Below are 551715 nucleotides of genomic sequence, written 5' to 3'. Positions count from 1 at the left end.
AGTGTCTTTGGCGCCAAAATATGTAACACAATCAGTGCTCATATTTTGCAAGTGCTGATACTGGCAAAATAACTGGAACTGTAAAATCGGGACAAAGAACTGGTACAACACCACTGACGCACCCAAACTAAAACCTGACCCACCTATGGCAAAGTTTTTGGGTGAGTTCATGCACCGTTAGCAGCAGGAAAGGCAACGCAATTCGGGACTGTGAGCAGGTGCGCGGTATATAGTGAGCTGTCTATAATTTTTATCAGTATGTCCGCCAGGGTTCTTGTGTGCAGGGGCAGGCTGGCGCTGGGCTGGGGGGCATCTGCCCCCCCAGTCCGTTCCCATAATGGACTACTTTGGGTGGGTCCCTGGGCCACCTGCATTTTTTTTGTTTAAAATGTTTCTAATAAGCTGTTGAGTTGAGTCTTGCCCCCTGGGCTAAAATTTGCCAGTCCTCCCCTGCTTGTGTGTATATATCATATTTGCCAACTAATTTTGGGGAGTTCTCCCGGGCCCCCAGGAGAGTAGACCACCCACCCACATCCCGCTTTTATGAAGTGGGCGGGACATAGGTGACGTGATTTGAGTCATCAGACCCGGCCTCTGCAGTGCAAGGATGAGATTTACATTATTATGCAGTAGTGGGCGGGGCCTGAAGATATAAATCACGCCCCCCATTCTTGCCCTTCGGACTGCTCCTCGTGGGTCCACCGGAGAGAAGTTTTAAAAGTAATCGAGTATGGTGTATCTATGAAAAAATATTATAAACACAAAGCCCAGATTTTCCCTATACAAGCCAGTTTTTCATCGTCTGAAAGGGGCGTGTCCTGTTGAGAGGGGTGTGGTCCCACATAAATTGGTGTGATTTGGGTGACTAGACGTGAGTCGGTAATGTGCCCTGTGTCTCAGCGGTGATCCGGAGCCACTACTATTCGCAAGGGGAGGGAGGTTGTTAAAGACTTGCGTGGTATCTATACAGCTGGGAGAGCTTGCTGCATATGCGGCTCCGCAGCTGCCAGAGTGCTCACGCTATCCCCTGTCCACCACCAGAATGCACCTACAATGGGCATGTGAGCTCCATGGAGCAATAGAAGAAGGTGTCCCTCTTGAAGCGATGGGCTGAACCGATCCCCCCTCTGAACCCCTTAGTTGCCCAGTGCCCGCGGCACCCGTCCACCGCTGCAACGGTGATCAGAACACCTACCCAGTTCTCCACGCTGCAGGATCCCCTGCTATAGTGCCACCAGCCCCGACTGACAAAGCCTAGAGCTGGTACTACTAAAATCAGGGAGGACCCCAAGCTTTTGTTCCCCCAATTTTGCTACTACTAGCCTGGGCAGCACTACGGTTGGTTAAACTGTTTGGGGGATAGGGGGGGGCTCACCATTTTTTCTTTTTGTTACAAATATTGCCATGTTTTCATCTGTATATTTACAATACAACCCTGTACACATTTTAGCTGTCGACATTCCATATCCAACCCCTCCAAATATACATAGTTTCATTTCCTTTATGTTCATTGCAATATCTACATCTGCTAAGCACAATCTTGTCTTTGCGTTAGTGCGCAGAATCCGGGGCGTTACCCCGTTCTCTACGGAACACCTAAATACAGCCCCACGCATCACACGGAGCCAATGTGGTCTGTTCTCATAATTGATTCCGTAAACTCCCCCAACTGTCTTTCTGGTTTAAATACCATATTCCCCGTTTGAAGGGCATTGATGAAGCCTATAACAGGCATTTGTGTGGCACGAGTAGTGTTAACAGGATCTCCACTTAGGGAAGGTTCACAGGGAATCTCTTAGTAAATTGGTAGGAGGTAGATTTTTCTTTTGTGCCGTCTGTCAAAGGTTGAGGGAGCGTTTGAGCCTATGTCTGTGATGGAATGCATGAGTACATAGTCTAAAATAAACACATATTCACAGACTTGTACCAACATCTGTCAGAGTTCTGCATGAACTGCCTGTGATAAAAATGTATATATGTTACATGGAATGATGTGATCTGGGTTATGTTCTATGTACTGTGGAGCGGAATGTGTTACAACCTAAAAACAAGAAAGACTTTATCTCTCAAACCCCCTCAGGCATCCTGGTATTTTCTAATGAATGGTCCTTCATATATTTTTATAAGATAGCAGAAAGGAGGAGTGGCTTTACAGGAAAAGGGGTGGGGTTTTACCCAAATATGTCCAGTTGGGAGGTGTGTGACACCGCACTGAGTGGTCGCTGTGCACACCTGTCACTGGGGTGTGCAGCTGCGCAAAAGTGTTTTTAGCCGAGGAGCAGAGGTTTAGGGGAGACCTAGCATTTCAGAAGCGCTAGTCACGCCGCTGGTTGATCTGGTACATCCCACCTGACCTATTGACATGACCAAGTCCCCTGTTTGACATGCGCACTCCCTGTTCCCAGTTCCAAATTCATAATGTTGGTAGGTAGAGTAAGTGTGTCAGTATTAACACTTTTGTTCAACAAATAACGGCAGCAATACAAAAATAGGTCATGAAACAATATGGCTGAATGGACATGTGACCGCCAGAGTCTCCGCCCTCCTCAGAAATATTACTACTTGTGACGTACAGGACTAAATGATTTAACTTCCAGTGATCCGGTACACGGCGGTACGCCATAGCGCCACCTCTCCTGCTGCTTTGATGGTAAAATTCAAAAATCTAATTCCATTCACTTACATTTTTCATACCGCCACTTCTCAATTTTCACTTTGACCACTGGTTATTAGTATGAAAGATAGTTAATCAAATAAACTCCTATTTAACAGGCTGCCGTGTCCCGGACCTCTTTAATTCCCGATAAGCTCGCCCCCATTGGCACTAGTTACAGACACTTTCTTTGAGGACTGAATGAATACGGCACTTAATGCAAAGTGCCCATAAAGCTGAGCGGCGGCTGGAGCTGACTATGTCTGGCAGAGTTGATTCAGCTGTTTATACACATTTGCATTGAGCGCTGCATTCGGTCACAGCTCTCCAGGCTGTCAGCCCAGGATAAATGAGAGTCACTGGCAGCAGAGGGGAGATTATTGAGAACCACTGGGGTCCACGACACAGGAATCAAATGGTCCTGCCAGAAGGGGAGAGAAGGAGCTGACCTATTACAAAAATGGCCGGATTTCCATTAGTCCATTTTTTCTTTTTAAATACCCTCCTAATAAGCTTGAAATAACTATATGCCCTATACATTGGCTGCATTTGTGCTATAAAGCAGCGGCCCAGGATTTATAGATGTCATACCTGCACATAAAAGGAATGATTTGCATGTCTCCACCCACAATTATTTAAATAAGGATTAAATACCTCATTATTGTGTAGCAGAGATGTGCAAGGACCTTCTGGAGTAGATGTTGCCCATAGCAACTAATCGCATTCTATCTATCGTGTTCTAGAATGCAGTAGAAAAATGATAGCTCGAATCTGATTGGTTGCTAAGGGCAACACCTCCACTTTGAATTTACTTTCATTAGAAGGTTTGTTAAATCTACCCCTCTGTCTTTAAAAAGCTGGGACTTTATTTGTGCCTTAATAAATACATTTGTACGCATCCTGTGGAGCTGTACATATCACATGTTCTTTTATAATTTCTGTCTTTAAGTTTGTCAGATCTTGCAGACAATATCCTGATAACTGAGGAGAACACGTGGGTTTTTTTTTTCCAATTTGTCACCTGGGAAACTTTTGTTCTAATGATTCACGTTTTTTGAAGTGTTGCTGACTCTGTCTGGGCACGTCCTGGGTACGCTTTATATCCAAGGAACAGGAGAGGGGATGAAGAGCATGGAAGTATGATAAATGGGTGCTCTGATTACACAAGACCGCAGTCGCCCAATCACAACAGAGAGAATAAAATATTTTTCTACACTGTACGTTCTTTGATCATAGACTTAACTATGTTGCCACCTGCAGGACATTCTTAGGTATTACACAATATGTCTATTTATCATTAGACCCCTGATCGTGGCGGCAGGGCTGATTTTTAATCGCAGCAAAAATCACTAATCCCCGCGATTTAACAAAAAGATATCGCCATATAGTGATACTCAGCTGTCCTGCAATACTGCCATGTAGTGGTAAGGGTTAACTTACCGCCCTGACAGGTCCGTCTTGCAGATATCTTGCATGTCTGAGCATTCCGTTCCACTTACTTTAAAAAGCAATAGATGCAATTTCTTTAAAAATGTTTCAAAACAAATAATTAAAAGAATGAAACATAAATACATTTTAATCATTAATCGCATCCTGAGATGACAATAACAGAACAGGTGTTTTGCGGGGGTACTAGTACCACCATGATGCTTGTTGGATAGGCTTCCCCATGCCCAGGTATAAGGAAGCCTTCACTGGCGAAACACAGTGATTTTTCCCACCAACAGGTATTTTGCTGGCGATAGAAACTTTAACAGGCAATAATAAGGCTCATCCTATTTGTTATCACACTCTATCACTTGGCTGTCCCCCTTTTTTTTTTCTTCTTTTAAATAGACTGGAATAGAACATAGAGCAACCTGTCACCAATCAGATCATCCAAATACAGCAGCACAAAGTATTTCAGTAGCTGATTAAGCTGATCCAGTGTGAGGTAGTAGCCTGTCCACTTGTGTTATTGTGTAAGTGTAGGGCTGTCTGTGACAGTGGTAGTGTCATTATATGAGGAGGGAAAGGGGGAAGTCACAGACTGAGAGTTATATAGTGGAAGGAGCAGGATCCCCAGCAGCACAGAGTATATCAGGAGATGAGTGATGTGTTAGTGAGGACAGGGCTGCATGTGACAGGGGTAGTGACATGATGTGAGGAGGGGAATGGAGGCAGCAGGAAGCCACAGACTGAGAGTTATATAGTGGAAGAAGCAGGGTCCCCAGCAGCACAGAGTATATCAGGAGATGAGTGATGTGTCAGTGAGGACAGGGCTGCATGTGACAGGGGCAGTGACATGATGTGAGGAGGGGAATGGAGGCAGCAGGAAGCCACAGACTGAGAGTTATATAGTGGAAGGAGCAGTATACTCTATCAGCGCACAGTAGTTATATGAGACGACTCTCACACTCAGTCTGGAATATTCTGATGTCAGATACATCTCTGTATGAAACAACGGTGATACACCCAACTTATCCCTTATACTTTTATACTCGCTATAACTTATAAGAAAACACCATCTTTCTACCATCTACAATCTTGGCTTTCCTTTGTTTGTAGGTCTTTGTATATACATCAGTCAGGACATAACCTCTGAGACACCTCTAGAATCTTATAAATAAACGGAAGTCTTTGAATCGTATTGATGTATTTGAGAATTCGTCATTGGTTCAGATTTTGCTCTCTCTCCTGAGGCAGGTACCTGGTGGGTCCCTCCAGCCCCTGGCAGTTACTGACGTCCGGCAGGGGGTTGTCAGACAGCAGCATGTGGGTTAGACTTTGCTGGGACTCCAGAACTTGTCTGATGTGGATGAGATTCTTACGTTTCCTGGACACCTTCTGCATCGCCGGACGCTGAGCAAAGTCTCTGATTAGATTTATCTAAAAAATCAAACAAAAGCAACGAATATGTGACTCTGTGTATTCATATATTCTGGTTGCATTTTGCACTTCTTATTCATCAATGTTTGTATTATTATGTTACTTTCTAGAGTGATGCAAATAAAACATTTTAAAATAAATACTATTATGTTGAATTAAACTAATTGTAAGTACATTTGACATTTTAATTTATTAGTAGTTTTTTTTTTAACATAAATCACTGGCGGGCTTTAAGAAGAATGTTGTTGCTAGCCATTTTCACTGGCTATTAATAATTTACAATTGTGGACTACCATGACAACCACAGTCACATGGCACATGATGCTTTGGAACTCCCCTCTGAGCTCTGTCTGCACTGAGACATCCCTCCTTCTCCCCGCCTTCTGCCATCACATGACTTACTGACTGAGAGCTGTGAGCCTGTGTCTGTGTAGCGGACTGACTGTTTCTGGCAGACTGCTTGTCATCTTTTGAAAAGGAAATATTGATTTGTATGAGGGTAGCTAAGAAAAATTACTATCAGATGCATGTCTTAAAGATGCTTAACTTGCTATTTAAAAAAAAAATGTCTATGTTGGATTGATGCTATAAACAAGCTGCAACCGAACACATATTGTTGGTTTTTCGTTTTCTGTTGAATAGATTTATAGACTATTTAATCTATGAGATCTCTGCCGTTCTCGATAATGTAGCATTTCACATTTTTTGGAAGCCGACTACAAGACATTTACATTATGTAGAATATAATCAGCCTATAATTCCCCACTTTCTACAGAGCAGTAATAGCGCTATAAGAACCTTCTCCATCTAACTTTCTGATGGTATAAAAATCAGGACAGTGTGGAAAGAACGGGGGACATGGAGTATTAGTCTAGTACTATATTCACCGTGTCCGGTCTGGTTAGTTCACCATAAACTTCCTTCAGCTTCTGTTTAGATCTCTCTTGCAGGACCCTCCACAATTCCTCTGCCCCCAGTGCGTCTGCAGGAACCATAAAAGAAGGGAACAGTGGGGAAGGAGAACAATGATGCACAATAGTGTCAGTGACAATATCATTGTAAGAAGCATTTCCACAGCATAACAGATTAAACCGTTGGAGTTGTTCTATTCGGCTCATCAATAACCTGGACCGATGATTCCTTTTGGATCTGTACTATGTTACCAGGTGTTCAATGCAGTGGCCAATCATTGAACCACATGTTTTATACCAATCCAGTTGTTCAGGTACCGGTACTACCATGGCAACCACAGGCACATGACACATGATGTAGTGAGCAGAGAAGCTTTGGAACTCCCCTCTAAGCTCTGTCTGTACTGTGACATCCCTCCTTCTCCCTGCCTTTCTGCCATCACATGGCACACTAAGAACCGTAACCGTGACACACTAGGTACCGGGCCGCAGCGCTTTGCTAGATCAGACATTGGTCCCACACACACAGAGATGGGGGTCAGTCGTCAACCTGGTTTTCCACCAAATTTGATCCAATATGTACCAAAAAGATCAGCTTTCGATTGTGCATAATACACGGTACGGCGGTTGATGAATTTGGTCAAAGTGCCCAAAGACAATGGAGCTTAGCGATAAAAGATGGGTGCAATTGAATCAGAATCTTGTACAATAGCCCTGCTGTGTATGTGTGTGATGTTTGGCGAAAGCACCAGGCCCAAAGAATGGACAACTAGTGTAACCCTCTTATACACTAACCATATGCTGGTATATATGTACTATACTGACATATAGATATGGTCTACATCTCTCATAAGTCCCAGGGGCAAGTTCTATGTTGAGGATAAGAAGGGAACATAAATGCAGCCACATATTGCTTCATACAAAAACAGGTATCTTTTGCGTGTTCCTCTAAATCACCCCCATAGTTACCAGCTGTACCCAACTTCGTTAGACAGTGTGTGATAGGGAATTTAGACTGTAAGCTCCAATGGGTCAGGGAGTGATGTGAAGGACAAATAGTCTGTGTACTGCTCTGCGGAATATGATTACCGCTCTATAAATAAACAATAATATTAATATTTTACAATGTTGGACGACTACACAATACAATCTCAGTTTTTGTTGCATGTTTGATGCAATTTGTATCATCTAATCTTATTTTCTAGACTTTGCAAATTAATGTTAATGGGAGTATTTTAAAAAAAAAATCTAAATGATAATCTAATCCGGTAAACGTGGCATGAAAGAAATGGTCCCGCGTGTGACATACTACGATGAAGCTGTTTCGCAACAAAGTTTCCCAAGTAAATTATTTTACATCATAAATTGCCAATTACGCTCTATAGGAAGACACGGGACTAATATCTGCAGGTTTGTGTTACTCAGAAGGAGGAGGGAAAATCTCCACTACCGCCAGCCAGTTCCCATCCACCTGCAGGGCTAAGACTTAATGATTAACCCAGAAAAAAACAGGAATGACCCTTTATTCTTATAATAGAGTATTGATTTACCTTCCGTCTCGTCCAGGATTTTCTGTAACGAAGGGCTGACTTGAAAATCCATAGGTGGCGGATTTAGAAAATATTCGGCCGTTTCTCGCCCCAGAACACTTCGGAGCAAAATGGAAGTTATTTGTCATTTTGAAACGTCAAGAAGATATATCGGTATAACTGGCTGTATGGCAATTAGATGACTTGCATGTGACAAGACACGGTTATTTGGCAGTCAAGGTGAAGTTTGCAAAATGTGTCACCCCACATATTGAACCTAGCAGTGACCCCATATTGTAAGAGAAATTATCTAAACTATTAACACAGTGCCCTGCTCTATATCATATACCAAATCAGTGATGATATACAGAGCCTCTGCTGTAGTTAGTAAACGATACAGAGCCTACTGCCTGGAGGCTAGTACACAATACAGAGCCTACTGTCTGGAGGCTAGTACACAACACAGAGCCTACTGCCTGGAGGCTAGTGCACAATACAGAGCCTACTGCCTGGAGGCTAGTACACAATACAGAGCCTACTGCCTGAAGGCTAGTACACAATACAGAGCCCCTGCTGTGGTTAGTAAACAACACAGAGCCTACTGCCTGGAGGCTAGTACACAATACAGAGCCTACTGCCTGGAGGCTAGTACACAATACAGAGCCTACTGTCTGGAGGCTAGTACACAATACAGAGCCTACTGCCTGGAGGCTAGTGCACAATACAGAGCCTACTGCCTGGAGGCTAGTACACAATACAGAGCCTACTGCCTGAAGGCTAGTACACAATACAGAGCCCCTGCTGTGGTTAGTAAACAACACAGAGCCTACTGCCTGGAGGCTAGTACACAATACAGAGCCTACTGCCTGGAGGCTAGTACACAACACAGAGCCTACTGCCCGGAGGCTAGTACACAATACAGAGCCTACTGCCTGGAGGCTAGTACACAATACAGAGCCTACTGCCTGGAGGCTAGTACACAACACAGAGCCTACTGCCTGGAGGCTAGTACACAATACAGAGCTTACTGCCTGGAGGCTAGTACACAATACAGAGTCTACTGCCTGGAGGCTAGTACACAATACAGAGCTTACTGCCTGGAGGCTAGTACACAATACAGAGTCTACTGCCTGGAGGCTAGTACACAATACAGAGGCTACTGTCTGGAGGCTAGTACACAACACAGAGCCTACTGCCTGGAGGCTAGTACACAATACAGAGCCTACTGCCTGGAGGCTAGTACACAATACAGAGCCTACTGCCTGGAGGCTAGTACACAATACAGAGCCTACTGCCTGGAGGCTAGTACACAATACAGAGCCTACTGCCTGGAGGCTAGTACACAATACAGAGTCTACTGCCTGGAGGCTAGTACACAATACAGAGCCTGGATGATGGTACACAATACAGAGCCTACTGCCTGGAGGCTAGTACACAATACAGAGTCTACTGCCTGGAGGCTAGTACACAATACAGAGCCTACTGTCTGGAGGCTAGTACACAACACAGAGCCTACTGCCTGGAGGCTAGTACACAATACAGAGCCTACTGCCTGGAGGCTAGTACACAATACAGAGCCTACTGCCTGGAGGCTAGTACACAATACAGAGCCTACTGCCTGGAGGCTAGTACACAATACAGAGCCTACTGCCTGGAGGCTAGTACACAATACAGAGTCTACTGCCTGGAGGCTAGTACACAATACAGAGCCTGGATGATGGTACACAATACAGAGCCTACTGCCTGGAGGCTAGTACACAATACAGAGCCTACTGCCTGATGGCTAGTACACAATACAGAGCCTACTGTCTGGAGGATTATACAAAATACATAGTCTACTGCCTGGAGGCTAGTACATAATACAAAGCATACTGCCTGGAGGCTAGTACACAATACAGAGCCTACTGCCTGGAGGCTAGTACACAATACAGAGATTATTGCCTGTTGGCTAGTATACAATACAAAGCTCACTATCTGGTGAGCAGCAGGCGGCCCTAGCACCACATGTGGCCCTCCGAGCTTTCACCTGTGGCCCCAACTCCTTCCTGCTTTATTGTCAGATGTGTTATAGCTTTTATCACTTGTGTAAAATGCTAATGTGTTATTACAGATAGGTGGCTCTTTATTTGATTACATTTATGTATTATACATTCCCCGTATGTACACTTAGGATACCTATTGGCATTGTGCCCTGCTGCCACTTACCTCTGCAGCTGCTGGACATACCCCCGGGGTGAGCTGGACACTTCCTTCTCCTCCTCCTCTTCAGGGGTCTCACGCAGAGTTTCACAAACACCGCGACGATACGGCATAGCGTCGGAGTTTCCTCTACGGAGCACTACCCGAGGGCCGGGAGCTGTTTTACAGTCCTCATAACTGGCCATGGAAACCTTCCATTAAAGGATAGAGGTAAATGTCATTTTCATTTTAAGTGTTGCTTGTGTCACCGGGGATTTCCACTTACAGGTAACTTTCATTTACGTCCCCTGTTTTCCCTTACCAGGTAAATCAAACATTGGATACATCAGGGTCAGTACATTGTGGGGAAGGTAATGTTACAATTCATAATGTGTGAGGTGCGAGTGTCACATCACGTTAAGCTGTCACATGACTTCTTCATTATTTCCATCCATCAACTTTTAGCCACAAAGCATCTAACGTTACTTGACTGCTCTCCCGTACTGTCTGGGAGACTCCAGAATTCTGGGTAGGTCGCCCCAGAATAAAGGGACTGCAGGCCATTCTCCTGCATCCACAGAATCATTTCTTTTTGGCTCTGCCCTGTGACATTGCGTTGGGCAGGGCCAAAATGAAGCGATTCGTGGTGCCACGCCCCCTCGACGCCTGCACTTCTGTTGGCAAGTATGGCGTCTAAGCAGGTGGACCACAAACCATTCTTGCTGTAAGCCCATCTGTACCCAATGGAGAACATTTATAGAACTGACTTAACATCTAACTAGTTTTATTGCTCATACCAACCAGTCAGATTCTGTTACAGTTATCTGCGATTTCCTAAATATTCCCCAGTAATTGTAAATAGATACAAGTGCACATAACGATATTCCAGACTATTGTTTGCGGCAATATATACCCAATAATATTATTTCTGCCCTGATTCATTGAGGAAAGTAAAGCAAAAAAAAAATGAGTAACTTTGCACCTTGGCAAAACCATGTTGCATTGGAGGGGGAGGTAAATTTAAAACGTGGGGACAGATTTAAAGTTGGGGTAGGGAGTGTCCTAGATCAACTTTAAATTTCAGTGTACAAATAAAGCTATAAGTATTTGTGTGCTAGATGAAAAAAGCAGCCAGTATATAACTTATGTGCAAAATAATTAGAGATGGGCGGGTCCGGTTCTCCGAGAACCGAACCCACCCGAACTTTGGGTATCCGAGTACCGAGCTGAGCAGCTCGGTACTCTCCCGCCCATTCCGAATCCAAATCGAGGCCGAACGTCATTGTGACGTCGTCGGATCTCGGGACTCGGTTCTCGCGATACTTCAACTTTATAAATACACGCCTCCACAGCAATCCATCGCCATTTGACAGAGGGAGAGAGCAGGGTGTAGTCATAGGCTAATTAGAGCAGGGACAGAGAATACCATATTGTTCTTGCAATTGCTCTAACCAAAATCGCTAGTGCAGAGAGGAGGATAGAGGTTTATTATTTTTTCTTCATATTTGGCACTCCCCAGCGCTTTTGGGGTGTCCCCCATAATTGTGCATTAATATTTCTGGCTGTCAAAAGTCATATCTGTCAGCAGTATCTACTAAATAATTTGTAGCACACCTCAGTGTTTTTGGGGTGTCCTCCCTAATTGTGCATTAATATTTCTGGCTGTCAAAAGTCATATCTGTCAGCAGTATCTACTCAATAATTTTTAGCACTCCTCAGTGTTTTTGGGGTGTCCTCCCTAATTGTGCATTAATATTTCTGGCTGTCAAAAGTCATATCTGTCAGCAGTATCTACTAAATAATTTGTAGCACACCTCAGTGTTTTTGGGGTGTCCTCCCTAATTGTGCATTAATATTTCTGGCTGTCAAAAGTCATATCTGTCAGCAGTATCTACTCAATAATTTTTAGCACTCCTCAGTGTTTTTGGGGTGTCCTCCCTAATTGTGCATTAATATTTCTGGCTGTCAAAAGTCATATCTGTCAGCAGTATCTACTCAATAATTTTTAGCACTCCTCAGTGTTTTTGGGGTGTCCTCCCTAATTGTGCATTAATATTTCTGGCTGTCAAAAGTCATATCTGTCAGCAGTATCTACTCAATAATTTTTAGCACTCCTCAGTGTTTTTGGGGTGTCCTCCCTAATTGTGCATTAATATTTCTGGCTGTCAAAAGTCATATCTGTCAGCAGTATCTACTCAATAATTTTTAGCACTCCTCAGTGTTTTTGGGGTGTCCTCCCTAATTGTGCATTAATATTTCTGGCTGTCAAAAGTCATATCTGTCAGCAGTATCTACTCAATAATTTTTAGCACTCCTCAGTGTTTTTGGGGTGTCCTCCCTAATTGTGCATTAATATTTCTGGCTGTCAAAAGTCATATCTGTCAGCAGTATCTACTCAATAATTTTTAGCACTCCTCAGTGTTTTTGGGGTGTCCTCCCTAATTGTGCATTAATATTTCTGGCTGTCAAAAGTCATATCTGTCAGCAGTATCTACTCAATAATTTTTAGCACTCCTCAGTGTTTTTGGGGTGTCCTCCCTAATTGTGCATTAATATTTCTGGCTGTCAAAAGTCATATCTGTCAGCAGTATCTACTCAATAATTTTTAGCACTCCTCAGTGTTTTTGGGGTGTCCTCCCTAATTGTGCATTAATATTTCTGGCTGTCAAAAGTCATATCTGTCAGCAGTATCTACTCAATAATTTTTAGCACTCCTCAGTGTTTTTGGGGTGTCCTCCCTAATTGTGCATTAATATTTCTGGCTGTCAAAAGTCATATCTGTCAGCAGTATCTACTCAATAATTTTTAGCACTCCTCAGTGTTTTTGGGGTGTCCTCCCTAATTGTGCATTAATATTTCTGGCTGTCAAAAGTCATATCTGTCAGCAGTATCTACTCAATAATTTTTAGCACTCCTCAGTGTTTTTGGGGTGTCCTCCCTAATTGTGCATTAATATTTCTGGCTGTCAAAAGTCATATCTGTCAGCAGTATCTACTCAATAATTTTTAGCACTCCTCAGTGTTTTTGGGGTGTCCTCCCTAATTGTGCATTAATATTTCTGGCTGTCAAAAGTCATATCTGTCAGCAGTATCTACTCAATAATTTTTAGCACTCCTCAGTGTTTTTGGGGTGTCCTCCCTAATTGTGCATTAATATTTCTGGCTGTCAAAAGTCATATCTGTCAGCAGTATCTACTCAATAATTTTTAGCACTCCCCAGTGGTTTGCGCTCAGAATGGATTCAAAGCAGTCCACATATGATCTAAATGAGCAACCAGGTTCTGTCACCAGTCCTGATGTTAGTGTTCCCAGTACGTCATCTGGCCAAGGCGATGTCAAACAACAGAGTGTTTTCAAATTAGTGCAAAAAACAAAAACCAAAAAAAAATTTACTGTATTGAAGCGAAAAAGAAGTGTAACTGAGCAAAAGTTAAGTGACGATAAAAAAAAAATTGCAAGCATGCCATTCTACACACGCAGTGGCAAAGAGAGAATGAGGCCTTCACCTTTGGCTATTAGTGGCAGATCCCAAAAAGTTACCCAGGCTACAATTGGTGCACAACTACTGTTACGCGTCAAAGCTGAGCTGCAAGATACCAGTGAGGCATTACAGGAGAATATTTGCTCTGATTCACAAATGACAACAATCCCTGTGGAGAGTCCATCCAACAGTGGGATGTCTAATCGTGAGCATTCTGCTGATGTGTGCCTTAATAGCCCGAGTGTAGCCGGTGATACCCAAATTGAGGATGCCACTTTGGAATTAGAAGAGGATGAGGGGGAGATTTGTGTAGGCGACGAGGGCGCTAATGAGGATGTTGATGAGGATGAGGTTGTTTGTGTAAGTCCTGCACCAGTGGCAGCAGTTCTGGCACGTGACAAGAAAAAGGCCATTGTCATGCCTGGGCATAAAACAAAAAAATCCACTTCTTATGTGTGGAATTATTTCTACCCAAATCCAGACAACAATTGTATAGCCATTTGTAGTGTATGTGAAGCCACAGTCAGTCGAGGGAGGGACCTTAACCATCTTGGAACCTCGTCTATGTTACGCCATTTAACGAGAGTTCATGGCAAAGTGTTGGGAAAAGCTGAAAGTTCTTCCCAAAAGAATACAAGCACTCCCTCATCAGCTAAGACCCTCCGCTCACCGACATACCGACGGCTACAAAATACACCCACCACACCATCCTCATCAATATCCTCAGTAGCGCTCGGAGTTAGCCCGGCATCCCACTTAAGGCTGGATGACTCCGGCACTATTATTGATTCCTCTGAAGAAAGCGTTAGTCCTGCTGCTGCTGTTGCTGCTGCTGGGGGTGAATCGTCATCCCAGAGGCAGGTGAATAAAATGAGCAGTCCTACATTTCAGCAATTAACTGTGAAACAATCATTTGCGAGGGGAAGCAAATATGACAGCAGTCACCCAGTCGCCAAGCGAATCACAGACGCCATGGCTGCAATGTTAGTGTTAGATCTGCGTCCAATCTCCACAATAAACGCAGCTGGTTTTTCACAGTTAATTGAGGTTTTGTGTCCGCGTTACAGAATTCCATCGCGACACCATTTCTCCCGTAAAGCTATTCCACAACTATACCAAAAAGTGTGTAAAAATGTAGAGATTGCGCTGAAAAATGCCATTCTGCCCACTGTTCACTTAACCACAGATATGTGGACAAGTGGAAGTGGCCAAACCAAAGACTATATGACTGTGACAGCCCACTGGGTTGGTCATTCACCTTCACCAGCAGGAACAGCAGCAGCATGTACACCACTACGTAACATTTGTCACAGGCAGGCCACTCTTTGTATCACCGGCTTCACTAACAGGCATACGGCTGACAATTTGTTACGCAAACTGAGAGATGTGATTGATGCATGGCTTATACCACTCGGACTCTCCCCAGGGTATGTCATTTCAGATAACGCCAACAATATAGTGCGAGCATTACAGCTGGGTGATTTCCAACATATTCCCTGTTTTGCTCACACCATCAACTTGGTGGTGCAGAGCTTCCTACGAAATAACCGTGAGGTGCAGGAGATGCTTTCGGTGGCCCGTAAAATTTCAGGCCATTTCAGGCATTCAGCCACAGCATGTAGGAGATTACAGCAGCTCCAAGAGCAGTTTAACTTGCCCTGCCACCAACTTAAGCAAGAGGTGGTAACTCGGTGGAATTCCACCCTGTACATGCTTCAGAGGATGGAGGAACAGCGCAAAGCCATCCAAGCATATTGCACAAGTCATGACATTGGGAAAGGAGGGGGGATGTATTTCACTCTTGCACAGTGGGGAATCCTTTCAGTGCTGTGCAAGGTGCTGAAACCATTTGAAGTTGTGACATGTGAGGTCAGTGCAGACTCTGCTAGTTTGAGCCAAGTCATTCCTTTAATTAGACTATTGGAAAAGCAGCTTGAGAAAATGAAGGAGGAGCTGAAAGCAAGCAATTCAGCAAAGTATGTTGGCCTTGTCGATCAAGTACTTAATTCGCTTCACAATGATCCTCGAGTTATTAAGATCTTGAACTCGGATCAGTACGTTTTGGCCACTGTGCTTGATCCAAGGTTTAAAACCTACATTGAGTCTTTACTTGTAAATGAGCGAGATGTGAACTTTTGCAAGGAGCTATTGCTCAGCAAGTTGGCCGCTGAACTGGGCCTCGGCTTGACGACGTGTCCTCCTTCACTTTCTCAAGCTGTTGCTCGTAAAAAATTAAATTTCCAAAAAAGAAGCAGGGAAGACACAGGGGGCAGACGAGAACAATTTAACATCTGGGCTGGTTTGAAGGATTTTTCAAAAAAAAGTGTCACTTTGCCCATAAGTCCATCCAATATGAGTATAAACATGCAAAGGATGGTGGAGGATTACTTTCAAGAGGTAGTTGATATGGAAATGTCAGACAGTCCCTTTCCTTACTGGGAAGAAAAGCAGGCCATTTGGAAACCCATGTACAAACTTGCTTTGCAATACCTAAGCTGCCCACCCTCCAGTGTGTACTCTGAACGAGTGTTCAGCACAGCAGGGAACTTAGTCAGTGATCGCCGTAGAAGGTTACTTCCCAAAAATGTGGAGAAAATGATGTTTATAAAAATGAACTACATCTTCCACGAGGAAGGCCTTCACCATCCAAGACATCCAAGCACTGACTGTTCTCTAATGGCGGATTCAAGCGGCGATGAATTGATAGTCTGTGATGATGACGTACACACTGATGAGGGTGAGGATGAAGCTGAAGATGATGCCGATAACATCTTTTTAAAACTTTCTATGTAAGTGTAGGGTGCAATCTACCCCCAAAGAGGAAAGGGACTTGTGGCATTTCCATATCACATACCATCTTGAAAGGCTGCTGTTAGGGCAATTTATCCTTAAGGGTAGGGTGTCATAGACAGAGTGACCCTAAACTGGCTTTGTCCATTTTTCATAATATTGTACAGTCTATAATGGCTGAATTTTTTAGTATTTTATACAAGTGGAGGGGGGCCTAGAGAGACAGAAACCAAACTGTCTTTCTCCATGTCAATTAATATTGTACAGTCTATAATGGCTGAATTTTTTAGTATTTTATACAAGTGGAGGGGGGCCTAGAGAGACAGAAACCAAACTGGCTTTCTCCATGTCAATTAATATTGTACAGTCTATAATGGCTGAATTTTTTGGTATTTTATACAAGTGGAGGGGGGCCTAGAGAGACAGAGTGACCCCAAACTGTCTTTCTCCATGTCAATTAATATTGTACAGTCTATAATGGCTGAATTTTTTAGTATTTTATACAAGTGGAGGGGGGCCTAGAGAGACAGAAACCAAACTGGCTTTCTCCATGTCAATTAATATTGTACAGTCTATAATGGCTGAATTTTTTGGTATTTTATACAAGTGGAGGGGGGCCTAGAGAGACAGAGTGACCCCAAACTGTCTTTCTCCATGTCAATTAATATTGTACAGTCTATAATGGCTGAATTTTTTAGTATTTTATACAAGTGGAGGGGGGCCTTGAGAGACAGAAACCAAACTGGCTTTCTCCATGTCAATTAATATTGTACAGTCTATAATGGCTGAATTGTTTGGTATTTTATACAAGTGGAGGGGGGCCTAGAGAGACAGAAACCAAACTGGCTTTCTCCATGTCAATTAATATTGTACAGTCTATAATGGCTGAATTTTTTGGTATTTTATACAAGTGGAGGGGGGCCTTGAGAGACAGAAACCAAACTGGCTTTTTCCATTTCTTTACATATTTAACTATAAGTGTAGGGTGTAATATACATTCAAGACGATGGCTGCATTGCCAATATGCATAGATGGAGAGGAAGACAATCTGTTTTGTGTGTAGAATAGGCCTACCAACGAAGAATTAAACTGTTTTTTTGGATGATTTATTACCTCAACAATTAGATTACTTGTCTCTAAAACAGTTGGAGCACTAAATTGGGTTAATTTAGGCCCAAAAACATGGATTTTCCCAAAAAATAGCAAAACAAAACCAAACAAAACCAAAACCAAAACCAAAACACGCAATGGCGGTTTTGCAAAACCAAAACCAAAACCAAAACACGACGGTAATCCAGATCCAAAACCGAATCCAAAACCAAAACACGGGGGTCAGTGACCATCTCTAAAAATAATAAACTAATTTGCACCCCTTGCATTATAACATGGTTTGCCCAGGAGAAATCTTACTCATTTTCTTGCCTTGCTCTCCTTAATGACTCAGGTCCAGAGTCACTAATATTTAAGAAAACATGCAAACTTTCATCTGTCGATGATAAACCCCCCCCTACCACCACCAATTTCTTAATTGCTTCTATGCCAATATGTTGATTGTACAACCAGAAACCGCAAAAACTACAAGACATCCAGCTACATAACATTTGTACATTTAATACATGAATATATCATGGTTGTAAACCAAACCAGCTAAGGCTACTTCCAGAAGAGCTTTATTTTGAATATATGTCTTAGGCTGGATACACACTGCATAAAATTTCTCCCGATGCGATATCATTATCCATTTTACCAACAACTGGAAACCTACAAATCTGTGCTCTTCATCTGTCAAAGCCATTGGCTGAAAAGATGGTGACTCTGCACACTCCATAGAGATCTATGGACACTGCCGGTCCTGAGTGCATACACACTGCATAGAGATCTATGGACACTGCCGGTCCTGAGTGTATACACACTGCATAGAGATCTATGGACACTGCCGGTCCTGAGTACACACACACTGCATAGAGATCTATGGACACTGCCGGTCCTGAGTGCATACACACTGCAGGATTGGAGCGACATCGTTCCATCGTTGAACAACATTTTTAGTTGGGTTTAAAAATCATATGAAAAGATACGATGAGCTGAAGACACTGTAGTGTGTACCCGGCCTTAGACAGTCCGAAAAATGCCTCTCAGTTCACTTAAATGGGACTTTAAAAATGAATAAAGAAATAATAGTTCAGGCGTTTTATAAAAACGCCTGGTACAGGTAATTGAAGAGTGGTTAATATTCCAAGTTTCCGGATGCTTGACACACAAATTAAATAAACACAGATACATACTACACTATAGACTTATAGCTGGATCAGTTACTGGCACCATATAGAAATAATCCCATTTATACCTAGCCTTTATTTCCGTGTTCCCACAGCAGAACCGTCTTACCATAGGACGTGTCGTCTTTGTGCTGGTGGAATTATAAAGTGTTACAGAACACTGAGCTTCTCTTATACTGTCAGGGGAGGGTGTTGTCATAGTGACCTCTGTCATGAAATGTGGTTCTCCCTGGTAATTATTAATAAACATAAAACCACTGTCTGCCTTGCAGCCATGCAACCTCCCTGGGTCCCGCTGGGACGGCTGGGTGAAGACACTGATGGGACGAGAGCCGCGGAGCGCTAAATATTACACTATAAAATCAGGTTCACAGCAGCAGCATCCATCAGCGGTGTAAGTCACGAGACATAGGCTCTCAGCGTGACTGCGCTACACAACCAACTCTACAGTTAATGTTTGCATGCACGGTGGCTCAGTGGTTAGCACTTCTGTCTCACAGCACTGGGGTCATGAGTTCAATTCCCGACCATGGCCTTATCTGTGTGGAGTTTGTATATCCTCCGTTGGTTTCCTCCAAGTGCTCTGGTTTTCTCCCACACTCCAAAAACATACTAGAAGGTTAACTGGCTGCTATCAAATTTACCTTAGTCTCTCTCAGTCTGTGTATATTAGACAGTTTATGAATATTTTAAGTTAATTTGGTTACAATTGAAGACTTGGGGGGTGGATGATCTCTTTGCCCCGGGCGTTAAAATTTTAAGTTACGACTAGGTTCTAAAAGAATTTAATTGTTGCAAGTTGGTTTGACATTTAACAAGTGATATTTATTGAATAAAGCCAGTTGCTTTACCCAATAGGAGCCCCTCAAAGCAAAGTTCCCTATATTAAAAGTAAATATTCTAGAATTAGATTTGACAAGCTCTTACCTCTCACTGAGTCGTCCTCCTACAATCTACTAACGCTTTAGAAACAATGGCGCTGTGTATACCGAACCATCGATCCTCCGCCTTTAATGTCTGAATGTGATATGAGGAACTGTGTCCTCCGCTAAGGATAGACGTGGAGTCCACATGACCTATGGAGCGCTGGGACGCAGGAGACGGATAGACTGGCAGGGCTCACACACAATGTTGTTTCATCAGAGTTAATTGAGTTACACAATACATGGTAAGTATGTTCAGTTAGGAGCTAATTACAGTTATTAGTATCTCGGTGCGTGAACATATTAAGTATCACAAGTGTTGTAAGACATATTAACCCACGATGACCAGGAGATAAACTTATATAACTTATGAATTAATATAATATTTTAGTTGCCAGTACACATAGTGATTGGGTCCAAATATACTAAAATGTGGGGGCAAAATGAATGATAACCCCAAGAAAACTAACAGACCTCCATATGATATGGTCATCATCATCATCATCATTTATTTATATAGCGCCACTAATTCAGCAGCGCTGTACAGAAAACTCACTCACATCAGTCCCTGCCCCATTGGGGCTTACAGTCTAAATTCCCTAATATACACACACACACACAGACTAGGATCAATTTTGTTAGCAGTCAATTGACCTTCCAGTATGTTTTTGGAGTGTGAGAGGAAACCGGAGCACCCGGAAGAAACCCATGCAAACACGGGGAGAACATACAAACTCCACACAGATAAGGCCATGGTTGGGAATTGAACTCATGACCCCAGTGTTGTGAGGCAGAAGTGCTAACCACTGAGCCACCGTGCTACCCATATCATCTATCATCTTCAGCAATGCCACACAGTTACTGGGCACTGCTATCATACCCAGTAGACAGCTGCTAGCAAGCTGATTGGTGGATGACACTGACCATTCACCAATCAGAGTGTCGGAAGGTGCATCACATTGATTGCTGGATGGATAGAAATATGCACCAATCAGAATGCAGTTAGCTGTCTACTGTGTATAACGATGTTGCTGAACATCTAAAATGATTAATAGATGGGTTAGACACCCAGGGCCTGATTCAATAAGGAAAGTAAACCAATAAAAATGAATAACTTTGCACCATGGCAAAACCTTGTTGCATTGGAGGAGGAGGTACAATAAAATGTGATGGCGGATTTATAGCTGGGATAGGGCATGTCTTAGATCATCTTTAAATTTCAGTGTACAAATAAAGCTATCAAATATTTGTGTGCTACATAAAAAAACAGCCAGTATTTTCCTTATGTGCAAACTGCAAAAGAATAAACTAATTTGCACCCCTTGCATTGTAACATGTCCAGGAGAAAACTTACTCATTTTTTTGCCTTACTTTCCTTAATGAATCAGGCACCTATTTTGCCCCCTGCTCCTTTTATTAACTGCGGCTTGCTGACCAGTGATGAAGAATGAGTCTAATGGAGGTCTAGGCACTTTGTACCTTGTGTAGATGGGTTAGCGAGCAGCACAGTTGCAAATTCCTGTCTGGTCACTGAGCAGTCCTGTAACTACATAAAGTGTTTTTATACAAAGCACAGAGCTTCAAGGTGGAATCTAACATCATAATTATACCCAATAGTGCTGCAATGTCATCTTACAGGAAGAGATGCAAATAGATTTAATATTGATTTTGGACTGAACCCAGATTTGAAGTGGAAGAAGCCCATTGTTAGGCTACATTGCCATCTAGTGGCCACTGTTTGTAACTACCTATAAAATGTTTTCAGGATCCGTGTTGTCTGCAGAACGGTTGAACAGATATAAATTAGCAGGCTAGTAATTCTGGTTACGAAGCCCCTATGAAATCATCAATACTAGCTAGGAACCAACTGTGAAATTATTTTAAGTTCCTGTTGTGGTGGAGATCGATTTTAAAAATAATAACAAGACAAGTACTTGTATCAAAATGATGTATTACAGGTGCAGTAAGGTTTATTGCACTGAACCGTGGCCAAGGATTAGGCAGAACCATCCTGCGACATATCTTACATACAGTGTCGGACTGGGGCATGAAGGGCCCACCGGGGAATGCAACACTAGGGGCCCAACAAAGGGGGTGTGGTCAGCCATCATAGAGGCGGGACCAGACACTAGAGGGGGAGTGGTAAGTCCACGAAGGACAGCTAGCACCATAGTGTAGTATGTAAAGAATGCAGTGTGTGTATAAAGAGTACACAGTGTTGACCTGCCCCTTAGATTGGGCAGAACAGTCACCAAAAATCAGGATTGTCCCACTAGACCAGGATTGGCTAACCTGTGGCACTCCAGGTGTTGTGAAACTACAAACCCCAGCATGTTTGCCAATATATAGCAGCTTATTGCTGGAAGGGTATGCTGAGACTTATAGTTTCACAACACCTGGAGTGCCACAGGTTAGCCAAGCCTGCACTAGACTCAGATCATTTGACAGACTGTCCTACCTGTTGTTGTCACTTTTAACACCTGTGGCTGCTGGTTTCTTTAGTTGCGGCTTGTCTGGATCCTGGAATGTTGAGGCCCGGCCCTATTTGGAAAAAATAATGGGTACATTTAGAAACGTCAACCATCCCTGCCATTAAATAAACAGCACCCACATTCAATTATAGACCCAAACCAACTCAGCATTAAAGGTCCCATCACCCCCTCCCTATAGTGTTCTCTGTGCAGCCCTCCCTCACTATACTTTAGCATAGGCAGCCCCCCTATAGTTTAGTATAGATAGGCAGCCCCCTATGCCACATAGTAGTGCCCCCAAAACAATGTTAAGCTACACAGTAGTGCCCCCAAAACAATGTTATGCCACATAGAGCCCCAAATGTTATGCCACATAGTGCCCCAAATGTTATGCCACAGTGCCCCAAATGTTATGCCACATAGTGCCCCAAATGTTATGCCACAAATGGTTAAAAAATATACTTACCGATATCTTGCTTGCTGCAGGCTCTCTGTCCTTCTCTCTTCTTCAGCGGCGGCGGCAGGCGGGAAGACCAGCTGACAGGGGGAGGGGGCGGGTCACATGATCGCAGCTGCGATCACAATTGAGCAGCGGGGATGCGTGGTTTAACCGGTTGTCCGCTGGGCCAGTCCGACACTGCTTACATATTACTTTAGCTGTGAGTAGCTCGGGATATTACAGTTTATTGCAAAAAATAATAATTTTGTGCATACGTCCTTGTTTGCAGCAGTAAACTCCACTCCATCTGCGCATCAGCCTGAAGTATCGTTCGACTGAATTAAAGTTGCTTTGTACTGAAGCATTGCTCAATTTAAAAACAAAAAATGTTTATTCAGCTCATCTTGCTGAGGGAGACAATGACCCTCCCGTTCTTTAGAGAAGTTTTGGTCAAGAGTCTTCGCTTGGTAAAGTTTTCTTCCATTTTCTATATAATTTGGCCAGTAGGGCCACCCGAAATATATTACAGTGCAGACAATTGTCCGAATCAGGAAATAAAATCTTCTCCCAACCGGTGTTAAGGGTTTGGGAGATTTATGAACACCGTTCTACAGCTGTGTATTCCCAATAGCAACCAATCTGATTTGTGCTTTCAACTGTCCTAGAAAGATGACAGCAAGAATCTATGGGACAGTTTTCATAAATGTACTAAGCGCCTTGTTACATCTACTCAGTCTCAGACATTTATCTCTAGCCTGGCAGTGATAAACAAGACATCGCCTTATCCCGTCCTGAGACATCTATGACATATATAAGTGTAGGACACTGACCAGCGATGTATACCTTGAGCGTGGACAGTGCTGCCATCCCAACTGTTGGCACGTTTGTCGCAACTCCTGGAAAAGTTGGGAGGTAAGTCCCCGCTCACCATGGTGGGTAGGTACAACGCACACCTGCCACTGGTGCATGCAGCAATTCAGGATGTATTCAGGGGAGGAGAGATGGGGGCGGCCGATTGTTTTGGAAAAACTTAGACAAGCCCTGGGGGACCCCTCAACACACCCCATCATATCTTCTCCAATAGGAAGGTACCAGTAGAGGCAAGAAAAGGCAAGGCAAGAGTCAGACGTGGTCAGTGTGAGGATTCGCCGCAATACCAGGTACAGCTGATAGGTGGCAATACACATTCAACACTGGCAACTGCACATTCTTTTTCACTTACTGCAATCAGCATTTTGCAAAAGGTCAAGTCAATTAGGACTAAAAGACCTCACCTGTATGCAGACTTTATAAGGCCTCACTCCTAACCAGGGGAAAGCTGTAAAATGTTAGCCCGGGGGGTAAGACTGGACTCAGCAGCCTATTCGGAAAATTTTAAAGGAAAAAAATTGCAGGTGGCCCAGTGATCAAGTCCAAGGTAGCCCACTATGGGACCAGCACGCCCAAGCCCAGCCTGCCCCTGCTTGTAGCTATGTTTGCACAAGCAAAGTTGAATTTTGTTTCCCTGTTGTGCTTCAAGAGTCTTGATTTGTTCGTCTGTTTATCAACTTTGGCTTTATCCCAAATTATTCTACATTCCACAACCCATCCACTTCAGCTTCGACCCTCATGATTCTACCTTCTCCAACCCATCCACTTCAGCTTCGACCCTCATGATTCTACCTTCTCCAACCCATCCACTTCAGCTTCGACCCTCACAATTCTACATTCTCCCACCCATCCACTTCAGCTTCAACCCTCATGATTCTATCTTCCCCAACCCATCGACGTCAGCTTTGCCCTTCACAACCTGTCCTCCCAGGACTAAGCGTCTTGGTCGGTTATGGTGTATCTGATTCCAAAACATAAGTTAATCCTACGGTAATTACAATACTAATACTATTCATGTGTTTCCTAGTTATTACACACAGTACATATTAGTAGGTCATAGCAGTGAGAACTTACTGAGTTAAAGGGATTTCTGTATGATGAGAACATGAGTACTGTTGCTTGTAAGAAATGATGTATTTGTTTAAGCGAATAAGCTTAATCAGATATGTTATCTCATATATAGAGAAGAGTCTTGTTATTTCAAGTTGGTCAAGTTAAGTTCAACTCCTGACATATACAGATTATATATATATATGAGACTTGATTAATTAGCACAAGACAGGAATGTATGCTGATAAGAGAACTATTTTCTCAGCTAAACATTATTGTGTACTCAGGGACATCTTTTCCATTGGGCATGATGGGCAGCTGCCCAGGGGCCCCACGGGCAAGGGGGCCCCATAGGCACGGCTCTTAATGAGAATAAATAATCCTGCAAAAGAAAAAAACCTGCAAAACAAACCTTCAAGGGTCACTGAGCAAGTACATCTATCTATCTCTATATATCTATATCTATATCTGTATACATCTATATATCTATATCTAGGGGCCCCGGTGCACTGCTTTGCCCGGGGGCCCATAATGTTGTTAAGATGGCCCTGTGTGTACTGTGCAGTTTTTTTCAGGCTATAAAAGGATTCTATAAGGAGATGTGTTATGAAACTCCTGATGAATCTATGTTTAGTTTGAATGTTCTCCTGATACATATTTCATTTCTAAAGAACCTGACTCTGGAAATTCTCACTTTATAGAACCTCCAGGGGGTAAATGTATCAATCTTCGCATTCTGCAAGTCCCCGATGTTCTGCGACCTTGCAGGGCAGATTTAAAACGGGCATGTTATTAGAGGCAAAACTTGCCTGTATAGACATTGCCGTTTTAAATTTGTCGCAAAGTCGCCAAATATCAGCGACTTGGAGAATGCGCAGATTGATACATTTACCCCCAGATCTTCATTTGTTCCACCATATGATATTAAAAAGGACAAAGGAAAGAGATAGAGCAAAACCCCAGTGGCCAATTTGTCCTAATGGCGCAGAAAAAAATCCTTCCTGGCCCTATATACAACAATCAGATTAATTCTCTGTATTCCGGATCATCACAGACGTATGTGAAATCCGAGTCTGAAATAATTCGTAGGTCCCCGCGGTAATTTACAGAAGTACCGAAAACCTTTTATCGGTCGTTTTGTGCCAATTCAATTCCCCGTTTTTGTGCGCAATAATGTGCTTGAATCTCACTGTAATCCACGTTAATGTATATTTTGTTCAAAGAAAAGTAATTTTCAGTGCAGCTCTCGCAGGCCTTACGATGAGTCAAATAACCCCAAAATAAAAATAAATAAATCTTATTATATGAATACAAAACTGGCGTTGATAGAGGCGGCATCATGGGAAGGAGATACCTGCTACTGAACCAAAACACAACTTTTTCATATTTTATTTCACATTAGGCTGCAAAATTTTAAGTTTACCGGTAAACTTTAAAATGCTGTCAATATGAAAAAAAAAATGCAACGATAATAAAGTTCTGAATCACATACTTACCACTTCCTGTTGAACTTCCGTTCATACTGATGTACAGGAAATCATATGGTAGACGGGAAATGAGATTCCTTTAGCACTTTGAATGTTTATGAATAAAAAATGATTTGACCTAGGTGATAGTGCGGTGTTCGTTATGATTGTATGATTTTATTTGCTTGTTATGTTCACTAAATTCTTTTTCACGCTGCTTAGCTGTCAATGTTTATTAAAGTGAATTTATTTAACCACTAAAACAGAAGTTTTCTCTGTAAACTGGCCAACGCACAATTTATGAAGGGTTTATGGCATTTAATGTTTCTTAACGCAGTCCTCGTATATTAATATGGGAACTTTGAAGTTCTGTGATTTTCGGAGGCTTTGAAAAGCTCCGCTTTTCAGGACAAGGTATCGCCATGTCATTTAACATCAGAACTATAAATTTTGCTCAGCGATGGAACGAGTCCATCCAATCCTGCAGTCTGTACGCACGAACGATCAGGATCTCCATAGACTTTAGAGTCACGATCTTTTCAGCAGACGACTATGACAGATAAAAAGCACAGATCTGAAGACAAATCTTTTAAAACATGCATAGTGTGTGCACGTGAATCGACATGTTGATCGGGACTTTTTTTTTTTTTCTCCAGTCGTTGTAGATAACATATTGGTTGGAAAACTCTGTAGTGTGTACCCAGCCTTATATACAAACTTTGTCAGCCATAAAGCTTAACTTCAGTCAGATATTCTTGGAGAGTAACAAGCAGGTGCTCAAATGATCACCGTGTTAATGGAAGCTGTTGGCTTTTCTCATCATAAAAATGACACAGGGACATTGTAGACATCCTTCTGTAGTCTTGCATAAATTTGTGCTGACAATTCTGTAATATTGTTAAGGAGACAGACTATAAATTATAAAATGTTTTACAGCCTACAAGCAAACTCTGCGTTTTACCCAATGTGTTGTATTATTTCTCTAACACTGCCTGCGGGCAAGTCCTTAGGCATCCGTTCCCCTCTCGTCTGTAGGTACAAGCTGGTGCCCTGAGGGCGGAAATCCAGGTTTCAATACACGGAAAAAAAAGAGATTTTTTTTTTAAAGTATAAAAGAAAAAATCCCCTTAGAATTTACCCTTTTATGCATGTTTACGCACTTGAACATTTCTAACGCTAAGCAAAACATTATGCAATTTTATAGCAGACAGTTTCATAGTTCAGAAACGTCTTATTGCTTCCTGTTGATGGGTTTCAAAGAAGGATCTGGTCTAAATATAGGTAGAAAAAAAAACCCAAAAACAAAACTATTTTGTAGATAACGCCAAAATCAGTGACATCACTGAGGTAAAAGGTCCTCCTATCAAAGTGATCAGATATATGAGCGTGAATATTGGTTTCAGCCCACAGGATGGCCGACACCACTTTGTGTGGGCAGCTGGTGCGCTTTCCACTGTGGAAATTGAGTCCTCTCCACGACCTGTTGTCCTTTGCAAGCTTTCTCCAAGCAATACGGTTTGACACATTAGTCAATATTTGGCTGTTTAGTTTAATTATTACCTATAGAATTTTCCTTAGGAAAGTATTTTAAACCAGGTTTTGGGGCTTTTAAAGGTCAGAGATTTGCATTGAGAGCAGTTGATTTAATCACCCCAAAATCATTTAAGCTGGGTACACACTACAGAATTTTCCACCAATTTCTTACGCCGATCGATTTTACATGCGATGGATGGTCCGATCGCTCGGTCCATGGACTGCATACACACTAGCCTTGTTTTAGACGATAAAGGGAAGAGCGGACGTCCCTTTAGTGACTTTTTACAGCCATGTTGTCGTGAGCAATGATTGCAATTTCGTACACATCTGTTGCCAGTTTATACACACTACACAACGGAAACGAGATTGGAACGAAAATATTTAACGGTACGACCAACCAAATGAGGCGACAATCATCCATTTGGGCAGACTTTCGACCATCGTGTCACTGCACACACTTACCCGACTTTTGAACGAGCGGTCGTATGTCAGCGGATTGAGCTGATTATTGGACAAAAACCCTGTAGTGTGTACCTAGCTTCATGTATTAGGCGTTAGACCTGCTTGTGGTATTGAAACAATTAATTGAATGGGCTGTAAGACTGCTGCCAGTAACCAATGGACAAGTTAATAACCCCAATTGGTGACAGTTCAGCCACAGTACAGCTCACTCACTGTGTGTAGTTGACAACCGTTCCTTAACCGTTGAGATTGTCACCAATTGTTGGGTTTATCGGATCGAGGTGAATGGCTCTCGCCACAAACAGGAGACACCTGCACAGTGCTCCCAGCTACGCGAAGTGGGGAAACAAATCTGCAGAGATGTAAACATTACATCAAAATCTTCTTACACCACTTTGGAACTACCCCAATTCCTTAAATTTAACTTTTTCTCGTTTTTCGCCAAAACTATGGTCTACTGAGTGCACATTGGGCAGCCTATTATATATTTTTATTTTACAGTCGGCAAAGTTTTTTCCATTATAATTAGCATGACATCGGGTAAAAAGTATAAATCTGTTTAGGGAAAAAAAAAAAAGTTAACTTCTATTAATTTAAAAAAAAAAAAAAAAAATTTAATTAATAGAAGTTAACTCCATCTACAGATTGGAGCAGCTTTTCCTGTCCTTTGAGTACATTTAAAACAATTTTAAACGTTCGCTTAACTATTACTTAATTATACAACTTATGCAGAATATCCCTAAAACAAACATGATGCAATAGGAGGAGGTAGAGAAGTTTCTCAGCGTTAAACATTAATAAGATGTATGGATTTTGAAGGTGCTTTGGAGATTTGGAACTGTAGGTACCATGGTTACAGTAGCGTTTTGTAATATCAGTGTGACACTAAATGGAGTGCAATTTAAAGGAACACACAAGTACTTTTATTTTATTTTTTTTAATTTGGGCTACACATCTAAATGGGAGCTGTCGTCGTTACTACAATGTCAAGATGACATTTTTATTTTTAAGGATCTCGAAATAACCGAATTGACAGGTCCGTGATTGTTGCAAAGCAGTCAAGTCTCACTTTATATCGCTTGCTCTATATGGTAATGTAGGGTTGGGCACATAAATAAACAATGAAAATGTTGACACCATAATGTTGATATTGTGAATGTTGACAGCTTGTAATGTTAACATAAAGCACTAGATTTAAAGCGGGCGATGCCACTGGCAATATACAGTAAAAAACAAAACGAAAAAACCCCCAAGTCATGGGAAATTCCCATGTTATAAATAGCCCTAGTGCTGTAATGAGTTCATTGCGTGCCGTGGGCTCTTCAGAGAAGGGCTAGTTTAGCGTAGTCCACCAGGGGTTTATTTATTTTACAAAGCAAGGATCCTGTTGTAGTTTTTTGTTTTTGTATTACTACAAATGTCAGAATGCCGACGCTTAATGGCAGCCTGGGCATGCACCAGACACAAAATGGTTTGTAACTATTAAATTTTTAGGATTTCCCCACAACCACTGCCCAGGGGTGTGGGAAGAGTCCTAGTGCCTTCAACATGGGGCTGAGTAGACCTAAGGGTGGGGGGGGGGGGGGGGAGGTCCGTTTTTTTTTTATTTATTTATTTGCAGAAACGATCTCCCTAGGGAGACCAACCCCATGCTACAAACATGAATCCCATTGTATTACCCTTGTAGATGTGTAGGTACAAATCCCCCAAAACAGAGCAGATCCGTGAAAGTAAAAAGTAAAATAAAAGACCAAACCTTTGGAGAATTTAAAAGCACCGTTTTATTGAAGAATGGCAAAACTTAATGATTTAAAACATAATAAAAAATAAAGTGACAATACCATGTTTTGCTTACTATTTCCAAACTCTACAACACTGAAAGTTTAGCGGTTGTGTAGAACATTAAATAGTAATATATAGATTCTGCAACAGTATTTACAAAAACAGAAAAACCGAAAACACCCACAGAAATGTACAGTGTGGTGTTCAATTTAGTTATTTTCCTTCACTTTGTTATATTAGAAAAAAAAAATGACAGTAACATTTCGAGACAAAGCATTGGATACAAAACAACATGACAAGAACAGTTAATAAAACGTAAAGCATACAGTTCATTCTTTAGACTGAATGTCGCGCTTCCCTCAAAGGACAGGAAAAACAATGTGAATGGTAGTCTATAACATAATAGAATATAACAGAATAGAGCCCAACATAGTCTAATTTAACGTAGTAACACTTAATACATCCACTTTCAGTAGGTGTAACACAAAAAGGATGTTTCCTGTGACCTATAGCAGTAGGTGGGAGAATATATTGAAACATAAAGTCATTATTTCCCCTTGTTACAATGTAGTTATTAAGAGCTTGAAATTGTACAATTTTTCTGGCGAAAACTGATTTTCAGGGTATTTAACATGTATTTTTTATGTAACTTTATTTTTATTTTTTTTAAAAGGATCACAAATACGAAGGTATAAGCTGGCTTATATAAAAGATCTACTAATAACATTCATGAATCTCTACGTAAAAGCGGTGATGGTTGGGGGGGGGGGGGGGGGTGGTAAGATATTTTTCCTTTGCTCATTAGACTTCCTGTCAGTAATGTCACACACTACAGTGTTTTGTCAGAGACTGAAAATGTGTTGATGTAGTTACATATATACTTTTTAGTAGTCCTTTTATATAAGGAAACTGATATCTAAGGTTTGGTGGTCCTTTAGTAAAGGCAAGCGTGGTCTATTAGATGGTTTCTTTCCATACAGAACAAGCTCCCTTCTGACTTATCAACACTTTAAAGCCGATCGCTGTATTGATTAGCAATCAGCTGGAAATGTATACAGCAGTAGGGCATTCCAGGATGAAAAAGGGCAGACACACAACTGGACGACTCTCCGCTAACCAATCAAATTACTCCTTGTAGGGCTCAGAACACGCCAGGGTTTTCAAATGTTTCTTTCTAAAGTCTATCAAACTACAGCAACTAGCTTAAAAGTGGCATTAACGTAGGAGCTGGATCTTATAGAGCAGGGGGATTCAAATCCTAAGAGCGCCTCTATGATGCACTACTGAAACGGACTAGAAAATCTTCCTGCATTTAATGCTCAGCCCGGGTAATTGCTAAATGAGGGGATTGGGGTGGGCAAAAATGGGAAACCCCTGTAAATCTGAAAACATTTACATAAATATTTGCACAGGTTACAAGTTTATTTTTCCTAAAGTGGAAGCTTGCACTTGCAGAACAATTTTTCAGAATGGACCCTCCAAAAATCAAAAATAGTAGTAAAAAAACAAACAAAAAAACCCCCAAAAAACGGGAAGCACGAATGAAAGAAATTCTGCAATTAAATGAGCACAAGTTGTCTTTCTTTAGTTCTTATACGTAGGTGTGTTTTATGTTTAGCGATATACATTCAACTATAGAACTGAGTGAGACAAGTGGGCTGTTTATTTGACGCGCAATATACTATTTAAGCAAATCTAAAAAAAAGTGGCACTTTGTAAATACCAGCTCAACATTAATAACGGCCACACTCTTCTCCCCGTACTCCCACCTGTGCCGTTGGAGGACCCTGCTCCTTCCACTACAACAAATTTGTGACTTACTGCTCCTCTCCATTCTCTCTCTGCCCCACATCATGCAAACCTACCTTCACTAAACAACCCCAAGTAAACAGGTCCCTGCCTCCTTCAAGAACAGCACAATCTCTTGCCGCTGTGAGCATTCCAACGATTTGATTGGCTACATTTTGTTCTATCCCCGCCCACTTCAAAACCAAGAGCACACCCCTGAGGTGCAGGAAATAAAGATTTAATACAGTAGGAAACATAGTAACACACAATAAGACACAAATCCTAGTCAAATGCCCCTTAAAAAGCGTTTCGCATGTAAGAGCGGTCTTTCTTCAGCACCGACTCCCTGCTGCAGGTCACAACTCCGTGCCGGATTTGAGCACCAGGAGCCGGAAACAACAAGGAGGGGAGGTGGCGGGAGAAAAATACATTTATGAACGTTGATCAATCCCGTTACTTGGTGACGGTAAATAATAGTTGGAAAAAGTGGTCTTTTAAACCATTTTATGGCAATTTCAGAAAAACTGAACTAAATCTGGATGAGTTTTCTACAACTCCGAGAAAAATTTGAACATTCAAAATATAGGCACTTTAGAAAGGATCCCTCCTATGTTGTCTTCTTTCCAGAAAAAGCCACAGACAAAAATGAAATAAAAGAATTGGTGCTTTACTCTTGTCTGCAACATACAAGTACAAAATAAAATATGTAAGAATAAGTTACAGAAGTGCGCGGTACTTGCACAACATCTGACAATAGTGATAATCATTGAGTACATCCGTCTACTGTAAGCAGATTTGGCCGATCTGAACATTAGGATTGGACAGCTCTTTAATATAATACAAACATGTAATTAAAGTAATCTTAACTTCTGCACACAGGCTAAAGTTTTCACACATTTTTTAAACGTTTTCATTTTTAATTAATAGAAAGTAAAAATACATAAAGCAAATGTAAATTGTAATACAGTTCTAAGGTCATTTTACATTAAAAAAAAATTCACTACACAATATTTGGGCTGTAGCTTAATAACTTAATATAAAAAAAAACAGGACTGGTTTAAATTGTTGTACGGTATAAAGATGCAAAACTCCAGAACGGAATGATGTAACGAGTTTGGTTATTTAGAAAATTGGAGCATTTAGCACAAAAAATAAATCTATGAAACAGATTGATGCACATCCGGGATACATTAGAACACAATGGATTCACCTTGATATTCGTTTACAAATCCACACAGCGGAAGCATACATGTTGTGACTGAACCAATATTCATGGAGGAATCAAGACCATCAATTCCTTGTAATTTAATTGGCTACATTGTCAGTGATGTCACTGGTTCATGATTAACCAATAAGCTGAATGCTCATGAATAGTAGTTATCCATTGTGTGTAAGCAGCTGGTACACTTTAGTACAATCTCCTTGTGCAGAGATGTAAGATTAAAATAAAACTCATACTGAATATGAAAGTGACATTTAAGACAGTACACAGAGGCCAACTTATGAACGTGTTTTAATCAAATACGCGTCCGATATGTAAAACCTAGCCTTAGGAATATGGGGGAAGGGAGGGGGGGGGTGCGATTACTACCGAAACCAATATTGTATAGTTTGCCTTCTAGACTGTAAGCTCTTACAAGCAAGGACCTCTACTTTGACTCCTGAATTTCCACTGTCAACTTCAGCTGTACTTGGTCTGTTTTTGTGTATGAATTGTGTTTTGTATAGTTTGTCATTCTGATGCACAGCTTTACAACAGCGTACAAATAAACGATGATAGTTACTCTTTGGGTTTCCTGTTAGTCTAACACAGGGGACATTTGATATGACCACAACAGATGAGTGGACCAGAGCGAAGGCCAATTTTAGTTGGAATTTTGAATTCAGAATGATCAGATCTATTGATTTTGATCAGACTGGGTGATCGTTTTGGGTTAATATACAGTAACGTAAGAGCAATTTAGTCTAATAAGGCTCAAACTGGCTGAAGGAATCGCCACAGGATTTTCCAGCCTTAACTGTATTAATTTTATTCCCATGTCAGGGATGTCCGATGAGAACATTAGACACGATTACATTAAAGCGCTCCTAGTAAGGTCATTACTACAATATTTATTGACAAAACGTGTAAGTAAATTCATACTTCTAAAGTTATTATTATATAAGTAATCTAAGGGTTCCGAGTCTGTATAAAAAAAAGTACCCCAAGATTCTAGACAATGAATAGTAACAGGACTTAATGACATAATGTAATGGTCATCCCCTATATAAAGACATCACACTTTGTAGTCAGGAAGCTTTAAGTAATCCTCTCATTCAGTAATTGTTCATACATCACGGGGACAAGGAAACCGCAGTGCATACAAAGAAGTAGTTAGTACTCGCACCCGTCACCAAACCTCACTCATTAAGTGAAATTAATTAGCTGGTGAGATTAGTCATCACAATTGGTTTCAATACTGGAACAGACTCATCTAGACAGTCGTAGATTGTGCATTTATTTTATTATTTTCTAACTGCGTCGTGATGCTGAGAATGTCAGTAGTACAGAAGAAAAGGCTCCTTCTTAATTTAAGAACAGCGAGTGATTTCTATTAGTGTTCCGCCAAAGAAAGCACATTTAAAATAACCAGTTACATTTGGAAAAATGCAACAATTTTTGTAGATGGCGTTAACACGCTTTAAAGTAAAATAGGTCATTTTCAAAACTGTGGGGGGTGGGGGGGGAGTCAGAGGGGGTGAAGGGGGTTTATATTGGTTCTAAAAGCAAAGCTCTATTTATCCGCTGATTAGATGTTACTTTGAACCTCCTATAAATGAAGGAGTCACATGTTATGTGGTGCAGCGAGAAAGGACTGCAGCGTTCGGGTGTGGGTGAAACGATGCCAATCTGTAAAAATGCCAATTTTAAAGAGAAAAGTATTTGAATTGTCTAAATTTTCAAAATGCTTTTTGGAAGTGGAATTACATGTGAAAAATATTGTTTTGGAAGTGGGTGAACAGGCAAATTTACTTGGATGTTTCTCACTGCAAGCTGTCAGATTTCTGTTAAAGTCCATCCCAGATCTCAAGCCACTGACTGATCACGTGACAGCGATGTATACACACTGCAGTAGACTTTCCCTCTCCCGTGTACATACACCCAGTGCAAAATGCAAGAACCATACAATAACTAAGCCAGGAAGATCGGTGCTAAAAGCAAGGAAGGTGATTGAATGAAATTACAGAGCAAGCTGTGGAGAGGGGCTAGCCCTCGTTTTGTTTTATTAAAGATGTAGGAAGATGATAAATACAAAAGATGATACATTAACCAGTTACCTTAAAATGTACCATGTTAACATTGGCAAGACAAAAACTACAGCAAGTATAAAAATAGCCTGCACTGACAGTGATCACAGAATTTACAGGGCAGTCCCCTGCGCATAGCGGAGGCAGCCATTTTGTGGGCGGAGCCAGTACTCACGAGAAGACAAGGCGACACTGTGACCCGTTGATGTTACAGGTTCAGAAGTTGCCTTCTCATGGGTACATTCCGCAAAATGGCGGCCACCTATCTGCACGAAAGACGCGCATTAAGAAAAAAAACACTGCAAGGAAACTATAGAAAAATATTTCTCTCTTCAGCAACGGAAGGTACACTTTTGAAGACTTAAGTAATGAATAAAGCTTTAGATACGTGGGTGTTTTAGCCCTGTGACAACGTCGCTCCGTTCACTCGCGTCCGAACCTAAAAGCGTCAGTCCGCGCGCAAGAACGTTGTAGGGAAATGGATAAACGGCCATGGACAGAACAGATTATTACGTGCACAATCCATAGCCTCTCAACATACATGTCCCGTGTGCATGGACTGATCTATAACAGGGGTGCGCATTAACATTCAGCATGAGAAAGGGCAAACGTCTCATCTCTTACACAAACTGACAAAATATACCAATTTAAGCGAAGAATAGTGTCATTTTTAAACATTGCTGGATCAACCAACAAGCTAAACGCCACTAGAAATTTTGCATTAAGAAAAACCGAATCTCTATTTACTAAATCTCTTCCTTTGACGGCCACCCAAAATAACGGACACACCCCTGGGAGCGAACAAAGTTGGTCACAGACTGGCATAAAACTACCCCACGTTTCTGAGGCAGGAGGCCCAACTATGTTGGCGACTTTGCTGAAATTTTAAGTAAAAAAAAAACCCCAAAAAAAACAGATGCAAGTAACTACATGTCCTGCCACCCTGGTTTTTACTATGATTGTAAATTGGTCTTAGGACAAACAGGTATTTAGGTCACATTCTTTCACTGGAGCTTCAGATTCAACATAGACCACTGATCTCTAGACCCAAGAGATGGAGAATCACAGATATTTAAAGAAGGAAAACACTGTAGCGAATCAGGACTTGCAGAGCCCAAAATTCCATTATCTGTGCGTACGGACAGAGTTTACAAATGTAATCGACACATCACAAACTCCATTTATGCTCTAGGCTGCAAAGAGAGCAACTCCGACGCTACAAAATATCTGTGCGCCCGAGACACTTTTTATTTACATTATAACTATATCCCCCCCCCCCCCAATGAAACTGTTCCATTGCCTGTATTCTGTACCTGCGCTTCACGTAGGTTCAGCAAAGTCGCCCAATCATCTTAGGCCTAAGTCAACACAGTAAAAATAAAAACAATTTTACCTTTTTTTTTTTTCTTTGCTTTTACAACAGTCTCTAGTCAATTAAATAAACAAAATACATAGAAGCAAAATCACAGTGCATATACCTTAGGAAAAAGTTCTTAACTATTGCACAAAATATACATATTGCCATGTATCAAAACTTGCTATGACTGCAAAAAAAAAAAAAAAAAGACGTTTGTGACCAGGATTTAATTTTTTTCCCTTCGATCATTTGTTACAAGACATGGCTGTGTGTTCGTTAGCATTGCGCGGGGGTATAGTGTAAAAATAAAGTGACGAAAAAACGGCCACAGAACTAACAGGAAGAGGATTCAATAAACAGCAGCTTTCGTTGGTGGAAATCAGGACAGATTTGCTAAGCTTCAACGTTCGGAAGCGTGGGGGGGAGAAAGTACAGTACTTCTGAGAGAAGGACAAACAATTTATTGGAGGTCGAGGAACAAAGGCTGAATTTGGAGTACTGGAGAGAGGTTGACTTGTAGTATATGTTGTGCTTTTCTTCTTACCTCCTCGTCCGAAAATGATTTGTCTACTTTGATGACTTTAGACTTGAGCAAGTCGTATTTGTCTTTGTCGAAAGGAGACTTTTTAGTTAACGGAATGACGATTTTTATTTTCTTGTTAGCTGGGGCCTCCTGAAGAACCTCGCTGGGTTTTCGCTTCTTGCCCTCCTGCTGACGTTTGCCATCTTTGCCACGAACGTCTGTCTTTACCTTAGAATTTTGTTTGGTCTGTGCCACGCCATTGCAGCACGGGGTAGAATGGAGTAGGATTCTCCCATTCAGAATCCCAAAGGCTTTGCAGACATTGTTCTCTTTTAGAATTCTGCCGTTAGTCTCGTGCAAAACTGCCCCGTTTGGCGTCTGTTTCACTAAACACTGGTATGCTTTTTTGTTTTTTCCCTTGGCGCTCCGTTGTGACGCAATGACTATAGGATGTTGCTTAAGGCTCGCTTCCAAAGAGGAGGCGGTTGCTTTAAACGGAACCAACGCTTCCAACACAACAGACAATCTCATGGCGGGGAATACGCCAGGATGCAGGTCGGAAGGAAAACCAACGCTGGAAACTTTTGACTTCTCTGAGCCAGATTGTTTTAATGAGCTCAAGAATAAGTTCGTGGAATTTTTAGGTGAAGGCTTGGTTGAAATTTTCGTAGCGTTTACAGAAATATCCACAGTCCGGGCGGGTAACTTGCAGTTTGAGTTTTTCGACTGAGTTTTAGAAGAAACCTTAGACGCGGGTTTTTTAGGACATTTTGACCCAGGTGGCGTGTTTGCTGTGGTTGAATTGTACCCATAAACATCCTTGCTGCTCAGAATAGTGGGCTGGTAGCCTTCTTCACGGAGGCCTTGCAGAAAGGTCACAAGTTGGGTCTCCGTGTCGGTCAGGTCTTCGGACATTGGGTTGAAAACTCTCAAGGCTTCCTCAAGAGCGCTCTTCCCAGCGGAGGAGAGCCGTGACCAGGAACAGACAGCCTTCTCCTCCATTTGAGCCATCTTAACATTCATGGCATTAGGTTGCAGACTTTGTTGGTTTGGTCTTGCACTGAAAGATACATAAAAAAATATATATATTATTAAACACAAGCACATTAATCCCCATCCTGAAGAATCCTACACTAAGGAGCAGTAGTGATCTATTCCAATACTATATGAATGGAATAAGTTCAGTTAAGATATCAGGAGAAAACAATAAAACCCCAGGATCACTCATGATCATTTATGAACTGTGAAAGTGGAATACTGCAGCCATATTTTTTGGGGTGATGATAAACACTTACGGTATAATTACGCATGTGTGCCTTGCCTTATAGAAAAGTGTGTGGAATTCTGGTCTAAGGTGGCAGCCTATTTGGGTAGCAGATACTTGCAAAGACCAAGGCCAACCATGTTTTGTTCATTTATTGATAATGAAAGGTACAATATCACAACAGTAACTTTAGTCCACTTTGTAACATAAATCAAAATGAATACAAATAAGAGCTGGGTACAGCAAGACAGGGCTTGAGGTGGAGGATCGCCACATGGGTGAGGGCCTAGAGGGCGAGAATTGGTTTACAAGGGAAAAGTAGACCTGAGCTTCGAAAAAGACAGAAAACAATTTTTTACCATAGAGATTAGGAAGAGACTGGTTGTGGTAGAAGGTCCACGAGACCTACAGTTTGTGGAAAGATGAAGGAGCAGAACATGTTTAGGATCAAGCGGGAACTCAAGATTAACATCATTGACAAAACAAAAGCTGTATTAGGGATCTCTATTCAGCGCTGGTCCCATAGAGATCCTATTCCTATTGTCCTATCTATGTGGCTGCTGGACCCGCAGAGCTCAACTGTCATAACTGTTACCATAACTGTGCAGCTGAAAGACAAAATATACTGAGAGGTCTGCGCTCTCCAGAACCGGGGGAGGAAAGGGAATGCTGCCACTACCTCAAGTGAAGAAAAGCCTGTACTTCAAGTTAGATCCAAAGTATATACAACAGAGGTCGGCGCAAAGGGAAGGATAATAGGAATACACCAGGGTACAATTTCGGATGGAAGAGCTAATAGTTATGTCCTACCCCACTTCCTTGCGGAATGTCACTTGTATTTAAAATGAAATATTCACAAAGTATAATGATTGAGATTTTGCCAATGTCCGTGGTCACATTCCAATGTCTTCCTAGATCCTCCTCTCAAAGATGTGTGTTACATAGGGAGAGAAAGACAGAGAAACCGCTCATAGTGTAAAACGATATCATGATTTATTAAAATAATTCCAATTTAAAACCACTCACATTTGAGTAGAAGGCAAAGATCCTGTAAAGGTTTCTTTATAGTCCACCCTCATGCGTATTCAGAAGCGCTATGTTTGTAAATCTCCGTAGTCCCGGTTAGCACAGCCGTCCTTAGACTCAGAGCGTTGATTCGAACCCTGTGACGTCAGGGGGCGTGCTTGCTACGTGGATGGTTCTGACTGGCACAACGCGTTTCGTCACAGATTGTGACTTCATCAGGGGGTGTCTGTACCCTGGTGTATTCCTATTATCCTTCCCTTTGCACCGACCTCTATTGTATATAACTGTGCAGCTGCCAACTTAACGGCGATTGCTGTTGCCATTCATGTTTGGCTGCTGGACCCACCAAGTCAAACGGTCAGCATCCTGGCTGTCATATCAGAGCTGCAGAGACTGTCTATTCTACTAACCTCAGCCATGGGGTGGTAAAGTAGTCTGCACCTCTTCCATTGCCCTGCACAACTTGGATCAATCGTTTCTCCCCACTGAATACCTATCCCAGCTAACCCACCTGCTAAATGTAACTTCTCTCACCACACTTCCCTCAAATTTCTTTGCCGTTCTCCAGCATCCCTTTTCTCCTTCACCTATTTCACTTGACTACATCTCTCCGCGTGCTATCTGACATCTTCAACTTACTTCCACCCCTCCTGCAAGTCCTCACCCGTCCTCCCGCACAACACATGATTTTACCATCTACTTCAAAGACAAAATCGACACCATTTGACAAGATATTTCCTCATGCCAAATCCTGTACAGCCCACCTACCATTTCCTACACTACCCAATCCACCTTCAGTTCATGCTCTCCAGCAACCAAATACAAAGTCTCTGTAATAATAATGTCGCTTTACAACCTGCTCCCTCAATCAGAATCCCTCAACTTCTCTGCTCCCTCTACCCCTCTGCATGCCCACCTCTAGCTTACCCTTACCCACATTGCCATCCTTCTTTAAACACATGCTCATTTCACCAATCCTAAACCATCTCTTGACCCAGCCTCCATCCAACTACCAAACTATTTCTCTCCTCCCATTTGCAGACTTCTGCCTCCAGCATTCCCCTGAGAAAAGTGATCAATGATCTACTTGCGACAAAGTCTAAGGGTCACCTCTCTAGAATCATCCTCCTAGAATTCTGTTGCTTTCAACATTGTTGATTACCCTCCTCTAATACACACACTTGTGTTCGTTTATTATTAATTAATTAATTATTAATATTTAAACTGCAGTAAGAATTTATCCTAATTTCGCTATTGATGTTTGATGACAGATACACATCAATGGTCAGGAACAGGTCGTCTTAAAGTGGCCATTTGCTACTAATCTACGTGGTCTTCACAGACCTCACACTGTGGATTGTATGCTGTTTTTGCACATATTTACTTCTCAGTTTTAGAACAAAACACCTCTCAAGTACCAAAATCTTGCCAAATACTAAATACTTGCCAAATCTTAAGGCTCCACCTACATGCAGGCATTATGACGACCGATTCGGCCAAATGAATCTGACCTAGTTGGGTGGTAAGTCCCCCCACCTGTGTGCACACATAAGGTATGATGTACTCTTGTTGCCTATAGTGATAAATTCAGACTATCCACCAAATCACATTATCTGTAAACTGCATCATACAAGCACATAACCAAATTGGAAACAGACCCAGAAGTACCCATTGACCACTATATACAGTCTAACGGAAAGAAGGGCTTGGTTCAAAATTAAGGGGGGAAAAAAACCACCACCTCGACATAAAGACTCTGTATTAAATGCTTCTCCTCCCTAAAAATAGTAATTTGGTTAAGACTCTTGGGACGCCCCCACTGTTTTCTGAGCAAGGTCCTGGCACCATATAACAGACTTCTTCTGCTGACTACTTTCAGGGCTGCGTAGCAGAGGATATATTATGGCAAGATCTGAAGCTTTCAATGTAAAAGCAGATACAAAGATGTAATCAGCATTCAATGTCTCTGGTAGAGGTTCCAGCTGCTAAAAAACTGCCAGAGAGAGCCAAGAATGGGGATACCATAGGGCTGGCCAACCTGTGGCTCTCCAGGTGTTGTGAAACTACAACCCCCAGAATGCTTTGCCATTAGCTAGCCAGCTAATAGCTTGCAGGGCATGCTGGGAGTTGTAGTTTCACAACACCTGGAGAGCCACAGATTGGCCAGGTCTACCATAGGGGGGGTGGGGTTACAATAATTGAGGAGAGTTACTGCAGCGGTTAATTCAAGCAGGTAAAGCTTTAAAGCGTATTGTAAAACACTACTAGGAACACGCATGGTGTTAGGCCTATTACTCATACAATGTCATGTAAAAGCTACAAACATACCAACAGATACAGTCTAGAACTACATATATATTTATAGACTATATGTATATATTTTAAATTTTCAGTCGGGCTGTTACAACTCTGGTTTCCTTGACATGCTAGCTGGAGGACTAGCTCAAGTGCTATTTAAAAGGGATCTTTCCTGTCGCAACAGTGCCCTAAAAATATCCTAATGCTAAAAATATCTATGCCCAAGAATGGACTTATTAAAAGTGCTCTCCGAACATAGCATGAAGATGAACACCGCTAAGCCACAATATGAAAACCACTGACAAGTGAAGTAAATAACACTGTTTATTTCGTTACAATGGCAACTGGGATATATTAGGCAGCAAGAGAACAGTCAGTTCATGAAGTTGATGTGTTGGAAGCAAGAAAAATGGGGAAGTGTAAGGATCTGAGCGACTTTGACAAGGACCAAATTGTGATGGCTAGAGGACTGGGTCAGAGCATCTCCAAACCGGCAGGTCTTGTGGGGTGTTCCTGGTATGCAAGTGGTTAGTATCTAACAGAAGTGGTCCAAGGAAGGTCAACCCGAGAACCAGTGACAGGACCATGGGCACCCAGGGCTCATTGATACGTGTGGGGAGGGAAGGCTAGACCATCTGGTCCAATGCCACAGAAGAGCTACTGTAGCACAAATAGCTGAACAAGTTAATGCTGGTTATGATGGAAAGGTGTAAGAGCACACGGGGTATTGCCGCTTGTTGCGTATGGGGCTGCGTAACGGCAGACCGGTCAGAGTGCCCATGGTGACCCCTGTCCAACGCCAAAAAGCGCCTACAATGGGCATGTGAGCACCAGAACTGGACCATGGATCAATGGGAGAAGTAGGCCTGGTATGATAAGTCACTATTGTTTCCCCTCTTTTATCATGTGGATGGCAGGTGTGTGCGTCATTTACCTGGGGAAGAAATGGCACCAGGATGCACTATAGGAAGAAGGCAAGCCGGTGGAGACAGTGGGATGCTCTGGGCAATGTTCTGCTGGGAAACCTTGGGTCCTGGCATTCATGTGGATGTTACTTTGACATGTACCACCTACTTAAACATTGTTGCAGACCATCATCATCATCATTTATTTATATACCAAGTACACCCCTTCATGGCAGCGGTATTCCCTGATGGCAGTGGCCTCTTTCAGCAGGATAATCCGCACTGCCACACTGCAAAAACTGTTGAGTAATCATTTGGGGAACATGACAGAGATCAAGGTGTTGACTTGACCTCCCCAGATCTCAATCTGATGGAGCATCTGTGGGATGTGCTGGAAAAACAGGTCCGAGCCATGGAGGCCTCCACCTCACAACTTACAGGACTTAAAGGATCTGCTGCTAACGTCTTGGTGCCAGATACCACAGGACACCTTCAGAGGTCTTGTGGAGTCCATGCCTAAATGGGTCAAAGCCATTTTGGTGACACAAGGGGGACCTACACAATATTAGGTAGGTGGTTTTAATGTTGTGACTGATCAGTGTATAAGGTAGTGTAACGTAGTATGGGACAGTGGATACAATAGTGTCGAATGTCAATATTTTGACGCCTAGGGCTACCCCATCACCAAAACACCTATATGCTACATCTCATGCTGCTATCCATGAGTAAATACAAAACTCTCTTTTCAGATGACTTCAGTCTCTCCAGTTAATCACAAAATAAATGGGGAAGTTATGAAGATTCCAGTAACTAAAGAAAAGGTGGATGTAACCGCAAAAAAACAGATTCTGACATTGGCCAAGTACAGCTTAGGAAACAAAAATGATCAGTCTCTGAGTTAAATGACCTAAACTTCAGTAAACAGCTTAAAAAAATGCCCGCCTAATATACGCAGTGAAAATATAAAACTTGTTTTATGAAGACAAGATGAATTCATAGGGAAAATAGCCAACGCAACTCTAGAACATACCAGACATTCCTTCAGTGATCAGTCTCTCCAGCACCATAAGAAGAAATATGTTCTACACGGCTAATGCAACACTGGATAGTGATCAGGTTAAACTAGCTGTTACTGCACAAATAGAGTAAGGACAGTTGGGTGACGTTGTCAGGCCAAGGACACTAACCACACATTTTATTTATAAGTAGAACTCTGCCCTTACAGTGTTCTACCAAGAAAATGTTGCCAGCTGGGTGGCATCAAGTAGCAGCCAAGTGGGGGCAGTGGTCATACTTTGCAATAATATTGAAAAATGTTGAAGGTTCTTTCCCACAGCTGCCAGGACCGGTCATATCAGTGGTCAGTGATCTAAATTACACTGCTGGTTGTAGTGCTCACATAGCGCCTTTTCTAATAGGAGAAACAATGGCTTATTCTATTATAAGAAGACTCTGTTGGGCTCCAAGAGCCGGGGGTGACAAGTAAAACCAGCCGCGTGGAGCATCCAGGAAATAGGACTGAGGAGAACACTGTCTTAAACAAATCTGCCTAGTTGACAATTTTTTCATTCTGCCCATAAGCGGACTGTAGAAGCAACAATTCTCACTGTGTCAAACAAATAGTTGGATTTATATAAAATTAATTTGCATCTTTTTTTAAAACAAAAAACACTCAGATTAAGAATGAATCATCTATTTATATAGCGCCACTAATTCTGCAGCGCTGTACAGAGAACTCGCTGACATCAGTCCCTGTACCATTGGAGCTTACAGTCTAAATTCCCTAACATACACACACAGACCGAGAGACTAAGGTCAATGAATGACCATTTCTCACATTATAACATCATTAAACTTTTGTTGTAGGATTGTGATGAACACACTTCAAAGATCTTCTATTTGCAATTCAATCTATTGCCACCCACGTAAATTAATTTTCTTAAGATCTATAGTTTTTAACCTTATAAAATAATGTATGGACAGCTTAAGACACAACAGATTTGCTGTGGAACCTTTTTACATTTACAAAAGGCAACAGGCATAAAAATCTGCCTGGAAAATAAACCTTACTGAAGGCGGAGATCCCCCTATAGTTTTATATGCCAGATACAGCTTTATGTGCATCTATACCCATTTGCACTATAGTTTTGCATTGTAAGCTTTGTTTTGTCGACAACACTTGTGCATACTATGCACGTTTCAGCACATATAGCTCAGAGATTTACAAATACCAAGAGCCACATACCAAACATTCCTAAAAAATTATTGCAGACATACAAGTTTTGAGAGTACCTTCCACGGAGATTAATGGATGTGCATCTATATTGACTCCTTAAAAATCATCATCTGGCTCTACTTTATTTTCTAAATGTCTAAACATTATTTGTTACTGGGAAACAGATGGTCCCTCCACTTCCTTTTAAACAATTAATAATGAGATGTGTTGGGTCCATGGGTGGGGAGACAAGGTGCCAATTCCGGCAGCTGCACGCAGCTAAGGCACTTAAGAGCTTGGAGGGGCGATTTATACCACCTGTGAGGTCGTTCTCACCCACATGCCAGTGGGGGTGGGTGACATGTATATTGTTTATATCAAGGCTGGCCAAATGACAGGCTCCGGGTAATCATGGCGCCTAAAAATGTACTGCTAGTTTTTGGTATACTTTCTCCAGATCTCTATGGCTGTCGACTGCCCTGTCACCCTCAAGTATAACTCTGTATCCTAGAATTATTTGACTGGTTTTTAAATTCTACATAATTTTATCCACCCCGGGAGTGCGGTGGGGCAGTGTTATGTGATCGCTTAGAAGTAAACACTAAATTAGACAAATACTGCATGTAAAAGGATACGAGTTGTGAAACACAAGTTCAGCTATCTGACCAGGCAAGTTAGAGATCTCTGGTCATCCACCAAACAAGCCTGCGCTCCAGAGTGGTGAAAATATGTCTAAAAATAAATAAATCATTGTTTTAACAATCTAGATTATAAAATTGTGGTTTGGAAAGAAACAGATTGCACTGATAACTGCTTGATGAAGTCATTTACAATTTGGTGGTCACTTATTGGTAAACTGGTTGCCAAGACATTGACCAAAAGAGAAGAATCAAAGCAATAACTGCAGTACGTCCCTCTGAGTAACGGTGGCTGTAAAGGGATACCCGATAAGGATATGATTGAGAGCAATCAAATCCTTATGGAGTTGTCCACCTCAGCTGTATTTATGTTAAATAAATGGGTTTTTTTTAGATTAGAAACAAGAACAGCAGAGATAGTCTTCATGTCTTTCAAAACCTTGCTCCTTCAACATTAAAGATTCTAGACACACATCAGAAAGACTTAAAGAAATCAAAATTCAATATTGACGGGGATTCCCCTTTGACCTTTTGGCAACGCATGACGACAAAACACTTAAGGTTAAAGACCCTGGAGCAAGAACTGTTTCTTCTCAAAACCTTGGCCGTCCCAGTAAGACACCCCCCCCCCCTTCTACTTCATCATCCCCTGAAGCACCGACCCCGGATTGGTCTCCAGCTTACAAGAACTCTTCTTCACTCAGAAGCATCGGATCATATAGATTGTATCATATCTTGCTGGCTAACTTTGTTTCATCAGCTCTTTCTCAGGTTTCGTTGGACTACCAAGATACCCTTTTTACTGCAAGCACCAAGGTCCCTTATTTGAGAATCGTGAGCCATAACAATTTTCTATGTATTGGGCATGTTGGTAAATGTGGTCACTGGCTTTCATCCAGTGTACGGTTATCTTCAGAACACAGTGGTCGGGTGGGGTACGGCATATCGATTGCGAGAACTCCGACAAGACTCCGAAAAGCTGCTTCCTGACCTTCACCGATGAGGACTCCTCTTCACACCGATTTCAGACAATGACGATGAAGAAGGCGGCTGCAGTTGACGTCATTGACAGTGCCGACGCGATTATCGGTGTTGTTAAGGGGATAATGTAAGTATGCACCCATGTACAATGTAGTTTACAAAGCCTTCTACATTGTACATGGGTGCATACTTACATTACCCCCTTAACAGCGACAATACCATCGGCACGGTCCATGACGTCATCAAGTGCAGCCGCCGTCTTACTTCATCGTCATTGGCTGAAATAGGTGTCAAGAGGCGTCGTCATCAGTGATGGTCGGGAAGCAGGCCTTTGGGAATCCCGATGTCGGGGTAGCCAGCATCAATATGCTGACTACCATCGCAGGGGTCCAGTAGTAATACTTCCACTTGGACTGAGCGTTGTCAGAGCTCATCCAATATGGCCATTCACGTCTAGCCACACTGTAACATGGCCCAATCACTTGGGCCATGTGGTTGGATCAGCCTATGTCCATGTGAGCCACGTGAACAATTTTGGCTGCACGGTCAATTTTCATTGATGGCCATATAAAAGGACATCTAGCTCATAATAAGAAATAATGGTCAATAGCCCCCAGTATCAAAGGTCACCCAGCTGTCCATACAGGCTCTATTTTAAAGAGAGACAGGAGAGAAATCAGTGGTGGGTAATACTCAAAATTACTACGAATAAGAAAAAAAGTTATGTTAGACACCTATAACCTTAACCATGTTTTGCCTTTGTATATAATCTGGTTTATTAAATCATGTTTTACATGGATATTTGTGCAGGAAACAGATAAAAGCAGGTTCCAATGGATCATTAATGAAGACAAATTTATTAGTCTGCCCGATTTCGGCAATAAGGAATATTTTTTAACTATCAATGTTATCTCACCAGGACAGCCCAGGTCAGATATTTCTCCTTCAAAAAGATATCGCTAGTTTGCTTTTTACTGTACACGTGCAATACATGCGCAGTGAAGAGTCAGCACATACCCCCCATTGTACCTTCTCTTCTGCCTCCAGGACAATGGAATTCTGACTCTTGAGGTGTTAGTAATGAGACCTATTTATGTATATGCTGACAGTGATTTATATATTGTTTGTTTTAGAGTGCCAGACTATCTTTAATTTAGGTTATTATGGAGACCTCCTGGGCATCCTAAGAAGGCTGTTCAAATAATTCTGCACTTTGTTCTTAACACTTCAGAAATAGGAGATTAAAAAATGATTCAGTCCATCAGCAAATTAATCAGTGTTGTCACATACAGCTTTACGACAGCAGCTGAGAAGAGAAGAGAGGGCCCCAACAGAACTAGGGAGAACTAGCACAGCGGGCCGGCCCGACCGGGAGAGCGGGCGGGGCGGCCCGACCGGGAGAGCGGGCCGACCCGCACAGGCTGGGAGAGCCAGCACAGCACAGCGGGCCGACCCGCACCGGCTGGGAGAGCCAGCACAGCACAGCGGGCCGACCCGCACCGGCTGGGAGAGCCAGCACAGCAGAGCGGGCCGACAGGAGCACAGCAGGCCACAGATTGGTGTGGCAGTAGTTGATAGATGGAAATAACCAACAATAGGTGATCAGAGCTGCAGGAGGAACCAGGAAGAGATAAGCTGCCTCTTCACTGATTGTCCAGACCATGATAGTCCTCCCACAGATACCACCATCCAGAGATGGCCTTAACTAAGAAAGAGAAAATCTTACTTGTGGCAAAAAGTTTTATTTTTCACTGATTAATACATTGTGCATTTTCACCATCCCAAAGGACTCATGGCAGCAGTGACACACACAGATAAGTGGCTAACCTCTGGCATTGCTATTGCCTGGATTAACCCATTAATACATTGGAAGAAAATGAAAAGAAAGCCCCATCACCAGCAAACACTGGTGTTTTCACCCCAGATATAATCTTTTCTTTTGATAAATAGGTCTGCTCGTAATTGTAAATATTTTGTTTCAGACTGTAATTTATTACCATAGATTGTAAGCAGGGCCCTCTTACCTCTTTATCTGTATGTATTACCCAGTATTGTTTTATTAATGTTTGTTCTCAATTGTAAAGCGCTATGGAATTTGTTGGCGCTATATAAATAAATGTTGATAATAGGGGGACTAGAGGGGACAACAGACCAGAGGAGACGTTGGCTTATACAGCACATACTTGAACCACCTACAAATTAACTGGGCGACCACCCTGAACTATGGACAAATACAGTCATAGCCTATATATTCATCATCATGAATTTCAAGTCCTAAATTATTGCACAGCCATGGACAGTGGGTGGTAATATTAAACCAATCTTCCACAGTGAGGGAATTTGGGACTCAAAAAGTAATAAACAGCTGAAGAGTTAGCTGGCTAATGCCTAATCATGCAGAATATATATATATATATATATATATATATATATATATATATATATATATATATATATATATATTTTTATGTACTGATAAAGTAATATAGATAAATATGATGTTCCATATATACCTGTAGTGTACAAGTATATAACTATATAATATACCTATATATTGTATATAATATAACTATATAATGTGATTCACTAACTATATAATATACCTATATATTGTGCATAACTATATAATGTGAATCACTATATAATATAACTATATATTGTATATAACAATATAATATACCTATATATTGCGTATAACTATATAATGTAACTATATAATGTACGTACCTATATAAGGTAGGTATATAACTATATAATGTACATACCTATAAGGTAGGTATATAACTATATAACTATATAATGTACATACCTATATAAGGTAGGTATATAACTATATAATATAACTATATAATGTACATACCTATATAAGGTAGGTATATAACTATATAATATAACTATATAATGTACGTACCTATATAAGGTAGGTATATAACTATATAATGTACATACCTATATAAGGCAGGTATATAACTATATAAATGTACATACCTATATAAGGTAGGTATATAACTATATAATGTACATACCTATATAAGGTAGGTATATAACTATATAATGTACATACCTATATAAGGTAGGTATATAACTATATAATATAACTATATAATGTACATACCTATATAAGGTAGGTATATAACTATATAATATAACTATATAATGTACATACCTATATAAGGTAAGTATATAATATATAAGGTATGTATATAACAATATAACTGTATAATATAACTATATAATGTACATACTTATATAAGGTAGGTATATAACTATAATGTACATACCTATATAAGGTAGGTATATAACTATAATGTACATACCTATATAAGGTAGGTATATAACTATATAATGTACATACCTATATAAGGTAGAGTATATAATATATAAGGTATGTATATTACCATATAATATAACTGTATAATATATAAGGTATATATATAACCATATAATATAATAATGTATATAACCATATATTGGGGCTCACAGACAGCCCCCGCCGCCCGCACCGTCTAGTCGGGGGGGAGGGGCCGGCTGAGCCCGGTATGAGGACAGGACACCCCCGGATTAGCCCCGCCCCCCCAGCTCTCCCCTACCTGCTCTCACCGGGCGCCGCTCTCGTCTCCGCCTCCTCTGCTCCGGACCGGCCGCTGCTTCCCACCAGGTGACTCCCTCGCACGGCCTCCGCCGCTGTAGACAAAAAAAATGGCCGCCCCGCTGAGCACCGGAAACGCCGTTTTGCTTCCGCCCGAACCTATACTGCCCCCCATCGTCCATGGCGGGTAACAGCGCGGCCATAAGGGCTCCAGTGCAGCGGGTCAGCGAGCGCCACCTGCTGGACGACCCGGGGATCGCGCGTCTCGCACGTCCCCTCCGTCACCGCCCCTCCCCCCAATCTCCGCCCCTCCCCCAACACTGGGGATTATCCTGGGGGAGGGGGGGGCTGTACCTGAAAATGGTTCCCAATTATGTGCTCGTTATATGTCTGCTGCTGGCAGTGTGCACAGCACTGTGCCCTTACATCACTGCCCATCCATGTGGCTTCTTTTTTTAATATATGTTTCTGCCTGCAAAGTAATATATCTATAGTTTCCTAATTTCCAGGGACGTTCCCATGTGTTACATACTGGTCCCAGGCAATTACCCTATTTTTTTTTCTAAATGAAAATGGTCACACAATAAATCCCCATTAATCAGTTTGAATTACTATTATTCGATATATTCTGCCTTTCTTACTGCCTGTTCCTATGTTCTTACCTTCCTGAGATAATATTTATTACATGGGACCATTTGACTTGCAAACTATTACTTTATTGTGCAAGACCATAAACACAGCACTATGGGACTTGTAGTTCACCAAGGTGCCACCAGCCATCACCACGCAACAGTGTGTTAAATAGACCTGTGTCCCTGAGAATAAACATTTGGGAGCTATAAATAGCGCTCATTATCTGGCATGTCTATAAATATATATATTTATCTGTATATATAGTCATATATCAATCAACAGAGCTAAAACTAGATTGATGTACGTGAAGTCTTTGAAGTGTCATTAACTTGTGACAGAAACCTACTGACTATAACACTTTACGTCTGTGAATGTGGATTTGTCATTTGACTATATATATAATTTTATAACTGAATACTTCTTGGAGTATGTCATAGCCATATTTATTGGTCATGCCATAATGGAAGTGTAGCCAAGTATCCAAAGTGCAGGACAATTATATATATATATATATATATATATATATATATATATATATATATATATATCTATCCATGCATATACATCTATCTCTCTCTATACACACACACACACACACATCTATCTATATACACATCCATGTGTGTGTGTGTGTGTGTGTGTATATATATATATATACACACACACATCTACATGTCTCTCTCTTTTTATATATATATATATATTGGTGAAAATAGTTTCAAAAGTTCCATTCTGTATATTGATCTGTCATTGGGAGATTTTTTTAAGAAATGGATGACTGAAAACCATTGCCCATTAAGAGGGACATGCAGACAAGCTAACTAAGGCCAGCGGTTTGCCTTTTCGAAGGGATTTTACCTCAGACTGTCTAATAACCCCTTGTCTTTGTGGTAGGTGTTTAAAGCAAGAATGCAATTTCTGAAACAGCCATCAAATTTCAATGACAAGTCGTGCGGATTGCACCATAAACCAGATGAAAGAGGTTAGTTTTCAAGGAATTATCCATTTAGAAAAAAAAAAAAAAAAGAAAGAAAATCACAGAAGGATTATTGTTGGGGGAATGGACTGTGAGATTCTCCTTTTATCGACCAGCGATATAAATATGTCTTGCTCGTGGCCCGCCAGAATTTGCACCGCACATAAGCCAAGCCATAAAGCTATCAGTTTAGCAAATAAGAACTTGACATTCAAATACTAAAGATTCCATTATGTATGCTTAGAAATCAGGTTACCTCCTGCTGATATTGTTGCTAGAGAAATGATCGTCACAGTTGTGGGGAATAGGTTTGTTTAATGCCTCTATATAATCCCATACCTTTGTGAAATTGTTTATGAGTCTGTAAATGCTGTCTATGGGGAAATAATTTGATTTAATAGTTGCAAAAAAGCCATTTTCTCTACAACTAATCACCTGGGGGGTTAAGAGTTAACCATAGCACCATATAAAACACGGATTTAAGATAGTCTGTTGATAGTACCTGTTGTGAGATTAATCTGGAGAATGTTTCAGGCCAGTGTTTTCTTTAGTGTGTACCCATCAGCTATTCTAGTCATTGGTCATTTGCATATTTAAACTTCATCTTTGCTTACACAAATGAGGGTAGTCTTGACTGCCTGCCAATATCGCATCCTCTGCTAAGTATGTCTATTCATAGTTAGCCTATTATGCAAACTGCATTTGCAGATAAACATACCACATCCTCATCGTCCCATGTTTAGATTGCAAGCTCTGTTAGGCAGAGGAAAATGAGACCCTCTTTCTTAAAGGCCGGTTCTCCACCATATTGAAAAGATAGCATCCGTTTTATATATTCCCTCTTGATAAATTGAGAACAATTACTTTTTCCCTGTGTTTTATCACAAAGGGAATCTTTGCTTCCATGCTACATAAATTCCATCCGCTTAGCAAACATAAAAGTAGTCCCCTCTATGGAATCTCTGCATTATTGATGTATAGACCCCCAGGCTAGACAATGAATTGCCTACAACTCCCCCCTCCTGATTTTCAGATATGTGACCTTGTGCCTTTCTATGGCTGCAGGACACCTCAGTGTAAATATATAATTGAAGCTACAGAAGGAAGACCCACACACATAGACATAGTGACAGTCTGGATGCACAAATAGATTAAGTAATCCAAACAATACGATCAGCATTTACAAAGGTCTTCTTAATAATGTTAAAAGGGTTTATTAATGGGATCAACATTTCGTGCCTTTGATCGGGACCTTTATCGTCCTCCATCCTGCTAAAGGTCCCAATTGGAGGACAGACACTTTGACCCCATTAATACAGGTTTTCAGCAGGTTTAAAAAATCCTGTGTAGTGCCAATCATTATCATCTGACTATAGTACACACACAGTTTGACATGCTCCGTGAACATATGTGATACATCTGTCATATGGATCATTGATCCTTACTGTGATACATGTGATATCGTCACACTCCCCTGATAATGTAAATATAAACAGGCATCAAAATGAAAGTGGCATCGATACTAGTAGCATGTGCTCAACCCATGGATAACACACCCCTGACTGTACCAAGAGGACAAAAGCCTGAATAATAGAAACATAGAATTTGACGGCAGATAAGAACCGCTTGGCCCATCTAGTCTGCCCATTTTGTAACCTATGGTAACCTCCAACCCTATTTGATCCTTTATTCTTTGTAAGGATATCCCATACTTGCCAACTCTCCCGGAATGCCCGGGAGACTCCGGAAATCCGGGTCGGTCTCCCAGGATAGTAGGCTAGTCCCCCTCATCCGGCAAATACCTGGCGAAAAATAATGCGATTCACGGTGAATCGCGTCATTTTGGCCCTGCCCTCCGCATCAAAACATTTTCGACGCGCGGGAGGTGGGGCCAAAATGGCACGATTGACCTGCCCCGCCCTCTAGTCCCGCCCCCCTGCCCGGGATCTCCCGGACTTCAGTGCCTAAAAGTAGGGAAGTATGGGATATCCTTATGTCTATCCCAAGCATGTTTAAATTGCTCTACTGTATTAGCCTCTACCACCTCTGATGGGAGGCTATTCAACGTATCCACTACCCTTTCTGTGAAGTAGTTTTTCCCTCAAAATTCTTTTGAACCTACTTCCCCCAGTGTCAGTACATGTCCTCGTGTCCTAATACTTCTCTTCCTTTGTAGAATGTTTCCCTCCTGTACCTTATTATAACCCTTGATATATATGAAAGTTTGTATCATGTCCCCTCTTTACCTTCTCTGCTCCAAACTATACATATTAAGATCTTTTAGTCTTTCCAGGTAAGTTTTGTGCTGTAGGCCATGCACCATTTTAGTTGTCCATCTTTGTACAGTCTCTAATGTATTTATATCCTTCTGGAGATACGGCCTCCAGAACTGAGCACAGTATTTTAGATGAGGCCGTACCAATGACCTATACAGTGGTATTATTACCTCTTTCTTTCTGCTACTGATTCCTCTCCCTATACAACCAAGCATCTGACTTGCCTTCCTCATTGCTGTGTTACATTGCTTACCTGCTTTTAAATCCCTGGAAATAGTGACTCCTCAATCCCTTTCCTCCTCAGTAGTTTCCATTATAGTGTCATTAATACTATATTTAGCCTTTGTGTTATTGAGACCTGCATGATTTGCACTCTCTATATCGCTTACACAATTGTGGTACATAGTATATTATATACGATGACCTGTTTGTATGAAGTGGAGTTTTGATGTTATAATGCTGAGTACACTATAAATAAATTAAAAATATAAGTCAGTAAAATTCCCTATTTACCCAGCATATATTACAGCTATCCAGCAGTCACACTCATTTGTATAAAGTTTACACATTTGAGAAATGACTTGAAACACCAGCTGGTGATTTTACAAGCTTGGGTCTGGATTCTTACATGTCAGGATTAATCAATTTTACCTTAGAGACGAGAGGGAAATATATATCTTCTTGTGTTGCTCAGTGGAGTTTGTTAAAGGCCTACGGTCAATCCTGACAGTATTGTCTTGAGCAGATTTCTTGGCATTCTAAGCAGATTTCTTTCCATTGTATTACAAACTATCCAATTCAAATTTTCCATTAGCCTGTTTAACCTTACATACAGAATTATAGTAAGATACCTTATATTTACTTTACTTCTCTTAATACTAGGAAGCCCAGAGTTCTGGTTTAGTTACAAAATTCCAGTCACTCCACTCCCCCCCCCCCCCCTACTGTAACCACCAGAACATAATGCATTCTTAATCGTTTCAAGGGAAGGTTGAACATTATGGTGAGAACATGCAAACTCCAAGCATATAGGACCCTGGTCGGACTAGAACCCATGGCTTTGGCTCTGCGAGGCATCCAAGCTAACCTCTTTAACAATGTGCCTCATGGCTCACTGATGTCACTAGTTCCCAGTGAATTGATAGGCTGGATATCGACTCAGCCCATAAAGTGACTGCCGTATCGTGTGTAGTTGACCGATACGCAACAAATAATCCATGGCCGGTAGAAGATTATATAATATAATCCTTCAATGGCAATTTACTGTTTACCAATCAGATAGCTGCATTGTTGGCACTAGAACTAAATTGGTTTATTAAGTAGCATTGTTTAGTAGTTTCAGCCCCAAATTTGTCCTTGAAATCCTCTTGGAAACGTGCACGGCTGACACTTTCCACTCTTGCCCAAGCTTACCTGCCGCTGTATGCTCCGCTGTACTTACCTTTTCAGTCTGATGACGTCACTGGTTCAGCCACACCTTGGGTGTACAGGAAACGTCTGCGCTGGTGACCTCACACCCTTCAGTCTTGTGGGTAGATTCGGCCCAAGCAACGCCACCAATATTAAACCCCGGAAAGGCACCCAGAATGCTACTTTGATTATCTTGGAATGGACTTTGCCGACATAACCGTCTCCGCCACCGCGTTATAACTAACCCCCCGCGTGATCGGTATCATTTCGGCAGTCAACACGTAATCAGATGCCGCATTGCTTTTAGTATGATATACTGTCATGCACTAGTGACGCACAAGGATATCTGATTCGGTTGCACAAGGAGAAAATCTCCAACACCTACACACCCACCGACAGCTTGCGGCCCACTGAGTCTACCTGCTTGCATGCCACCTGTACGACACCACCTTGTAGACACTTGCCCAACCCAGATTCCTGTTACACTAAGGCTAGTATAGTATAGTACCTTTCACTAAAGAGGTGCAGTCTATAAATGCCATTTAATCCCCCCCATAGCCAAGAGGATGTACTCTTGTCTTGATCTATGGATTCATTGTGCATGACAGATGCTGAAAATGCAACACCCCATTTTATACCCCTGGGATATGTGAAAGACTCAATCATACCTCTCCTTCTTTCCGGCAGGGCGAAGGGCACAATTGCTGAATGTTAATGTGCTGTCAGTTAGGGAATGTATCAAAGGCAGAACCACGGGGTTTCCGGTGAGCACGGATAATACTCCTTTCCCCTCCCCCACTGCATACTGCAGTTTTTTTTCCCTCCTCCCTCCCCCACACACAGTGAGCTGAATCCACGCTGCCTGGAGCAGGCTGGCAGTAGACGCTGGTGATTGGTGGATGGGACCTTCCCTTATCACACTCTTTCCTCTCTCAGGGACACTTCATGAGGCAGAAAAGCCACAGTGACCTTTGGGAAGCTGACAGCAATCAGTGGTTTTTCGATGCAGCTGGTGGAGCTATAGACATGTAAAAAAAAATAAAACACAACATCTGCTTATGCAAAAAAATATATTAGCTACACATAGTAACCCTTTCTGTTCGATTGCAAGGATGGCACACCGCCACGTCCGATCGTACCCACAACGATGGTCAGAATCGTCCAAACAGTGTACACAATACAGGTCAACACCGTAAGCCATCGGATACAGCATCCAGTAGTGTTAATGGATAATGCACGACAAGCGTTTTGGTCTTGTGGCAAAGCTGTTTCCAAAGATGATTTGATTTGGTTAATGGATGGGGGGGGGGCAGCACAGCTTGGAAGAAATGGACCAGTGAAGACTGTTCTCCGCCAACATCTAACATACAACTCTTATATACTGCTGAAATGATTAAGTGCTCTTGTTTGCAGCTTTTCTCCAGTGTTCTCCTGAGAGGTACAGCCATAGTATTGTGACCAAGTTAACTCCCTGTGTCCCAAAGAGAAGGCGGCCTGCTCCAGGGGCTACTTTTGCAAATGTGGTCCCACTGTATAAGACATATTGTTGCTTCCAGAACGATTGGGGGATTCTGTCTGTTGCTAGGAACTGTAGGTAGAATCGGATTTCCATTTCAGGGGCCTGTAGGCACAGAAGCATAGTCCTAACAATTTCTCCAAGCAATGATCTGCTCTACCACTCACAGCTAATTCATGACATCTTGACAACGTTCATCCCTGTGGATATTGTTGTGATCTGTCTGTTATATGAATCCTCTTTAGACCGTAACCTCTAGCATGCAGGACCCTCTTACGTTTTGTTCCATTATATGTCCCAGTATTGTCATCATTATATGTTGGAGCCATACACACAATTATATTATGTCGATTGTCTAGATACGGGACAGTTACTGAGAACAGTAAATCCCTTCATTGGCTCCCTATCCATTTCAGAATTCAGTTCAAGCTCCTTACCCTCACTTACAAAGCTCTTGCAGACACTTCTCCCCGTACATCTCTGACCTTTCCTCGAAGTACATACCTACCCGGCCACTCTGCCTCTGACCTCCACCTCAATTCACCTCTCGTTACCTCCTCCCATGCTCACCTCCAAGATTTCTGCCGTGCTGCCCCTAATCTTTGGAACTCCTTACTCCGTTTTACTCGATTCTCCCCCAACCTTTAGTCCTTCAAATGCTCACTCAAAACTCACCTTTTCAATCTCGCCTATCCTACCACCTCCTAACTATTATATCCATCACCACTTCTTCCTCGTCTGCCATCTAAAAAAAAATTCTCCCAGTTGGTCCTACTGTCTCTCCCCTCTTTAGAATGTAAGCTCTCGCGGGCAGGGTCCTCTCTACCTATTGTCCCACGTCTGTCTCCTGTCCCTCATACGTCCTGTCACGTCTTTTGCTGCGCTCTGTGTGAGTCCCCATAGCATTACTCATATTCATCTGTGCTACTGACATGTATTACCTCATCTATTTGTTACTTGCTTCTGTATCCGACGCTACGGAATCTGTGGCACCTTATAAATAAATAATAATAACATACACTCTACCTTGGCCCTCTGGTCAGGAGGCTAACAGATAGAAATCCAGAGGTGTTATGTACCCTTGTGTGGTGACTCACTGGGTTTGTGACATGACATAGTACTAGTAACCAAACTACACTGGTCTGGTACTTTGCATTTTATTATTTATTTTTTTTGTTACATGTTCTTTTCTTTGTCTGGGCAGTTTTTAGAATTTATCCATAGAGTAGGTCGGCCATGCACGGTACTAATATTTTTTATTTTTTATTTTTTTTCACTATGTGTTCACTGTCACTTTTTATGTTTTGTTTGTTATTTTTCTTTTATGCATGGACAGCACAATTGGCCCTCTTGTGCTGCTTCCCCAAAGATCTGGGAAGAAGGGCAATCTGGAGGCTCAGGGCTAGATTTACTAAGCTGCAGGTTTGAAAAAGTGGAGATGTTGCCTATAGCAACCAATCAGATCCTAGCTGTCATTTTGTAGAAGGTACTAAATAAATGAAAGCTAGAATCTGATTGGATGCTATGGGCAACATCCCCACTTTTTCAAACCCGCAGCTTAGTAAATCTAGCCCTAAGTCTTAAGCTAGGTACACACCACAGAGATTTCAACCAACTTTTTATGCCGAGCGATTTTACATGCGATCGATGTTCCGATCGCTCGGTCCATGGACTGCGTACACACTAGCCTTGTTTAGGACGATAAAGGGAAGAGCGGACGTCCCTTTAGCGACTTTTTACAGCCATGTTGTCGTGACTGTAATTTCGTACTCACTGTTGTGGATCGGTCGGAAGTTTATACACACTACACAACCGAAACGAGATTGGAACAAAATATTAAACTGTACGACCAACCAAATGAGGCGACAATCGTCCATTTGGGCAGACTTTCGACCATCGTGTCACTGCACACACTGACCCGACTTCTGAACGAGCGGTCGTATGTCGGCTGATTTATCCGATTATTGGACGAAAACCGTGTAGTGTGTACCCAGCTTTAGGATAAGGTTGAAGATTCAGGCCCAGATAAAGCCTGGATCCCAGAATAGGGAAGTCTGAAAACCCTTACTCTTACCAGGGGCTGGCTGGCAAACTTTAACCCAGGAGGCCAGACTCGGCCCAGCAGCCTATTAGGAACATTTTAAAAGATAACATATACTGCTAGCCTAGGATGCCCAGCCCAAGGAACCAGCCTGGAGGGCAGATGTCCCCTTGCCCCCCAGCCCAGCCCAGCCCCTACCGAGCCTTTTGAAGAGGATTTAAAGTGGTCAATTCAATTCCCCACGAGGGACCCGAACATCATTCATTTTCCTGCGCACCTCAGTGTGGCGAGAAGAAAACTCCATGAAGATACATCGCTACGAAATTATTTATAAACATTTTTCAAAAATTTTGGATGAATATGTTATATTAGTCTGAATTATTGAAAGTTTGAGCTGTTAAGAGCAAAATATGAAGTTTTGAGGTAGTTTCTTTTTCCATGTTATTTCCAGCTCTATAGGGGACGCCCAGATCACATACAGAAGAGAGAGCTCTGGGTGTAACTGGTGTTAGTAGTGGGATACCGGAACATGTCAGTGGTTTTCTTTGTGCTGCTATTGCCGATGCTGAGCTTATTGCTGTGTGTGTCAATTTATCTTTATGCGATTTATTTTCTTTTTTGCTATGAGAGAATTTAATAGACAGGTCCACCTACAGGCTCCTGGGCAGAACTTCACGTTCAGTTTCCCAAAAAGAAAGAAAGAGAAAAAGGAAAAACTCCTTTTTATTTATGCATTATCTGAATTTTTAAATGAGACATAGAATGGCATTTGGTCCGTCTACTCTGCCCAATTTTTTTTAACCCTGATAACCCTATTTAATCCTTTTTGTTTTTTATTTATGATATGTCTATCCCAAGCATCTTTAAATTTCCCTATGTTTCAGCTTCTAGCACCACCTCTGTTGGGTGGCTGTTCCACCTATCTACTACCCTTTTACTGAGGTTAATTTTCCATAAATTTCCCATAAACCTATATACCTGATTAAGGGTTCCGGCCGCCCTAGGCTAATACCCTCATCGCACCCTCTTGCCTTCCATGCCAGGCTAATACCACATGGGTAAAAATAATGAACCTGTCCTGAATTTAAAATCCGACGTCCTTCACCCACCCACCTTCACCAATATTTATGCTCCCATGTTTTGGAACCTCAGCTCCACTTTTTAAATTTTATTTTGTTATCATTAAAATCAGAACTGTACAGCAGACTGGAAGCATGAACGAGGACTACTGAGGGTTTGGGGGGAGGGGGCTGTCAGACTTGCGCCCGTCAATATCTTTGTCTTTCCTACTTGCTTATGTTCAAACAGCCGCCAATGGATTATCATCATCATCAGCGCTACTAATTCTGCAGCGCTGTACAGAGAACTCACATCAGTCCCTGCCCCATTGGAGCTTACAGTCTAAGTTCCGTAACATAGACACAGAGAGAGAGAGACTAGGGTCAATTTTGATAGCAGCCAATTAACCTACCAGTATGTTTCTTGGAGTAAGGATGACGCATTTTCTTCAGCTTCTACCATGAAATTGGTCAAGATTAAAACCTTACTACATTGTTATTTCATGTTTTCTTTTTTACTTTGGAGAACAACTATTCTCTTATATTTATAAAATGAATTTCAGTTCATACCTCCCCCTATCAAGATTTTGCCCCCTCCGAAAAGCCTTACGCCCTAGGCTGCAACCTTGTTAGCCTATTGGTCCCTGCCTCTAAGGAATTATTAATATCATTTTTACTATTAATGACATTTTGTTGTAGTTTTAGCTAGGGGATGCCAGACACCTGCACTTCACATCTAATACTCCATGAGGTCATTGAGTATTGGTGGAAAAAACAAGATAAGCATACTCCCATATTTACCAGCAACGCCCTAAATTTGTTCACAGCCCAGGAAGCCGATTTCATTGGAGCAGCTACAACAGTGAGGTCACCTGTGACAGAGCGTCCAGTCATCCATGTCTAGGTTGTGGGGAAGAGGTTGTGAATGCAGAATGACTTTAAAAGGGCTGGAATTACTAATCATTACAATGGGTAGCGGCTATGGTTTCACAATTGTGTTTGTTAACTTAAAATAACTATGTTTTAAAATAGTGTGTACACATGTAATGGAAATGCAATAGCTGAGGTTCACGTTACAGAACATTACATATTTAACTGCCTGGTTCTAATAATAAGATGTGATTAAAATATCCGTGCACTGTTATGTGATTTTTTTTTTAGGTATTTCAATATAACAACCAACTATATTTTTTATCCTATTAAGCCCTCTCCGTATCTACAATTGTTGGCTAGATACACTCTGTAAAAAATTCCTATTGGCCTGCTGGTTTTGTGGAGTAGATCGGTGCCATCGGATTTTAATTGTTAAGAGCAAATCATTCACTGAAACATCTTCCTTTTGTGAATTACCCTGAGAGTGTGTCCTTGTGATCATCTCCCTCTATCATCTGGTCTTTGCCTTTGAGATTTAGGCTTATCCCAGCAACACACAGAACAAACCAATTTGGCCACAGATGTGGATAGATAAGATTAGGCCACTATTCCATTCTGGAACAAGTGGGGGGTCTGTTAGTTTTGTCGGATGACTGCACACACATATGTTGTTTCCAATCACACTTGCCGAAATTACCAATAACTATCTGATTGGATTATTATCGTGAATCGGGCGATACACATCATCATCATTATTTATTTATATAGCGCCACTGATTCCGCAGCGCTGTACAGAGAACTCACTCACATCAGTCCCTGCCCCATTGGAGCTTACAGTCTAAATTCCCTAACTTACACACACAGACAGACAGACAGAGAGAGAGAGAGACTAGGGTCAATTTTTGATAGCAGCCAATTAACCTACCAGTATGTTTTTGGAGTGTGGAAGGAAACCGGAGCACCCGGAGGAAACCCACGCAAACACGGGGAGAACATACAAACTCCACACAGATAAGGCCATGGTCGGGAATTGAACTCATGACCCCAGAGATATCATGTCAATTATCCGATATCGCCGTGTGCTTGGCTTATTTTTGTCTGTCTACCATTTGCTAAGTCCTAATGATTTGTGGCACTTATTAAAAAAAACTCTGAGTAACAGTTGTAAATATAACTCTGCCACAACAAAAATGAAGTAGCCACTTGGTTGTCAGAAAAGGTCCTGAAGGGGAGGTCCAAAGACAATTCGAGTGATTGAAATGGGTGGCAGCCCTTGCCCCATCCTCTTTACAAGCGGAGAGGTGAGATCTGTGAACATAGTCTACTCTACCGGGAGTTCGGGAGGATGCCCCGAGATTCGCCAGCCTCCCTTACGCTAGCAGGCAAGTATGAATATACCGTGTGAAATGATCTGCTGTTAGTTGTTGCTGCATGGCTGCAGAAGATAGACGATATTTAATACTTCCCATCTGCTGATCGGCAAACTCATTATTTTTCTCTCTCTCGCTTCTCTTCTTGCTCCTCAGTCAGGTATCAAAAATAGGTGTCAGCAGTTTCTCACAAGCACGTTAATCAGCAAAGGCTTGGAAGCCAAGGCAAACATTTAGCAAAAGTGTTTAGATACAGTTTACCAGGAAACTGTCATCTCTGGCTTATTTTTAATGTATGTCTTGATTTAGTAGGAATGCAAACTTATATACGATAGCAATCTTGCATTCAAGTAGTATAAATATAGAGTAAATCTGTTACAGTGAAGTTAAAATTGTCAGTCTGACCACAGGCTGCTTCCCTGTCCCGGAGCTTTCATATTACAGATGTAGGGGGAGGGGAAGGGAGATTTGCAGAACGTGTATAGACATCGACTGGTAGTTTTGCCGGAGACTAATTTTGTTGTTAAACTTTATCTTGTTGTTTCACATGGATAGTGTGTATTTACTAGAGATGGTCACTGACCCCCGTGTTTTGGTTTTGGATTCGGTTTTGGATCTGGATTACCGTCGTGTTTTGGTTTTGGTTTTGGTTTTGCAAAACCGCCATTGCGTGTTTTGGTTTTGGTTTTGGTTTTGTTTGGTTTTGTTTTGCTATTTTTTGGGAAAATCCATGTTTTTGGGCCTAAATTAACCCAATTTAGTGCTCCAACTGTTTTAGAGACAAGTAATCTAATTGTTGAGGTAATAAATCATCCAAAAAAACAGTTTAATTCTTCGTTGGTAGGCCTATTCTACACACAAAACAGATTGTCTTCCTCTCCATCTATGCATATTGGCAATGCAGCCATCGTCTTTGAATGTATATTACACCCTACACTTATAGTTAAATATGTAAAGAAATGGAAAAAGCCAGTTTGGTTTCTGTCTCTCAAGGCCCCCCTCCACTTGTATAAAATACCAAAAAATTCAGCCATTATAGACTGTACAATATTAATTGACATGGAGAAAGCCAGTTTGGTTTCTGTCTCTCTAGGCCCCCCTCCACTTGTATAAAATACTAAAAAATTCAGCCATTATAGACTGTACAATATTAATTGACATGGAGAAAGACAGTTTGGGGTCACTCTGTCTCTCTAGGCCCCCCTCCACTTGTATAAAATACCAAAAAATTCAGCCATTATAGACTGTACAATATTAATTGACATGGAGAAAGCCAGTTTGGTTTCTGTCTCTCTAGGCCCCCCTCCACTTGTATAAAATACTAAAAAATTCAGCCATTATAGACTGTACAATATTAATTGACATGGAGAAAGACAGTTTGGGGTCACTCTGTCTCTCTAGGCCCCCCTCCACTTGTATAAAATACCAAAAAATTCAGCCATTATAGACTGTACAATATTAATTGACATGGAGAAAGACAGTTTGGTTTCTGTCTCTCTAGGCCCCCCTCCACTTGTATAAAATACAAAAAAATCCAGCCGTTATAGACTGTACAATATTAATTGACATGGAGAAAGCCAGTTTGGTTTCTGTCTCTCTAGGCCCCCCTCCACTTGTATAAAATACTAATAAATTCAGCCGTTATATACTGTACAATATAAATTGAAATGGACAAAGGCAGTTTGGTATCTGTCTGCATCAGATCCTCTCTCCACTTGGAGTAAAATAGAAAACTATTCAGCCGTTATATAATCTAGAATATAAATAGAAATTGAGAAAGGCAATTTGGTATCTGTCTGCATCATAATCATCAACATCATCATTAGCGCCCTCGTCGCCTACACAAATCTCCCCCTCATCCTCTTCTAATTCCAAAGTGGCATCCTCAATTTGGGTATCACCGGCTACACTCGGGCTATTAAGGCACACATCAGCAGAATGCTCACGATTAGACATCCCACTGTTGGATGGACTCTCCACAGGGATTGTTGTCATTTGTGAATCAGAGCAAATATTCTCCTGTAATGCCTCACTGGTATCTTGCAGCTCAGCTTTGACGCGTAACAGTAGTTGTGCACCAATTGTAGGCTGGGTAACTTTTTGGGATCTGCCACTAATAGCCAAAGGTGAAGGCCTCATTCTCTCTTTGCCACTGCGTGTGTAGAATGGCATGCTTGCAATTTTTTTTTTATCGTCACTTAACTTTTGCTCAGTTACACTTCGTTTTCGCTTCAATACAGTAAATTTTTTTTTGGTTTTTGTTTTTTGCACTAATTTGAAAACACTCTGTTGTTTGACATCGCCTTGGCCAGATGACGTACTGGGAACACTAACATCAGGACTGGTGACAGAACCTGGTTGCTCATTTAGATCATATGTGGACTGCTTTGAATCCATTGCGTAGATACTGCTGACAGATATGACTTTTGACAGCCAGAAATATTAATGCACAATTAGAGAGGACACCCCAAAAACACTGAGGAGTGTTAACATTTATTGAGTAGATACTGCTGACAGATATGACTTTTGACAGCCAGAAATATTAATGCACAATTAGGGAGGACACCCCAAAAACACAGAGGAGTGCTAAAATTTATTGAGTAGATACTGCTGACAGATATGACTTTTGACAGCCAGAAATATTAATGCACAATTAGAGAGGACACCCCAAAAACACTGAGGAGTGCTTAAAATTATTGAGTAGATACTGCTGACAGATATGACTTTTGACAGCCAGAAATATTAATGCACAATTAGGGAGGACACCCCAAAAACACAGAGGAGTGCTAAAATTTATTGAGTAGATACTGCTGACAGATATGACTTTTGACAGCCAGAAATATTAATGCACAATTAGAGAGGACACCCCAAAAACACTGAGGAGTGCTTAAAATTATTGAGTAGATACTGCTGACAGATATGACTTTTGACAGCCAGAAATATTAATGCACAATTAGAGAGGACACCCCAAAAACACTGAGGAGTGCTTAAAATTATTGAGTAGATACTGCTGACAGATATGACTTTTGACAGCCAGAAATATTAATGCACAATTAGAGAGGACACCCCAAAAACACTGAGGAGTGCTAACATTTATTGAGTAGATACTGCTGACAGATATGACTTTTGACAGCCAGAAATATTAATGCACAATTATGGGGGACAACCCAAAAGCGCTGGGGAGTGCCAAATATGAAGAAAAAATAATAAACCTCTATCCTCCTCTCTGCACTAGCGATTTTGGTTAGAGCAATTGCAAGAACAATATTGTATTCTTTCTCTGTCCCTGCTCTAATTAGCCTATGACTACACCCTGCTCTCTCCCTCTGTCAAATGGCGATGGATTGCTGTGGAGGCGTGTATTTATAAAGTTGAAGTATCGCGAGAACCGAGTCCCGAGATCCGACGACGTCACAATGACGTTCGGCCTCGATTTGGATTCGGAATTGGCGGGAGAGTACCGAGCTGCTCAGCTCGGTACTCGGATACCCAAAGTTCGGGTGGGTTCGGTTCTCGGAGAACCGGACCCGCCCATCTCTAGTATTTACTATATTGGCATCTATTTAAAATATATCTCCCAACATTTATACATGCCATATCGGGACAAAACTAGTCTTGCTCCTATCTCTCCACCCAAAATGCCCACTTTTTTTGTGACGCTCGGCCCATTTTGAAGCCAACCAATCGGGGCAGTTGGGAGGTATGGAAGTATTGCATGCTGGGAGTTTAGAGATATAAAAGTTACTGTCCAGTCCTAGGTTTGTATGGAGAAAGACTTTGGATATAGGACTGCACATAACATGGGGAGGGGGACTGTGCTCATTTATCTTGAAATTATATTTTTGTGATGGAGAAATCTCATACTTGTCTATTTTCCATCCCTCGCTTTCAGGAGATGCAGAGGAGAGATATAAAAAGAAAAGGTGGGTAGGACCTTACGTCGTCAAAGTCTATGATGGCGCTAATTGCCCTTGCCCACTCAGTGTTCACTGAGGCAGGTGGGGCAAGAAGATGTGATTTGCGTCATTACTGCGCATCCCTGCCCGCCTTGCATACAGAACAGCACCTTTCCGGGAAAATTGCTCCCTAGTCCGGTGGTCTTTCATCTTCCAGTGGCGTTAAAACTGTCCAGTTTAGACCGTGGAACTGGCGCCAGAAATGCAAGATCGGATTTTGAAGCCTCTAAACCAGCAGTAGACAACAGGCAGCACCCACAGAGTCTTCAACTGTGGCCCTCCAGCTGGCTGCTCCCAATCTTATCCAAACAGGAGCAGCTGACTTCCTCATCACCTGACCTCCTCTGCGCACTGCAGGGCGGTAACGCGGCATATGAGGAGGAGGGAGTGCGCTGTGCTCTTCCTCCTTCCTCTGTGCAGCCCCGTTGAAGGCTGGAGGCGCTGGGCATGCGGCTCTCCAGCTATTTCACATTTCCCCATCATTGCTGTAATCTGTTCCAGTCCCTATGCATTTGCCTAGGTTTCCTTCTGCGTAGTAAGGGGGTCCCATTCCCTCTTGTAAAGTGTGCAGGAAGTGAGCCTTTGTATTTTAGGTTCCTTGTCAATACAACTTCTGTAATTATCATCGAGACAAGCCAAGTGAAAAAGGAACCAATCATTCAGAGCAAAGGTGGAGGATGTTTAGTGCTTCCATCAGCTCCCCTGATAACCTGTACATCTGGGATGTCTCCCTTATCTAAGGCACATGCACGTATTTGTCTAAAGCTTATTATCTACAGACCTTTATCTTCCATACCATGCACAGCCAGATACAAAGTGTATCAGGAGGATTCTCTGCACTCTAGAGCTTGCTAGACCTGGGGCCGTATTTATTAAAATATAGAGACAAGGCCCGTTCCTGTCATGTACTGGAAGCAGGTTCTGATTCCCTACACTCTCATCGCTCACTTCTGTCCACAGGTGAAGGACTAATAGCAGTTCCTAGAATCTCCCGTAATTCATTTGAAGCTCAAGCGTTGACTCCTACTCTCTGGAACAGGCCGAGAGAGAGAGAGAGAGTTGTATGCTCAACTCTAAACATCTTCAAAAACAGACTAAAGTCTTACCTGTTTACTGAAGCTTTTCATTAATACCCCTTTAGTTTCTATTATGTGTTTTTTAATCCCCAACTGTACAGCAATTTGAGTCCTATTGGGAGAAAAACACTATATAAATAAAAGTATTATAATTTTAATTCATTATTATGCTTGATTAATTGGCTTCCCAACTTTGCATGGGGAAGTTTTGTGGCGCGTTTTATGTCCAACACCCGGCGATAACACTGCTATCGCCAGCAGCATACCTTCCAACTGTCCTGATTTCATCAGGAAAGGAGGTATGTAATAGACAGCATAGCACTTTATAGCACTAGGCAGTCGTCTGGGGGGCGTGGCTACACCCCTGTCTCGCCTTGGCCACGCGCCCCTGACCCACATGTCGGGAGATATGCAGTCCTAAACTCAGAACTATATAGCGGAATGGAGGCGCACTCAAGCGCTACAGAGGTTCAAGGGGGAGGGGATTGTCACATCTGTGCCTGTCGCCATCCTTGTCTCTCCGACTCGTTATTCCTCAAGCTCCCGCCCAAGGATGACTCATTGTCTTCAAACTTTACGATTGGGCTACGGCAACATTAAAATCTTACTATATATTTCTTTCATGTTTCTTTTTTTTACGTTGGAGATCAAGTCTTCTCTTGTATTTTAAAATTAATTTCAGTTTATATCTCTCCCTTGAACAAAAATTTAACAGCCATACCCCACGTCACTCAAACCCTAGCGACAGGCGCGGGCTGGGAGGTACCAGCCCGGGGGGCGCACAGGCGGCCGCATCACGTGTCACGCGATGCGGCCGCCTGTGCGCTGACATGGTAACATAACAAAAATTACTACATCCACGGCGGGGGACGGGGGAGGCGGCCGGCCCGAACAGCCGCTAGACTGAGCGGCCTGGGTGCCCGCTGCCCCCCGGTCCAGCCCGCCCCTGCCTAGCGCCCTAGGCTGCAGGATAATCAGGTGAAAGCATTTAAAACACTGTGTGCCGAACTTCTGAAGTGAATCCGTCACGTGTGACTTCTTTTGCTCAGACGATGCTGCATGCAAAGTTTTCTGAGTGATCCCCCATTCATTTTAGCGTGTCAGCACAAGCCGAATTTAGCGCTAGCACATTTTTAGCCGGAAAAGCGCCAGCATTCAAAGCACCCGCCAGGCAGCGTCTTACACTCTGACTCTGGACAGTTACAATATATCTTCAGATTTATTCTACAGTGGCGCACCAATGGGACTTTCCACTGTTAAGATATCAGACTGCACAGGCAACGTCTGAAAGCGAACTGTGTGTTGCTTCCTTTGAATATCTGCCAAATAACAGCTATTCTGTTTAATCGGGTTTACTTGTCCTCTTGTGAACTCCAAACAAAACTTGCACGCTGAGCGTTACAAGCGCACGTTTAATCCCTGGAAGATCTCATTCTGTGTTTAAGAAGGCTGGACGTGTGTTAGAAGCAGCTACGTGATCTATAAGCGCGTTGGTTCTTTCACCTAGAATAAAAACAGGGTTAATCATCCTGGAGAGTTCCTTGTGGTGCTTGCACAGGAAATGACTAATCTACAATGCCAGTGACATATAATTTAATGTCTTTGGGCCTGTCACAAGATGCTGTTCTCCCAGTTGTTTCTCAGGCATAATTATCACCTTCCATCCCTTTGAGATGCCAATTATTGTAGGACTTTGCCTGTCTCTGGGAGGTTTAGATTGCTGCAGTGAAAAAAGGAAGTTTATTAATGCAATAATGTATCTTGCAGGCTGGGTACACACTACAGGGTTTTCAGATGATTATTGGGCCAATTACATGATAAACGACCGTTGGGTCCGATATCACATTAGTGTACGAGGTATGTCTATTAAATAACTCACCTTTATTTATTGGTATTACAAATTTAATGTTTATCCCCTTCAATTTACTCCCCAATACATTGCTGTAGTCTCTGTGTGGAGTTTGTGTGTTCTCCCCGTGTTTGCATGGGTTTTCTCCTGGTACTCTGGTTTCCTCCCACACTCCAAAAACATACTGGTAGGTTAATTGGCTGCTATCAAATTGACCCTAGTCTGTGCGTCTGTCTGTCTGTGTGTGTGTATATTAGGGAATTTAGGCTGTAAGCTCCAACAGGGCAGGGACTGATGTGAGCGAGTTCTCTGTACAGAGCTGCGGAATTAGTGGCGCTATATAAATAAATGGTAATAATAATAATAGTCTTGTTTTCCACTGGTGAAGGTATAGAGCAAATCAATTTCTGTCACTTGTTTCAACATATTTGCAGTTTTCTTCTTTACAGCATCAACTGACTCAAAGTGTGTCCCTTAAAGCACTGATTTAACTTTTGGGAAAAGATAAAAATCGCAAGGTGCTCAATCGGGCGAATATGGAGGATGTTGAAGTGTAGTAACGTGTTTGTCGGTCAAAAACTGCTTCACAGAAAGTGCCGTGTGAGCAGCGCATTATCCTGGTGAAGAAAGAAACCATTTTTCCACAGTTGCGGCCGTTTCTTTCAGACTCTTTCTCTCAGCTTTTGCAAAACTTCCTTATAATAATGCTGATTAACTATTGTGCATTCTGGAACCCATTCTTCCAAAATTACACCCTTGTTATCGAAAAAAAACAACGAGCATTGCTTTGAATTTTGACTTGCTTTGACAAGCTTTTTTCATTCTTGGTGATGACGGTGTTTTCCAGTGCATTGACTGTCTTTTGGTTTCAGGATCGTACTGGAAGATCCGGGTCTGATCACAAGTGATTACTTTATGAAACAGGTTTGGATCTGTGTCAAGTTGCTGCAGAATGTCAAAACAACATTCCTTGCGACGTTCTTTTTGCTCTGGTGTCAGAACCCTTGGGACCATCTTTGCACAAACTTTCGTCATGTTAAGATCCTCACGCAAAATTTTCCATACTGTCTTTGTCAATGTTCACGGATTCAGCTATCATTCGAACACTGAGTCGGTGGTCTTTTCGAACAATCTGACTGATTTTTTTCTACATTTTCTTCAGTTCTTGAAGTGCAAGGTCGTCCAGGGCGTTCATCATCTTCACATTCTCACGTCCCTCGCTAAATCTTTTGTGCTACTCAAACACACAACACGAGAAAGGCATTCATTCCCGTAGGCCGTCGTAAGCTTTTGAAAACATTCCGGTGTTTTGTGCAATTTTACTAAAAATTTCAAATTTAGACGTTGTTCAACTTTTAAACTTAGCATTTTTTTCGGCACTCTACAGAAAACACAACCAAACTAAATAGCGACTCACAATCTACTGAACGTCATAGAGTGTTGCAGCTTGTCATGCAGGTTCAGACCGCTTCAAGATTGCTATGTATGCAGATATAACCGGTTCTGACTGCTTTGTTTACTAGGTGGAATCATAATCTCGTTATTTAATAGACATACCTCGTATACGCTGCAAGAATGATCGATTATCATTCGAAAGCACATCGTATCGATTCATTTGATTTTTAGAACGTTCTAAAAATCCCGTTCAACGATGGAACGATGGCGTTCCGCTTCTGCAGTGTGTGTGCACCCAGGACCGGCAGAGTCCATAGATCTCCACGGAGTGTACAGAATCATGATCTTTTCAGCCGATGGTTATGACAGATGAAGAGCACAGATCTGATGGTAAATTTTGTAAAGCATCCATAGTGTGTACACATGAATCGGCTGCTGATCGGGATTTTTTTTTCTCTGTTTCTTTGTAATCATTGGTACAATCGTTAGCGACATCACATCGGGAGAAATTTTGTATATCGTGTACTCAGCCTTATTTATAAATCGCTGACATATTACGTAGCGTAGTACATCGAAGGGATCAATGAACGAATTACACACAATGACATGACACAGAAGATAAAGATGATCTTGGCCAAATGGAGCTTACAATGCATAAGCTTGTGATAAGAGCACACGATGCGTAAGAGGAGAATGTATTATGTTTAAATAGTGAGAATGATTTATGTTTAAATGTCTGGAAAACACATTAATTCAGCGATGTGCTGTGACTTTGTAATGTGACTCCTAAAATAAATGGTCCTTTAGGCCCCCTACCCAGTGTTGTCAGCGATCATGCTGTAACTAGTCTCCCCTTTATCGTTATAATGTTAGTAACAGCATATAAATGGGTATGGGTATTGTACCTATTAGTTCTAATGACCCCCATGCTATTTTTACTTAAACATTGAGTTTTCTGGTGCATCTTACACTTTTAGTATAATGGACCGGGCACATTTGGTCATTAGACTACTTAGTGGCAGATTTGCCACTCTTGGGGTCCTAATCTTGTTAGTTACCTAGTCCCCCACCCCACCCCACAGAGAGTTATAGCAGGGGGTCTTCAAGGTCATGGTCCCTTTTATAGTGGCAACTAGCCAGGGCTGGTTGAGGATTTACGAAGAGGTGACGACGTTTATTATTATTACTTTATATTGCTTAGTTTAGTATTGTCTATTTTTATTATTATTATTAATAAGAATATTATTTATTATTATTAATCATTGCACTGTGCATGGGAACTATATAGCCTTATTAAAAGTACTGTATAGTGCGAGAGCCCATCTCTGCCAGCGATGATCTGGTGCAGAATTCAAGTTGTATTGCAGAGCGAGACTGGTCGTATACAGCAAAAATCACCCCCTGAAAATGCCCCCTATCCACTACTTCATCTCATTACAATAATCCTGCTGAGCACAATGAAATCTTGTTTCTGCGCCGCTCTTCAAAGCATCCCGCACCAGTGTGCCTACACCGTACTTCGCAATGAACTACACCAAGTCCCGCTCCTGTGAGTGTGCACACCATGGGGTCTATTTATGACCCTTCGGTTTTTTCAGTTTTTTTCAATCCTTATCTCCTTGATTGAAAAGTAACGGCAATGTATTAAAAAAAACATCTCAGGGACAGCAGTGCCGATAACCTGCTGTCCCTGAGAAGTGACTCACCAGTGTATCGCAGTCTTTTCTCATTGTCGAAAGCTGCAGTGATCTTGTTTTTCTTTTTTAGTGCGCATGCGCCGACCGAAAACTTGGTGCATGCACACTAACATCCTGGACGCCAAAAGGTACGTCATGTGACAGGGAGGGATCACATGATCCCTCCACACATGCGCTGTCCAGCTCTGCTCTTCAGAGCAGAGCTGACAGCTGCAAAATATTTCAATTATGTTAATGTACTCCATATTTCACTGGCCACCCTTTGATACATAGCGTTACTGAGCACTCCCCCTAGACTGTTATGGGGAGTGCTCAGAAAAACGCTAATAGATGCAAAGCAGCAGATATCTGAGATATCTGCTGCGATGCTACAATCATACATAATGATTTACTGGTAAAGCCCCGAAAACAACCGTCTTTGGGGATTTACAAGGGGGATCACTTTGATAAATAGGCCCCTATCTCTCTTGCACACGCAGCCATCGGGTCCCAGCTGTAATCTAGGCGACTCCTCCAAGCCAAGTGCAAAGCTCCATTCGCTGCGTAGCTTCCAGTTTGGATCCGGACTTACTGATTAAATGAGGGACAGTTACACATACTGATAGTGGCTGAACAGTCTGCACATTGCCAGAATATTATTTATACAGGGATTAGAGTCTTTGCAGAGTTACCAACAAGAGTGTGGTCAGATTCCTAGACAGACTAAATAACGACAGTGTCGGCTGATTGGCTGCCACCCATAAGACCTTTGGATAAATAATACATTAATGTGCGCTCCGTTATATTACTGCCAGGTAATCCTCAATCACAATCGTTCACTGATAGTTTAGACAGGAGATGCATCTGCTTTCCCTGCTTCCACCAACTATTGTAATTACCCGTATACAGTGAAACTACTTATAGGGGGTCTTGATCCGCTTCTGTCCTTCTTTTATCCCTCCAGAGCAGTGTTGTACTCTCTTAGCCATTGATAAAAGTGAGACAGAGTGGAGTTGAAGGGGCCTATTTATCATCCTAATGTTTTCTTAAAATCCCAGCATTTTTAAACAGCATTTTTAAGGATCTCATTCATTTATCAATAGGGTCCCACAGCTTTTATTTTCAATAGCAGTCCTCATCGGTTTCTATGGGGACTGCTATTTAACATAATTTAACAAGTTCCGAAAAGCAAAGATTTTTCGCAACTTGTGCCCGATGACTGACGCTATCTGAAGGTGGCGTTAGCCGTTGAAGGCTATGGAGAGAGCATTGCCATGGAGAGATCTTCAGATCCCTCACCGTATCTTACCTGCTCTCCCCTCCGGTCACTATCGCAATGGTGGCCAATGTGCGATATTAACCATAGACATATAAGATTGGTCTTCGCAGGAATAGCAGTTATTCGTGACTGCTGTTCCAAAGGAGGAATTTTCATAAATAGTCACAATCTTTCATTCCTTATCATTGCGATAAGGAATGAAAATGATCATGTTTAAAAGACGGTGTTCAATATGCCCCCAGGTGATGCCGTTTATTGGCAAACTGAATAGATTTAATTTTAAGGTTTCAAGGTTACTTATGGCTGAGTACACACTACAGAGTTTTCCGACCAATGTTTTATCTATAACGATTGTACCAACGACTGGAAAAAAAAAAAAGAAGTCACGATCAACTTGCCGATCCATGTGTACACACGATACATGTTCTAAACGTTTTACCCTCAGATCTGGGCTCTTCAGCTGTCATAACCGTCGGCTGAAAAGATCTTGACTCTGAAAACGGTATAGAGATCCTGATCGTGAGTTTGTACACATTGCAGGGTTTCAAGGACATCGTTGCACAGCTAAACGAGATTTATAGTTTTGCTGCACAATCACATCAAACTATGATGTGCGCTTTGGAACGACCCTCCTTCATCGCTGGAGCGTACACGATACTGGGATATCGGGTCAATCAGTCATTTATCGTCTGGTTGGCCCGATAATCGTCTGTAAAGCCTGTAGTTTCTCGTCAGGTATCATGTTTGATGGAAGAGACCTAAGCAACAAATATTGGGTATCAGTTGTATTTTCTTTATTTTTCTAAAGCAATTCAGTACAAGAGAATTCTGTGGCAGCCTATCTATTTGTGGCCTTGGTCCCCGACTGAGCCCTATTGCATACGTGATACAAAGAAACATTGTTCGGTGGATTTACACACGGCCTATCCCTTAATAGACCAATCGGAGGCTCGTTCATCACAGCCCGGAACTTAGGCAACCAGAAGGGTTAAACAGGAGATGTTGTCCGACCGTATAAAATAAACCATTCCCTTTTTTACGACGTATTGTACGTCATACAGCAAACACATAGTTTGAAGTGACAACTTAATGACTTTAATAAGTCACTTTCGGTTTTGTAATTCTCAGTTCCATAACAAAACAAACGGGAGCCTAGGAATCATTGAAAATAAATCATCCTCTTTTTTATTAATGATCCTAGAATTATCAGTGAATTTAAACATCAGCCCTTGACTTTAGACATATCTATTATTTTTTTTTAATTGGCTTAATTAGATTTTATTTTCATTACAAGTAATCTTACGGTGAAAGTTTCTTGAAATACTCATCCATCGTAACAATAATTCAGCACGTTGAATGCTTGTGTTGTGCATGCTTTCATGTAACGGATTATACAGCGCCTGCTACTGGTCATGCTGTTGAATTGCAATCAAGTATGGTGCAGAGAAGCCGAGACTCTTTAAAGGTTGTGATTCTTCTTAGCAGACCGCAGATAAATTCAGAATTTTTACGTTGACTATTATTGCGTAGAAAAAAAAACCAGGTAGAGCAGTGAGTGATATTATTAATGTGCATGGCATTAAAGTGGAACTAAACCTTGCCAAAATATTTTTATATCCTGTATGTTTCTTGGATGGCAAAACAGCTCTGCTTGCCCAGAAAATAATTCTGAAGTTGCTCAACGCAAGTCTTCATATTTTTGTGAAAGTCTTACCCGTGTCCCTAGTTAATCACTTAAATAAACCTAAATAAACTCACCTGATAGGAGTTGCATATATATATATTTTTACTGTCTTTATTTTTTTACATAGGAGAGTAAAAGTGCAATAAAACTGTATATACTGAAATGTTTCCTGCACAGAGTTTTAGAAAACGTTTGTAAACTTTTTTTAAGTTTGCTTCCTCTTTAATCAGAATTCAGTACCTTCTACATCTGAAGCTTAAACTAAAAGTAATATATTATATTATATAATATATTTTGATAACCTGTAACGGCGCCTGGATTAAAAGTTATGCCCAACTAATTTTGAACATTTTCTTGTTTCACCTTTGTTTGTTGTCAACCTGGGTCTTGGATACACTGTCATAACTTACTTCCAGTAAGTCGTTACAAAGGGGATAAGTCATTAGTGCTAAAAATTCGTTTTTACTGTCAAATTCAGTTGTATGCTCCGTCCTGGGGAACATGTATGGCAAATTGGTGGTTTAAATGTTCTACACAGTAGATCCTGCGAAGCTTACGGTGGCCACATTTTGTCTAAAGCTCCTGATCTTCTTTCAACAGGGACAGGTAAATCGTCCCCTGGGTTTGAATGGTTTTGGTTTATCTCACAGTTCTTTGCTGGTGCGTTTTGGTCCATACCAGGCTGGTCTTCGGGGGAGTATTGACCTGCATTTGAATTGCTCTGATCGTTTTTGATGAAGCCCAACTTTTGCAAAGCCTCCTGCCTGGCGGACTTCTGATTATGGGAAGCCTGGGGTAGCTGTTTAGTAGCCGCAGATAATTCCGCTCCCTTGGAAGGGTCTTCAAAAGTTGAATCGGCTTGCTGGCGTATAAACCGAGCTCGTAGCTCCTGGACGTTTACTCCCGATCTCATGATGGTATCAAACTTCCTAAGGTGGTTTGGATGAGAGCTGGTGGACCTCTGCCCAGTCTCTGGAGTGACGGTGATGGATAATCCTGGAAAGTCTTCAGAGAAAGACTTGATGATCTTCATCTTTGATGAAGTTGGATCGTGTTCCGACTTGTCCGACACGTTGACACTTTCACTCAACTCTCTCAGCTTTTTATCGATTTCTTGAAGGCCGTCCGTTTTTGGGCTTCGGATATGTTCACTGGAATCTGAAAGAGCCAAGAAGAACATGGTAAGTACAAGTCTTATATATACATTGCTGTAAGTACGTGAAACCAACCAGATATTAGCTGGGTCCACCTAATACACACTAAAGAACATTTTTGATTAGTTGCAGTGCGGCTTAAAGTTTATACCATACTTGCCAACTTTTCCTCGTTGGCTTCAGGGAGATTCCGGGGGAGGTGGGCAAGCGGGGGCGGGGCTTGATGAATTGCATAATTTTGGCCCCGCCCCCTAAACGACTGTCCCAATTTTGGCCAATTACAGCAGTGGGCGGGTCTAAGATGACAAAATATTTATGTCATTAAACCTCCCCTTCCCCTGCTACCTATCTATTGCAGGGCAAGAACCAGGAGGTTGCCCTGCTCTCCCAGAAATGCGGGAGTCTCCCGGACATTCCGGGAGAGTAGGCAACTATGTGTTAAAGAAAAGCAGCTAATGAATCTCTAGAGACTGAAGTGTCTTTTACATTTCTATCTCCATTACTGAAGTCATGTTGTCTTACCTGTCAGTCTTTGCTTAAATCTTGGTCTCCATGAAAATGGCCACCTCCATAGGCATCAATACATGGACATAGGACACAATTTCTGAACTGTGTTATCATGCCACAGATGGCGAAGCCAACCACGTCTTGTACTGGCTCAGCGTCAGGGAGAATGCCAGACTCTTCAGGGAGTGAGGGAGACCAACCATATTTCAGGGAGTCTCCCTGGCATTCAGGGAGAGTTGGAAAGTATGGTTTACACACTAGGTAAATCATAATAATTCTCCGTGGAGATCTCTATTATAATAGTCTTCCTAGCCGACACACTGGGCATTGCATGTAAAATAATTTCTGCACATCATTTCTGTAAGCATTGCTTCAATGTTTAGGTTAGGTTGCAAGCAATTTGCAGATTTCTGTTTAAACGTTTTTCTATTATTATTATTTAAAGGGTTAGAGTTTTGCACAAAGCTGCCCTACCACCGACTAGTAGAATGATGGAGGATGATTTCTTGCCCAGGCTTCCCGCGTTTAGCATGGTAACAGCTGCTTCATATGCCTTATTCCCCACACTGCAGGAAGTCTAGCCAAGGATTAGGATAATGACACATGGGTTAGTTGTAGAGGGCCCAGGGTAAGGGGGTAAAATTAACCCACACAAGTTCCAATTACTCATAATTTTTAAATGTCAAATATTTATCATTATTTCATTTTATCTTTTATTTGTAAATGTGCCACAAGGGTTCCAGATATAGGGGGTTAGAATGTACAACAAAATGACAAAGTATAAAAGTGGCAAAATTCTATAAATACAAAACTAATTTACATAATTGCAGCCCGCAAATGACATAGCTATATAAGACAAAGACAAGGATAGAGGGCCCTGCTCGTGTGGGGATGGGCGGACACGGAAGGGGTGAAGCATAGGGGGGGGGGGTGCGGGGGTGGAAGAGTAAGGAGGAGGGGCTGGTAGGCCAAAAAGATGAGTTTTAAGAGATTTTTTGAAGGCTGGGAGACTGGCAGATAAATACAATCTTAGGCCTCTTTATGAAACTGTATTGGAGGTGCCAAGATTCCTCACTGGACGAGTGATAATGCACGTTCAGGGCAGAGGGTGACTCCTATAACATAAGTCTCTGTCTGCCCTGTGCAGACACCTTCTCACATCGTAACAAATTCCCCAGCTCATTATTCTATTCTCTCTAATTATGATAATCATTTGTTCTCCATCTTCTGTAACACCATTTTACAGCCTCTTCTTATTTTAATAAGTAAAAAAGCAGTGGATCAGTCACAATAAATATATTTTCTTTCTGACCGAATCATCGATCCATATTAAAAAAAGTAGGAAACGATTCTGTTTGAAGAGAACAGAGACCGACCATAAACAATGTCTGTTCTGTTCATAGAGCGTAGCAAAAATAAACCAGCTAAAGGAATAAAAGGACATTTTGCATCCTAAATAAAGATTTACAAAATCAAGTGTAAAAATGAATAACCGTTCCATGAAAGACGATTTTAAGAATTGTCCACTTTCTGATAAAATTCCACCTCTGAGTATTTAAAAGGGGTTGTCTACATTGCACTGTTCCCCTACACTAGGGTTCAGTTAGGGTTCTACACACCTCCTCGTTCTGGGATCATTGGGACAAGCTGGGAGTACCTGCATTCTAGTGATTCCAGTCTAGCCGATTCATTAAGGAAATTATGTATTTGACTTTGCAACATGGTTTTGCCCAGAAAACTTAAGTAAGAAAACTTACTCAAATTCTTGCCTAAATTCCATAATGAATCAGGCCCAGTGTGTAGGGATTGTGATCATGTGACAAGTCATGTTTAATTAATGATGACATATTGAAATCAAAGTCTCCGTCTCTTTTTGGTTCCAGCCCAGGGCCATCTTTTCCATTGGGCACGATGGACAGCTGCCCGGGGGCCCCATGGGCAAGGGGGCCCCATAGGCACGGCTCTTAATGAGAATAAATAATCCTGCAAAAGAAAAAAACCTGCAAAAAAAACCTACAAGGGTCACTGAGCAAGTACATCTATCTCTATCTCTATATATCTATATCCATCTATATATCTATATCTAGGGGCCCCGGTGCACTGCTTTGCCCGGGGGCCCATAATGTTGTTAAGATGGCCCTGTTCCAGCCTCTGTGTTATCAGGAACAAGGAGGGAACACTACATGGGGGGTTTAAAGCGATGTAAAGAAACCGGGCTGTCCAAAAGTGAGGAGCACAATATATCCCTATTTTTTACTGTTTAAAAGTTGGCAACACTTGTAAGAAAACTGGCGCAAGGGACAGTTTTCAGGGCCCAAAGCACAATTTTTCATGGCATTTCCCCTTGTTAAGACTAACAATAACTCCTGAACGCTATTGGGCCTTATATAATAAAAATGTGGATATAGCAAATTTCAATATATTTTTTTATTTTCTGTTTAGTTTTTATTATTGTGTTTTGATAATGTCAGTGTAATAGGAAAAATTATCTAATATTTTATTACTTTTGAAATTGCGTCACTCCTCTGTCCCGGATTAACAAAAAAGTATTGTGTTGCTGTACAGAACGTTACGCAGCTGCTGCTTAGATAGAGGAAAAAAAACAAAACCCCTTGTCTAACGAGAGTGTTGGGCTAATTAGCCTCTGCCCTAAAGATATTCCACATGAGTATTCAAATTGTCAAGTAATACCTGTGACATCTGCTGCCTGGAGATGGTTGTCTCATATTACAAGAGAACAAACCTAAGCAACTGCACGTAAAAAATAATTTATATATCCATGTACATATTAGCAGAATTGGATTATAGCAGGCGTGAACGGGAAAAAAAATAATTCAAAGTGGTTCACGAACCGGTTCTATCGTTAGAAAATCTGCAATTACACTAAAAAAAATTAAATAAAAATAGAGCTAAATTTCAGTTGGTTCGAACATTTTGGCTACAGTGTATAGGATTGAAAGTACAGTAATGTCCGCTGTTCACATAAAAGAAAATTATTACAAATACTATAAAAAAATAGACATTTGGGGAGTAAATGTATCAAGCTGCGGGTTTGAAAAAGGGGAGATGTTGCCTGTAGCAACCAATCAGATTCTAGATGTCTTTTTGTAGAATGTACTAAATAATGACAGTTAGAATCTGATTGGTTGCTACAGGCAACATCTCTTTTTCAAACCCGCAGCTTGATAAATTTGCCCCTTAATCTCAGACAAGATTGAACCTGGTTGACCCCATATGTTTTATATATCTTTATTTTAACTGCAAACTGCAAGATTCAGGTTGGCAACTTAGAATTTGTACAATATACACATGAGATTGAACCGGGCAGGTTTGATGAGATGGGGGTGTGGAGACATTAAAACTTGGGGTTTAGCAAACGCGTCATTATACCGCGGGGGGGTATGCCAAAATAACCCGATTCCCAGAGAATCGCATCATGGTGGCTCTATTCCTACCCACTTCACTAGGAAGTGGGCAGCTGCCCTATTCTCCTGAGAGTCTGGGAGAACTACCTGGATTTTGGGAGTCTCCCGGACATTCCGGGAGAGCAGGGAAGTATGGTGTGTATTTGTACATGCCTTTAGCTTGTGTACTGTTAGTTGTGTACCTGGCAGTCACACTTATACACATCCTGGTTTAACAGATGCATTGGAGCCACACACACCGCAGGATACCTGCAAGTACACTGAGGACTAGGGAAGGGGGGTTGGAGGACTGCCAACCATCCGGAAGGGGCGTGTCCTATCAGAACAGGGGCGTGTCCTGGATGAGCCAGGGGCATAGTGTAAATGATACAGATCTCACAGTTTTTCCCAGCACTTTCTATATTATAAAGTAATACCTTGGTCATTAATATTAACATTTTCATCCTGATCTTGTTCCAGCGATTCAATGGTCTCCAGTAGATATTGGAGGCACTCCCTCTCTTCATCAGTGAGCTGGGAGAAGAAGTTTTCATCCTGACACACAGAAAGGTCATAGTATTAATTGACTTTGTACTTATACTTAATTCTTTCTGTAGTAGTGAGTGTGATATTTACTTCAAATTAATATTTATCATGAACCTACCCAACCAGAACCCCAGAGGCTCGTTTTTTGGCCTGTGGTTCCTCTGTTTCTGTCACAGCCCCTGCCAAAAATGGGGGGGAGCAGGAAGACCGAGCACGAGATGGGGCTTGTGGTTGGTCCCCTCGCTCACACCTCCCTATCTCCCTCTATATATATATATATATATATATATATATATATACACAGAGGTGGAAGTACCGCCACTTCTCCTATTGCCTTCATTGTAACACTATCACATCCCAGTCACTTACGTTTTATATATATATATATCACTACATCATTGCATTCAAGTCATTTGTGGCACATAAACAAATAGATACCTCTAGATTGCTCTCATCATCCAAAGGTTCCGTCTTCTCTTCTGTTCCATCCATCCCGTGTTCCCGAGTGAAGGTTTCACAGACACCTTATGGGTCAGGAAGCTCCGCAGTCTCCTCCGTAGCTCTGTGCTGCCCGCAGCACCTGGAGAAGGTATAAAACACGCACATTAAGAAGGAAAAAAAAAAAGTCTGTCTACTGCCATTATTCCAGGTACTGCCCGGACTGTATTATTAGCCCAGGACAATGGCAGATTCAGGTTACCTTTTTTATTGCTGTTTTCTCCCATAATAGCATCTGTGTTTACAGAAGTTGTGTCATGTGCTGAGCTATAGATGCACAACACAGACAATGGGAGCTTAGAACTTTGTGAGGTCTCCTGTGTGTGTGTGTCACGCATTGTCTAATTACACACTGATCCTTTCTCTCCGCTTTCCTACGGCATCAGCAGTGTACACAAAAGTCTACCTATGGGACAGCAGAAAACTGTGTATACACAAATAATGCAGCATTGTGATGGGACAGATGGGCTGCTCTCAATAGGCACATTATTCCCAACCTCTTTGTAAGTTGCTGAGTTAATTCCCCTTTTCCCAACAGTAAATACATTGAGTTAGTGTACTTGTTTTTTTGCAAAATGCTCCTTCTGGGTGGACTGAAAATATCTTGATTTTCTAAGCATATAAGTCACTCTTCTTCTGGAGAACAAACTCCTGGGAAATGCCATTTACATGGTCTCCATCAATCCAGGCTTTACCCACTGAGACAGCCTGTTTCACCCTCTTTAGGGCTCCTCACTGCGGGATAGCACTTCTGCCTCACAGCACTGGGGTCAGGAGTTCAATTTCCGACCATGACCTTATCTGTGTGGAGTTTGTATGTTCTCCCCGTGTTTGCGTGGGTTTCCTCAGAGTGTTCCGGTTTCCTCCCACACTCCAAAATATACTGGTAGGTTAATTGGCTGCTATCAAAATTGACCCTAGTCTGTCTCTGTCTGTCTGTCTGTCTATGTCTGTGTGTGTGTGTGTGTGTGTATATTAGGGAATTTAGTTTGTAAGCTCTAATGGGGCAGGGACTGATGTGAATGAGTTCTCTGTACAGCGCTGCGGAATCAGTGGCGCTATATAAATAAATGGTGATGATGATAGGCACATGAAGGACTAGATAGGCAGTGGTTTGCCTCAGTGCTGCTTATGTAGATGTTATTTCCAGCAGTCTATTTACATGGCTTATTTACATATATTCCCTGGAGATTAGAAAGCGAGAGAGAAGGATTGCGTGTTAGAGGTGACCCATGTAATATTTACAAATATATTCAAGGTCAGTACAAAACGAACGTCATGGAGTTTTAATACCCATGGACTAGGGCAGTGTTGGCTAACCTGTGACACTCCAGGTGTTGTGAAACTACAAGTCCCAGCATACCCTTCCACCAATAAGCTGCTATATATATATATATATATATATATATATATTGGCAAAGCATGCTGGGACTTGTAGTTTCACAACACCTGGAGTGTCACAGGTTAGCCAACACTGGACTAGGAGATATCTGTGATGACTAGAGCAGGTCTGGCCAAACTGTGGCTCTCCAGGTGTTTGTGAAACTACAAGTCCCAGATGCCCTGCCAGCTATCAGATGGGTAACTACTGGGAAAGCATACTGGGGCTTGTAGTTCCACAATACCTGGAGAGCCGCAGGTTGTCCAATCCTGGACTAGAGGAACATGGTTTTATTATAGTATATAAAGGGATATTTCACTGTAAGTATAATCCGGCTGTAGTATTTCCTACCAATGGACCTGGTGACCGATACACTAATCGGATTGGATGCCTTACAAACATATGGTATCTATTATTAATTAGTAAATATAATTCAGGTGAATGATCCTGGGAATTGTTCCAATACCATTTATGGGGCCCGGAAGGAACTTTGCCCCTGTTACAAGGTTAAACTACCATCAGCCTCACTGACACTGTTTTGTTTTACCATCATCTGGTTCAATACAGAATTAGGAAAAACTGTAAATCATTGGGGCACATTTACGATGCACACCGCAAAATGTTTTTGGTTTTCCCTAGTCTACACAGCGCACATCAGGGAGGGGGGGCGCCTGCTCTCTGCTTTTAGGAGGCGACTCTGCAAAATCGTTGCTTGGTTTTTTGCACTGTGTCCACAAAAGGAAGGGCGTCATACTTTACAAGGAACGGCCTGGTTCATCTTCTCCCCCTCTTTTGCAAATGTCACTATTCAGCTCCGTAAACCCAGCTTTGGTGAATATCATCATCATCACCATTTATTTATATAGCGCCACTGATTCCGCAGCGCTGTACAGAACTCACTCACATCAGTCCCTGCCCCGTTGGAGCTTACAGTCTAAATTCCCTAACATACACACACACAGACAGACAGACACACACAGACAGACACACACACACATAGACCAAGAGAGACTAAGGTCAGTTTTGATAGCAGCCAATTAACCTACTAGTATGTTTTTGGAGTGTGGGAGGAAACCGGAGCACCCGGAGGTAACCCACGCAAACACGGGGAGAACATACAAACTCCTCACAGATAAGGCCATGGTCAGGAATTGAACTCATGACCCCAGCGCTGTGAGGCAGAAGTGCTAACCACTTAGCTACCGTGCTAAATGAAGACAAAGTTGTGTTTTGGTGCCTTAGCCATTTTTTTTTAGCTTCGTAAGTAATTTCCAGTGTGTTGTTTTTTTTAAACTCACTGTCACTTTATAAAATCATTTCAATCTTGCAAATGCTTTCTTCTATGAAACTGATCTTAGAGACAGATTTATCAAACATTCTAAAAATGAAAAGTGGAGGTGTTGCCCATAGCAACCAATCAGATTCTAGCTGTCATTTATCTTGTACATTCTAGAACATGATAACTAGAATCTGGTTGCTATGGGCAACACCTCCACTTTTCCTTTTTGGAAGGTTTGCCATCTCTAACCCTTGCAGTTTAATTTCAGTGTCATGTCCTTTTAAATTGTTGTATACAAATAAATTATTTGCTAAATAACAAGTTTAAGATTTATTCAGAATAATGTTTACCATTATTACTTATCTCATGTCTATCTTTCTTCAGTCTCCCTATAGTTATTATTGCAGTACATCAGCTGCGCTTAGGCTTAAACATACATTTCAAAATAAAAAGTATTATAAAGAAACCCTGGAATTTATATTAACTTTAGCATTATTGTATTTGTCAAATGGATACATTGAAGCTTGTTGTAATCTTTGTCTACACTTAGTTGAGCGATGGAGTTGAAGAAAGATACAATGTGTCAGTGCTGGAACAATGGGATACAGTTCCATATGCCAGCAGCAGACACTGGAGATGTTAGCGGCGGTTCACTCACAGGTGACTCCCATACAGTAGCTGAGAGAAAACAGCAAACACATAATAAAAGAGAAGAGTAGAAGTAGTTTCCCAGGACCTGGGAGCCGATACTACAAACAGTGGGTTATTTAGGAGCCAATCTCCGCAAATGTACTTTTGGCTGACCTTTACAAGGCAGTAAATGGTCCTCTTTTCTCAGGGAACCTGATGCATCCTATCTGTATACGGCTGGTTCTCACACAGCAGATAGCGGAGGAGGATGAGTGAGAGTAACTATTCTTCCCTACTAGGGAACTAGTAACATACCGGTAGTTAATGGATACACAATGTTGCATTGTAAGGGGTGCAAATGCGTTTATTTCTTGCATGCAGGGAAAATACTGTCTATTTGTGCATGTAGCGCACAAACATTAGACTATACTGGCCCACTCTCCCGTTAATGTCCCGGAGACTCCCGAATTCTGGAAGAGCCGGCAATTCTCCTGCATGGATGGGAGTTTCCATGACGCGATTCTCGGGGAATTAAATCTTTTAAGCCCCGCCCCCAGCGGTAAAATGGGGCTAATATGATACAATTTGCATCGCCTTGCCCCCCCCCCCTCCCCCCTCCATCCTCACACTTCACCTCCCCTCTGGGATCTCTTGAAAAAGTTGATAAGTGTGCACTAGACGACTTTATTTTGACACTGCATTTAGAGTTGATCTAGGACACGCCACCTAACAACTCTAAATCTGTCTGGACATTGTAAATTTTGCCTCCCCTGTAGTGCTAAACGCAAGGTGCAAATTTGCCTCAGGGCCCAGGACCTCCTGCAGCGGCGATGCACACCGCCATAATGACGCGATACGGTGCAAATCCCATCATGAAGGTGGGATGTGCGAGGTTGCCCAACTCTCCTGGGAGTCTGCCAGGTCTTTCCAATGTTCGTGAATCTCCCGAATGTTACGGGAGAGAAGGCAAGTATGCCATAATGTCTTGGAACATATACATCTTAAGGTTTTTGTCCCTGCATCCACTTCTATATAAAACGAAATTAAGATTTACATCTCTATAAACATGTTTAAAATCGACTTTAAATGCACAATAAAATCTGTGACATAATAAACAAGTTGAAAGGACTTTATAATCTTTATGCACTTTTTACATTTTTAAATTGTTTCTGTTATTATGGGCATGCAGCGCAGTTTATTGGGAGTACGATATATGGTTTTTCGGCATATTCACACGTACGTTTTTATAGGGCTGACATATAGGGCACAGCGCCAGCTTATAAGATACAATGAGAGAAACTTTTCACAAGAATTAGATAAATATATAATAACAGATAATAGCTCAATTGGAGGATCAGTTTAAATCTAAATGTTAAGCAAAACCCACAATCTCAATGCTGAGTAAATTTAGGTATTTTGATCAATTGACTTGAAAAGTGCAATGAGTTGAGTAGTTGAAAATGATACGTAATTTACATCATAGTTGCCTACTCTCCCGGAATGTCCGGGAGACTCCCGAATTTTTGGGAGTTCTCCCGGACTCCCGATAGAGCAGGCAAAAATCCCGGATCTAACTGTCCCCGTTGTTCAATATGGTGGGGGCGGGGCTAAACACCCTATTGTAGCCCCGCCCCCTGCTGCGATTGGCTAGAAATGTCTAAGATTGACAGGGGCGGAGCCTAACAGTGCACCACGCGTGTTCACGCCCCCCTCTACGGACCCCCTCCCGGACAGCCGCATAGAAGTTCCTATTTTTCAATATTAATCAACTGCACAATAGAATCCCTCTTTCTGCATGTTGAATGCAATTCGTACCTTGTTTTTCTTATTCTCTGTGCACTATAAGGTAACATATATTGGGTATGAGTATTTACAATGCACAACATGATGTGATGGGGATTGTAGTGCTCCAAGGTGCTCTGAGACAATTATGCTCGATGTAAGGTGTCAGCAGCTCAATGTTCCTGGAAACTGTATGCACATAAATTCAGATGAAAAGAGGAAGAGGTAGGATGTACTGTGTGAGATGCCAACCAGGGCAGGGCTGGCAAATTTTACTCGAGGAGGCAAGACTCGACCCAGCAGCCTATTGGGAACATTTTAAAGGAAAAAAAAATGCATGTGGTCCAATGACCCAGCTCAAGGTAGCCCAGTATGGAATCAACCTGGGGGGGGGGGGCAGATTACCACCCCAGCCCAGCCTGCCCCTGATGACAATTTAATGGTTCCTAGGCTGATACCCAGATTATATGACCTATTTAAGGAGCACTTACAGCCCTTTAATAAATAATCTGCAATGTGAAATAGCTGCCAGACTTTAAAGGGGCCATACACAGGTAGGAGGGAGAGCATAATGCACTCCTTCCCCCCAGGGGTATGCCGTGACCCCGTTCTGATAAGATAATGAGCATTCGGCTAGGGGGCCCACAGGCCAAGGGCCGCCTATTGCCTATTGCTGTCTTAAATTCTGTGAAAACTGACATTATTTCCGGATTAGTTTAGCCTTTTGCAGTTTGTCTCCGATGCCATGTAAAGGACAAAACCAGGAAATATAGTTATGGAGATAGCTTTAATATTATTGTAGACCCTTCACCGGGACAACCCTTACCGGAGTCGCTGCCCTGGCATAAATTTTATGATACACAGCTACGAAAAAGCATCTCTTAATGCTGCCCCATGGACAGCAGGAGTAAGCGGCAGACACCAGAGTTATCGTCCAGCCCCCATAATTACGAACAGTTGGCTCTGTTTGTCTGCTTTTATATAAAAGCACAGCTAGGTTGATTTACAGACACAAATGACATAAAACATAATAATATACGCCGACACGAACGTGACAACGTACTACAAGAACAATGATACAATATGGATACGCTTGGAGTTTCACGGCCGTGCCCTGTGGCTATTCATGTGAGCCAACAAGTCTGCAAGCCAGGAAGAAATGAAGAGGCAAATTCTGAAAGTAAACAATAGGAAGTGAAAAGTATACTTTACATGCCAGGTTATAAACCACTAATACATGTACCTCACATAGATTCAAAAGGCTCTTCGGTCTCTTAAAATGAAGGCAATATAACATTAAAATGTTTTACAATCATAAAGAATAAAGATGTATTTTTTTTAAAACATGTAAACGCCCAAGGATTGGGTGGTATAAATGTACTCACATTAACAAGCACTTGGAATACATTTACACACCTTAGTGTTTGCTCAGTAAAAATAAACACACTGCAGGTCATTTATAAAGGACAGTCGTTGTAGAAACGGTGAGTCAGGATGATCTACCAATCAGATTCTAGCTGTCATATTGTAGAATGCACTAAATAAATGAAAGCTAGAATATGATTGGTTGCTGTAGGCAACATCTCCACTTTTTCAAACCCGCAGTTTAGTAAATCTAGCCCAATGTCTCTTTATCTCATTACAATAATCTCACTCTGCAAAATGAATCTGGTTTATGTGATGTTCCGGAGCACATACTCTGTGGTTCATCCAACCCTCCCTGCTAAATATGCCAAACATCTGCTCCTTTGCAAACGCAGCCATTTTTCGCCATAAACCTACGCACCTGTACGGAAATCTATGGGCACGGACGCATATTAGGAACGGCTGCGGTTACAAAGCTGCTTTTGCACTTAGCAGATTTACGCTTTGAAAGTGACCTCAACTTTAACATTACTTTGTAAACATTCACCATTGCGGGGGGTACATTTTTTTAAGCAGGCACAAGAAACCCTGCTCTACATTTACTGCCAAAGTACCAACTTAATGCCAAAAATTAGACAAAGAACCAAGAATTACCTACACCTTCATCAACAAGACACAGGAGAAGAGTAATATTAGTGGGGAATATCATTTTTTTGAAATTTACCTTTCCATGTAAACCTTCAAAAAATGGTCAGGACACATGCAATTCCCATATTCTCTACAAGTATGTTTACTAAACGTAGTGACCCATTTATCATTAGAACCCCGATAGCAGCAATAGGGCTGATTTATTGCAGAATTTTAACTCCGCCCCCCCCCCCCCCCCTCTGGGAACACTGGCGCGGAGCAGTAAGGGTTAACTTAACCACTTTGCTGGGCAACTCTTTGCGGATTTAAGCATGATCAGTGGAAAGGAGAGCCCAGATTTGAGCTTTAAGAGCCACTAAAATGGTGCAAAACATTAAGAACAGGTAACATTTCTTAGAATTTTTCTTAAAATCTTTATTCATTAAAAAAAAAAGCTTTAACCAAAGAATAAAGCATCTGTTTAATGGTTTTAAGAGGTTGTCGCCATCCTGAGACGTCAATAACAGAACAGGAATGGCTGCGTTACTTGTTAAGTAGGTGAAAGCATTGTTAACTCTTTGATGTACAGAATGAAACACCCTTTAATAAACCTGCTCCATAATGTTATTAAGAGAGTCTAGCCTGATTCTTCGTAGAAACATCTAGGGGTATATTTACTAAACTGCGGGTTTGAAAAAGTGGAGATGTTGCCTATAGCAACCAATCAGATTCTAGTTATCATTTATTTAGTACATTCTACAAAGTGACAGCTAGAATCTGATTGGTTGCTGTAGGAAACGTCTCCACTTTTTCAAACCTGCAGTTTAGTAAATATACCTCCTGCAGCTCTGTAGGGACCAGCTCTGTAGGGACCAGCTCTGTAGGGACCAGCTCTGTAGGGACCAGCTCTGTAGGGACCAGCTCTGTAGGGACCAGCTCTGTAGGGACCAGCTCTGTAGGGACCAGCTCTGCAACTTGTTCAACCTCACTGACAACCACATGAGACACAGGACCAATATTTAATGCCTCAATCCCACCGGAGACACCACGTCTCATTTGCTGACTGCTACTATCCTTCTTCCTTTACAGACACCTCTCCGCTCTTCCATGCACATCCCTTCCCATGTGAGTAGCTGTGTCGAGACCAGATATGCGCTAGGGAAAAGGAGTTTCGTGGAGCTTATACCTTGGGTAGGTCCTAGAAATTAATCTGGGCTTTCTCGGCTGAACAGAGGCGTTTTACAAACACTATATAGAGACAAATACTATTTGAAAGTGTATTGAACACTGTTATTTATAAATATTAGACGTTTTCTAACTGAATATTATAATAAGATTTTTTTAACCACTTTTTTCACTCTGTAGCATTATATAATTCAGCATATAGCAGCAGAACAGGCCAGGTGCCAGATCCCACTCAGATTATTTAGTACAAATTTGCAGATACGTTAGGTCCTCTGTGCTGAATGACTGGTTTCTACTGAGAACTTATCTTATACATCTAACGTAATTAGGTTACAGGTAACTTAAGGGGGGTGGAAACCCTCAGTGACACGTAAGTATTTAAAAAGTAAAAACTGCCATCATACAGTGAGACCATCACATGACTCTCAGATCCGACCATGATGTGTCCTTTAATCCGGGTACATCCCACCGCTGCTGAATCCCCCGGCTGATAGAGATACACATCACACATCTCCTTTACGTTCTATGTTATGTATTAGGCCCCCCCAATATAGATGAATAATACAGGCTGAGCTCAATTCACTAGATGACAATCTGAGTAAGAAAATAATATTATACAAAACAATAAAGTGAGTTTTATATGTGATGTTAATAATCGATTCACTGTGTTGTTTCAGCATCTGGACATCATGCCAATGATGGACCTATAAAAAGGGATTTTTTGGGGGGTCTAAAAAGTGTACGAGGGCCGATTTACGTACCTGTCTAATTCACTAGCAGCCTCTCCAGCATGTTAATCACTCTATTTAAAAAAAATAAAAAAGATTCAAAACACTCTTAGGGGCATATTCAATTAGGTTTCCGGTCCGCGGTAACGCACGTTACTGTGAAAGTGCGCAGGATTGACGCAATAACGCAGATTTTCCTACGCAATCCTATGGGGTGCACATAAAATCCACTTTATTGCGGTACCGCGGATTGACTTTGCGGCCCGTTCCAGCGCGTTACCGCGGACCGGAAACCTAATTAAATATACCCCTTATAGTTTAAAGAGAAGGCTGACTTCTGGGAGTGTAGTTTTGGGGAAAGACTTGGAAAATAATTACAAAATCTCCTTTTCGATATTAACACCTCATCAAACTAGACAGATTTGGATTTGTCGTCAATTTACGCCGGGATGGCAGATCTGCTTTACCTTATTTTATGCTGTGAAAACGCCGTGTGGGGTTTCTAGAAGACTTATTTATTAGTTGAGGATTAACCTATTACAGGATTTAAAACTCATCCCTATGTAAATTCAGTTAATGTTTCAAGATGATTACTAAGCCTCTATTGTATGGGCGGAATTCACCATACAGGCAAACTAGGCACAAGCCTAAACTAGCACAGTACCGGGGGCGCACCGAAACATTTTTACCTTGCTTCTCTTTACTTTTAATTTTCTACATGGGGAGTCGGTCTTTACAAATCACTTATATTTCCAAGTAAACATAACAGCAGGGACCCGAGCAGGCATTACAATGAATACTCTGAGGCGGATTAATTTACAATAGCTAGGGCAACATCCAATGGGTACAGTATTAGATTAATCCCAGGGTCTACAAACTGCTAGGTGCAAAAATAAAATTGCAGAGAAAATTGGTTTGGGGAACGCCAGTTTTTTTCCCAGCAGAGGGATCTTACATTAAATCAAATGTATCCATCTCCCTTAATCTAGGTTAAGACTGTAGTTGACTATACAAAAGCATGGGTTGCAAATATACTACAGTCAAACCACTGCTTGGTTCAGGTTCAAGGGTCACATATAAAAGTTTAGCTGTTGTAACAGGAGCCCCCGGATAAATCCTAACACGTTAACCCCATCTCAGATCTGTGACGAGTGGCAGCTACAGAGTTATTAAAGCTATAATCAGTCATGCTGCTGTAATTCACAGAAATCTGAATACAGCTGATTTTGCTATCTTTATTTAAATACATTCTCAGTATCTCTCATGGGGTTATCTTTCCTGAAAATGATGTTTACAAGAAACAATTAATAAGAGATTATTAGGCAAATTGTTGATGGGAAGAGAAGAAAAACATACGGTATACCCCAATCTGACGGTATACCCCAATTCATTTATTGCAGAAGAGAGTCTTGTCAATGTTGTTTGATGCTTTAATGTTATAGTATCTCCCCCAAATATTAATCCCCTTTAGAAGCTTGCAGGTACAGTACAGAACAAGAATCGTTACTGAAAGGAGACATTTTCCTTGAAATTGGTTTATAAACACTACACAAAAGCCTCAGAAAGACAATTCTACCAGTTACATACCTTTAATAACCTTGTCCTTTGTACATATTCCACCTTATGTCTTCTTGAAGCATTCCTCCTGCCTTCCCCTTACGTCTCCATCTCCACTCATCTGTTACCGGTCTCCAGGTATGGTCGCTCAGTTGATTGGCTTCTATTGTGTAGGCTATCGATTAAAACACAGCACATGGAATTTCTCCGGGAGGGCGAGCCGAGGCTGTGACAATAGCAAAGTGATTGTCCCTTCAGTTCCTGAAACCTGCTGGTGTCAAATTTGTAGAGTAAGTTATATGCAAATACAACTGGAGACAAGGAAACATTGTGCTAACAGAGGCGTTCCCAGCCCAGGATGGAGCAGGAATACACAGGTGGAAACACGAGACTGTGAAGCTCATTTGTCCCTCTGATAAAGGGAGGCCGGGCATGCTTTGCATGTCACGGTCATTAAAGTAAGTCAGTAAGTAAATTGTAGGTTATTTTGGTGAACTTGCAATACAATAAAACAGGATTACAATGTAACCGTAATGTGTCTTAGAATTCAGTAACAACATAACCGGAACACTATCCTATCTATCCCAATAGGACTAAAGCAGATCAGGATGTATACCAGTTTGTGTAGCATATCTTGCGTGAAATATCACTCTGCTCATGCCCAGAAAAGCGGCTGCACCTCTATGCAGATTTGCGTAATTCCGGCAGTGGGATTCTGGGATTGAAGAGACGTTCCAAAGTAGGCCAGTACAGTACTGGAGGTTGCCCTGCTCTCCAGGGAGGTCTCCCAGAAATGCTGGAGTCTCCCGGACATTCCGGGAGAGTAGGCAACTTTGCATTAAAAAAAAAAGCAGCTAATGAATCTCTAGAGACTGAAGTGTCTTTTACATTTCTGTCTCCATTACTGAAATCATGTGTCTTACCTGTCAGTCTTTCATTAAAGTGTATAGAGCATTCGCAAACAGCCAATCACAAGCGGCTCAATATCGCTGCCGATCATCATCAGCCTGCTCTTGACCTCCTCGCAAATAATGCGGCTTGGACATACATAAATCATACTTACCAACTCTCCCTGAACGTCAGGGAGACTCCCTGAAATATGGGTGATCTCCCTCACTCCCTGAAGAGTCTGGCATTCTCCCTGATGCTAAACCAGTACAAGACGTGGATGGCTTCGCCATCTGTGGCATGATGACACAGTTGAGAAATTGTGTCCTATGTCCATCTATAGATGCCTATGGAGGTGGCCATTTTCATGGAGACCAAGATTTAAACAAAGACTGACAGGTAAGACAACATGACTTCAGTAATGGAGACAGAAACGTAAAAGACACTTCAGTCTCTAGAGATTCATTAGCTGTTTTTCTTTAGCACATAGTTGCCTACTCTCCCAGAATTTCCGGGAGACTCCCGCATTTCTGGGAGACCTCCCGGGAGAGCAGGGCAACATCCCACTTCTCATCCCCGCAATAGATAAGTGGCGGGGGGGGGCTTAATGATGCAAATATCATGTAAGGGCGGGGCCAAAATGACGTAATTTGTCAAGCCCCGCCCCCGCACACCCACCTCCCCCGGGATCTCCCTGAAGCCAGCGAGGAAAAGTTGGCAAGTATGGGAATTAGACTGTAAGCTCCTATAGGGCAGGGGCTGATGTGAGTGAGTTCTATGTACAGCGTTGCAGAATTAGTGGCGCTATATAAATAAATAGATGATGATGATGTCCGGCTTTTGCTCCTGACACTAGAGAAGTAGCTTTCCATCTAAACAAATCCTGAATTCTCCAGCCATTTTGGAGTGGATGGACCTCCCTGCTCTGTTAGTCGTGGGAGGGGATGTAGATTAGATATGAGAACCTTTGTTTGTAGTACGATAAATCATGCATCTATTTCTGTATACCAGACAATACTTTCTATGTATAACATATATCTCCATTTCTTCTGCTTTTCAGTTATACATTACCATGCTCTTATTACTGGTTTCTAATCACACAGAAGAGGGGAGAGTGTAACTGAACTGTGATTGGAAGTTATGGAGAAGATTGTTGGCAGTGAAGGGGTTAATTCGGTTACAGTACTGTACCCTTGTGTATTCAGCATGCAGGGCAACAGTTCTGTTTGCTTATCAGGAATTATGAGATAATAAAATCTATGGCCTGGAAGCAATCTGGGTTTACACACCTTCTTTAACAGCCAGTAACTCTTATCGCCTGTTTATCAGGTCACCTCAATTGCTTTGTTCTACGTCATTGCTAAATTTTTGCACTTTACACCCAATTACAAGTCCAGTTATGTAATTCAGTTGTAATCCTTGTTTCTAATGCACCAACACATTAAAAAATAATAATAATTTAAAGCAACTACCCTGGGGTGAGAGGATCTTACAATACGCAGAGGTCAGAGAGCTCAGAGGGGCGTTCCAAAACCTCTCTACTCACTACATAATGTGACATGTGACTGTGGTTCCCATGGTAGTCACGTTACACTGTTTAGAATGATAAATCAATAACAGAGGCATGAAGAAACAAAGCAAGGAAAAATGGTAAATACCAAGATTCTGGTTTATGACTCTCAATTGGATACAATGGTATCCGGAGAGCAGCTTTTGTGTCAAATCCCAGGGCAACACAATAAATCACTCTGCTTGATGATATAAAACATGGCTAAACAGCACAGAACTGAGCTAGGGGAAATGGAGTATATTTGGCAGAATGCCGGATGTCATGAACAAGCCAATAAGTTAATGTCACCTGGTAGTGGAGACGATTTTGAAAGCTGCACTAACACCTAGGAAAATATTTTCATTGGGTACCCCCTCCCCCTAGCTGGAACTCCAGCTGATTTTCCTGGGGCTCTGCTGTTCTGTAATATAGAAATGGTATGTCTGAGCATAAGGACCAATCAAAAGCCACAATGTCTTGGTGAATACCTCACCTGATTGGATGGCTAGATCACCTATCCAATCAGGTGCTTTCAATGTTTCCCTGCGGATGGTCTCTCCAGGATTCTTTTATAATTCTACAGCCAGCATAGACAGATATCAAAACTTAACAGAAGTCCCAGTAGAGGGACCCCCTTCCCAAACTGCTACATAGAGGTGGACGGTAGGTACCTAGCAAGGGGGTTTATCCTAAAGTGGACAACCTCTTTTAAAATCATCTATAGCTTCTGACAGAACAGTATGTCTGCTCACAAACTATACCATTAATCGATACATTTAACAATGTTTTTCCCAATTATGGGGGTCCATGGACATTAATCTACTATTGAGTGCTGCATGAGATGTTGGTGCATTATAAATAAAATAATAACATAATTAATTTTCAAATGGCAACAAATATTGGCGGTGTACAAATGTAAGCAAAAGTGCGCCAACAGTTCCCTAAGGATCATTACCCGCTGACATTTGGAAAATACCGGTGACACTGCAGTGTCAAACTGTAGTGGAAATACAGCTCTCATGCTTCTAACCCGGATCAGGGAGGAGGAAGGACCAGCGACCGAGGAGTTAAGAGGTATTTAACTGCGTGCTGCTGGTCATTATGTATACAGATAAGAGAGGAACCTGCCCCAAACCTGCTACATGTTATGTTTGCTCACTATAGAGCCCTTATCTTTGTAAGTGTCATTGTTTTGACATCAAAAATGTATTTTTACAATCGTAATAGTATTAGGTTATGTGTTAGTATTAAATATTATCAGTTTCCAGCTTTGGGAGAAAAAAAACTTTGAGCAGCAATTCTCTAATGTGAAGCCAAAGCAAATATGTAATGTGCTTGTGATAATGCCGAACAAGACTAATGTCACAGGGCTGACGCCCAGCCCTAAAAGTAATGCCCAGTAAGATGCCTATCAGGAACAGCAATGCCCAGCGTGCTGTCCATCAGGAACAGTAATTCCCAATAAATTTGTTAGTAGAGGAAATAATCAGTAATGTCCAAGTAGATGCCCATGACCATAATGTAGCATCAAGTTACATCAGCATCAGAAGGGGTAATGCCCAGTAAGATACCCGTTAGTAGTAATGCCCTGTAACATGCCCATCAGTAGAAGCGTAACTCCCAACACTTGAGATCTCATAAATTGGGACAGGGGGAGTGGTCACATTATGATAGAGGCGTGGTCATATCACAATGGAGGCGTGGTCATACTCCCTGGGGGGCGTGCCTAGTGATTTAAAGCGACAGGCTGCCCTTTAGAAACCTCCCCTTCCCTCCAGACACCCATACAATGCCGGCCACATGTACCCGCTAGCAGCAGTGAACGGAAGATAGATCCCATATTTCCCATGCCTGGAACAAACATGTCCACTAGCGGGACAAAATAAAATCTAGGACATGTGGGGAGATTGAGAGAATCAGAGACCAACAGTCAAAAGAACGGACAGTCCTGGAAAAATCAGGTCAATTGTAGTTTTCAAACATATTTATATCATACTTGCCAATTCTCCTGGTTTGTCCGGGAGACTCCCGAAATTTGGGTAGGTCTCCCGGACTCCCGGGAGAGCAGGCAAGTATTCCGCATACTGCCACTTACCCGTCAAAATGACGTTTCGCGTCATGTTGGCCCCGCCCCCGCGAGAAACCATCATTTCCGCGGGGGCGGGGCCAAAATGCCCCTCCTGCCCTCCAAACACGCCCCCTGTCCGGGATCTACCGGAATTTACTTTTCAAAGGTTGGCAAGTATGATTTATATTAATAAACTTCTCTCTTTTTGGTAATGTTGTGGATATCACCATTGGTGCAGCAGGTACAGTGCAGGGGGCCATGTGGATAATGGTCCGAGGGCCCCGACTTCCCCCTCCCCGCAACGGGACCCTCAGTTCGCTAGTTCCGCTTCTGGGATATCCAATATTAAACCCCAGCATGCACTAATCTCAACTGCCCCCTTTTGGAGCAATGAGAGGTATGCATACCGAATATCAAATAATTTTTATTTTTATTTTATTTTTAGAAAGCATCACATTATATTTTACATAAGGCAGCCAGCATTGTTAGGACCTAACAAGATTAAATAAAAAGACAAAAACAACAATACTACTCCCCACAAATAAACAATGGAAACAGGCAAGTATTATACTACAATAACTTACACTTAGGTTATAAAGTATTAATGCCCAATAGCAGAAGAAACCCAACTCTACATTCTGGTATTGCATAGACTTGCTCATATTTTAGACAACAGATTCTCATTGCATGGTTCAATAAAGTTTGTTGAGGTGGACAACAAAAAAACCCAGTGTCACCACTTCCTTTGATCACTAGGCTACAAGGACGCGGAAACCCGGAAGTGGAGAAGCCGGAACACAGACTGGCAGCGCCATTACCTGTCCTCATTGTGTGGGAGATCTGTGTGATATCTGTACAAGGCTGAAGGCTGAAGGCAAGTCCTGCACTGCAGAGTGACAGTGTCTGTTATGTTGTGTGGCTGAGAGTCCTTATTTACCTGTGCAATCTGATTTTTTTCTTTTAACTGACCCTATTTGCTTGTGTTGTACTAGAATATAACTAATACTTTGCAGAATTCTTAATAGCAATGCATAATGCAATATGTTACTCAGTTCTTGCACAGTTTTAAAGTGGGTTGATTGTAGCACTGCATTTTGTTGTTTATAAATCAGTTTCTTTGAGGGTAAAGAAGGAGTGTTTTATAGTAATGGGAATTCCCACATTTATTATCAAACTAGCAACATTGCTGTGAGAATGCATAAAAAAAAATATATAGTAAAATGTATTTATCATGTTACTTTAAGTAGTTAGATTATTATTATTGTTTATATAGCACCAGTCATATTACACAGTGCTGTACAGATTATATGTAATTATTCACATCAGTCTGTGCCCCTTTGGAGCTTGCAATTGAAATTTCCTGTGACATCCACGGCTGACAAGTGCAAAGCAGGGCTGGAAAAATCCCTGGTGCAACTATAACAAGAACAGACAACTAATTTTTAGGAATACTTTCCATTGAGGTCAAGGGATGCTCATATTCCCTGGCTGCTAAAAAGATTTGGCTCCTAGATTTCACAGACTGGCTTCTGAATTCTGCATTAGTTTGTCCGTCCTTTGTGTAAACTGCGCAGTGTTTGTAAACTTACATTTAGTAACTGGTTCCTGTTTTTTTGTTTGGTTTTTTTTCTCTCTTTCGTTTACAGATTTAAAGAAATAATTGGAAGCCCATTTAAGTCCAATAGTGAAGTGCTCTGTAGATTTAAAAATTAAAAGTTTGTTCTTTAAAACGGCTTAATTTGTAGCCTGGTGTTTGCGAGTAAATTGCACTCTCTGTAATTCACATATTTGAGGATTTAGGTTACCGTCCTCTAAATTACCTGCACAGTGCATAGAATTCACAGCGTATCAAACAGATGGTAGTCATAGTACTGATGGCTCCCAGCCAGTTCCCCAACGACATTAATGAACGCTGTGTCAGATTATCTGTTCAACACAAGATTTGTATTTAGAAAGGATTTTAAGCTCCAAAACCTAGCAGGTTAAATACGCTGCTTGATGCCCAGAAGATTTTCTAATGGTACAACTTTTTTTTTTATAAAAAAAACATTATTTTACTAAATTTAAAAGCATCGTGCATTTATTTTATATCTTTGAACGTCAGATAAAGGGTCGCCAATATTTTTTACATGCACTTCCTGTAGTACATATTGACGCACACAATACTTGAACTATATTAGGCTAATATTTATCACGATCATTATTTTATTTCAGATTTTATTGTACACCTTTTATGGTCAGTTAGTGCCTCAATCAAAACACTGCAAAATCTTACAGCTAAAAGTATTAAGTTAAATAAATAGTTTGCTCAACAGAAAAGGTCATTTGTTTTTCAAAGACAATTAAAAGGAAAAAAGATAAAAACTTCAATTGCAAAAATAGTTAGTTTTGATCATGAATAGTGTCAGTTGTCATGTGACCGGTAGAGAAGAAGAGGTGCAAGTGGTAGATGGCGTTATCCAGCCAGACCTCCCGGTTCTCCTGCCGAAGAGGCGCAAGTTAATTCTACATCTAGATTTGAACGACACCATCCTGGTGTCAGATTCTGCTACAGGCCAAGGCTTAAGAGCTGCACTCAACTCCTACCTGAGCTCCGTCGTTTGGGGGAAGCTAAGTGACACAGGTAGGTACCACATAACCACGACTATTTGTGCATCCCAATCTCTCACCCATTTTAATTTTATTATATAAACTGTTAAATGTTCATTGAAAGTCTTACTGGTTCCCCATGTCTCTGTCTAATTTGTAAAATGAATATTATTGTGTTCTTTCCAATTATTATTGAATGATTTGTGGTTTTGTATAATGTTTCACATCTGATTTGCACTACACTGTTTGTGTCTCTGCGTGTGCAATAAAGTTGTGTAAAACTAAGTAATGTGTTAACTATTAATGGTCAGATGATGGATAATTCTGTTAGTGCTGTTTCAGCCAGTTAAAATCGTGCTACAGATTATTAGGACATGCACGAACTATAAAGGGTATATATTTTTTTAATTTATATTAAATACTGCCATATTTAAGGGAGGTATACACTTGTTTTTTTAATTACCCAATATCCCCTCTTTGGGGACCCTTACCGCTGCCAAATGACCTTGAATATTTCGGCATAGTTCCTGAGGAGATTTCGTATAATAATAAGAGATGATTGGATGGATATCTTACATACAGTATTGACAACTTTGAAAACTCCAAGGAGACGTTGCTCGGAGGATACCGTGCATTTGTCCAAAACCGGTGGGGGGTCTCTGGGAGGGAGACCCACCATTCTGCAAGTGTTGACATTTTTATATACAATTAGCTACATAGTTTGACTTTTAGGCTAATAATATGGTTTAATCCCAGGTGAATGGCAATGGCTGAGTGACCAACCTTCGTTGAAGCCTCCATGTGAAGAGGCCATCAACTATTATACCCAGTTTGGTCGCGATTGCAACTTCAGCGACACTGAGATAGGACAACGGTTCAGAGGGGTCTTTGACCGTCACATTAAGCTACTGGAGTGGCACGGAGAAGCGGACAAGATGTTCACACAGAAGGGGGAGGATGGAAAGTGCTATCACTTTATCCTTCCGTCTTTCTTCCACTTTATGGAAAGTCTCCACAAACAAGGGAGGCAGTTTTCTGTGATACTACGGACGTTCGGCACGGACCTCCCTCGTGTGTTACAGACCGTTCACGCTGCATTCGATGGGAAACATCCAAATTTTCCTCAACTGCAGCACGTGCCGGTACATTTATCAACCTTTCTTATGGTATCTGACACGGGCGCTTTATCCGAGCACCTCTAGAATAAATACCCTCCGGAGGGGCAGGACAGTAAGCGTTACATGTTTCTACGACTCTTTCCCCTCACCTCGTGTCAGATGTAATTCTATTGGCTGTGACATCATTGTAGCCAATCAGAAGATAGCACAATGTGACCTGTTGCATTGGGAGCTAGCCTCACGCCAGAGTGATGTCACTAGTTCCTTATGAGTTGATAGGTTCATGACTGTAGGGTCAGCTGAAAAAATGGCTACCGCCACCGACTGTAGGGGGTGGGTACAAATAACTTTTGAAAGCGGTGTTTAGCAGCAATGCGATTGATTGTGTTTTAAAGATAAGTTACATGTCCCCATTGAAACACTGTTATGACAAACTACAGGCAAAACATTATTTTTTTATTATTTTTTTTTAAATTTAATTTTAACAATCTTGTCAGGCTGAAGTTATACTAAAGGAATAGACAATTCGAACTGGAATCTGGCATAACAGATCCATCTCTTGACCAATTATGAGACCGAAGTAACAAAGTTTATAGGTAATGGGGGGATACCTTGAAGGAGGGTGTGAAATTGGGGATGAGGTGGTGGCATGACCATGGGAAGAGATGTCATCGTCACCATTTATTTATATAGCGCCACTAATTCCGCAGCGCTGTACAGAGAACTCCCTCACATCAGTACCTGCCCCATTGGAGCTTACAGTCTAAATTCCCTGACGGACATAGAGAGAGACTAGGGTCAATTTAATAGCAGACAATTAATCTACCAGTATTTTTTTGGAGTGTGGGAGGAAACCGGAGCACCCGGAGGAAACACACGCAAACACGGGGAGAACATACAAACTCCACACAGATAAGGCCATGGTCGGGAATCAAACTCATGACCCCAGTGCTGTAAGGCAGAAGTGCTAACCACTGAGCCACCGTGCTGTCTAACAGAGTTTACATTTTTCATGAAGAGCTAGTGGATATGATATTATAAAACCGCAGAGACTGCATTTGGTACCCAATATGAGATTTTTACCATGTGAGGTTTAGTCCCTCTTGTTTTCCCCCAACCCATTGTCCAAATTGCTAAACAGCCTGCTGTCTTGCCCCTTCATCCCATAGATTGGCCAGACCCAGGTGTCAGGGAGCCTGAGAGTCAGACCTTATAATCTACAGCAACTCTGTTCTTTATTAGAGGGGGCGAACTGTTCATTATGTAATCTCTTATTCCCAGCTTGATGTCGATCTGACTGCGGGAAGGATACGATGCAGTAAGAGGGAGACTGTGCTGACACATGGGTCTGATCGCATATCTAACAAAGCAAAGGAGAGGAATATTTATAATTATTTCAGCGGCATGGCCGGGATCGGAGGGTTTCAGGATCACTTTGACTGGTAAGATACGCCAAGAAGCACTACAGACTAAAGCGAGTGACGCATTAATCATAAACCGTGGATGTGACATGAAACAGCAGTAAACTGTTCCTCTAATGGAGGAGATAGCAGTACAGCTATGAGGAACGCTGACTGTAGCTGAGATAAACATTGACGTAACACAATGTTAATGTAATGTACGGTACATGGTGAACTTGGTAATCTGTGAGGACCCTGATTCAATTTACTTTCTTTTGCTTTTAGGTGGGCTAGAAATAATTTCAGCAGCTCCGGAGGGAAGCCTTTCTGGATCGACCCTAATGATTGTGAAAATCAACATATTTTCATTGATGACAACATCCGTTTAGGTGAAGAGGACACGATTGTTAATAGTAGGGTACGTTTCATGGATTGCTGTGTTATAATATTTGCATGGCTTCAATTTAATGACAAGAATGTATTTCCACTTCCTAGTCTCTACAGTTTTTCTCTGTCATTTTCTGTAAAAAAATGGATGGCTGCAATGTTATTCAATGGAATTACTGACCAGGGAGAGTAGATTTATCAAACCTTCTAAAATAGGAAAAGTGTAGTTGTTGCCCATAGCAACCGATCAGATTCTCGCTATCTTATCTGTGCATTCTAGAACACTTTGGTTGTAATCTCATTGGTTGCTATGGGCAACACCTCCACTTATCTTTTTGCAAGGTTTAGTAAATCTACCCCAAGCATCCTACTTAGCAGAAGTTAGTTTCCTTCAAAGAGGCTTCTATTGTATTTTATACTTTACAGTAGTATATTATGTATCCTCTTTATATAAGATCAAGAAAAACTATTTGAAAAAAACCCCCAAACACCTGCACTTGTTTCGTGCTCTTTTGATAGTAGCTTTCAGGAACAGAGCTGGGGGGGGGGGGGCGGGGGGAGGTGAGACGTGGATCTCGTCCAGAGAGCAGAATTCTAGGACACAGAGACAAGTTTCTACTTGTTTGATACACGTAAACGAATGTCGTCATGTTCATTTGGTCGACGGGTTTAAAAATGTCGAGATTGTGAATGTCGACAGTCACAATGTTGACATAAAGCATTCGATTTAAACCAGCGATACAGTAAAACAAAATAGACCATTCCTGATGCCTCTTATACAGTGACTGTATGAGGAAAGATTTGTGAGACCATAAACTATTTCAGGAACATTATCGTAAATCGGTTCAGTCATCGAACCTGTTTCTCTTTAGGGGGTACAGGATGGGCACATCCATCCTGTGTATTGCTCTTAGATATGATAATAACAATAGGAGACTGGATGCTTTGCAGTGATTCTTAGAGGCTGACCTGTCTTCCTTTATCCGTTTCAGGTGCTTCTGGGTAAGGATGCCAAGAAGGTCCCCACCTCCGAGCTATACGACATCTGTTTGGTGCAGACGGACGTCCTCCGGGCCATCGCAGAAAAGGATTACTTTCTAGACTGTGTTAGAATGTGCGAGGATAATTATGAGCGTTACCTCCAGAACTTTAAGCTGGAATAGTATGAGGCGTTGCTAATAGAATAATTATTTTCTTATTTATATTAATAAGAACCGATACATTATTTATTCAGATTGTTACGCACTATCCTGTTACCTAAAACTTATTTTTCGCTCTCTCAGGGAGTTTTTGCATTTATAAAATGAAGTTTACTTTTCTTACTAGATTAGCTTGTGACCATAGAACATAATATGCACATAGATCTATAACATGCCGCTGAAACTTCTGTTACCCTGCTGTTGTACCAAGAGCTTACATACGCGGCTTATATATTATTTGTAAAACATGGAATATGTTATACTATAATGTTACATACAAGAAGAATGAAACTGCCCCAGGAAATTCTCTCTGGTGGTTGTTCGTCCGCAATATATTTGTTACAATTTTCGCACCAGTTGCGGCTCACAACATTTAACTTGATTATTTTAAATAAGGGCTGGATCCAGAACTTAAAGTGTAGTGTAGCCATTTTTTCAGCATCCCTCCGCCCGGCGCCCGATCAATGGTCCCTTCTCCCGACAAGGACACATGTTAAGTTTAAGCACCCTGACGCTCTGTAGAGAGGTCAGATCAGACGGCTGCGTAGGAGTCTGTCCTCTGGATACAAGAAAGTGCTCAGGGCTCAAAGTGTTTGGATTTCACAATTCACCTCCTCCTTCTCCAGCGGGAGAATTGGCGTTTAATCGGGCCGGGTGCGAAGTTTATTATATATGACTATATCAGGAGTAGTACTGTTACATCACATCAGATTGAGCTAAATAAGATGTTTAAGTCTGGTTTCTGCAATGTGTGTAAAGTGTGTACCAATAAATTATATTGCATCTTGCGTTCTGTGTTCCCATTCTTTCAGTAGTTTGTGTGTATTATATGTGTTACACTCAGTGTCTGTGTAATCCATTGGCTGATTGCTAGATGCTGGTTTGTTTCTGGCTACAAAGCAAGGGAAAGCTGCTGGAACGGACTTCACAGTGATCTGACCTGTCAGCATTTCATACGCTGTGACAGGACTAGGCGTTCACAGGTGACAAGGTTAAATGTATACCTAGATACATATTTGAAAAAAGATGGATGTAGTAACTTTGTTTCATATAGTGGTGCATTTCGCATCTAAAACTTCCTGCATTAGTGTGACAAGCGTCTCATATCACTACTTTGTGCTGCTGGGGACCCTGCTCCTTCCACTATATAACTCTTAGTCTGTGGCTTCCTGCTGCCTCCATTCCCCTCCTTACATCATGTCCCTGCCCCTGTCACATGCAGCTCTGTCCTCACTGACCTAATCCCATGAGTGGACAGGACACTGCCCCCCACAAGTTTGGCACACCGCTCTTTGATCCTATTGGCTACAGGCTGCAATATTTCCGCCCACTTTACAATTGTTTACATCCTGATGAGCAGGATCTGATAAATGGTCACACACCCTATATGTCCTGATATAACATACATTCTGTGTATCTCAAAATCATCATAGCTGAGACAGACTAAATACTGGATTACGTCTGCATTACTGTGGCCCTGTCGCACACTATTCTTCCTCATCCTGGTGTATTAGAATGTCTTAGTGTTTGTCATATCTGCAGTACATGGGATTATTACATAATACAGCTGCCGGGAGATAGATTGCACAGCCCTGGAAAGCTGAAACCAGCAGCCGGAATAATCAATCTGCAGACACAGCTCTGAACGCTGCCATAGATCTTACACTCCATTCTCTCTATATATTCTTTCTGTTTATGTAGATGCCTCATTCCCAACTACAAGAACAAACATTGTACCTCTCCAGGGGTATATTTACTAAACGGGTTTGAAAAAGTGGAGATGTTGCCTATAGCAACCAATCAGATTCTAGCTGTCATTTTGTAGAATGTACTAAATAAATGATAACTAAAATCTGATTGGTTGCTATAGGCAACATCTCCACTTTTCAAACCCGCAGTTTAGTAAATCTAGCCCTAGGACTTTCTACTTTACTAAATCTACCTCCAGTCACTGCGTTTATTGTACAATATGAACCATTGAAGGCTGCTAACACACACAAGATCTGTAACAAATGCTGTAGTTATAGTGTAGACTTTTATCTGTCCCCTCAAAGGCAATTTACCATCTATGACCTTTTAAAGGAGCGAGTAATACAGTACTGTTGCTTTAGCAGGATAATGTAAGTAATACGTCCTCTTTAAACCATCCCTGGCAGCCATCTACGCATCGCATATGGCGGTTGGAAAATAGCCGTCAGCGAACTACTATACAATCAATACACAAACATAAATAATATAGCTCAGAGCAACATAAAAACGACAATTGATTTAACCTATAAATAGGCTTTTTCTTGTTCCGTGTGGCTGGCAGTGTGTATCCTTATTCCCTTCCTCTGTGTCAATCATTTGATGAAGAGAAGCAACATTGAACTGGGAATAATTCTATACTTGTATAATTATGTATTTAATGTTTGTTGTAGATGATGGACAGAGCGTCAGAATCCTGTACATAGTCATTCACAGAACAGAAATGGTTTACAGATCACTCCGTCCTGTAAAAGAGACTTCTTAAAGGACAACATTGTTTTTGTAATTGTTCTGTTTAGTAAAATACGTTCCCACATTGCATTAAGTTCAGTTATACAAATGTGCATAGATATCACAAATATTTAGCGTTTTGCCTTGATGCTGCTAAACAGGTGGAACAATATAACAAAATTCTAAATCTAATTTTAAAACACTGTTATAAATGACAAATACATGATAGAGATCAATTGTGTTTTTGTTTACACAACATAGTACATTCGTCTCCTAGTTTTCCTTTATAATCTCCCAGTCTACTCCACACAGTATATTTGCAGTCTCAGGGTGACTATCTAATTTCGTGTAGGTCCAAGTGTAGTGGGCAGGTCGGAGGCCTACATGACGCGATTTGTCATGAATTACGTCATTTTGGTCACCCCACAAAAATGATTGCCGCGTTTCGGCTGGTGGGGTTAAAATATCACAATTTGTAGCACCCCTCTGTACCTGCACGTCAACTCCCTCAAAAAAAGAATTAAAAAAAGTTGACAAGTATCGCACACAGCGGTGGCAGCCATTATGTGTGCTGAACAATATTCCTGAGAATGCAGCACCAGTAACAAATGACATTACAAAATAATGAAGAATCAGCTTATAAACAACCAAGCAATCTCCCCTTCCCCAGTAACCCTGATTTTTGGGGGGTTGTCCCGAAATGGCTCCCAAAGGAAGTGGGACTAAGTGATTTAGGGACGTGGCCTCGCGTAGATATCAGCATGTGTGGGTGTATCATTGGCACAGCCCACAAAATGGCTGCCTCACTGTGTGTAGGTGACCGGTGCATACCTCCCAACATTTGGGTTTCCGGTATCGGGACAGGGGCGTGGTCACCTCACGGTGGGGGTGTGGTCAAACCCTGGGGGCATGACTAGCGCCTTTGAAGTGCTAGACTGCACCATACAGTGCTTCGTTCCAAACACCTCATGCCCACCTTAATACATACTTGCCAACTCTCCCTGAATGTCAGGGAGACTCCCTGAAATAGGGGTGATCTCCCTCACTCCCTGAAGAGTCTGGCATTCTCCCTGATGCTGAGCCAGTACAAGACGTGGTTGGCTTCGCCATCTGTGGCATGAAGACACAATTCAGAAATTGTGTCCTATGTCCATGTATTGATGCCTATGGAGGTGGCCATTTTCATGGAGACCAAGATTTTATCAAAGACTGACAGGTAAGACAACATGACTTCAGTAATGGAGACAGAAATGTAAAAAACACTTCAGCCTCTAGAGATTCATTAGCTGCTTTTCTTTAACGTATAGTTGCCTACTCTTCCGGGAGACTCCTGCATTTCTGGAGAGCAGGGTAATGATGCAAATATTGCGTCATCTTAGCTCCGCCCCTGGCCTGTAATTGCCCAAAATTGTGACATTCGTTTAGGGGGCGGGACCAAAATGATGTGAGTTGTCAAGCCCCGCCTCTGCACGCCCACTTCCCCGGGATCTCCCTGAAGCCAACGAGGGAAAGTTGGCAAGTATGTCTTTAATGTACCCAGTTACTGCCATTTTATTGGGGCTCTTTGTGTTTTTCCTTGTTGCCAACCTCCTGTCACCTGGGGAATTCTCCTGTCAGAACTGTGCAGAAGTCTTTTAGTTGTTTCAGTTCACAATTATATTGTCATTACTGTTTATCCACATAGCGTGCGGCAGATGGTTTGCAGCCATAGATCCCAAGCTTATAAAAACTATTCTGACAGAAAGGTTAGGAGGAAAAAAAAACAAAACAATAAAACCAAAAATAAACAGATGCTGTACAAGAAGCTTTGTGCACTGAGGCGGTGGTGATATAAATACACATGACTGTGGCTGGACCTGCGCTGTCAGGAGTGTCTTAAATAAATAAAACTAAAGCATTGGGCAGGAAGTGACAGGAGATTTATTGATGGATTCTTTATAAGGATAAATAAACGTCACCCTAGTCGGGGCCTGGTTATCCAATGGGCTGACTGGGGCGCAAGACTTTTTTTTGGTGGGCGAGGGGGCGTAATTGTGACAGAGAAAGATATATTTTAATTTTAAAATATAAGGGAATAGTCTCCAAAGTAAAAAGACAACGTGAAAGAAAAATGCAGTAAGGTTTTCATCCTGACGTATTCCCAGGGTAAAGGCTGAAGACAGTGAGTCATCATCATCATCATCACCATTTATTTATATAGCGCCACTAATTCCGCAGCGCTGTACAGAGAACTCATTCACATCAGTCCCTGCCCCATTGGAGCTTACAGTCTAAATTCCCTAATATACACACACTCACACACACACACACACAGACTAGGGTCAATTTGATAGCAGCCAATAAACCTACTAGTATGTTTTTGGAGTTAGTCATCCTTGGGAGGGTGCTTTAGGATAAGCGAGTAGGAGAGACCAGGATGGCGACAGGCGCAGGGGTGACAGCCCCTCCCCCCTCATGTCGTCACGCGTTCTGCTACACAATTCTGATTTTAACGAAAGCTAAATAAGTGGCAAAGATTGCAGTGACCCTTTTAAAAAGCCAAGTGGAGCTGAGTTTCGAATACACGGTAACATAAACTTTGGGGGGAATAGGGGAATTGTGGCTCAGTGGTTAGCACTTCTGCTTTACAGCACTGGGGTCATGAGTTCAATTCCCGACCATGGCCTTATCTGTGTGGAGTTTGTATGTTCTCCCCGTGTTTGCATGGGTTTCCTCCGGGTGCTCTGGTTTCCTCCCACACTCTAAAAACATACTGGTAGGTTAATTGGCTGCTATCAAATTGCCCTTAGTCTCTGTGTGTATGTTAGGGAATTTAGATTGTAAGCCACAGTGGGGCAGGGACTGATGTGAGTGAGTTCTCTGTACAGCGCTACAGAATTAGTGGCGCTATATAAATAAATGGTGATGATGATTTTAAATTAAGGACAAGTTCATTTTCACCTACCCTGTATTAACTGATATCCGTTTGGCATTACTGCAAACTAGCATTGCATTGAAGTACTGGCAATGTGAGCAATTTTTATTGGGAACGGGGGTGAGGGGCATTTTGGCACTTAGATTGACTGCACATTGGCACTCTGGGCATAAAGGCACTGATGGTAATTATTGCATAGCAGCACTGGGGGGGGGGGGGGGGGGCAAATATTGCAGTGGTAGTTCAGGGGCATATTACATGTTACCACTGGGGGGCATACTGACACTAATGGAATAATTTATCCTGTATATGTAACCGAGGCATAACTTATTGGGGTCAGTGACATTAAAGTGTGTGGTGTCCTTCTTTTGTTTTCATTTCCATAATATGATAACCCTATGTCACAGAGTAATAGTCGAGGTGTTATTAAGAGCAAAGGAATAAGCAATGATGATTTATATGTGGTTGGCTTAGAAAGCAATAGATGTTCCCTGTTGGAAATTTGTCCCTCACGGGCAGCCATACATAAATGTCCAGTACATCCCCAGACACATCTGCCAACCACACATCTGCCAACCACACATCTGCCAATCCCATAGCAGTGTCTCCCTTCTCTAGTGATCTGTCCAGTCCGGTCGTAGAGAACATGCATCTTGATCTCACATATATTTTTTTTAATCAACACATACCTCAACTTTTATTAACCTGGCTTTTATGTAATACGTTTTCTCGCATCACCAGCTTATATATGTTACAATTTCAAATTGAGTCAGATTGTCGCTCTCAGCAACCTCCATCCCCCCCGGCAATCATTACCAGGTCCAGGGATTTGTCTCTGACACTGCTTGTAATATATTAGATTTCTCCTTATTGAATTACTGTTCAAGGCAGCGAGAGAGAGAGAGGTCAAACCTCTTTCTGATATCTTCACTACTGCAGCATTTTACCTGTCTATCATAGCACCCAAAAGGTTAAAAGGAACGGCCGTTTAGATATTTAACCCGTCTACGCTTACACTATTCAATCAGCCAATTAAATAAGGGCATCATTCTGGTCCTTGCTCACACTGTGTGGCGAGTGTGCTGGATGCATATTAATGTTTATTATAAAGTCCACCTCTTATTTTATACATCTCTTGCAAACAGTGACAAGGGGCATGTGCCAACCTCCCTTTAATCTGGCCTTGGGTTATGCAGGGTACACACTACAGGTTTCTGACCCGATTATCATGTCAATCACACAATAAGTGACCGTTTGCACCGATATTGCATTAGTGTACACGCTCGAATGATGTTTTATTGTTCCAAAGCTCATCGTATCGTTTGATTTAATTTTATAAACGGACTAAAAATCTCTAAAAACGATGGAACGATGTCGGGCAAATCCTGCAGTGTGTACACACAACCAGCAGTGTCCATAGATCTCTATAGAGTTTACAGAGTCACAATCTTTTCAGCCAATGGCTATTACAGATGAAGAGCACAGATCTGGAGGTAAATCATGTAAAATGTCTTTAGTGTGTACACAGGAATCGGCATGCTGATCGGGACTTTCCGTTATTGGTAATATCGTTAAAGATATCGCATTGGGGAAAATTTTCTGTAGTGAGTACTCAGCTTACCACTTGTCTCAAAATATCTCCCGACTCGCCAACTCCGTTCTGCACTAGATCTGCGTCTCTCAACCACCCTCATTACATCCTCCCATTCCCGGTTACAGAACTTTTTTCGAGCGGCACCCACTCTATGGAATTCTCTCCCTCGCACAATAAGACTCTGCTCTGGTCTTCAAACTTTCAAGCGTTCTCTGAAAACTCACCTCTTCAGACAAGCTTATAATATTCCTCAGCCACCCTCTTAACCTCACTACATTACCCTATTACCACCCATTACACAACTACACCTTGACCAACATTGTTGTGTGACAGGATCATTTAGCTTATGAGTCACTTTTACCTTTGCAGCTTGGCTGGGCCGAAATGCAAAATGTAGACTTAACCTCATGTATCAAACTCCCATTGTCCCATAGATTGTAAGCATGCGAGCAGGGCCTTCTCACCTCTTTGTCTGTTTTACCCAGTTTGTTTATTAGTTTACTGTGTTTGTCCCCAATTGTAAAGCGCTACTGAATAAATTGGTGCTATATAAATAATTGATGATGATGATGTAGACGATGCCCGAGCGATGTACTGGAGCAGAGACAAGACAGGTCAGTACAAATTAGTGGACCCATCACTTATCCATTGTAGAAGATACAATGAACATACTGATCTGTATTTTTTTCTTACTGATAAGCAAAACCTTTACAATTTATACTTGTACACCTCCTGAAACACTATGTTCTGCTGTGAACATTCTGATGATCCGAATAAGCTACAGTTTGTTCCATCCTCTTGTAAACATTCACAGTACAAAACATCATAGCCAGAAATGTGACAGGCTCCTGTCAGTCACGTCTCTGATCTATGCAGTGTCCCCGGGGACTGGAGCCTCGATAGTCACTGTGTGCGGGCGCTGGATCAGAGAGAGATTACTGGGATTACCAGGGTGCGCTAATGGAACAGACACTGAGCTCCTGATCTCTGTTATCTCTGAACTGTTCTAAACCACATATCCCAGCAGGCACTGCCAGCGATTGGAAAGACAATGCCATTTATAGCTGTGTTAAAGGGCACACTTCTGTGTAATGGACAATGAGACTTGTGAGCAATGCCCTGGAACGTTTTATTTAAAAATCTCCACTTAAAATCCCAATTTCAAGAATGATGAATGATTTTCAGTAAATGTAAACTCATGTAACTGGTATTATATGAGAATGTGGTTTATATTGGTACAATATTTTATTACATTTATTGGATAAATACATGTCTGTCTAGCAAAATAATCAATAAAGCAATACTTCTTAGTTTTCCACGGAACTATAAAGCTGTTCACCATCAACATTCAATTTGAGAAGAGTTTTTAACATTTTAAAATGTATGTGTAAATTGTATTCTTTAGGGGAAATTCAATTGTCAGCGATGTGGCGTGTGGACATGGCGCCTGCGCACTTAGCCTACAATCATGGTAGGAATCTCCGCACATTTTCCTTTGCGAGGTGTCTCGAGGACATTCCGAGGAGACACCTGGGGGTATAGTTATTAAACTGGGGGGTTTGAAAAGTGGAGACGTTGCCTATAGCAACCAATCAGATTCTAGCTGTCATTTATTTAGTGCATTCTACAGAATGACAGCTGGAATCTGATTGGTTGCTATAGGCAACATCTTCACTTTTCCAAACCCGCAGTTAAGTAAATATACCCTCTTGTGTCTCATTAAATCTCCCCCTTTGCCTATATAATTCAGTTGTGTTAATGTTTAGTATTTTGTGCTTAAGTTCCTTCGTATTTTGCTATTTGTAAAAAGATTTTAAAGGAGAATTATGAGTAAACTTTGCCTGTTTTTTTTACATTTTTTTATTTGCTGTCCATTATATATATATATATATATTATATCCTACTTCCTGGTACATTTATAATTTCCAGCACTTGAACTTAAACAACTCCTCTTTACAGGCAGACAGGAGTAGTTGTCTCTGTTTGTTCCTTTAACTTGGCGGATGCATACATAGGGTCGGGCTAGGCTGACGAACCTCAGGTACTGCTGCTGCAATGCATTGTGGGAAAGGTAGTTCTTTAAGTTTAAGCAGTCTACGGAGTCCAGTGATAATATCAACTAGTACACGCCCCCAAGTTTTAGGGGTACATTTATCATACCTACTAAAAAGGAAAAATAGAGGTGTTGCCCAGAGCAACCAGTCACATTCTAGCTATCATTTTCTAGACTAGATAACTGATAGCTAGCATCTGATTGGTTGCTATGGGCCACACCTCCACTTTTCTTTATTAGAAGGTTTATATAACTCTACCCCTTAAATTTCATTCATTTTATTTATTACGTTTTTAGTGCTGTATCATTATATATTTAATAAGCTCTGTTCACTGAAACTAAGTTTTCCTTTTTGGGGAACAGGACATAACGGGATATCCTGCTGTGTAGTGTCTACATTCTCTGTGTGCTGTCTGCGGTTACAGGCTGTCCGATCACTTAGGCGCAGCATGTAATATACAACGCCTGGACTGTGACATCATCACTGCGGTTGTCATAGAGAAAACCCTGTGGTCTATTGAAACTTTGAGAGGTGCTCTACACTTTATAGCATTTGTTTTGTCTTGTCTATGGCTAAACATAAGATAAAAAATGTCTCCCATAGGTTGATATAAACAAATAAAATGTGCAAAAAACATAATCGAAAATAAAGTTATAAAAAGAACCTCACACTTATATAGTATATAGTATATATTTAATTTCAATAGTGTAACCCTTAATACATATGTATATGTATTAAGGGTCACAAGTACTAAGTATATAATATATATAAGCCTAGCGGTGTGTGTTAGTGTGTGTGTGGAAAAAACTATTTTCTCAGAAAGGGCTCATCCAATTGACCTGAAATTTGGTATACTGACATTATTTGACAAAAAAATTATAATAGTGAAGTCAGTTAACTTCCATCATCCCCCCTTCCCCCCGTGGGAGGGGTAGTAAAGGTTAAATTTACCAGTTGAGGGCTCAAACTTTTGACCGTGTGGGTATTTATTTACCAGAGCCTGTGTTTGGTCATGGACAATTGTATGTCACATTTTCACGAGTACGGAGAAGCAGTGATGTGAAAGTCCAGGTTATGAATATTGCCCTTCAAGGAAGACTGATTGAGCACAGCGATAAGGTGTTTAGCAGAAACGTTGTGTATCGAGAGGTTTTAGAACAGTAAGACGATGGAGATTAAGGATGTGGCGATGAAGATGAAGGATGAGGTGATGGAGAAGAATGATGAGGTGGTGACATGTGGACAAAACCACATTAAAAAAGGGCGCTTACGTCGGGAAGTAACGATCTTCCCCTGAGGAGGCCTGGCCTAGCCCCAAATGCATGACAAGAACCTTTTTAACACCTTAAGTAGCTTGATTTGACTAGAATGCATGAGTATCACGCACGGGTTAACTTGTATATATATATATATATATATATATATATATATATATATATATATATATATATGTGTGGTATATAGAGGGAGTCTACACATAAATTCATGTTAAGCCTATTTTTTGCTAAAATCTCCCTGCAGTATCCTTATCAAAAAATAGTCATTTAAACTAATATATTTCCTATAAGAATTCTTAACCCGTAATGAAACAAATTTCACTTGGATAAGTAAATAATTTCATTCTGTCTCACTGACAGAAAGACACGAGGAGGTTACAAATACAACGTTTATCATAATGTTTCTCTTATTTAGTGTGTTCAGCAGTAATATCTTACTGTTATTATTGCTATATTTAAGTATCAATATAGACAATGTCTGTCAGTGCAATGCTTAGACTTATAGTTCCACAACAATTGGAGAGCTACAGGTCGCCTAGCTCTGATTACAGTATCGGAGCAGCATGGGAAAAAGCCAATGTTCTGATTTACCAGAACAACAGTGAAGAGCTCAAATGTGGAAAACCAACCGAGAGAGCACGGTGGCTCAGTGGTTACCTCTTCTGCCTTACAGCACTGGGGTCATGAGCTCAATTCCCAACCATGGCCTCATCTGTGAGGAGTTTGTATGTTCTCCCCATGTTTGCGTGGGTTTCCTCCGGGTGCTCCGGTTTCCTCCCACACTCCAAAAACATACTGGTAGGTTAATTGGCTGCTGACAATTAGACCCTAGTCTGTGTGTGTGTGTGTTAGGGAATTTAGACTGTAAGCTCCAACGGGGCAGGGACTGATGTGAGTGAGTTCTCTGTACATCGCTACGGAATCAGTGGTGCTATATAAATAAATGATGATGATGATGATGAATATCTGTTTATGAGCCCTTAAAATAACGAAATGACGAAATCAGTGGAAGATCTCATACATAAATCCTGCAAATAATAGGGGGTTAAATGTTTTGCTAGATACACACAGATATGCAGTGTTAAGGACAAGCAACAACTGTCTTTTTGTTTTGTATACATATAGGGCATTTTTATTGTGGATTAACCGAGCGCAGACTTATTTCCTCTCAGATTGTGTTATCTTGGCAGCTGTCAGGCCTATATAAGGCCTTTCTGGATGTGGCATACAAGCCAGCCCTTGCTAGATGTAAACCCCTATACCTGGGAGGTGAGTGAATCTGCTGTTAACTGCATTTTCATGGTGTTTGAAGCATATAGGTCAGTGTAGGACCTGCATGTAATGAGGTGCCCTTGAAGCTGGGATTCAGGATTAAATGTTTTGATAAAAACATGAACCAATACCTCATGTTTTCATTTGCTAAATACACACACATATATCATCATCATCGCCATTTACTTATATAGCGCCACTGATTCCGCAGCGCTGTACAGAGAACTCACTCACATCAGTCCCTGCCCCATTGGAGCTCACAGTCTAAATTCCCTAACACACATACACACACACACACACATACACACAAAGACACACACACACACAGACTAGGGTCAATTTGTTAGCAGCCAATTCACCTACCAGTATGTTTTTGGAGTGTGGGAGGAAACCGGAGCACCCGGAGGAAACCCACGCAAACACGGGGAGAACATACAAACTCCTCACAGATGGTCGGGAATTATATACAGTGTTAGGGTTAAACAACTGTCTTATTGATCTGCAAATAACAGACTGGCCCCGAAGCAATTTCACCTGATGACTCCAATAAAGAATCCAAGTCAAAGTATATATGTCTTAACAAACATGAGGGATGCTCTAAGTTGTATGAAAGTTATTTCCCAACTGGTTCTAAAGTTTGAAAGTCTCTGATAATTTGCCAAACTTTGAGCTACATTCAAGGAAGGTTTGACCATGTTTGAGCCGCTTGAAACATGTTGAGGATTGTTCAGAGCTTGTTTGAGCTTAAACGGTTACATTGTACAGTATTTTTTTAAAAAATGTATTAAAGAAATGTATAAAACAATTGAACAATAAACATTTTACAACATCAAACAAGTGCAATTCTACTTAGTTTGTTTCAATAATACAGGGGAGGAAGGGGGGAGTGGAGTGTTTGGGGAAAATGAGAAAGAGTTGAATTACAAGTTACACTCTAACAATAAGTTAAATCAAACAACAGTAAAATCTAAAAGTAACTATGATATAGTTGAGGTAGATTATGTATCCTGATCAATCACGTAGGGGACCCAGAGGCAGCTCGTTATAGTACTATGTTTAACATGCTTCCATGCCAAAGGCTGTAATGTTCACTGTTCAAATAAAATAAAAAGTAAATCTATTAAAATGACTATAAAAGTAACCATTTAAGCTCAAACAGGAAATGCAACATTTTATAGATCCGTTTGATGTCTTTTGACTGCAAGCTTTGAAGTTCAAGTCAACAGCTAGGCAGTATATAAATTACACACTAAAAGGAATTTCGATAAGTTGGAGATTGGTTCAGCTTAAAGTGGATCTACTATCTGTATCACCTTGGTAGACTTGTCACAAACAGAACTCACATCATCATCATCATTTATTTATATAGCGCCACTGATTCCGCAGCGCTGTACAGAGAACTCACTCACATCAGTCCCTGCCCCATTGGAAGTTACAGTCTAAATCTCTAAAATACACACACACACAGACTAGGGTCAATTTTGATAGCAGCCAATTAACCTACCAGTATGTTTTTGGAATGTGGGAGGAAACCCGCGCAAACACAGGGAGAGCATACAAACTCCACACAGATAAGGCCATGGAATTGAACTCATGACCCCAGTGCTGTAAGGCAGAAGTGCTAACCACTTAGCCACCATGCTGCCCATATATTGAGATTTGTTACTTGGATTAAAGAGGCAGGAACTATGAGATTAATAAGAGATGGCCTAGAATGAATTGTCTTATTGAGTAATTTATATTTAAGTGAGACAGCAAAACAATGACAAGTAAACTTAGACAAGTAAATAGAGGATTGCTATCCATACAGCTTAAAAATCCTTCAGCATCAGCCTTTTAAGTTTTTGAAAGAAAAATGTAATCCAAAACATACCTGATTGCATTTTATGCAGTTGTTATAAATTATGTTTTAATAGTTTTGGACCTTTGAGGGTAAATACTGCACAAAAAACCCCAAATAGCTTATGTCTGCAATGGGCATAGTTACAATGGAGACCACTAGAGGGAGCTATAGTGCTAAATGTACTGAAGGGAATAATTCAGTTTCTAAGCATTGACAGTTTTATTGCCGGTCTTGGAATTTGATTGGCAGCCTGTAGCCTACACAGCAACCTGAGAATCTTGACTTAGCCTCTTCCCACTTGGCTGGCGATGACTTCCCATCACAATTTAATAACTTACATACTGATACCTGTGATGCATCAAATTTTTTTTTGAAGCACCACTAACCCCCTTTTCAAAGCCATTGCTTCCTTTTGTATCCAGGCTGCACAAATCTGTCAATCATTTTTATACAAGACTAACGCAATCTGGCTAGCGGTACAAGAATGGGGAAACAAACAGGTTCACAGTTCTTAGAAAATATCTGAAGTCCCTTAAGATGTGCATAAGTACAATAGCTGCTTGCAAAGTATTTAGTACTAAGTATCTGTCAAGAGGTATAGCCTACAAAGAGCATGGGACAAGAGATTGAGGCCAGGACGTCTTTCATATGGCGCTACCTAAAGAGACACCTGGCGTTCTTTCCCACAGTGAATGTCCTGGGATTCAGTAATGTTTCTCTATGATAATAATAAGGTCAGAGATTAGATGCCTCTCAGGGGACTAGTTGAGTGCAGGGGAGATAAACCTTTCAAAAGAAACAAATCTACTATCAATACTATATTAAACTAATCATTAACATCAGTAATTATTATACAATGCAGGAAAGTCCACGAATAGGGGGTTTAATATTTGACCTTTAGTGCTCATCAAACATTTCATATGTACTGAATATTCATTTCAACAGACTCTGGAGATAGGTGGTGCACATTAATGAGCCTTAAATATACATAAATCTCTGTAATCCTCTGTATAGTTTATATATTACTGCTGCAGGACAGCCTCATGCAGCAAACCTGCTCATTGTCATTAAACAGAATATAGTGGGCCCCGCTTTCATTGACAGCAAGTACGTTCCTCATTTTAAATTTAGATTGTAAAAATGACAAGAAAACCAGAGAGGGAAAATACTTGTACATTAAAAAAAAAATTCCAGGGCAACTTTTAATAGAAATAGATTTTGTTTCTTGAGTTTTTGGCCAACAGTAAACTGGCATTTTGAATCCTGTCCAGCTGGAAGTAAATGGCCAGCACTGCAGAAGTCAAGTCTAAAAATACTTTATTTAGTGGCACCTTCATAACTTGACTGCATTGCAGAGACGGCTGGTTGTACAGGGATCTCGTGACAGTCTGTTGAGGACGGAGAGGAGATGATTTCATGTGACTCTGTTCCTATTTTCCCACCATGTGTTAACAGACAACTGAACCCCAAAAACTGAATATCTCAGATATAAATCATTGGGGGAGGGGACTCCCCTCCCTACACTCGGATCATGTGATCCGCCGATACGCTTTGGGGGCCTGACAGTAGCAGCTAATGTGTGATTAATCTTCATAGGATTAATGGGCCGTAATGTTAGTTGAAGTTTGCTCTGGATTTTGGAAATATGGAATCCAACTTCCCCACATGCTCTAGAAAACGTGTTCGCAGCTGCTTTGAGATACATTATTGATCAAATATTGGCTTCACTGGCACTTTAAGGAATAACCAATACTGAAATACAATGATCCATTGTAAAAACATTCACAAATGTTAATCTATAAATCCCCAATATTTTTCACTTGGTATATAACTACGCTATTTCCTTCTGTTATCAGCCTCTTCAGATTCAGAAATGTTCATCTTCAGTGATCTTACTGATTGGATGTAGGATCTGCATGGAAAAAAGTGCCCCCCCGTCATCAGACCGTAATCTGAAACATTTTTCGTTCTATCTCATGCTCTTGAAAGTTTTAGGACATTTTAAACAGATATTTTAAGTTTTTTGCCTTATGTTTGCTGCCTATGAACCACCATGTGGCTGTGCAAATCACTCCGGCTCGTTCAAACCGGAACATGGCTAACGCTCCAATCCCATTAGTAATAGCAATTATACAGCTGAAAGTAGCAATACACATATTCATACCATAAATACACCATGATCTACAGTAATAATTTGATTAATAATTTTGTGAGGTCAATAAAGTCTAATTTCCGGTGGTTATTTTTTTATTTTTAACCTTTTATTTGCTTATTGCCAAACGCTATGAAACACTTTAACAGAAAATGTTTAACCCGTGGAGCGTACAGGAGATTCAGTGGCTGGCGTTGCGGCGTTCGGACGTGACCGCTGTGGCCGGCTGCGCACATTGACGGCCATTACGGTAGGAATTTCAACTAATTTTTCACCTCTATGGGGTGTGAGAAAATACTAGCGGAGATTCCCGCCATAACATCGGCGTGTTGTGTCTCCGTGGACGTTCCGGAGACACCTTGTGTCTAATTAAATCTCCCCCAAAATTCTCTACCACACAAACACGTGCCCTACCATTAACCTACCAGAGGGCTTTTGAACTGTAGGGGGGAAACTGGGACATCCAGAACCTGATTAATGCTTCATGGGGCCCTAAACAAGATACTTGTTTGTGCCCCCTTCGCCCTCTTGTCAGAACAACCCCACATAACAAAACCGGTGGTACTCTGTATTGCGATGCTTGGGATACTGACACCGAGTATACCTACAAAAAAACCGAAGAGTTAAATGGCATGTACATTTCAAGAGGTATGTTAACGTCAGGGTTAGGGTTAGGGGTTAGGGTTAGAGGTTAGGGTTAGGGGTTAGAGGTTAGTGTTAGTGTTTAGGGTTAGAGGTTACGGGATAGGGTTTGGGGGTTAGGGTTAGGGGTTAGGGTTAGAGGTTAGGGTTAGAGGTTAGTGGTTAGGGTTACGCTGTGTCAAACATTGCTGTTGTCAGTGACGTCACAATGAAGCACCGGCATCCACCGTCTCCGGATTTTACAGCAGTTGCATAGCAGGTCTTTCGGTAATGTCCTCCTTCGGTGTCAAGGTATGTGTACATTTAATTATGCCGTGATGTAACTCTTTGTGTTTTTTTTAGGCATACTCAGTGTCGGTATCCCAAACATCGGGATACCGTACCCCACCCATAAAAACAGGGTAGAGTAATCCGGGCCTTTCAGTGCCCAGCGGCCCTAGGCAGGAGCATAGGTTGCCTAAGGGATAATCCGTCTCTGGGAACATACAGAGGAATCCAAAAGCAAACACGGGGAGAACATATAAATGCCGCACAGCACCCATAGAGATGCCGCCATGCCAGCCAGTGTAGCAACAGTTGAAGCAGCAGTAGCAATCGTCATTGGCACAAATACCGCTACCTGTGAAACCTACAGGCGGCTCGGGACAATCAGGAGGGGCACACACAAGACAAAGGGGACAGGTGTACAGAGAGCAAACAAAAAAAAGATTTTGGGGAACCACTGGAATGACGGGCGGCTCATATGAAACCTCACTAGACAACTTAGCTGTGACGTTTGTCCTTGGAAACATTTTGTCCTTGAGTTTTTCCTTCCAGACTGGCCACCTGCGCAATACGCTGAGCTTACGCTCTTTTTTTAATATGCCTCCATCACCGGGGGAGTATTTATAACAACATTTTGCTATGCTGTATGCCTACATAGATTATGCACCAACGTTCATTTTGCAAACCCACAAAATGCCCTTGAACATCTAATTAAAATGATGGCAACGGTTAGTAGCTATATTATTGTTAGAATGCAGTAAATTAAATTTTATTAAGGAAAACAAGCTCTTACAATATAAAAGGGGATTTCACACTTTCCACACAGGGGGGGTCACTTGGGCAAAAAAAGAGTTAAACTCTTAGGAGTTTTAAATATATATATATATATATATATATATATATATATATATATTTTTTTTTCTCTCCAATTCTGCTGGCAGGGACTGTAGAGTGAGAGAGAGAGCGAGAGAGAGAGAGAGAGAGAGAGAGAGAAGGGGGGAGGAGAAGGAGGAACTGAGAGAGTCAGATAAAAACGTGAAAAGCAGAGAAGGCTTAACATGCAGGAGTCCGTTATCTCCTCCAACCTTTATAGAATCGGCTTGCTGGACCAACCTTGTCCCTCCAACCACAGCAGCATCTTCTCTGGGCTATGACATTCAACCTCTAGGATACTGTCAGGAAGAAGTTCTTTTTTTTCCCAACTGAACGCCAAAGTCCTGGAAATCAGGAGCCGTTCGTCACTCAAGGTAATCGTTTCACGGTTTTTATTTCTATAGGGAGAATGAACTGGTGTCAATGTTTGCAGCACACGTTCTTAGCTTGCACAAGTCACTGTGTTTTCGTAGGGCATGTAGATAAAACGAGAGCGGTTATATAATTCAAAGATAAAAGCACTGAGCGTGAGGAATCAGACCGGAGGATCCCCTGCAGGAGTTTACACTGCTTAGATCTGCAGCCAGAGTACAGACCCAATGTGCCAGGGCAACTTGTGCCCGTCCAGCTGTTGTGGAACTACAAGGTCCAGCAGACACGGCGTACTTGTACTTGTTCTACAACAGCTGGGCAGGTTGTCTATCTCTGAGATAAAGAACTGAAAGAGCATGTTGGGACTTGTAGTTCTCCAGCAGCTGGGGTGCCACAGGCTCAGATGGTGAAACTCTACCATAGATCATATTGTAGATTTGTTGCACTCTCTTCCCAAAATGGTCTTGGGTTGTTTTTTCCCCCCATGCTTTGTATTGCAGGGTAACAGATATATATCAATTCCTGGGCACACAGTCCACAGTCTATGATTTGCAAAGAGATTTTCATTTTTAAACTAATAGCCAGGAACATTTTTGATACGAATATGTATTTTAGGTGTCGACCTTTGTTTCAAGTACAGAGAGTAAAATTGAATTGGATGAAATCTGTCCACATAGATACCAATGTGAGTCAATTCTATACCATTTGTCTAGAAAACATCAATACACACCTAACAAAAATGCCACCAGCTTGCCCAGAATGGCCGTGGTTCGCTAGATCAGGCCTAGAATGACGCAGTTTCGCAGTCGGGAATGTTGGCAGCCATGTCTATGTTTTACTTGCCAATAAAAATACTTTCCAGAAAGTTTTCAAAACACTGACAAGATCTCTAAACTTCTTCTGTTTTTTTTATTTGTTTTTTTGTTGTTAAACCAGGTACTGAATTCTTATTGGTCAGTAAAGGCCCCAAACTTCATTTTTGGTGCCAAATGCAGTACAAGTTATATAAACCAGGTAGTTATTCATATTACATTGGAATTGTTCTAGGGATACAAACATTCTAATTGGAAGTCTAAACATAAGTGCCGTGGAAATTAATTTTAACAAATTAGATACAAATGGGATTATTTACTAATAATGATCAAAATGAGAAATATGCAAATCTAAAATCAAAAGCAGCCACTTAGTAATTAGCTTTCCTCAGTCTCTGCAAGTGATACATTGAAATCAAATGTACAATTGGTCGCATTTAAGTTACTCATCGTTTGAAATCTTGGACTGTATTAGTAAATAACACCCAAATAGTTACTTCAGCAACTGTGGTAGTGCTAACCTGGTCAGAACTACTAGATAACTCCCAACTGTCCTGATTTTTGCAGGAAATTCCTGAATTATCACCTCAGAAAGGGCGGAGCTTCTGCATAAATAGGCGGAGTTTCACCTAAAAGTGGGTGTTTGGTGGATAATCTGGACGGGGTTTGGGTAGGTCATGGGGCGGGTGTTAGGAGGGATGCTACTGGAGGGATTATAAATACACTTCATTAATACAGAGGACACCACTTCTGGTTCTCTGCCACACCTGAAAGTATTTGTGCACTTTTTGACTGTGGTCACCAGCGCAACCAGCTCCTCAACTATAAAGTGTACCTTAGACATCTGCCTACTGGCACTACCATTAGATGAACCTTGGCGTTTGCCTAGGATGCCAATGGGTCAGGATGCGCCTAAAACACTGAATGAGTAATGTAACTCAACCAGTGTTTCTAGTCTAAATCTTATAATCATTAATAAAGATATTGGTTTTGAATAAAACATTTTTTTACATTAATTACATAAATCAAGATGTTTTGATTGCGTGCTGTGCATATAATACATTTTTAATGTCTCTCTACCATGCATACACATGTTCTGTGATAGTAGCACACACGTGTAGGTTTTAAAACAAAGACTATACCGTGTCAGTCATCACTATCAGTCGGGACTTACACCTGACCTGTAGCTGGGGCAAGTGATACGGCTGTTACCAGGTGTAGTAACGAGAAACCCAGGACTTGAAACGGCCGTATATATGTCGGCTCGCCATCATCACGCCTTTACTGTACATTGCTGATGTTAGTCTGCCCCTTCCCTCCCTCAAGCTGCGAGTTTCCAGCAGGTTTGAAAAGTGCAGGTGTTGCCTATAACAACCAATCAGATTCTAGCTATCATTCATTTACAACATTCTGCAAAATGACAGCTAGAATCTGATTGGTTGCTATAGGCAACATCTCCACTTTTCAAACCTGCTGGAAACTCGCAGCTTGATACAGAAAACAAACTGACCCTTTGAACGCTTCAATATTTCAAAGTTAACTAACAAAACAGAATGAACAAATATGATTGTCTGGAATTTAGTGAGTTATAAATAAAAACTAAATACGGTTATATTGATTCACTGGACTTGCTGGAGCCCCCAATGTCTGTAATGGTTCCCCGTCATTCCGCTTTATACCAGGATGAATGGATGTCTCTGTTCCTTCACCAGAATCCACTTATGTGGATGAGTAAAGTGGTTAAAGTACAGAAGTGAGCGGGGTGGGTCCGTCTCAGGCATCGGGGGGGCTGCAGCGGGTCCGGTGACCTTTCCCCATCATAAATTAACCAATTGAGTTACATTTTTAGTTTGGGTGGTGACATTAAGAAAGGAATTCTGACCCTTCAGAATGGAGAGATTTCCCTCCATACTGGCTGAAGGGTCCCGATTAGAATGCAGGGACTTATATTCCCCATCTGATCCGGATTTTCCTGGACACTCGTAATGCCAGAACACTTATTTTCCAAGAATGCAGACTCCTTAGGCATCAAAAAGATCAGAAATAATGGGAATACAATTGTTACAAATACATTATTGTATTTATCAAGGCTGTAACTAGAGCACGGCGCAATGCTGAAGGGGGGCGCAGTTTATGAATATTTTATGTTAGTTTGGTTAAAATTGAAGACTAGGTGGGACGGCTGTTGTCCTTCTCACCCCAGGCGCTAAAATTTTAAGTAACGGCTCCGAATTTAGTACCGGAAATGAAGCAAGGAGCAGTAATAGATTATCACATGACATATTTAATAGATTGTCACATGACATATTTAATAGATTGTCACATGACATAGGTAATAGATTGTCACATGACATAGGTAAGCGGGGCTTTTACTTAAACACAAGTGGACAGAATTCAGCAAGCAAAAAAACTGCTTCTTGCTTTCTGCCTGAAAAAGCTGCATAAATGAACAAACTATTAGGGCTAGATTTACTAAACTGCGGGTTTGGAGAAGTGGAGATGTTGCCTATAGCAACCAATCAGATTCTAGCTTTCATTTATTTACTACATTCTACAACATGACAGCTAGAATCTGATTGGTTGCTATAGGCAACATCTCCAGTTTTTCAAACCAGCAGTTTAGTAAATATACCCCTTGGTCATATTATTCCATATTAAACATGGGAGCTGGAAGTTCTGCAGCAGCTGTCTGTCAGTTTCATCATTTGTAGTCTGGTAGGTTTTTAAGGACGATGATAAATACAGACACTTTGCAATTTACACTAATGGCCTGCTTTCTGATGGGATTTAATGCTTCCTGCAAATGTCAAGAGGAAATTGCAGTACAGTAGTTCCTAATGTACTTGGACTGAAATAAAAACGGTAAACATACTAACAAACGCTGCAGTAGGAAAGGCTAAGGGTCTATGTGGAGAGTCAGAACTTTGCACTGAGCATTCTGATAAAGAGAGCAGAGACCACAGGGGGCGGGGGGGAGGTGGGTTGAGGGGGGGGGGGCAGTGGGAGTATGGAAGAGGTCGGGGTGCTGCAAATCGCGTCATTTTGGTCCCACCCCCTGCAAAAAAAATCAGCATCTTGTCACGAAGGCAAAGCCAAAATTATTCTATTCACCGCGGATTGCGTCATTTAGGCTCCTACGGGCAGGTTGTGGGAGACTTGCCTCTCCTCCCAGGAGACCTACCCGGAATTTGAGCATCTCCCGGACATTCCGGAAGGCCCCGCGGGGGACGGTAGCCCCACCCCCCGCCATTCAATGCCGTAAATTACTGCATTTTACTGTGTCCGGGAGGTTTGCCTACTCTTCCGGGAGTCCGGAAAGACTCCCCGAAATTCAGGAGCCTCCCGGAAATTCCGGGAGAGTAGGCAAGTATGCTTATATATGCCTGTTTGGAGATGTATCTTTTGCGCCTGCTAGATCAAATACAAGCTAATGATGATGATTTGGCAGATGCATTAGGTGCTAAAGCAGATAGGCAACTAGATCTGCCCATACATGGGAAGCGTTGGATGCCAAACCGCCAATGAACAGGACTGACAAAGAACAAGCTAGTGAAACGAATCCAATATTTGTCTGTTGTTGCATTTAAATTGTATCTATAAACGTTACCTTTTCTCATGATAATGCAACAGCACCTCACGAATACTGGCGAGTGAACACCTCTGTGATGTCCATAGGCCGTAGTGACGCTGCATCTTCATAATTATGGGTTCAGCCCAGAAATTAGCTCCCTCCGGTGTAGGTAGGTGACAGGTGTCCCTTAGCAAGATATTATCAGAATGAAATGAATGTAGAAGTTGGAGCTCCTGATGAGCCAATATTTCAATTCTCCTGCAGGATATGGATGTATGTGACCTTTGTAGTCCGAGGGGAAAATCTTTAGTGTGATTGAGGCTGTTAAATGATTGCATTGCAGAAATGTGAGTCACTGCTTGATTTGCATTGATTCTATGATTGCATTTACACTATGCTTCCCTTGGGTATATATATATATATATATATATATATATATATATATATATATATATATTTAGTGGAACTGGAAGCTGCGTGTGATTTGGCTAGTCGGGTCGCTAAAGTGTGTACTCAAAAATCCACGCTCTTCTTTCACTATAAACCCTCATCTGTAAAACTATCCCCTTTGCTTTCTCTCCCTTGACCACAATATTCAAAGAAATAATTATTCACTGGTGTGAATGGAGGAGAAAAAAAAAAGTCAGTTTAATCCTTTGTCATTTACTTGTAATTTTGAGAACGTGCGTTCAGGGAGCGAGATGACTGAGGGGTGAAATTGGTGGCAGAGTGCTGGATGGCGCGCTGGGCAGCTTTCATTATCTGTGTACATTGAAGGAGATGTCGGTTCAGTTAACATAAGAAACTTAAGCAGCACCAGCTGTGTCTATGGCCTTGTGCTATTAATATATTGTATATGCAGGATTAAGTCATACACACAGATATCTGGATGTCACAGGAGATATAAAATCTGAAACTACAATTGCTCCCTCTAAAGGTCATTCCTGAAACTGCACAACATGCTCCTCCCACAACACCTATACAAGCTTCCATTATTTCAGTTTTGGGATCTGGGAGGCTGTTCCATCATGGTGGGGGCATGGCCAGGCCCATCCTGACCAGCATCCCATGACCAGCATCCCATGACCAGCATCCCATGGCCAGCTTCCCATAGCCAGCATCCCATGGCCAGCTTCCCATAGCCAGCATCCCATGGCCAGCTTCCCATGGCCAGCATCCCAGGGCCAGCATCCTAGGGCCAGCTTTCCATGGCCTGCTTCCCATGGCCAGCATCCCATGACCAGCTTCCCATGGCCAGCATCCCATGACCAGCATCCCATGGCCAGCATCCCATGACCAGCTTCCCATGACCAGCATCCCATGGCCAGCATCCCATGGCCAGCTTCCCATGACCAGCATCCCATGACCAGCATCCCATGACCAGCATCCCATGGCCAGCATCCCATGACCAGCATCCCAGGGCCAGCTTCCCATGACCAGCATCCCATGGCCAGCTTCCCATGGCCAGCTTCCCATGGCCAGCATCCCAGGGCCAGCATCCCAGGGCCAGCTTCCCATGGCCAGCTTTCCATGGCCAGCATCCCGTGACCAGCATCCCATGACCAGCTTCCCATGACCAGCATCCCATGGCCAGCATCCTAGGGCCAGCTTCCCATGGCCAGCATCCCAGGGCCAGCTTCCCATGGCCAGCATCCCATGGCCAGCTTCCCATGGCCAGCATCCCAGGGCCAGCATCCTAGGGCCAGCTTTCCATGGCCAGCTTCCCGTGACCAGCATCCCATGACCAGCTTCCCATGGCCAGCATCCCATGGCCAGCATTCCATGGCCACCATCCCAGGGTCAGCATCACATGGCCAGCATCCCTTGGCCAGCATCCTTGGCCAGCATCCCATGGCCAGCTTCCCATGGTCAGCATCCCTTGGCCAGCATACCATGGCCAGATCCCCTTGGCCAGCATCCTATGGCCAGCTTCCCATGGCCAGCTTCTGCCAGGTTATCACGATAGGAGTTTTAACGTTGATGTACTGGGCGAAACGAACGAGAGCTATTGCCAGTGAAAGCTCCAGTTTTCGCGAGTAATAGGCCTTTTCACCCTTCAATAAACCTGTCCCATTGTTTTCTCCATATGTTGTTCAATGTGGTCGTGACGGTGTAGGAGTCTACAGGAATTTTTCTTCCAAAGTTCAAGGAGCTTCTCCACCACGGGTTCTGCCCAATCACTGTATAGGGCAGTAATGGTCCTACAAGAAATTAGTTGAAGGTTGTAGAGCAATCCAAGATGAGAGGAATGTGTCACATGATTGTACCTGTTACCCAACCGTGTGTCACCTTTCCATGCGACAGAATCCACCCTTCCCAATTTCCCTCGGACAGATGCAGGCACATAGAAAGATTGGGCCATATTTGAGGGATGTGGAGAACCTATTTTGTTCCTTGGCCCTAACCACCAGCGTGCGCATCGTATATATTCCAAACAGAGACCTCTTGGAAAATAAATGAATGATAGACACTCAGAGGAATGAACTGGTGAATGAAAGTTGTGCTGCATTTAGGGCAGAACAGACAACACACTATTATTGTCATCTACATCATGGTTCTAACACAGCACTAAAATGTTATTATGTCAGCTCACATCAGGCACAGTACATACCCTCTGCAATGCTGCCAGTGCACATGAAAAGAAAGACAAGCGGAGTCAGTGAGCCCGGCGTTAATATGTCAGTGATTGGTGATTCGGCAATTGCACTGGTTGTATAACCCCCTGCCCCCTCCCTACAGTCTCTTCTCTGGATACAGATGGATGGTAAGTTACTGCCATTGGTCTCTATGGCTATTAGCAAAATAAAAATAGATTTATACATCACCTAAAAAGGGATTTAGTGTATGTAAGTGATACAGGTATGTGCAGGAATCATATGACAGATTATAAGAAGTAACTTGTTAATTAAATAATATTGTTTAGGATTTTGTGTCCAAAAAAAGACAATTTCTAAAGCCAGCCATTCGCTCCAATAAAGTTCCCTTCCACTTGGGTGGGATTTGAACACAGTTCACATCTGGCATCTTCCGTACGGCAATCTTAAAATCGATCTATTTTGGAACTTCTTTTTGCTAAGTAGATCCCAAAGTCCAGATCTGAATAACTATAAAAGACAAATCAAACTTATACCAAGATGGACCTCTCAAATATAAATATTCGCTGCTTAAGGAGTTAAGGGGAACTTAAACTGGAAGGATGGGGTCATGGTAAGTCCAAAGCCAAATGCTGGTTTTTTTTTGTAAGGATAGTGCCCCTTTATATGATGCATCAGGGCAAAGAGTGTACCCAATATATGTGTTACACCTTTTATTGCCCTGTACACCAGTATAGTGGTGTGGATATCACCATGGGTTATTCACTACGGACCTGATTCATTAAGGATGTTAACTAAGGAAACTTCTTAGTTCAGTCTCCTGGACAAAACCATATTACAATGCAAGGGGTGCAAATTAGTATTCTGTTTTGCACATAAGTTAAATACTGACTGTTTTTTCATGTAGCACACAAATATCAACTTTACATTTCAGTGTACAAATAAGCTATCAAGTATTTGTGTTCTACGTTAAAAAAACAGTCAGTATTTAACTTATGTGCAAAACAGAATAGTAATTTGCACCCCTTGCATTGTAACATGGTTTTGTCCAGGAGACTGAAATAAGAAGTTTCTTAAGTTAAGATCCTTAATGAATCAGGCCCTAGATTTCACAGCTGATTTCATGCTGGGACTCTTCAACCTTGCTTGTTAATGATACCTGTTGCTGTTTGACATCTCAGCTCTCCTGCTGAGGCATGCCATATGGTCATTGGCAGAAGTTTGCAGAAGGCTGCCACTAATTCATTGACTATATATGGTTGCAAATTTTACTTTGATGATGCCATGGTACGGTGAAACTGTGTAAGACATATTACAGAATATCAGCACTGGTCATTGAACTCTGGAGCTCCATTCTCATGAATACTCCAATCAGCCCACACAATAGCAGAGTTTTAAAAGCCCTATTATAATATTTAGATGTTCATTATGAGCTTAAAAAAACCCGAAGCTTTTCTTGGATCATGGGGTATAATAATAATATGCTAATTTGGTAATTTTGTACAATCCTTTGTGTTTTTATTGCATGTCTATTTTTGTTGGGTTTTAATTACGGATTTGGGGATTATTTTGATGAGCTACAAAGGAGCACCCCAATTTGGGGCACTTTGCATTTCACTGTCCATAGAGATTCAACGCAGACCGAACAAAGGCTCTTCAAGCCCATATCGCTTTACCAGCCATATGAAATGTATATTATCTTACATAATAAGAAGGGTTTGTGATACAGACTATTCATCATTTTTATGTTCTTTGGCAGGAAGCCTGAAGCCATAAAACGCTGCCACCTTAGCGGGGAGGGGTACATTTGTACATTAATCAGATGTGAGCATTAAAGGGAATCTATAAGAGGAGTCTATTTACATTTATATTCCATTCTCCAGTCAAAGAAAAATATCAGGGCAGGCTTAGACAACGTCTGCTTTCAGCTGTTGTGGTACTAATAGTCCCAGAATGCATGGAAGTCTCTTGCGACTATTCTGAAGCTAGAAATTCCACGAAAGCTGGAGAACCACAAGTTATCCGCATGTGGCACTATGTATCTATATAACGTCACGTCTTAATATTAGAATGTTTTGCACTAATGGTATCGGGCCTGATTCATTAAGGAAAGTTAAGAAAAATATTTAGTACGTTTTCTTACTCAAGTTTTCCGGACAAAACCATGTTGCAATGCAAGGGGTGCAAATTAGTTTCATATTTTGCACATAAGTTAAATACTGTCTGCTTTTTTCATGTAGCACACAACATAGGCAAACCGAGGGTGGGTTTCCTAGTGCCTGGAAACTCCCCTCTAAGCCTGGGGCACTGTATAATTGAGGTGACTGCACCCTGCTCCCGCTTCTCACAGCTCTGCTTGAAAATGGAGAGCTGCGTGCACCTAACAGTAGTGCCCGTGTATATTATGGGGATAGGAAGAGTTGGAGAGCAGCCAAGCACTGTCTAAAATTATAGCCACGCCCCCATGCATATTGGTCACACTCACTGGCGGCGTGGTGTGGAAACCCCCCTCTACAAATCCTGCGTTTGCCCCTGCACAAATACTTGATAGCTTATTTGTACACTGAAATTTAAAGATGATCTAGGACATGCACTATCCCAACTATAAATCTGCCATCACATTTTAAATTTACCGCCCCCTCCAATACAACATGGTTTTGCCTTACTTACTTACTTTTACTTAACTTTCCTTAATGAATCAAGCCCATTATCACTACCCACTTCATCTCCTAAGTGTCTCCAGCTTTGAAGAATGAGTATATAGGGCACTTTGGACCTGATGCAGATTCAGTTGCAAATTGGAGAGTAATTTACAGTAAAAAAAAAAAAACTACATGTAAAAATGGTGCATTTACACCCATATGCTGAGCTGTATGTGTCTTAAGATCTGTACAGGATGGCACCAGTAGTGGTTTATACTAGAGATGTGCACCGGCCACTTTTCGGGTTTTGGGTTCTGATTAGCTTGAGGTTTTGGGTTCTGATTGGTTTTGCCCAAACACCCCACTAAAGGTTTTGGTTCTGATTTTGGGACAAAGCACAGGACACAGCACCACTGGACTCAGCAGGACAGAGCACTGGACACAGCACCACTGGACTCAGCAGGACAGAGCACAGGACACAGCACCACTGGACTCAGCAGGACAGAGCACAGGACACAGCACCACTGGACTCAGCAGGACAGAGCACAGGACAAAGCACCACTGGACTCAGCAGGACAGAGCACAGGACAAAACACCACTGGACTCAGCAGGACAGAGTGACAGGACACAGCAGCACTAAAAAAACCAACCTCCCTGATCTGAGCCCGACTGAAGATGGCGATGGCAAGCGTGGAATTTATAGAATCCAAGTCTTGCGAGATCCGACGGCAGGATTTGGAGCTCAGCCTCGCTTTCAGTGTTTCTCCCTGCCGGAAATACCCGAACAGTGCTCGGATCGCCGTCGGATCCGCACTGTTCGGGTGGGTTTGGATTGCGACAATCCGAGCCCGCTCATCTCTAGTTTATACCAGGCATACGTTACAGACACTTATGTATCACCTCCATCCATGTTTTTATCCATTTGTTTTATGTTCAACATTCGCTATAAGATATCAATAACAAAAAACCTCTCTAGTACAGCAGAAACAGCTCAATAACTTATGTTCCCAAAAAAAGGTATTTTGATTAAACCCGCACACAAGACCAAGCAGCCAATCACAAGTGGTTCACTAGTTCCGGAGAACGTCCTCATCACACCTGTTTATTGCACCTACCCCTGACCATCTGCAAATAACACGGATAGAGGTGTGTGTCTTTTTCCCGTCTGTGTCTGCGTGCGTTCCCAATTGCACAAACACTCCAATACTCTACTCTGCCCCTTCAGGCGCAGGCTGGCATAAGTGGCAGACTCACACTAACAGGGACCTGGGCCCGCTTTCTGGGCAGAGGGATTTCACGCAAGATATGTTATGTATACGGTCGTAGTGCACACTCTCCATCAGCTCGTCGTACGCACTCTCCATCAGCTCGTAGTACGCACTCTCCATCAGCTCGTAGTACGCACTCTCCATCAGCTCGTAGCACGCACTCTCCATCAGCTCGTCGTACGCACTCTCCATCAGCTCGTCGTACGCACTCTCCATCAGCTCGTAGTACGCACTCTCCATCAGCTCATAGTACGCACTCTCCATCAGCTCATAGTACGCACTCTCCATCAGCTCGTAGTACGCACTCTCCATCAGCTCGTAGTACGCACTCTCCATCAGCTCATAGTACGCACTCTCCATCAGCTCATAGTACGCACTCTCCATCAGCTCATAGTACGCACTCTCCATCAGCTCGTAGTACGCACTCTCCATCAGCTCGCAGTACGCACTCTCCATCAGCTCGTCGTACGCACTCTCCATCAGCTCGTAGTACGCACTCTCCATCAGCTCGTAGTACGCACTCTCCATCAGCTCGTAGTACGCACTCTCCATCAGCTCGTAGTACGCACTCTCCATCAGCTCGTAGTACGCACTCTCCATCAGCTCGTAGTACGCACTCTCCATCAGCTCGTAGTATGCACTCTCCATCAGCTCGTAGTACGCACTCTCCATCAGCTCGTAGTACGCACTCTCCATCAGCTCGTAGTACGCACTCTCCATCAGCTCGTAGTACGCACTCTCCATCAGCTCGTAGTACGCACTCTCCATCAGCTCGTAGCACGCACTCTCCATCAGCTCGTAGTACGCACTCTCCATCAGCTCGTAGTACGCACTCTCCATCAGCTCGTAGTACGCACTCTCCATCAGCTCGTAGTACGCACTCTCCATCAGCTCGTAGCACGCACTCTCCATCAGCTCGTCGTACGCACTCTCCATCAGCTCGTAGTACGCACTCTCCATCAGCTCGTAGTACGCACTCTCCATCAGCTCGTAGTATGCACTCTCCATCAGCTCGTAGTACGCACTCTCCATCAGCTCGTAGTACGCACTCTCCATCAGCTCGTAGTACGCACTCTCCATCAGCTCGTAGCACGCACTCTCCATCAGCTCGTAGTACGCACTCTCCATCAGCTCGTAGTACGCACTCTCCATCAGCTCGTAGTACGCACTCTCCATCAGCTCGTAGTACGCACTCTCCATCAGCTCGTAGTACGCACTCTCCATCAGCTCTGCTGAATCTAGACAAATGCATGCAACAATTTGCACATTTGCTCCTGTCTTTTCATTGGCTCTTTAAATCCAATAAATAATGCAGTGACAATATAAGTCATGTATAGTTTATAATACACTTGGTTAAATAATGATGTTGGTTTGTGTCAGACATGAAAGGAACCTGTTTAGTTGGCTCAGGTAGCAAGTTGAGAATGTAGGTGGATTTCAGAAACTGTTTGCAAAACACTCCCGAGCAGTTTATGGTCTTTACTTAACCATATACATGTAAATAGATATAGATTTTATTCAAAGAGGAACAGCATGAGCTAGGACAGGCAAACAGCTCGATATTTGCCAGATACATATCTGTATCTCGTTTCACATTGATTACCAAGGAGGTGTTTTGTGTAGTAGCCGAGGATACGATGTTGTCATGCACTAAAACTGGTACAGGTGCACATCCCAAACCTGTGAGGCCTTAGAGGGTTTCCTAATTAACAGCTCATTAACTCATCAACTCTGTTCACCAGAGAGCCGAGCTAATTATATGTGCGTTGCAGCGAAAGTCTGACTGCCAGAGACCCACAGGGAAGACGATTCTGCTTCTTGCAGTAACTGTTGCCCAATCCAGGTCTAGGGTGTGATTCATTAAGGATCTTAACGTAAGAAACTTCTTATTTCAGTCTCCTGGACAAAACCATGTTACAATGCAAGGGGCGCAAATGAGTTTTCTGTTTTGCACATAAGTTAAATACTGACTGTTTTTTCATGTAGCACACAAATACTTGATAGCTTATTTGTACACTGAAATTTAAAGTTGATATTTGTGTGCTACATGAAAAAACAGTCAGTAGTTATCTTATGTGCAAAACAGAAAACTCATTTGCACCCCTTGCATTGTAACATGGTCTTGTCCAGGAGACTGAAATAAGAAACTTATTCATTTAAGATCCTTAATGAATCAGGCCCCTAGTCTTTAGCTGTTCAAATTCCTATAACCTCAACTCCATCGTCTTCTTGTGAGTGTATGGATTAAACACAATTCAGAGGTAAGAGTGTTGCTTCCCCAATATTCTGCCATGAATTCACTGAACACTGTCAGGAAAACCCCCAGTTTTCTGTGAGTTAAATCATTTGGAAATTATAATCATTATTCAGCATTTATAAAGTGCCAACATTTAATTGCATAAATAATTCACAGACATCAAGGTGCAAACCAGAATAAAGTCTATAGTAGAGGATACTGCTTGCGAGGGCGTACAATCTAAAGGGAGAAAAGGAACAAGATGGGCAAATTGTGTAGGACTGAGTGGAAATTCATGGGGGAGGGGCATCGACAACCTCCTGGTGTCGAGAGGGGAGGGTGGCATGGGATCGTTAGATCCATCATAAGAATGTTAAGTGGCAGATTAAGCATTAGATTTTTGTTTTTAAAACTACATCCCCAAAAACATGTTTTGTGTGGAGTTTTCCTCTATTTTGCAGAGAGATGCTACATTGTTGCAACAATGTAAGAAAGTAACAGTAGCCCATGCTGTCTTTCTAAGCTCCATTGTCATCAATGGAGATTGGAAACAGGATGCATATGCTTAGACTAGTGTCTTTTCAAACCCAACTGATACATGCCAGATGAAATCTCCAGCGCACAAGTAGATAGGCTATAAACAACTTTAATTCGTACTTATTTTAATACCAGAAGACAGCATAAAAGGTAATAAGAATTTTCAAATCTTATTATCAATTGACGAAATTAGTTAAAAAATAATAATTGACTGGTGTTCCCTTTTACGATGACTTAATCACGCTGGAATGTACTCCTGCCACACGGACCTAGAAAAGCAAAGCGTTTTGCTTTATTAATACAGATATAAGTATAGATGAACACAGCTGTCTTATAGCGGAGGACAGAGGTGCACAGAAAACAAGCTGTCAGGCTGATACAGCTGCGGGTTCAGCCTCTGTTTGCTTGAAGTGATTTTGCAAGTCCTGGACAGTGTTCTGACAGTTCTTTCCTGTCGCATTTCCAGCTGGCTGAACATTTTATTAAGTGGATTTTCTGTTCTTTTACATTACCATAATACCTCAGCACAGTCTCCACGCTTGGATGTAGGTAAAAAGAATATATCAGTGCAGAGTAACAGTGGACAAGTGTTTCCTACTTACTTTAAACTTGGTGAACACATAAAATGCTAGAATCCTGGTTCCCGATTATTTCAACTCCCTATATGACCATTACAAAGTCTCTGCTATTCACAAGTGAGACTCTCGCAAGGGTTGTGCTCTTCTTACTTTTCTCCATCTCCCTTCCTTCTCTCCCTCCCCTCTATCCATCTCCATCTCCCTTCCCTCTCTTTCCCCTCCCCATCTGCCTTCCCTCCCCTCTATCCATCTCCATCTCCCTTCCCTCTCTTTCCCCTTCCCCCTCTGCCTTTCCTCTCCTCTATCCATCTCCATCTCCCTTCCCTCTCTTTCCCCTCCCCCTCTCCCTTCCCTCTCCTCTATGTACTGCTCCAATCCCTCTCTCCCTCTTCCTCCCCTCTATCTATCTCCATCTCCCTTCCCTCTCACCATCTCTCCCATTCTCTTCCCTTTGCCTCTCCTCTCCCTCACCTCTCCTTTACCTACCACTCCAATCCCTCTCTCCCTCCCTTCCCTCTCTTCCTCTTCTTTCCCTCTTTCCCTTTTGATCTCCCTCTCCCTCCCCTCTCTACCTCCCTTTTCACCCTCTCCATCTTCCTTCCTTCTCTCTCTCACCCTCCCTTCTCCTCCTTTCTCTCCCCTCCCCCTCTCCCTTCCCTCTACTCTCTCTACCGCTCCAATCCCTCTCTCCCTCTCCTCTCTCCCTCCCTTTTCACCATCTCCGTATTCCTCCCTTTTCTCTCTCACCCTCCCCTCTCATCATTTCCCTTCCCTATCACCCTACTCTCCCCTCTCTTCCTCCCCTGACCTGTCCATCTCCCTCCGCTGTCTAACTCTCCTCTCCATCCCTTCTCCCTCTTTCTCTCTCCTTCATCTCCCTCCCCTCTCTCCTCCATCTTCTTCCCCTCTCTCCCTCTCCATCTCCCTACTCTGTCTCCTCCATCTCCCTCCCCTATCTCACTCTCTTCTCCCTCAGCTCTCTCCCTTCCCTCACCTTCTCCCTCTCTCCTCCATCTCCCTCCCATCTCTCTCCCCTCTCTCTTCCATATCCCATCCCAGTCTCACTCTCCTCTCCCTCCGCTCTCTCCCTCCCTTGTCTGACTCTCCTCTCCCACCACTCTCTCCCTCTCTCCTCCATCTCCCTCCGCTCTCTCCCTCCCGTCTCCCTCTCTCCTCCATCTCCTTTCCCTCTCTCACTCTCCATCTTCCTCCCCTCTCTCCTCCATTTCCCTCCCCTCTTTCTCTCTCCCCTGTCACCTCCATCTCCCTCCCCTTATCATCTCCCTCCCCTCACCTCTCCATCTCCCTCCCCCACCCTTTCCATCTTAGTTCCTTTACCCTATCCCTCCCTTCTCTCCTCCATCTCCTTCCCCTCTCTCCTTCTCCATCTCCCTCCCCTCACCTCTCCATCTCCCTCTCCATCTCCATCTCAGTCCCTCACCCTCTTCATCTCCCTCTCCACCTCCCTCTGTCCTCCATCTCCCTCCTCTCTGTCCTCCATCTCCCTCCACTCTGTCCTCCATCTTCCTCCCCTCTGTCCTCCATCTCCCTCCCTCTCTCCTCCATCTCCCTCACCCTCTCCATCTCAGTCCCTCACCCTCTTCATCTCCCTCTCCTCTGTCCTCCATCTCCCTCCCCTCAGTCCTCCATCTCCCTTCACACTGTCCTCTATCTCCCTCCCCTCTGTCCTCCATCTCCATCTCAGTCCCTCACCCTCTCCACCTCCCTCTGTCCTCCATCTCCCTCCACTCTGTCCTCCATCTTCCTCCACTCTGTCCTCCATCTCCCTCCCCTCTGTCCTCCATCTCCCTCCCTCTCTCCTCCATCTCCCTCCCATCTCTCCTTCTCCATCATTTCCCTCCCCTCTCTCCTCCATCTCCCTCACCCTCTCCATCTCAGTCCCTCACCCTCTTCATCTCCCTCTCCCTCCCCTCTGTCCTCCATCTCCCTCCCCTCAGTCTTCCATCTCCCTTCACACTGTCCTCTATCTCCCTCCCCTCTGTCCTCCATCTCCATCTCAGTCCCTCACCCTCTCCACCTCCCTCTCTCCTCCATCTCCCTCCCTCCACTCTGTCCTCCATCTCCCTCCCTCTCTCCTCCATCTCTCGCCCCTCTCTCCTCCATCTCTCGCCCCTCTCTCTTTCTCTCACACTCCTGTCTCTATCGCTCTCTCCAATATTTCTGGGAATTCAGCCCACTGACATCACTTAATTACTTCTAGTCATGAGACACTGCTGCATCTGCTCTCAAAATGGCTGCTTCCATTGCAAATAAAACTAAAATCACACTTTAAAAGCACAAGATAAGGATTTGTCCAGCTATCTCTAAAAGAAAGAAAGAAACTGCTATAGACATGTTTTCAGTCCTCTCCCCAAAGCAAAGAGACAGACGCCATCTTCTCATTTACACCAATGGGATGCTGTTAAATCTGTCTCCTCCTTTTTATTTGCATACAGATGTCACTGTCATCAGACACTTAATGTAAACAGGAAGAGAAAACAGATATAAGTCCTGACTACCTATAAAGTAATTATTTCTGGAACACAAATTATAACCATAGCTGTTATTAATTATTTAGGAAGGCACATTTTAAGGGAAAAATACTCTATGATAAGCGCCATTTATTTCCCTGCAGGATATGTTTATTGCATGCAGGGACATTTAGGTGTATTTCCATGTGGTAGAAGCCATTGTACAGTTTCCCTTGTCACACTTCAGCAGGTATATTATCATTTAAAAACTATTAAATGAGCTATTTCTTGGACATTTAGAGCTGTTTTTAGGTACATGACTGACAAGCAATGGCACAAGGGTTCCTCCGTTGCAGCAACTAGAGCATACTTGACGACTTTCTTAAGTCAGCATCCGGGAGCTGCCTGGGGGAGGTGGGCGTTTCAGGGGCAGGGCTATGCAAATAACGCCATATGGTGGCGCCCTGTGACGTAAAAAGACGCAAACCCGTCATTTTACAGTGGAGGCGGTGCCAAATGCAGCGATTCCCTGAGAATCGCGACATTTTGAATCTAATTCTGCCCACTTCCTTGGGCAGATGCGGGAGGCTGCCATACTCTCCTGGGAGTCCGGGAGACCTACTCGGATATTCCAGGAGAGTTGGCAAGTATGAACTAGAGGTGCTTTAATAACCAATTTCATTCCCTTCCCGATTCGCCTCCTTCTCACTATCCAGTCCACCCTCTTCATTCCTCCTGCTAACCCCTCCTCACCCCACAAAAACATAGAATTTGACGGCAGTTAAGAACCGCTTGGCCCATCTAGTCTGCCCATTTTGTAACCTATAGTAACCTCAAACCCTATTTGTTCCTTAGTTCTTTGTAAGGATATCCTTACGTCTATCCCAAGCATGTTTAAACTGCTCTACTGTATTAGCCTCTACCACCTCTGATGGGAGGCTATTCCACTTATCCACTACCCTTTCTGTGAAGAAATTTCCTCTGAACCTACTTCCCCCAGTGTCAGTGCATGTCCTCGTGTACATGTCCTCGTGTTCTAATACTTCTCTTCCTCTTCCTTCAGTGAGACCCCGGTTGTCTCTCTGACATTTGCTTTTCCTATGCTGTTAGAGTAGCCATGTATAAAGGGATTTCATCTCCACGACATTTACAAGCCCAATCTAACCCTCCACCTCTACATATTTTGCAATGGGCCACGTCATACATTAATTTTTTAAGCTGCTTTTTTTAAAAATTCAGAAGACCTAGGCAATTAATAATATAGATTCTGATTGGCAGCGGCATCAAAACAGACGGTTCTGGCTGACAGACTTTTAGGTACTGGAGGGAAACTGGATAAGGGCCCAGTTGAAAAAGGATTCACCTCTGTAATCGCCCGGCCATTTGAGAAGGGTGGAGACCCTATCTCCGGTTTCTGTCTGGCTTGGCGCAGCTTAATAACACAGCGTGTCTGAGACCGTTCAGCGTCTGTCAGTCTGTTAAGTGTCTAAATGAGAGAGTACCCTGCCCGCTTAGTGCAGGATCCAGGTAGGAGCCATTCCCAGGCAGTGTGCTCGGAGGGAAATTTACGTTACATCATTAGCCTGGATGTGTCGCAGGGATTTAAGAGTGATGCATATTTATAGGGACGCTGTCATCACAAGTGTATAGAATGCAAATTTATGGTGACACATAATCGTTAGAAGCATATAGTTGAAGAAGGTTGGTTCATTGTTGGAGCTGTTTTTTAACCTCTGTCTTAATGGCCAATTGTAATGCATTATTATTAATTGATAGTTGTGTCTATAACCTTAGAAGTCAGTCTACATGAGCTGCTGTGCAAGGCTCTTGTATAAACGCAGAGATTCCATAGCTATAAAACATAGAAAAATAATAAAATTGCTAAAAAGCAATAAAAAAATAAATAAAAATAAATAGAAGAAATAATAACTTTATATTTTATTCTTGTAATATTGATAACAGATGATGAAGCAAATACATGGTTAACTTCATTACCATGACTGGCATGTAAGCAACATGTGTTTTTCAGTCAGCATGTGGTTGAACAAAGGATTTGGCACATGTTATTTCGAAAGCAAATAGTATAGATTTAAGAATTAACCACGGTGGTCCCTTGTAGACAGACAAACAGTTTGAAGAATTCATTTGGCGTTAACATTGTTTCAGAATAAGAGGGGAGAAGTCTTGCAAGGATCTACACAATAGAATATATAAGACTTCCCTTGATTCTCATATTTCTTCATGATTCTATTTTAATGTATCAGAATATAACTCGTGTCATGGAGTAATATATTATATGGCAGTTGTAACAACATGAAAAATAATTTGAATGACTAGGCAAGAATCGTCTCCATGACCTATAAGCTTGCAGAAGCTTTGGAATTAGTTAGCCATTACATTGTATAATTTCTATAATTTTTGTTGCTCTCCACTACCAAACTTGTTCTACATCTGTTCTATTGACTAAGGGTTCAGTCACATCAGCGCCATTGCGCTCTGCGAATGAGATTTGGTGCTTTATTGCAATTAATATTGTTTTTCACTGGTGCCAGCGGTGGGTTGCCGGCCTACAGACCAGATGGGAGACGATCAGTAGGTAATGATGCATCGGACTCCATGATATAGGTTATGCACTACTAACTGTGCGACCGCTATTACATATCACTTCAGGACTCCATGACTATTAATGCCAGGGCCTTGATTCCTCCCTCCCCCCTGGTCTATGTGGGCAGTAGAGACTGTGAGCTGATTATGGGGATGGGTGAGAGTGGAGAAAAGGAGTCTCTTCAGCAGGGCTTCTTAATGAAGCTCTGCACAGACATAGGAATAGGGGAAAGAAGAGAAAATTTAGAATGGTAAGCTCCTTTTAGATTGTAAGCTCCCGGGAGCAGGGCCATCTAGTCCTCATGTCCTCCTCCTCCTGTTACCTTCGGCACCCCAACCTCCTTTTTGCACCTTGACACTAGAGGCTAGATTTACTGAGCTGCGGGTTTGAAAAAGTGGGGATGTTGCCTATAGCAACCAATCAGATTCTAGCTTTCATTCATTTAGTGCTTTCTACAAAATGACAGATAGAATCTGATTGGTTGCTATAGGCAACATCCCCACCTTTTTCAAACCCGCAGCTTAGTAAATCTAGCCCTAGGCCTCTGCCCTTGGTCTCATCTTCTCCCAAACAGAGTGCAATGACATTAACCCTTACATAGAACTGCGCTCCGAGCAGGTAAGAGAGTAAAGTGCAGGAAATGGAGAGAGCCAGAGGATTCCAATGACAGCAAAACACATCAGTAGCACGGAACCTTAAATCCACCCCAAGACTCCATCTAATCCTCTTTACAACTAAAAGCATCCTGTGCATTTTTACTCTGCCTTAATTGATTACCTAAGCTTGTCTCCTTTGATACACTGCCAGGAAACGCTTGGCAGAGTCGTAGGGCTTTTAAAACATTCCTATCAATATAAATTTTCTCGGTCCTCTGGCATAAAATACTTTTTTTTAAAGATTTATACTGAAGGTAAAACACAGGCTTGAGGTAGAACATCACCACTCAGAGACCAGCTAGTAAAATCTTAGGCCTACAGAGATAATTCGCTTCAAGGCAAACGTCATTGTTCTTTCTCGACTTTAAAGCGACGTCAGTTTGAGAAGAGCCCGGATCTTATCATGCTGATATGTGCTGTAGGGTCTCTTAAAGGCAACCAGCGCTGTCTGTACCTCACAGACAGCTCACCCCGGGGTCAGTGCTTCTATCAAGCTGCAAGTCAAACCCTGTGATTAAGCTGTGAAACAGAATCATTGTTATAACTGTTGGCGCAGGCTATTCATTTCTTTACATATCTCTTCTCTCAACCAAGTCGTTATGCTGTAGTGTAAAGATTTCTCTGCAATGTCTAGCTCCAAGTTTGTCATTGCTCTGTCTCTAGTTTATACTATAAAGCAGTGATGGGCAACGGGTGGCCCCCGGGCCGCATGCGGCCCTTCGAGCCTTCTTCTGCGGCCTCCAGCTCCCTCCTGCATTATTGTCAAGTTTGTTATAATTTGTAACACTTGTAAAAAATACCTGATATGTCTTTCTTTGATTGAATGTATTGATTTAGCATATTACTGAGGTTAATGGTAATGTTTGGCCTTTTGAAGGTTAGAGGTCATGTTGCATTTAAAGGCCTCAATTTGTATATTTAAGTTCCAGTTATACAGTATGTTGGGTAATTACAGAAAAGCACCAATCACAGATTATAGTTGAACTTAAAGGGGTGTCCAGTCTATGTTTTATACAGTCCCACTTACCCCAGACTAGTAGACTGAAGTTCTGCTTCCCGTGGAACCGTCACCATTTTCATGATGAACCTGTCCCTCAAAGCGTACTTGTATTGGGACCTTGGCAGAAGAGCTTACTGAAGGCCTTTGGGTTCAACACGGTGATTGAAAATAAGAAGTGGCTACTAACTGGATGGCCACAGCTCTCGTCCAATAAGGAGCATCCTCTCATTACAAGCAGTACATTAGGATAATTTCAGAAAGAGCTTCTGCAGCAGTCTCAATACGAGTGCGTTTTGTGAGCCAGCCGCAATGGGGGAATCTGTGGGAGGGGTGGACACTGGCAGAGATGTTCTACAGTTTCAAACTTGTTCAGAATTTCGATCGAATATCACCACATGGAACATGCTCGCGGTGCAATCAGCTGTGGACCTTGATTCAAACTTGCAGTTCTGAATTTGTGGGTTGTGTTTGCCGTTCATGCTTGAACTGGGGAGGAAACATTTACCACTAGTGATCATCCAGCAGTCATGGCTGTATATATTTCCTCTCCTGAAATCTGAACGAGACACTCTTGTGCTGTCCATAGGCAAACCGAGGGGGGTTTCCTAGTGCCTGGGAAACCCCCCTCCAAGCCTGGGGCACTGTATAATTGAGGTGGCTGGACCCTGCTCCCGCTTCACAGGGCTCTGTTTGAAAAGGGAGAACTGCGTGCACCTAACAGTAGTACATGCAGCATTGCCCATGTATATTATGGGGATAGGAAGAGTTGGAGAGCAGCCAAGCACTGTCTAAAATTATAGCCACGCCCCATGCATGCTGGTCACACCCACTGGCTGCGTGGTGTGGAAACCCCCCTCTACAAACCCTGCGTTTGCCCCTGTTGTCATTTATACTGTGCACTGCTGAGGGTAGTACCTGCGTAGCAGACAGAGGCTGTGCCCGTCACTCCGTGAATACCAGAGGCGCCTGGGTGAATTACTTTCTTGGTAGCCCTCTCTCAGTCGGATGTTATTTATATGTTATATCAGAAACCATTGTACCAGACAAGAGTAGAGTATATCATACATGCTCATTATCCCGGAATGTCCGGGAGACTCTAATTCCAGGAGAGCAGGTAATTCCATACTTGCCAACTCTCCCGGAATGTCCGGGAGACTCCCGCATTTTGTGAGAGTCTCCCGGACTCCCGGGCGAGTGTGGCAATCTCCCGAATTCTGCCCACTTCACTAGGAAGTGCCCCACTTCCTAGTGAAGTGGGCAGAATTAGATCCCAAACGCCGCGATTCCCGGTGAATCGCGGCGTTTGGCCCCGCCCCCGCTGTCAAATGACGCAATTTGCGTCATGACGTCACAGGGGGCGGGGCCGAAATGACGCGATTTCGGCCACCCCGCCCCTTCACGCCCCCCTCCACTGGCTGGCTCCCGGAAGGGAGCTGAAGAAAGTAGGTAAGTATGGGTAATTCTCCCGCATTTAGCCCACTTCCTAGTGAAAGGCAAGATGGGAGTCCCCATGACGCATTTCGCCATGAATCGCACCAGGGTCTCGAAGAACAAAAAAGTTGGCAAGTATGGAGTATATTCCAGGCAAATTGTAATGAAACACACAGGTCCTTTGGATGCACAAGACAATTTGTCCCTACAAAACAGGGACATTTGGGAGGTACTGTATGGAAGAGCTTCATATAGAGCCATATTGTGAGATGAAATAATGTTCATGAGAACACAGCCTATCAATTCACTAGGAACCATTCCCTTATGACTCGCGGTTATGGATCAGTTGGGTGATGTCACTCATTTCTAATGAAGCTTTTCCCATAATAATACATTGCCAGCCACAACATGGCTGCCACAGCCAGCATGTGCTCTTTAAGGTAATACAAAGCAGAGATAACTGGAAATGTCACCAGCAAATGCACGGCGCTGGCGGGGGGCAACGGAATCAAATAAAAACCGACAATAAAGCCGTAAAGAAAAGAAGCTCTTTTGCCTTAACTCCAGGTTTCAAAATAATACACAGCAGGAGAGCACTTCACTAATGTAAGATTAAAATAATCATTTTGCTATTTTTTTTTCTATTTTCTAGTACTGTGGACTAATTTACCTCAGCAGCGTGCATCTGTGCTTTGCAGAACACAATGAGAGCAGTGGGAAATGTTTTCCCTCCTTTCCTCTTCTTTTGAAGATCGCACTTTGTCCAGCTGTTTACAGAAAGCGATAACTTGGTGGGGGCTCCGTCATCTCTAATTCCTCATTTATATTTTATGGACTCCTCTTGTAAATAATATATCTCTGGTCTTTTAAGCTGTTAGAGCTCCTAATTTGGAGTTGCTTGAGACAAATGAGATGGAAAAATCCTTACAACGGCCAATTATCTATGATTTATATAGGTGCTCCGGCGTGCTGGCTTCTTTCTTCAAAGCTGATACACAAACTGACTTCCAGCTGCTGGTTACTGCTGAACCTGCACATCGACACCGGACGGCTCCGGCGTAAAACTCTGTACGACTTAGTGGACCGCTCCTTTCTTTGAATGTTTTTGCTATTTTAATTTGTAGAGATGCTTGGGGGCACATTTATCAATGTTCTCAAAAAGTAAAAAATAGTTTTCAATCCTTATCGCATTGATAAGGATTGAACTATTTATCAAATTTATGAAGAACGCAACATAGAAACATACTTACCCCGCCTCTTCGTAATGCGCTGTCTCCGGATCTCCTCCTTGTCTTCTTCGTTCATCTTCATACTGCAATTGCACATGTGCAGTTCGAAGACCTGGGCATGCGCACAAACATCTCCGCTGTGTCTCTGCAACTATAGTTCCAGAGAGAGAGCGCTGAGTGACAGGGAGGGATCATGTGATCCCTCCACACATGCGCTGTCCAGCTCTGCTCTTCGGAGCAGAGCTGACAGCACTGAAATTTTTCAATTATGATAATGTACGCCAGCTTTTTTTCGGAACTTGTTAGAATGTGGAAGGGAGCAGTCACCATACTTGAATGGTGACTGCTCCCAAAAACGAAACAAAATGCAAAGCAGCAGATATCCACGATATCTGCTGAGATGCACCATGCATAAATATGCGGGACACTACAAGTGGCGTTGAAGTTGCGGTAAGTGTGTGAAAGTGTAATAGCTTCACTTGTTAAATATGCCCCTTGGAAACTTCAAACAGGATCACTGGCATTTCACTGTCCTAAAATGTTTTCGGGGTACAGTTGTCAATAGTCCCCAATTGGAACTGTGAATCGGGGTCTGCGCATCTTGTTCTCAGCTAGAGTTCGCCGCTTGTGTTTATGGTTAGCCGTTCGCATTACAATTAATGTTTTTAAGGTTTTTGAAAATGATGTTTAAATAATATTTTAGTAGAGAAACAGTATTTTAACATAAAAAATCGAACAATACTGTGTTCGAAATTCAATGTTTGGGCCCACCAAAATATTCCAAATTTAGCTTATATTTGTGCAAATCAGCTCACCCGTGTGTGAACTCAAACATGGTTGCCCAGGCTCAAATGTGATTGAGCTTGTTCAACATTCTCACTTTTGGTAGAGATAGGATTATAGCAATACTGTGCCCTTATAATCAATCTATTGAGGAGCCCACTTCATAAATCTCCTTGCCAGCCACTGTGCATTGACCCCCATCAGTGACCGCACTGCACAGAAACCACATTGTCGGCCACACTGCACAGAAACCACATTGTCGGCCACACTGGTCAGAAACCACATCGTTGTCCACACTGGTCAGAAACCACATTGTCGTCCACACTGCACAGAAACCACATCGTTGTCCACACTGGTCAGAAACCACATTGTCGTCCACACTGCACAGAAACCACATTGTTGTCCACACTGCACAGAAACCACATTGTCGGCCACACTGCACAGAAACCACATTGTTGTCCACACTGCACAGAAACCACATTGTCGGCCACACTGCACAGAAACCACATTGTCGGCCACACTGCACAGAAACCACATTGTCGGCCACACTGCACAGAAACCACATTGTCGGCCACACTGCACAGAAACCACATTGTCGGCCCCACTGCACAGAAACCACATTGTCGGCCCCACTGCACAGAACCACATTGTCGGCCACACTGCACAGAGACCACATTGTCGGCCCCACTGCACAGAACCACATTGTCGGCCACACTGCACAGAGACCACATTGTCGGCCACACTGCACAGAAACCACATTGTCGGCCACACTGCACAGAAACCACATTGTCGGCCACACTGCACAGAAACCACATTGTCGGCCACACTGCACAGAGACCACATTGTCGGCCACACTGCACAGAAACCACATTGTCGGCCACACTGTACAGAAACCACATTGTCGGCCACACTGCACAGAAACCACATTGCTAGCATAGAGGCTTCTACTGTACCAAGGCCATCATCATATAGACACCCCTATTGTTAGCCACATTGTGCTGAGATCCCCATTCCAGAAAGAACCCCATTTTTAGTCAGATTGCATAGTGGTCTACACTGTGTAACAAATGTAAATAAAATGTCAAGTTCTCTCAAGGTATGGAAATCTTTACATGCATGTTGTGAATGTTATTAATAGTTCTTTTATATTCACCAATACATTAAATGTTACTGCAGCTGAAGTGTGAAACACAGGTGCGGATCATTGTGTCGTGGGTAAAATAGGCCACGGAGGAAAGTATGTTTAGGTGACATGTTCTAGAGAGACTTACCACGAATGGCTCACTTATGAAGCTGTAGCATATTAGCTCTTCATATATAATTTATCTAAATTGTCCATGTAATGTAGGTCTTATGAATAATGCATTCTGCTGGGAGTCCGCTCTCAGTGTCTGAGATCTCTATAGTTATGCAACAATTAAACAATGACTTGGTCACAACATTCATTTTTAATGTCCGACCATTGCTGGATTGCAGGAGACTTATACAAAATGCAAACTGTAGGAGAGATTAACATACCAATCACGTTGTTCATATAAATGTATATCCCGCTTCCTCTTAGCCAGTGTTGGAGCAAAGTGTATAAGTAAATTGGAGCAAAAACTGTTGCAAACTTTACTTTTACTTTTATTATAACTGTTTTAGGGTTCAATTGTGAGCAGGGGGTACAGAATACACTTATGACACAACATTTTAAAAAGATAATAGTTATATGTTGATAATTGTCAAAGTATTTAATATTCCCAATTTATTTTGAACTGTGCTGGATGGGGACATTAAGGGAAATCAAGTGTTAAGGGCCCACCTAACGGTCTGCTTTACGGCAGTGCGCTACTGGAGGGGGAGTGGTCAGTCCATGCAGGGGGTGGGGTCAGCCCATGCAGTGGGTGGAGCCAGCCTGTGCAAGTCTAAACTAGCGCTTTTAAATGAAAAATACACAGTAACATTGCTCATGTGCACTCCACATCCAAATACACAAAAACAGATAATGAAATATAATTTAAACATAAATAATTATAGTGTACAATATAAATAAAATTACTGGAATGTTGAAGTACTTGTCACAGTTATTCCCCAGAGCTCAGAATGAAGCTCGACCAAAAGAAACATTATCAGCTCCAACCGGTCAGCAGCTAAACCTCCAATTACCAAATGTGCCTGGGCTCACATAAGCTGCACAAAGGAACAGAGGATGTACTGCAGCATAGCGGGAGTAAACATATGAGAAGTAAAAAGCATTCATGGCTTATCTCCGTGTAGCACAAATGCAGAGAGAGCAGGAGGACATCCGACCAAGGCAACTGTCACTCCTAGTGATGTAAAGCAGTGCGGAAATATATACAAATAATTATATTTTTTTGATAAATTAAAGCCAGTGAAGATTTTCTATCGCTGCGATAGGTAGATAAAGGAGGCACTATTTTGCTCTATAGTACAAAGGTGGGCCTCTTTCTAAAGCACACTGCTGTTGTCGATGCCCCTTTGCATGAATGGGAAATTCCAAAGGGGAGGAGCATCGACAACGCACGCTGCTTGTTTGAAATAAGGGGTGATAAGCAAGAAGAGAGCAGCACTGGAACATTGTAGGTTCTGCCGGTTAGGAAAAGCTCAGAACCCCAGGTATATATAGGGCTTGGGGAACAAGATGGCAGCATTTGGGGGAAAACGAGAATACAGAGTAGGATACTAGTGCGCCCCACCTTTACGGAATAGTGGAAAAAACGAGATCTCATTTTGCAAATTGAGATTATAGGAATATAACGAGGTTGGAAAGAGAGTGTTACTTGCTGCACATTGCCATTTTTAATTTTGCACCAGGTCAGAGTTGGAGATCCTGGGTCTCATTCTATACTTTTTGTGGGTATTTTGAATCTTCATGTTACCCTACTAAACAACGTATGGCATGTCTGTTCCCACCAGATGGATAGAGGGCGTGGTCACATCAGGATGGGGTAAAAAAGTGCTAGGCTGTCCATTATATACCTCCCTTTGCTCAACATTCCCACTTGCAGGACAAACATGTCCTCGGGGTAGTACAGCTGGACAGAGCTCTAAAATCAGGACTGTCCCGCTGAAATCAGGACACCTGGGAGGTCAATCAATGAGGCTAAACCAAACAGTATTTTAGAAGAAAAATGTTGAATTTAACGGGAGGGGTGGTTCTAGTGAGGTAGGGGGCTGTCATGTGACAATGACAGTATTGCAAAGAGCACAGAGTGGGAATTTGGTGATCATCTTGACGTGCACGGGGCGAACCTGTGCCAAAACCGAGACATGTGTGCGTCGAGTGCCCTTCATACAAGGCCCTTAGTCCCTCTTCCTCTATATATTTCAGCCTATATTTATATTAAAATCAATGCCATGGCCTCTCGGGAGATATATTCACCGTAGGTTGTGTGCAGGTGAAGAAAGCAAAGTAAAGAGAGTTTGCAGCAAGTCATCCATGGGAATTGCCTGGGCCATTAAAGAACTACAACAAATCCGCAACATACCTATGGTCAACTTTCCTAATATCCAGGGAATTCACAGATTTTAGAGATTAGTCCGTGGAAATATTTATCCATATTTTTCAATACCTGTCAACAGCACAGTACCACCCACTCTGCATACTGACCATAATTCCCACTGTTCTTAGTCACTTGTTATCATCATCATCTATTTATATAGCGCCACTAATTCCGCAGCGCTGTACAGAGAACTCACTCACATCAGTCCCTGCCCCATTGGGGCTTACAGTCTTTATTCCCTAATATACACACACACAGACTAAGGTCAATTTGGTAGCTGCCAATTAACCTACTAGTATATTTTTGGAGTGTGGGAGGAAACCGGAGCACTCGGAAGAAACCCACGCAAACGCAGGGAGAACATACAAGATACGGATAAGGCCATGGTCGGGAATCGAACTCATGACCCCAGTGCTGCGAGGCAGAGGTGCTAACCACTAAGCCACCGTGCTACCCATTATAAGTTATTTGTTATTTAAAATGCTAAAAAGGGCCTTATAACCATGCTCAGTTAACCTGACATTATGGAGATTATAGTGCCCCTAGATAATCCCAACGTACTTCACTATACCTGTACCACCACAAAGTGTCTCTAATAAAAAATTTTAACATGTTGACAACTATGTACAATTATTGGACCTAGTATTACAGCAATAACCAGGCTCAAATGAACATTGCTGGACACCAGCGGCAGAGAATGAATAGTCCACTTACCTGGCACCGTGAGGTTCTCATAGGTTGACCCCTGCAGCTGTCAGGTAGTTGAGTTCAGTTCACCTTTATAAAGCTATGAATACAGCCTCGTCTACTCTGGGAGCAGGTAGATCATAAGACGACAGTCAGCAAGGAGCGTGGAAGCTGCTTAATAATTGATCAAGAAAACAGGGCTTATGAAGCAGAGACATTTGTGTCACTTAAATAATGCACCATGAAAACAGCTTAGTGTAAGCGCTCCAGGAAAACTCAGAAACTAATATGGGAAGGTTTTTTGCCCCCTTGTCCCAGTAATACATGAGAATGGAGCATAAGGCAATTATACACTGCGGCAGCTCACTTAATACCATACTGGCTGCAGAGATGAATAGGATAGACGGACGCTGACTGGCGGCTGATAAGAAAGAAGCGTTTAGACTCTGACAGTGTTGAGGTTGGTTTGTGCCAGGTTTCTGGGGAAATGAAGTGTCCTTGTCGATTTGAATTTAGCCAGTGGGTTGTTGAAAGGACAGGTCCTGGCAAAAGCTCAAACTGTTCTCTTAAAGACCACCTGTCGCCTACACAATGTGGAGCTGAATCAATATTCATGAGAAGGCAGCAGAGGTGGAAATGGGGGGGTGAGAGCAAAACTTAGGTATGGCAATGACACTGCCGCTGTAACCTCATGCAACCTTCTGAGGTTATACCAGCGACCCTCAGCTCCTACCTGCTTTATTGTCAGATGTGTTTGTTACAGCTTGTAACACTTGTATAAAATGCCTGCTGGTATGTTATTACAGATAGGTCATAGGTCATACTTGCCAACTTATGGCAAATATGATCCGTTTGCTGCCAGGAGCTGGTAGGCGTGCAGGGGGCGGGGATCCGAAAATTGCGTCATTTTGGCCCCACCCCGTGACATAATGACGCAAAACATCATTTTACAGTGGGGGCCAAATGCCGCGATTCCCGGTGAATCGCAGCATTTGGATTTAATTCTGCCCACTTCACTAAAAAGTGGGCAGATGCGGGAGACTGTCATACTCTCCCGGGAGTCTGTGAGACCCACCCAGAATTCGGGAGTCTCCCGGACATTCCGGGAGAGTTGACAAGTATGAGATAGATGTCTCTTTCTTTGAATAAATGTATTATTTTAACTTATTACTGAGATTAAGGGTAAGGTGTGGCCCTATTGAAAATTAGAGGGCCACACATGCCACCCCCCAAAATGTATCAAGTTGCCCATCTCTATTATAGAAAGTGATAACTAGAATCTAATTGGTTGCTATGGGCAACACCTCCAACTTTCCTTTTTCTTTTGGAAGATTAAGTAAATCTGCCCCTAAGTCTCTGAGAGCATTTCTGGTTGTGAGAACTATATACTCCCTGCCGCAAGACAAACACAATAATTCTTCCTCTTGTGTTCTAAAAGCTTAGTTTAGTCTATCTTGTTTCGCAAAAAACAGGAAATTAAGACTTGATGGATATGATGGATCCATAATGTCTGACTCGTATGCGCCTATTAGGAGATGAATCTTTTGCATCTGCTCCAGGGCTGATTATGATGATGACTTATCGTAAACTAGGTGCCTATGGTGACATATGCTGAGGTGGACTCATCTCAAGAGACATTTACGCTCATTGTGCCAACTCTGCATCAACCACAAAGTACATAGCACAGCGAGGCAAGACAGCAATGACTGCGGAAGCAATAACAGTTTGCACGGAGCTCAGTGTGTGTGAAACATATATTGAATGAAGGCCGGTCCTACAGTAGTGATAGGCAGGAATTTGAAGAGACTTTTAAGAAAATATTTTCTACCATGCACATTTACAGCCGTTCCTGTAGTCCGCAAAGTGGAGTGTTTACCAATCTATTCCTCTCTTTACAACATACCCCACAGTGACTGCAGTTATGTTCAATAGCCGTTTAATGTAAATGTTACCTAGGTTATCAACACAAAATTAATACAAGTCCACATTTTATAATTAAAATGCTTTATTATGGTTTTATTCTATATAGAAACAATGTTGTGAATCATATTCTTGGTGTAATTGCCATCTTAAATAAGATGGTTCCGGCATCTCCTATTCCAAGTTCTTTCACTTTTCCAGACACATTCTGGGAAGTTGGACTCTTTCCCTGTTATTCATCTTGTTGCTCCTCCTCCAAGGACCCTTGTGCCTCACTGTTGTCTCATCTGCTGCCCTCAGACACGGCCACTTTCTCTCCAAGTATATTGATGCCCTCTTATATATATCTGGGTGAGGCTGACTGCGTGTCTTTTCAAGACACTTCCGTATGTTGTTGCAGTCTGCTGTATCATCATCATCATCATCATCATTTATTTATATAGCGCCAGCAAATTCCGTAGCGCTTTACAATTGGGAACAAACATTAATAAAACAATACTGGGTAATACAGACAGACAGAGAGGTAAGAGAACCCTGCTCACAAGCTTACAATGTATGGGACAATGGGAGTCTGAAACACAAGAGCATGTGCTACATCATATTGCACACTAGACCAGCTAGAATGCAAAGGTAAAAGTATTGAGTGGGCTGTGTGATCAGTCAAACAGGGTGGTAATAGGGTAACCTAGGGAGATTAAGATGGTGGTTGAGGAATATTATAAGCTTGCCTGAAGAGGTGGGTTTTCAGATTACGCTTGAAGGTTTGAAGACTAGAGGAAAGTCTTATTGTGCGAGGGAGGGAATTCCACAAAGTGGGTGCAGCCCGAAAAAAGCCCTGTAACCGGGAATGGGAGGATGTGATGAGAGTAGAAGAGAGACGCAGATCTTGTGCAGAACGGAGGTGTCGAGTTGGGAGATATTTTGAGAGAAGTGAGGAGATATATGTCGGTGCAATTTTGTTGACGGCCTTGTATGTTAGTAGAAGAATTTTATATTAGATTCGTTGAAATACAGGCAACCAATATAGAGACTGACAGAGTGGCTCAGCAGAGGAAGAACGGTTTGCAAGGAAAATCAATCTAGCCGCTGCGTGCAAGATAGATTGTAGGGGTTCAAGTCTGATTTTGGGAAGACCAGTAAGGAGGGAATTGCAATAGTCGATGCGGGAGATGATGAGTGCATGAATTAAGCTTTTTGCAGTGTCTTGTGTCAGATATGTGCGGATTCTGGAAATGTTCATTAGATGTATTCAGTTCATTGTCACTGATGTGATCATAGACAGCTGTTATGTGCCTAACAAGTGCCCAGTTGTCCATGAATATAACCAGCCCTCTCACTGCTTCAATAAAGCAGGGGCTTTAGTTGTCATTTGCTGGCCAAGGCAGTATAGATGGCATCTCTCCAATCGCTGCCTCTCTCCAGTGCGATGACCTTGCAGCCTAGGTGACGGATGCACTTAGAGAGGCAGACAGCTGCAGCCGATGATATGTCTGCGTTGGAGCTCTGCATCATGACCATCAATGTTAGGCACTGGTCTTTGACTATGGGGGTGACCTGGCTGCAGGGATAGGCTCTGTACCTGCGCACTATTTCATCAACAAGATTATTGCTTGGCGTTTTGATGTCATCATTATCATATTTCAAGTACCTTAATATACGATAGAGCAGCTCATCAAATTTGTGCCGTGTTTTATTACTGTGCATCTGCGCTACCGCCAGTAGAGTTCTCAGGAGTAATTCCTGGGTATTGATTTTCGTTTTTTTTAAGCAGTGTATTTATGAGTACACGTGTTAACCCCTTTAGTCTGTTTTTTGAGGCCATTTTGGAGTTTCTGATACAGTGAAGAGCTTGTGGTCTTCATAATCCAACATGGTTAGTATTTAATTTATAACCATATCATAGGATTCCCCCGATAGGTAATTTGGATGTGCCATTCAGCCTGCTGAAATTATGGCACTGGTCATTTTTTTTGTTGGAATCACTGAAGTTATACAGGGGCCAGATAGTCTCCAAGATCTCTCTACAAACCTCGCTCTGGATGATATGTGTGACATAGTCGTTAGTCAGTACACATGTCTTACATGCTGCCGGCTAGAAACGGTGGTTTTAGTTCCCCCATGATAAAAGGAAAGAGTAGTTTTGTTTTTGGCTTTATAAAAGTACAGTATTTTGTTTACCTGCACTATGGAGGCATAAATAGTGTCTTTAACCTCAGCTGTAGAATTCTGCGGTTTCCAGGATTCCAGAATCTTGCAGACTTTTTCTAAAATACTGCTTCATTGCTGGAAAACAAAGAACATCATGACCAATGGTGTTGGCAGCCTTATTTAGGGTCCTGTACAGTCATTTTTGGACAGCGGCATCAATAGCGGTTATCATACTGTAATATATGTAGGTAACTTGTTCCAGCTAACCGAGGAGCACGCTGTAATATGCCATAACCGCAGCCAAGGTGCTCAGTTTTGAAAGCGGAGGGGAGACTGCCACTGAATTATGAATCTCCCCGGCAGTAATATCCATATGGTACTTGGAAAGAAAGATTCATGTCCTACCCTCTCTGCCTCTGTCATTGCCTTCACTATTAGAGGTATGGTGGTCTCAGAGAACAGACTTCCGCCCTTCCTTCAAATACCATGTGTGTGTCCCCGGCAGACAGCCAATCATAACTGAGCACTCCATTTAGTTTTTCAATTCTACGCATGAGGGTTTCAGTCAGATGTCATTTTGTCGATGATCTCAGATGGACAAACGTTCAGCAGTGGAGAGTAGAGGACATTAAGGGGTTCAAGCACCAACTTGATGTTCTCGATAAAGTCCCTGGAGGGCAGTATGATTGGGGATGTATTAAGATCTCCCAAGTTGCTCAGTGTCACACATGTAACAAACACTTTCTTTATCCATTATTTGTAATCGTTGGATTTCAAATAATTCCCAAGACACATCCTTGCATGGTACAGCTGCTGCTGCTGCTGGGGGTGATACTTCTATACAGAAGAGGAGTATGAAGAGTAAACAGCATAGTTTTACACAATTATTTGTGAGGCAAGCACTTGATAGTGGAACCAAATATGACAGCCAGCATCTTGTTGCAGAGTGGATTACTAAAGTCATGACAGCCATGTTAGCGTTGGATGTTCGTCCAATTTCCACCATCAATGCATCAGGATTTAGCAGATTAGTTGAGGTCATGTGTCCACACAACCAAATTCCATCTCGGTTCCATTCTTCCCGAACTGCAATTCCTCAGCTGTACCGAGAGGTTAAACTAAAAATCATTCAGTCCCTAGAAAATGCCACTGTACCAACTACCCAATTAACTACGGATATATGGATAAGTGGTACTGGTCAAACAAAAGACTACATGACCGTGGCAGCCCACTGGGTAGGTATGTCGCCATCAGTAGCAGAAGGGCAGGTAGCTTCACCATCCTCCTCCTCATCCTTTCAGCATAGTAGTGCTAGCACACCGTGCTAGGTCAAACACAGGAAAGCTACTCTGTGTATTGCTGGTTTCACAAAGAAACATACAGGTGTCAATCTGTTGGAAAAACTCAGGAATGTCCTAGCAAAATGGCACAACCCGCTACGACTCTCCTCAGGATTCCTCATTGTCGCTAGCGGGGCTAACATTGTGTGTGCATTATGATTGGGTAAATTTCAACACATGCCATGCTTTGCACACACGGTAAACTTAGTGGTGCAGAAGAATTTCTTTGACAATGAGAGGTCGGTGCAGGAGATGCTGTCTGCGGCCCATTCAATTTTTGCCCATTTTCGGCATTCAGTGACCGCATGTAGAACATTGCAGCAGCTTCCCAAAAAAATGATCTGCCATGCCACCAACTGAAGATGTAGTAACGAGGCACACACTGCTGTGCCACTATGTTTCATAGGGATTGTATCTTTTATAAAACTGCCATATATTTGTGCTGCTGCTCTGTCACTAATATTAGCCAGTCAGCTCCCTGCAGCCTTTAGCCAGAATTGGTGAATATTTTGACAGTTGTGAAGAGATCATTGGAAAAAAATATAGACTGTAAATGACTGTAAAATACTGTAAAAGATATAATTAGTAATGTAGAACAAAAACAGCTCAAAATCACATGAATTTACTTAGTTATCACAATTTTTAATTAAATCCAAAACCAAAACACACAAGGATTTTTGGCCAAAACCATAACACCAAAAAATGGTTTTAGAGCCAAAATCAAAACACGGAGGTCTACGCACCTCACTAGTTTATTTTTTGGGGACGGGGCAGTTCCCAAAATTGGAATGTTTGCATTGACCTTTGTACGTAGACAAATACTTTATGTGCAGCTGCTGCATGTCTGTGGTGAGTACTTGACCTCTACTGATAAATTTGACATCAATCATACAATTTTTTGTGTCTGATCCACTTTTCCGGTTAACAAGTTTTTAATTTATTTTTATTTCTTTTGTTTGTTTTACTGATTTCTTTCTCATTTCTCTAGAGGAAAAGCCTTACGTGTTACTCAAGCTGAAGACCATACAAGAAGATGGGATGTATCGATGGCAGTCCATCTGCTGGACTTTACTGACGATTGATCGTAATTGAAGAATACTATCGGATATATCAATTTTTCCCTGAGCCAAACAGATGTTGAGTGATATTATTTACTCCCTGGGAGCCACGGCTGGTAATAAATGGAACCCTTTCTCTCGGTTGGCTGAGCAGTATAATAGATCTCTCCTTAACTACAATGCCGGTTTCTATAATGGCCTCCAGTGCCATCATGTCTCTCTACTGGGAGGTGTTCCCTTCAATGCCCACCTGTCGGGTTTATTGCACACCGGTATACCAAGACGGTCATCTATTTGTGATGGGAGGATGTAGCAAGACAGGGCTGCCTTTGGACACGGTGGAAATGCTGGATGTGGTCTCACAAACATGGGCCGTTCTACCTCCACTCCCTACTCCCCGGGCAGGAGCGGCTGCGGTCGCTGTGGGTAAACAGGTCCTGGTGATCGGTGGTATGAATTCCGAGCAGTGCCCGTTGGCGTCGGTGGAAATATACAACAGCGATGAGGGGAAATGGGAGAAGAAAGCCCCTCTTTGTCAGCCATCCATGGGGATCAATGCCATTGAAAAAGGTAAGATTTGTTCTCATATTTGTATTATTATTCTTAATATAATCTCTTTGGTTATTACTACTAGCTCCTCTCTCGCATCCTAAAACGGCTTTAGAGACATTTTACTTCTCACAGGATTATGGGTAAATCCTAAATAACTAAGTAATGGTTATACATGATCTGGTTTTTCTATATCTGAACTTTACAAACTATTTATCTCCCCGACTAATACCCCCCAATGTCCTTGTTAAAGTCTCTACAGCTGTCTTTAGCACTACTGTATTGCATGATGGTAAATGTAGTTTTAGAGCTACTGTAATGCATGAAGGTAAATGTAGTTTTAGAGCTACTGTATTGCATGATGGTAAATGTAGTTTTAGAGCTACTGTAATGCATGAAGGTAAATGTAGCTTTAGAGCTACTGTAATGCATGAAGGTAAATGTAGCTTTAGAGCTACTGTAATGCATGAAGGTAAATGTAGTTTTAGAGCGACTGTAATGCATAAAGGTAAATGGAGCTTTAAAGCGACTGTAATGCATGAAGGTAAATCTAGTTTTAGAGCTACTGTAATGCATGATGGTAAATGTAGTTTTAGAGCTACTGTAATGCATGAAGGTAAATGTAGTTTTCTACCACAATAAGCACATATAGAGCTGTGAGGTCACCACACCCACCAGGACTGCATTTTCAATAGATACAAAGGCAAGGAATTGTTGCTAGATTCCACAGAAGCCTATAAAGGGTATTTTGGGGGTCACAATAAAAACAAAAGCCATCAACACCACAGATTCTTCTTGAGGATATAAATGCATACTTCCCAACTCTCCTGGTTTAGGCTGATGCACTCAGCAATTCAGAGGTGTTTATTTTTTTTTGGGGGGGGAGGGGTTGAGGTCAGCCTAGCACTTTAGAAGCAATCGGCATGAATCCAGGGCATGTGGCCACACCACTTTTTATTGGCTCATATACTCTCCCCAGTTGCCCCCTGGTAATGTTTTTGGGAGGGATGGATTTGCTTAACCATAGATTTTGTATTTCAAGATAAAGATGTGATTTTAAGGTATTGCATTACTACTTATTACTTTGGTGATATGTTTTAAACCTGTTTGAAAATTATTTTGTCTAAATTGAATGGTGATCCATCATGATGGCACGAGGTTACCATCATGGTGGATGCCAATAGTACTGCGAATATTCTTGCTGCAATGTATGCGACCAATCAGCACTCTTCATTTTCTTTCTCTCAGACTATTGTTCTACTCTTTTCACAGTTGGATGTTGAGATTAGCAAATCTCCCGCAGTTCAGTTCCCCAATTATTTTCCAGACTCAGAAACATTTTTTTTTTCTTGGAGAAACCATTTGCATACCTTGTATTTCTATATTTAATAGTAGGGGGTATATTTACTAAACTGTGGGTTTGAAAAAGTGGAGATGTTGCCTATAGCAACCAATCAGATTCTAGCTGTAATTTTGCAGAATGTATTAAATAATTGACAGCTAGAATCTGATTTGGTTGCTATAGGCAACATCTCCACTTTTTCAAACCCACAGTTTAGTAAATATACCCCTAAGAGTTGTTTATTTTGAGGTTAAAAATATTTTTTTTTTGTTATATAGTAGTTAAAGGGACACTAATCTCAAACATTTCTTAATTGGGCTCATCACCTGTGAATTTATATGCAAGATATAGTTTTACGCTACAAGCGGACTCACAGGAAGCTGTGTCTGACGCCTCTTTGCCTGCTCTCTATCATCTTTTCAGACCTTTCCAGGCGTGACCACTCCCCCAATGACATCATCACACACATAACACATCCTATGTGATGTCATCTCCCTTATATTGTATTGTGAAAGAGTTATCACACCTCAGTTAAGCAGGACTCACATTGGACGTCTTCACTGATTGGTTGAAAGGTGACCATACATAGAGGCCAATAGTAACCTCTGGTTTTCTGACATCGCTTCCAATGATCCGATAATTTCAATAAGATTAATATCGGGCATGGATGTCATTTTTGGGCCACACATGTTGGAATACCCATCCAATTGCACAATTCTGCTGCAGTCATCACAGTGTCTCTGGTTAGCATTTGATTGACAGGTCTGCTCGGGGTGGAGATGAAGGGGTTATGGGTCAAATAAAGCAAATAATGGAACTGTACTCAACGATGAGCAGAGCTTACTAGTACCATCATAGACACTAGCTAAATTCCTATACCACAAATATTTTTATACACACATGCTTTAATATTTACAGAACACAAATACAAAGGGACTGTAATAATATATAGCAGTGTTATTTCTTACTCTAGCCATTTCATGTATTGGGCAATATAAACAGCCCTATCGCAACAGGGCTCTTCTCCCATTGATAAATCAGCCCAATAGTGCATGGAAAAATTCACCTGGAGTAAATGTATCAAGCTATGAGTTTCCGGTGGGTTTGAAAAGTGGAGATGTTGCCTATAGCAACCAATCAGCTTCTAGTTGTCATTTTGTAGAATGTACTAAATAAATGACAGCTAGAATCTGACTGGTTGCTATAGGCAACATCTACACTTTTCAAACCCGCCGGAAACTCGCAGCTTGATACATTTACCTACTGGACTAAGTGACAAGAAAAAAAATGAAATGATCAAATACAGTTTCAATGCTCTTAAATTATACAGCAAGTGGCCAAAGGGTCCATTTGAAACAGAACACCCAGAAACAATTCATCTATTGGCTCTGCAATATAACCGATTCTGTGCACCGTTGCCACTTTTCAGTCTGCATAACTATGTAGCTCTTGGTTTTAGAATTTGCAGTTTTCCTGTTGCCAGTAAGTCAGGTTAAATCAGATACAGTTCTCTTTCATTCTTCCCTTCCCCCTATTTCAGCACATTCATCTGAACTGAGGATTACAGCTCCTGTACTTGTCTATAGCCTGTTACATATTACCTTATAATACTGATGGGACAGGAATGAGTTCTTAAGAGGTAGTGAATTATTTTTCTCAGCTGTAGTCATTAAAAATAAATTTATGAATGTGGATAATAGTGGAGGCGCGATGCAAATGCAGATTCATTCTTATTTTGTGATGTCGTAGGCTTATGCCCACTTGGGTAAGCTAGCACGTTAAGATGCTGGTAAGAGTGTGGGGAGCCGCATTTTGCTTCTGAGGGGAAGAACTGACCGGATGTGGGAGCATCATCGTCATCATCATCACTGTTTATTTATATAGCGCCACTGATTCCGGAGCGCTGTACAGAGAACTCATTCACATCAATTTCTACGCTAAATGCAGTAATGTACCTGATTCTGTTCAGAATGGAAACACAAGATTTTATTTTGCGCCACTCGATATGTTAATTAACTATTACCATTAATATTACTTTCAGTGGGGTGCCTCTGTTTCTTTCCGACGCCTGTTATACAGAAAAGAGCATTTTACGGGCACATTAATCAATGTAATTAAAATATTAAAATATTTAAATGTGACACCTAAAATTAAGACAAGCATGCTGTTCTCCTATTCACATAACAACTTAGACATAACTGAGGTTCCTATAAGCAGTATTTTAAGATTTATTAATTACCAGGATGGTTTAAAAGTAATGGTAGAAGCTACAAGTCCTCAAAGGGTCGCAAGGGGCTTTTGTTTTCGGGGCCTCAAAGAGGCTGTTCAGGAGTCTATGAACTTTATCCCTAAAGGGACTAATTACAGGACATGTCCACTAAATATCATCATCATCACCATTTATTTATATAGCGCCACTGATTCCGCAGCGCTGTACAGAGAACTCACTCACATCAGTCCCTGCCCCATTGGAGCTTACAGTCTAAATTCCCTAACACACACAGACAGACAGACAGACACACAGACACACAGACTAGGGTCAATTTTGTTAGCAGCCAATTAACCTACCAGTATGTTTCTGGAGTGTGGGAGGAAACCTGAGCACCCGGAGGAAACCCACGCAAACACGGGGAGAACAGTGTTTGCGTGGGACACTCCACACAGATAAGGTCATAGTTGGGAATTGAACTCATGACCCCAGTGCTGTGAGGCAGAAGTGCTAACCACTGAGCCACTGTGTATGGACCATGTTATCCCTCTGGCCACAATTATGCCAACAATTGGGTGAAAAAGTGAGAAACATTTCATTGAGCCTTGCTGGGGTATAGTACCATTAATAGTAGACTTTGAAGGAAGTTTCTTTCACCTTAGTTGAGAAAGAACTTTTAGCAATTGCCAGTCTCATGTCCTCCCATGTATCCCGTGGGGTGGGGGTCCCAGGTCCTTAGTTTCTCCGCCATTCAGCTTCATGGTAGTTCTGTGAGGGAGGGGCAGTGCTGAGGAAAATTCCATCAATTTGGGAGATCATACCATCCATTTAGTGGTGTCTACAAATTTACGCAAATGGAGTAAGATCCATAGGATGTGGGTTGGGGTAAAGAGCGCAGGAAGTGGCGTATTTAAAAAAATATAAAATGGGCTTAGTATTTGGGAGGGAGACCTGCTGGAGCTTCGCCAGGGGCAGCCAATGACCACATCCTCAGAAGTCAACAGGAAATTTTAGATCTGCTGGGATCCAACTATGGAAGCTAGATGATCCCAGGGTAAATGGGGGATTGTGCCAGCTGGAAGTCCAGGGGGATACTGAAGAGGTGAGCTTCAGTTTTAAGGAATATAAGTCCCAGAACATAGTAGCAAATTTGAGTGTTGAGAGCGGTTTGTTGGCAGGAGGTCTTTGCTTAGGCCCCACAAGGGAGTCAGATCAGGTCAGTTTAAAGAATGATATTCAATATCGAGCCAAGAGACTGTACCTGGGGTAGCATATGAAGCAACTATCGGGGGAAAGCGTTAGACCACGTGGTACAGTTTGACATCAGGAAGATCTTTGGTTGGGATAATGAGAGTAAGATGTCATCAGCGAAAAGTTATATCTTAGATTGGATGTTACTCACCTGCTCTCCCTGGATCCTAGGGTTAAATCTGATCTGTGATGCAAGAGGCTCAATCACTAGGGCAAAAATCAGCTCTGACAACGGGCGTCCCTGTCTAGTGCCATTACGGATGCCCAAGAGAATGCCATTAATTAATACCTTAGCTGAAGGTTCAAAATATAGTTCTAGAATGGCATTTATAAAATTGTCAGTTAAACCAAATGACTCAAGATTTAATTTCATGAAACTCCAGGAGATTCTGTCGAACGTTTTCTCTCCATCAAGATAGAGTATGATAATGGGAGAACTCCTGGAGTTTACAATGTGGATAAGATCAATGGCTTGTCTGGTGTTATGCCTCGTCTGACGCCTCCGAATAAAGCCTACCTGTTCATAATGAATCAAGGAAGGGAAGAATAGATTTATTCTGTTAGCCAGGATTTTAGGATAAATTGGTATATCAATATTAAGGTGGGAGATGGGCCTGTAGCTAGCGCAGCTAAGTGGGTCCTTACCAGTGATCCTTAAAGAGGGTATCTTGGATTCTAGCATTTCATGGGGTTAAAGGGTCCCCTTTAAGAAACTTATTAAATAGAGATTGCAGGTGAGGAACAAGAAAGTTTAAGAATCTCTTGTAGTATGTAGTTATTGAGAATATTTAAACATATGTTTTCTTAAAAGAAATGCCGTAACCATACCTCCTGACACTGGTGTTTAGAGAACATAGACAATCTGTGCCATGGCGGCACACGCACAAAATGGGAGCATTTTTATGCCGCATTGGTGACATAATGGAGGGGCGTGCTAAGTCCCCATGGACGTGCCAGAAACTGTAGTGCTACCTCCAACTCTCCTCTTCTCCTCTTCCCTGAAAAGACCATTGACCTGCCACATGCACCAATGGCAGAGGCTCCCAATCACAATAGCTATGACCCTTAAAATCGGAACTGTTCCGCCTAAATCTAGACATTTTTTGGATTGACTAGAGATTGGAGGTTATGAATTTAGTGGGAACCAGTGACATCACTAGGGCGTTCTCCCTAATTTTATACATATATTACAATGAATTAATAATAAAGTCATTATTTGGCATCAGGTACTTTAAAAAGAGTTATTCTTCTCCCCCCAGCCTCAGATAATTCAAAGTCTTTTCTTTAAAGAAGGTCTCATTAAAGCATGTTCAAGTGCCAGGCACCTAATTACCCCTTTAAAGAATGTATTTTTAAATTGTCTAAAAACTAGAAATATGTATCTCAAATGTCGACTTTATTTCTGACTTCCCACAAAAGCTTCATTGCTGACAGAAGATCTAATTAAAACGTCCTGTAACAACAGATGATTAATTATGAAGTTTTGGAGCCGTCAGTCACCAGAGAATTGAGCCAAAAATGAAAAGCTGAGGTTCTTAGATAAAATGTATTAAAACAAAGTAAACAGTCCTGAATTGTTGCCCTGGCAACGGAACCCAGGGTTACCATGGAGCCTCGGATACATAAATTGCACTGACCGGACTTATGGTATAATTAGTCTAGATACCATGTGTCTTATTAACCTTTCAAAGGGCTAAGAATGGGTCAGTTTTGACAGCTCTTAATTGCTTGGTGAATCCATTTACATCCAACGTGAGAGCAGTTTCTCTCCTAGATACTCTGTAACAATTTTACAAAGCTGTAATATTTTTGTAACCGTATTATACACAGCTATAATATGTTACTGTAAGGTCCTTAGTATGTCTTATTCACCCCACACGGCATTGTGGCAAATATACATCAATGTGTGTCATGGGGTAATTCACACGGGAGACATTTTTAATGTTATATATCTTTATACGTTTATAAACATTAGTGTTAAAGTAGAATTACAAAGAGTTGAAACAGATGAACCTAAGAGCTGAACCTAAGATTGCAGCCTATTAATTCACAAGGAACCGGTAACATCACTGAGCCATGAGGCACCATATGGTTTAACCCACAAAATGGCTTCCTCCACCGTGTGTCGGCTTGGCGACAAGTATACGCTGCCAATGTTGTACTGACACAGTAAGCCTTTAATCTTATAAAACCTCTACCAGAAGACACGACAAAGACTGGATACAATGTATATCTAATACAGAGGTGCTCAAACCCAGTCCTCAAGAGCTACCAGCAGTTCATGTTTTCAGGATTTCTTTAGTCATGCACGAGTGAGATAATCTATTTTTGTGGGTCAGTAATTATCCCAACTGTTTCTACAGAAAGAAATTCTGAAAACATGACGTGTCGGTAGCTCTTGAAGAATGGTTTGAAAGCCTTGGATATAAAAGGTACTTATGAAAATTTTCCACTAAAGTTTCAAATAGGATTTCCATCAGTAACGGCAGTCCAATTACCTCGGAGAGTAGGCTCATACTGTATGTATATCACATAATAGCATTTATTCATTCCATTTCTAATAAAAAATATCTTAAATAATCATAACATTCTACGCATATATATATATATATATATATATATATATATATATATATATATATAGATGCAATGAGTATAGAAAGCTCCCTGGGGCAGACAGCAATAATATAGCACAGCCTTAGTTACATACATGTGAAGAATAATTAGGGAACACTGTTTAGGTTAGTCTTAGGGTTCTGGTCTATGAGTCCCACCATATGCAAAGCACTAGAAGATAGAAAAGAGATGTTAGGACAGCGCTGGTAAGAACAGATTAAGTGTTGTTTCCACATCTAAGGTTCCACACTGCTTCTCTTTCTCGCTCATGTGCCACCACAGTGTTTTCCATTGGTGGCATGTTTCATTGGTGGCATGTTTCATTGGCGGTTTGTTCCTTTGTCGGTTTGTTCCATTACAAGGTGTGTTCTATTGGCGGTGTGTTTCATTGGCGGGGTGTTTCATTGGCGGGGTGTTCCATTGGCGGTTTGTTCCTTTGTCGGTTTGTTCCATTACAAGGTGTGTTCTATTGGCGGTGTGTTCCATTGGCGGGGTGTTCCATTGTCTGTGTGTTCCATTGGATGTGTGTTCCATTGGCGGTGCGTTCCATTGGCGGTGCGTTCCATTGGCGGTGCGTTCCATTGATAGTGTGTGTTCGATTGTTGGTGTGTTCGAATGTCGGTGTGTTCCATTCATGGTGTGTTCCATTGGCGGTGTATACCATTGACGGTGTATACCATTGGCGGTGTGTTCCATTGGCGGTGTGTTCCATTGGCGGTGTGTGCCATTGGCTGTGTGTTCCATTGGCGGTGTGTTCCATTGGCGGCGTGTTCCATTCATAGTGTGTGTTCGATTGTTGGTGTGTTCGATCATTGGTGTGTTCGAATGTCGGTGTGTTCCATTGGCGGTGTATACCATTGGCGGTGTATACCATTGGCGGTGTGTTCCATACATGGTGTGTATCATTGGTGGTGTGTTCCATTGTCGGTGTGTTCCATTGGCGGTGTGTTCCATTCACGGTCTGTTCCATTGTCGGTGTGCTCCATTCATGGTGTGTTCCATTCATGGTGTGTTTCATTGTCGGTGTGTTTCATTGTCGGTAGGTTCCATTGGCGGCGTGTTCCATTCCCAAAGTCAATGGATAATATTATGGAAGGTAACCTGCGCTCAAAGACTATCTGTGCTCTTGTTTTCTATTGTGGATGAGGAGCGGCTCCAGGACGAAGGTTTCTCCAACTCCAACAGTACACCGAAACGAGAAAAAGATAACTGCAATGTTACACCCTGTGTTCTAATGAATATGGCCTCTAGTTATGTACAATGACAGCAAATCATTATTATTATTATTATTATTATTAATTTTTATTGATAAGGCGCCACTAGGTATCTGTAGTGCCGTACAGGGAGAGACAGCACGGAACAGTTAACAAAAAGCACAGTAACTCGGAAGCTCAATGTACAGCTAGATGAGAGGTGAGAGCCCCCAACGGTGTAGCTAGAGGGGCAGAAGGGCAGGAGGACCTCACGGAGGAGACAAGGAGCTGGAGAGCAGAGTTAAGGTGGTGGAGAACAGGAGGAGAGGAGGCCCTGCTCAAAGGAGCGTACAATCTAAGGGGAGGGTAGGACGGACAGAGACACAAGGGTAGGAGGAGGAAAGGGGGAGAATGCAGAGAGGGAGAGGGGGGAGAGGAGAATGACGAGGAGGGAGGCAGGAGGACAAGTAAATAGTCCTGAGATTGCCAGTATGTTGGTAAAGAAGATTTCTTTCCCCAGAGTTGGTTGTAGCTGCCTTTACGTTGAATGCAATTTCTTTTCTTTAATTCTGATGATGTCTCCTCCCAGACGATTCCCTTGTACTGTATGTGATGGAAATAAGTACCTAGCAGCAATGTGAAAATGGTATCTAGTGATATCCCATTTATTGTGACAGTAAACTAAGGAGTTTGTCCCAAATCAATAGTTCTTGCTCACCATGTTGGTGTCATTGTGCTTTGTTCTGATCGCTAGGCACTTCTTACTTCTAAGTGACCATTGAAGGTGATAGCGCGCGTGTGGTATTTCTGTACGGATTCATCCCTGACCAAGGCTTTGAATCAGCTGAAATGCGTTAAAAGACATTTTAACGGCTTTACTCTACATAAAGGCATTACAGTTCCACAGTGGAATGCATGAAAAAACTTAGATGCTGCAGGATACAATCAGGGACTAGCTGGGCTTGGGGGCACTTGTCCTCCAGGCTGTTTTTCGTCGTGTGCTACTTTTGGCTACCTGCAATTTTTTCCCTTTAAAATGTTCCTAATAGGCTGCCGAGCCGAGTGTCCCCCTCCGGACTAAAATTTGCCAGCCAGCCCCTGGTTACAGTCTCTTATGTGCACAGTGATAAGACACCATTGTGCAATTCCTCTATTAGTATACACATGAGGAGGGGTGGGGGTTCTGTGGGGGAAATGGTGGCATGTTTTGGGGAAGGAATCAGTAGTAGCATAAAAGGCATTCACAATCTGTAGGCATTATATGTATTACTATTACTCTTGTGTGATTTAATCTGGGACAGGCTGGACATTAGCTTGCAAGCTTTACAGACTATACATCAACATGCAGCATGTATCTGACGAAAGCAGAAACCCACAGAGCCATAAATCATAAACTAAAAAAAACCTGAATATCCATATATATGTCTTTTTCTTATTGTGGGACAATCTCCAGTGTGACAACGTTGGAAATAACATCCAGTAAACAGCCACAAAGCCCTTTATATGTGCTATTACATGGTGACAGGCTATAAGACTGTTGGTATTTACCACTTTCCCTTTTTTTTCCCCTTCAGGCTGCTATTAATAATTTATTATTCTTTATTACCATGGCAACCACAGTCACATGGTACATGATACAATGACAGAACGGGTGCTTAGGTGCTACAATCATTAATGTGTGACAAATGTTGGTGGAAAAGCTGCTCCTTAGAAGAGTTCCTCTCTCCTTAGAAAGTACAGAAATAAATTAATTAAATGTGTTGTTTTCACTGGTTTAGACTGAATTCAGATTTTTAATAAAAGTGATGATTCTAGAGTCACTATGGCAAATTTTTTATTAATTTATTTTCATTTGTGTTTTAGAGGGAGATGAGAATGATGTAGCGCCCCTGTTAAATTCCTTTATTTCTTTACATGGCACATGTTGTAGTGAGCAGAGAGGCGTTGGAACTCCCCTCTGATCTCTGTCTACGCTGGGACTCCTTCTCCCCCCTTCTGCTATCACATGACGTGCTGGGAGCCTGTGTCTGTGCAGCACAATGACTGTGTCTGTGTCTGGACGACATTTTTATTTGCCACCCGGAGAGCTTTTGAAAAGGAAATAATGATTTGTAGGTGGATAGCTAAGAAAAATGAGATGCCCGCTTAAAGGGCACTTAACATACAATTTAAAGAAAAAAGAAAATCTCTGTGGAAATTGAAGAAAGCTCTGGCAATCACATAGGTTACTGTCCTCTCATTTGTAAAAATAAGAGTAGTTCAGTAGCAATTGCCCTTGGCAGCCCTCTCTTAATGTGTAATTTGTGAGCTGCTTGTTTTCTGCTTTTCCCTGCCTTGCTAACACTGCAGCCTGCAGACTCCTCAGGGTCCCTGTTTCCACCTCCTTTCTAGTCCTACACAGCAAAATGTACAGCCGATATGGTCATTTTACTACCATGCAGGAGCCCTGTCTGCAGTCAGACATATTTTCAGCATCATCAATCATCCTGCCTGCAGCTAGTTGGGTCAGGGGTTAAGTAGATACGACCTAAGTGATTGACAGGCAGTAGGTGTGCAGAAATATATACCAATGCAGCATAAGATCTTTTAAAACTACATATATAAAATACTGATCATATACAATAGATAAGAACACTCATGTCTTATTTTAAAACTACAAGTCTTTTAACTAAAGGCTTTAAAGCCCTTTATGATATCCAGTCACTGGCAACGACCCTCTTATAGGTCATTAAGTGGAAATTTAAATGTTAATATAAATGTTTTACAATCCATTCTCTTTATCTTCACACCATTGGGCATTGAGGTTATATATTTTTACTTTGCTTTCACATACACACAATTCATCGCTCAGGCCGCTGAGGAATTTGGCCTTTTTAATGTCAAGTAAGATATAGGACATAAAATGAGGATTTTATTCCTACAAGCAAAATGTCAGAATAAATTACAACACACTGGGCGACCTGAGCAGCCGAGAGCGTGTAATCAGTATACAAATATACTAGTAGCGCTGCCTGGAAGTCTATTCTCCAACTCTTATAATATCCGGAGGCGGCACTTGGAGAAAATCGCCAAGAACGCCAACTTACATTGGTATCTAACATACTGCATGATGAAAATGTTATCAAAACAAATGACTGGGAAAGGATCAAATAACCCAAAGATATGGAGACAGGCAGATGGCACAAGCTAACGACTGCACTAATTAGATTTTTCTGCATTGTCATTTATTGGTAGGAGTCCATAGATATCTCTGTTTTAGGATGACAGTAACAGAAGACGACGGGTAACTGCGCTTTTTCTCCTGATTTCCTAACAACTTGATTGCAACATTTAAAAACAATTTACAGGGACATTTTGCTGCTAAGCAGGTACATCGAAGAACGTCTTGTGTAGCATTGCCTGGATCAGAGGCTATGGCTCTCCAGATGGTGCGTAACCGAAAGGCTTTACACAGCATGCTGTGACTTGTAGTTCTACCACAGATAAAGAGTCTCAGGTTGCCCTCCCCTGTTCTCCATGCCCCCCAAGGTGGATAGGTTTAGACACCCGTCCAGTGCCGTAACTAGACATTTTAGTGCCCTGGGCGAGACAGGGCACCGGCGCCCCCCATCTAAGTGGGAGTGACATTTGCCAAGTGGGTGTGGCCAACCTAATGTGGGGGTGTGGCTAGCACTTTACTGAATGAATTCTTTTGTATTGCTGTGTAGTTGGTAGCCTCAAAAATACAGGTGTAACCTATACAAATTTCTCTCACTATAGGGAAGAAATATAAGAGCCCTTGGCTACACCTGTATTTTTTGCAATAGACACTATGTGGAGGAAAATAGAAATCATAGATTATGAATATGAAAATGACAAATTTTCTATTTCCTGTACTTTACACGACATACACTATATAAATTTGGATTTTTAAATACATATAAACCCAGTGCTGGAAGTGGGCTGCAGGATGACAAGTAAGAGGAATAGGGGAGAAGATGGTGCAAGGGGGTAGATGAGAGGGACAGGGGAGAAGGTGGCACAGAGGGGGTAGTAGATGAGAGAGCCTGGGGACAAGGTGGCACAGAGGGGGTAGTAGATGAGAGAGCCTGGGGACAAGGTGGCACAGAGGGGGTAGTAGATGAGAGAGCCTGGGGACAAGGTGGCACAGAGGGGGTAGTAGATGAGAGAGCCTGGGGACAAGGTGGCACAGAGGGGGTAGTAGATGAGAGAGCCTGGGGACAAGGTGGCACAGAGGGGGTAGTAGATGAGAGAGCCTGGGGACAAGGTGGCACAGAGGGGGTAGTAGATGAGAGAGCCTGGGGACAAGGTGGCACAGAGGGGGTAGTAGATGAGAGGGCCTGGGGACAAGGTGGCACATGGGGGGGAGTAGATGAGAGGAACTGGGGAGAAGGTGGCACAGGGGGGTAGATGAGAGGGACTGTGGAGAAGGTGGCACAGGGGGGTAGATGAGAGGAACTGAGAAGGTGGGACAGGGGGGTAGATGAGAAGGACTGGGGAGAAGGTGGCACAGGGGGGTAGATGAGAGGGACTGTGGAGAAGGTGGGACAGGGGGGTAGATGAGAGGGACTGGGGAGAAGGTGGCACAAGGGGGTAGATGAGAGGGACTGGGGAGAAGGTGGCACAGATGGGGTAGATGAGAGGGACAGGGGAGAATACATAAATGCAAAATACCAAAAAATACAATACCAAAAAATAATCATTATACATTTTCATGTCCCCTGCCCCCATAGATTTTGCTTCCCCACTACACTCCCTCAGTTTTTGCTCCTGGATGGAGCACCCTATTTCCTATTTTTTTTTTTAAATATATATTTTAATTACAATATAACATTTACTTACCTATTTTTCTTCCCTCCTGGATGGTCAGCATAGCAGTCAGCAGTAGATGCAGGGGACTCACTCTCTCTGCTCAGCAATGGCCGCTCCTCACTTTCTTTTCAGAGGGGGGGGTGGAGCGGAGCACAGCATCCTGGAAGGGGAGGGGGCGGGTCCTGACAAATAACTTTATACACACTGTCTGACAGACAGTGTGATCATTCTTTGACCAGCCACCACACTAGCCCCTCCCCCGACTCGCGGCACCCGACCCCCCCTCCCCCGACTCGCGGTAACCGACCCCCCCTCCCCCGACTCGCGGCACCCCCCCTGCATGAGTCGCGGGGGGGGGGGGGCAATATTTTTTTTATTTTATTTTATTTTTTTTAGATATTTTTTTTTTACTTTGAGCCACAGAGGGGAAGGTAGCGGGCGGCTGCTGCGCCCCCTCGGGCTTGCGCTCGGGGCGACGGCACCGCCCGCACCACCCTAGTTACGGCTCTGCACCCGTCGGTGTTGTCGATGTCCTTCCCTGTGAACTCCTATTTGCATATATGTGATATTCGAAGGGGAGGGGCTTCGACAACCCCACAGACTGTCGTCTGAGGTGATAGCAGAGAAGAGAGCGCTGGTTTTGTGAAAATATCGCACTAAGGACATATTTATTGCTGGGGGAGGGTTTCATATCAGAATGAACTTCATTTTAAGGTTTTGGCGGTTTTTTTAGCTTGTAACACTAAGAAAATAAAAATAGATTGCGAAAAAAAGGATTAAAGGGGATTTGTGGCACAGCGGTTAACATTGCTGCCTCACACCTCTGCGGTCATGAACTTGATTGATTTCGTCTTGTCCCTCTCCGTGTGGAGTTTATATGTCGTCGACCCCCTGCCGTGTTTCCGTGGGTATCCTCCCTGGTGCTCCGATTTCCTCCCACACTCCAAAAACAATACAATTATGTTAAATGACTTCTGACAAAATAATGACCCTAGTTACGTGTGTGTTAGGGAATTTAGATTGCAAGCTCCAGTGATTACATGTTTTCCGTACGACGAATTGTGTTGTTCAGCTTAAAATTAATAAAAATTAGGGTCATTTCCAGAGGAAAATCTTCAAAAAGATTCTCTACCTGTATTTTCCCTATGGAGTCCCCTCATAGAGAGCATTATTTTATTTTTGAAAACCAGCCATGCCAATGTTATAACTAGAGATGCTCACTGACCCCGTGAACTGGTTTTGGTTTTGGATCTGAATTAGCTTCGTGTTTTGGTTTTGGTTTTGCCAAAACCACCCTCGTGTGTTTTGATTTTGTATTTTTTAGAAAAAATCCTAAAATATGTTAAAATCACACATTTTGCTCTTTTTTTTGTACCTACATTATTATTAATAACCTCAATAGCACTAATTGCAAGTCATTTGCAGTCAATTTTGACCACCTCACAGGTCACAATATTATTTTCATACACTTTCGGACAAATACTGCAGCGATCTGGCTGGATGGTAAGCGACAGAGCAATGACACAAACACACGGCAGTTCCTAGCACATCTAGGACACATTGGCACACAGCAGTGGCAGAAAAGAAAAATGGGGGTCCGCTCTCCCTCCCACCCCCTGTTATGTTGGATTTTAATAAGGAATCCAAAACTCGCGAGATCTGAGATCCGACGCCGTAACGATGACGTTTTGCCTCGTTTTTGATTCCGAGGGCGCGCAACAGTACCGAGCCGACTCACGAGCCGACTCACACCCTAAGTTCGGCTGTGTTCGATTTTTCAATAAACCGAGCCCGCCCATCTCTAGTTATAACCACAATCTAGCTATGAGCGTTAGCGATGCACTCAGTCCTGGCTATAAGATTATATCTAGAGGGTGTCGGAGTTCCCATTTTCTGTTTTTATATCACCTGACAATTAGAGCTCATTATAATGTACTATACTGTAATAACACACTATGTATGAGCTATACTATACTATATATAGTGTTATCACAGCAAAGCCCATTATAAACAGCCTGCTAGATCAGGAAAAAGAGCGACAGCTGAAAACGTTATCAGCGGAATTATAGTGGACCTATGGTGTTTGAGGGTATACATTTTGGCCCAGTGCCCTCTGTAAGTGTAGGACAAAAAAAAATGTTTTTTAAGTTCCCCTAAGGAAATAAACCAGAGCGCTCTACATGTAAATACAAAGCCGGAGAGCTGGGAAGTGAGACGACAGCCGCTCAGAGTGAAGAGACATTCTATCTCACAGTCACTGCATGTGCCTATAGGGTATTGTTCCTGCTAATTGTTATGGCTGTATGAGGATAGAAAAAAAATTAATTTGTGCAGCTTTTCTTAACCACAGCGAACGCTGTGTTTGCCGGAGGCAAGATCGCGCAGGAGAGTGTAATATATACCCAACAAAGTAATATCGTCTCGCAGGCAGCCATAATCAGTGCCTACTACCCACACAACCCATACAGGCAAATTAGGATACAGAAAGAAGACTGAGCCTCACTGTGTGTCCCCTATCACCGGCCCACTTCCATCGTACAACAAATACACGTATATTATAGACTTGTCAATTGTGAGACAATGCTCTGCAGTATTAGATAAGTAGCCGGCATGATCGTAAAAAACATCGATGTAATAAACATTTCTAAATGGTCAACATAAGAAGTGTTACATAATAACAGGTTGTCAATCAGCAACAGCAATTAGAACTGGAAATCAGCGGAGTGCGATGAGGCAGCTGGTGTAGAAGAATTTGGCGGTAGAAAAAATATATGAAATAAACAACAACAAACGTTCTTCCTGCAGAATTGTATAATTGTGGCGGTTTTGGTAAACAATGATTTACAATAGTTGTCTTTTGTATTGTACGTTACATTAATACAGTGGTCAGGGAACAGGGGTAAATTACCCCAAATGGGGTAAAAATGAAATTCCTGGGGGTAATGCTGCCGATTCACATGCTGTCAGTTGGATTGTAGACCCCTTTAAATGTGAAATTGCTGTTGTACCAGAAGAGCCTCAAGGGTTGGCAGAGGCACTTCTTAAACCTCGATGCAATAATGAACCAGGTATTGCATTTGAAAACAAAGCAGATCTGTCATATTTTTGGATGTCAACAGCTGCAAAGGCATCAAAATTGCACATTAGGAGGCAGTCAAAAAGTTGCTGCCTTTTGCAACAACCTACCTTTGCGAGCAAGGATTTTCCACTCTAACGAACATAAAAACAAAGCAGAGGAATCGATTGGACGCTGAAGACTGTATCAAAACTGACCTCAAAATGCCCCAATATTGATGCTCTCGTATCAAAAATGAAGCAACATCATTTCTCCAAAACCTGAAGTTTTGAAGTTGAAGCTTTCAAAGAAATTTTAAATAGATTCAATAAAATTTTGAATTCCAATAATTAATAATATATGATTTCCTTCCTTTCAAATCCAGGGGGTAACGTCGGCGTATCTAAATATATTTTGGGGTAAAATGTAAAAAAGTTCCCTGACCCCTGCATTAGTATGGCCATTTATGTCAGTTTTTTGTACGAGCGGAGGAGAGCAGCAGCAAGGGCTGCTGGGAGGAAAATTAGAGCCTGATGGGGTCTTTGGCCTCCCCCAGGCAAAAAACATTACGGTGTGCACAGCCTAAGCTATTGGCCCTCAGTCACCTGCCCCTGCTCCCTTCCCGTTAGGCTGAGGACATCTTTAAAACCTGGGAATTTCTGTGAAAAATAGGGATAGTTGGCAGTTGCACAGTGGTTAGCATTGCGTTCTCACTGGACTGGGGTCATGAGTTCGATTCCCAACGAGGACACTGTGTGGAGTTTGTATGTCCTCCTTGTTTCTGTGTGCGTTTCCTCCGCGTGCTCTTGTTCCTTCCCGCTCCCAAAAACATACTGGTAGGTTAATTAGCTTCTGACTAAACTGGACGCTGGCCTGTGTGTGTTTATATGTTAGGGAATTTAGACTGTAAGCTCTACTGGCGCAGGGACTGATGTGAAGGACTACAGATGCTGTGTAATATGTTGGCGCCACATAAATAAATGATAATAGTAATAACTATTCCCGTTAGTCATTGCATGTTCCCCCCCTCCCATTCCCCTGCAGATTCCAGTAATTAGACTTTGTTGACCTGCGATAGTTCTGGACGGACAGATCGTTCTCTAGGCTGCGTTAAACCCTCCATTATTATAAGTATAGGCTTTTAAAGCTATTAAATCGCGGCAGCATTTGTTTCACTGCTGGTGAAGTCAATTGTCTTGTGAAATGTATGCGCGGTCACGTGGACCAACTTCCTCTCCGATTCCTGGCCAGTCCTACTAGCCATATGCTCGGGAGGCTTTCAATGGGAGGTTAAGTGCAATTAAGCTCTTTTGGGCTCAGCTGGATTCCTGAAACCACAATCTTTATGAGAATTTCATTATCTGGGGTAGAGAAAGCAGAGGATCCAAGGGTTTACTAATGACAATACGCCGCTGCCAACTACAGAGGATTTGCTACAAATTCTATTTTTTAATCTAACAGTGTGAAATGAGCTCAGCTGCGCCCTCTGAAACCCTGCAGTATGTGCTATCTGCATGGGACTGGTCAAAAATCAAGATATACCTTATCAATGACCATTCTCTGAGAATGCAGTACAGCAAGATGTAAACCTCACAGAGGAAATTTAATTTGACTCTCAACTTACGTGTCAATCTGTGCTATTCTTTTCTAGGTTCCTATTAAAATAAATGTCATTTAGAGGTACTAACATACATAGAAGACAGATTTTTTAAATAATTGGGGGGTGCTCACGTAACCCGCACCCCTCCCCATGTGACTGAACAATACCGTAGACATAGTTAGTGGCAACACAAATATTGGGGAGCTCAAATACCCTCCTATGTTAACATCTTGTTTTTGGGAGACGGGAAGGTGAGGTAGGGATAAGGGAGGCTCGATCGTGCAATTAATGTCACGAAGTGGGCAGGGCTATCACAGCATCAAGCCCCACCCACCTCACTAAACTAAGCAGCAGAGCCACGGTAACACAATCCACGTCATCTGACACGCTGGGCCTGATCCCCTTGGGTGCTGTATGTTGCGTGAAATAGCTCTGTGCATGCTCAGAAACAGACATTATGCCAATTGCATGCAATTCATGTGTGAATCATCATCATCATCAGTTATTTATATAGCGCCACTAATTCCGCAGCGCTGTACAGAGAACTCACTCACGTCAGTCCCTGCCCCATTGGAGCTTACAGTCTAAATTCCCTAACGTACACACACAGAGTAGGGTTCATTTTGATTAACCTACTAGTATGTTTTTGGATTGTGGGAGGAGGGTGGGACTTGCACATGTAATTTGCATCATGTCCCCGCCCACCATGTCTGACTTTCATTGTACATTATTTAGCTATAACCTGACATTCTACAAAAAGGAATATTAAATTCAGAGGTGTGTTATAATTCTCTTTCCCTGATGACATCACGGCAGCAAAAGCAGCGGTTCTTTGAGTAAATAAGTTATAGTTAGCACAAAGACCCTGGGATGAGAGATCGACCTTGAAGTGGAGAATAAATGCCAAATATTGTAGAGGAGGCTGTCTGGCCTTTTCCGGAGGCAGTTGGGATGCCCCTGGTTAACGGAATAACAATTGTGGCTTCTGGTGGGGAAAATGTGAATACTGCAAGGGTTGAATAATATTTGTGGTAAGTTAATTGTCAATTTGTCTTTTTCTGCAGCGATAAAGTCCAGATTATCAAGTCTACTCTCCCGGAATGTCCGGGAGACTCCCGAATTTTTGTGAGTCTTCCCTGACTCCCGGGAGTGCAGGCAATTCTCCATGATCCTGGCCGACTGTGTAAACTAAACGGAGAGGGTGGGGCCTAGTGACGCCCCCTGTTTTTTATTGGTCCAGAATAGTGATGTCCGTTTTGGGGGCGGGGCTAATGACACAATTCTTTGAGCCGCGCCCCCACACACCCACCTGCACCCAAGATCTCCCGGGAATCATCTTGCCCATGTTGGCAAGTATGCGTGTCAGTCAGCAGACGACATGACTGCACACTATATATTGACAGTCTGCAGTCACGTGGTGTTTGTTAGAGTGTGATTGAAACTAATAAGAACTGAGATCTGCATAGGAGCGAAGGATAACAAAAGCTTTTCTGTATCTTTAACTGAGTTATTCTCTGGAGTGTTAATAGTTAACTATTTGGTACGCCCATCCGGTGTCATAGGCGAGGGGTATAGGGCTATAAGTTGGATGGGCGGAGTGTTGTTCAGTCTTGGCAGATCTAGATGTTGCCCATCCACCCTCCCTGTTTCGTTTGGTTCCTGGGAGTCAAAGGAATCGGCTGGATGCTGTTATGATGGATATCAGCGTTGGAGGCAGGCATGGTTCTCAGCGAAGATGGATGGCGTATTGGCCGGAAAAGCAGTACAGTCGACCGCCAGTGGTTGTTTGGCGCACATTTATGGTATTGGGCATGGTAGACATGTGCGCCCGGGGTTTGATTGGTTGGTTCCCCACTTGAACCCAGGGGTTTGGTTGTTCCCCAGTGAGTAGTCCTAAGGATATGCTAGGACAGTTGGGTTTTGCCTGGCACACGTCGGACTGACTGCTTATTTCACCTCCACCATGTTTATGAATAAATCATTTATTTGTGCCCTATTCAAGTCTCGTGTCGTTACTTTAAGGTTATAGTTGAATAAGATGAAGAAGGTAAAAGAGGTTAAGGTATCAGACATAAGACTTTTATAGAATAAATTAAATGTTCAGGCTTGGACAAAAACATAGTCTGTTAGGCTCAGTTTAGTCCTTAAAGTGCATCTGTTGCCTGCACACCGTGGAGGCGGCCATTTTGTGGGCTGGACCAGTATTTATATTAGGAACCACCGAGGCACTTCCTGTGAGTCCGTCAATGGTTCCGGGGGAATTGATTGGCCGCACTCTCTTAACTATCGCTTCAGCCTACAAACTGGCGGCCTCCACTGCGTGCAGGTAACGAGCGCACTTTAAAGTGCAGGTACAATACATACAGACCAATACCTGTTTTCTGTACAGTTGCTATGATGATACAAGTGTTCCCGGCTGGCTTAATGAATAGTTATGTTGCTATGGAGTCTCCAGGGAGACAAGTGATTAAAATTAGATGCAATCTTCTGCGCTGTTTGTAGTATTTACATGCAGGATGAGAAATAAAGAGAGAGGGGGGGTGGGCTCAATGTCCTGAAATAGATTTGTCTGCATAATACAGGATGTGTCATGTTTATTATGATAAGCTGAGGTAGACTTTATGAGGTAAAAGTTATGTCTGACATGTTTATGTTGGAGCGTAATCATACTTGAACAACTCTCCCGCAATGTCCGGGAGACTCACGAATTGCGGGTGGGTGACTTACTTCCGGGAAAGCAGGCCATTTTCCCAGATCCCGCCCCCTCCCTAGCATACAAATACTTGATAGCTTTAATTTTACACTGGAATTTAAAGTTGATCTAGGACATACCCTACCCCAACTATAAATCTGTCCCCACATTTTAAATTTACCTCCCCCTACAAGGCAACATGGTTTTGCCAAGATGCAAAGTTACTCTTTTTTTTTTGCTCTCCTTTCTTTAATGAATCAGACCCGTCATATTACACATTGATAGCCCTTGCTTGACAATGCAAAATTAGATTTTAGTTCATATAAATATTACAGGGAGGCTGATTTTCTTGAGAAAGTTGCTCACAGAGTACAAAGAAAAAAAAACTTTGATCATATCTGTGTATATTGTCCGTGTCATTGTCTCCGAGTGACCTTGTGGAGCACAGCGGAGAGCTGGCAAGGATTCAGACGCAGCCTTGACGTGACGGATGGTCTGAAGTTAGCAGGGCGTTGACAATAAAGTTCTCTTGTGAAGCTGTGCAGTCATCAGAAATGCTGGGAGTAGATGGATCAGCATTGTTCAGTCTCATTAACGAGCCGTTCAATAACCAGAGCTGTAGGACAATGGTGGAAAGTCAGAAAGAGCTGACTCAGGGTAAAACGTGCAGACCGGTGATAAATTATAAGGCCCTGGGGAAGCGGATGCTATGGAGAGGTGTAAAACAGAGAAGTGGAGGAGAAAGGGTCACGAATAGCAAAAAAACTCCCACCCACAATTTTAATGTGCAGATGCATCTAATTGTTGTCCAAACGCCTTTCAAGTTGCGCGTCCACTTTGTGTCTTTGAAATCACCCCAGAATAAGGGGGACATAATGAGGGGACATCAGAACTGCTTTTATTACTGGTCTCTGTTGTGTGTTTAAATGTTTTTACATCAGTGCGTGTCACAGCGACAGTAAAATCAGGAGGTACAAAACGCATCTTATTAAAAGTATAGTGGTGAGGTCGAGCACTGACGCATTTGTCCACCCGGAAATTTTCTGTTCCGAGGAGGAGGGCGAAGGCCTCAAGGTTTTTGCTGTGGGGCCCTGAGCAGAGCTGGATTAAGACCAGATAGGACCTTAGGCAACATACTGGTTTGGGACCCCATTACCCCTTCAATTTGTAAGATATAGAATAAAAATGGATTAGGGTAATCTGTGCCTCTCAGTGACCAGTGGGCCCTAGGCAAGAACCCAGTTGACTAATGGATGACCCGGCTTTGCCACTATGTTTACCTGTCTCCTACATACAGTGGAGGCGGCCATTTTATGGGCTGAGGTAATACCCATGACAATGCGGCCTATCAATTTACTAGAAACCACTGTCATCACTGAGGTAACACTGGATTATAATGACATTACGGGTTCCTAGTAAATTAAGAGGCCTCCATTCTCAGGAATACTGGTTCAGTCCCCACAAAAATGGCCGCCTTCGCTGTGTGACTGGTAAACTCCAGATGTTATAACCCTGTTTTACTTACCTACATTATTATTATTATTATTATTATCGTAGATTTGTAAGGCGCCACAGTGCTCCGCAGCACCGTACAGTAGGGAAAACAGGACATACATAAAACAGGGACATACAAGATAGACAAAATAAACGCAGACATGAAAACAAAGGGTGTGGAGGACCCTGCTCATTATAGAGCTTACATTCTAAGCGGGCACAGCTGAAACAAGAGGAGCGAGTGTGGGTTAGAATGGATATTGGGACAGCTGTGAGGGAGTATTAGTGTGAATAGAATTATAATATCAGGGATAATTTAAGATGAGTTTTTAGTGAACGTCTAAAGATTTGAAGGCTGTGGGAAAGTCTGATTGAGCGCGGTAGGGAATTCCATAAGTGGGGAGCAGCACGGGAGAAGTCTTGTAGGCAGGAGTGAGAGGTGGTTACCAGAGACGAGACAAGGTGCAGGTCAGAGGTAGATCTAAGAGGGCGGGAGGGAGAGTATTTTGATATGAGATTTAAGATGTATGCAGGGGTGGTGTTGAGGGCTTTGTAGGTAAGGGTGAGTAATCTGAATTTGATTCTGGAGGACACAGGGGGTCAGTGTAGGGATTTGCAAAGTGGTGCAGCAAATGTGGAGCGGTGAGAGAGGAAGATCGGTCTTGCAGCAGCACTTAGGATGGATTGAAGTGTGGATATATGGGTGTCGGGAATGCCAGATAGCAGGAGGTTGCAATAGTCAAGACGGGAGATAATGTGAGAATGAATAAGAGTTTTGGTAACATGTTGAGTAAGAGAAGGGCGTATTCTGGCAATGTTTTTAAGGTGAAGTCGACAGGACTGGGAGAGAGTCTGGATGTGAGGAATAAAGCAGAGGGCGGAGTCAAGTGTGATACCAACGCTGCGGGCTTGGGAGATGAGGAAATTGTGGTGTAATTGACAGTAAGGGAGATTTTAATGTGTTGAACTTTAGGTAGCGTTGGGACATCCATACATAAATCCCACTGCAAACATCTGTGATTTTATTATAAAAGCGATGGCATACGTACAGCCTTTATCTTCATGTTGCCTGGAGAGTTTTTAATCCAGCAATTAATTGGGATTTTCAGTCAGGCGAATGAGGGCAGCTGGAGCGTCAGGGATTTTACTGAAGTACAAATTCATCTCCGCTGTATTAGATGGTGTTTCAAACTCTGCACGGTCAATAATGTGGCCCAATGCGGGCGGACAGAGAAGGGCCGCTCAGCTGAGCAGCGTAGTAACGTATCTATCAGGCTTAACATGACATCTCAATAAAGCTTTATTTACCGATTCAGATGGCAATTTATTCATGTATACAGCAGACGCTACTGGCAGAATGAATAATGTATTACACTCAACTTTGCTGTTTCTCTGCTGCGTGTTCGCAACTGCTGAATCAGTGAGATTTCCTATATGATACTTATAACAGCGAGCGGCTTGGACTTTGCACACTTTAGTGTCATTTACGAACCAAAACAGTATTGACCTGCACTTGTCTATAAGTGTGTCTGCGTACTATTCACCTACCAAATTTCGAAGTTGACGCTAGTTACCAGTCTTTGGTAATGCTCCTGTCAAATCATGTCACGTGACCTCTGAAGGGATGGGGACATTAAATCCTTTTGTGTGGGTCTGTGCACCCTCCCTTGAAGCAGGGAGCTCCCCCCTAATTGTGCCTTTTTCACCTTATTATCTAATTAAAATGATTTTGTCCAGCAAAATAAATCTTTTTGTTGCATGTTGGTGCTCTCAGGTGCTCTTAGTAGTGAGTGTTACTGACCTCCCCCACCCAACTCCCCTCATCATACAGAACAAATGTTTGCACCTTTGCAAATGTTACCCTATTGGCCTGCAAATACCTGTGTCTACCTGTATAAACATTTGCGCAAATGTAGGCAGGTATAAAATATACACTTTATAACAAGATTTTCAGAAACAGGATTGATGTTTAAGATTCTTTTCAAATAATAAAAATCATCCGCTCCACATTTGGGAAGTGGCTGAGTAACGTTGGGGTACGCAATGTCCCCAACCCTCCCCTAAATACGAAATATCATAATTTATTTATATAGCGCCAAAATATTCCGTAGCGCTTTATAATTGGGGACAAACACAGTAAACGAATAAACAAACTGGGTGAAATAGACAAAGAGGTGAGAAGGCCCTGCTCGCAAGCTTACAATCTATGGGACAATGGGAGTTTGACACATGAGGTTAAGTCTACATTTGCAGTCGGACCAGCCAGGCTGCAAAGGTAAAAGTGACTCATAAGCTAAATGTTCCTGTCACACAACAATGTTGGTCAGGGGGTAGTTGTCTTGTGTGAAATTGTGTAACAGGTGGTAATAGGGTAATGTAGTGAGGTTAAGAGAGTGGTTGAGGAATATTATAAGCTTGTCTGAAGAGGTGGGTTTTCAGAGAACGCTTGAAACTTTGTAGACCAGAGGAAAGTCTTACTGTGCAAGGGAGAGAATTCCACAAAGTGGGAGCAGCCCGAAAAAAGTCCTGTAACCAAGAATGGTAGGATGTAATGAGGGTGGATGAGAGACGCAGATCTTGTGCAGAACGGAGTTGCCGAGATATTTTGAGACAAGAGAGAGACAAGAGTTGGGAGATATTTTGAGAGAAATAGGGTGCTCCCTCCCTTTAGCCCCCTATTTGTATGACCGCAGATCCCGAAGTGGGCGTGGTCACACCAGGTTGGTGGCTCCTCCCACTACCTGCCACCCCCTGCCCACCCTTCTGCACCCCTCTTAATTACATATCCTTTACATTGGTGAAAGATACTAGAATATTTTTTTTGTGTGTGTATTTTGGTTTTATTGAAAGACATATTATATACAGCAGATGGACCGACTATATAAGCACTATTAACTAAAAGCAACATAGTCCAACAACCAATAATAAATGGCGTTAAATATAAAGACAAATAAAACACATCAGACAATAGAGACTAGAGGATATAGAGGGGTGGGAGAGGGTAGGAAAGGGGGAGAGTGTAAGGGAGGAGGGGGTGCGAGGGGAGAAGGGGACTCCTTGTATCATGAAAGAAATATACCTAGTACAAGGATGTCAGACAAAAGTGTTTGAATTCTGCCTTTTCATTAGGGTATCTACCCAGCCAATCCCCAGCCACAGGAGGCCATTCACAGTCCATCAGGGAGCGGAAAGATGGAGACTCTTTAAATTCAAGCCAGCAGAGCTACATCGCCGCATATTCAGTAACTTTCTTTTTACTATATAGGGCGATGTCATCCTTGGTCCTGTAAATGTAAAGCCGTCAGAACCATTCTTGCATGCTAGTAGCGGCAGGAGACCGCCAGTGGACTGGGATAAGCGCTATGGCTGCATTATTCAAATGTCGGAATAGGGATTTTTTATACTGGGAGATAGCAATGTCCGGAGAGCTAAACAGACAGAATTTAGGGCCTTCTGGAACTGGACAGTCCATGATTTCCTCTGCAACTATTCTCACCCTGCGCCTATATTGTGCTATTTTAGGACATGGTCACCAACTGTGGAGGGGGGATCCCGTCCCCGATCCACATCTCCAGCACAATCCCAAGACACCCCGGTGCATCTTACTTAACTAAGAGGGACACATGTACCAACGAGATAGGACCTTGTCTTCACCACCGAAAGGCTCGTAGTGAACTGGAATGCTTTGGTCCAGAGCTGATCGGAGGTAGGCCTCCTCAGTTCTCTAATCCACGCACCAGTATAGCCCGGTAGAGTGGGGTAGAGGGTAATAATAAGCAATTGGTATATGGTTGAGATAGGACTTGTGGCGGGATGGAAAGATTCAGGGCCATGGATTTAGTATAATTCATTTTAGAGTTTAACAGTGCACCGAACCTCTCAAGCGCAAGCATTAAATTGGGCAGCGAAACCGTAGGGTTGGTGACTGTTGCCTGCAAATCATCTGCAAAGAGGGTAAACTTGTGATCTCCCCACCCCCATCACATCTGGGTTATTCCTGATAGATCGGGCCAGAGCCTCCATGCACAGAACAAATATCAATGGGGAAATCGGGCATCCCAGGCGCGTGCCATTGTAGATAGAGAATGTGTCGGACAGAGAGCCATTAATTTTAATGCAAGCAGTAATATTTCTGTAAAGGGAGAGGATTCTGTGAAAACAGACCGGGCCCAGTCCCATGTGCTCAGCACTCCTTCAAGAAGTCGCCAATCTAACCTGTCAAAGGTCTTTTCCGCATCAGTTGACAATAACAGGGCCAAGGTGCGTCTACTCTCGATGACATGTATCAGGTCAATAATCTTGGTTGTGTTGTCCGGTTCCTCGCGGCCCGGGACAAAGCCCACCTGATCGCTATGTATAAGATCTGGTAGAGGAGGCTCTTAAAGCGATTTGCCGTCATTTTCACGAAAAGTTTTAGGTCTACATTTAACAGGGAGATCGGGCGATAGCTAAGGCACCGGAAAGAGTCCTTATCCTCCTTAGGAATAATCGTAACATGCACTTTGAGCGACTGCCAGGAGAAGCTGGACTTATCAGAGAATTCATTAAAGGCTCCTAGGAGAACAGGGTTTAACACCTGGCCAAACATCGTAAAATAGGCAATTGTGAATCCATCGGGTCCTGGGCTTTTGCCAGTTGGCGTGAAGGCGATAGCTTCTTCCAATTCTTTCAGGGTAAATGGATAACCCTGTCAGACTCTGCGAGCCTGGAAAAATTGCATTACTGGAGGTAACTATTAATCAGTTCCCGCTTGGAGTCAGGGATCGCCGGTGCATAGGCAAACCGAGGGGGGTTTCCTAGTGCCTGGAACCCCCCCCCCCCCCCTTCCCCCCTCCAAGCCTGGGGCACTGTATAATTGAAGTGGATGGAACCTGCTCCTGCTTCACACAGCTCTGCAGTAGTGCACGCAGCATTGCCCATGTATATTATGGGGCTAGGAAGAGTTGGAGAGTAGCCAAGCACTGGCAAAAATTATGGCCACGCCCCCATGCATGCTGGTCACGCCCACTGCCGGCGTGGAAAACCCCCTCTACAAATCCTGCGTTTGCCCCTGCAGGTGGAATGAACCCGCTATGTTATATAGACAGGAATTATAGGAGTGGAAAGCTGAATCTATTTCCCCTGTCAAATGCTAGAATATTTTGTGTATGAGCCAACATGTATTTTAGACTTTAGTGGTCTTTAACGTTGTACTTGAGTGTTAATATCCATACATTATACATTATTCTACAGAAACTACAAAGAAATGATGACATTATCTCCATGGGTCTTTTTGCCGAGCAGCCTCACATATCACATATTAAATATCTGCCTTTTAAAATGTCATTTACAAACGACCTGTTACTGTAATGCATTTAAAAGGAGCCCAACAATCTTACATTCACGGATCCAGCTTATCTCACGGGCAGGCACAAGAAAATCAATTTTAATTAAGAACTTTGTCTTCTGTTCCTTTTTTTTTTTTTTTTTTGCACAAAGATTTCCATAAAATCTGAATAACGCATAAAGGATCATCCTCGGTATATTTCCCCCAGGTAAAAACGTCAGAATCTTTGGCAGCCAAATAAAACTTTTATGTCTAATTAGTTTGATGATCAGCATACCTTCTCCTGACAGAGCCTCAAATATGACCCCCTCCCCCCCCAGCCGTAGGAACCTTTGGGTCGTAGTGCTCCGCTGATTACGCCGCTACAGTCAACACTTATCACAAATAATTAACTAATTCTCCATCCCCAGAGTGTGTGATTAAAATGGAAGGTGGGTTTTTAATTGAGTTCGATTTGAACCGTGATACTTTATTAGAATGACAGAAGGACAAAAGGTCTAAGTAACGAGCGGACGTATAAATCCAAGTTTATGGAGGTCTCTCCTTATATTCTGGATGCTTAATGGGTATTGATCACGCTAAAGTTAATTGCTTAAAAGAACGTATTGGTGATACAACAAAGAGAAGTTTTCAGATTATTTTGGGCAACCAAAAAGCTCTGATGCTTTTGGAATGGCTTCGACCACCTACCGGCCGCGGACACAGGCATATTGACCTCATCTTGAATATGCAGTACAGTTCTGGGCACCACTCTATAAAAAAGATAATTTGGAACTAGAAAGGGCTCAGAGAAGGGCGACAAAATTGGTAAAGGGTATGGAGTCATTAAGTTATGAGGAAAGGTTAGCCAGTTTAGGCATGTTTACTTTAGAAAAGAGGCGTCTAAGAGGAGACATGATTACTATGTACAAATACATTAAGGGTCAATACAGAGAACTTTCATGGGAACTTTTTACCCCAAGGACTATACACAGGACACGCGGTCACCCTCTAAGGTTAGAGAGGAAGTTTCACAACCAGCAAAGGAAGGGGTTCTTTACAGTAAGAGCAGTCACTATATGGAATTCACTGCCAGGGAAGGTTGTGATGGCAGATTCAATAGATATGTTTCAGAAATAGTTAGACAATTTTATTTGCGGAAAAGTGTATCCGGGGATACGACCGTTAATTAAAATGAAGGATAGTAGTGGATATAGGGTAAAAATAGGACTGCAATATTGAGTCTGGGGGGATTTCCACAATTGAAACAGATTGGCGGCTGCTTACTCTGGATCGATTTCAAATATAAGTACAGGATCGCAGGAGATCCAAAATAGGTTTAACTTGATGAACTGGTGTCTTTTTTTCAACCTCATCAACTATGTTACTATATTGGACCTGATGCAAAGTTGAATGCAACTTGAGTGGCCCAAAAAATGCGCGCAAAAATCTCACATCTCAAGGTGTTTCCAGCTCGGAATATGTAGCATACCCACCAGGAATACGTCAGGCATACATCCACACATACATACACAGAGCCATGTCGTAAGTGCAATAAAACTTTGTAAACATTTTTTTGCATCTGGTAAAATACATGTGCTGTTTGGCTTCCTGTAATACATCAGATATAATATTCCTTCTGGTTCACGCGTGAAAGTAGTAATTGCTCAGATTGCCCCCTTCCCTCCCCCGTCACACCGCTTCAGGGGCAAGTGTGGATGCCGGTTTCTTTGTTTGCATTCACCAAGCAAATTCACACAGTTTGCTCTATGCAAACAGGTGTCCGTTCAACCCTGCATCAGGGTCACTAAAACCAGCAGTGGTGCCAGTAGATTTAAATATTTAGCGGTACTGTACCAAACCATCTCTCCTGTCCATGTTTGCACCATTGTGACATTTTGCTCCACGTCTTTTAAAGAGACTTTGCCTTTTTTATTACATTTCTCCCCAATATAATATCCGCAAAACCCTTCTCCGTATTACACATACTTACCAACTCTAGGTTTATTCCCTCCTCTCCGGAGCAGGGTGCTGTGAATTGCTGGAACGGGGACCCTATCATCATCATCATTTATTTATATAGCGCCACTAATTCTGCAGCGCTGTACAGAGAACTCACTCACATCAGTCCCTTCCCCATTGGAGCTTACAGTCTAAATTCCCTAATATAGACACACACAGACACAGAGACACAGAGAGAGAGAGACTAAGGTCAATTTTGATAGCAGTCAATTAACCTACCAGTATGTTTTTGGAGTGTGGGAGGAAACCGGAGCACCCGGAGGAAACCCACGCAAACACGGGGAGAACATACAAACTCCACACAGATAAGGCCATGGTCGGGAATTGAACTCGTGACCCCAGTGCTGTGAGGCAGAAGTGCTAACCACTAGGCCACTGTGCTGCCCACTATCTCACCCTCTTTACTATGAAGCGGCGAGGAGGAGCAGGGTCTGGCTGGCAAATTTTAGCCCAGGGGATGAGATTTGGCTCAGCAGCCTTTTAGGAACATTTTAAAGGAAAGAAAATGCCGGTAGCCCAGTGACCCAGCACAAGGTAGCCCACTATGGGAACGGCCCTGAGGATGCGGGAGAATGAGATGTTATCCCAGAGAGTGTGGGGGACCAACCTGGAGTCTCCCAAACATTCTGGTAAAGGGGGCGAGTGTGATATTACAGCCAGACACCCCAATACAACATTGGCACATATCACTCATTGTGCAAACAAAAAACTCTTCACCCCTAAAACACAACCTTTTCTGAAATATACTTGTAGTTCTTGAAACAATTAGCTAAGCAATCTTGCACATTACTCATTCATCCCAAGCAGCTTGCATTAACGACGTGGTCTTTAAAAATCTATCATTTGCATTTCATCTAATAATATCAATGTTGTTCTCAGCTTTTAACCTGTATGAGAACGCTGAGCCTGGTTAACTGGAGTGTGAATTTCTCGATGGGCTGGAAAACACAATGAATCCAACTCAATGGACGCGGCTTCTATCCGAGGTGCGGGCTGACGATGCAGAAAACACTGATTACATCTGCCTGCATCGTTTTTCTAATTACATGGAAAGGAAATGTTTTCGGGCCAAGCAGATTTTTTTCTATTGTTTTTCAGATGAAGCACTTTCATAACACAAAATAAATTTTAATACAAATTCTCTCACAGCAGTTTCTGGTATTGCTGACAAAAAAGGATCCTGGAAATATAGCTGTTAGATGACGTCACAGCGTGCTTTGTATTCTAAGAAGATATATATATATATATATATATATATATATATATATGATGGAAAATGTTACTGTGTAAAACAACAACATGGTGAGCACACTTTGAAGGGACTTCTTATTGAATTAAATACGCAATCTTGACTAGAAATTAGCAAAACCTACAGAATTGAAGTTGCAGTTTGGATAGTTATTTTATCATAATTGTTTGGATTTTGTCATGCCAAATACCTGAAAGGGATCCGTGCCACAGTCACAATGGCAGCCATTTTATCAGCTGAACCAATATTAAGTCACGTGACTCAGTGATGTCACCAGTACCTAGCGCAGTGATAGGCTACTTCCTTCTTGTGTGCATCTTATGTCACTGGTACCTGACAAGCTGCGTTCTTATATTGGTTCAGCCTAGTGGTGGAAGTGGGGGGTATACAGGGGTATGTCATACTACCACCTCTCCTACTGCCTTCATTGTAACACTATCACATTCCAGTCACTTACATTATATATATATATAATATGTGTGCAACTAAGACTTTTGCATTTTTATCTACAGTAGAAATGGCAGGTCTTTTGCTGGCTATAGCAGTGTGCTGGGGGATCTTTCTGTGTGTTTGTTCCTTTTAGGATAACCCCACCCTTTCAAGCACCTGCTATGAGCCTATAAATTGATTGAGCAACTTCCACTTCTGTATTCATTGTAACACTGTCACATTCCAGCCAGTCACTTACATTTTATATACATATACATATATATATATATATATATATATATATATATATATACAGTGGTGGAAGTGGGGTGTATACAGGGGTATATCATACCGCCACTTCTCCTACTGCCCTAATTGTAACACTATCACATTCCATTCACTTACGTTCCCGTTACATTTTTCATACCGCCACTTATACATTTCCCCCTTGACCACCGGTTGCGCCTACAGGACGGCTTCCTTCATGGCTGAGCGATGTCAGCGGCTACTAATGAATTGATAGGCTGCATTTAGCTTACTGCATGGCTGCCTCTATTATAGCTGACAGACGCTGGCTGAACCTTGGTACTTGGTCTCATCCATAACACTCAGCAGTCTGTCCAAGCAGTGTGGATATGACCTATTATTACTGTGTATAAAACCCTTCTCCATATCTGTGTGCGACGCTGGACAGCTGAGTGTATTCCATCCTATCTGAGACTTGTATCTTCTGGGCCGCTGGAGTGGAGGTTCTCACATACTCACCTTCATTCTCTTACAGAAGGGAAGATTTATGCACTTGGAGGAATGGGCACAGATACCTCCCCCCAGGCCTTGGTGAGGGTCTACGAGCCCACGAAAGACAACTGGCAGCAGCTCCCCTCCATGCCCACCCCTCGTTACGGAGCATCAACTTTCCTACGCGGAAACAAAATCTACGTCTTAGGTAAGTTGGAAAACATTCATTTATCTAATAGCCACGTTTAATGATCATCAAGACTTTGCTAACAGAATGTTATTAATATTATTTACAGTCTTCAATGGTTGTTTCCAGGGAGTCGTATCAAATAAACAGGATTTTCCTTGTTTAATTTCCCTTGGATACAAAACAACTCAGCTCTGCTCCTGGCATGGGTAGAATTGGATCCACAGAGCAGGTTATATGTCGTGTCCAAGGGTTGTGAAAATAACAAATCTGTCTAGATGATATAAAGGCTGCATTGAGAAACACGGAAAGTTGAAACAATATATTTAGAAAACATTAAAGGAGGGCACTACAAACTAGTAAATTAAAACTAGTCATTTAAAGTTGTCTGGAGGTGCAGAATCGGCCTTTTGATCTGCGGCCAGGTTTCCTCTCACAGACCCTGCCTGGATCACAGATCCAAGGAATCTGATCGTGTATCATGAAAATAATAACTGCAATTTTCTGAATTGCTGGAACGGCAGAGCAAATACACCGCCCTGAGCAGGTACGACTGGGTCTAATGACTTTAGAGAGTTGAACTGTAACACAGACAGATGTGATCTCTCTCTCTCTAGCTGGGATACATAACTGCACTCTGTCATCAGCTCAGACAGAAGGCTACATCACTATACCACAGACCCGCTTTTAATTGCTCTAATACTTACAATTCTCAACATGCAACGAAGACCGGTTTCACCCCCTAGTCCCAGAGAGAATTCGGGGCCATGCAGCAAAGCTCCATCCAATTAAAGTGTAAAGGTTCAAGTCAAAACGAAACAGTCTCCTAGGTGAACGTGTTAAATTGCTAACATCAGCGGCCCTAAGCTTTTCCTTTAGGGAAAAGAGCCTGAGAAATAGCTGAGACTGAAGCCTCCTCCATGTTTAAAGGAGAACAGAGATAGAAGCCTAGGTACAGTGTGTTATAGCTATGTTATAGCCAGATTCCTTTGGGATAACTACAGCTTCCTTGCCAAATATTCACTCCATACAGTATTTGACCACATTTTTTTCATAGTTTGCTGCTGCAATTTGGCCAAAACCATTCCCCAGATTCACCCCAATGACAGCACAGAGCAAAATGAAGTGACTGTCGTGCATTTTTCAATTATTAATAGTTATTTATAGAGAGAATATTTAATCATTCATATCAGTCCCTGCCCTAGTGGCTTACAGTCTATACTCCCTACCTCACACACACAGTAGGGTTAATTTCATCAGAGGCCAATTAACCCATTAGCAGGTCTTTGGAGCCAGGGAGGAGGCTGGCGCACTTAGAAGAAACCCAAGCAAACAAGAGGAGAACTTAACTCCACACAGATAGGACCATGGTTGGGGTCGAACCCATGACCCCAGCACTGTGAGGCAGCAATGTTAACCCCTGTGCCACCGGAATAAAAATTCTGTGAAATAAAAATTCACAAATACAATGGGGAATGGAACTCCTGCCGAATGGTGAAACGAAGGCAGAATTCGAAGATTCTATTCCTAGATCTCCACACGTTCACTATATCATCTGTGCTACCTCAAAACTCGATTTGCATGAATTATTTCAATAATTGACCTCATCTCAATTAACCCCCAAATTCAGATGTTTGGATCATTAGACCGGTGATTAGTGATGAAATAGGTTCACTTTTTAAAAATACTTTTTTTATGGAATAGAGAAACACTTTGCTGATTAATATATTATACATTATAATATATCATTGATACTAAAAACACAGAGGGCCTGAGTCATTAAGGAAAGTAAGGCAAAAAAATAGGAGTAAATGTTCTCCGGGACAAACCATGTTACAATGCAAGGGGTGCAAATTAGTTTATTATTTTGCACATAAGTTAAATACTGGCTGTTTTTTCCTGTAACACACAAATACTTGATAGCTTTATTTCTACACATAACTTTAAAGTTGATCTAGGACATGTCCTACCCCAACTATATATCTGTAAATCTGTCCCCACATTTAAAATTTACCTCCCCCTCCAATGCAACATGGTTTTGCCCAGGTGCAAAGTTACTCCTATTTTATGCTTTACTCTCCTTAATGACTCCAAAGTGTAATAAAAAAAGATCCCAATAATTAATGTTGAATAGAATCTTAAAGCCTCATCCTCAATAGTTGTTCATTTTATGTTAATAACTATTTTATTTATTAACAGTTTCTTATATAGATCCTACATCTTACACAGCGTTTTATAGAGAATATTTAATCATTCATATGAGTTCCTGACTCATTGGAGTTTACAATGTATTTTCCATATCGCACGCACACAGTCAAGTATCACCTTTGCCTTGTGCTTTACTAACATAACTTGGTATGTTTAGAGTAATGTATTCATGGAGATAATCCTATGAGATTTAAGTGATCGATATCAGAATTTCATTTGACTTCAGAGGTCATTTCAATAACAAGTGTGACCGTGTGAACTGTAAACTAAGGGGTCATCCGTCACCGCAGAACTGAAATGTCCCTTATAATAAATTAGTTATGCATTGACTTACAGTCTCAGGGGACTTTGTGAATAGCATTACTGTTTATATGTGTACCTATGTTGATCTATATATTGATTTATTTTTGTTGATATCAAAATAAATTCTGTAAAGCATGATAAGAAAACTATAACAATGTAAATATTTCTATATAATTATTTTTTGGGGGTCGTTCCAACCACAAGATAAAAGTTTAACAGAGGCCATTCTCCCCTATCAGGCCCTCTTCTAGGGCCTGATTCATTAAGGATCTTAACTTGAGAAACTTCTTATTTCAGTCTCCTGGACAAAACCATGTTACAATGCAAGGGGTGCAAATTAGTATTCTGTTTTGCACATAAGTTAAAAACTGACTGTTTTTTCATGTAACACACAAATACTTGATAGCTTATTTGTACACTGAAATTTAAAGTTGATATTTGTGTGCTACATGAAAAAACAGTCAGTGTCATGTGCAAGCTAATTTTTAGCCATAAATCTGCAAATATATGTTTGTGAATTACTTCCTAGAAATAGTGTGACATGGTTCTCTTAGAAGCTGTTAGATCAATTGCGTTTTGTGTATGTTAAACTACCCAGAGGGGGCTGGTAGATAAGGGTAGCACCTTATACCATTTATGGCAGGACGCAAATGTGAAAGCCTTTGAGGATATCTCTTGCAAGACAATGAAATCTAACACATGTTTGGGAGGCCCCAGACATGCCGACTGCAGAGACTGGGTTGCATGTGACAGATTCAAGTTGAATAGGGTCACAGGAAAATATAATCTCATTTTCTCCAATATCATACCTACCAGAGGCATGTGTGGTATGCAGATGAAGGGAAACTTATGACCTGTTGTGTGGAGGTAAAATCATGTTTGTAAACCATACTGTTGAAAAGTTAGGACGGTGTAAAGAACACTTGACTTAAAGGAATTCCAACAGCAGAGTCATAAAACCCTAATTTGCATTCTACCATCCTGTTGGTTCTGACCTCACAGGAAAGGGGGCTGGGGGGTCCTGTAGCTGGGTTTTAAAACTATAGTGGAAATGTAAGTCTTGGTTCACTCTGAGAGAGTCATTTGATTAAAGAGGTCCCATTTTTCCTGCTTCTCCCAGCACCAGAAACTTGATTCTAAGTGAGGTATCAATTCTGTGTTTCATCCTTTTTATTTTATAGGAAACAATTGCACTATATTTGTATATCTTTTATTATCTGTTTTATCTTAAGCATTGTGGATGTATTTTCCATATTAAATTACACTTAATAAGTTCTAGTCTCTGTGTTCTTACGAATTCACGCGACAGTTTGGTCCAGAAGCTACATAATTGAAACTGTGCAAACCTTGTGGTTTATGTGAACTCTGATTAAAGTAAATTGTGTTAGATTAATGCTAGGGAGAACTGAAGGCTTCCTAAATAAGAGTGTCAGCTCTTGTCCGAAAAAACCTTGGTGGTGGCATAATTAGTATCGCAAAGCTAGTGGGTGGCATAGATAGGGAAGAATTTAATCATTTTAGACAGACCAGGTGGTTGTTTTTTGGTTAACCCTGTGTCACATATGCATCACGCAGACTCAGGTGAGGGCTGTTCGTGACAGTCAGTATTTAACTTATGTGCAAAACAGAAAACTAATTTGCACCCCTTGCATTGTAACATGGTTTTGTCCAGGAGACTGAAATAAGAAGTTTCTCAAGTTAAGATCCTTAATGAATCAGGCCCCTAGTGAGTAGGAGCCTCTGTGATGCGATTTGCGGTGAAGCACAGCATTTTGGCCCCTCGCGGCAAAATGAAGTTTTTGTGTCATTGCATTGCGGGGACGGGGCCCAAAAAATGCGATTCGCAGCGTCCTGGCCCTTTCCATCCTCACACCCCACCTCCCCTCCAGGAGCTCACAGAGGGGAACAGTAAAAAGTTATCAAGTATGTCCTCATGCTTGGAGAGGAGGATCAGACGCAAGTGAGCAGATGATAGCTGCGTACCTTTCTTTGAGATGCGTCTAATTTTGAGTTACATGCAGGTTTGTAGTATATTCCTTATTAACAGTATATTCTGCACGTGCACAAGACAGCTGCTGTTTTTCAATTTGATGATGCTGATATCATATTACACCTCTATAACTAGATTTAAGGTTGAATATAACGCTTTCAAATTTGCGTAACTCTAAATACAAGCATCTGCCACCCGGGCCAGTCCCATAGTGGCCTACCTTGTGCTGGGTCACTGGTCTACCTGCATTTTCTTCCTTTAAAATGTTCCTAATAGGCTGTTGAGGAGGAGGAGTCAGGAATCAGGGCCTATACGGTAGATTTATCATTTAAATGGATAAGCTAGGAAACCTCAACTTAAAGCTAAACTAAAGCCATTGTACATCACTGTCTTACATTTGTCTCTTCTCTTGGCAGGGGGTAGGCAAGGGAAGCTGCCGGTAACAGCCTTCGAAGCCTTGGACCTAGAGGTAAAGAGCTGGACTCGATATCCGTGCATCCCAAGTCGGCGTGCCTTTGGCAGCTGTACCATGACAGAAAGCTCTTTCTTCAGTCTCGGCGGCTTACAACAGCCCGGACCTCACAACTTCTACTCCCGGCCCCACTTTGTAAACACTGTAGAGATGTTTGACTCTGAGCAAGGTGAGTACCCGCTGTATGTCCTTTTCTGACCAGAAAGACATTGCAAACTTATCATTACGGTGTTGCACTTTTATATTTTTCAAAATAGGTAACAAGATTCCCCCACTGAAACTTTAACTGTCTTTGGTTCCTCGGTCCTTTTCCTACGAGCCGCCATCCAATCTGAAAGAAAGAATTAGCTGCAGTTGGCTGTGACACAATGGCTGTATGCCATGATACTAGTTTAAATTAGTATGTTGCAGAAAGATTGCATGTGAACGATGGACAGACAGATGCATTGGTTGAGGGCAGTAGACGTGAGAGGGTTATGGTGACATATAAAAGTGTATTTTGACTCAAATTCATTGTGAGCTATTTATTTCACTTAATGTTTCATGAGTATGGGGGTGGGGGAGGCCAAGAACATCTCCAACTATCTTCTGTGTCAGCCATCGTGCCTCAGATGACGGCGTTCCCAGAGAAATGAATAAGTAATGGCAGCTGAGAGGGAGATGTTCTGTGAAGCATGGAAACCTATTTGTGGCCCGAGGTGGCCAATCTATATTCTATCTTCACACATCAGACTTTAATAAGGAAGAGCTGAGACGTTGAGGCACACAACTTAACCCTGTCATGTCAATAAGGCTGATTCTGGTCTAAGAATGAAAGACTTCAGTTGGTTTTAATGTGGCTGCAGAATCTTCTGTATTGTTAGAGTTACTTTCTTCAAGTGGTATTAGTCTACCATTTTCCAATGTGTTGGAGTCATTAGAACAATCCAGCAGTAGAGCACGTTGGCACGTATACTAACTTGAACCTGTCACCTCAGTGGAGGCAGCCATTTTATGGGTTGGAGCAAGACACAGGATAAGTCAGTCTAAAATTCCACTAGGAGCCACTAACCGCGATGAAGAACAGAATCACTTCACTCAGATGATCCAGTGATATCACGGAGCGAACCATTTTGTGAGCTTAACCAACATTCGCTAGAATGTATTCAGCGTGCTGCTGTGATGTCACTGGTTCCTACTGATTTGGTCGCTGCCTGCTTATATTGGTTCTAGCGACAAAATGGTTTCCTCCACTGAAATTTTTTTTCGAAGCGCACTTTATAGAATAGAATAAATACCCTGATTATCTCTATACCTAAGCCTATAGTAGTATTAGTGGACCTCATTTACAAAGCTTACCGGATGTGCGCGCCAAACAACATTGATGTTGCATCAACACGTTTTAAATAATCTGTCCAGTGCACAACAAGGTCCGATGCTGCTCCCATGCAGGGGAGCAGCAATTAAATAATTTTTTCCATTGATGTGCTAAAATATTACTCGGTTTAGCCTAATTTATGGCTTAATTAAACAATGAGAGTGAGGGAACAACAGGACTGTTATTACTACATGTGTAATTTGTGTGTGTGTGTGAAACGTTTTATTACATTGCTTGCAGTGCACATGCAAATGCGCCTCTCCGCCAAAATGCAACATGCAGTCACAGTGTCCCAAAAAGTATAGCATGAGACCCAATCTCTTTGGTCTGAGAAAAGTCCTTTTGCGGCACGGCAATGGGCACCCTGAGAAGGCGTCCTATCCACCTCTTTATCTCATTGCAATAATTTCCCTCTACGTAATTAAATCTCATTTATACACTATTGCACAGACGGGGCTCACTGATGCGCCTACTTCGTACTTCGCAAGGAAACCCCTCACGAAACTCCTCCTCGATGCCTGAACAAACCACCGGTCCTCTGCAAATGTGCCAGTCTGGTTCTGGGGCTTCAAATGCCTGGTGGTATTGGAAGTCACCCAGTGAGAAGCAGACAGCACTCTATTCTATGGGAGCATTGGTGGCAGCTACAAGGGGCCCCCTCAGCTTCCGTTCTCCATAGCAGTTCCTACCCCTGGTATCACTGTAGATGTGCCCGTGTTTCTACCCTTACATTTATTTAACATGTATATTAAAAAAAAAAAAAGCCTTAAAAATAAAAGTCTTCTTATAAGCGTAGAACAGATTCCCTGGATGTACTCTCCTAGTCTCCAGCAAGCTGTGTATGCACTTTTTATGCAGTGTTATTCTACTGCTGGCTTCCAGGTAGATAAATCTCCGGACAGCTCTGTAATCAGCCTGTAATTCTCTGTTAGTTCCATGAAAGGTTGATGCTGTCAGGAGCATTAATAAGCTGAAAATGAAAGCTGCATCCTCTGTACATCTCGCACAACCTCGTGTACGCCTTAGGACACTGGCTGTCCCTCGTACTTGTTTATTAATAGTAACAAGTCTTTCCACATCAGTATTCAATCAGTTCCAACATAATAAGTTATCGGGGCAGAACAGTGATAAATAGACTCATGTAAAGCAAATAGATTCTGCTTGTGGTCTGCAGGAAGGAACCATTGACTTAGAAAGTTGCAGCTTTATGTACTGTGATAATGATGTCATTCAGTACGAGGAAAGCAGGCAAGAATTAAAGGGGAACTCCCACTTTATTAATAAAGTAATATGACGTATTTAATGACAAATTGTTATTATAGGTGGAAAACTAAGCATGTAGTATACTAAAAAACTTTGTTTTAATAATTAATTCCCCCCTCCCTCATTGATAAGAAGATCATATGCCCTGTCTATCGACTCTTCTGCTGGCTTTTGGTGGTAAATTAGGCATATGGTAAAGTTGCTTCTAACCTATCTACTTGTGAGCTGGAGATTTCAGCGGACATGTATCCATTCAGTTTGAAATGATGGCAGTCTGGGATCTCCGTTCCCTATTCACTATTATAAGACCTGGCAGGCAACCAGGAATACTGTCATTTATTATTGTAACAAAAGGAGGCTTTTAGCTGGCAATATGCAGAGAAAGCAGGGAAGTAGAGTAAAACATTTGTGCAGTAATGCACCTAGAGTGAAGACTTATGTATGAAAAGCAATAGTTTAAATTTGGTTAAACTTACATGATCTGAAATCCTTCCTCTCAGCAAACAGACAGGGCGTGTCTGGTTGTGCAAACAGAGCCAGTGATGGGTGTTTTCTTTTAAAGAGAAGGTGGGTGTGTCACCTGTCCATCAAGCTAAGGTTTGGGGAGGAGCATCATGTATAAAAGCTTGTTTGTTTCATTTGTTCAGGGAGACCAACACTGGGATAGCTGGCTGGTCCTGAGAGAGAGCTGGTCTATGTATAGCTAGTGTTTAGGGGCTCCATGATTGCTGTGCAAGTATACGGTGGCAAAATATTTACCATCCTGACAATAAAGAACCATAAAAAGGAAGAAGTTGTTCGCGTCTGCTTCTGCAGTAGCGGGCTCTTGCCACATTATATTCTTGCAACAATGCTACAGCTATATGCAAAATTGTTAACACTTATGGCTCCTTCAGATATGTGTTTAAGGGGAGAGATTCAATTCGGCGGTCCACAGAGAGACGCCTCGTGTTGGACATTTTACAGGAATCTCCGCTCATTTTTTTGTCACAACCCACAGAGGTGCGCAGAATAAAAATGAACAGAGATTCCTATCATAATGGCCGGCCACGTACGCAGCGGACATCGCTGTGATGTCCGCGCATCACGTTGTTGGCAATTGAATCTCCCCCTATGTGGTCTGTGCTGCTTGACCGCAGTCAGACAGCGCTGACCACATAAACTGCACACTAAAATTAGAACAGTCTTTACAATCATTGATCACAAGCACTCACAGACTAGTGTGCAGCAAGCTAGCCGATCATTGCGTGCATTATTACGTGATGGCGTCTGTGTGCTGGAACTGGGATCAATGATCCTGAAGCCGTCTCTACGCTGCACTCTGCGGACAAACTGCATTACAAGCATATAACCTAAACGCTGATATATGGACGAGCTCTGGGGCTGCAGAGAATCTGATCATTTCACCTTTTGATTTCAACCGCACGAGAACTGAGACTTGACGAGCAATGCTGGCACAACTTAATAAATTACCTTGTGGTCATAAGAGGAGACATAACACAGCTTATTTAACAATAAAATAAAAATCAGTTCCACTGTTCCAATGATTGGGTTATTCCAATCTTTTGTCGGAGACTGAGGGGTGATTTACTGACGCAGGTAACATTCACAGTTTTGATGGATCTGATTTTGAATCTTTTATTAAACTATTATGATTGTTGTTTATTTATATTGCACCAATCATATTATGCAACACTGTACAGAGAATGTTTATCAGTCACATCAGTCGCTGCCCCATTGGTTGGAGCTTACAGTGTAAATCTCCCACCAAAATCCAATTAACCTACTAATATGTCTTTGGAGTTTGGGAGGACACTGGAGCACCCTGAAGGAAACGCACGTAAACACGGAGAGAACATACAAACTCCACAGAGATAGGGCCCTGCTCAGAATCTAGCCCATAACCCCACCACTGTGAGGCAGAAATGCTTACCACTGGGCGGCCATGCCTAACATTGGGCGGCCATGCCTAACATTGGGCGGCCATGCTTAACACTGGGCGGCCATACTTACCACTGGGCGGCCATGCTTACCACTGGGCGGCCATGCCTAACATTGGGTGGCCATGCTTACCACTGGGTGGCCATACTTACCACTGGGCGGCCATGCTTACCACTGGGTGGCCATGCCTAACATTGGGCGGCCATGCTTACCACTGGGCGGCCATGCTTACCACTGGGCGGCCATGTTTACCACTGAGCGGCCATGCCTACCACTGGATGGCCATGCTTACCACTGGGAGGCGTTGCTTACCACTGGGCGGCCATGATTACCACTGGGCGAACATGCTTACCACTGAGCGGCCATGCTTACCACTGGGTGGCCATGCTTACCACTGGGCGGCCATACTTACCACTGAGCGGCCATGCTTACCACTGGGAGGCCATGCCTACCACTGGGCGACCATGCTTACCACTGAGCGGCCATGCTTACCACTGGAAGGCCATGCTTACCACTGGGAGGCCATGCTTACCACTGGGCGGCCATGATTACCACTGGGCGAACATGCTTACCACTGATCGGCCATGCTTACCACTGGGAGGCCATGCTTACCACTGGGAGGCCATGCCTACCACTGGGCAGCCATGCTTACCACTGGGCGAACATGCTTACCACTGATCGGCCATGTTTACCACTGATCGGCCATGCTTACCACTGGGCGGCCATGCTTACCACTGGGCGGCCATGATTACCACTGGGCAGCCATGCGGAGGTGAGTTGGAATCTGCCAAGCCTGCAAAAGTTCAAGTACAGAATTTTGTCAGAGGTTCCAACCTATATATGCTGAGTATATACAAACTCTACAAATACTACACTCAGTAAATCTAGCTAACATTATACAGCCAGCATACAGCCATCCTGCCTTACAAATCACACTGCTGAGTAAATAGACCCTAGTTCTTCAGCAGTGAAAGAAATGACAGCGCTATAGTATATTAATCAGGAAGCCTGGTCCAGAAAGGTAACTCTGGGTACCTGAAGTCCCCCAGGAACTTCCATATTGACTTTCTTATATCACCCCCTTAATGTTTTTGGTAAGTGATTGTTTAGACGTCTTCTATAGATCCCGGACTATGGGAGGTAGAACAGATCTCAGTCACTGTGTTCATCAGCCCTGTTTACCTCTCTGGTTTCTGCCTCCAGAAATCAGAGACATAATTATTTGCATTTATATTGCAGGGATACGGCTGATGTTGTTATAAAGCCATCAATCATTCCTTCAGCTGCTTACACTCCCTTGAGCTACGCTGCTCCTAAGGAGATTCATCTATTCCATACATCACATCTGGCTAATGCATATTCTTTCTTATCATTTACATTCATTTAAGAAGTGGCAGGAAATAACAATAAGTAGCGGAGAACAGGCGGCACAGAGGGATACAAGTGTGTAATAGAGGACAAAATAAATCACAAATGGTAACAAGGAGGAGGACAATTATGTCTGTGTTCAGTTACACTGTCTCCAGTGCTGACAATAGCACAGATACAGCTACAACTGTTATATAACGTATTACGTGCAATACTATATGTGTGTCGATTATATGACACTCTTGATAAGTAATTTATTCATGTCGGGTTGCTTTACACATTGGTGGACCCCAGGTCCCTGTTGCACCACTCTAGAGGAAACTTGTATCCCAAACGTACAATATATTGTTTTCACAAAGGCAAAAGCACACATTCATTCTATAATCTCTAAATAAATCTGTACACAGACATAACTTCTATTCCAGGACCACCAACATTCCAATATCAACTCCTTCTCCATAGCTCCCTCCCAATATCTCACATCCATCCCTGCAAATACCCCACCTTAAACATTTAAATACCCTTCCATTTTATGCTTCATAATTGTATACTTCACAAACGTAAGAACTCTTGTAAAATCTGTAGCCAGTGTCGGACTGGGGCATGAAGGGCCCACCAGGGGACTGCAACACTAGGGGCCCACCAGAGGGGGTGTGGCCAGCCATCATAGAGGCGAGACCAGACACTAGAGGGGGAGTGGTCAGCCCATGAAGGACAGCCTGTAGTATATAAAGAATGCAGTGTGTATATAGAGTACACAGTCTTGACCTGCCCCTTAGATTGGGTGGAACAGTCACCAAAAATCGGGATTGTCCCACTAGACTCAGAACATTTGACAGACTGTTCTACCTGTTCTTGTCACTTTCACCAGCTGTGGCAACTGGTTTCTTTAGTTGCGCCTTGTCTGGATCCTGGAATGTTGGGGGCCCTATTTGGGAAAAAAATGGGTACATTGCGAAAATTACAACCAGTCGTTAAATCAATAGGACCCACGATTAATACTTAGGCTTTCTCCCCCTATTCTTCATCAATCTGTGCCCCCCCTCTTCTTTATCACTCTGTGCCTCCCCCCCTCTTCTTCATCACTCTGTGCCCCCCCTCTTCTTCATCACTCTATCCCTTTCTGCCTTCCTCCCCTTGTCTCCGTTCTTTTACTTACCTTCCTATTGGCATCTTTCATCTCTTTTCTTCTCTTCTTGTCTTCTGTCTTCTTTCTTCCGTGCTGGGTCCTCTCTGCGCCGCTTCTCACTCAATGTCGGGCGTGACTTGATGACGTCACACTCGACATTCAATGCGAACGGAGGAGAGTGGAGGGAGGAGGAACGCCGGTGCCGCAACGTGGTAAGTATATATATTATTATTTTTTTCAAAAAACCTGCTCCCTCCACCAATGAAGGGGGCAGAGTTTACAGGGGTCGAGGCCTACCGGGGGATAGCCCGAATTCCCAGCCAGTCCGACCCTGTCTGTATACACTGTACATCACTGATGGACAACAGGCAACTCTAGGGCCACAAACACCCTCCGAGCCTTCACCTGCGGCCCAGGGCTTCTTTCTGTTTTATCGACAGATGTGTTTGTTATAGCTTGTAACACTTGTATAAAAAGCCTACTGATATGTTATTACAGATAGCTGTCTCTTTCGTTGATTATATGTATTGTTTTAACTTATTAATGAGATTAAGGATAACGTGCGACCCTTTTGATGGTTAAGGTGCCCCCAAAGGTTTGCCGACCCCCTACACTGTGATGTCATTGTCTATAATCTCATGCCCCTATATAAAAGCTTGTGCAGCATTAATACTCACACCCCTACATGAATCGCCCCCTAGTACATTGTTTTTACTTAGGGAAATAGGTGGCTGGTAAAGACCAAGCAGGACTAAATATATTAAGAAAATTGTTAAAAACATTGAATATAAATCTGTCCCTTGAATAAATACCAGCTGATATTGCTGTCATCACTTCAGAGTTCATTACTATGACCTGTATAAGAAACATCTACCCTCCGGTCTTATGATTTTAGATCCTAACTGATATCCTTTACTATTTTTACCAGTATCCCATATATTTGGTATATTATCCTCCCAAGGCAGCCTAGATCATCTTCAGAACAATGCACTACCCACTTATTTCATCTTTGTTCAGGGGAAGTCTGCTACATTATTATTATTATTACCATTTATTTATATAGCGCCACTAATTCCGCAGCGCTGTACAGAGAACTCACTCACATCAGTCCCTGCCCCGTTGGGGCTTACAGTCTAAATCTCCTAACATACACACACAGACAGAGACGGACAGACACACAGACTAGGGTTTGATAGCAGCCAATTAACCTACCAGTATGTTTTTGGAGTGTGGGAGGAAACCGGAGCACCCGGACGAAACACACGCAAACACAGGGAGAACGTACAAACTCCACACAGATAATGCCATGGTCGGGATTTGAACTCATGACCCCAGTGCTCTAAGGCAGAAGTGCTAACCACTGAGCCACTGTGTTGCACATGTCCTTGTAAACACGCTTGATTAATGCAGTAGAAAGCCACCAAAATGTAAACATTTTAAACAAAAAAAATTGTTCTAATTGCCATAATTTTGCTTTTATGAATTATATATATATACAAATACAGAGAAAAATGGAAAATTAACTAGAAATATAAGTGATGAAAGGGCATTTTTTTAAAACAATTATCAGAATCTTGTCCTGTATTTATGGTTAATTCAGATTTGACTTTTCAGGACTTTAGTTCCCCTTTAATACTTTTCTTTGACATCCCAATCCCTGAACTCTATAAGGAGACCCCAGGACTTGTCAGCACAGGCACAAGAATATATTGTGTACCGGGACATAGAAACATAGGTTACAGCAGTGTTTCCAAAACCCAGTCCTCAGAGAGCCCTAACAGTCCATGTTTTCCAGGTCACCAATGAAATAATTAGCACCAAGTGTGTATCTGTTACAGTGTGTCAATCAGTGATGAATACACCTGTTCTCCAGCAAGGAGATATGGAAAACATGCACTGTTAGTGCTTGCAGATGACTGGATTTGGGAAACACTGGGTTGTAGTATAACTTTGACCCCAACACTGAAATAACCAGCAATTTAATGATGGGCTGAAACACTGCACATCTCTGGATAGACACAATTAGCACAAGAATATTGTTTCTCCATAAATCGAGTGTCACATATACTGTATAAAGATGTAATCACTTTACACATGACCCACTTTTCCCCTGACTTAATGAAAATCTGAATTTTAATAGCCTCTTAGTATAATAGCCAATTTGAAGTCAATTTTAGCTTTACCTTCGTTTCTAAAAATGATTTAAGAGATTTAATAGGCCGTCTTAACCCACTGTCTTACTAACTCTTGTGTCTTTATCTGGAGCAACAATGAGGATATTGAACGAGGTAAACTTAAATTTATATTCCCAATCTTCAAAATTAAAATAAAAAATTCAAATACAGGTTTGTGTATTAAAAACAGACAGGAACATTTATAGTGTCGGCTAGTGTCATGTTTATATTTAAACAACTATAGATCTGGTAGAATCTGTCTCTTCTTTATCATTAGAAAGTCAATGGCATTAGGGAGGGACAACCAAGAGAGCATAACTCCCAACTTTGCAGCTAGCTACTCAAATCGGGAAAGACAGGGAAGGGAGCATGACCTCACCCCATGGACGTACCCAATGCTTTAGAAGTTCTTGGCCACCCCTTATCCTCCTCCCCTCAAAAGACCCATTCATTTGCATGAGTGCTCTTTGGTTTATGGTTGGAGACCTTATTTAGCAAAATAAAAAAACAAGTGTTAGTCCTTTAATAAGTTACTTCTATAACTTGGCTTCTATACACCTGATTGTGTTACCTCCTGATTACATTTCGCTACCCATTCTCCTTAGTCCCATCTGTCTCTTTCACCAAATTGAAGATTTTATATAAGTAGCCATAAGTAACACTGTGCTACAAGTTTTTGCCTAGAAAAACACAACATATCACAATGGCTTACTTAACATATTATGGCTTTTGTTTGGCCAAATAAGACTCCCAAAATGTATCATCAGAACCCAGCCACAGAGACGTGATGACCTGGATATGCTCTCTGAGGAAAGGCGGGATCTAGAAGTATGGTCTATTGTCCTGGGAGTCCTATACAATTCCACAAAATTCAGTAGCATCCCGGATGGTCCGGGAAAATTGGCAACTATAATAGTTGATTTTTGATGTGTTGCAATCCGACCAATACAATCATTACATCCGTATCCCCTCCACATTCTGTAGGCTGCAACAGCAGCAAATGAAAAATCTATTTTTAGTCATTTCGATAATCAGGTTAAGATATTTGCCTTCCTCATTTCCCCTCTACAGCTGTCGCTTGAAGTGTTCCGGATTCCCTTTGTATCTGTTTCTGTGCACTACGAAATTGCTGGTGGCTAATGACAGGCTGAGAGGCTCCAGAGCAGGGCCTGTAATTTTGATGTAGTGTGACCCAGGAATGGATAAGAAACAGCAATTATCTCTGATGCACAGCCCCTCATGTGCAGATAAATAGCTGTTATTGAACTTTCACAAACCCTGCAAGCGGCTCTAGGAATCCAGCGGCAGATTGACAGCCTGAAGACTAAAATCACCTGCCTGAAAACATTTAACCGTGTTGACATCTTATATATTTACAAATACAAATGCACATGATTTTAAATGGCACTAAGCCAGCTCTGGACAACCTGTGGCTCTCCGGGTGTTGTGAGACTACAAGCCCCAGCATGCTTTGCCAGCTGATAGCAAGCTGATAGCTTGCAGGATATTGCTTATCGATAGTTCACAACCTCTGGAGATACACCGGTTATATACCTGCACTAAACATTGAACCACTTCTTGCTCTCTTACTTATACCTTTATCCACTGACAGCCGGAGAATCAATCGATGAGAGAGTTACTAACTCCAACTAGCAAAACTTTAATTTTAAAAGGTCAGGCAGATAAAGGTTTTGTCCACGAGAATAGTTCTTAAGGCAATTAGAAGGTGTCTTGAGAGCTGACAAACCACAACTGATAGTGCATTCATAGAGGAAGATGGTAACCTTCCCAAACCGCTTACGATAAAAACGTTTTTTAAAAATGCAACAAGAAAAAAAAATAGTTTTTTAAGGCATTTAAAAAACATGCAAGAAAAAAAAAACTTACATGTAAATGTTGGTCTAAATCACAGTGGACAATGAAAATCCAAAACTGGATTCTGGTCCATTGTTCCAACTCTTGGATAAAAAAAAACCCCTCAAACTGCCTGCCAGGTTAGGAACGTCGCAAAATATATCCCATTTTCAGCACTATACAGACTATGGATTCCCATGTTACATGTGTAGATAATCTTCCAGAAGAGTAATTTGTAGTTTAGCTTTAATCTTGGTGCCTGTAGAAGCTTTGTTCATTTCAACACATTGATCGCATGAAAGTGGTTTTCATACAGACCTCTCCCATTGAATTTTGCCCTCTCCCATATTTCACATCTACTGTAGAAAAACAGCCAGTACCATTATTTTATTAACAGGAAAAAAAAAAGCTCTTTCCTCGCAGGTCTTTCATCCTGGAACAATGACTGTCTCTTATAATCACTTCAGCATCGTACAAACACTTGATCAGGGTGCTATCTCATGTGCCTGTAGGCGCTTGCCTTTTTTTTGTTATGCCAGGAATAAAATCAAGTAGAAAGGCTTTTTTTGTGAGATCGAACATTAATTTAGCAGTGTATATTTTTTACACAGGTAGCTGAATCATTTTATATAAATCCAAGCAGACACAGAAGTGCGGTTTATACACCAAGGGGCTAATTTGTAGGCGCGCAGAACGTACGCAGGGAAAAGTCGCGCATATAAAAAGCCTATTTACTAAAATCTCTTACGTCAAACTAATCTCAAGATGTGTACGGCTCAAAAACAGCAGCAAAAGTGTCTGATTACGCCCCACGTATGATTACGCTTGACAATGATAGTAGTAAATGCTACAGCAGCATTACCTATTTGTACATAAAATATTAATATCATGACATGTCATATATATATACAAGAGAGAATAGTGTCCTGAAAGTGTTGTTAATAAATGTCAAAGTCACATTTTCCTTATAAAATGTAATTAATTTAAAAACAACAAATGGAATTAAATTTAATTTAATTAAATTCAAAGATTTGGTTTTCCCCACTTTAAAAATCCAATGGCAATCTTGTTTACTGCAGCAGACCCAATGGAATGGAGAAGTAGGTAATGCGAATAGACGGACATGACTTCATATAATATAGCCCCCAAACTTGTAAACTAACAGCGATCAGCAGGTGGTGGTCAACAGGCAATTAGAAGAGACTGTATAGTGCAGGTGATAGATGCCATTGTGTATCTTTGTACCTGTCCTCCAGCACCTGGGACCAAGTGTATCTACGTATCATCATCATCACCATTTATGTATATAGCGCCACTAATTCTGCAGCGCTGTACAGAGAACTCATTCACATCAGTCTCTGCCCCATTGGAGCTTACAGTCTAAATTAGAGAGACTACAAAGTTCATGGTGTAAACCAAGGAGCACATTGAGCACATCCCTGATGATGACAACGCCCAATCACATCTCTGTATCTGACTTTTAAACATCCTGAGCCACGAACAGTGATCTAAAAATTAGACAGTGCGTAGATACAGGTATAAGACAGCTCTGAACATAAAGAGTCCTGACAGACAACATATAATCTGACCGTCCAGGTAAAGAAAGTAATCCTGACGATCTTACCTGGCAAGTATTCAGTTAATTACTGATGCTCACCTGAGGCACAGTTTTGGCTCAAGCTCGCCAAGAAGCAGCCCAATTGGCGACTTCCTAATCACCAGCGTCTTGGGCCCTTTAGCCTGAAGCTGGGGTTCCAGGCGTTTAGGGTTGTTTGAAAGTTTGGGAGGAATTGAATAGCCCTAACATTTGCAGCTGGTATCAAGCGATTTCTTCAATTTCCATGACAACTGACAGCAAGACATCATGGTTCAAGCAACCACACAGACGGATGAATCAAACCCCCGTTAGGATCACAGCTGCCTAAGTACAGCATCTCCCGAGGGGGGTGAGAGATAAGCACACACTGTTCCTCCTCTTCCCCCTCTCTGTACCCTAGCAAGGTTTGCAGATTGTCATCCTGGAACATTCTAATCCTTACACTCTAAACGATAACAGCGGAGGCTTAGCCCTGTTAACGGAGAAGCATTCAACTGCCCCAACAGGTGTAATAACAGCACAGGACGCCTGACATATAGCATTAGAGAGAATTAACGGTATTAATCCCTTTTATTGCATTGCTACTTAGTTTATAGATTATTATCATTATTGTTATTGCCATCGTTAGGTTTAATGATGCCGCATTAAGCAGTGCGCACAATATCTATTTATATAAAAGAGCGAAAACAATGTCGCAGAGTCCTACAATATATTTCAGTTTTCATACTTAAATTATAAATGTGCCAAATTCTTAAAAAAAAAAAAAAAAAAAGATTTTGCTGAATACTAACTAAAGCCGAAGTCTAATTTGCATCTTAAAATTGAGCAGCCGGGAACTCAGTGACAAGTTTGGAGCTACAATTTTAGCCCTTGAAAGCAATAACTGTTTCATGTCCTGCACACTCACACAGCAGGGAAGTCCTAACCCATATCTTGCAATAGAAAACCCTTAGAATTCGGCTGACTTTAAATATTTAATGTTCATTGGTTAACCACCTCTGTCAGATCATCATCATCATCATCTATTTATATAGCGCCATTAATTCCGCAGCGCAGTACAGAGAACTCATTCACATCAGTCCCTGCCCCATTGGGGCTTACAGTCTAAATTCCCTAATGATGATGATGTTCCGATTTACTCGAGAACGTCTTGGTTCTACACAGATACAAAGAAACACACTTGATTTACTTGCTATAAACTTAAAATAAATCTTTTCTAAAGACTTGAATATATATCTTACACATCACAGTGGCCTAGTGGTTACTATTTCTGCCTCACAGCGCTGGGGTCATGAGTTCGATTCCCGACCATGGCCTTATCTGTGTGGAGTTTGTATGTTCTCCCCGTGTTTGTGTTGGTTTCCTGCAGTTTCCTCCTGCACGCCAAAAACATACTGGCAGATTAATTGGCTGCTATCAAATTGACCTTAGTCTCTCTCATTCTGTGTGTGTGTATGTTAGGGAATTTAGACTGTAAGCTTCAATGGGGCAGGGACTGATGTGAATGAGTTCTCTGTACAGCGCTGCGGAATTAGCGGCGCTATATAGATAGCTCATGATGAAATCTATTTTGTAATCCATATAATTATATATATATGTACACATATCCCCCTGTATTTCTCTTTTTAATATTTACATTTTGTGTTCCAAAGTTGTTTATATCCAACAATGACGGTATATTTGTAAAGGGTAATTTATATCCAACAATGAAGGTATATGTTTAAAGGGCAATTTTGTATCTAAATGTCAGGTGAGTCACAGGTTTGACAGCAGATACTAAAGTAAACAGTGTATAAAAAGTAACATTGCATCATAAAAATAATTGAGGAAAATGAGATTGAAGTAAAGGTTGCGCTATTACCTTCATCTTTATTGTTACCTAACACAAAAGCCCCCTTGACGTACATTTCGTGGTCGGCCGATGACAGCCCCGGCATTGTTAATTCCATACCTTGCAGAGAATAAATCTGTTGCAGACATGACAGCTTTGCCGAAAACTCATCTTCTTGTCATCAGGGCTCTCTGTGATGTTCTCAGCTCTTAACTGTACTCTGTGTTCCTGGTGTTTATTGCCTCCTGATGTGCTCTACAACAAAACTTTTTATTCTTCTGGAAAAAAACAAATTGAAAACTACAGGAATAGCGCTGAGCGTTCAGCTACATTTGTCAGAATAAAAAAACTTTGAAGCGTTTATAAACTGTACGTCTCTTGCAGGGGTCTGGAGCAAACCTGGACGGTCTACGCGGATGAGGGAAAAGAGAGCGGACTTTGTGACGGGGTATTTGGGGGGGCGAGTGGTGGCCGCAGGAGGACTAGGTACGTCTATGTTGATTTCATGTAAATTACAGCATATGGTAATGAAGCATAATGAAAGAAACAAATGATAGACTAATTTCTGATACAGCTTGTCTGATAATTTAGTCTTTGTACCAGCAATCAAGGTTCTGGTATTTCTCAGTTTACTGGCAGGGCCATCAAGAAAAATTTCGGGCCCAGGTAAAGGAACTTGGCAACCCCTCCAAAGCCACTGAAGGGGGTGAGGCCACAACAGGTTTGTGGCACCTCACAATACAGATAGAGGTCTGGGCTCCAGTACTTTGTACATGCCCCCCCCCCCTCCCTCTCGGGGGCCCCTGCTTACTTGGGCTAGTAAATATAAATTGCATCTAATAGGAAAAGGATAAAGCCCACTGATAATTATATATATATAGGCTGTTTAGATATCCACATGTGCTTAATCACCCATGGAAACAATAGTAATTCCAGAATACTTCCTAAGGAACCTTTTTTTTTTGTTTTAATATGTACTAGAATATAAGTCCGCTCACCACAAGTTTTCAGCTCGTACTATATTAAACAACAATAGTATTCCCCAAGGTCATTGGAATATGAAGCTCACTGTGTATTTGGTGGAAGTCCTACTTGCAGCCCTGTGTTTTAATGTGTTAGGTCTGGGCCCCCTGATAGCCAGGGACAAGGGTCTACTGCTCCAAATGTCTCTGTTACAATCTCATACATCCCAAAATGTAGGATCCCGAAAGCGGGATAAAATAAGCCGCGCCATAGATCAGGCCAAACTCCACCCACAAATGGACATATTTGGGTAAATCTCCACCCACTTTCCTGTTAAGCCCCACACCCTTTGTGGCCCACAAAACAGAGTGTCCCGCCAAAATCGAGACAGTTGTGAGGTTTGCACCTAGGTACTTCAGCCTATCCTGTCACTTGGAGCCAGTGATATCATTAAGGAACTTACAGACCAGTGATGTGTAATCACCAGGGTGAAGTTCTACCGTTTGGGTTATTCAGCCCTAGTGCTTACTTAGTAGTCACAGCTATAGATGACTACAGTGTGGTGCCAGCGGAGGTGACATCGATTGTGGCCGTCACTTATCCTGTCAGCAGATATCAACCAGTGTGCAAATCTTTTTGGAGCCCGAATTTGTGCATTGGCGGACATCTTGAATGGAACATAGGGGTCTATGCATCACTAAGATGAGGTACAACTAAATATCCATAGCTGCACATCGCAGTGGTGCATATTTAGGTACCGCTAAGATGCACCATGCTGGGGATATTCTGATAGCCCCGGCGAAGTGACCCCTCTCCTGCTGTCTTTTTTTTTTGCTTACCAGCAGCTGCCGGTGACAGGAGGAAGTGCTGCGCATGCGCACAGCACTTCCACTGCTCCGGATTCTGCAAAGCCAGAGAGGCTTCAGCAGAATCCCATAGGAAATGACAGGTAATGCCATCCTGAGATGGCGTTACCTGTCCGTGCAATGCAAAGCTTATCAAAGCTTCATGCATTGCAAAACAACACAGTCCCCATAGTAAATTATGGGGACTGCTATGCTGCACGGTATCAGCCTAAACGGAGGAGATTTCTATGAATTCTCCTCCGTTAGGCAGTTAATACATACTAAATTTAATTAAAAGATGCGAAAACAGCCGTTTCCGCATCTTTTAAGTAAGTTTTTGCTTCATCCATAGACCCCATAATATTTTAGTCCATGCATGTTGCTTTTACAAACAAACGGACATTTGTACTACTCTTTTAGGATCATGCCACTGACCTTTTAAATTGGCAACACCACCCTACCCAACAACGAGGGCTGCCGCAGGACCTCCAACAGACAAGGAGTATAATTATTGATAATACCGCTAGCTAATGTTTTGCAGCGGAGTGAAAAAGTGTCAAACTACTAATACTGAGGAGATAAGCATCAAGGTTAATGACTGCAGCTCTGCTACAAAGATGTATTTTCCAATAAGAGAATAAAACTACTCTAATGCATATCATAAGATTGATAACCACTATGCCCTTCCTCAATCTATGTATCTATGTTTGCTCAAGATATACCAGACTGCAGTCTAAATTCTTTTATTCTGGCTCACGAAAAATCCAAGATGCCCTCTGATATATCTAATACATCACAGTTACAATTTTCCTAATGCACACTGAAGCATTGACTTCAGAACTCCCAGATTATACAGATAGTATCTACATAAATGTATCTCCTGTGTATTATAAAAAAAAATAGCTTCCATTTTAGACATGAGGTTTAGTTGCAGGAGAAATTGATACATAATTGTTACAATTTTCTCCCATCTCTCAGCTCTTACTCTCCAAATTCCAAGAAATTACTCCGGATTGTCTGGTGGCGAGATATCTATCCACAGTGCTTTCTAAATGACATAATGAATACTTGTCACAGATAAAAATAACAGCGTATGAGATTCAATTAACAAGATAATCTCCTAATTTATCTCAAGACCCATGTTTCCATTTTTAACTGACGGGCTGCAATTAATGACGTGCATTAACTACAGATCTTCGTCTGCATTTAACCTTAATGCACATGACGTTGGCACTAAATATGTCTTTAAAACTACCACACGGCCTGTCTAGTCCACTCAACACAGCAGAAATAACAGCTGCATACTTAGCATGAGTATTAATGTACTACATGATTAGCTTCAAAATGTGTAGACTGATACTGCTTATTGTGAAACTAAATTACGTTGACAATGAACAAATTACTTTCCAAACTTCCAAAGTAGATGTATTAGTTTGCAACTTCTACATAGCATAATCATACAATTCCAATAATTATTTTCTGAATATATGTCTGTTGTTTTTTTTTTACACATTTCCGCAAATGAAGTGAACAGGTTTCACTGTTTATGGTAAATAAAGTGGGTATTAAGAACCTTAGTGGAAAGGATGAATTATTTCGGTCTAGTTTAAATTACAGCCATGGATGTCCTATTGCTATGTTACATTTGTATCACTGGTCAGTGACAAAAGAATTCAGCTTTGTCTTGCTCAGACAGGAAGTAAAAGATACAGATGGAGCAATAGTCTAAAGCAGCGGTTCCCAAAGTGTGCGCCGCGGCTCCCAGGGGTGCCGCGGCGCCCTGTCACAGGGGTGCCGTGGCCAGGAAAAAAAACAAAAAACTTACCAATCCGGCGGCGCCTGGGACCCAGCATTCTCCTCCCTCCTTGCTTCTCACTGAATGTCGGCCGTGACGTCATCACACCCGACATATTCAGTGAGAAGTGGCAGGAGAGAGGAGGATGCTGGGTCCCAGGCGCCGCCGGATTGGTAAGAAGACAGAAGAAATAGAATAAAGAAGGCCAAGTATGGTAAGTAAAGAAATGGAGGGGAAATAGTAAAAGGAAACAGCAATGGAGGGGCAAAAGAATGAAGGAGGGGGCAGAGTGAGGGCGAGGAGGGGCAGATTGAGGATGAAGTGGGGCAGAGTGAGGACGAGGAGGGGCAGAGTGAGGACGAGGAGGGGCAGAGTGATGATGAAGAGGGGCAGAGTGAGGATGAAGAGGGGCAGAGTGAGGGTGAGGAGGGGCAGAGTGAGGATGAAGGGGCACAGAGTGTGAGGATGAAGGAGGGCACAGAGTGTGTGGATGAAGGGGGCACAGAGTGTGTGGATGAAGGAGGGCACAGAGTGTGAGGATGAAGGAGGGCACAGAGTGTGTGGATGATGGAGGGCACAGAATGTGAGGATGAAGGGGGCACAGAGTGTGAGGATGAAGGGGGCACAGAGTGTGTGGATGAAGGAGGGCACAGAGTGTGAGGATGAAGGAGGGCACAGAGTGTGTGGATGATGGAGGGCACAGAATGTGAGGATGAAGGGGGCACAGAGTGTGAGGATGAAGGGGGCACAGAATGTGAGGATGAAGGAGGGCACAGAGTGTGTGGATGAAGGAGGGCACAGAGTGTGAGGATGAAGGGGGCACAGAGTGTGTGGATGAAGAAGGGCACAGAGTTTGTGGATGAGGGGGGCACAGAGTGTGTGGATGAAGGGGGCACAGAGTGTGTGGATGAAGAAGGGCACAGAGTTTGTGGATGAGGGGGGCACAGAGTGTGTGGATGAAGGGGGCACAGAATGTGAGGATGAAGGAGGGCACAGAGTGTGTGGATGAAGGAGGGCACAGAGTGTGTGGATGAAGGAGGGCACAGAGTGTGTGGATGAAGGGGGCACAGAGTGTGTGGATAAAGGGGGCACAGAGTTTGTGGATGAAAGAGGGCACAGAGTGTGTGGATGAAGAAGGAGGGCACAGAGTGTGTGGATGAAGGAGGGCACAGAGTGTGTGGATGAAGAAGGGCACAGATTGTGTGGATGAGGGGGGCACAGAGTGTGTGGATGAAGGGGGCACAGAATGTGAGGATGAAGGAGGGCACAGAGTGTGTGGATGAAGGAGGGCACAGAGTGTGTGGATGAAGGAGGCCACAGAGTGTGTGGATGAAGGGGGCACAGAGTGTGTGGATAAAGGGGGCACAGAGTGTGTGGATGAAGGAGGGCACAGAGTGTGTGGATGAAGAAGGAGGGCACAGAGTGTGTGGATGAAGGAGGGCACAGAGTGTGTGGATGAAGAAGGGCACAGATTGTGTGGTTGAAGGAGGGCACAGAGTGTGTGGATGAGGGGGGCACAGAGTGTGTGGATGAAGGAGGGCACAGAGTGTGTGGATGAGGGGGGCACAGAGTGTGTGGATGAAGGAGGGCACAGAGTGTGTGGATGAAGGAGGGCACAGAGTATGTGGATGAAGGAGGGCACAGAGTGTGTGGATGAAGGAGGGCACAGAGTGTGTGGATGAGGGGGGCACAGAGTGTGTGGATGAAGGAGGGCACAGAGTGTGTGGATGAGGGGGGCACAGAGTGTGTGGATGAAGGAGGGCACAGAGTGTGTGGATGAAGGAGGGCACAGAGTGTGTGGATGAAGGAAGGCACAGAGTGTGTGGATGAAGGGGGCACAGAGTGTGTGGATAAAGGGGGCACAGAGTGTGTGGATGAAGGAGGGCACAGAGTGTGTGGATGAAGAAGGAGGGCACAGAGTGTGTGGATGAAGGAGGGCACAGAGTGTGTGGATGAAGAAGGGCACAGATTGTGTGGATGAAGGAGGGCACAGAGTGTGTGGATGAGGGGGGCACAGAGTGTGTGGATGAAGGAGGGCACAGAGTGTGTGGATGAGGGGGGCACAGAGTGTGTGGATGAAGGAGGGCACAGAGTGTGTGGATGAAGGAGGGCACAGAGTGTGTGGATGAGGGGGGCACAGAGTGTGTGGATGAAGGAGGGCACAGAGTGTGTGGATGAGGGGGGCACAGAGTGTGTGGATGAAGGAGGGCACAGAGTGTGTGGATGAAGGGGGCACAGAGTGTGTGGATGAGGGGGGCACAGAGTGTGTGGATGAAGGAGGGCACAGAGTGTGTGGATGAAGGAGGGCACAGAGTATGTGGATGAAGGAGGGCACAGAGTGTGTGGATGAGGGGGGCACAGAGTGTGTGGATGAAGGAGGGCACAGAGTGTGTGGATGAGGGGGGCACAGAGTGTGTGGATGAAGGGGGCACAGAGTGTGTGGATGAAGAAGGAGGGCACAGAGTGTGTGGATGAAGGAGGGCACAGAGTGTGTGGATGAAGGAGGGCACAGAGTGTGTGGATGAAGGGGGCACAGAGTGTGTGGATAAAGGGGGCACAGAGTGTGTGGATGAAGGAGGGCACAGAGTGTGTGGATGAAGAAGGAGGGCACAGAGTGTGTGGATGAAGGAGGGCACAGAGTGTGTGGATGAAGAAGGGCACAGATTGTGTGGATGAAGGAGGGCACAGAGTGTGTGGATGAGGGGGGCACAGAGTGTGTGGATGAAGGAGGGCACAGAGTGTGTGGATGAGGGGGGCACAGAGTGTGTGGATGAAGGAGGGCACAGAGTGTGTGGATGAAGGAGGGCACAGAGTGTGTGGATGAGGGGGGCACAGAGTGTGTGGATGAAGGAGGGCACAGAGTGTGTGGATGAGGGGGGCACAGAGTGTGTGGATGAAGGAGGGCACAGAGTGTGTGGATGAAGGAGGGCACAGAGTGTGTGGATGAAGGAGGGCACAGAGTGTGTGGATGAAGGGGGCACAGAGTGTGTGGATAAAGGGGGCACAGAGTGTGTGGATGAAGGAAGGCACAGAGTGTGTGGATGAAGAAGGAGGGCACAGAGTGTGTGGATGAAGGGGGCACAGAGTGTGTGGATAAAGGGGGCACAGAGTGTGTGGATGAAGGAGGGCACAGAGTGTGTGGATGAAGAAGGAGGGCACAGAGTGTGTGGATGAAGGAGGGCACAGAATGTGTGGATGAAGGAGGGCACAGAGTGTGTGGATGAAGGAGCACACACAGTGTGTGGATGAAGAAGGAGGGCACAGAGTGTGTGGATGAAGGAGGGCACAGAGTGTGTGGATGAAGAAGGGCACAGATTGTGTGGATGAAGGAGGGCACAGAGTGTGTGGATGAGGGGGGTACAGAGTGTGTGGATGAAGGAGGGCACAGAGTGTGTGGATGAAGGAGGGCACAGAGTGTGTGGATGAAGGGGGCACAGAGTGTGTGGATGAGGGGGGCACAGAGTGTGTGGATGAAGGAGGGCACAGAGTGTGTGGATGAGGGGGGCACAGAGTGTGTGGATGAAGGAGGGCACAGAGTGTGTGGATGAAGAAGGGCACAGATTGTGTGGATGAAGGAGGGCACAGAGTGTGAGGATGAAGGAGGGCACAGAGTGTGTGGATGAAGGAGGGCACAGAGTGTGTGGATGAAGGAGGGCACAGAGTGTGTGGATGAAGGGGGCACAGAGTGTGTGGATGAGGGGGGCACAGAGTGTGTGGATGAAGGAGGGCACAGAGTGTGTGGATGAAGGAGGGCACAGAGTGTGTGGATGAAGGAGGGCACAGAGTGTGTGGATGAAGGAGGGCACAGAGTGTGTGGATGAAGGAGGGCACAGAGTGTGTGGATGAACGGGGCACAGAGTGTGTGGATAAAGGTGGCACAGGGTGTTTGGATGAAGGGGGCACAGAGTGTGTGGATAAAGGTGGCACAGAGTGTGTGGATAAAGGTGGCACAGAGTGTGTGGATAAAGGTGGCACAGGGTGTTTGGATGAAGGGTCACAGTGTGATGATTTTGTACATATTGTTATTTTATTTTGTTTGATCTTATTCCTCTGAATATTAGCTGTAAATTATTCTTTGACAGAAATATAATTTAAAAAAATATATAAAAATATTCTTTTCCCTTGGATTTATGTGTATTATTTTTGCAAACAACTTACTAAGTATTTCTGTCCTGACCTAAATACTTATTACATTATTTTGACCCAACTACTTATAAAACGGGGCTGCTCGGTAATTATTTTGGAGGGGTGCTTTGAAAAAATTATGGAGATTCTAAGGGTGCCGCGAACTGAAAAAGTTTGGGAACCACTGGTCTAAAGACACTTTAATACTTACCTTCACAAAATCAAGCAGATTCAATTCAGCATGAGGAGCCGCCGGTCTTCGCCAATTATGGTAAGAAATCTCCGCCGCTTTAGTCTACGCACCTCAATGGGCCGCCAGGAAAAACCGAGCAGAGATTTCAGCCGAGTAAACATTATGGAAAGGATCATTTATACTAATTTCCTGCAAAGAGCAGAGTAACGCCATGAGGTAGGATACATAGCGTTACGGAGTAATAACTTTTCTCTGCAGGAAGAATATTGTTTGAGTGATACAGTATTATTGCTCCACATTTTCAAAACCCAGCTAGAAACATCTTGTTAGAAGCTGATGAAATCTCTCAGGAGAGAGGAAAAAAGCAGTTCTGAGTTTCCAATTGATTAAATCCCATTCTCGTCATAAAGTCTAAATTCCTAATAGCAGCTGCTGGATTTATTAAGGCAATGTCCCAATTTGTCACAGCATCCCATGCTCCAGTACACTTGTTCACTTCTATAATGTGATAACAGAATATGCAAATAGAATTGGCATCTGTTTTCCTAATTTTCCCCAACAGCAGACAGATAATATTATAGGCTGGCAGAGGCGTTACACTTGAGTGTCGGTACCTTGTGTAAGCGGTTTTCCTGTCAGTAGTAATGTCCATGTGTGTCCACTATTATTATTACCATTTATTTATATAGTGCCACTAATTCCGCAGCGCTGTACAGAGAACTCACTCACATCAGTCCCTGCCCCATTGGAGCTTACAGTCTAAATTCCCTAACATACACACACACACAGATTAGGTTCAATTTGTTAGCAGTCAATTAACCTACCAGTGTGTTTTTGGAATGTGGGAGGAAACTGGAGAACCCGGAGGAAGCCCACGCAAACACGGGGAGAATATACAAACTCCACACAGTAAAGGCCATGGTCAGGAATTGAACTCATAACCCCAGTGCTGTGAGACAGAAGTGCTAACCACTGAGCCACCGTGCTGCCCACTATTGAACTGTATATGTATTTGTATAGGAACATGAGGTTTTCCAGCACAGAAGAGGACTGAATTCAGTTTAAGGAGTAGATTTATCAAACGTTGTAAAAAGGAAACATGGAGGTGTTGCCCACAGCAACCAATCAGATTCTAGCTATCATTTATCCAGTACATTCTAGAACAGGATAGCTAGAATCTGATTGGTTACTATGGGCAACACCTCCACTTTTCCCTTAGACTCAATTTTGGCTGGCAGAGCTGACAAAGATGGTAGGGGTCCCATTATTGCCCAAAATTAAAGCTCTGTGCTGTTCAGTACCTGGAGGGGGTGGGGGCAAAGTGCCATGAACTGTTACGAGCACCGCCGCGACTCACTTACCCACGTCCCGGCCGTCGCTATGGCGACCGGGACGTCACTTCCGCCCATAACCCGGCCGTTGCCGGGGCAACGGATGGACGCTTCAGCGCTGCATCCCGGCGGTGAGTAGCCGGGCGCAGGCGCTTAGTGTATTACTTGCCTGCGGGCTAATTAATTATTAGGTGCAAGGGGGCTGGATATTGCCAGAGCTAGGCTCTGATTGGCTGGGCTTACTATTTAAGGCAATGAGGTCTGCTACCTCATTGCCGGTTATAGCTTCTGTTCCTCAGTCTGCTGACCTGCTTGTTCCTGTTCCTGTCTATTGTATTCTGCTGACCTCTCGTGTATGACCCTTGGCTTTGGATTTGGACTTTGCTTGTGTATCCCGTGACCCTGACCTTTGGCCTGTTACCGTATCTCTTGTTTGCCTGTGACCATTGACCCCGGCTTGTTAACTGGTCTTGCTACCTGCTGCCGGCCCTTGACCTCTGCGTGGACCTCACTCCGCTTGCCTGGGTTCTCCCCAGCCGGTACACACTTCACGACCCTCTGTCAGTCTGCAGCCCAGTCTGTCCCCACCATCAGGGGATCCAGTGAACACCTGATTGGCAGAGTAGACTCCGGGTTGTGTTGTGCCGGCTGGAGGGGTTCCTAACATGAACTGAGTAATATAGAGCAAAGATATGGTCCACAACACATACCAAAAAAATAAAAAGGAGAGGAGTAGGGGTGTTAAAAAATAAGTATAATTACATTAACAGGGATTCGTTTTTATTTTATGGCACGACATATAGAACTCTACTTTGGGCTGAGTTTCATGCATATATACACACTGTAATGTATCGAACAATAGGAAATTAACATATAGATGAATGATACGACACTAATTAAAATAGTTCTACAATGAATAACACATGCTACTGGCTCAGACCGTAATGGAAAGAGAAGATTAATTAAAAGACCTTAGGGCAAGTTTGTTTCATGTGAATGTCTTAATTTTTCACTAGGCAATTGGGAAGTGTCGGATGTTTGCTACTAATAATAATTATATGCGTTTAACACTGAAGTCGCCAGCAGTAGCAGAGACCACTTTCTGCTGACAGGACTCGACACGATTTACAGATCGGCAGAGTTACCAAAGGTCGATGCTGATAAATGACACAATCTCTGTCGGAATCGAGCAGATTCTTGACAACCTGCAGTCTATGGGCTAGATTTACTAAGATGCGGGTTTGAAAAAGTGGAGATGTTGCCTATGGCAACCAATCAGATTCTAGCTGTCATTTATTTATCACTTTCTACAAGTCGACAGCTAGAATCTGATTGGTTGCCATAGGCAACATCCACACTTTTTCAAACCTGCAGCTTAGTAAATCTAGCCACTTTGGGCACTAACCCTATCGGTACCTGCTAATATTTCTCTGCTACAACTGTGCACCGAGTCCTTGAGTTTAACCCTGATCACAGCTGCAAATTATTTCTTGCCTATTCTGTGTAGCGGACCTGGCAGGGTTTTAGCTAAACCTGTGGGGCTACTCCTGATTGAAGTTCACTGCCTACTACTGATTCCCCTGTGTTCTCTATTTCGGGAAGTGATCCCGATTTTCTTTACAGATTTGTCGGCCCTGTACATAATCACAGTTGTTGACCTTCTGCTTACTCCTTACCGCCCCCTACAGGAGATATCATTGTGTTTGCGCTCACTGCGACATGCCAACGCTTATCCCTGTGTAGCCTTCAGCCACTGGGATCTATGATCACTGGCACAAACTTTACTCCCCTTCCTCATTACCGTGTGTAGCAGAGCTCTTCACAGTAACTATAGGAGGAGGAGCTTACTGATCATATCTGTCTGAATGACATTCCACTCCTCATTACATTATCTAGCAGCAATCTTCACAGTGACTTTAGGAGGAGGTGCTTTGCAATTGGGTTATGCATGTATGATATAATTATGGCAGTAAGCAGACCCCCTCCTTTGTCAAAATACAATAAATATATATATATAATAAATATACAATCTCTGGTTTTGTTTCAAAATACAATAAAACAGCTAAGAAAAACATTTTCTAAGTTGTCTGGTGTGCGGCATTACTCAAAGAGATCATCGTTTAACACTACTTAAAAACTGGGCTGATTTTCCCTAATTAGCTGAGTGCATTTACACTCTGAAAGATATTTGGCTAATGATCCTGACAATATGACATTTACACAAAGGACTCATTTGTGAGCAGACAGAATAAACGCTAATTATAAAGGAAGCCGCTAGTGCAAAACTGATCAGGCCAGATTAAGCGAAATTAGGTCAGTCTTTCTGGTCATCCTGTGTCTTTCCCTAAAATCTCATCTTGCTATGGGATCACAGGTAGGCACCGTGTGGCTGCCCTGTTGTTATGGAACTACAAGTCTCAGCTGTCCTGCCAGCAGTACACTGGATTATGAGGACAGCCTCACGCTGTCTATGCCTGATGTAGATGAATCCGAACAGTTACTAAAAAAACTGTTACACGGAAATTTAGATGTTAGGATTCGGCATCTGTAACAGCCACGAGATTCCAGACTAATTAGCAGTAAAAGCCGTGTGAGACGGTCATCGATCAATCACTATCTCTAAACGTTCTTTTCTATTTCTATGAGGAAAATAATGAGTTTTGAAATACTGGTTGGAGTTAGAAACGAAACTTAATTCTCTTCCATTTCTAAAATTTAAATGACCTATTGTAGACTTACAGCCAATGGACAGAGTGTGTTTAGCGCAGAATCACATGGGTGAGATTACTGTTGCTAATAAACATCCAGACAGGAGATAAGGGGGAGAGATTAATAGGACTGATAAGATAAAGGGAATCCACTGAGATAAAATATAACAATCAGGTCACTGGATATAGTTTATTTTTGCATATATTTACCATACTTGCCTACGTTCAGTTGGCGACGTCCAGGAGAAGGGCGTGACTAATGGGTGGAAGGGGGCGGGGCGCCTCGAATCGCGTTATTTTGGCCCCATCCCTACGAGCAAAATGACGTTTTGTCGCGGGGGGGGCCAAAATGATGCAATTCTCAGTGAATCGCGTCATTTTGATAAGGGAATTCCAGGATGCGGGAGAAATGCCAGCTCTCGCGGGAGCCTGGGAGACTGACCCGAATTTCGTGAATCTCCCGGACTTTCTGGGAGAGTTGGCAAGTATATTTACTGGTATGTTTGTGTAGTGAAAACACCCATTTTAGGCAGAGATAGGGCTTCTATTTCAGTTATCGCCGCGCTTTCAGTGGTGAAATTCCCCGCCGGCGCAAAGCTTCACCAGCATCTATCATCATCAGCTATTTATATAGCCAGGGTCAGGTTGCTATTAGGGCCGGGGGGTAGGCTGGCCGGCCGCCCCCCCCCCCCCCGGATGCAAAATACAATACTTTCCACCGCGGCCGCATCTGATGACAGGGGATGCGGCCGCGTCATCAATGACGCGGCCGCCTGTGTGCTCCCCGGCCACGCCTCTCCCAGCCCGCGCCTGTATATAGCGCCACTAGTTCCGCAGCGCTGTACAGAGAACTCACATCAGTCCCTGCCCCATTGGAGCTTACAGTCTAAATTCCCTAACACACACACACACACACAGACAGAGAGAGACTAGGGTCAATTTAATAGCAGCCAATTAACCTACTAGTATGTTTTTGGAGTGTGGGAGGAAACCAGAGCACCCAGAATAAACCCACACAAACACGGGAGAACATAGAAACACCACACAGATAAGGCCATGGTCAAGGATCAAACTCATGACCCCAGTGCTGTGAGGCAGAAGAGCTAACCACTAGCCACCGTGCTGCCCAATTTATCTCATGTCTCCCTATCTATCTCATATGTAATGTTTATCTATCTATCTATCTATATCATATGTAATGTTTATCTATCTATCTATCTATCTATCTATCTATCTCATATCTGTCTATCTATCTATGTATGTCATATCTATGTATGTCATATCTATCTATCTCTATATCCATCTCATATCTATCTATCTATCTATCTCATATCTAATGTTTACCTATCTATCTATCTCATATCTGTCTATTTATCTATCTATCTATCTATGTATGTCATATCTATCTATCTCATATCTATCTATCTCATATCTGTCTATCTATCTATCTCATATCTATCTATCTCATATCTGTCTATCTATCTATCTATCTATCGCATATCTGTCTATCTATCTAGGTATGTCATATCTATCTATCTATCTATCTCATATCTATCTATCTATCTATCTCATATCTATCTATCTGTAGAATGATACTGTGCCTGCTCTGCATACATTGTGTCAGTACCACAGTGTCAGACTGGCAGTGACTCTGTAGTCTCCCCCAGAAGGATCCCAGCAATGATTATGTGTAAAGGTTAGTCCTGTCAATCACAGGCAGGAAAGCAAGCCAAGCCTGCAGGAGATGAGGAGTGGGAGGTGACTGCTTCATCTGTGTAGCTGCAGGTAGAAATATGATGGGGGAAATGTATTATTTATTAATAAAACACAAACTCTGTTACTTGTAAATATTCTTCGCAAAGATGAAAAGAAATAAGCGCTGTGAAATTGCTGCTTTGTATTAATAACATGTAATTAAGTAGCCTATTCCTAGCGGAAAACATGAATAAGATGGGATTGTTGAATAATGAGTGCTGGCCCTATAGATTTCCATAGCAACGGTGATTGTCTAGGAAGCTGCAGGAAGCTGAGACGACGTATAACCATCTAAAGGGAGAACGTTCCATTTTATACACCAGAAATCCTGACCTTTCCTATACAATACACATCATCCTCCTGGCTATAGGTGTCAGTGCCTCTTTGTTCATCTCAAAAGACTTTTAGTGCTCGAATTACTAAGTGCCGCTTAGTCTGCGGTGTGAAATGTCAGCCTTTTCATAGCATTAGCGGAGCAAATTGTTGCCAGATTTGTTATTATAAAGAATTGTTATAATCCTTATGCTGTGCGTCATCTAATGTCCCCCCCACAATGATGTGCAAATCACTGATAATATTTTAATTTCTTCTGCCAATTGGTTGAAATACAACACATCTAAAGAGATATGAGAATTGATGTGGATGAAAATCAGTGGTTCGCTAGTTATTTTATAAAGCGGTAGAGAGTTGACAAAAATTTGCAGAATAGTTTACGACCCCTGGTGATTCAGGCCAATCACGGTACATGGCACAGAAAAAAGGATGGATTAAGAAATATCGTATGTCAATAACATTATAAAAACAGCTTACAGACCCACTGGTATTTATACTTCCAGGAACATTCTAGGGGAAATCTATGAAAGTTACTATATGTGACTATAACCCCCAACATCCTCTCCCCTCCACACCGATCAGCCCAGTAGCAGCAGTTGCATCCGCAGTGAGTGACAGCTGGTAGGGGGCTTGTTGTAAGTTGCTGTAACTAGACTGTAAATCAATTTCCAGTGATGTACTTCTAATTTACTTGGGATGTAACGCATGATGACGAGACCTTTGGCTCAATAGAGACACACCTGTAACACTATCCCCCCCTCGGCCAAGGCACACAAGGACATAAACACAAAGAAAATGTATAAATAACGCAAAATAATGAAAATATTTTTTTTAAAAAAAATGGAGAAAAGAAACCGTATATTGACACATTAAATGGACCAGTTTTTTCTTTTTCTGCTGTCAAATTCTGGACCTCTGTCCGTTTCCTTTTAGTTTTTGCCTAAATCCACACAGAAACTGAGTAATTTCTAGCTCCTTAAATATTTCGGATGACATGACAACCTTCTGGCTCTCACTGACATATCCCCGGAGCGGACAATCATAGAAACATAATTGAAAAGGTTTTAAATGATTTGGTCTTCAATACTAGGCCCTTTATTCAAAAAGCACGAAGACCCAAGAGAAGAATTTTAAAACAATGTGTGTAATGCATACATTTACAAATAACTAACGTACACAGTATGTTCTTACAACCTTCAGTTGTTGCTGTTTGTGGTGTCACTCCAGAACTATCCATAGCAAACACTATCTGCAGGAAAGACCTTCTTTGAGGGATCTTTCACACATGTGCGTTGGAACTTTGGGTAAAACGCGTGAACACTGATGTATTTTAATGTTACGTTTTCTATGTCCTTAACATGCCTTGCAGTTATACCAATCCATTATTCTAGTAGAGTGCATTAATGCATGAGAGATAGGTCATGCCAAATTTAAACACAAGGGGCCTGATTCATTAAGGATCTTAACTTGAGAAACTGCTTATTTCAGTCTCCTGTACAAAACCATGTTACACTGCAAGGGGTGCAAATTAGTATTCTGTTTTGCACATAAGTTAAATACTGCCTGTTTTTTCATGTAACACATAAATATTAACTTTAAATTTCAGTGTACAAATAAGCTATCAAGTATTTGTGTGCTACATGAAAAAACAGTGAGTATTTAACTTTTGTGCAAAACAGAATACTAATTTGCACCCCTTGCATTGTAACATGGTTTTGTCCAGGAGACTGAAATAAGAAGTTTCTCAAGTTAAGATCCTTAATGAATCAGGCCCAAGGTTACAATTTTAGAATGCAGACAAGGAAACAAGCCCAGAACAAACAATTCACCTTATTTTTAATGGAGTTGTCAGGCGTTAGTAGCTGAAAAGCGCATTTAACAGTGTATAGGTGTGAACAAGCCCTGATTGTCCTATGTTAGTGTCTTACTGAGCGAAAAACTGTTTGTCTTTGCAGGAAATCAGCCTTCTCCCTTGAACTCAGTAGAAGGCTTCAACCTGGTGAAGAAGAGATGGGAAATGTTGCCGGCCATGCCCACAGGTCGATGTTCATGCTCAAGCCTTCAGTCCAACGACATGCTGTTCGTGATTGGTGGCGTGGCCCAGGGACCCAGCAGCGCTGTGGAGGCTCTGTGCGTCTTGGAGGATGTTTGAGAAATGACCTTTAATGAACTAAGCCAACAGTGTTGGTAGTGAAATATAAAAAGTGCCTGAACACCTCTTGTTAAGTAGCTCGTAGCCCGACAATGGGGGATTATCGCTATTATCCTCAGCGCTACTTTGTAACAATCAAGTTTAACATGGAGAGGCCATAGTTGACATGAGATGGAAGTCCACCAATGAGGATGGTTTCCTGATGTCTCACGGAACACTGGATATTAACAATCCCGGGTCCGCTGCTTACGGCCATCAATAGTTTCAATCTATAGAATCTGAGGATTACTTTAGGAATGAAATAGAAAGATATATCCCATCAGACTCACAGACGTGGAAGATTATACACCAAGATACAGTATTTCTTATTACCAAAAATAAGGTAGTTGAAAGTAATATTCACTAGCAAGACTGACAATCCGCTACTACTGACAAAAAAACGTTGTCCATGTTGTAGTTCAGTTTTAATGTGATTAAAAGCTTAACAGCATTATGTTTCAGACAACGTGATCGTTCCTAAGGGTCTTTTTATTTTTATGTCGACATTTAGCTTTTCACGGTTGTCTTAAAAACATTGCGTGTATACCTAAATTTCATGCTATAAAGTTGCCACAAGACATAATAATCAAACAGTCTCTTGATCTAATTTTTTGGTTGACGGGCGGTAGAATTAGGTGGTGGCATTGGGCAGGAGGAAGGGTGCCCTTTGTAATTGTGCTTGTCATGCCGTTAAAGATTTCAGATTTTGAATTCTAAATCACAATGGATTCATGAACCTAGAAAGTGCAAATGATGTGAATGGTCCCAGGTGCTGTACGAGAACAATTATAGGGTTTTTTTTTGTTGTTGTTTTTTTTTAAATAAAAGACGTTCATATTGGTAGAAGCCCAAAAAAAAATAAAAGCTTTGTTGGTTGCAAATAGAATATTGCAAGCATTCTACATGACTGAATTTAGTTAAAGTAGCTCTATTAACTACTCACGGTGAAGGCAGCCATTCGGTGGACTGAAACAATATTTGTTATGAAACATCATCATCTTCATCATTTATTTATATAGTGCCAACATATTCCATAGCGGTTTACAATTGGGGACAAACAGAGTAAAGTAATAAACAAACTGGGTAAAACAGACAAAGAGGTGAGAAGGCCCTGCTTACAATCTATGGGACAATGGGAGTTTGACACGAGGCTAAGGCTAAGTCTACATTTTGCATTTCGGCCCAGCCAGGCTGCAAAGGTAAAAGTGACTCATAAGCTAAATGATCCTGTCACACAACAATGTTGGTCAGGGGGTAGTTGTCTTGTGTGAAATTGTGTAACGGGTGGTAATAGGGTAAGGTAGTGAGGTTAAGAGGGTGGTTGAGGAATATTATAAGCTTGTCTGAAGAGGTGGATTTTCAGAGAGCGCTTGAATGCAACCTATCATCGGGAATTATTGATGTTACTTAGGTAACAAAATGGTTGACTTCACTGTGTGTTATGTATACTTTAATGAGTCCAGGAAAAACTAGCCTAACACATTATTTTAACAAATCTGCAGTTCTCAACTCAGAGAGAATTATCGGTAGCAATGGCTATTTCTGTAGACCCCAGCGGCTTAGACACCCTACAGGAATTCTGTTGCTACAGGTAGAGAGAAAATAACAGCAGGCAACCTGATGGGTGACATCCTTGTCCTAACTCATTGCCCGGATTTAGCTGTGCCCTTTCGCAGGCTATTTACTCTGAGTACCCATCATAGGCTGCCACGGTGAATCAGTGATTTTTGTGTCTCTTGTTACCGCCAACAGCCAAACTGCAGCTCTGCGACACAATGACCAAATAATGTATTCTGAATGACAAATTAGGGTCCTTGTCCAAAAACTATTTATGTGAATATACAAAATGAAATGTAATAACACGTATATATAATTATTGTTATTGTTTTATAAAGCGCCAACATCTCCTGCACACGTACAGGGAATTGAAAACATGACATATTAGCATGCACTCAAACATGGCGAAACAACAGCAAAAGAGCTTGCAATCCAGAGGAATAAGGGGAATATACCTCGAGGGGTAACTATGCAGGAGAGGCTGCTAATGGTGCCTAGAATCATTTTTTTTTCTTTTGTAATTACGTGCCCCCACAGAATACATATTATAATCACTTTTGCTTATAGATTCCCTTTAAACCCTTAGTTATCGGACCACAGTACATCTCTTGGGAACTGTTTTTTTTTGTTAGTTGACGCTTGGATTGGTTACTTGACTTATCGCCACCATTAATCTCTTATTTATTTATTTATTTTTTGGGGGGGGGGGGGGTATGGGCAAAGCTGACCAATTGTTATCTCAAAACTATGACTAATTTGAAAGTCATCTGAATTTCTGCAGTTTGTTGGTAAAGCAGAGCAAATCCCTCTTCTCTAGGCAATAATACCAGCTAGGGCAGAGCATTTGGTAGCTGTTACACTGATAGAGTTAGAGTCTTGTTGCCCAACCCCAGGAAGCAAGATCAAGGTAGGAGCCCAAGGGTAGGAGCAGCAGATCTGTAGAGACTGAGAAGCCCCAGGAACGTACTAGACGGTAGTCTGGGCTGGCACAGTCCAAGGATAAGCAAGAATCAGGCACACAGGTAATAGACAGTAGCAGTTCACAAAGGGTTCTGACAGTTACCTACTTTCAAGGAATATCTGGAAGTCTAGATCTCTCGGACTCCCAAGAGAGCAAGCAAATCTGCTACAAAGGTGTTGACTGTACGGTGGGTGGAGCCATTCACAAGAGGTAGATCCAGAACACTTGGTCCTAACGGTGATATGAGACGTTTTGGCAAGAAGATGACGTGATCTGTAACTATCCTCTACTTTGCTTATTTGGAATGTTATATTGACAAATGGAACTGGCCAAAGCAGAGGAACATGAAGAACATAAAATCCACTGAAATAATCATTACTGAAAGAAAGTAAATCTACAGTACACATATAATGACAATGGGAACTGCACTGACCTTTGTTGTGGAAAACGTTGCCCCCCCACGAATATGGTTTATTTCAGAATGTGGATTTTCATTTTCGAAGCTGGACAGAGGTGAAAGAGGAACGGGTAGAAGTCTTCAGGGTAATGAGAAAAGTGCTAAAAATATTGATACTGTTAATCTGTAATTTTATCCCCATAGATCTGTCAAACACAAATCAATCAGGTACCTACAAAAAAAGCAGCCCCCCCCATCCTTGAAGGCAGCAGTTCACCCTTGTTCAGATCACCTAAAAAATGCATTCTGAATTTATTTTACATTTGATGTTATTCCGACATAGTTGTTATCAAAGACTAATTTCCATCCTAAACCAGGCTAATTATGTAACAGAATTCTGCATCACTTTGAAATATATATTGGAGGTACAGAAGTAGCTGCTAAATATGACATGACCTAGCGATTAAAATGTAAACCTTTAAACAGCCCAGAGGGAGCCCGTTCCTCTGCGTGTAACAGCTTCTCCGCTGTGCGGAATCTTCCAAGTCAAGAAAAAGTGTTTGAAATGTCACTAATGTTTATGATGAAGGGGTGTGATGGAGGATGAAAGACTGAGCAGCTCTATCTCTTATAAATAGCTCCAAATAACACTAGTCTACGACCTACACACCAACTGCTTCATCGCCTTAGAGGCTTGTGGTTCAAACTGTAGAGATTATACTGTACATTGTTACAGCCGGAGGAAATGGAGACTGTTATAACTTATACAAGCAGGATCCATTGACAAAGATGTCCCTTATTTGCCTTATTCTCTAATTAACACAGCTGTGTATTTACTCCAGGTAAGCCGCATCAAACCTCCAACCAGGGGAACCGATGAGAGATAATGCGCGGTGGATGCAGGCATTTTGTGGGTTGAACCAATATTCATGGGACTCGTGACATCACTTAGACATATCCTTCTTTCTAGTGAACTGACAAATAATGGTACAGCCCACAGAATGGCTCCCTCCTTCCCGCGCAGCCCCCTAGATGAAGGGCCGTAACGAGGGCTTTGTGAGAGGGGCAAACGCCCAGGGCGTAGTGCTGTAGGGGCGCGCAGGGAAATAAATATTTTAGCTTAATTTAGTTACATTTGAAGGCAAAGGGGTGTCAGTTTTCTTTCTTACCCCAGACGCTTTAAAAAAAAGTAATGTCTTTAAGGTATAACGAAAAGAAGACAGTTCCCACCACATCTCTCCTATTGCATTTCGTTAGAGAATAAGAAGACAACTGCAACCAGGCACATTACCGGTGTTAGCAAAGGAGAACGAACAAGCAGGTGCAGGATATTTTTAGTGCTTTTGACAGCAGTGAAAAATGCTTCTCAGTTTTCCATTTGGAACATTCAATAGGCCTCTCACAGCGACCGGCTCTTTGTATTTCGCACCTGATGGGTCGGTGGTTGGTAGAAACACTATTATAACATTCGTAAGAGAGTGTTTACGGAAATTACAGGTTTGCTAATTGTCAAGCTCTGTATATAAAGATGATACATGTGTTTGGAAAATGGAATAAGGTAATATCGGAGGAAGTCACGTAAATGGGAATGTTCTTGACCTTTAAAAAAATGTTAAAAACAAATCTTGGCCCCATAGTTCTTGCAAGAGAAAACGTGTTCATTAATAGACCATTAATAAGAAAAATGAATATATACTATAAATCATTTTTAACACAGTACCATTGCTATTTAGTCTATATGTGTATGCAATTAAGAAAACAATGATGTTTTTATAAACAAGTAAATAATATAAGGAAAATATATATAACAGAAACTATACTAAAATATTTATTTACATTACAAGAGATGGTTTAATTTTCCCAAATGATGAGAATTAACTTAAATGAAATTTGATATAATATTTATAGTCTGCAGAGATTCTTTCATATACATGTATGACATTAATGAAAAGATTAGAAACCGCTAGACAATACATAGTTCATTCCATAATCTTACGTGTTTTCAACCTTTACATTTTCTTTAAAAATAAAAAACATATATATTGTTGTGTTCCTTACCCACTATGTACCCGCCCTCCCCTTTTACCCATTTGTTTATTGTCATTCCCTCCTCCCCACTCCCCCCCCCCCCTCTTTTTATTTCTGTACCCTTTAAAAACTTTTGCAAAATTTAATAAAAACTTTTAAAGGAAAAATAAAAAACATAAAAAAAACATTTTTTGGTGCAATTGGTGAACATGTGTTTTGTGTTTATATATATATATATATATATATATATATATATATATATATGCACACGTCTGTGGAACTCCTTAGTAGCTCAAAGAAAACAATAGTTTTGAGGGTATAAAAAGTTGTTTATAATGTACAATTGTTCAGTTCACTATTATATTTTACATGTATTTAGAAAATTTATTGCTCAAAATTAACGTTTTCAAAGACAGTTTTGGGAGGTTTTTTTTGTTTGTTTTTTTTTAAAAGACACTTTGTTTTGAATCTTTTACAACCAAGGGGTAAATGTATCAAGCTGAGAGTTTTTCCAGTGGGTTTAAAAAACCAATCAGATTCTAGCTATCATTTATTTAGTACATTCTACAAAATGATAGCTAGAATCTGATTGGTTGCTATAGGCAACATCTCCTTTTCAAACCCGCCGGAAAACTCTCAGCTTGATACATTTACCCCCAGACCTCCATGAACGGATTCAGCCACCACAACACCCTGAGTGTAGAAGAAACACAATTTGGTGAAACTTACAGTAAGACATCATTTTTCTCGCGGCTACTGATTTAGTGTTCAAAGCAAATCCATCTAATGGTAGCTATTTATTTATTTTTCTTTACTTTTTTTTAGAACTTTTCTTACGTCTTTATTGTAGGAAGAGATCTTACAAGTTTTTCTTAAGAGAATTTAACAATTTATTAATATATTTATATTCCTAAATTTTGCCATGCCAGCATGAGGGGAAGAGAACAAAAGTATTTGGGAATCCCATGAGCCCTAAATCTGTGGGTATGGAAAACCTTGTTGTTTTTTTCCAAACAAATCCAGACAATAGTCTTAAATTTTGACTACGGTATCTGATCGGGCAAAGTTTGAAAATCATTTTATGTTATAATTTTATAAGTTTGAGAAGAATATTTATCTTTACTGCAATGATCCTGAGCCAATAAAATGATCAGTTCCCTCTAAGAGCAGAGGTCAGCCTAGATTTTTGCAATCAATCCAGGGAATTTTTCCTGATACAGAATATCATATGATGCTGTGATGTATTATTCTAAGATATATATAATTTTTTGTTTGTCGTTTAAAGCTAGACCTCAAGAAGTTTATCTTATATCCAGAGATTTTGCTTTAGACAGTAAATCTATTATTTTGGAGGCCAATTTGTGCTGCTAACCCTGCACCGAGACACCTATTCTGATCCCTGGACTTGGTGTCTCGATGTTCTACGAGCTTTGTTGTATCGTGCTGTCTGGAGTGCGCCAAATGAGACAGTCGGATACGGTCAAACGCTTATACGGAGCAGACATGGATCTCTGTAGCGAGGGGCCGGCTGTTCCCGCCCTGTTATTGTTATAGATGGCTGGCATTTGTTTTGTGACTGGGTCCTGAGAGGCCTGAAGATTGACGTGGCTTTTCAACATGTGCTTATAGGTCGTCAGTCCGCAATACGAGGCTGACGTCGCTCTGTTCATCCTGGGGACCAACAGCTGAGGCGCCTTCCCCGTCTTTTCGTCCAGCGTCCAGAAGTCCGTTCGATAGGTGCTGAGCAGCGGTCTCTGCCTCTTCATTTCCTCCTCTAGAGGGAGCCAGTGAGTGAAGTTGTGGGATTCTCTACTCTTGAGAATTTTTTTCTTGCCAAGTCCCTTAACCAAAAAGGAACAACTTTTACTATAAATGCATTTCTGTGAATTCCTATTTTTTAAGTTTTACACATTTTCTTTATCTTAAACATTAACAATAGTAAACTAAACCCTCACAGAGGCATCATCAGTGTCATGGAAATCAACAAAGAGCAGAATAACGACAACAAATATTAGCAATCAAGAATGCAATACAAAAAAAAAAAGGAAGAAACATAGCAGGCAGAATATATTCATCTAGTGGCTGCTGAGAGTGGCAGCGGCCCCACAATGGTCCTGCCCAAAGTAGGAAACATAAGTAACATATTCACTGCGCATGCCACACGTGAAGGATCTTGCGACCCGAAAAACCCCTGGGGAGAGCTAGACAGGTAGTGGCTGGGCGCCTGCGTGGAGCAGATTACTCAAAGGGGGTCCACGTCCCGCAGCCCCTCCGCATAGGGAGAGGTCCCCCATCCATATTTTATTATTTTTGTCAACTAAATTACGACTGGTATACAAAAATCTTTCGTGACCAACAGTATCATTGTCAAGATGAATACAGTCCCTCAAAGTGGGGGCCTCCGAAGCCATCTATTTTCTGGCAATTAACACTTTCGCCAACATAAACGACGTGGTAATAAGCGGTCCGATAAGTTAATGCGTCTTCCTTACTAGGTTTAAACCAAAGAGACACACCCTGGGATTGATGGATGACATGCCCACTTCCAGCCATACCAAGCAGTCCACAAATTCTCCCCAGAAAAGAGACACCATCATTATCATCATCATAATTTATTTATATAGCGACAACATATTCCGTAGCGCTTTACAATTGGGGACAAACATAGTAAACTAATAAACAAACTGGGTAAAACAGACAAAGAGATGAGAAGGCCCTGCTCGCAAGCTTACAATCTATGGGACCACTGAGCAGTTCCATACAATATGCCAGAAGTCACCCACCCTGGACTCCCACATATTGGGCATACGACCAGCTGACCCCCTCTAAATTTAGAAAGCTGGCGCGGGGGGGAGGGGGGGTAAAATAGGCTCTATGTAGGAGATAAACCTGCATATGGTGAAAACTAGCAGATGCAGTGACCTTATATGGACTCTCAGGCATGTTACCCCCAGTCTTTGGGCCTGATTCATTAAGAATCTTAACTTAAGAAACTTCTTATTTCAGTCTCCTGGACAAAATCTTGTTACAATGCAAGGGGTGCAAATTAGTATTGTTTTGCACATAAGTTAAATACTGACTGTTTCTTCATGTAGCACACAAATATCAACTTTAAATTTCAATGTACAAATAAGCTATCAAGTATTTGTGTGCTACATGAGAAAAGAGTCAGTATTTAACTTATGTGCAAAACAGAATACTAATTTGCACCCCTTGCATTGTAACATGGTTTTGTCCAGGAGACTGAAATAAGAAGTTTCTTAAGTTAAGATCCTTAATGAATCAGGCCCTTTATCACTAACCCCACCTAGATTAGCCTCCCAGGCGAGTCCTGTGACTTCCTATTTACAGTAATTGAACCACGCGTGTGTGAAACGACTTGCCTTACTAGAAGATAATCATTACCATAATTATTCATTCCTTCTAATATTTTTAATGAACCTACTCACTTATCAACAGCTCCTTAATTATCCCCATGCTTACAATCAAACATATCACCTCTGTTCAGGATTGCCAAAACCAACACCCCATCCCCCCCTGCCCTCCCCTGCTGCAAATTGTTTCTGTAACAGCTTATTTCATCCTGGTTTTCTTACATATAATGTAAAGTAAAGCAATTCACGATTACCAGGAATACAGAGATAATTGGCTACACTGTAGCTGTGTATTTCCTTCCTCAGAGCGAGAAGTCACGAAAATATGTACTTAGAGGAGATGTAAGGAAAGGCAAAGGTTCATTTGTATTTGGGATCTAGAGTTTAGAACTGCCGCTTGCTTCCGCAGAATTAAATACATCATTTAGAATTCAAGCACGCACGCCTAATTAGGACGATGCCGGGGACAATGTTTAAACCAGCGAGCAAACAGATTCAGTGATTTGCACTAAGGCAACCCAACATCCTCGCTCTTCTGTGGACAGACCATTTATTGCGGTTGCCAAGAGGAATTGTAAAGAATAAATATACTTTAGAAGCATTGCTGGCGCCGTTAATGTTTACTACGTCCGCTTTCAAGGCACTCTCCCTTTTCTGTCAGCTACTATGGTCTGCAGATCCATCTGTGTGTTCATATATCTCATCTATCCCTACCCCTTGTGTGACATCTCTGGATTTTATGCTGTTAAATTAATAAGTGAGTTTGCAAATGTCAGAAGCCATCTACCTTTGAGGAATATCGTGTATAGGCAACTTATCATCATCATCATCATTTATTTATATAGCGCCACTAATTCCGCAGCGCTGTACAGAGAACTCACTCACATCAGTCCCTGCCCCATTGGAGCTTACAGTCTAAATTCCCTAACACACACACAGACACACACACACACACACACACACACACACACACACACAGAGACTAGGGTCAATTTGAAAGCAGCCAATTAACCTACCAGTATGTTTTTGGAGTGTGGGAGGAAACCAGAGCACCCGGAGGAAACCCACGCAAACACGGGGAGAACATACAAACTCCTCACAGATAAGGCCATGGTTGGGAATTGAACTCATGACCCCAGTGCTGTAAGGCAGAAGTGCTAACCACTACGCCACCGTGTTGTATATCTAATAACATTATATTTATTAGCAAAATCACTTCTTAAATATCCACCCCTTCACGCTTGTCTACCCCCTCCTCGACCCTCATATCCACTCTCTTCTTCCTCCATCCTCCAAGTTCCACTTGAGCCTATTTGCTCCTCTCTTCATCCCCTCCCTCTAGAATGTAAGCTCTCACGGCAGCATCCTCACTATCTTATGTCTCCTGTCCGCCCACTGTCCGTCGTAAGTCCCTTGTCGTGTCTTTTGCTGTGTTTTGTGGCAGTTTGTGTTTGTTTACTGTTTACTTATAGGCACGATATTCGTACCTGTTACCTGTATTGTTGTCACATCGCTTATTCTATATTTGCACCTGATGTTGCTCTCTTGTGTAATTGTATTCATGTATACCATTCCTGTAATGATTGTTTGGCGCTAAAGAATCTGTGGCGACCTCTTTATAAACGATGATGACGATAATTATTTAACATAGAAAGTCAATAAGCAGTGCCTCTAATATATAATGCTATTTACAAGGCAACATATTTTGCTGTGTTATGCTTATACCTCTTTATACTGACTAATAAATAAAGCATTAAAACACCGCAAGCCTGTAATGTTGTTGCTGGGTCAGCCAAGTGTCTGAGATGTGATTTGTTAAACCAGCGGCCATGTAGCAACAAATACAAATATCGTCTATGGTGTCAACCCTTGGTGAACTATTGCAGGATTGTTTATGCCCTACGTAAACAAAGGCACTTCCTTCGACTGACCTTGTTTTTTTGTGGGCTCCGTTGTAATTACCCTTTGGCATTCGTGAATGGCAGCAGAAAATGATGTGTGACATTAGAGCAACGGCCTCTGTGCACTCACATAACTGCAACTGCGGCCTTTATCTGAGTCACAGACAAGCACCCAGAATGGACAAAACTTGGGGCAATCAACATCTGCAAAACTAATCAACTTGGTGCTTTCCGATCCCCATGACGTGAATATCAAAATAGGTAAAATGTTGCATTATGTTTTCAATACAGGACATGTGTTAGAAATGTATTTTATAAAAATGTATCACTTTTGTACTTTATAGGACAACACAAGTTGCAGTATGGTTAGTACTTACATTTTCAAACGAATAAACAGAGCTTGGGAATATATGTCGGTTTTCATGCCTGGAAAAAATATGTTTTGCAGGATTTTCCTGAAAAAAAAGCAAAAAGGAACTGAAATTATTCATGGCATCCGTTGGCGACCAAGGGCCTGAGTCATTAAGGAGAGCAAAGCAATAAAAAAAAGGAGTAACTTTGCACCTAGGTAAAACCATGTTGCATTTGAGGGGGAGGTAAATTTAAAGTGTGGGGACAAATTTATAGTTGGGATAGGGCATGTCCTAGATCAGTGTTGGCTAACCTGTGACACTCCAGGTGTTTGTGAAACTACAAGTCCCAGCATGCTTTGCCAATATATAGCAGCTTATTGCTGGAAGGGTATGCTGGGACTTGTAGTTTCACAACACCTGGAGTGTCAGAGGTTAGCCAACACTGTCCTAGATCAAGTATTTGTGTGCTAAATGACAAAAAACAGCCAGATTTGAACTTAAATGCAAAATATTAAACTAATTTGCACCCCTTGCATTGTAACATGGTTTTGTCCAGGATCAAATTTACTCCTTATTTTTGCCTTACTTTCCTTAATGACTCAGGTCCCAAGAGTCAGGTTACAATTCTGGTCAGGTTATTGTATTAAAATGGAAACATTACTAGCTGTGTATTATCTCCACATGATAATTACTTATAATATTATTACCTCCAAAGCATTCATTATACAAATGACATTAGTTTGCTGAGTACACCAACCGTAGAGATATGGTAAGGTTAGAGGGTAAAGTAATTATTATCAGCAGGTTTAATTTATGCAGAGGTAATTCAAAGCAGAATGAATTTTAGAGAATATTAATTTCCTTTGAGGCTAAAATATTGTCAGGGAATAAAAAAATAACTTAGATATACATGTGTATAATTAGGTGTGTAGGCTATAATCACATTGTATACGTGACGATTCCTAGAGGGTCAAATATACGCACCTAACAACCAATCCTGTGTCATCCTCTACGACATTGAACACTTAATTTCCCTTTCAAAGTTCTACTGGGCAAATGCTGTCAAAATCAGCATCTAACATCTAAATCAGGGGGTGTATGCCAAAGCATTTAGACATAGAGGGCTTGATTCACATCCGTTTCCGTGCTATATCTCTACCCATGCTCACAATTGGACCTTACACCCATGAACGCAATTGCTGGCAATTGATGTCCGAACGGAAATTACACTTATGACTCCCTATGTCTTGAGAGGTAGAACGAGGGAATGAAGGGGCGGCTGAACAAAGCCAATGTACAGTAAAGGTTTGCCCAGGATGTGCCAACGCTGATGAGGTCCATTCTAGTCCTGGGTTTCTTGCAAGTACTCTTGGTTTCAGACGTATCACTTGCCCCAGCTACAGGGCAGGTGCACGTGCTGACTGATAGTGATAACTGATGACACATAGACTTTGAATTAAAAACTACACGTATGTATGCCACTAGCTAGCATGGAACACATATATGCAAGGAAGATAGATTATAGAAACACATTGGGCCTGATTCATTAAGGAAAGTAAGGCAAAAAAAATGAGTAAGTTACAATGTTACAATACAAGGGGTGCAAATTAGTTTAGTATTTTGCACATGAATTAAATACTGGCTGTTTTTTCATGTAGCGCACAAATATTTGATAGCTTTATTTTTACACTGAAATTTACAGTTGATCTAGGACATTCCCTACCCCTATAAATCTGTTCCCACATTTTAAATTTACCTCCCCCTCCAATGCAACATGGTTTTGCCAAGGTGCAAAGTTACTAATTTTTTTTGCTTTCCTTTCCTTAATGAAACAGGCCCATTGTATGTACAGTACACATTAAAACCATCTTGATTTATGTATTTAAAAATATATACAGATGATTTTTTAAAAATATTTTTTTTATTAATCATTAATGATTCATTAATTTTATAATTTATTTAGTTTTTATGCGTTCTGATGTGACCTTTTGTTGAACAGACGACTGTACGTATACTACAGTCTGTGGTGTGTCTCTACCTAGGGCAACTAACATTTAGGTATTGCGTACTCACCCAGATTCAAATAGAAATGTATCCTGAGACTACACACGAGTTCCAAGATCTTTTTTAAAATGCAAGTTGCGTGCAGCTTTAATTTAGAATTCTTTCATTTTGGCAATACCCTGATGCATTATGATTGTAACTGCTACCAAAAAGTTCTTTCGTATATATGGAACATGGAATAAAATATTCAGCTTTATTCTGATGTTCCCCTGCAGCTCTGATTTAAAATTTAAAGTATGTATCATAATACACATTACACAATCTTCCATTAAATTGGGCTTCTAAGATGTGTATAAATATCAAACAGCCTGCAGTCCTCACAACATTTAATGTTTGGTAAAATAAAACGTAGTTCTAAGGAAACGCTCAATTATCGCACGTGAGAATTATAGTAAAGTACGCTGCTGCGTTAATAAAAATGCAAGGTCAATTTACCTACCCTTCAATTGTTTCTAAACACCCATGTGTTCATACCATAATATATACACCAATCAGCCACAGCATTAAAACCACCTGCTTAATATTGTCAGGTCCCCCTCGCGCCGCCAAAACAGCTCTGACCCGTTGAGGCATGAGCTCCATCAGAGTTCTGAAGGTGTCCTGTGGTATCTGGCACCAAGACGTTGGCAGCAGATCCTTTAAGTCCTGTAAGTTGTGAGGTGGGGCCTCCATGGCTCGGACTTGTTTTTCCAGCATATCCCACAGATGCTCGATCGGATTGAGATTTGGGGAATTTTGAGGCCAAGTCAACACCTTGAACCCTTGTCATGTTCATCAAACCATTTCTGAACAATTTTGCAGTGTGGCTGGACGCATTATCCTGCAGAAAGAGGCCACTGTCATCAGGGAATACCGCTGTCATGGAGGGGTGTACTTGGTCTGCAGCAATGTTTAGGTAGGTGGTACGTGTCAATGTAACATCCACATGAATGTCAGGACCCAAGGTTTCCCAGCAGAACATTGCCCAGAGCATCCCACTGTCTCCGCCGGGCTGCCTTCTTCCCATAGAGCATCCTGGTGCCATCTCTTCCCCAGGTAAACGACGTACATGCGACTGGCCGTCCACATGATGTAAAAGAAAACATGATTCTTCAGACCAGGCCACCTTCTTTAATTGCTCCCTGATCCAGCTTTGTTTTTCAAGTGCCCATTGTAGGGGCTTTTGGTGGTGGACAGGGGTCAGCATGGGCCCTCTAACCGGTCTGCGGCTACAGAGCCCCATACGCAGCAAGCTGTGATGCACTGGAAGTTGCTCAATCAATATATAGATTCAAATCAGGTGCTTGAAAGGGTGGGGTTATCCAAAAAGGAAACAAAATAGAGAAAATACCCCAGCTACACTGCCATTGTAACAAGATAATCAGTTTTACTCACTTCACTTGTCGCTTTTTTAATGTTGTGGCTGATCGGAATATAGCTTTTTATCAATAATTTTCTTCAAAAGAACATTTTTGCAACAACAGATGTGTTTGCTAAATACATTAGTAGAGCATATTGTGATCAAAAGAAGAGATAAATATACACAGTGGGTCTGAGTCATTAAGAAAAGAAAAGCAAAAAAAGGAGTAAATTTGCACCTTGGCAATACCATGTTGCATTGGGGGAGGTAAATTTAAAATGTGGGGACAGATTTATATTTGGGGTAGGATATGTCCTAGGTCAACTTTAAATTTCTGTGTAAAAATAAAGTTATTACGCATTTGTGTGCTACATGAAAAAGCAGCCAGTATTAATAAATAATAAACTAATTTGCACCCCTCGAACTGTAACATGGTTTGTCCAGGAGCAAATTTACTTCTTTTTTTGCCTCTATTTTCTTAATGAATCAGGCCCAGTATATTATGCTGTCTGGGTCAATTACAGAAGAAGTGCATTTTTGTTTTATCCACAAGGGATTTCCTCAGATCACTTGGTCCTGTGCACTAATTTGAGCTAAAAGCTTAATGCAGGTTACACAGTTTTCTTTGGCAGGACTCTGAAAGGCGGCAGTAAGAACACATTGAGCTCTGAGGAAGCCGAGATGTTACTACTTGTGAGAGTTCCATCACTATTGAGTCTCTTGCAAAATACAAGAGTGATACATTTAATTCTATTTCATTGATACATTGCTACAGACACTTTACATTTGTGAAGGAAATGTGCTGTACCACAGACTTAACATACATCAAAGGTTGCTGATTGGTATATTTTCAGAATTTGTTGGCAGTTATGTATTGCTTCAATAACATTACACATAGTGGAGGCAGTCATCATGTGATTGCACCAAAAGTCATCCCATCTACTCATTGGAAGTTAGTGACATCATTGAGTCACACGGTACAAGCTAGTGATACCAATGAGGCAAGAAACAGGTCTTAAATTGACCGCATAGCTCCAAGTTGCCCTGACTTTGAGAGGCATTCCTGAATTTTAGACCCAGAAAGAGGCATGGCTTTGTGAAAATGCCTGAGCTCAGTTTGGGGTGTGTACATCATCAACATTTATTTATATAGCGCTACTAATTCCGCAGCGCTGTACAGAGAACTCATTCACATTAGTCCCTGCCCCACTGGAGCTTACATTCTAAATTCTCTAACACACACAGACAGAGAGAGAGACTAAGGTCAATTTGATAGCAGCCAATTAACCTACTAGTATGTTTTTGGAGTGTGGGAGGAAACCGGAGCACCAGGAGGAAACCCACGCAAACACAGAAAGCACATACAAACTCCTCACAGATAAGGCCATGGTTGGAAACTGAACTCATGAGCCCAGTGCTGTGAGGCAGAAGTGCTAACCACTTAGCCACTTTGGCTGAGTTCGCTTTTGAAGATGTCGTGAGGTATGCTGGTGGGCAATTGACACGCGTCAGCTTGAACTGTGTTCTGTTCAACTTGCGATGAACAAACAAAATGCAGCACAAACAGAGCTTTAAATGACTATTCACACTGAATCTTTGGGGCAATACAGGTGATTATTCAAAGAAGCATTGATGGAATAAAATACTGCAGACTGCGTCTATGCTTCACCAAGCACTTTCCCGGCGTTACCCTGAGTGATCATGTGAACGAAGAGCTTTCTTTTTATTAGGAATCCCTTGATGAAAGCCAGCAAGTTGTATATTTGCTCTAATGTCCCGTAAGTGTGTTTGTAAACACTATGTACCGGTCAGAAGTTGTATAATCAAATCCTACATCGGAGGAGCAATTAAAAGCCAAGTGACTGAAGCCACATTTGATTTATCACTGAATTCCCGGAATTCTGCAACACAGAAGAAACGCAGCGTCTATAACGTGTAATCATTTTGCAGTAATAATTATAATTACATACCTCTAATGAACATTAATCATATGACAACTAATCCTAATTATACAGCATAGAAGACAGAGAATTCACACAATACATTACATTGGATGTCTTAAAGGAATAAATACATGTGCTGAATTTATATATACAAACACATTATATAGGTGTAAAGATACTCGGGGGGGGGGGGCAGGGGAGGAATGACAGGGGTTGTAGCTGCTAATGGCCCCAGAGGTGAGGGAAGCCTCTCTGTGTGGGCGGACGTATCAGACAGCGCATGCTCAGGAAACACCCCCGCTATGATATACACATATAGGGTTGGAGCGTTTTTAAAGCTAGTTAAGAGGATGGAACTTTTGTTTTTCATCAACCTGGAGTGGGGATGTAAAGAAGGTAAAGTGCACGGAAGCCTAAAACTTCATGTGTCTTAGTGCTTGGTTTGCAGTGTCCTGTAGAGTTGGTAGAGTCAAACAGAGGGTCCTGACCAGTAATGTTACTGTACATATCAAAGTTTTCTGCTTGCTATCTTAACCATTTGTCATATTGGAACAGCCATACATTTACTAAGGGTTATTTACGAAAATTCAGAACTGTGGCCCTAAAGTACAAATGTATTTTTGTGATGATAGTAAGATATGTGTCTTTTGTGTCTGAAGATTGCACATTTCGGGGAGTCTCCCGAAAGAGCAGGTCCTCCTCCCAGATACCACCCACTTCGCTATTGAAGCTGGCGGAGGCAGGCCATGGTGACGCGATTCATCACAGCCCCGCCCCTTGCAGCATTGAACAGCAGGAGGCGGGTCCACAGTGATGAGATCATGTGACCACACCCCCACACCCCAATTTACCACCTAACTCTGCCCCCTTAGGGGAGGTTATCAATGTTGACAAGTTTGTCTTTAAGAGATAAGAGAAGCCCGAACATTCAGCAATTATGGGGGAAACTATAAAAGTTAGGGTTGCTATAAAGTAATAGTTTTTCTCATCATGAACATTTTTATTTGGTCCTGAAGCAAAGTTGCTGCACCGAAGCACTTAAACCTAAAATTGTGGGGTTTTATTGTGTGTATTTTGAGTTGCATGTATCTAAAGAAACTGTGCACCTCCCCGACCCTACCCCAGGGACAACCAGCGCCTGTGCTCAAAGCAGTTGTGGAACTACAAGTTCCAGCAAACCCTGCCAGCTGTTGACTGATTAGACATGCCGGCGCTTGCGTTGCTACAAGCGTCAGCATCTCGGTGGCTGCCAGAGCTTGCCGGATCTTGTGGAACAACAAAATGTCAGTAGATTTATGAGATTTAAGGGCTTATGTAAAGCTTAACGGACTAATCTAAACCTTGTTCTGCTCTGCAGATTTTAATTTTTTCTGACGATATTTCCATAATGCAGAAGTTCAAAGACGTTCAACGCGGTAATTATTTTCATGACCACAATGAGTAGGTGTTGCTGAAAGGACTGTGTTGTTACAGTGCATCTGTCCTTGGGAGTATGAAATAATCCAAGACATTTTAACAAGAACGTAGAGGAAGACTTCACTCTATTTTCATGACTGTTCAGTAAAATATACAGGTACCAATTATCCTGCACATAGAACCTTATTTATATAATCATTTGTAAATCTCTCCCGCTGTCCATTCTTTTTAAGGTTTCTCTTGAAGCACACATGCTGCTGGACTGCGTAGGACTGATAGAGAAAAGAAGGACAGAAGGTTTTATTCATTTTTCTAAATAAATAAATTAACAGGGGAATGGGGTGTGTATATTCTGCTAACTTATTTTTGGGAGAGGTGCGAGTGTGATTATTTGTAACTTACTTTTAATGGTATAATGGACAGAGATCTTGTCCATTAGGGGTAGCAGCGCCCAAGTTCCTATTCATCCATTACCCAGACCAATACAGCCTAAGGTGGTCTAGAGGTGGCTCCTCTGAGACAGCAGTCTTGCCTTGAACAGACTTATAAAGGGGAACTAGAGGTCTTCATGTTTTATTAATAAAAGCCCAGGCTTTCTAGCTGGGGCGATAGAAGTTATAGGATAGGTAGGTTGGGGTACTATTGTATTGTATATATGTATTCTTATTAGCACTGCTGGTCAGGAGAACCTCATATTGAAGAAATGTTGGTTTTATAATTAAGATAGGACCAGCACTGTCAATAAAATATAAACAATTGATTTAAAAAAAGGGCAGCATCATCCATCCCTTCCCAAACTACAAATTAATCATGTAGAAGAAGTAACTGCTGCAATACTGTCTACAGAAGACAGGTGGCAGTGCAAAGTCAACACTCACACCTCCAACATGTACGTATCTGCTGTAATACTGGCTACAGACAACAGGTGGCAGTGCAACATTAACACTGACACCTCCAACGTGTAAGTATCTGCAGTAATACTGGCTACAGACAACAGGTGGCAGTGCAACACTCAGGACTAAGCGGCTTGGCCGGATGTAGTGTGGCTCTGATAGCAATCCCAGCCAAGTGGTTCTCTCCTGGTGGCAGCCAGACCCCCAGTCTGAATGGCTGGACCAGTCAACCAATCGTAAATACTGGAATATATCTAAACATTTCCCAGGTGTCTGATCAGTTTGAACCATCCTAGGACAATCTCTGTTTCCTTCAGTCAGTGCTGGTACAGCTACATATTCAATTCCCCTGTGAATTGTGCGGTCCCTTGTGCTGGATGCAATTCTCAGGACCTGTTCGTAGTTTATATGTGTACAGAAACTCACAATGTTGTAAAACAATTTTCTGGGTATTCTTTAGTTTGTTAAATAAAGAAAAGAGCCCATTACAGTCTGTTCTGTGAGCTTTTGTAAACAATGCAAGTTGTACAGCGTTCCTGTGACCCGCTGCCCGCTCATTGCCCTGCTGACAGCTGCGGGACACAGCTATAATCTCCATTAAACAACAGACTGGCTTTATTCTTATTGTTTTAAAGCAGTGCGAGCTGCTCCCTCCCGGGGACAGTGAGAGATAAGAGCTATGTAAAGATACATGTTATAGGAAGATTATTTTATTTATAAAGTATTTTACCATGAAATGGAAAGTTGAATTCAATGCCTATGTGTAATATACATTCTCAAAAGGACGGACAGAAAAAAAAATGATACAATTAATGTCACCTGTTAATAACAAAGACATTAATGACAAAACATAAAAAAAATAAAAAATAAACATTCACATGAAATACATTTATTAGGATGTTATTAATGTGTATTGTACATAAAATGCATTTTTACAGTTGCGCCTGATTGCAAACACCTGTTATAAGCAGCATACACGGCCCTCATCACTCTTATTCCACACTTACACCCGACCTGTAGCTGGAGCAAGAGACACGGCAGAAAAACAAGCACCTGAGAGATGCTCAGCGCTTGCTGCGCTCTCGAGGTTGGCGCGCCATTACTGTACACTGACTACATACATACACCCCTTCCCCGTCCCGTTCCCTCACTGAAATTGTAGGCTGTCGTGAGTGTCCTATGAGTTCGAGGATGAATTAAACTTGGCTGAGCTATGTGGTGTATGGTCCGATCAGGGCCGGATTAAGGTAATGGAGGCCCCCGTGCTAAGACCCCCCCCCCCCCACTCTCCGACATACATAATAGAGCATAATATAAAGCTGTGAAGGCCCCCCTCCCTCCTTCCATCACTCCCTGTAGTGCTTCCGCTGAGCGCATTAAGCTCCTTACTGAGGACATGACTCCTAGTCTCACTCTCACGAGATCTCCTTACACGGCGTAAGTCCTACAGTGACAGCAGGCAGCTAACAGCATAACATTTGCTGTTAGCTGCCTGCCATTCTCCTTGACCAGTTGACAGTTGGAGCCGGAGGGGCAGGGACAACCCCGACCCGATGAATGCCGGCGGGCCCCTCAGATGCCCGAGGCCCTTGGGCTCTAGCCCAGTTATACCTCGGGTTAATCCGGCCCTGGGTCCGATTCTGGGCATACGCAGAGTGATTTGGCGGATAATACGCACAAAATCGCCCTTTACTTCCTTATGAATCAGGCCCAATGACTGCTTGTCCACCTACTTTGCAGTTCATAAATCTTCTTTACTTAGTTGCAAACAAAAATGTTAAAAACAAACTGTATTGAAGGATACAAGCTGGACCTTAGCTCCATCACTCTAACAATATAACGAATAGAATGAAACGTTAAGTGATAACACCTACAGAAGCTATAGTTATAAGTTGAAAGATAGGAAGGCAGTAATCACCTAAAAATTATTTGGAGAATCTGGGGACATTGTAGCACGTCCTATCCTGAACTACAAATGACAGTAAGCAAAACAATCTTTGTCCTGAAACATGAATGACATGTGACTGTGAGAGTGACCTATTCATAATGGTTTATTTATGTAAATGGTATCGATCTGTTATAGACCATAAAACAATAGACATGTCTGTACTTCTCATAACTCAATACATATCTGGCAGCTCTACTCTCTATTACCTCCTTGTCATCCGGCTTAGTGTGCTATTTATATCACAGAAAATGCAATAATAAGACAATAGGAGACAAAGACAGTAGCAGACAAAAGTGCAGACCAAGAGACACAAAAAAACAAAGGGAAATCAGAATATGACTTGCAGATTTCAACCATTGCAATCCCTCTAGACCGACATGACTTCTATACAGGGGGAAAAGAGAATTTCTATGACAACAAGCAAATATGAAGAACGTTATCCAGGACGTTACTAGTGTTTTTACATTAATGACCTTTCTCAATTGAATTTCTATGTTCTGCTTTGATACACGTCTCTTTCAAGGCTGCTAAGTGCCTGTTAGAGTCACATTTTAGACTGTAAGTAACCGTATAAAGTCCAATCTGTGCACAAGGCTGCCGAGTGCACACAAATGCATTAAGAAATGTTAATGTACAAAAAGAGAGAGAAGCAGCTTGAGGTAGGGGAACAGCAGAGCGAGATTTTACAATTATCTGTGAAATCTTTTCCTCCGTCTCTGAGCTACAATGAGATGGAAAGTGCAGTCATAACTAGATATCTTAAAATGGAATAATCATGGGCTTGTATAATCAGAAAAAGAAGCTAGCTAAGTGCAAGCATGGTGTGCTACTTCCATGCTGAGATGCCCTACATCCATAATGTGAGATCTGCGGGAACTCAAGTCTAAAACAGTGGTTTTTAGGGATTTGCATGAGAAAATATAGAAATGGCATACACTTCCAGCAATAGTATGCAGGATATACCCAGATTTCAGAGCAGAGCCTAAAGTATGGGTAATATACAATAAAAAATCTTTGTGCAATCAGGGTACTGAAGAGGACCACAAGAGCTTACATTCTAAAGGGAGAGGTTATTGCTGAGATAATAGGAGCTAGAGGGATTGGATGGCAGCTGGAAGTGCACATAGGGAGTAGTATCAAGTGTCACGGTTCCAACGAGGGACAACTGGATCCTGGTGGTTCACTGGAATTGACGTGACTTCAGCTAGGGGCGCGGAGTCTAACAAGTGAAATGGTGTTCACCAGTGATTCCCGCCAGGGAATATGGACTTCGCAGCTTCCACTTGCAGGTCGCGGCCCCCTAGGAAGTTCCCAGCGCACCACGAGAGAGAGCGTAGACTGATGTAGGTAGTATGCGTTGCTACTGGCAACTGACGAGAAGATGAGTCAAGGGATGTTGTTAGGAGCGAATCTACCAGATAGCCTGCTGCGTTGCCACTGGAGATGGTAGTGATAATGAGGTGTAACCAACTCCAGGAGGGAATAGCAGAGTATATTGTGGCGTAGGAGCCCGGAGGTGCAGGAACTCGGAAAGGCTGAGTAGGAATCCCCGGGAACTTGAGACGACACAGGAGCTGTATTCAGTACAGGTGTCAGAGACTGACTGAAAGAACCAGCACAGATTTCAGGTCAGGAAGGCATTAAATAGTGTAGTTCCAATTAGGCAGCCAATAGAGGGCAGTAGAAGCAGAGAAAAGGTTTAGGACGTTCTGCGCATGTGCAGAACAGTGAATGCCGATCCAGGAAGCAGAGAGACAGCGCTGGAGGAGAGCTGCAGCGTGGAACTAGGTAAGTGAAGCTCTGAAGAGGAATCAGGCGAGGGGGGCAGCGGAGACCCGGTTACACACGCCGGCTCCCGCGCTGGACAGCGGGAGTGCGGCGTGTGACATCAAGTAGGTGGTTTGAGAGACCACTATAAAGATTGACAGCTGTGGGAGAGTCTGGTCAGACAGGGGAATGGAGTTCCATATGAAGGGAACAGCACGGGAGAAGTCTTGGAGGCGAGAGTAAGAGGAGGCAATCAGAAAGGAGGCGAGGCGCGGGTCAGAGGCAGTGTGTGATGGAGAGCGTCTCATGATAAGTTGGGCTGGGTACACATTATACAAAATTTCTCTCAATGTGATATCCTTAACAATTTTACCAACGACCGTAAGTCCCGATCAGCAGCCGATTCATGTGTACACACTATAAACATTTTACACAATTTTCCTCTAGATCTGTGCTCTTCACCTGTCGTAACCGTCGGCTGAAGAGATGGTGACTCTGCACACTGCATAGAGATCTATGGACACTCCCGGTCCTGAGTGCTTACACACTGCAGAAATGGAATGACATCCTTCCATCGTTAAACAACATTTTTAGTTCAGTTTAAAAATCAAATGAAACGATACAATGAGCTATAAAAATGATAATCGTTCACACTAATGCGATATCGGTCCGAGCGGTCGTTTATTCTGTGATTGGCCGGATAATCTGCTGAAAAACCTGTAGTGTGCACCCAACCTAAGACTAGAGTGGAGGGGGCGAGCTGGGGGCAGAGGGTCGAGGAGTGAGTGATAGAAGTGGGTTAAGCAGTTGCAGTTTGGAAGTTAGGGTTGGGGGGGGGAAGGGGGGATAGTGCAGTAGTTCGAGAGAATCATCATGTTGAGAGATATAATGATTGTGCCAACAGGTACAAGCAAGTCATTATCTCAACCAGATTTCAGAATTGCATGTAGAAGAAACCATGATCATCTATATTGAATTTACCCTGCAGAAAAACACTTCTAATTAGTTTTCCAGAAAGAAATATATATATAATATTAACAGGTGGAGGTCTGAAAGTGAAGATGTATTCATACCTTGGGCACAATTTATATTTTCACTATACATTTTTCTGTAGTATAGCTCGACTCTTACATACAAATACATCTATGTTTTTTTCCACAAGCTCTGGCTACAGTCATTTGTTCTCACACACAATATATTTTTGCTTCTGGTTTTAATGAATGCTGTCAAATACAACTGTAAGTTGCATCATTTTAGGGTTTCTATTAATTATCATTCTTAAAAACACTTTTATTTACAGCCTGTAAATGTTCTAAAGATTACAAACCACTGACTGTTCCTACTTTTATTGAACGCAAACAAATCCTGCTCTACACATTCGTGGACTTTATTCTCTTAGGGGTTAAGAAGCTGATGAAGAGCTGACAATTATTTAAAAAACAAACAAACAGATATAAAATGCAATTAGGAAAAAAACCAAAAAAACCTGCAACGTGTCCCACGATGCAATGGGTGTATCTAACTCTGTTGTTTTTTAAAATCTCTTTATTGAGTGGTCATAGTAACATATACAAATCAATAGTATGACAATTTCTGGGACAGGAAAGCATTTATGAGAATGTACAAGATGTCACATTAAATTGTACATATATTATTGCTCAGGTTACAAGAAAGGGTATGAGATAGGGGTATGTTTTGGGAGAAGAGGTGGGGCACGTTGTGAGGGTATCAGGTGGCCATAATTTTTGAAGCATCAAAAATGGAATACAAGTTTTACTCTTGGGGGGAGAGGAGGATTCAATTGGCCTTGAGGTGCCGCCAGTCATCTCCTCGATATACGGCCGCACATATTCAGGGGCGGATCTAGACTTTTCTTTGAGGGAGGGGGCGGTTTATTGATTAATCCTGAGTCCTCTCCCGCTCCAATCCTGACTCCTTCCCTCTCCAATCCTGACTCCTTACCTCTCCAATCCTGACTCCTTCCCTCTCCAATCCTGACTCCTCCTCTCTCCAATCCTGACTCCTCCTCTCTCCAATCCTGACTCCTCCCCTCTCCAATCCTGACTCCTTACCTCTCCAATCCTGACTCCTCCTCTCTCCAATCCTGACTCCTCCCCTCTCCAATCCTGACTCCTCTCGCTCTCCAATCCTGACTCCTCTCGCTCTCCAATCCTGACTCCTCTCGCTCTCCAATCCTGACTCCTCCCCAATCCTGACTCTTAACCTCTCCAATCTTGACTCTTCCCCGCTCCAATCCTGATTCCTCCCCCTCCAATCCTGACTCCTCCCCTCTCCAATACTGACTCTTCCCTTCTCCAATCCCGACTCCTCCCCTCTCCAGTCCCAACTTCTCCAACAAAAGGGTGAGGTAGGTCTTCCATATATATCATTATCATACAAAGGGTGAGATAGAATAGAAATTTATTGGATTTGCCAGAAACCTACGAATAAATAAGGTTCCCTGATGGACAAACTATTCATCATCGTCACCATTTATTTATATAGCGCCGCTAATTCCGCAGCGCTGTACAGAGAACTCACTCACATCAGTCCCTGCCCCATTGGAGCTTACAGTCTAAATTCCCTAACACAGACACACACACACACACACACACACACACAGCTTACAGTCTAAATTCCCTAACACAGACACAGACACAGACACAGACACACACACACACACACACACACACACACACACACACACACTAGGGTCAATTTGTTAGCAGCCAATTAACCTACCAGTATGTTTTTGGAGTGTGGGAGGAAACCAGAGCACCCAGAGGAAAGCCACACAAACACGGGGAGAACATACAAACTCCTCACAGATAAGGCCAAGGTCGGGAATTGAACTCATGACCCCAGTGCTGCAAGGCACATGGATGGACATTTATGTATAAAATAAAAAAAAAGGAAATAAAATAAATCCTAGTTGTACGTCTTTAGCTTGAAAGACGCCACCTAAAAAACATAACATTTCTTTCCATTTTAGGAGATCTTTCCCTAAGCTCACACACACTAGGTAATCCTGTTGATAAGAGCCTGTAAACAAACATGTCAACTACGGGTTTAGAATTAAAGAATGATGTTTATGCAGAACAGCCGCACGGAGAAGGTTTAGAAGGAAAATTCTTTGTAACATGTGTGTTTAATCAGAGATGGCAGCCGAGCAGAACTGACAGAGCCTCTGTGCCACTGACAGACTTTATTTGCACAGAATGCAGGTGTTATAACCCACTCTTAGTGCATTCATAATTCATTCCAGCATGCTGTAATGACACCAAGCCTTTCTAAATGTCCCCTTTCATCTCGTACAGGTGAGACTCACAAATCTGCGTGAGTCACAGCATTGAGGAATGTCAGAACGGTTAGAGTTATCTGTAAAATAGTTTGTTAGGTGTCCGGCCTCTTCCATACACAGGTTCCGCTCATGTCCTCCATGACACTGATTTCTGTAAGGTTGTCTGCCATCTGCTAATATGTGATGCTCCCTTCTTATGGAAGCGAGAGGACAGAAACATTTGGGTGTCAGCCTACAGAGAGGTGATAATGAAACCCAAAAGAGCTTATTAGGAGCTTAGAGAAGTGTTAGAAAAGAAGAACAGGAGGGCTAGGACTGAGCCTTGTGGAGAGGAAGTGGATTCAGAAAAATTAACAAGGAAGAAGTGGTTTGATAGGTAGGATGAGAACCAGAATGGAATGCAACGTTTGTATGAGACGTGAGCATTTGGTGATGTCAAATGCAGCAAAGAGATCAAGGGGAATTAGAAGCAAGTAGTGGCACAATGACAACAGTAAAGCCTCTTTTGCATGTGGACAACAAAATCCTAACCAAAGAGGTTCCAATCAGCTGTGCAAGGAAGGAAGAGTGTGTATGAGGCCAGCCTCACAAGAGACCTAGGGGAACAAGAGACAGTAATCTGAGAATTTGGGTAAATAAAAATTGTAATTACTGCATGCTTGAATAACGAAGGAAAGACACTAACGGAGAGGGAGGAATTATAGATGATAGTTAATGCTGAGCTGAAAATAATGACTGATGTGTGAGGGGATAATGATAAGATGACAGAAGCGTGGGACAAGAAGCATAGGTTAGAGACATAATTTTCGTGGGATTAAATAAGGAGAAGGTGATAGAGGGCTAGGGAAATTAATTAAGCATTATGGTAGAAGATACCATTTCATATTGGTTATTGTAAATCTTGTCCTTGCAGCCGGAAGCAGATCTTGGGCAGTGACGGTAGCTAGAGGGATTAGTGTGGGGGGATTGGCAAAAGAGTTAAATGTATTAGAGAAATCAAGGAGGAGGGGGGGTTAGAAAAGTCAGGGCATATAACAAGGGAAGTATAATCTATTTGGCAATATCCAGAACATTTCTGTAGGAGTGATAAATATAAGTATATTTGAGGAAATCATCAGAAGTACAAGACTTCCGTCAATGATCTTCCTACTTCACGGGAGTGTCTATGAATGAGTACACGATCGAAGCTGGGAAGAAAGAATAGCTTAAGCCACTTGATCAAGTGATGTGTCTAATGTGTGATTAAAGCGTGGGTCTGGAAGATTAGGATTAGGAGAATGTAGAAATTAGGGAAAGAAGCTGTTGGCGAGAGGCGGGAAGTTGTTGATAATCTATAGCACAGAGATTTCTGTGGTTATGAGGAGGCTTGGTTAGGTTACAGTGCAAAGTGATTAAGGTGTGGGTAGAGAGAGGAGATCATGAAGGAGGAAAGGAGTGTTAAAGAAATCAGAAACTGAACAAAGTTGGGAGAAAACGAGTTCAAGGTAGTTTCCATCACGATGAGTAGGAGAATCTGTGTACTGGGAAATTCCAACAGAACAGATTAGAGAAATGAGTTGTGAGGCAGAAGGAGACCCTCGGTGATGGTGGGAATGTCAGACAATAAGAGTCAAGATAAAAACTTTTCAAGGAATTGCTGGGGTGATCTGAGGGGATAACAGATCACAGTGACATGCAGAAAGAAGGGGTTGAAAATTCGGATTCTATGTATTAGTTTGAAATCTGAGTATAGGAAAAAGGGGAGAGAATTTGGAATGTGGGGAAAAAAGTAGTCAAACCCCAACTTTTGTTCTCCTTCCAGACCTGGAGGTGTTGGTGAAGTGGAAACCACCATGTACAGGTGAGGCAGTGTCTGATTGTGTGAGTGCTTACTTTGTTATTGCCTGAAGGTTAAGGTTGCTTTAGATGCATTGATTAGTAGTGCATCTATCAGTTCTACAGAATATGACCTGTTATACCATTAATACAGTTATAATACTCAAGTTGCTTTTCTAGCTCCCGGCATAAAATAAATCAGTTTGGACTGGTTGCAGATTAGCAAATCTATCCATATAAAACTATACTTCTTGTTAAACTCACTTTCATTCGCTGCACGAAGGCTGTTGGTGGCGGTGGCTTTGCTTCCATACGGTAATCCTGAGATATATCATTCCGAAAATGGCTTCTATAATGTCCATGGAAGCCACTGGGGAACTGAAAGGAGACAAAGCAAAACGGTCGAAATTCATGGAATGAATAAAATGGTGAAGCAGGGAATGCGCTATTTCGGCTTAAATGTCTATTGAAGGGATGTACAGAATCCATTATTTTAAGGTTTGGAATGACCACAAAACCCTCAGAAATGGATGAGACTAAGGACTAGATTTACTAAGCTGCGAGTTTGAAAAAGTAGGGATGTTGCCTATAGCAACCAATCAGATTCTAGCTTTCATTTATTTAGTACATTCTACAAAATGATAGCTAGAATCTGATTGGTTGCTATAGGCAACATCCCTACTTTTTCAAACCCGCAGCTTAGTAAATCTAGCCCTAAATGTCAAACTGAATACTATTGAAAACTTAAAAAAATATTACAAAATGTTCATGGAAACTATGGAAATTAGGGAAGGAATACAGACGCTATAGGTGTTGGTGCTTGTTATGGGCTTGTCCTCAGCTGTTCATGCAGCCTGTGCAAAAGGCATTGCTCTGTTGCCAATCCTCTGGGGCGATAACGTGCTGAACACCTCCAGCATCTTTGGCTCCCAGCCTAGGAGCATGTGACTTTGCAGACCAATAAGAAGCTATTGATCCATGCACTCTAACCGCCTACAATCCGCCTAGGGTAGAAGGTAGGGCTGGAGGATATCCACCCCATCTAATTGTTGGTTCCCCAAAACTTTGTACCCCACTCTCCCTCTTGGCAACACTGCGCTACATAGCCTGCTTACTTCTATTTATGTTATCAACAATGTCTTTGTTACACTGGTTATGTGCATTGTGAAAACTCTGTGTGAGATCAATGTCTCCTCCATCTAATTGTATTAAATTTGTTGCTGTCACCGTGTTTTCTTTTTCTGTTGTTTGCACTATTTAGTCTTTCTCTTTCCCTGTAAATGTATAGTTTCCACAATTTGTCTCCCACCTCCACTGTGGGCACCATTTGTCTCCTAATGATTAGTGTTAGTGTCACTAAGTGAATTGTCCTCCTCTTGCAGACTGACCGAACGTCTCCACCAGACCCTCACCCTGCAGTGACATCAGGGAAATAGAGAGAACACAGCTCTGTCCAATCTGCACAGAACAGTTCCTTTTTAAAATCTCCCACACTGATCAGGGGAGAGGATCTTAGAACCCACAGTTCTGGTAGTAGGTAGGAGGAGGCCAGTGATTGATAATATACTTTATACCGCAGAGCTGTGGTGAGCAGAAGTCACAAGTACTTACCACGGGTGCATGTGACGGTGCAGTGGGTTAACAGGGGAGGCAGGGAAGGGGACTGGGGGCCTCCTAGGGGTACGCACCTGAAGAACATGACCAGGCACACTTCCTGACCTCGTCCGTCACCCCAATATGGTCACGGCCCCACCCCGGCACCAAAGTATAGGACTGTTCAGAAGCATATTTGTGGGCCAACATATCCTCTAAACAATAAACAAATTTAAATGTGTATTGTTTTGCTATAATACAACTACTACTAGTGTGACAGAAACACTGGCAACATCATTGATGAGCTTTCTGGCAAAATAGACTGATGGTCCCAGGTTTCTGACCTACGTGTTTTGAACTCCACATTCGAAAAAGCTTTGGCTCAAGTGAAAGCTGGATCAAAGGGTTCCCTGGAGTGAATGGAGAGAGTGGGAGGGCCTCCATTCATTAGGCCCATTTCAAGTCTCCTGACCTGCCAGTCAGACAGCAGGCTAATTAACAGTTGAATTGCAAGGTGTAGTTTAAAAGGAGTTTGCTCAGTTAGTCTCTCTCGTTAGTCGGGGAAAGAGGCTGGAAGTCTCCATAGAGAGAAAACTGCTATTTGTTTGTAAGTGAGCTAAACTTGCAAACGGATGTTTGTTTGTGAGCTGGACATTAGGTCTATCCACACTTATAGAGGGCGTCTCTAATGTTTTAGAACCGGACAGAGCAGGATTTATTTTATTGTTTAATTTTTTACCTCTTTAATAAAACTAACTGAAACCAGTTGTACCAGTATTCGTGTGAATTTTTATGGCTGCTGTGTGAAAAAGTGCCCCATCTACCCCAGTAGCCGGCCTCTGTACCCCGACGTTGTGACACTAGTTTTTGCAATAATTCTCCTTTAATTGATATCCGTACTAAACTCTTACTGACTATGTTGTTTAGCCTACTGTGCTTGTACAATTAAAATGATGTACTAATTAAAATATTCTTTCCCGATTGTCTCTTTGATCAGCTATTATCATTTGCCAGCGTAATTAGGCATGCCGTACACGTGATTTAAATAACTTGTTTGCAGCCTAAGCCTACAACTTATTTCTATTCTCACTTTAGTCAATAATTACATTTGTGATGAAATTCATAGCACCCATCTAAGTCTGTACTGTTCCCCTCGGCTTTGAGACAATTACATATTTCTAACCACAAACTGAACATTGCTTTTTAGATCATCCCTGTTCATGTTCGGTTCATGTCTGCGGCTGAAGCAAACAGCTTGAAGCCTCTGGGCAACCTCTGTTCATTAATGTTTTACAAAATTATTATAAGAATTCAGTATCATGCAACTCGTTGCTTTAATTCCCAAAGGAGATTACAATTCATAATTCATTGTGTAATTCTGTTGGATCAAGGTTAACTGGAGCGTAGTACATACAATAATTATTTTGTTATGCTTAAGAAGAACATGTCTAAATTTCCTTTACAATTATCCTTAAGAAAAAAACTAGAGGAGACACAGCATTTGTTTCTAGATAAATCAGTGTGAAAGTGAGGGGTTGTATAATATTGTATAATATTGTTATCTTTCCAATTTTCTAAAATAAATATGGAATATCACTTTTTGTAGTAAACAATGAGAATGTTGAGAATGTCTTTGTTTATAGATCAGTAGCTACAATAAACAAAAATACTATAAATATTGCCTTGTGTTGACTATTTAAGGCTCCTTTGTGTGTGGCTCACAAGCCAGCCCTTACTAGATGTAAGCCCCTATACCTGGGAGGTGAATGCATCTGCTTTTAACTGCCTTTCATTGGTGTTTGAAGCATATAGGTCAATGTAGGACCTGCATACAGTGAGGAACCCTTGATGCTGGGATACAGGCTTAAATGTTTTGACCAAAATATGAACCCATACCACTTTTTCATATTGCTAGATACTCACAGTTATGTTGTGCTATGGATAAGCTCTGACAACAACTGTCTTTTTGTTTTCTAAACCAATAAGTATTTTAGAAGACAACTGAAATATTTATTTAATGAAAAGTCTAGGGGCTAGATTTACTAAGCTGCGGGTTTGAAAAAGTGGGGATGTTGCCTATAGCAACCAATCCAGATTCTAGCTGTCATTTTGTAGAAAGTACTAAATAAATGAAAGCTAGAATCTGATTGGTTGCTATAGGCAACATCCCCACATTTTCAAACCCGCAGCTTAGTAAATCTAGCCCTAGGTGTTAAAGTGGTAAGAAATTGGACTTGGGTGTGACTTTTACAGTTTTGCACAGTGCGCCTTTTTGGATTCACACACCTAAGTCATTTGTAGTTTGCAGCAATCTTCCAAAAGTGGAGAGTTAGCACACTCCTAGAAGTGCGCTATAAGTCAGTCAGCTATTTCGGCTTCAAAAGGACTAACTCTCTAGTGATTGTATGGGATTACATATTCTGTAAAGGCATTGCCTCTAGATAATCACAGTCCAAAACCACTACAATAGACTGAAGGTCACTGATTTTTTTTTCTAGGGGGCCAACCAGACCCATGGCCTCAAAAGGGATCTCTACAATAGGTAGTGAAATAAGGGGTAGCTGGGATGAAGGTTTAGGACAAGTTGTCTGGCACATTGGACAGGAACTTTAGAAATGCTTAATCTCTACATATACCCCCAGACAATAGAACCTTTGAAGAACTTCTCTGGACTGACCCTCCCTCGTTCCATCCGTCTCTCTCCTACTATGTGCTCCTTCAAACGTGCACTCAAAACTCACCTCTTCCTCAAAGCCTACCAACCATCTACTTAACCCCCATCACCTCCCTTTAGCTCGTCCTCCCTTCTCTCCTCTTGCCTCAACTGGCTCCTCTTGTGCCTGGTCTGTTTACCCTCCCTTAGGATGTAAGCTCGTATGAGCAGGGCCCCCTCCCCTCCTGTCTCCATACCTGTTCTTCCGCTCCGTCTTTACTGCATATCGCTGACTGGAGTTTCTGAAGTATTGGTACTTTTTGTTCATTGTTCTGTATGGTTTCACCCTGTATAGTTGTCAGGATCTGCCTGCAAGCTTATACATTACATGCTGCTTTGCATGGCAGCTCCTGCCTTTTTGTCCTACTATTGTATTGGCAGTACCTCCACTCACCAGAGGTGCTGCTATTGTGCTTTATTGTGTGCATTAGGGGTTAACCTTCCTGTTCACTAATCATTCCATGCACCTGGGTGTGGTCCATTTAAACCTGTTTCCCCCAGCGCACATGGCTGGTTATTGTTGTCCTATCCTGATGTCAGATCCCGTTGTTGCACCCTGTGGAATCTTTCTCCTGCCTTGCTCCTGTGATTATGCTTTATTGGGATCTATCTCAGCATACAATCTGCTGACCTGTTCCTTATTTGTACCTGGGACTTATCTGTGCATTTCCCTGTGCATGCTGCCTGGAATATTTCCTCACCTCCCATTTACCTGCATCAGCTGTATATCTGGTAAACTCTGCAAGATACTATGTCATCAACTGTTCTCCAGCAATAAACTTTGTTTGTTTTTCACCTATCCATGACTCCTCAGCTGTATTTCTACTCTGATCCGTGACAATAGTCTACTGTTAGTATTGTGTGCGGCGCTGCGGATACCTTGTGGCGCCTAACAAATAAATGATGATAATAATAATAATAATAACTTGCTCGTGCAATTTATCCTCCCCAGTACGACTCCCGCACACATAGCAATGTGACATTTTCAATGTTGTAGGAACATGGACATTTGGGACTAAGCACTGCTACACCTTTTTCCTCTGTATAGTAAGTACAATAAATCTTTCTTCACAATAAAGTATGGGACACTTTCTGCAATTTTATTGGCTACGTCTACCCTATCAACGTCAATGATAGTTTGATAAATATTGGCAAGAGTGAAATCACTGTATACAGCCAAACTTCTGCAATGAAAACTCAGAAGAACACAGATTTTGTCAGTAATTTCAAGATTGTTGGTGGTCAGGTGGTTGTTGGCATGAGTGTAGGCCAAAATCCATAAGAGCCAACACAACTTTCTCTACAACCAACAAGTATTTTTGGAAAAGATGGGGTTTCCAGACCCTGAACCCATGATGCTAAAATTGCCTAAGTTCTATGGTAGTCGGGATATCCTGCAAACCTTGCAGGATTGGGCACAGCACCTTAATATGACCGACACTACCACATTCAAAGGAAACCAGTCTTACTCCATACAACCTTCTCTCCAGTTAGTCCGGATTCCGTTCAAGACTTTACTGCTATGGATCCAGTCTTATTTGTGAAATCTCCCCTCTGCCACAGTTTGGAAGTAGTTGGTAGACAGATAGGTTTTAGCAAATTTTGGTAACACCAAACCAACCAAATCATTGTAATTTTGGCAATCAATAGCCTACCTACCGCCAAAGGGCTGTTTCCAACCAGCAGCACTTGAATAGTTTGTTCTGAGCTATTTGTACCTACTAAAGCTACTTTTTAGTGAGGTGGATCAAATCATACAGCTGCATTTGAAATGCTTTTGCATTTTTCCATTGGGTGTAACTCGACTTTGGGTGAGTATTTCTCCTTTTAATCTGGTATACTCTGAAAGTTCCAACTCAGCTAGATATAAATAGACATTTTGTGCCTTGCGAAATGGTGCCAGCATCCTAATCCACTATTCCACTAGCCATTTTTCTTGAGTCATCTTTTGTAAACAGACACTGGACCGAACAGACTTGTCGTCTCATAGTTTACATGACTGGGAAACTCAGATAAGCAGTTCACTGCCGCTTTAAGAACCAAGCAATCTTCCTGCTGAGTCAGTAGCTTTATCTGTGGTTTAGTTTCAGGCTCTTTCTTGCAGAATAGTTGGGAGGGGAGTGGAAACAATCTTCCAGAATTATCCCACTTCTAACACCATGTGCAGAACAGTGTTCCAGGAACTGCTCTGTCAATGACTGCTTTCAATCCAGACTGTGAATTTATTTGCATAGCTCTAAGTAAGAGCAATCACAAATACAATAACACTTGCAACCCCTATACTTAAGTATATACCGTGCTCCACTGTATATTTTAGCCAGCTAGCCTGGTATTGATTGCCTGGTGCAAACCAACCAAGCCTCCTTTTAAATCCTTAAACCCTAGGATACCTCCCACCTTCCTACTGACTGACAATTTCTACATCCAAGTCTCACTTTTATTTTAAATCTCAACACAGCACTCTCCCCCTCCGAGCCTTATTTGAACCTCACCTGGGCTACCTGTGATCTGTCTCTCAAACATAGCCTCCTGGTAATTATTGCCTGTAACGGAATTATCTCCCTTATTAACTGTGTTAAAACATATTCTAGAGCCACACAGATCCATTCTGATTGAATGTCCATGTGTACAAAGCTTAAACTAGTACTATATTGGATTATGTCACCGGGAATTCCCTTGTGAAATGGAGGACACTTTGCGAACCTTCGTCTACCTGCATCACTGCTTTGATAAATGGCATACGATTCCCATGGTAAAACACAGAGTAGCTGGAATATTCTCTGACATTCTAGTGTTTTACCATGAAAATTCTAAGACATTTTCAGAAAGGCTGAAACTCTTCTCTCATGAACCATGAAACTCTGAGTGACACAGGTCTAACTGGATCTAAGCAAGGAGCATTCTGCTCCAAAGGAGGTATGACATTGTAGGTGGTAGCCTACTACACGTTAATTTAAAGCAATGAAATTGGTTAATTGGTTAATGACATAAATGTTAATAAGTGAGTTATTTGGAGACAGATAAAAATTAAAGGAGTTGAACAGTTGCTAGGGTCACACTCTGTGTGTATAATCATTACATGGTTTGTGAACAATGGATTCCTATAGGACCAGCTACACATTTTACTTTTACACTGTGTACCTGGTCCAATCATGTAATTTGTCTAAGAAATTCCACGTAATCCCATTGTTAAAAATATGCTGCTCCTGCTTTTTCCACTTATTTTCAGGGGTTATAATTAATTGGTGTTAAAAGCACATTATGCAATTGGAAAATAAGTGGGGGGGAAAAGCAGAAGTTATATTTTAACTGTGTAAAATTGGCTCAACTGTCAAGTACTCTATGCAACCTCTAAAATGAACGTGATTATGCGACAGTATGCCAAGGGAAACTCAGAAGCTCAGTGTCTCATTGGAATATCAGAAATTTTTAGGAGAGCAATGTTTAGCATATAGAGTATCATGAACTGAAATTTGTTAAAAAAAAAAGACAAACATCCTTACCCAGGTTCCAGTAATTGCCTCAGGCATCACCCTATTTCCAAAACCCACATACAAATCCTTTTTCACGTGAGCTTGAGACACAGAATTCTCTTATATTGTGTTTTACACACTGCTAATATGTAACCAAGGTGCTGTTGACACGGTTGCTAGGTGACCAGAATGAAAGGGTGTGACCAGCTATAAGAATTCCAACTTGCAACATAATGAATGTTGCAATTGTACACGACTTAAGTAGAATTTGAGAAGGAAGGGAAGGAGTTTAAGTTCCTTAATGAACAATATTGCTCAGATGGCTATAAACACAAACACCCACAGTTTCTTTTCATTGGACTGACTGAGGGTCTTACATTATTAATTTTGTACTGTTTACTGTGATCGTGTTGTTTTAGCACAACATAATTGCTTTGTGTCATTGCCTTTCCTTTCTGAAATAAGGTAAATAAATGAGTAAATTATTCAGTTTGTCCATTTAGATTGAGCCTCGTTTACAATTGTAGTGGATGCATTCAGCTCTATTTGTAACACAATACAGGGGAGGGTCTTTTAGGTGTCTATTTATATACAAATTAATTATTTTATTCATTATGAGTCTCTAATTCCAATGCATTTAAAAATATAATAGGACTGTGATTGTTGTCATTCTTTCCAAGAAAAACAGACTTCCTGTCTGTTGAGCCGGCTACAAATATGATACATTTCAAATATTTCACCATACTGGTCCAATAAACACTAGGATCTCAGAAATAAATAAAATATATAGGGGCCGATTCAATTCTGCCGTTAATAACGTGGCGTTAGTAAAACTGCGCATAATTACCCTTAATACGGTAATTTCAACGCTGGATTTGTACTCGCGTCTCCCTGAGCCGCGAGAAGAAATCCAGATTAAAATAACCGTATTAACGGTAATACTGTTAACGTCGCGTTATTCACGACAGAATTATATCGGCCCCTAACAGGGGAATTCAATTCTCAGCAGTAATTTTTTTAACACCGCGGTAAGTGATTTTAATGCGGTTTTCACTCATTCTGGAATGCGTTAACTTTACCCCTCATTCAAATCTATTTTTAACGCATCGTTTTTTTAGCGAAAACGGTCCCATCGCGGACAAGTGGATTATTCATTGAAAGTATAGGGAGGGAGAAGAGTTAAAAGCAATTCAATTATTTTTTAACGCGGCACGTTAAGGTATCAAATCGGCAGTTTTATGGAAAAGCATATAAAAAAAACAATAATAAAATTAATAAACACAATAATCACTAATTAATATATGTATGTATGTATGTATGTATGTATGTATGTACTAATGTGTTTTGTGATGGTATAGATAATTGTATAGTAAAAAAAAGTAAAAAAAAATATAGTAAAAAAAAAAAAAGTGCTGTATGTAGACATTATAAAATAGAAGGCTGTGTAATGTAATACAAATGTATGCCAATGCATTTTTTTTTTATTCTAGATGGCCGCGTTAAACCCTCCCCTCCACTAAAAAATTGCATGCGCCAATGGTTAAAGTGCGGGGGCAGCGTTACCTGTTTTCAAATTGAATACCACAATTTTTAACACTGCGTTAAGTGAAAATGGCCGCAATTGCATCTCCAAACCCGCGCGGATAGTTTTGCGCTTTTTAAAGTAGCGTTAAAAAAAATTTCAGTGGAGAATTGAATTCCCCTCTAAGACAAAGGCTAGTACTGATTGATATATGATAAACCCCAAAACACCCTAAAAATAAGGAAAGAAAAACAGCAACAATACTACTGATTTCTCAATATATCATTTCAAAATTAAATAAACCTGAATTAGAGACAATTTATTTATTGCAGTATCCCTAAAGGTAAACAACACAAATTATAATAATAAAATAAACATCTATTGTATGTTGTCTTTAAAAAAAAAAAAAAAAAAACAGTCCAACTAATCAAAGTCCTGTGAACCAACTCAATGGAGCATATTTACTAAACTGCAGGTTTGAAAAAGGGGAGATGTTGATATAGCAACCAACCAGATTGTAACTGTCATTTTGTAGAGTGCACTAAATTAATGAAAGCTAGAATCTGATTGGTTCCTTTTGGCAACATCTCCACTTTTTCAAACCCGCAGTTTAGTAAATCTAGCCCAACGTCTGTTAAAGTTAATAAGCAGGCAAGGGTCATTTTACACATACGCACATACTGTAATATATATATATATATATATATATATATATATATATATATATATATATATATATTGAGAACATGCTGTCTCATGGTATGGGCAGTGTCAGACAGTGGCTCTAGGAAGTGTCACTTTCTGACCAGGAAACCGCAGCGTTCTAAAGCGATGACACGCTCAGTCAGCATATCTTTAAAATTAGTGGGGAGTTTTCTTCCCTGTCACACCAGAACATTTCTCCCATCAAATCTTTATTTTAACAGAGTAATAACTTTGGTCTGACAAGGGAACAGCTTTCTTTATTAATAATACTTTTGAAAACCACAGTGAGTTTTCTCCTCAAGTCACTGACTGAAAATTTTATTTTACAACAGAATTATTTTATTTTCGTTTACCTGTATAACGCCACCATATTACATAACAAAGTACAGAGAATATTTAGTCACGTACATCAGTCCATGTCCCATAGGAACTTAGGGCTAGATTCACTAAACTGCGGGTTTGAAAAAGTGGAGATGTTGCCTATAGCAACCAATCGGATTCTAGCTGTCATTTTGTAGAACGTACAAAATAAATGATAGCTAGATTCTGATTGGTTGCTTAGTCTAAATTTTCTACCACACAGCAACATTCACTAGGGTTAAACTGTGTCAATAACCAATTATCCTACCAGTATGTTTTTGGACAAATATAAAATAAAATTTGTGCGTAGGAAAAGAGTTCAGACATACACACCAAATAAATTTGTGGTATGCTTATATAATATGACATTTTGAAATAAATTTTAGGAACAACCGCGTAATAACTTTTTGTAGACCATTTAAGTATTCTAACAATACAATATTCTTAAAAAGAGGCAATTATGGTGCCTTGACATTATTTTTCATAATTACATTTCATGATGGATTTTTTTTTTATTCAACTGTACAAAGTACACATGTGGGTTGGCAATTGTCATTTGCTGATGAGATTTCCACAGATATAATAAAGACAGGTCAGTTATTATTGTCAATTGCAAGTAAATTATACCAATACACGCCTCATGCCAGGAACAATGACAGTAACAGCAATGCACCCCTGACATTTGAAATTATCAATTTACATAAATCTCATTTTATATGTTATCTTCTTACACAGCAATATATAATAATTGCCTTTAATTCGATATTTAAAACATAAAAATAAAAATATAAACATGAAAGTATACATAATCCAATATATTACGAAGAGACCCCTATAAGTAAAACCAGACAGAAAATGACCACTGTTGGCTGATGTGCGGCCATCTTTCGACCACACAAACAGGTCCAAGCTACACTGAAGTTGAATATCCACTTTAAACACACATATAAATGGCAAAAATGGGCCAGATCTGGCTATTTGGGTTTACCACATTGATCTGCCTGTTTGTAGGTACCCACATGCCCAATCCAGTCATGATTTTGATCAGATTTGTTTTTGGGCATCGTGGTTGTTTTGGTGCCATGCATATTGTAATATTAGACCAGTTACCCAATATCACAGATAGAATAGATTGATTAGAGAAAGCAATAGGAGACACAGGCACTCACCACTTGAGTGGTGAAAAATGGTATTTTAATCTGTTTATCTCCTGGGATCCTTATCAATGACATGACATAGATCCCAGGAGGGATTGAAATAACTTTTTCAACTACTCAATTGGCAAGTGCCCCTCTATCCTATGTACCTGCACATGATGGACCTGCAGACTAAAAATGTTGCTTTGAAGAGGTTATATATATATAATTTATATTTATTTATAGAAAACCATTGTAAGATATTATAAAGCAGGTAAAGTGTTATCTATCTATCTATGTCATACTTGCCAACTTTTTCTCTTTGGCCTCAAGGAGATCCCAGGGGAGATGGGCGATCAGGGGCGGAGCTTGACAAATTACATCATTTTAGCACCGCCCCCTAAACGATTATCACAAGTTTGGGCAATTACAAGAAGGGGCGGGGCTAAGATTACACAATATTTGTCTCATTAAGCCCCCCCCCCCCATTATCTATTGCAGGGGCGAGAACCGGGAGGTTGCCCTGCTCTCCCGGGAAGTGGACCAGAAATGCGGGAGTCTCCCGACTATACGTTAGAGAAAAGAGGCTAATGAATCTCTAGAGGCTGAAGTGTCTTTTACATTTCTGTCTCCATTACTGAAGTCATGTTGTCTTACCTGTCAGTCTTTGATTAAATCTTGGGTCTCCATGAAAATGGCCACCTCCATAGGCATCAATACATGGACATAGGACACAATTTCTGCACAGTGTCATCATGCCACAGATGGCGAAGCCAACCACGTCTTGTACTGGCTCAGCATCAGGGAGAATGCCAGACTCTTCAGGGAGTGAGGGAGATCACCCCTATTTCAGGGAGTCTCCCTGACATTCAGGGAGATTTGGCACGTTTGAGACAGATATTATAGCATTGACCTGCATGTGATATTAGAAATGGTTTACAGTAATGTGTTTGCTGTGGACAGTGGGTACAGCAGTTTGTGGACAGAAAGCACTATAACGGGTTTGTGAAGAGAGGATCAGTTTCTTTCACATAGTTTATAGAAGGAAAAAGCGGGAAGAGCAGCGCGCGCAGCCACCACGAGACCCCCCCGCCGGCGTCACTTCCGGTCAGCGCATCCTCTGAGGTAAAAGAGCGGGAGACACCTCCACCATCTTTGTGGGTTCGGCAGTAGCTCCCCACGCCTAGACTGGGAGGGAATGGTAGGAGCGAGGGTCAGCGGAGTTTCTTGCACTCCACCCCCGGTGATTTGGGCGGGACAGACACCATCTTACATAAGGGGGAGAGAATCAATAAACATAAACGGAATTGGGGTTTGTTGTGATGAAGCGTTTTATACCTCATGAGGTGACCTGCTGGCTCTCCAGCTACTGGGTAGCACCTGGGTGTGCTGGGACTTATAGTTCCACAGCAGTTGGAGAGCATCAAGTTGTCCACTGATAGATGTATGATCTTGGTGCACTACAAATACCACAAATACTAACAGTTGTAACCTGAGACTTTGTTTTAATGGATTGATTTATTAAAAAGGAATAACACATAAGAAGGCATTTTAAATACAGAATATTAGAAATTTTGCTATTGTTAATTATATGGGTGCCACCAGACTGCCATCCTGTCATTCAAAGGAGGGTCTGAAGATTGGAGCTTAGGCTGCTGATCTGAACCCCAGTCACCCATCTCATATCCACAGAGACGTCTGCCAGCAGGTTTAGTGATGAGAGACACAGGTGAATCTTAAGAGAGGGGTGGAGGAGGGGGTGAGACGATGTAATGGGGGGGCTGACAGGCTGTATCTCGGGTCAGAATTGGGTGCCAGAAAGGACTATCGCATTGGTTTGGGGAACATAGCCGGCTCTGAGATTGTGGCAACACCGATAAGCAAAGTCACAAGTGGCCGTAGTCAAGTGCCACCCGTTTAATTAACAAGTACCGAAATTGTGTTGGACATTTGGTCAGGGACATTTCCAGGAACAAACCTTTAAAAATCTGTTTATGGCAACAAGAGACAGTTGATGAGCCGTGTGCAGTGGTGGAACTACCATTGGTGCGACAGGTGCAATGCAATGGGGCCCATGGAGATAATGAGGTTTGAGGGCATCGGTTCCCTCCTCCCTGCATCGGGGCCCACAGCTCATCAGCTCCAACTCTGCCTATGTGGCATCATTAACCATGGACCAAAGGTTTATAAGGTGGTTTGGTCAGGGTGTGTATTCAGTCTTCATCTGCTTTGTTCGTGTGTGCCTCATTTCTTAGCCAATCAGATCATAGGAATGGTCACGGTATCAGGAGATGGGCGAGCTGATCTTGTGAGAGGTGGTGACCTGTCAACTTGTGTGAATTGTACACAGACCAAAGTGCAACAATGTGATTCAGATGGCTTTCCTAAATTATTATGCTATTGCGTAGAAAATTACATTTGTATTTCTCAAAATATTTATGTGGAACTTTGAAATGACAAACAGGTATTTTATATTTACAAAATACCACTTTTTATAAATAATAAGTAATACAGGGTGATAATGTCCCTACTGATAGCAGGAAAGGCCACTTGAACACATTGACATTTTAATTTATATATGCAATTTCTTGTTTTTCATAATTATGGTTTTCTCTTCCTTCATATTGGGGGGACACTGCTATCTTGGGTATAGAGATGGCAGGGTAACCATGTCACCCAAGAGGAAGAAAGAGAAAGCAGGATATTTGTATTTACGTCAAATCCCTTTCTATGATTCCATTGCAGGACACTGCACTCCCACGCTTTGCACTTTTATTTGTTCTGTTTAAGGTTACAAATATCTGTCCACGAAAGGGAGAATTGTCTTACTTGTTTAGTTTGATCCTTTCAAGCCTATAGTATGGGACTTTGTTAGTTAATAACTGAGTTTTCGTTGGAAGGGGGGTATAGAAAGGGAGGGGCTTCTGAATTTGTGGCAATAAATCTGGACATGTAAAAGCTCTGACTCGTTTGGTTGAGTTGAGTTGTATCCTAGTGTAATGTTAAAGTACTGTAGCTATTAAAGCATTTATCACAGGGCCGTAACCAGGGCTGTGCGATAGGGGCGACTGCCCAGGGTTCACCGCTGAAGGGGTGGGTGCAGTTTATGAATATTTCAGGTTCATTTGGTTAAAATTGAGGGCTGGGAGGGGCATTTTTCTTTCTCTCCCCAGGCACTAAAATTTTAAGTTATTGCTCTGATTCAGTGTTGGGAAAAGTTTGTAAGAGTAGTGTTCAGTAGTGTTGCGCTAAAGAAGTCAATTTCTCTCTCTTCATTATAGAGGATTATCACTCAATCCCCTGGGAAACACATTGAAAGAACATTTCTGTTTATACACGACCGTTCAGAATTTCTAAGGGATATCCCCATCTTTAATACCAATTGGTCTGGATATTTTTGACGTCTATATTTATGAGCAGGACATTTTTTACTAATTGAGGCTCAAGTGCATATATGTTCTTTAAAATAGGATACATGTGAGGTACCTATTGGCATATATTTTAACCTTTGTATGAAGTTCTATTATTTCGGCCATTTTATATATTGTGCCATTTCTCTGGTATTATTACAATTTTTGTTATTGTGTATATATTTTTTGTATACTTTATATGTATATGTTTTGTTACTATTTTGATATAATATATCTACATATCTGCTACAATTACATTAAATACTGTATTCGGTGATCCTGGGCAACTCTATCTTTTTTTTCTGTTATATTTGTATGGAGGTTTGACACTACCTCCCTTCTGAGTTGCTGCACTTGATACCGAGGTTTTATATACATCACATATTAGCGCCAGAGACCGAGTTTTTTTGTAAGAGTAGTGTTCAGGACTACAAAAGGCGACATATAATTGTTTGTGAGCTGTGGCCCCAAATTGTGTCCTTCCTTCTATAGATCACAACCAATAATATGCTGCCTCCCTATGGCCCTGAACCACTTCTCAATCCCACGTACAAGACTTCTCCTGTGCCGTACTGCAGTTATATAATTCCCTACCATGCCCAATCACACTCTACAATATTCTTCAAATCTGTAAACACTTTCTGAAAAGCCATCTCTTTATTAGAGCTTAGACTGCTCCCACCTATACTACCCACAATACTGCACCCTCACAACTGTCTCAGTCTCCACTCTCGCTCCTTTTGTTTCAGCTGTGCCTCTTCCAATTAGAATGTAAGCACTCGCACAACCCTCTTGTCTGCATTTATTTTGTCTACTTTGTCTGCTCCTGTTTTATGTATGTGCTGTTTTCCCCACCGTCTGGCTCTGTGGCACCCTACAAATCAACAATAATAATATAATAATAATTTAGCTTTGTTTGCTGCCTGTTGGCAATGGGAATTCTCATAATACTCATGTAAAAATGTATTATTGTTTACAGATACTATGGAATCATAAATATTGAATTGTGAAATAATACTAATGGGCGTATAAAATATGTATAAATAGTTAGAGTTTTACTTTGGTTGTTTTTCCGCAGGCTTTAAAATGAATTTCAATGTTTGGAACATCAAAGACATGTTCAGTGTTCCACCAGGAGCCGGGTGAGGGGTTTTCTTTACTTATTATGTAATTTATTTTCTAGCAGCCTCTGCACAGACTTAAATTCATTGAAAAAGTATAAGAAGTAAAAGGATTTTAACTAAACCACAAGTCGTATGTTCTATAAACAGTGATTTGTTTGAATGTTTGTTAAAGAAGAAGTCGCTGTATAGTTTACTATATGCATCGTGACAATAATGATGGATTCCAGAGATGCCACAAATTGTCTCCAGGAGATCTATCAGATGCTGCTACTTGTCCACAAACTAATCTGTAGTTTGCCTTTGTTTCACTCAGTGAAATAAAGGCAGTATACGCGCAGCATAGTGCGTAAATGGAGAATGCCCGCTTTGTGATCTTATTGCCTGCATTGCTCGCTGACACTGTAGCCAAATATGGCATTTCTTATACGTTTTCAATTGCTTTCATCTTCACTATATAATGGAGGGTTTTATCCGTCTAGCACAGTGGTCAGGGAACAGGGGTAAATTACCCCAGATGGGGTAAAAATGAAATTCCTGGGGGTAATGCTGCCGATTCACATGCTGTCAATTGGATTGTAGACCCCTTTAAATGTGAAATTGCTGTTGTACCAGAAGAGCCTCAAGGGTTGGCAGAGGCACTTCTTGAGCTTCGATGCAATAATGAAGCACGTATTGCATTAAAAAAAAAGCAGCTCTGTCATATTTTTGGATGTCAACAGCTGCAAAGACATTCAAAATTGCGCATGAGGAGGCTGTCAAAAAGTTGCTGCCTTTTGCAACAACCTACCAATAATTAATAATATATGATTTTCTTCCTTTCAAATCAAGGGGGTGACGTCAGCGTATCTAAATATATTTTGGGGTAAAAGGTAAAAAAGTTCCCTGACCCCTGGTCTAGTAGGTGGTCACTAGCTTTGCACTATGCCCTGAATAATTATGCAAAAGGGAAATGGAAGATATGTGAGTCTGTTAAGTTAAACGCTAATTGCTATTTTAACGTATAATGTACTTTTTTACGTCTGAGAGGTTGATTTTTTGTTTACACCCATTCTAAGGTGTCATCAAGGTGACCAGTAATTGTTTTTTATTTAAATCCATATCTTCCAATTGGTAATAAGATGACTTGCAAACATTTCAGTTTATTTTTCTGCTCCCTCATGGTTGAAAACAAGATTTAAAATGATGTTTCTCTGCAACAGTAAATTTAGTGACTCAAAGGCAGTTTGTTCGCCCACATATAAAACTCAGCGCTCACACATTGTACTTTCCCACACATAGCAGGCAGTAAGATGCTTTGTTCCCGGTAAACTAGCGCTGTGTTATGGGCGAGGGCTCTTTTCATTTAAAATAGAACATATTAAGAAATCTAGAAATATTAAAAGATAAGAGAATAAAATACACTTTTTTGTGGCCTCGTAATTATGGCAAAACATGTAAAGAAGACACATTTCTCACCCTAATCTAGGAAGAACTACACTTTAGGGTAAATTAATGAGACTGTAATAGTAATTGTGTAAAGGTAAATCGGGGCAAAATCACAACTAAAGTTATTATTTCACCTATTGTTGCAGTTTTTACTTACATAATGATTATAAATAATGGGAATGAGAACTTCCTTCCTGGAAGGGAATGGTGAGAGAGGGATGAGAAACTGCTATTATCAAACATTTATTTGTAGGTTGCCACAATACTCTGCAGCGCAGGACAATATGGAAAACTGTGTTCAAAAAACATGACAAGCAGGAGCGGAACATTAAGAAGCATTTTGCTAATAGGAGCCTACACAATAGGGACCTCATTTAGAGTCGGACGCAAAGTCCGTTTTAGGCGCATCCAACAAAAAAACACTATCACGCATGTGCAGCAAGCACCATCTCCGCCTGCATCTTGAACGCAATTAACACTTGCGACAGATTGCGACTCACTACGAGAGAATGGGAGGAACACGGAACTGTGAAGGCGTGATCATGTACATACATCCTAGTCACAGTGAGGCGCAGACGCAACACACGTCAAAACAGGGCTAAAGCTGTGCGGCAGGAATTAGGTGGCGCAAGCGTTAGCTGGCTGCAGGAACTGCTCGCAGCTTAATAGGCTATTAAGAGTTGGACGCATCTGGGGTTGCTTGCCACTCGTAACACCCTACCAAGCTGCGGCACACTCCAACTCCTACACTTCTTACACGGACTTTGCGTCCGACTCTAAATGAGGTCTTAAATGTACAATACTCTGTTGTGCTTATAAATAACAGCATGTCCAGAAAACCTGGTACCCACATGACATTATGGGCCTGATTCATCAAGGCACGCATTCGCAGCGCAACGTACGTTTGAAAAAAAACACGTAAATCAGCTCTGCGTACGCCCGAATTCAGCATGGAACAGATCTGAAGATATGTGCGCTGATGAATTCGGGTGTAGGTCTGCTCTACTAAACAAGACGCGGCAGGTTACGTCTGAAACCTATGTGGATTATAAATTCTCAAAAGAACGCACAGAAAAAAAATATAATGGTAAAAAAAATAATGTCACTAGTTAATAATAAAGGCATTATTGATAAAACAGTAAAAAAGTTTTTTTTTATTCTTTTTATTAATTAAATTCATTTATTAGGATGTTATTAATGTCTACTGAGCATAAAGATTTTTTTTTGCAGTTGCTCCTGTTTGCAAACACATGTTATAGCATCTATACGCGACTGTCATCACTAGTACTCAGGACTTAGCTGGGTGCACACTACACTGTTTTCATCCAATAATCGGCTCAATCAGCCGACATACGACCGCTCGTTCAAAAGTCGGGTCAGTGTGTACAGTGACACGATGGTCGAAAGTCTGCCCAAATGGACGATTGTCGCCTCATTTGGTTGGTCGTACCGTTTAATATTTGCGTTCCAATCTCGTTTCCGCTGTGTAGTGTGTATAAACTTCCCACCGATCCACAACTGTGAGTACGAAATTACAGTCATTGCTTACGACAACATGGCTGTAAAAAGTCGCTAAAGGGACGTCCGCTCTTCCCTTTATCGTCCTAAACAAGGCTAGTGTGTATGCAGTCCATGGACCGAGCGGTCGGACCATCGATTGGATGTAAATCGATCGACATAAAAAGTTGGTAGAAATTTCTGTAGTGTGTACCCAGCTTTAGACTAGCCCTGTAGCTGGAGCAAGAGATACAGCAGAAAAACACGTAACTTTGCGACACACAGACCTTGATTGGGATGTGGCTGTGTGTGCTAGAGTTTGGCACGCCCTTACTGTAAATTGACTAATGCAAAACGTTCCTTCCCAGCCCTGTTCACTCCCTGAAATTGTATGCTGCAATAAGTGCCCTATCGCGCTCGAAGACGGAGCATGGCTGTGTTTACTGGCGCATGGTCCGGTCCGCACAAGCACACAGTGATTTTGCGTACAATACGCACAAAATCGCCAGATATGTGCCTTGATCACTTAGGCCCTATGCGTATTTAGGCTATATTAAAGTCCCCCTTTTTTTCTTTTTAGATAAAAAATGCAGATGACCAGACATAGGAGTCTATTCATACTAATTATCAAGAAAAAACAAAAGTGGAATTAGTGTGATACCCTTTATTAGGTAACTTTCAATAGAAACTTTTAAAACTACTTAGGACCCTTAGATGTCCACACACCCGATCCTGTAGCTCAACCTGAGCAACACGATCATCATATTCTTACAAATATAAAACAGTTAAAAAAAACACATTTGTGAAGGTAGTGGTAAATTGCAGAGTAGTACCAAGGGGGGTCATCACACCAAGGACAGGGAAGTTTGGAAGATCTACTGGACACTATCTCAGTTAAGCTGCTGGAATCAAAGAGTTCAGCTGTCATTGCTGTGGCCATCTCTGTTCCTCCTTTGGTGATCTCGATGGGGACTGCAGCTGCCGCAATTTCTGCAAATGTGGACAAGTTTCCTGGCACTGTGTCCAACAGCGAAAACATTTTCTCCAGAAAAAGAAGGGTAGACGGTCATGATTTCCAGCGGCTGACTTTCTCCACATTTTTATGGTAACTGCTTCATCTTTCATGTCTCCACCTCCCACTGTCCCTCATACCAGCCGTACCACACCACCTGTAGATGCACAGAAATGCCAGTGGCCAGTTGTTGCTTTAATATTGGTGCCTCGACATGCTTCTGCCTTGCATTAGCTACACACTTACTCCACCAACAGCTACAGTTGTTAATACACTACCTTATGCATCAGTTATTCCCCACACCTCTTAGGGTATAAGCTCATTTGTATAGTGCCATCTTTACCTTCTGTTAATTTACTTTCACACGTTAAGGGCACTAAAATTGGAGAAGTGTGAATGAGTCAAAAACTTTCAAAGACATATAATTTTCAACTTATATGTACTATTAATAAGTACTATTATTAAATATTACAGGACAAGCAAGTCGTCAAGCCGGAATGCTGGGGCGAATGATCATTCCAGCCTAACAGATTCACAGTTCTTGTTCAGTTCACAGTTTTGCCCAGATAGCTCTCAGTCGGGGTCCACGGATTATAACGCACAAGCAAAGTATAAAAAAAATGCAAATCAATCCTCACAGGATGTAAGTAACAGATTGTTTATAATCATACATGTAATATTTATAGCAGAAATACACATTTTAGGTTTGAGCAGATTAAATAACACTACTCCCAAGTTCTGTTCGGAGGATCAGACAGCGTTCGGTGTCATAATTTCTGATAATGCTGCAAATCCACACCAATGTAATGGTGATGACAGAAACTAGCTCAGATGTTTTCTATACATGGTTAGGCTGAGTCCAGCTGGTTTCTGTTAAGGATTCTAATTGGGAAGGCCAACAGTGACCTGATGAGTGTTGGAAGCAGGCCAGTGATGTCTAAGACTGATGGTACTGACACTTTGGGTAGTAGATATAGAGGATTCGTCGCTGTACTCCTAGTTCTGTTCAGAAGAACAGGCAGCGATCTGCGTTATAATTTCTGATAATGCTGCAATTTCACGTCAATGTAAAATGGCGATGACAGAAACTAGCTCAGATATTTTTATACATGTTTACAAATGTAACAGAATCCGATGTTACTTGTTTTTACGTATAATGGATTGTCATATCTCAATTAGGAATAAATGTAACCTAATCTAATGCATTATATGATTACTCTGAGTGTAGTCATTATTATGTAGTTTGAACTGTGCACATACAGTATAATAATAATAATTCTAAATAAATTATAATTTTAAAGTAACATCCATTGTGACTAAAAGCACAATATTCACAAACAAAATCTGCTCATGTTTATCATTTCATTACACATATAATAGATTTTAATTGGAAACAATAAAAGCAAAAACGTTGTCTACCAAAAGTAGGTACATAGCTCCACCTGGAGTTTGCAAGGCAAATAACAAGCAAATGATACAACAGAATCAAATTAAACAGAACTAGGTTTGAAGAAAATGTGAATTTGTAATTGTTTTGCTGACCTCCACAGGGAGAGGAGAATTGTGCCCTAGAATAAGTTCCTCTTTTTCTTCCCGAAGGCCGAAAGAACTGAACCTTGTACCTTTCAATTTAGGAGCATTAACAGGGAGGCTCCTTCCCTTTGTGGCCTGACTGTTAATTTTTGCTCAAGACCAAAGTGGACATTACCTGGCAACCCAGAGTTCTCATGGATACTGGAACAGCCTTGAGGTCAAAATACTATGGATGAAATAGTTTTGCATTTTCTATCTAAACCATCTGTTAGTGAGGCAGCATTTTGAATAGGAATGGTTGGGTTTTTTACATCCTCACAATAGGGGCATCCACATTAGGTGGAGATTCACAGTTTTACCTATCCTCTGCTGGAAATGGATAAAATGATAGCCGTCTCTGTGACATCTTAATCTTTTGTTAGAATACACCTGAAAATGTATGGATGCAATATGCAAGAGAGTTTGTCCCACCAGAAAACACAGAGGTGTTTGACGCTGTAGGCAAAATGCTGAGTGCACAAAGTGTGGGGGTTTGTAACGGAGTACACAGAGTTTGTAGACACTATGTAGGAAGTAGTGAGGTACACGGAGGTTTTGCCGCTGTTTGAACAGTGTTTGGCGTGCAGTAAGGTACACGGAAGTGTTGGCACTATCTGTCCAGTGCCTAGCGTGCAATAAACATATGGATACAATGGAGTATATCACAGTGACCCTATAGTACAGAGATAGACAGCAAGGGTAGCGGAGTACACACACACAGATGACAATAGCTAGCAGGCAGGATTGGCGCAACCAAATACACCGGCTCAAAGTCTAAGACCCCCACACTTCACCAGGGATCCCTCAAGACTCAGCCCAATGTAGTTGTTTCCCTCTGTGAAAGCTGCAAAGTACGTAGTTGGTATGAGAACTCTCCCGAAAAACACAGTAGATGGAAAAGCAGATATGGGTGTGCTGCTGCCGGGAGACTGGATACAGGAGTTGAAGAAACACAAATAGACGTTATACTTCCTAGTATAGTCCTGGAGCGGAAGTATTGATGTTGGACACAATTGATAATCCGGCACTTGTGTAGTGCACTGAGCAGGTTCTTATAGTGGCTGGATGGCTGGTGATTCCCCGCATGTCTCATCAGTGCTGGAGGTTAGTGGTAATATCTGAGAGGGTGTTATGTCATCTGTAGTGTGAGGCTGAGCCCAGCTGGGTTCTGTTAAGGATTCTAATTGGGAAGGCCAGCGATCAGTGACCTGATGAGTGTTGTCTTAGATTCTGGTACTGACACTTTGGGTATTAGATATAGAGGAGTCATCGCTGTGGTTCTGAGTCTTCGTAGTAATGTATATATAACAAGTGCAAAAAAAAAGTATTGCTAACACACTTTAAAACAAAAAGAAAGTGCAAACAATCAATTAATGTTCTATTATATCTCAATATATTTATTCATTTAATAACCTTTTGTTTCTACAACAGAGTAATCCTAGTGTGTACCAGAAATACCAGGCCAAACCTCCATTGTTCAGCAGTGACTGCAAAGAAAGGGGCACATTCCAGCCATTTGGATCAGGAAAAGCCAAAAGTATGATGGAGCAATTTGAAGAAAGCAAGAAAAAAGCAAAAGAAAAGCATGATAGGTATACTTGAATAAATAACATGCGTTGTTTACAGTATCTATATTGTAATTTATTTATATTAGTGTAGTTTGTCCTTAGCAATCCTCTGAAAATCAGAGCGAAAAATTGTTGCAAATATGTTCCCATAGACATCCTTTATGGAAGATGTCACACCAGTGATTTCCCTCTAGAGATCCACTGTCGGATCATTGCTTACAGTGTTTTCGCCCTGATATCAGTTATATCTGGTAATTACACAGCATACGCTGTAAGACAGCGGTTTCTACCTTCTTTATTTCTTTTAATGACAAACCTCAAAATTGCTTGACAAACGCTCAGTATTTACAGCAATGATTTTCAGTAATGATTGGGAACAGCAGAAATCGCTCAGGAAATTAAACTTTGTTCTGTGTAAAGTCAAAGCGTAAAAATCTCCAGTGTGACAATACATACATGAAAAAAAAATATTTGTAATTTATCCTAGAACATTTCTTTTTCATTAGGACGTTGCACACTTAACCCACATCTCTTAATAAATAGGGCATATCAGGTTACTGAGATTAAAGGTATTATCACACAGTATTTGAAAGCTACACAGTGTTTTCTCGTGCCTAATTTTTAAAGCATTTTTTAACACAGTTGAAAAAACTCTCAGTATGACACAGTCAGCTCAAATATAATTCATTTCACTTTCAAAATGTTTTTATTGATCACCTTGTACACTTGGCAAGAACCCTGCTGTTAGTGTTTTAAAAAACTCAAGCAATTAAAGCATTTCTGTTTTACTCATAGACGTTAATTATTTCGATTTAGAGCGATTAGATTCTGTGCTTTAAATATGGGGTGAAAAGCACCTGTGTTACACGCACCCCCCTTACTGGGAAGCTGAGCACCTCCAAAAAAAACTAGGAATACTTTTATGATAGCAGTGTTACCCTGCAGTCTGTCACAGGCGCTGTGACCCTATATCGCTCTAAAAGGACTTCTGTCCAAAGGGAGATGTCATATAGGAATATGTTTACAATAGTAACTACGACATAAATACTGTATGAAATAGGAAATTCAGTCATACGATGTAACCAATTTGTTTTAATCAGTGAACAGGTAAACCAGTTGATCTGCAACATTCAAGTAACATTGCATGATGTAAGTAAACATTACCTATAAATATCTTCTATATGTATTAATGGTTTTACATTGTCTAAAACATGCCATATTTGAATTGTTCATTTCTGATAAGATTCTTATTTTTGGTATTTTTCCCCAGTTGAAAATGACATTTTGCCACATTGAGGAAAGTAGAGATGTAAGATGCAAGTCAATAATGGATTCCATCGATGCAGTTTCTAAGGAGCGTGAGTGTGCGGCAATTGATCATTGGCTTCTAATTCTATTTACCATTAAATCTATTTGGAGAGGTGTAAAAATAAAAGAGCAGTAATACTTTTGTCTAGGTAGAACTTGTTATACTTGCAGTTAAATGTATTTTAATGGTTTATCAATTCAAGATTCCAAGACATTTCTTCCAGGAAACAAACCATTGAAGTGTTGACCTGTTAGAAGTAGTGTCATGCAGTAGTATCATTACTACACAGCTACAAAGTATTATTACACATGCAGTTTTCAAATTTCATATGTCATGCTGTAATACATGCAACACTCTAAAAAATAATAAATAAGAATATGTAAATGTTAAATACAATATAAAAGTACAATTATACACCAATTACCTATTTGTTTTATCCAGTGCAGGAGAATATTCTTTCTTATCGTGAATCAATAATTAAAGCAGTTTCAACAAAATCTGATATGGAACAAGCATTGTTGGATTTAGAGAAGAAAATTCTTTTGGTAAGTGTATAACTGAATACACTTGTTGGTGTACACCAATATAATACAATATACACAACTCCTTTATAATAATGTTATAGAGAAAAGTAAAGGTCTGCCAAACCATAGTGTCAGATTAGTTCCTGCAATGGTCAAATACAGCTTAGTGTTGTGGTTCCATTAATTTACTATTCTAAACCTCATGTCTAATAGATCCTGATTTTTGCAACATCAGACTGCATTGGGGCAGCCATTGCAGTAGTACTGGAGCTTGCAGAAGCCAGTTACTGTGGCAATGCTGTGTATTTGCTTATTACAAGCAGCAAACGCTCACAAGATCCCTGAGGCCTCACACACACTGGTGTTAGTTACATGCGGTTTAGTAGCATTTATAACACTAGCGCTGCATGTTAACAATTTGAAAAATAGAACCAATTAGTTTTTTTTTTTACCTTATACCTGCTTGTGGGTTTTTGTGTAATTTGGTTTTATTGAAAGCACAAGTGGTCTTGTACAGCAGATGAAACATAATAAAACATTGAAGGAAATGGAGAACATCGCAGTCCATCAACCAATAAATATATGAGATATAGAGTAAAGACAAACAATAGAGAGAGATAGAAGGAGGAGCACAGACCTGCTTGTGTTTTACTAGCGTTCTGTTACATTGTGGTTTCCAAATGCATCTGGTTCCATTCAGTTGGGTTTAACGCAGGTAAATACATTAGTAAAGCCTACAGTGACCTCCATTAACATCAAAACGTTAGTTTGTAAAGTAATAACACATGTGTTTCAAACAAGTTTGTATTTTTGCTAGCGTTTTTTAATACAGAAAAAAAATGGCAGTGGGTATGCGGCCTAGGGTAAACCCTTTGTTTTAAATTAAGACCATTGTTTTGGTTTTTTTGGGTTGTTTTCTCATCCCTTGACAGCGTTGCTGTACAATCTAGCTGGCTTTGAACAAGTCTACATTGGGATGTTAACATTCCAATTAGAGTAGGTATATATGACACATAAAAATTGACAGACTGTTCGTCTTGTCTCCTATTTTATTTCTTGAATTAAATCCTCAGGCTAAACTCAGACTCAATTTGCTGACTGAACAAGCGGTTTTATTTTGGATCTAATGCTTAGCATAAACGGTCTGCTTTTCTGCAGAGAGATGCCGAGATGACAGACCTAAAATCAAACGTGCAGTTGCTTTTGTCGGCCATGGATGTTATAAAGCTGCAGCAAAGTGAGAAGCACCTGGAGTTGTCAGAAAAGATGACATGGTTGTCAGATTCAATGAAGTCATCAGAAGATAAAATACTAAGTGAGATTCACAAGATTAATTTGGTCTCTGAGCTTGCACTTAACTTGAAAGACAAAACTACACAGACTTCCCCTGTTCAAGACCTGTCTGTTCAAAGACATATCACATCACAGATTAATACAATGAGGACTTGTCCATATGGTTCTCCTCTTTCACAAACTAACATTCAGAGCACAAGTGATGGAATTAGCAATACACTCGCTGTACAACAGAAGGAAAATCTTTGTGCAACAGATCTAAAAGGTCTAAAGATCTGTAATGTAGCATCTGTGGGTAATGTCAGATATTATTCAAATGCTGCAGAGTCTTCTGATGTTTTGCAGAAGAATTATAAGGAATCAGATGCTAACAATCAAACAAAATCATTTAAAAATAACATAACTTTAGATGATATCGGTGTAAACTCTGTACATAGTCTGCAGCCGCTATATCAAAATGATCACTGCATCCCAATTGAGCAAGACAACTTTCAAAATACAGATCCATATTATAGAAAAGAAAATATCTCAATCGTAAATAGAGGTAAGAAAAACACTAAAAATCCCAAAAGGGGAAAAACAAACAAGCCTAGAAAAAACGTAAAGAAGAAAAGAACAGGCCCGTCTCTTAAAAATACTACACCTTTTATTTCCAGCGCCAACAATGCACAATATAAATCTGTAAATGAATCTGTCACTCACAAATGGGCAAATTCTGACAAAGAGACACAGAATTGTTTTACGCTTTATCCTGAGAGCTGTGAACCTTCCTTATCTGTCTACCCGGCACCAATGAGGAAGACACAGCAAAAGAAAAGCTTGAAATTTCAACTTAATAGATCTCACCAGACAATAAAGCAATCTACCGAAAAAGAAACCTCTGCAGGTGATAGGGCCAGCCTTTCAAAAACAGAGCCAACGCTGGTACATGACGATCTGCCCTCGTGGGACAGCAATGATCTGTATTGTAGCAAAGACTGTGAAAATAACATGCTCTGGTTTCCATCCTCAAGCCCTTTACTCAACAATAGCTCAACACATCCTGTCCAGAAGAAAGGGCAGAAGAACTTTCACTCTTTTTTTTTTGACAGCAGTGATGATTCGGATTAAAAAGAAATAGACGATAAAGTCGGTTTCCTGTCTCAGTTTGAAGTTTTAGTTTACAATTTATTTACAGGAACCAATTCCACCCCTCTTGGGTTCCATTATGCTCATTTTAATATAGCATGGGTGTAGTATATAAAAAGGCCTTGGACCTTAGGTATTTTTGTCACACATTTGACACAGAAGCTTAAAGAGATTGTCCAAGTAAAATAATCCCCCCACCACCATTTATGACCATAAAGAACCTTTTTTTTTTATTTTAATTTACAAGCCTTCATGATAATGGATTTGATGCGTATCTATAGCACATTTTAGTGTATTGGAAAGACAGGAGAGCTGAATGTTAACACAGATCTGCAGACCCTTTTTTATTACTAATTCTGTATTTAGTACACTTACATAATTCCCTATATAACCTTAGTGTTCATCCCCAATAATGAAGACATTTTAAGCATCTTGCTTCGGCAAGCTTGTGCAGCTTTTCTAACGGGGGTTACGATATTGCACTAAACATATGCTGTTTTTTAGCTAAAATCTGGCCTATATAACCTTATGGAATTGTTGCTGGTTTTTTTTTGCTTTGTATTTGTAAATATTGCCTTTAGTGAATCACAGGGTTTTGTGATAAGAATAAACATATCACAGTTCAATAAATGCTTGAAAATAAGTTGTGATACTCTATTTGAGGTAAACATGCATGAATATTATAAGATAAGTTATTTTTTATTGCTCACAATGTTTATTCCACCACTAGATTCTAACATAAAGGAGTACCTATGAATAATGCAACACAAATGAATAAAAATATTTTTATAGTGAAAGAAAAATAAATATGGAACACCGACTAAGTAAAACATCTTGGTATAACTAACAAACATATTTTACATATACACATGTAAAAATAGTTCTCAGGAATTATAACTGCAAAAATAAAGTGAAGTATAGCATCAAGAAGAATCATTAATCAAACATGAAACAAATGCACATCAGTGAGATCAAGGGAAAAACATTATACAGGCAGCATTGTATTATTATACATGTGTGATTTATGCACTAAATGAACACTGGATTGTCAATAAAGAGCAAAAAATGTGAACAGTACAATTGTTGCAGTCAAGTTGGATGTATGAACTTCATTTTATATAGAGATACATTTTATATAGAAATACATTGTATACCACAGCTTTCCTTCACATTATTACTCTGTGCTGTTGGAGGACCCTGTTCATTGCACTATATAGCTTTCAGTCTGTAACCTCCTGCTACCTTCATTCCCCTTCTCACATCATGTAACTGCCCCTGTCACATGCAGCCCTGTCCTCGCTGACATATCACTCATCTCCTGATATACTCTGTGCTGCTGGGGGACCCTGCTCCTTCCACTATATAACTCTCAGTCTGTGGCTTCCTGCTGCCTCCATTCACCTCCTCACATCATGTCACTGCCCCTGTCACATGCAGCCCTGTCCTCACTAACACATCACTCATCTCCTGATATACTCTGTGCTGCTGGGGACCCTGCTCCTTCCACTATATAACTCTCAGTCTGTGACTTCCTGCTACCTCCATTCCCCTCCTCACATCATGTCACTGCCCCTGTCACATGCAGCCCTGTCCTCACTAACACATCACTCATATCCTGATATACTCTGTGCTGCTCGGGACCCTGCTCCGTCCACTATATAACTCTCAGTCTGTGACTTCCTGCTACCTCCATTCACCTCCTCACATCATGTCACTGCCCCTGTCACATGCAGCCCTGTCCTCACTGACACATCACTCATCTCCTGATATACTCTGTGCAACTGGGGACCCTGCTCCTTCCACTATATCACTCTCAGTCTGTGGCTTCCTGCTGCCTCCATTCCCCTTCTCACATCATGTCACTGCCCCTGTTACATGCAGCCCTGTCCTCACTAACACATCACTCATCTCCTGATATACCCATTTTACGCTTTCAGTTGCACTGACAGGGGTTGTCACCTCCACTGGGGCAGACTGATGTGAATGATTAAATGTTACCTGTAAAGCACTGAATAATGTTTCCACTATATAACTATAAAAGGATAACAAATAAAATAACAGTTCAATTAAAGCGGTGATTCTAAATTGTGAGTAGTTTGAACTTTGAAGTGACATTTCCACTCTTGCACAGAGCGCCTCACAGATGTTTCTGCCTCCCCATAAACTTAGGCGCATCATGGAAGTGTATTCAAAGACCAGAGAGTAAACGTGAAGTGCACTTTGTAAATGAGGTGCAGTATGTACCAACCATGTAAGTCCTTCACACTTTGTAGCAGTATGTGGTGGTGTTAAAGAAGTATCAGCCAAAGATATACCGTGGTTGTTAGTTAATGAATGTTTAAAGTTTTACAGAGTCTACAGTAAACCGGTTGCATAACCTGTAGGTGGCATCTTATTACGGTGCAATGAGAAGTAGGGTTTGGTAAGAGACGATACTCCATCTAGTCTTCAATCATTGTGATAAATAAGCACGGGGTAAACGCTAGGTTACAAAGGAGCTGGCGCCTCAATGGTAATGTATCCTCAGCACATATATATAAAGTACATGTATATATTTGATCCCCGTCCTCTGTTCTATATTTGCCTTGTTTTCCACGTATAATTTGCAGAAAATATATATTTTTTCTTATTTAAATGAGAAAATATATTATTGGTTTAACCTACTGCGAAAACATGACAATTGCTCTAGTCATTGAAGTGCAAGTCCCACCTCCTGTCATGAACATGTTACCTTTGTTTGGTCATCTTTCCGAAATTCCCATTTAAAGCAAAAAAAAAACCAGATGAATGCGGCACATTCTTAGTATTTACATCTCATCTTATAAACAATACACAATACTCATGACATTCAGGTCATAACGAATATAGTGTTACTTCAACAATTTGCCCAAATGCTATGCAGCCTTTTTTCTCCGATGTATGGTTAATGCAGCCAGTATTTCACATATTTCTGGTTAACATTAAATGTAAGAATAAGGAAATATATCACATTTCACCTTAACTGCTGAGCCCTTTAATAGGAAAAAATAAACTGCAAGTACAACAAAGATCTATTTTTGTAAATTTTAATAGGCCACAAGAATGTGCCATGTAACTATTTAGGAGACTGTGATATCTATAGTTCACTTTTATGATATGTTCTGTATTTGGAAAGTCTCTTTATAATAGCACTAAATTCCCTAGCTTAGATAAAATGTTATTGTTAGTTCTCCGGTAATGGCATTATGTTCTATAAATACATAGAATAAAAATTCAGCAGTGTTCTACGTTCTATTTAAAAATTCCAATGCAGACACAACCTTTTGTCCCGTGATGTGGTTTATCAGTGTCAGTGCATTGCAGAGCTACTCATAATATACAATAACAGACATGTTGGACATGTATTTGAGGGAAATGCTACAGTGTTCCCTCTTTATAAATTCTGCCCCCTGACACAAATGCACAATTAAAAAGCCATTCCATTGTTACATTCATTGTAATGTAGAGTTATGAGTAAATTAAGCTAGAAGATGGCAAAAACATATTGTACGTCAGAGGCATGTCCTAGCACAGTGTTGGCTAACCTGTGACACTCCAGGTGTTGTGAAACTACAAGTCCCAGCATTCTTTGTCAATATATAGTAGCTTATTGCTGGAAGGGTATGCTGGGACTTGTAGTTTCACAACACCTGGAGTGTCACAGGTTAGCCAACCCTGTCCTAGCTCAACTTTAAATTGTAGTGTAAAAATATAGCTGCAAAGTATTTGTTCGCTACATGTAAAAACAATTGTTAAAGACAAATATTGCAACGCTGATGTGATACATCCTGAAAATAATACCTAACAATGTAGGTTTTTACTCCACAACTTGATGCGTTTCACAACACCAAAGTATTCATGTGTGTTTAGTGAATGTAGTTAAGTATCCTTCCAGGATCCGTATATTTCACACCTGCTTGCTTAATTTTTTTTTTTAGTTCCTTTATGTTGTCTGCAGGCCCTTTAAATACAGAGAGGCCACCCATTTTCAGCTTCTGATGAAATTGCCAGCATGTTGATGAAACGCGTCAAGTATTTATTAAGAACATATGATATTGTGGGAACTTGTTATTGATTTTGTAATATTGCTGAACACTCTGTTTTGTCGGACTTTGTTAATGTCTGCTGGTTTCTTGTGAGCCTGTGTGCCGAGCAGTCTGACTTCAGCACGTCATGTCACCGCAGTTACCGCCTACATGATGTTACATATATGTTTGATATCAGTTATTTATGTTTTTGATGTGCAGAGTATTATAGTGATGATCATCATTTTAGTTTTTTCCACCTGTTTATGCAATTTTCATTGACTATTCCAATTTTTATTACTTTGATTGTATTGATCCTTTTAACATTTAGGGCTAGATTTACTAAGCTGCGGGTTTGAAAAAGTGGGGATGTTGCCTATAGCAACCAATCAGATTATAGCTTTCATTTATTTAGTACCTTCTACAAAATGACAGCTGGAATCTGATTGGTTGCTATAGGCAACATCCTCACTTTTTCAAACCCGCAGCTTAGTAAATCTAGCCCTTAGTGCTTAAATAATATCAATTCATATTTAATTTGTATTTGAGTTTATCATTTTTATTTATTGCTCCAATTGTCAATTATATTGTTAGGTATTATTTTCAGGATTTACAATGTCAGCACAGCAATATTTGTTCTTATCAGTTATGGTATATACACAGACTATCCTTGTCGGTTGCATCTGCTCGCTCTATATTTTACCTTTTTAAGTTCTTTTAGCACCATTAACAGGGCGGTTTCCATTGAGTACATGCATAAGCAGCCAGTGGCTATCCTGTATGCAATAAAAAAAAATAGAACCCTTGGCATTACAATATGCTTTGTTACTGGTGCAAAATTGCACCATTTATTTTCTTTACTCCTAATGGTAAATGAGTCCCTGTATATTTAATTTATGTGTCTGTAATTTTGTTTTTAATATTTAGCACAAAAATATGAGCGAGACGCAATGCATTCTCCTAGCTTGGTTTATCATCGCCTACAGTCCAGGCAGGGCTGCCTCCAGAAATTGAGGGGCCCAGTACAAATGTAAGAGGCAGACCCCCCTCCCCCCCTTCCTTATTTCTCTCACCCTATCCTCATTTTTAATTTATTCTCTACCTAACAATTGCCTCCTCCCATTCTCTCCAGTCATCCTCCATCCCTGGTTCCATTGAACCCCTGAAGTAGTTTATCTACCTCTCTGTCTTTTTGACAGCTGTGGGGCCCCAACATCTTTAGATTGAAGGCAGACATGCTGCTACAAGGGCCCCACTGCCGCATGCTTAATTAGGCACAGAGGTCTTCACACCACCTCTCACATCACAGGAGCATCCGCTACATCCCTTAATTCACTGCGGAGGCCCCCTCCCCTAATAAATTTGTTTGGGCTCGGGGATGTTGGGGCCCCATTCTGCTGTTGGACTCCATACTGCTGTAATCCCTGTACACCCCTGATAGCAACCCTGGGTACAGGCATTACTTACAAAACCGTTTCAAAAGTTCTGCAACTCCTTGCAAAGGATGGGGACATGGACATTTGATCAGTATTCTCTCATTTTATTTAATTTAAATAACACATATGCCACGTGCTTTTGCCGTATACCAGACACACAACATGCACCTAATAAGCTAGGTCTATCCCAGAAGTGTTGAATTTTGTGGTGTACACACACCATTTAATATCAAATGTATCTGCCGATTTTGAGCGTATTGTACACAAAATTGTTCTGCACATGCCCAGATCCGGGACATAGGGTCATGAACGCAGACCTGTCCGCTCTGTCTTCGAACACAGAAGACACTTATTACAGTCTACGATTTTGGGGAGTGAAGAGGGCAATCACAAACAGCTGCAAAAGTGTATTTTATGCTCAGTAGACATTAATAAATCTATTTCACGAAAAAAAAGAAGTAAAAAAAACCACTTATTTTAGCTGTTTATTATTAGCAGGTGACATTGGTTTTTTCTGTGTTATTTTGCAAATTTATAATCCACATAGGTATTGTACGTATCCTGCAGGGTCTTGTGTAGCAGCGCATAGTAGACCTACACCCAATTTTAACAGCACATGTATTTTGAGATCTGTGCCCTTGATGAATGTGGGCATGCGCAAAGCCTAAATATGTGCGTTTAATACTAAACACAAGTTGCGCTAAGTATACGTGCCTTCATGAATCGTCTCTGGGAGGGCTAATACATGGGGCAAGTAAGCCTTATGTATGTAGCTCCTCTGTGGCTATTACCCATTTTTCATACCTCACATTTGGGAGATCTGAAAAGAAGAGGCGTGACTTTATGACCACATTAATGTCATCAAGTGGGTGGATCATGACATACAATGATACTAACTTCATCACCTTACCCTCAAGTGTTCACTGAGGTGGGTGGAGCTTGATGCTATTTGTATCATCATGACAAATCCCTGCTCTCCTTGCAGACAGGTAAGTGCCCTTCTGGGAGAATTACCCTCTCTCAGGACTGTGGGAGGTTTTACCCTAATTCAGGAGTTGCCCAGATATTCCAGAATAAGCAACTGTGTGCATTATACTATATGTCACTGGCCCAGACATTACTGCAAGGCTGCAGAAGAGAAACATTTCATAATTATCCTGCAGGTGGATGAAGCAGCCATACCCATAATTTTTACCTTCATCTGCATTTCTTACCTTAATAGCCTATTACATTAGTCATTTAACTGGTGCTGTGGTACCACAATACTCTTGCTTGGCCAAAGGCTGCCTTTCCTCCTCTCTATTATATGCACTTACTCTATTGACCAAAATCTCATCTGTAGCGTCCTGTAAACATGCTTTGAAAAGAGCACTTTTGTTGTGTTATACCTCTCAGATTGTCCTCCATGATCCAATGTTAGCTTTTAGTTTAAACATCTCTTTATTTTCATTTTTAACCAGTATGCAATAGACAGGGCAAAGAGATAAATGGCAGAGCAACATTGTTAATACAATGAAACAGTGAGATTTATTGAGTCACAGTTGTTACGATGAATTGAACTATGGATACATTCAACGCACATAGTAACAGCACCTCGACTCAAATTGCGTGGATTGGGGAGGAAGGAAATAAAGGAGGGTGGGCTAAGTGGAAGAGAGAGTTGGAGAAGGGATATATTTTGTGGTGACTCGTTAGGTACCTGGAAGTGAAACATTGTACTAGGTGTACAACAGGTCCCAGATTTTTTGAAAGTTGTTGACTTTGTCATTTGTCAGAGGCGGTTTATGGCTTCTTGCAGAGTGAGAGGACCAAGGTTATTTTGTTTTAAAGCTTTTATTGCAACAAACAACATTAAGAGCCTTTTCACGCTTTCACTACTGCAAAGATAAATCACTCTGCTTCCTTCTAACACCATCAATGATGGCTGACAATTTGTCTATAGGAAACCATCTGGTATCAATTTTATTTATGTTACTACATTTCATATGGTCTCTGAGCACCGTGGTGACTTCTATGTGCAGGATGCGTGGTTTTAAGCTAAGGACTTAACTACAAAATGGCTCCAGATATTATTATAAATTTCCAATCATTGCAACAGTATTCCTAAAAATATGAAACATCACATTTCCCACAGAGCTTCTCAGGAAGTAGATGATCTTATTTGATTTTTTTATTATTATTATGAAACAATTTTTAAAATAAAACTATAGAATGATGAACAAATTCAACATACAGCAGTTTTTTTTTGTTGTAAACTCTTTTCTAACAGTCACATCACAACAAAGTTATCTCCAATGTCACAAATGTTTTATTCAACACAACTGAGAAAAAAAATAATGTAAACGTTAAACAGGCTTCGAATACTTAAAACATAACTAGCAATGTAGTTTTACAGTGTAAAGAAACATAATGCATCTTTATCAGGTCTGCTTTAATGCTCCTAATACCCAAAAATAAATACTAGCTTTCTGCTACCATTGCAGTTGTGAATATATATAATATATATGTATATACACACATATACATACACACACTCACACACAGTAAAATAAATTATTTCTTTTCTTGATTTAGAACGAGGGACAGACGTGACTACCAACTATGGGCAAAGCAAAATTAACTAAAATGTAATTGCTCTCTCTCAGTCAAGTCGTTATGCCCCGACTGAGAATTCATGATTTGTTTTCCTGTTATTGTAAATGTATCCTTAGAAGTCATGTGAAAATTCCATCATAGCTATATATTCATAGCCACTTGTTATAATAACAACATATTAACTTCTGTATGCACTAACCCGTTCTTTCTGTTGCATTGGGGTTTCCCCCCCCCCCCCCTCTCAATAGGAAATATTTTTATAGCAATACCCAGTGTACATAGAATAGCAGGTCAGTGTTATTGCTGAACACATCTCAGAGATCCGTTCTTAAACATCTTAAAAAAGTTAAAGAAGAAAGTTATGTATAAACATTTCAGCAGCCAGACGAAAAACATACCAGGAGACATTTCTGAGAATTTTTCCACTGGCGGCTGTGTGGAGACGCGTTACCCATGACAACCAATCGGACGTTTGCTTTACTTTTATAAACTACTAAATAAATGAGTTAGAATCGTATTGGTTGCTATGGGCAACACCACCTTTCATACACAGTTATTTGTAGAACAGTTTCTTTAAATGTCCTCCACAGGATTACAGATTTCATTAGCTGTGTGTCATGCAAACTTTCCTTTTCGCTTGCTGGAGTTTCAGTTAACCTGTACTCAGCACCTACACATGTTAACAGCAGCCGATTTGTGGACTGAACCAGTATTCATGCAGGTTATCAATTCTCTAGGGACTAGAAATGTCATGAAGGTCATTTACCAAGTACAAAATGGTCAGTCCGCAGTACATAGCATTTACTGACCCATCGTGCCACTCTGTTTGCCCAGGTGCGCCTAGTTTTTCTGCCGAGGGACGCACACCTAGGTTGTAAAGGCTTCATAAATAACCCCCATTATGTAGAGTTGAGCGCAACTTCCGTCAGAAACGCAGTACGCCGTTTTCACCAACTCTACACGAGTCCCATCAACTTTGGGTATATTTTTCTTTTTCTTATAGCGAGCCTGGCACTGGTGGCATTAAATTTAAATAATCAAGGTAAGATGTCATGTTATGTGCCAGAAAAGGCAGCTAAATAATCTTGTTTTCTTTTCACTTCCTTAGAAAAGAGCCATTGTTTTATACTTTCATCTGGAAGGCAGAACAAAGTGGTTCTTAATTCCATAATTTATAAACCCTCCTTCAGTGTAGTGCTCTGGCATTTCCATATTTTGTTAAAGAATTTCCTCTGGCTTCAGAAGAAGTACACCACCTTATCTGCAAACATTCCTTCACTAAATGTCTGTGGCTGGGGCTTTGTGACTTTTTCCTGTATTGTAATGTAAATCCAAAAGTTTTATTTAATTGAAACGGCCACACGAGGGTTACAAATGCTACTGAACAACAGATCATTTTTTGGGAGACTGCGGGGCAAAGAAAAGACTTGGGAGGGGCAAAACTAACTATCAATAATGAATGTAGCATTTGTCTTTCCCCAGATACAATATACCAAGCAGTGATACTGTGTAATCTAGTTTAAATCATTATAGAGTAAACTAGAGAGTACGTTTAGGCAACATGTGGCACTCCAGCCGCGGTGGAACTACAAATCCCAGCATGGCCTGCCAAATGTAGGCCCACGTGTTGCTTAAGATTAAATTGTAGTGCGAGATTCACTATATGCTGAATGCTGGCATAATTATGGAGTGGAAACTCAGCCCAAGGCAAGATACTTGATATCCTGCAGCGTTAGAGCTTACAAAACAGAGAGCTTACAGCTATCAACATAGCCTTTGTTTCCCAAGTTTCAGTGTAGTTGCAGTCGCCACACTGAATATGTGCAAACATCGCTCCTGACAGACCTGTCAATAGTCTATTTAGTTCTATTATGGCATCGCCATAACCCGACTTGTCTAAAAGCAAGTCAGTCGTTATAATTGGTGGCCTTGATTGCAAACTGTCCCCATGGGTTTGCTTCTCAACACGTCTTCTTCAGAACTGTAGAAATTGTTCGGAGAACTATAAGAGAAAATCTGAGTATTTGTTTCGGAAGACAGGTCAAGCAGGTCGAAAGAATCACTGGAAAGAAAACTGTCGTCGCTAATGACGCTGGATGGCCGACTTGGACTATTCGGACCATCGACGTCGGGGAACATCAAATCTTCCATGGAGTCTGAAAGTCTACGTGATGAACAGTCACTTGGCATATCCAAACTGCTTGAGAACCGTCCGTTCTTTTTCAAAATCCCTTTTTTCCTCTTTGTGTATTTTTCTGGCCTCCCTTTCTCCTCTGGTACTTTGAGGTAGGTCTTCTGGACTTCTGAAGACATTATCCTCTCCGGGGAAGATGAATAACCCGATTCTCTCTCGTACGTCTTTTTCAGGATTCCTTTCTTTGGCATGTTGAAAGAGCATTCGATATTCACTGACTTGTGCGTGTCGTAGGCGGATGTGGTTTGAGCTTCCCTGCTCAGCTCCAAGCGATTCTGAGACAGGTTTTCAGAGAAAGTAGAGTTTAAAAAGGAGCTGTCAAAGCTACTCCTTTTCTTCAAGATCCCCTTTGGTTTTAGTCTGGGGACATTCAGTTCGGGTTCCTGAGAATGATTAATGTCATTTTCCTTTTTGGATTTTCTCAGACAAACTTCATATTCCTCGTCTTCCATTGGCTGGACTTTGCATGGCTCCTTCTTTGTTCCTTTGAACCCTGGTGTGTTCTGACACTCGATGTACCGCGCCAGCAGTGGAGATTGGCATTCAGGTACCAGATCGCAGTCGCAAACCACCGCGTCGTACCCCCAATTAACCCACCAATGATTGGCAATGTCTTCAATGCTAGCTCTCCTTGCTGGATTTACGGTCAGCATCCAGTCAATCAGCCCACAAGCTCCTATAACAAAAAGAACAATTTATTATTATTACTACTACTAAATATTATTCTAAAACACCAACATCATTTAGGATACTACAGAATTTCTCTGCCTGGCTGTCACCAACATCGCTAGTTATGTAATTAGCATTTAACTGTCTGCCTGCTCAAAAGATCATTTCAGAAGGGAAATGGTTTTATCCGAAGATCCGAGAGTTCTCACAATTTGTGTTTTTGTTTTGTTATCTTTATTGGATTCCACAAAAAAACGTAACAGTACACATGTCAATAGCAGGCACAATAAATATAGTTATGCAAGTATTGTTCAAAATAACTATCCTACCCTGGGAGGAAGGGGGGCGGGGTTAAGAGGGAAAATTTAAATCTCTGTGTTAAAGAGACAAGAAATGAGAGAGGTGAGGGACTAAGCCAAGTTCGTCCTATACCGTTTGAATATAAGAGTCAGTGTATTATTGTACAGCTCCCATGCAGACAGCCAAAAAGAGCCTAGGAACAAAATGGATGTAGGAGTACCCGCATTGATTGACACATCTTGGAGTGTCCAAGTTGCTTGCGCAGTTTATCTAATATGACTTGTAGGGGAAAATTCAATTCAGCATGAACAGCGCTTTGATGTTCGGATGCGCCTATTTCCACCATTTAAATCTCAGCTAAATTTACTGCGCAAAATTCAATTCAGCGTGTCTCCGGAACAGTCTGCAGAGATACGTCGATGTTCTGATTTAAATCTCTGCTCATTTTCCTTTGCATCCCACAGAGGCGCGCAGAAAAATGAGCAGAGGTTTCTTCCCTTAATAGGTGGAAATTGGTGCTTCTGTACATCAACGCGATGATGGGCGGCACGTCGCATTGGGTTGGATTCCCCCCCCATAGAGTGCGGAAACAATTTTAAACTTAAACGTTCTAAACGAAACTCATATCAATTTGATCTTTTTTTTAACAAATTACTTTTGCAAAGAGGTTATATTAAGGGATACTATGTCTTTAGCGTCAAGAGATGACACTTTCCATCTCATATGTCAGAGCAGACGCTAACTGGTGCCAGAAAGGTAAGGAAGCCAAGATTTGCATGACATTTAAGTTGCGGGATGGGCGAGTTTTAGTTGAAGAAGGGCAATCCAGACCCAATTATTAAAAAAAAAAAAAAAAAAAAAAAAGGGAATATAATTGTATATAATAAGGTTATTAGTGAAAAGAAGAGCCTTGCACTGACCGGAGAGATGTGGAGGCTGTCGGTATTTGCCACTGCTGATCTGCTCTGCAAGAGTTTTATAATTGCCGTTATCAAATGGCATGCTTCCATAGATCAAGGCGTAAAGGAGCACTCCCAGAGCCCAGCAATCAACCTGTAACAAACAAAATAAAGCAACAAATTATGAAAAGTAACAGTTCTAATAAAAACATCAAAGTCTCAGAGTTCTGCACTATTATGTGTCAGTCATCACCACAATGGACTGAATATATCATGATTATTATTATTTACCTTCTACTATATGAGTGAGGCCAGTGCTTTCCAACTATTTCAGCTTTGGAGGGTCATATTTTTTGGACCCAAAGAGTAGGGTGCTGGCTATATGAGGCATTCTTGTATTACATTCTATGCTCCACAAAAGGTATACAATGAAAGCACTAGCAGTATAATGTCCATATTTGGATGCTTAGTAGATCCACACAGAACACTTTTATAGCTTCTGGACAAACAGAAAGACTTATATTGTAGTCGGAATACTCATTAAATATTATCTTATACAGATACAGAGTATTCAATCCAGCACAGAGAGAAAGTGAAGTGGTATTGTGCTTATCTCCATACATACAGAACAAGAACTTATATGAGAAATAGAGAATTACTAAACAAGTAAAGTAAGTAAGTAATTGTCCATAATTACCAAGAGGCAGATCTATCAAACTTTCTAAAAAAGGAAAAGGTGAGGTGTTGCCCACAACAACCAATAAGATTCTAGCTATCATGTTCCAGTACATTCTAGAACATGATAGCTAGAATGTGATTGGTTGCTGTGGGCAACACCTCCACTTTTCGTATTTAGAATGTTTGATCAATCTTCGATATGTTTAATCTTATTTGTCACTGCTAAATCTGAGGCCAGCCATACTTATTTATGTACGCAAGTGCTCTTGCTTATCAGTCACACACATTTCAAGGCGAATGTCCTTTTTGCTGGTAGTGGATTACCTTCATTATTTCATGCTTAAGGATTTTTGGAAAACAGTTCTTACACTCAAGGATCAAGAAGAAGCGAGAAACACAAGGGGATACCTAAGAGAAAAGTATATACCTCCGGTCCATTGTACGGAAGACCCCTGACAATCTCCGGCGACGCATACAGAGGGCTACCACAGTAGGTTTCCAAGACCTGGTTCTTTTGATAGAGGTTGGAGAGCCCAAAATCTGCAAGCTTTAAATAACAGCAAAAGGTACATGTACATTAGAAAATGTATCACAGATATAACAGCAAGCCAGTGTTAAACACACAGTTGTTACAAAAAATAATGTGCAATTTGTTTTTCTCTCTAGTAAAAAAAAAGTTTGATTGTAAAATGTAATAAGAGCACCAGTCTCATTTTGAGATAATTTATTACTTCAAACAAAAATCTGAATTTTTTTATGTCACGTGTTGCCTGGAATGTTGAATGCAGCAGAGGGCTTTGTAGTAAAGACCCAGCAACACACAACAGTGTCAACAACAAGGTCGGAATGGTGATGTAGAAATGAAGCCGTCAAGAGTTTTCATAAGGTTTGCATTAAAACTGGGGAAAGAAGTGAAAAGTCTGCACGCAAACTACAACTCCAAGAGACTTTTACTTCTCAATTTGTACAGCGTGGATGCAACTAATTTGTAGTCACATTCTCCACCGATGTCACAACAAGAACAACATCAACAAGACCAAGTGCAGGCGGAGAGTACGCCCAAACAAAGGATCAGGATTATTTCCTAGAAAAAGAAATTCCAGGAATGCCAATACATCCTGCTATTTGTCAGGAACAGAATGAATAACCGAAGAGGGATCCAATTAAACTGTGTTGGTTTTTTTTTTTCCCTCCCGGTGCAAGTGTGTAAAACACAGACATTCCCAGCATAGCTCTGCAGTGTGAAAACCTGTCGTACCTTCCTTAAAAGGCCAGTGAAACAGCAGGATGTTAGTCAATTGTTACTTCTTGTTATTTTTAGCCGTCCTATGAATCTTTGAGCTATTTTAGCTATTTAAGCTGTGTCGATATGTGGAAAATAGGTTCATTCTTGGCACAGGGTCATTCCCACAGTTTATCACCGGTGAAAGCATACATTGTCGTTAAGAAGCCGGTGGGGTGTCCAGCTCTGAGCCCATTAGCATTCCTGCCACTTGCAAATGATAGTCTGGAGACAGAGGAGGGGGGGGGGAATTTCGGCACATTTGGAGACAGCGAACTTGGCACAAGCAAATGTGTGGCTGAATAGTCAGGGGAGAGATGTATTTTGTTCCTACAAGGCACAAACTTAAGATAAATAATAGTTTTTGGTGTGGGTTTCCTTATCAACACCTTATTGGTCACTAGCGTAAAAAGGTTGCCTAATTAGTTTCTGACCTGCACCTTTGTAAACGAGACCCATTCATTCGTTTATAGATTACCGGTTGGATGTCACTGGACGAAAAGAACAAACCTTCCAAATGTTTCTAACTAGCACACTCACCTTTACATTCAAGTTTTCATCCAAGAGAATATTCTCCAGCTTTATGTCTCTGTGGACAATTCCATTCTGAAAGTAATGATACACCAATAAGATAAATAATCATACAATACATCACCTATAAACACGCAAACTGCAGAATAAGCATTATGTTATAAAGTGCAAGGACAAAGTAACTAGTGTCTCTCTAGCGGTTGTGGAACTACATGCTCAGCAAAACCCCCGAGGCAGAAGAATCAGACTTTGCCAAGTTAAAATTACACTGAATACTTATATTTATCATCATCATCATCATTTATTTATATAGCGTCAGCAAATTCCGTAGCGCTTTACAATTCGGAACAAACATTAATAAAACACTACTGGGTAATACATACAGACAGAGAGGTAAGAGAACCCTGCTCGCAAGCTTTCAATCTATGGACAGTGGGAGCTTGAAACACAAGGGCATGTGCTACATCATATTGCACATTGGACCAGCCAGACTGCAAAGGTAAAAGTATTGAGTGGGCTGTGTGTGTGGCAATGTTGGTCAGAGGGTTGTTGTCTTTTGTTAGCTGTGTAGAGTGTGGTAATAGGGAAGATTAAGATGGTGGTTGAGGAATATCATAAGCCTGCCTGAAGAGGTGGGTTTTCAGAGAACGCTTGAAGGTTTGAAGACTAGAGGAAAGTCTTACTGTGCGAGGGAGGGAATTCCACAAAGTGGGTGCAGCCCGAAAAAAGTCCTGTAACCGGGAATGGGAGGATGTGATGAGAGTGGAGGAGAGACGCAGATCTTGTGCAGAATGGAGGTGTCGAGTTGGGAGATATTTTGAGACAAGTGAGGAGATGTATGTCAGTGCAATTTTGTTGACGGCCTTGTATGTTAGTAGAAGAATTTTATATTGGATTCGTTGAAATACAGGCAGCCAATGTAGAGACTGACAGAGTGGCTCAGCAGAGGAAGAACGGTTTGCAAGGAAAATCAATCTAGCCGCTGCGTGCAAAATAGATTGTAGGGGTTCAAGTTTGATCTGCAAAGTAAAAAGTTCTCTTTGCTCCTGTATCTTATTACAATAATCTTGCTCTGTGAAATGAGTTCTTGTCCTGCTCTGTAGATAAAAGGGAACGACCTCACTCACAGACATCTCCTCTTGCCCTGCACAAATTTTTTTTGCTTCAGTGAAAATCATAGTCTATACATAGTGGGTATAGTCATGGGTGTCGGGAGAGAGGAGGGGGCAGGAACAAAGTAGCGGGGCCCAGGCCTGGCTGTAGAAGGAGAAGTCACCAACCTGTTGTGACCAGGCCCCTGGTGGCTATGGAAGGGGCCCCAAGAAGTTGCTGTACTGGGGCCCAAAATTCCCCTTGGTGGCCCTGGGTATAGCCATTGTGTGGGCTGCATTTATGATATTCCTAATATAAACTATCACTTCACTAGGAACCAAGAGATCATTGAAGCATAATCCATTTAAGCAATTGGACACAATGAAGTAAGGATTGCTTACTATAATTTACTAATAAAGAAAAAAGAAAAATCAGCGTTTTAAATTAAATATGTTTCATATTGTTATTATTAGGTTTGGCAGACTTTGCAAACTCATACAATCATTGTGTTATATTTCTTTATTTCCAAATGAGAGTTCCCCTCCCAAGTTTGTTTGCAGTTGCTAGTAAACTGGACTAAATCAATCCTGCAAAGAGAAGGATTTATGGTCAGAATTAGACGTTTACGCTTTTTTTATGACTATTTCCAGTGTCTCCTGCCAACAATAATAGTGTATTGATTGAAAGGAGAGGAAGCCGAAATAAAGAGGATCTGACTAGAGATAAAAGACACACAGTCAGAACACTAGAGGTTACCCGGGACACCAAAATAATGTTTCTCTAGACAGCAACACGCCAGACGTCTGCAGAGAATCATTCCCGGTATGGAACAAATTCAGGGCAATCTAATAATGCAGAAGATATAAATTATTGTTCTAATTATAAGAGTGTTACAAATGAAAACACCTGCAAATAGCTAACTGGGTGATGGGGTGATCATCAGCTCTGTCTATGAATTTATATTTACTCGCTGCGACAATAGTAACTTAGAGCCTCGTTCATTAAGGCGAGTAGCTGGCGATACGTTGTGTAGAATGCGCACAATTACTCAGATGCCCAGAACTGGACAATACACCAGAGAGTGCAGCAACGGTCAATTCATCATCGAGCGCAAAGGACACTTAAAACAGCCTACGATTTCCGTGGTGGATCGGGGAGGGAAATGGGCGTATGCACATAGTCAATGTACAGTGAGGGCGTGCCAAACTCGAGCACACGCAGCAGTGTCTGCTTTAAGATTTGGGCATCTCTAAGGTACGTGTTTTTCAGTCGTGTCACTTGCACCAGCTACAGGTCTGGTGTAAGTGCCGATTACTAGCAATGACGGTCACGTATGCATGATAGAATATGTGTTTGCAAGCAGAACTGTAAAAATGTATTTTATGCCCAGTAGACGGAAATTACATTCTAATAAATGTATTTCATTAAAAAAAAAAAAAAAAACTTTATTTTTTAATGTTTTGTCATTAATGAATATATTATTAACAGGTGACATTAATAGAATAGTTGTTATTTTTTCTGTGCATTCTATTGTGACTTTATATTCCACATATGTATTGGACATATCCTGCAGTGTATTGTCTGTTAGAGCAGAGCGGACCTAGACCCGCATTCATCAACAGACATATCTTCACATCTGCTCCTTGTTGAATACGGACATGCGTATATCCGATGTACGCGCGGTTCTATTGCTGAATGGGGGAAAAAATGCTTCATTCAAATAATAACGCATTTTTCAGCCATCATCTGCTGCCATCGCCAACCTGAGGTGGCGATAATGGAAGAAGGACTGTGTGGCGGTACTTGAAACCAGCAGGTCCTGCTGTATTTCTATGGCCATTTCTATAGCCGTCGCTTTAAATATTTGATACTCGGCAAACTATATAGCAAAAATAATAGACAGTGCAATTTTAAAGACCTATATATATTTAGGTTCCATAATCCCCCCAAAAAATCTACTTGCACTTCTGACAATTAATTGTTCTCTTCTCCATTGTGGCTATACTCATCATCATCATCATCTATTTATAGCACCACTAATTCCGCAGCGCTGTACAGAGAACTCACTCACATCAGTCCCTGCCCCATTGGAGCTTACAGTCTAAATTCCCGAACATACACAGACACAGAGAGAGAGGCTAAGGGCAATTTAATTGCAGCCAATTAGTATGGTTTTGGAGTGTGGGACTAAACTGGAGCACCCAGAGGAAACCCACGTACACGCCACACAGATAAGTCCACGATCGGGAATCAAACTCATGACCCCAGTGCTGTGAGGTGGAAGTGCTAACCACTGAGCCACCGTCCTGCCCAACTCATGAAAGTATTCATTAGAAATTATTCATCATCACACACAATTATGCAATCTACGATTCACTGGGACTATACTAATAACAGATGTATAAGTGGATCTAGTTGGATTTCAACTAGTACAAAGGTAACTGTATTTAAAAAAATAACACACGAGTGAGTTAAACATGAGACGGAACAATACATTCCCTGAGGATGTGTTCGCAGCTGTGTGTATTCTCCTCTCTCATTTTGGATGGCATATAATGTAGAAAGCAACTTAAGGAACAGATATAGAATAAGATCAGTTCAGCTGCATTCCATTTCAATAAAGAACCACATCAGATTCTAATCGTCTATGTTATACTCATAGCATGCCTACTGAATCTATCCCCTTCTCCCTAACACAGAAGGGGGACAGACTACACATGTAAATAACATTTCGGAAACTAGGGTTTAACATAACATTGTACTATATAATTGTTTGATAATCTGTCTGACTGATAGTCCCGCTTTACTGTGACTTCTACCCACTATAAAATGTTACTTAGCAATGTACAGGTCTTCCTGACAGACCACCACCTCCCTGTTCTCTCAATCAACAAGTACGTTACTGTGCCACAAAAGAGAAGGCAGGTGTCATGCTTAGTAGTTATTCGCACATTATGTATCACGCATTTATCTAGTGCATACAAGAAAACGACAGCTAGAATCTGATTGGCTCCTCCAACTTTCCTTTATAGAAGGTTTGATAAACCAATCCCCTTAATCTTAAAACATTTCCAGCGTAACTGCTTATCAGTGCCCCTTTAAAGCACTCGCACTGTAAGGACTTAAAACTGGTTGTACTAAAAGCACAAATGGCCATTTCCTTATCATTGAAAGATATTGCTTTTCATTCGTATAATAAAATCAGTCTGCTGTATACCATATATCCCAGCTCTGGGGTAATCTCTGTGGAGACAGCCAATTGCAAATTCCGTTCTCGCAGAGTCCCAAAATAAACTCCCTGTCACGGTCATAATGTATAAATATCCTGAGCACGGCATAGGTACATTCTATACCGCTGAATCACGGCTCAATATTTACTTCTTAAAACCTCCCGTGATCCTTGCAAGTATGTCTGTTCCATAGACCCAGACACTTTCCCGTTTATTCAACTGATATCAATAGATAAATACATCGTTACTCTAGCCGCAAAACACACAGAAGTTGCAAACAAAGCCTAAAAGATAAAAGGGAAATTATACTAAAAAAGTAATGTATTCATGGAAGTAGTTATAGAAACATAAGGTTCTATGTCAGTGGAGGACATGAGGGGGGTCCATAGGCCGAGCCTTCAATTGTGGTCGCCAGCCGGCTGCTCCCTACCTTAATCTCTGCGTTGTTACCTCCTCTGTACAGCGCTAATGCGGCCTTAGAGAGGGAAAGTTTGCCCATCGCTGCTCTATGTAGTGCGTTTTTGCAGCAGATATATAAGATATTTAGTTATTACTGTTCTATAACGCAGCTCTGCTGAAAAAGAGCAGAACAGAGAGGGGCACTACAGGGGGCATGGTAATGATTAATACCATACATGTTATTCCTTCGCCCAGATCCCTCCTGGCAGACGGAAGTGTAACAGCCAAGTGGAGCCAAACATGGAGCAAAGAGCGATTCTCATGTAGAGTTGGAGGTGGGGCAGATTCAATTCGGCTCGATATAGAAGAGTCTGCGGAGACACATCGAGTCAGAGTTTTTATAGAAATTTCTGCTCATTTTTCCTCGCGTTCCATAGAACGGTGGTAATCGTTTTTATGATTACCACTATACCAACATGTTTAACCCCTACAAATAAATTCCGAAATTATGAAAATCCGATGTGAAATTATAAACAGACTTCCCTTCAACCCGACCCTGGACATCTCCGATATAAGCCTCATGCCGACAGCGAGTGATTCCGATTCAACAAGTGTGCGGCAGTGCAGGCGGACGTCATCGCGATGTGTGTCAATAGAAATTTAAAGCGGCAATGTCGGGTTAAGGGTTTAAACACTTAACCTTAGGGGTCCCCACATTGACGTTTTAAATTTGTATTGACAGACGTTGTGATGACGTCAGCCTGCACTGATCGAGCACCTGCAAGATTCCCCGAGAGGCGCATCTATGTTTGATCAGTCTACATAAGTCGAATTAGCTCCTATACACCCCCCCCCCCCTCCTTCCTCCATTCCACCTCTACAATTGTCAGTCTACATATGGCCAAAGCTCTAACTAGTGTTTTGTGCGCTTGCCCAGAAGTAAACAGGTGTATTATGCGCAGAAAACGGAGTTTGCATACTTATTTTTTTGCCAGGTAACAACACATGGCATTTAAGAACAAGAATAATTAAAAACATTTTCTCTAAAAGGAAATAGGAGACCTGGGGGTAAATGTATCAAGCTGCGAGATTCCGGCGGGTTTGAAAAGTGGAGATGTTGCCTATAGCAACCGATCAGATTCGATTTATCATTTATTTAGTACATTCTACAAACTGACAGCTAGAATCTGATTGGTTGTTATGGGCAACATCTCCACTTTCCAAACCCGACGGAAACTCGCAACTTGACATATTTACCCCTTGGTCATAAATCTAATCATATTTGGCCATCCAATGAATAGATGTACTGTAATGTGTCCTCATAGGAGGATGTGGTCATTTAGGAGTCTAGAACGTCAGCGTTTTCACTATTTAGAAAGTATCGGCACGTGTCAGTGGTTTACCTCTGGCAACCCATCATTCAGTAAAACTTCTGTGCTGGAGAGTCACCCCATAGGCTGACGTTAGGATGGAGAGACAGGATAGTGTAAATATATCATTACCTCCTTCATTTACAGCTATACCCTCACAATATGGCAGCAGTGACACCAACATGCAGAAGACAAAGATCACTGAATGATCATTGCCTGCAGATTTCAGTAACCTGTATTTAATAAGGAAGATTCTACCCACAAGCTATTTTATAGATTCTAGGCTACAAAATGACATGTAGTAAAAGGTGAACACCCTGTCCCCTAAGATACAGTGTCCACACCCCTCTTTAAAAAAGTCCATTCCCCTTTTAATGCAGGAAACCAAGATTATCCCTCCGGAAATGTTAGGAGGGAGATGCTTATTTAACTAATCAGACAGAGAGGGACTGACAGTTTTGTAGACTTGCTGTGCCAAAATGCCAATGTGGATAGGTGGAACTGAAAAGACTGTAGACTCAGATTTGTAACCTGCATGACAACCTATTCTTAAAGATGTGAAAACACCTTCAGCTGTCTGTAAGACCTGATTTACGCTCCAAACAACAATTACACATTAAACATATGAGGCATAGAAGGCTCGCATTAGTGGTAACAGCTCGTATTTACCTTGTGGCAGTAGTGGACTGCGGAGACAATTTGCCTGAAGAACCCGCGGGCCTCGCTTTCCGGGATTTGATGCTTATTATTTATGAAATCATACAGCTCTCCATTGCTGGCGTATTCCATTACTATGATGATTTTATCAGTGCTCTCAAATACTGCAGAAGAGGGAATAGAGTGGTTTATAATGGCGTTAGAAGAAAACCTAGTAACACAATGATTGTTGAAAAGCAAATTATTAATTACATTATCATTCATGATAAGGTTTAACCAGTGCTAGAAGATAAGGAAGATTTGCCTTATAGCACAGTCACATTAACAGTGCAAGTATCTTTCTTTTCATAATGTTAATGAAAGTTCCACAACAATGTTAAGAACCATTGCATCAAAAACGCTTTATCTTAGTTATCCCCTGTCCATGATACTGAAGAAGGAAATAACACATTTAGGAGTAGATTTAAAACCATTAATAAAGGAAAAGTGGAAATGTTGCCCATAGCAACCAATCAGATTCTAGCTATCATTTACCTAGTACATTCTATATCATGATGGCTAGAAGCTGATTGGTTGCTATGGGCAACACTTCTCCTTTGTAGAAGGGTTGATAGATCTCTCTCACACTATGATAATGACTTTTCCATTGAACATTTAATTACCACCATGTCTGCGTGAATCTGGCATTTAAAAAGACTTAGGGGTATATTTACTAAACTGCGGGTTTGAAAAAGTGGAGATGTTGCCAATAGCAACCAATCAGATTCTAGTTATCATTTATTTAGTACATTTTACTAAATGACAACTAGAATCTGGTTGTTATAGGCAACATCTCCACTTTTTCAAACCCGCAGTTTAGTAAATATACTCCTTAGTCTGCAACTGCCCCTATCCATTATAACGAGAAGCTTTGCTCAAAATTGACAACATTTTGGCTCCCTACAGAGTGTGCAACATCGTAAAAACAGAAAGAAAAAAAAAATACACTTTTGCATAATTAATTTGAGATTGTTCTATGTGTATATAGCTTGTACCATGACCAGTTATCTCAGCAATACGATTTATTTTCTTGCACTGTTTACTCAATCTGTGCTTGTTTGGTGTATTCAACTTGACTACAGTTTAAGATGTTTATTATTATGGCCAACAGTGATTGTATTGTGTACTTCTACATTGTTTTATTGAAAATATAAATACATTTATTTAAAAAACAACAAATATTTTCACTTTTCCACGTTTGTAAATTTTGTGTTCAATGTTCTGTTTTACCCCTCAGGAGGAGCTGCTATATATATATATATATATATATATATATATATATATATATATATATATATATATATATATATATATATATATATATATATATATATATATATATAATTGTTGGTGTTCCCTAAAAGATTTATCTTTAATTAACTTTATAAAAAAATAAATCTTGTCTTCTGTAGTTATTAACATAATACACCATAACTGACGTTTAATAATTAGTTACTGAATGTCCACCCCGCCCAGACATTCTGGTTTGTCCGTGACGGGCTGTGTAATATGATTTCACACATCCTCTCGGCTATAATCTGTAATTGCTGCTAAAATGTTTCATGGCTCTTTTCCGCCTGTAACCAGAACAATATGTAACAGCAGACTTTCCTGCAGGAGCGGCTACCATTGTGACTGCCAGGTTTAATAGTCTAGTATGACATTTACAAGGCTGAATTTGCAGAGGATAAATAGTCGTCACTCTCTTACTGTAAAAGATTACAAGCTCTGTGCTATGCCGAGGGATGGGGATCATTTGTCGTTGAGGGTCATAAAAATTATGCAGAAAAAATGTGAAAGTGTCTATTTTTGCACATTTTTCACTTTAATGAAAATAAGCATATGTTAGTGCAGGCCTGGTCAACCTGCGGCTCTGGTGGTGAAACTACAAGCCCCAGCATGCTTTGCCTGTCGATAGCTGCCAGCACATGCTGAGACTTGCAGTTCGCCACATCGGGAGAGCCACAGGTTGATCAGACCTGCATTACGGTGTGTATTGTGCAGGGAGGAAAGTGCTGTACTTCATGGTGGGGGTCACAGTTCTTTACTTTAATGTACATCAATGTGTGCGGACTGTGCTTTAAGAGCACAGTGGCTCAGTGGTTAGCACTTCTGCCTCACAGCACTGGGGTCATGAGTTCAATTCCCAACCATGGCCTTATCTGTAAGGAGTTTGTATGTTCTCCCCGTGTTCGCGTGGGTTTCCTCCGGCTGGTAGGTTAATTGGCTGCTATCAAAAAATTGACCCTAGTGTCTTCCTCTCTGTCTGTCTGTGTGTGAGTGTGTGTCTATATTAGGGAATTTAGATTGTAAGCTCCAATGGGGCAGGGACTGATGTGAATGAGTTCTCTGTACAGCTCTGCGGAATTAGTGGCGCTATATAAATAAATTATGATGATGACTATTTTCAATTTAGCAGGTGTTACCAAAGCCTTTTTAGCCCCGCAAAAAAAAAAAAAAGAGGAGTTCTTTCTACACCATCTCTCAGATGGCAGTAATTGGGCATCAGCCATTTCTTCACACGAATCTGACATCTGAAATACAGGTCTCCAATCTCATACAACACTAAGTAAAGCCACTATTTGAAATTAACACATATCAATACATTACCGAGTTGAATAATGCACATAAAATAATTGGAATGTTTATACTTATCTAAATAAGTCCACCATACACTCTTTCACTGCTCTGTAGCAGGTTATCATGTGCTTCTCTAACTGAGCAGACAGAGCAGGGGTGACAGCCTGGCAGTCTTGCTGTGCAGACATTCAGTGTGAATTTATCAAAGCATCCACCAATATTGATTATGGGGCTGTTTCTTAAGACGGGGAAATGATAGTGCAATTGCAGAAATTAAAAAGGAATGCGGATCTTTAGTTCTTAGTAGTGGAGTGTGGAGGAGGGGTATAATATTATTTCTATATCTTTTTATGTATAAATTAATAGCAAAATGAAGCCGAATGACACAAACTGCATAACACAAGATGGTAAAAAAAAAACACACACACATATGCGTCTTCCGAGGCAGTTTAGACACACAATAAAGCAGTATATAGTATACACCAGTATCAGTGATACTTTACTTTTGAACAGAGCTGCAGGGGAATGCCAGGTTAACGGGAGATGTAATTAAGTGGGTTGTACAAAAGTGGCAGCAGCCAGCTCTTGTGGTATTTTGCAGACGTGCATTCTTATCACAGACCTCAAGCCTGCAAAATGTTGTGCAAATCATCTGCAATGACACACGGGGAAATGTGTAATGAAAGCATGTACCTGTATATGTGCCCGTCAGACCTACATGTCGCAATGCATGCTGGTCTGTTACATCCTCAACCTTCCTGCCAGTGCTGAGCGCAGTATCAACCAATCACTAGATTTCTGAAGATGGACAACTGCAGCAGGTGTCAATCAAAAGGAATCTCTCTTTTTAGGCATTGTTATGACAGACGTAAGTAGCGGAGATCCATCCGGCCACTTAATCCCATTTAATGGAGGGATCTGTGGTGCCTCTGACATGCTACATGACAAAGGCCTTAGGCTTATACTGACCTTCGAAGACCTGTATAATGTGTTCATGTTTCAGCAGTGCCGTGATTTCAATCTCTCGCTGAAGATGCACTCTGTCCAACTCATCTGTGATCCTGTCTTTCTGAATGGACTTCACAGCCACCTAAAGAAGCATAAATGATATTTAGCATCAGAACGGTCCACGACCAAGAATAAATGCACTTTATTTTAGTAGTTTGTATGCACACGTTAAGTAACTATGGAACCTCTCTCCCCCAAGGGGTTCTGGGTAACCATATTAGAATTAGTATTTATACTGTTGGAAGATCGACGCACACTCAGTCGGATTTCACTTTCTGTCGGTTCAAATCAACATCTGATAAATTCTTGAAGCTTGTTGCTAAATCATCATAATCACCATTTATTTATATAGCGCCACTGATTCCGCAGCGCTGTACAGAGAACTCACTCACATCAGTCCCTGCCCCATTAGAGCTTACAGTCTAAATTCCCTAACACACACACAGAGAGAGAGACTAAGGGCAATTCATCATCATCATCATCATCTATTTCTTGTTACTGGTATACTGATATGGTAGCAAGAAGCACTGGGTTATAGAATGTGAATCCACAGTTACAAACGATGTATTGCCCGACATTCCGTTCCATGTCTAAGTTTAACTACGTTATGTCATCACTGTCGTTAAACTGGACTTGTAAACAGCACAAAGTCATTCGACACTCACAAAGCTCAAATCAATAGCATAGATAGAAAAAATAAATACATTTTACGACTTGTTATTGATATTATGTCTGTAGAAAATGATGACCATGTTGGCACATTTTAATGTAAAGGGGCCTGATTCATTAAGGAAAGTTAAATAAAAAATTGTGTAAGTAGTCTCTTGGACAAAACCATGTTACAATGCAAGGGGTGCAAGTTAGTTTTCTATTTTGCACATAAGTTAAATACTGTCTGTTTATTTCATGTAGCACACAAATATCAACTTTAAATTTCAATGTACAAATAAGCTATCAAGTATTTGAGTGTTACATGAAAAAAAAAACAGACAGTATTAACTTATGAGCAAAATAGAAAACTAACTTGCACCCCTTGCATTGTAACATGGTTTTGTCCAGGAGAATACTTACTCAATTTTATACTTAACTTTCCTTAATGAATCAGGCCCAACGTGGTTAAATGAAGTGCGTTTGGTGTACAAATATACACCAAGGACATGCATTTTTCTATTCAAATTTGCCTCTATCATATTACTTCAACAGACATTTTGAGGGTTAAAAATAGTGTCTAATATCCATTTCAAATATGGGGTAGACTTTTCATCTTTTGTTTTTTTTTGTGTCAACTTTTAAATCGATATACCATCCTTATATTTGGGGTAACTTGAATATTTTGAGTTGTTTGTGTTGTGCGGTTTCCGATGCTAAACTGCAGATAAAAGTGGGGCTATTTCTTGCAGCGTTTGGGGTTCATTTAATACAAATTTAAGCGCAATTTAATTCATTTTTAGTCTTCTGCGTTTTTCTAAAATGACTTTCACAGCGACTGTGAATACGCAGCGAGTGTGAGTGTGCGGAGGAGAATCCTGTTTGTATAGTCTACGAGGAGTAATGCACTTCAGTCTGTACTTGCACTACTTGTACACAGAAGTGCTTATGTTGATATATTGCTCCTAATCAGGAGCTTTAGGAAGCTTTTATCTGCCCTGGAAGCCTGGTAGCAGCAGCCGGCTCAGCTGCTTCCGGAACACTTAACCACATCCTAATGTGTCTGCTGCATGTCCAGGATCATATGATACCACGCACAGCGATGTCCCAGGTCAGACTGTGCTCTGTATGTTATCAGTGTGAGTCACTGGAAATCCAGGACTATAAAGAGAACAAAACTTTCTGTATCGCCGCAAAGGAGCGGAATCTTCAAAGACGTTCAGCGAAATATTCACTGGTTCTATGCTTAGCCATGAAATTTCACAGACTTCGCTGACCTTAAGTAGTTCCAGTTCTAACCCAAACACATCACACAGCAGAATGACTTTATCGTTGCGACAGACTATAAATTCACTGAAAATTAGAGCGGAATTGTGAAGCAAACGGAAATGGAAGATTGCATCGCTGAAACTTCGCAGATTGTATCGGCAAAACAGCCTGTTCCTCCGTGAAATCTGTGTTGCGCACAATTTAACAGAGATTTCACTCATCTCTGCACAGCACTCTGGTGGCACAATACTTTATTCTGTGTTTTGGCAGCACAGTGGTCAGCATTGTTGCTTCACAGCACTGGGGTCATGGGTTCTATTCCTGACCAGGGCAGTGTGTGTATGTGTTAGGAAATTTAGATTGTAAGCTCCCAGGAAGGGACTGCTGCGAACAGATGTTCAGCAGAATTCTGCAAAATTCTAATAATACAATTTAAAATAAAACGCACCAACTTGCAGGTAAACACACAATATCACTTATTTTCCATTTCACAACAGACTTTACCACACACTTTCCTCGGAACATGTAGACATGATGCTGACTAAGTACAATCTGTTGCAATGATCTTCACATTTCCTAATGTACCTACTTAGCTTTGGTCTCTAAAATGAAAACAAATGTATTACTGTCTAAAAAATGCATAAAAAATGTTGGTATAAAGCTTGGGGTCATATTATCAATATGACAGAACTGATTATAGGAGATTAATCATGATAGGATGGAGCCGTGGGAGGTAGGCAAAAATGTCAACCCACGTGGCTTTTGACTGATTCAAATGAACAGTTATCCAGATTGCCCACCAAATGCTGTTCCTCCCTCGTATTCTTACTTATTATTCCTAGATCTTAAATTATTTAACCCATATTAAAGTTTATCAGTCACCTACACACAGTGGGGGCAGCCATTTTGTTTTTGGTGGTTGAACCAATATTCAGCCTATCGCTGCTACCAAAAGTATCTAGTGACTTGATAGGCTGAATATTGCATGACCACCCAAAATGGCTGCCTAAACTGTTATTAGAAAAAGGTGGAGCTAATGAAAAAATATTATATATATTTATATATATATATATATATATATATTTTTTTTTTTTTTGATCACCACTGTCTTTTAATTTGACTAACTCCAAATGACTGGAAATGTTGACATGTAGAGGAGCCCAACACAATATGAACCAATAGGAACATGGCCTAATGTCACCTGACAACTTTTTATTGGCCATGTTTTACAACAATATAGCCCGATATCCCTGCCACATATGTGGCCCTAAATGGGGGCCACAGAGTTGCCCAGCTTTCCTGCCTTGTTTCTGGGAGATGGGAAGGCAAGGTGGGAAAACATGAGGCGGGTGGCGCTCAATGACACAATCAAGTGGGGCAGGGCAGTCCCATATTTAAGCCCCACCCACCTCAGTAAACTGTTACAGTGAGTGATTGCGCAATTCATGTCATCTTGCTCCCTACCGCATTGTGCTCACAGAGGTGGGCGGGGCTTTGCGCCACAAGTCACGTCATGCCTACCTTACAGCAGGTAAGCACTCTGGGAAAACTTCCTTTCTTGGGAGTCTCGGAGAGTCCAATTAAAGAGTGTGGCGGATATTTCGGGACAATAGGCAACTAATAATCAAAATCAACAGGATAGGATTAATGATCACACAGCGGGCATACCCCCACGTGACCTGGTCACTCATCCTGATTGGCCAGATCTAGTCAGTAATGGATTGTCTCCTAGACGGCCAATCAAAACTTTCAAAAAAACCTTTGATAGGCTGTAGTAAAATTGCAAATACTTCACATTGTTATGTCTGATATCGATCAGCCTGTGAAGTATGCAGCTGTAGAACTAAATTTCTGGGACCACCGCTCATGCAGGGAAAGTTTTCTTTCCAAACCCCTCAGGAATCTCAGACTCCAATATTTCTTTATATAAAATTCTCCCCGTCTACTCTGGGAATTCGGCTGGAATGTTGGCAGCCTCTGAAGTCATTCAGATTCCTTCTAGCACATTCTGGTCTCGGAATAAGGAAGGAATATACATGGGAAATATAAAGAAAACAGGAGGATGAAAAAATAGAAAATACCTCACGCTGTTGAACCCAACATGGCCGCTTTGATCTTTCTGTCAGCACAGATGTTAATGATAATTTTCAGGGGAATAGGTAAAAATCTATATATTATTTATACATGACATTTGAAAACATATACTGTCCAATTTTACCGAATTTATGTCTGTTTTGATGCAATCCAGTTGCAAAGTATTAATCAGCAGCCATTGACAGTGGGTATGGTTCCTGAGCAAGTTTAGACGAGTTTCTCTATAATGTATGACACATATTTTTGATTTTTTTGTGTGAGTATGACAGGAATTATTTTTTTAAACAACATAAATTTAGTCATGCTGTCCTTTCATGCTTAGATACCAGACATTTGCACGTTAGGAAAGCGGACTATTGGGGAAAAATGCTAAAAATGAATATCAAGGAAACAGTCGCTCATTAAACCAAGCTACAGTAAAACAAGTTGAAAAACCACAGGAACATTTTCATTCATTGAAAGTACCAGAAGCAACATTTTACTAAAATGAGGGGCAGACCAAATTAAATACCATTCTCCCCCAATACGCATCTTTTCATTGATTGAATTAGGATTTTACACAGCTCCCAGCTTGAATATATTTTTCTACAGTGTGATCATAGTGTAAATGGATTATTTTTAGGCAAAAAATAGACTTATTCATTGCATGGTGAATAGATTGGTGAAAAAGTGACCATGCATGTTAAGACAAAAAAATGACATATTTATTGAGGTAAATTTGGATGGTAAAGTATGCAGCATGAGAGGTAAATATAGACTGTGCACAGCAGGTTTAAGTGTCCAGCATATTAAGTAGTCTCTGTGTAGTCCCTTTGTCCAATATGTACAGTCCACTTTCTCACATTAGATCCCCACGCTCACTACATACAGTTCCGCTGCCCCCCTGCACAGCATACCAACCCACGTCACCACAGCCTCACACCAACCTAAATGCCCCGATGCCAGCATAACAGTCCCACGCCAGAAACGCATTCTTGCCTACTTTTGCCTACCAAGGAACATACATGGTGGGGTGATGACGCAATTTGTATCATCGCAGTCCCGCTCCCCGATTCGCAAGTACTGTGCAGTGGGGGGGGGGCTGAGCCATGGTGACGCGGTAGGTTACAAATTGCGCCAGCATTAAATACAGTCATTATGGTTCCACCCACTCCACCAGAAGATCAGGCAGGATCTGGCAGGGTGGTCTACTTTCCCGGGAGAACTCCTCGAAATTGGGGACTCTTCCAGATGTTACGGGAGAATAGGCGTATAGCAGAAACAACGCCATATACAAGACCAAGGGGTATATTTAGTAAACTGCGGGCTTGAAAATGTGGAGATGTTGCCTATAGCAACCAATCAGATTCTAGCTGTCATTTTGTAGAATGTACTAAATAAATGACAGCTAGAATCTGATTGGTTGCTATAGGCAACATCTCCACTTTTTCAAACCCACAGTTTAGTAAATCTAGCCCCAAATCTCACCAGATCATTAATTTGCAATACTCTTTTCTCTTATAATGGAAACTTTTGCAACAGGGCAAGTGGGATTGGGTTCCTATAAATGTTTTACCCTATTTGGGACCTAATTGGAAGTATGCTATGTATGTTTATAGCTTAAACAAACTACAGGTTACATCTGTGCCCCATTCTCTCATTACAGAATAATGGGAGCTCTGACCTAGGGACAATCTGATTATCCACCTTGGTGCCACTTTGTGCCCACAGATAACCACTAGCAAGAAGCAATCAATGGCTGTAATTAGTTAGTATTTAGTAGTGTGATTAACTCCCATTCTGGATGACGGTGTGAGGAGGCAAGACCGATATCCAACAGCAGAATTATCCCTATATTACTGACCAGATAAGGTCCTTATAAAACTTTATATAAGCATCATTATCACCATTTATTTATATAGCGCCACTGATTCCGTAGCGCTGTACAGAGAACTCATTCATATCAGTCCCTGCCCCATTGGAGCTTACAGTCTAAATTCCCTAACATACACACACACAGATAGAGACTAGGGTCAATTTTGATAGCAGCCAATTAACCTACTAGTATGTTTTTGGAGTGTGGGAGGAAACCAGAGCACCCGGAGGAAACCCACGCAAACACAGGGAGAACATACAAACTCCACACAGATAAGACCATCGTCGGGTATTTAACTCATGACCCCAGTGCTGTGAGGCAGAAGTGCTAACCACTACTCCACTCTGCTGCCCTACAGCTATTCATCTTCAGCCTTGGCTCTGCACAATATACTCCATATTGCTGGGTGTGGGGGGATAAGCAGAGTGCTAGGGTGAAAACAAATCAGGTATTCTGGCACACATTAGACAGTTGCATTCTGGGACCAGACCTAATTGGCATTTTGTGGTTGCCAAGGCAACTGCCAGCTTTATCCTAACGAGGCCTACACACCCTGCCTGCACATCACATCTGCTGAGCACGTCTGCCACCTTGTTTGTTGGCAGAAATGCCTCTGCTCTCAGCAGCTGCCGTAGTCCACGGCCCTGGGGGGAAAAAAAGAGCTATTTTTAAGGCACTGCGATGTAATATAGGCTGACTTATTATTTACAATTCTGCCAAAGCGGTTTATTTTACTTGGCAGGGCCAAAGCACGCCGCGCGGCAGATTGCATTCATTCTCATCGCATTCCCATTCTTTCTGCAGATTTATTCAGCTGGCAATCACTGAGCCTTGACAAATCCTAGAGTGATCCACAGAAAACCACATCCCTGAGATTGCTCTAATGCTCACCAGTTAAAATTCTCACTGTGAGCTACAGTTATTGATCTCTTTAATAGATGTAGGTAGCTGAGTAACCTGCGGCTCTACAGATATTTTTAAACTACATGACCCAGGGTGCTCTGCAAAACAAAGGGCTGAGAGGGCATGCTGGGATATGTAGTACTACAATGGCTGGAGAGCAAAAGGTTTACACCTTGCTGTAAAAGATGATTTGCATAATAACTGAAAATTAGGATTTTGTCAGTCCCTGCAAATGCATACCAAGACTGTACAGAATATAGATCTCCCTGCTTGAACACAGGTGAGTCAGCTGGAGAACTGACTGTTGGTCATTTGCATTAATCTCTCCTGTGCTCAACAACTAATTTTACAAAACTGGATTTTTGGCAATTTTGTTTTTGTGATCCTGAGTCGGAGCAGTCTAGATGACTTTTTCCTGACATTAATTTAAATTAAACTGTAAATCCTGTGATCTACTGTTACACTATATAATCCAGAATATATATATATATATATATATATATATATATATATATATATATATATATATAGAGAGAGAGAGAGAGAGAGAGAGAGAGAGAGAGAGAGATACACACACACACTTATATATTTATATACATACACAATACTATTCCTATATGCACACATATTAACATACATTTACTTTTCTACATCATTATTTTAAATATGTTATTGTGCTTTTAGTTGACTGTGTCTGAGTTTATCTCTGACTTTCAAACAAGCTGAACTAGGTAGTAATGGACATTTGCCTCCAGGTTGCTGTGAGCTCAGTGATGAATGTAGACATTAATCATAATTCTAGTTTACCAGAGATGACATATATTTATGTTTATATCATTAGACCAGCAGTTAGTGATTGGCAGCTGTTACTTCTGCAGAACATTCCCTGTTGCCCATCAGCAATAGATTAATACAGTCAATTTTCCAAGCAGGTTAGAAACAAACACCCATTACAGATACTCACCATCATCCCAGTAGTCTTATCCATGGCTTTCTTCACTTTCCCATAAGTCCCTCTTCCCAAGGACTCCAGCAGTTGGTATCTGTGTTTAATGCTGTGCTTGTGATGGTGTGTCCTCACTGCACTTGTTGTAGCAGCTCTGCCAGTGTCTAGGACTCTGCAGGAATCGCACCTATCACAGGTACTGGCCCTCACCTCCTCCTTCCTGTGCCCAAGATGCCCCTTTGCCAACATGACCCCTTCACAATCGTTGCCTTCCCTGACACAAGTCACACCAGTCATGGTGTCAGTCTGTTCTATATCAGCAGCAATAGAACGTTGCACAAACAATAGAACGTTGCACAAACTACTTTCAGAACGTTGTCAAAGTTGTGCTTTGAAATGAGTCATGCCAAAACAATAAATATTTAAATAATAGAATATCCCTCCCAATAAAGTGATAACTGCTGATGTTAGATAACTGCAGAAGTAGCAAGTGTAATACTGTGCCCAAATGCTACAGTACCCCCTTGCTGGAGTTTTAGTAAGTGTCTAACTTTCCAAAGCATCCAACTATCCAACTTGTCTAAAATGCAAAAAGTCTTAGTGCATTCCTTCAGCCTCCCCCTGCTGCCCACTCAGAGGCTTTGTAAATATCTCCTCACTGCAGCTGCTTAATGCTGTAAGCAGGAATTATCTTCACCAGGCACGTTTCTGCTTTGTAGTGCAGCGTTGTGAGCAGCGCTGGACGCGACCCCAGCTCTCAGCAGCAGCTGTGTTCTGCACTGGGATGAGTGAGTCTGGGCTTACATTAGGAGTGGGAGGAGCCGGCCCGGGGAATTGGGTGTGGCTTCAGCTGCAGACTGGTGACTGGAGTCTGACACATATCTTTACCTGGGGTATGAATGGCAGCCCAGCATGACACATTGTCTCCCTTCTAACTTGTGTACTCTGCAGATCTGTGGCTACATACATACTGACATTTTGCATTGTGCTGCATTAATGCAGTTGAAAATTTACATTGGTCTCAATGGGAGCAGATTGAAAACACAATGAGATGGGTTAATTGCATTTACACATGCATTGTATTGAACAGGATAACAGCTTCCTGGTTTGTCACAGATGCATGTTTAAGAGACAGATTGAATGCACTTCTAAACGCTTAGCAAACCTATATAAACACACAATAAATGAATACATAAATGTAATGCAGTCTTTATGTGTTTTTTTTACTTGCATTAATACATACATGCAAAAGCTAGTGTTTATGTAGCCTTTATGTGCAGATATTAGCTTCATAATTTAAACAGGACTTCCAGTGATAAGATGATTACGAACTTGTACCTACAAACAGGACACGTTACTTTGCAACCGCAAATTGACAAATTAAATTATTTACGAGAAACTTCCTAAATACACACATATATATATATATATATATACACACACACATATACACATACTATATATATATATATATATATATATATATATATATATATATATATATATCTAGATATAGTTATATGTAGATAGATAGATGTATAGATCGTATAGATCATCATCATTTATTTATATGGCGCCAACATATTCCGTAGCGCTTTACAATTGGGGACAAACACAGTAAACTAATAAACAAACTGGGTAAAACAGACAAAGGTGAGAAATCCCTGCTCGCAAGCTTACAATCTATGGGACAATATATAGATATAGAGATTATATATATATATTGTGCAGGAGTATCCAGGAGATTCCCTAGCAATAAGATAATAACAGTCTGCGGTAATGAAAATGGGAGCTGTATGACTTTTTCATTATATTTGTATCTAACAACAACCCTAGAGATACAGTATATTCCCTGGAAACAAATGCTGAAGTGCAAATGACTTGTTAACGAAGTTATATATCTATTAACTAACGCAGCCTTATATTTATTACAGCCTTGAAGGTAGAGTTAAACTGCTTTTGACTGAAATCCATTTTAAGGTACTGAACCAGACTTTATTCTGCACATTCAGAAGTGTAAAAAAAAAAACCTGTTAGACACCAAATTAAAGTACGTGTTATTCAATAATAAACCTGGTGAGCTCTGTTTTCCCCTGCTGTCCACTCCAATAATAAACAGAACCTCCCTATAGGGGACAGACCAGGATGGGACACTTTCTCACTGGTTTTAAATTACTTCTCCCAGACCCTCTCGCATATAACTCTTACATAGTTACATGATTAGTCCAGATGAAATAACGACACAGACCAACCGCGTCCACTCTTTCATCAGTTCTAATTGCATCCATCCAGTTCTGCAATTTTAGTCATTTAAGGTAAAATATTGTTTAGAATTATCTGACACTTCAGACATCATTAGTAGAATATAACCTTAGTGGAGAAATTATTGCTTTGCATGTAACAATTTAGAGTGATAGGTCCCTTTATAATAAATTGAAATAAAGGCATATTTACTTGAATTAAAATTATCGCCAAAAACAATTGCATTGCTAACATAACACGCAGGATAGGACGGTAATGTCACTGTCTCCTCCCGGTCCCCCCGCTTTGCTCTGTAAGGGGCAGCATGGGGACCTCTTGTGAACATGTGAGCTGGTATATGTCTCTCACAGAGGACAGCTTTGCCTATACTTTTATTTTAGGGGTCCATTTGCTGTAGACTTTGGGGCTCATTCATGATAAGTTGAATGCAAATTGCATTTTAATACGTATTGTTACACCTGATACCGTGTAACAGCAGTGTTCTCGGTTCGGTGGTGGTGGTTGATTTTGCTTCCTGATCTGGGGCCACAGATTTGTACAGACCCAAAATGCATACGTACCAGCATTTATGTTTTCTAACTGGGACAGTGCCCATGCTACACAGGGGTGTTGCCACATCACATTGTACCATGTTACCTCCCCCTCGAGGGCGTGCTGGGTCTTCCAAAGTGTCGGGTCACCTCCAACCACCCTTCCCTTAAAACCATCATTGAATGGCGGGGAGAGGGGCAAAGGGGACAGTTGTCCCCTCCCATTATTTCTGTTGGGGGGGCAAAGACTGTGTCCCCCCCCCCACATGAACTTCTACACAAAAGCCTTCATGCTACTTTGTGAAGTCATGGTATCTGTTCTAAACTTGTGAAAGTTTATTAAATGATAGATTGTCTTAGTATAACTACCAAACGTTCTTTACTATAGATTGCCTTAGTATAGATTTAATTCAGATTGATTGATTTGTTTATTTAGAAAAACTTTAAGGGGTATATTTACTAAACTGCGGGTTTGAAAAAGTGGAGATGTTGCCTATGGCAACCAATCATATTCTAGCTGTCATTTTGTAGAAAGCACTAAATAAATGAAAGCTAGAATCTGATTGGTTGCCATAGGCAACATCTCCACTTTTTCAAACCTGCCGTTTAGTAAATCTAGCCCCAATTGTTCCGTTCATAAACATTTAAGAAACCTATATTGATGATGAACAACTATTCACTTTACGTTTACCCTGAATTTCGTGTGGTGCGTCCAGTAACAAACATGAGATATAGCAATTTAAATTTATAGCACAGACTATAACCTGTGAGGCAGTGACTATAGATTTAAAAATATTCCCAATTAAATAAGTTTATACGGTCAACGAAATCTGAATAAAAACTAGGTTAATGACTATGACAAATGTAAGTTTTTAAGATGAACAATTGAATTTATCTATCTAACAGCTATGTACTAATTGGTAGTTAATAATATTTATTTAATAATGTATAAATACATTTTGATAGCAAAATAAACAATGAATCCAGGGTTGGCCAACCCCTAAAACACTGACATGAATTAACATAGGATTGGGAGTACTTGTATATCTACAGTCACTGTTACAACTGTCGTAAAACGAGATACCAAACGCGAGAAAAAATGGCCTCAAAGCCCTATAGTCATCCTTGACTTTTGCCCCCCATGAAATTTTTCGTTCCCACGTCCCTGCCGTAAGGGAATTAAATGGTCACATCTGCCAAATGTCCTGGAATTGAGACAAAAGTCTTGATATGAAAGTTCCTTCAAATTACTACTGACCCACTTAAATCGAACACAGTTCGGAGGTAGGAAAATTTTCTGCCATTAAAAGGTACTTGGTCCACAGGCTAGAGAGGCTAAATAGGATACATACTTGACCAGGAGTGGACCTAGACTATTTTTAGGGGGGGCGATTTTGCACAATCATGCCCCTCCTTTACTCTTATTGGCTGGGCCGTGTTTAGCCCCGCCCGTGATTGGTCCCACCCCTTCCCGTTTTGATCGGCGGTTGGGACCTATTTTAAAAGTAGGCTTTCTGCTTCTGGGGGGGAGGGGCGAATGCCCCGATTGCCCCCCCCCCCCTCCCTCCCCCCTGGATCCGCCACTGTACTGGACATATGACTATAGTATTCATTGGGCTATATTATGCTGTATTCTGCAGTTTGCTCTCTATATTAAGTACTGAAAATGTGGCTGTAATAAATTCTGTTCATCTTATAACAGGAGGATGAAGCAGCTTGTGGTGTCCAGATGTAGATTTTGCACTGGGGCACTGCAGTCATGTTATCTAACGTGGATAATAGAAAACACTTCTTACTCTACAAAGTGCTAAAACTCACAATAACAAAAAGAATGATAAAAAAAAACAGAGTGACATGGCTAATAAGTCTAAATTATTAATCTGTGACAAATCGACCATGTTTACAAGGTTATCATTTCCATTCATGGGTAATGTAGTGTATGTGTAGTCACCAGCGCTTATCAAGAGAACAACTATTTAGCCATAAATAGTCAGGGTCAGATATAGTGACCCTGACTCTTCCATTTGTTGCAATATCCTTGTTGCTCATACTCAGCATACTGGAGATCAGGGCGGCTGATTGTGCAACTTATGGAATGAAGAACGGGGGAATGTATCGGAATTGGATGAGTTGGAAGTGATGTTACGGTTAATGTCAGGAAACAAGATAAGGATGAGATCAATCACATCGTATTGACAAGCACCAGATCCCCAACTAATTTCAAAGTGCAAAAAGAACTCCTAGAATACTTTGTCATTTTTGCCCCAGGATACAGTGAAAAGCATACATCTCAACTGCCCCCAGCAGGGCCAGGCTGGGCTGGTATATATATATATATATATATATATATATATATATATATATGTCATCTAATACTAAAGGGATAGTATGTGACAACAATTAAATTATAAAAATAATTTTAAGGACATTTGCTAAGCTTTGCAACATGCAGTTACCATCATTACTCATACAGTATTTGTGCACCATGAATCAGGAGTACACTTAGGGGTGTTTTCTTCTGCTTAGACCCCCCAGCCACACTCAAGAGGGAGCAGAGAGACCCCACGCTAGAACTCGGCATGAGCCTCGTGGTGCAGCCAATCAAAATGGCTTGTAGATTGGTCTGGTCAAAAATGTGTCCTTGTCGCCTGCACACAGTTGAAGCAGTTATATTACAATCTGAGCCGATATTCAGGAGAATGCAGACGATCAATTCACTCGGAATCTGAGACATCAATGATATCCGTGATAATGTCACCTATCAATTTGATGTGAATAACTGACATCACAGTGGCACAAAAAGGAAATTAAAAATACAAGCTGATCAAACTTTCTTTTTTTAAGTTTGTGCCCAATTAACAGGTGTGCTTTAATAAAATCTGGTAAGCACCACCTATACCCCTATGGACCTGGCATCTCTGTAGAGGCAACTTTGTCCCAACTTCTGGCCAGCAGTGTCATAATAAACGACACTGCTGGCTTTTGTAACAGGATCAAGAAGATTGACTTTACCAGTCTTTGTTATGACAAAGGTCCTGGAAAATTGGACTGAATCATTGACCACTACTTATCCTTATAAAATATTATTTGTAAGCAATTGAAGTGATAAGTGATTTTTTCATTTTACATATATATATATATATATATATATATATATATATATATATGGATATTTAAAACTTAGGCAAGGACAATTCTTTGTTTGTTTGTTTTCTTTACGTGAAATTGTACCATGAAGCTTTTTTTTTCCTAACTGGGAAAAAATGCTCATAAGTCACGTCTCCAAATTCCTCTCCATTGTTTACAAAGTGTTTAATAATTACAACAATTTAGGTCTTGGATGTGGAATTAATTCTCACTAATGTCGTGGACAATTCATCAAATTCTATCTGGAGCAGTTCCTGACCGCAAATACCTTCATCTGCCTTTGTGTTCAGCATTATTTCTGTCTGCTATTTAAGGACAGCTGTGGGCCAGAGAGATAAAAGGTGAGTCAGTGAGAGGGTAGAGAGCGAGCGAGAGGTGCCTATTGAGTCACACAGCTGGATGCAAAACATTGTCTGAAGCCCCAGGCCATCGTAAAATTCCAAATCCTTTTCTCACTGCAGAAGAAAGTGAAGAAAGTGCCCATTGTGGCCACAGCAGACATCTGTTCTAGCCAGAAATCAAGAGACTTCAAGGGCATACTTCAATGAATGTATGGAAACCTGTCCTTACCCGTCTGAAACTTCTTTGAAAGTTTAAGATTTTTAAGTAAAGCGTAAGTCTTCATCAGTTGAGCAGGTTCTGTACTCAAAGCCCAAAATGCCAAAAATCCTCTTTTGTGTTGCTGGCCGATCTTAGATCATTTTGGGAAACTTTCAAGGATATGACAAAATCGACAGTCTTGGAACCCTGACAAGGTGAATGCTGTTACTTTTTTCAAGACTTCAAAAGGAGAACTCCCAGTGTCTTGTTTATGGAGCATTATTTTTTTTATTACAGATATCTCAGACGTTCATTAAATTGGGCAGCACGGTGGCTCAGTGGTTAGCACTTCTGCCTCACAGCGCTGGGGTCATGAGTTCAATTCTCGACCATGGCCTTATCTGTGAGGAGTTTGTATGTTCTCCCCGTGTTTGCGTGGGTTTCCTCCGGGTGATCTGGTTTCCTCCCACACTCCCAAAAAATGCTAGTAGGTTAATTGGCTGCTATCAACATTGACCCTAGTCTCTCTCTCTCTGTCTGTGTATGTTAGGGAACTTAGACTGTAAGCTCCAATGGGGCAGGGACTGATGTGAGTGAATTCTCTGTACAGCGCTGCGTAATTAGTGGCGCTATATAAATAAATGATGATGATGATGATCTTCATATGGCGTTAGTAGTTCTCCTATGTTGAAAGCCTACCCAGAGAGGGAACTTCTGATCTAACCATCTGATGGCCGCCTATGCGCAGAGAGTAGGCCGGGAGTAAACCCGGAAAAACCACTATATCGTCAATGGCCTGGCTACAGTTAATGGATAAATTGCTCCGTTACTACATCTGTTATCACTGCAAATAGCGGCAGATAAGAGATGATGGTTAACAGGCAAAATATGTGAAGGGTCTTAAGTAGACCCCCAGGTATGAGAGGCATAGTGGTGACAAGCCAGTCAGAGTCATGTAGAATTGGACACAAATTATACTCACAATGTAAGATATAATTACACACGTACCTTAAGATAAGTGCAACTTGGAATAATACTCAAAATGTGTACAATTATTTTACACCAGCGGAAGCGTAGTAGTCTGGCACTTGTTTGATGGAGTAGACAGCACATGGCAGCAAGTAGTGAGCATCCAGACTGTGTTTGGCAGCGCTCAGAATCAGACAGGAAGGGATCAGGAGTAGAGAAGACAGCGGAATCCTTTAAACAAGCCAGGGTTCATAGCAAATAAAGATTTGAGAGAGAATGCGCTTAAGAAAGCCAAGAGCCAGGAGTGGGGAAGACAGCAATTCTTATAAACAATCCAGGTCAAACACTGATAGCAGAACAGGTCAGGATACAAGGCACACTCGGTCAGGTAGGAACTATCACCAGCATTGGTATGCTGCCAGGACAAGGTTTATAAAGGCAGCAGCACCAATCAGAACGGCAGGATGATTAGTAGCATGAGTGGGGTAGGTGATTGCACACCTGAGGCTGCCAGATGGAGAGCTGATTGAAGCTTGTAACTATTTACCGAGCAACCAGCTGAATCAGTGAACTGCAGGAATGATCCTACACAGAGTAGTAGCAGTAATTACACAGGTGATAGATCAAACAAACAGGAGAGCTCCTATTTCAGTAAGGAGCGTTAACACGCCTGTGCTGGGCCACTCACTTTTATTCAGTCAGTTGAGCTCCAAAAAAGTCTCCAATCTAAATAGTGATTTTATTATTAAATCAAGTGGGTTGTGGCCATATACAATAAAATCTCTGTTTTCAAATATGTGAAATCACTTTATTTTTACAGATTTTAATGGTGGTTTATTAAATCGACCTTGTTCTATTCCTAACACTGCAGAAATCGGAGATGTCAATAATTTTGCAGTGTCTGATGATTGTGGGTTTTTTGTAGTTTAGAAAAAATAGCAATTTTCGAGGCCATCTCTACAAATCTCCCATTACAATGTTCCCCTCTGAGAGTTAGAATCTGATGGGTTGCTGTGCGTTAAATTTCTTTCCAGTATACTGCTTTTCAAATTCCATCCACTTACATTTTCCACACTGTCACAGTTTTATTTCGATCACTGATACAGACTTTATAAAGTGTCAGCCTTTTATGTAATATATGTTCTGGGGACAAAGCAGCAATGCAGGTGCATAGCCCTCCTGCTCACTATGCACATCCCAGACTTAACTAACATCTCTAATTTCTCTCTCTATTCACTGGTATCTTCCCACCATTATTCAAGCATGCAGCCATTTCTCTTATCAGTAAACAAAACAAATTCTGACCCAATCACTCTCTCAGATTACCTTCCCATATCTCATCTCCTCTCATGCCCCTCCAAGGTTCTTGAGAGACTTGCCTACACTCGCCTCACACACTTTCCTCACAAAGCCTATTGGACCCTCTTCAGTAAGAATTTCATTCCCAACACTCCACAGGGACGGCACTGACTAAGGTGATCAACGATTTGATCACTGCTAAATCTAAATGCCAATATTCCCTGCTAATTCTCTTGGATGTCTGTGCTGAATTTGACACTGTTGTACACTCACTTCTCATACAAACACTACATTCTTTAGGACACTCTTTATTCCTGGTTCTTATCCTACTTATCAAATGGCTTCTTCAATGTTTTTTTTCTCTGTATCCACCTCCTCTCTGATTCCTCTACCAGCTGAAGAACCACAAGGCTCCATCCAAGGCCCTCTCTACTTATCTAGCACTTCTCTGTATCCACCTCCTCTCCACATCTTTTATCAGCTGGAGAACTATTAGGCTTTATCCAAGGCCCTCTCTACTTCTCTAGCACTTCACTGTATCCACCTCCTCTATGCATCCTCTACCAGATGGAGAACCATTAGGCTTCATCCAAGGCCATCTCTACTTCTCTAGCACTTCTCTGTATCCATCTCCTCTATGCATCTTCTATCAGCTGGAGAACCACAAGGCTTCGTCCAATGCCCCTCTCTACTTCTCTAGCACTTCTCTGTATCCACCTCCTCTCTGATTCCTCTATGAGCTGGAGAACCACAAGGCTCCATCCAAGCCCCTCTCTACTTCTCTAGCACTTCTCTGTATCCACATCCTCTCTGATTCCTCTACCAGCTGGAGAACCACAAGGCTCTATCCAAGGCCCTCTCTACTTCTCTAGCACTTCTCTGTATCCACCTCCTCTCTGCATCCTCTATAAGCTGGAGAACCACAAGGCTCCATCCAAGGCCCTCTCTACTTATCTAGCACTTCTCTGTATCCACCTCCTCTCCGCATCTTCTATCAGCTGGAGAACTATTAGGCTTCATCCAAGGCCCTCTCTACTTCTCTAGCACTTCTCTGTATCCATTTCCTCTATGCATCCTCTACCAGCTGGAGAACCATTAGGATTCATCCAAGGCCCTCTCTACTTCTCTAGTACTTCTCTGTATCCACCTTCTCTATGCATCCTCTACCTGCTGAAGAATCATTAGGCTTCATCCAAGGCCCTCTCTACTTCTCTAGCACTTCTCTGTATCCACCTCCTCTATGCATCCTCTACCAGCTGGAGAACCACAAGACTTTATCCAAGGCCCTCTCTACTTCTCTAGCACTTCTCTGTGTCCACCTCCTCTCCGATTCCTCTATCAGCTGGAGAACCATAAAGCTTCATCCAAGGCCCTCTCTACTTCTCGTGCACTTCTCCTGAACATGATATTTAAAGAATTATTATCCCTTTTGTTATCTGTTTACCTCAGATCTTTTCTCTGTGTTAGCCAAGGTTGCTCAGATTCTTTCTACCATTTCATGTCCTCTCTCCACTTTAAATGCAATCTTTCAAAAATGTAGCTAATATTTTTTCCACCAACTAACAGAAGCCGCCTACATGATATCTCTATTTCTGCTGACAGTAAACCCTACTCCTCAAGCTCCATGTCTAAGTGCCATCCTTCATCATCATCATTAACATTTATTTATATAGCGCCATCCTTGACTCTGAACTTTCCTTTCTTACCTACATCCAACCTGTGTCCAAATCCTGTTACAGACATCTAAGAAACATTTCCAGAATATGTGTGTATTTCACACAAGACACTGCAAAACTTTCATTTATGCCCTCATCATCTCCTGCCTTGACTACTGCCATCCATTTCTTACAGTTCTTCACCATACCAAACTGTCACCCCTATAGTCTATTTTGAATGTCGTGGAGAGGCTGATTCTACTTCGACCCCTCTTCTTTGCCCAAGATCTGTACCCCTCATCCTCACTCATCACTCCCATGCCCAGTTGCAGGACCTTTTTCAGGCTGTACACACTCCGTGGAATTCCCTTTCTCTTACAAGACTTCCCCCATAGCCTCAAAACTTTTAGCCATTCCCTGAAATCACTTCTCTTTAGACAAGTTTATCAGATTCCCAAATGACCCTCTAAACCTCCTTAGGCTATTCTATCTGATTACCACCAGTCCACACAGTTCACACTGAATGTACATTTATTTCCTTTCTATACTCAAACATCCATCTGACTCTGTAACTGACATCGCTGTGTGATTGGATGACATAATTTATAAGGGTGTGCACCGGCCACTTTTAGTGTTTTGGGTTTTGGGTTCTGATTAGCTTGAGGTTTTGGGTTCTGATTTGCTTTGCCAAAACATCCGACGAAAGGTTTTGGTTCTGATTTATTTTTAAAAAAGCATAAAAAGTGCTAAAAAACAGTTTTGTGTTTTTTTTTTCACTCCTACGCTATTATTAACCTCAATAACATTAAATAACAATCATTTCCAGTCTATTCTGAACACCTCACAATATTGTTTTTAGGCCAAAAGGTTGCACCGAGGTAGCTTGAGCACATAATGCCAAAAAAAGAGGTACAAGAAGGAATTGTTCTGGGCCCTCCCTCCCACCCCTCGCGAGATTCGACGCAAGACTTGGACGACAGAGCCTCGTTTTCAATTTTTTGCCCGCCGGAAATATCCGAACAGTGCTCGGATCCCGTTCGGATCCGCACTGTTCGGATGGGCTCGGATTAGCGGAATCCGAGCCCGCTCATCTCTAATTATTTACCACTGAAGTCTGTCTGGACCAATCTTCGACACCCACGTATCAAACTCTTATTTTCCTATAGAATTGTAAGTTTTCTTTTTTAGTTCATTTAAACTTTAGGTTTCACATTTAAACGGGGAAGTGTAACATTATTATTTATGTTATAACATAATCTGTTTTATTAATATATATTGTAAAATTAATGTTGGGCTTCTTTAATCAATGTACTTTCCCCCCCCATATTTTATGTATTATTTATTTTGCTTCCTGGGTACAATCCTCTACTTGATCTGCATATTTAACTGGACATCACAGAAGGATCTACTTATTAGACCAGGCACCAAGAGGGACCTGCATATAAGACCAAGCACCAAGAGGGACCTGCATATAAGACCAGGCACCAGAGAGGGCTCTGTATATAAGACCAGGCACCAGAGAGGGCTCTGTATATAAGACCAGGCACCAGAGAGGGCTCTGTATATAAGACCAGGCACCAGAGAGGACTCTGTATATAAGACCAGGCACCAGAGAGGGCTCTGTATATAAGACCAGGCACCAGAGAGGACTCTGTATATAAGATCAGGCACCAGAGAGGGCTCTGTATATAAGATCAGGCACTAGGGAAGGCTATTTATATTACAAAGGGCACCAGATACCAGGTAATGTATATTAGACCGGGCACCAGGTTAAGCCCTGCATATTAGACTGACCACCAGATAAGGCATTGCATAGTCTCAGGATGTGTTCTTATTCTGTATCACTGTAAAACTGTGTAGTTTTGGCTGCTCCATTCTTATCAGCTGCTTATTGTTCCCCACTGACGGCTCTCATACGCTACAGGTAATAGTACACAGCGGTGGTGATTTATTGGATCTGTTATACAAGAGCCCTGAAGTGAAACTCTACTGCAATAGTACAGACTAGTAACGTAGGTACACCAGGAATATATCAGTACATTAAAGGACTGATTCATCATGGAACGTAAATGCCGATCTTGTGTGTATAATCTGCAATTTTAACCTGTGAATGCCCAGAACTGGACCATGTGCAATTAAACGCAGCAACGTTCAATCCATCTACGTGTGCAAAGGACACTTACTACAGCCTATGATTTCTTGGAGGGTACGGTACGGGGAAGAGGCGTTTACCCGTAGTAAACGTACACTGGAGCGCACGCAACCACGTCCGATTCAAATCTTGGGCAAGTCGGGGTTACTTGTTTTTCTGCCTGTCCTGATTAGTAGTGATGATGGCTGTGTATGCATGCTATAACATGTGTTTGCAATCAGGAGCATCTGTAAACAGGTATTTTATGTTCAGTAGACATTCAGAACAAACATCCTAATAAATGTATTTCATGGGGGAAAAAAATATTTAAAATAAAACATTTTTTTAAACTATTTTATCATTAATCCCTATATCTGTATTATTAACAGGTGACATTAATTAAAATTTTTTTTCTTCTGTGCATTCTTTTGTGAATTTATATTCCACATAAGTATTGGACGTATCCTGCAGAATCTTGTGTAGTAGAATTGAACAGACCTGCTCCAGAATTCACAATACAGAATTAATCAGCGCACGCCTCTTCAGATCCGTTCCTTGTTGAATTCGGGCGTGCGTGTGCCCACATTCCGTGCGTTCTAAAACAAACGCGTTCAGTACGCATGCCATGATGAATCAGACTCTTAGGGGCATATTCAATTGACGGCGGGATGCCGCAAAGCCCGCGCTCGAAAAATATTACCGTTAATACGGTAATATCTCGCTGAATTTCAGGCTGCGAGCTGAAATCCAGCGAGTAAATTACCGTATAAACGGTATTTACACGCAGGATTACCATATTATTTTTTGAGCGCGGGATTTTCGGTGATCCCGCCATCAATTGAATACCCCCCTTAGAGTTTAGCTCAAATGAAGACGCATATATAATAAAGCAAAATTTAACTTGGCGTTAAATTTTAAAAGTTTTTTTTTATTATTATTATTATTTTGATGAGATAATCCCTTCAAGACCTGAACACATGACAAAAAAAATCATCCATTGTGTTGCAATAAGAAAAAGAATATTTTTCTTGGAAAATCAGTTTAAAAAACATTGTACAGAACCATCTGTTCCTTCTGCTTTTGAAGAAGCGAGTCTAATATTTGTTGGTATCGCCCTGTTAATGCTAGGGGGTCTCAGGCGTGTTTGTGGAAGGTTACGGAGCATCTGCCAAACATGTGTTGTTGTCTCTTAGGGGGACTGACATTACATATTGGCCATGGAACAAACATGTGCAAAACCTACATGGGTGTATTGCTGCTGACATAATTTATGTCTGTACTTGAGGAAATTCTCCCTGGTGTCTCATCTGTAGGTCGTACTTTACTAATTCCTGGACACTTCATTCTCCACTGAGCTCACACATGTCCTATCTGCCTGCATTCCCACACAGAATTCCCTCTCCCGTTCCCGGAATCTGAGATGTTTCCTTAAAATGTTACCTGGAGGAGTTTTCTTTTATTTTTTTTAATCTCTTTATTTTCCATAGCAACATGTACAACAGTTTGGATACAGACAAAAACAGAAGAATAAAGAAATCAATAAGCAATACAAATGTGTTGTGGTTCTCCGAAAGGTGGGATACAAAACCTTAGGTCTAAACAGAGGCGGGGTAATCCAGGTCTTCCAAAGCTGTCAAACTACAATCATTATGAACTTCCTGATTTCCCCCTGTTCTGTGGCTAATGGGGCATCATGGAGAGACTGTTATACAGGGCTACATGTTATTGGGTTTTTTGTGTTTATCGGGGAGAGGAGGAAGGTACTGGATGAGGGTCGGGTGAGGAGGGAGGGGGGATATAGGGGGAGGAGGGGGAAGAGAAGAAGTTGGGAATGACTCCGGCTGCATCCGGGGTCACTGGAGGATCAAAAATATAAGTGGGTCCCACCAGGGGGAATAGGAGGGGTCGGGCGGGAGGGGATCCAACCTCGGGGGGTTATCAGTGAGCAGCAGAGGGAGGGAGTCTCATGGTAGGAATAAGCAAGGTGTTTTACTGAGAAGCAGGCGCTGGGGAGCGATGGAAGACATACCTGGAGTCCCACACTCTATGGAAATTAGAGACCTTGGGCCTGATTCATTAAGGATCTTAACTTGAGAAACTTCTTATTTCAGTCTCCTGGACAAAACCATGTTACAATGCAAGGGGTGCAAATTAGTATTCTGTTTTGCACATAAGTTAAATACTGACTGTTTTTTCATGTAGCACACAAATATCAACTTTAAATTTCAGTGTACAAATAAGCTATCAAGTATTTGTGTGCTACATGAAAAAAACAGTCAGTATTTAACTTATGTGCAAAACAGAATACTAATTTGCACCCCTTAAATTGTAATATGGTTTTGTCCAGGAGACTGAAATAAGAAGTTTCTCAAGTTAAGATCCTTAATGAATCAGGCCCCTTGTCATGGAGTAGGCTTGTGAGGCACTCCATGGAAGCCACATACCAGACTCGTGACATCACTTCCTGGGGGGTACTTCCACGCCTTCGCTATCTGCATGCGTGCTGCCGCACATACATGTTGAACCAATTTGTCACTGTATTTGGTGAGAGATTTCACCGGTGAACATAACATAGTAGTCAGTGCGTCTGGGGATACCTCAACACCCACCGGGAGGAGTTTTCTATTCCTCTCGCCTCACTATTCCAACATTTACCTCTATCCCAAATGTTCTAGAGACAGCCATCCTGGGGAACTACAGCAATTGCCGGACTACCAGCCCCATAATGCTCTGTTTGTCGTTGGCTGGATGCCACATGTTGCCTAAGCCAGATCTAGACCACAAATAAGCACAATTTTAAGTATGTCTAATAGAGGGAGATGTTTTTATGCAATAAAACACAATGGACCTAGTTAATCAAGGTATATATAGTGAGCGCAACCCACGTTCAGCATTATATGCACGTATTTAGGCTTTGTGTCCACCTGAATTCAGCAGGGCATGGATCTCAAGATGCGTGTGCTTTTGCAATCGGGGGCAGGTCTGCTGTGTTCTAATACACCGGACACGGCTGGATGCGTCTGATGCTGAAGTGATTTGGGTGGGGTGTAAGGAAGGAGGGGGGTGGGTTGCGGCGAATCTCATTTTGGCCCCGGCACGGTGGGGTCAAGATGACGCGATTCACTGTGAATCGCATCATGGAGGCTCCCATCCTACCCACTTTACTAGGAAGTGAGCAGAATGCGGGAGAATGGCCTGTTAATCCCAGGAGTCCGGGGGACCTACCCGGAATTTACGAATCTTAAGAAAATTCTCTGACAGTGGGCAAGTATGGGGTAAAGAGCCCAGGCCATAGCACTGGTGTTGGTCAATGACAGGAGGACGATGATGACTGCCGTATCTACACTCCGGTCGCATCAAAATACACTTTCAGCATCGAGCTCAGATTTTATAAGAGAGCCATATATTTTATTTTTATATATTGAGCTGCATTATAAGATACCTGCAACCGAGGACATAATTCTACTCTTACATTCAGGCCACAAAAATGTGACCTAGGGGTAAATGTATCATACCCCGGTTTTCTCAACTCTTGGGAGATCGGTGTTTTCGCAGCTTAAATTTAAAGCGGCGCAGCCTTGTAAAGGGACGTTTCCCTTTACAAGGCAGCACCGCTTTAAATTTAAGCTGCGAAGATGCCGATCTCCCGCGAGTTGAGAAAACCGGGGTATGATACATTTACTCCCTAATTTTTGTAGCGTCAGAAGGGATTCTGAGTTTTACTGACATCAACCTGTTTTCGATGCCTTAAAAACATACCTGATGCTTAATTGTTATAATGGTGTCACTATATAGTCTGTGAATCAGGGTGAACGCCTTCTTTTATATCAGTTAGGTACCAGCCTGGTATTATTATTCTTCCATTGTGATTGTCATTCACGTTCTCCAGCCAGGCTGCTCTGTGGAATTTGTTGGCTGGAAACAAGCATGCGATTATAAAACTGTCACAAATGTCTACATTCCATAAATGAATGGGTCACAGTAATGTTATTCTTGGTTATAAAAGATACAATGTATAGCATTAATAGCGCCGGGTATTGTTTTTATTGCGATAGCATAAAGAATATTCCAAAAATAATGTTAACCTCTTGACTCTATATACAAGAAAAGCTCGCTAGCTGCCACCTCACCAGTCTTTCTGTATTGCCCCCATCCTACTCCTCCATCCCTTTTAACACTTTAAACGGTTACCCGGGCACCCACCGCTCAGGCATTCCAAGAGGAGCCCCAGTGAATTCAGCACAGGGGTTGTTTGCCCTGGCGGAGGCGGGGCGCGAAGGGGGTGCCCACATTTGTTTGCAGACTTGGCTCTCCTAAGGATTGTGCCCATTGCTGACCAGGTCAGGGCTGGTATCAAATTAAAGATTGTAAGCTTGTGAGCAGGGCCCTCTTACCTCTCTGTCTGTATGTATTAACCAGTATTGTTTTATTAATGTTTGTTCCCAATTGTAACGCGCTACAGAATCTGCTGGCGCTATATAAATAAATGTTGATGATGATTTCTGTTGACTGAGAGTTAAAGAGAAGGAAATAGACATACATTGTATTATTATGCAGGAGGAAATATGGTCTGTTGCCGTCTTGGATGAGCCAACTAAAAGTGAACATACTTTGCCCAAGACATAAGACAAAATAAGCCCATATTTGTCTCAGACGCCAGATTCATCACTCTCTATGTCCCCTAAAAATCCTGTTCCTGATAAATAGAAGAAATGTTCTTGCATAAGAAATGTAGCCAGAATCCTTCATTCGCCTTAAGTAACAGTAATTCTCCAACTCATACCGTTTGCTGCATACTTCTTTAGACCCGAAAATGTGAAAAACCCCCAATAATTATGGGCTATGCAGAAAAGTGGGATCCATTATTGTTTTTAAATAGATTCTCATACACATTTGCACAGAGAGGTTTAATAACTGGCATTGCATCTGGGAGCAAAATGTCCACAGCAACCAATTAACTTGTAATTGTCTAGTGCAAATTAGACAAAGGAAACAAGTGTGTGATTGGCTGCTCTGACTCAGTGCAATATTGTTAAATATCAGATACAGTTAATCACACCGTACAGCAAATATCAGATACAGTTAATCACACTGCACTGCAGAATTAAATAATCGTTGTCACCCAAACTCTAATTATATACTATAAATTCCATGAAATTCAACCTTATATAGCTCTTACAGCGCAGAACTGCATTGCACGTAATAGTGACGTAAAGTCGGAACTCAACAAATGTATCTCCCAAACTTTGCACCTCTACGAAATGGTCTGTTCTGCCGTTAAACTCAAGTGCTAGATTTCAGGTAGCAGCATAAACAGGTCTAACTCCAATACACAAATATGAACAGGTGTGATGAATGGCAGGAAAGTCCGTAGAGCAACAGGTTCCAAGCAATGACAGATACAGTTAAAATGCAGAAACAAGAATATAGATTTATCCTATTGCCAGGAGGCACGAGTCTGTCCAGGGAAGCAAACAGAGTAGCTAAGTCCAGTGACCAGGCAGAGGTCTGGGCAACAAGAGTTCAAGCAGAATTCAGTATCCAGGCAGAGTTCAGGGTCACAAGCGAGCAAGCATAATCCAGAAATCAGGCAGAGGTCACAATGGGAGATCAAACAGCAGAAGAACAAAACTGGAACAGCGAGAAACAAGCAGCAGCCAGAGATAAATGATGAACTGCACAGAGCACAGATTGAGGCAGGTATTTGAAGCTGTGAGACAGGTGCAGTTCTAATCAGGTAAATAGATTAACTCCTACAGCCATGGAGTAAAGTTCAGGGGCAGAACAGCAGCACCTCTGGTGGATTAGAGGTACTCCTGCCACATACAAAGTATAGACATAGTCATAACAGAAAAATAAACTAAAACGAGATAACACATATAGTTGGAAGTTATGGATATCTTAAAGCAATCTAATACGATAGCATGACCTTATGATAGCTCACAATAATCTTACAACAATACAGGACATACATGCTCCAGCTACAGTCTGTCTAGTCTCCAGGCACATATATATAAACAAGTGACAGTGAGAGACGTTATCCTGTATATTAATACTAACGCATTTCCTCTGCCTCTGCCACATTATCTCCGACTGGTAACGATCTCTGGCAGCAGGTAGCATTCCTTGACATGCTGGGCAGACAGGAATTGTTAAGGAAGGTGCCTAAACATGTTATATTAGAGTGTTTAACCGGAGCTGTCAAACCTCATCATCACAATGTAATACACATGCGTGGAATGTGCAGAGACTGAGAGCATTTATACAACCCACATAGTTTCCTTGACATTTTTTTCATACATATTTGTAAGTAAAAGATTTCACCTTCGTAGGTAAAATTCAAAGAATGTGCCTATGTTCCTTACAGGAGATTTTGCATCAAACCCTTTTGGAATGTTGGGTTTTAATGCAGCTAAGACTCGTATTCAGTGAAAGCTTGGTAAACACTAATTACTACAATATGCACTGGCTAAATTCATATAATTATGTTACAGCAAGTATTTATGGATTAGGAAAAAAAAAACCAGTTGTTTCTCAGAAATATGTCTTCGAAGGGGAATCCGATGTTTCACTTTTGCGCGTATGTAAAGCAGATACAACTGGAAGGCAACATAAAATCCTCAATACAAATGTGGGAATTTTATTTTTAATTTAAGTGGAAAAATTGCTAACTATGTCCATGGTGCTATCACTGTGCTGCAGCAGTCACAAGAACAGGACCTGATTAAGGATGCTCTAGGATAATACGCTCATAGCGGCCTCCTCGCCTTCACAACATGCCGGGCTAATACGCGATAGGTACAAATCAAATTGTCCTTAATTTAAAATCCATCTTCCTTCACCCCCCACCAATGTTTATGTTCCCATGTCGCCATCCTTGTCTCTCCTACTCGCTTATCCTCAAGTGCCCGCCCAAGGACGACTCATTGTCTTCAGCCTTTACCATGGGAATACGGCAAGATTAAAACCTTACTATATTTTTCTTTCATGTTTTCTTTTACTTTGGAGAACAACTATTCTCTTATATTTTAAAATGAATTTCAGTTTATACCTCTCCCTGTCACTATTTTGCACCACTAAAAATTTTGCACCCCCCCCCTAAAAGCCTTGCGCCTTAAACTGCAGCCTAGTCAGTCTATTGTATAATCAGGCCCTGCACAGGAAGGATTGCAGGAGACTTGTGCCAGCCTGCGTTCCTTCTCAATCAATTTCTGCTGAGCGGTCACTGAGTGCTGGGGAAAGTTGGGGGCTGAGAGCCAGAGAGGAGTTAGAGTCGGGGGAGGTGGAGAATTAGAGAGGGCCGTAGAGCAGTGAGAACCAGAGACCCGGGCAGAGAGTAGAGAACTAGAGATGGTGTGGGAAGAACCAGAGAAGGTGGGGGGAGGAGAGAAAAGCAGTGAGGGGGAGAGAGAAACAAAAAGAGGGCCAGAGGAGAGAGTATCACAGCCTGGAGGAGGAGAGAGACCTAGAGACAGGAGGAAAAGAGAGAACCGGAAAGACAGGGGGAGAGGAGAGACAACCAGAAAGGCTGGGAGACAAACTAGTAGGGGGAGGAGTGAGTACCAGATGAGGGACTAGAAAAGAGGTGAAAGGGAAGAGAACCAGGCAGATGGGGGGAGGCACCAGAGAAGAAGACAAGGAGAGAGAACCAGAGAGGGAGGTAGAGGAGATAGATCAGAGAGTTGGGTAGAGAACCAGAGAAGAGGACAAGGAGAAAGAACCAGAGAGGGTGGTAGAGGAGATAGATCAGAGAGTTGGATAGAGAACCAGAGAAGAAGACAAGGAGCGAGAACCAGAGAGGGAGGTAGAGGAGATAGATCAGTGAGTTGGGTAGAGAACCAGAGAAGAGGACAAGGACAGAGAAACAGAGAGGGAGGTAGAGGAGATAGATCAGAGAGTTGGGTAGAGAACCAGAGGAGAGGACAAGGAGAGAGAACCAGAGAGGGTGGTAGAAGAGATAGATCAGAGAGTTGTGTAGAGAACCAGAGGAGAGGACAAGGAGAGAGAACCAGAGAGGGAGGTAGAGGAGATAGATCAGAGAGTTGGGTAGAGAACCAGAGGAGAGGACAAGGAGAGAGAACCAGAGAGGGAGGTAAAGAAGATAGATCAGAGAGTTGGGTAGAGAACCAGAGAAGAGGACATGAAGAGAGAACCAGAGAGATAGTGAGCTAGATGGGAGGGTACCAGAGAAGGGGGATGGAGAATAGAGAGAGAATTAGATTGGTAGGGGAAATGAGGGAGAAGAAGAGAGGAGAGTACAGAGAACCAGAAAGGGTAGGGGACCAAAGAGGGGGCAGAGGGAGAAGGAGAGGGAGAGAACCAAAAAGGTTCCCTGATCACTGAAACTGCTTGAATGATACATTAGGTGCTGGTTCCTTATGAAACATGCTCATCAGTATTAGCTCAACTAATGTCTGTCTCTAGTGTGTGTAGTTGAGCGATATTTTTTGACATTTGTACCCTGATGAAATATGCATGGTCAGTAGAGAAAAACATCAATTAAAAGCCCGGCTTACTATCACACTTGGACCATTCATTTCAACTCTTCTTTTTTAATTGCCTTAAAAGGATGTTTGTAGCTTAATCCTTAATTAATTATGAAATAACTAGTGCTGGTGATCTGGCCTGCCTCAATTTCAAGTGTCACAATGTTACATTTCTTTTACATTAGTTTGTGCGTGCCTAACAATTCACTTCTGCTACGAAATGTTCCAAGAGTGAGGAAATTGGGAGGGGCGGCCACAGTTCAATTACCGATATTCCACACAGTGACAGAACCTCTTCGGAGACCAGCTAACATGATAAAACGCTCACATTTTTGCAACCTCCACCCTTTGTAGCTCATTGTAATATCCCATCTTACAAAATGAAATCTGCATTTACCCTTTGTGCACCTACCTATTCATGCAAATTAAGATCTATATCCTGTGTTCCATAGTGAGGGCAGAGGTGACTACCCTGGTAAGCTCTGCTAACAATTTTTCTGTATGTCATTTATTGTAGGTACTCACATTGATTGGCATTAGGGCCATCCAATAAGCGGTGGTTGACTTACGTATGTATTTGCAAAATTATGCAGCAAAAACTTCTGTTTTAGTTATTTTTTGCTGGCTTGCAGTTGAGTGAAGGGTGATCCTTTTGTTTAATTATATATTTAATTGTCTGATCCACCCATTTACAGCAAGAACCAACCATCATTGTGAGCAAATAATTTCTCAATCATCTGTTGAGCCCCATCTTGCTAATCTGTGCGGTATAATAAAACATATAACAAATGCCCTGCAGGTAAAACCAATTTTGCAAAGCAAAGCTTTATAAAGGGGTTTTCATATCCAGTTCTGAAGTTCCCCTAGTGTGACGCAGTGGTGAGGATTCTTTGTGGCCTTTGTGAAATGAATGAAATAAATGTAGATATTGTTTAAGTAAGACACACTGTCTACTTTCTTGACCTCCACTCTGTGAGATCCATGATGCGATTCACAATGACTTGCCTCATCAAGGACCCGGCCCATTTCACTAGGGACCTGGGTAAGAATGCGGGAGGGTGGCTTACTCTCCAAGGGAGGACTCCACAATATTTGGGAGTCTCCCGAACATTCCGTGAGAGTAGGTGTATATGAAATAAGGTTCACTGTTAGATTTAGTGCTGTTTCCTGAGCTAATAAGTGCACACTGCCTGCAGTTCCTGCTGAGTAATTACATTTGGGTGTGTACCATGAGCTTGTGATTAGCATTTGTGTAGCAGAGGGATAAATCAGCTCTTTTAGGAAACAATTGCAGTGAAATTACTAGAACAAAAGTGAGAAAAGTTTTAAAAACAGCTGAGAAACAGACAGTTTTTACTTTATCAGTCTTTAATATCATTTTATTGCTATCTGTCTGGGTTAGTGCAGTGAAATTTCTGTTTGTTTGTATATTCATTATTGTGTGCTAAATAAGAATTGTCCAATCTCTGTGCGGAGGATGCACCCCCACGTACTATTGAGTCAGGACAGGGTCCACCCCGGATACTTCTGCTTTGATAAGTGTGCTATGCATCCAAGTAGCAGAATCGCCTTCTCTCCTTTTGCACCATAGAGGAGGGTGAGCTCCTTACCTTCCGAGTGTCAGACTAGACGTAGACACAGGTCTCTGTCATCAACCTGGAAGTCTATATACAGATACCCCATTCACACTGCCTAAAAGATGACCTGGGTCGAGGCTAAGTGTGAATGGGTACAGGGGCATCTACCCAGGTCAAATGACCCGGGAATTAGACCCGGGTCTTTTGCAGGTTTATTCCCGGGTGCGGCCCGGGTAGCCGGCAGTGTAAACGGTGAGACCTGGGATTTTCAAACCCGGTCTCACCGAACTCCATTGAAAAGTAAAAAAATTAAATCATCATCACAAGAGGAGCCAATCAGAGCTCCTCTTGTGATGTTGCCAGGGAGACGCAGGCAGACCTAGAATTTACCGGGGTCAGAGGTTCATATAACCGGGTTATTGCAGGGTTGGCAATCTGAAAGTGGTATAACTCACCCCATGGTCACTATCACCACTGGTATGGACAGGAGAGTTTGAGAGAGGAATAGGAAGCGACGAGTTAGAAGGTTAGAAGATGGATCACTGAATGATGCTGTGCACGCATTGGCGTTGGCTGCTTGTTACATGTGTGACAAAGGTGAGCAGGATTCCAGGGGCAAACGCAGGATTTGTAGAGGGGGGTTTCCACAGAACGCTGCCAGTGGGCGTGACCAGCATGCATGGGGGCGTAGCTATAATATTAGACAGTGCTTGGCTGCTCTCCAAATCTTCTTACCCCTATAATATACATGGGCAATGCTGCATGCACTACTGTTAGGTGCACGCAGCTCTCCCTTTTCAAGCAAAGCCGTGTAAAGCGGGGAAAGGTCCAGCCACCTCAATTATACAGTTCCCCTAGGCTTGGAGGGGGGTTTCCAGGCACTAGGAAACCCCCTCTCGGTTTGCCTATGGATCCCTACCCATGCCATCTTGTTCTGACAATCGTGCATTGACCGCCTCTTCAGTTGGAGTCACAGGTGGCCTCAAAAAGCCCATGATTTGCTTTTGGTCTGCACCTTCTATTCCTGAATCTCATCAGCCAATGTAGAGTCACCTCGGATGACATTAGATTCCTCCGTCCATTAAAATGCTTTATTCCTACTTCCCTTCCCCTCCTAATCCTGTTTGTTGCTGGACTGTCAGGAAGTCACAACTGATAACACTAATCTGCCGCTGGTATTAAGATTGCAATTTGGGCACATGCCACCACATGTTATTGTTTGTGCTGAGATTATGGTGTGATGAGCATTATATGTATGATGTTGTGTTGGATATTACACCATCTCTTACTTTCTTCACAATCAGCTATAATCGTTTCCTCGTTGGGCCAGATGCTGCTACTTCTCCAAAATAAACCTTTGTTCTAACTAGTTCCAACATCCTGCTACAGTCCCTCTGACACCTCTGTTACACAATCTGCTGTGAATTCCAAACCCTTCCACCCCCATAGATTCCTATGTTTTTGTCATTTTAGTTTGTTTACACTATGCCTCATGGGCAAATTGATGCTTTAGGACATTTCCAATAAAGATGTCTAATTTTAGTTGGACCCTTAAACTGGACACCTGCAGGAATCTGGGGCCTGATTCATTAAGGATCATAATGTAACAAAACTTCTTATTTAAGTCTCCTGGACAAAACCATGTTACAATGCAAGGGGTGCAAATTAGTATTCTGTTTTGCACCTAAGTTAAATACTGACTGTTTTTTCATGTAGCACACAAATACTTGATAGCTTATTTGTACACTGAAATTTAAGGTTGATATTTGTGTGCTACATGAAAAAACAGGCAGTATTTAACTTATGTGCAAAACAGAAAACTAATTTGCACCCCTTGCATTGTAACATGGTTTTGTCCAGGAGACTGAAATAAGAAATTTCTTAAGTTAAGATCCTTAATGAATCAGGCCACTGGATGTTAAATCAGCAGTTATTTAAGAAACTTAAACTGCAGTGAAAATTGTAGGCTATCCTGCATAACCAAGTTTAGGATCTAGCAATATTTGCAAATAAACCAGAAATTAGGTATCTGTGAAGGTCATAACTTTGGTGACAACCGGAACCAAATTTAAGACCTGTGGTGTGGTTGGCCTGAGCGTACTGCTCAAGCCCTGTGATAATTATGACATGTTATAGAACAAGGACACAGGATTTCTCACGGTAAACAATGACGACCTGATTCATCAAAGCACGCATAGTGAGCGCGACCTGCGTTTAGTATTATACGGACGTAATTATGCTTTGCGCAATCTCTAATTCATCAATTGGGGCAGCATGGTGGCTCAGTGGTTAGCACTTCTGCCTCACAGCACTGGGGTCATGAGTTCAATTCCCAACCACAGCCTTATCTATGTGGAGTTTGTATTGTCTCCCAGTGTTTGCGTGGGTTTCCTCCCACACTCCAAAAACATACTAGTAGGTTAATTGGCTGCTAAGAAATTGACCCTAGTCTGTGTGTGTGTGTTAGGGAATTTAGACTGTAAGCCCCAATGGGGCAGGGACTAATGTGAGTGAGTTCTCTGTACAGCGCTGCAGAATTAGTGGCGCTATATAAATAACTGATGATGATGATCAAGATACTAGATTCAGAATACGTAGCTAGGTCTGCTCTCTTTACTACACAAGACTCTGCAGTATACCTACAATATGTGGATTATAAATTCACTCAAAATTTTTTTTATTGAGTTAATGTCACCTGTTAATAATATAGGCATTAACGATAAAACAGTATAAAAAAGAATCCTCTATTCTTCTGTATATGTTTCTATGTTTAAATCCGCAAACCTTTACCTGTGCTCCAATGTTGTATGACGTTCACCTCGATTCGTAGACTAGACTCCATCATTAGTGCAGGCTACAGGTCAGGTACAACGGACCAGATGTGGTCACATGATGCTTTTAATTACAGGATATCACATGCACAGATAATAGCTAAAATCTCTGCCAGACACTAACTCCACCTGCGGATACTAAGTATTTAAACAGTGAGATTTTCTTTTCTTAGTATCATTAAACACCACAGGGTAATTTCAAAGTAAGGTAATGAGGATAATTAGTATTATTTAACTGACTTCTTTATGAGATCTTAAATATACAGTGATATTATTAATTGCATTGTACAGAAAGTGATAGTAGGTGATTCATTATTTTGTTTTCCATAATTAAGCTGATTACCAAAGATTATAGTATGTCAAGTATTAAATTGTCACCACTGGGATACTTTTAGTACGGATGTGGTTGCATTGGCTGTGATTGGTAGATGGGTCAGGCGGATATGATGGGCGTGGCCTCTTTACATTGTGGGTGTGGTTAGACAGATTTGGGCAATGTTTGGCTGGCCAAGTGCTTGGCCACTTGCTGTAGAGATTTGTTTTTAGACTGCAATGGTGGCAGGTGTGTGTTCATTTAGATTCAGCAGGGAAATAAGTTTATGAGTTAAAGATTTTTGGTTCAAAAAATGGGACTGTCCTAGAAAAACAGGGACTCGTGGGAGCACGTATATAGCTGCTTCCGCTGAGTGCATATAATAAACCATACTTGCCAACTCTCCCTGCAATAGGGGTGATCTCCCTCACTCCCTGAAGAGTCTGGCATTCTCCCTGACGCTGAGCCAGTACAAGACGTGGTTGGCTTCGCCATCTGTGGCATGATGACACAGTTCAGAAACTGTGTCCTATGTCCATGTATTGATGCCTATGGAGGTGGCCATTTTCATGGAGACCAAGATTTAATCAAAGACTGACAAGTAACACAACATGACTTCAGTAATGGAGACAGAAATGTAAAAGACACTTCAGTCTCTAGAGATTCATTAGCTGCTTTTCTTTAACGCATAGTTGCCTACTCTCCCGGAATGTCCGGGAGACTCCCGAATTTCTGGGGAGCAGGGCAACCTCCCAGATCTCGCCCCACAATAGATAAGTGTGTGTGGGGGGGGGGGGGGGGCTTAATGACGCAAATATCGCACCATCTTAGCCCCGCCTCCGTTGTAATTGGCCAAAATTGTGACAATCGTTTAGGGGCGGTGCCAAAATGATGCGATTCATCAAGCCCCGCATGCCCACTTCCCCCAGGATCTCCCTGAAGCCAACGAGGAAAAGTTGGCAAATATGCAACAAACACACCTAATGAAAAATCTAAGAAAAAACATGGACGCCGCATTTATAGCCAGCACGGCGGCTCCCATTCATGGTACTAAGTCCTAACAGGCTAACAAAGGGTTATTTATACAGAATGATTTATGCCGATATGTTTATGTATATGTAAACAACAAAAAAGCCAAATTAATGAGGTTTTCCTGGTAAAAGAGATGGCTCATCACCTCTCCCAGTTATGACCATCTCAGAATAGAAAATGATTCCTTAGAAATACTTCATACGCCTGATTAAACCATGTGTACGATACACTAATCGTCCTGCTCTCAGGCTGCATGATAACAGATGGGGCGGATCTGTAGACCGCTGTTAGGATGTAGATCTCCTGTCTCTGCAATACACTGTAATGTGCGATAAGGGATAGAACATTATAGTGATACTCAGATTGACACATTACTGACTATTACAGAGATGGGAGAACGGCACGGAAACTTGGGTCTGCATACCCGCCAAATCTGTGATCATGCAGGTTGGAAGCAGGAAGATTAAAGGCGTATAGTTTATGCACAATGTTCAAACAGTGCAGTACTGCTGGCTAGTTAAGTATTAATAATAAAAAGAATATTTATTACGGTGAGGGCAGGGTGTCAAAAATTGGTGGGAAAATGACATTTTATTCCTATTACAGAACCCCTTTATCATGTTGTTAATAAATGGAGTATACATCTTCTTACAACCCATTGGTGTTTTTCTGCTGTCTGACTTCTGTTCCTCTTTGTGCCTCTGCTGAGGAGTAAGTTACATGTCACACTAATCCCTATTACTGTACTTTTATGTGCGCACAAAACTATCGCTTAACACCAATTGTCTCCATGGCTCCGCTTGATGTGGACATCTGTTTGCTGACAGATGCACTGGGTTATGAGACAGCTGCCCGATAGGTGTAACTAACATTCCTCCTTACCTCAACCTCCCACAGATCGGTACATCAGACGCGTCCCCGAGAGCCGGCTTCAGGGACCATTCAAAACAACACACTTTATTGATGAGGTAGAGATTAAACGGGGGTGAAATTAATCACTGTGCCTGTAATCTTTTGTAATGATTACAGCATTTATCTGTGACTTCTTATGTCCATATAATGTACAGTAGGGATTGCATTATCCCATATATATGTGTATATATATATGCGCAGCACTTCTGCCTCACAGCACTGGGGTCATGAGTTTGATTCCCGACCATGGCCTTATCTGTGTGGAGTTTGTATTTTTTCCCGGTGTTTGCGTGGGTTTCCTCCGGGTGCTCCAGTTTCCTCCCACATTCCAAAAACATACTAGTGGCTGGAATTCCCCATTTATAAAATATTGTCCAAATATGCTAAGTTAAAGCACCAATCCTCTCCCATAACATAAATCACTGTGGCAGGCTTGTAAGAATAATTCTACTCTTTACCATTTCCCATTCTTTATTTCTTCAACCTGCTATGAGTGAATTATGATTCTGGGTTACCATGGCAACCACAGTCGTATGATTTGATAACTAGGGACTGCAGTTGTTTCTCATTATCTCAAAACCACTCAGAAAATATCTCTGTATTGTAAATTCATTACATACAATACCTGTATTACATCAAGTATGTCGTAAGTCATGCATACCCCAAGTATGGCACTGGATGAGGATTGTATGGTAGGTGCATGACCAGTGCAATTAATATAAATATTAAATGTTATTAAATACTTATAGAAGTTATATTAGAAATGTATAAAATGAGGATTAGGATACGATACTTATAGTCAATGCATTGTCTTACACTGTTTTTTCCTCTCCCTCAGGGGCAAACGCAGGATTTGTAGAGGGGTGTTTCCACACCACGCCACCAGTGGGCATGACCAGCATGCATGGGGGCGTGGCTATAATTTTAGACAGTGCTTGGCTGCTCTCCAACTCTTCCTTTCCCAATAATAAACATGGGCAATGCTGCGTGCACTACTGTTAGGTGCACGCAGCTCTCCCTTTTCAAGCAGAGCTATGTGAAGCGGGGGCAGGGTCCAGCCACCTCAATTATACAGTGTCACAGGCTTGGAGGGGGTTTCCAGGCGCTAGGAAACCCCCCCTCGGTTTGCCTATGTCCCTGTCACTATAATTCTATAAAGCATTGTCCAAAGGCCATGTGTCTTGTCCACCCTGCTGCTTTGTAAAGAATGTAATATTAATTTTACGCGCCGGTCTCATAGCTACAACATCAGAGTAAGATCAACTCTGTCAATGCTTTAATGAAAATAATTAATTTCAACTAGACGCTAGCGCCACCTGCTGTAATGATGTATATTTCCTCAAAGCACCGTATGCTGTAATATTTACTGATACATTAAAAATCCACATGCTATAATCAACCAAGTCCATCTCTTTCTTTATTGCTCCAATTAAATATAAATCTACAAGTGACTGTAATAAAACAAGGTGATATCTGTTTATTATACTGTACTTATATTATTATTGGAATCACAGACGTTCCAATATAAAAATACTTTGCTGTAAATAAATAATTTGAAGACATAATAATTTTTTGGGTTGTTTTTATTTTCAAAGCAGTCCTGGGTACCATTTGTAAAACCCGGTTTTGACGTGAACCCACCTGAACATGCAGAATTCGAAAAATGCTTTAAAAATGTACCGTAGAGTGCAGATATATATCAGTGTTTATTTTTGTTCTCTCTGAAAGCCCATTAGGGTCCTGCCTGCACAAGCGATATTTTGTTATCTATTAGACACTGACTGACACTGGAACAGATAACAGGAGAAGAATGGAGAAGAGTCACGAGTAATACGTTCTTCACCCATAATCTGTTTTCTTCAAAGATTTGTTTACTCTGATTTTCTGTCGTGTACAGAGATGAATGGAGAACAATGAACAATCCGCACTCGGTTGAACTGCTACTATCTGTTCACTACAAGTAGAGGAGACAAATTGAGACAGGAGGAAAGGATTCCTATAGAAAATGGGGCCCCCTAGAGAAATAGATATCTGGAAATTACAATTATCCGATGTGAATGAGTTCTCTGTACAGCGCTGCGGAATCAGTGGCGCTATATAAATAAATGGTGATGATGATGATGATGATTATCATACATTTAGGGTCTAGCTAGGCAATATGCAGCAAGGATAATGTATGGAGATATTTCTTAAATGCATAACCAGATGTAGAACCTGCCACTGGCATTCAGGTATACGGCACATCCTGATATCAAGTTGGATACCAGGTCTGTGGGTGCATCCCCCTTCATTTTACCTAAGCCCCCTATCCATAGGCAAACGAGGGGGGGGGGGGGTTCATAGTGCCTGGAAACCCCCCTCCAAGCCTGGGGCACTGTATAATTGAGGTGGCTGGACCCTGCTCCCGCTTCACTCAGCTCTGCTTGAAAAGGGAGAGCTGCGTGCACCTAACAGTAGTGCACGCAGCATTGCCCATGTATATTATAGGGATATGAAGAGTTGGAGAGCAGCCAAGCACTGTCTAAAATTATAGCCACACCCCCATGCATGCTGGTCACGCCCACTGGCGGCATGGTGTGGAAACCCCCCTCTACAAATCCTGCGTTTATCCCTGCTTACATCATTGTGTGTCATGTAGTGGGACTAGTGATGTCACAACAGCCTAACTGACGTGCTCTGCTTTGAAATAGGACATTTTTGTCCTGTATTCAGTACAGCTAGAACAGTTTGTAAAAGACATATGATGTGGCTTAAGCAGTCTGTAGCGGAGTGGGGAGGTAATGCTCTATTAATCCTTTATTAACCTTTACTTTTTTAATAGAACTTTTATCTCCAGGTTTCATGAAAATGGCAATTTGAGGATTTAGTGACTTACAATATCATTGGTGTATTTTAAAGCATTACAGAAAGAGCAACCTAACATGTAGAAATAGTCAATGATTGTCCATGTATAAACCAAATGACAGCTCAGACAACGCAAACATTTGTCCAATACGACTAAAGTAATGTCCAGCCACTAAACACCAAGTTCTCCGTCCGCCCATCTCATACATTAAACCCTAATGAATTGTCCGCAATAAAACCTGATGAATTATGCACAATAATGAATTATCTATACTGGTGTTACTCATTAATTATTGCTGCAGTTTAATTATGTACCATCCACAACAGATGTGTTCATTAAAATTTTAAATGTATCATTTTGATCGTTTAAATCATTTACCCAGTTAAAATGCAGACACAACGAGAAGAGTTAGGAGTCCTTATGGGATTTTATATCACCGGGACAGCTGGGAAGCCGTTATTACCAGTCCTGGCGGAAGCATTAATGCCGCAATTCTATAAATCGTTACATAAACGAACTTGTTATTTCTGATTGAATTACTATTCCGTGTATTCACAATTCATTTATTTTCCCCTGTTGAGCTTTCCTGCTTTTTCTAGTATCACAGAACTGCTGTTTAGCCAGAATAATTCTTCATTGTTAGTGTACAAGTTTATCACTAAAAGGGAAATCCTATCCAAGTTATTGTATAAGGGAATTATCTCAACTCATCTCGTCATACAAGCCTTCCATGCTCCTCTTGTGTCCGCCCCCCCCCCCCCTCTAGAATGTAAGCTCTCACGAGTAGGGCCAACTTTCCTTATGTAATTATGTCATTTTGTTATTTGTAATATTGCTGTTTGTATTTATGTATTTGCGCAGTTATTTGTTCTAACCCCAATGTTCGGATCTGCGTATCCCTTGTGCTGCCTTATAAAAAAAAACCGCAACAAGATTGACAGAAGAGCTACAAGAGGAGACAATAGTTTATGGATAAAAGAAAGATATGACTTGTCCCACACACAGATCCTAGATAAATCCTATAAAAATAATATATATATATATATATATATATATATATATATATATATATATATATATATATATACATGTCCACCTCTTATAGTAGACAAATACAAAGGTATCACAGAAGCATATAGGATTAGAGTCCCTTTTAAATAAAGTATCTCTAATTATACTATGATGTTGGAGATGATTTTATATTTTAATGTTTCTACAACCTCACTATGCAGAAATATTCACATCTCCGTTCTGCACAAGATCTGCGTCTCTCATCCACCCTCATTACATCCTCCTATTCCCGGTTACAGGACTTTTTTCGGGCTGCACCCACTCTATGGAATTCTCTCCCACGCACAATAAGACTTTCCTCTGGTCTACAAACTTTCAAGCGTTCTCTGAAAACCTACCTCTTCAGACAAGCTTATAATATTCCTCAGCCACCCTCTTAACCTCGCTACATTACCCTATTACCACCTGTTACACATTTTCACACAAGACAACGACCCCCTGACCAACATTGTTGTGTGACAGGATCATTTGGCTTATGAGTCACTTTTACCTTTGCAGCCTGGCTGGGCCAAAATGCAAAATGTAGACTTAACCTCATGTGTCAAACTCCCATTCTCCCATAGATTGTAAGCTTGCGAGCAGGGACCTCTCACCTCTTTGTCTGTTTTACCCAGTTTGTTTATTAGTTTACTGTGTTTGTCCCCAATTGTAAAGTGCTACGGAATATGTTGGCGCTATATAAATAAATGATGATGATGATGATGATGATGATGATCTAATAAATCTTTGTTAATACAGGATACAGATTAGGGACAGATCGGTAGAATATCATACTACATTAGTAAATATTTATCCTCCTTACAGAAGGAGAACCAGTGCAGGCCTGCACATCACAGGCGGTAGTATAACCCATGGGGATTTCACTTCAATAATTAAAGAAAAAAACATAACTTGATTTTTTTTTATTTTTAATGTAACATTGATAACGGGTTGTATAGTGCCCATTGCCATATATCTCTAAAAGCGTAAATCTCTAAATTGGGGATGGCTGGCAAGAATGTGTGTTGAGATGATAACAATTTAAAAAACAAAAATCTACAAATTACTCCCTGCTGAATTCCTGTGTTCTGCCCCAAGGGTGTTTTCGCGGTAGAAAACACAAATATTACTGCAGGGGGTATGTTTAGGTCAACAAAACAAAGATACAGTTGGTGTCTGTCTGTATTTCCCTACTGAACACAGGCAGCCAGTGTTTTTCCATTTAGACAGATGTCATTGACGTCTGCAAACACCATCTAGTCTGGGCTTCATTCTCTGGTTAAATCGCCCCTTGTGTTTTCGGAGGACAAGCCTTTCCCAAGGTTTCCGGTGGTGTGAAAAAATGGAACAGGGAAAGCCCAACAATAGAAATCAGTGTCTGAATTGCAGGTGAATAGCCGGACTGGAATGTGGTTGAATCATTGGGGGTCAGTTTCACAGGTCGTGAAGGCCTGGGCCCTACACAATTACGCCGCAGGCGAAGTCTTCCTCGTCACTCCAACCAGGTGGCATGTTAATTGGGGGGAAATTCCTCCCAGGTCGTTACGAGACCTATTTAAAAATGTAATTGTTGTATTTTTTTTCTTTGACGTGACCTCCTGTGTCCTTGTAATCTACCAGGCATTAGAGTAACACAGCAACTGTGACCGAGCTATGACTAATTACTTTCAAAAGAAGCTTCACTTTTCCTGTCACTATATATCATGTGCACATTTACAGTCTTCTGATCTTTTGTACCAAAAATAAAAGCGCATACGCAGGTTGCTTTACTTCAGACATAAAAGGGAATATCCTCTACTGAAAAGAGAAGGCCAGCCAGATTTGCTTAGGTTACAGATCAGCATCATAATTTATTTATATAGCGCCACTGATTCCGCAGCGCTGTACAGAGAACTCACTCACATCAGTTCCTGCCCCATTGGAGCTTACAGTCTAAATCCCTTAACACACACACACACACACATACATACACACAGACAGAGAGACTAGGGTCAATTTTGATAGCAGCCAATTAACCTACTAGTATATTTTTGGAGTGTGGGAGGAAACTGGAGCACCCGGAGGAAACCCACACAAACACAGGGAGAACATACAAACTCCACACAGATAAGGCCATGGTTATGAATCGAACTCATGACCCCAGTGCTGTGAGGCAGAAGTGCTAACCACTGAGCCACTGTGCTGTATACATAGCAAGACTGGACAGATCCCACTTCATGGACCCTCACGGTGCCACCTGCAGCGAGTTGGAAATCAATGGGTACCTGTGGGTTACCTGATATGTAGGGCAAACATTAAAACAGACCAGGTAACGGTTAGCTACACAGGTAATTCCATCCATATTACTAAAAGCATTAAGCATTGTTGGGATATACCCTCAAAAGGCAAAACTTTCCCAGTTCTTAAAGGAACCCACCCACTGATGAGTTTCGGAGAGGACGGAGTGATGCTTGTTCATCCAATATCTGACCCCCCCAATACTTATATGTTCTAAGAAGGTGTTCTTAAAATGCATGAATTATGTTACCTGGGGATACATCTTTCCATCATCCTTATAATGGTAACAAGTGACAAATTAACCACTTGGTGTCACGTATTGCAATCTTTGCACAATATATTCTTTGGTGCCCTTGTGGTTTAACACAGGTAGGCAAAACAGAAAGTGCTTTGTTCTTGGACCACAAGTGTCACTGTGCGGAGACTAACTGTGCCATGGTTGTAATACTACGGCAGGTCTCCAAAAACAGATTCCGAAAACAAGATCCCACCTGGGTTCCTCTATGGATTTTGTATGCCTGCTCTAATTTAGCTCTGCCTGATGCCCTAACAATTGCATTTCTCTGCTATTTATATATTTATTTAAATTATTTCTTTGAGCTATAGAGATAATGGGCAATGGGAACATTTCGATGCACGTAAAGTGGTAATAAAACTGTACATAGGAAAACTGCCACCCTCAAGTGACCCAAATAAGAGCAACACACAATTCCAGCAATATTTATATATATACATTTAATGCATTATTTGTTTCAGTACAACAAGAAACTGCTCTCGATTTTATTGGCTAATTTTATGTCCTATTGACCGTCAGTCGCTCCTGTTTTCCAGCAGGGTATATTGGTGTCTCCTGTATCGCTGTTTGTGAATCACCAGGACCAGCGCCGAAACGAAACCCATAACACCAATCACAGCTACCAGCACAGAGACAGGGACAGTACGTGGGGTCTGGACTTGGCCTGCCAAAAAATGGAATATAAAGTTACGGATATTCATCGTTCAGTGATGCTGGGGTTAATCATAGTCTAGTGTTCGGGGATTGGTACATAACTGGCGTTAATTGCTGAATCCCACCTCCATAATCACATCATGTGTCCGGTCTCAGTGTGAGCAAATATCAGGACCAGGGAGTAAATGTATCAAGCTGAGAGTTTTTCGGTTTGAAAAACCAATCAGATTCTAGCTATTGTTTATTTAGTACATTCTACAAAATGACAGCTAGAATCTGATTGGTTGCTATAGGCAACATCACCACTTTTCAAACTCGCAGGAAAACTCTCAGCTTGATACATTTACCCCCAGGTCTATTTATCGAGCCTTAAACCATAACTGCGTTTGGTTTAGGCATTTTAAGGTAAAGTGGCCATTTAAGCCATTTAAGCCCAAAGTAGGAGATATCAGAGATATGCATTAGGCAAGGTACCGCATTCAACCGCAGTCCCCATAATACTCAATGACTGCGGTCTGGGCAATTTTATCCAGCTCCAAAACGCTTAACTTTTCCGAGCTTGACCCTGATGTCTTACGCCATCTGAAGTTGGCGTTAGCCTTTAAAGTCGATGGGGATCCCTCTCCGACAGTGTTGCTGCTTCACCTGCGCTGTTTTCCCGCAAATAACAACTGCACGTGCGCAGTAACGACTCCGGGTCAGAACCCTGAGTCATTAGTAGAAAAAGGTCATTGCTGGGACATCCTCCTAATGGATGCTCTGTCCCAATATGACTTGCCCCGAAATATCATCTCTCATTGTTGCGATGACAGATTATAATTAACAAGACAAAATAATAGATAATTATTAAATAGATGCATTGGTCCCTAATTGGACAGCTGAAAGGAAGATCCCTCCAAGTAGAAGACACTGGTTGTCTGTGCGACTGTTGGGTGGCATCATACAGACACTTTTATACAGAGCTTAAGACAAATGATCCTTGCAACTTAGTGCATAGATGTGTTCTGTGCAAATATCACGTTGCAAGGTGCATACTAAGCACCTCTCTTGCGGAGTCGCAGAATTTACACTTCATGAGTAGCCTACCCTAAAATACTACAAATACTGACACATCTCATAGGGTGTAGCTAAAAGCTGTGCCCCCTTATGTACATGCACTTGCGTCGGCTTGAGGCATTTAATTCGCTGAATGGCAGTGTTTATCCTGCTGAGCATACATTGCTCAGACATGAACAAGGCTCATTTTAGCACTTATAAATGCTCTTAATTGTGTAAATGTCCGTTCAGACAGAGTTTACATGGTAACAAGGGGGAATATTGAACTCTCTGAGGATGAGCGGGCAGCGGTGTTGCTGGGGATATTGGTTTGCCTTCTTCTGGATCAACACAGTAGAAAATGATAAATAATTGAACTTGATGGACTTGTGTCTATTTTCAACCTCCGTAAATACGAGTGGTTCTCAGAGCCCCTGGGTCATGTCCGCTATATAAGTTATGTAGTGAGATAAGAAGAAGGGGTTGATTCATTAAGGATCTTAACTTAAGAAACTTCTTATTTCAGTCTCCTGGTCAAAACCATGGTACAATGCAAGGGGTGCAAATTAGTATTCTGTTTTGCCCATAAGTTAAATACTGACTGTTTTTTCATGTAGCACACAAATACTTGATAGCTTATTTGTACACTGAAATTTAAAGTTGATATTTGTGTGCTACATGAAAAAACAGTCAGTATTTAACTTATGTGCAAAACAGAATACTAATTTGCACCCCTTGCATTGTAACATGGTTTTGTCCAGGAGACTGAAATAAGAAGTTTCTTAAGTTAAGATCCTTAATGAATCAGGCCCAAGAAGAGGAAAGAGAAAAGACGCAGACAGTGAGGCTGATAGGAGTTGCTGACTTTTTTTCCTTGCATAGGTATTGGAACTTTCTGTATTATATGATAGATATAAAGCAGAACATCTCACCAGATTTGAACACAATGGGCCCCTGAGACAACCTGGCCGAGCTCAGCAGCTTCCTGGAGCCGAGGGCGTCACGGCGGTGTCTCCGGCTGAGGCAGCCTTGAGTACAGCGGTTTGGAGACGTTCCGTTGTGACAAACGATAACGTTACAGGACAGATAAACCTCCTGGAAGTTATTTATCCTAAATACATGGAAACTGAATCGTTGCAGCCTCTGGTCTGAGACTGGGTGAGTCCGCAGGGTGGAGTCTACTGGACACCTGAGAACAAGAAAAAGTACAATGCGGAGAAAATAGAGCATGCTGGCACTTGTAGTTCCACCAGAGATTGCCATTCTTCTAGTATAAAATAACGCAATTATAAAGGAAAGGAATATTTCATTTATGTTCCTTTGTCTCCTGCTTTCTTCATTAAACCCTCTAAATTGCCTTGTCCAGCTGTGGTAATATTACCTTCCAGGGGGAGGGGATTATGTGGCATTTTATTGATCAGTGACAACAAGGGATTAGTTCATTACTGTTTATTTAGTGATCAGTTTAGTGAACCGATCATCAAGATGTATAACGCCTAATTTTGAACTGTTTTGAACTGTACGTAACTTGGCTCTGTGCACTTCCGAAGTCAACAAGGAACGGATGTGGAGATACGTACGTTGATGACTACGGGTGTAGGTTTAGTCTAATCTACTAGACCAGAAACTACAGGATAGTACAATACCTATGTGGAATATAAAATATACTTAATGTCTACTATACATAACACACTTCTTTTGCAGTACCTCCTTATTGCAAACACATGTTATAGCATGAATATGATACTAACTAGAATTTAGGACTTAGACTAGACCTGTAGCTGGAGCAAGAGATACGGCAGAAAACGAGCGCACTTCTGTGTGCGCCCGAGTTTGACTTGAATGTGGCTGCGCGGGAACGCCCTTCCTGTAAACTGCCTACGTGCCCATTCCCCACCCTGTCCCCTCCCCTAAATCGTAGACTGTAGTAAGTGTCGTTTGCGCTCGAAGATGACTTGGACGTGGCTGCGTTCTGTTGCGTATCGTCCGGTTCTGGGCCTGCGCAGAGTGATTTTGCGGACGATACGCACAAAATCGTCAGATACGTTCCTTAGTGACCCAGGCCCATTATATAAAGTCAATATGTGTGTAATAATTACCCATGCTGGACGAGATGGTATAACTGCTCTGTGTCCTCTAGGGAGGGAGACGCTTTACAGTTTTCTGCAAGGATCTGTAGCTCCGCATCATCCGCCTCCACTTTAAACTCCACGTAGAGATGACCGTGGATGTCAGCCACATGCGGATACGTTGTAACCGCGTCAGCGAAGTCGCTGTTCTGATAGAGCCTCAGTGAGACATTATAGTGACCATGAGAGACCACGTCGGTGACTTTAGGATGAAAGTGAAGCCCAAGGGTCTCGTTCATTTCCATCTCACAGATCACTGGGATCTCAATGCGTTGGACGCTGGTCTCCGGGATCGTTCCGTAGATGGTGTTTATATAGTACGTCTTCCCATTTTCGTTCTGAGGGAACACACAGATATTTGTAGGTTAACACTGTGTTGTAAATCAATTTAATAGAAAAAGGGTCTACATCTAATACAGTGTGTTTTATATCAATTATTTAATAAAACTGTCAAATGCACGCTTATATAATTGGGAAAAAATAATCTTACTAAAGCCTTACACGCTGAGGTCCAATCATAGGGGAGAAAGGAGGAGGCGGGGCCAACCAATCAGAGTGAAGGAGGGGCTTAGCTATGCAAAATCGCCCCCCTTAGAAAAAAAATCTAGTGAGACTGATGAAGGCTTCATCATGAAGCCATAGGATACACTGAGAACATAGAGTTTAACATTTAGCTGGAGAACTCATAACTGGGGTCTGTTTATCAGGAAACATTCTCAAGAACCTGAAAGCCATAATCATTCAACTAGTAAACCACACAGACATGTTCTAAGGCTTGGAGGAAAAAAAATGGGAAAATGCAGTGATATTAAATTTAAACTGCACCTTGAATGCAGACAGACACAGAAACACCCACACACCAGTGTGCAATGAACAGATACTGCAGTCAATTATGAAAACAGATTCCGGCACTAAAAATGACTGCTCGGACAAGGTACCAACGCTGGGGATCTGCACCCCAAAAAATGGATATAAACACTCAGAAAGATGCGATAGATGCGATAGATATGGTTACCTATCGCATCTTTCTGAGTGTTTAGATACTGCAGTCAGCCTTGTATCCAGGCTGTACTATCAATGTTAGATTTTTCAAAACTGCACAACAGGTAGATTTCAAAACAATGTCATCCAGTTATATAGATTCAGAGGCTTAAAATCTAAATTCAGCTAACGTTGCTGCTCCTTGTCAAGGTGTAGGTCCAGTTATATCTTGATAAAGTGCAGCAACTGAAAAAAATGTTGGTGTAGGAATTTAGTCAACTTTTTGTTATTATTTGCCACACCAAGAAGAAAAATGACACTTTTTTATTGCATTGATAGAAAAAATTACCTTTCATCCATATTTATATAAAAAAAAAAATCCAGTAGCTAAACATTAATTAGTCGCACTGGCTCAGATCAGTAACAGCTACTTGGATTAAGCTAGCTACACACTACAGAAATTTCAACCAACTTTTTATGCTGAGCTATTTTACATGCGATCGATGTTCCGATCGCTCGGTCCATGGACTGCATACACACTAGCCTTGTTTAGGACGATAAAGGGAAGAGCGGACGTCCCTTTAGCGACTCTTTACAGCCATGTTGTCGTGAGCAATGACTGTAATTTCGTACTCACTGTCGTGGATCGGTGGGAAGTTTATACACACTACACAGCGGAAACGAGATTGTAACGAAAATATTAAACGGTACGACCAACCAAATGAGTCGATATAATTGTCCATTTGGGCAGACTTTCGACCATCGTGTCACTGCACACACTGACCCGACTTTTGTCGTATGTCGGCTGATTGAGCCGATTATTGGACGAAAACCGCGTAGTGTGTACCCAGCTTTAGCCAGTCTCTGCTGTTTGCTCATACACAAGGGAACTGAATGCTTCTGAAAGCTTAGATTGGAGCTATCAGTTTCACTGCTATTAAAATAAAGTTATATTATATATATTTTATTATATCTGACAGTAATATTTCCTTTCTGGGGGGGAGTGGGGCAACAGCCCTATTCATTATAAAGAAACCTGCACTAAATTTTTGTTTTATAAATTATTATTTTGCTACTTAATTATTATTTTGCCGTTTAAATTTTTCCCCCTAAAGCTTTGTGTATTTAAGGCTTCGGTATTATAATTTTTCCACCAACGAAGTAGCCTATTAAAGGCTAAATATTTGTGCTAATATAACCGTGCAATTCAGGCAGTTTCCGGTACGGAATGTCAGCTCACCAGGACAGTGGACCCGCAGCCACTAAACGGTATTTTAATTAGAGCGACATCTCCCTCCAGCTCCGCTTGGCACAGAGGATCTTCCAGGTGGACATCAGACACGGTTAGGTCGGCCTCAGACACCAAGCTGAGGGGAAGATGGTATTCGGCTCCATGTGAGAGACAGTTCAGGGTGCCCTCTGGTTCCGGGGTCTCTGTTGGTTTCGGCAAAGGTGGATCTGACCAGAAAAACAAGATATTGCCCACATCAACAAGTGTATAGTACAGAGGGATTATCTACCTTCAGACAACTTGAATGTATTTGTTTCTGCACCCCCTCCTGCCACTTTAGCTAAATATATTGCTTTCTCTTTCTGGTTTCATTGTATGCCTTGCAGTCATGTCTTTATATGAGCAGGAAGACAATATATATGATTATTGCCCAAGGAGAAAACACAAAGCTGATTTCTTGATACATATGTATCCGGTACAGCAGAACAGAGCTGTGTCGTATCCATGGTAACAAAGATTAAATTAAACTCTGCCTGATGCTATAACTACATGTCTGAGAGGCACAGAAGGAAACTAGCGAGATGAAGCCATGCATTTAGTTAAAGTTGGAGGATGAGGAGGGAACACATTGAAATGATATGATATATACTCTGTATATACATAGTAACTTTATTTTTCACGAAATTGACAGTAAACTTGTAATTGCTTAATAGCAAAATAAAAAGCTTTTCTACTTCAACTTTCATTGTACATAGAATATTTATTTGCTACTTTTGTTCGGTACTTATGAAGATTCTATGTTAGTATTTTATTTTGCGTACAAATTATTTACTAACATAAAATATATTTGTTATTGTGCTTTACCTAAAACTCTAGGGACAGGATAAGCCCCTCCCTTAATCCATCCAAACCACACCCCAATATGCACAAACCTCGCCCATATACTGTGAAATACACCCACAGCATCATGAAGCCACGCCCCTATCTGAGTCCACGAATCAGGGTAGTGCTGACAAAATCAGGACTATTGGGAGTTATGGTATCTTATTGGAACTGAGGATAGGTCAGATGAAGCATACTTGCCAACCTTTGAATAGTGAATTCCGTGAGATCCCGGGCAGGGGGCGTGGTTGGAGGGCGGGAGGGGGCAGGGTGCGGTCAATCGCGTAATTTTGGCCCCACCCCCGCGATAAAAACGTCATTTTGTCACGGGGCAGTGCCAAAATTACGCGATTCTCAGCGAATCGCGTCATTTGGCCAAGTAAATTGCAATATGCGGGATACTTGCCTGCTCTCCCGGGAGTCCGGGAGACCTACCCGGATTTCAGGGGTCTCACGGACATTCTGGGAGAGTTGGCTAGTATGAGATAAAGTTGTGGAGATATTTTGCCCCACACAGAAGGTTTCCTGCATATAATCCCCCCCGACTGCTCATTGGATCCACTTACTACATAAATGTTCCTAGATCACTACATAGAGAGAACGTTTACTTTAAAAATTTTAATACAAACGTTAATTTAAAAATGGAAAAACATAAATGTTTTAAAGCAATGCTACACTTTATCCTCTATTATATATATTTATTTATTTTTTGTAGTTATCCAATATAAAGATTAACAGATAATTGTCTAAAAATACTCTTGGTATACAACTTTATCTAGTTTCTGTCATGGTTCTGGTAAATCGTCTCATCATTCAGTATTCGGGCATTGGTTTTCTTCATTTTCCCATAATTCCTTTCTCTCCTCTCAGAGCTCTTGCTGTCTAATTGGGGCGCGACAAACCTATCACAAAACAATATCTTTTTTGTGGTCTAACGACAAGGGTATAATACATAACTAGGGATATTCCTCTGTGCTAGGCATATTTAAGCCAAGGAAATAGCTTAGGTTCGCAGTCCCTTTAATTTTGCATGTTTTGTCTAAATGCCTCTGTCAATGATAACTATATTGCTATAATCCTTAATGATTTAATTTTTTAATCAGCTAGGGTCTAACTATTCTGTTGCCGGAGACCGAATTAGTGCTTTTCTCAACCCTTATACAAACCACTATAAATATTTGTAAATCTATGCATTATTAGAGCTGATAATAAGGTAAATACCACTAATTAAGGTATATAATTTTTGCCATTTTATTAAAAATAATTTCACTAATTATCCCCCCTCTCCCCTCCCTCCACAGACCACTCCCAAAAAACTTGCTGCCTGAGACAACTTTCCCAATCATCCAATAACATAGCTAGAAATATTAGCACTCAAGATATATATTGTGCCCTGGATGTGCCCAGGGGAGGGCTGGCACATTTTAGCCCGGGGGGCAAGACGACTCAGCAGCCTATTAGGCTAGTGCAGTGGCCCAGTGAACCAACCCAAGGTAGCCCACTATGTGACCGGCCCCAGGGGGGGCTAATGCCCCCCTAACCCCCAGCCCAGCCTGCCCCTAGATGGGCCTTTACCCGATGGAAGAACAGTTACCTGGGTATACTGTGTCCTGTCCCATTGAATATCCATAGGAAACATCTTTCTCAATTCCATAGACGTAGATCGTAAACGGCAATGATTCATGATAGATTTCATGCTGTCCCTCCGATTTACCCAAATTGACCTCCCAAGCTTTGAATCCATTGAAATATTTCGTTGTCACATTGGGAGCTTGCAGACTGAGCTGCCGATGGTCCAAGTAGATCCCATCACCTGCAGATGCCTGGAATACGATCAGGAGGAAGTTGTAGTATGTGTTCTGCGTTACAAATTTGAAGTATGTCCTTGATGCTAACGATGGTGGGACGGATATGAGAGAGGGGTCATAAGATTTAACTACATCTGGTTTGTAATCTTGGAAAATATATGTAATCATAATGGGTCTGTGTCATGATCTGCCTACAGCGTATGCATTACATGCTGCTTTGCATGGCAGCTCCTGCCCTTTTGTCATTCTATTATTTGTATTTCTATTTTGTGTTCCAGCAGTACCTCTTTTCCCCAGAGGTGCTGCTATTGTGCATTATTCTTGTGCTTAAGGAGTTAACCTGTATGTTCACTAATTATCTCATGCACCTGGGTGTGTCTCATTCCCCTTATATATACCTGTTCCTCCCAGCAGTCATTGCTGGTTATTGTTGTCATCCTGATGTCATATCCTGTGGTTCCACCTTGTGATTCTGTCTCCTACCCTGCTCCTGTGATTGTATGCTGCATTGGGAACTATCTGCTGACCTGTTCCTTATTTGTACCTGGGACCTATCCGTGTATTTCCCTGTGCATGCTGTCTGGAATATTACCTCACCTCCTATTTACCTGCATCAGCTGTATATCTGGTAAACTCTGCAAGATATTATCTCATCAACTGTTCACCAGCAATAAACATTGTTTGTTTTCTCCACCTATCCATGACTCCTCAGCTGTATTACTACTCTGATTCGTGACAGTATAACCAGCCCAAAAAACAGCTTTGGAGTCAGGTGAAAGTTTTGTTTTGTTCTGGGACTTTTTTTTGCTGCAGTCAAGTTTTCATTTGTCTTTTGCAACATGTCTGTTTTACCAATCATGGAATTACCCCTGCTACAGACCTTACAAATGGACATTATATTGTTGCGCTCCCAGCTGGCCGGATTTTCCGCTTTGCTTTTGGACCCACTCAGGAGACTATCAGAGACGGTTTCACTGAAATCTAATGCTGTTGATTTGACCCAGCCAACTCTGTCTGCTGCTGAATCCGTGCCGCCAACACCTTGCAATAATACCATGTCAAATTTGCATTTAACTCACAACTGCAGTTTAACTAATGCCCGGTTCACAAGTGGGCCACGCCCCCATCTGACCGAAGTGGAGCGACAGCGCAGAGTAACCAACAAACTGTGTCTCTACTGTGCCAGCAATGCACATTTCTTGCAGGACTGTCCTGTCCGTAGACCACGTCAGCTTACTGAACCATCTCCTGTTGTTTCCTCTCGGCACTCCAAATCTGTTTATGCTCCAGCATCCCTGTTCTCTGCGAAGAGACCCCATCTGCCAGCTCCAGCCACCTGTCCTGAGGCACCCATTCCCTCTGTCTCCTGTGCCGAGGTGCCAGCCTCTGTCTCCTGTGCCGAGGTGCCAGCCTCTGTCTCCTGTGCCGAGGTGCCAGCCTCTGTCTCCTGTGCCGAGGTGCCAGCCTCTGTCTCCTGTGCCGAGGTGCCAGCCTCTGTCTCCTGTGCCGAGGTGCCAGCCTCTGTCTCCTGTGCCGAGGTGCCAGCCTCTGTCTCCTGTGCCGAGGTGCCAGCCTCTGTCTCCTGTGCCGAGGTGCCAGCCTCTGTCTCCTGTGCCGAGGTGCCAGCCTCTGTCTCCTGTGCCGAGGTGCCAGCCTCTGTCTCCTGTGCCGAGGTCACATCATCTGCCTCCAGCTTGGAGCCTGCTGCCACTGTGTCCGGTTCCGAGTCTCCTGCCACTGTGTCCGGTTCCGAGTCTCCTGCCACTGTGTCCGGTTCCGAGTCTCCTGCCACTGTGTCCGGTTCCGAGTCTCCTGCCACTGTGTCCGGTTCCGAGTCTCCTGCCACTGTGTCCGGTTCCGAGTCTCCTGCCACTGTGTCCGGTTCCGAGTCTCCTGCCACTGTGTCCGGTTCCGAGTCTCCTGCCACTGTGTCCGGTTCCGAGTCTCCTGCCACTGTGTCCGGTTCCGAGTCTCCTGCCACTGTGTCCGGTTCCGAGTCTTCAGCCGCTGTCTCTGTTCCTGAGCTCCAGTCTGCTCCAGAGGGGGCGCTGCCCTTCCAGTCTGCTCCAGAGGGGGCGCTGCCCTTCCAGTCTGCTCCAGAGGGGGCGCTGCCCTTCCAGTCTGCTCCAGAGGGGGCGCTGCCCTTCCAGTCTGCTCCAGAGGGGGCGCTGCCCTTCCAGTCTGCTCCAGAGGGGGCGCTGCCCTTCCAGTCTGCTCCAGAGGGGGCGCTGCCCTTCCAGTCTGCTCCAGAGGGGGCGCTGCCCTTCCAGTCTGCTCCAGAGGGGGCGCTGCCCTTCCAGTCTGCTCCAGAGGGGGCGCTGCCCTTCCAGTCTGCTCCAGAGGGGGCGCTGCCCTTCCAGTCTGCTCCAGAGGGGGCGCTGCCCTTACAGTCTGCTCCAGAGGGGGCGCTGCCCTTATCGACTGTTCCAGAGGGGGCGCTGCTCTTACAGTCTGCTCCAGAGGGGGTTCTGTCCCTCCAGCCCGAGTTGCCAGTCCATGCGGTCCAGCCCGAGTTGCCAGTCCATGCGGTCCAGCCCGAGTTGCCAGTCCATGCGGTCCAGCCCGAGTTGCCAGTCCATGCGGTCCAGCCCGAGTTGCCAGTCCATGCGGTCCAGCCCGAGTTGCCAGTCCATGCGGTCCAGCCCGAGTTGCCAGTCCATGCGGTCCAGCCCGAGTTGCCAGTCCATGCGGTTCAGCCCGAGTTACCACTTGGTGCTGTCTGCCCTCAGGCTTCTCAAAGTGCTGTCTGCCCTCAGGCTTCTCAAAGTGCTGTCTGCCCTCAGGCTTCTCAAAGTGCTGTCTGCCCTCAGGCTTCTCAAAGTGCTGTCTGCCCTCAGGCTTCTCAAAGTGCTGTCTGCCCTCAGGCTTCTCAAAGTGCTGTCTGCCCTCAGGCTTCTCAAAGTGCTGTCTGCCCTCAGGCTTCTCAAAGCGCTGTCTGCCCTCAGGCTTCTCAAAGCGCTGTCCCTGGCAAGCCTTCTGCCCAGTCCGGGCCTGCTCCCAAGTCTGCCGCCCAGTCCGGGCCTGCTCCCAAGTCTGCCGCCCAGTCCGGGCCTGCTCCCAAGTCTGCCGCCCAGTCCGGGCCTGCTCCCAAGTCTGCCGCCCAGTCCGGGCCTGCTCCCAAGTCTGCCGCCCAGTCCGGGCCTGCTCCCAAGTCTGCCGCCCAGTCCGGGCCTGCTCCCAAGTCTGCCGCCCAGTCCGGGCCTGCTCCCAAGTCTGCCGCCCAGTCCGGGCCTGCTCCCAAGTCTGCCGCCCAGTCCGGGCCTGCTGTCAAGCCTGCCACCCAGTCCGGGCCTCCTGTCAAGCCTGCTGCCAAGTCCGAACCATCCGTTGCCAAGGGTGCCAAGTGTGAGCTGTCATCTACCTTTGAGGGGCACCTTTCTCAATTTAGTGCTCTACTAAGGTTTTGTGCTTCTTATTTCCCCTCAGTACCTAGCCTTGCCAGTGACCCAAAGAGGCAAGTTTTGTTTTTGTTAACACATTTTAGAGGAGAGGCTATGGAATGGGCAAACCCTTTTGTTGAGTCTGATCACCCCATTCTTTCTGACTTACAACTATTTGTTGAGGCAGTGATCAACAAGTTTTCACCAACACCTCCCGCTATGCCTTGTTACGGGGCCTCTGTATTGTCAGCAGGTCCACCCATCTCACCTGCCCTAGAGATTTCTTTGTGCTCCACCCAATTGGTTCAAACTGCTGTTCCAGGGAATTCTCGCAAAAAGAAAAAGCGAAAGAAGAGAGCAAGGTCTACAGAGCTTGAACTGGCAGCTGGCATAGTCTCCTTTGCCCATCCACCCATGGACGAGGACTTTTCTGCCGGGCCCCCAATTCTGGACTATGATTCCGATGAATTCAGACATTTTTGGTAATTGGGCGTCTGGAATCCGCCCTTAAGGGAGGGGATACTGTCATGATCTGCCTACAGCGTATGCATTACATGCTGCTTTGCATGGCAGCTCCTGCCCTTTTGTCATTCTATTATTTGTATTTCTATTTTGTGTTCCAGCAGTACCTCTTTTCCCCAGAGGTGCTGCTATTGTGCATTATTCTTGTGCTTAAGGAGTTAACCTGTATGTTCACTAATTATCTCATGCACCTGGGTGTGTCTCATTCCCCTTATATATACCTGTTCCTCCCAGCAGTCATTGCTGGTTATTGTTGTCATCCTGATGTCATATCCTGTGGTTCCACCTTGTGATTCTGTCTCCTACCCTGCTCCTGTGATTGTATGCTGCATTGGGAACTATCTGCTGACCTGTTCCTTATTTGTACCTGGGACCTATCCGTGTATTTCCCTGTGCATGCTGTCTGGAATATTACCTCACCTCCTATTTACCTGCATCAGCTGTATATCTGGTAAACTCTGCAAGATATTATCTCATCAACTGTTCACCAGCAATAAACATTGTTTGTTTTCTCCACCTATCCATGACTCCTCAGCTGTATTACTACTCTGATTCGTGACAGTCTGGTGGAATTGACAGTCATTATTTCCTTTACAGTGATTTCGATATAGGATCCTTTCCGTATGTTGTACTGGTTGTCTACCTGTGGACTACTAACGTTCACTAGAGTATCTGGACTTGCTGCTATAATTTTAATGGTATCTTTAGTGTGATTCAACAATGGAAAGACAGCAAAGAAACTCCCCCAGTTCTTCACGGGATATAACTGCTGAACCAGCGTATCACAGGCGTTGTTCACCCCGGCAAAGCATTTTTGGCCACTGAAAACGGACACCGGAGCTGTGGACGTGATTCTGGTGCCTGTAAGGTCCACGGAACTCTGGAACTGAACGGCCTGTTGATACCCAAGAGAAAATGAGAAGGACTCTCCATGTCCGTAATCCACCCCATTAAATATGATGGATCCAGAGACGGTTACGTTCACCGAAACAACTTCTTCTAGACCATTGGCTACCGCAAATTGTTTGGAGGCTCCAGACCAAGTAGTTGATATGTAATACTCTGTTCCCAGGTCTTCCAGACGTAGACAGGCCATGGCATCAGCAGTATTAGGGGCCGTGTAGAAAGCAAAGACGGATATATCAACATCGGATGTCACCAACACAGCCTTGGAAGTCACTTCTTTTTCGGTGATCATATAGGTGTAGTTCAAAGTCACCAACGCGCTGGTGTCCCTTTCGATGAACACCGTCTGGTTGAATTGGGGCTTGGACACCATGACTGTAACTGAGGCTGCCTTATCGTATGTGACAAGATACAGCTGGAACGTTGTAGCTGAGGATACAGAGTAGTTTTCCATGAAGGCTGTTATAAATTTTGTCTGAGTCTGTCCTGAAAGAATTAAGGTTTCAAAACAAGAGTTATTGACACACCGAACACGAAAGGTAATAAATTATCTTCAATGGCTGCCGCTCGATTATTAAGTTCTGGTGCAGTTTGATACTATAATACCTTCTAAAAAGTGGAGGTGTTGCTATGGGCAACACCACCACATTTCCTTTTGAGAAGGTTTGATAAATCTATCCCCATGATCTTTTTAAATATTAAAAAAAATGACTAAAAAAGTTAGAGGAGTTTGTGCATTTTTAGATGTTCTTTACCAAAGGCAGAGACGTAATTCTATTGTACTTGGGTATTTCATATATAAATGAGGAGGTGTGGATGGGTGTGGTACATACAGTATGTTCGACAGTTACGTGATTAACATTTATATGGTCAACACCATAATATAAACAGGGTTGGAAGGTCGACAATAATGACAATCGACAGTATTGTTAGTTCGGCAGTTGAAATGTAGACAGTATTATTAGGTTGATAATAATATCCCTATCCCTAAACCTATCCCTAACCCTAATCCTATCTATAAACATGTCATACTGTCTACATTTGAATTGTCGACCTAATAATACTGTCTACATTTCAATTGTCGGCCATAGTTATACCACACTAATATATCTATTATATATATTTTTATATATATGATGTCCAGCGCTGTATAATCTTTTCTCTTTCTTACAAACATTTCAGTTGTTGACCTATCAATACTGTCAACCTAATAATAGTGTCAACAGTTGAATTGTCGACCTAATGTTGCCGACTTTCTGAATGTCGACCAAACGAACGTCTAGCCGTCAACCGCATACCGTGTGGATGGAGTTTATGATTATTTCAAGGTGTATCTGACTTTACATCACACAACAGAACTTTTCCACTCTGCAAAAAGACCTAAAAAATCCAACACCAAATAGTTGGGGTAACATTTGAATCAGAAATGGGCATTAGGGAGCAAGTTGGTGGTGGATGGGGAAATGGGTCTGTGCTTAATGATGTAGTCGCGCCAGCACGCAATGATGTCATTAAGCCCCGCCTCCTCACCTACTGACTACAGAAAAGTAATAGAGGCAGGGGTGGGGGCGAGGCCATTAAAAGTGTCATAGCTCCCCCATCCTGGCATCTCATGAGCACCCATTGAAAGAGGGTAGTGCCACCTTAATAGTTATTTTCTGGTACTCATGTGTGATCACCAAACAATACCTACCTATACTAAATAAATAAGTTTAGGCATGGGGGGGAGGGCACAGAATTTCCCCTTGTTGGCTTCAAAAAAATGATGGGTGCCCTCATTCGAAAAAGGTAAGTCCCCTCTTTCAAATGATACAGCCTTTTATTTGTTATTCTGATGCCAACTGCTACAGATGCTAAATGTAACCTTCATTATAGAACACAACATTCCTGGCCATTACAGTATAGACATCTAGGCTGTTTCTAGCACAGAAGGAGCCGCCTTCGAGCTGCTACAATTGTTCTCCGTCCATCCAACAGAATATATTTTCTATTCCACTAACATAAAATGCTCAAAACGCGTTACCTGCAGCAAACATTCCAATAAAAATCAGCAAAATGCAACATCTGGGTAGTGTGGTCTCTTTGTACTCGGCCATGGTCTTCTCTCTGTTTATAAACCTTTGCTGTCCGAGAAGTAGGTGAGACTTCATACAGCTTCTTATCGTTTTTATACTAAATTTCATTGGACTTGTTGATTAATAAACAGTCGAGGTTCACTGACAAATTAGGTTTATAGACTGATAACAAGGTTTTATTTACTAGTGCCAAGACAAAGCTTTCTCAGCCTTGACCAACCATAGATATTGTTGCCCGGTACCATCTGTTTCCGGACTTCTATGTCTCATGTCTAAAAGCAAAGAACAGATGGGCTCATGTTTGTTATTGTTGGAAAATTGGCAATATTTAGGAGTTTTGAGAACATTTTGGGGGGGGGAGGGGTTGAAATGGGGAAGTGCTGGATCCTCCTTCTGCCATGTGATGGCGTATCTAGAAAACACAAGTTGCCTGAGCAGAAGAGCAGGGGCACACGCAGGATTGTCAGGGGGGGTTTCCCCCCATACCAAAAAAACCCAACAAACCCCCCCCCCCTGCGGCAGCACCGCCGCTGACGCTTCTTTGATAGCGCTGCGGCTGCTGTATAGCACAGTGCCGCTATGGTTGGCACATAGTTAGCGGAGGGGGAGGGTTTCTGGAAACTCAGAAACCCCCCTTGCGTGCGCCACTGAAGAGCTTAGAGAAAATGTCATTAGCCCTGTTTATTTCTTCACTAGCCCCCAGTGCTTGTCTTAGTTCCCGTCACCAAGCGGCCCTGATCATCTAGATCGCATGCTCTACCTACCTGCTGCTTTCCCGTGAGAGTGGGGTTGGTGACCAGAGAATAAACATAACGGAAGATCGTGTCCTCTGCCTGCCCTTGGGATACAACAGGAATGCCTCCTTTGGATCACCAAATACACTATGGGGTAAATGTATCAAACATTCTAAACAGGAAAAGTGGAGGTGTTGCCCATAGCAACCAATCAAATTCTAGCTCTGAAATTCTAGACTATACTAGATCAATGACAGCTGGAATCTGATTGGTTGCTATCCGAAACACCTTTACTTTTCTTTGAGAGTATTTACTAAACATGTTTAAGGCAGAAATGTGTTCTAAAACCAATAGCAACCAATCAGCAATTAGTTTTATCTGTCTAGCGCAAGTTAGACACTCAAAGCAAGCATCGGATTGGTTGCTGGAAACTTAGTGCAGGAAATAATAAATATTAGTAAATATTGGGTGTTACTGACACCTCACCGAACTGTAAGAAATGATTTCCTTCGAGGACCTTTGAGAGAACTTTGATGTAACTGTTATAAAGATATTGATTAAGTTATGGTAATTAGATATGGGCAGTTTGATTCTGAAACTTGGTAGAATTTCGGAGATTTGCCGTTGGTGAAATATATCGTGAAACAGTCGCAATTCACCAGAAACCCACCTAATAATTAACGCCCACTGGAGAATCCAGCCAATCACAATGCATGGAATGTAGTGGAGCCAATTAGAATGCAATGTGTGGTAGGAGGGGAGGGGGGTTCCACTCTGGTTCGGAAGTACAGGTATACAATGTACGTCTCCACTGACAGTCTTTGTGTAACATGTTAAATAATTATTCATTAACATTTCATCACACAGGTGTTTCCGACGTACAATCAAAGAAGAAAATACAAGGGGTATTTTCTCTGCAGCTAATTAGGACATTATTTTTAAAGAAGAAAAGCAGATATTATTTCTATGAAAAATTTTCTGGAAGTAGAGAAAATAATTCAGATTCAAACATGTGGGAGGTCACCACATTGGTTAGCTTGACTTGTATACGACAAACTTGAAAAGTATTGGTAATTCTATTTGAACACTACAATACACCAACATTCTCAGGAGTAGCAGAGAAACATTGTATCCTGACTGTATAATACATAATAATCACTAATGAGACTGGATCATATTGTTCCTTTTTTATCTCTTCTTTAAGTTTGGGCCACGATGAGCTGGCTAGGGGTTGCTTTTCACTTATATATTAACTTTTTAGGATCAATACAAGGAAATGAGCGGCGTTTGCTGATAACATGGAGCATGTGAGGTTCACAGGTGTAGATACGATCCCTCTTATATGTAATACTTTATTGGAGAAAAGTCATTTCCAAATGATTGTTTGTTTTCTGGTTTTGTGATACACAAGAGAGAGTGGGGTCTGTGGATAGATTTCCGGGGGGTCTGTGAACTTGTATATATTAAACATTTCTTTCACTAATCTGTAACTGAAATGTGGCATTTCCTCCAATTCTGAATGTAGATAACAAGCAGCAGCAGTATTAGCAGTACCGGTAACTTTGTCTCCAATAGAAATCAAAAATACTTTCATATCCTATTTGGTGGATAAGAGTGTGGGATATGAGATGGGGTTCATAGGCTTCACCCGTCTGCTAAAGAGGTCCATGGCAGGGACAAATGCAGGATTTGTAGAGAGAGGTTTCCATGCCACACTGCCAGTGGGCGTGGGCATCATGCTTCAGGGTGTGGCTATAATTTTAGATGGTGCTTGGCTACTCTCCTACTCTTCCTATCCCCATCATATACATGGGCAATGCTGCCTGCACTACTGTTAGGGGCACACGGCTTTCCCTATTAAAGCAGAGCTGTGTGAATTGGGACATACCTCCCAACTGTCCCTACAATCAGGACAAAGTCCTGACTGAGTGTGTCAGAACAGTTGTCAGACTGTCCTGCTCTCTCCTACCTGTTCTTGCTGCATTCAATACTTGTTGGGGAGAGATGGCTGTGAACAGCGCAGACAGAAATGTTCTGCACACAAGCTGCAAAGTGACTGGTCATCATCATCATCGCCTTTTATTTATATAGCGCCACTAATTCTGCAGCGCTGTACAGAGAACTCACATCAGTCCCTGCCCCATTGGGGCTTACAGTCTAAATTCCCTAATATATACACACACACACACAGACAGACAGACTAGGGTACATTTTTTAGCAGCCAATTAACCTACCAGTATGTTTTTGGAGTGTGGGAGGAAACCAGAGCACCTGGAGGAAACCCAGGCAAACACGGGGAGAACATACAAACTCCACACATATAAGGCCATGGTCGGGAATTGAGCTCATGGCCCCAGTGCTTAGAGGCAGAAGTGCTAACCACTGAGCCACTGCACTGCCCACATTGTTTCCAATCACAGCATTATAAGAGACATTTAAATAGATAGCCAAACAGTTCTCAGCCACTAAACTTTCTTTCCACAAGAGGGCAGTAGAGGACAGATAATATTCCAGGCTTCAGCGTGACAGGCAGCAGTTTGCTAGTTTTGTGGACTTAGTTATAATGACTTTACACATCACATACTGTACCTACAACTAAGCACAGTGGTACCATAGGCACTAATAGTCGTGTTGTCAAGAAACAAATCAAGAATTTTACTGTAATCTAATTCAGTTTGTAAATATTACTAATAATGTTGTCTTGCAGCTGTCTATCAGGCCTATTTAAGGTAGATTTGGGTGTGGCTCACAAGCCAGCCCTTGCTAGATGTAAGCCCCTTTACCAGGGAGGTGAGTGCATCTGATTTTAACTTCTTTTTAATGGTGTTTAGATACACACAGACATATGCAGCGTTAAGGATAAGTGCTGACAACTGTCTTTTTATTTTGTATTCATACATGGGCATTTATATTGGCATACAGTTGGTACCATATATAATATAGGACATACCGAGTGCAGGCTTATCTTTTCTCTGATTGATTGAAAAATCAGAGTATATCATTTTCATGTAACCCGCCTACTGACAGGCAGGTAATTTGGTTTAGTGTTTGGTTATCCTCTTAAAAGAAACGTTGTGTCCTGCGGACCCTGTATAGTTAAGATGATCTTTACAACCACCTGCAAAGTGTATCCAGCCGGTATCTTGTTGGAAAGGATTTGGAAGACTAATTTGAGCCTGACTGCTTGCGGCTGGGGTGATTTAGTGTCCGGATAAGGAGTGGGCTGTATTCTTTGGTGGCATATGGTCATGTGGTCTTAGAAGTTGAGGGCAGTTGTGCTACTTGTTGACTGCCCCTAAGACTCCATTTCTAGTTAAGTGACGTACACACCTGAGATTTCCCCATAAGCGCTGGCAGCAGGGGTGTCAGGGTGTCAATCCTACATAACTACTTTATACAATATGTCGGGGAAGCCTAGTAGCTGCGTTTAAAGGACACTTTCCCCCTTGACAATAACCATGCGGAGTGTTGTGGTCTCTGCAATCTGAAGTGTGAAGATACAATATAATTATAGTAACTGCATTTACAAGTAGGCATTTGTCTTTGTGAAACGCACTTGTCCTTGTTTGTCACACTTAGTGGAATAATATGTCCTTTTGGCTGCACTCCTATCTTCAAGTGCACTTGGAATGAGCATCAAAGAAGAGATAGTTGCCTACGGCAAGGATGGCTTTAACCCTTATAATCCCAAGTTCTTGCAGTAGGACCACAATGCTCCCATGAAATGCGTCACATCCCTCATGTTTTGTAAATCATTCACCTATTAATTATTAATGACTCTCTCTTTCCATCTTATGGTTTATTGTTGAATATCTCACTTACAAGGGATTCTCTTGCCGTGGGCTTTATGTCTATCACTATCTATCCGTCCCTATCGCACCCTGACTGCTATGTGTCAGCTTGGTATGTGAGATTGTTGTCATCTCCACCCGCTGCCAGTTGCAACCTATCGGTTTGTTCCACACAATGTTTTGCTGTTCTTGTGAGGGACAAGCTACTTTAGATTAACATTCCGCTGATAGCTCAATGTTTTCTCTCCTAACACTTTAAAAAAACACTAAAGGCAAACGCTGAAAACAAATGCATTGAAGAGGACACTAAGAAGCACTTACTAACATTTTCCTAAATATCATGACACGGCAAAGAAGTATTTGCTCCTGTAGTTCCTCGCCCACCTCCTCTCAACAGTCATCATCATTTATTTATATAGTGCCACCAATTTCAATGCTGTGCATGTAATATTTGTCATTCACATCATCCATTAAATAGTTTGAATGTGTAATAGGCAGCACGGTGGGTGGCTCAGTGGTTAGCGCTTCTGCCTCACAGCACTGGGGTCATGAGTTTGATTCTCAACCATGGCCTTATCTGTGTGGAGTTTGTATGTTCTCCTATAACAGCCAGTAGCCATTACTCGTCACTCTCTGATAGGCTGTCTTCTCATGAATATTCATTCAGCACTTAAATTGGCTGCCTCCACGGTATGTTGATGATGGCTGCTCAATAAAGTCACCTTAACCAGTACATTTCCCTAAATGTTGTTTTTAGTCCATCTACTATAAGGCAGCGTATCATAAAATGTTAGAGAGTCCATCCTGATCTGATGTTTCTAGATCAAACAGCTTATTTTTACCAAATTTCTTACTGTATTGCATCCAAATCTAGTTATAAACTGGACTCATCACATGCACACAAAGGAGCAGCCATTTTATGGGCTGAACCAATATTTGTTCTGTTTCACTAGGGACTTAATTGGCTTCTTGCCCCAGTGATGTCACTCGTTCCTAGTGAACGGATTGGCTACAGTCTCCAAAAAATATTGGTTCACTCATAATGTGTAGTGGATCTCGTTCCTAGTGGATTCACAGGCTGCCTCCTCTTGTCTATTGGTTCAGCCCACAAAATTCCTTTACTTTGACTAGACCCCTTAAAGAGGCAGGAACTTCTGTCAGAGGAAGACTATCAACAAGCTACCATAGCTCCCAAGACTTGGGTAGACAGCATGTGGACAGGGGCGTGGCCACTGCAAGTTTTGGTAATGATTTGGCAGAGACGATTGGCTAAGACTTCAGGTTACGACTTTTGGTGTGACACAATGATCATGCTTACAAGTTAAACGATTTCAAATTATGAATAAAGAAAGTGTTATATGTGTGACACTGAGCGACTTGGGAGACCTTAATACATCCCCAATCATGCTGCCGTCCAGGGACTTTATTGAGAACATCAAGTTGGTGCTGAACGTTTGTCTGTTTGAAGTCATCGACAAAATGAATTCTGAAACCCTCATGCGTAGAATGAAAAAACTAAATACAGTGCTCAGTTATGAGTGGCTGTCTGCCGGGGACACACACATGGGGGTAAATATATAAGCAGTGGATTATACAAAGTCGACGATATTTATTTATTTATTTTATTGCACTGAAGAGCTTACAGTCTACAGGGGTGATGGGAGACAAGGCAACAGGGCAGGGGAGTGGGTGAGGTTCGGCAGTGTACAGGGGTACCGGTGTAAGCTGTAGACAGAGGAATAGACAAGACATGGAGCAGTGCTACGCTGGTAAGATTGCAGCTTGGACTGGAAGTTGGGTAGGATGTATTTAGATGAAGAGGGAGAGAGTTCCAGAGGTAAGCAGCACCCAAAGAGAAAGCTGTAGCTGTGAGCTGGCAGTAATATAAAATGATGTAAGAAGGAGTTCGCTGAAATAGGAACTAAGAATACATCTAGGGTCAACTGGATGAATAAGAGATGAGGTATAAAGAGGAGAACGAGTAGAGCGAGAGCTTTACGCGTTTGATGGAAAAGCATAAGAAAGTCATACAAACATACATACGACATATATAGCAAATATACAACAAATAAAACCAAAGAAAATCTGAAAAGGTGTCTCTTATCGTTAGTATTTGACTAATAAAAATAAATCAGACAGATGCGTAATAATATGTTTATTGTAGGACATTATATATTTCTGTGAAAGCATTACTCGCAGTTTGCCATTCATTAGACTGTCATTGTTTTCCTCTCACTCCATAATCCCATTCTCCCCCCCCCCCCAGAATCCTCCTTCACGTCTCATAATCCTTCCATAGTAAATTAGCCTCCTCTAAGACAACGGGTGGGTATAAGATCATTGGACGTGGGATAAGCCATCACTGGGCACAAGTCCTGCGGTCCTGGAAGTAGGATATAGAGGAGACAACGGGATAACAGACAACTACCTAACTTTGCTTCTCGCTAGTAGTTATAGCGACACTCGGGGACTGATGTAGAGTTAAACTCTACTCTTGGCGGACGATCGTACAATACCTCCAGCTCTCCAACACTGGTATATGCACCAGGTCACACTTACCATATAAAATATAATTATATACAGCCATCTATCATAATCCCCATTAAAAATCCTCCCCCGTCGCAGCTCAAAACTAAATGAAGTGATGTCATTAGCCGACCACGACTTCATGAATGGCAGCCACGCTAATGACCAGAGTAGTATCCGTGAGCCAACAAACAGCCAATCAGAAGCCACCGCTGCCGTCACATCATCATTTTTTCCCTCCACTGTCAACTTGCACTATATAACAATATTGCTTCACTAAATCTTCTTTTGGCCCTAACAATAATGTCCGGTCTTACATGTCCAACCAAGACCTTTATTTTCCCTTACGGTCGCCAAGCACAAATCCCCTGACTTCTCCCCCATGGCCTCCCTCCCAGATGCGCTTCCTCTGCTCACACCCACGCCAAGAGACTGTTGAAATATAATGCAGATTGACTCTGCTGCAAATACATCATTTCCCTCTTTAACATTTTCATTCTGATTTGTTTTAAAGGAAAATTGTACAGGCTAGTTATTCTGCATATGTACATGTACAACGTAAGTTGTTACTTATTTATTGCTCGTCCTTGGGGGGTCTTCCAGAGCTGGAATTTGCAGTAGGCAAAAGGGCGCCATTCAGCAAAGTAACGGAACTGGAAAGTGGATCTTCGGCGCCTCTGGTGGTTTGCGCTGGCTTTGCAGCTGCCCTGAAGGTCATTTATGAAGCTGGAAAATTGTGTATCCCGAAATTAAGTTAATTTTGCTTATGTAGGACCATTGTAAAAATTTGAGTACTATAGTGTTTGATAATACCTCTTTTTTTGGATTAACGTTTCGTTTTTCAATGCTATCTCTATTTGTCAGGTCAAGCAGTACAAAAAATTAATTATTTTTTAAATCTGCCAAAGTGGGGTACATGAAATCATAATCACCCTTAAAGAACAGGTGCTTAAAGACCTGCTATAAAATCTTCCTAAAATGCTAGAGCCATTTACTAGAAAAGTCACAATTGTGTCTGATATATATATATATATATATATATATATATATATATATATATATATATATATATATATATATATATATATATATATATATATATATATATATATATATATATATATATATATATCTATCCAGGATATCTAAGTAAGTTTTGGTGATAAAGACCAATTCTAGGGAGTGTAGGAAAAAATTGGACCAAAAAATAAACTGCAAAATTTGCAATAATATCTTAGCAAAGGAATAAAAGTATTCAGACCACAGTTTTAAGAACCACATAATTCTAGAATTTTCAGCTCATATGTTCTCTCGTGCTTTTTAGAAATGTCAGAATAATGATGTCCAGGATTTTAAGGGTTTGACCTGGCTTCGTAAGGTGATGTGCTCTCGATGATGAGTTCTAGTGGAAATTCATTCTGGTCTGTAACAATTTGGGGAAATGACGGCACTTGTTACATTGTGTCAATATACTACATTGGTGGATGCAGTTATAGGATCCTGTGATGTTGAAGGTTCCATTTTTGTACACGAACGTTGTTACAAAGTTGGACCTTTTGTTGCCGTATAGACCGTCATGAAACACAATATTTTAATGAGATTATAAGGGTGAAGATGTTTGTACAGAGCTGCCCCCTGTTTGATGGGTGACCTCGGAGCCTCTCTCCATGCAAAAGGACTTAAATATTACACATCATTGAAGGTGATGGAGATTGGGTTCAGAAGAAGAAAATGAAAGCGAACATGAAATGAATGTGGAAGTGTTATGGAGGACACTGGTAGTATGGAGTTCTTATGTGATGGAATTCAGGGGCTGGTTTCAATATTTAGCCCGTGAGGGGGGGAAGAATCAGCTCAGCAGCCTATTGGTAATATATTAAAGGCAGGTGGCCTATTGACGCAAGGTAGCCCACTAAGGGGCCGGCCCTGGGGGCCAATCAGGGGAGTGCTGGCAGATGTTAGCCCAGGGGGCAAGACTTGACATTTTAATGCGGAAAAAAAAATGCAGGTGGTCCAGTGACCCAGTCCAAGATAGCCCACTCTGGGATGTGCCCGGGGGAAGGGCAGGTGCCCCCATGGGACCAATACCCCTCTGCTTTGCCAGCCCATATGGGCATTATTCTTTCCATCATTCACTTTTCTAAACAGGACCACAATGTGTATGGAGAGTGATTTCCGAGTTCAGTTCCAAACTTGGGGATGTGGGGGTGCACCGGTGTTTGCGCGGGACGGATAAATACACTTACGCACAATGATGGGGTATATTTTCTCTGAGCCTAATGGACTCTCGTGCGTTGACCTAGAGAGGAGCACAGGAGCGGGGAGGAAAGGAAACCAGCGAGGGACCCCAGCCGCTATGTAACAGGATTGTTATTGTATTTGACTGTGGACGGACTCTGTACTGTTTACATTGGCTCTGTGTGTACTCAAGTTGCCGTTTTCATTCATGGTTTAGGTCCAACAAAGCGATGATGTCATTCTGGATGATTTAAGGGTATTTTAATGACTGTCACACCCAGCCTCTGGGTGACCCGTGCAAAACGTTGGTGCCAGAAGTGTGTTGCAGAGAAGCCTGAAAGAGGAAACAATATTGTGCAGAGTTTAAATATACTGAAGTATCTAACACCAGAGCGTATGAAGGAAACAAGAGGTCCTGCTCTACACCATACGGGGCGGCAGAATATAAGACACGGGGTCTATTTGTCCCAGCTGTTTCCAGGAAAGGATGGGAGTTGAAAGGAACAGTTCTGAAAAGATAGCGGGTGTTTAAAAATAACTCCTGTGACAAAAGGGGAATGTTGACACACAGTGTGTCATTGTGAGGGGTATGAAGGGCTCTTTTACTTGAGAGAAGCTGATGTTTGTTATGGTTTTCAAAAGCAAGAAAAGGAACGTTCCGTAGAGAGATGTATCGGTTGCTAGGGGTTACAGCACAACGCTGATCTTACACCATGTTAGTAAATAAGCCTTCTTATGTTAAAATGTTTATAATTTAGATATGTATTTCATATGTTTAAGGATAATATATTATATCAATAGTAAAAAAAAGAAAGAAGAGGTGAACATCTAACAATATAGGTCAGGAAGACTGACTGACACACAAATGTACTGTAGTCCCAATTTTTCCCACCCAATCTCTCAATCACTATAATTGTTTTCCCATAACTTAAACTCCTGCTGAATCCCAATGAACAGAACATGTTGGAATAGGTCCCTATAACTGTTTCACCTTATGTAAGACCTCAATGGTGGGACGGGGCTGATTTTATATTCTGAGCAAGCCTCAGGGGGACACAGGTGTCCCTGTTTTTATTTTTAAAGTGATAAAAGCCCTAAATATAATCTCCTTTAACCTACTGGTAGGGCCGTTTATAAACCGATATTTAAGAAGCCCCCTTTCTTCTAATGGCCGTATATTAATGACAATTAAAATTGATGGCCACGCTCCCCCAGTGTGCCAGCGCCATTTCGCTTTAACAATTAATGTCATGTGGTTCCTGTCCCCAAAAATCCTATTTTAAATAAACACTATGGGGTATATTTACTAAACTGCGGGTTTGAAAAAGGGGAGATGATGCCTATAGTAACCAATCAGATTCCAGTTATCATTTGTTTAGTACGTTCTACAAAATGACAGCTAGAATCTGATTGGTTACCATAGGCAGCATCTCCAATTTTTTCAAACCCACAGTTTAGTAAATATACTCCTATGAGCCTTATTTAGAGTAGCCTGCAATATTGGGACCACTGAAGCTTCATGGCTGCAAAATAGTGGTCTTACGTGTGTATTTTGAGTCGCATGTATCTTAGGGTTCGTGCAATTCAAAATACAGTGCGTATACTGGGTCACGATGATTTCAGAAACTGTGGAAGGAACCTCGAATAAGTATTCAAGCAGCTTGGACACAAAAGAGTATTTTATGTGGCAGGCGATTGGATTGGCTATGACACTGTCCAATCAGCAGCTGCATACAGTACATACCTACCGACACTAGTTTGAATCTCCCAGGATCGCCAACAGCCCTCTGCTCCCAACTGGACTGGAAGCAGAAGATAATGGAAGGGTATTAAACAGGAACGGGAAGGGGGGGGGGGGAAGGTTTGCTAAATAGCCTGGATTGTACAAAGTTCATTATCTCATGTATAATTATCACAATGGAGTACTTTTATTTCCAGATGTTGCTAGACATTTTTGCTGTTTCGTTCAGAGGGTTCCATGTACACAAAATACGTAGAATTTCTGAGCAGCGCCCCGTACAAAATAATACGCTGGCGAAACTGCTCCTCAGACTAACTCCCTCTGTGTATCACTTACCTGGAGAGGCAGAAATAAAGCTGAATTTTTCTTTCACATTAGTGGTAAAATAATAATGAAGACAAATAATAATTTATTGCTCTCTAGCCGCAGCCCATATGGAATTATTTAGCAGGAATAAGGAGCCTTTGTAGCTGGAAATTAATCACCCAATGCTGGACATCGTACCGCTGGGTGCGCTGGGCGGCGGGGTTTAGTGCTGCACTCAGCGCTTTATCAGACGCTCTCTGAAGATCAAACACTTGGAAAGGGGGAATTCTTTTCGTAAGAAACCACCATCCATCCTCTTCTTCCTTTTCAAAATACAGCACCGGAGAGAATTCCAAACCGGAATGCTATTTAGTTCCAGATGGGGGAAGAGAAACTCCATCAGACATTTTTGTCTCAGTTAGTAGTCTATTGCATGTAAAATTAGAAGGAGAAATTATCACATTTCTGGAAGTCCAGGTCAGAAAAGCAAAAGTATTAGAGGTACAGAATTAGGGATCAGAGTGACCAAGGCTGAGATCCATTTATTGGGTTCCCAATATACAACCAAAATGTCCCAATGCCCTATTCCTCATCCCTGGCCCTGGGAATTCAAAACTATGCACCGATAAAAGAATGTGAGTATTTAACCCTAATGTCCAGATGTCACCAATTGGTAGATTTACTAAGACTTCTAAAAAGGAAAAGTGGCAGTGTTGTCCATAGCAACCAATCAGAGTCTAGCTATCATTTATGTAGTACAGTCTAGAAAATGCTAGCTAGCATCTGATTGGTTACTTTAGGCAACACCTCCAGTGTTTCTTTTCAGAAATTTTACTAAATCTACCCCTAAATGTTGTTAGAATTATCAAAGCTGTTCCATGGAATATTTGCATCATTCCACATTTAGCTAGGAAATTCTGCAGGCAGAATTTGGCCTTGGATGGACCGTGGTCATACCCCAAAAACACAGCACATCAAAGTGAACTGGTTCTGTAAGTTCTAGTCACTGGTTCACACTGGTGCTGTGAAGGCCAGTCCCGGATTGAGCTATTTTGCCTCCCCCCCCCCCCCACTCCCCATCTCACTATCCTGGTTTCTCCTTGTGCCCCATCTTGTTCCCCTTTGGTGCAGAAATGAACGGCTCCAATTTCCACACCGCAACTTTTGCGTATAAAAATACACGTTAACAGTAATTAAATAATCACACAGATGTAGCAAGTAAGTTAGAAAGCTAACGATGGCAGACTACGTCTATACAATCACCCATTGCTCTATGACTGTGAACTGAATTCACCCAGACAAGCTGTCACCGTTCGACCAATAACAATTAGTTCTCCCATGTGTCAGCCAATCACAATATGAAGGCGTGTCCAGGTCAGTTCAGTTCACTGACTAAGTGAGCAGATCGCTTCATTTAATGTTTTTTATTATATTTTATTTCCCCTGGATCACCAACTTGGAAGATTCCCATCGTACAACATTGTGGATGTAGAATTGTATTTTTTAATAAAGGGCGGCCTAGTGGTTAGCACTTCTGCCTTGCAGCACTGGGGTCATGAGTTCGATTCCCGGCCATGGCCTTATCTGTGTGGAGTTTGTATGTTCTCCCTGTGTTTGCGTGGGTTTCCTTCGGGTGCTCCGGTTTCCTCCCACACTCCAAAAACATACTGGTAGGTTAATTGGCTGCTATCAAAATTGACCCTAGTCTCTCCCTCTCTGTCTGTGTGTGAGTGTGTGTCTATATTAAGGAATTTAGACTGTAAGCTCCAATGGGGCAGGGGATGTGAATGAGTTCTCTGTACAGCGCTGCGAAATTAGTGGTGCTATATAAATAAATGATGATGATGATAAAGTGATTAAAGAGAGGTTACAGGGATTCTTTGCACAGATGAAGAAAAAATCCAACCCTTGTATGTGTGTAGTATTTACTCATTTACTAATAAACTCCAGTCCTGTGGTGACCTGGCTGGGTCTGGTCACATTATGACTGGTGGTCCCTGTGGCAACAGAGCAGTCTGTCTATCCTGGGGCTATTTCCCCCCACACTCGCTGTCACCCTGTATTAGTGATAACCAGTCCAGGCTGCCTAGTGCTTCCATTAGCTATGGATTTAAGGGGAAAGCACGCTGACAAATTTACTTATTTATTCCAGAGTTTCCCCATTTCTTTAAATGGGGGTTGCAGTGCCATTGGACATCTAGTGGTAGAAAAAGTGTACTGCATGCAAAAAGTTTCAGGTAAAAATGAACATTTCATCATCATTTATTTATACAGCTTCAGCATGTTCCGTAGCACTTTGCAATTGGGAACAAATACTGTAATAAAACAATACTGGGTAATAAAGACAAGCAGAGAGGTAAGAGCCCCTGCTCGTAGGCTTACAATGAGGGGAAGTGCTGCATGTTGGTCCAGGCAGACTGCAAAGGTAAAAAAGTGCTTAGTGAGCTGTATGATCAATCACACAGTGATGTTGGTCATAATGCTTTGAGAAATACACTTTACGTCAGTGATGGGCAAGTTCGTTTAGGTGGAGGGCAAGGGCAGGCTGGGCTGGGGGGCAGGGGGTCATTTGCCCCCCACGGACTGGGACACAGGAACATTTTAAAGGAAAAAAATATAGGTGGTCCAAACACGCTACTGAGTCGACTCTTGCCCCCCCCCCCCCCCCCACAGGCTAAAATTTGCCAGCCCTCCCCTGGTGGAGAGCAACATGCGCAACCATCCTGCCTTCAAAAGGGCCGCAGAGAGGAGGTAGGGAGAGCACGGTGCACTCCCTCCTACTCCAGAACCGTGTATGACCTTCCGGAACGGTGCATGACCTTTCAGAACCATGCACGACCCTCCAAAACCGTGCAGAGGTCGTCATACAACGCGGCTACCCCCCCGCTATGCCTCATTCAGATCAGGAGCAGCCGACCCAGGGGGCCACGGGTGAAGGCTCGGAGGGCCGCTGGTGGCCCATGGGCCACCCTTGCCCACCACTGCTTTACGTGATGCAGTGTGTTTACTGGCATGGACGCTCATGTGTCCCTCTATTGATTGCTGCATCTGTAAATGGTCAATAATTTTATGCTGACATGTATCCATTAGAAACAAAATATTTTGTAAGAGGGTGCCACAGAATGCACACTACCCCCACCCCTCCTGAAATTTTTCCACCCTAGGTGTGGGCTTATTTATACTTTGCTAAAAAGCCACAATACAAAAAAATGAAAGGTCAGATACATCCAATCTTTCCAGTATCTAGTAAATTATGTGTCAGATATTGTTACAAATTGCAAGTTCTGTAAATGAGAGCTGTATTATATACAGACATGTCTTATATTCAGGTTTGCATACCAAAATAAGAATATAAAGAGACATATTCAATATCTCTACAGCATGGGGCGGATTCATTAAGGAAAGTAAAGGCAAAAAAATGAGTAACTTTGCACCTGGGCAAAACCATGTTGCATTGGAGGGGGGGGGGGGGTAAATTTAAAATGTGTGGACATATTTATAGTTGGGGTAGGGCGTGTTCTAGATCAACTTTATATTTTGGTGTAAAAATAAAGCTATCAAGTATTTGTGTCCTACATAATAAAACAGTCAGTATTTAACTTATGTGCAAAATAATAAACTAATTCGCACCCCTTGCATTGTAACATGGTTTTGTCCAGTAGAAAACTTACTCATTTTTTTTTGCCTTACTTTCCTTAATGACTCAGGCCCATGTGTTTAAATATCAGATCAGAGTGTCCCTTTCAGTGATACCAGGAGACAGAACAGTGATGGCTACTAATTAACCGATGGGTGATTAGGGTCATTAGCAGACCAGGGAGGGTGTTGGAATCTTATCTGTGCGACAGTGTAGTATTTATGAGACATCTTGTAAACATGCAAATAATAGAGGCTGTTAATGTACAGAGAAATGTATTCATGGAAACAGTGAATCTAAAATAGCAAAATAATAATGTAACAAATGCAACACTGTGCAGCTGTCACGATGTATTCAAGTTTTCTTATTAAAAGTTTATTTAAAAAACACAAAACAACTTTTTATCCTGCATGGTCTTAATAAGTTTTTGTTTGTTATCTGTTCTCTCTTTTTCTTACTGGTTACATATCAGTCTATTGTACAGTACAAATATGCAGAAAAAAGGATGGGTGGGGCCAAAGTAGCTTTGGGATGAGTATAAAAAATGTAATTATTAAAATTCATTTCTGTTCCTAACAAACAGAGAGTCACTTACAAATTACCCGTGAAAAGGTCTATCGCTCACATCTTTATGGGTGCGTGCATCCAATACACAGCTACAGGTGCAAATTCATCAGGTTCAAGGTTCACCTGTATACCCGATACACGATCATGGCCATTTTCAAAGTGGGACACAAAGGAGCCTGACTTGCACAAGGTATATGTCTCAGATCAGTAATGTAAAGCCCCTGGTTGCCTTTCAGTTTATTCCGTCAGACAGCATCTGCTCTGCCAAGGAGTAACTTCCTGTCTGGCAAGCAGCTGCTCCCTCCCTGTGATACACACCAAGGGCCTGATTTAGAATGGGGACTAAATCCATATGCACAATGGAAAAATGCGCTTGTGCAAAACAAACAACCGAATTTAGAATTACAAGTAACTTGCACCTGCTGTCCCTGTGCTTGGAGAGGAGATACAAGCTCAGCGCAGTTGCGCGTCCCCTGGTTTATCCTAGTTAGATTTGCAGCGTTTCTGGAGATGCAGTACGGATCTATCTTTTACTGATGATGATAACAGCTTCAGTACATACATTTACTGTTTAAATATATAATTAAAAACTGTATCAACCCATTAAATTAATAGCTATCACCGGTACTAGAGCCAGGGATGGTTACCACTAAATCAGGGGAACAAGAAGCATGGGGTCACAAACCTACTGAAACTACACTGTCACAGACATACTGACACTACACCGTCACAGACACTACACCGTCACAGACACTACACCGTCACAGACATACTGACACTACACCGTCACAGACACTACACCGTCACAGACATACTGACACTACACCGTCACAGACACTACACCGTCACAGACATACTGACACTACACCATCACAGACACTACACCGTCACAGACACTACACTGTCACAGACACTACACCGTCACAGACATACTGACACTACACCGTCACAGACACTACACCGTCACAGACATACTGACACTACACCGTCACAGACACTACACCGTCACAGACACTACACTGTCCCAGACATACTGACACTACACCGTCACAGACACTACACCGTCACAGACACTACACCGTCACAGACATACTGACACTACACCGTCACAGACACTACACCGTCACAGACACTACACCGTCACAGACATACTGCTAAAGACCATCTACAGACTGGAAGTGTATAAGAAAATAACATATGACAGCTTTATCTGAAAGTTCTATTGCTGGTACAACTGTTACATATACATTTATGAAAGTTATTTATATAGAGAAGTTTTATGTCTTGTACCAAGATAACAATAATAAACAAATCTGGTTGATATAAATACAAGCGGTTTTACTAAAAGTCGCAGAAGGGTTTGTTCCCTCCAATAGCATCAAAGCCGTCTGAGGGTGGATAACCCCTTCAAGCCTTCAGCCTCTGCCATCCGCCCTCTGCAGTTTCTGCCGTGTTTGCACTTGTCTCGTCGTCTCTGTTCTGCAGACATCTGTTACACCACACAATACCTATGTTTTCTTTTAATCACTTTAAAGCTTCGAGCAATATTTGCCTTGTTTCATGTCAGCAGCCTACAAATAAACTTTGTTCAGATTTCACTTTTATTTCACCAGGAGATCAGAGGATTGTGGAACAAAGATGATTGTGTTGGCAAATCGTTCTCTCCCAATTATCCTTACCTGTTAGTATTACAGGTTATATATTGAAATCAGGGATTCCTGGCCCAATCTGTTAAAAAAATATTAATATTCATAGTTATTCTAAAGATGGATTTTCCAAAGCTTTTATTTTGTGGCACATAACCTCCCTATAAGCTCCATAGATTCTGACAGATTACATCATACAGTGTCCTGCCCGTAAACAAGTCACTAAAACAGTAATGTGTTCCTTCGTCGTTAAACTTAGACAACAGTGTTCTAGAGTGACAATCAGTATAGGGCTTAAGTTACGTTGAACGCAAATTGCATTCTTGGCGTAAAATACACTTTTTTACTTCTAGGCCAGCACTAATTACGAAATTAGTGGTATTGTGTCCATGCTCAGATGCAAAAAGAGTGTTATACGCCAAGAACACAATTTACGTTCAACTGAACACCCTACGAGAGTTTAACTAAATACCAGAATAAAAGATCAACAAAATGTTGAATCTTGTAGGGATTATCCACTTTGTGACTGTGACTTAAAGGGGTCGAACGCATAAGTGACGCTAAATGTTTGCTGCAGGTTTTCCCAGTGTTTGGCCGTGACACGTTCAGTACCACATAGAGCAAATCTAATTACCTGTGAGCCATTCTGACCGGGCATAGTTGTGACAATGTGCAGTTCCGCTCACAGCCTCTGGTGGCGCTATATATTACTTTTAGTCGGAAAACCAATCTATAAACTTCAACTGTACACATTGATGAGCCAAAAAACAGATGTTTTCTCCCGAGAATAACTATCGCAGCTTTTCTTTCAATTTATTAAGTCGTTAAAGCAGGAGAAATCAGATCTTTCTCTTGTCTTATGAGCTTGGTAAATGCCAGAGACAGTACATTTTGTATCGTTGTGGTATGCAGCGATGCAAAATGATTCTTCCTGTCGCCCATGAGTCACTAATGATAAATAAGCAGTTTTTAAGTACAGAAGAGCACTCCAAAAAATGTCACCATGTTTCTTTACAGAACTGCAGAGGTAACTAACAGAATATAACACTGACAATTGTTTTTTTTTCCTACTGATTGCCGTTATTTGCGGCTACGTACGAAGCTATCACTATTTATAGAAACAATATCATTGTTATATGAGAATATTGCTTACTGAAAAATATCCCCTACTGTAACTGTGTTGGATCTGACGTCCTTCTCCGTCTTTCATCCTATTGTTGAGAAGAACTTTAGCTTTTTTTCAGCACAAATACTTTCTATGGGATCGAATGTCTACTTTTTGTTTAATACGTTTTTTATAGACACCGGCCTGTCTAGTTTTTTTTTTTCAACGTCTGAAAGCGATTTCCTAAGTGTCATGTCGATGTTGGTGTCTAGAGGATCTCGTGACGGCTTTTGTTGTAATAGATGCCGTGTGTGAGGGGAATTATGTGATCCTTACTATGGGCAGCACGGTGGCTCAGTGGTTAGCACTTCTGCCTCACAGCACTGGGGATTGTAAGCTGGAATGGGGCAGGGATTGATGTGAATCTTAAATATTCTCTGTACAGCGCTGCGGAATTGTTGGAGCTATATAAATAAATGATGTTCCTATAACCACACAAAGAAAACATAAAGTATTAGCACGATCTAATAATAGTCAGATATGGCAAGATGGGTAATTTAGAGCACATTGATCATTAACAAGTACAAATGTTTGGCGGAAAATCAACCATACCCTTTCCCCCTCAACGAGTCTGTACATTACAATGGCAGTCAACTACAGAGCGAACAGGTTTTGATAAGACCAACGACTTGTGACCCAGGCTCCAGGGGGCCACAGGTAATTTTATTGAGGGCCCACCTCTGTTATACAGAAAAGATTCTTGAAATAGTCGCTTAAATTTCGGTGGATTTTGGTATCTGGAACCACTGCAGATGTACAGTGTCTCACTACAAATAATTCCCCTGTAAAATACATTGGCAGGAAGAAGGAATAATCCCACATGTCTCCGAATTAACATCAATTATCTGTCAGAGTGAGCGGAGGTTTCGCAGCTGTGCGCCGGCCGCTGTTTTCAATGCGATGTGATATTACTACAAACCTCTGTGTTTTGATTTAAGGAGGCGCAGAGAGGCACCGTGGGAAGAGAAGTTCTTATTGACTCTGGCAGAGGAGAACAAGTATTGATGTGTTTGGTGTGAGAGACGGAGACCCGGAGAGGGTTACTCTGGAATAACAATAAACAGAAACACACCTTTACAGATAATTAGCAGCACTCGCTGGTTTGGCTTTGGTTCCTTTTATCAGTGGGAACAGGGAGACCTTGAATGTCGACCAATTGGAACACTGTTGTACCTCCGCAGGGAGATGCTACTGGAAAGTTTAACAAATATGACAAGTTATAAATATTCAGTGTCTCCAAATGCGGTTTTTGTTTGTTTTGTGGAAAGACAACAGAATTCTTGTCAAAGAATGAAGACGACACATGTTTATTATAGCCATAAATGTGTTTAAATAAACTATTTGTCATCAATATAAGGGGGGTGAATGGCACGGTGATATGTCTCTCATAGAATTAGCCTCCCCAGGGGCAAACGCAGTATTTGTAGAGGGGGGGAATTTCCACACCACGCCGCCAGTGGGCGTGACCAGCATGCATGGGGGCGTGGCTATAATATTAGACAGTGCTTGGCTGCTCTCAAACTCTTCCTATCCCCATAATATACATGGACAATGCTGCGTGCACTACTGTTAGGTGCACTCAGCTCTCCCTTTTCAAGCAGAGCCATGTGAAGCGGGGGCAGGGTCCAGTCACCTCAATTATACAGTGCCCCAGGCTTGGAGGGGGGTTTCCAAGCACTAGGAAATCCCCTCTCGGTTTGCCTATGCTTCCTGCTTTCTCCCCAGGTAGTGAGACCCAGATAGGAGGCCGTAACACTCTTTATTTAATGCCTTGGAGCTGCAGCCTGTAAATCAGCCTGTTATTAGGGTTAAAATTGGAGTGGAGGCCCGACCTCTCTTCTCCGTTAACTCCAGGGTCTCTAAAACTACTTGAGCTAAAGATATTGGAAAGACAACTTTTCAACACACACTAAAATTCCTTTCACTGAGTTTCTAGAAGTCATAAGACAGGAGTGGTAACAAGTTTTGCATCTTCTGTTGGAAGAAGCCGACTGGATCAAGGTGCTTAATGCAGGTCAGACACTTATATGCGCGGCATCTAGCGTCAAATATAAAAATGATAAATAATCCAAAATAATATATTATACTTATTAGGAGAGTTAGGATTAAATTAGGCCATGAGTCATTTTGCACCTTGGCAAAACCATGTTGTGCTGTTGGGGGGGATTAAAATTTGTGGACTGAATTCTATTTGGGAGCGGGAGTGTCCTAGCTAAACTCTAAGTTGCAGTGTACAAGTAAATCTGCCCAGGATTGGTGGGTTTGGAAAAGTGGAGATTTTGCCTATAGCAACCAATCAGATTCTAGTTATCATTTATTTAGTGCATTCTACAAAATGACAGCTAGAATCTGATTGGTTGCTATAGGCAACATCTCCACTTTTCCAAACCAGCAGTTCAGTAAATATACCCCTAATATCTTTTTTTTTTTCATGTTCTCTTTTCACTTTGGAGAACAACTATTCTCTTCTGTTTTAATTAATTTCAGTGTATATCTCTCCCTGTCACAAGTCCCCCTCCCCACCAAAAAAAATAAAAAAATAGTTGTCCCCCTCCCAAAAGCCTTGAGCCCTAGGCTACAGCCTAGTCAGCCTATTAGATAATCAAGCCCTGTGCAACATTTACCTAAATGGACACAAACAGGCAGTATATAGAGTAATCCTCTCAATAACTTGGTTTAAAGAAAAGGATTCTTCAGTATAATGACCCATCGACATTTATAAAGTGTACAAAGCTATGTGAAACATACACAAATACTGTGCGGTTTTCTTTAGCAGTAGGATATTGGGACTTTCTCTCTGTGGACGATCTTTATAAACAAATACAGCAAGACTGGTGGAGGATTCAGTTGCCGGCGGTACACGGATCACTGGTATTCACATGGCTCCAAGGCTTCAGCGCACCCAGTCAGGCAGCCGGGGAGATGTAGGTCATCTGCTGCCTCTGGGATGGTCACATCAGAGCTGATCTGTGATACATGTGCTGGCCTGACCTCGTTCCTTCCCCTGTGGTGTCACACAGCATCTGGCTGCTGCGCCTGTAATGTTTATACAGAGAACATTCACACATGTGGAACTGACATGAGTATTCACAAGCTCAAAGGAGATCTCTATTAACAATGTGCATATATATATATATATATATATATATATATATATATATATAATATATGTTATTATTGTTGTGAGTGGTTGTTGGCATGTTACTTCACAAGTAATAGTTTCTTATTTATCAATTGTAGTACTTTGTCTCTTGATGTTGGAGGTTCGTTATTCATGACCTGATATATTAAGGGAAGCATACTGAGCGCAATGTGCGTTTGTTTCATTATGTACATAAATCAGGTATACGTACGGCTGAATTCAATAAGGAGCAGATGTGAAGAGACGTGCGGTGATGAATACAGGTCTAGGTCCGCTCTGCTCTATTGGACCAGACCCTGCAGGATACGTCCAATACAAATGTGGATTATAAAATCACAAAAGAACACACAGAAAATTTTAAAAACATATACAATTTATTTTCCGTGATAAATATTAACTGCTGCATGGATTGTTTGCTCTCCTGTGTAATGTAGAGAATGATGATGAATTGGCAGTGTCTGCATCATTGTGTAATATTATCAATGTTATATATAGATATAGATATATATATATATATATATATATATATATATATATATGGACCCTCACAAAGGAACTTGAAATAGTTGGACCTGAAGTTCACTTTTGTAGAACCCGCTCTTTCTAACCTGTCCCCCTTGCAGCAAATAAGGAGGATCCCTCTCCCAAAATGGGATCCCCATTACCTGAGATTACCAGGAGCCTTTGTCATCATCATTGTCATCACCATTTATTTATATAGCGCCACTAATTCCACAGCGCTGTACAGAGAACTCACTCACATTAGTCCCTGCCCCATTGGAGCTTACAGTCTAAATTCCCTAATACACACACACAGACACACAGAGAGAGACTAGGGTCAATTTGTTAGCAGCCAATTAACCTACTAGTATGTTTTTGGAATGTGGGAGGAAACCGGAGCACCCGGGGGAAACCCACACAAACACGGGGAGAACATACAAACTCCACACAGATAATGCCATGGTCGGGAATTGAACTCATGACCCCAGTGCTGTGAGGCAGAAGTGCTAACCACTGAGCCACCGTGATGCCCACATTATTAATGTCTACTATTTCTTAAAATACATTTTTACAGTTGCTCCTGATTGTAACCACATGTCCTAGCTGCACACACCGCTGTCATCACTAGTAAACAGCACTTAGACTAGACCTGTAGCTGCAGCAAGAGGTACGGCTAAAAGACAAGAACCTTTTGAGATGCCCAAAGCTGGATTCGGCCGCTGTGTGTGTGCTCGAGGTTGGCACACCTTTACTGTACGCTGACTATGGGGAAACTCCCTTCCTCGGCCCGATCACCTCCCTGAAATCGTAGGCATCTTTTTGATGGAGATTTGCTTTTTTCATATTTTGTTTTTTTCGTTTGTTAAATTACATTTAATTGTATTGAACAGTTTATTTTACGGTTGTTACACTTTTAGTTGTCCTTTAAAAGTTAGTCATATTATTTTGATTGCAGCACACTAAGTTTCACCACCCGAATCCTAATGCATCAAATTAACTTTATTTATTGCCCAGTGGACTTATTTTCTTTTATATTTTGTTTATGTATTATTAGTTTATGTATGATGGCCTATATATTGACTATCCCTGGTTATGAAGTTTTTTAATTGTTTGACATTTGTAATACTGACACATATTTCATATAATTTAACATAGTGTGTTGGAATGTGGGCGCATCGAGATACATTTAAAGCGCATCAGACTATGCTGTAAGCGTAACACGATGCGGGAGCATACTATGGCAGTCATCATCATCAACCTCATAATGCTGATTGTATATTAAAATAAAATAAACAGCCCCCCCCCCACCCCCCACACCCAAGCACCAGCGTTCGTAGCTTGGTCTGGTTAAAATTTATGTGAGGCTGACAAACAGAGTGGAGTCCCCTCACCAACCACACAAACTGCCCCACTCCATCCTCATACTTCACACAAGAGCTAAAAGTTGGTAAGTATTAGTAAGATGCAACCGAATCGGCATAGGTTGTAGGTGTACCCTTATGTGTAGTACAGAAATGCGTATCTTGCTCAAAGTACTTCCAAATCTACATGATGCCCAATGTATTTCTACAGAGCAAGTCGGCAAGCCTGTCACTCTCACTCTGTGGATGCAGAATAATATAAGACAAAGAAGCACCTCCCTCATAACCAAGCAGCATTCTATGGAAAGCAATTGACATATTTAGTTAAGTATAAACACTCTAGTACATGTATGTTATTCAGATCATTAGTACACAGACAAAAATGAATATCGGTGTCAAATACTGGCTTTGCTTGCTTTTTTGGCTCCAAAACATCGGTTATTTCATGTAAATGATTCAGCTCTGTAATACAAGACATTTGATATTTTGTATATAATGCTTAGTGTATGTTTAATATCTTGTCATATGTAATTTTGGATGTAACTAGCATTTTTCATAAAAAGACTTTTACTATTATTTATTGTAAGTACAGCTGGTTAATGTGCTTATTCTACCCATAATTGACCGGGGTGTACAAAGCAGGTTACAGTGTCCCCCACAGATGTCTGTACTAGGTTTGTGAGAATAGCTGTTGTTTCCATGCAGGAATGGAGAACAATGGACATATTTAATTAAAGGACGGCTAACCCCAGAAGCACCTGTAATTGTTGGGGGTGGGGGAGCTTTAAATCTTCTGAAGGGCTCAGTAAGTCATTCTCCTGAGTGAGGACAAGTAGATGCCCATCAATATTACTCTGGATCAAAAGAAAACAAGAGAAAAACGAAATTAAAATTTAATTCCAGCTTGAATGTAAATAATCTAAGTAGCAAAGGAGATTTAGGAACAAAGTGTCTGCAGGTGTCTGGCGTGGAATTTCTGAACCAATAAAAAAGGGTTTTTTGTTTTTTTTCCTTTGCTTACTATAACGTTGTGGAATTTAATAAACCAGAACAACAATGGGTTATTTCTAGTCAACAAATAAGCGAAGTTATTTCAGTTTTGTTTTCAAAACAAAAGATCTGAATTGCAACATTACTATATAATTTAAGGTATAATCTGAAAGATTGCTAATAATTATACAACAGTGATAGTGGAGTTACTGGCCGCTGTGTGGGCCACTGAGAATTTAAGGATACAGGGAAAGCTTTTATTCTAGAACCAGTAACATCGTAAGTGGCAGTCAGTGCAATTAGCAGTGGCGCCATCTAGTGGAACATCGAAGTTTTGCCTCCTTCCTTTTTATTTCCTCCTTTGTAATCTCCTATCCTGTAACATCCATTAATTTCTTTTCTTTCCTCGTGCCGTCTTCTGCTCTTCTCCATTTCCTAGCCCAGAAGAATGAGCAGAACTCTTTCGAGCTTCAAGGGCATTACTGTTAACTACTTTGTCCTTGAAATACATTTTAAAGTGCCAGCCTTCAACTAGACTAGTGCTAACCAAAGTCAAACATTTTGAGGGCCGTGCATGCAGCCCCCAACTAGTTCTCCAAGTGGCTGCACTGTACGTTTACTCATACCTGCCAACTCTCCCTGAATGTCAGGGAGACTCCCTGAAATAGGGGTGATCTCCCTCACTCCCTGAAGAGTCTGGCATTCTCCCTGATGCTGAGCCAGTACAAGACGTGGTTGGCTTCGCCATCTGTGGCATGATGACACTGTTCAGAAATTGTGTCCTATGTCCATGTATTGATGCCTATGGAGGTGACAGATAAGACAACATGACTTCAGTAATGGAGACAGAAATGTAAAAGACACTTCAGTCTCTAGAGATTCATTAGCTGATTTTCTTTAACGCATAGTTGCCTCCTCTCCCGGAATGTCTGGGAGACTCCCGCATTTCTGGGAGACCTCCCAGGCTCCTGGGAGAGCAGGGCAACATCCCAGTTCTCGCCCCCACAATAGATAAGTGGTGGGGGTGGGGCTTAATGACGCAAATATCGTGCCATCTTAGCCCCCTGCTGTAATTGGCCAAAATTGTGACACCCTTTAGGGGCGGGGCCAAAAGGATGTGATTCTTCAAGCCCAGCCCCCCACGCCCACCTCCCCCGGGATATCCCTGAAGCCAACGAGGAAAAGTATGTGTTTACTCTGTGCTCGCATACACAGTGCATGTATTGCAGTTAAATCATACTTTATCCGGAGCAACAGTAGAGCAGCCGCTGGGGGATATAGTGATAATGACAACTACAACCAATAATCATATTTTCATTGATTCCACTATTAAAAATATTAGACTTCATAATATGTGTTTTGTAAACTATTAATGTGTATTTTAATTTTACACTTATTTCACCTGCAATTACATGCAACTGGTTGCAGTTTTTAGACTCCATTCTGCTGTTCTGCCCCAGCAGCGCTGAGGGTCTTACGATGCTACAGGGACCACAGGACGGCAGCTACATACGTTATGGCCTCGCATCTGTAAACGCCGTCTGACAGTTCCCATAGCAGCGAGTTACAGAGTCTTGTTGCTGCCGGCTCACATCTCAGCAGTGGTTCTTTATATCACCAGCACGGCCAAAGCTGACTTTTCGTCTGCTGCACGTTTTAAGACCAATTTGCCGCTGGTACGGTATTGTAGTGGTGCAAGCGGCCTCTGTGGTGATCGGTGGGCACCAGGTAAGTTGACCATCCTCCATCAAAGTGTTCACCTCGATTGCTTGACCCTGAAACGCTCTGTTGGTTGGTAACCCTATCTCTGAAAAGTACTAGTATTCTTCTTTTATTTTATATATAACGTTAAAAAACAAACTTTCATCATCACCTATTTATAAAGCACCATTAATTCCGCAGCGCTGTACAGAGAACTCACTCACATCAGCCCCTGCCCCATTGGAGCTTACAATCTAAATACCCTAATACACAGAGAGAGAGCGAGAGACTAGGGTCAATTGCAGCCAATTAACCTACCAGTATGTTTTTGGAATGTGGGAGGAAACCGGAGCACCCGGTGGAAACCCACACAAACACGGGGAGAACATACAAACTCCACACAGATAAGGCCATGGACAGGAATTGAACTCAAAACCCCAGTGCTGTGAGGCAGAAGTGTTAACCACTAGGCTGTGCTTTGAAATACATTCCACTGCAGCTACTGTTATGCCTCTCCACCCATTATCAACTCTCTACCACTCTCTTCAATGCCCACACAACCATCACCATCGTATCACAATGTATTACTCTTTTTAATCCCTTTTTCCACTCTTTTCTCCTACTGTTTATTCTTTGGTGTGTTCATCATGCATATGAACCATTGTACATTTACTACTCATAACATCACAATAAGTTTCTTTCCTACTACTGTATGGGCAGCACGGGTGCTCAGTGGTTAGCACTTCTGCCTCACAGCACTGGGGTCATGAGTTCAATTCCTGACCATGGTCCTGTGTGGCGTTTGTATGTTCTCCCTGTGTTTGTGTGGGTCTTCTCCCACAATCCAAAAACATACTAGTAGGTTAACTGGCTGCTATAAAATTGACCCTAGTCTTTCTGTGTGTGTATGTTAGGGAATTTAGACTGTAAGCTCCAATGGAGCAGGGACCGATGTGAGTGAGTTCTCTGTACAGCGCTGCGGATTAGTGGCGCTATATAAATAATGATGATAATATAATCAGTATTAATGTGGTCTGTGAGGTCTTCATCTTTGTAGTATGTTCACATCATGAAGCTAATAAGCAATCTTCTCATGCTAGCCATACAAAATAAATATTGAAAAATGTGACCACCCAGCCGTGTGGCTGAAAAGACATGACAGCCATTATATTCAGTGTACAGTTACAAGGCAGATGGAGGAAGCAGTGTATATGTATATAATTGTACACAAGACCACCACATATTGGGTGTGGAAGGAAATAAAACTATTTCCTTTAACCACATTCCACAGCTTCCAAACTAATAGGTAAAATGTGCGGCTATCGGGTTCTCACAGCCCAGGCAGTGGGGGATTCTGGGAAGTGTATAGAAAGTTTACGGGAGGAATGTGACTTCTGGCTTGATGGACAAATGAGGACAATCGACAGGATACAGCAAAAGTAAAACTTCCCTAGTACTGGTTACAACAAGGAGTGACCGTGTTACCAGGAACTTTAAGGGCTAGATTTACTAAGCTGCGGGTTTGAAAAAGTGGGGATGTTGCCTATAGCAACCAATCAGATTCTAGCTGTCATTTTGTAGAAGGTACTAAATAAATGAAAGCTAGAATCTGATTGGTTGCTATAGGCAACATCCCCACTTTTTCAAACCCGCAGCTTAGTAAATCTAGCCCTAAATGTCCTTTAGAAGCAGAACGCTGAAAATATTAATATCAAAGGACAATTTCACCAATCAAAAAATGCATTTATTTATTGGTGTCTCCTGGTTGATTATAACATGAACGAAAATTTGTTGTTACCAAAGTTTCCTATGCTTTATTGGGTAAGAAAATTAAGAGTGATATGATTGTAAGCACAATGGAGATTTCAGTGGACATTTATCAATAATTTTTGGAAAGATAGCGCCAATTGACCTACTAGTATGTTTTTGGAGTGTGGGAGGAAGCAGGGAGAGAACATACAAACTCCACACTGATAAGGCCATGGTCAGGAATTGAACTCATGACCCCAGTGCTGTAAGGTAGAAGTGGTAACCACTGAGCCACTGTGCTGTCCACTGCTAACCACTAAGCCACTGCGCTCTATTTACTATCTATCTATCTATCCATTGTTCATTACTGGTAGGTTAATTGGCTGCTATCAAATTGCCCTTAGTCTCTCTCGTTTTGTGTGTGTGTATATGTTAAGGGATTTAGACTGTAAGCTCCAATGGGGCAGGGACTGATGTGAATGAGTTCTTTGTACAGCGCTGCGGAGTTAGTGGCGATATATAAAGAAACAGATGATGATGATGATGATTGTATAAATAGAGGCTTCTGAACCTGAGTGTTTATAATTTCTTGGTTTAATTCCTGTCTGTTTCTCTCTCTGCTCCAACACTCATTAGATATATTATAGATCTGCTACATGTGGTGCATGAGAACCGTACCTGGGGCTGCGGGAAGTTCCCACAAGCTATTATCTGATTATATCCTCTGTAATCTCCCTGATGCTGAGATGTATTTAAACCCCTGAGCTTTGCTTTATTCTAGCGGAGAGCAGCTGGCTCGTGTTTGCCGTTATAGGATTTGGTTACCAGCTGACGTCATGTCCGGACCCTGGTCCGCTTCACCTGATCTCTGCGGCACAAAGCGGGATCAGCAGATCACCTATAGCCCAGCTATATCGGAGAAGGAGATGTATACGTTAATATGCATGGTTTCATTTCTACAGACGTCATGTAAACTCTGCAGCAGTTTATAGCACTAAGAAGCCTATTTATGAATAATTCCACAATCTCCTGTTTATTATCACTGCTCCGAAGTAGGACTTTATTATTTTATCCCCGCTTATCATTGATCGTTATAAACAAGATATCACTGTGGCATCGGAGCTATACTGCTCTAACCTACAAATAAAGAATTCACAATAGTAAACTCGTTGTAGGTGATATCTGCTTATACATGTGACCGTTATACATGCATTTTTTATAGTGATGGAAATAGAATTTGCATTCTCATTCTATAATAGCCAGTGATCTATTATAATGTGATCTCTCATGGTAGGTGGTGCGTTTCTTCCTTACACACAGTGAATGATAATGGAGATACTTTGCTCTAGTCCATTGCTGTGTAAAGGTTTAATATGTAGACAGAGAAGTGAGTGAGACAATAGGTGCATCATGACTTGAGCTAGGTACACACTACACGGTTTTCGTCCAATAATCGGCTCAATCAGCCGACATACGACCGCTCGTTCAAAAGTCGGGTCAGTGTGTGCAGTGATACGATGGTCGAAAGTCTGCCCAAATGGACGATTGTCGCCCCATTTGGTTGGTCATACCGTTTAATATTTTCGTTCCAATCTCGTTTCCGTTGTGTAGTGTCTATAAATTTCCGACCGATGTGTACGAAATTTCAATCACTGCTCACGACAACATGGCTGTAAAAAGTCGCTAAAGGGACGTCCGCTCTTCCCTTTATCGTCCTAAACAAGGCTAGTGTGTATGCAGTCCACGGACCGAGCGATCGGACCATCGATCGCATGTAAAATCGATCGGCATAAAAAGTTGGTGGACAATTCTGTAGTGTGTACCCAGCTTAAAACAGTGGTCCATTCATTCAAGTCAGTGACTAAAGATAGGAGACAGATTTCACAGATTTATTCCAGCACACGGCATTGTGTGGTGAGCAACGCCCACTTACATTCGTGATTAACCAAAGCCACTGAAAACAATGTAAGATGTTCCAGTAGTTGTTGCTGTTTCCAGTTTCCACACCCGCCTATCTGTTTGAATGTTGTTTCTTGATTACCTGATGTCACCACATTTATGGGGAAGTCCTACAACTGAAGCCACTGACTTGGGTCTATATATCTATCTATCTATCTATCTATCTATCATATTGTCGAAGTCAGCATATTGGATAAAGTAATTTCAATTAAAATCGAGCAAACTTGGTTGTCTTTGTTTGAAAAGATGCGTACGCTACGCTACGGCGTGGAAGGGCGTACGCAACTGCAACACGTGGCAACAACAGTATTTAGTCTTTTACATACATTCGCACAAACACGCACACTTGTAAAATAGTACACATTAATGGTAGTTGCAACACATAGTCATTTATGTCGAAATATAGTAGTATTTATGTGTAATATTATGAGTTATAGGCATATCAGTAAAACATATTGTACACGTTAAAGGAATCAAGTCATGTGCGGTATCATACTTATCCCCTTCGCATTTCCCACTGTCCGGTTCACTTTGCGAAGGGATCGCAGGGTGCATACGCAAGTTATTAATGTTATGGCATTATGGACTATTATGATGAGAACTCTTGGCGGGAAGATCAGAGCCCATCCCATGGAGAGATGACCCCCTCCTTTTGATTCCTGAGCTTAAACTAGCCTATGATCTACAACCCCCTGGACACTCCTGAAACCTGGACCAATAGAAGCAAGCCACACCCTTTGCATTGTTTTACTGTATCACTGTTTGCATATAAGCAGCAGCTCCTCATCTAGTGTTCAGACATCTTGTCCCCAGACTTCAGGATTGAATGACTGCACACTGGATCCAGAGCGCCTGCGATAAGTAACGGCTGTACTTGCTATTATTTTGCTAATATATATATACTGCTACTTTTTGAGAATAAATCTTTGTGCGTTGGAAACACAAATCGAGATTCGACAATCGTTATTGGATAGCGACAAAACGCTCATAACAATATCTACTTATATATCAATCTATTGATTGTTCATTATATAAATAGATGCTTCTGAACCTGAGTTTTAAAATAAGTGTTTATAACTTTTGAGCTTAATTCCTGTCTGCTTTTCTCTATACTTCAACACTGGTTTAGAATGTATACTGCCCTACTAGCAACTTAACTGTATGCAACAGAAATATTGTATGACAGATTACAGATCTATTTTTGGAAATAATCATTATTTTTCTTTAGTAGCAAAATGTTGCCTGTATCAAATAAAATTTGAATAAAGAGAACACAACAATACTTGATTTAGTGTTGCCCTGATAAGTTGTCACTAAACAGCCATACATTACCCTATTCCACACTATGCACAAACTACATAAATCCATATTTAGCAAAGTTAAAGTGCGGGATTGGGGGGTATGGTGACACAAGCGTATTGCTGTGGTCTTACCACCTGCTGTGCAGCCAGGGAGGGGGGGTTCAAAATACACCCACTTTGCATTAAGCCACACCCCTTTTGCGGGCCACATATCAGGACATAATGCCAATCAGGGGCAAACGCAGGATTTGTAGAGGGGGGTTTCCACACCACGCCACCAGTGGGTGTGACCATCAAGCATGGGGGTGTGGCTATAATTTTAGGCTGTGCTTGGCTGCTCTCCAACTCTTCCTATCCCCATAATATACATGGGCGATGCTGCGTGCACTACTGTTAGGTGCACGCAGCTCTCCCTTTTTGTGCAGAGCCGTGTGAAGCGGGAACAGGGTCCAGCCACCTCAATTATACAGTGCATCAGGCTTGGAAGGGGGTTTCCAGGCACTAGGAAACCCCCCTCGGTTTTCCTATGCCAATATAAGAACAGTTGGAAGGCATGCCTCCAGGTGCTCCGATTTCCTCCCACACTATAAAAAACATACTGGTAGGTTAAGTGGTTCCTTACAAAATTAACACTAGTCTGTCTGTGTGTGTGTTAAGGAATTTAGACTGTAAGCTCCAATGGGGCAGGGACTGATGTGAGTTCTCTGTACAGCGCTGCGGAATTGTGATAGATCACTAGCCAAATATTCATTTCCCCTCAATCTTCATCCCTATCCATTACATCAATATCACCATTTACAATGACACCTCACACAGCAAACTAACATCTTCTGCGTAATAACATATATCTACTTTATACACTTTTTTAAATTATTTTTTTACTCCTAATTTCACATCCAGCACCAGGTAATGGCCAGATCACTTTAGCTAGCTTAAATCTATATTCATTACATGTAGCACAGCTACAAGGTCTGACAACCAGACCAATGGAATTGGAGAAGTGCTTTGGAAGATCTGATTGTCGCAACTTCAGAGCCTCTGATATCTGAAGCCATCTACACAGAGATATCTGTGTCGTGACTCAAATATAATGAGGTGGGTTTTCCAGATCTGATTTTGTTTCCTGTTGTGTTGTTTTCTTGCTCATCGTGACAGATCTTTGCAAGAAAACAATTATCCCACACATTGTTTTCCCAGTTTCCTAGTGAAACACAACAGCCTCCCGGTAGATCAGCCTCAGATACAAGCTTAGATCCAGACATACTGTAGATTAAACAGAGACTGGATGGGTCCATCTCTCGCTCTCTGACAGCGCAAATTGTAGCTTCTTGGCAGGTTGTCACCATGTGGGTGGCTGCACTTAGCGAATATGCGTTTTATTCTCTGTGTGAGTCCCTGGGACATTAAAAGGGTTAACGCGTGCATTAATTGTTACAGTGCTATAACAGTGAGATGCTCGGTCTACAACTACCATTGTGTAACATGTTTCATTAGAAAGTAGAGGTGTATTCTGAATTTTGAAAGAAAATTATATTTTATATTAGAATCATAATCTACATCCATTGCATACTCTAAACCAGGCCTGTCCAACCTGCGGCCCTCCAGGTGTTGTGAAACTACAAGCCCCAGCATGCTTTGCTGGTAGACAACCAGTTGATAGCTGGAAGGGCATGCTGGGACTTGTAGTTTCACAACATCTGGAGGGCCGCAGGTTGGACAGGCCTGCTCTAAACTGACCATTATTAAACTTTGCAATGCATTTTATTTACAAAAATATACAATAAAATATACAAAATTAAATAAGATATTTAATTTTTTTTCAGGTATTGTGGCCCAGAGTGTTTAAAAGTTGGCAAAAAAAATTAGTTATGAACACAATTTACCCTCAATTCCAGTAGTACCTGGCAAAATCTGGTTTATAGCCCAAATGTAGATAACACTATTGTTTTTGATTATGTTGCACTAGATTTGGAATCCCTGGTTCAATGACACCTTCCGTAAAACCCATTTGGAAAGAATAACATCTCTGCTTACTGTTCATTTACCTAAATAATGTCTACGCTTTATTAATACTGATCTTTTGACCGTTTGTGCTCCATGGTGTGTATTGATCATATTCCATCATATTGTTAATATTTTGGAATATATTCCCTTTTTTTATTTCCTCTGTTGGTATTATAGTCCCTAAAATGAATAAAGTTTAATTGAAAGTGGGGTATGGTGCCCACACAATTGGTGATCTGGGGGTAAATGTATTAACCTCCGATTCTAGCAAATCACTGACTTTATCAACCAAATTTAAAACAGCAATTTTTTTAAAGGCAAGTTTCGCTTTTAAACACGTTGCCGTTTTAAATTTTGCTGAAAAAGGTGCCAAATCAGTGATTTGCTAGAATCGGTGGTTAATACATTTAAGCCCTGGTCTTTTGCCGCAATCCTCGAATTACCAAATTTGACCACACCAGTCCATCAAGTTCAACCTATTTTGGATCTCCTGCGATCCTGCACTTATATTTGAAATTGATCCAGAGTAAGCAACCGCCAATCTGTTTCAATTGTGAAAATCCCCCCAGACACAATATTGCAGTCCTATATTTACCCTATATCCACTACTATCCTACATTTTAGTTATCGGTCGTATCCCTGGATACACTTTTCCGCTAAAAATTTGTCTAACCCTTTCTTAAACCTATCTATTGAATTTGCCATCCCAACCTTCCCTGGCAATGAATTACATATTTTGACTGCCCTTACTGTAAAGAACCCCTTCCTTTGCTGGTGAAATTTCCTCTCCTCTAACCTTAGGGTGTGACCACGTGTCCTGTGTATAGTCCTTGGGGTAAAAAGTCTCCCCCCCCCCCCCCCCAAGTTGTTGTGGGTTAGACCAAATCACCAAAACAGAGGGGTCCCTTGCAGTCTGACTAGTCCTAGCATAACAACATAATACTACTTTATTATATTGTTTCCATAATAAAAATTTGGTTCTTAGATTGATACGTCTTCATCTGCGGTATCACTTATCAAGATGTCTTATAGGGGCTTGTGTCTGGTTTTTATTTGCACAAGACCTGGTCATTTCCAGGCTACATGCACAAAGATAAAAGGCCAAGACTGAAATGAATCATTGCTCATTGTCTGTCTTCCCAGAAATATTCAGAAGTGATAATGAAACACAATGTGAACGCAGGATATGGAGATAAAATCTTCTAATGTAGAGAATTATTTGACTATATGAGTCAAAGTCCATAGAAACACAGGTCTGTTTATTTGGCTGTAACCTGGCAGGTGTTGAACAACGTCTATAAACTGACAGTCATCCAACAGATCTTATTCTGTGACATATTAACAGGTAACAACACGTGTTCCTACAGACAGCGCTGGACTGCAACACGCAAATGGTACATTTTTCTCACACTTTTGTATAGAGGTCATTAGAATGCTCTCTGCGTTATGTAGTGATCTCTAGAAAGCACCTTGGATTGTATAGGGGTCACTAGAATGCTCTCTGCATTATTTATGGCTTATGACTCGCTGGAATTTTCTCTGTTTTCTACCCTCTGTATGTATAGAGATCACTAGAATGTGCTCTGTATCATGTAGAGGTCGTTAAAATGTGCTCTGTGTTGTGTAGAGGTGACTAGAATGCTCTCGGTGTTGTGTGGTGATCTCTAGAAAGCACCTTGGATTCTATAGCGGTCACTAGAATGCTCTCTGTGTATTATTTACAGATCTCTGGAATTTTCTCTGTTTTCTACCCTGTGTATGTATAGAGGTCACTAGGATGTGCTCTGTATTGTATAGAGGTCACTAGAATGTGCTCTGTATTGTATAGAGGTCACTAGAATGTGCTCTGTACATTCTAGGTTGAGGTTGCTAGAATTTGGTCTGTGTCATGTAGAGATCACAAGAATGTTATTTGGAGTGAACAAAGGTCACCAAAATGTTCTCTGTTGTGCATAGAGATCACTAGAATGGTCTATGAATTCTAATAAGGGCAGTAGAATGTTCTATGTATTCTATATTAGTTTCTAAAACATTTATGTATTATATCTTAGTTACTAGAATGTTCTATGTATTATATGGTAGTTACTAGAATGCTGTCTGTTTTGTATATACATTACTAGAATGCGCTCTGTATTGATTCAATTAGCTGTGAATTTCATCATTTTGGTCCTTCCCCCGCGGTGTGATGACAGCAGAGAGTGACAAGCGCTGGAGGAGGGGCATGGTGCCGCCAATCACATCATTTTGGTTCCACCCCCCGCAATGAAATAGCCCTCATCTGCTTTAGCCACTTAAACTCCCTGCCCGGGGCGGAGGTTTTTATAGTTGGCAAGAATGAAATAAATATCTGATTGGTTGCTACGAGTTACAGCATAGTTTTGCACATAGCTCCATGTTTATACATTCGCTAATACAGATCAGGGACACATCACATAATCCGCTTACTTTCATCGCAGCTCTTTATACATGAAGACGTCTCGCAGTTCCCTGAATCTCCGCTGTGACCAAAACTGTCTGCGTTACTAAGTGACAGGATTCTGATCTTCCTATTTAACACACAATCAAAGCTATGTCTGTTCTTTCATGTTGTCATCTAATTATTATTCAGACAAGTTTTACATTTTCTTAAGGAGCACTGGAAGGAACTCAGCATCTGGATGCAAATGAGAAAGACATTCTGAAGCAATAGGAAGTTATGTAACAATAAGACAACCAATGTGAGCTTAAGCAACACGTAATAATTATAGATAAGATGAGTTTGTAGAATGTACCATCCAACAGTTTTTCTCAGATGAGTCCTGATTTACCGTAAAATGGGTGTGGCCTACAGATGTAGGGGTGTGGCCAAGGTAGATTACGTGTATATAAGTAGGAAGTGACTGGATCAAGGTTAACGGCTAATATTTCCTGATTTTTTTTTTATTGGATATGTTGCACAATATAAAACATTGCACACAGCCCCCTCAAGCATACAGTATCCCAGGATGGGGTGTTTCCAGGCACTAGGAAACTCCCCCTCGGTTTACCTATGGTAACATACATTCATGTAACAGGGAAACATATTTTCAGTTTTCTGATGAATGTACAATGTCACTACGGAGCTGCTGACAAACTGAGATTCACAAGATTCTATGTACTTTCCACTGCAAATAATTACACTTAAAATTGATACACCTTCGTGGCTGACTAACATAGTACCCAATAGAAGCTGGGTATTTCACTTGGGTACTTTTTTTAGTTAGCCATTAACTAAATAAAAAGATGTCAACACCTGCAATGAAAGCTGTCTGAGTGAGAAAGTGCATCACACAGAGCGTATTAAATTTTATTAGCAAAATTCCTAGCGCAGTGTGTAGAAATGTTACCTCCTGACAAAAGGGACTCATTGTCCCACGCAAGTCATTGCTGAAGCTCTCCAAAAGGATCACTTGTAGATAATGGAAACGTTGGCTATTTAGGCCACGGTTGGCCAAATTGGACGGCTGGTTCCGAATGCCAAATGGCCAGATGACTTCTAAATCACACGGGGACATGCTAATGCATTTGATAAATGACGGCAAATAGACAGGGAGCACCAGAGTTCGAGGCCTGTCGGGGAAATTACCTAACCAATTACCAACAGATCATCGTGCTGATTTTGGACCCAAACATGGGCCGATATTGGATTAACTGGCTGATTTGGTCACGTGCAACTGATATTCCAAACATACCCTATGCAAAAGTAACGAACATTATACAAACAAAGATTTCTGCACTACAGAAGGGACACAAAAAAAAAAAAATTTTGCCTATCATTGTCATATATTTTAATATAAAATATTTATTAATTAATCATTAACCAGTTACTTATATAGCACCGTTATATCGTGCTGAATTCTCATAAAAATAAAGAGATAAGTAAAATTCAGAGAAATGGCTAAACCAGTGATAACTAACCTGTGACACTCCAGGTGTTGTGAAACTACAAGCCCCAGCATGCTTTGCCAGTAGATAACTAGCTGATAGCTGGCAGAGCATGCTGGGACTTGTAGTTTCACAACACCTGGAGAGTCACAGGTTAGTCAACACTGAGCTAAACGGTTGTTTATCACCTGTCTGCGCCGTTCAGTTCAGATTAAATGAGCCAATAATACAGTTTAATTGCAGAACGGGGACTTGCAAACCTCTCTGATTGCCATTGATGTGACAGGAGGAAACATATGTCAAAACAAAGTAAAAAGCTGCCCCTGGGGCCACAGCAGGAGACCCGGGCTGCGGTTATTCCTGGCCGGGTCACGGTGCTTAGGGCCTGTTAGGCTGCCTCTCGCGTGGCCCTGCTCTGTAACGTCTGTGTGGGTAGCCTGGGCCCTCACACTGCCAGCGGCTGACATCATTCAATTAGGCGTCTCATTATCCTGCTGTACAGAGGAGGCAGCTTTCTGGCTGATACAGGCAGAGAGAGAGGAGCATTATCCAGAGAGCTGGGATATCTAACTGAAAGTCATCACAGGCTCGGCCGGAGGGAGGTAAGAGAGAAGGCAGAGGGCTTTAAATATTTGCCTGAAAGTTGGTTTTAGTTTATTTTGTTAAATTGTTTAAAACCTTTTTAGCACAAGAGGGAAGACATGGCAGTTCCCCAAATTAATGCTTTTATACATTGTGTTTTAGTAACTTTAGTTACTACTAAAACTTCAATCCCCCCACCCCCCATATAGGCAATATGCAGTCAGATATTTGCATATAAACTATATGCAGGACAGCTGATTTTTCCTAGCAACCAATGAGAAGCCGTCGGGGGTAAATTTATCAAGCTGCTGGTTTGAAAAAGTGGAATGTTACCTATAGCAACTAATCGGATTCTAGCTGTCATTTAGTAGAATGTACTGCATAAATGATAACTAGAATCTGGTTGGTTGCTATAGGCAACATTTCCACTTTTTCAAACCCGCAGCTTGATAAATTTACCCCCTGAATTAATTACTTCTACACAAGATAGCAGTAACTTATAAAGTAAAGCGGGAGGGAGATTCTATTAATATTTACTTTATTCAGATTGGGCCAGTGAAATGCTAACGATATAATAAAGGTGAGGTTAGGCTTTAAAATACATTACCTGTGTTCTTATACATAGAGGGAGGTGTGTCTAATTAGCTAGGGTTGTACAAAGCACTCTTGTGATCTGCAGAATATTGTCCTAGTCAAATGATGTTTTGACAGATATATAGCTTGTAGTTTACATTGGATCTATTGTCCATAGAGACCAAATGAGAATATTGGTAAAAGCATGATTTATGATGCCAACGGGCAAAAGGTATAACCAGTCGATAAATAAATGCACTAAGCTGGGGGATGGGTTGGTAATCCAACTCTAACGCTAACGCTTCTTTTATTAAAATGTAATCGCTTGACCATGCTTAAAGTAGTATTTTTCTAACGGAGCCCCTCCACCTGCCTGCGCTAATTGTTTAAGTTGTAAAAACGCTGTGCTTGGTTGCTGGTTTCTCCTGTATAACACATACTTGCCAACTCTCCCAGAATGTCCGGGAGACTCCCGTAATCCGGGTCGGTCTCCCGGACTCCCGGGAGAGCAGGCAAGTTTCCCGCATCCCGCAATTCCCTGGCCAAAATAACGCGATTCGAGAATTGCGTCATTATGACCCCGCCCCCTGCGACAGAACGGTATTTTGTTGAGGGGACAAAATGACGCGCTTGACTGCACCACGCCCCCTCCCGCCCTCTAATCATGCCTTTCTCCCGGACTGCACTTCCTGAAATTAGGCAAGTAAGGTATAACACTGGTGCTGTATACCAGACACAGAGGCAAACGCAGGATTTGCAGAGGGGGGTTTCCACACCACGCCGCCAGTGGGCGTGACCGGCATGCATGGGGGCGTGGCTATAACTTTAGAGAGTGCTTGGCTGCTCTCCAACTCTTTATATCCCCATAATATACATGGGCAATGCTGCGTGCACTACTGTTAGGTGCTGTGTGAAGTGGGGGCAGTGTCCAGCCACCTCAATTATAAAGTGCCCCAGGCTTGGAGGGGGCACTAGGAACCCCCCCCCCCCCTCGGTTTGCCTATGAGACATAACCCTCACCACTGTGCATTACCTGATGTCGCTGAAAGGGCCAGTTCGCAAAGACATTCACACTGGCACATTGATCAGCTGAACGCAGGAGAGATTGTCATCCTCTAGGAACCAAGCGGAGCGATCTGCTGCCCTTCACCATCACTGCAGACAGGATAGATGTATCATACGTGGTTTCTTATAAGAATTCTCTGCAAATAGTTTCTTACAAGAACTCTGTCCCTCTGTTACACCCCTAGTATGACTAATGTTGCATATGGTACTATTAGTGATACAGAAAGGCAGTGAGTAATCTTGTATCACAGGGAAGAGTTTTCGCAGCTGTTCCTATTGATGCAGCAACAATGAAGCGTGTGATGAAGCATTTTCACTTACAATCCTTAGGATTTTGTGATGCTTTGAATACCAGCACTCCAATGCCTATAACGTTATAGAGAATCTGAATAACTGTGTGCTGGATCCAATCTTCTCAGCCCTCAAAAGAGTTTCTTTAAAAACTTGGTGCAGCGACGTGAATGTGTTGTAACCCATAGCAACCACACTTGGGCTTATTTTGTCAGGCATTTGCGCTTTTGAATGTTGGAGGTATTTATTCCTAATTGTTGATTATATTAATATGGCGGAAATCTTTTTTAGGTTGACTATTGCTTGATCTGTAGCAGCAGCTGAGGTGTTTCGGTTATCCTGGTTGAATGACTTTCTACATAAATGTAATTGCAACCTTTGTACTTAAGCCTATCAACCAGTCATATTCTTGCTTTCATTGTCTAACTTTCACTAGACAGATAAGAGCTCATTTACGATTGGTTGATCTGGTTCAATGTATATTTTGCACCTAACTTCAGTGCACTGTGAATGACATCACAACAGACAGGCAGACATAACCAGGAATGGTATGGAAAGTATGTTAGACTTGGGGTGTGTTCGTTATAATTATCAGGACAAGAAATTCCCAGACATAAGTAATTGTACAATGACTGGTCATGTGACACTGAAATGCCAAGCTTTGTGCAGTAAGTTGTCTATTTTGTTTATAAATAGGCAGCGATGGTCCAGCTCTCTCCTCAGAAAAGACCTTTTTCAAAATCAGCCAAGAGGTTAGAGGTGAGAGGACTGCATCACTAGACCATTTTAGCTAACCAGGGATCCTGCCAAATGGGAATAGTGCCGGACCAGAAATCAGTAGGACCCCTACTTGCCAACTCTCCCTGAATGTCAGGGAGACTCCCTGATATAGGGGTGATCTCCCTCACTCCCTGAAGAGTCTGGCATTCTCCCTGATGCTGAGCCAGTACAAGACGGGGTTGGCTTCGCCATCTGTGGCATGATGACACAGTTCAGTAATTTTGTCCTATGTCCATGTATTGATGCCTATGGAGGTGGCCATTTTCATGGAGACCAAGATTTAATCAAAGACTGACAGGTAAGACAACATGACTTCAGTTATGGAGACAGAAATGTAAAAGACACTTCAGTCTCTAGAGATTCATTAGCTGCTTTTCTTTAACGCATTGCTGCCTACTCTCCTGGAATGTCCGGGAGACTCCTGCATTTCTGGGAGACCTCCCGGGAGAGCAGGGCAACCTCCTGGTTCTCGCCCCCGCAATAGATAAGGGGCGGGGCTTAATGACGCAAATATCGCTCGTCATCTTAGCCCAGACCCCTGCTGTAATTGGCCAAAATTGTTACACCCGTTTACCCCGCACGCCCACCTCCCCTGGGATCTCCCTGAAGCCAACGATGAAAAGTTGCCAAGTATGATAGAACTTTGTATTTTATATTATTTCATTCGACTCTACTTAAACTCCTCTTTCAGCTTTGGGTGGAATCCATTTTTAACAACCTGTATTTCCGTGATTATTTGTATGTGTGTACGCAGGGGTGCCGAGATGGGGGGGGGGGGCAGGTACAAAATATTGGGGTCCCTGACCTGCCTGTGTAGTGGAAGGAGCCATCAGACCTCTGTGACCACACCCCCTTCGGCGGCTATAGATGGGGCCCCAAGAAGCTGCTGTACCGTGCCAGAAGTTCCTCTTGGCGGCCCAGTGTGTATGTCTGCTTTGTTTGTAAAGCTACGAGCTTAGTATTGGCGATAGATATTAAATACATGATGCAAAAGCTACACCATAAATCCAGGGATTTGAGAACCATTTTACTAGGGTTTTTTGATGCAAAATCGAAGCATAATATTAAATTGAAATATTTTACTATTTTGTATAACATAAAACATAACTGAACTTCCTACTTCATGGCGAGTTTAAGAGTACAACCCCTAAGTGACCCAGCTTTGCTGGAATTGTCCAGGCTTCCAATCAAAAGTGTTAACCATGGCGATATATGCTTATTATTTTGTGGTATATTTATCTTTTTTTATAGATACCTTGTGGGAAAATATTACAATCCTTTTACACAGGCGCGTTTCGCTCCCTAAATAGAAGCCTCAAACTTAACGGCAACCTGACTTTTCAAAGTGGGAAGATAGTCTGACAAATAGCCGCATTCCTTCCTAACAATAAACTCGCAAAGGAACAAATTCTTTATAGATGAAGCTAACAATTAAAATGATGCTCCTGCTGCTGAGTGTAGAGGCTGCGGAATGTTGTGACTGTTCTTGGAGTTTGATCCTGAGGTTGCAGGAGTTTGGATCAGATAATCATCTAATAACATACTTACCTACTTTCTTCAGCTCTCTTCCGGGAGCCAGCCAGTGGAGGGGGGCGTGAGGGGGCGGGGCGGCCAAAATCGCGTCATTTCGGCCCCGCCCCCTGTGACGTCATGACGCAAATTGCGTCATTTGACAGCGGGGGGCGGGGCTAAACGCCGCGATTCATCGGGAATCGCGGCGTTTGGGATCTAATTCTGCCCACTTCACTAGGAAGTGGGCACTTCCTAGTGAAGTGGGCAGAATTCGGGAGATTGCCACACTCGCCCGGGAGTCCGGGAGACTCTCGCAAAATGCGGGAGTCTCCCGGACATTCCGGGAGAGTTGGCAAGTATGTCTAATAATGCTTTTCTCATATGACATTTTTTTTTTCTTCCTGGAAAAAAACAACAAACGGCGGCTTCTTGTGCGCTGCCAATTCTCTCCACTCCACAAATTATTTTGCTGGAGTATTATTCCCTTGTTCATCCTGGCATGCAAATAGCAGAGGTTAAAAAGTGGCTGAGCAGGAACGAGGCAGCCTAATTCTCTGTGTGTGTGTGTCTCTCTCTCTCTCTCTCTCTCTCTCTCTCTCTTTCTCTCTGGCTCAGTCAGATTTGGAGGTGTAACCCTGATCTTTATTACGCTCTGTGCAGATTATTGAAACCACTTGGAAAGCAGGAGAGAGACACACTCAGACATAGGATTCAAGCTAGGAAGAACAAGAGCGATGCAGCTTCGTTCACGGGCTCTCGCTGGGGATTTAGCATCTGATCACCTCTCTTGAGCACACAAACAGCAGGATTCCTATGTATTTAACTGCAGAAGGGAGGACGAGCAGATGGTAAGATTGGTCTATCCCCTGATCTTTAACTGAATAACCGAGCACTAGTTGCTGATGTGTTATCGTCGTCGGGGAGACCGCGTACCCCCCGTTTAATTTAAAACAAAATATTTTAATGTCAAATGTGTTTGTTATAGTTTGTAACACTTGTGTAAAATGTCTGCTGGTATGTTATTACAGATCTTTGATTAAATGTATTGTTTTAACTTATTACTGATATGAAGTAAGGTAATGCATGGTGTGGCCCTTTTTAAGGTTCGAGGGCCACACCATGCGGCCCCTGAAGTGTATCAGGATGCTCGTTGCTAGGGTAGATCGTAATTTAACTGTGTACTGTCTCACAGAGCTTGCACTCTGATTTTCGTTGGTGGATGTATAGTGAGGTTGGCGCTATGGCGCAGAAGTGTGCAACGTGTGGGTTGGCACCCCGAGAATCTGAATGTTATTGGGGTCCTCCGATTGTCGGATATGCAATACATCCTATTGGGAGCTGTCTCTTTTGGGGCCCCAGGACAAGGACGCACTGACACTTGGGGGGGGGGGGCAGTATAATACAAGGCTGAGCATCACTGTTCTCGCAGAGGCTTATGCTGTAAAGTTGTATCAAATGTTTGTGTTCACTTGCGTGACCTTTGATGTGTTGTCTCAGACAGAACAGTGATCCTTTAAACCTGTTGATCAGGTACCTGGAGATAAATAGTGGTGCTCTTGACGAGGGCATTGTTGATAGTTTTTATAGACTGTATATCCCAGTAATATTGCACACCTCAGATGAATTTCTGTGACGAGTGGGAGATTGCCTGTGTTCAGCCAGGCATTTAAAGCTTGTTCTGAAAGCCGCTTATCTCTTGACGGAAAAAATCATTTGCTGTGTTTTTTTTTTCTGTTACCAAGGCACATTAAGGGCATGATAATATCATGTTACCGGATGTGCAGAGTACACTGTGGGTCTACTAGTGAGTACATTACTTTTTAATTTTTTTTTCACCTTCGACCAATGCTCCAATGTGACGATTGTATTTGCAAATTGAACCAGATGACCCATCTGCTGCCAAAAAAAGAACTGTATAATACGCAAGGGAAGACCCAGAACATTGCTTTGTATTTAGAACACACTGTTAATTTTTTATCATTATCTGATCTTTATTATTATTTTTTATTTTTTTTGTTTTTGTTTTTATTTTAAATTTTATTGGCTAGTCTCCTCAGACCTCAAGTCTTATACTAGAGAACAGATCAGCAGTAAGGCTTCTATATGGTGCTTTCTGGGTAATGATATCGCCCCTCGCTTCAGCGATCCAATTCAATTATTGTCATCGTGTTAGGGGTAGTGAGTGCTTCAGCTTTGGTTCATAGTTGTCTGTAATTGTAGAATGTACACGGCAAAGCCATGTACACTCATGTCAACCTTAGGAAATGTGTTTATAAACATTATGGCAAAAAATAAATAAATTCAGCTCTTCAACATCAAACTAAAATTCTCCCGGGGGAGTATTGTTATAGAGGATGAATACAGCAACAAACAATAGATGCAACTTATGTTTTCTGTTTTGGCTTTTAGAAAACAAACATAACAAACATAAGTTTGTTATTCTGTGTTCTATAAATTCGTAACTGATGTTTTACTGTGAGAAAAATAGTTTCTGCAATATGAACAGAATATTTTGCACTTTCGCCTACATTCTACGGGGGTAGCCATTTTATGGGAGGAGCCTGTATTATGAATGTAGCCTATTACATCGCAAGCGACATGTGACATCTCTCAGGCACTGGTTCTCAGTTGTATTCTCATAATTAGTGGTTGAGACCAGAAAATGGTTTACTTCAGTGATATCACTAGTTCTAACTGTATAGGAAGGCTGCATTGTCATGATTATATGCCTGCAAGCCTAGATGCCTTCTGCTTCGGAGACTTGTCTATGGTCTTTGAAAAAAAAATGAAACTAAATATATATAAATATGCAGTTTGGGTTCTAAACAAAACTCGTGAACCCAAAAACCAAGACTGGTGACATTTTACAGTGAAACGTAGATGGGATACAATGACCATCATCATCATCACCATTTATTTATATAGCGCCACTGATTCCGCAGCGATGTACAGAGAACTCATTCACATCAGTCCCTGCCCCATTGGAGCTTACAGTCTAAATTCCCCAACAGACACAGACAGGCAGAGAGACACAGACTAGGGTAAAAAAAAATTATATAAGCCTGAAATGACACCATTGGCAGTATGCGCGAGTATTATAAGCGCTGTGGTTGTAGATAAGACATAGGCCGACTAAGACTTCGTACCGTGCATCAAAAAGCACAAGTAGAACATCCGTAGAAACATGTTTGGCGTGCAGTTTCTGCTAGCATTTTTATTTGCATCCGTGAGGTTACTTAGGCTTCCACCAAGTGTTCACTTGAGGTAAACGCGAGGGTATGAGGTAAAAAACGTTCAGAGAAACGCAACGCAACACAACAATGCAAGCAGGTTCAATACTCTAGTTCAAGGAATTAAAGTAACGACCGTGGTTATGAGGACTAATATGGCGGGTTACGTGCAGGGAAGGATTGGTCTAGAAGTGAAGTGTGGCTCTGTAGTTAGCATTGGACGAGGGGGCTGAGGATTATGGGAGTTGTCAACGTTGAACACCTGGTACCTGCACCGGACACATGAGAAGGAGATGTTAATGACATGTTTGCCTATGTTGCGTGCAGCGTGTGTGAGCTGAAACCTACCAGCATGTGGGGTTAAACCAGCCGTGCTGTCACACCAGGTGACACATTCCATTAGCTCATGTACCCATTCCTGTCTGAACTTGAACTCGGAGAGGGTTTGAAGTGAGGCCCTTATCACAGCCTATGATACTGAGTACAGGAACTCTCCACACTTGGTTACCTCTATAGCTGTAAATCGTAGTATATTTAGTCTTATTCAGAGCGGGTGGAATAGCATCAATCAGCCTAAACTAGTGGGAAAAGATCATATGACCAGGAAGGACCTCTACAAAACATGGTTCTCTTCATTGGGTTTAGCAAAACAAGTTGTCAGGTTTCACAGCTCTACGAGTTTCATTGTTTTGAAGTCTGTGAGTAATGTTGGGAATATTGAACAGATTTGGTAATAAAATGGGCAGAAGTGGAAGGATGTGAATGATGGGAATCAACACAAGGTCAGAGGTCAATAATTCCTCCTTCCCTATGTCCTATATGTCCACCCTATGGCACGTTTATATTCTCCATACATCCCAATAGACCCATCCATTCCTAGCCATTGCTCGCTTCACCAGTTTTGATTGGAAGTACTCATGGTCAGGGGACTCTTTACTATGTGTAGATATCTCACTTGTCCCCAATGTCCACACAGATAAGGCCATGGTCGGGAATTGAACTCATGACCACAGTGCTGGGAGGCAGAAGTGCTAACCACTAGGCCACCATGCAAGTATGGAGTGGATTTTGTGTCCTGCAAATGAAGGGACCATAACCAACAATATTTTTATTAATCAACGTCATTCCTCAAATGCCCAGAGTAAATCTCTAATAAATATTAAGCGATGTTAATATATGTATAAACACCTGTAATATCTGAGTTCTGATATCTTTGCTTATAATCGGTCAGTTCTGATGTCATCAATATAGTGTTCTTTGCAAAACTTGTAAAACGTGACGTATCAACTACTTTAAATTATTACGTTTATCAGAATTCACCTCAGTTTTCTGTTGGCTATAAAAAAAAATGTCGTTGGCTTTTTAATGGTTACATAACTTTTCAGTGATTTCTAATACCTATATAATTTACAGTAGTGACTGTATTATATCATATAGGAAAAGATGTGCATGGACATCACGCATCAGTGATGTGAATGATTCCTAGTAGTGACTCTAAGATACAGCCTCAGTTGTAGGCGGCCATTTTGTTCCTCGTGATGTCACCCCTTTGTGTATTAGGTGGCTTGGATATTAGTTCAGATCAGAGATAGATGTTTCCACACTGTGTAAGTAAAGGGTTCACTTTAATCATTTGGTCCTGATACAAAATAGTAATTAACAGGTTTGATTTCTCCATTCAGACAGTACATGGTGTCAGAAGTTGACTAATACTCACTTAGACTGGGTGGGGGTAATAAACACGCCCTATTCTATTGTCTTATATTAAAACCGCACACCCAACTGCTAGTTAATTGATATCATGCATATTCTTTGCATCATTAGGTGTAATTGTTTTGTGGTAAGGTGTGAGCACGTTGCTATTTGTGTCTGCATGTGTAACGCAGGGCTGTGATTGCCCAAGAGGGTAATGGATTTTATCAGAACAAATATTTTGAGAGAAATTCCAGAGTCAGGAGGTCACATGGGATTAGTGAGTTCACCAAATATGCTGCGGGAACAGGGATGCTGATTCCAGCCCTCCACAACATTCCCCAATACACACGTGTTTCTTATACACTCGTGTATTGTAACCAATGTCACCACAAATCAGTGGGTTACGTGCACACACTGTCACATAATACACCCGGGGTAACCACAAGGCAGCTCTGGCAGGTGTCTAAGGGTGTGATCTGGAAGGGGCAAACAATGGCTGTAAATAATCCATCTAGCTTAACATTTTATTGGTTGTTGAGATGATGCTGACATAGCACAACCAGATAAGGGAATCCAGACATGCAATAAAATAATATTAAGAAAACAGATAACATGATCTATCCGGAGCCTCGGATATGTCACGATAAAGTTTTGATCCAGTTCTACCGAGTTCCAAATGGTAATGAACCATTTTTCAGATTGCTAAAATGAAAAGGTTTATAGCAGATTTAGGGAATCTGTGAGGCTCCATGTGTCGTAGAACTACAAGTCCCAGCACAGGTCTGGATCCGTCTACTGTTAAGGAATCTGCCTTGTCTTCTTGCATTGGTCTTTTTATGCTGCATACAGCATGGTAAGGGTTAACGGGTACTGGTATTGTAGAACTTGTGTGAATTGTTGTTTATGGCTTTTTAAGGCACAATTTTAAATACCAGTGAACTAAAATTGTTATATATTTAATCATTATAATACTCAAATCCACACAATATTTTAATTTCTTTAATTACTGAATTTAACTTAATTAATTAAATTATTACCATTTTAATTTAACTAATTCATACTTGCACACATACATACATACATACATACATACATACATACATACATACATACATACATACATACATTCATTCATACATGCAAACATATATACACACATTCGTACGTACGTACATGCATACATACATTCATTCATTCATTCATTCATTTATTCATGCACCTTTTATCTTGTGGCTTTCAAAGCTTGTTACACAATTGAAACACACATCAGCAGATAATTGCTCTGAGACTGGGGAGTAGATTTACTAAAACTTCTAATAAGGAAAAGCGGATGTGTTGTCCATAGCAACCAATCAGATTCTAGCTATCATTTTGTAGACTGTACTAGATAAATGGTAGCTAGAATTTGATTGGCTGTACATGGTGTGTGTGTGTGTGTGTGTGTATGTATATATATATATATGTGTGTGTGTGTGTGTGTGTGTATGTGTGTATATATATACACCTTGGATATGTTCATATGAAGGTTAAGTTCATCGACCTTATATGAGGCTACTATGTCAAATAGGTGTCACTGCTGACTGTGAGGTGACCTGGCCTCATTTTAATGCCCCATTTGTTAACTACTCTATAATGAGACAGCTGCGTGTATGAATCAGGTCTGAGAAATGAATAGAAGAGCGTGTAGTAATTTTGTGGTAATTTGGGCATCGGGATGTATTAATTTTAGACAATACACCACATCAAGACGTCATTCCAATGCACCTGATACACAGTTGACTTCCATAAATGGTGTATCACTAATTTTAGCATTAACAAAGATCTTTCTGGTTAACCAAAATGAAACCTGTCTCTGTAATATTTTATGAGTTAGAGTAATGTTATCCTCTTGCTGGGCACGCACCATCTTGGCAGCAGGCCGAGAGATGGCATCGGTACAACACATTAATCCCAGCGTGACTCATAACTTGGCTGTGCAGGCTTTTTATTACCACGAGGCTAATAATTAGAGACGACCAAAGTTGCCGATGATTTTCAGGCCATTTCTCAGAGGTGGCGAAGTTCCAGCCATCTTCGTAATTCGGTTTTGCTTCAATATTCTGTCCAATGTCTCCGTATCCTATTTGTGAAAATTGCATTTTGCAGAATTAATAGTCTGTAAAAAATAGTGCGGAGATGTCCTCGATTTATTCTGATTTGTGATGTGGTCTAAATTCAGGAAAGAAATTCCTCACGGGACACTTAAGGCTAAATTCCATCGGAGAAACCTGCAAAATTCACAGCCCATACGTGGAATGAGGTGAAAATTCCATGGAAAAGTTTTGAAAATTCCACTCATCTCTAATAAAGTAACCAGCAGTCACTTGATGACTTTCCCCAGCTTGGAACAGGACAAAATTAATGTCCTCAGCCATCTAGATTGTCTTGCTCTCAGCTGGCTACATGCATATTTCCATGGGAAGTCTATATTACCTAGTGAGCTTTCTAGAGTTAAAATGTACTTGCAGCTTGGTTGAAGACCAACAAACAGTCTATGTTTCCAAGACTCTGACAACCTAACATCAGGACGTCGCTTAAAATCCATCTGGTTCTTCTCTCGTCAAACTCCTACATATGTGAAACTTCCAGGTTTCCATAAAAGTCTAGTATGAAGTCATTTTCTCAGTTATAATGAATTGAACAGTCTTCGGGATCCCCATTTACTCTGTTTTTTACTTTTAACTGTTTTTCCAATTCCTTTTTGTTTTTGTAATGATGCTGATCCAAGTTATCTCCTAATATATCATTAAAATGGATTTCAAATTAGATCCGTTTTTTATTCAAGCGGTATAAAAATTTCCGTCAAAAATTGTGTTGTATAGCTGGGACGTCTGGCGTTCAACTCAGGCGCTGGTTGGCTTTCTCTGCGCACCAACGCAATTGAAAGCTTTAGAACCCATTAAGGAGAGAGCCAAGTAGCGCTGAAGGTGATCGACAGAGATCCTGGCTATACGTGTGCGCTTATATAGTGGTGGCCTGAAAGGAACTTGCGGTGAACAATGGAAGGTGTGTGTCATTCACCGCTGTGATGGAGAGGTGTCTCCAGGGGAGGGGAGTGTTGGACGGTGGTCTAGCACTTCAGAAGAACTAGACGTGCCCCACACTCACACATTCATGCCCACTAAGGGAACCTGGGGGAGGCTGTGGCGGTGTTCCAATTGGAAAGCTTAAATGTTGAGCGTTATGGAATTCACCAAGAACCAAACTTGTCAACTTTTGGATTCTCAAGTGGCAAGAGCAGAGGGATGCTTGACGCACCACATCGTGTCATTTTGGTCCGGTCCCTACAATCACATCATTTCACCAAGTGGGGGGACTGAGCCAAAATGATGCAATTTACTGCAAATCACTTCACTAGAAAGTGGGTGGGATCCAGGAGAAAGACCTGCTCTTCTAGGGGTCCAGGAGAGCTACCCGAGATTTGTGAGTCTCAGATGGGTAGGCAAATATGCTAGGAACTATTGGCATCACTGCGTCATGAAGTGATACAATATACTGCATTCTCATATATTAGTATGCAGACTGAGCAGTGTAGAGAGTAGTGTATGTGAGTATTTCAGTGGATATGTTTAATAGGCACATGGGCAAACCGAGGGGGGTTTCCTAGTGCCCGGAAACCCCCTCCAAGCCTGGGGCACTGTATAATTAAGGTGGCTGGACCCTGCTCCCACTTCACACAGCTCTGCTTGAAAAGGGAGAGCTGTGTGCACCTAACAGTAGTGCACGCAGCATTGCCCATGTATATTATGGGGATAGGAAGAGTTGGAGAGCAGCCAAGCACTGTCTAAAATTATAGCCACGCCCCCATGCATGCTGGTCACGCCCACTGGTGGTGTGGTGTGGAATCCCCCCTCTACAAATCCTGCGTTTGTCCCTGGGGTAGAGCTTTGCCGGAATCAAGATTCACTTAAGGGACAATGATATACAGTTCTCCGTTTAATCAACTTGGACACATTAATGAGAAATCGGCTACAATCTACTTTTATACATCTGGGATATTTTATCCACCGAATCTCATCCGAATCAAGGCAGGTTCGCGAAAATTATTTATTGGCTCTGAATTAAAGATATTCATATTACTTACAACTACGGACAAATCTCTCAACTCTACTTATAAGTTGAAGACAAGAGAGAGAGCCAGTTAATATGTTCTATTGACCAAGACATTCTGCAAAAAAATTGCAGTTGACATCCATTTTAATGAACAGATTGTTACATCTATTCTAGATGTTCACTATTCTATTCATCTGTCTGGTACCAAAGGAAAGAAAAAACATCTTTGGCAGTTAAACATTTTGACTAGAATCACATCCCTAATAATTCCATCTATACCTTCCCAAGCAGTGACGTCATCCACATCCGTTATGCTGGGCTCTATTAGCTAGGTCTGAGCATCCAAGCACATAGGCACATAAGAGGATGCTGTGTTGGGTGATTTGCAGGGATGTTGCCAAGGTGAGCACAGCACAAGCAGGATGAGGACCGTCCTGCCGCACAGGACATGTGCCCGCCGCAGACAGCTGCATCTGAAGCACTGCAGTGTGACACATGTAGATTCTGCCATCTCTGCAAAGACGTAAGTGTCTGTAGATGGATTGCAACCTGCTGATTCTAACTATTTCACTGCCTGGGTTATTGCAATGGATTGCCCTATGATGTTCTGCACACAGACTAACGTCTCTTTGCCTGTCAATCATGTCTTTTACACACACACATACACACACACACACACACATATATGTATGTGTGTGCAATATATATTATAGAGAATTTCGCGAAACATTGCAGTCATTGGCACAAATTTAGAATTGCTGTACACTATAAATTCAGGGGTGAGTTTAGTCATGCATTGCACTTTAACCCATGCAGTGCTGCACGGCTTTGGATTTTCTGTACACCTGCCCTTATCCGGCAAGGATCAGCAGATTTTTGGGTAAGCAAAAGAGGGTAACGCTGCGTTATTTAGTGACATGAGCATGGTACAGCTCCTGGGAAGCGACGAGTGAAGGAGCAGGGGATTGGTACTGTCAGTTACAGCAGCTGCCTGGAGGGTAATGTGTGATTATTGAGTGGACCCGACGCCAAACATTGATGCCAAACCTCACCCTATAAGCACTGCAACGAAGAGTGTCATGCATCGGGGCTGCTGTGTCAGGTTGCTGCGGTAATTGGTGTGAGCACATGGGAAGACGTTACTGCAGAAGGGTACTGTGCCATTAACTAATCATCAAGGTGACTGCGTCATTTTGGCTGTTTTATTTTTAACTCTGTGTGCACCACATCACTAGACCATATGATTAATAAGAATATGCTGTCTTCGTTTATTAAGGCTTTAGGCTACTGATGGGTGAGCTGCCACCCTCCAGTCTGAAGTCTCTTGTAGAACTAATTACATTATTTAAACCAAGCATGGTACAATTTTCAGTCAACCTAGGTTGGTGCCTAAGGACGCAATATAATTGGGGCTGTGGAAAGAATATAAACAGGCTGATTGTATGCTATTAATATATTTTTTATACTATAGTTTTGCATTGTTGGGAGTGCATGTGAGGTTGCTTGATGCATATATATATTTTATGGGTGTGTTATGCTTCAAAGACACTGGTTCTGTTATAAATATTTTGGAATATAGCGCCTAACAGATGACCGTGGTTCTTTAAGTACATTAACTATAGTCCTACCTCTGAGATATACATAGTCAGTGCACTTGAAGAAAGAGAATATTTAAAGTAATATTTAAGACTCTATATCTTCCGGCATCTATTTGTAGTTAGGTGACTTTTAAAACTGCCATTGGCCTTTGACAGTCCTGAAAGCAGGACAGTCTGTCCCCCTCCCTTTCTGCTAACTGGATGCTGCCATATTTCATGGGAAGTATAAAGTCATTCAGTATATAAACTGCCCTGCTCGCAACTTCAGTGTATAGCACATTTTTTTTTTTTATTTTTTTTTTTACTGAAGAATCCCTTTTTCTATTATCACATACTTTTCTTTGTTTTCAGTACAATATTTTTGACAGAACGAATGTATTTGATGTCTTTAGTTCCAATATTAACATTCTCAATTGGCTGTGGCATTTAATGGCTCCGTTTTGATAGGCTGGCGGGGGGAAGGCAGCGGCTAGCCAATTACATGCTGCATTAGACAATACGGACCCCCCCCACCACCACCTCCATACACAACTTTTATATTTATTAAGGGTGGAACTGCTTTTGAGACATCTGGCGGATCATTCATTAGGGAAGAGCCTTTTTTGTGTAATGCTTATTTATACAGAATGTGACCTGATATATATCATTATGACACCTATATCCTTAGAGAGAAGAAAGGAGGGAAGATGTGTTTAGGGAAATGATATAAGAGGGGTAAGGTCAGAGAATGGGAAGGAGGGTTTGTCTCCAAATGCTACAGAACATCCTCAAAAATATGCAGATATTTTTATCCACAAACATTACTGAAAATATAATAGGAAGTTACCCTTTAATATAAGTTTTATATCAACTACTACATCTGCACCTACCTCACTTTAGGGGTTAATGTATCAAACTGAGAGTTTCTAGCAGGTTTGAAAAGTGGAGATGTTGCTTATAGCAACCAATCAGATTCTAGCTGTCATTTTGTAGAATGCACTAAATAAATGATAGCTAGAATCTGACTGGTTGCTATAGGCAACATCTCCACTTTCCTAACCCGACGGAAACTCTCAGCTAGATGAGGGCAGATGACAACATCTGGGACACACCCACATTGATAATTGGGCGTCTGGGCCCTAGGGGGCCATTTAAACAGACATTTTAACAATCTCCTCCTGCCCAATTAACCTGTCCACAGGCATCCATAGTCTGATCTCATTGCCTGTTTGGATTACTTAGAGAGGCATTCCGTCCTCTCCACTTGAAGGTTTGACGTGTTCCATCTGTACATTAGAGATTTACTCCTTTCGTTTATGAAAACATTACAAATGAGGTGTGTAGTGGAATATCACGCTTCACCTTCCCCGCCAAAAATGCACAGCACACAAATTTCTGGCACAAGTGGTAAAAGCCATATTTATTATACATATTTATAAACCTAACATACTGAGAGCATAGACAGCATCATGACCGCTCCTGAAATGATAACGTTTGTCCTCAGTTGTTACCCAGCTGAGCCACTCCTGCGAGCCAATCACAGTGTTGCGATGCCTTGATCAATCATAAGACGTGTTACATGCACACAATTTTAACAACAAAAGACCCTTCGCAAATGATTCATAACCTCTCCATCTAAAACTCTGTATTTTAGACTCTTAACCCCTCACACATTTTTTTCCTGCCCCCAGTTCAGGGGCAAAAGCAGGATTTGTAGAGGGGGGGTTTCCACACCACGCCACCAGTGGGCGTGACCAGCATGCATGGGGGCGTGGCTATAATATTAGACAGTGCTTGGCTGCTCTCCAACTCTTCCTATCCCCATAATATACATGGGCAATGCTGCGTGCACTACTGTTAGGTGCACACAGTTCTCCCTTTACAAGCAGAGCTGTGTGAAGCGGGAGCAGGGTCCAGCCACCTCAATTATACAGTGCCCCAGGCTTGGAGGGGGGTTTCCGAGCACTAGGACCCCCCCTCTGGGTTTGCCTATGCAGTTCCCCTATTTTCCTGCTTATGTGAATTAACTGTTGACTACTCACAGGCCCAGGCACTTTGGCATCCAGATGTGATGCAACCAGTACCATCTATCACAGAGGGCAGGGTTCAACTGTGCTATACTCCCCGGTGATACCGGCTGGCAGCCAATGCGGTTGCCTCTGCGCATGTGTGACTCGGCGCATGTGTGACTCGGCGCATGTGTGACTCGGCGCATGTGTGACTCGGCGCATGTGTGACTCGGCGCATGTGTGGAACTCCGGTGGGGAAAAATGCTTTGTTTTCAATCATTTCTCCCCAGCTATCACTATCGGTCCATGTTCAATAGGCTTCCCCATGGTGTGCATGGGGAAGATTGCGCCAGGAGAAACTCTTTGCCGGCGGCAACCCCATGATAGATGGGGAGAAGCTGCCAGGGAGAAAGTTCTTTTCTCCCTATAATAAATAGGCCTAGTAACAAATTGCAGAGCTCTCCCTCTCCAGACAGGGATTAGAGATATACACAGAAGCATTGTGGTTTAGGAAGGTCATTACATACAGGGACTTATTTACTAATGATGTATTCTAGCCCACAGCAACAAGGCTGTAACTAGGACACAGTTGCCAACTCTTCCGAAATTTCCGGGAGACTGACGAATCATTTTAGCCCCTGGGTGACCCCCCCCCTCTCCCCTGTCATGGTGCAAAATTATGTCATTACATCATGGGGATGGGGCTAAAATGATGCAAGTCATCCCCCATGCCTCCCCCCCCCCCCCCCCTTCAGGAACTCCCAGAGGGCAGTGATAAAAAGTAGCCAAGTATGAACTAGGGTCGGTAGTAAGGGGGCAAATTATGTCCCCACACTGTCAGGCGCAACATTCCTAGGAGATCCAGCGATCACATGAATCTCATATCTAATCTAATCTAAATAACTACGCAGTGCTGCCTGTGCTACATTCAGTGATTATAATATGTATTTCTTTTATACTAACTACTTTAATAATTATCACTTTATGTAAAGGTCCAGAAACTGTTTTTTAGTGGAGTTTTTAAAATATAATGCACAGTAATTCTGGTCATGTCCATTGGTGAGTTTGTCTGGCAGTAGTATAGGACATTATGTCCATTTAAAGGGCCGTCTGGGTGACAGGCAGTCATGTGACCACCCAGTAGGACCTCATCCCAAGAAGCTGTATTCAGATTATAGAAGGCAGAAGTTGGTGGCCGCTCTGTGCTGCGGATCCTCATAGGCATCAGATCCATCAATCATCACTTTCCTTCATAACTTCATAGCTGATTATTGAGAACAGTACAGACTGATGACCTGGTATTAATATCACCATCCCCCAATGTAAACGGCTGTAAGCTCCTGACAGGGGTGGTAGGCAGATCAAGTTTATATCTGCAACCAAATGTTATTTTTTCCACAATTCCAGACCTGCCTTCTACAACAACAACTGGTGTATCCTACATGCCACACGGTACACGGAGCACGGTGAGCCCACGCTGGATAGCAGCATGCACTGAGATAGAAGTGCACCACGCCCTTGTATTCTGCTTAGGAATAACAGCTATACGTATATGGATAGGTGGTAACATTGTAAGCATAAAAGCATAATTTCCTACTCTACTGGAATGTCTCGGAGTCTCCCGTATTATTGGTAGACCTCCCGGACTCCTAGGCAACAATACACAGCTTGCTTATGTATCTATAACCTGCTTCACGTAGCAGTATTCCATACCTTTGTACCTGAACGTATGAAACAGTGGAGGCTATTTACTAACGCGTTGTAACCCATAGCAACAAGACATTTGCTTTTATTGTCTAACAAGCATTAGAATGATCAAAGCTGGTTGCTGATTGGTTAGAAAGGCTTATGGAACGTTTGCACTTTGATAATATGTAATATCCAGAGTTTTCTCTCTCTCTGTGCCTGTCCTGGTAAATGTTTAAAAAGATGAGGATAGGCCAGTGGGGCAAAAGGCAGGATTGGATATCCAATAAAATGTAGAATATTGCATAGTTGCCTTCTCTCCCGAATTGTCCCCAATTTCTGGGAGTCCTCCTAAGCAGATCTCTAGGCAGGATAGATTTAAAATATGAGGTGAAAATGTCAAAAAGACATTCAGTAAAATAATAATTCTATGGCGTTATGGAAATTTAGATTGGTCAGCGACAATTCTGTTCACCTCCAACACTCACAAAATGTCCTACCTGTAACTGACTCCAACACTTGTTCCCAAAACTGTCCGCAGCATTTACTGATGACACAAATGGAGAATGCAATGATCATCACATACTTGTATTTATATAACCGTATTGATATAAATTTACATAAATCCTTTTAGAATTTGGGGGAGGGTCTACTTTTGAGTCTGCATTAGGGAAGATTATCTTTCGCTGCTTATCGCATCATCTTTATCGTAATTTTTTATTAAAGTGTTTCGGCAGACAAATGTGCATTAGAATTGGAAGCCTGGACTTAGGGTTCTAGTTCCAGATTCAACAAACAATAAAGTTTTGTGTATATGTGTGTATGTGTATGTATGTATATATATATATATATATATATTATTATTATAAAAAATGTAGAAAATTAAAACAAATGCTTTATTTTAATTATAATTAATTTTTCCTTGTTGGGCACCATGGCTTTCCCCATCCTGAGATAAGTAGGCTTCCCATGCTTTGCACGGTGAAGGCAGCCATTGCTAATCTGACAATAGCCTTCAGCACCAAGAGATCTCTGTTAAAGTTTTCGCTGGATTTAGGACTTGTCACAAATTCATAAAGACCCTTTAATTGTACCTAACTTACAGTAACCTTTACCACCATCAACAGCCCCCAACCTCTATATGTCTGCACGAGAGGTCAGCCCACACTAGCTTCACCTTTGGTACTTAGTCCTTAGAATCTACTTTACTCGCCCAAGTAGCCTGCTAGGTAAGCCCAGTGACCCAGACAAGGTAGCCTACTATGGGACTGGCCCAGCTAGCCCCTGAGGACGGGAAATACTGTCACTTGTACACCTACTATTTGAGAACACTCCTCTCCTTCCCTCACTCACTCAACCCCCCTATGAACCCACCTCAACCAATCTTAGATCCTTACCTTACCCTACAATATACATTTTTCCATTAAACTCTCAATTTCTTATTCCGAGCTCAGTCATGTTCCCCTTCCACAAATCTTCATTTGTTCCAGGGTCTTCTATAGATGCAAATTTTCTAAGCAACAATACTGATCCCATTGTGTGCTGCATACAAGGCACAGAAGCCATAACATTTACAATACAGTGTTTTCAAGAGCTAATTTGGACATCTATAGTACAGACCATGAATTATTTCTGCAATGCAGGGACTGGTGGTGTTAATGATCACTATGCCGGCAGTAATCGTGATCCACAGGGACGATGGGCCACACATGGGCACAGAATGCTCTTCTGAGCCAATCCAAAGTGAGACAGAGCCGCTGAATCAGAACCTGTTTGTGCAGCTGACTCAAAGCCCTGTGTATGTTATAGAACAATGAGTGACAGATGGGATCTCACTGATGCTCCCACAGCTATTAGGTGGAAAGGTGTATTCCCTTAACGAAGCGTCAGCCCAGTCAGATCAATCTCTCCATAATTTGTCTCGTTTGCAAAAGTTAAATCTACCATCAGAACTTTTGTATAGTTCTATCATGATTCATCGGCCTGGCGTTCTGCTTGCACAGCGCATTATCTCTGTGTCACATTAAGTCGCTTGTGATTCATTGCCCGGACTACCAGCGAGCGAGGCTGCCAAAATGAAAGGAATGACGAAATTTAGCACCACTTCTTCTAAATCACCCTTCTGGCTATATGGTTTAATAGAAATGCATGATCCTGTTGATGCACATTTCGCAGACCTTTAAAACCTGTTTTAAAGGGCTGCTAAACCTATAACATAACTTGCCTTATATCAGAGAGCTACCTTTAACATTCCTAAATATATATGTGAAAGTTTCCATACCTTGACAGAACTTGAAATGTTACACATTGTATTTATATTTGTTATATAGCTGCGTATAAGGCATAGGGGATATATTTACTAAACTGCAGTTTTGAAAAAGTGGAGATGTTGCCTATAGCAACCAATCAGATTCTAGCTGTTATTTTGTAGAATGCACTAAATAAATAAAAGCTAAAATCTGATTGGTTGCTATAGGCAACATCTCCACTTTTTCAAATCCGCAGTTTAGTAAATATACCCCATAGTTCCTTATATTCCTACTTTGCTTCTGGCGGATCCAGAGGCAAGGTAGGTAAAGATGAGGTGAGTGACATGTTTATTGGCGAAATGGGTGGAGTCAATAGTTTTTAATCCACTAAGTATATACCGAGTGTCATATACTTAGGGCATTGAATGTTATTAATATCTCTTTTATATAAGGGAACTTGTACTTTAGTGGAAAGGAATGTAATGTATAGTAATGACGCAAGTGGTGTCATTATGCTCCGCCCACCTCAGTGAGAATTGTGAATACGCGATTTATGGCATCGACTTGACTATGCAAATGATGTAATCAAGCCCCGCCCACACCTTTTCACACCTTCCCCCGTACGGAAGATATAAGAAGTTGGTTAATATTTTTTCAATATATCATTTTGAAATTTGACTTTGACCAGAAAGTTCCTCTTTTGTCACTGTGCAATAGATTTATCGACCCTTCTGAAAAGAGGTGTTGCCCATAGCAGCCAATCAGATTCTAGCTATCATTTATCTAGTGCATTCTAGAAGATGATAGCTAGAATCTGATTGGTTGCTATGGGCAACACCTCCACTTTTATAGAAGTTTTAATAAATCTACCCCCTGTTACTTTTAACTCTATATTGTGAATCTATAAGAGCGATAACTGATAAGTTTAGCTGTGGGGCCAGGACCCAGACTGCTGAGAACCGAGCAACACTTTATTATTTAATTAGAATTATTATGGTTTTATTTCAGCTTCTGCTTTCCCCATGGACACTTACCGGTACCGGGTCCCTGGTCACCGCCACCTGGGAGCCCGGTCCCTTGGCCAGTGTAGGGCTTTTTTTTGCGCTTTACATTTCATCAGCCGCGATATCTAGGACACAACTGCTTGGCCTGCTGAACCCAACCAATGAAATCCCACAACTCTACAACCCCGCTCTCCCCAGTGCTTTGCTCTGCATGAGAATGTCAAAAATATAGATGAGCGTTCCCACACTGGAGGTTTTACTTCATTATTTCATTTTCTGCTTGGAAATCTTATCTTCGTATTTCAGACGAGAATATTAAAATTCTGAAAATACAGATATGGGGGACAATTCAATTGCCTGTTTATCTTGCAAAATGGGGAACATGTATTCACTTTTACTCGCGTGCAATGAGTAGAAGTGCCTGATTCTCATTACCACCTGAAGGGTGATAATTATTATTATTATTATTACCATTTATTTATATAGCGCCACTAATTCCGCAGCGTTGTACAGAGAACTCACTCGCATCAGTCCCTGCCCCATTGGAGCTCAGTCTAAATTCCCTAACATACACACACACAGACACACACAGATACGGGTCAATTTGTTAGCCGCCAATTAACCTACCAGTATGTTTTTGGAGTGTGGGAGGAAACCGGAACACCCGGAAGAAAACCCACGCAACACGGGGAGAACATACAAACTCCACACAGATAAGGCCAAGGTCAGGAATTGAACTCATGACCCCAGTGCTGTGAGGCAGAAGTGCTAACCACTGAGCCACCGTGCTGCCCAGGGACACTTCTACTACCATACAGCCTGGAGCTGGTTTCTGCAAATACAGGGAGACCTACAGGCGAGATACGGCGAGCAGGCACCATTGAATTAGTGGATACTTTGGCGCTATAAGTGACACTTTCACATTGACGAAAAGTTCAGCTGAATAGGCCCCAAGACAAGCACTGCTTTATGGTGGTGAAGGCGCTCTGGTAAGCGAAAAGACTAAAGGGTAGATTTATCAAACTTTCTTAGAAATAAAAGTGAAGTTGTTGCCCATAGCAACCAATCAGATTCTATCTATCTTGTTCTAGAATGCACTAGATAAATGAGAGCTAGAGTCTGATTGGTTGCTATGAGCAACACTTTAAAAATCAATGTTGGGCTTTACAGTTGATGCTGACAGAAAACTTTGTGTATCCAAATTAAATTATCCTCCTTAATTATTTTATCCTGTCAATTTTCTGCGTCATTATCATCATCATTTATTTATATAGCGCCAGCATATTCTGTAGCGCTTTATCAGCACCACATCAGTCCATATCCGTTTTGTGTCAGAATGCACATCTCACAGATCACAAAGTGAATGTCACTATTTCTTAAACAATTATAGCTAGAAAATGATATTTCTATTTCTGTCATAAAAATAAGACTGACAAAACATCACAGGATTTACATGGCAGATAAACTAATCCTGTGAGCTTTCTGTCATCGCTGAATACAGTCAAATCACTTGTACGTTAAGGGCTGTCTGTTTATTTAGTTCAATTTCACAAGTAATGCGAGATGTGGGTGCAAGCACGAACAACACCACGTTACTATTGGCTGTGTGTTCTGGGCAGGAACACAACCAGAATATCACACAATGGACTCTTTTTTATCTCTTTCAGCCTTTTTCTCTCAAACAACAGTAATCTCTGTGTAGAAAAAGAAAAAAAATTGCAAATGGTCGACGACGTTATGCGAAGCTGCAGTTCCACTTAACCGTAAGTTCAATAAAATCTATACCGTCGAGGTCTGATGTGAAAAAGTACTTTGTCTAACTAGGTTGAGCGCATCCGAATAGATTTCTACCACTCGACATCTCTCGCTAAAAATCTCTAGTGTGATATTAACCTCGTCCTAACACAAGAGACTTCCTCAAGGTCAAGTGCGTTTACCGCGCCTCTGGTGAGGTCGGGCGCTAGATGTTAGTCTTAGACTGTATGAATCAAGTACTGTTGTGGGGTTTTTTTTTTAATGAGAGCATTTATGCCATTCAGTAACTTCCACAGATTTTAGTTTTGTTTGTTTTATAGTTACTGAACACAAGAGAGACTGAGTCGCTGCTTAAATGGCAGCACCGCAGCTGAAACTTGTGCCGTGTAGTAGAACAAAGCCCAAAGCCTTTCTGCTAGGCCAAGGAATATCCCTTTCCAACTCAATGTATGTTTATTTAGCCTTTTACAATTCCCAGAAATAGGAAAGGACTTAACCAAAACATTACTTAGAGAGGAAATGTCAGAAAATTTCAATGGGACCTCAAGCTAATAAAAGCGGTAGCTGACTTCGGGTTGCTTGAAATGTTATCTGTGGTAAATTTTCTTTCCCATTAACAGAGCAGGATAAAAAAGAATTAGACTTGTCTATAGGAAAAAAATAACAAAGCTGTAAATGGTTTTCATATGTGGTCTGTCTTGTCCTGGAAATAAGCCCAGGTATTCCATTTGGTTCATGTTAGAGCTCATTTATGGAATATGATTGAAAATTGGGCACCGTTAGTGCTTCTTCATAATGATGAATAGGGCAACACGTGTTTGTCATCTCAGAAGTGTCCAAAAGAAAGAAGACGCTGGAAGGTTAAAAAGATTTTAGAAGAAACAAGAACAGAATAGGGCTATGCTGCATTTGTGGCAGCCATTTTGTTAGCTGAACCAATGTTCATGGAAATGCAGAACAATCATTCTCTAGGAGCCGCTGACATCATTCGCATCATCGTGCAGCAGGGGGCCATGATGACACGACTTTTCACGAATTATCATGGAATCGCGGCCCCTCACGTTATTAAGGTCCCTCCCGCTTTGCAAAACAATGGGGCAGGATCTGGTAGGGTGGAGTATTCTCTTGGGTGTGCGGGAGAACTCAGCGAAATTCCAGATCACCTCCCAAGCCACTACCTTTCCATACTCACACCAGAAAATATTCATTTATATTTCAGTGGGCCAATCTGACCAGCTCCTCACATGATAATGTTAATTGCTGTACCCCAGTAGACACTGTCATTCCATTATGCAATTTTCATGAGTGTCAAGAAAAATCGAATGCATTCATTTAGAGGGCACAGGATAACACTAAATTTAATTTCCACTGCAGACCCGCAATTTTGCAATTTCAAAAAGGATCCTTACTACTACTATTAGCAGCACACTGTCCGTAGATCATCATATGTGGATTTGTTATTTCCTTTGCATATCTGTGTCCAGGTGTATGTCCAGACCAGTCACACTAGTTGTGTGGTGAAGGGAGGAGGAAATAATTTCATATCGTTGTTACTCGGTGTTTGATCAGCGGAATAACCACTGTTAAATGCACTTAGCTCCCCACTCATGAGCAGAGCAGCATATTTGTTTACTCTCCCAGAAATTCCAGGAGGCTCCCAAATTTCGGGGAGTCCTCCTAGAAAAGTAGGCATCATCCTGGAAGGGAAGGAGGTGGGGCCTAATGGTATTTCCTAGCAGGGGGTGAGGCTACGGTGAAGCCCCCTCCTACCCCCTGTCACATGAACTCTCCTGGACCCGGGGGTCCTGGAGGAGAGGTTTGAAAGTGGGCAAGTATGGACATACCAAGGTATTGACAACTTGGGACAGTTGCCAAAAATTTGGACTGTTATCAGATTATAATACCTCCCAATGATCCCGATTTTGGATGGACATTTTGATTCTCTTACTGTAAAAGGGGCACGGCTTAACAGGAAAGTAGGTGTCGTTTTGATTAACTTTTTCAATTTGTGGCGGAGTTTGGATGGAATAGAGTGGGGATTATTTTGTCCTGCTATCGGATTCTAAATCCTGGGAGGTGCGAGACAGTGCTGCTCTCTTTCTTACCTTGCAGCTTTGACTATCTACTGATGCTGGTTTCTTAAGCTCAGTTGCTGCTTATCTAGATCCTGGAATGTTGGTGCCCTGTTTGGAAAAGAGAGAGGTATAATTCACTTCCTGTAAAGCCAAGCAACGAGTGAACACCATAGGACTCCCTCTCTCCAACCAGTCCCAACATTAAATCAATAGCACCTCTTTCTCCCCAGCCAGCCCCAACATTAATAGTTCCCACATAACATTTACTCCCCACACACCAATCCCAACATAAAACTATGCAAGTGTTTTATTGGTTGATCTAGGATACAGCACACATGTTTGCATGTACTTATTTTGCAAATAAGAGCTTTACTTTTCTGTTTATATTGTCACTGAATACTTGCTTTCTAATATTCTAATAAATGACACCAGACTTCACATTATCCTCCATATTATAGTGAAAATAAAACATGCATAAAAAATTCTGAGCAGGACAAATATAAAATGTTGTCTCTTTATGCTGTCCTCTTGTGGTATTTTCTACAGATATATATGATATGGCAAACAGGCTCATAATTTCTGTAAATGTCGTTTTTCCAGTCAGTGATTTTGTCTTTTTACAAACTGCAGTTTTTCAGCAAAAGACAGGATGTGAAATTGTCAATAGCCTTGACGAGCTGCTTTGTGTATATATTAGCATTGCTATAAATAGTAACGTTTTCTTTTCTTTTGTGTGACAGGTCTCCTGGGTGTATCCATATATGTATAACAAGCCATGTGTGGATAGTAAACAACTGAGATAAGAATTACTGTGCGTGGAAAATAAAAATGGCGGATCGTGGCCAGCTTCATATGTTGGTATTTCTGGCCACCTTGGCGGTAATTGAGCCATCACCTTCCTTATTTAAAGTAGACATCGCTAAAGCTAAGCTTGTTCCTGAACCCGCTGAGGACAATTCCATGAAGAATTTTTCTGAGGAGGCTTCGAAAGGTGGATTGGACGTCCAAAATGTTTCCCCATGGGAGGAAGTGAATAGTGAGGACTTATCTCATACCAAACCACCTGGAAGGAGATTTGGCAGCTTGATATCTACATCTGCATTTATTCCAGATGGAAAGATAACAGAAAATTTGGAGGAGAATGTTGAAGGGATCTCAAATGAATTTCCATATACAGATCATAAAAAATCGTTAAGCGCTGACTTGCAAAAAAACAATAAAATGAGCCAAATCCGCTCCTCCAGCAATGTTGGGACAAGTTCTGAAGAAGCTGGACTTGCGCAATCCAAAACACATCCTACTATTTCCAAAATTTCGGAATCAGATTCTAAGACCACAAACAAAGCCCCAATGAAACATGACGAAAGAACAGAATTGGCCAATGAGCCGTCATCATCTCAAATGATAGGACTCAAAAATTATGTTGAATCTGGAAACGTGCAGGAGAGAAAAATTGAAGCATTGACCACCGTTCATCCAATTGTTTCCACCATAGTACTGATGACTAAGACACTGTTAAACGAACACATAGGAGACAACGGACCTTTCACCCAAATACAGAAACTTCAAATAGAGAGTGGAGATGAACATGTAAACAAAGCACTGTTAAAGAACACTGTCGAATCTCAAAATGAACCGGCAGGCCACAATACTCATGCTACATCGGAAGCTGTACGAGAGGAAGTTGAGGACAACTTTGTTGGTGAAAATCTAATCCCAAAGGTGTATGCAATGCAGCCTACCGAGAGATACCATGCTGCATTCAGGACCACGGATGGCTATTCAACTTTAGGAGATCCTGGACCGGAGGGCAATGAGGTTATATCTGCCGATGTTGACTTTCTTAATGCCGATGGCTTGCATTACCAGAAGGATGGTAACACAAACCTTGAGGAGTCCACAACAGCTGAAAACGATACAGAAGATCCATATTTTTCTCCTTTACTTCAATCCAAGAAAACATTCGATGCCGTAGTTCAAGTAGGTGAAGTAAAGACCTCTACAGAGCTCTCCAACCAGGAGCAACCCTCAACCGTACTGCCGACATTATCTCCTTATCTTATGAAAACCGACCTTCCATTTGCGGAGGTGGATATCGGGGAGCATGTAACCTTGGAAGCAAAAGCAAGAACGGAAACAGAAAGGATATTACTGACTTGGGGGACTGAAGACGAAGTGGCCACTCCTGTCATCCTTCCACTATCTTCCCATAAAACAAGCCTACAGGACATACACTCAATTTCTCCACAAGCTAACAAAACCCCAACGCCAGCAATGCAAGTACTTGGAAAAAGTGAGTATGTGTTTTACATTCTATTGTTGTATGATACATCCAAATATAATAATTAATTGTCTTGTGTTCACTAACCACCAATTTTATTTTCTACTTGGAAATGTTTTGCAAAAGCGGTATAATTCATCCATAAAGAGAATCGCTTATTTCCTGGCATACTTGCATTTAATAATATGAATTTGCAATGTCACCTAGTGGTTAACAATAATGAGAGGAATGTTGCTATATAGGAAAAAAAACTATTTCAGTCATAATTTTACATAACATATTGACCTTATTCGGAGTTATGCACATTTGCGCTCCAAGCCCAGGTGTAAAAATATTGTCACATAAAAAGCGTACTTACACGTTTATCTTGAATGTATGTATCCCCATATGTTTCTGACTACATATGTGTAAACTCATGTCTAACAATAATGTAAAGATGCGGCTTGACAGGGTTAGTAGTAAATTATAAACTCGCATTACCGAGGCATGTGATTGGGGCAGTGACACGATGTGAGGAGGAGAATGGAGGCAGCAGGAAGCCACAGACTGAGAGTTATATAGTGGAAGGAGCAGGGTCCCCAGCAGCACAGAATATATCAGGAGATGAGTGATGTGTCAGTGAGGACAGGGCTGCATGTGACAGGGGCAGTGACATGATGTGAGGAGGGGAATGGAGGCAGCAGGAAGTCACAGACTGAGAGTTATATAGTGGAAGGAGCAGGGTCCCCAGCAGCACAGATTATATCAGGAGATTAGTGAGGACAGGGCTGTATGTGACAGGGGCAGTGACATGATGTGAGGAGGGGAATGGAGGCAGCAGGAAGCCACAGACTGAGAGTTATATAGTGGAAGGAGCAGGGTCCCCGACAGCATAGACTGGTGAATTAAGACTTCTGTCACACAAATGCTGGAAGATTGTAGTGTCCTCCATGTTATTATAAAGCTGAATAGCACCAACATCTGGTTAATGCAATACATCTATAAGTTATGGAACTCACCGTATCCTGTTCTCTTTACAACTAGATTCTGAACCAGAAAGACCCCCCACACAGCCATGGAAAAGGACATCAGTAACTCAGAGAAACGCGATCATTGGAAGTGCCCCACCTGGACTTGTCATGTCTACTACATGGAAGTCACAAGAGGCAAGACAGCAAGGTAATATGCCCTCTCAAACCACACAGAGAACCGTAGGGGCACATAGGCACCGACCTAGGGCAGCCGCAGCCTCGCTGTATTAACCACATGTTTTCTTCCCATTGGTGGTTTTAACGTTATGTTTTTTTCTTATCTTCTTTGTACTTCATTTGTGGGTTCAGAGGTGGGTGAAAAGCCCATTTTTGGTAGAATGTAATTATTAATTTTTATGTAGTTGTGATCGTTGAGGGGAGAGGGAGGAGACGGGGAGGCTGGGGAGCAAAATCGTAAGCGAAAAAATGAATCTGGTCATGTATATATTCTATTTATATATCTTGGTAGTAATACATTGCATGTGCTGCTCTTTGTGTGGAAAGTGACTTTAAACTCTTTTTGGTGGAACGTCAGGAAAATACTGAACAATTTATTTTACTTTCATGTCTTATTTCTGAACATTGCACTGTTGGGTCCTTTTATACTGGAAATAATAGTCCTTTAATTTTGTTTTTTCTCACTTGTAAGTGGAATTTGTCACTTTTCTAGACTTAATTCAGGACTTTTATCCATTTTTTTTTTTATGTTGGATACAGTATAATTTACCCCACACAGGCAGGTTTGTACCCCACAAATGGTTTGGAGACTGTTTTGTAGCCTGTGCCATTGTTTTACTGGGAACCTGCTTCCAATTAGGAAACCTCTGGTGAGGAGATCAAAATATACGATAATCCAAAAATACAGCGCGGTCCACACAAGAAAAACAAAATATGCAAATGAGGACTGGCTTCAACATTAAATAAAATATTTTATTTAACATTATACAGATATCTGCGGTCTAGATGTATTTGCCAACGTGTGTAGACCACTTTATAGCTGTATGGACAAGCTACCAATTGCATGAAATAACCAATCTGGCAATTTATCCCCCTTCCAAACATATATACACAGAGGGGTACAGTCACTTAAGCTTCTAAATAGGAAAAGTGGAGCTGTTGTCCATAGCAACCATTCAGATTCCAGCTCTCATGTTCCTAGAATGTATTAGGTGCATTCCATTGCAGTTTTTTTCAGTGGGGAGTGATAGGATGTTACGCCTCTGACCACGCAAGTCATATTTATTAAAGATACAAGTTATTGAATTTGCATAATAGATATAATGGAACCTTTGTTTTCTGCCATGAGTTAAAAAAAAAAAAAACAGCATCTAAAATGTATATGGGTGTCTTATTTATATAGAGCTGTCATCTGTATTTCATGAATTCCCTGACTAATGATGCGTGAAAGTTTGTGGCCGAGAGCCTGCAAGCCAAAAACAGGACTGCATTACACCCTCTGTGGACTGGTTTTCATTTTCTCCACGGCCTAAAGAGACTGCGGAAAGAACCCAGTCTAAAATGTATAACAAGAAACAGATGGATGCAGAAAGGGAGAAAGGGATCTGAATCGGGGAGGGGGGCTAGGTTAGCCCCTTAAATATTAACTGCTGCTTGGATTGTTTGCTCTCCTGTGTAATGTAGAAAATGAGGATGAATTGGCAGTGTCTGCATCATTGTGTAATATTATCAATGTTATATATATATATATATATATATATATATATATATATATATATATATATATATATATATATGGACCCTCACAAAGGAACTTGAAATAGTTGGACCTGAAGTTCACTTTTGTAAAACCCGCTCTTTCTAACCTGTCCCCCTTGCAGCAAATAAGGAGGATCCCTCTCCCAAAATGGGATCCCCATTACCTGAGATTACCAGGAGCCTTTTTCATCATCATCGCCCTAACCATTTATTTATATAGCCCCCACTGATTCCGCAGCGCTGTACAGAGAACTCACTCACATCAGTCCCTGCCCCATTGGGGCTTACAGTCTAAATTCCCTAATATACACACACACACACACACACAGACAGACTAGGGTTAATTTTTATTAGCAGCCAATTAATCTACTAGTATGTTTTTGGAATGTGGGAGGAAACCGGAGCACCCGGAGGAAACCCACGCAAACACGGGGAGAACATACAAACTCCACACAGATAAGGCCATAGCCGGGAATTGAACTCATGACCCCAGCGCTGTGAGGCAGAAGTGCTAACCACTAAGCCACCGTGCTGTGCGATTGCAGGGTGAGTCCTTCAATGTTCCATCCACTGCAAGTGGCTTCAGTCATGAGGTAATGGGAGGGGACTGGAGTAGGGAGAACCCTTTATTTTATTAGAAGGGGGGCATATTAGAAAGGGGGGTCTGGTTCAAATAAATCAAACCCCATTAAGATCTAAATCTAGATCTAGTGCTATTATCGAGGCACGAGTCACAAAATGCCTCACTGATGTCATGGCGCCTGGTTTTGAACGGTGGCCCAAATGATGCGAACCTTTCGATAGAGAAGTCGCACAGTAAAACTGTACTAATGGTTGTTGACTTATGGGGCTGAGCCGGTCCTTTAAGATGTCAGACAGTATTATAAAGAGAATTAAACTCCATTTCCTGAGCACTGTCCCAGATCTGGCGTCTGCAGAGATTTTTTAAAAAAAAAATCTGGAAAGTTAAGACAGACAATTGAAAGAACACAGAGAGACTTTGTGGAAGTTGGGCAGGTGTCAGTGGGTTGCAATTCCAGAGTTTCTGCTATAGGAAATGACTCATAGAGTCTGGACGATGGTGAAGGGCTCAGGGGGAGATTGGAGGCCCCAGCTGCAACAAAAAATAATAAAAAAAAATTAAGGGGTCCACGGTTTACAGTCGAGCAATAATTTTGTTCACTCCGGCTGCAATTAGTTCCTGATTTCCTTGAAAGTTCCTGGATTGTTGCCAAAATGTCACCTGGAACACTTTATTCAACATAAAACAGGGTTAGGGAGAAAGTGGAAATTGTTGTTGTATTATGTCTAGAGATGCTCGGGCTCAGTTCCCCAAGAACCGAACACACCCGAACTTAGCAGATCCGAGTACTGAGCTGAGCCAGTTCGGTAGTTTTGCGCCTTTCCGGAATTGAAAACGAGGCAAAACTTCATCGTTACGTCGTCGGATCTTGCAAGTTTTCAATTCCTTTTTAAGATCCAACATAACGGTGGGAGGGAGGGAGGGCCCAAGGACAATTCCATCTTGCACCATTTTTCTTTTCTGCCACTGCTGTGTGCCAATGTGTCCCAGATTTGCTAGGAACTGCCGTGTGTTTGTGTCATTGCTCTGTCGCTTACCATCCAGCCAGGTCGCTGCAGTATTTGTCCGAAAGTGTATGAAAATAATATTGTGATCTGTGAGGTGGTCAAAATTGACTGCAAATTACTTGAAATTAGTGTTATTGAGGTTAATAATGTAGGGGGAAAAAAGAGCAAAATTAGGTGATTTTAGCATATTTTAGCAATTTTTCTAAAAAATCCAGATCCAAAACCAAAACCAGTTCACGGGGGTCAGTGAGCATCTCTAATTATCTCTACACAGCCACTTTGCTTTCACTGCTGTGAGATAATAAACAAATGGAGCCTATTTGCTATCAATTGGCGATAGGTCTGGTGTTCTATCGCAGCGAGAGAAAATCTATCACCACAATTGGCTATGAAAATGTCGCCGTGGCACATGATTAAAATTGTATATAAGAAAAAAATTAAATAAAAATGATGCCCCTATACTGCTTTGAAAAACTACTTTATTTAAAGCATATTTTTCATGTAATATTCCCTGCTGTTGCCATCCTGAGATGCGTTGGTTCTCTCCCCGTGCTGTGGACAGTTGGGAGCCATAGATTGTATCTGCTAATTACCATAGTTTCAGCAGAGCAGTGTCTATAATACTATCGCTGGCTGCTCTATTTTAATATAATTTCAGTTTAAAAAAAAAGTCTCTCCCTAAGATCAGGCACACAGCTGGAAGCTGTGATATTGAATACACAGTTCGTTTTGAATACAAGCACAACATCTTTTACTTGCTGGTCTCCATAGCAGCAGCTGCCATTTTGTTGGAGCCCGTTGCTCGGACAACCGGAGAAGTGCAGTGAAATGGCAGACCATTTATAATTAGACCACTGTGACAGCAGCATATGAGCAGTGGTTAGATTGAATGAATCATTTCACCTTTTGCAGACTATAAAGATTTAACAACACTCTCCATCATTTCCGTGTATTTATGTAATACAGATGGAATTGGGGATTGCATCCGTGGGGAGCTACGCTGGTATGGGGAACCATAGGATGGAGCAGAACAAAATACTTATTAAGGTGTAATTATATATGGTTAAGGCCAAGCAGAAATTGAGCTTTGGTCCCACTGCGTACCTAGATTTCTACAAGTGGGCCTAGATACCTGTGACGGTGTGTGGGTTTGTGGAGGAAGATGAGAGCGTGTGTGGAGGAGCAGACATTGGCACAAGCTGAAGGAGATATTGGGTGAAGTGAAGGCATTCCTTGCTAAGTATGGAGTAGGCACGATGGTGCACCTACTTCATGTCTCTGCAACGTAGCCTGGTCCACCGCCAAATCTGATTCAATGCGAAATTCCACCTCAGCTTGGTTCATTTTAATTTTTAATGACTTCCCCATAATGAAACTCATCTTATGTATGTTGGCGACTTTTCCTTCTTTTCCTTCTTTTGGTTGTTTACGTCTAAACGTGTGTTATCTTCGTTTGTGTCCTAGGGGTCTCGCAAGGTCTATACGTCTCGGTCAACGCAATTAGAAAATAAATAAAGATGTCTGTGTCTCTTTGTCCATTTTGAACATGGAGATGTGAAAATAAAGTGATCTTAATATTTGTAGCAGAGAAATGTGATATCCTGCAGAACTCGGTATTTACAGTTTGAAACTGAGAAAAGTGACATCATGGCCGATACACCGTTTGGCTGCGGCTGGTTTAGATCAGTGGGGCTGATTGGTGTTAACCTCCCCGACCAAATAAACTAAAGTCAATTACATGAATTCTGCCAGGATCTCTTTTAAATATGAAACAGATGCTGAAGAAATAAAATATTGGAAAGCTGAGGGTCTTGTTTCATTATCCACCTTATCCCAGAATCCTCTGCTTCCTGACCCCTATGTCAGTGATGTGGGTAATACACTCTACAATACACTAGGATGGATCTTTCATTTCCTAAAGTCATAAAAACATCTTCAGCTTCCAATTCCAATTATTTTTCTCCTGATAAACATAGCGTTATATTTTCCATAGTATTATATGAAAACCGTATTAGTATACATAAGTGATAATTGGTTATTTATTAAAATGTCACCGTTAAACACAATTTTAAAAATACTTTTGATATTACTGTTATTATTCCTATTAAGGAGTGCTTGACTAAGGTCTGAGCATCTTATTGTATTCAATATTCATCTCCTGCATGGCCGTCTGTAGCCTATTTATTAGCTTCGGATACGCCGTTGATCCGATACGGCAGGATCCCCTGCTGATTCTAATGGTTCCACACAGAACGCCTGAGTTTACCTGCTTAGCTTCTTTCAAACAGGCAGAGTGTGTGTCAATTACAGATGTTCACTGATTTTGTGAATATTAGCCAACTGGTTGCATGTGTGACTATATGGATGTATGCTGGCTATGTCGTGGCCATTGGGCTATATGGAGTGTATCCGGCTATATGGAGTGTATCCGGCTATATGGAGGCATTTGAAGCATACTTGCCTACTCTCGCAGAATTCCTGGGAGGATCCAGAATTTTGCCGAGTCCTCTGGACTCCCGGAAGAGTAGGTAAACCTCCCGGATTCGCCTAAATTCACGGCACTGAATGGCGGGGGCGGGGGTTAAACGCATCATTTAGCCCCGCCTGTTATCCAATGCTGTGAATTTTGGTAATTTATCGTGGGGGCGGGGCTATGCATCACCACGCCCCCTCCTACCCCCTGTCACATGACTAAAGTCTACGTTAGAGAGTAATGTTTGCCATGTGCATAGATAATTCTTCACATTATTCTTTTAATTCTGTATTATCACACTGAGTATACGTGTGCAGTAGAGACAGTTTTTGTATACAGAATATGAGATTTCAAGCAATGTACAGGTTAATACAGAATTGCTTCCCAAGAAAAGCGATTATATTTTTCTATATATCAGTTTTGTCTCCTCGAAGTTGCTGCTTTTCTCAAGTTTCATATTTCCTATAAACAATGTCTGCTCCTTGGGTGACTCACTCCTCGCGTTGGACTCTTCCATATGTTTATAAGAATAATTTTGAATGATTGCCATCGCGGAAACGTGATTATGTCACAATTCAGTGGGAATGGAAAACAGCTTTATTAATCCGTGGAATAAAAACAGAACCACATTTGTTTCATGAATTATAATGTTGACCGGGTCCCCATCAAGTCAAACAAAACTCAAGGTAGCCCATTATGGGACCGGCCCTGGGGGGCGGATGCCCCCCGGGGGAAAACAGCCCAGTGCTGACAGCACTAAGGCTCTTCCCACACTCCTGGGGCAATAAATATTTAATTCACTATTTGTTTCGCTGGTGCACTACAGCTCCCATCAAGCCCTGGCAGGCCTAATGTGTTTTGGTATGTTGGTGCTTGTAGAACTATAAGTGACAGCATACTCATGGCTGCCAGATTCATGTGTAGTACTACAAGTGCCAGCGTGCCCTGGTTTCTGGGACCTGTAGTGCAAAAGGAAAAATCACGGGCAACGAGAGAAAGTATTTTATGAAATAAAAACTCTCCCTCACACACAATCTGTTACCCATTTTTATTCGCCTACATCCAGGAGGATCCTTTTCCTTCCAGCTTTCAAATAATTATTAAACATATTGCTGATGAGAACTTTCTCCGGGTGGAACCACGTGGCGGAGGTCAGGCGTGGAGTCCACCAGCTTCTAATCGATACAGAGAAGCTTCGCTCTGATTGGTCGGCGCCTTGGAAAGCCTCTCTGTATTGGTTAATAGTAGTGAGACACCACCGACCGCAACGAGCTACATTGATACAATGTAGTTCATTGCTTAAATGTATCAATGAACGACATCGTCGCCTCTTTCAAATCATTACACGTTCTCACTAACTGTGGGAAAGGTGAACGGCTCATAGTACCACCCGGCTTTCCGTTTGCTCAAAAAATAATTCATTCATCCTTTGTTGTTGCTCCGACCATAAAGAGTGTGTTGCAGCTTGCCCCGGGCCCCCGTAGCCCCGGGCCCCCTGTAGCTACGTATATGATGTACAGTCACAGCAGCTAAGCTTCAAATGACAATCACAGTCTTGGAATGTCGGAGGCTGTAGGCAGCCTGTGGAATGTTTGTTGGATGCTGTATATGAAGATGCATTATTATTACCAGAGGCCTGACTGCATATTACTGAGCCCCAATGCCTTTCTCCATATCTTATCATGCAGCAGTATTTATTGGTGCGTTATCTTATGTACGGCCCTGGGGTGTCTTGTGTTTCTTTCTGATGCTATGTGCTGTTATATATGTGATATTAGAAGTCACTGAGGACCTCTGTGTGTGTATTTAGGACCAGCAAGAGGATTCCTGGCTCACGTTGCTGGTGCTTTTTAATGGCCTACAGCCCCCAGGCTGGGCCTCTGAAAGATAGCACTACGTATGTAGTCTAGGCTGCGTGTTTGAACTGACCCACCCCCCACAGGGCTGAGCGCGCAGTTTCGGCAAAAGAAAGAGCTGTGCACGCATTCTAGGGCGGTGTGACTGCACAGACCTATGGGAAACTCGCTATTAAGCAGTGAAAAAAGGTCACGCCCCCCCCCCCCCCCTCCTACAATCTGGTTCTGATGGGGCTTCAGCTATATCCGCCCTCACCCAATCACCCAGCCCATATTGGAGGCCCGGGCCCAGGAACCTTCTACCCACCCCCACCTCTCGGCATTCCTGGGTGTATGCGAGACCAGATTTAGGGTTGATTTTGGCAACTGCAAAAAAAAACCTTTTGCGCGCCTGGTTCTGTCTTCATGTATTTAAGAGCGAGCCCCGGCCACTTGCATGATTCATTGTGAACTTGTCTTGCTCCATTATAAAAATGGTTTTGTTTAAATTGTGGTAAATTTACGTTATGTAGGAACAGCACCCGTAGCAAAACAAAGTACTGTGGAAAGAGGGTGGCAGAACACCTACCTAGATACGGCAAACACCTCGGCCGCGGTCATGGAGTTCACATATAATAACTGAGGTCTGACATCACAGGTCACAGATTAGTTATTTTGCAGAGAACGTTATGGACCTCATCTAGAGCTGAAATAGACTTTATGCACAATATTAATTTATCTCATTGTTTTGCTTCAGCGACTGTTAAAAACAGTAGTTGCATAACTGTCTGGCGAAGCTTCGAGATACTTTGAGCCAGGCCATCTTGTAGTCAGGACTCCCAGCATGCCGATGGGAAATACTTCAGCTCCCATATGTGCTACGACGCTGTGTTCGTTTCATTCAGGGTCAGGACACATTAGCTGGAATGTTGATTGGCGCCATGTTTTGTTATTTTGATTTGACAACTTCTCAGTCACATTTCTTATGTTATATAATTTACTAATCATATATAGAGACATCCAGACATACATTTTCAGTAGGACTTTACAGGGTGTTGAGAATATACAAGAGAGGCCAGAAATTGATTTAACTGAAGAAAATTTTTTTTTCGGAATGAAGTTCTTTATGCGTACACAATGGAGGCAGCCATTTTGTGGCCTGAATGAATAACCATGAGAATATGGCCTGTAAATATACTAGGTACGTTGAGGACATCATTGGAATTCCAATCAATTATTTGTGCCCTACTGATGTCTCTAGTACCTAGTGAATCGATAGGCTGCATTCCCATGAATGTTCAATTCAGGTCACAAAATGGCCGCCTCCAATGTGTGTTGACAACAGACACATTTAAAGGATTGTAGGCAATCAACAATTACTGAGGTAAAATATGACTAGTTCAGGGCAATTTTTGTTGGGTTCTGTATCTTTTCTGTATTCCTGTCAGGATTTGTAGATAAAGAATATGGAACAGTGTGGAAAACAGGAACCTTGATCAGTTATCTCCTAGGAAAACGGTGGCTAAGTGGTTAGCTCTTCTGCCTCACAGCACTGGGGTCATGAGTTCGATTTCCGACCATGGCCTTATCTGTGTGGCGTTTGTATGTTCTCCCTGTGTTTGTGTGGGTTTCCTCCGGGTGCTCCGGTTTCCTCCCACACTCCAAAAACATACTAGTAGATTAATTGGCTGCTATTAATTTGTCCTTAGTCTCTCTCGGTCTGTCTGTGTGTGTGTGTGTGTATGTGTTAGGGGATTTAGATTGTAAGCTCCAATGGGGCAGGGACTGATGTGAATGAGTTCTCTGTACAGCACTGCGGAATTAGTGGCCCTATATAAATGATGATGATGATGAAGGAAAAACAGATTACACGTACCCTAGCATGTAACAGACCTAAAATAAAGACTTTGGGGCAATATTTGTGTCGCTACGTGTGCGATAACTTTTAACGAAATAGAAATTAGCCCTTATTTTTTGGGTTAATTCCTTTTTTTTTACTTTTGTGAAGTCTATAACATTTATATTGGTTCCTCTTTTCCTAAACTTAAAATTAACTTTTGACATATTTGAGCTGTTGATATTATAGCTTATAATAAAACCGTGCGCGTTTCACACAACTGACGCAAGGAAATGGATAAGTCCATTTTCTAATCTCCGATATTTGGTTGCGATCTCTTCGGCTTGTGCTCTGTGTTTGAAGAGCTCAACGGAACTGCTAAAGTTGCCTTCTGAAATTCCGTTTGATCTGAGATACTTCCCTTACCGAGACGTCCGTAAGAATTCCACTGTTTGCTTTCTATATCCCCTGACTTGGGTGGGCCGAAGCAGACTAAACCTTTGCATAGTGTACAGTGAGGAGACCCTGGAGTTTTAGCTCGGTGCAATAGACATTCTTGACGAGCTGATGGAAAAGTTCTTGCAGATGCTGTAGGAATAACTGTGCGCTACAAATCACCTAGGGCCAGATGACAGAGGTACCGAGATCTTTACACAGGCTGTGCCGAATTATTATACAGTAAATGTGCTTGTGAGACAAGTGAGTGGCGTCATTCAAACCTCTGCGCCAAGTTACTCAATGCTCCGTGATCTCTCGGTTCCACCACGTACGTTTCAGAGTAGAGGAGCGGGGAGCTTGCCAACTTCACGGCGGTTATCCCACAAAGGTCTTTAATGTCCTATATACAATGTACTTATCGCTTCTCCTAAAATAATCAAAGACAAAGTGATATCGAAATCAAGGGTGATGTTTAATGTTGATGACTGTTAAAATATTTCTATCCCAAACATAAAACGTGGTAGAAACTTGTACTTGTATAGAATTGTATATTGGTTCAGATTACAGAGGTTGATTTAAAGCAGTGACAGTTAACTATTTTTTTTAGCTGCCAAAAAGAGGTGTTTTTGGAAAGAATCTGTGGCATATTTGACAGTCAGGGGGTCTCGCAGATAGATCCTGATCAGGGGCCGTCTGGGTTTGGGGGGCATCAGGACATCCTCTCCCCGGCCCGGTCATATAGTGGGCTACCAGTGCTTATCTCTTCCCCATCTCTCATCCACACTCATTACCTACTCCCATTCTCGATTACAGGACTTTCTTTGGGCTGCACCCACTCTGTTTACCTCCCTCGTAGAAGAAGACTTCCCCCAGCCTCCAAATCTAAGCTACTTCTTGACATCCCCAGGAGGTGAAGCAGTAACTGTATGCCAGGCGTGGTACATATGGGTGCAACCTTGGTTTTATTTCTTATTTAGTTCCCGCTTGGCTGGTTTGGCTGTGTGCTGTGCATCCCCCCCCCCCACCTTGTTATTCTACAGGGGTCCTTGACCCCAAACCACATTGCAACCCATTGTAAAAGAAATAGAGGCCGTCTACCAGTAAGGATAACAGAGGGCTGGAATTAGCCTGAAGTAACATAAATGCTGAGGGTGCATGTAAGAGAAAAAGTATTGGGTATAGCAAGAATTAATTTAGCTGGGTGGAATGGGACGAGAGTCAGCCAATCAGGGGTGAGAAAAGGAGGAGGGATTAGATCTGGGAAGGATTATAAGGTATAGGAAGAGCGGTTAACTTCCTCTTGCAGTCTGGAGAGTTTGCCCCTCCATCCAGGTCCTCTTTTTCAGATTTAAGTTGTGTATTTGTTTGTCATGTCAGTCGAGTTAATTTTCATAAATAAGAGGTTTCATAGTGGCGATAAGCAGCCCAATCAACGGCCAATTTGGTCACATTCGAGGCACGGTAGGCACTCTCCCCTAAAAGTATTGGGCAATTAGTGAGAATAACCATACGGGGTTATGGGGCTCCGCTTAGGGGTATTCCCTCAGCTAATGAGCCAAATGGGGTAGTTTGGCATTTAACGCCTAGGCGTGTCCAAATAATTGGAACAGAGATTACAACTTACGGGTGTGGCCTGGGGGCTGATTGGTCTGCTTATGTTTGCCACCTCTTCTCAATATATTTATCTTTCAATAAATTTCTGACCTTTGATTTCGCCATAACAAGTCTCTGTGTCTTTATTTTATGGTGGTAAGTTAACTCTTGTAGGTGTATGTCTGTAAAGGTGGTAATCAACGCGTTCATGCACTGGTATAACCTATGAGGGCGCTGTGCTGGTATTTTCAATGAAGACAGTAGTTGGATAAGCAATGCCTCAGGCCGTAGATAGTCTAACGTCCTTCTGGTAAGAACCGCAAGAAGAATATCCCCCTTTTATGCCTGCCTGCCAGGTGTGTGTGTCTTAACACTTCAAGTACTCACAGATCTCTGGATTAGCATGACTTAAGTGACGCAGGCTGCTATGGTAACAGGGGCCGTCAATCGATTGCGAAACATTACCTCATCTAGATGTATCAGGCCTGTAGCATAATACAGAATTAAGTGATATTATGTCACATGAGATATCGTGGACTGTGTTATGACAGTAGCTCATTGTAGTGAGCGTAGCAAGACTATGACTACAAGGCTGAGAAATGCAGACATTCCTCATGTACATTACAACTGTCCTGTCTAAGCGTTCAGGATGTGACTGACTGCAGCTAACTGGAATATACAAAATAAACCCTCAGTTTGTTGAGTTTTCCCTGGTTCTTATCAATTGCCATCTTTATAGGGTCACTTCTCATACTGTGTGTGATGGGATATGTGACGACGCTCACGATGTGGCAATATAATTCCGATTGATCGGCTAACGGTGTTTAAACTATGAAGCCCCACTTCTTTTTTTTTTTTTTTCTTAGGATTACACCACAGAGTTTATCAACTCCTTTATGAATTCCACTTAATACTGTGAAATATTACTTACTTTTTAATAACTTATTGTTTAGTTTTGTATGATATCCGATCACTTTTATTCTTGAATTCATTGGCTTATTGGTCTTTTATTTCAGACCCAGTGCCTGGCACGCAGCCTCCTCAGTCGGCAGATATTCCAACCCCTAAAGTCTTCCAAAATGGCACCAGGAAGAATGGACGGCGGGGAGAAATAAGAGTCACAACTCAAAGAGCTCTACGTCGGCCACATCTATTGGATGTCCCTACCAGTCTGCCTTCCAAAAAGACAACTTTGGAGACTCCGTTGTGCACCAAGAACAGTGGCACATGTGAATTTGTTGGAACCAACCGAACACTCTTAAAGTGGGAAGACCTACAACACACTCTGAATTTTGCCTGGGATATGCACGTATACGGGACCGGTGCCCTCTTTCTTCTATTATCAGTAATTGCACTGATCAACCTTATTGGATCTCCCATTCTACGCGTACCCTACCTTCCCTATGTCATTGTCGCTAATACTCTCTTGTTTGTCATTGGAATCCTCCGAGGTGTGTTCTTTCTTCTCGACCCTTACGGGACTAAGGCAAATATTTCCCAACCTATTGCTCTCGTACTTTACAATGTTACTTTCCCACTTATGTTATCGGCTTTTGCAACTTTGGTCCTTCTGGTCCTGAAGATTGCCCATCTTCGAATTCTGCCTCCAAAGCTACAGAGTCTCGCTTTGCTTGCTGTCATAGCCGTCATTCATTTCATAGTCCTTCTAAGTGCTGACCTCCTCACCCATCTCCTGAACCCTTCTGTCAATATGGTCTTGCAGATCATTTCCATTTCCTGGGGCATATTTCTCATGGTAGGGAATTTTGTGGTCTATCACCGGCTAAGAAAGAGCAGCAAAGACATTGTAAATGAAACACAAAGAGTATCGCCAACTTGTGAAGAAATTATGGTGGTTCAAACTCAAGAAAGAAGCATCAAGTGTATATTTACATCATCCAGAGTATTATTAGTAAGCAGTATTTTTGGACTTCTGTGCTGTGGCCTTCAGGTATACGCCATATTGTGGCTGTATGGGTTACTTGGTAGGAAGAATGAATTTTCCTGGTCTTGGTGGTTTCTTCAGTTTTGGTTTCGGATCTTTGAGTTGGCTCTGTGTTTCTCCATGGTTTTTGTAGCCTCACACAGCTTCTGTCTCCAGTGCAGTAGTAATGATCATACTTGCTGGTCCAAAATCATCAGCTACTTCTGCACCTACAAGAAAAGTGAGGTCCCAGAGTATCCAAACAACTGCTATGATTGGACAAACAATATTCAAGACCGGGTGGTCAATAACAACATCAGTAAGAGCCTCATACGAAACCAAGCTGAGAATGTTCCGCTTAGAATCCTGAAGGAAAACAACGAAACAAAGAGTAGCCCAGGGTTCGGGAACAATAGTCGATCTTCATCACCACTTTTCAAACCTAAACCAGATCTTGTCTTTGGACCAAAATCTCAGAATGTGATCATGGGTCGCTCTTACACAAGTATTTGTTTTGAAAAGGAGTCGATGCTTTCGCTTACAGATTTGGAGTTTCGCCCGCCATCGCCTATCAATCTGAGCCGAAGCATAGATGAAGCATTGTTTAGAGAGCATCTGGTCAGAGACAGTATATTTCTAGATTCCAGTCTTCAGTATCCCAGTTACCTAACCAGACAGGACTCCTGTTCTTCTTTAAAGGAGTGCTCTGCTTTGAACCAGACGGTTGATCCACTGATTTCATCCGACTTGAAAATGAGAAGATGCAGCAACCCGGACTACATGTACAGTTTGGCCAAGTGTGACTCGATGACCGAAGTTGACTCGCCAAGTGAAAGTCTACAGCAGAGCAAAGAGCTCCCTCGCGATGTGACCACAGAAGCGGTGGCCTCAGTTAGCTCCATGGACAGCGTGTCCAAGGGGTCCATCAAAATCAGCTGGAATCCTTGGCGTCACGGGCTGTCTTCCGTGGAAAGCCTCCCTCTCGAAGATACACCTACCGCTCAACTTCTAAAACAAGGATCCCAACCTAGCATCCTGTCCAGGGGCAGCGAACCAGAGAAGACCTTTGGGAGGAGACTCATTGAGCGAAGTCAAACCACAGATTCGCACAGCATTGCCAGTGAAACAATTGAACTGTGAACCTGAAGCCGTGTCCAAAACTATATACAACACGGACTTGTCCTGCAGGGAACGGTGGCCAGGTTTTTAGAGACATTTACAAACTGTCCAAGAGGATTTTAAACGAAAATAATTTTAATGAGGAATAAACTGATTTTAGGAAAGCATAAAAAAAAGACTATGCATCTGATATCTCCACGAGTTGGCTATTATATACATTATGTATATTATATCTGATATAAGCACATCAAGTGTCTGTGTTTTGTACGCAACACCATAACTCTTCATTTTGTTACAGAACTGTTTTGATATATATTTATTTTGGACTGTGAAAGTGATTTCCTTCACCAGCCATCGTATTAAAGCTAATGCTATTATGTATAAGGATTACAAGATGGATGTCTGCGATTTTACTCTTATCTGGTCTCCAACAAAAGCACTTACAGGCAGAGTATTTTGAAATTCCTGCCCCCTGCAGTCGAATTGGACGTAACCTCATGACATACTTATGTACAGAAGCCTAAAACATGTATGAATTACAAAACGTGGTACTTTGATTAAAGGGGTACGTGTCAAGCAAACAAATTAGAACTAGTGAGGACAATGTGTTTCCGTGACAACCATTAAAGGCCTAAAGGACCATTCTGCATTGCAGAGACCAAACCAAAAAAAAAAATACATGACAATCAGACAAATGCTCTCAATGTAATACAATAGGCAATTTTAGCAGTATTCTGCAGAATGAGACAACAGCAGGACACTATAAAGGACAGGATGCAATCACTACATGTGTATACTGTATAGGCGTACTGTAAATACACTCACGGTTATGGTTCGTGCATGATGACATCTAACATAACCAATATCTCTAATTATGTGTTGTTTTTTTTATTTACATACAACAGGGCATCATTACATCTGAACAAGCAGCAAACTCGGTGTGAAATCCTAGCTAAATGACTGATTCCGTATTAAAAAATAATTTTGTGCCAATCCTATATATTTAATTCCTTAATAGCTCATTGGATGTTTTATATCATTTAGGAAAATAAAATGCAAATAAATAAATACAAAAACAAATATTATTTACAAAATACAGTGAAGGTTTCAAAATATTGATTTAGCTATAGATTTCCTCTTTGAGACAGAGCAGATAGTGCTGCTATAGATATAATTATTTCACGGTCAGGCAGAATGTGGACATAATTTGTCCTGATTTTTTTTATTTTATTTTTTACATTTTTACCTCCAGTGTTGAGAGCACAATATTTAGTCTCTCTGGTACAGGACTTTATAAAATCACCACTAGCTGCCTAATAGGGATTGTAACGTAAGGTATGCTGTGAGTTTAGGCATTTATATCATGCCCCCTTCATCATCATCATCAACATTTATTTATATAGCGCCAGCAGATTCCGTAGCGCTTTACAATTGGGAACAAGCATTAATAAGACAATACTGGGTAATATATACAGACAGAGAGGTAAGAGAACCCTGCTCGCAAGCTTACAATCTATAGGACAATGGGAGTTTGAAACACAAGGGCATGTGCTACATCATATTGCACAATGGACCAGCTAGAATGCAAAGGTAAAAGTACTGAGTGGGCTGTGTGTGTGGCAATGTTGGTCAGAGGGTTGTTGTAGAGGGTGGTAATAGGGTAATCTAGGGAGATTGAGGAATATTATAAGCTTGTCTGAAGAGGTGGGTTTTCAAAGAACGCTTGAAGGTTTGGAGACTAGAGGAAAGTCTTACTGTAGGAGGGAGGGAATTCGACAAAGTCGGTGCAGCCCGAAAAAAGTCCTATAACCGAGAATGGGAGGATGTGATGAGAGTGGAGGAGAGACACAGATCTTGTGCAGAACGGAGGAGTCGAGTTGGGAGATATTTTGAGACAAGTGAGGAAATGTATGTCGGTGCAATTTTGCTGACGGCCTTGTATGTAAGTAGAAGAATTGTACTTGTATAACTGCTATTGACAAAATTCCCGAAGCAGCTTTGCTAGAGTTGCATTTTGATAATTTCAGTGAAGGCGCGATGTACCATCAGCTTCTAATTGAAAGGTAGAATCGGTCATTAAGATACGTATTACATATATCCCTCAATCCAGGACGTTCTATACATACCCGCTGCCCTACATTAATGTCACTTTGTCTCCAAAAAGTATTTTGTTTATGTAACCCTCATACCCCATGGACTTAAAAGTGTTCTGCTTGTCTATGCACAGTGATGTCAGATGTTTTGGTGTCCAAAAATATATTCAGCCTATCAATTCACTACTAGACAGTACACATGACTGAGAATCGAGGCACTAAATGCCTCATGCCTCCCTGATATCACTGGTGGATTGTTAAGCTGAATTTTCAGCCAACACGGTGTGTAGCTAATGAGTATACGTTTACCTGTAGCTAATAATCAATAACTCAAGATTGTCCTCCTCACTGACTCAAACGTCAGTATTTTTCACAGTTATTTTACAGTGTGTATTTTAACATGCAAAGCAATTATATCTGTTATAATGTACTCCCTACTGTAAATTATATGAATATTATTAGTCACCGACGAGTTCTGTGACCATATGGATAAAATCTGAGGTGACTTTTAATATCCATTATAATTTATACTACACACAACTTCCTAATGATCACTGCAGCAGGGGCGGATCTAGAAAAGTATCCTACCCGGGGCGATTTAGGTGGGGGCGATTTAGGCCACGCCCCCTTTTTGACTTCAAGGCTGCCGGCGGCTGCACAATATGTGCAGGTCCGCTCGGCAGTGACAATGTGCTGCCCGGCTGCTCTGATTGTGTTTTAAACACAATCAGAGCAGTCGGGCAGCACACTGTCACTGCCGAGCGGACCTGCACATATTGTGCAGCCGCCGGCAGCAAGCCCCTGCTAGGGGGGGCGATCGCCCCATCGACCCCCCCCCCCCCCTGAATCCGCCACTGCACTGCAGTGACATCAGAAGTTAGTGATTATAAACGATGACATCAGAACTTGCTGTTTATAAAGATTTTACTTACAGGAGTTTATACAAGTGGTGTTACACTTGTGTGTCATATATGTATATATGTCTTTTTACTTGCGACTGTATAGTGTTGCTTTTCTTACATCGGCAATCGCTGAAAGAAAGCTGATTGTACCAGCTCTCCCGGGACGAAGAACATGATATCGGTGAGTGTAGGGTTAACACTGTGACAATCTGAGGCAGTCACACGAGCGGGTGTGAGATGTCTCTTTCTATCATTGAATGTTTATACATGTACATAATGCAGTATCATGCCAGCCGTACAGTGTGCCAAATATACTTGTAAATAAAATGTGTCTTTAAAAATAAAATGCATGACCATAGTAGTCGTTACTCCTTGAGGTTAGCAGACAGCTCTTGGGCCAACAATTTAGAGTGCAGAGCACAGGTGGTCAAGCCCTACCAACAGGCAATGTTTTCAGGATTTGGTGTGACTGACCCCTGTGTGACACCCCACAAATACATGGAGCCTGTGCTTGCAGATAGCTCCCTGGACAGAATCTAATCCAGTTATGGGCAAGAGGCGGCCCTCTGAGCCTTTATCTGCGGCCCCCGGCTCCTTCTTTCTTTATAGTGATAGGTGGAAGGGAAAGGAGGAGGGGGGGATGGGGGGAATTGTGGGCGGGGGGGAGAGGGTAACGGAGAAGTTGTGGAATCAGACATGTCGCATGCTATTTAGGTAAATTGCTGTTGAGGAGAGCGGTAATATATTTCATTGAGGATGTATGAAATATTCTATTCAGCAGTTCCATTCTGAAGCATAGGCAAACCGAGGGGGGGGGTTCCTAGTGCCTGGAAACCCCCCTCCAAGCCTGGGGCACTGTATAATTGAGGTGGCTGGACCCTGCCCCTGCTTCACACAGCTCTGCTCGAAAAGGGAGAGCTGCGTGCACCTAACAGTAGTGCACGCAGCATTGCCCATGTATATTTTTGGGATAGGAAGAGTTGGAGAGCAGCCAAGCACTGTCTAATATTATAGCCACGCCCCCATGCATGCTGGTCACGCCCACTGGCTGCGTGGTGTGGAAACCCCCCTCTACAAATCCTTTGTTTGCCCCTGGAGGAGGGAAGTTTTTTTTTTCCCATGCCTTCACTATCAACAGTTTAGAGGCATAACTGACTTGCAGTATCAGTTGTTCTGTGGGTGTACTCATTGGAATGTCAAGTAGCCGTATAACGTGATCCCTCTGTATATGGACTTTCGTGATCCGTTCAATTACATCTAGAGTAATAGTCCAAAACCATTTGGCAATCCCAAAAATTGTGGAGCTCCCCACTTCTCCGCAGTCTCGCCAACCTCTGTTAGAGACAAGGGGTAAAGACGATTAATATTTTCGGGGACCGCATTCCAACGTGAGTATATTTTGTAAGAGTTTTATACTCACATTAATGGAGGTTTTGGCAATTATTTTCCTAATTACGGACCATCCTCGTTGTCCAAGGAAATGCCGAGGTCTTTTTCCCAGGTTTTCTCATGGTATTCCAGTAACAGGGGGTCGGATGCAGTGGTAAATTATAGAAATGTTACCTTTATGGCCTACTGAATAGATACGGTGTCTCTGGAAAGATGAGAGCTTACGAAGTGTCTTAGGGCTAGATTTACTAAGCTGCGGGTTTGAAAAAGTGGGGATGTTGCCTATAGCAACCAATCAGATTCTAGCTATCATTTTGTAGAAGGTACTAAATACATGAAAGCTAGAATCTGATTGGTTGCTATAGGCAACATCCCCACTTTTTCAAACCCGCAGCTTAGAAAATCTAGCCCTTAGTTTGTGTTTGCGATGGAATTAAGCACTGTAGCTGTAGGTATTGGATGTGTAATGAAAGGGAGAGATAGAATTTGGCCTGTATGTCCACAAAGAATGTGGGGGAAAATTCCCCCAAAACATGGACAAATCTGTTGAAGTTCCTGGTTTTCTGTGGGGGGATAGGAAGCCAGTTTAAAGTGGGTGTTCACAGTCTCCCACTCGGAGAGAGGTCAAGTTTAGCCATGGTAGACAATGTACCCATCATCACCATTTATTTATATAGCGCCACTGATTCCGCAGCGCTGTACAGAGAACTCACTCACATCAGTCCCTGCCCCATTGGAGCTTACAGTATAAATTCCCTAATATACACACACAGACACACACAGAGACTAGGGTCAATTTGATAGCAGCCAATTAACCTACCAGTATTTTTTTGGGAGTGTGGGAGGAAACTGGAGCACCCGGAGGAAACCCATGCAAACACGGGGAGAACATACAAACTCCACACAGATAAGGCCATGGTCAGGAATTGAACTCATGACCCCAGCGCTGTGAGGCAGAAGTGCTAACCAATGAGCCACCGTGCTGCCCACATGTTCTTGATGTTCACCCATTTTTTGAGGCCAGGATTACTATTCCAAGAAATGTCCAGGTGAAGCTGTGCAGCTAATTAGTAATTAAAAATCAAAGGGAGGTCGAGATGGATTTCGCTACTGTAGCTCTGTTGGTTAAAGGTTTTCCCCTCCCCATATAAACTTATTGCAAGAGGCTTGGTGTGTCTTCAGGGTGAGGAATGGAACCCGGACCGGTAGGATCTGATATAGTTGAAGCAAGCGAGAACCTCCTCTCACAATGTAATTAAAGAACCTGTTAAGTTTTATGGCATTGATCCTGCCGGTCCAGGAAATGTACAAGGACTGCAAATTAGAACGGCCATGGTGGATTTTCATAATCAGAGGAGTATAACTGAGTTGATATAACCCGGAGTGATTTTATATGATAGTGAGTCTCAGGTACCGAATGGCCTGAGGAGGCCGCTGGGATTTGAATGGACAGATTCCCGCATTGTGCCAGTTCGGACAGAAGGATTGAAAGAGATACGCACTGGTCGGACAGCGTTAAGAGCACTTCATCTGCGAAAAGCAAAATTTTGTATTGCTGAGCCCCAAGCATCCTAATGTCACTGTTGGTTCTGATTTTAGCTGCCAAGGGTTCTATGCATAAAGCAAGAGGTAGTGGGGACAGTGGACAGCTCTGTTGGGGTCTGTTGTGTAGAGGGTACAAGTCAGAAGTCTGTCTGTTGATAATACTGTTGTCTATTATTTGCAGCACAATTAAAAAGTAACAAACCATTGAGGCTTATGGAGAAAAGCTACAGAGGCAACAACTGCAGCTTCATTGTGCAATGGAAATTTATTACAACACAAAACACTGATATTAGTGACCAGGGGAGGGCTGGCAAATTTTAGCCCGGGGAACAAGACTCTACTTGGCAGCCTATTTTGTAAAGGAAAGAAAATGGAGGTGGCCCAGTGACCCAGCCCAAGGTAGTCCACTATGGGACCGGCCCGGAGGGGCAGATGTCCCCGTGCCCCCCAGCCCAGCATGCCCCTTGTTAGTGACTCTGTTAAAAAAAAAATGCTCTCTGCAAAACTAGTGATTTTGGATAACTGCAAATTGTCATAAACTGCAGCGCCATCGTGTGGCAAAAATGTGTATAACGCTGCATCAATCAAAAGTCAGATCATGTCTCAATATTCTGCACACGTTTATAAAGCTGTACAATATATATTTCAGAGGAAGACAGACTTCCTTCCAGTTTTGCCAGGGCAGATGTATGCCACCCTGCCAGGCGCACTGGTTTGTCCACATTTCAAGAAATCAAGAGACAACATATAACTGCAAGTTGCAGCATGCAAGAATCTCCATAGAACGGATTAAATGTGAGCTTCCAATCAGCAGGGAAAGGCAGACACGTCACGCAGGAGAGAGGTCTGGTGTTGGGGTTATAAAGCAGGTAAACTCACCTGTGCAAGATTAAAGAAATCCTGAAAACATGAACTGTTGGTAGCTCTGGAGGACTGGGTTTGAGCACATCCGAGGGCATGTATTCAGCAGACATGGGCTTTGTGTGGAGCTGAAGGAGACGTGTGTGAGAAAATGTAAAGGCATATAGACAATAACATTTTGATTTTGTTGTGTTCATACCTATGTTTGAACCATCCAGCTGAGCTCACACCTCTTATGATAATACGTTACATCCATACTTCACACTGCAAGTTCAATAAAACACTGCCCTGCTCTCCCGGGAGCCCAGGAGGTCTCCCAGAAATGCCGGAGTCTCCCGGACATTCCGGGAGAGTAGGCAACTATGCGTTAAAGAACAGCAGCTAATGAATCTCTAGAGACTGAAGTGTCTTTTACATTTCTGTCTCCAGTACTGAAGTCATGTTGTCTTACCTGTTATTCTTTGAATAAATCTTGGTCTCCATGAAAATGGCCACCTCCATAGGCATCAATACATGGACATAGGACACAATTTCTGAACTGTGTCATCATGCCACAGATGGCGCAGCCAACCACGTCTTGTACTGGCTCAGCATCAGGGAGAATGCCAGACTCTTCAGGGAGTGAGGGAGATCACCCTTATTTCAGGGAGTCTCCCTGACATTCAGGGAGAGTTGGCAAGTATGGGCCAGGGGCGGACCTAGAGTTTATTTTTAGGGGGGTGATTTAGCATGGTCACGCGCCCCCCCCCCCATTCAGTCTGATTGGCTGGTCCTGATTGGCCCCACCCCTGGTTGCGATTGACCCACCCATTATCTATCAGCGTCTTGGAAAGGTATGTTTGCTGCTCGCCCCTCCTGAATAGCCATAGTAGAGGACATACTTTGAATTCCGAGTGGTTGTACATTTCATGTTGCAACTGGATGAAGTCCATGAGAAAAGTCTCTAAATATCACCTACAAATGTTCCAGCTTGGTGGCGCAGTATGTAGGAGATCTGTTTACAGTTTATATGGATTCCCTGGTTTGAATCCCCATCTAGGTAACATTTAAGACAACTTTGATTTTGCTCCAGGCCCCTTGATGGTATTGATAAAAGTCAAGCAGGCAAGCAGTAAAGTGCTCAGCTGACAACAAAGTTCCAATCAATATTGAGAAAAGAGTAGGTTTGTGAGAAGTTAATAATGTAATAAACTGGCTGTTGTACTTTTAGTCACAAGTTTATTAAAGAATGCCAGACAAACAATTTAACACATCATCACTACCAGGAGGGAACCCAATAACCAGCCCCCACTGAGCAGGCTGATAGCAGAGGAAAGACCATCACACCTGTCTGGGGAATTGAACTGGGACATCCTGCATCACAGTCAGCAATCATGGCCACTGGCCAACTGAGCCAGTACATGATGTAAGGAGCAGTGAGACTTTTATCAATGCCATCAAGGGGCCTGGAGCAAAAGCAAAGGTGCATTAAATGTTACCTAGATGGGGATTCAAACCAGTGAATCCATATAAACTGTAAACAGATCTCCTATATACTCTGCCACCGAGCTGGAACATTTGTAGGTGATATTTAGAGACTTTTCTCATTGACTTCATCCAGTTGCAACATGAAATGTACTAAAAAGGAAACCACTCGGAATTCAAAGTATGTCCTCTACTATGACTGTCCATGGGCACCTCACTACTAGTCAGCTGAGATAACTTATACTTCTCTCAATGTCCTCAGTCAGCTGCTGCAACATTCAGTTTACTAAAACTAAGCCAGACAGAGGATTCAAACCAGAACCTCCTATCTCAATGTAATTAAAGAACCTGTCTCCTAACCCGATGAGCCATTTCTTTCTCTAAGCAAGGCTGGAGACTTTTATTACTTTATTCAATCAGTAACTTTGTATCAGGAATGGGCCATGTTCCTGAACTACAAGTCCCAGCAAACTCAATAAACCTCTGTTTGACCATCAGTGCAGAGAGTCCAGCCACAAATATAGTCCTCTATTTCTCTGACTGTAAAAGCCTTTGGTATCTGATTATCTTGTAATTCTACATAGGCGCCTTTAGAGCTTTGAAACAATGTTGTCAAATCATTCTGCTCTGTGGTGGGGTTTGTACATGTCAAGGACTATAGGAAGGTGACAGTGATATGTGCAGTGATGATGATGATGATTTTGGTGTGGTCACCTCTCCAACAGACAAATCGCATCTGGGGCAGTTTGTGGTAGAGGTTTGGGGCCTCCTCACACTTGGGTCAGTTAGTGAGAGAGAAAATCTAAGTTAGGTACAATTATGTTATAACTAAGTTAGATACAAACCTGAAAATACCTTATTGTGTGATAAATGTCAGATATTACTCTATAAGATAGACACAAAGGGCTGATTCATTAAGGAACGTAAATGCCAATATCTGCTGTATTTCACGTAAAATCGTTCTGCACACGTCCAGAAACAAACCATACGCCAGAGAGTGCAGCAGCTTTCAATTAATCTTCGAGCGCAAAGGACCCTACTACGGCCTATGATTTAATGGGTAGAACTGGGCGGAGAAAGGGCGTATGCACGTAGTCATTGTACAGTAAGGGCGTACCAAGCTCCAGCGCACGCAGCAGCGTCCAGTTCACGCTTTGGGTATCTCTGAGGTATGTGATTTTCTGTCGTATCTCTTACACCAGCTACAGGTCAGGTGTAGGTGCTGAGTGATAGTGATGACGGCTCTGTATGCTGCTAGAACATGTGTTTGCAATCAGGAGCAATTGTAAAAATTTATTTTATGTACAGTAGACATTAATAACATCCTAATAAATGTATTTTATGGCAAGAAAAAAATTTAATTATTTATTTTTTAATGTTTTGTCATTAATAACTATAACAGGTGACATTAACTGTTTGTTTTTTTTGCAGTGAGTAACTTTATATTCCACATATATATTGGACGTATCCTGCACTGTATTGTCTGTTAGAGCAGATCTGACCTGGACCCGTATTCATCAACAGAGTTTTACGCTCGAAGATGAGCTGCGTTCACTTGTGTTCTCCGGCGTATAGTCCATTTCTGTGCAGAGCGATATAACGCAAAATACAGCACTTATCGGCATTTACGTTAATTAATGAATCAGGCCCTGTTTGTTTTACCCTATGTCTCCCTTATCCTGAATAAACTATTTACTTCAAGGGGTATATTTACTAAACTGCAGGTTTGAGAGAGTGGAGATGTTGCCTATGGCAATCAATCAGATTCTAGCTGTCATTTTGTAGAATGTACTAAATAAATGATAACTAGAGTCTGATTGGTTGCTATAGGCAACATCTCCACTTTTTCAAACCTGCAGTTTAGTAAATCTAGCCCTAAGTCTTGTCCACGCTGGGTTTTCAACAGTAGTAAGAATTTTTTTATTTTTAAATTAAGCAGATTTTCATCTAAATCCTATGGAAGGCATGGGGAAGGCAATTTAGATGCGATCTGGTTGCATTTTTAGAGGATTATAACAGACTTCTTAACTGAGAGGATAACAATGTGGCGTGGATGAGAACTTCTGTTTGTTGGTACCATTTGTTCAAGCTCCATTTTTGTCCTGTGGGATACTGGTATATACCCAAAGTCACTTTAAATGAAGGCTTTGTGCTATAAGCAATACTTTGGGCTATGCTATGTCCTGTGAAATCATACAAGTGTTCTACCAGCTTATAATAATGCTTCCAGCTCTCCTAAAATCTGGATAGGGGGAGGGGGCGCCCTAAAATGTACTTTAGCTCTTACGGTGCTTCAGTACTGGGACCTCACACCGTGCCTTTGAATGATTTACCGTAGGTCTAAACTTTAGACTCTAAAGCAATAGACATCTTACGTTGCTGAGTCTACAGGACGACTCAAAGGAAAGAAACTTAAAGAAGTGGATCTGTTTCCTATTTCCTCTATTTATTTAGCCAGGGTTGTTACATGAAGGGGTGGCCACTATTTCTAGGGTGGTCTTGGCAAGACATCAGGAAAGGCTTACACAAACACCACACACAATTCATCAGAAGTAAGGTGATGTCAGACGAAAGCTGTGGTTTTTTTAACAAAACGAGCCAATTTGGGCTCCCTGCTACCTCTCCATTAGGAATACGTATGTAATATCGTAGATCGCACAACTGTTTCATGTTGGACGCTATTCCCTTCAAGGATTTTGTTTCACTTAAGTACAATTTTAGATTACATAAATCTTCCCATTCCCTATTTGCTTATTGGATTGCAGCGGTGAAACTTCAGTAAATATTATACTCCCAATCTCAGATTTTTGCCTGAAGTGGTAGATTTATCAAAACTTCGAAAAAGGAAAAGTGGAGGTGTTGCCCATAGCAACCAATCAGATTCTAGCTATCATTTATCTTGTACATTCTAGAACATTATAGATAGAATGTGATTGGTTGCTATGGGCAACACCTCCACTTTTCCTTTGTAAAAGAATTTCCTACATCGTTATTGTGCCAGCGCTAGATGATAAATTACGCATAGTGCAGAATATGAGCCGGAACTTCCCACATCCAACCGGTTCTACTACAGAATAAGATTTGTTGAAATTCCGCCACAATATCACTTATATCTCATCTGAAAGTGTAAAAGGCCCTTTAAAGTAATAGGATATCTATCAAAAGAACACCAAAAAAAATTATATAAATTTTGCATGGGTAGAATAAAGATTACTCCAGTGATTCAGTGATGTTTAACATAAGGTTAATAAGATTTAGGGATTTAGATGTTGATCTACCACCGATGAATATCTGGTCCTTCATTTAAATCATCACCAAAGAAGAGACTGAAATATAGTATAGTAATGCATTTTAATAGTAAACAATCACAAAATATGTATTTTTCACCGTTGGGGGGCGCTCACACCCACACAGGTATTTAACATGGTATGAAAAGAAAGGTGTATTGTACATAATAACCACCAGATGGCAGCAGAGTGGTTTGAAACTGGTAATTTCATCTAACAAACAAGTGCAATATATTTATCATCATCTTCATTTATTCATTTACACAACGTCACTAATGCCACAGTGCTGTACAGAGAACGCACTCACATCAACCCCTGCCCCATTGGAGCTTACAGTTTAAATGATATCACTATAATTACATATAATATTATTATTATTATTATTATTATTTAGCTCACAATTTAAGAATGAACCTTGTTTCATACAGAGGTGCTTTTGACACAGAAATCTTAAAGAATTAGTGTGACAGGAGCCTCACATCCCTGATCTTTGCTGTTGGGGGACCCTGCTTATTCCACTATATAACTCTCAGTCTGTGGCTTCCTGCTGCCTCCATTCCCCTCCTCACATCATGTCACTGCCCCTGTCACATGCAGCCCTGTCCTAACACATCACTAATCTCCTGATATACTCTGTGCTGCTGGGGACCCTGCTCCTTCCACTATATAACTCTCAGTCTGTGGCTTCCTGCTGCCTCCATTCCCCTCCTCACATCATGTCACTGCCCCTGTCACATGCAGCCCTGTCCTAACACATCACTAATCTCCTGATATACTCTGTGCTGCTGGGGACCCTGCTCCTTCCACTATATAACTCTCAGTCTGTGGCTTCCTGCTGCCTCCATTCCCCTCTTCACATCATGTCACTGATCCTGTCACATGCAGCCCTGTCCTCACTAACACATCACTCATCTCCTGATATACTCTGTGCTGCTGGAGGACCCTGCTCCTTCCACTATATAACTCTCAGACTGTCGCTTCCTGCTGTCTCCATTCCCCTCCTCACATCATGTCACTGCCCCTGTCACATGCAGCCCTGTCCTCATAACAAGATGACATGAGCGGACAGGTGACTATCTCCGGCAGAATCAGCACTCTCGTCTCCTTAAAAACTATGTGCTGCTGTAAACAATGTGATTATTTCATTGACAGAGCAGAGCTTGCAATCTACATGTTTACGTGCTGGATAGCCCCAGAAAGAGAAGTATAACGTTGCTAGGAGACCGGTCTGACAACGATCTGTACTTATATAATAGATCTCCAGCCCGCAGCTACGGAGCCTCCATCACTCCCTTTATTGTTTGTTGAGCTTTTAGCAAATAGACTTCAAGGTCACGTCGTCCAGACAGGAATAATCATGTTTCACGGACCTTTTGTGCTGTTCAGTAAAATGAAATGGCAATAAATAAAGTACCTGAGGTTATTGTGACTTGAATAGAGCAGGGAAAGGAGCCAACGTGTGTTCAGACATCACGTGGCGCAGTGTTTGTTATCAGCGGCAGCCTGAGACCCGCTGCCAGCGCACTGTACCTCAGGCTGGGTGTATCTAGGGCATATCTAACTAACTTCTATTAAAGGAGAACTTTAGTCTTTGGGTTACGGTGTAAAATCTCCTGGTGATTAAGGTGTTAAACATCACCCTCTGTCCTGGTATTAATGAATTACCTCTCTTATAACCAGGAGAACACGTTTGTCGGATACATGTGGGGCCCAGGGCCACAGGCTGGAAGAGAACGTTTCCTGGACACACAATGGGTGACATACTGAATGGAGGGTGTTTCCTATGAGTATTGCTCAGCAGCAGACACCTAACAAACACTGCAACAGACATTGTATATTTATACACTATAATTATGGCTCTTACTTCCAGCTGGTTACAGGTACAGGACTATGGGGGGAATTCAATTCCCCCAAAAAGCCGGCGTTAAAACTGCCGTAATAACAGTATTTACGCACACTATTACCGCAATAACGGTAATATTTTTTCAAGTAACGCAGCCAATTGAATTCCCCCTATGTTGGGAGTATCAGAATACAAACAAATTGTCCTGATATTAACAAAATAGGTGATGACTGTATCCGACCACACTGTACCTGTCTACTTTTTATAACCCCTTCCACAGGGCGTACGGAACGCCCTAAGTGTCCCACCTGCTTCTTACCTAGTTCGGGGCGGGATCTTCTATTCTCTGAAGTGTGGTGCCGGGCTGTGACATCATAGCCCAGCGCCGCCCTCCCAGCCCATTACAAGCATGGAGGAGCGGCAGACGGCAGCGTGGCTAGTAAGCGGGCGGCACTTAGTGTGGGGGGCGCCGAGTTAAAAATTAAGACACTTAATGAGCATGGGGGTCCCTGAGGAGACACACCTAAACTCTAGCGTCTCTTAGTTCTATTGCAAACCCTGCCCTTCCAGAAATGCGGAGAGAAGAAATGAAAAGATGAGGCGTCACCAAGTTGGCGGGGTACGGCGTATAAGGTTGCTAAAGTTGTCCTCACGCACATGCTCAGTCAGGTGGGAGGGGCTTGATGACGGGATTTGCATCTTCACGACATATCGCCACCTTATAGGCAGGTAAGCAGCCTTGTAGGATAATTTTCTGCTCTGGCGGGAGTCCGGGAGCTGTTACTCTAATTTAGAAGTAAATACGCTCACTCAAAACAATAGTAATATATGTTATATATATATATATATATATATATATATATATATATATATTACCCTATATTAGCCCTTATCATTGCAGCGTCATATAGCATAGGGCAGTATCTACCATAGGCCAAATGCCTAGGGGAGAACCATTCTGGGGCAACATTTTTTTTTTACCTTATCGTTTTTGGTCTTTCCCAACCATCTATTTTCTGGGTACAAAAAAATGAACGATGTGTGTTGGGCATGATAGATATATATATATATATATATATATATATATATATATATATATATATATACACAAGTTAACCCGTGCATGATACTCATGCATTCTAGTCAAATGAAGCTACTTAAGGTGTTAAAAAGGTTCTTGTCATGCATTTGGACCATAGCCCAGGCCTCAACCACCAACCACTCCCCACTGTCACCCCCGGCAACCACCAACCACTCCCCACTATCACCCCCGGCAACCACCAACCACTCCCACTGTCACCCCCGGCAACCACCAACCACTCCCAACTGTCACTTCTCCTTCAAGAAATATATATATTTTTTTTTAAATCTTTATAAACACTTTTAACAATCAACAAATTAAATTAACAAATTAAAAACATCTTAGTATACCAAATTTCAGCCCTTTCTGAATTTTTTTTTCCACACACACTAAGAATTTAGTAGGTCAGTGTATTATTCCGCCCAGCAGGTGGCGCTGCAGCTTGGTTTTATTTTTTCCACACACACACAGACAGACTAACACACGCCACTAGACATATATATATATATATATATATATATATATATATATATATATATATATATAGCCCTCATTAACTCTTAATTCCCAAGAAACAAGATTTGTCCCAGGTTCCAGTATGAAACTACACATTTGATTTGAGAATTTCACAGATTACTTATAAAAAAATTATAAGTCTCTATTTTGCAACAATTTTTTTTTATGTTTGCAAGAACTTTTGTACGGAACCCCCGCAGCTTCCTGTATCAATGTAACACATTAAAGCCCTTTCCCTGCTTAGTAAATTAATTATTACTTGCAGACATCGGCACCTGGAGGACAGTTTAGATCAGTGTTTCCCAAGCTTTCTGAAGTTGTTACAGGTTAACATATTATATTAACTAAGAAATTACAAAGCACTAAGTAGAAAAGCCTTTATCTATCTGTGACACACACAATATACCATTATTATTGCTACAATCCTATACAATCCAGCTCATCGGCTGGTAATTACAGGTTTAGGTAATAAAGAGAGTTGAAAAGTACTTTAAACTCCGTTGTGTGTCTATGTGAGTCAGCGTGTGGCACAGAGTAATGTGTTTATTGTCTAGAAGTGTCGTTATATTGTGTCCTACAACACATACTGACATTATTTACAAAGTCGTTTGGTCTAATAAAATAAACATAAGATTACATGACCGTGTCACACAATTTATCCTGAGACAGACGTGGAACATGCATGTGGACAAAATACACAGAGAAAGGGGGATATGAAAGAGCAGGAACGCTGATATAAACACATAGGGCCTGGTTCATTAAAGCACACATATAAACGTATGAAGTCGTAGGCTGTAGTAAGGGTCCTTTGCGCTCAATGATGAATTGGACGTTGCTGCGTTCTCTGGCGCATGGTTCGCTCCTGCGCATGCGCAGAATGATTTTACGCTAACTATAACACGTAGCGGTATTTATGTTCTTTAATGAATCAGGCCCATAATCCTCACAATGAATAAAGCAGAATTAGGATATAACATATCAATAGAAGCCACAAAGTGCTTTGGGCTTAAAATTAAACATTTTTCCACCACTAGGACATGTATCCATGACACTAATTACTGACGGTGTCTTTATATGGAGGTATTGATTGATAGATATGCCTTACAAGAGGTTCTGAAGCAGTTACATGATAAAAAGGTGTCTGAGGAGGAAGTAGTGGTCGTATAAGATGTACAAATTTGTATTATTGTTCTTAAATCAAGGAATATAGCCTTAAGAAAGGCAAATCTTAACTGTACGTGATATTTCTGCCCTCATTTTCTAGAAGGATTAAGAGAGGGGATCAAAATCGCTAAAAAATAGCCCCCAAAACGGGAATCCACTGTTTCATCTCTCTAATCTGTCAAAGAAGCCAGCTATAGCGGTTAGCAGTTACAGGTCTCTGGGGGTATCTGAATAGTCGTCGTCCCCATTTGCGTTACAACAAATCAAGGCAGAAAAAAATAAAAACAATGTTTTATTTCCCATGTGGACTACACTGGATCAAAACCAAATATTTTACTTTTTATTTAATAAAGTAGAGAACAAGAGTTTTTTTTCAATTAAAGTTTATTTTAAATTTGTGTGTGTTTACTTGTGATTACTCTTTTGGTATCATGGCCAGTGACTTTGAGATCGGTGCCCGTTATGCTGCCACAGAGGTTCCAATCTTGTTGATTACCCCATCCACCAAGTCCCCAAGGGATGGTAAGTGTCTTGGTGGGACTCAGGGCTAGTAGTCTCTGGGAGGAGGGGTGTGCTCTATTTTGCAGCCCACCCCCTCCCATAGAGCTGTGGCGGATCCAGAAGGGGGTAATCAGGGCAAATGTGTACCTCTGCAATGAATGAAGGCGGTGATAGGACCCACCAATCGCAAAAATCATCACTCTACTAAATCTCCCACCACCCTTTAAAAATTGTTTTACATCCGACCACTGACATAGAGGCACCACTCCACCAGTCCCAGAGCATGATAATCACAGCTCCCAGAGCATGGTATTCACAGCTCACAGAGCATGGTATTCACAGCTCCCAGAGCATGGTATTCACAGCTCCCAGAGCATGGTATTCACAGCTCCCAGAGCATGGTATTCACAGCTCCCAGAGCATGGTAATCACAGCTCCCAGAGCATGGTATTTACAGCTCCCAGAACATGGTAATCACAGCTCCCAGAGCATGGTATTTACAGCTCCCAGAACATGGTAATCACAGCTTCCAGAACATGGTATTCACAGCTCCCAGAACATGGTAATCACAGCTCCCAGAGCATGGTATTTACAGCTCCCAGAACATGGTAATCACAGCTCCCAGAGCACGGTATTCACAGCTCCCAGAACATGGTAATCACAGCTCCCAGAGCATGGTATTCACAGCTCCCAGAACATGGTAATCACAGCTCCCAGAGCATGGTAATCACAGCTCCCAGAGCATGGTAATCACAGCTCCCAGAACATGGTAATCACAGCTCCCAGAGCATGGTAATCACAGCTCCCAGAGCATGGTAATCACAGCTCCCAGAACATGGTAATCACAGCTCCCAGAGCATGGTAATCACAGCTCCCAGAGCATGGTAATCACAGCTCCCAGAGCATGGTAATCACAGCTCCCAGAGCATGGTAATCACAGCTCCCAGAACATGGTAATCACAGCTCCCAGCAGATCCCTGCTACGAGGGTACATATATCCCAGGTCAATTGCGATCACTTTACTAGAGAGATTGTTTACTGGGAGAGGCTCCAATCAGAGCTGCTGCCCAACCAATCAATTTTAACAAATTGCCACATTCATTAATTTCTTATTAGCGCGATAATAATTGATAATTAACGTAAGCAATTTGTCATAAATACACCCATAAGAACCCTGCACAATAAATAATGAGATAATTCTCCCTATCACCAATATATTTACATTCTCATAACTATTTTATAACAACCAACATTATGCTACACAAACGCGTTGGACAATTGTTTTCTTGTTTTTTTTATTTGCTTCTGGAGATCACTCTATGCTTCTACCAACGGTAAACACATGTGGATATAACATGATGTCTTCTGACAACCGGAACTCAAACACAACACTACCACAACGTTAGATAAAGCTAGTAACATTGGTAGCGGGTGACTCAATGGTTTCTAGAATGACCCTGGTTTACATGCATTTTACTACAATTAAAGAACACTAGTAACATATATGTAACGAACGCCAGGGCACTGGCAGATTTGCAGATTAGTTACATAATGACTGTAGAGATTACATCTTCCCTGAAGATTTTTATTAATTCATCTCACACGTAAAAACCAGGAATAGCTGTAAACCTGGATTTCATTAGATGTCTTACTCCAAGAACATCTATACTCCATGATTTCCTACAGAAACTGCTTTGCCAACTAATATTAACTGTTAAAAGGATACTCTGCAGGAGAAACTACGTAGGACATACAGTATATCGAAAAACTGGTGCACAGGAAAAAGATTGTTGCAACCAATCAGATTTTAACGGTCATCTGTCTAGTACAGTAAACATGTGACTGGTTGCCATGGGTAACAGCTCTTTTATCTTGCGCAAAAGTTTTTGTACATATTTTTCAGTGTATTTCCAGATAATAGAATTCTAGGGGGAGGGATACAATTGGCACCGATATGGTACGCAGACATCGCGCTGCGCAAATTGCTGATAATTACGGTACAAATCTACGCTCATTTTTCCTCCCACCCAAAAAATGAGCAGAGATTTCTGGCAAATGCGGGACGTCCATGAGACACTTCCCGGCTAATTGAATCCCCCCCCCCTTAGAATTGTAAAGGTGGTAACCTTACATAGACTTGGACATGACGCACGGTGGCTCAATGTTTAGCACTTCTGCCTCACAGCACTGGGGTTATGAGATCAATCCCTGACCATGGCTTTATCTGTGTGGAGTTTGTGTGTTTGCGTGGGTTTCCTCCGTGTGCTCTGGTTTCCTCCCACACTCCAAAAACATACTGAAAGGTTAATTGGCTGCTAACAAATTGACCCTAGTCTCCCTCTTTCTCTGTCTGTCTGTCTCTGTGTGTGTGTGTTAGGAAATTTAGACTGTAAGCTCCAATTGCGCAAGGGACTGATGTGAGTGATTTCTCTGTACAGCGCTGCGGAATTAGTGGCGCTATATAAATAAATGATGATGATTTACCTAAATGGCAGCAGGGGAACACAAAGGGGGATAATTGTGACCCTCTTTTGGCTGAGAGCAGACACCTTTTACAGTCCAGTCCTTAATTAACCACTTCACTGACAAATGACTACCTTTTGCTTTTCCAGGGAGCATGCAATGGATCTCTACATGATTGTTCATGTTTATGTCCCCCCCCCCCTCCCTGTCTGCCAATAATATCCTGAATTCCTCTGACAGCCCCCTCTGTGGGAGTCCCCAGGGCAGATTGGAGCCTGTCCCTTGACTGGCCCATTGTCACTTTGGTTTCCAAGAGAAGCAGGAGGTCACGTGATGCAAACATTGCTGCAACAAAGGAGAGAGGAAAGTGACAGGGGCGAGGGAAACAGTTACAGAACAGGAGTTATATTATAATCACCTCTCCACACTGTGGTCCCACTCAGAGGACTCCACCTTCAAAGTCACCTACAGGACAAACATTGTCAGCAGTAAGTGGAGTGTGGACTTACCGGGACACTAGGTGAGCAGAACTCAACTGACACTTATACTTTTACAACTTTTTTCTTAGTCATCAGTTTGTATAAGAGGTTCTGCAGCAGCTGAAGTCTCTCCAGTCATGCAAATAATGAGAAATTTGTTTTTATGTCATACCACTAAACACCACTAAATATCTGTTTCTGTCTCGCTCCCTCCCCCAACTTCTCTCACTGATTTTCTAAACCACTTGTAGTAGATTTTTACTAGTTATTAATGCCCAATTCAGGATTCATTTTTTTTTCCATTTCATTTTAATTTTTCACTATGGCCAGTAAAAAAAATAATATATATATAACCTGCAAAATAATATTAAGCTTTAAAATAATATTACTTCTGATAAAGTGTTATTAAATAAGCTCAATAGTTGGGTTTAAAAAACTGTAGTGAAAAAGGTGAGAATTCCTGGGAGTGTATTTACTAAACTGCTAGAAAAAGTGGAGATGTTGCCTATAGCAACCAATCAGATTCTAGCTGTCATTTTGTAGAAAGTACTAAATAAATAACTAGACTCTGATTGGTTGCTATAGGCAACATCTCCACTTTTTCTAACAGTTTAGTAAATATACCCCCTGGTCCGTCATAGGTGTGATGTATAATTAGTATGTACCTTGTACTCTAGTGATTATTGGCATATATTCTTCAATCAAAACCTTTAGGATAAAGACATTAAATCACTAGGTATAAATTATTGTGCAGACACTATACTTTGTACTATAGAACAGTTAAAGTATTTTATCAGTTCTATCGGTTCAAGAGTCCCAACTTCTGCTGAATTCTGGCTTTTATGACGGTTTTTCGCTCAATGTCCTGAACAATACTATGATGACAGAAGCACTTTACCCAGGTTGTGTACTTTTTAAGATGTATGATATTTAAGCAAATCAAGAAGTTAACAGAAAGTCTGTAGCTGCATACATCACCGCTACTGACGATCTATTTACTGACCCAAGACAGTGACTTTGAAGATGGAACCAACTTTCATAGAACTATGGCAGCGTGCATGAGTGACCTCTCAGTGATTTTTCTGGCTCAATACAACTGCTAGGATATCCAAGTGTTCTTGTCACTCTCCAGTGACATTGCTCACACAGAAACGGGGTAGCAGTGGTCTTGTCACTCTCCAGTCTCCAGTGACATTGCTCAGTGCCATTGCTCACACAGAAACAGGGGTAGCAGTGTTCTTGTCACTCTCCAGTCTCCAGTAACATTGCTCAGTGCCATTATTCACACAGAAACAGGTGTAGCAGTGTTCTTGTTACTCTCCAGTCTCCAGTGACATTGCTCAGTGCCATTACTCATGCAGAAACAGGGGTAGCAGTGTACTTGTCACTCTCCAGTCTCCAGTGACATTGCTCAGTGCTATTGCTCATACAGAAACAGGAGGGGTAACAGTGTTCTTGTCACTCTCCAGTGACATTGCTCAGTGCCGTTGCTCATACATAAGCAGGAGGGGTAGCAGTGTTCTTGTCACTTGACAAAAATTGACTGGAAATGACTGGAAATTAATGTTATTGAGGTTAATAATAATGTAAAAACAAAAGAAGAGCCAAATTATGTGATTTTAGCAAAAAAAAAAATAGGGATCCAAAACCAAAACACGGGGGTCAGTGAGCATCTCTAATAAATATTTTTCTTTAGATAAGTCATATGGGAAATCTTTGAAAAGGGGTTAATATATATATATATATATATATATATATATATATATATATATATATAAGCTTGAGAATAAAAGCCCCATTATCCCTACTGAAGGGACACTGGCTCGTTACCTAGCACCGAGAGAGCTAAACAGGACCTTTAGGTCGGGAAATATTGTTATAACCTAAGTAGACTTGTTTGGCTACTTCGCTGTCTGAACAAAAACAGAATGATTATAAGTCCTCTCCTCCGCCCCCCACGTTGCTACTGACACGTTTCTGTCATTACAGGACTGCAGCTGACCCCCTGCAAGGCCACAGAATGAGCCTAAGTAAGTACACAGGGCCCCGGGGCCTCTATACCAGTACAGACAACAGCGCCACCTATCTTGTACGAACCATAATGACAACTGTTTGGTTTATTTTCAGGAGGGGTCTCATTGCCGAGTACCCCAGTTGTCACCTGGGGAAAATTTAATGCTCCTAAAAGAAGATGCCCCATTACCCCCTTGTACCTCCCAGCCGTACCTACTGTAGCAGTTTCACATACGACGAGTATGGTAAGTACATCAGTTACCCCATTCTACTGGGGGTGAACCAGAGATATGTAAGAAACAGATGATGTGTAACACAACTACAGCACAATGGTCAGACTAAGGTCACACACTTGTGTTAAACTGCGTAGACTTATCAAGTACGCAATCAGGTTCTCTAATCTCACCTTAAAATGAGACATCATCATCATCATTTATTTATATAGCGCCAGCAGATTCCGTAGCGCTTTACAATTGGGAACAAACATTAATAAGACAATACTGGGTAATACATACAGACAGAGAGGTAAGAGAACCCTGCTTGCAAGCTTACAATCTATGGGACAATGGGCGTTTGAAACACAAGGGCATGTGCTACATCATATTGCACACTGGACCAGCTAAAATGCAAAGGTAAAAGTACTGAGTGAGCTGTGTGTGTACCAATGTTGGCCATAGGGTTGTTGTCTTGTGTTAGCTGTGTAGAGGGTGGTAATAGGGTAACTTAGGGAGATTAAGATGCTGGTTGAGGAATATTATAAGCTTGTCTGAAGAGATGGGTTTTCAGAGAACGCTTGAAGGTTTGAAGACTAGAGGGAAGTCTTACTGTGCGAGGGAGGGAATTCCACAAAGTGGGTGCAGACCGAAAAAAGTCCTGTAACCGGGAATGGGAGGATGTGATGAGAGTGGAGGAGAGACGCAGATCTTGTGCAGAACAGAAATGTCGAGTTGGGAGATATTTTGTGACAAGTGAGGAGATGTATGTCGGTGCAATTTTGTTGACGTCCTTGTACTGCTCAAATCATGTTCTTTATCGCTGGGTCACATGAGAGGTTTATCCGTTGCCTTTTTTCTCATATAGAAAATTTTAAATTAATTTAAATTTTAATAGACGATTCCTCATTGAAATATGTGGGCTCTATCTAGATGGTATTATACATGCTTTTAAATTACTGTTTGCAGCTTGTAGGACATCCAGGGAAACTACGGATACAAACACGGCTGTGGCGTCTTCCCTCAAAAACTGGCCAAGTATTATGCAGAAGCACCGAAGAGCATTTTTTTTATGGCTGTTTTCCTGCTGAGTGAATACAGCTTGTGTGACAACAACCTCTGTAAAAACCAATATATATATATATATATATATATATATATATATATATATATATATATATATATATATATATATATATATACACACATTTGTCCAGTGTCATGGTTTGTAGAACTGGGTCCTGGATGAGTCTGCTTTTGACAGACACCTATAAAAATCGTCCCTGGATTACAAAGTGAATGTATGTGGCCATATTTAAAAAATATCATGTAATTGCTAGTATACATGCCAGATGTAGGTACAATTATTACAGACAACAAAAAAAGAATAACACACTCCATAAAACACTGTCTTTTGCTTTCTATTCCTAGAAAACTCATCCAGAAAAGAAAGCTCCGCCCTACGGCGATATGTCGTTAGCGCCGTAACCCGCGGCCGTTAGACAGGGATTCCAACCTTGAGGCCAGGCAAGGCTTTTAATGAGAGGACCAAGCGCTCATTTGTGTTTAAATTAATTTTTTTAATTTTTTTATTTATTCAAGGAACTTTGTTTTCACTTGTCCAGAATGAAACAAATTAATTTCTTCATTGTTTTTTTAAAGTAATAATTAAATGGGGGGGGGGGGGGGGCAGGTACACCAGAATAGTCTTCAAAATCAATTCTATAGATAAGTTAACTCATGTATTAGCAGATAGCAGCAATAAGCAATATGCTATACATCTGGAATGCTCACAGTTCGGTTAGACTCGCATGTATGGTCAATGGACAATATAGAACTTTGGTTGTCAGGGTAACGTTCGGTTTTGTCTTTCTCTGAAGTAGCCCGGGGCACAATCGGCACCACGTTTGTGTTGTGTGCCGTGTAAATAGTATGTAGTATTTTCCATGCAGTTTGTGATTCAATTTTCAATTTTATAGAATACATTAGAATAGCGAAGTCCGATGGTACGTAGAAAACTGACTCTTGGTGGATAGACTTAAAGCAGTGTACTTTGTATGCTAATTGGCCTTCTTATAACTCAGATGAATTTTTTGGCAAAACCCCACCAAGATAAACAATCACCCGTAAAATTTGGACACATATTAGGAAACACAAACCCAAATTGTCTTTTTCTCCATTGATCTTAGCTTTCCTGTATCTCTTATATTAATTCACACCTAGTTTTCCGTAAAATGTTTGTAATAATTGCTGTATTATATGGTTCCTGAAACCATGGAAACGTCTCTATTTTCATTGTTATAACACGTGTCGGGCGGTTTTCATAACCACCTTGTGGGCGAAGGATAATTCTACGATTCTGACGGAGGGTTTGAAGGTCATTAGGGCAAATATTTGAGGATCATTCAGCTTAGTGCTTCATACGTTTAATTTCACACTTATTCTATGTTTTACATCACGTCATTGTGGTGGTTTTCTTACTTGTATTGAAATGTTTATAGCCATTTATTTTACTGCGCCAATTCAATCCTACTTCAAACGCTAAGATTAGGCCACAGCACTAGGAAAATTTTGCTTCCGTCAAAGATTTAATATTGGTGATGGAAATAATTTGGATTCCGCTTGTTCAGAAAATCCCCCAGTTATGTGCAGTTATATCCTTATCTCAGTCACACGTCTGGTTTGAACATTTCAGGAAACCTTTGAGGGTGTGAGTTACAGACTGCAGCGGGGTTTCCACCATTGGATAACTATTAGCCGGCGCTTTTCTAATTTCTAATTTCAGACCATTTATGTCGCAACTGGAAGAGTGCACATCTTGTAATAAGCGTATAATATGCTCTGTGTATATAAATAAATATAATAACGGATTTAAGTTGGAGTGTTCTTGTTAAATGCTTTGGACACTTGTCCAAAATGCTGCTGTTGAACAATCTTCTCCGTCTTACTCATTTTATTTTTACAGCCACATATAAATCACCCATGTGACACCTAAGTTATTGGCTTGTACATGTGATCCTATAACAGGTACTACTTCTGTGTTCTTTTCATACATGTATTTAAGCAGAGAAGGGGGACATGAGGAGGAGAAAAAGGTGGGGGTGGGGGAAATCCATTTAGTAAACGGTATACTAGAGAACATACAAGCCAACAAATAGAAGTGATCTGATGGCGGATTACCCATTTCAGTGGGCTATCAAATAAGGTTCTATCCAGCTGTAGATTAAAGTCAGAAAATAAATGTTGTGACATTTTTAGTCTTCGCCTATAGGTAGTGTCCATCTTTGTCTTTTTTACTTATTATTTTGGAATGACAATGAAAAGTATAAATAAAAAAACACAAACATGTTCAATAACTTAATAAAAGTCAAATAGAAAAGCGTGGTGAGTGTTTTGCTTTCATATTGAAGTCTCCTACGCTATGTAAGATGCTTCCATGTATAGTCCAAGGGGGAATGAATAGTCCTCATCTTCTATCCGATGGGTACGAGCCATTACCGAGAAGTCTTTTCCCCAATATGTAAAACGCGTTGGTGAGTTTTTAGCGCGCTACAATTAAATCTGTTGTATGTCCACAGTTCCCCCCTCGTTTGAATCCCCTGCACCCCCCAGGTGTCAAGAGAAGAACGGTGAGTCTGGAGACATGGGGAGCCCATCATCACAATCAGCAGAGGGTCATGAACATGCAACAAAAGGAATACAGCAGGTGAGTCCGGGGGCCCAGGAAGAGGGGAGGGTTCCTGTGGCCTCGCAGGACACTGGCTTTATGGTCTAGTCCGATGGTATCATCAGTTTGTATATCCTATATATAGGAACCTGACCTTTCTGCTACCTGCTTGTTTGCAGACAGTAGGAGCTGCTAAAAGCTCGGTTCCTGCAATGATTATGCACTAGGAACCCGATTCATCAAAACACACATACTGAGCCCCATGTGAGCTTGGTTAAAAAACCCCAAGCAAACCGTTTCTGTGCACTCCCAAATTCAACAAGGAGCGGATGTGAAGATACGTGTGGTGATGAGTTCACTGCAGGATAGGGGCAATGCCTATGTAATTTCGCAAAAGAATGCACCAAAAAAATGTTACCTGTTAATAATATATGCATTAACGACAGAACAGCTAACACTCCTCCCCCCAAAAAAAATAATCCCCCCAATAAATACATTAGGATGATCATAATGTCTACTGTACATAAAACATTTTTTACAGTTGCCCCTGAATTGCAAACACATGTTATAGCATGCATACGAGTCCCATCAGTAGTACTCAGGACTTCGACTAGCCCTGTATCTGGATACAGCAGAAAAAACAAGTAACTTTGCAATACCCAGAGCTTGATTCGGACGTGGCTGCGCTCAAGTTTGGCGCAACCTCACTGTACGGTGACTACGGGCAAACGAGTTTCCCCCCGGCCCCACTCTCGGAAATCGTAAGCTCTAGTAAGTGTCCTTTGCGTACGAAGATCAGTTGAACTCTGCTGCGTTTAGCTGCCTATGGTGCGTTCTGGGCATGCGCAGATCATATTTGTGGATTAAATGCACAAAATCGGCAAAGGTAGGACATTGTGATCAGGATAAGATCATCTTATAGTAAGAACCTCCTTGTGTTCTTCCAGGTTCCACCAGGGTTGGAGACGACCGTTTTATGGTACAATAACGGAGAAGGAGGAATACAGGTAAATAAAGGTTCTACTATGAATGAATAACTTCCAGAAACTATGTATTAATGTAGCACGTTCCCACCAGTGTACCAGCACAGCTCTGTGGTATTACACCAGGCTGGATGCGGCACAAGACTGTATGGACAACAGGAGAAATCTGTTGCAGAGTTTAATTGCTTAAACCAGTGGTCCCCAAACCGTGTGCCTAGGCTCCCTGGGGTGCCTCAGCGATCTCACAGGGGTGCCTCGGCCAGGACCAGTGGTAAGTAAGGCGGGGGGACTACTCGGTAATTATTTTGGCTTAGGGGTGCCTTCAAAAAACTTTGGAAACCCTAAGGGTGCCTTGAACTGAAAAAGTTTGGAATCCACTGGGTTAAACTTTGCTTTAGAAATTCTATTACCAGCCATAGTTTGGATCTATGTTTTCACCACAGTCATGTTTATTATTAATAAGAAAATGTTTATTATTAATAACAATACACAAAAAGGATATATCAGAAAAGAGAACCAAAAACACTGAACAATATTCTCTATCACACAAAAAAAGACATAATCCTGAAATATCCCAGAAAAAAAAACACAGAACAGATCTTACAGTGATCCATGTAGGTCTTCGGCACTAGTAAGTGGGGATTAATTTATAACCAGTATAGCAAAAAGTCTCAGTTGCACACATTTGCAAATGTATGGAAAGCCACCCGCCACTCCACGGCTGCAAGATTAGATTGCGGTGGCTCAGTGGTTAGCACTTCTGCCTCACAGCACTGGGGTCATGAGTTTGACTCCCGACCATGGCCTTATCTGTGCGGCATTTATATGTTCTCCCCGTGTTTGTGTGGGTTTCCTCCGGGTGCTCCGGTTTCCTCCCACATTCCAAAAACATACTAGTAGGTTAATTGGCTGCTATTAAATTGACCCTAGTCTGTGTGTCTATGTGTGCATGTTAGGGAATTTAGACTGTAAGCTCCAATGGGGCAGGGACTGATGTGAGCGAGTTCTCTGTACAGCGCTGTGGAATTAGTGGCGCTATATAAATAGCTGATGATGATGATCCTTCAAGGGCAAATAACACCAGTAATGTGGAGTTAAACTAGGCAGGTATACTTCACAAATAAAATGATATTTATATTTTTCCTGCAGGAGGGAGATTAGACAACTGCTTAAGAAACAAATGAGTGAAAAGTGGGCCTTGCAAAGGGAGGTTTTGTCCAGTCAAAGCAAAGAGTTAGAGATCTTAAAGGAAGCCGACCGGACAGCCATCATCCAGGACGTAGAGAAAGAAAGAGCCAAGTCCCTTTTCCTGCGGAGATACCGGGATGAGAACAAGAGGGTAAGCTCGATGCCCGATGCCCGATATCATTATAAGTGTACAGTGCATATAGGCAGCCGAGGACTGGGCAGGTCCCTCGTGACTTCCTCTCCATCTGTTAGTTTCCCATTGGGCTACTCTCACCAGATCCACCAATAGGGTCTCTGATCATGGAGCAGGCTTGGCCGAAGATTATTAATCCACAGGTCAAAGGTTTCCTACATCCATTCGATCCATGTAAATAGCAGGTATGACCGTCCATCGGTCCTAGGAGTCTAAAACACTAGGCGGTATATTTACTAAACTGCGGGTTTGAGAAAGTGGAGACGTTGCCTATAGCAACCAATCAGATTCTAGTTATCATTTATTTTGTATATTCTACAAAATGACAGCTAGAATCTGATTGGTTGCTATAGGCAACATCTCCACTTTCTCAAACCAGCAGTTTAGTAAGTATACCCCAAGGAATTTTGGGGAGGTATAACAGAAAGGCTCCAAGGTAGATCAGCAAATCACCATTATTCCAGGGTGAAATGTGATATGTATGTTTGTATTTTTACTTTATAGTTAATGGAGAACAAGTGGCAAGAAAACCGCTTGACACGATCCTTGGAGACCCTGAAGGAGAGGGATCTGCTACAATATAACCCCATTAACTGGAGCGGAACACTGAAATAACGGGAGCTGGATGGACGGGGATTGGAGCGTGGAACCAGCCACTACCAAGATACAACCTGTACCCTATACAGAATAATGGAAAAAGAAAGTCCTATTTTGCAGACGATAGGCTGTTTTGCATTACAAGGTTTCCTTGAAGAAACAGACGCAGCCATATTATTAGAAAATGTTAAAAATATGAATACGGTAATACACTCGCTCAGCCGCTGCAAAGGTCGAGCCCTGCCGACAGCTGTTTTGGTGCCAACTTTGTTGAGTAGGAAACTAGTGAATAACTTGTATTGTGTGAAGCCCTTAATGTAGCAAACACTCAATAATCTCCAACAGGTTTTTACCTAAATCTGTTTCTTTTTGATTTTTTTTTGTGCATTGTTCTGTGTTATACAAACACACAAACCACAAAATGATTAAATAAAAGACCGTCTGCATCTACTTTTGGGGAAAAAACCCCCCATTTTAAAACGTATTAGACCATAAAGGGCTTACCTGGTATGGATTCAGTAGCATAATACGGTGTCTCTAACCGGTCACATCTATTGTCAGAGGAGCCATTTCAGAGGTCACCGTGTGGGTTTTCTAACACCCGCAGCACCAACACAATTAGTGTTTGGAACACCCCCACGTATTAGGGCAGTGTTGACTTACCTGCGACACTCCAGGTGTTGTGAAACTACAAGTCCCAACATACCCTTCCAGCAATAAGCTGCTATATACTGGCAAAGCATGCTGGGACTTGTAGTTTTACAACACCTGGAGTATCACAGGTTAGCCAATACTGTATTAGGAGAAGGACGAGTATACCTCATCCTCCAGTGGTTGTAATGAGGGGAGACAAGCTGTTTAATACACTCCAATTATTGTCATTTAACCAACCAATCACAGGTAAGGTTCTTACCTCTCTGATGGATGACAGTCAGCAGCATACACACACTGTCATGTGTGAATGAGAGGCTGACATGCATGTAGTGTCCTCATCACCATCACACAGCGGAGGCAGCCATTTTGTGGGTTTAACAAAAGGCCACGAGAACGCAGCCCATTATTTCACCACTGACCAGTGACATCACTAGTCCACCAACTCCCATCATGCCTCAGTGAGGACATCAATTCCAGCTGCACTCACAATTGATGGATAAAGCCAACAAAATGGCTGCCTCGGTGGCAAGGTGTGTATAACACAAGACATTGAGACAAGACCAACAAATTCTTTCTACAATCCACTGACCAGGATCATCTCGCTTCTCAGTTACAGTAAATGATTATACATGTTTAACTGTGCTCATCATTTTGTGCAGCAAGAGGACAATACGAGCCAATAAATTAATTCAAGTTATCTTAAACCCCTCAATCTAACATGGATTCATTTACTTAACAATTTCCACCTTCTTTCCCAATAGGTTATTACTAAGAGTTTTTCTAAGGGTGTAAAAAGACCCAGCTCGTTTTCTGCACATCACCCTCACTTCCTCCAAACCGTCTACAGTGTGAAGGGCGTTGTGCGGTCTGTGTAAGTCCAGGCCCCTCGTCGGAGGAGAAGGAGGAGCCTCTGGTCGGCCGGCCAACCACATTCTCTCATCCTTCCTGCACAGTTTAGAGAATGGATGCAGATATCCGATTGGTTGGATAGTGGTTATTGCACCTAATTGGGCAAGTCCTCCAGTGAATGGCTGCCTCTGTTGTGTACATGGAACTGATGCATTAATATTGTTTTTTAATCATCAAGGAGCCAAATTAATTTACAAGCTTCCCCTCTCCACGCACAGCCCTTGCCACAGACATCAATACCCCCCCTTTAGTCTACATACGGCTCCTGAACCCCCTTCTTTTTCACTCATATGCCAAATTCCTTTCATCTCATCCCTCCTCCCCCAGAGTCTTCATCATTCACCTTATTCCAACCTCAATATCCTCCTCCATCCACCATACCCCCCCCTCATTCTTAAAAACCTCCCCAATTGGGTCTCCTTCAGATCAAAGCTGATCTCCACCCCACAGACCATATCACATTCAAATCCGAACCCTCTCAAATTGATCCCTCCCTCGACTGGACCGACTGCCCCTCATACCAATTCCCTCTCTCAGAAGTGCTTACCTGGCGAGGATATGGACGAGGGGACTCTCGGGGCTGGACACCAGTACGGACAACAGTGTCCAACAGAATCCGAAGGCAGGAGCCCTGTCTGGTGGATTGGTGCGAAGTTTAGCTACACAAGACTTTGATCTGGTCTCTTGTGAGACTAAGAGCTCCACAGTCAGCACGTGACAGTCTGGCAGTGAATCAGACCGCAGCAGACTGCTTTTATCCGCGCTTCCACCCCCACAGCGCGGGTCACAGGGCACACGATACCCGCCCTACAACTACGCCTCCAAGGCCGGATCAGACTCCCCCGCACCAATGATGATCTGGGCCTACTCCTCTGCTCACAAGTTGTCCGGACGGTTGTCAGGCCCTGCTGTAAGAGATACCGGATATATCCGCAGCTACCGAACGAATATATAAATGCCATCAACAATTATTTTCAGATAAAATAAACCAAAAACAAATATGTAAGATTGTGAACACTTGAATGGATTGAACAGTATCAAAGGCATTTTTTGTTAACTTCATTTCTGTAGGTTAATAGAAATTAGCCTCCCCAAGCTTCAGATTGGATTACAAGGTCAGTTTCCATAACATTCAGTAATACAGGTGAAGTATAAAAGGTTTAAATATGTTTATTAACCTGAGATGAATAAAATAGAGACAATACAGCAGTTCTCAACAAAACAGAGAAATAAAAAAACAAAACAAAGCTCATATCGTGCACCAGTTCATCACGCCCTATTAACAAACGTCCGTCACCGACACGCCCGTGTTGGGGCAGTACCAGAAAGCTTTATAACCAATTTCTAGTCTTGTTCTATTATGTCAAAAGGTTTTTTTGTCTGAATAAACATTGGGATATTTAATATTCACACATAGCTTATAACTTAAGCCAACACAAACAAAAACAGAATTAAATTAATTTTCAAAAGCTTAGAAATCATTAAGAATTTTTTGTTTGTGTTCAACAGGATTTTTTTTTTTTTTCCACAGTAAAAGCGAAGGTTTCTACCCTATAGTCTGTGTATTTGTTGCCTTCTACATTTTGGGGACTGTACGGATAGTCGTGAAAGTTTCTAGTGAATTCATAATCGATTTTGGTTCGAACTCAAACACAGCATCGCAGCTAAAGTACGAGAATACGGAGGCAAGGGGAGCAATTTTCAGGAGGCTTTTAAAAAATAAAAAAACACACACTGAATGCTGGACGAGAATATGAGACGCGACATCCTGCAATTAGCCGATGGAAGCCCCGTATAAAACAGTCACAAGGCAGGTGTCAGAGTGCAGGAAACAAGTATGAATAACAGTTGTAATATTTACCTACAGCACAACATGCATATGACAAAATAAAAAGACACTTCTAAATGTGTAGTGCAAATTTGAGTGGCCGTTCCCCCCGACTAATACACCTTCATCCATTCTAGTGCTTTGTAGGACCTATACACCCCCTCACCTCTCAGCCCTAGAGGACTAGCAACACCAATTAAATCAACCAAAAACGGATTCATAAATGCATTTAGGTGCACTGTTTGCACTAAGTCTTAGCAGCCAATTACAAATCGCTTTCACTGTCCTCCCAACTTGCACAAAACGGATACAAGAGGACGGCTGATTGGTTGCCGTGATTCAGTGCAAGTTTTACAGATTTTATTTGACAGCACTCTGAATTGTTTTAACCCTTGAGGTGCCAACTCCACATTAGAGGGAAAACAAAATTCTCTTAAAAGCATCAGGCACAAATTAGCTTTATAAGTAACAGTATAACCAAACGTCTATGAAGTTACTTAACAGTTTGGGAAAAGCAGTGACCAAAATTATATCCACCGGTCTTGCCGGAGCTGCAGACAGTTTTGTGGAAATTCATGGAAATGGGTGGGACATCGGTGCATTGGGACGTCAGCAAAAGTCCCACATGGGGGGTAAGTAAGCAGACATCGCCCTACGCTGACTGCAGAATAGTGTCCGAGGCCACTAAGCTTTCCCCTAGGCTATTAAAACGATCATACCACACAAAGATAAAACAAGAATGAAATAGAAACAGTACAGCAACCTTACAGCCCTAAAGGGAGCAGGTCAAGCCGACTGAACAGTAAATCAAAGTCAGCTCGCCGACAACTAGAAGCCAAGTGTGGCATATTGAAGTTTGCACGTTTTTGTGTCTGTGACACATACAGGGCACAGGTAACCCATAATCTTGAAGACCGTGTTAAAGTTCTTCCCAATCGACTCTTCTGCAACTGTCCAAAACACAGGCCACAATCCCAAACCAGTGCACCAACGTTAATGTTGTAGATGTCCCCAACCAGCGCTACGCCACAGTGTCCGTGTCTATATTCCAGGCCGTTCAGTCTGGTCACAGAGCAACACTCACAAGATGCTAAATATCCTGTTACTGAGCTGGTACAGTCTGTAAGAAGATCTTGGTAGCCTTGCGATTAGATCCGTGGTCTTATCATCCAAGGCAGAGACACGGCAATAGTTCGAAAGCTACTTTTGTCTAAAAATTGCTCTGTTTCATTATCCCTTTTCCAGAACAAAACCCAAAACACACGTAAAGTCCATCTGTCCATAAAACTATTGGGTACAATTATATAATATTTTCTGTAGATTAGTCGTCTCCAAAATGATGTTATGGCCATTTGTGCTTTTGTCTTTTAACAGGAATATAAGAGGGACCAAGGGCATTACTTGGGGTATTTGCTTATTCTGAATGTTTCCTGGTTTAAAAGGACACTACTTACCATTCTCTGCTTCAAAGCAGGACATGAGCTCTTTGGTGCCCGCTTGTGAACCAGAGAGGAGCCCCGTCCGCCTTCCCTCCAGTCACATCTCTGTGCCCAGACCAACGAGGAGCTATCTCCCTTTCAAAAAGCCATCCAGGACTCTCTCGCTCTTCTCCGAAAACCAGTATCCGGCCATGGCGGCCACGGCTCCAATGAAGATAGCGGTAAAAACCATGTCTCCCTTTGCTGCTAGCGTGGCCAAAGCGCAGATCACCACGCCGAAAAACATCTGCTGCAAAACCACAACCTCGTCATCGGTGATGTCATCAAACAGGCCTTTGTCGGCATCATCTATGCAAGAGGAAAATAATTCAGAAAATTAAAGATATTCATAAACAGACATCCAGAATACTGGGCAAGTGAAAATACAAGAGACTAAGCTCTAAATATGCATGCTTTTCAGTGGGCACTGCCAGTTTCTAATTGGCTAGTGGCAGTGACAAATTAAAATCCCCAGTGGGATCCAGTTACGGTGAGGACTACTCTATTAAAAATCTTTTCAGAGGAGCTTAGATGATATACTACCTTCAATATTCAGTTTTGCCCGAATTCCTAGCATAGGTGGAGGAGGAAAAGGATGAGGAGTAATGATAGGTTACGCTAAGCCCCCCTACCTTGGTTGTCCGCTCTGCACATTCCATCAACCCTGGAATAACCTTTCTGACAGACACAGGTGAAACTTCCCTCCGTATTCACACAATCCTCCCTTGATCCTTTGCACTTGGGCAACTCACTGTCACACTCATCTACATCTGTAAGAGAAAAAGCAAAACTACCTTAATGTACTCATTTTAATAAGGATAAGTATATTTGACAAGAATATCATTGAAAGGGAATGTATGTATTAGAAATAGAAAGAATATTGCCATATTGTGTGAAAATAACAGGACAGCAGAAGTCATTTTGCTTGTGCTAGCTAAGGTAATTACCATTTGTCTCAAATGTCCATTGTTATGAGGTGTGGCTTAGATTTGATTTGTAATCAGAACACTGTCTCAATATAAAGGTTATTGTATAGAAATGTAAGGTCTCCATGGAAAAGCGTTTCAGGGCTTAAATTCCACCTCCACAAGGAACGCTCAGGAGTTGAGTGAATAATGTACCATTGTTCCTTCTGTTTCCTCCCTATTGTCCACTAGTGAGCTTTACAGACAGCCAGGAGCCGGACCCAGCAGGGGTTACCTGAGGGAGGACACCTGGGGAGGTAGGGGAGGGGGCTGGATAGTGTGAGAAGCCCACCAATCAAAACCTTTTGCAACTCCCCTGGGCAGGCAGTTCCCAAGGTGGGATTAGGAGCTGAACAGATGTGCGACTGATTTTGGCCAAGAGGTGATGCTCTGCCAGAGATTCGCTATGGAACATATTCCACTGGATTTATTTGAACTGATTTCCTCACTTGTTGGACCTGCTATTGTTAAGGGGACCGTGCTGTATTTAATCCTGTTCTGCAGAATAAATCATCCTTCTATTTTTCTCTAATACCGTGTTTGAGTGATTTGGGAACCATGTATCTTCACAATCACGATTAAAAATAAATATATTTAAATCATCTGGCAGACGTATAATAGCATAATACACAAGCTCTTATCATAGAATGGTCATTTTAATTCTTCATAAAACATGCATTCGTTAAAGTTCTGACACCATTGTAGGTGCTGCAGCGCCACCTTGTGGCTGTTTACGTATGTTACAGATCAAGGGAGTAATTCCTATAGACTATAGGAATCAGTTTTGCTAAATACTCACCCAGACATTTGGCACCATCACGATAATACCCAGCGTTGCATTTCTTACACCGGGCTGACCCTGCTCCCATGCAGCCGATGCAGGCTTTGTCACACTCTGGAAATCAGAGACACAGAGTGACAGGAATACGGAGCACACAACCCACATCACAAGGCCTTGGTAAAGGCAGACGGCCATGCTGCATTGAGAACCTCCCATATTAGACAGTAACAGGATCAATCGGCGGATACTTAAAACTTAGAATCCGCTGTTTTCATTAATTGTCAATTGATACATATGAACCCCACCCCCCTTAGAGGGTTTATTTTATCCCCCCCATTAAATTTCTTTCATGAAGATTAGAATAATCGCTTCTCTTCTAAGAAAGTCTATACAGAGACCAGAATAACTCCATTTAGTCTCAAAGAAATGGCTTCCCTCATTGTGCACCACACATTACCAACGCTGAAATACAAGCTGGTGCCTAGCAGCGGCAATTCAGTCTGTGCGGAAGGGGTGGAGCCACCCGTGAGGGGCGGAGCAAGGTAAAGAACCCTGTTCTACAGAGGAGCTATAGTAACTATTTAACAGATCACACACAAAATATACACATTTAACATTATGAAGCTCACGATAGGAAATAAATACTAAATTAAATTTTTGCAACAGCGGCGACCAACCTCGGCATTCGTAGGATCCTTCTGTATTCAGACAGAACTGGTTTGATTTGCAGCGATCCAGTGTGCCACATTCGTCAACATCTGTTTAAAACAAGATAATTATTTTGTATTTGTTTTTCTTTATAGGGTAACCTCAAATCCTCAGATGTTTTGGAGACAACAATGCAGTTTTACTTGGGGGAAGACAGGGCCAATTTTAACTGCACCTACACACCGTGGAGGCTTCCATTTTTTTGGGCTGAGCCAACAGCGAGTGGATAGGCTGCAGTCACCGGAATGTTGGTTCAGCCCACAAAGTGGCCGCACCCGCTGCGTGCAAGCGATGGATCCGCTTTATAACCGCCCGCGCTGGTCACTCACCAATGCACTTCATGTCGTGTAGTATCCAGCCCCTCCGGCACTGGGCACACTGGTCTTCCTCGGGTCCCAGGCACTTGCTGCAGGCTTTGTGACACTCTGCACAGTACAAGACAGACTGAGCGGTAGAACCCACAGAATGATCAGCGTTTCCGCTGCAGTCTCATTTAAATAAAAGGTAATGCCAGCTAGGTCACATTAAGCAGCACACAGTTTTCCGTACAGTCTATCCCGGCTATAGGGGCTAAACTTAATCTCCAACTAGATTGTAATTCATTGTCTTCTATAGTTATTAAAGGGACTGTGACCATTTTATCTGCTCCTAGTACAGGGGAATGCATATGCTGGGCACCGGTTTTACAAGCTACAAGCGTACTCAGGGATTGTCAGACACCTTCTTGCCTGACACTATTCAGTCCTTTGTGGCCCAATGTCATAGCCCACTCCCCCCTGTGCCAGTAGGCCACACCTCCAAACTATAAGCTCTGGGAGGAGAGAACAGAATTATTGGCTTCTCCAGAGAAACAATGGCACCTCTACTGCACGGTCAGATCTCCAAGAAGACTTAAGCATCATCATAGAAAAGAGATAAAGTTAGAACAATATTTTGATAGGAGCTGGGAAGCTTTATGTACGGTCACCCCGCAACTGTGCACCATAAACAGGAAATATTCCGTTGTACCCGACACACTTCACAGTATTTAAAAAAGAAATAAAAATGTTCCGTATGCTACAAAGGGATTCATAGTTGAGTTTCTATTTTAAAGAGTGGATAAACAAACAAGAAAAATAAATAAGACAAAATAAATAGTTAGATCTATATTGGACCATGCACTATCCTCTTACATACCAGAACATACCAGGTGGCTCTCATTTCGGGCTTCCTCATAATAACCAACAGCGCAATCCATGCACAACGGGCCGGCATAGCCGGGGAAACAGTCACAAGACCCTGGGCCGCCTCGCGTTCCTGCACCGCTACATTTCCCGTTTCCGCTGCAGGGCTTCTCTGTGCCCCCGGGGCAGGCTACAAACACAGAAGGGGCAATAAGCACCAGGAGAGGGGGGGAGGTCAGATATACCCCATCACACAACATTACCGTCAGACCGCTTACTCACGTGCGCAATCTGGGCCGAACATGCCCTCTGGACAGCAGAGCTTCAATGTGTCCATACACAGCCACTGGGAGAGGTCACTGGGCTCCTTTGGTCTATACATGAAAGACAGAAGAACACGTGCGTAGTACAATATCCACCTGTGCGCGTCCCCTGCAAAGCACAGGGGAGATTTCTTATCCCAATAGGCTGCAATGTGCGCAGCCGGGGGGCACATAGCGTTGAATTATATCTCCCCCATTGGAGCAAAAAAATTAAAAAACATATATAAAAATGTGCGGACAGATTTAGAGTTGGCAGGATGACCTAGCTCAACTCTAAACTGCAGTGTAAAAATTAATCTGTCCAGTATCTGTGTGTTACATGCAAAAGCAGCCGGTGTATTCCCTGCATGCATAACAATCAATTAAAATAAATGCATTTGCACCCGTTGCATTGTTTGTTGGTTCCTAACTCCAAGCATCGTGAGGTAGAGATTTCGGGCCTCATGTGTGCCATAATTAGGACTTGTGATGGGTCCAAATACAACACCATAAGCACCAAGTTTTCTAGGACAAATCACTTAATTTATGACCCAAACTGAAGCAGGAGATGGATATTGTGACCTACAAGTCACATGGATTCCCCAAATTCTCATTTAAAAATGATGGAGGCCCAAGAATCTAGGGCCTAGTTTAACCCCATTTTATGAAATCATTTTAAATTTATAATGATACATTATATTATATTATATGGGGTAGAGGTTGTACTTGGTCATGGTACAATGAAGCAATTCGAAGCCCTTCAAGCAGAGGGTAAAAATTAGGGTTTGGTTTTTTTTCTGTTTTTAAACATCAGACAACCAATCATTTTAAACAATGGATCAGTATTCAGCACCGGATAACCCTGGACCTTTTAGTCTGTAAATATTACCAACATATTTAAATCTAATTGGATTTATTTCTTACTCATCAATAAAAATAAATACATTATATATAAGAAAGACTTCAAAATGTACAGGATGAAAACTGGGCCACAGTTTCTTCAGTTCCCTTGATAATTCCAGCTTAAAATAGAACTAAAACGAGAACAGTGACAGAATCTAGCTCAAACGTGCAGCATTGTTAATCCACGTTTTTATTTCCCGGTTCGGCCGATGTTTACAGGTAACAAGTACGACAAAGTTTGGTGTCGTATTTAATAGGCCCCATTTAGGATAAGCAGGTTATATCAAAGTTAGATTTTATTCTGTGATTTTGATGCAATGCACTTACACGGAATGAGATAACTATTGTTTTATTAAACATTTAAGACGTTCCATGCAGTTTGCAGCGATGTTTAGGACAGACATCCTCACCTCTTGAACCACCAAGTCTCCAGTTGCTCCTCGTTATGCTCCAACATCTTATTACACTCAAAGTCAGACTTGTCGCAGGCGGATTCCACCACTTCCAGGAAGCGCGTTTCGCTGTGTGATAGGACGAGAGAAGACAAGGTCATTCGGACATGTGATCATTTTACTCTCCGCACTTAGAGAAGTGTTGTGTAAGTTAAGCTGGGTACACACTACACTGTTTTCGTCCAATAATCGGCTCAAACAGCCGTCATACGACCGCTCGTTCTAAAGTCGGGTCGGTGTGTGCAGTGACACGATGGTCTGCCCAAATGGACGATTATCGCCTCATTTGGTTGCTCGTACCGTTTAATATTTTCGTTCCAATCTCGTTTCCGCTGTGTAGTGTGTATAAACTTCCCACCGATCCACAACTGTGAGTACGAAATTACAGTCATTGCTCACGACAACATGGCTGTAAAATGTCGCTAAAGGGACGTCCGCTCTTCACTTTATCGTCCTAAACAAGGCTAGTGTGTATGCAGTCCATGGACCGAGCGATCGGAACATCGATCGCATGTAAAATTGCTCGGCATAAAAAGTTGGTCGCAATTTCTGTAGTGTGTACCCAGCTTTACAGACAGGACATTCTAGGCTTGGAGAGAGATCACCAGCTATTCACAAACAAAAATATTATTACTGGAAGTCTATGCACCTAGAGGAAGTCACTGCTAATATCCTACGCATTTAGGCCACGGATACAGAGTAAGACATTAGCATTTTACATTTACTCTGCTACATCAGGGTAGTATTAGATAGACAGAATTGAGTAATATTTACAGTAATTTAGGATTAAAGCAAGGTTAAGATTATATCTACAACACAGAATATTAAACTTGTGTCCGTACGAGACAACTGTATTTATCATGCTTCACATAACAAGTGTATTTATAACTGCAATGATACGTTCACTAAAGTGTAAGATATATATATATATATATATATATAAATAATCGCATTCTCTTTGCAAAGTGACATCCTAATGGAAAGAGGACACTGATTAGTGTTAGTCGAAGAGTCTATACTATATCCATGGTCCAGTGATTCAACTCAGAAGATATCCAGAGAGGACCTATCAGCACTGAATGAGCTGTTTATATCTGGATCTCTGGTACGGGACTAATCTTTATGTGGAATTCACTTATTATGTCATACATTTAATGCACTATGTTTGGTGCCCTGTGTGTGTGTGTGTGTGTGTGTGTGTGTGTGTGTGTGTGTGTGTGTGTGTGTGTGTGTGTGTGTGTGTGTGTGTGTGTGTGTGTGTGTGTGTGTGTGTGTGTGTATATATATATATATATATATATACACACACATATACACACACACACACACACACATAATATTATGTATTTTATTTCCCCTTTTCAGCTCTTATTAAACAGTACATGTATTTCGCTGTTGTACTGTAATTTTATATGTAAATCCTGTATTTCAATATTGGGTTTTTTTGGTTTTTTTTAAAGAGATATAGCAGTATTATAATGTAAGCTCTAAGCATAAGGTTTGTGGCACACAACGTTCACATTTTAAAATCATAGAGTACTACTGCCATGTACTGTCCAAAGTTGGTAATGTTGTTTTTGAAGCAACAAATGATATTGGGCCAAAACCATGCTAAAATGCAAGGGGTGAAAATTAGTTTTCTATTTTGCACATAAGTTAAATTCTGGCTGTTTTTTCATGTAACACACAAATACTTGATAGCTTATTTGTACACTGAAATTTGAAGTTGATATCTGTGTGCTACATGAAAAAACAGTCAGTATTTAACTTATGTGCAAAACAGAATACTAATTTGCACCCCTTGCATTGTAGCATGGTTTTGTCCAGGAGACTTAAATAAGACATTTCTTGCCTAAGTTCCTTAATGAATCAGGCCCATTATTATTTATTATTATTATTAATGAAGACAATTTTCAATAACAGTCACAAATTGAGTTACCACAATACCTGATTTCATATTTTGCCAGTTTCTCCTCCTCCCAAGCAGTGTTGCCTCCACCAAAGTTTAGCCTGGCCGTTTTGTCTATGCCCTAAAACAGAAACAATGCCAGTCAAACATCATTAATCTACACAGAGGTAGTGGATGCTGATGTATGCATTGTGAGTGAATGTCCATAAAGCACGGTGGCTCAGTGGTTAGCACTTCTGCCTCACAGCGCTGGGGTCATGAGTTCAATTCTCGACCATGCCCTTATCTGTGTGGAGTTTGTATGTTCTCCCCGTTTGCGTGGGGTTTCCTCCGGGTGCTCCGGTTTCCTCCCACACTCCAAAAACATACTGGAAGGTTAATTGGCTGCTATCAAAATTGACCCTAGTCTCTCTGTGTCTGTGTATATTAGGGAATTTAGACTGTAAGCTCCAATGGGGAAGGGACTGATGCGAGTTCTCTGTACAGCGATGTGGAATTAGTGGCGCTCTATAACTAAATGATGATGAAAGTGTGCACTCCCCATAGGCCTGTATTCCTTCCTCTCTTCGTTTACTAGGTAAAGTGTTTTTTTGTAAAGCTCAAGAGCAGAATCGTTTAAAAGGGAGAGACTAACTAGAGGCAGCATAATACCATTTTAATGCTGCCCCTGGTCATTGCTGCCCTAGGCAGGAGCCCATCTGGCTTATACAGAAAACAGAGCCAATGTGTAAACAGTTAATCATCACTGCAGATTAGTGCACCAGGATCAGTGCAGTTTGTCAGTCTCTCCCACAATATTTGACAGGCAAATGAAGTTGTGGAAATTTACAGAGAGAGACTGGCAGCAGATTCTAGCAAATGTTTCATCTGCAATCAGCCAGCCTGTCCCACAGTCAGGTTGTCCATTATACTGTCTATTCAGGGTTCCATACAACAAAATGTAAGAGACCCTCCTCCATTTCTGTATACAGCACCACAAAGCACCCAATATTAAAGAACAGAATATAAAGCTACAAGACAACACATGCATAATACTCTCTATATGGTTATAGAGAGGAAGTGAGCAGTGCATGCTCTCTGCCTATACAATTGTGGAGAAAATAGCTATCATTGTCAAAATTAATTATTTTCTAGGGGCTCAAAGCATTAGTAAAACTAATACACCACAGAAATTTTGACATGTTTTAAAAGAGCGAGGAATTGTCCTAGCTTTGCTCACATGTTAGAGGAGCTCTAATTATTCTTGAAAATCATTCAGAAGCTGTTCACTACGTCCTGTCATATTTTTGAGAGAGTCCATTCCGCCCCACCTATCGCTAATCTCGACCTGTCAACAGTTTTCCTGTTAAAAGCAATGTGCGACAAGAAAAAACAAAACACAAAAGCGCATTTCATTTTGTGTAGCGCCGCAGAATGTATAGGACAGACATAGTTTGGGGTTATCCCCCTGCAGTCTATGAGCAAAGTTAAGGTGCGTCTGGTATATATATACTTGCGGTAGAACATTCAGTCGTCTCCAGACTTGGCCACATCCCTATGATGTCATAACCCCGCCCCCCTCCATGGCATCAGTGATCCACATGGGGCCGCACAGAAATTATCCAGAACGGACAAGAACTAGATAATTTATTATGTTCTCTCACTCTGGTTAGCGCTGCAAATGTATCCACTCTCCACGTGTACAGCACATGTAGCACGACAGATCAATGTATCGCAACCATTCCCTACGTTACAAAGTCCTCACACTCAGGGCCATCTTGGTAAAGGGCGGAAGGGTCTTTCCTGCCAGGACCAGCGCCCACCATTAGTAATGGTGCTTGAGTACGAGACACCTTACAACCTACAGGTAAACCCATCAGCCTCAGGTTTCCTAAGAAGACAAGAGACACCTTGTTTGAAAGATAGGTGCCTCTAATCTCAAATGCACCCTCAACTCTAACATAGCCTAATGTTAGCCCAGGTCTTAAATCTGAACCTACCTCCAACTTCAACCCCAGACCTAACAATAAATATATATGTAAAGCCAGTTTAAGCTTTAATACTATTCAGAGTGTTAATATAATGGATAATGTGCCCCTTAATGTAAATTATAATTCTCTGAAGAGTTCCAAGATCATATAAAAATGTACAAATGTGCAGCGGTTCCGAATCTCCAAAATGACTACCAATATCCGTAACAATTTACAATAGGAGCGCGTTATTCCTTATATAACAGCAGTGATCAGTCAATAGGACTTAAATACAGAAAATTACATTTTAGATTAATGAAGTCTTAACATGTTTCACGGTTACAGATTCCCACGGCTGTGCACCAAATACATCCATAATTTACAATACAGCAAAGTGTCTTTGTATTAGGGGGCATTTAGGAGATGTAAGTGGGACAAGACAGGTTCCACAAACAGAGTACTTCTTACCTTAACAAAATTGTTAACCAAATTCTGGCAAGTCGTGCACGGCTCTTGCTTGGCGGCGCCAAGTTTATCGCATAGCACAAGGAAGAACAAAGTTCCGAAGAAGGGCGCCATCAGTCTCTGCCGGTAGTCCATGTTGAAGAGCGGTCACACTGGAGTATTGTCCAAGACCAATACTGACACTATAAACAAACACAAAGATATGAGGGAAAGATTGCTTAAGAAAATATATAAAGCACTGGTCATCTAGATTGTCACCCTTAGATTGTACGCTCCTCTGAGCAGGGCCATCTCTCCTCCTGTTTCCACCACTTCTAACTCTGCTCTCCAGCTACTTAGCCCTCCTCCTCGAGGGTCCTCCACCCCACGTCCACTCTCGCTCCCTCCTCCCTCCTGGGGGTCTCCCTGTCTTCCGCGCCCTCCTTCTTGGGCCCCGTCGTTTGCGGATCCTCCCTCCCCCTTCCCCGCCCTCTCTAGCTGTGCATTGAGCTTACTGAGTTGCTGTGTTTACTGTACTGTGCTGTCTCCCATTGTATTGTAATTTTGTTTGTCTCTGTACGGCGCTACGGACGCCTTGTGGCGCCTTATAAATAAATAATAATAATAATAATAATAATAATCTAGACTCAGAAGAAGCCACTATTCTGTGGGCTGGGCCAATATTCAGGAGTATGCAGTATATCCATCCGTTATGAACTAAAGCCTTGGAAACAACGGTCATGACTATTGGTAATGAAGCACCTTCGTGATGTCACTGCTTCCTAGTAAACTGATTGGCTGCGTTTTAATGAATATTGGTATTAGCTCACAAGAAGCCTGATTCTGCTGCGTGCAAGTATAGGGCACTCTGATCTTTAGCAATTACCAAATTTCATGTGTCACAATTGTACTACAGTCACATCTAGTGCTGCTGGGAATATCTGCCATAGGGTTCAATAAAAGGACTTCCATTATTAATGAGACATTGCATCTTCAGGTTCTGGGAGATGCTGAATTTTAAATCTGCTCAACTGCTCAGTGTGAAATCCCAAAACGCAGGGACCTAAGTGGTATTGAGGTTCTGCTTTGAGCCATTGAAGTACTGACTTTGCACAGGAAAGGACATGTGTAGGGATAAATGTGGAGCATATACTTAGGTTAACAACAAATGTAATATAACAGGTTTCTATTGAAAGACCTTTGGGGCTACAGAATTCTGTGGTCTTGTCTCGGGGAGACAATAAGTATCACTATCTCAGTAATTTACTTCTGGACCACTTCATAAATAACGATAAAACCTCACTTTAAAAACTATTTTCCAATTTTTTATTGTAATCCCTGCTACCATGTGACAAACAGCAAACAATAAGGTTATTAGGTCTGTGAATCTTTTGTATTCACTTATTAATATGTGAGCAGGAAGGTGTAACCCAATACGGGGGTAACATCACGGCTGCAAAGATCTACCAATGCACGTCAGAGCAGTTTGTTAAACTGTAATATGCATACAAGCCCTACCATCTGTCACTAAACATAATATTATAACATATACTGGGGGGGAAAAAAAACTATTGTCCACTACTGTATAATATTATTTGTATATGTTTTAATATTATGCATTTGCTATGAATGGGTCATTCATGTGATGGGCACAGTCTCTTTACTATATAATAGAGAATGGATCTGCACATCACAATCCCTGTATACCTTGAGAAACCATGTATTCTATAGGAGATAAGAATTCTTTTATTTTTTTTTTAAATTGTATGTGTACTTAATATAGGAGATTTTTTTTGACAGGACACCATGATGCACTTAAGGTTCCCAAAAATGCAGGTTACAACTAAAACCTAGCAAAACACATAGCTATTGCATTTATTCCAAATAGATTCTGCATTTGATCTACGCATGCATCTGAGCTAATGGCACTTGCAGCTCACATGTCTCCAGTTATATTGCTGATTTGGCAATCTTAACAGGTCTCCTGACCCCCCTCCTCCTCCTCCTCCTCCTCCTCCATATCACCAGTGTGACACAGGCCAGCATGCTCCCATGCCCCATGTCTTGCCCCTCTGCCACCTTATTCTGCATTGCAGAAGCCCATGCATGCAGCTGACTGCCCCTGGTGGATGCCACCCCCTGTCCTCCTCCATATCACCAGTGTGACACAGGCCAGCATGCTCCCATGCCCCATGTCTTGCCCCTCTGCCACCTTATTCTGCATTGCAGAAGCCCATGCATGCAGCTGACTGCCCCTGCACCCATACCTTCCTCCAGCTCCTGTGCCCCCCTGCAGGGTGTGCCCTGCAGACAGATGTGGGGTGCAGCTCCAAGGCTGAGGCTCTATTCTCCGTTGCTCCCAGCATGCACCCCGCACACTGCAATCACCAGCTGGCTGCAGGACACGTCTGCCATTGGAGCTGCCCCTCAGCCAATCGCAGCCGGCCATGTGCAGTGACGTCACCCGGCCAGGTTTAAAGGGCCCAGCAGCTGTCATCCTGGATTAACCCCCTGCGCGCTGCAGAGCTGGGGAGCAGGAGGGGCAGGAGCTGCAATAGCTGGAGGAGACACTGGATACAAACACATCTATTTATAAACTACAGTTACAGTTTCAGCTGCTGTAAATTGTAATTCTAGAAAGTTCTGGGATAGTTTGTGGGTGAGAAGGGATTAATCAGAGTCCTACATCGAGAGTAGCGAAATGCAATCTGTGTACCATTGCTGAGTATAATGTAAAGGAGTCTTGTGCAGAATAACATCGGTTTCAGTAATAATTCGTTATTATAGTTGTTGCATGTACATGATTGCTTTGCTCTCAGCAGCAGAGCCCTCCCCCCATTCTGTTTTGCTTTTTTTTTTATCAGTGAATCACTGTATTATGCATCTTGCATGTTATATAAATACTTGTATATTATATACCTTACCTACCTATTACTTCTTATGTGCAGAAAGACTTAGGGGTCTGTTTATGAAAGAATAAAAAGCCTGATTAGGGCTTCACCCAATTTAACATTGCCTTCTGGCCGGGAGGAGCTGTGGATTGTGCTCACCTACTTTTAGAATAAATGATCATTTGGGGTTTTCTGATAATGTTACACATAATGGTCTCTGGTTCATAAATTAACTGTTTCTTATAAGTAGCAAGTCACTGGGTTATAAGTAGTTATAATAGACTAACTATCCCTTACATACTGCGCCACATTCTATTTCTATGCAGAAACATTGTTACCCTGTACAGGTATCTAAGTTCAATGCAGTGGCGGATGTTCCCGTGGGCTGACAGAGAGGCAGAGAATTCTGTCCGGCCGCTCTGATTGTGTTTTAATACAATCAGCGCGACCGAGCTGCATTATTTGCTAACCTGTCAGCCGTGAACATGAATATAGTGAGCTGCCGTTTGCGTTCCAAATGCCAAACTTCCTGTCAGTGGAACGCATATGCGTTCCACGGTGGAACTTAACGGCTGAAGCATCAAACTCTGGTAAGTTAAAATCTCTCTCTCCTCCTACCCCACCCCTCTCCCCCCTCCCCCCTCCTTAGATGGGGGCGCCGGTGCCCTGTCTCGCCCAGGGCACCAAAATGTATAGTTACGGCACTACTATGCATCAGGATTGCTGGGTAGCGGGCAGAGCATTGACACAGAGGTGCTGGGCTCAACACAGGACAGCCGAGGAACGGTGTGAGCTCTTATCTTTTGGTCACAGGATACAGCTGGTAGTAATCGCAGCCAGAATCTTCAAGCAGGGATGGTTTATTGCTCAAGAGTCCTGACAAGGACTTTTACATACCGGTTTGATGTACTAGCGAGCTTTCCAGAAGTTACAGATGGAATGATACATTACATGGGAAAACAGTGCTCTTTTTATACAGATTCTGAAACATATTGGCATGTGGTAACCCTGTCCAATGATCCTAGCTGGCACCGAAAAGTCTGAGATATTACATCAGATAATTGAACATCAGGATGTGATATTTCTCTAGACTTGGAGTTAACACAGTCTTAAACTTTAACAAAATTGACAACAATGCTGATTCCATTATCTATGCAGTTAGTATATCTTTTTAACAAGACAGGGTGATAGGTAATGACCTCCTGCTAAAGAAGGTGTTTGTCACGTTAGAGATGAAAAAACGTACTTACTGGCATAATACATTAGAATATATTTCCTGTACAGAAATACAACACAATATAAAAAAATCTGTAAATTGGCAATGTTATATAGCTGTGCATTACACCCCTAATTAAAAATAATTATCTACAATAATTTATTTCTACGTGATGCAGCCAAACCCTGTAATGGTAATTTTAAGAATATGCTCAGTAAATACTCTGTAAACTTCATGGTGACAGCACCCCCTAGTGTAGAAATTTATCATAGCAATCCATTTTGAACGAACCACCTTTAAGTTTGGCTACATTGTTGGAAATCTAGTTTGACAATTTGGCCTATTTCAACCAAATTGGCCTGGCACTGAGTGCTGGGGCAAGTTCCCCTATGGCATTGTACCCTCGGTACCTCAGATTAGGAGTATGGCGCTTAGCTGTGACGTCATAGCTACCCGCCCCCCATTTACTGGTAGCAGCTTAACAGACTGACTAACATTTCATCTTTTTGACCTGTATCCGCTCCCATTAGGACATTGTACTAAAGCTGTCTAATGGAGAGGGGTGTAGTACTATTTTTTACATTAAGTAGGTTTAACAAAGTAGGTTTAACGCTGATCATTACATTTTACCTGCAGGTTTCATAGGATTTAGCTGTCCATTAATAATCTCTGGATAAATGACAGCTAGAATCTGATTGGTTGCTATGGGCAACACCTCCACAATCTGATATCGGCGCACATTACGGATGTTATCTCTCGGCCGCCCTCATGTATTGCTGGTGTCAGACGCTGTCTACAGTATTCCTACATTAGACCTCAGTCATGTCCTTTGTTGTTATCAGTGAGTTATACATATGACTGGGGTTAAAGTCTACAAGGAAAACTGATGCACGTTCCCTGTTCATGTGACCATTACTTGGAATTTCGGACTCTAGCGCCAGTAAGGCGGCGCCAATATTATTTTAGGTTTAAGCCAGTGGTGCTCCAACACTTTTTAGCGGGCAGCCAAGTATCAATGTGCTATTTTTCTGGGATACCAAAGAAGAGTTTCCCAATAGAATGCAATGAATATCTGAAAATCAAAATTTGGTTCTAGAACCCCACTGGGGGTCCTGACCACAGGTCGCGCATTTCATGTTTAAAGACGTTTAGAGTTTAAAGCGGAATCTCCTTCTTAGTAGGTATCCCCCCCTTCCCTTACTGTACTCACCCTACGCTGGTTCAACCCTGTTCCACCTCTTAAATCGTAAGGAGGCGCCAGCCAATGAGATGTAAAAATCTATACACGGATATATATACGTATGTGTTCTGGATGCGCATGCGCATGGCGGAGATGTGTACCTTATGCAAAAAATCAGACGTACCTCCACCTCTAAGTCCCACTGTGACTTATGTTGACAATTCTCCATTTTCTGGTGTACGTGAATAAGTGCATTAAATAAATACATTAGTAAGATACTATCATCATCATCTATTTATTTATATAGCACCACTAATTTGGCAGCCCCTGCCCCATTGGAGCTTACAGTCTAAATTCCCTAACATACACATACACACACAGACTAGGGTCAATTTGATAGCAGCCAATTAACCTACCAGTATGTTTTTAGAGTGTGGGAGGAAACCAGAGTACCCAGAGAAAACCCACGCAAACACGGGGAGAACATACAAACTCCTCACAGATAAGGCCATGGTCGGGAATCGAACTCATGACCCCAGTGCTGTGAGGCAGAAGTGCTAACCACTGAGCCACCGTGATACTAATGTACTCCTCTGGCTATTTTTGGTACCAGACACTTTAGATATTATATTCAGTCTATAAAACCCATCCCTGTGCTTCCTTGTGTATATCAAATGCAGATAAACTGCCATATTAATCTAAACCCCCCAAATAATACACTATTAGTAATCTGAGAAATATTTATTTTCAGTTTAAAGATTTTTTTTTCAACAGTATTAGGTTTGTTTTGGGAAAATTTGAAAAAAATAGGGACACGAACTTGGGGTTAAAAGTTAGCATTACGTCAGCTTGTAATGTACTGATAAGATGACTTTCATATTTAATCTAGTAAAAACAGAATGGGTTGGGGTTTATTCATTTGGCCTTATTCAATATTTACAATAGTTTTGCAATAAACATCATCTGTGAAATTGGCACATTTCCATTAAATTCATTGTACTGAATCTACTGGATATAATAATATTTGTACACACAATTATTGCATGTTTTGTTACAAAAACGTGCCTAGTTTTACAACAAAATGTATTCAGTTCAAAATGTTTCTACATTGCTGAGTACTTTATTTTTGTTTTAAATTATTTTTATCAAAGAAATAGACATGTACCGCTTTATCTAGGATAATAGTCGACAGCTGTTTTGCGCATTGTTTTGATAAGTACATTATTTCTGTACATCGCTAAATTCCCGTCTCCTGGCCTTATCGGTTATAATATATTGCAAATTTTTACTTTTGGCTCAAACGGCATTAATAAAATTCAGATTTTTATTCCAGACGAGTGCTATGTGGCTCTTTTTAAATTATCTGACAAAATTTCTACATCCATCCATTCAGCCGTCCAGCGTTAAGACCTCAATTGTAGATATCTATATGAAATTCGGATGTATGCGACTTGGTGTGGCCCCAGGGCCGCCCGTTGTCCATCACTTCTTTATAGCATCTGGGACAATGATCTCTAAAGTGAAGGCTTTCTAACTAACTGATAAAATGCTATTGCTTTCATAGGCAAACCGAGGGGGAGGGGGGCGGGGGTTTCTAGTGCCTGAGAACCCTCCTCCAAGCCTGGGGCACTGTATAATTGAGGTGGCTGGACCCTGCCCCCACTTTACACAGCTCTGTTTGAAAAGGGAGAGCTGTGTGCACCTAACAGTAGTGCACGCAGCATTGCCCATGTATATTATGGGGATAGGAAGAGTTGGAGAGCAGCCAAGCACTGTCTAATATTATAGCCACACCCCTATGCATGCTGGTCACGTCCCCTTTCGGCGTGGTGTGGAAACCCCCCTCTACAAATCCTGCGTTTGCTTTACCCAGTGTGTTCTTCGGTTAAGACTGAAGCAATGAAGACATTTTTATTTTATATTTCAATCCATTCTGCACAAACAGTCGGAAACCACTTGATGTTCACCTGCTGCTGCCAATCAAGGTTCCCCCAACAGGAGCAGGGGGGGCAGGGGGGCATCTGCTCCCCGGGCCGGTCCTATAGTGGGTTACTTTGGGCTGGGTCACTGGGCCACCAGCATTTTCTTCCCTTTAAAATGTTCCTAATAGGCTGCCGAGTCAAGCCTTGCCCGCCGGGCTAAAATTTTCCAGCCCTCCCCTGTTCCCCAGGCAGGGAACCATTGAGCTTTCCCAAGAAAAATCCTTCCCCCCTCACATTCAATAATGGTAGCCCCTCTGCCTTACCTCACATAGCCACGAAAATAAGAGACAAAATATTTTATTTCCTTCATATGATTTAGAACATATATAAAAGATTTTCTATTGGTTGATGATCCAAAGAAATTAAATTACAAATTTCACGGTTTACAAATAATTTTACCTCACAAACGAAAAGAAAGAAAGAACATTTGTAGTGATAGATAATCCAGTCATAGACTTGTGGAATTTCTATTTCTAGCAATTAATGTGCAGACAAGTTTCACAGAAACCGACAGAACTAGATAAAGAATAAGAACTGCGCTGAATATCAGAGCGTAATCAAGTGCTACAATGAACCCGTTAACTATATACAGCGGCGGCAGCCATTTTGTGGCTGAATCAAACAATTTATGGGAATGCGGTCTATAAATTTACTATCGATAAGTGACATCAAAAAGACACAAGGCTCTTCGTGACTCATGCCTCCGCGATGTCACTAGAGCTTAGTGAATTGATAGGCTGATTATCTTTTCAGACCTTAAAATGGCTGCCAACCGTGAGTTTCCCACCTTCAGGTGGCTTTAAATTATAGGCTTGTATTCATCATACCGCAACTTATACTAAACATATTGTTTTTTTCCATTATAGCTTCATTCTGGAGCTTTATATAATCAGTTACTGTGATTTATTTCCGATGTTCTGGAATGCAGCTGGATGGTATCCAATGCACAGAGCAAAGCAGTGCTGTGTCATAACCAAGGGCGTGGGCAATAAACAAACCTGTTTTGTGATATAGCTGCATGGCTGAGAAGCACAGAAGTGTACCAGCAAATTTTTTGGCACTCGGTTTTCCCGGATAGCCTCCACTTCTCCCTAAATGTTTTAATTCACAATGCTTAATTTCCCATGATACAAACTTCTGTTATTAACAGGATATAGCTTTTTTCGGAAATCAAAACAAAGATTGGGGTGTATGTTGTGTGAGAAAACTTCATATAAGTGTCTGGGTTTTTCATTTCAAAATGATGGGATCCCATGGTACAAGCCAATAAAGTTAAGTCACCTCAATGTGTGGTTTGTTTGATTTTTTTTTTTTTAAACATGAATCATTTATCTGTAAGAAAACACCTCGTTTTCATTTATTTACGTACATTTTTTCTTTAAGCAGCTATCAAGAATGTACAGTTTACAAGTGTTATCGCCACGGCAACCACAGTATTACGTAGTGAGCAGAGAGACTTTGGAATGCCCCGCTTCTCAGCACGCACGTTCATAGCATAATTCCACCCATCCCCATTCCTTTGCTATCACGTGACCAGCCAGGAGCTGGATGACTGACTGGCTCTAACTCAAAGATCAGGTAATAGCTTGAGAGCAGAAACCACACGCTTACAGCTGACAGACACTTTCCCGTAGTGGCAGCCATACCCATCTCCCCCCACAGAGTGCTTATACATAAAGGACACTGAGTTATAGGAGGACATCCTGGACCAGACCAACATAACCGTCAGCTTCATGTTACAAAGGTACAAAACTTGCTGTTTATAAAAAAAAAAAACAAGTCTACGTGGGAATGCAGATTCAAATGTGCTCTACTTAATTACTGAAGACGCAGAATGCCCATTTCTGCTTTGTATGTCCACGTCTTCAATTTCATTAGTAAACACTGTTGCCCAATTCTAAGCTAGGTTTACCCTCCATTTCTCTGGCACGGCTCCTACTTGTCTGGTGAATACAGTGCACTATTGTCCGAATGTCTGTCAAGTTCTCTAACCATAAGGGGTTGTAACTCGACAGATACACTTCCATCAGGAACCATAGAATCCTGGCACACCAACATCGGGGTCTGCAGTCTGTTGGTGATGGTAGCAGCCAGTTGGTTAACTTGTTTCCTGCCCAGTTTTTTATCGGAGTTTCCCGCTAGTTCCCGTAATAGTTTTACAAGGTTTAAAGGCAGGGTATAAACTGGGACCGATTTAAACAGTTCAGGGATAACGTTTTGGCTGGAGGAACTGAATCGGGCCACTACATAGAGTCCTTTGGCCATCCCGTCGCGAAAGTTGGGATGTACGCAATTTAACACAGCTCCGAACGAACTATACGGATCCAAATCCACCGGTTTCCGGTCCCTCCATGCGATGTATCTCTCTCGGGCGCCCTCGGAGAACAGCAGGATGATTAAGCCTTTTTTCTCGGAAACGAGGGATTTTTGTTGGTGGTACCATGGCAGAGGGTTGATTTTGCCCATTTCAACGCGGTGCCACTGATCCAAGACCACGTCCAGCTTAAGGTCTTTCAAAGAGGAGGCAAACACCTGCACTAATGTCTCGTAGGCCGGGTTATCTGGGGAGTAGAGGATCAACACCCTGCGATCTCTGAAAATTTCACCTGCAAAATAAAAAAACGAGTTGGAGGTAGGAGCTTTGTTTCATATAGAGGGCACCACAATCACGTCCCTGCCCTGTGCTACCGGGGGCTTTGTTTCAGAGATGGGTATACAAAACTAAATAAATAAATAAAAATAACGTAGAATCCAGGACCTAGTCAATAATATCTAGGAGCCAGGGCCTTCACTGACTTCAATATAAAGAAACTGCCAATAGCTCAGCACCAGCAGCAAGTTTTTAGACTATCTAAGTCTGACTTCCTGCTGCCTCCATTCCCCTCCTCACATCATGTCACTGCCACTGTCACATGCAGCCCTGTCCTCACTGACACATCACTCATATCCGGATATACTCTCTGCTGCTGGGGACCCTGTTCCTTCCACTATATAACTCTCAGTCTGTGGCTTCCTGCTGCCTCCATTCCCCTCCTCACATCATGTCACTGCCCCTGTCACATGCAGCCCTGTCCTCACTAACACATACCTCATCTCCTGATATACTCTGTGCTGCTGGGGACCCTGCTCCTTCCACTATATAACTCTTAGTCTGTGGCTTCCTGCTGCCTCCATTTCCCTCCTCACATCATGTCACTGCCCCTGTCACATGCAGCCCTGTCCTCACTAACACATACCTCATCTCCTGAATATACTCTGTGCTGCTGGGGGACCCTGCTCCTTCCACTATATAACTCTCAGTCTGTGGCTTCCTGCTGCCTCCATTCCCCTCCTCACATCATGTCACTGCCCCTGTCACATGCAGCCCTGTCCTCACTAACACATACCTCATCTCCTGATATACTCTGTGCTGCTGGGGACCCTGCTCCTTCCACTATATAACTCTTAGTCTGTGACTTCCTGCTGCCTCCATTCCCCTCCTCACATCATGTCACTGCCCCTGTCACATGCAGCCCTGTCCTCACTGACACATCACTCATCTCCTGGGATTGTCCAACCTGCATATTAATTAGTACTTACCAAGGGATTTTTCTGCAGTCACTGACTTGATCCACACTGTATAAGAAGAATATATATATATATATTAGCATTGCTGCCTGTGCTGGGTCATGGTTTGATTCCGACCAGGGATCGATTTCTGGAGGTTGTATGCCCATCCCCCCTCCCGGTTTGCGTGGGTTTCTTCCCGATGCTCCGGTTTCCTCCCACAGTCCAAAAACATAGTGGTAGGTTAATTGGCTACCGACAAAATGGACCCACGTGTATGTGTGAGTGTGTGTGCGTTGCTGCAGTAGAGAATTTAGATTCTAAACTCCAATGGGGTAGGGACCTATGGGAATGGTTACATATTCTCTGTACAGCGCTGCATGCTATGGTGGTGCTATTTAAATAAGCAATATTAATAAATAACAAATATTTTATATTTATAATGTTTGCTGATACAGACGGCTATCTGCTTAGAGAGTTTTAGTCGATTTTGAGTTAAAATATTTCTATCATTGTGCCTTTTTTTCTATGATTACTCCACCCTGGAATAGAGCACAGAATTACAGCGCAAGCTCTATGCAAATGCCCCGATTCGGGAGAGCATGATACAGCACTGCGCTCGCTTCCGGGCGGTTGCCTTCACACAGTTCCTTGTGACTGCTTGTGAAGCGGAGCTGTGGCGCAGGGGGTAGCAGCCCAGTAGCAAGCATAATGCTGTATGCTACTTCTACAGTCCAGTGGTGGGCCACGTGGGCCGCATGTGGCCTCCTGAGCTTACACTGCTGCCCCCAGCTCTTATCAAGTGAGCAGGAAGGGGGAGGGCAGTTTTGAGCAAGTGAAATGTTTGTTTAAATGTGGTTCTTAAGGGGGTTGTTGTGAGTGAATGGGCATTCTGAGGAGGTTTGAGTGTCTTGTGAGTAAATCTGAAAGTTGTTCTGGAGTGCATGTGAGATTCTAAGGGAATTTAGTGTTTCTTTTTTTTTATGGATATCAAACGATGTACCACGGTGCAAATCAATAAACAGAACGTACTTTTCAGGTGTTTGTTCTTCAGGATTATAATCAGCAGCACACAGGCTATCACCATCAGACACACAGCCCTGGACCAGTTCCATTTGGATCTCATATCTGAGAAAAGAACAGAGGACGTTAATCCATACCTCAATACTCTATGGTAGCAGAGATTTGCAGAGTGCGTCTATGATATTTAAAGCAGCTGAAGGAAGATGTGTCCATTTTGTAGTGTGGGGTGCAGGTCTTTATAGATGCCTAAATGGGGGCATCGGGTACGCGGTGGTGTAAGGTCTCAATGATAATTTGGACAAGGGGTCCTTTCAAAATAATAAGACATTGTTAGGATTACACAGTACATACCTAGCACTGGCTGTAATATTAAAACCATACTTGCCTACTTTGGGCAAGTTCTTTCCGGGAGAGGGGCGTGGCGCTGCCTAACGTGTAATTTTGGCCCCGCCCCTATGACAAAAATGTTGTTTTGTCGATGGGGCGGGGCCTAAATGACGCGATTCACCGCTAATCGCATCATTTTGGGACAGCAGTAGCGGGATGCGGGAGATTTGCCAGCTCTCCCGGGAGTCCGTGAGACTGACCCGAATTTCAGGAGTCTCCTGGACATTCCGGGAGAGTTGACAAGTATGATTAAAACCAGGAGGGGGATTTGTACAAAGGCCCAGGCGGAGGGCAATGGTGGAACTGAGATGGCTTGTTCACTTTGAAAAAAAAAATATTTGTTTTATTTTATAAATTATTATTTGTTTACATACTACTAATTGTGCCCAGGGTACCACTATTATCTCAAACCCATAGGCTTGCTGGAAACCAATCGTCTACTCGCGATATCAGCAAGGACAGGCACTGGTTAAAACTAAGGTTATATACAGAAAGTTTACTTTGGGTTATTTGCTCAGGACAGAAGATAAACTAACTGGGAATACAAAACTTTCATGAAACCTGGATCACTACCTGTCTTAACAAACATTGTACCCTCAAATTGTAGTCAATTTACAATTAGCCTGGCAAATGTTTTGACTACACAGAAAGACTGTTTAGTAAAAGTTTATTACTCAGTCGCAAACAGCTTTTTTTTTTTTTACATGTTATTGAAACGTTGGCGTCCTTGAGAGAGTTATTTTACTTGGCAAGTGTTCTGTACTTGTAGTAAGGGAGTGGGTTAGTTTGGAAGCTGGGAAATTTGACAACAAACGTGAAAGAGAAAGAATGTATCACCGGAGAAATCTTCCAAATTATGCAAGAAAGCATAAAGTAATTAAACAGTTCTGGGAAGAGACAAATATTTTTCTTACACTTTCCGGAGGTGTTAGAAGCTCATCTTTTTATCCCCTATATTGTACCAATTTTACTTTATTTCTGAAAGGGACATTATACTGAATAATATGTACATGATATATGCTTGGTGCTTGATTGAAAAGTTATGAAACATAATCTACCAACCTGCAAAACTACGACCCAGAAACGCAAAATACCATATTGCAAAATGAAGCAGATATTTTTTATTATTGTTATATTTTATATATGTTATGTTTATTATTTGTATTATTTATTTATACATGGTAGATGCAGATGCAAATGTTTCTGTTTCCAAAATGCATTTATTGTTAAACGTGGGCTAAATGCAGGAAAGGACTATACCCTGTGCTGTGGTGTATTACCAGTTTATGACACTAGAGGGCGATATGAAAAGGACCCATTGAGCACTTATGAATAGAAAGTTGCTTCTTGGCTACTGCTGTTGTAATGAGATTTTTACGCTGAATAAAACCTGTGCTGGATGTTACTTCTGGTACTTCTATCTGCATCCTGACCAGGACACAACATTTGTCCACCTACAAAATGCAGATTTCGTGCTGCGAGGGAAGACTTTTAAATGAGCCTTAAGGTGTGCAAGTGATACATTTGGGGGTGGTCTTTCTTTAGCAGTGTCCCCCTTACTAAACAACGTCATTTGTATATGTGTCTGAGAACGGGAATTGGTCTGTATTTTCAATTGGACAACTTCATTGTTTGGGAAAAGTACAACAAGAATTCTACCATTGTCTACTGTAATTTGATCACGTACAGCAATATTCCTTCAATGCTACGTAAAATATTTATTATCCTCTCACAGTATCACTCCCAGGTGGTGTAAATAATTCACTCCACCCTCCGAAGCCCAGGGGGCTGCTCTGTGCCGCCGTTATTCGTGAGAATATTGGACTTATTTTACAAATGCACTTACACTTATCCATAGAGCACACGTAGACATAGTGACCTTCACCCGTCTTCCAGATCTATAGGGAAAAAATACGTATCATATCAATCCGTTATACAACTTAAACTACATCAAATAATTACATTTAGATAATCTACTGGCTTGAACCTTTCAATGGTGGTTAAGAGACAAACTGTATAAGATGTTAAAGGATAATTCCACCTTTTGTCATCAAATCTCCATGGCTGCAGATGTTTAAAGACCATCCGTGGCCCCAATCGGACAGAGGACAGGGGCAAAAGGCTCTACTTGTGACCGAATCCACAGAGGATGGAGGTCCCAGAAGAAGAAACCCCACAGTTATGGTAAATGGTAGCAGGGGGATTCATTTGCAAAAAAAAAAAGATACTCCCTAAAGTCAGAATTATCCTTTAATTGTTTCATTTTATTAATAAAGACACTTGGAACCCCTGGGTAACTGCATAGTTATGACACTATTACTAAAGCAAAGGTCTACATTTAAATCCAACAACAAGAAATAAAAAATGCCACAAGCTTAAATAAATAGGTTGGAATTGGAATTGATATCATTTAATAAAGAGAAAATTAATGAGAAATATGTAAACAGACGTGAAGCCGGTAGTATGGAGAGCCCCCGGCTCACCTTCAAACACTTTTCAGACATGAAGTCCTCCACTATCTTCTGTTCTATGAATCCAACACCCGACCTCATCTGGAGGGAGAAAGAGGAAACGTAAGGCTGCGTACTCAGTTTGCCTACATATATTTTCCACGGTAAAAGCGTAAAACCTCATTTTAAAAAAATAGTTACAAAAATAAATAGGTCTGATTTACTAACGTTGCATTTTTAGTGCAATGTTAGTAAATAAACCAATTAACCATTCAACCATTTAGCATTCATCTTTCTAGTGCAAATATAAATTAAAACCATCAACATTTTGTAGCTGTCTAGACATAGTGGAGGCAGACGTTTTGTAAGGGCGTACCTCCCAGCTGTCCCGATTTATTCAGGGCAGTCCCGATTTATTCAGGGCAGTCCCGATTTTGAGTGCTCTTTCCTACTGTCAGCTTTGTCCCACGGGTCAGGAAATTTGGTGAACCATACCTCTCAGCATGCAAGTCCCCGGCAGCGGGGGAGGTGTGGCCATGTCACGATGGGAGTTTGGCAATGCCACAAAGGGGGTGTGGTCATGTCACATAGGGGACAGGGACCTGCACATGCCCACAGGGGGCTGCCTAGTACATTATATATCTTCTTTCTCCCTACATTCCCAACCGTGGGACAAAGATGTCCCCTGGCGAGACAGATCCCAAAAATCGTGACTGTCCTGCTGAAATTGGGGCAGTTGGGTGGTATGGGCCAACGGGCACTTTCCACAGGTGTGCGTGACAACCAATGGGCGATAGTAGCGCTAAAAGGGGCTAATTCAATTAGCTGCGCTGAGCTTTTTTATCGCTACTACGATAAAATCTCCGCCCATTTTTCGACGCAAGGAAAAATCACTGGAGATTTCTGTAAAAATCCCGTGGCCACGATGTTCCTCAGAAATCTCCGCTAATTGAATTCTACCCCTAATGTGCTACCCATACCCCAAGGGTGTGGCTACGTTTCCATAGCTACATGTCCACGCCCCCCCTGGTCCAATTCAAAGAGGTATGGTAAGTGGAACTGAGCACAGCAAACTATCAATTTATTAGTGACATCCCCAACCCACACACTGTCCTTCAATGATATCAATGAACTGATTGGGTGAATTCTCATGAATATTAATCACATTATGGTTGCCTCAATGTTGTCCCTTCCTCTCAGCAGCGTTTCATGGGACAGGCTTCAGACACGGATCTACTGTAGGGGTCAGAGTCCTCTCCCACATTTATAGCTCCAGTCTGCACATTGATACCAGGAACACGGATGAGTCAGCCTAGGCACGCACGGACACATTGGAGTTTCAGTTCATTTTTCTGCGATTACACAAACCTTATCCTCCCATTATCTCTGTATAATCACTGTACTGCAGTGACATGTTATGATCTCTGCATTGACACATCACCTTTATACCTACCAGACAGCAACAGAGATTTACCCGGGCTTGTGACTATAGGTAACCACCTCGGCCAATCAATTCATTCCTATATTACTACCAACACTCTTCATTTACAGCAAACGTTACCAATGCTATATGCATCCAGTTTATCTGACTTCACAGGAGGATAAGGTGTAACTCTATTCTCTAATCATTGGTGTTTTATTTTTCATAGGATCCACCAAACACGGTTATTTCCTATTTCCGATAGCTCGGAAACTCTACTCTAATCCATTCTAAGCCTCCTCTCCCAGGACGTCCGGGAGACTCCAAAAATTCCGGGGGGAGGCCACCATGCCGCATAGGAAAGTGGGTAGATCCATGATGACGCGATTCATCGCATCATGTTTCCCTCATCCCGCTGAGTGATGATTGACAATTGCAGTATTGCGAGCTTGCCGCATCTCTCTCCTTCAGGGGTCCCCCCGATGCAAAGTCAAAAAAGTCGGCAAGTAATGCTCTAAACTCATCACAAAGGTCAATTCCCTACCACAATCCTCCTCCTGCACCCTCGTAAAATGTACCATCGGCAACACACAATGAGGCGGCAATTTTCTGTGGTGAAACAATATTTATGTTGCATTGTACAATATCTTCTTCTCAGGCGAAAGATCCCACATCAAATATTTTTATTCCTTTGTGGCTACTAGTTAATTATAAAGTGCAATTTGAAGCCGCAGTACCACCTGGAGCTAATTAGTTCCTCCCCCTCCCCAAAGCCTCCAGAGGATCAATAAGTAGATACAATAATGGACATTGCGACTTCTGACTGGTCCTTCTGCTCACACCCCCCTTTTAAAAAAGTGGTGAATGAAAATGTTCACCACTTTGGGTGGTAATAAAGCTTTAAGATCCAATTTTTGCAAAACACCTTAGAGAAATGTACATCTCATATATTATCTTGTAATAAATATACATCGTCTATTGGGAAAAATAAACGTTTAGGGGTTTTTTTGCTGCAGGCGTTGTGACATTTGGGAATAGGATGATGTGTTATTTAATCTCTGTTGAGCATAGAGGACGCAGATAAGGGAACATGTCACTGGTGTTCCGGCAATAAAATCCAGTACCTGGTGCGTTGCGTTATACAAGATGTTGCAGCTGCTTTCCTCCACCAGACAGAGGGAAACTTTAGTGCTGTTATGGTCTGAGACAAGTACAATGGCGTCCTCGTAACTCTTCTGATGGGTCCCTGTGATGCAAGACATAGATTTGAATGGATACCAGGGATAGAGGCAATTTTGAAAACTAGGGGGTAGATTTATCAAACATTTTACAAAAGGAAAAGTGGAGGTGATGCCCATAGCAGCCAATCAGATGCTAGCTATCATTTTATAGAATGTACTAGATAAATGATAGCTAGACTCTGATTGGGCAACATCATCATCAGCTATTTATATAGCGCTACTAATTCCGCAGCACTTTACAGAGAACTCACTCACATCAGTCCCTGCCCCATTGGAGCTTACAGTCTAAATTCCCTGACACACACACAGACAGAGAGAGACTAAGGTCAATTTAATAGCAGGCAATTAACTTACTAGTATGTTTTTGGAGTGTGGGAGGAAACCGGAGCACCCGGAGGAAACCCACGCAAACACGGGGAGAACATACAAACTCCACACAGATAAGGCCATGGTCGGGAATCGAACTCATGACCTCAGTGCTGTGAGGCAGAAGTGCTAACTACTAAACCACAGTGCTATCTCCACTTTTCCTTTTTAGGAGGTGTGAAAAATCTACTCATTAAGTCTCAACCACTATAAACGTTAAAAAAAATAAAGATATAAATCAAAAATTGGTATAAACTCCTCTGCTCAATACATACTTAATTGCCTTTAAAAGCTTAACGTCATACTTTATAACACCCACTTAAGCCGATGGGCATCGTCTTTAATAAAACTGTTGTTTTAAACAATGGCGGCAAACCTTCGTCTGAACCGCTGCTTAGTAAATATACCCCTTAATTCTAAACAGAGGTTAGCTGTATTTGCCGAGCATGGAATATCATGGCAAAGTCTATTATATCTGTTCTACTGCATTGCAAAATGTATTGTTTATCTGCCATAAATCAAGTATTAAATGAAGTAATAAAAAAGTGTTATCTAATTTTTTTATATCATGACAGTTCTAAATGAAAAAGGAAGCTGTTCAAATGTTGCAACATGTTCTGCGGTGTCTAGACGCTCAAATCTTTTTAAAAAATGGTTCCTGAGCCGTTTCACTGAATTGGTTCTGAAGTTTCGAAAATTGACAGGAAATTCTCTAAAAAAAAATTACTATAGAATTAAATATCTTCTGGAACAGGCAACATTCCGTAGATTGTTTTAATGTCTTTAAGCCGCAAACGTGGACTGCGAACTTTGACGGTGAGTTTGATTGCCCATAGAGGGCAGAGCAGCCACGGCAGTGGAACCAGATCGAATCGTCCGATTGTGCCTCGGACAAGATAAATTTAATCGAATTTGGAAACAGTTTGTCCAAGGAAAGATGTCCTGTATGCCAAATGGCCAGGGTTAAGCCTCCTCACTCCTAACAGGGCAGGTTTACAAGATATCCCTGTCTAAGCACACGCTTCCAAATCCCACCATGCAGGGCCGTATTTACCACTAGGCAACCTAGGCAATTGCCTAGGGCCCAGCGGTCCCAGAGGGCCCTCCCAGGGCCTGCGGTGAGACCACCCTTTAAAAATGGGCAGCTACTTATGGGCCAGTGCTATATGCTTGCCCCCCCGGGCTAAAGTCTGTCAACCAGCCCCTGAATAGGGGTATATGCTATGCTAAGCTAAAAAACTATAGTGCTATGGATTTTTTCAGGGAGAGGGGCCCCAAACCAGTATCTTGCCTACGGCCCCATGAGGTCTAAATCCGGCTCTGCCACCATGTCACGGCGAGATAATCATCTGCTTCTGCTTTTCCTACTTCCATGTGACCTTACCTTGGCTGACAAAACAAAACATAAACTGGGACAAAGAACCTTCTCTCCCAGGGGAGATGGCTGATATTGGACGGTCTGTTCCCATGAACTAAATCCATTATGCACAAAAGTTATACGTTAAATAGTACAGATTCTTATCTACTCTGTCAAAGAACAATCTGAGTATGGGACCAATAAACGTTAAATACATTGTAAATTTCTCCTGTAATTCCCATTTTTACCATGCACTAGAACCTGGACCTATGACAGCACTTACCCTCATAAAGAGAACAGTTAGTGTGCAAAACTTCCCCTTTGACCGACACCTGTGAAGCAATAAACAGTTACAGGTTATTATTTAATCCTGATTCACGACACCCAGCCGAGGAGAGATCGGTTCTTACCCTTCACACAAGGGCAACAGTACATTCTTCAAAGGCTCAAAATGACCATTCTCCTTCATGACAAGATCCCGCACTTCCACAAAGTGTGGGATCCTTGGTACTCTTTCCATCAGTCCCCAATACCTGCTACTCAGTGAGCTGCATCATTTGTATATATCTTGTGTGTTCTTACATTTTCTTTTTCCCTGGTATTAACGTACTCCAAAGGCCCCCGCGGAGTTGGATACAAGACACCGGAAAGTACAATTATGAGCTCTGTGTGTTCCCGGGGGGCTGATGTGCCGGTCGCACCCCTTCCTGGGGCCATATTGAACCCCTTCTTCTACCCTTTACCCTCTTAACACCCCCTTTCCCTTCTTCTTCTCCCCTCTCCCTCTCTATTCTCCCCTCCCCTCTTCTCTTCTCTCCTTCATAGGATTCAAAATACAAAAAAAAACTAAAAAAAAAAAAACAACATACAAGCCCCCAACAACATGGATCTTTAACGCAAAGAATTGAATCATTTTAGATAATTCCTCATTATGTCTACAGGCCCACTGACGTGGACCCTATTTTTGAAAATATTAAAAGGAATATATATTGTTTGCTGTACTAATTGCCGTCTGTTGATCTGTTTCATCTAAAGTGGCTCAATATTCCTTCCATGTACAGTTTGGAATTCATGTTGTAGATTAAAATAAAGTCTCAAAATGTGTTTTTTAGCCCATAGCAACCAGTATTAAACATTTATCAGGATCGATTAAGTACTGACTTAAAATCCATGTGATTTAAGAGTCGAGCAACCGGATCTGCCCAACTTATTCACTGATGTGTGTGACGAAATTGTACACAGACCCAATTACTCAGTGCTCAAACCAAGTGACTGGATCCGCCACTCTGTGTGGGAATTTAAGGCTATATTCATCTATTTATTGTATCTACAGCAGGTGGTAAATGTATCAAGCTGACAGTTTTCCGGCGGGTTTGAAAAACCAATCAGAGTCTAGCTATCATTTATTTAGTGCATTATACAAAATGATAGCTAGAATCTGATTGGTTGCTATAGGCAACATCTCCACTTTTCACACCCGCCGGAAAAACTCTCAGCAGCTTTACCCCCAGGTCTTATATTAAAATCGAAGCCTTAAAACACTGTCCACGTGGACATATAATTATCATATGAGAATACCCGCAATCTAGGCTTAAAGTGCTTTCTTGGTGCATAGGGTGAGGTTTATTCCAAATACGTCATGTGGTGATAATTAGCATACAAGCAGAGGTTCATACCTGGGCACAGACGGACGGGTGGAGCAGCTCCAGCCTAATTGCTTTCTTTTGCTGTTTAGAAAAAAAGTGAAGTTGAAATTACATCATCATCATCATATATTTATATAGCGGCAACATATTCTGTAGCGCTTTACAATTGGGGACAAACACAGTAAACTAATAAACAAACTGGGTAAAACAGACAAAGAGGTGAGAAGGCCCTGCTCGCATGCTTACAATCTATGGGACAATGGGAGTTTGATACATGAGGTCAAGTCTATATTTTGCATTTCGGCCCAGCCAGGCTGCAAAGGTAAAAGTGACTCATAAGCTAAATGATCCTGTCACACAACAATGTTGGTCAAGGGGTAGTTGTCTTGTGTGAAATTGTGTAACAGGCTAAAGGCGGTGAGGTTAAGAGGGTGGTTGAGGAATATTATAAGCTTGTCTGAAGAGGTGGGTTTTCAGAGAACGCTTGAAAGTTTGTACACCAGAGGAGAGTCTTATTGTGCGAGGGAGAGAATTCCATAGAGTGGGTGCAGCCCGAAAAAAGTCCTGTAACCGGGAATGGGAGGATGTAATGAGGGTGGATGAGAGACGCAGATCTACACAGGGATCAGAGAACGCAGCCTCAAGCGTTGATTGTAAGATAAGATGTGGGTCCAAGGCTAGCGACCCCAATCCACCTTTTAATTAGGCCTCCTATTATGTGGAATTGTAAAACCAAGACACTTACATAGGCAAACAGAGGGGGGTTTCCTAGTGCGTGGAAACCCCCTCCAAGCCTGGGCCACTGTATAATTGAGGTGGCTGGACCCTGCTCCCACTTCACACGGCTCTGCTTGAAAAGGGAGAACTGCGTGCACCTAACAGTAGTGCATGCAGCATTGCCCATGTATATTATGGGGATAGGGATATATTATGGCGTGGTGTGGAAACCCCCCTCTACAAATCCTGAGTTTGCCCCTGTCTTATGTGACATGGAGTCTGCTCAGGTCCTAAAGTCCGCCCTCTATTAACTGTTGGGTCGTAATGAAGGAAACCAACTGTAGGAAACCAGCCTGCCTATCCTGTTCATTTGAGTGTAACTATAGAAAAATAAGCAATGTGAGTTAAAGATTTCACGTGGAAAACTAGGAAACTGAACCAAGAGCCCAGCCTTTAATGTATAAACCCTACAGTACATGGTGTAAGTCGACTTGATCAATACATTACCTCGCTCAGAATCTTCTTCCTGGAGTGAGGAAGTTCTACGCATTTTGATTGGTCGCTGGATTTCCAGCACAGTGAAAATTCTGCAGTCACGTTACAAGGCGCAGAAAGTTTATAGAACAGTATATTATTCCCCAGAGTCACTGAGAGGCTGGTTTTACTCAGCGTCGTCTCTTCTGAATCTGAAAGAAATTAGACAAGGAAGTGAGTGAAATAAAAGACACACAAACCTCGAAACAAGATATTAGTTTACGGCAAAACTTGACAAATACACATGGGCAACATGGTGGCTCAGTGGTTAGCACTTCCGCCTCACATCACTGGGTTCATGAGTTCGATTCCCAACCATGGCCTTATCTGTGTGGAGTTTGTATGCTCTCACTATGTTTGCGTGGGTTTCCTCCAGGTGCTTCCGTTTCCTCCCACACTCCAAAAACATACCAGTAGGTCAATTGGCTGCTATTAAATTGACCCTAGTCTGTGTGTGTGTATGTTAGGGGATTTAGACTGTAAGCTCCAATGAGGCAGGGATCTGATGTGAGTGAGTTCTCTGTACAGCGCTGCGGAATTAGTGGCGCTATATAAATAGATGATGATGATTTAGGGTAATTTGAGACAGGCAGTCGTAGCATTAGGCAAAAATTGCACATTTGTGATATTGTGATAGTGTTTGCCTATTTGCAACATAGGGGCATATTCAATTGTCTGCAGTTTCCGCCATGGAAAAACTATTACCAGTATTATGGTAATAGTAAGCTGGATTTCAGCTCGCAGCTCCCTGAGCCGCAAGCTGAAATCCAGCAAGAAAAGTACCGTAATACTGGTATTTACGCGCACTATTACCGTAATGACAGTAGTAGTGCGCGCGCCCCAAGATTTTTGGCTATAACGCCAACAATTGAATATGCCCCATAATGTTGCACCTGTATGTGAACACAGAGAATGAATGTAGAAAATTCATTCAAAGACACATTTTCTATCTATCTCCCTGTTAAAGTGTACAGATTAATGCTGTAATGATGAAATCTAATATCTGACTGGATCAAATTGCTTTCAGGACATCTCCACCATTTACCCCATGTTATTCTACAACAGACTGACAACAAAATGACAATTAACGTACAATCACTAAATGGGCACATCTTATCTCTGAACGCATCAGTCCGATTATCGTACCATGCCTGCGGAAGAGAGGAAACAAAGTCATGTTCATTTTGTGAGCGAATAAATATTATGTTCAAAAAATAAAATTAAACGTTGAAAGTAAAAAAAAAAGTGTTTTTATCAGATTGAATCTTAAGAGCGGCGGATAAGAACTACCAAGAATCTTATGTGGATGCTTCAGTATGAGCTTAATCTGACTCAACGCATTTCCTGGGGAGGGGGGGGGGGGGGATATGCAGACACTCGAAATGCTGTGTACCGCTAATGCAGTGTTCAGGGAACAGGGGTAAATTACCCCAAATGGGGTAAAAATTAAATTCCTGGGGGTAATGCTGCCGTTCACATGCTGTCAGTTGGATTGTAGACCCCTTTAAATGTGAAATTGCTGTTGTACCAGAAGAGCCTCAAGGGTTGGCAGAGGCACTTCTTGAGCTTCGATGCAATAATGAAGCACGTATTGCATTTGAAAACAAAGCAGATCTGTCATATTTTTGGATGTCAACAGATGCAAAGTCATTCAAAATTGCACACGAGGAAGCAGTCAAAAAGTTGCTGCCTTTTGCAACAACCTACCTTTGCGAACAAGGATTTTCCACTCTAACGAACATTAAAACAAAGCAGAGAAATTGATTGGACGCTGAAGACTGTATCCAAACTGCTCTGACATCAAAATGCCCCAATATTGATGCTCTCGTATCAAAAATGAAGCAACATCATTTCTCCAAAACCTAAAGTTTTGAAGTTTCAAAGAAATTTTGAATAGATTCCATAAAATTTTGACTTCCAATAATTAATAATATATGATTTCCTTCCTTTCAAATCAAGGGGGTAATGTCGGCGTATCTAAATATATTTGGGGGTAAAAGGTAAAAAAGTTCCCTGACCTCTGCGCTAATGGAGCATAAACTGGACAAAGTACATTGCTCAAAGTTATATAATGTGCCAAGACATTTTGCTGAAAAATTCGATTATGTTTGTTGGTATTATAACATATATATCAGTTTTGACCAACCTGTGCCTCTCCAGGTGTCGTGAAACTACAAACCCCAGCATGCTTTGCCAGCTGTCAGCTGGCAAAGCATGCTGGGATTTGTAGTTTCACAACACCTGGAGAGCCACAGATTGGCCAGGCTTGGATTTAGTTTGATATTTGTTCAAATCTTTTATAAAAACAAAAAGATTTATAGCACCATTAATTATTTCTATCAGGGGGCGCCAAGAGGAGGGGGAGCAGGTACAAAGTACTGGAGCTCAGGTCCACCTGTCTCCCTTGGCCTGTGTTTGTAGTGGGAGGAACCGCCAACCTGGTGTGGCCACGCTCCCATTCGGTGACTAAGGGGACCCGAGATGTTGCTGTGCCGTGGGAGCGAAATTCCTCTTTAGCATAAACAGCATTTGTCCTTGTAACATGTGTTACAAGGACAAATGCTATTTATGGTAATAAACAATACTGCATTGCTTGCACAATCTGCAATATAATAAATCAGCTCCCAGAAACATAATCTAAACCCAAATTTGGAACCGCAATAAAGGAACTTACTTGGAAACACAAACAGGGGACAATATCTGATTTTGGAAAACTGTATCGCTGGTCTCCTCTCTAGAAGAAACAAATATTACAACAAAAAAATCATAATGTGTCTCATCCAACTACTTTAAATTTTATAATAAAGACATATACAGTATAATGTGTATATTATGCTGTACTGTAAAAAAGATACTCACTAAAATAGTGGTATTATTTGCTTTGAATGTGGAGTTATAATACCGCCATAATTTCACGTTCCGATCTGTTCCATTGATTATCCCGATGGACACGTTCTCTCCAACAACGATGTCCATGGTGGGTACTGCAAGAAAATATAAAAATGATGATAGTTTACTTCTACTGTTACACCGCCATGTTCTATAGCTCAGTAATCAATCAGTAATAATTAGTACACCTCCTTGTTGTAGGCTACAAGAAAAGTCATTGGGTCTCATTTGCAGCACCAAATTCTCTTTGGTGGTGCCATCTACCTCGATTTGCCAACTGGCTAGTTATCTGCGACAGAGCTAAATTACGGTATTTGGCTACTCTAGGTGACTTGTAATGTAAGCCCAACCTAAGACAAGACTAGATCGCCCCTCGTACTCATAATTAAATGAAGCAAAACCGAGCAGTACTTAAGGAGCAAAACTGAAAATTGTTAATGAAAGGGGTGAATATAAAGTGGCAGAAGGTTGGCCGTTGATGTGACGGTTACACTATTGCGCAGTGCGCCTCTTGAGATGTTCCTGGCTATCTGCACACCTAAGCGCACTTCTGGCTTGCAGAAGTGTCTCTCAAGAGTGGAGACTGGGCATACCTATCAGAGGGGCGGACTATCCATGGGCACCAGTGCCAAACCAAGATTTTTGGGCACTGCACATCCAGTGTTCTTCGTAAATGAGGGCCACTGATTAATTCTTTGAACAAATGAAAGACACTTGTGTCTGACTAATAGAAATATTATAAGACAAGGGTATAATAATAAGATTCTTGCTGCAGGAATTTATGAAACTTCTCCAAATATTTAATAATTCTGATGACTTTTGGTAACATTCCTTTATCTCTGTATCTATCCCATAATTCCCTTATCTCCCCGCTCAGCATTCTTAGTCATGTGTTATTACCCACTCACAATAAAATGTCTCTGGGGCACGACCAATGGGCAATGTCAGGTGGTTATACTGGCTGAAGAATTTTTAATTGAAAAGATTCAACAAACAATTTTGCAGTAGCAAGCAAATACCATTACAGTGAGATATAAAAGAACTTAAGACAGACAATGTATAAACAAAGAATTTGTACATTATTAACAGTTAAATAAATTATAACAAAGGAGATTCATTGCCACAGTATTAATATCTAGACTAAGTCAAAGGTTAAGTTGATTGAGATTTTGAAGGGCTAACAGACAGTGAACCATGTTTATAAATGGTTAATGATGAAAGTTAAGTGGACCACACATTTTTTTAGAAAGATCTAGAGGAGATGTAATAATGTTCTACCATATATTCCATGCGGTAGAAATGCCAACATTTCCTATCCCTGTTGTGCTACAGCAGCGATAGGAGAGGGGAGAAAAATAAACTTTAGAGGGGGAGGTATATCTATTTGGGAGGGATATGGAAAAAATTATGTTTTTGATTGCATTCCAAAAGCCTTTCAGCTTAGGATACTCACAACCAAATATTTAGGGAAGAACCTCCTAACTGACAAGATCTGCAGAAAGTATTAGGGGTGATGGGGAACACTTTACAGAATACCAGCGTTAGAATAATTTGTAAGCATTTTCTTTCATTCTAAGGCATATCTCGTCTCTCAGTAAAATCGATTTTTCCGTTGTATTTTGTGAAGAAACATAGATGAGGTGTTGGGAGGAACGCAATTGGCGTAGATGTTGGAGATGAGTCCATGGGACAATGCTCTCCTTCTAGATATAGCTTCGAAAACAGAAGAAGGTCTAGAAGAAAATACTTTGGATACTGATCGATGGAAGCCCTGAAGCTGAAGATCTTGACAATAGTTGGCTGTGGGAATCGAATACTCGGACTGAATCTTTGCGAAGGATGGAAAGATCCGAGATGGGACTAAATCTTAAGCATATGTACACCAGCTGAGGCCGAGTGCTTGCTGGGGGGAGAAAGAGGTATTCCCCAAGATAGGGTCAAGGGAGTGGGAGCTAGGGAGAATATTTTATTAACATAATCCCAAATACATAAGGAGAGAGATAAAACAAGATGAGATTTAACAAAAGAAGGAGGCTGGTATATTGGCATCCAAAGAAGTGAAGATGACATTAGCCTGCCTTTGCTAGCTGCCTCAATGGTTGAACAAACCTTAGAGGTAGAGGGGGAAAGCCACTGGTCACACTGCGAGGCTAAGTAAACATCTTTTAAAATCTTGAATTCCCACCACACATCTAGTAAAGGGTATGCAAAATGCATGACTTTATTCTTGGGAACTTATGTGCCCAGTGATCTGAGTTATGTGGAATCTAAGGAATTTGAAGGTCTCGGGCAGGACCCGGATAGGGAGTTTCTAAAAAGAGATAGAGCAGAGTCGGGAGAATGTTCATCATAACAGTATCGATGCATCTTATCAACGAGGTTAATAATTTATTCCAAGCAATCAACTAATTTTTAATAGTGATTATCCATGGGGGAAATCTGCTTGGAAGAGTTGACTATAAAATTTTGTAATATAAATGCCAAAATATTTTATCTAATGAGAATGTCAAATTTTTTATAGCAGAGGTAGGGACAGTTTAAATCTAGAAATTTTATTGTGATTAATTTTGTAGCCCAACAACTTACCACACTGCTCTCTGTCTTCAAAAAGATTGGCTAAGGAAGTGAGAGGGTTAATGAGGGTTAGTAAAATGTCATCAGTGTAAAGTGCGATTTTGTGCTCTGAAGTAAGTATACAAACACTAGTAATATTGGAATTAAGTGTTATCTTATTGCCAAACAGTTCAATTAACAAAGTGAGTATTACTTTTACGCTCTGTGCAGTGAAAGATCTTAGAGGGATGTGAAGTATAGTCATTGGCTGAATCTGACGAGCCAGGGTGGTGGCAAAGAGTGAAGACTTCTCTCAGAAAATTAGCTTGAAAGGCTCAATCCGGTCAAAAGCCTTTTCGACATCTTGGACTAAAACAAAAGCAGAAGATTTTTGTTGCCCAGCCATGAGTATTAGATTAACGGTTTGTCTAGTGTTGTCCGTGGCCCAACGACCATGGACAAAATCGACTTGGTTTGGCTGGATAAGTATAAGTAATATGGAGTTCAAACAAGTTTCAAGAATTTTGACAAAGATTTTTAAGTCAGTACTTAATAGCAAGATAGGGAGATCGCCTCCACAAGTGTTGGGATCTTTACTGGGCTTATGAATAACCACTATATTGGGATTGGTGTTTACCAGTTGAACGCCGACTGAATTTATATGGATAAAAAAGTCAATGGTCAGAGCCATTGAGATTGTCCACCTGACAATTGATGCAGTGTTACTGCTTGTCCTCCACCCTAAGTACTCTGCCCCCCCTTAGCGGGGGTACCAGGGCTGGGGTATCAACAAAGAAAGTGTTAATCTCCAACATGACCCCACATGAGCGCATGACCAAACCTTCCAAGCTAACCTGGGCGCATTTCCAAAGAGAAAATAGGACTATAAAAAATGTCGTGTCTCGTAGTTGTTACCAGTAACTTTCTAAGCTCTATTGAACTGTGACACACAATAAATAAACTGTTCTACAAAATATGATATAATCTTTGCAGTTTATTACTGTGCATCTACATTCCTTGGAAATATCTTTCTCATGACGCCACTTAACTTCTATGTAGCCCTTTAGGTAAGAACATTGGAACTCAGATTGGAGGCTGGCATGCAAAAAAAAAATATTTACCTTCACATTCCAAAATATTCTCCTCTGCATCCAGCTCTGGGCACCCTGTTGAGATTATTAGTTACAGTTGTCAGTGAACACCGAACATATAAAGTTGAGGACAATTACACACAATGACACACAGACTGATTGACAATCACATAGTGGAACACACTCAGTAGAGATTACAGTTTTGCAGGGTTAAAGAAGGTGTCAGACAAGTTGATGATCGATAGACATGTAAGATCAATATATATTGTTTATGTGACAACAATAGTAACACTTATAGTGTAGCCAGCACCTAAACATCGGAGGCAGCCACTTTCTGGACTCAACTAATAGTCATGAGATTGTAGCCTAACTTGGCTGGGAATTATGAGAAACATCACTAAGGCAACTACTCAATTTTTCCTTGAAGAGTCATGTGATACAAATGGAGGAAATCAGTTTTGTTGGGTGCGTATAGACAGACAGACTGATCAAGCTATCACAGTCTTCTTGCCCTTTGTCAAACACACTTATAAATAAAGCTTTATCGTGGATAACATTTGCTCACATAGGCTTTGTGAGAACACAAAAAATGTGGTATTTTGGGTAAAAATCTTACTTCACGCACCTTCATAAGCTAACGTTTACTTATGTAAATTACCAAAACAAGTGTCACTTACCTGGAAATTCGTGGTTTACAATAAGCTCGTCGAAGTACCTCGGGACCGTGTACGACGTTATCGTCATGTCACTGCCGGGAACTGCCCTAACACAGTTATACACAAGAGATCCCTGACGAAATAGACACATTGGTACATTGATTCTGTGATTGTACAGTAAAACCACACTGGTATAAAATAAACATGAAATACAAAGTTGTCTAGCTGACTATGCATAAAATAAAAGGAAATTTTTCTTTGTTTACCCAAGATGAATAACGTGTGTTAAAGTGTAACTATGACTGCACACATCAGTGGCAGCCATTTTGTTAAACAATATTCAGGAGAATGCAGCCTATCAATTCACAGGAAAGTAGTGACATCACAGAGGTAGAATATGTGAGAGAGCATTAAATGGCCACTATACCTAAAATACAAGTTGCCTAAATAATTAAGCTGTTCGCCCAATGGCAGCGATATGGGGCAATTAGCCCGATATTGCAGCATGTGTGGCTCAAAAATCACCCCATTATCAAACAATGATGTGCTAGAAATTGTATTATAACCGAGAGTCGCCACATTAGACAGCGATCCTGTCATGGGCTAAATAGCAGGGTCACACAGTTCACAAATACATATGTCAAAAAATGATAGAGAACAGAGTTTTTCTAAAATGGTGCACAGACAGCCTATAATTAATAATGTATTACTTTTCAGTTGTTCTCCTGGAGTTAAATTTAAAAATCAATACTTTATTATTCTCTTATTAAAATGACAGGACATTGGCATTCAGAGAGAAACAACAAACGCGTTTCGCTGTACTTGCATTTTCAAGGTAAGATACATACATACATACTGTAACAAAAGTAGGCATTTAGCTGGCAATATACAGAGAAAGCAGGGAAGTAGAGTAAAACATTTGTGCAGTAATGCACCTAGAGTGAAGACTTATGTATGAAAAGCAATACCGTAGTTTAAATTTGGTTAAACTTACATGATCTGAAATCCTTCCTCTCAGCAAACAGACAGGGCGTGTCTGGTTGTGCAAACAGAGCCAGTGATGGGTGTTTTCTTTTAAAGAGAAGGTGGGTGTGTCACCTGTCCATCAAGCTAAGGCTGGGGGAGGAGCATCATGTATAAAAGCTTGTTTGTTTCATTTGTTCAGGGAGACCAATGCTGGGATAGCTGGTTGGTCCTGAGAGAGAGCTGGACTATGTATAGCTAGTGTTTAGGGTCTCCATGATTGCTGCACAAGTATACGGTGTCAAACATTTACCATCCTGACAATAAAGCACCATAAAAAGGAAGTTGTTGTTCGCGTGTGCTTCTGCAGTAGCGGGCTCTTGCCACAATACATATATATATATATATATATATATATATATATATATACATATATATATATATATATATATATATATATATATACATATATATATATATATATATATATATATATATATATGCTAAATAATGAAACAATAAGAATTTAATTAAACTTATATTAAAATACATCTATAAATTCCCTAGGAATAAGGAGAAATTATTAATTAATAAAGAAACTAAACGGCAGGCACATTCTAAGCACCTCACAAATATATTCTGATTAGCACCACTATTATAAGAATTACAGATCTCAAAATGGCATTAAGCAACTTTTAATTCACTATTATGTGTTAGCATATTACAGAGGGCACAATAAGATATTTTAATATTTTGCTGTCTCCTTGTTTTTTATAAGTAATATAATAAAAAATTAATAAAATATTGATTTTTAAACTTAAGAACAGGAGAACAATTGAAATGTAATAAATCATTAATTATAGGCTGTCTGTGACCTGTCCTTTAAGTCTCATAGTACAATCAAGGTCATATTTTGACGATGTTTTTGAAATCATCAAGCACACACATTCCATTTCTACGTTGGGCAGGTCATTTTTCGACGGAACTTGGGTGGAACCATCATTAAAAATAGATAAGAGGTGGTTCAGTGACCTCAGTCAGCAAACACCTCAGGTGTATGACACATGGCTTGAGATTGTCAAATAAATACATATTACAAAGAAAATAAAATCTGCTTTGACGTCTCTTAGTCACCATTTAAAAAGTACAAAATAAAGTCAACCGAATAACAGAGACACTTACCACTTTCACGCTGCTGGTGTTTATACCTCTCGGCACAGACGACACGGGAAACTCTACTTTCACCTCGTAACAGGGGAGGCTCCTGGGGTTGTACATGTACAAGTTGGCACAGAGGAAGGATCCTGCAGATTAAATATAGGGATTAAGGGGCTGGGAAGTAATCCATATCTAAGGACCAAGTATGGCGAGGGATGAACAATGTTTTAGGTTAGGGGGTATGTAGATATATGCATAACAAATAGCCAATATACTAGGAACTTGTGTCAATACTTTGTGCCTCAGTTATATCACTAGTTCTGAATAAATTGATAAGCTGAATACTGGCCCCACCCATGTGTCTGAATTAACCAATCCACACTGTGTATGTGTTCAAAGCAAGTCTACAAAGGTGTCAGTCACTGTATGTCTGCTCAGTTAGAGAAGCACCTCCCTCCTATCATGGCAACCTACTGTAGGGGAGTGGTTGAAATATTTAGTAAAGTATGAACCTTACAATTGTTTCATGAATATTGTTCAGCTCAGTAACGCACATGCATGAGATGTATTAATGTCAAACAACAACATTACTGGCAGGGCATCTGATAGTTATTCCTGGAGATGTTTCAAAGTTAAACACCATTCAGTGTTAGAAAGCCCATGCAGTTGAGAGGTGTCCTATGAAATGCATTCACCACCTTGCACACCATGAAATGCATTCACCACCTTGTACACCATGATCTGTAATGCTTGCCACAGATTCAATCACAATAACGGCAAATGTTCCAAAACATGTTTCACATATTACTTATATATCTAACAAGCAGGACAGACCCAGCTGGTTCTTACCATTGTTTGATTTATTAAGTCCTAAATACAGATTAACAGCTGAAGTGGCTTCCTCTTCCTCTTCCTCAGTGTCCGGATTGTAATAATCATCGTAGTCGCAGTCACCTGATCCCAATTCTTCATCTCCTTCTGAAAAGTAGTAAATGGTAATTTACAGTCTTTTGCAGTGTTTCAGGCACGTTGAGGTATGTAGAGAGACACAAGGGGGGAGGGGTTTGATATGTCCCAGTTGCTTACAGACCTAAACATAGTCCTTTTACCTGCAGTACAGAAATTAGCATTTTGCGCCTCCGTTTCAAAATTATGTCTGACTGTGCACAAGGCCCCCAGTCTCTAGTGGAACTAGACCTCCCATGATGCTTTGCCAGCCAGAAGTAGCATTTAAAAAAAACCTTTGCCCCTCAGGCTGGAGGAGGATCATGGGAAATGTAGTTCAATGACCTAATGATGCACAATCCCCCATAGGTACAGCACTACACCGAAATTGTGAATTGTGAATCTGGCAAGCCAGTAATAATGAGATATTTTTATTTTTTTCTCTCATGAATTGAGCCAGTAAAAATTACCTGACAGAAACGCCACAGATATATCCATCGTCACCTGCAGACAGAGCCAGCAACCCTCTCCATTGCACTTCTTTGTGGTTTTGGATCTGATATCAGTTGGCACCAAAACGGGAATATCTGGTATTATTTTGTCCCCAGGCATACACCATCTATCTGTATTATCAAAGAAACAAAAACACATTTGAGTTTTCACTACATACCGGTACTTTACAGAGTTAAACAGGCTGGATACACACAAATGCAGAGAGTTGCCGCTATGACACTTTTTTTTTTTGGTACATAATTTACTATTTGCCTATTTAGATTTTAATTAGTTTTAAGTAATTCTTAATTATTTCCTACTTTTTAAAGATGGAGGTGAAAGCAGCTGCAGCTTGTTACCTGTGAAGCTGTTGGCTCCATGTTAGTGATGGGCTGAGAGAGAGGCGCAGGGTTATGATGTCACTGTCCAGTGTCGCTCTCCAAGATTGTAGAGAGCAGGAGATGACATGAGTATTGTGCACCGGACTATTGTGTTTGTACACGAGTCTTGCACAGCAGTTAGCTCTAACTTGGTGAAATTTATTCACTCAAATAATCAGGTTCGGGCTAACTAGGCTGCAGCCAACAGTACCAGCTAATTAGTTAATTTGGTTTGTAGTAACTCCTTAAAGCGAGCTCAAGGGAGACAGAAACCTCCCGCTGAGCAGAAGGGTATATATATATATATATATATATATATATATATATATATATATATACACATACACACACACACATTGGACAAATATTAAAGGGAACAAGATGCATCCTTGGGCTGTGTTGTAAAACTCCATTGTTCTTGGTAATAAACCTAGTCACAGTAATCAGATATCATCATTTCAAATCAAACAACTTAGCTGTGTTCCCCTTTTAGAGAACAGAGGACAATGTATGTATGATGGATGGATTTTGAACTGCCCATGAGTAAATGCTGTAAAACAATATCTGCTTTGATTTCCTTCTGGTTAACAAGCAAAATATATACACACACACATATATATAGTTTGCCAGCTCGTGCTGCAGAGAAGGTTGAGTCTCCACACTTCTCTACACACAGAACACAGGCTCACAGGTGGAGCACTTGGGTGTGATTAATTAAGGGTTCAGCTAGTTAGTGCTGGGCAGGAAGCATAAATAGCTGGATCTGTGCTGTGGGCGGGGCGACCAACGCCAGCCAGTGGCTGGTGACTAGTGAGGGGATCGAGTGCCGAGTGTCTAATATATATATATATATATATATATATATATATATATATATATATATGTATATATAAATATATAATTTACGTTCCCGGAGGTGAGTGGGGTTTTTAGTTAAAGGTGAGTGGCCGGGGTGGGGGCTGGCGGGAGGGGTTAGCTGAGCCGTGCATGCCACCTGACTAGCTGAGGTGGGACAAACTTGGAAACCACCCCCTAAACATCAGGTCTAGATCCACCCCTGTACATCTATATTAATTATTTATATTTTTGCCAGCATGCTAAATTCTCTTCTTGACACAACCTGTGTTGATGGTTAAGGGGAGGGGGTTTGGCGGGTTGTGTCTTGCATAGATGATGTCAGCCACTTACAATGAGGACAATGATAAATGACAATGGTCCTAATAATCTGTAATAGAGATATAAAAGATATTTGACACTCTACTTACCCGAGGATTCACACAGAAGACCCTGAAAGGTAAAAAAAATTAAAATATATATGAGCAATGAAAATAAATTGATGCTTAGAACTAAATGTAGTGGTAAAAGGCAAAACCTGAAAGGTTCTTTTTCTAAGTTTGCTAAATGCAAACTGTGCTGGTTTTACCAATCAATACTTTATCAAAACGTACATATTCTAAGTGCTATTACATGGTGCAGATTAATGCCTTTGGGAACACATCAGTATTACATTATTGCGGGAGAATACACATCTCATAACAGCCACAAAGGTACATAGTTTTTACTTAATGACATTGTAGTTTTATACAAGGCTGTAGGACTTTAGTTGTTATAGCAACTGTAATAGGTCTAATGCCCATGTTCCTAACACACAATGAAGGTGACCATATTGTAGGCTGAGAATGCAGCCAATCTATTTGCCAGGAACCAGTTCTTCATGAATACTGATCAAGGCTCATGAATATTGGTCATCCCTCATGAATATTGGTCATCTCTCATGAATATTGGTCATCTCTCATAAATATTGGTCATCTCTCATGAATATTGGTCATCCCTCATGAATATTGGTCATCTCTTGTGAATATTGGTCATCCCTCATGAATACTGATCATCCCTCATGAATATTGGTCATCTCTCATGAATATTGGTCATCCCTCATGAACACTGATCATGCCTCATGACTATTCGTCATGCCTCATGAATATCGATCATCCCTCATGAATATTGGTCATCCCTCATGAATACTGATCATCTCTAACGAACATTAGTCATCTTTCATAAATATTGGTTATCCCTCATGAACAATGGTCATCCCTCATAAATATTAGTCATCCCTCATGAATATTGGTCATCCCTCATGAATATTGATCATCTCTCATTAATATTGGTCTTGAATACTGATCATATCTCATGATTATTCATCATGCCGCTATCAAATTGACCCTAGTCTATGTGTGTTTGTTAGGGAATTTAGACTGTAAGCTCTATTGTGGCAGGGACAGATGTGAGTTCTCTGTACAGCGCTGCGGAATTAGTGGCGCTTTATAAATAGCTGATGATAACATTAATCAATACATTAATGCAAACTTTAATTTTTGAACCCATTCACCTGAGTGTTTAGCTGAATTGGAATACAAAGGTGGGATCATTGCGACATGCAATCATTCTAGGAGTTTACACAAGAGTGTGAGAGTAAACAACATTCAAACATGGCCGTTCTGTATTCCGTCTTAAATGTACCACAGCACAGAGCATCCTACAACCGTGTGAAAGAGCAGGTATTGTGTTTGTTTGAATTACATGTAGCTGGTTTAACAAAACACAATGGAATTGTATTACAGTTATGCTAGGAGGTTATGCTGGGCTGGAGGTGTAATATTCCACAGATGTATAAAATAACATGTTCCACAACAGTTTTAAAGCCACAGGTTGCCACGAACTGTCAAAACCCACCCACCAGGGTGCCTGTGTATGCAGTCACTTAAGCACTGTACCGGGCTAACAACAAAGTTTCCTTGGATGTTGTACTCAAACCTTGGCAACTCATGTTGTAAATATTATTCTATGCAAGCTGTCAACAGCCAGAGAGATTTACGAGTAACTGTCACTTGCATATTTAGTTATAAGAACAGGATGGTACAAAAGGAAATTTTTGCATTGTGCCTGTTTTGTTTTGTGTAAAGTACTTGATGCATTGTTCTCCTTTGGCTGTGATATAATTTGTGTTAAATGTCCGTATCGTATCATTCTGCCAGCAGGAAATGATGAGATGTAAGGAAACAATTATGCAAATTACGGGGAAACAATAGCTGCATGGGCAGTAAACGACATTAGAAGTATTTGACACAAGGATGGTGAACGACATAAGCATTGGCTGTCTCAGGTTTCCACATTCAAACTGGTCATAATACCTCAACAATTTCGGACCCATAAATGAAGCAATTTGGCAATGATTAATCGTAGGCTGATTAAATCATGATGTTTTTGCTCATCATCATTATCATCATTTATTTATATAGCACCACTAATTCCGCAGCGCTGTACAGAGAACTCATTCACATCAGTCCCTGTCCCATTAAGGCTTACAGTATAAATTCCCTAACATACACACACAGACAGACACAGACTAGGGTCAATTTGAGAGAAGCCAATTAACCTACCAGTATGTTTTTAGAGTGTGGGAGGAAACCGGAGCACCCGGAGGAAACCCACGCAAGCATGGGGAGAACATACAATCTCCACACAGATAAGGCCATGGTCGGGAATCGAACTCATGACCCCAGTGCTGTGAGGCAGAAGTGCTAAACACTGAGCCACCATGACTCTTGTCCCCACAGCAATCCAAAAAGGATCAGCATGGCACCCAGATTTGTGTGTGAGGGTCCCACACTACCTCCAGAGTTCGGGGGGGGGGAAACTTGCCCTTCTCAGTGCTGTAATGGCTTCTCGTTGCCCACTGACAACCTGGATCTTGCAAAAACATTGCAACTGCGGAGGTATCGGGGATGATAATTGAGAGGAGGATGCATGTCCTTTATAAAATCTTTTTAGGGTGGAATTAGATAATAACTAGTACTAATTACTCCATCAAATGTCAACCAGAATTGTCCATCTGTGCTCTGCGATTTGGATAACAATTAGTCATTTTATTTTTAACTGGCCGTCCAAATCGAAAGCCTGTATGTCTACAGTGTAGTGATTCCAGTTCACCGGAAACTCTCCTCTCCTCCAACTCTGAAGGAATGGTTTCCCCGATTAGAACTATTTAGAAATATGGACGATCTAATCCTTTCCTCCTCCGATAGGTGTGAAGACTATTGTTGTATTTGGGTTCGGTGGCTAGCGCTGCAAGAAACTGAGAAATATTCTACCTTATCTAGATGGTCCCCAGCAAGAAGTTTCAATTAATGAAAACCCGCTATGACTTGAACCCATTTTGTACCTCTGCAAGTTTGAAAAGTGGAGATGTTGCCTATAGCAACCAAACAGATTCTAGTTATCATTTATTTAGTATATTCTACAAAATGACAGCTAGAATCTGATTGGTTGCTATAGGCAACATCTCCACTTTTCAAACTCGCAGGAAACTCGCAACTTGATACATTTACCCCTAGGACTCTGATCCTTTAGACCCTCCCCACTCCCATTGTTCTCCTTTTATCTTTCCAACCCCCTTTCTCTTCTCCCAAGTTGTGTTTTTGTTATGTTTATATCTTTTGTTTTAAAAAATGCTCATTGTTCGATTGAGAAAGGGCTTCTTTTAATTCTCTTTATTAAGGTCATAAATCCTATTTTTGTACTTGCGATGCTTACTTGGCACGGCGGTCGTTAGAACTTTTTATCCTACTTGCCAACTGGTAGACTCCCGAAATTCGGTTCAGTCTCCCGGGCTCGTTGGCATTTCTCCTGCATCCTGGATTTCACAGAGAATCGCGTCAAATGACGCGATTCTCGGTGATTGACGCCATTTTGGAGGGGGGGAGGGGGCGGGACGATGCCAAACGCGTCATTTTGGCCCTGCCCCCCCGCGACGTAAATTACGTTTTCACGGGGGGGTGGGACCAAAATGACACGTTTGGCCTCGTCCCACCCCCTCCCGCCCTCCAGTCACGCCCCCTCTCCCGGAAACTTGTTTCCGAGAGTTGGCAAGTATGCTTTATATGTCTGTACCTTTCTTGTACTTCTAACTGTGACTTTGTCTGTCATAATACGCTTTTATTTGTTTGTAACTCTCTAATAAAAAGTTATTGCAAATAGATCTTTATATATATATATATATATTACAACACCCTGAAAGAATGCCCAGAGAGACAATGGGAACGGATAGTTATCAGTGTAGTGAACCTGTGATCTGCATATTTTCTATACAGTGCGTCATGATAAATCTTTGATTGAAATAAAGCAGTTACACCCTTTGTTATGTCAGATTGCAGGAGTATCATGTCACAACTATCATTAATGCCATTTCCACAATTACATTGCATATATTCCTTAAAGCAAAGTTCAGCTTGCCTACTTTTAGTTGAGATGCCATTAAGGAAGTGTGGTTTGCGCGGCCAATCATTTAGGCGTCATTCACCGCGAATCGCGTCATTGAGACACTCATCCTGCCAGGAAGCTGGCAGGATGTGGGAGAATTGTCTGCTTTCCCGGCAGTCCGGGAGACCTAATCGGAATTCAGGAGTCTCCCGGAATTCCGTGAGAGTTGGCAAGTATGCCTAAAATCCTTTTATCATTGTCCAGGTCTCAGCGAGATCTCCTGTCCTGAGGAAAGTAGCAGAGCTGGAATTCTCCTCCCGTGTAACATTAAGGATACATCACCTTTATATTTATGCAGCTGCTGGTAGCACTGATGCATAGAATATGACTCACAGATCATTTTTCACGCAAACACATGCTCCCATAAGCACTTACATGGACAATGTGCCTGAAACAAAATATCAGTGTGAAACAAGCCTAAATTGAGTGGGGAATTCTGCTTCCTGCTACTGTAAAGTTGTTCAGCTGTCAAAACACTGCTGTGATGGGCAACAGACTTCATAATTCAGTTTACAGTTTACTGTTTGATTCCTTCAGAATTCTGCGGTGTTCCGATCAGAAACCCAAAAAATTCTAAAACACCTAATTCACATTGTCCATAGGCTTGAACCACACAAGTGTTTTTTAACTAGAGATGGTCGCACTCTGTTTTCTGAAAACAGAGCCCACCCGAACTTCGGGGATCCGAGCCGGCTCGCGAGCCTTCAAGGGACAGAGGTCACGTAATAGAACACACAGCTCTTGGCTGACTCTTACCTGAACTTCAAATCAATCGACTTTATCACACCTACTAAAAAGGAAAAGTGGATATGTTGCCCATAGCGACCAATCAGATTCTAGCTATCATTTATCTAGTACAGAGATGGGCAACCTGATGCACTTCAGGGGCTGCGTGTTGTGGCCCTTCTAGCCTTTGAAAGGGCCACACATTACCCTTAAGCACAGTAATAAATTAAAACAATACATTTAATCTATGAAAGAGACACAACTTATTAGTAGGCATTGTAAACAAGTGTTACAAGCTATAGTAAACTAATCTGACAATAAAGCAGGAAGAAGCTGGGGGCCACAGGTGAAGGCTCAGAGGGCCACACGTGGCCCTAAAGCTGCCTGTTCCCATAACTAATCTAGTGCATTCTAGAAGACGATTGTTAAAATCTGATTGGTTTCTATGGGCACCACGTTCACTTTTCCTTTTAACAAGGTTTGATAAATCCACCCAAAAACATCAAAGCGATGACCAAGTCGCCGGATATCAGCGACTTTGCAGAAGAAATTTAAAACGTCAATCGCTTCAAAGGTTAGATCCCAAAAGCTGATTTTTGGGAAGTTTAGGAACTGGCATTACCTCACATGAAAGCATTGTGTCATTAATTAAAAAAAAAAAAAAAGTCTGCTGATTTTGTTTTCCCCGAATGCCTGTAGCATTAGGGGAAAACAGCAGGGAATACACCAGGGATACACCCCAAAAATCTAGATACAATACCTAGTTATAACATTTGTTATTATATAAATGTCGTGTTCTTTTGTCACTTAAGAGTTTCCCTGGTATCAATAATTAAACTGAATGTGTGTTCTGTCTGTTTGTACTTTGTATCAACAATTCAGCCCCGATTGTGCCATGCACTGAGGTGTGTATATTTTCTCAATAAACAGCAGAGTGATTATTGTAACCTGCCAAAGAAGTTTTAGGAACCTTTGTGCAATTAAATATAATGAGGAAGGTCGAGCACCAGCAGGCATGCAAACACCAGCTGAGAAATCATTTCTTAACCTGCACATCTTATCTCTCCAATCAATATTCTACATTTACCCCGGTTACATCTCAGGCCAATGCTCAAATTCTGCACCTCCCATGTCCACAATCTGCACCCGATATTCCATCCCTTGCTCAGGACCAAGATCTCCAAATGATGATCCAGCCCTCACTTAGGCCCAAGATCTCCACTTGATTTATACCTCACTCAGGACTGATGATCTGTTCCTCATTCAGGTCCATAAATCACCTGAAGATCCGTCCCTCGCTCGGGTCCATGAATCTCCATTGGATGACCAGCTTCTCACTCAGGCCTGAGATCTCAACACGATGATCCATTCTCCACTGATCTCTATTTGATCATCCATTCCTCAGTCAGGCCCTCATGATCTCCATGATCTCAGGAACTTGATCTCCACCTTATGGTTCTTTCCTCACTGAGGCCCGCAACGTCCGTCTGATTTATTACTCACTAAGGACTGAGAATATGTTACTAATACCACTTTCATACTGCCGCCCCGGCAATATCCTGGGTTTTTCAAGGCGGGTTTTTGCAGGGGCTCGGAGCGTCCCAGCTCAGAAACACCATTCATACTGCACCTCGGACCCGGGAATTTCCCGGGTTGACCCCATTCATACTGCACAAGTCTGTGCCCTGGCAATTTGTGGGAGTCATCACCAGATCACTTTTGATTGGCTGAAAGCTGGAATATGGAAAAAAAAAAACTCTCTCTCTCTCTCTCGCAACCCGGCTTGCACCATTCATAGTGCAGGCGACCCGGGTCCGACCCGGGAATTACCCCTCGATAAATCCCGGGTTGAAGACCCGGGTTTTTAGACCCGAGATTTTTCACTTGTACCATTCATACTGCACCAAGACCCGGGTCGTTTCAGCTCGCCCCGGCAAAAACCCGGGATTTTGGTGCAGTATGAATGGGGTATAACTCAGGCCCATGATCTCCACATGATGATCCATTACTCACTCAGGTACATGATCACCAACTGACGATCTGGCCATCACTCAGGTCCATGATCTCCACCTGAAATATCCTCACTCAGGACTAAGAATCTGTTCTGTTCTCAGGTCCACAATTTCCATCTGATTTATTGCTCAATAAGGACTGAGAATCTCAGGTCCAGGCCCAAGACCTCCACTTGATTTATACCTCACTCAGGACTGATGATCTGTTCCTCATTCAAGTCCATGAATCTCCACCTGAAGATCTGCCTCTGACTCAGGCCCATGATGTTGATCTGAAGGTCCGTCCCTCACTCAGGTCCATGAATCTCCGCCTGAAGATCCGTCCCTCGCTCAGGTCCATGAATCTCAACCTGAAGATCCGTCCCTCACTCAGGTCCATGATTTTAATCTGACTTCCATTCTTCATGTCTGCTATTTGTACCTGATAATCTATTCCTCGCTCATTCCTCACTGCCGTATTCTAAATCACCCATGTGACAAATGAACAGGAGCCAATCGCAATGTAAAAGTCACATGACATGAATAACGTTCAGGCACTCACATAAACATGTGAAGAGAGTAATGCGAGCTGTGATTGGAGGAGGACAGTGCCAATCAGCCAGGAATTATTGCTTGGGTGGTGCAGCACATGACCACTTAAATGTGCTGCATACATGGTGTAGCCACCGTGGCTCTAGGGCAGGGGTAGGGAACCTGTGGCTCTCCAGGTGTTGTGAAACTACAAATCCCAGCATGCCTTGCCACCTATCTGCTGGTTATCTACTGGCAAAGCATGCTGGGACTTGTAGTTTCACAACACCTGGAGAGCCACAGGTTCCCTACCCCTGCTCTAGGGGGATACAGAATTGGGGAAGTCACATACCATATCAGCTACCTGGGGCTTACCTTGATAGGGTAATCTACCCCTGTCTCTACTAATGATTCCTTCCTTACTCAGGACCAGATCCATTCTGTACTTACTTATTCCTACCCTACTGGTGGTGTGTGATGTGAAGTTTTGTGGGAACGTGAGAACAAGTTATGGCCTGATTCTATACTTGTTGGCATAATTATAGAGATTGTCTTTGTAGCCTCTGAGCAATATAATGGTTAAATTGCAGTGTTACAATTTATAACCCGACGCATTTCACCCAAGAGATATAAGTATCTGCTTCTGTATTTAACACTCACTCTAAATTAATTCACCTGGTCTCATTTAACTGATGTAAAAAGGCTTGTCTGAATTAATTAATGAATTAACTGAGCCCCGATTAATCTAGACAGAAATTGAGTGCTAAATTCAAGAACATACAAATATATCCCGGAAGAAATGTGTCAGGATGACGTCTATGGCAGTATAGGGAGTAAACATTAGACTAGACTGCTGCAGAGTCAGATATTTCATGGAAAACCAAAATTATGCAAAGATGGAAAAAAAGGGAGGTAATTTTCCAGAATGTGACATCAGTTTGTCCTCAGTGACTTTATCCTGCAATTCTCAGGAAACCCCCCGAATAAGTCTAATCTGTTCCAGAACAACTAGTGCACTCTCAAGTCGTGTCTAATTATATCTCATCTGTAACTGGAGCGGGACAGAGGGCAGAATACACAGCAGTAACATTGTTATTGACATGTAAAGAAGTGTTTTATATGGTTTAAAGAAAGAAAAATAAATATTTCATTAGTGGTGTTCGCTTCTCTTCAATAAAGAAAATGGGAATATGAAAAATATAATCTTTATATATATATATATATATATATATATTTATTTAAAAGAAACTTAAAATATATGTAATAAAATCAACAATAACTTTAAACACTGCACCCCTTATGTATTATGATAATAAAATGCTGAATTACTTTTAGTGTAATTAAGAGACTTAGGGCTAGATTTACTAAGCTGCGGGTTTGAAAAAGTGGGGATGTTGCCTATAGCAACCAATCAGATTCTAGCTGTCATTTTGTAGAAGGTACTAAATAAATGAAAGCTAGAATCTGATTGGTTGCTATAGGCAACATCCCCACTTTTTCAAACTCGCAGCTTAGTAAATCTAGCCCTTAAGGTGGAAAGATCCTGAAATACTCCTTACATTACATTATACACGTTATTTAGGATCATGATGCACCTTGTATTCTAAAAAAAAGGTGACAATTACAATAGGTTCTATTTAGTAAACTCAAAGCGGAGGTTTTATAACATAATATAATTTATTGAACGTGGTAGGTGCTTGGACTGCAAACTGGGCATGGTTATACATTTTCTTTCACAGTCTACAGATAATACATTATATACAGCCAGAACAAAGACACGGATACAAGAAAGGAGTAAAGAACATACAATTAAAACAAGTAAAATTAGGATTGGCTAAAATGGAAACGTACCCGGTTATGAAATCTTACAGAAACTCAAACTCAGACCCCATGTATATGAATTTTGTTAGGAATTGAGAAAAAGAAATCAGCAAGAGATGGCTCATAGAAGGAGAAATATTGGATATACATTTTTTTGAACCTAGAGCCATTTGTGGCGACCGAAAGAGGAGTGGTCTTCCTGAAAAAAGGGCAATCTTTCCTAAACTGGTTGCTGCTTGGGCAGGTTAGGGTGTGGTTTGGCAAATTTGGGTGTGGTTTGGGCAGGTTAGGACATACTTGCCTACTTTCACGAAGTTATTTCCGGGAGAGGGGAGTGACTGGAGGGCGGGAGGGGGTGGGGCGTCCAAACGCGTCATTTTGGCCCCGCCCCCGTGACGGGGATGCCGTTTTGTCACGGGGGGCAGGGCCAAAATGACGCGTCATTTTTGGACCAGTAGCAGGATGCGGGAGACTTGCCAGCTCTCCCGTGATTCCATGAGACCGACCCGAATTTCGTGACTCTCCCGGACATTCCAGGAGAGTTGGCAAGTATTGGTTAGGATGTGGTTTGGGCAGGTAAGGATGTGGTTTGGGCAGGTTTGGGTGTGGTTTGGGCAGAATAGGGTGGGGTTTTGGCAGTTTTGGGTGTGGTTTGGGCAGGTTAGGATGTGACAGGCATGTTTGGGTGTGGTTTGGGCAGGTTAGTATGTGACGGGCATGTTTGGGTGTTGTTTGGGCAGGTTAGTATGTGGATTGGGCAGGTTTGAGTGTGGTTTGAGCAGGTTGGGGTGTGGCGTGGCCAGGATAAGGGATGGTCAGATAAGGATGTGATTTGGGAAGATTTGCGTGTGGTTTCATCAAACAAGGGTGCGGTGTGGGCATATTATGGTGCAGTTGGATAATTTGAAAAGTGGAATGTTTTGTCATACATTTTCAGTTGAGAATCTTGGCAGATATACGTTTATGACAGTAGCATTTTTTCTTTCTGCATTTAACATTCTTTAAATAAAATATTGTTAAATATCGGGGACGGGATATTAAGGGAGAGAGCGTAGGTCACTAATACCACATTTGCTAATTCCCCCCATTGAAAGATTTACTTCCCATTTCCAAAGTCCCGACAAAATCAGAACAGTTGTGAGTTATGCTGAAATATCCTGTCTGTCCCCTTTACTATAGAGCCACCGACAGAGCACCCCTGGTGTGTATTCCACCAGTTAATGCTTTATAACTTCAGCGCTGTCAGTTTTTAAATCTGAAAGTCAACAATTCCAAAAAGTAACAAAATCATCATCATCATCTATTTATATAGCGCCACTAATTCCGCAGCGCTGTACAGAGAACTCACGTCAGTCCCTGCCCCATTGGGGCTTACAGTCTAAATTCGCTAACAGACACACAGACAGAGAGAGACTAAGATCAATTTAACAGCAGCCAATTAACCCATGTTTTGGGAAGAACCAGAGCCCCCAGAGGAAACCCACACAAACACGAGGAGAACATACAAACTCCACACAGATAAGGCCATGGTCGGGAATCGAACTCATGACCCCAGCGCTGTGAGACAGAAGTGCTAACCACTAAACCACCATGCTCTTAGAAACAGCTTAGTCACTCTATGCATTGTTTTCTTTTAGTCACTACTTCAGCAATTAGCTGAATTTTACAGTTATTTACTATCTCTCAACCTTTGTCCCTTTGTTGATGTTGCTGGGATTCTGATTCTGTTCCTTGGTTAAGGACGCTTACCTAGTCAAACTGGATTCCACTGTTCACAGTGCAACAAATATTTATACCTGACAGAGTCAATAGCTCAGCCAGTATAGCTAAGGAGTCAGATTGTCAGCTGCTTATTCTGTCTTGTGGTTTATTGAATTGCTGGGCAATATGTGTTAACATAATTAAATTTTATGATAGATAGACAATAGCATTTGAAGATCTCACTGTGGCATCAGATAAACAAATAAAAATGAGATGTCACCTTTCTGCTTTACACCTGGACAGTCTGAGTTTGGGAGATCCTGCCCGGTTCTTTCTTCCACGGAACCAGACAGACCTACTAACTAAGAGCTGTCAGTGGGCTTGATGCTTGCTATCAGAGAGATGATCTCTATTGTAAATATTCTGCTATTATTTCTCTGATTGGCTATGATGAGCGCACTGTAACTCTGTAACATCACAATCTTGGGCTGGGGGTGATTTCTTACTTATTAATTTTTCACAATATATAGATTCATACCTGCAGTCCTAATTTGTCATCTTTACTAAGACGTACTACATATATATATATATATATATATATGACACAGAATACTACTGGTTGACGTGTGATGTTCAATTTTTATATTCTAATACACCACACAATCTAGGTATACAGGTGATTTCATACGTTTAGACCAGGATTAAGTGGTCTCAGAGCAACAGAGAGATTTTATTTTGGATACTTTCACTTTTATTTTGACACACTTTTATTTTGACACACAATATTTTCATTCTTTTAATTCTCTTTATCGTTTACAAACACAAGGTACGGCCATGGGCTCCAAGCTTGCCACAAGTTACACCTATATATGGAATGATTTGAGGATTAAAATATTTTGTCAGGTTGCTTCGAAGCAAACCTACTGTTTTATGTTGGTGTAGTGAAGATCTTACCGATTCTATACATAATTTCACTTATTAATATGAATGCAAATAATCTTCATGTCATATTTTAGTTATATTCACAAATTAACTATTTAGATGATACTCTCAATGTTTCATGTAAATATGATAAATTGCCAGAAATGTTGAATACTAATAATTTCTTATCTATATATGACACATCTAGATCGATAATTTAATTGTTTAGCGCATTCAAAAGGAATGCCATTATGTATTAAATAATATATATATTTATGTATAAGTTTAAATAGTTTATATTTCTAGGGAGTTTTCAAGTAGATAAGAGCTATTATGTTTCTGAGTTCCAATCAGAGCCAGTTTGTTTAAAATCACTGGACTGATAACGGCATACGTCCTTCTAAAGAGACCATAAATTTAAGTGGAGAAACGCGTCAAACACTATCTTAACTCTCTGCCTGGACACTACACCAACTGTTTGCAGTTAATCTATTGCACCAATTACATTTGGGGCCTATTCGTCAATGCAGCCTTAGTTGCGGAGATAAGGATGTGTTTTTTATTGCCGCAATAAGATAACACTTCACCCCAAGATGAACAGAGAAAGTATTGTTGTGCATGTACCCACAAATATTTTTAGATGTATTCGTATTGATATATGAACAATGTTTTATGAATTTATTACAGTTGTATTAAAGGCTATTGTACTCTATGTGTATGCATATTTATCATTTTAATTAGAAGGGAGTTTGCATTATATAAACGTTAACATGTTTTTAATTTAGCGCAGATCTAGCTTTTGTTTTCATATCTAGAATCCTGTTTGCAAAGTTTATAGACAAATATTTTCGCAGTGCGGTATTTGTAAAAGACTCCCTTATTATTATTTTATGATAATCACTGTGAAAAGATAAAAATGTTTTCTTGTTTGGATAAGCAACTTGTGCCATCTCTTTCTGTGTGTTACTTTATACATTTATGACCCTTAAGATATCACATATATTAATGTAATAATGCAACGGCTCGCCGTAAAGACATTTAATTAAGGATGTGTTTACATTGAGCAAATGGTAGATAAGACAGGACATTGCAACGGAGGGTAAAATCAGGAAATCATTCAACGCTGTTGTGAAAGAGTTTGTAATGAAATTGACCGTGTCTGCTCCTTCTGCAGAAGGGGGATTGCCAAATTTAGGAGACATAAACTTTTTTTGTTTTTTTGTTCCAGGAAAATGAACAGACTTTGGTCTCATAATAAAGTTTTTATAACTAATATTGTATTCAGAGTTACTGATAAAATATATATATATATATATATATATATATATATGTCAGAGTTTCAACAGCGTATAAGAAAATAATATATATTTATAGATATTATATCATATATTATATTATATATATTCATAATGAAGTTGTGGTTTTGGGGGAAATGTTTTCCCTACGCACATTATACTTCCTATTTATTGAAAAACACCGTTCAAGTAAGCAGCAAGATCATTACTCGTTTAACTGAAGGTGGTTAATGACAGTGAGATATGATTGGGTAATTTGCTTATTGATGAGAGCCGGATCAACCATTAGGCAACCCAGACTACCACCTAGGTTCCAGTGGTCATTGAGGGGCCCGAATTACTGTAACCCATTTTTATATCTGTTTATTTTTTTTTTTTAGCAGAGGAGGGGAATAATACCCAAACCAATATCTTGCTTAGGACCCCATGGGGTCTTAATTAGGCTCTGTCATTGATTGATCAAGTTGAGGGTAAATCTAGTTGGCTGAAAATTAGAGATGCTCAGGCTCGGTTTCCCGAGAACCGAATATACCCGACCTTAGCAGATCCGAGTACCGAGCCGGCTCCTTCGCACTTTTCGGATTTGAAAACAAGGCAAAACGTCATCGATACATCGTCGGATTGCGGGATTTTTGGATTCCTTTTTAGGATCCAACATAACGGTGGGTGGGAGGGAGGGAGGGCGGGCACAAGGACAATTCCATCTTGCACCATTTTTCTTTTCTGCCACTGCTGTGTGCCACTGTTTCCTAGATGTGCTAGGAACTGCCGTGTGTTTGTGCCATTGCTCTGTCGCTTACCATCCAGCCAGGTCGCTGCGGTCTTTATCCGAAAGTGTATGAAAATAATATTGTGATCTGTGAGGTGGTCAAAATTGGTCAATTTTGACCACCTCACAGATCACAATATTATTTTCAAATGACTTGAAATTAGTGTTATTGGGGTTAATAATAATGTAGGAACCAAAAAAAGAGCAAAATGATATGATTTTAGCATATTTTAGGATTTTTCTAAAAAATCCAAAACCAAAATCAAAACACGAGGGTGGTTTTGCCAAAACCAAAACACAAAGCTAATGCAGATCCCAAACCAAAACCAGTTCACGGGGGTCAGTGAGCATCTCTACTGACAATCAACAAGTATAATATGCTGCCTTGCAAAATCCTAAACTTAATGCACTATTTTAAATGTATGAAATATCACATTATTAAAGACCGTTAAAAACTCAGATGCCAATAAGCCTCCATAATGTAAAGATGACTAAGATCTGCACATTTTGATGACAAACAAATGACTTTGAATCCTTATCTTTTTATAACAGCAATCTATGGACAGTATACTGTGTATAGAATGGGATTCCCAGCTGTAAACCTAATCAGCAAATACTGACATGGGAACAAGTCGATGTGTCAGTAGATAAATCGTGAAGCCCTTGAACCATTGATTTGCAAACCCTCGTTTTATCAACTGGGTAAAATGAACACATTTTCATAACCTTACATACGGACATGGATCATTTACTAGTTTTGCCATGATAGAAATCTATACAATATGTTCTAGAATAAGTGTCATTAAAGCATATGCCAACCCCTAGAGGCACTTTACTAGTAAACAAACCGCCCCCCCCCCCCCCCAGATTGCAATAGAATAGGTCAGTAGACCCTTATATGGGATCTAGCTGCAATGTAATTAAATCTATCAATGAACTTCACTGATACAATATCAATAAAGTTCATTGCGGAAAGATCCCACATGGGGTCTATTAAACCAATCAGAACGGCTTTCTCATACTCTGACCAATCAGAGCGAAGCCGCACTGTATTGGTTAGTTCTGCTTGTCAGTCGCGGTGGGTCTAGGAAAGGAGCCTATCTGTGTTGTTAATATTGGGTTTTAATTTCGGGGGGCGAACTGGGGGTTCTTGGTTCATCCCATCGGATTAAAAGCTGGAGCAGAGACGGTTTCACCGACCACACAGAGTAGCAAAGATTTATCAGCCAAAACTTGTGCAACAATTTTTGATAGCTGTCTGGGGCCATTGTACACTGATATGATATTCTGCTGCATTATTCCACCATTATATCCCTATTATACCCTATATACCTCCAGACAGAGGCGTAGGAACGAATATTTTCATAGTGGGACAAAAGGCCAAGGACTACTTTAGGGCCTGGAGCCTCTTTTTCCTACGTTTGGTATCTCGTTTTACGACAGTTGTAACAGTGACTGTAGAAATACAAAGACTCCCAATCCTATGATTAGTTTCTGTCAATGTTTCAGGGGTTGGCCAAAAATGTATTTATACATTATTAAATAAATATTATTAATATTACGGTAATTACCAATTACTACAATAGCTGTTAGAAAAATAAATTCATGTGCTCATCTTAAAAATGTAAATTTTTCATAGTCATTAACCTAGTTTTTACTTAAGAGTTTTTTAAATAAACAAAGCAATCAATCTGTATTAAATCTACACTAAGGCAATCTATATTAAAGGACATTTAGTAGCTATACGAAGACAACCGATAATTTTATAAAGTTTCACAAGATTAGAACAGATACCATGACCTCACAAAGTAGCATGGAGGCTTTTGTGTACAAGTTCATGGGGGGGGGGGGCAAAACGCAGCTCCATTTCGGCGGCACTGAATTATACAGCAGCCGCGGAGCTGTCAAAGTAGAGTCCGCGGCGGTGCTGTATTGTACTACAATACAGCACCGCCGCGGACGCTTCTTTGACAGCGCGGTGGCTGCTGTACAGTACAGTGCCGCTATGTAGGGGCACTGTTTAGCCCCCGATCTTCGTGGAGGGGAGGGGTTTCTGGAGAACCAGAAACCCCCCCTGCGTGCGCCCCTGATACATGATAGCGATAAATACCTGGAAATACCGAGGTGGGCTAAAGAATGTGACAAGAATGACTTTTTATGCCCACGGCTGATGTAACGAGGGTGATTTGTCATCACAATTATATTTGTTTAGGTAGAGCCAACAAAATACCAGTGACATTTTTAAGATTACGGAGATTATTTCTGAAAGATCTATTTGATAAGAGTGCATCATACTGTCGTAGTGATAATTGTAAGATGACATTGAATATGATCACTTTGCAGACAACAAATCTTGTGCGCGGAATGTTGGTGGAAGATCCGTGGGCGTCCAAGGTGCCCCTTCCACCCAAAATACATATTATTTAAGGTCATTCAAAACTATTTCAGCCTGTGCTCACCATTTAACAAACATGTAATAATGCAAATAGCGCCCAAACAGCTAAATATTTTTTTTTTAATTGCATGCTCAATACACTGCCTCTTTTTCTGTTTAACTACACCTAACAACCAATGTGTATACAGAGATACTCAGCACTGATTGACAGCGCACAAACATTTACAACAACAGCAATTATATCTGTCCACAGCCGGAGAATCGTATAAGCAAAGAGATAAAGCAGACGTATATAATTATAAAAAAATATTTATGGTTCTAAAGTCCCCTTGAGGACTGCAGAGGTTTAAGGAGCAGTAAATGCCCTGTTAATTTCTCAACTAAATCATCTTACTTGAACCTCATTATATCTTCAACACTGCAAGACCGCCCCATTTAGTGGTGTAATTCAGTGCAATCATTCCTGGGGATGGTTAATCTAGCTGTAATTCAGAATGCTAACAAAGAATGACTTATGTAAGACCGCACAACGTAATAGCATAATCTACATATATCTGGTTAGCTTCCAATAAAAAACAAGTTACAATAAAATTGTACCGCTATAATATATTATGCAATTAAAAAAATCAACAGTGAAGCACCAGTTGCCCTATTATCAGTCGTAGTTTTGGCTTGTGGCTATAGATTTTGGCATAGACACGTCCCCAAATTTGCAACGTTGACCAACTGCAGTGCTACTTGTTTAGTATTCTTGATATAATTCTATGTCTCTGTTCTTATTCCATTGTATGGAAAAATGCACAGTACCACTTCTTTTGTGTGGTATACTTGATGCAGTTCTAAATAGCTATAGTTATGTCACATGTGCAATGCCAGGGGTGGGCAACAGGCGCCACCTTCCCCCCCCCCTTCCCGAGACTTCACATGTGGCCCTCGGCTCCTTCGTGCCTTATTGTCAGGTTTGTCATAGTGTGCAACACTTGTTTACAATCCCCGCTGATAAGTTATTACAGACAGGTGTCTCGTTCTTTGATTAAATGTATTGTTTTAACTTATTACTGAGTTTAAGAGTAATGTGCGGCCCTTTTGAAGGTTAGAGGGCAGTACCCTGCGGCCCCCCAAAGTGTATCAGGTTTCCCATCACAGTGCTATGTAATGTTAGTGGGTATACTGTTGATGGGCAGCACGGTGGGTCAGTGGTTAGCACTTCTGCCTCACAGCGGTGGGGTCAGGAGTTCAATTCCCAACCATGGCCTTATCTGTGTGGAGTTTGTATGTTCTCTCTGTGTTTGCGTGGGTTTCCTCTGGGTGCTCCAGTTTCCTCCCACTCTTCAAAAACATACTAGTAGGTTAATTGGCTGCTATCAAAATTGACCCTAGTCTCTCTGTCTGTCTGTGTGTATGTTAGGGAATTTAGATTGTAAACTCCAATGGGGCAGGGACTGATGTGAATGAGTTCTCTGTACAGCGCTACAGAATCAGTGGCGCTATATAAATAAATGGTGATGATGATATAATGACCTATGTCTGCCATCAGGGTGTAAAAATAGGAAGGGCAAAACTGTAAAAATCACTTTAAAATCCAAACCTACTACCACTCTAGAGGCTTCCATTAAACTATTCCACTTTCCTCTTCAAATACTGCTGTTTAACTCATCACAGTGACTCAGAGTACTGAAAGCTTCCCGGATACATCATTTAGCGTCTTACTACTAACTGCATCCAAGTAAGTCCCACACATCCAGCAGAACTAAAAAAAATCTTTAAGCTTCGGCAGATCCCACAGGAAATCTAGGATTTGCTGCATCAATATTTTTTTTTATTTGTTTTGGCAATAATGTTAATAACATCTTGAGAGAATTCATACAATAACAAGAAAACAATTATCCCTATCTTATGTATGTAATGAAAATTAAAGTTTTGTTAACATAACATATTGATGCAATGGACACATCACTTTGTATTACTAATCCCTTAGGCATGCAGAAACAGAATTATATGTCAGTTTCTGTTACAAGTGAAACGGCACAGTGCTTTCAATCTGTCACACATAAGTATATATATTTGGGGAATAATATATATATATATATCTCCCCAAATTGCCACCCTCATACTGCCCCATACATACATAAATCACCCCTCACCTCTGTACAGGTAACCTCCTCCACATCATTGGGGATGGTCTCCAGTGTAATCTTGCCCTGGGTGGACGTTCCAGTTGGTAAGATAAGTGCCAGCAGCAGAGGGTAAAGTGCCAGTTGTGCCATTGTCACAGGTGCAGAGGAGATACCTAAATCCAACGATGTTTATCACAGATTGGAGCTTAAATACACAACACAGTGAGATTGGAGGGGTCCTGCTGCCAATGGGTTAATATACAGAAGAAATGGAAAATACTCCAAGCACAGTGACCTGTGAGCTGCAGTGAGGGGGTCCTACTGTGGGGGCACCACGCTGCCCCCAGGGGGTCCCCGGTACCTGCTTGTAGGAAGGGGGCTCTGTCCCTGGAGACAGAGGAGGGGTCCAGCAGTTACTGAGTCTTCCCTAGCCGGCGTCTCTGAGTGCCAGGCGGCACATGGCACAGTGCCACCTCGGGCAGATCCCCTGTACTGTTCCCGGGCAGCCTTGTGTGGCAGAGTCACCAATATCCAGTCCAGGGTCCACTAGAAGATCCTGCCACAGTCAGTTCCCGTATTCTCTGACCCGCCTCTTCCACACCCTGCAGTTACAAGGTACACCTCCAATGCTGGATGTCACTGGTGTTACTTATTATAACACTGATACATCCTAACCCGCAGCTCATATGTAATCAGGTTATTATAGACAGGGGCTGGGGGGCAGGGGGGCATCTGGGCAGTCTCTTGGTGGGCGACCTTGGGCTGGATTACTGGGCTACCTCAATTATTTTCCCTAATAGCCTAAAATTCGCCTGCCAGCCCCTGAATATAACCAAGGTCACTATTATTATTATTATTTATTTCTGTATATCAGATGTCTCTATCGTCATTTTTTAATATCGCTACGGAACACTTTTGAGTTCAACTTTTCAGTACAAAAAAAAAACATTAATAAATTCAGCAAAACTCATATTCCAAATATTTTGAAATGTTAAGTATGTCTCCCCCACCCTAGTAGGTGGCTATAACAAGTACCTTACCCCTATTTAGTCTCCTGTCAAGGTCATATTAGCACCAGTGTCTCTTTAATTTTCTCAGTTAAACCTGCCAGTAAAATGAGCTTCAGACCAGCCTATATTATGGGAAAAAAGATGTTAAACAGGTTGTACACCTTCAGTCTACTCTAATACTGTTGCATGTTCCATGCAACTTTTGCTAAAAGCACATGGGGGGGGGGGGGGGTAAATGTATAAAGCTAAGAGTTTTCCGGCGGGTTTGAAAAGTGGAGATGTTGCCTATAGCAACCAATCAGATTCTAGCTGTCATTTTGTAGAATGCACTAAATAAATGATAGCTAGAATCTGATTGGTTTTTCAAACCCGCCGGAAAACTCTCAGCTTGATATATTTACCACCAGGTCTGATTCATCTCTGGTTCAAAAATAAGCACGGAAGTTTAGCGCAATTCTGCCCGTATTCAAGTCTGTGCGGATCTCGAGATTTATTTCAATTTGAACCTGGGTACATGTACGCTCTGTCTAAACATTATTTGCTGTATATAGACAGATGGAACAGACTGCAGGATACATATGTGCAACGTAAAGTCCCATCAGAACGCATTTTACAAAAAATATTTTGGCAAATAAATGAACAACACATAATATTATCTATATATTAATAGCATAAGTACAACTTTTATGAGTGATATATTTCTATGATGCTGTTGTCTGAGCAGGGCACATATATCAAATTAAAGATCTTGTAGATTTGCAGAAAAATATTGGCTTCAGTTTGAAGTTACTTTACAAAACGTTCGCCAGCCATTTACAACAATGCATTGCCATTGTCCTTTGGAAATGTGACAGGTGGCAATTCACCTGTGCACCTGCTGGTTACTCTGGAAACTGTGACAGTTTGTGAACTCTCCCTGCGACCTGCTGGGTGACCTGCAACTTGTGACCTGCTGGGTGGTCCGGAAACTGTGACAGTTATTTGCAGCCCTGCTGAGTGATCTGTAATGTGATCTGCTGGGTGGTCTGGAAACTGTGACAGTTATTTGCAGCCACATACTGTATATCAGCGCATCTTGTGAGGACCATGCCCAGCAATGTAACTTCGAAGGAAGAAGTTACATTACAAAAAATAGTCTATGCGAATGGGTAATTAAATTGCTTTTTCCAAAGTCAACCTAATTTGCGCTAGGCATAAAATTAAACACTAAGGGCCTGATTTAGATCTGGATATAAAAATAAGCCTGTTGTATAGATGCAAAAATTGATCTGTTTTTAAGTTTCTGCGGCTGTATTTTGAGTTAAGATACATGCAACTTTAAATCTAACATATAGATACACCTATTGCAGAGATGGAGCCTTCATAATCATCAATAGACAATGTCACTCCAGGCTTATGGGACATGCAAAGATGTGTACCCTGAAAGGCATAAATTAGGAATGTGTGTAAGTCAAATTCTGACTTATATTTTTGGCCTTAAGGGGATAGAATATTCAGGCACTTTTCTGTTGCGCCGAACAATTGTAAATGAACCTCAATGCTCGACGGCGGACTGTCAAAGGGTGTCAGTACTTCACAAGTGCAAGTCATCAACTATTTAATCAATTGGCTTGGCATAATCTCGTTCTTGGCTCTCCATCTATCCTTAAAAGTAGAGATGCCCACTGAACTGGTTTTGGTTTCGGTTTTGGATCTGGATTAGCTTCGTGTTATGGTTTTGGTTTTGGCAAAACCGCCCTCGTGTGTTTTGGTTTTGGTTTGTATTTTTTTTAAAACATCATAAAATATGCTAAAATCACATAATTTTGCTCTTTTTTGTTCCTACATTATTATTAACCTCAATAACACTAATTTCAAGTCATTTGCAGTCAATTTTGACCACCTCACAGATCACAATATCATTTTCATTCACTTTCAAACAAATACTGCAGCGACCTGGCTGGATGGTAAGCGGCAGAGCAATGACACAAACACACGGCAGTTCCTACCACATCTAGGACACATTGGCACACAGCAGTGGCAGAAAAGAAAAATGGTGCAAGATGGAATTGTCCTTGGGATCGCCCTCCCTCCCAAGATGGAATTGTCCTTGGGACCGAAACCATTATGTTGGATCTTAAATTGGAATCCAAAACTCGCGAGATCCGACGACGTAACAATGACGGGTTAAATCCACCCAAAGTTGAAACTTCAGTTTTGTGTGGAATTCATACATTAAATATTGAATCCAGAATATTACTTAGCTGGTGACTTCCACTGTCTGCTCTGTGTGTTGTTCCTATGAAAATAGACCACAGCTAGGACAGAGGGATAGGTTGCTGACCACACTTTATCAAACAGTCAGCACGTTGCCACATGCAACACGCTAGCAGCAGGAGTATCACCAGACCGTGGCAGACATTGGGAGACCCGCCAGATTTGGTGGACCTCTGTGTCACATGTAAGCAATATTCTGCAATAACGTTGAAGTTATGGATCTCCACTCAAAACTTTGAATTGAAAATGACATTTTTAGGTTTGGGGCGATTTATTCTTATAGTTTTTTAATCATTGAACGATAATGAACAATTTGCACAACTATTAATATAATAAAAGGGGCAGCACGGTGGCTTAGTGGTTAGCACTTCTGCCTCACAGCACTGGGGTCATGAGTTCAATTCCTTATCTGTGAGGAGTTTGTATGTTCTCCCCGTGTTTGCGTGGGTTTCCTCCGGGTGCTCCGGTTTCCTCCCACACTCCAAAAACATACTGGTAGGTTAATTGGCTGCTATCAAAAAAAAATTGACCCTAGTCTCTCTCTCTGTCTGTGTGTGTGTGTTAGGGAATTTAGACTGTAAGCCCCAATGGGGCAGGAACTGATGTGAGTGAGTTCTCTGTACAGCGCTGCGGAATTAGTGGCGCTATATAAATAAATGGTGATGATGATGATAATTGGACCAAATAGTGCAAATTTAAAAATAGTTTTCTCCAAGTAGAGAAGAACAAAATTGCAGCTGATAAAACCTTTTTCTGCTTTTGTTCCGCTCTTCTGTATTTAACAGAATTTATAGTCTATGAATGGAGCTGGGGCGATAACGGTTAATTCATTCTGCTGGGTAGTGTGGATGGGGTACAAGACATGAGAAATTTGGGAGTCGATAGCCTAATGAGGCAAATCTTCCGCAGAATAATTTTAAACGTTGAACACGTCTCTCTGCCCAACACACAAAGCCATCAACAGCCTGTTAAAGTGGATTTATTTACTCACCTTATAGTGACAGCTGCACAAACCTTTGTACCCATGATACCTAATGCTGTTAAAGCATAGCTGGCAGCGTTAGTTTTCAGGGGATTTTACTGCTGAGTTGATGCATCGGAGCACATCCTGCATGATACCGTCTTGATGGTTGTTGGAGCACTACAATGTCCATCATGTAATGTGTACTGAGGATAATTCAAAAGTAGTTTTGCACGTTTAAATACTGTTCTTAAATAAATATTTACTTTTGAAGACTACAAAATAAGAATAGATGATAAGAGCATACTTGCCTAGTTTCTGGTCCAAAGGGCAATTGCGGGGGGGAGGGGTGATCCTGCCCCCTGCTGCACAATGGCACAATCACATTATGATGACGCAAATTTCCCAAAACTGACAATTTCAAAAATAATTTTATTGCTTTTAAACTTACTTCCTTGCCCGATCCCCCCTCCTCGGTGACATCACTGAAAGGTATGCTGGTATGCTAATCTGTTTTACAACCAGTATATTGTCCTTTATTGTCCAAGAAGAGTTGTAGTAATGTATACAGAAATAAATATATAACTCTCTTGGAACATAGCAGAGATATAACATTAATTCTACTAAGCATCATATCATTTTTGGCACATTTACATATAAGACATGATTATATTGATTCCTTGGGGAGATACCTTATCCCTATAGGTTATTATTGGGGCCTTTATAAATCATTGACACATATAATCTGGTTCTAGTGGTTACAAATTCATGCAGAGGTCTTCACAAACATGGATTTTGGAAATGATTGCTTTGATGTAGTATGTTTTCCATAAGGAATATACACTGAACTCCGACTGACCCAAATATGGTCCTTTCAGGCCAAAGGGATTTTAGCCAAGCTTTTATGGTACTTAGGACTTTTAACTGGGCAATAAAAAATGGGTTGATCACTCTTCTGTGATTACAGGACATCTCCCCTGTAATTTATCTGTCTTCTTCATCAAAATACATTAACCCCTTGTTTGTCTACTCAATTTCAGGATACATTATGATCACATCAATATCTAATTTGCTAACAATACCGATGAGGTTATAATCATGATACATGGACAGTTGACAAATAAGATAATATAAAATAAATGAATAATAACTGCCTAAACAATGGCTCTAACCTTGATAGCTTCTTCGACAACGATATAAGTTGAACATCTCAAAGGACTCATCAATATGATAATGTGTGTAAAGCAATAATTCTAACTGTTCAGTACTCAGTCAATAATCTATTGCTTTAATTGCGTTGCTGTTATCTACAAATTACTCATATTATGTTCGTTAACCCATGCAAGACCATGGATATTTTGTGACAAGATATGTATTGATTTTGTGATTCATTGGTTTCTCCAGGAAATAACATTCCTCCTTCTTACTGTGTCCAAAAAATTTGTATCTAATTTATACAATAGACAGAAAGGGTTTTCACTTGTTACAATTTTGGAGCAGATAACATTTTAGAACATGATATAAAGATATATATGCAAAGACGGAAATAAATACATGTTTTAAATATTCATCCTATTGTCACTTTCAGATAGTCCATTAATTTACACGCTCACATTGGACGTGCAGCCTGAGGGTGGGGTCCGCTCATACTGCCCAAGGCTGCGGGCAAAGCTTTGGGGACATCTAGTAGAGGGGCGTGACCACATGGTCCAATAGGAAGTCACTGGTCTGAGCAGTCAGTTTTCCCCATAATCTGGCTCAGATGGGGCTATGAATCGGGACCACACCCGGCTGAACCATAAGTAGAGATGTTGCCTATAGCAACCAATCAGATTCTAGTTATATTTTATTTAGTACATTCTACAAACTGACAGCTAGAATCTGATTGGTTGCTCTAGGCAACATCTTAACTTTTCAAACCCGCTGGAAACTCTCAGCTTGATACATTTACCCCATAGTGTTATTCATTTTTCTGCTGCTTTATGGTTGAAAAATCAGAATTTAGTCACCAGTTTCTCTGCAGCAATAAGGGTCAACTATTTTGCAAAGTAGAGCAACATTGTTTCAACAAAGGAAAAACAAAGAGTAGAAGTGTCTGCCTTATAGGTTGTGGTGAGTAAACAACAGTTGACAAGACAGACTACTATCTTTTCAGACTTGCTTGATGAGTGTCAGCTGAATTCTCCAGCACACAATTAGGGTTGACGTCTACAAGATATGTTATGTTTTTTTCCACCAGAGGAATTTATAACAAAATTAATACATTTATTCCCTTTTAACTACATTTATATTACTATATAAGAAATATATAAATTGTAGAGTTTTTCTCTAAAACGAGATTCAGCCAATAATATTTATTTACACAACGCAGGTTATATTAGACAATGCTTTGCCAACGCAGTAAGAATTGGGCGGTACAATCAGAAACTTTTTGGGAGGTAAAACATTTTTTTATAATACATAATTGGGCCAGTAATAGCGTACTTATCAACCTATATATAGAACTACCTGTTTGACTTCACACTAGATAAACAATAAGAATATGATTCATCTCATTTCTAAATATAGTACGAAGCCAGAATCTGACAGACAATTAAAACCAATGCCCGTCATACTGTGTGCGCTTAATTACAGTATTATTTTTTTATTAATTCAATTTTTATTGAAAATGGTACAGCTGGTAGATATGTGAACAGTTTCATGCATATGGTTGCGTAGGTAAAATACAATGAAATGTTTCGCAATAATCTTTGCGAACAAAAGTGCAATCCATGTAAATAAACTTGTTTACTTCTTTATTTGGGGAATAAAGCTTGGTCTTTAGGTATTCCATTGAGTAAATGATGAGGTTTCTTTGAACTCCATCATTCTGTGCACACGATTTTAAGGGAGGTTATTAAGTTATTTTTATTACAAATAGCTTCTGACGCACATTGTTAATCATTGAGTTAATTCCACAGATTCCTACCAGTATCAGTGATTGTTAACTTTTGATTTTTATACAAAAATTGACATTTTGGGGCAGCACAGTGGCTCAGTGGTTAGCACTTCTGCCTCACAGCACTGGGATCAAGAGTTTGATTCCCGCCCATGGCCTTATCTGTGTGGAGTTTGTATGTTCTCCCCGTGTTTGCGTGGGTTTCCTCCGGGTGCTCCGGTTTCCTCCTACACTCCGAAAACATACTGGTAAGTTAATTGGCTGCTATTAATTGACCCTACTCTCTCTCTGTCTGTGTGTATGTTAGGGAATTTAGACTGTAAGCTCCAATGGGGCAGGGACTGATGTGAGTGAGTTCTCTGTACAGCGCTGCGGAATTAGTGGCGCTATATAAATAGATGATGATGATATGCTAGGTTTCATTTAAGAACAGGAAAAAAGGCAACTTATGTTTCTTACCCTTTTGTGTCATCATGCACCTATTTTTCGAGTCCACCCGTTTTGGAAGAAACGAGACTTCCCATTACATATTATAGTAATCTTCAAGGGGTGGAGACTGCGGATTTAAGGGGCTGTTTTGTGTTTTGCAGAATTCCGTTGAGGGTCTTGAGCCCACACAAAGCAACTTGATTTTTACACTCCCTCAGAGCTGTCGCCCATTATTTTAATGGGGTGTATTTTTCCATGTAAAATCACATTTATAAGCATGCATAAAAAGAGCAAAAAAAACAATGTTATGCATGAGAAAATGTAGACTTGTGACACATAAATGTCCCTTTACTCTCCTGATTTATGTAAGACACAAATTATGTTGCCACAGTGTTTTACGAGTAACATATAAAAGTAAATTAAGGGGGGCGGTGCAAAAATATATAGTAGGCATGACTTTCAAACATACTTGCCAACTCTCTCGGGAGACTCACGAATTCCGGAGACTCACGAATTCCAGGTAGGTCTCCCGGACTCCCGGGGGAGTAGGGCATTCTCCCACATCTGCCCACTTCCTAGTGAAGTGGGCTGAATCTGGAGCCTCCATGATTTGTGTCATTTTGCTTTCCTTGAAAGGGACGAGGTTTACACAGAAGTGGGTGGAGCTTTGCCAGAATGTGGGCGTGGTTAGTCAGAAAGTTCTGTGGGTGGAGTTTGTGTGAATTAGTAGTGAGGTTTGTGCAAATAGTTTATTTTGTCTGAATCATTGTTGGGAGGTATTTGTATATACTGTCACTGCTGAAAGCACACAGCGCAGAGTGTGTATAAACAAATGCTTATGTCCTCAGGCCCAAGAACTGAATTTCCAACCCTGCGTGAAGGAATGCATATTTGTTCTCGGATATCTGGCCAGACAGCATTTTATATTATGCATCAGAGTATTCGCACCCTCACATAATATGTTACTTTGGTTCATTTAATTAAAAAAAAAAAAAAAAAAAGTACAGCCTGTGGAATTTCCATCTGTACTTGATATGATATTCACAGTGATAACAAGTTATAAATACATTAATTTATAGTTGATCAGAACAGAAATTCTTAAAAACATACGTAGAACAATTCTTGCTGTAATAGGGCCATCAGACAATCACTTTTAGAAAGTAGGTAGCAATAGAAAGAACTTTGGTTCATTGTAAGCAACATATATAGTTATATCATCATGCCGGCACGGAGGGGGATTTCCAGTTGCTCAGGGACCCCCGTCCTCCTTGCTCCAATCACCACCAACCTCCCCAGAGAAGGATCTTTTTTTGTCTCTTTAAAAAAAAAAACAACACAAATTTGGGCGGGCCATTTAATCTCTCCGCTTCTGTCACTGTATGGGCTGTACGCAGGGGCGGATCTAGGAAACTGCTCTACCCGGGGCGATTTTAGGGGGGGGGGGCGATTTAGGCCCCGCCCCCTTTCTAATTTCTAAGGCTGCCGGCGGCTGCACAGTATGTGAAGGTCCGCTCGGCAGTGACAGTGTGCTGCCCCGCTGCTCTGATTGTGTTTAAAACACAATCAGAGCAGCCGGGCAGCACACTGTCAATGCTGAACGGACCTGCACAGTGTGCAGCCGTCAGCAGCAAGCCCCTGCTAGGGGGGGCGATCGCCCCGATCGCCACCCCCCCCCCCCCCTGGATCCGCCACTGGCTGCACGGCCTGTTACTACAGCGGATGACCTCTCCCCCTAAGAGGCAGCGGCAGGATCCTCCACACCATAACCTCGCACTGCTTGTTGCCATAGAGAAAGTAGCGCGCAGACTTGAAGAGTGATGTCACCATTACCTGGGTTAGTGGCGCACTCCTTTTAATGTAGTGAACCGTTTCATGGTCCCCTCTTCATCCAGCTATGGTAAGTGTACCAGGGATGGTTAATATTAGAGATGCATGAACTTCGGGGGTCCGAGTAGGCTCGCGAGCCAGCTCGTTATTTTCGCACATCCTCAGATCTGATTCGAGGCAAAACGTCATTGTTGCGTTGTTGGATCTCGTAGATTTTGGATTCCATAGATACCTCCGTCCCCAGGAGATCCAGTGCCATTGCTCAGACAGAAACAAGAATAACAGTGTTCTTGTCACTCTCCAGTCTCCAGTGACATTGCTCAGTGCCATTGCTCACACAGAAACAAGAATAGCAGTGTTCTTGTCACTCTCCAGTCTCCAGTGACATTGCTCACACAGAAACAGGGATAGCAGTGTTCTTGTCATTCTCCAGTGACATTGCTCAGTGCCATTGCTCATACAGAAACAGGAGGGGTAACAGTGTTCTTGTCAATCTCCAGTCTCCAGTGACATTGCTCAGTGCCATTGCTCACACTGGAACAGGGGTAGCAGTGTTCTTGTCACTCTCCAGTCTCCAGTGACATTGCTCACACAGAAACAGGGGTAGCAGTGTTATTGTCACTCTCCAGTCTCCAGTGACATTGCTCAGTGCCATTGCTCATACAGAAACAGGAGGGGTAACAGTGTTCTTGTCACTCTCCAGTCTCCAGTGACATTGCTCAGTGCCATTGCTCATACAGAAACAGGAGGGGTAACAGTGTTCTTGTCACTCTCAAGTCTCCAGTGACATTGTTCAGTGCCATTGCTCATACATAAGCAGGAGCGGTAGCAGTGTTCTTGTCACTTGACAAATATTGACTGGAAATGACTGGAAATTAATGTTATTGAGGGTAATAATAATGTAGGAACAAAAAAAAAGAAGCAAATTATGTGATTTTAGAAAAAAATATAGGGATTTTAGGAAAAACTAGGGATCCAAAACCAATACTAAAACCAGAACACACGAGGGTGGTTTTGCCAAAACCAAAAACAGAACACGAAGTTAATCCAGCTCCAAAACCAAAACCAAAACACGGGGGTCAGTGAGCATCTATAGTTAATATCCATTAAGCACCTGTTGGTTAATCTTGAATATTGAGCACACTGACTGTTAGTGAATAGCATGTTTCTCTTTTCAGCTGAGTTGAACTCAGAGCATGATTCTCCTCCTGTCCTGCTTCCAGTAGAGTTATGTGTGATTTGTATGTGTACCTCTCTCCCTCTGTCTCCCTGTTTATCCCTACTCACCCCCCCTTTATGTCACATAAATTATGTGTGTGCATCTTTAGGTCCCTTTCTTTGTTCCCCTTTGTATTTGTATGTCTGTGTTCTTTCCTGCTTTCACCCTATCTATGCCCCAGGCACAAACTTGTGGACGGGACTTCCAATTGCCCAGAAATTCCCACCCTCGCACTCTTCAACCTCCTGAAATCAATAACTGCACAAAAGAAGGTTACGTTTATTTTAACGTTTTAAATATTTACGATCCTTCGTTACAAAATGTGTTATGCGAAGAATGAAGCATCTTTTTATTGATATCAGACCAGGGTGTAAATGTATCAAACTGAGAGTTTTCCGGCGGGTTTGAAAAGTGGAGATGTTGCCTATAGCAACCAATCAGATTCTATCTATCATTTTGTAAAATGAACTAAATAAATGATAGCTAGAATCTGATTGGTTTTTCAAAACTGCCGGAAAACTCTCAACTTGATACATTTATCCCCAGGTATTGTGGCAGTACAAGAACAGCTAAAATACGTCTTAAACAGATTTATCCATGCAAGAGTTTGAAGACCCTAATCTAGAAATCCTGGGTTCACCAATGACAATAATTTTGTCTGCCCTCACAACATCTTGGAAATATATTATTATGCTCTTAATAATATACCATAATACATGCGATAACAAAGATTGGCCCAGTGCTGAAGAGGGACTACCTAGTGCCAGTGTTTAAGTATAAATAACCAGGAATGCAGGACGACTAGTCTTACATAGGGGTGAGTGCTTACTATGTATTCTGAGTAGAGAGTTTTACTGCATGTTGTAATGTATTTGGAGCAATTAGAAAGTAACTGAAGATATACTAGTAAAGTGATTTTAATTGAAATCCAGCGATTAAATAGTGCGTCATCCACTGCCGCTTCCAGAGGGGCGCAATTGGTGTGAACGATGGGTGTGGCTATGCTAAATTTCCCTCTCCCTAAAAAAAAGTCTACAGTGTCCAAAAGAGGGTGACCAGCCCATGGAGGGGTGTGGTCAGTCTCTGGAGTGGGTGTGTCCTTTCATCTATTAAATCTACTATAATTTTAAAGTACCATATCCTCACAGCGGGCTATACCTGCTCATTGCAGTATTCCCCAGTAACTCCTCTGTTTTTCTTACACTTCTCTGGGGTGACAATTTCCCAGACAGAATACTTATTTCTGACTATTCAACAATGCAATCCAACCACATTTCATTCTGCTTGTATTACTGTCATTTATCGTACATACTCCATATAATATCAGGTGCTTATTGCCAATCCTTTATTTTACTGCGCCCTTTCAGCTGCAATAGTCATGGATCTTAGCCTCCCAAATTATATCAATTCCATAGCTATACAATGACATTTTGGATAATATAGCTAGCATAGCTCACTCTTCCATGCTTTTAAATGAATTGATGTTTGCCCTGTGTGGTAATAAACTACTGAACGTATCGCAGACTGCTGGAATGTACTGAGTACCGAGTCCATCATTTCTACTTGTGTAGCCGACTTCAAGCGAAGAACAATATTATAACACCTGTGTCTACTGGAATCTGGTTACACCAAAAGTCAACATGGTCAGTGTAACATATCAGTGCACCCATTGCTGGCCTTGTGACTGTCGGAATAGTATATGTATGAGTGGTATGTAAGGTGAGTGCTGGGGACAAGAGAATTTTTAACCCACCCATTGTACATTTTGTGTCATGAACTAATATTCTTGGAATTCAACAATGCACAATTTGTGAGGTACGTCACTCAGGAATTAAGTAATGAGTAGAGTTGAATATCTGGGAAAGTTCTTAATTACACTTGCAACATAAAATAATTCATCATCATCAGTTATTTATATAGTGCCACTAATTCCGTAGCGCTGTACAGAGAACTCATTCACATCAGTCCCTGCGCTATTGGAGATTACAGTCTAAATTCCCTAACACACACACACACACACACAGACTGACAGACACACCGACTAGGGTCAATTTATTAGCAGACAATTAACCTACCAGTATGTTTTTGGAATGTGGGAGGAAACCGGAGCACCCGGAGGAAACCCAGGCAAACACGGGGACAACATACAATCTCCACACAGATATGGCCATGGTCGGGAATTGAACTCATGACCCCAGTGCTGTGAGGCAGAAGTGCTAACCACTGAGCCACCGTGCTGCCCGTAACCAATATTTAAATGCTGTCTTTTCCCAATTCATTAAGAACCAGAGACATTATCGTGATACACATTTCTCCCAGCCAAATGTTTTAAAAGGAATACATATTTTGAAGGGTATTTTCAAGAGTATGTTTTAACAATTAATTTAATATTAATAAACAAAAATACTTTTATGGCTTTTTTTATAGAGATGCGATTTTAACAACACCTTTAATTGTGTTTCACAAGAAATTAAAACCTTATTTACCAAAGCTTAAAAGAAAACAACATAAAATCTTAACTGGTAAAAATGTCACTTTCCATTGGCAGATGGAGAACGCAGTAACGATAGTCCTGGATTTTTATTACTGACCAGCTACCCAAACCTTAAGCGACTTATGTGACGTTGGATTAGTTTTATGACATAAGCCTACTATACATTACACGTTGTGTAATGTGCATCACGTGCGGTATATCAGAAGTATACTGTATACATGGGGCTTGTGTGTCAGCATTGTAATATCGCTTTATCTTCTTTATAATAAGTGTCTACGAATAATCCCTGTTAATGATCTTGTGCATTCATTAAGATGTTATTAATGTCTACTGTACATAAAATGCATTTTTACAGTCGCTCCTGGTTGCAAACACATGTTCTAGCATGTAAAAGTGACCGTCATAACTAGTAATCGGCACTTTCAACCGACCTGTAGCTGGTGCAAGTGATACGACAGAAACACACGTGTCCTTGAGATGTCCAAAGCTTGAATCAGACGCTGCTGTGTGCGCTCGAGCTTGGCACGTCCTTACTGTACATTGACTACGGGCGTACGCCCAGTCCCCTCCCTGTTCTACCCATTAAATCGTAGCCTGTCGTAAAGGACCTTTGCGCTCAAAGATGAATTGGATGTTGTTGTATTCGCTGGTGTAATGTCCGATTCTGGGCATGCGCAGAACGATTTTGCGCAAAATACGGCACTTAACTGTATTTACGTTCCTTGATGAATCAGGCGATCAATGTTTAAAAATACAGATAAAGGGCTAGATTTACTAAGCTGCGGGTTTGAAAAAGTGGAGATGTTGCCTATAGCAACCAATCAGATTCTAGTTATCATTTATTTAGTACATTCTACAAAATGACAGCTAGAATCTGATTGGTTGCTATAGGCAACATCTCCACTTTTTCAAACCCGCAGTTTAGTAAATATACCCCAAAGTGTTTGTTATTGCAGAATTTAACTGGTCCCACCAACTGGTGTTCCGTTGAAGTGTAAAATGAAGTCTGTTCAATTTGTACTTAACGCATTTCACTAAATTCAGTTTCATTCGTTGCATTTGACAAATAAATTAATGACGGCCTATATAAGTTATGTTACGCTTAGGTCCATATTTACTCCAGTAGAGAGGAAAATTACCCTATATGAATTATGATCACGAGGACACCCTCTGTCTCCAGGTACACCTCAGCCAATCCCATTAAAGACTGTGATAAAGTTAGAGCTTTTCACCCCCTTTTCAAATTCTAAATTACGTCTTAATAATTGTAAAAAGAACAAAACAGAAAACAGGAACATTTAAAATGAATAGGCAACAGCAGAGATGAGTCTGAACAGTTGCAAAGACGTTTCTTTACATTGTATATAAGAACAAATAAACTATGAACGTGCTCCAAAAAAATCTAAATGAATTTCTATAAAAAGGCTATATGCAAAATAA

The 551715-nt window shown here is 41.7% G+C and overlaps 11 protein-coding genes across 31 annotated transcripts; 5 read left to right on the top strand and 6 right to left on the bottom strand.

The window, feature by feature from the left end:
- Nucleotides 1-34706: 34706 nt before the first annotated feature.
- CCDC71 (coiled-coil domain containing 71) lies at nucleotides 34707-55637 on the bottom strand. 3 transcript variants are annotated; one of them, XM_075183548.1, is made up of 2 exons: nucleotides 55523-55637; nucleotides 34707-37703 (listed from the first exon to the last, which is right to left on the bottom strand). In XM_075183548.1, exon 2 carries the CDS (start codon nucleotides 37664-37666, stop codon nucleotides 36581-36583), a length of 1086 nt encoding a protein of 361 aa, XP_075039649.1. In that variant the 5' UTR covers nucleotides 37667-37703; nucleotides 55523-55637; the 3' UTR covers nucleotides 34707-36580. The 3 variants fall into 3 exon arrangements, with proteins under 3 accessions (XP_075039649.1, XP_075039647.1, XP_075039648.1); XM_075183546.1 differs by lacking the exon at nucleotides 55523-55637 and adding an exon at nucleotides 49571-49786; XM_075183547.1 differs by lacking the exon at nucleotides 55523-55637 and adding an exon at nucleotides 49561-49674.
- An 18464-nt stretch (nucleotides 55638-74101) lies between these two features.
- LOC142099729 (uncharacterized) lies at nucleotides 74102-153366 on the bottom strand. 5 transcript variants are annotated; one of them, XM_075183543.1, is made up of 5 exons: nucleotides 152908-153366; nucleotides 91301-91541; nucleotides 80677-80818; nucleotides 80130-80247; nucleotides 74102-75785 (listed from the first exon to the last, which is right to left on the bottom strand). In XM_075183543.1, exons 3-5 carry the CDS (start codon nucleotides 80728-80730, stop codon nucleotides 75181-75183), a joined length of 777 nt encoding a protein of 258 aa, XP_075039644.1. In that variant the 5' UTR covers nucleotides 80731-80818; nucleotides 91301-91541; nucleotides 152908-153366; the 3' UTR covers nucleotides 74102-75180. The 5 variants fall into 5 exon arrangements, with proteins under 5 accessions (XP_075039644.1, XP_075039643.1, XP_075039645.1 ...); XM_075183542.1 differs by lacking the exon at nucleotides 152908-153366 and adding an exon at nucleotides 120072-120169; XM_075183544.1 differs by lacking the exon at nucleotides 152908-153366 and adding an exon at nucleotides 96360-96429 and having other exon boundaries at nucleotides 91301-91538.
- LOC142099728 (uncharacterized) lies at nucleotides 96530-103256 on the top strand. Its single transcript, XM_075183540.1, has 6 exons — nucleotides 96530-96642; nucleotides 97422-98398; nucleotides 99121-99506; nucleotides 100764-100924; nucleotides 101168-101300; nucleotides 102262-103256. The coding sequence occupies exons 2-6, from the start codon at nucleotides 98170-98172 to the stop codon at nucleotides 102430-102432; spliced, it is 1080 nt and encodes a 359-aa protein (XP_075039641.1). The 5' UTR covers nucleotides 96530-96642; nucleotides 97422-98169; the 3' UTR covers nucleotides 102433-103256.
- KLHDC8B (kelch domain containing 8B) lies at nucleotides 120089-224335 on the top strand. Its single transcript, XM_075183538.1, has 6 exons — nucleotides 120089-120205; nucleotides 155206-155845; nucleotides 187875-188039; nucleotides 192936-193160; nucleotides 207890-207991; nucleotides 223509-224335. The coding sequence occupies exons 2-6, from the start codon at nucleotides 155455-155457 to the stop codon at nucleotides 223703-223705; spliced, it is 1080 nt and encodes a 359-aa protein (XP_075039639.1). The 5' UTR covers nucleotides 120089-120205; nucleotides 155206-155454; the 3' UTR covers nucleotides 223706-224335.
- Nucleotides 224336-229508: 5173 nt separating this feature from the next.
- Nucleotides 229509-448922, bottom strand: CIMIP7 (ciliary microtubule inner protein 7). Of its 3 annotated transcripts, none has more exons than XM_075183536.1 (4): nucleotides 448831-448922; nucleotides 251066-251179; nucleotides 234340-234417; nucleotides 229509-230528 (listed from the first exon to the last, which is right to left on the bottom strand). In XM_075183536.1, exons 2-4 carry the CDS (start codon nucleotides 251111-251113, stop codon nucleotides 230109-230111), a joined length of 546 nt encoding a protein of 181 aa, XP_075039637.1. In that variant the 5' UTR covers nucleotides 251114-251179; nucleotides 448831-448922; the 3' UTR covers nucleotides 229509-230108. The 3 variants fall into 3 exon arrangements, with proteins under 3 accessions (XP_075039637.1, XP_075039638.1, XP_075039636.1); XM_075183537.1 differs by lacking the exon at nucleotides 448831-448922 and adding an exon at nucleotides 262961-262980; XM_075183535.1 differs by lacking the exon at nucleotides 448831-448922 and adding an exon at nucleotides 258611-258683.
- IHO1 (interactor of HORMAD1 1) lies at nucleotides 262820-279261 on the top strand. 10 transcript variants are annotated; one of them, XM_075183530.1, is made up of 8 exons: nucleotides 262820-262875; nucleotides 266792-266855; nucleotides 271246-271414; nucleotides 273775-273935; nucleotides 275012-275060; nucleotides 275182-275269; nucleotides 275662-275765; nucleotides 276903-279260. In XM_075183530.1, exons 2-8 carry the CDS (start codon nucleotides 266800-266802, stop codon nucleotides 278145-278147), a joined length of 1872 nt encoding a protein of 623 aa, XP_075039631.1. In that variant the 5' UTR covers nucleotides 262820-262875; nucleotides 266792-266799; the 3' UTR covers nucleotides 278148-279260. The 10 variants fall into 10 exon arrangements, with proteins under 10 accessions (XP_075039631.1, XP_075039629.1, XP_075039633.1 ...); XM_075183528.1 differs by lacking the exon at nucleotides 262820-262875 and adding an exon at nucleotides 263071-263428; XM_075183526.1 differs by lacking the exon at nucleotides 262820-262875 and adding an exon at nucleotides 263437-263504.
- Nucleotides 285805-311665, bottom strand: LOC142099722 (NUAK family SNF1-like kinase 1). The gene is made up of 7 exons (XM_075183517.1): nucleotides 310901-311665; nucleotides 303129-303249; nucleotides 299553-299704; nucleotides 292802-292867; nucleotides 291407-291526; nucleotides 290323-290455; nucleotides 285805-289109 (listed from the first exon to the last, which is right to left on the bottom strand). Exons 1-7 carry the CDS (start codon nucleotides 311177-311179, stop codon nucleotides 288154-288156), a joined length of 1827 nt encoding a protein of 608 aa, XP_075039618.1. The 5' UTR covers nucleotides 311180-311665; the 3' UTR covers nucleotides 285805-288153.
- Nucleotides 402954-442461, top strand: PRRT3 (proline rich transmembrane protein 3). 4 transcript variants are annotated; one of them, XM_075183520.1, is made up of 5 exons: nucleotides 402954-403249; nucleotides 421611-421706; nucleotides 424514-426066; nucleotides 427078-427212; nucleotides 439563-442461. In XM_075183520.1, exons 3-5 carry the CDS (start codon nucleotides 424602-424604, stop codon nucleotides 441608-441610), a joined length of 3648 nt encoding a protein of 1215 aa, XP_075039621.1. In that variant the 5' UTR covers nucleotides 402954-403249; nucleotides 421611-421706; nucleotides 424514-424601; the 3' UTR covers nucleotides 441611-442461. The 4 variants fall into 4 exon arrangements, with proteins under 4 accessions (XP_075039621.1, XP_075039619.1, XP_075039622.1 ...); XM_075183521.1 differs by lacking the exon at nucleotides 402954-403249 and adding an exon at nucleotides 411773-411941; XM_075183518.1 differs by lacking the exon at nucleotides 421611-421706.
- Nucleotides 448923-461044: 12122 nt separating the features above from the next.
- Nucleotides 461045-470702, top strand: LOC142100194 (uncharacterized). The gene is made up of 7 exons (XM_075184132.1): nucleotides 461045-461218; nucleotides 463167-463207; nucleotides 463305-463435; nucleotides 466981-467108; nucleotides 468017-468076; nucleotides 469202-469391; nucleotides 469938-470702. Exons 2-7 carry the CDS (start codon nucleotides 463198-463200, stop codon nucleotides 470046-470048), a joined length of 630 nt encoding a protein of 209 aa, XP_075040233.1. The 5' UTR covers nucleotides 461045-461218; nucleotides 463167-463197; the 3' UTR covers nucleotides 470049-470702.
- A 2045-nt stretch (nucleotides 470703-472747) lies between these two features.
- On the bottom strand, nucleotides 472748-486867 carry CRELD1 (CRELD disulfide isomerase 1). The gene is made up of 11 exons (XM_075183516.1): nucleotides 486743-486867; nucleotides 484500-484678; nucleotides 482121-482203; nucleotides 480132-480242; nucleotides 478799-478890; nucleotides 478530-478706; nucleotides 477683-477778; nucleotides 477323-477403; nucleotides 476664-476759; nucleotides 475532-475669; nucleotides 472748-475208 (listed from the first exon to the last, which is right to left on the bottom strand). The coding sequence occupies exons 2-11, from the start codon at nucleotides 484629-484631 to the stop codon at nucleotides 474988-474990; spliced, it is 1227 nt and encodes a 408-aa protein (XP_075039617.1). The 5' UTR covers nucleotides 484632-484678; nucleotides 486743-486867; the 3' UTR covers nucleotides 472748-474987.
- Nucleotides 486868-493071: 6204 nt separating this feature from the next.
- On the bottom strand, nucleotides 493072-537710 carry IL17RC (interleukin 17 receptor C). The gene is made up of 19 exons (XM_075183523.1): nucleotides 537169-537710; nucleotides 518824-518845; nucleotides 517157-517309; nucleotides 516591-516719; nucleotides 515766-515887; nucleotides 513642-513753; nucleotides 512995-513039; nucleotides 509291-509415; nucleotides 509106-509165; nucleotides 507525-507582; nucleotides 506405-506583; nucleotides 505211-505261; nucleotides 503818-503866; nucleotides 501695-501816; nucleotides 499184-499252; nucleotides 498547-498598; nucleotides 496323-496418; nucleotides 495324-495359; nucleotides 493072-494350 (listed from the first exon to the last, which is right to left on the bottom strand). Exons 1-19 carry the CDS (start codon nucleotides 537289-537291, stop codon nucleotides 493680-493682), a joined length of 2274 nt encoding a protein of 757 aa, XP_075039624.1. The 5' UTR covers nucleotides 537292-537710; the 3' UTR covers nucleotides 493072-493679.
- Nucleotides 537711-551715: the final 14005 nt, after the last annotated feature.

The sequence above is a fragment of the Mixophyes fleayi genome, chromosome 8, assembly GCF_038048845.1.
Source record: "Mixophyes fleayi isolate aMixFle1 chromosome 8, aMixFle1.hap1, whole genome shotgun sequence".
Lineage (NCBI taxonomy): Eukaryota > Metazoa > Chordata > Amphibia > Anura > Limnodynastidae > Mixophyes > Mixophyes fleayi.
Note: the sequence above shows the minus strand (reverse complement) of the source record. Positions and strands in the feature narration are given on the sequence as shown.

Excerpts from the sequence above, each read along its gene's own strand:
- CCDC71 (XM_075183546.1), bottom strand. The coding sequence starts at position 49,734 with ATGGGGGGCAGTATAGGTTCGGGCGGAAGCAAAACGGCGTTTCCGGTG. Across the intron at positions 37,704-49,570 it reads GGAGACGAGAGCGGCGCCCG|TGCAAGACCAAACCAACAAA; the intron begins GTGAGAGCAGGT and ends TGTATCTTTCAG.
- LOC142099729 (XM_075183543.1), bottom strand. The coding sequence starts at position 80,730 with ATGGATGGAACAGAAGAGAAGACGGAACCTTTGGATGATGAGAGCAAT. Across the intron at positions 80,248-80,676 it reads ATGATGAGAGCAATCTAGAG|GATGAAAACTTCTTCTCCCA; the intron begins GTATCTATTTGT and ends TCTGTGTGTCAG. Across the intron at positions 75,786-80,129 it reads TGTTAATATTAATGACCAAG|ATTCCAGTGAACATATCCGA; the intron begins GTATTACTTTAT and ends TGGCTCTTTCAG.
- LOC142099728 (XM_075183540.1), top strand. The coding sequence starts at position 98,170 with ATGAATAGTGTCAGTTGTCATGTGACCGGTAGAGAAGAAGAGGTGCAA. Across the intron at positions 98,399-99,120 it reads GGGGAAGCTAAGTGACACAG|GTGAATGGCAATGGCTGAGT; the intron begins GTAGGTACCACA and ends GTTTAATCCCAG. Across the intron at positions 100,925-101,167 it reads TTTCAGGATCACTTTGACTG|GTGGGCTAGAAATAATTTCA; the intron begins GTAAGATACGCC and ends TTTTGCTTTTAG.
- KLHDC8B (XM_075183538.1), top strand. The coding sequence starts at position 155,455 with ATGCCGGTTTCTATAATGGCCTCCAGTGCCATCATGTCTCTCTACTGG. Across the intron at positions 155,846-187,874 it reads GATCAATGCCATTGAAAAAG|AAGGGAAGATTTATGCACTT; the intron begins GTAAGATTTGTT and ends ATTCTCTTACAG. Across the intron at positions 207,992-223,508 it reads GGTGGCCGCAGGAGGACTAG|GAAATCAGCCTTCTCCCTTG; the intron begins GTACGTCTATGT and ends TTGTCTTTGCAG.
- CIMIP7 (XM_075183535.1), bottom strand. The coding sequence starts at position 258,637 with ATGCCTGAGGCAATTACTGGAACCTGG. Across the intron at positions 251,180-258,610 it reads AGGCAATTACTGGAACCTGG|TTCCCCAGTGGCTTCCATGG; the intron begins GTAAGGATGTTT and ends GTCTCCTTTCAG. Across the intron at positions 234,418-251,065 it reads CCTTCGTGCAGCGAATGAAA|GAAAATCCTGCAAAACATAT; the intron begins GTGAGTTTAACA and ends CTTTTTTTTCAG.
- IHO1 (XM_075183524.1), top strand. Across the intron at positions 275,061-275,181 it reads TTCAAGTAACATTGCATGAT|TTGAAAATGACATTTTGCCA; the intron begins GTAAGTAAACAT and ends ATTTTTCCCCAG. Across the intron at positions 275,270-275,661 it reads CGATGCAGTTTCTAAGGAGC|TGCAGGAGAATATTCTTTCT; the intron begins GTGAGTGTGCGG and ends TGTTTTATCCAG.
- LOC142099722 (XM_075183517.1), bottom strand. The coding sequence starts at position 311,179 with ATGACTGGTGTGACTTGTGTCAGGGAAGGCAACGATTGTGAAGGGGTC. Across the intron at positions 292,868-299,552 it reads CAGTCCACTACTGCCACAAG|AATGGAATTGTCCACAGAGA; the intron begins GTAAATACGAGC and ends CATTACTTTCAG. Across the intron at positions 289,110-290,322 it reads ACAGCCTCCACATCTCTCCG|GAGCTTGTGGGCTGATTGAC; the intron begins GTCAGTGCAAGG and ends TTTTTGTTATAG.
- PRRT3 (XM_075183518.1), top strand. The coding sequence starts at position 424,602 with ATGGCGGATCGTGGCCAGCTTCATATGTTGGTATTTCTGGCCACCTTG. Across the intron at positions 426,067-427,077 it reads AATGCAAGTACTTGGAAAAA|ATTCTGAACCAGAAAGACCC; the intron begins GTGAGTATGTGT and ends CTTTACAACTAG. Across the intron at positions 427,213-439,562 it reads ACAAGAGGCAAGACAGCAAG|ACCCAGTGCCTGGCACGCAG; the intron begins GTAATATGCCCT and ends CTTTTATTTCAG.
- LOC142100194 (XM_075184132.1), top strand. Across the intron at positions 463,436-466,980 it reads TTTCACATACGACGAGTATG|TTCCCCCCTCGTTTGAATCC; the intron begins GTAAGTACATCA and ends GTATGTCCACAG. Across the intron at positions 468,077-469,201 it reads ACGGAGAAGGAGGAATACAG|GAGGGAGATTAGACAACTGC; the intron begins GTAAATAAAGGT and ends TTTTTCCTGCAG.
- CRELD1 (XM_075183516.1), bottom strand. The coding sequence starts at position 484,631 with ATGGACTACCGGCAGAGACTGATGGCGCCCTTCTTCGGAACTTTGTTC. Across the intron at positions 478,707-478,798 it reads GTTCGGCCCAGATTGCGCAC|CCTGCCCCGGGGGCACAGAG; the intron begins GTGAGTAAGCGG and ends CTGTGTTTGTAG. Across the intron at positions 477,404-477,682 it reads ACACGACATGAAGTGCATTG|ATGTTGACGAATGTGGCACA; the intron begins GTGAGTGACCAG and ends TGTTTTAAACAG.
- IL17RC (XM_075183523.1), bottom strand. The coding sequence starts at position 537,291 with ATGGCACAACTGGCACTTTACCCTCTGCTGCTGGCACTTATCTTACCA. Across the intron at positions 513,040-513,641 it reads TGTAAACCACGAATTTCCAG|GGTGCCCAGAGCTGGATGCA; the intron begins GTAAGTGACACT and ends TAATCTCAACAG. Across the intron at positions 505,262-506,404 it reads GGAAGAAGATTCTGAGCGAG|CAAAAGAAAGCAATTAGGCT; the intron begins GTAATGTATTGA and ends TTTTCTAAACAG.